Source organism: Mytilus trossulus, chromosome 2, assembly GCF_036588685.1.
Source record: "Mytilus trossulus isolate FHL-02 chromosome 2, PNRI_Mtr1.1.1.hap1, whole genome shotgun sequence".
Taxonomy (NCBI): domain Eukaryota; kingdom Metazoa; phylum Mollusca; class Bivalvia; order Mytilida; family Mytilidae; genus Mytilus; species Mytilus trossulus.
The window spans coordinates 77,263,261-77,725,522 of record NC_086374.1 but is presented as its reverse complement, the minus strand read 5'-3'; the positions used below and the strand labels follow the sequence as shown (position 1 = coordinate 77,725,522).

The 462,262-nt window shown below is 32.7% G+C and overlaps 5 protein-coding genes and 1 pseudogene across 9 annotated transcripts; 4 read left to right on the top strand and 2 right to left on the bottom strand.

The window, feature by feature from the left end:
- The first annotated feature begins 56,459 nt into the window (after window positions 1-56,459).
- LOC134708040 (3-oxo-5-alpha-steroid 4-dehydrogenase 1-like) lies at window positions 56,460-86,437 on the top strand. The gene is made up of 5 exons (XM_063568292.1): window positions 56,460-56,933; window positions 73,257-73,420; window positions 78,525-78,626; window positions 79,863-80,013; window positions 85,873-86,437. Exons 1-5 carry the CDS (start codon window positions 56,659-56,661, stop codon window positions 85,937-85,939), a joined length of 759 nt encoding a protein of 252 aa, XP_063424362.1. The 5' UTR covers window positions 56,460-56,658; the 3' UTR covers window positions 85,940-86,437.
- Window positions 86,438-93,363: 6,926 nt separating this feature from the next.
- Window positions 93,364-105,171, top strand: LOC134706010 (uncharacterized). Its single transcript, XM_063564723.1, has 5 exons — window positions 93,364-93,502; window positions 101,348-101,494; window positions 103,226-103,467; window positions 103,890-104,243; window positions 104,776-105,171. Exons 1-5 carry the CDS (start codon window positions 93,364-93,366, stop codon window positions 105,169-105,171), a joined length of 1,278 nt encoding a protein of 425 aa, XP_063420793.1.
- Window positions 105,172-113,076: 7,905 nt separating this feature from the next.
- On the bottom strand, window positions 113,077-183,219 carry LOC134708039 (UBX domain-containing protein 4-like). The gene is made up of 11 exons (XM_063568290.1): window positions 183,048-183,219; window positions 168,210-168,315; window positions 160,010-160,038; window positions 156,217-156,335; window positions 144,426-144,613; window positions 140,683-140,907; window positions 135,872-135,994; window positions 134,561-134,663; window positions 118,039-118,161; window positions 116,222-116,439; window positions 113,077-114,209 (listed from the first exon to the last, which is right to left on the bottom strand). The coding sequence occupies exons 1-11, from the start codon at window positions 183,127-183,129 to the stop codon at window positions 114,092-114,094; spliced, it is 1,434 nt and encodes a 477-aa protein (XP_063424360.1). The 5' UTR covers window positions 183,130-183,219; the 3' UTR covers window positions 113,077-114,091.
- Window positions 183,219-299,610, top strand: LOC134708037 (steroidogenic acute regulatory protein-like). 4 transcript variants are annotated; one of them, XM_063568289.1, is made up of 14 exons: window positions 183,219-183,485; window positions 192,187-192,290; window positions 193,235-193,394; window positions 198,014-198,106; window positions 204,654-204,731; window positions 205,148-205,201; window positions 209,491-209,620; window positions 211,936-212,040; window positions 226,640-226,692; window positions 245,638-245,799; window positions 250,625-250,720; window positions 268,524-268,708; window positions 271,868-271,961; window positions 296,858-299,610. In XM_063568289.1, the coding sequence occupies exons 1-14, from the start codon at window positions 183,468-183,470 to the stop codon at window positions 296,966-296,968; spliced, it is 1,443 nt and encodes a 480-aa protein (XP_063424359.1). In that variant the 5' UTR covers window positions 183,219-183,467; the 3' UTR covers window positions 296,969-299,610. The 4 variants fall into 4 exon arrangements, with proteins under 4 accessions (XP_063424359.1, XP_063424356.1, XP_063424357.1 ...); XM_063568286.1 differs by having other exon boundaries at window positions 226,640-226,731; XM_063568287.1 differs by lacking the exon at window positions 183,219-183,485 and adding an exon at window positions 187,451-187,532 and having other exon boundaries at window positions 226,640-226,731.
- A 14,649-nt stretch (window positions 299,611-314,259) lies between these two features.
- LOC134708036 (angiotensin-converting enzyme-like) lies at window positions 314,260-462,002 on the bottom strand. Of its 2 annotated transcripts, none has more exons than XM_063568285.1 (13): window positions 461,888-462,002; window positions 382,531-382,789; window positions 361,430-361,594; window positions 358,390-358,483; window positions 354,792-354,935; window positions 353,711-354,000; window positions 351,323-351,492; window positions 346,323-346,447; window positions 322,659-322,757; window positions 321,990-322,134; window positions 321,413-321,511; window positions 320,653-320,775; window positions 314,260-315,533 (listed from the first exon to the last, which is right to left on the bottom strand). In XM_063568285.1, exons 2-13 carry the CDS (start codon window positions 382,720-382,722, stop codon window positions 315,251-315,253), a joined length of 1,929 nt encoding a protein of 642 aa, XP_063424355.1. In that variant the 5' UTR covers window positions 382,723-382,789; window positions 461,888-462,002; the 3' UTR covers window positions 314,260-315,250. The 2 variants fall into 2 exon arrangements, with proteins under 2 accessions (XP_063424355.1, XP_063424354.1); XM_063568284.1 differs by lacking the exon at window positions 461,888-462,002 and adding an exon at window positions 422,312-422,357.
- Window positions 370,824-373,161, top strand: LOC134708625 (piggyBac transposable element-derived protein 4-like; annotated as a pseudogene).
- Window positions 462,003-462,262: the final 260 nt, after the last annotated feature.

Sequence of the window (462,262 nt, the reverse complement as noted above, 5' to 3'; positions counted from 1 at the left end):
AGCACAGATCTTGCACCAAATGATTAAATAGAGTCTGGATAAAAATACAGTCTTATTAAAGTTTTAATGTTTCTTTTGCTCAAGTTGGATGCATTATGTTATGATATATTTTGAGGATTTGTTTCACCATTTTTATTTCATGTGCAGCCGAGAAAAATGTTCCTTATTCCCTGTATTTCGTTAAATTGTTAAAAAGATTAACTAGCAATTAAGAAATTTTAAATTGTTCGTTCATCGTGAAATGGCAATTTTATTTCGCGTTCTTCTGTGCAGATACCTCCCGCCCTAACTTTACGCCCCTCTTTTATGATCTTTTATGTTACGTGTTAGGTTTTAGGAATTGGGCTAGTGTAAAGGTTAGGTGTGCATAAGAGTTTGTTTTAGAGTTTATGATCTTCTGTCTATTTTGATAACTGGCTAAGGTGAACACTTCTTGTAGGATTTTCACCTTTTAAAAATACTGCAAATGAAAAGACAGTCATTATCTTCGGTCATGTTTATTTCAACAACTTGAGTGTACACAAAATTATGACACCTCATTTGATTTGAAATGCTTTGATCGATGCCTAAATTTTAGCTTGGTTTGTTTTTAACATTTTTCTAACACATTTGGCAGAGAAAAAAGCATGACAGATTTCTAGTTCAACAATGTTAAACTGTGCATGTGTACAAGAAAGTCTTTATACAAAAACTATTAGAAAAACAAATCTTATCAGTCTTTAGAATATGTGCTTTATGAATTTTTTTTTTTGCATTTACAAGTTGTCAACAATCAGACAGTAGTGATCCAATAAAGCAAACACTTTATTTGATATAAACTTGATCATTACAGAAGCAGACACTTTTCGTGTGCATTTTTTTTTAGAAAAAAACAAGAATATTTGAAGACTGTCAATTATGACCAACCAAATAACCTCAACAGTTATATTTATTTTGATTTCAAGATAATTAGGAAGACTACCCTTTAAACTATAAACAGTAACCTAGCTGGTAACAATTGGCAGTCTTTTTGGATTACAAAATATACTAGAAGTTATGTATAGAATTTTTCAAAACAACAAATCTTTGAACAAATGAAAATTCTTCATACTGTTTTAACACTATATTGAACAAAAACATATTTCATATAGCATCCTGGTGAACAGGGAATTTTGATATAATCAACTTGTTTCTAGAAATAATAGTGTCGCATCCAAAACAAAATTTATAAGAGAACTATTTCAAATAGTGTCACATAACTATGATATAAATGTGGAGAACACTGCAATGATGTAGTCTTTTTTCTTCTTCACTTGAATACAGAAATAATACACAGTATTGGAAATTTGGACAGAATGATAACTGCTCTTATGAATTTGTAGATGTGAAAGATATATGGTTTGAACTTTGAGGTGACTTGGTGGGGAGTTTAGCTATAAAACCAGGTTTAACCCACTATTTTCTCTAAGATAATGCCTGTATCAGGTCATGAATATGATAGTTATTTTTCATTTGCTGAGTTGGTTGATATAGTCAAGCTTTTGCTATTGTCAGGATTTACAAACTTTCCCCTTTTTGCAGTTCAGTATTTTCTTGTTGTAACCATACACTTACCTGTGATCATACTTCCAGTAAACACACAAACTTCCCCTTTTTGCAGTTCAGATTTTCTTGTTATAACCATACACTTACATGTGATATACAAGGCTGTAACTAGGCATCTTATTTCAGTGAGGCAAAACAATTGAGCCGAGCGAAGCGAGGCGAAATTTTTTTTTGAGGGTATGAAATGAATGGTGCAAAATCCTGCATTCTAGGCATTTTTAGAGAGTTAGATAATGTTTTGAATTTGGCCACTTTTTATATAATTTTCATATCTTAAGACTTTTACTTACACCAATTTTTAACAACTTTACTGAATTTATATGTAACGGCGATAATCATCCAAATATCACTGATTTGAGTCTGCTGCCAGAACATAGAACAAACCTCGATTCAGTCAGAGTTTGCCAAATTTTTCTATGGCCGGATCAGTCAAATCGTTTCAGAATCATAATTTGGTCTGCTGATATCCTTATAGCGATGAAGGGAGCATGACAAGACCGCACAATCTCTCGCCACTCATGCATGCTCTTTTCTAAGTTTTCAGTCATTTCAGGGCACTGTGTTTCTAAAGGTAGCACATTATCATCACCGTCATCAACACAATGATCAATGTTTTCTTCCAATTCCTTCTCCATCAGCAATTCGGTAGCAGCATCGGTAGTAACAGTTTTATTTACAATAGGGAATTAAGCTTTCATGCACTGTAAGCACCACCATACAGTCGCAGTTACAAAATATTAAACTCGCTTTTACGCTGAAAAGAGTAGACAAACTAGGGATATAATGAGATAAAATATATGTATATGATTCCATCTAGAGTAAGAATATATATATGATATAGGTACAGGGGAATTGGAATGGAGTTTTGACGTTTACATGTAGGTCCGTAATTTCAAATTATTTCTGGAAATAGTTGGTGGTTTATTTTTAGTTCCAGAATCTATAAAATTAAGGCTAGGGGTTGGGATGTTCGATTCCGAAACCCCGAATATAAAGAAACGAAATTCCATAGTCCCGAATAAGTAAAGACAAAATCCTGTGTTAAAGGTTTTACCATTCTTCAATAATATCAAATTGGAATATGGGATATTATTTCAATTTTTAAGAATAAAGAAACATGGATATAAAACTAATCAATACATGTTTCATATCATTGATATTTTATTTATCTGTAAAGAGAAAGATTAAAGTTCATGAAATGAATACCGTCAGGCAGGACTGCCCCCTTGCGATGCCCAGTACTTGATTTGTCAAAAGTTGGTGAAACGGAAAAATTAATACGCAGACAGGACTGCCCCCTTCCGAAGACCAGTACTTGATTTGTCAGTCTACTTATCGTTTTTGGATGGTTCTAATGAAGTTATATGCAATACTCAGTTCACAAGAAAATAGTTTACTAGAATTATTCCTTCTTTACCTTTAGTGTCACTTTTCCTTTTCCTGTAATAGCCTATTTTTAACTATAGAGATCCATGATGATAATGTTTACTAGGATAATGTAATTGAGAATCACCACCCGTTGAGATGCTGAGTTATATCCAGGAAGAATAGTTTAAAAGAAGTGATGACAAGTTATAGAAATTAAGGTTGAGACAGAACAACAAACGATTATTCTATTTATATATATGTTTAAAAAAAATAATCAGTCTCGAAATTTTAGTGAGGCTGAATTGCCTCACTTGCCTCAAGGGTAGTAACTACGGCCTTGTCATACTTCCAGTAAACACACAAACTTTCCCCTTTTTGCAGTTCAGTATTTTCTTGTTGTAACCATACACTTACATGTGATCATACTTCCAGTAAACACACAAACTTTCCCCTTTTCGCAGTTCAGTATTTTCTTGTTGTAACCATACACTTACATGTGATCATACTTCCAGTAAACACACAAACTTTCCCCTTTTTGCAGTTCAGTATTTTCTTGTTATAACCATACACTTACCTATGATCATACTTCCAGTAAACACACAAACTTTCCCCTTTTTGCAGTTCAGTATTTTCTTGTTATAACCATACACTTACATATGATCATACTTCCAGTAAACACACAAACTTTCCCCTTTTTGCAGTTCAGTATTTTCTTGTTATAACCATACACTTACATGTGATCATACTTCCAGTAAACACACAAACTTTCCCCTTTTTGCAGTTCAGTATTTTCTTGTTATAACCATACACTTACCTATGATCATACTTCCAGTAAACACACAAACTTTCCCCTTTTTGCAGTTCAGTATTTTCTTGTTATAACCATACGCTTACCTGTGATCATACTTCCAGTAAACACACAAACTTTCCCCTTTTTGCAGTTCAGTATTTTCTATTTGTAACCATACACTTACATGTGATCATACTTCCAGTAAACACACAAACTTTCCCCTTTTTGCAGTTCAGTATTTTCTTGTTATAACCATACACTTACATGTGATCATACTTCCAGTAAACACACAGACTTTCCCCTTTTTGCAGTTCAGTATTTTCTTGTTATAACAATTCAATTTTTCAATTCAAAGTTTTATTGCCATATAAACTTTACAGTTTGTGACATATAACAACAACAAAAACAAATAAAGACAATAACTAAGTAACTCAATATATATACACAAATTCAGGTAAATATTAAAGGGTCCCCTGTCCTCAGTTCCATTGCCTTTTTATAAAGGATCCTAGTTTATTCACTTGTGTTGGTGTTGATGGGTTAAGTATATATATAACTTTGTCATTGTCAGTGAGATTAGCAAATAAATTACTTTCTCTATTAATGCAATCAAAATATGTTAATCTAATATTTGAATTATGAGAACAATTTATTAGGAAATGTTTCTCATCATCTAGTACTTTACATTTTTTGCAAAGTCTCTCTTCGCGAGGAATTTTAAAATGCCTCCCTTTTTCAATTAATAATGAATGGTCACTGATTCTAAGTTTTGTAATTAATTTTCTAAATTCAAAGTTTGGGTTAGAGAGGTAAGGTTTGATCAATAGATTTGGCTCAAGTGCTTTATAAAAAATTAATTTACTTTTATCATCAATAGATGTTAACTTATTTATCAACAGGTTGTTGTAGTATGAGTTTATTTGGGGTTTAATATAGCTTTTAATATTTTTTAATTGTTTTAAATTATCACAGGTTTTTAGTCTATCTATATCAATGTTAGATTCAGAAAGAATATCTTTTGCAAAAGTGAACCATGAATAGGTGCCACTAGAATCCAAAGTTTTAGTTAATTGAAAAGATTCATGTAATAAGGGATTAAAATTTGAGGTGAAAAGCCTTGCTAAATACATAATAGTTTGGGTTTTAAATGACATTCAATAGGCAGTCTTCCCAATTCGTTCCTTGTGCCAAAATTTGAGGCACTCTTGTTAGTGCCAAGGGTAAACTTGCAATAACCAAGAAGCAAGTTTTCTATTGGAGTCTTGTCAATAAAATTAAATGGGTCCACAATTTTTCCAGAAACCAAAGCTCTTTTTTTAGCTTTGAAATATGTTATATATGAGTCCAAATATGTTATTTCAGAATTATAAGTCAATATAGGTCTCACTAAGGTGTCAAATAAGTTATTTGACACTCTGATAGGAAGGCTGCCAAGAGAATTAGTATATGTTTTAATAGAGAACAAAACCTTTTTTGCCTTTTTTGTTAATTCAGCTGTACTATGACTAAGATTACCATTTGATTTAATCAGCAGACCCAAGTAAGGATATTCTGAAACATTCTCTATTTTTTTGTTTTTATATACAAGTATAGATGTTTCAGGCTTTTGCTTTGTTGTTGAAAAGACCATACTTTTTGTTTTATTTATGTTTAGAGAAAGCTGCCAGTTTTCACAAAACATGGAAACTTTATTTAGACCATACACTTACATGTGATCATACTTCCAGTAAACACACAAACTTTCCCCTTTTTGCAGTTCAGTATTTTCTTGTTATAACCATACACTTACATGTGATCATACTTCCAGTAAACACACAAACTTTCCCCTTTTTGCAGTTCAGTATTTTCTATTTGTAACCATACACTTACATGTGATCATACTTCCAGTAAACACACAAACTTTCCCCTTTTTGCAGTTCAGTATTTTCTATTTGTAACCATACACTTACATGTGATCATACTTCCAGTAAACACACAAACTTTCCCCTTTTTGCAGTTCAGTATTTTCTTGTTATAACCATACACTTACATGTGATCATACTTCCAGTAAACACACAAACTTTCCCCTTTTTGCAGTTCAGTATTTTCTTGTTATAACCATACACTTACATGTGATCATACTTCCAGTAAACACACAAACTTTCCCCTTTTTGCAGTTCAGTATTTTCTTGTTGTAACCATACACTTACATGTGATCATACTTCCAGTAAACACACAAACTTTCCCCTTTTTGCAGTTCAGTATTTTCTTGTTGTAACCATACACTTACATGTGATCATACTTCCAGTAAACACACAAACTTTCCCCTTTTTGCAGTTCAGTATTTTCTTGTTGTAACCATACACTTACATGTGATCATACTTCCAGTAAACACACAAACTTTCCCCTTTTTGCAGTTCAGTATTTTCTTGTTATAACCATACACTTACCTGTGATCATACTTCCAGTAGACAAACACTTTATACAGCCCCAAATGGTGCTCTGCAGTTATAATTAAATGTATGCTTGTGTCAATTATCTTACCAAGAAATTGAATAATTTTAGGTTTTTTTTATGTTGAATTATATGTTTTTCTTCCTTCATTTAATCAGAATGAACAGATGTGTTGGTTTTTCCTTATCTGACAGGTTCTTTGTATTTATAATATTAACCAATACCTAAGCCAAATTCCAAAAGATTGAGGAAGAAAAAGATGAATGTTCACATTAAATAATGTATAAATAATATGTTTTATTTCCTGATATAATAATTCAAACATTTAAATACTATATGTATATGGATTTTTTTTTTAATAAAACAACCTTTTTTATAGCAGATGTACATCTTTAAAACATGTTATAAGAAAGGTTCAAAGTTTTGGGTTTAAAACTATTGCTCTTATGCACAGCCACATGGGTGCATGCCCATTATGTGTATGTCCCCAATGAGGCATTTCAGCACTCATGAGGACAATTAACCTTTTTTTTTAAATGTAATACAATCTCAATAAACCACCACATCATGTGTTGTATTCATACACTTACCTTATGTAATTATACTAGATTATCGGTGTCCTTTGGTTGCTGTCTCTCTAAAGGTTTGGCACATTTCAACCTCGATTTCATCTGACAATTTTTATTTAGCAACAGGAAATTTTGGTAGATCTCAGTTGTCTTGCTCATTCTTTTCTGTTTATAGTTACCTTTATCTATAACAGTTTTTCTTCCAAATTGCAAACAAAATGCTTCTTAAAAGAGCCAGAATCACTCATCTGGTAAAAATAATGCCTTACTTATTTTACTGAACATGCAACGAAGACATAAGAAATGATTATAAATCCATGCAGTCATTTAAAGGCCTATATGCTTTTTGTGAAATCTATGAACTCTCCATGAAATAGCCTCATTGAGGTCAATATTAATTTTGTTAAACCATGGATGATAGGGTATATATTTTTTAAATTCAAAATATATGAAAAGGTGGCTACTGGAGGTCTCAGCTGCTCTAACAGTAATTCCCTCTTATACACTAATATTATGATGATACAAAATAATAGCTTTTAATAATTTAATAAGGGGATCTTTGATCAATGAAACCATATTTCATAGTAAAGCATGAAAAATGTAGGATATTGCATTGCATTTAATGGCATGTTTTAAATTTTAGGTTAACATGGTAGATTTATGAACCTAACAGGTGTAGATTACTGTTGATTAGATATGACTAGCAGGAGAGATTTACGTTTGGAATAGCTATATTACTACTGAAAATAACAGGTTACAGGAAATTACAGGGCAAACGGAATACTTGCAACTTTTGAAAATTTGACTTAAAGATTTCAATTTCAATTTCTTCCTACCTTTCAATTTCACACAGGAAACTGCCCATAAATAACATATGTTAATATATAATATCATGCTTTAGGACACAAATTGATCAGCACAGGTCATTTTTTTTTTTAATTGAACTCAAAATTTTCAAGAGAATGTGGAAATAATAATCATTACCGGTACTGCTACTTATCTATGAAATCAAAATAACTCATCCTTTATCTTAATTAGCAAAGAATCTATTTGCAGCTTATCTAACAAGGTACTAGAAATGCACTTTAACATTCTTATGTATTCCTAATAATGGCACAGTGACTATGCCATGGAAGATTAACCTTGTTTACTGGATATTATTTCTAGACAAAAATATTATAATTTCCAGTTTGAAAACAGCAGCATCAAGAGTGTAATAGAGACTTCTGTACACTCTTCAGAACCCTAGCATAAATAAATCGGGAATGTTTCCATGGGACACAGATGATGCCCCTGGTTGTACATCAAATTATAAAGAAACACATTAACTGACAGAACTGTGAAATTCATGCTACCCAAATTTGTACTTGGTCAGGGTTTTGTGTTAAAGTAATCAGCATTGTTTATGAGTTTCATAACGTTTAGTTTAGGCAAACTTCAGTTGGAGAACAGAAACAAAATTATTCAGCAATTTTTCTATTTGTACAGGGCATAACTCTAGAACGGTTAAAGTGTACGCAACTAAAATCAGAGTTGATCTGCGTTTTGTGGAAATAAGCTTTGTGAATAAGTTTCATAACATTTGGGTGAAGAAACTAAAGTTAGAGAACAGAAAATCAATTTGGGACGTACTTGGTCATTTCCAGTCTCAATTTTATTTTCTATTTTTTCTTTCTTCCATTTTACATAAACAACCTTGTTAGCATGTGAATGATAAATGAATTATTCAATAATGTCAAAAATGGACTTGAAAATAAGTTTGAATATTTGTTTGGAAAAATATTGATCATATATATATCTTTATTGCAAAATTACACCCATGAGGGTCAAGCAATACAATGAAACAATAATTTTATACTATACAATGCAATACAATGAAATACAATGTAATACAATGAAATACAAAATAATACAATACAATATATGGAATAATAGAACATTAGAGTTCAATTATAAATGTATGTAAAAAACACCATCATAACCTTGCCTGACACGGGTCTGACTCCCTCAGTTCTAAAGACTGTTTAATGAAGACTCCAATATGACAAACAAGTTCAGGGATGGGGTTAAGAATGTGTTTAAGTTTATTGAATGCATCAACATGCTGAAAAAATGGTACATAGTCTTTTAGATAAGCAAAAAGATTAGAACGCAAAGATATGTTAATGTCACAATACAAAAAGAAATGATATTCATCATCTAGGACTTCGCATTTTTTACATAATCTTTGTGCTCTTGGAATGTTTCTGTACTTTCCTAATTCAAGGCCTAGGGAATGATCACTTAGTCTAAATTTTGAGAGTAACTGGCTATGTATAAAATTATTGCAATAATAATAATAATAATAATAATAATAAATTCTTTATTTAAAGAGGGTAAACACAGTTAGTTTCAATCACTAATCTTCCCTGAGGCCCTCATATACATGTATATAATACAAGTAAAAACAAAATGATAATAATAAGAGAAAAAAGCAAACATACATTATTTTTATATTAGTTTCTTGTGTACAATTTGGAAATTAGTATGGCGTTCATTATCACTGAACTAGTATATATTTGTTTAGGGGCCAGCTGAAGGACGCCTCCGGGTGCGGGAATTTCTCGCTACATTGAAGACCTGTTGGTGACCTTCTGCTGTTGTTTTTTATTTGGTCGGGTTGTTGTCTCTTTGACACATTCCCCATTTCCATTCTCAATTTTATATACAACATATAAACACAATTGTATAGACATAATAGTAAACAATGTTAAATATTCCTCAGACTGACAATTATTTTTTAATTTCCCATAAAGACAAAATTTGGATGAGGAATCCATTTTTGAAAGTTTAATTAAAGGATCATATGAAATATATAAATGAGGACAAATTAAAGGAAACTACCAAATAAAGAAATGGAGCTTACCTATATAACAAAACAAAAGCAGAAGGAAAAGAAGATGATGAAAACAAAATTGGCTTTAAATGCAATTACAATTTGAAAATTAAGCTGTTAAATAAAATGGTGGCTCATTACTTTTCAAATCTTATGTTTTAAATAATTACAAAAATGGTTGGGGTTAATTGTCAACTCAGTTATAATAGTATGGCCCACAAAGTGTCCCACTTTAAAACAAACCACATTTAAATTCCCAATAGCTAGCCAGTCACACTTACCATATACAATGTATGTCTCTGGCTATATCTTAATTATAACTCAAGATATCCATACCTAAATATAAATTGATACCGTTAATGTTATTACTACTGTTCCAGCCCAGTAGCCAGTACTTCGGTACTGGCATGCAAATACAGATTTTTTTTTTTGATTTTTTTGTTTTCATGGTTTTGTTTGTTAAATGTATTTTGTGTATTTTTATATTATTTGTCACAAACTTATTGTTCAGAGTTTATATGACAATACATATTTGAATTGAATTGAATTGAATATAAAAATTTGCTGTTACAAAATGTTAGAAAGTATTATAAATTAAGTAATGTATCTCACTCATGCACAGCTCTGATTTCTTTAACGGTGTTGGCTATATTTTGTAGACCTTTTGGATTATAGCTCTTCATCTTTTATATAAGCTTTGGATTTCAAATATTTTGGCACCGAGCATCACTGAAGAGACATGTATTGTCGAAATGCGCATCTGGTGCAGAAAAATTGGTACCGTCAAATGTTATTCAAGTACAGGTGGCCTTACATTTGTATGCAACTTTCATTACTATCAAGAACAACATAGAAGTGCTCCTTTTTGGGCAAAATAACATATGTCTCCTTAATAGAAATCTACCAAACTCTCTTTCTTTTCAACCTAAATTGCAAAGACCTTAATCTGTTTGAAAGTGTATAATTTGAGGGATAATTGAAGACAATTAGTTTTATTTCCACAGCTACTGTCAATGGTCCTCAGGCTACAGTATAAGTGTGGTATTATAATAATCCGAGCAGGAAGTTGATACTCACAAAAATTTACATAACTGTTAATATGGCTATTTTTGACAAAGAGTTCATGCTGTTACCCAGGTGGGACATTTATCAAATAAAGAATCACCTGTATATGGTTATCTCAAACATATCTGTTTCCGGCCTTTTTTAAATGTCCTTTGATAAAAATTCATATCAGATTCATAAATTTGTGAAATTATCCTTTAAAAGGTTAGAAAGTCAATTATATGATTGGTTCAAAATTTTAAAACCATAAAACTTCAAAAGTAAAAACCCTTTAAAGTATTTGAACTTACTATTTAACAATTTTAACAGAAGTATGGCTTAATTTTATGTGTGCTTTTCTGTATGAACTCAACTTGAATAATGCAAGATACACGTAATCAATCAGAGAAACAGGGTCCGTGTAACACTTATCAATTCAAAGTTTTAAAAAGTTTTGAAATTTTAGATTTTTGTAATTTTGATCAAAGTTTTAAAATATCAAAATTTCAAATTGTGTTAAAGTTTTGAAATTTTGAAATTTTAACCAAATTATTAAAATGTCAAAATTCTAAATATCGTTTATAAATTTGATAGTTTAGAAATTTGATCAAACTTTTAAAATACTAAACCTAACGCGCAATTTTGATTATTTCACTTTTTGAAAGTTTGATTTTTTAAATGTTTGCTTAAACTATCAAAATAGAAAAGGGGCAATAAGAGGGATACCCGTAAAAAGCGAAACGAAATAAAAGTGGAACGGAACGAAACAATATGAATTAAAAACATACTGATACTTAAAATTTTATGTATGAAATAAAACGGACATTAGTAAGCAGTGAAAAATTAGATGACAAAATTAATATTTCTTAAAAGAAGATAATCTATTTAAAAAACAGACGTACGGCTCTGATATTGACCATTTTTCCTGCTGGTTTTATGATACTGAATGATGGTGTCCTAATTAAGGTTGTGCTAGTCCACAGTGTGGGAGGTTTTTAATATAATCTTATTTACGCTGAAATTAAGACGGTACTAAGATCCAATATCAGCAAATTGGAACCAAGATGCTGTTACAAGGTATCTACAAAAAACTCATCATAGATGGATACCAGAATATAAATTTTGCAGGTTTTTGCGCCAGACGCGCGTTTCGTCTACAAAAGAGTTATCATTGACACTCGAACCAAATGAAGTTAAAAAAAGGCAAATAAAGTCAAATAAAATTGAAAAGGCCAAATAAAGTAAACTTTTAAATCCAAACTATAGCTCTGGTTTTGTAAAAGTTGAAACCTTTCATATCATATATAAACGTATACCATAAACATTATTTTCACGAGCATTCATATTTATGTAATAGTTACCGCTGTACTACATTAAGCACCCAACTTGCATTCATGTTTATGTAATATTTGTCGCTGTACTACATTAAGCACCCATCTATTCAGTTGTAGGTGCCGGCATTTTGAAAGTTGAAAATTGTGTTCAAAAGTTTCTATCAGCGATAAATGGTAATCTTCTGGTTTTTTTTACCTTAATATTACCACTAGGGGCTTCGATAATGGTACATTCTAATGCAATTAGTTTGTAACGATAATTTTCATTGGACGTTGACAAATATTTTGAGGGGTTAGATTCCACGTTCTATCAGTCCGTAACTAAGAAAGCCACCATTTTGAATTCCGATTTTTTTGGGGTATATATTTTCTCAAAAGATAAACTAGATTGTCACATTTTGAGCCTCAAAATCTTCTTTTTGTCTATATTGAAACCATTTTGAAGCGTACGAAAAGTAAAAATACGTTTAGTATTCATGTTTGACATCCAGACTATACATATGACGTCACATTGTTTAGATGCTTAAGACGATGCAACAGTTTCGCGGACTTTTTCATTTATGGCATTTTTAAGCCAAAATATTTATTAAATGAAATTTAATTTAATATGTGGCATTAGAATGGAGATAACTGTATTGTATTTTAAGCTTGGCCTTCGTAAAACTTGATTTTACTGTCGCAAATATCCGTTTTCCTATCTCCGCTCCACGTCGCTAGGTAAACTCAATTTGCGACAGTAAAATCTACGTTTTACGAAGGCCAAGCTTAAAATACAATACAGTTATCTCCTAATTAAAATATTCTGATCCCTAATTTGATGATATAATATTCTGTGCCAGCAGAGGACACAAGAAAAATAATCCATGCCTTTTAGTGTTAAATTTTGAACCAGACAAGTTGATTAATAGCGATGAAAAACTTAAAAAAATTGTTAGTGCTTCGACAAAACAACCTCACCCCACTTCAAAAGTTAAATGGTTGCTCCCTTAAAGACAACGTTTGGACTGGTTATCATACACGTAGCTCCATTAAACTTTGTATTCTTTAATTCAATTCAATTCAATTCAATTCAAAGTTTTTGCCATATAAATATAACCGGAAGTTTTCCGTGTTATAGTGATGCAAAGACGGAATACCAATACTTTAATATTTATTAGCAAGGTCCGGACAGTACCAGACCTAAGACCTAAACTGACTACAAAATGACATACAAAAGCATATATAAAAACAGTTTCTATAGCAAAGAATTAGTGTCCAACGGATTAACTTGTCATGGTCAGAGTGATTTCCATCACGACAAACATATATTTAACAATAGAATTAATTACACACAAAGAAATATAAAAGGTTAGATAGACGGATTAACAAATTGTCACTTTAGCACTTAAAATATAATGTCTGATCTTAATTTATTTGTAATCGCAAATAGTCCAAATCTTCCTGGTTATATAAACTTTACAGTTTGTGACATATAACAACAACAAAAACAAATAAAGACAATAACTAAGTAACTCAATATATATACACAAATTCAGGTAAATATTAAAGGGTCCCCTGTCCTCAGTTCCATTGACTTTTTTATAAAGGATCCTAGTTTATTCACTTGTGTTGGTGTTGATGGGTTAAGTATATATATAACTTTGTCATTGTCAGTGAGATTAGCAAATAAATTACTTTCTCTATTAATGCAATCAAAATATGTGTTAATCTAATATTTGAATTATGAGAACAATTTATTAGGAAATGTTTCTCATCATCTAGTACTTTACATTTTTTGCAAAGTCTCTCTTCGCGAGGAATTTTATTTTTCAATTAATAATGAATGGTCACTGATTCTAAGTTTTGTAATTAATTTTCTAAATTCAAAGTTTGGGTTAGAGAGGTAAGGTTTGATCAATAGATTTGGCTCAAGTGCTTTATAAAAAATTAATTTACTTTTATCATCAATAGATGTTAACTTATTTATCAACAGGTTGTTGTAGTATGAGTTTATTTGGGGTTTAATATAGCTTTTAATATTTTTTAATTGTTTTAAATTATCACAGGTTTTTAGTCTATCTATATCAATGTTAGATTCAGAAAGAATATCTTTTGCAAAAGTGAACCATGAATAGGTGCCACTAGAATCCAAAGTTTTAGTTGATTGAAAAGATTCATGTAATAAGGGATTAAAATTTGAGGTGAAAAGCCTTGCTAAATACATAATAGTTTGGGTTTTTATATGACATTCAATAGGCAGTCTTCCCAATTCGTTCCTTGTACCAAAATTTGAGGCACTCTTGTTAGTGCCAAGGGTAAACTTGCAATACCCAAGATGCAAGTTTTCTATTGGAGTCTTGTCAATAAAATTAAATGGGTCCACAATTTTTCAAGATAAATCAACCACTGTTTTATAATAGTAAACAAAAGGAATAGTTTTTTTGTATTAAAGAATATTATTGTCCCGTATTTGCATTTTGTTATTTGGGTATTTTTAAGTTATCGTACGACAATCGACTTTGAGCAAACTAAAAATACATCCAGTCAGAATGGGGCGTGCAAAGAGAAGCCACACTGTCAGCTGCATGATGGATTTTTTCCAATTTTGGCCGTACACTTGTGTTGCTCTCGAAAAACCAGTACAATGTAAAACGCTGAATTTTAAGTAAAGAATTCACATACGGAACGCTAAAACTGAAATTTGAAATTCAAGAAAAATAAGAACGAAACAAAGAGGTGTTTGACCAATGTGAAGTTAATACATATTTAAATCCATCTATAAGGGAAACTTTGTCCTCGGAAGTTGAATCTTACGTTTCTTCGTAATTTGTATGTTAACAACCTATTTTAAATTATCGATTTTTTTTGTTGCCAGTGAGAAATATTTCATGAATCTTCCGGGACAAATTAGCAATAAATGCAACAGGGAGAGAGTGTGCATAATGAAGACATATAAAACCTTTCAATTAGTTTATAAGTTGAGGTCTGAAGCTGGCGTATGCTAGTAACCTTATATATATAGTAGTTCTTTGTTATTTTATTATCATTGTCATGTTGATTAGTTTCTTAGTTTGTTTCCTATTTTGACATAGGACTTGTATTTCCTATTAAAGTGCGTTTTACTGTTCGTATTACTGTGTGTTTTTCATTCTTTATTGGCTAGAGGTATAGGGGGAGGGTAGTGATCTCACGAAGCATGTTAAACCCCGCCGCATTTGTGCGCCTGTCCCAATCCAGGAGCCTCTGTCCTTCTAAGTCTTGTATGGTTTTGATTTTAGTTCATTGTTATGTTTCGGAGTTTAGTATTACGTGTATAATCACTGAACCAGTACATTTTTTGTCTAGGGGCCAGCTGAAACACACCTAGCACAACTTTCATTGCAACGCTATATATTAAGTATTCCTTCCGTATCATTTCTTGGAACTGAAATAAATCATAAAAGGCAATATATTATCATCATGGCTTTTGCAATCGATAAACAAGAAAAGAAAACGTTTTAAGTTGTATGCGACCGAAGCGCTTTTTCTGGATCTACCTTCATCAGGAACGTCAAAAAGGCGAATAATACTATATGGTTTACTTCGAGTTGGTCAATTTTCACTGATACTTCTAAATGTTGGGCACTGGGAACACAAAATAGCTTTAAAAAAAAAAAATCTTTATCTCAAACGCTAAACCTTATATGAGAGATTTAAATCAACGTAGTTGATTCCGGTTTAAAAAGGTTTAATTATAATTATTTTTGATAGATACACAACCTTAAAATTTCAGGATACTGTTATCCCATGTGATGTCTAATATGTTTCATAAAAAAACCCGACTTCTTCTTTTCATTATTTATTTTGTTATTAAGAATGATTTGATATATTTCATGCTATTTATTTATAACTAAGAATAGTTCTTATCAGAGCCGTGTTTACATCAGTGATTACAGGTACCCCTCTTGTCGCCCCTTTATATTTTTGATATTTTAAGCAAACATTTAAAAAATTAAACTTTCAAAAAGTGAAATATTCAAAATTGCACGTTAGGTTAAGTATTTTAAAAGTTTGATCAAGTTTCTAAAATATCAAATTTATAAACGATATTTAGAGTTTTGATATTTTAATAATTTGGTTAAAATTTCAAAATTTCAAAACTTTAACACAATTTGAAATTTTGATATTTTAAAACTTTGATCAAAATTACAAAAATCTAAAATTTCAAAACTCTTTAAAACTTTGAATTGATAAGTGTTACACGGACCAAACAGGAATATCTTATTTTAAAATCAATCTTGTTATTGAGATAATTGGCAAAAACAAAAAAAACTAACCCAAAAAAAGAGGACTTGATTTAGTACAAGTCACTTCATTTGTTCAATAATTGCCTTAACAATATTATGATTTTAAAAAGAAACTTGTTTCATATAACTTTAAGGGCAATAACTCTTAATAGTGGTAATCAAATGGTATTGATTATATGATAATTTTTCAGGAGTCAACAGATGATATTGGCCATGTTGCCTTTTTTTATATATCTTATTTGACTAGCAGATCACGTTTGATGTTAACAGTATTTCTCTATGAATTTTATTTTCATGATTATTTGGTCATGTTGACTAGTGAAAAGATCTATTCTTCCTTGTTAAGAGTCTCTAACAGTGGTTAAACTGTAGAATTGTCATTTAAGGGCAAATTATGCCGACTGACAATTTTTTTTCTGTTTTGACTCATTAGTCAATCTTGTCTTGCTGATAATTTTTGCTTTTTAGCTCACCTGGCTTAAAGGCCCAAGTGAGCTTTTCCCATCACTTGGCGTCCGGCGTCCGTCGTCGTTTACTTTTACAAAAATCTTCTCCTCGAAACTACGGGCCAAATTAAACCAAACTTTGCCACAATCATCATTGGGGTATTTAGTTTGAAAAATGTGTCCGGTGACCTAGCTGGCCAACCAACCAAGATGGCCGCCATTGCTAACTGATAATTTTATGGAAATTATGCTGTATTTGGTTATTATCTTGAATATTATTATAGATAGAGATAAACTGTAAACAGCAATACTGTTCAGCAAAGTCAGATTTACAAATAAGTCAGGTGACCCCTTTAGGAGTTATTGCCCTTTATAGTCAATTTTTAACCATTTTTCGTAAATCTTAGTAATCTTTTACAAAATTCTTCTCCTCTGAAACTACTGGGATAAATTAATCCAATCTTGGCCACAATCATCTTTGTGGTATCCTATTTAAAAAAAATGTGTCTGGTGACCCGGCCATCTAACCAAGATGACCGCCATGGCTAAAAATAGAACATAGGGGTAAAATGTATTGTTTGGCTTTTAACTCAAAAACCAAAGCATTTAGAGCAAATCTGACAGTGGAAAATTGTTAATCAGGTCAAAATCTATCTGCCCTGAAATTTTTAGATGTATCGGACAACCTGTTGTTGGGGTGCTGCCCCTGAATTGGTAATTTTAAGGAAATTTTGCTGTTTTTGGTTATTATCTTGAATATTATTATAGAAAGAGATAAAAAAAATGTAAACAGCAATAATGTTCAGCAAAGTAAGATTTACAAATAAGTCAACTGACCATTTCAGGAGTTATTGATCTTTATAGTCAATTTTTAACCATTTTTCGTAAATCTTAGTTATCTTTTACAAAAATCTTCTCCTCTGATACTACTAGGCCAAATTAATTCAAACTTGGCCACAATCATCTTTGGGGTATCTTGTTTAAAAATTGTGTCCAGTGTGATATGTGATCTGTGATGTTGGGAGTTTGCGGTGTTCCCTTTTTAACCCTAACATCACGTGCTGATTGAAATTATTTTATTCACCAATGAAATTTAAGCGTCAATTTTGAATATTATGAAGTTACTTTTTATTGGTCAACTTTTCTCTTTTTATGTTATAGATTTATATGATTGACATGTATTTTCTTTAGTTACGTAAAAGCAATTAAAGGATTATCAAAATCTTTACTTACTTTACAGAATTATTAAGTGGACAATAGAAACACTTTAAGGGTTATTTTCCTACGGCAAATTACAAACATTTTTATTCTTTTAAAAGATGACAGTTTATTTAATTCATTTCTCAACGTCAGAATAATAGCTATGATCAAAAGAACTCTAGAAATGAGATTAACTATATTATTTACTAAAAGATGAAACTATTTATAACTTAATCTGACGTCACATACTTTGCCTTGGAGCTTTAGCAATACGATTTAATTCAATTTTATTTATTTATTAGTTTATTTGTCTAAGTTTACTTTATTTTATTTTCCTTTTCCAACATACAATTTTCCATCATTATAGATGGAGAAAAACAACACTTTAAATTACTTATGTAAGGACAGTTATATCTCCAATAGTTTTGTTCATAATGAGTTAATATTTAGATCTGATTATTTAGAAAATATGTGCCAAGGTAAGATTTTCTTTATCCATAACTGTGTATTGTTGATGGGATTTTTTTTTTACATATGTCTGATAATGAGAAATTTTCATTTCTTTTTACAAATGAAAATATGGTATTTTATACTGCCAAAATCTGCTATGAAATTTTAATAAAGCGTTTATATTCGTGATAGTTGTCTTAAATTGTATAAGTATTATGATTTGAAAAAAATGTTTTATAGTCTCTCATAACTCTTTATAGAGTGGCTCTTGTTGTTAGTTTGTGTTTTAAAAAGCTGTATATTTTATATGTAACAAGTGGTGAGACTTTAATAAAGTATTTGTCTTGTCTTGTTTACAGTTTGTAGCCCAGGTCAGTTGGCAGGTTAGTTTACAAACACACTCACTTTATAACTAGACACACAAGGACGAGTGTGGCTAAGTTTGGTTTTTATTTGGCCAAGTAGTTTTAGAAGATATAATTTTTTACCAAGTTAATGAATGATGGGGGAAAATGATGGAAAACAGAAGATGGATGGCACAGGATACCCATAGTTCACAACTTCACACCAATTTTGCTAGGTTATCTAATAAGAGACTCTAAAGACCATGTGTCTACCTGGATCAATTTACATCATCAATTATGGCCACTCTGCAACATTATAGGCATTATTTTAATAAAAGGACTTTTAAAAAAAATGTGACAAAGAAATCTAAAAAGTGGAACAAGTTCTATAATGTAAGTCAACTCTGTTCTGGAGTAATTGCCTCAAATTGACTATTTCTATCTATTTTATGCAAATTATCCATTGTTCAACATACATGCATGCTACATACTAGCAGAACTCTACTAATAGATAGCAAGAAACTGTAAATATTATAAATTATTAGCAAAACATGATAAACATTTTTTTAAAAAGTCCTTTCTTTAATCTTACCACCATGATTCTTCCAAAAATGAGGGAAAATAAATTATCTTTAAAGCGAAATAACTCCTATACAGAGTTGTCTGAACATTTTAGCCATCTTCACATATTGAAGAACTTGGTACGCTTATCATTTGTAATTTATACAAGCGAAAGGTTTTGTGACTGTATCATGGCATAAATCAATGTTGTCCTCGTCCAAAGACATTTAATTTCCACACAAACACTTTATTATAGGTGTATGAATTTCTTTGAAATTGTACAAAGTTCCATACCACAAAATAAAGGTTGGGATTGTTCTTGGGTGTTATCATCCTAATTGTTTAGGAATTAGGGGCCAAAACAAGCATTTTTCTGGTTTCCAGAAAATAAATTGGGTATAAGTGTTTGGGTCTCTATGAACAGTTATTGTACCACAAGGTTCCATACTTCAAAAGAAAGGTTAAGATTGATTTCAAGGGTTAAGTCTCTAACCCCTTAGAGAAAAAGGGGCAAAAACACTACTCTTCTTATACGTTGTATAGGTTGCTTATTTGTGGACCAATTGTGTATGAGTTTCATAAAATTTGGATGAGGAAAACTTTAGCAGCAGAATGAACAAAAAATTGCAATTTTCAAAGTAAAAAAGGGGCATATACTAGTAACCCTGAAATGGTTATTGTCCAAAATAGAATTCAGTCTAGTTGTGGAAGCTTGGAAGGGGGAAAAGAGTTGGGTTCCAATTTTATTTTTAACAAACAATGCATTTGAGTGGGAACATTTAGATGGAACCCCACTTATCCTAAGGTGGGACCCCCACCCATTTTCCCCTTCCCAGTTGTTAACAAGAGTGCACACACTGGAATGTCTCGCCTTCTTTACTAATCAATGATATTATTTTGATAGTCCTAAATATTAAGCTTTATGACAACTGTCACAAAAACTTAACAAAAAAATAATAAACATTCGCCAATAAACCATGAAAATGAGGTCAAGGTCAGATGAACCATGCCAGGCAGGCATGTACAGCTAACAATTCTTCCATACAACAAATATAGTTGACCTATTGCTTATAGTTTTAAAAAAACCCAGACCAAAAACAAAAACTTTACACTGAGCAATGGACTGTGAAAATGAGGTCAAGGTCAAATAAAACCTGGTCGACTGACATAAAGATCATAAAAATCCATACACCAAATTTAGTTGACCTATTGCAATAAGTAATAGAAAAAAACCAAAAAACTCAAAAACTTAACTTTGACCACTGAACCATGAAAACGAGGTCAAGGTCAGATGACACCTGTCAGCCAGACATGTACACCTTACAATCATTCCATACACCAAATATAGTAGACCTATTGCATACAGTATAAGAAAATTGTGTAAGGGTTCCGCGGAACCCAGTGTCTCACCTACTTTTGCCGAAAATCACACTCAACAAAATGAGGAAAAAAATCAATAAAAATATTCCTCTTGATACTATCTTTTGATTGTAAGAAGCTTCAAAAATTCAGGATAGTCTATGAATCAAATAAATGTTTAAAAACTTTAACTGCAGACTGTATGTAATGTTAACTGAAGTCCATTTATAAGTAATATACAGATACACAGGTACAAAATATTAACAAAATTTTAAATATTTCTAAATACTAGCTTATGATCATCAACAGGCTTCTGTCTAAGTTTGGTACAAATTAAAAGTAGCATAAGAAAGTTATTATTATTTTTTTTAATTTAACCACAGAGTGAATGTGTTGTTTCCTGGCAGAAAATCTAAGACCATTTAAAAGTAAAATACGGAGGAAACGGATTTATTTTTTTACAAAATCTACTTCTGTATATTATCTTTTTATCACAAACATACAAGTTTAATACAAACCCAGGATAGTTTAAGATAGTTATTAAAATTTTAAAAACTTGAACCACAGAGTGAATGTAATGTTTCCCCGCAGAAAAACTAAGTCCATTTATAAGTAAAATACGGAAAAAATGGAATTTTATTTTTACAAAATTTACTTCTGGATACTACGGAAGCCGATAAGGGCCATTCAAAAAAAATATTTTGTGTCGTAATTTCGACATAACATGTAGTTATTACGACATCGCTAGATCGTAATTTCGACATAACATGTCGTTATAACGACATCGCTATGTCGTAATTTCGACATACCATGTCGTAATAACGATATCACTATGTCGTTTTAACGACATAGGTATGTCGTAATAACGACATCGCTTTATATATATATAAGAAAATATGTATTATGATTGGCAAGAGACTAAATGACACAGAATTTAAAACTATAGGTCATCATAATGCCCCCAATAAGTAGAAAAGCCCCACATAGTCAGCTATAAAAGAGGGAGGAAAGATACCAGAGGGAGAGTCCCCGAAATACCGTGTGGCAGACAGTGTTATTATTTAATTATTAGCTCCCTTGGTAAAACTATGGTTTTTTTTTGGAAAAAAAAGTTTGTTTCCAGGTTTTAGTGTAATGCTAAAATTGAAAGAAAAAAATTGTTTTCGGGTTGTCGCTAAAAAAATAGATTGTTCTTCGCCGAAGGCGAAAAAAAAAGTTTGCACAGAAAAAAAAACCATAGCCCCCCCCCCCCCCCCCAGAAAATCAAATGGTTGCTGCCTAATGGATATGTGAAATTATTAGGGAACTGAACTTGTGATAACTTGTCCTACCAAGGCAAGCCATTCTCTCTATCTCCCTAAACATCAGCGCAAACAATATGGCTTCTTGTAAAAAGGGTAAGTTGAAGTATTGATTGCTCTATATTTCTACTTTCAAACGTTGGCCACGATGTTCCGACAACCCCTATGATTTAAAACAGAATCTTCACAATTTTGTCCGCAAAACAAAATAAAAATGTTAGAAAACACGAACCAATATTAAAACAAATTCAATATATGTTTTGAATTATGTTTTACATCTCTTGATCATATCCTTAGTAATATCTAGTATATTTGAGGATTAAAATAAGAAACCTATGTGAAAAAACGGATGTCCAACGTTACATTTATGAAAAACTGTTTTAACTCTTATGTATAGTGAGCCTATTTCTGATTCTCTGATCGTCTTGATTCTTAGCAGGAACAACGACATGTGTCGATTCTTTGTGGCGTTAAAGCCGTTATTTTACCAAAGTTCATTTGACTCGGTGGCTGCATATTAAGATTGAATAAGAAAGCTGTCCGACGTTTTTCGTTAACTCAACGACTGAATGTATATATAACAGAAAATGAATAAAAAAGAGTAAGACAATTATAATAATATCTCTCAAAAGTACAAATATTTGCCTCGTTTGAGTTCAAAAATTGCTGATTCAATAAATCTTCTCTACACAGTCGTTTTTCAAACGGTAGTCATTTTGTCCAAGTTGATATTTCATTTTTCATAGCAGTTAACGCGTATTTTTTATAATTGATCAAAACAAAAGTAAAAAAAACACGAAAAGTAAAAAATGTCATGACAAGATTATTTTCTTTTTAACTACATATTTGGGTCTTAAAGGAATAAATTGCTTCCATACATTACAAAACGGTAACCAATTTGTCCAAACGTCTGAACACGCCTAAAATCCTAAAGACGCTAATTTCCGACGTTACATGTCATTGTGCTAAAGTTTCAATTAAATGTTCATAATAATTAAAACAAATCGTGTTATGAAATTTGGAAAAAAGAGGTTGATGATTGCTGCCGAAAAAAAAAGAATAGTGCATGTTGCTATAGACTCCGCCCGGGAACATAGGTTCGACACAGGTTAAATTTTGCAATTTTTATCAATCGTATATAGTTTTTAACGAGTTATTTAAAAGAATTTGGAAATGGGGAAAAAATCCCATTACATGAACTTCGTCCAACTTTTGCAAAGAAAGACAGTCCTCTAAATGTAAAATGCGAATTGAAATTATGTTACGGAAGTACTCCGAAATAGATCATTTAAAGTCGTCACAAAACGAACAAAACCAGAATCAACCAACAATATAAAAAAACGAATAAAACTTGCAAAAATTAATCGAAGTCAAAAACCCTCTTCGACACCGCTTTTTAAGTGTAACGTGTTGTAGGAACATCGTGCCCAACGTTTGAAAGTAGAAATAGAGCAATCAATACTTCAATTCACCCTTATTACAAGAAGTCATGTAGTTTGCGCTTATTTACAGGAAGATGGGATGCTTGACTTGCAACTACAGTCCCTTTTTTTCAATCCACTGAATATTGATCCACCTATTAGAAGTTTAATACATCCTTGTTTAGCTGTACAGACCTTTCAGTAACAACTCCAGAGATTGGACTTTAGACTAGATTTTTTTTTTTTTTTATCATTAAAAGACTAGATTTTTTTTTATCTTTATCTTTATTCAATTCTTCAACATATATATACAACAGATATATTACATATTACACAAAATATCACAAGGCAATGTTTTTAAGTATAATCATATATAATCAGCACAATATTTAGAAATTAAATGCTATTACACCTTCGGTTTCTTGTACCAGAATATTTTTCTTTAAAAAGTGTTTCTCAAAAACATTTCTCATACATCTTGCATCACACACATATTCATACAGGTAAGTTATATAATGTTTTACAGTGTATTTAAATAGTCTAATAAGATCAACATTACTGTTTAAATTTTTAAGTAAATTCCTTCTTCTGAAGATACAATATCTCGCTACAGATAACATGAAATTGACAAAACTTACATTTACGCCTTTGATAGATCCAAATAAACCAAACATAAATACCTCTTCATACACTAAATTATCAATTTTGTCAGAATCAACATTATCAAATAAAACTGACAACTTTTGTTGCATAAACAGATGAAATTCTACTAATTCAGAACAGAATAGAAATAAATGAGTGATATTTTCTACTTCCTTTTCACATACATCACATACATTGTAATTTATAAGTTTCATAGTCATAAGTTTAGAATTTGTGAAAATACAATAATGAGCTATTTTGAAATCTAGATCCATTAATATAGATGGTTTCCAATAGAAATTAACGTTTTTCCATACTTTACAAAGATCATTCTCTTCAATCTCAGAAACTTCCGTCCACTTTTTATAGCAAATAGGATGCTGACATAGTTTACTAGTAAGTAAAAAATACAGTTCTTTTGTCGAACACATAGAAAACTCTGACAATTTATCTTTGAAAATGACATTAATATTTATAGAGCGAGAAACATTTCTCCTATGAATATTTTTATGAATAATTTCTGTCCATTCTTTAGGCAATACAACTTTTAAAGTATTATATCTTTTTACAATACTGTTAATATCACAATGATTCGTTACATTTTGTATCATCTCAACTATAGCCATTTCTGGTAAAAAAAAACCCTCTATAACTTCATAACAAATATCTTTTACTTGAACAATTCCAGCATTTATAAAATCATACCATGTAACAGTTTTTCCATCGAACAACACATTTGGATTACAAAATAAGGGTTGATCATATACATTTTCAGTGCTAAGATCAAATTCAATATCATCTCTTAAGAGATCAAAACCTTTAAACATTTCTTTGTAAACATTAGGAATACACTTCAAGTTTTCTGGTAAAGACATGAATAATATTTCTTCTGATAAGTTCATATTTAAAATTTTTGAAATAAAATATTTAAATGTAGACTTCCATAGCACTTTATAATTCTTGTCTAAAAACCTGGCTAAAAATTTTAATCTAAATGCATACATCTTTGATTCAATATCAGGTAACTGTAAACCTCCATTACACTTTTGATCAATGATGGTGTTATATTTTACTTAAGTAAGCACCATTATTCCACACAACACTAACACATGCAGTTTTAATATCTCGTAAAACATGATCTGGCATCGATGTTACAAACAAAGAATACCATAATCTTGACATAAATAATGAGGAAATAACATTCACTCTACCCTGTATTGTCAATTGCCTCTGCATCCACATATTCAATAAGGACTTAATTTTACTAACTTTGCCACTCCAATTTAAATGATCACACACAGTTTTGTCTTTGCCAACTAAAATATAGTTTTCACAAACTTGTAAATTATATTTGTTTTTTTTCATTATCAGCTATTCTACCTTTGCCACTTGGCAATATTTCTGATTTTTGTCTATTTATTTTGGCGCCTGAACTGGCTTCATACATTTCAAAAACTTTAAAAATTTCATCAATAGAACTTTTGTCAGACACAGTTAAAGAAGTGTCATCTGCGTGCTGAAAAATAAGAGCTTCATCAGTGGTATTTGGAATTTTAATACCAGATATATTTACATTTTTCCTTATATTACATTGTAAAGTTTCAGCTGCTAAAACATAGAGAAGAGCACTTATTGGACACACTTGTCTTATCCCATTATCAACACAAAAATAGGGTGTCAAAAATCCATTGCATTTTACACAGCTATTAATTCTTGTATAGAAAATCTCTATCCACTTGATAAATACATCACCAAACCCAAATTTCTTTAATGTTTTAAAAATAAACTCATGACTTTCTCTGTCAAAAGCTTTCTCTTGGTCAATTTTAACAATATAGCCTTCAAGTTCATCATTTTCAACTAAAGTAATTATATCTCTTACATTAGCAATATTATTACTAATATCTCTACCAATAATACAGCAAGTTTGGTTTTCTGATATAATAGTTGGTAATACATTTTTAAATCTATTTGCCATTATTCTGGCCAATATTTTATAGTCAACTTGTAACAAAGATATTGGTCTATAATTTTTCAAAATTCTTCTATCACCTTTTTTCTTATAAATTTAGCTTAAAACTCCTGCTCTCATAGACCTTGACAAAATATTTTCATCATAAATACTATTATAAACATGACATAATATATTTCTTAAACAATCATAAAATTTACAGTAAAACTCTGTTGTAAGCCCATCTGTACCAGGACTTTTGTTTTTTGACATAGCCATCAAAGCTTCAGTAATTTCATCATATAATAATTCTGCATCACACATATCTTTATCATTTTGATTTATTTTACATCAATAGAACTAATGAATTCTTCCATTTTCACATTATCTACATTAACACAAGAATATAAATTTTTATAAAAAGATTATTCAATATCTAGTATACCATCAGTATCACCAATGACATCACCTTTGTCATTTATAAGCTCTTTTACAGCATTATTTTCTTGCTTGTATTTTTCTAAATTTAATTTTTTTTTTAGTATTCTTATCACTTTCAGAAGCCCATGTTGCTTTGGATCCTAGAACTGCTCCTTTGCATTTTTCTAACTCATAATTATTTAACTCAAGCTTTAAGTTTTCTAATTTCGTTACATCTATAGCAATACCGTCTGCTTGCATGGCACATATCCTTTGGAATTTATTTTGCAATTTAAAAAAATCTTTCTTTTTTTCTTTTGCTAAATTAACTGAAAAAACTTGTGAGAACTTTTTGATTCTAAACTTAAGATTATCCCACCATACAAGAGGTTCAACAGTATACAATGAAGTTTGAACAGCTTCATTAATTATATTTCTTACTTTTTGAACATATTCATCATTATGTAATAAGGTGTTATTTAAAACCCACAATCCAGGTCCTTTTTCAACAGTACAAAAATTGAAATTCATTATATAACATAAGTATGGTCACTAAAACTAGTTTCGTTATAAAACACATTTTGTACATTAGATGACATCATTCGACTACTAGAAAATAGTAAATACGACTTTGTTGTAACATACCACTTGTAATTCTTTTCCAAGAAAATATCTTTTTATTTTCATTTCTACTTCTCCATACATCATATACATTACATGAATGAATTATTACAAATAACTCTTTATAAGCTTCATCACAGACATGTTTTGATAAACCACCTATATCTCAACTACTTAAAGTGGTATTAAAATCACCTCCAACAATGAGGTTTTCTAAACTTGATATATATTCTCTAACAAACATAAAAAAATCTTTTCTTTCTGAATAATTATTTGAAGCATATAAAGATACTAAATTATACACTTTTCCTAGATTATCATATGTAACATGTATAAAACGACCATTGTCATCTTTAAAAACTAACTTAGAACTTTCTTTATAGTTATTACTTATCATAATAGCTACACCTTGTCGACAATTTTTACCATTACTTTCATATATTACACCTTCATACATATGTCTTATTCCATTAACATAGTCATCATCCCAAAATGTTTCCTGTAACAGGGAAAAGCTTTTATGCCTATCGTATAATACAGATACATAATTCTGAATTTTTTTACATTTTTCAGACCATTACAATTATGTGTACATATTAATACCATTTTTAAAAGTAAGAACAGTAATATAAATTTAAACATTGCCATCATTTTAAGTATCTAAGGCCTTCTTACCAGCATCATGTTTCCCATCTAATTTTGACTTTACTCTTTCATTCCTTCTTGCTTTTTTACGAACTCTTCTTAATTGTTTGGCAGTTAATGCCTTTGTGTTTTTTGAAATTACCTCTATCTCATTATTCTTAACATAACCTCCTCCGTCCGAGCTTTCATCTCCATCACAGACGGAGGAGTCTACATTCTCTACCCCGGCTGTGACCTCATCACAACCCGTGGCATAATCACCACAAGTGTCACTGTCCTCTCCCCCTTTATCCATTTTTTTCACCAGAAGGAGAGGCTTCTCTTCTAACCTTTTTATTGTCTATATGCTCATCTCTCCCTGTGTCATTTACTTCACACAGAGAGATGACATCATTCATCTCTGTCTGACAAACAGCCTCAACATTATCATCATTACAATTTTCATCAGAAATTACAATTTTCCTTTTTCTACTGTCTACATTTTCAGAGTTATGATTTTCAATAACAACATTCAAAGATACATCATTTTTACATAATTCATTTTGTTCATTCATAGGTTCATTTATATTTTCAACAGTTTCATCATTTTTAAATGCTACTTCTGTGTCTTCGTTTTCATCAGAGTTTATACAATTACAAACAGTTTGTTTACATTTTTCACATACACACTCACAAGGAGCATGTTTACAATCTGGACATGGACATACACATGGATCATTATTACAATGATAACAAACATTACTACATTGACATGGAAATTTTTCACATTTTCCACAAGGGCAAGTGCATTCAGCATTACCACAGCTGGTGCACTCACAAATACATACCAAATGCCCACAGTATGGACAATCATTCTCATGACCTTGATTGTTTGTATCTTTTTTGGGGGGTCTCCCAAAACCTTGTCTATCATCTTTGTCAAAGAAATAGTTGGCTCCTACATGTACCTCATCCTTATTTCCACCATTAGAATTACCATTTACGTCAACTGCTTCACATACGCACTTTAAAGGCAGATTTTTGCAGCCATCACATTTTTTAGCTCTACATTTCCGAACTGAGTGTCCATGATTACCACAACCATCGCAGACATAATGCGGACAGTCACGTTGAATATGATCAGGCGATAGGCAAAGTGAACAGACCTTAGTCTGATTATTATGAACAACACGGTAGTATTTCATTGTTGTACCAATCTCGAATCCCATTGTCCATGGTAAGGCAACAAATCCTGATGGGAATTTACATTTCACAAACCTTGTTCCATCTGCTACTTGCGTTCCCGGTATAGCACGGCGATAGATGGGAGATTTAATAAGTATTCCCTTTTGACGTAATTTGTCTCTAATTTCATCATCTTCAATAAACGACGATAATTTCATGAATGAAACAACGGTTGTATCAGAAAAGATAAGACTACAGTTGTAGTCACATCTATTGATCTCTATTCCATTTAATAATTTCACGGCATCCTCTTTCGAATCAAGAGTTACATCATAAGACAATGCATCATTTTGAACAACTGCCAAAACAGTATTCAGACCTGTGAATTCCTCAATTGATTCAATAACAGTAATATTTTTCACATTCTGAGTTTGTATACCTTCAATTCGAACAGTACACTCTTTAGAATATTGTTTCTTTCCAGTGACATATGCTTGGTTCCCTTTTGAACTCATATTTTTACTTATTCCATTATTTGAATTCCGATTTTGGCTATCTGACAATTCACCGGCACTTTGCATTGTTTATCCGAATGCACCGGTTAAAATTTTGGTATTAGGATAAACCCGTATTAAAAAGTCAGGCGCACCGCACAATCCCCCTTATCCTGCAAACCGAAAACAGGAATAAGGGGTTATTCTGTCGCTAACACAAGTCTTTTAGTCTATTATAATGTTCAATAAACGCTAATAAAGTTATCGATTGAGATCACATGCTTTGAAATAACTCTTAACTCACCAAAAACGAATTTTCATCGAGACCTCACAATGACTGATCCTGTTCATAGGTGCGTTCGGAGAGTATCAGACTAGAAAATTATTATTCATGTTCTTAATCTAATCAACCTCACATGTAATATATATAATATATAAGTTTCTCACTGAAGGTATCTAAAGAAGGTAACCAAAGTATTTGCGACGATGCAAATATTAAACTTTACAATATAAATAGAAATCTTTAACCAATGAATTCAAATAGCAAAAGCTATGCAAATAACAAATATATATACTTATTAAGCGTCATGTAAATTATTTAACAACAAAATACATTAAATATGAAATTTGGAGTTTTACCAAGGGAGCTAATAATTAAATAATAACACTGTCTGCCACACAGCATTTTGGGGACTCCCCCTCTGGTATCTTTCCTCCCTCTTTAATAGCTGACTATGCGGGGGCTTTTCTAATTATTGGGGGCAATATGATGACCTATAGTTGTTAATTTCTGTGTCATTTAGTCACTTGCCAATCATAATACATATTCTTTAATAAATAGCGATATCGTTACAACGACATACGTATGTCGTTAAAACGACATAGTGATATCGTAATTACGACATGATATGTCGAAATTACGACAAAGTGATGTCGTTTAAACGACATAGCGATGTCGTAATAACGACATGTTAAGTCGAAATTACGACATAGCGATGTCGTAAAATGCTATGTCGAAATTACGACATCAAATATTTTTTTTGAATGGCCCTTATCGGCTTCCGTAGGATACTATCTTATGATCATAAACAAGCTTCTGTCCACGTTTGGAAGTAATCCAGTATAGTTTAAGAAAGTTATTAAAATTTCAAAAACTTTAACCACAGAGTGAATATTTGTTGACGCCGCCGACGACGATACCGACGACGACGGAATGTAGGATCGCTTAGTCTCGCTTTTTCGACAAAAGTCGAAGGCTCGACAAAAATAGATCAATACACAAAAACTTAACTATAACCACTGAACCATGAAAATGAGGTCAAGGTCAGATGACACCTGCCAGCTGGACATGTACACCTTACAGTCCTTTCATACATCAAATATACAAGACCTATTGATTATACTATCTCAGATATGGACTTGATCACCAAAATTTAACCTTGTTCACTGTTCCATAAAATGAGGTCGAGGTCAAATGAAAACTGCCTGACGGGCATGAGGACCTTGCAAGGTACGCACATACCAAATATAGTTATCCTATTACTTATTAAAAGAGAGAATTTAACATTACAGAATATTTTAACTTTATTTTCAAGTAGTCACTGAACCATGAAAATGAGGTCAAGGACATTGGACATGTGACTGACGGAAACTTTGTAACATGAGGCATCCATATACAAAGTATGAAGCATCTAGGTCTTACACCTTGTAAAATATAAAGCTTTTAAGAAGTTAGCTAAGGCAGCCGCCGGATCACTATCCCTATGTCGAGCTTTCTGCGACAAAAGTCGCAGGCTCGACAAAAATGAATGGATCTGCCCTTGATGTCTGCGAATTTCGGTTCCTAGCATTGTATGTGAATTTTATCAAATTTGCATAAAAGATATCTAAAACCAAAAAAAAAATGCATTTTTAAAGTTAGAAAGGTAAGTTACTAATTGAAATTCCGTCTCTGATATTTTGGTTCTTTGCATAGTGTATGTGTTTCATAAACTTGGATAAGGAAAAGTTAGAGTGTTGAAAAGAAATTGTGACAGACAGAAGGACAGAGAGAAGGATAGACAGACACAGTGAAGGTAACATTTTCAAAATCCCTATCAGGGGGCATTAAATTTGAAATACAACTATTATTCTTTGAGTTCCAGTACACCTAGATAAATAAGCTGTTATTATTCAATAGGTGTGTGGTGATAGTACATAATAGTTCTTGTAAAAAAATATAGAATGTAGAAATATTAATATTGTAGTTTTAAATGGAGATACACCTTTGCACCTGGATATTGCTATTTTCATTGGTCTAATAAAACACTATGTAAGACTCGCACCAAGTTATTTGTAGATTTTTGAATCTCTTGTGTAACACTTTAGGCCAGGTGAGCTAATTTTTGACCAGTTCAAAATTTGACTGACAGTGTTCAAGAAGAATTGTGACTAAGTGTAACATATCTGTTTACTTCACAGAGCATAGCTAGCATTTTACAGTTCAGCAACAAAAAATATCAAAACCACTGTTACCAGTTAGAAACTTAAACCTTCAGATATATAACAAATGTAAAACAATTCAAACAAGAAAACTAACTGTCTGATTTATGTACAAAGTAAAAAAAAAATTAAAAAAAAATGAACAAACAGCAACAAAAACAGAGCAAGATACAACCACTGAATAATTTATATTTTAAATGAGTAATATACTTAAAAGAAATTTTCAAATATCAGAAAGATTTTTTTTCAAAGAACGTGAAAGGTTTATTGAATTCATCTAAATTGGATTAATAAGTAAAATCTCCAGCAAGAAATCTGTCAGTGTACAGACTACTCACAAGTACCTTCACATCTTATTTTTTTAATATTGAAAGAATTTCCTGACTTTTTGCACTTTTCTCAAAATCAATGTGAAACATATAATCTTGACATATTTACAAGTATAATTAAGGCACCTAAATGACCTGTACAATAATTAAGTGAATTCTTAAAATATACACCTGTTCAGAACACTTACCTAAATGAGATTTTCGAGAGATTATATTCATTCTATCAACAAATAAAAAGATTATAATATAGAATATCAGACAATCGTGATCAACATAACACATTTTTGTAACCCATTGAAGAAAATGATTAAAGTTCAACTGTTTTGCATTATGAGAATGTTCTCCAGAATTTATTGAATGAGGTTGTCATCTGTAGTATAATAGGGAGGGAGGGGGGTTACAAGTGGGTTAGTTGAAACAAAACCTAAGTAGATATTGATATCCGAATCATACTAATTTACTCATAGTATTTTATCTAAAGCAATTTAGCATGGTATCTTATCATATATTGTTTATTTCAAAAATTGTAAATAAACTAATGTACTTACATATTAAACTTAATAACAACAAGTCAATTAAAGTTATTAAAAAAAATGTTGATCTGCATTAAAATGTTACTTTTAATGAATTCTTAAAGTCGAAAAGTTACTAAATTTAATATTTCAAAACCCATATACAGAAAAAAAATATCAAGTACAATTGAGACAACGTGGTAGGATAATTCTTTTTATGTGAAGAAAAATTTAATAAGTTCTAAAAAAAAACACCCAAGAGACAATGTTTATTCACTTTTTTCTGCAATCATTTATAACAACTGTGATATTGATAAATGTGATAACTATTTATTTCCTATGTTTACCTAATAAAGTGATGTCGAAGAACCCTAGGCTTGTCGTTTATGGAACCCCCGTAAAACAAGACTATCACAGTAGCAAAATGCAAAAGCAAAAATAAACTATGAAATTTCATACTAGTATTCAGAGATTTTTGTAACTAAAATCCTAATGTTCCAGAAAACTTTTTAAAACTTTTTAGGGTGAATACTTTTGTAAACAAATGCATGTGGCTGAATGATAGTACTTAGATGAAAGAATATATGACAAAAGGGACTAGGTTAATAGATAGACAAATTCGCAATATTTTTCCGTATTTCTGCTTAATAACATTATTAATGTTTTTCATGTTTAATGTTGGCATCAATATTTTGTTTTTGTTTTCTAGCAATGTGCTAATTGAGTCCCTGTGAAAATTACCAGTGCTTAATAGCGGTTGATCAATAGCAGAAATATATGGCCATGACCATGCACTGAAGGTGACCAGCTATAATCAAAAGAGGAGAATGTAACAACTAATGGCAGTGTACAGCCTCTTGACTATTGTCATTGTATATGTTAACTACTGTGTTTTCTATTACTTGTTTATATTATTTTCAGGTACATGTTACTTGGTGGGTTTAGTTTAGAGTTTAGTAAAGACATTAGAATAGACAATGGAATTATATTAAAGCCATAAATAGCAAATCAACAGTGGTAGCAGAGCTTATAAAGATGGCAACAGCACCTAGTTACAAGAATCCATCAGGTTTGACCAAAGATAAAAGTTATCAACAATGGAAAAATGAAGTTAAAATGTGGCAGATCTTGACAAGAAGAAGAGAGGTTTGGCTTTAGCTTTGTCGCTACAAGGAAAACCAAGGGAAGAAGCCCTAGAAGTAGACCCCAGTGACTTAAATGTTGATGAAGGAGTAGATAAGCTGATAACTGAGTTGGTCAAGCTTTTTGAGAAGGATAAAATAGATCAGGCTAATGCTGCATATACTGTATTTGATAAGTTCCACAGAGTAGATGATTTAAGCATGTCTGATTATATCATTGAGTTTGAGCAGATATACAATAAATGTAAGAAATATGAAATGGTACTCCCAGATGCAATTCTAGCTTTTAAACTTCTTTACAATGCTGGGTTAAGTCACAGTAATCGTCAGCTTGCATTAACTGCATGTTCTGACCTTAAATTCGACACAATGAAATCTGCTTTGAATAGGATATTTGCATCAAAATCTCAAAATTTTCCTGAAGAACGAGACTCTGTTGTAACTGTTAAAAAAGAATCAGCTTTTGTTAGGGATGGGTATTATCAGAGAGGTTGAAGTTAAAGAAGTAATTTTCCTCGTAATCGAGCTGATAGATCAACCAACTCTAGAAGACTTAAGGCTAAAACGAATCCAGTCTTCAATGGAAATGTCTCAAGATGTAAAATATGTGATTCCAAATTTCATTGGGTCAAGGATTGTCCTCACAAGCAGCTCGATGTGAATTTAACAAACATGAGAGTGATGAGTTAAATGAAATTGTAAATATAACATTATTTACCTCAGCACAAGAATTTAAGCATCTAACAGTGTTTGTCGCAAAAGCCTACAATGCTGCAGTTAATGAAATACTGCATATTCCAAGACAGTGTGTGGTTCTAAATGGTAATACGAATTTGTAGAATCACTCGACCCAGGACTTGATCAACTTACTTGAAAGTCATGTACCATTCAAATTTGGCGATGGACAAACAGTACATTCATATCAGAAAGTAAAAATTCCAGCACTAATTGGGTCAGTTAAGTGCTCAATTGAAACAGAAGTGGTTGATTGCGAAATACCGTGATTGTTAAGTAAAACCTCTCTGAAAAGAGCAAACACTATCCTAGATCTCAGCAATGACAAGGTTACCATGTGTGGACAGTTAGTGGATGTAAACCTAACTTCAAGTGGTCATTACTGTATCAACATTAAAGACAAGCAATGCACAAACAGGAATAAAAATGAGAGTGAGGAGATTTTGATCACAAGTGATACAAAATTATCTTTTAAGAAGAAAAAGGGGATTCTTTTAAAGTTGCACAAGCAGTTTGGACATGCATTATCAGATAAACTTTTATCCCTTTTGCAAAGTGCTGGTTCTGTTGATTCTGAAACAAAGACCATTCTTAAAGATATCTGCACAAAGTGTTTAATTTGCCATAAGTTCAAGCATCCAAAAGCTTAACCAGTGGTTGCCTTTTCACATGCAAATGATTTCAATCAAAAACTTTTATTATCTACATGTTATTGACTTATTTAGCAGATTGAGTGCAGCTGCAATAATCAAAAGAAAGGACTCTAAAATCATTGTAGATAAGTTCATGCAGATATGGGTTGACGTTTATGGTGCACCTGAAGTTGGTGTTTACACAGATAATAGAGGTGAATTTAATTCACAGATATTTAGAGACATGGCAGAAAACTTGAACATGTCATTTAAAACAACAGCAGAATATAGTCCGTGGTCCAATGGTTTAGTGGAAAGACACAACGCAACGCTTACAGAAACAATCAATAAAATGAGAGAGAGCTCTAACCTTTCATAGAAGACTTCCGTCAGTGGGGCAGTTCATGCTAAGAACAGTTTGTTGAATGTCTATTGCTACAAACCATATCAAAAAGTTTTTGGAAGGAACCCAAACATGCCATCATCTATATTCAACAAGCCTCCTACATTAGAAGGTACAACAATTAGTAAGGGGACGACCATTTGATATTCTGGGGTTGGGTGGGGCAGGAGGATTTTGAAAATAAATAACTCAGCCTTGATGATCACAAGTTTGGTAGTTTGAAAATAAATTACCTGACTTGCAATGTATTGAAAAAAAAATAACTCTAATAAGGTCTAATCGAAAGTATGAGATGGCACCAGATTCTTCATAAATTCATCTTATTTCTTATTTACGTCCAAATTCTTTTAATAATAAAAGTATAATTATTATTAAAATACTTGAAATATCTGAAAATTGGTTTCATTAAACTTGAGGTATATTGTCTCAGGAAACCTTACCTCACTTTTACTTTAATTAACATGACCGTAACAACATTGAGGCAAATGCCTCATCTAGGAAATTTCAAAACCAAACGCTTGTCTCCATATCAAATTGTGTTCACGGCGAGTGCCTAGCAAGAAGCAAGTCATGTTTTCCCTCCGACGTAGCCTTGATTTTTCGGGATCAATGTTTCTTATTTATATGTCTTTTGTTCGTTGATTGCCCTTCTGTATTCTGGTAGTATTGCATTCCTTTTGTAATCTAGTAATTTTGTTATGAACTTGATCATGAGTTAAAAGAAAAAAACTGCAGCCACAGACTTATGTATGTGAATTCCATTTTTGCTTTATCATGCACATTGGTCTTTTGATGTTGTCCCTAGAAACTTGAGTCTTACACTGAATTTATACATTTTGCTTTGAGACCAAAATATTTTCAAAAATTATTAAAACAAAACTTGCATTTTCAGATTATTTAGACAGGGTCTTCGGAACACCCAGAAAGCATGATTTTGCAATATTTGTTCTATAGCTTCTTGGGCCATCAGTGGCTCCAAAACCCTTCTAAAAAAATTGTTTGCAAATACTTTTAATAGACAAATTCAGTTACAAACAAACCTTCTGACATCAGACTCGGACTTCTCTTGAACTGAATTTTAATGTGCGTATTGTTATGCGTTTACTTTTCTACATTGGTTAGAGGTATAGGGGGAGGGTTGAGATCTCACAAACATGTTTAACCCCGCCGCATTTTTGCACCTGTCCTAAGTCAGGAGCATCTGGCCTTTGTTAGTCTTGTATTATTTTAATTTGAGTTTCTTGTGTACAATTTGGAAATTAGTATGGCGTTCATTATCACTGAACTAGTATATATTTGTTTAGGGGACAGCTGAAGAACGCCTCCGGGTGCGGGAATTTCTCGCTACATTGAAGACCTGTTGGTGACCTTCTGCTGTTGTTTTTTTTTATTTGGTCGGGTTGTTGTCTCTTTGACACATTCCCCATTTCCATTCTCAATTTTATTTAATACTATGTATGTATGGAATACACAGTTGCGAAAATAAAAGATTCATTTCTGCAGAGGAGGAAGATTCATTCTGATTAAATGATACATAATGACTTGACTATACATGTAGTCCATCAGCTGGTAGGGCAAACATTCAGTTCTGTGTTACACCCCAGGGTACCGCAATTTTTTTGTATACATTTAAAGAGTAATATCTGAAGAATATTTTAAGAGGTGTTAGACTTTTGAAAAAATGTCCAAAAGGGGTTGAAAGGGGACTTATTTAAGGGTATATCAAAAATTTTGTTTTGCACATATTGATGAAAAATGTAAAAATAATCAAGTATTCAGTACTATACTTTTTATTAAATGGAACACATCATATCTTATTAAAACGCAGGCTAATTTTTAATCAATTTTTTAATCGTAGAGGACCAAGAAAAAAAGGGAGAGCGTAATTTCCAAAAATCATGATTCCGAATGAAAAGAAGCATACGTACTAATTTTCTTGATATAATGGTTTATTTTTCCCATGAAAAATAAGGCATAAAGTATATAAAAGCTGTTGAACATAGATTCAACGACAAACACAAACATGAGCAACCAGAAATACACGATTCTGTCACATCACATTCATGAAATAACTCACATATAAAAACACACAAAACTGTCAGGGTTTATATTATTTTTTTTAATTAACAACCAAATCAACACATTTTAAGGTCACGCAGAAGGTCAATCCATAGAATTATCATAAGTTCGGTCACCTGCATCTACTGAATTATCAATATCATCATTTCCATCATCTTCGTCGTCATCGTTAGCAATATCAACCATTTGATAATGGTTTTATCTACAAGCTTTCGAGCATTTACATACAGCTATCTGTTCAGGATAAACCTTGTTGAACACATGAACATCTTTTTTGGCACAACCAGCTTTACATGAACAGCACATCAGAATGATCAAAACATCTAACGCTGGTGGTTGGTCTAGAAAATTGATACTGATCACAGCGCTCTAAACAATCCAACCATAGTTCTTTGGCAACAGAACAGTGTTGTGTTTAAGAGCAGATTTCTTAATCTTCGTCTAAAAGTTGGCTTGTTTAATGTGCTTTAACATTGCATCTTTTGCATTTCAAAACGTTCTGATCTTTATTCATCGATATATTTTAATTTCGTAGTCATATATAGAACACGAAAACCTCTTGAGTGTTTTGACAACTGTTCGCCAACCTCTTCAAAGGTTTCACCAAGATGGAACAGACCTTCTGAAAACTCCACATAACGTGTCAAAAAGACGAATTTGCTTTTTTTCTTTACCAGACAAAACACTTACTGAATCACAACCGGTATTGGCGTGAAATCCTGACAGTTTTCTACAAACATTCTCACCAAATTTCGCACACATTGATTGCACGTTTAATAATCTGCATTTGGAAGATGTGTCTGTCAGACTTACAATTGAGATTTGATATGCAACATTCAAGTGTAAATCTATAGGATTGTTGACTCTTTTCAAAACCAAAGAATTCAACAAAAGCAACTTTGTTTCCTCCAACTAACAAACATTTCTTCCATTCCCAGGAACACGATTCTGATGGTTTCGAACTTATCGTAATGATTTGCCTCCCAAGGACCTGCCGTTCTAATTTCCTTATGAATATTGTGGTATACTAATCAGTGACAAAATCAATTCGGGACCACTTTTCGAAACTAAAAGGATGGTTTTTAAAATAATAATTGCCAAATCGAAAAAAGTGTTTTGTATCCTAGTAATGGTTTGAATAACTGCCATGCCATTAAATATCCACATGCTTTCCTAAGGAATGAGCCTTTTTTAAAAGACCACTCAGGACAGATTTTATTTTTTTATTACAAGTGTACCATCAAAGTTTGCAAGATACATTGGAATAGGACCTAATTCCAAATGGAGAACCTATCGCATAACCAATTATCTTGTCTGGGCTATGACAAGCAGGCGACATTTTTTTTCATTTGCTATCAATGTTTTGTTGTTCTGATCAGCCATTATCTGCTTGCCTTTGACTTCCTTTTTTAAAAATGTAAGCAATGATTTTCTTTTGAGTGTTTTGAAGATATCGATTGACTTTTGAATAAGCCGTTCCGTAATGAAAATTTCTGAAGCAAATTTTTCCTCTTCATACGCGTTTAGAAGGTCGCACATTAATTCCGAAGAAGCAACAGAACCCGAGAACAAGCCATTTAACTGCTCTGATGTTATAATGGAATTGGTCAGCTTTGCAGTGTCTGAATCAATTTCAAAACATCAGTTTTGCTCACTTCATTCGAGTTTTTCTGAGTTCTTTTTGACGGATGTTTCAGGTTAACCATTCCTACCAAATCTCGACATTTTAAGGATATTAAAGCTCTTTCATGTGCATTTAGCAACCCAAGTTTATTAGAATCTTTATTTAAACTGAACCAACAAAGCTATTGTTTTGTATCTCTTAGAAACCTAAGAAAGAAAAAAGTATTGCCAAATCCCACAACTGACTATTTGACGTTCGTTCGAAGCGATGTTTGTCGATTGAATGACTTAACAATCCTAAATCAATAATTACATAGCTAAAACACAAAAGGTTATCAATCACACCTTTATTGAGTTCGATAGAGCGCACCTTTTCTGAACGCAAAACAAAATCACCTTAATTTGTATTTTTTCATAAATATTTCGTTACACATTCACTTTATAAAATAATTTGTCTCACAAAAACATCATAAATCGACAATTAAATGTTTGTTTTCAGTTGCAAATTGATAATGCTTATGTGTGAATACATTGTACATGTTGTATACTGAATCAAAGACGGTAATTTGATGATTTCCGGCATTTCACGAGTATTTGCACGTACGTATATTTTATTAAATAATTCATATTTTAGACGATATACAAATACTGCGAATGATTTAAACATTGCATAGTTATTAATTCTCAAGTTTAATTACCTAAAACGGGTAATTGTGTAACGAATATCTTTATGAAAGGAGAAAATATGCCTCAATTTGAACCCAAAAAATCGGATTGTTTGTTATGTAAAAAAAAACATTTGTTTGAAACAAAAAATCTTCCGAGTTACATTTAATATGATAGTTTTATATCTGTTTTAGTTGTGTAAACCTTTACTTTATTTGTTTTTAATCGCTTTATGTTAAAAAATTTAATCAATAATTACTTAGTCGTGATTGCTAAATGAGGGGACCATTGGAAGAGACGTTTGTAATCCTCTTTTTAAGTCTAACACCTTGTATTTTATCAATAAGATAATGAAGTTGAATTCTATCCAAAAAAATCGCGGTACCCTGGGGTGTAACACAAACTCCTTAACTAGCGCGCTTTTGAGAACTAGCTGATGGACAATGTATTATCTATGATAAACAAATCATCGAAAGTGCTGATCAAGATGATAGTCATGCTGGTAGCTTGAATGATAGTTTGAATGGTGAAGATGGTCCTGAATCTGATGGGAGAGACAGTTTTGATTTGGAAAATCAGGCAGAGAATGATATACATGAGGAAAGTATGGAACATAATCCTGAGTCACAGGCAAATGATTGTATGAAATTAAAGAAGGATCAGATAGTGAATTTTAAAATCCCTGGTGAAAATGACACAAGAGAAGCAATAATTTTAGGCTGGGCAGGAAAGGCTACAACTGTTAAAAGGAGCTGGTACAATATAGAATACAATCAGCCAGAAAATATGAGAGGTGATCATATATCAATTGAACAGTCAATGATTTGAAAGTTGTTAACCAGTCAGATGACGTGAATGAAGATGTACTTTTAAGTGATATTGATTTTACTGAGGCTAGAGAGGCAGAACTGGATAACTGGAGAAAGCACAATGTTTATGAAGAAGTTGAAGACAATGGTCAAAACTGTATTTCAACAAGATAGGTTTATACTATGAAAGAATTAGAGAACGAATTTCATAGAAAAGCTAGATTGGTAGCAAAAGGTTTTGAAGAAGACATGCAGCCTAGATGAGATACCAAAAAATTCGCCAACATGTGAAAAGCAGTCTCTACGACTAATTTTATCAATTATTGCTGGTAAAAGATGGCCATAAATTCAGTGGACATTAAAACTGCTTTCTTTCAAGGAGAGAAAATGCAAAGAGACGTCTACTTGAGACCTCCTAAAGAAGCTAAAGCAACTGGTAAAGTCTCGCGCCTTAACAAATGTGTATATGGTCTTGTTGATGCATCCTTAAAGTGGTACAAAAAAGTTAAAGCAACATTGATATTGTGGAGGAACAGTGTCCAAAATTGATTCAGCAATATAACGAAAAACAAATATGTAACACATAAACAAACGACAACCACTGAATTACAGGCTCCTGGACAGGCACATACATAAATAATTAGGTGGGTTAAACATGTAAGTGGGATCCCAACCCTCCCCCTAACCTGGGACAGTGGTATAACAGTACAACATAAGAACGAACTATAAAAATCAGTTGAAAAATGCTTAACTCATCAGATGGACAAAAAATAAAGTGGACGTGGACGGGTACTTATACATCCCGACCCAAAAAGACACAATGATCAGATCTGAGAGTACTCGCAGTTATCTGACAGCTAGTTCAAAGCCACTAACAACTAATAAAAAATCATTCATATAAGACTAAACAATCAATCCGTACACATCCAATGGATTTAGTGTAAAGACGTCATAAACAGCCAGAGAAAAACATGACCTTGTGTTCAAGGTAGGGAAAGAATCCTGTGAGTCTTTCAAGTATTTGGGTCTTGACCTCAGCCAAGAAAATGAAACTATTGCTCTCAGCCAGCAAGATTATGTCAGAATGTTGAAGACTGTTTTATAAGATAAAGACAGAGTTAAAACATCTCCTCTTTCATCATCAGAACAGACACTATTGAGGTAAAAAAAAAGGACAATTATTATGGTTAGCAAGACAAACACGTCCAGACATTGCATTTGATGTTGCTGCTATTTCATCAAAAATTAAGTCTAGCACTATTGGAGATCTAAAGAAAGTCAATAAAATAATTAGGAACCCGTTTCACTGCAATGCCAGAATCTTGGACATAATGTGAAATTTATTTTGTTCTGTGATGCTTCATTTGGAAATCTTCCAGATGGTGGAAGTCAGGTTGGTTATGTTGTGCTTTTGACGGGCGATGATGGTAAAGTGAACCCTTAATCACTTGGCAGTCTTAGAAATTAAGAAGGGTTGTACGTAGTACTTTGGCAAGTGAAGCCTTGGCCTTAGCTGATGGTGTGGACTGTTATATCTTTAGCAGCTCTGTTTAAGGTATTACTGCATAATAAGAACGATTTGATGCATACTCCAGTAGATTGTTTCGTTGACAACAAAGACCTTAATCATGCAATATACTCTGATAAACCTGTTGGAGAAAAGAGATTGAGGGTGGAGATCAATGCAATAAAGCAATTGCTTCAAGGTGGAGAAGTGAAATGGATTCAGACAAATGAACAAATCGCCAATGTTCTTACAAAGCATGGTGCTTCTGGACAAGACATCTTAAGTTGTTTTGAAAAAGGACTTTTGAATTCAAGCCTTTTGTAATTAGTGCAACTGACAATAAAAAAGGAGAAGAAAGATCAGATAAATTCTTGATACTATGACATTTTAATTGCCTTCATTTTCATTTTTATTTGGACATTAACATTTCTAGTGAAAAGAGAAAAGGATTAGATTGTTAACTACTGTGTTTTCTATTATTTTGTTTATATTATTTTCAGGTACATGTTACTTGGTGGGTTTAGTTTATAGTTTAGTAAAGACATTAGAATAGACAATAAAATTATATTGAAGCCATACACAGCCAATCAACAGTACAGACTCCTGATAAGAGCAACACTCATTCAGAACAGCATGCTATAAAAAGCATTGGCATGCCACAATGTGAAACAATTTAAAAGTGAAAGTCAACGACCTTATTTATACTTAAATCAACGAGACAGAGAGGAACCAAGTACTACAACATAATCCAATTTCTATGTGGTCGATATAAAATCAAAATTATATTATTTCAACTTGATAGTGGCTTAATGTTTTATTGGGAATTATTATTCTGGAATTATCTGTGATAGAGGGACATAACTCAACTGAGAAGAATTCTACAGTGTATTGAATTTAACTTACCTGCACTTGAATATCTCACATTAACTTTTTCTGTGCTCAAAAGGAGCAGCTTTTTGTTAATCGTGCTGTTTAAATTCTTAATGGCTGTAATCCGATTCTTGAATCCAAAAAAAACAACAAATACCGCTTCTTGAAATACACTTAATGGTACAGATAAAGCATGAGTTCCTTATTCCTGATCGAATATTTATCCTCACTTTTACTATAGCAGTCAAAGTATAAAACTTCCACATGTATAGGCTGGAAAGTTTTTAAGCAACAATAACTTGACATAAATCTAATGCCATTTCATCAAGTAAAACAGTCTGCTAACAAGTTAAAATGTCAACTTACAGTCACGTGCAGTCACTTCTTCCAGTGCTATTGATAAAACATATACTTCTCAAACAATGTATCTAACAGATCTGACCTTTATCTGAGTTTACACTATTTTTTCCAACGGCTATTATATGCGTATTATAAAAAAAAGTTTACTGATTGCAACTGAAAACTAGGTGACAGATACACAGAAAAATATACAGGCATCAATCTGTAAAGAGGGTACCTGAAAATATATGTAAGTTATAAAAAGTTGGATTTTTTTAAGGGGATGTTTAAAATAAATTATTTTTTAAATAAAACACAAATTTATTATGTATTCAAGCTAAACAAATAAGAAAATTATAGTTTCTGTAAAAACATCATACTAGTTTCATTGTATATAATTCTATAAATCCCCCATATGATTCCTCTATTAATCTTATGTTATGAAAATAGGGACCCACCCTCCCCCCGCTTTGGCAATGGTGTTAAACACTGCCTCTTTTCAGCCTCCCTGCCAACGCTGGATATGGTATGACTTATATAACGTCCCAAGTCAAGTTTGGATACACCCGAAGGATTCAGCGGCCAAATAGAACATACGGCAGTGTTGGTTATATATTTAATACAAAGACAGGTTTGGGAAAACTAACCACAGTTTATTAAGTATGCATGTAATTATTTCAATTATACAATAATTGAAGATAATGCTAAATGAATTAAGGCAAATACAGAATGTAAGTAATGCCTGAATACAAAAGATAAATGATGTGTAATAAAAACTGTGGTTCTCAAACATCAAGACTAAACTACACATGAAAATACAATGCATACAATATTATATAATAAACAGAACAAAAAAACACAACATGACAAGATACAAACTTAAAAGACAGTCCATGAATTGATTGTTATTACATATGATACATGAATGAGGGTCGGGAGGGTGGGAATACAAATATTTAGCCTTAGTTTAAACAAGGTGTTTGCTGCTGCAGGTTATTATTTTGAATATGATGCCAGACGATGTTAATTGACCTAAAATATGATTGGCTTATTAATGAAGCGGGAAATATGAATACTAGCTCTTGATTGGTTGATATGAAATGCCAGACATATCAACGGTACCTATGCTGCATCCTGATTGGTCAATATGAATAAAGTTATGATATAGAAGCGCAGGAGATATAAACAATGTACATAGTTACCAGATACGATTGCAATGCAATCACTGCCCTGCGATTTCAACCATGATTAATAATATATTTAAATAAAATGTTCACCTTAACTGACCAACTGCTAATTATATGAACATATGCAAAACATACTTTTTAAGAAAAGGTTGAAACTAAACACGTTTTAACCGGATTTTTGTGACAAAAATGTCGGTTATTGATTTGGGGATGAACGGCGGGCGGACGGGCAGTCGGGCGGGCGGGTGGTCGGCAATCAAATGTTTTCCGTGCATTAACTCATGAACCGTTCATCCAAAGCTTTAGAAATTTTAATATGTTGTTACTGACAACTAAATGAAGGTCAAGTTCAATGATGGCGATTTTGACTTTTTACCGTTCAGGAGTTATGGTTCTTGAAAGATTGAAAAATGGAGTTTCCAGTCGTGTCCGTGCATTTACGCATGAACCATTCAACCAAAGCTTTTGAAATTTTTATATGTTGTTACTGATAACAAAATAGAGTTCAAGGTCAATAATGACGATGTTGACTTTAACCGTTCAGGAGTTATGGTTTTTGAAAGATTGTTAAATGGCGTTTCCATTCACGTTGTTGCATTTACTCATGAACCATTCAATCTAAGCTTTTCAAATTTTAATATGTTGATTCTGATGACAAAATGGGTCCAAATTTGATATTGACGATTTTCATTTCACCATTCATCAGTAATGGTTCTTGTGATATTGCGAGGTCAGGACACAAATAAATGTTAATAAATCCGGTTTGCTATCGTTGTAATAGCCTCTTGTTTATGGACCACTTCATTTGATGTGATATAACTTTTTTGGCCAGGGCCAAAAATAAAATATTGTTTGTTTCCCCAATTCAGACCGACCCTTCAAAATGGTCCGAGTCACAAAACTTTATTGTCAAAACTAAAGTCAAATATTATTTTATTCATTTCTGATTTTCAGGCTTGCCGGATCGACCGATATTGTTCCATCTTTTTTGGAAAAAATAAAATAATTTCCCTACCTACCTACCCACACCTGGCTTGGCAGGATCAGGATTGTGGAAACAAACAATATATTAATTAAGGCCCAGGTCAGATTTGATAATAAAAATATAATACCTATCATTTGCATGGCAATTGCAATAACCGTTTAAATTTTCTGCACTTTTATGCTTTGAATGATTCTCTAAAGCAGTTTGTTAAAATTCTGACCAATAGAACAGTTTAGTTTGATAAAACAAATTGTTATTTTGTAAGAATTTTTAATAAACTGTTTATACAATTTGAGAGTAACACTTGGTCATGTCACAGTCAGTATGGAGCTTTTGTTAAAGTAAAACTATTAAAAAATATTTAAAAATTTACATTTGACCGAAAACTTACCTTAAACTAGGATGACAATAACACAAAAAGGTATCCAGGAATCAGTTTGTTTACCTGTAAATATCTAGATAGATATAAAAGTTTATAGATTTCAAATATCTGAGGAAAATAATAATCTAAAATGGATGTTTCTATTACTTTAGGTTAAATTATCTTACATCATGTTGCATGCATGTAACACAGCACAGCACATAGAAACAAGACTTTCAGAATTACAAAAGATTTGTTAGTTGACTGTATATAATAACTTCTATGTCTGAAAGACAACTGTGACTACAGACATTTTCAACCATAAGCTAACTTATAGGTTAAACTAGGCTTAACACAACAATGTTCAATCCAAAAATTGGGGGAAGTAGACTTTTATCTTCTCCTTCCAGTCATTTCAACCCAATGGCCATGCTTCAGATTGTTACAATATGTCATTTCAACTTGCATTGTCTCCTGTGCCCTAGATCATCCAGTAAACTAGACCATACACGTGTCTTTAATAATTTGTCAAATGATACAGATTCCTTATTGGTTATACTAATTTTTGTAATATTTTACAAACATGATTTGTGGTAGCATGAAGATTACGTAACCTTGCAAATCATCTAAGGGTCATAACTATCAAGAGTTAAATGCGATTTTAGTCATGTTATCATATTTGTAGATCTTGTCCTGTTTATCATATTTGCTATTTAAAGTTTTTTCCTACAATTGTATCTATTATTATTTTCAAGATAACAAACAAAAAAATTAGAAAAATAGTGTAAAAATCATCTGAAAAAGTCAAAAGTTGACTTAAGATTCAAGCCACATGGCCTTTTTGTAGATTTTGTCTTGTTGATCACATTTGCTTTTAAGAGGTTTCTATATAATTATTTTTTATATTTTAATATATGTAAAGTTGGTAAAAATAGTAGGTAAAGAGCAATAACTCCAATTACAAATACTCCAATAATTTCAGCACTTTTTGTAGATTTTATCTTCCTTAATAAATTTCACTCAGTTCATTATAGTTTTCAAAATTGCAGGCAAAATTAAAAAAAAATATTGGTGTCATTTAAGGGCAATAACTCCTACAAGATGTTGTTGGACAGTTTTGTCATAAATACTGAAAATAATGAACATGTTTGCCACTTTCATACCATCTCTTCTCTCAGTGGTTTTCAAACCAATGGGAAAACTTGTATTTTACTCCATGTCCTATTTTTAGCCATGGTGGCCATCTTGTTTAGGAGACAGGATTTTTGAACAAGATACCCTAATGATGATTGTATACAAAATTAGTTAAATTCAGTCCAGTTATATTTAGGAATTTTTTTTTGTAAAAGTAAACAGACAACGATGACAAACAATATTGACAGACACAAAGTGATGAGAAAAACCCTTTCGGCCAGCTAAGCTAAAAAAAAAACAAACAAAAAAACCCAAAAAAACAAGGAAATTTAATATGAACCAGATTGTTTAGAAAAGGTGAATACCGCCATGACTGTGGATGAAAAAAATTATATGTCTTTTATAAGATGGTAATACATGAAGAGCATCTTATTAATTTGTATTGACAGATATTTTGGCTCAACAAATCTTTTGACTTCTATTTTTCAGAATAGCCAATCGGTTAGTCAGAAATTTGGGAATTCAAGATATAACTGTATTGTGATGCCATTGTTCACGGTCATCATTTGGTTAATCATTTATAAAGTTTGTCCCCAAAGGTAATTCCATACCCTGTCATTTGAGAATATTCAAATATCTTGCAATTGTAAGTAGTCAAGATGCCCCCCCCCCCCCTACTAAACAATATATATTCCATTTTGTCATGCACAGATGATTTGAATGATATACAGGATTAGTCCCCAGGGATCACACCAATCGTTGCCATATGAGAATGTTCTATTGTCTTGTAAATGGTTGAGATCCCCTCCATTTAAACATATAGAGCATGTTAGTCATTTAAAATTATTTGAATGATATTGCTTCTTTATAAACCTTCACTCATCTAATACAGCTTCCGCAAACAAACAAAAATAGACAGTCAGTAGATTTCTGTTTTATAGTGTGTAATTTTATGAACTCAACAACTTTAATATAAAAATAAGAAGACGTGTGGTATGATTGCCACAAGAGACCAATAGACACAGAAATTAACAACTATAGGTCATCTTATGGCCTTCAACAATGATCAAAGCCCATACATCATAGTTAGACAGAAAATGCAAAAAAATGACAAATGTAAAAAAGTTCAAACGAGAAAACTTACGGCCTAATTCATGTACTAAATAATGAATGAAAAACAAATATGTTACACAACACAAATGACAACCCTTGAATAACAGGCATGCAACTACAGAATATTGTGGGGTATAGTGGCGGATCCAGGGGTTGGAACCCCCTTTTTTTGGCCGATCAATGCATTTGAATATTTGAATGGGGACATAAAGCTGGAACCCCCCCCCCCCCCCCCCCCCCCCCCCCTTGTCCTGGGTTGGGAACCATCCCTTTTTTAAATGCCTGGATCCGCCACTGGCCGGTAAAATAAGTTTTTTGGCACTTAATCTATTACAATAAAAGTGGTACTATCATACATATCAATTAATTCAAATCAACTCATATATTTTCGTTCCTCACACATAGCATTTCTATTACCAGAAATACTCTTTACTATACTCTGATTTCTCATCTCATTCAAATGTTCTATGGGCTAACTGCATCCCTGCATCTTTGAACTGCTGGACATTTTTCAAACCGCCTTAACTTTTTTGGAACATAATCCAACTCTACCTGAAGAAATAATGAGATATATTAAATGTAACATTTGAATACAGTTATCAAGGCATTCCTAAGGAAATTATTCCCATTAGAATGTTCATCCCTCAGCTCAACACACTGACGAAGATGTTTTGCACAACAAATACATACAGGAGAACAAATAAAGTCACCTAAACTCTAACACTTGAGAGTGTAAGATAACGATTGGAATCAAGCTTTTTAAAGGGCTCATTTAGATTATATTAATTAACACAAATCACAAAGTTCATACAGTATCCACACAGACAAAACATGCCATCTAACATACAAAGTGATTGTAAAAATAATTTAATCAAAGTACTGAAGTACTGAACATCGGATGACCGCAAGTTACCAACTCTGTACCTGAAAGTCAGGTTAATGTACCGATATAATTTTTTTCTGGGACAAGTTCGTGGGTATATGATAAACTAATGACAGGGAATTCATCCTCACCGTAATGACTACTATAGTGTAGTGATAAAAATCAGTATACTATGGTTTATTGTTATATATTATAATTTAATACTTGTATATTACAGTTACACACATATATATAATGTTCATGCATTTGTTTATCATTCAAGTGTACGGTATTAATAAAAAAAAATCAAATAGAATGGATTTTAGGAAGTATTCGTATTTTCCCACAAAAAATGTTAAGTCATCCAGGCAGAATTATTGTTCATTAAGATTGCAGCGTTCTTGAGATATTTTATTGCTTGCGTGTGCATAAATAGCAATGATTTTCCACTTACATGTATATAAACATATAACAAAACATTTTAATACTGTTATTAATAACTTATCTTCATTAAAAAGTATTTAATGAGTATTCATTGAAGAAACAATTGTATAACAAGCGAAAGGAATGTTAGTTTGCACTCGATGATATGTATGTATTCATCATATTTATCGATCGGTTAAAAACCCAAAACGAATATTACGTAATGGCAATCTAGACTATAGCAATACGCCGGAATGCCCTCACGGTCATCCGCTGTAAAATTATAAAAAAAAATAAAGAAAAAAAAAATGAAAGGAGAGAGCAAGTTCAAAGAGGGATAACTTCATTTGTTCACCATAACTTGTATATATATCTTTTTTTCCTGTCTCATTCGGAAAATTATATTTAGATATCTTCATTTAACAGTATCCATATAAAAAGATTTAATAAATGAATGTTTCTCAGGATGAGGAAACTTTTTAAATCAATTTTTACCATAGCCGTATTTGGCACAACTATGATATGATCGACACTGATGAGTCTTATGTATATGTAGACGAAACGCGCGTCTGGCGTACTAAATTATAATCCTGGTACCTTTGATAACCTTGTTTTGATGAATTACAAAATGAAAGAGTTTGGTGAATTTCAAAATATTATTTAATCTAAGTGTATCTTAGTACATAATAATAAAAGAACTGGTTTAAATGCTGACTAATGCCTCAGAGCATATTCAATGTGATTACTGATATAACGACTCCTTAAAAATATTTGATCAGTACTTATTCTGAAAAAGTTTCAAGGACATTGCTGTTAAACCTATGATATAATTTTCATAAAATTCTGGTCATTATTGTTCACATGAGAGTGCCGATGATGCAATTTGCAATATAATCAATATGTACAAGGAGCATAAGTGAGCAACCATTTAACTTCAAGGGAGGGGGTCACAGTTTTTTTAGTAATGTTTCGCTCGAAAGAGTGAATCATTTTATTTAGTTTTAACGCTATCAATGAAATTATTTTTTTTCAAAATTTAACACTATCTAGGCATGGTTAAAATCTGGATTCAGAATATTTTCTTTTGTCATCTTCTTGAACAGAATTTTTCTTTTAGTCATCTGCTTAAACATATTTTTTTCTCTCTCATCAAATTAGGGATCAAAAGACTTTTTTAAGGACAAAACCATAACCTGAAATGGCCTTACAACTCAACTTTCCATATAATTAAAATTTCCAAGAGGCAATCATTCTTTCAAAAAAAATTCACCGACACAGATATCAGAACTTGATTCCTGATATAAAACTGCAACATAAATTTCATAAAAATCTGGCAAAAATTGTACACATGCAATTTTGCATATCATTAATGTTTCCAAGAGGCCTAACTCTTTATGCCAGAACCAAGTTAGGCATTGTTATCCATCGTTTGATGTGTTTGAGCTTTTGATTTTGCCATTGGATTTCATTCAGACTTTCCATTTTGAATTTTCCCCAAAATTCAGTATTTTCTATCCAGTGTGAGACATTCCCAATATAACCCTATAGGCTTTAAGTTTTAAGAAAATCTGTCAAGAATTGTACATTTGAGAGGCTAACAAGACTATACAGACATCTATCCTTATCTTTCTGTGGATTTTTTTGGGAAATTTAAGCACAAAAAGGTCGACATGTATGTGCTGGCCCCTTATTTGCACCTACCGCAATAGAGTGTTAAACAAGAATGCACAAACTAAAATGTCTTGTCTTCTATACTGGCCATCAATTTTATGTTGAAAATTACAGATAAAGGTTTAACTAAAAACATCATAGAAACTCAGGTCAGATAAATGCTGTCAGACAGAAATATACCAGTAAATCTTACAATTTTCTAATACACAAGATATAACTTAACTATTGCTTATGATAATTGAAAAACTTAACATTGATAAATGAACCATGAAAACAAGTCAAGGTCAGATAATACCTGCCAGACAGACATATACACATCATTAAAACAATTCCATACACCAAATATAGTTGATCTTATAGTACTTGAAAATAGACCAAAACACAATTAAAACTTACTATTTACTAATGAACCATAAAAATAAGGTCATGGTCAGATGAAACCTGCACGAGTGACATGTACCCATTAGTTATTCCATACACCAAATATAGCTGACCTTAGTATTGCTTATAGTACTTGAAACGAGAACCAAAAACCTTAACATTGACCAATGAACCATGGAAATTAGTTTAAGGTCAGATAATACCTGCCAGACATACATGTTCCCCTTACAATCCATACACCAAACAATTTATAGCTGATGGTCCAGAGGCTGATTTTTTTTTTTTTTTGGGGGGGGGGGGGGTGTCAGGGGGGCCAATTACCTCTTTTCTTGCAAAAATTGATTATATATGGAATCAACACAAGGACTCGGTTAGCAGATAAAATAAATACAGTATCTATGTTTTTTCAATCTTTTTTTCATATTTCCTGTCTATGTGTATTACATTATGAACGTTTTTAAAGTTGGCATCAGTATTTCTTTGTTTTATAACAATGTGTAGTTTAGGCAACAACCATTTTCTTATCGGGGGGGGGGGGGGGGGGGGGGGCTGGGATTTTTATTGTGTGCATAATTTTTTTTCAGAACCTTCCTCCGATAAATTTTTTTTTTCTTGTGAGAAGGAAAGCAAAATTTTGTTTTCTATGACTGAACAGAAATACATTTCATAAAAACCATAAAATTTACATAAAATTCATCTTAAATTTTTTAATTGATGTAAAGTGCATGGCTCTGTCGATATCCTGGCATTGGCTGTTGTCGCTGATGGATTTTTTAGCCCACTTTCTACATTATGATATTCTCAGACGGTCCGTCATACATGCAGGTACCACAGTCCTTGAATTTTAATACTGTAATTAAAGTGGCCACCATTGCCATATGTAATGACATTTTGAAGAGTGAGCAGCTCCAAATTATAAACATACACTATTTCCAACTATGATAATTGACATTCCATTGAAAAAAGCGGTATAAAGAATGATACAAAATGATACAAAGGAAAGTACTACCGGTATACAAGGCTGTTTCATACACAATCAGGGCTTCTTTAAAATACTGCCTAATATTCCATATCTATCCCTGTTATAAAAGGATCATTTCATGTTTATAAAGTTGCAGTTTTAAGCATGTCTTAATGTAGTAGCATACATACAGGAGATTTGGAATGCTTTTAAATATTTCTGGATCAAACACTATTACAGGAAAATACAAAAAGTAATAAGTATAAATAGAAATCTTAGCGTAATCTGTAGACTTGACAGATGTTTATAATCTGCTGTTTCACTGTCTCAACTGTTGTTATTTTCACTATTTTCAAATTCAGCAGTGCAAAAAAAAAATTCAAGCAGGTGACAGCATAAATTTGTTTTCAGCTACAGTGCAAAACATTTTTTTTTCTTCTGTCAGCTGGGCCATCAAAATATTTTTTTTCAAAAAAATCAAAAAATATCTAACAACAGTCTGTCACAATATAGTCTTTTCTCTGATTTCTCTGGCGTCCAACGGCTGTTTTGCCAGACTAGTCTTATGCCTCGTTCACACGTACATTTAATTCGAATTGAATTCGAATCGAGTGCGAATCGAATTCGCAAATCGGGTTCACACACTCTTCTTTTTTTAATACGAATTGATTCGAATTGGCTAATTCGAATTATCTAATTCGCATTAGAAATACTTACGAATTTTAACGTCGTTTGAACAGTAAAGCAAATTTGACGCGCATTGTAATTAAGAAATAATTCATGGGGGCTTGAATATATCGTGATTTTACCACGGGATAACCCTTTATGACAAATATTTTACCCTGAGCGATAGCAAGGGGTAAAATATCGGCATAAAGGGACAACCCGTGGTAAAATCTAGATATATTCAAGCCCCCATGAATTATTTCGATTCTAATAGGACAAAAACGGCACTTCTTTTGGATCGAAGGGCTAGGTTGAGGCAAATATTTGCACTTTTAGATTGGCGTAAAAGAACGGAGCAAACAGAATTAGTGACATAATCAAACTATTTACAATAACGTATTTAGATAGATTTGGATGAATTTAAATGATAATTAACTTATATGTCGTCTATGTATAAAAAAAATGGGGTTGTACCACATTTTAGCATCGTTTTTTTACGTTCCCTTGTTGTGAGAATTTTCGATATCAGAAGCGTGTATTTTCCCGTAAAATGCTTAAATTATTACGTCATCATTCTATGACGTCGGGTACTTCATTCATAAAAAAACATATGACGTGGGAGTACGATCGGAACAGCCAATGAAATATATTCATATTTTACCACGGGAGTGTACTCAAAGCGTTTGAAGGACGTCATGTTAGAATTCGAAATAGAATTGACGTTAGGACGTAAAACGTTTCGAATGCGAATTAAACTAATTCGAATTAGTTAATGCGAATCGAATTCGAATTACGTGTGAACTCAGCACGAGATTACTCTGACGTCCAACGACTGTTTTGCTAGATAAGCTGGGGCCGTGGGACAAGGCGAGCTGGTGTCCCACGACCTCAGCTTGTCTGGCAAAACAGCCGTTGGAGGTCAGAGTAATTAAGAAATAATTGATGTCAGTTATACTTTATTGTAGTTTTAACATGGGTAGGCATTATGTCGCAGGAAAAATGGGACACCATATAAAATCGACTTGGGATGAGGGATAAATCACCATAAACCCATAAACTTGTCGTTGAGATGCGTGTGGACCATTTCTGCATTTAATGAGTCGTCCAATATATAAATACTTTATTATATATAAATCTGCAGCGTAGACATTAGTCTGCCGCCTCCCCGGTTGTAATAATGACCAGTGACTCTTTAAAAGTGAAATTGTATTAATATATATATGGTTAGTATATTGCCGCGCTTTGAGCTCATGCATAACTCATGCTATTTAAATATAAATATATATATCATTTAAATAATAATAAGAATCGCTTTAACTTTCTATTGTACTAATTTAAATATTGAGTACGTAAAGCAAAGCATAGCGTATAAAGCTATAGTCTATTTCAAAATATGCAGCGCAAAACTATTGTCGTCAATCGTCAAGAAACATGATGATATGAAATATGAATATGATATGAATGGAAAACATATAACACGGAAAACCCAATTAATATGAAATGCATAATAATGAACCAAAATGGATAAATATATCCGGTGACAATTATATCCGTGATTATTTTGCCAGAGCGATAGCGAGGGCTAAATCAACACGAATATAATGCCTACCCATGTTAAAACTAAAATAAAGTATAACTGTCATCTCTGATTATGCCACTTTTTTTTATTAGTTGGTTTACGGGATTCTTCTTTAAAAAGGAACGGTCATAATTTGGAATTAATTCTTGCTGTTTTAATTTAAATTAAATGTGTTACAAGGAGTCCAATGTCAATGCAGATTGATGAAAGTAGATATATATATATATATATATATAGTCACAGAAAGCAAATTTACAGATCTAACATTGTTGGGTTGATGTTTAGACGAGTTGTATATATTTATATATATATAAGTACGTCTGAGTCAGTGACAACCCTACAACAGATGTATCCATCGGATCGCCATCAATGATGGTGATACATGGCTGTGTACAATGTTAGATCTGTAAATTTGCTTTCACAAATTTGTGAAAGCAAATTTTGTGAAAGCAAATTTACAGATCTAACATTGTTGGGTTGATGTTTAGACGAGTTGTATATACATTATGTACACAGCCATGTATCACCATCATTGATGGCGATCCGATGGATACATCTGTTGTAGGGTTGTCACTGACTCAGACGTACTTATGAATATAATTATTTTCTGTGACTGTATCTTACATTAATTTGTAGGATCCTTTACTATAGATAATTTAGCTGATCTGTAACAATAACATCTTCATGCCTTATATATCATGTACTGTAGTACGCCGCTAGATTAAAACTGACGTGGAAAGGTAACACATGCCCACCGAAAGCTCTTTTTTGAGAGCCCAGGTGTTCGTGTGGTCTAGCGGGACGACTGCAGTGCAGGCGATTTGGTGTCACGATATCACAGTAGCATGGGTTCGAATCCCGACGAGGGAAGAACCAAAAATTTGTGAAAGCAAATTTACAGATCTAACATTGTTGGGTTGATGTTTAGACGAGTTGTATATTTATATATATATATACACTTTAACGCAAAGCTTTGCTTTAATTATATCGCAAAGTTTTGCGTGTAACGCAAACATAGGAAAAAAAATAAAAAATAAAAATGTGTGGCGCTAATACGCTTCCGTAGATATCCCTGTTATATCTTTAGTATGCCTTAATTATTAATTAAACAATACAATTCAAGATCTAAATTATTGATTATGACATATCAGAATGAATGTTATTTAATACAACAATTCATTTATCCAGAATTACTCTGGTAAGATACAATATCAAAGTCCACATTGATAGCGCAGCATAGATTAACAACAGGAAGTTAACAGATGTTCATATGGCGTCAGACAACGTCCAGAAAGGACCCAATCGGGAAACTTGGAAAAGTCAAAGAAAGGCAAAATGATGATATTACTTGTGATTAAAAAATCTCTTTCTGAATATGAAAAGTATAGCTCAGATTATTTCAGCCATACCAAGTTATAGGATTTTATATTTGTATATGTTAACTTTGAAATGTACACAAACCACTTATACTTATTTCATTGCTTTTTCTTTCAAGATTATGTAGTAGTGGACTTGATTATTTTCTATGCATTATCTTCATGCAGTTAATACTTCTCAGAATATAAAACATGGTCCCGAATTCGTATACACAACTAACTCCAACAATATATTATTTGTATTCATAATTTGATATGGATTGATAAAATTAATCAGCAAATATACAATTGACCCCCACGTGGATTTATCATTTATTATTTTATTTCATTTTATTTACGGTGGATAAAATAAGTTGTGACGCGTGGGATATAAATATAAGTCTTGATATTTGATTGTGTGCAACATACAATACTGATACAAGTATATCACCGAGTACCTTAACGTGGCCTCGTTCAACTTCGGATTTATCGATTTGGTTGTTTGAAATATGAAGAGTGTGATTTTTATCAAAATGAAATATTCAGGTATTGTATAACTATATCTGGAGACAATGGTTGCATCAGAGGAACTTTTCCATAGTTTAGCTAAAGGACTTATAGCATGGAGCGCGTTTCTGTTCGCATCCTTGCTATTTACAGAGGCAAAGTACGGACGATATGCTGAGAAAAGTTTTTACGAAATGAACGGCAAATTAGGATGGTTTATCCAAGAGCTCCCAGCTTTAGCAGTGCCTGTTTTGCTTTTATGCTTAACAGAGTGTTATAGAATATCATACACTTGTAATAGAGCTTTGTTGACTTTATATACCATACACTACGTACATAGGTAAGATGAATATTTTTATGTAAAGTCCCACATTATTTTGTTCTTTACTGAGTCTTGCCGCATCAAGTTTGAACAGTCTATATTTAATAATACAAAACTGTGTCAAAAAAATTAACTGAATTTCTTCTCATATTTTATATCTTTATATATGCTGATCTGAAAGGCACACCATCTTCTTGCCAATATACACATGCATGTACTGTGTTACAACTGAACACTATAAAATCGACGAGCGACGAGCCAATGTACAACATCGACCAGAAAAAAATTCCTATATACCTTAATGTGTTATATTAAGGTATATATGGGGGAGGGGGGCGGTGCCTGTACGATTGACACGGTGCAGGCGGTGTTTCCACGTTGTCACATTAGCGGGATAACAAATTTAAAGATCTAACATTTTGGGGTAAATTTGTAGCGAATTATATATATATACGGACGATAGGGCCAAAATGGCAGCTAAAATGCTAATGCTTATTTAAATTTAAGAAGATGTGGTATAATTTCCAATACAACTCTCCACCAAAGACAGAATGACATAGATGTTAACAAATATAGGTCACCGTACGACCTTCAATAATTTTACAATGAGCAAAACACATACAACATAGCAAGCTTTTAAAAGGCCCGTAAATGACAAATTTAACACAATTAAAGACTATTGACTTGGGACTGTCACATACAAAATGTGGCTGGTTTAAAATATTTTACTTGCCGCCAAACCTTTTCCCATACTTGTGAAAGTGCACATGCAGTTCACAATAAGAACAAACGATGAAATCTGTTGAAAGAACGTAACTCGTCAGATCGATACAGAGCAGACAAACCACCCAACAAAAACACAAACTGGACGTGACAGGTTATTTATACATCCCTACAACAAAGAAGACACTAAAATCTAAAAGTATTTTCAGTTACTTGACAGTTAATTCAAAGCTAATAACGATTAATAAATAAGTATGCCTCTAAGACTAAAATATCAAGCAGTACACATCTGAATTCCAATGTGTTTGATATAAAGACGCCATTAACAGTCAGAAAAAAACATGATCTTGTGCAATGCCAAGATACAAGTATAAACGGATTGTAGAGTCAAATATGTAAATATGTATATAAAAAATAATATTAAGCTTAATTTTAATTTTGCTGAAAAGAAAATCAATATTTATGTACCGATTAAAGCCATATTCAAAGATCTGATCTTGTGTTGAATTTGAAACGTTTTATAATAGGTTGATTTAAAGAATCGATGAGTTTACCCGGATCGTTTCTGCATTTCCGCGCTAGGTAAACAACATATCCATACAAAATAAGGAAGTGCTATCCCAGTTGAGATATATTTATGTTCCAGATATATATGTTGTGTACAAGATGTAAGTTCATTATAATTTGTACAGGTTTTTTGTACAAGTTAAAAGATTTTTGACACATATCTTCTGCTACCAGGTGATACAGGTTCATCGTCTTAAAGTACAAGTTTAATGTTTTAAATCTAATTTATATACTTCAGCATAAAATTAAGTGTTATTCTCCCTGTTCTCAAACTAGAAATGAGGATATCTAAATGGTTTAAAATTTTATTTTGTTTGTCTCCTTATACCATATACGAATTTTCTTAAGTTGAGACACAACGATCCTAGATTCCGTTGTTGGAATCGTGAACATCTAGCTTCAGTATATATATTTTTTTTATACATCAATATATTTGTCAACTATAAGATGACACAAGGTCAATGATTCAACTCTCCATCCAAGGCACAATATATAAACAAGTGTCTTTCTTTAAAAACAGAAAAGCAATACGTGAACCTTAGACCGCTGACTGCCGTGTCACCAAAAGATCGTTGCTGAATTTGAATTGAAATATTTGACTTTGAATCGAAGAAGATATTAATGATGATGTTAAAGTTCCTTTATTAAAGATATGCAAGTGTTTGTACATTCACAATTCAGCTAAAAGTGTATATCCTCGTCTCAGGAATTTTACAGGGAAACAGGTTTTGAAAAATATCTTATTTTCAGAAGTTTTATAAATACCTGAATATACTTTCAAAAGAACCAATTTAAATGAAAAGATATGTAGATATATAAAAAAAAGATATCAGGATTTAAATGATATACGCCAGACGCGAGTTAATTCTTCAAAAAATCTTCAGTGACGCTTGAATGCAAAAAGTTAAAATGGCCAAATAAATTACAAAAAACGTTATTCAATGTATTCCTTGGGAAGAAAATCCTAAATATTTCGAAAATGTCAAAGTTTATGACAGGACAGTGACTCAAAAAAGAAAAAAAATGGAGAAACAGCTAGAAGTCAGAATAGCGAAAGTACTGATGACCGTGCTTTAATAAAGTCACATGTCAAGCACTTACTGCCGTGTCCTGAATTTTTAATAAGAAAAACGAACATGCGCATTCACGAGTGAAACTATTATTATTGCATGCACACAGTATTTTAGCGCACGAAATAGTAAATAGAAAGCACAGGATAAGAAAAAACATTTGCATCATCACTTATAGTTGAACTACATAACTCAAGTGTTTTGACTCTGGATTCATTGACATTTTATCCATCATTTTTTGGAAAACAAACCGATGATTGTGAACAGGGTGGTGTATACTGTAAATGAATCAAGACGTGTAGGATAGCTGGGCAATACTATGAATATATTTTTTTTTAAAACCGTATCATAGTACAAATATTAAGATGCTTTTAGGTTGAACTTTAAAAAAAATCAAACAAACCAAAATAGATTTACAATTTTATAATAAGCATACGTGTCCTGCTAGTAAACTTTTTCCGAAAATTTAGAATTAAATATCTATAAACACAAACGTCAAGTGTTTACGGAGGGACATTTTATTTATCAAATAAATCTCTTTTTAACGTCTAGAACATCCCATTATATAAAAAATATAAGCAGAGACTCATAAATCCATACCTAAACAGTATTAAATAGTTAACATTAGGATAGTAATTTAATTTTGTTATGATTACTGTAAATTATTAAAACGATTTCTTTTGTGGGTTCAAGGAGGTCTCCTTGGTGATTAGATGCAAGGATTTAAAATCCTTGTGAATTGAGAACGCACAAGTATTTTTTAATTCAGGACCGTTTAAAATTTAGATGTTTGGCTAACTTTTGGTAAGCATCCCTGATCATTGGTGATAATAAGTTACATGTAATTTTTAAAAATGTAATGGTTGTTTTAGAAAATGTTATATGCGTATATATTACAATTAGTTATATTCTTTTAAGAATACATTCAGTTTCAGTTTCAGTTTAAACTAAACATTGCCTATTCTCTTAGTCTAGTAGTATCTATTAATGAAATTAGATAAAAACAATTACTAAATATTCAATTCTTTTATCTTTCTGCTTTCTGACTTCTGTGTTCCGACCATAGAGAAATATTTTTAACTGAAATATCGTTTTCTTAGTTTTGTTCATGCTTTCCGACATTGTCTCATGCTATGATTGAAATACAAAACATCAATGATAAACGTTCAAAAATAATCATTTTATTCTGGGTCATTATATATTAATAGGCTTTTCCCAGGTTAATTGTCCCAATGCTTTGCAGCACGCTGTATTAAATATTGCACATACAACGAGTAGAGGGATCATCTCAAAGCATGAATTATATAATTGCGTATATATTTCATACTTGATTTTAGTGAATATTCACATTAGTACAGATAACATAGGGGACAATATGGTGTCCATTAACATGTTAACACAAGTAACTTTGTTTAAAGAAAAGAAATGCAATCGTAAACACAAATGCTTGTTTGGCATTAAATTACATATAATTGTTTAATAAAGAATTTAGATGTATTGAATTTGCCTCTCCCGAAAGATCACATGTTAAGTCAACCAGGATATTCCATTTTAAGGTGCTGGTTTTATTTTTTTTAGATTATAATTGTTATTTTTGGTAAATGCCATGCAACAAACTTAAACCAAGCTTTTGGAGTGAAATAGTATGGAACCGGAACTTTATACTTTTTCAAACAAATTTCACTCTTTTATTTCTAGCTTGTCCCTTTGTAAATTATCCTAAATAAAAAGAAACTGTAGCTGTGTTGTTTTTATACGGTTGTGCGATAGAAACTGAGAAGGAAACATGAATGAAAAGGCTAATGCAGTATACATGAAGTTTATGTCCAGTACGCAATTTGAAAATAATGTTATATTTGCAATCGCCTGTTCGTTGAATAAGGACATTGATTTTCCTAATTTTCCGCCAAACATGCGGTGGGCCCTTTGTCAAATACACCTTCTAACAGACACAATCACAACCATTTTCGTATTGACATCTTACTGGTACTCCATATATATTCATACTTCACTTAACCAAATTCCGTTTATACTGATTAAAAGTCTACATAGTTTACTCCTTATCATTTATTATGGGGCCGGATCGACGTAGGGCCGGATCGACTTGGGACGGATTGACTTGGGACCGGAAGGACCGTATACGACATCTGATCTTATATCTAAACACAGCTGGTTTCAACGTTTGATTTTAATTAAAATAACTACGATATATGTAGGTCAATATAATTAAGCAGCTTGTAATTGTGTGCAAGGACGTATCATATCATAATAAATTTCACATCATAATGTAACATATCTCTAGCAACTTTATGATGCTAATGCTTATTCAACAGGTCAATTAATTTAGCTATTGCGCATGTTTATGAAAGAGGGTCATAGAAAGAACAGATGTATTCCGAATAACATCCGGTGTTTCGAAAGACTACGAACATCGTTCGATATATACTGGGTTTACGCAACAACACCTCGATTTTGGAAAAACAGTTAACAAAAAATGCAAAAAGGCTGATAACAGTTAACAAAGTGGGTTGGAAACAGTTAAAACAGCTTTAATTGATCTAAGATAACAGTTAAGCCTCGGTCACACCTTAACGGATAGCTCGAACGGACGCCTAACGGATAACTTTTTTTCAATCCGTTTAAGTCCGTTAGGTGTCCATTCTTATCCGTTAGACGTCCGTCCATATCCGTTGCATGTCCGTTGAGCGTACGTTTTATCCGTCGACGTCCGTTCTGTCTAGTGGAAAATTTTGAGCATGTTCAAAACTTTGAACGGACGTCCAACGGATGAAATGTCCGTTGAACTTCCGGTAGGCGTCCGTTTTGTACGGTACTCGTCCGTTTCGTTTCCGTTTTGTGTCCGTTATACATCCGTTGAGGTCGGGCAGATAAATTCATTAAAGCCTCGGTCACACCTTACCGGATAGCTCGAACGGACGCCTAACGGATAACTTTTTTTCAATCCGTTCGTGTCCGTTAGACGTCCGTTCTTATCCGTTAGACGTCCGTTCATATCCGTTGCATGTCCGTTTTGTACGGTACTCGTCCGTTTCGTTTTCCGTTTTGTGTCCGTTACGTGTCCGTTATACATCCGTTGGAGGTCTGGAAAATAAATTCACCAACGGACTTCTACCGGACGTTTAACGGATAAAACGGATGTTGAACGGATGAGAAATGGATTGGTATGTCAGTTTTCTAAAGGTTCATGAAATCTTATTATTCATAATCGATTTAAGAGTATAGGCGCGCACGTCTTCACAATCAAGCAGTTCTTATTCAGGCCAGACACTGCCCTTTGACGGAATTTTGAAGAAAAAACAAAACCAGGTACCCAGAAATATTTTGAATATTTATGCGATTTACATGTATTATAATTGTCGCTTTTGATTTTCCGTATATCTTGTTCATCCGTTTTATCCGGTACGCTGCCGATAGGTGTCCGTTGTATGCGGTACTCGTCCGTTAGATGTACGTTCGACATCCGTTCTGTCAGGTACGTGTCCGTTTCTCGTACGTTGCATATACGGTGTGTGTCCGTTATGCAACCGTTACACGTCCGTTTTATTCAGTCAGTACTTCAAAGGACTCCCAACGGATAACAATCTGGTCAACGGACAACTTTTATTTTCATCCGTGAGGCGTCCGTTCGTGCTATCCGCTAAGGTGTGACCGAGGCTTAACGGACCTCACCGGACGTGTAACGGATAAACGGATGTTGAACGAATGTGAAACGGACTTCTACCGGACGTATAACGGATAAAACGGATGATGAACTGATCTGAAAAGGATAAATGCCAATTTAAAATTTCGCGTCAGAAAAGCCATTTATTGGTATGTCAGATTTCTTAGGGTTCATAAATTCTTATTATTAATAATCGATCTTAGAGTAAGGTCACGTCTTTGCAACCTAGCAGCTCTTATTCACGCCAGACACAGCTCTTAAGCGGCATTTTGAAGAACAAACCAAAACCGGTTACACAGAAACATTATGAATATATATGCGATTTACATGTAAAATATTGTCGCCTTTAATTTTTCCGTATATCTTGTTCATCCGTTTTATCCGGTACGCATTCGTTAGGTGTCCGTTTTATGCGTTACTCGTCCGTTGGATGTACGTTCGTTATCCGTTATGCGCGGTACGTCTCCGTTACTCGTACGTTGTATATCCGGGTGTGTCCGTTATGCATTCGTTATGCGTCCGTTATACATCAACGGACTCCCAACGGATAACAATTTTGCCAACGGACAGCTTTTATTTTCATCTGTTAGGCGTCCATTCGTGATATCCGGTAAGGTGTGACCGAGGCTTTAACAACACATTGAAAAGGGCCATAACAGGTTAACACAAAAAGGCATTGCCCCCTCCCACACATCTTGAAAAGGGCCATAACAGGTTTACACAAAAAGGTATTGCCCCACCCCCAACATCTTGAAAAGGCCATAACAGGTTGACACAAAAAGGTATTGCTACCCCTCAGTAATTACATTAGTTACCAATGATTATGATAGAACATGTTCTACATCTTTGGTTTTGGATACATTTTGTAGCTGGGAGAGCAACACATAATAGGTTCATTTTTTCACATGTTTTTTTCTTCTAAATGGGAGATGATCTCTAGATTTGAGAACATGATATAAGGAGCCTGTAACTCAGTGGTTGTCGTTTATTTATGTGTTACATATTAGTTTTTTGTTTATTTTTTTAACATAAATAAGGCCATTAGTTTTCTCGTTTGAATTGTTTTAAATTGTCATTTCGGGGCCTTTTATAGCTGATTAGGCGGTATTGGCTTAGCTCATTGTTTATGGCCGTACAGTGACATGTAGTTGTTAATTTCTGTGTCGATTTGGTCTCTTGTGGAGAATTGTCTCATTGGCAATCATACCACATCTTTTTTATATGTATTTGCTTACTATTGGTATGGTTCTATTTATATTACTTAGTGGTGGATCGTCAGTATCATTTGTATTTTTTTTTGGTTAAAATGTCGAATTGGTTCCTCAGATTAGAATACATTTATTGGTTTTAAGTAATGACAATGGCTTATGTCTGACATGATTATTGGGGCTAAATGAGAAAGTAAGTAAACCTCTGTGCTGATTTATATCAATTCTTTATATCTCCTCCAAAGCTGGTCGAAGCAAAGACAAATTTTGACCAATATGAAAATGATTTCACCAAAAGAATCTTTGTGAGCATGCTTCAAAGACTCATAACTGCTCCAAAAGTAATCTGAAAGAATTTGAAGCATGTCAAGCAGATATCACCAACATCTACTTAATAAGTCTTAATATGTCTAAATACCTTAAAAGCTATTTAGCATTCAAAAGGTATGGCAAAATTATTCCTTTTCATTTTTTGTTTTGTTATATAGATACAAATATAAGTGATACATGTACCAATACAATATTTGTTGTGGTATGAAAGTGTAGTAATTAACATTTACTGTAACAATGTTAATTCACACAAATTAAGAAATAACAAATGAATGGAACAGATACTCCGCAGGGTGCTGCTTTATACGACTGCAGAGGTCGAACCCTGAACGGTTGAGGCTAGTATGGACACAACATTCAAGCTGGATACAGCTCTGAATTCGGATTGTGGTTAAATAGACACAACATAGGTTTCTGACACAGAATGAATGTGGTCTTAAGACTTCAACTTAAAAAATTTAAATTGGACATTAACCTATTTTGGTCCAATATCCAAAATCTAAATACATGGTTAAATTCAGCATATCATAGAACCTTAAGAATTCAATTTCTGATGAAATCAAATAATGTTTAATTTTAGACCCTTCAGACCTCCATGTGGACCCATTTGATAACCGGGCCCAAATATTAAAAATCTAAATACACGGTTAGAGTCAGCATATTGAAGAACCCCATATATTCAATTTTTGTTGAAATGAAACAAAGTTCAATTTTTGACCCTTTGGATCTTAATGTAGACCAATTTGAAAACGGGACAATACTGTGCAATTGAATATTTCTAGCTACTGGCAATACTGTGCAATTGAAAATTTCTTGCTATTGCGCAATATTGTGCAATTAGATATTTCTTGCTATTGCGTAATACTGTGCAATTAAAAATTTCTTGCTATTGCGCAATATTATGCAATTAGATATTTCTTGCTATTGCGTAATACTGTGCAATTAAAAATTTCTTTCTATTGCACAATATTGTGCAATTAGAGATTTCTTGCTATTGCATGTGCAATACTGTGCAATTGAACATTTCTTGCTATTGAACAATACTGTGATTTCTTGCTATTGTTTTACATATAATAACATACAGATTTTGCGCATGACAAGTTTGCACAAAATAAGCAACAAGGATGAGAGATTGGTGATCAACCTGGAAAAAATACTTCTAAATTTATTTACACAAATTTTTACGGGGCGCCGAATGGGACTCTTGTGGTTTTGTACTCAAAATTCAATTTTGTACGGACAAAAGTGACTTTTGTTCAACACAAATGAGTTCAGTTTAACAAAATTTGTATCATACTACAAATTTGAAATTTTGTCATACAAAATTACCTATCAGCGGACAAAAGTCACTTTTGTCATGACAAAATTCATTTTTGTTACACAGACTTGACTTTTGTTACCTAATTTGAAAATTGAGCGACAAAAGTCAATTTTGTATTTAAATAAGTTTAGTTTGGTTTCTGTGAACTAATTTGAATACAAAATCGACTTTTGTTACACAAAATTGACTTTTGTTACACAAAATTGACTTTTGTTACACAAAAATTACTTTTGTTACACAAAATTGACTTTTGTTACACAAAATTGACTTTTGTTACACAAAATTGACTTTTGTTACACAAAATTGACTTTTGTGAGACAAAATTGACAAAATTGACTTTTGTGAGACAAAATTGACAAAATTGACTTTTGTCTCAACAAAATTGACAAAATTGAATTTTGTCTCAACAAAATTAACAAAATTGAATTTTTGTCTCAACAAAATTGAAAAAATTGAATTTTGTCTCAACAAAATTGACAAAAATTGAATTTTGTCTCAACAAAATTAACAAAATTGAATTTTGTCTCAACAAAATTAACAAAATTGAATTTTGTCTCAACAAAATTGATTTTTGTCTCACGAAAGTCAATTTTGTCTCACGAAAGTCAATTTTGTCTCATAAAAGTCAATTTTGTTGTTACAAAATTGAATTTTGTCATCACAAAAATGACTTTTGTCTCAACAAAATTGACAAAATTGACTTTTGTCTCAACAAAATTAACAAAATTGACTTTTGTCTCAACAAAATTTACAAAATTGACTTTTGTCTCAACAAAATTAACAAAATTGACTTTTGTCTCAACAAAAATGACAAAATTGAATTTTGTCTCAACAAAAATGACAAAATTGAATTTTGTCTCAACAAAAATGACAAAATTGAATTTTGTCTCACAAAAGTCAATTTTGTCTCACAAAAGTCAATTTTGTCTCACAAAAGTCAATTTTGTCTCACAAAAGTTAATTTTGTTTCACAAAAGTCAATTTTGACTCACAAAATTGAATCTTACCGTACACAATTGACTTTTGTGATTTAATTTCCTTATCAGGTAACAAAAGTCAATTTTGTATGCAAATATGTTTATATTTGCATACCTTTAAGACAAAATTGACTTTTGTCATGACAAATATGAATTTTGTCTACAAAAATGAATTTTGTCATGACAAAAATGAATTTTGTCTACACAAATGAATTTTGTCATCACAAAATTGAAGTTCTCACAAAACAAGTCTGTAGCACATAGTTTTGTAAGACAAAAATGATTTTGTTATGACAGAATTGAATTTTGTACAAAACCACAAGAGTCCCATTCGGCGCCCCGTAAATTTTTCAATACACGAATATTTTTTTAAATAGTTTAAGTAAAACCACATATGTTTTGTCAGAAGGCAAATAGATTCTAACATATGAATGATTTTGAATGTAACCTATTCTTTATTGTGTTACTTTCTAATCTACAATTGAACTTTGAATGTTGAAATATACAATGCCACGTGGTAGCCGTCTATAGAGGGGCCGTATTAAAAATATAAATAACTACCTGTATACATGATCGAAAAATTTAGAGGCGTTTCGAAAATCTTGATTCCAAGGGATATCGAGTGACCCATAGACACTTCCAAAACTCGCCAAAATATATGCATCAGCCCCTCGGGTGTTCACGCAAAAAAGCAATTATTGTATAGTTAAAACTATTGACATTGACTATAAGGCTGAACCCCGAGGGCTAAACATTTATCAACACGATTAAATAACAACATCTTCGTATATTAACATCTTATATGTAAAATGTTGTTTGTGCTGTATTCAGACCCATCAACAACGAATTTTGTTACATGCACACGTATACATTCATATCTTTAATTCCTCATAAATGAGATTCAATGAACATACAATTAATGAATATAAGCAAACGTTACAACATAATTACACACAAATTATTAGTATAAGAGCAAAGTATAAGGTAAATACACAAAATATGATATATAAATAGTCTATAAAAGCAATATTTAAAGTACATGTATAACTGCAGTGACACATCATGTATTGACACATCGTGTATTGACACATCTAATAACACTGTCTAAGAGATCGACTATATTCTGCTACACACTGAATAACATGCGCATGACACAGCTTGAGAAATTGAACCGATTCATATATACTTGAAAAAATTGTCAGTGGTTTTCGACCGAGTAACATTTGAAACAGGATTTCGTCGTCATACATGTTTAATTCACAGTAAAGCTGCACTGAAAATTTTTCACTTAAAATGTCCCACCAGACTTCTCGCTGTGCATTAGTACTTGGACAATTGCAACAAGCGTGTACATAAACATCTTTAAAATTCCTTGTACATATATCACATATATTACTTGTTGTATTTGGTATTTCAGTTAGTAATTTAGTGATTAAAAAAGAATTTTTAATCTCATTAAAAGAATTTGAGTGTTTCCAAAATTCTGTAATAGTCACTGATGTATGAATATTCCTGAAACGTGTGAAGCTCTAATCTGAAATAACACAGTTTAACCAATTGTTTAACTGTATACTATCGACTGCGCTTTAAACAATAGACTTCCAAATTTGTTTTGATGGAAATGTTCCATCTTCAATATAGTCAAGAAGGTAACTCATAAGTCCATACTGTTTTAAAATGTCAATGATATCAGGAATAAATCCGCAGTGTTTCCTTTGAGAGTCTATAAAGAAAGTAAACAATCTGGTGAGAAATATTCTCTTAGAAAGAGAGGAAATGTCTAATAAAATTAACGGTACCAATTTTCTTGCACCAGTTGCGCATTTCGACAATACATGTCTCTTCAGTGATGCTCGTAGCCAAAATATTTGAAATCCAAAGCTTATATAAAAGATGAAGAGCTATAATCCAAAAGGTCCAAAAAGTAAAGCCAAATCCGTGAAAGGAATCAGAGCTTTGCATGAGGGAGATACATTCCTTAATTTATAATAATTTATAATATTTTGTAACAGCAAATTTTAATAACACAAAAAATCCGTATTTTCATGCCAGTACCGAAGTACTGGCTACTGGGCTGGTGATACTCTCGGTGACTAATAGTCCACCAGCAGAGGCATCGACCCAGTGGTAGTAATAAAATTAACGGTACCAATTTTCTTGCACCAGATGCGCATTTCGACAATACATGTCTCTTCAGTGATGCTCGTGGCCAAAATATTTGAAATCCAAAGCTTATATAAAAGATGAAGAGCTATAATCCAAAAGGTCCAAAAAGTAAAGCCAAATCCGTGAAAGGAATCAGAGCTTTGCATGAGGGAGATACATTCCTTAATTTATAATAATTTATAATATTTTGTAACAGCTAATTTTAATAACGCAAAAAATCCGTATTTTCATGCCAGTACCGAAGTACTGGCTACTGGGCTGGTGATACCCTCGGGGACTAATAGTCCACCAGCAGAGGCATCGACCCAGTGGTAGTAATAAAATTAACGGTACCAATTTTCTTGCACCAGATGCGCATTTCGACAATACATGTCTCTTCAGTGATGCTCGTGGCCAAAATATTTGAAATCCAAAGCTTATATAAAAGATGAAGAGCTATAATCCAAAAGGTCCAAAAAGTAAAGCCAAATCCGTGAAAGGAATCAGAGCTTTGCATGAGGAAGATACATTTCTTAATTTATAATAATTTATAATATTTTGTAACAGCAAATTTTAATAACACAAAAAATCCGTATTTCCATGCCAGTACGCTACTGGGCTGGTGATACCATCGGGGACTAATAGTCCACCAGCAGAGGCATCGACCCAGTGGTAGTAATAAAATTAACGGTACCAATTTTCTTGCACCAGTTGCGCATTTCGACAATACATGTCTCTTCAGTGATGCTCGTAGCCAAAATATTTGAAATCCAAAGCTTATATAAAAGATGAAGAGCTATAATCCAAAAGGTCCAAAAAGTAAAGCCAAATCCGTGAAAGGAATCAGAGCTTTGCATGAGGGAGATACATTCCTTAATTTATAATAATTTATAATATTTTGTAACAGCAAATTTTAATAACACAAAAAATCCGTATTTTCATGCCAGTACCGAAGTACTGGCTACTGGGCTGGTGATGGGCTGGTGATACCCTCGGGGACTAATAGTCCACCAGCAGAGGCATCGACCCAGTGGTAGTAATAAAATTAACGGTACCAATTTTCTTGCACCAAATGCGCATTTCGACAATACATGTCTCTTCAGTGATGCTCGTGGCCAAAATATTTGAAATCCAAAGCTTATATAAAAGATGAAGAGCTATAATCCAAAAGGTCCAAAAGGTAAAGCCAAATCCGTGAAAGGAATCAGAGCTTTGCATGAGGAAGATACATTCCTTAATTTATAATAATTTATAATATTTTGTAACAGCAAATTTTAATAACACAAAAAATCCGTATTTTCATGCCAGTACCGAAGTACTGGCTACTGGGCTGGTGATACCCTCGGGGACTAATAGTCCACCAGCAGAGGCATCGACCCAGTGGTAGTGATAAAATTAACGGTACCAATTTTCTTGCACCAGATGCGCATTTCGACAATACATGTCTCTTCAGTGATGCTCGTTACACAGTTTTTGTAGGAATATAAGTTTTCTTTTGTCTATATATCCTGTTATTGGATGAATACCAAGAATACTTTCGCACATATCAGATCGAGTCGACGTTTTCAAGTTGAGAATATGTTTCACTATAAAATGTTGAAACCGGTTTAAAGTAGCTTTATCATAAGATTTCATGTTATTCCTCATCTCACACCCGTATAAAACACTGGGTAGTATCACAGTTTTATATAGTTTGAGTAATACACACGGGTCCGTTGCATTTGTCTTTATACCATTCAACGCAAAGTATACGTTTCTGCCTTTTCTGCAGGAACTTACAGTTCTTTGATTTGATTTAAATCGATAGTTTAGTTCTACTAAGTATACCTAAGTGTAGATAGTTATTTGCTATCGGAATACGTTCATTACCAATAAAGAACGTATTTAAGGTAAAGAAAAAGAAACTGAGACTGTAATAATAAGTAATAATTACAGTCTCAGTTTCTTTTTCTTAACCTTTTTCATTTATTAAATACATTTGTTGAAGATACCAATTTTAATTGCTTAATTTTTTGAGGGATGAATAAGTACCTAGCCACGTTCTTCTAGATATACCAAGTAAAAAAATATTATTACATTTTAACGGCCGTTTGTTCGCGATGTTTAAATGTTCAGACTCTGTTGGAGCTCCTTTACTCTCAATTTCAAAGATTTAGATCGTTTAGTGCTGTCTATTTTGTAATTTTACAAACGTTATCATGCGTTTACATGTTAGACCATCATGGTTGTCGTTCCAGATAAAGTTTTAGAATTGTGCTAGTTCAAATCGCACATTATTATTTGTATTTAAAGCTTAAATGTGAGCTCTCTGTTGTAATAAACCATATAACCTATGTCATGTTAACATTTTTTAGAATGGTGCAAGCGTCTTCACTGATGTTCGGTTTGACTTTTTCATTGTATTTATTTCAAGATTTAGTAAAAGTTTAATCTAACGAGACTTAAAGATGATTAATTTCACATCAGAATCTGACTGACGAAGGATATCTGTTATCCGAAATATTTATAAATAATTACATTTATAGTTACCTTTTTTTTGTATTTGAAGTTGTTGTGTACACTTTTTTAGGCGTTTATATATATATATATATATATATACCATCATTGATGGCGATCCGATGGATACATCTGTTGTAGGGTTGTCACTGACTCAGACGTACTTATAAATATAATTATTTTCTGAGACTGTATCTTACATTAATTTGTAGGATCCTTTACTATAGATAATTTAGCTGATCTGTAACAATAACATCTTCATGCCTTATATATCATGTACTGTAGTACGCCGCTAGATTAAAACTGACGTGGAAAGGTAACATATGGCCACCGAAAGCTCTTTTTTTGAGAGTCCAGGTGGTCGTGTTGTCTAGCGGGACGGCTGCAGTGCAGGCGATTTGGTGTCACGATATCACAGTAGCATGGGTTCGAATCCCGGCGAGGGAAGAACCAAAAATTTGCGAAAGCAAATTTACAGATCTAACATTGTTGGGTTGATGTTTAGACGAGTTGTATATATATATATATACTAGAACACACCCGTGATATCGCCGGTCCGTTACTGAATTAAGGTATATAACTATGCGCAAGCCTTATTTTAGGATTAGTATTTTCATCTGATAAAGTCATGCCGATTATAAGATACACAGTTTTTCTCTGCTTTCAAATCTTTCTGTTTGAACCCGTCGAACTGGAACTTATCAATTATTGGTAATATTAATTATTTGGAAAACAAAAGGTCCTGGAATGGAGTATTTTTTAATCAACAACATTGTCCTATATTAGTTATAAATAAAGATGAATTCTTTGATTCGCTGTTTTACGTCAAGTATGCCCACTAACAAATTGAAAACTGTACCTCATTTTTAGTCTTGTTATCTTAGAAAGTCTTACTGATTAAAATACTACAATAGGTAGCTATTTGACAATTTAGTAGTGTCAACCCTGTAGTTATAACCCGTGTATATAACATATTAATCCTGAATACACCGTTTGGTGGTGCGCCTGTCAGATGCGGAACGTACAGATTAGGTAATAGGTAACAGGTGAATATACTATTGGTATCGGTATCGGACTCGACCCGGAACTTCTTAATTATTGGCAATATTAATTACGTGGAAAACAAAAGGGCCTGGAGTGGTGTAATTTTCAATCTACACCTTTGTACTATATTAGTGATATATAAAGTTGAATTCTTTTATTCGTCGTTTTAACGTGATGACGGCTGAAAAATTGGACTTCGTAATTTTAGTATTATAGATATATAAGTACGTCTGAGTCAGTGACAACCCTACAACAGATGTATCCATCGGATCGCCATCAATGATGTCGGTGGGCATGTGTTACCTTTCCACGTCAGTTTTAATCTAGCGGCGTACTACAGTACATGATATATAAGGCATGAAGATACATCTGTTGTAGGGTTGTCACTGACTCAGACGTATACGTACTTATGAATATAATTATTTTCTGTGACTGTATCTTACATTAATTTGTAGGATCCTTTACTATAGATAATTTAGCTGATCTGTAACAATAACATCTTCATGTCTGATGTTTAGTACGGGATAGCAGATTCTTATTTTTACGTAGATGCTGTTTATCGATCTTGGAATGTAAAAAAAACCACTTTAAATAAACCTACTCTAAAAGCTTACCAATTCAATACCGTAATTAGATCTTTGAATATAAGCCTTTACTATACCTCAGCTGGATCAACCTTGTATTTCTATATTACTAGGTAAGGTCAGTTGAGGACAGTCATTATCTTGTACAATTATAATGGAAATTCATTTTACTTACGTTATCACTTTATTTTCAGAATTTTAATATATCCGTTTTATTTGAAAGGAAAACCACTTCCACTTTACATGGTAGTTTTAGCATTTCTGTTTTGTTTGTTTAATGGCTATCTGCAATGTGGTTACTTACTATACAGTGCTGAGTTTAAAGACGAATGGATCACTTGTCCGCAGTTTATCATAGGTACGTTATACTGATGTTTATTATTTTGTAACATGAATTGGGTTTTAGGGGTTTTGGTTGGAGTTTGCATCCATGATTATTCGAGCACATACAACAGATATAAAACACAGACGGGTAAAGTAAATGCAATGTCATGCAGCAGATACGCATTTACAAACAAACATATCACACATGCAAAATAAAATAAAATAAAGCACTATTGGTCTAGTAAAATCGCAAATATATATAAGAAGATGTGGTATGAGTGCCAATGAGAAACTCTCTATCCAAGTCATAATTTGTAAAAGTAAACCATTATAATATAGGTCAAAGTACAATCTTCAATACGGAGCCTTGTCTAAAACCGAACAGCAAATTTGGACACAATTTTCAAGCTGGATACTTTCTGAATTTGGGTTGTGATAAATTGTTTAACATATTACTATAGATTTTTTACAAAAAATAAATGTGGTCATTCTTACATATCTAATGCGCAATACTGTGCAATTGAAGATTTCTCCTTGAAACTTTTCAAAAATTCGAGATTTTAATAATTTTGATTTTTTTTTAGAACCCCTTTAAAATTGAGAATGACCCCCTCAAACTTTTTGCACACCCCTTGAAACAGTTACCATCAAACTCAATCCCAGTCTTTCCTTTGTAGTATTGAACCTTGTAGTTCAATTTCAATCATCATCCCATGCCAAAATCAATCCCAATCTTCCTTTTGTGGTATTGAACCTTCTTAAAAAATTTCATAGAGATCTATTCACTTAAACTAGTTATTGTCCGGAAACCAAATCTGTCTTCGGACGACGACGCAGACGACGAAGACGACGACATTATAGCATTATACGAACCAAACAAAAAATGCAAAAAAGTCAAAACTTTAAAAAAAAATAAAAAATGCTGCAAACTGGATGAAACTTTACAGAAACGGTCACTTGCATAAGCAGAGTTGACTTTAGAGGTTGGAATTTTTAAAATGGCCGCCGTAACCATGGAAACGACAAAATTGTTTCAAGTATAAAAATGCTGCAAACTAAACGATACTTTACAAAAATGATAATTTGCATGTGTAATAGCAGTCTTTTACTTCAGAATTTTATAAATGGCTGCTGCTCGCCTGGCAATGGGGGAAGGGTGCCATCCGCTATTGCTTGCAATGGCAAATCTAGTTATTTTTGTGATCCGATTTTATACGGTACACCATACGAAATTTATAGATATAGGAAGATGTGGTGTGAGTGCCAATGAGACAACTCTTCATCCAAATAACAATTTATAAAAGTAAACCATTATAGGTCAATGTACGACCTTCAACACGGAGCCTTGGCTCACACCGAACAACAAGCTATAAAGGGCTCCAAAATTGTATGACAATACAGTGACCGGGTAACCGGAACTCCTGACATCGCGAAGATCAAGTAAGGTCACCTAATCTTTGCAGAATAATTACTAGCATATCCCGACTTGATTTTTCAATAGATATCACTTTAAAGGGTTTTAAAAATGCTATAGATAGGCATTATTTAAACTTCAAAATCTTAACTTTAGTATATGAAATAGTTATAGTGTATCTGTATTGCATTGAGGCCTTAAGGGTGATTTTTTTTATTTTTTTTTATCAAAAATTGGATTATTGGGGTTCTCTGATATGCTGAATCTTACTAAAACAAATTTTTACTGGACCATAATAGGTAAATGTTCATAGGACCGGTTGATAAAAATCTGAAAAATATAGAATTTTTTTTGCCAGTACAACTCCAGCTCATTAAAAATACGAATCAATACAGGAAGGTGCCTGCTTTACTCATACAATACACTATGATGATAAGAATAAACTGTGGGCATTCAATGAATAAACGTTTGCATATAAGGTCGAAAGGATGATCTGCTACACCACTGGTATTCTTATATTGATATGATAAAAAATAGCAATTCAGATTATAATGATGGCTAAATACAGTCAGTATAAAAGCACTGAAATGAAGATCCCTGTCCTCACCCAACAGATATTGATGTCATTCGAGTAGACAGTAATTCAGTACTTTGATTGAATTTGTTCAAGTTTTTTTCTTTTTATTTTGTAAGAGACAAAGCTAGATGCTGCAGATTTTGAAACTTATGATAAACCATATATCAAAATTAACTATTCCTTACAGACGAAGTTCCAGATGATGTCTACACTAATCCTATATATGTTGGTAATAAATAAGCTTCGGTTCAAATTGCCTTAAATTCCATGACAAAGTTATTGATGAATTCAAAACGGTAACATCAGACTGAATCAGAATAGTTACTTTGAAAAAAGCTTAAAATTGGGAATGGAAATAGGGAATATGTCAAAGGGACAATAACCCGACCAAAAAGCAGATTACAGCTCAAGGCATTCAAAGGCTCATCAACGCAGTGAGAAAATTCCGCACCTAGAGGTGGGTCTCAGCTGGCCCTTTAATGCAAATGTGTACTACTTCAGTTCATTTATCAGTATATTACGGGAAAATGATGATAAATACTCTGAAGGTTTTGATCTCCATGGATTTTATATTTTTATATTTTGGTCATAAACATGCTTATGCATGTCTAAATTTTTCTAAAACTCCTTAAAGGTTTGGCAAAGTTATTGATGTCTATTTTTTTAACCAGACTGACCTTTATACCTTGCTGTTCGGTGTGAGCAAGACTCCGTGTTGAAGGCCGCATCTTGACCTATAATGGCTTAAATTGTTACATGGATGGAGAGTCGTTTCATTGGCACTCGTACTACATCTTCCTATATCTATGAACCTAAATATTGACACTGCCGATGCCGCTGACGGAATATAGGATCTCTATGTCTCGCTTGAAATCGCGACATAAATTTTGAAGGCTCGACAAAAAGCATCATACAAGGAAACCTATCTACACTGTAACAATGATGTTTAGATCCTAAATACATTTCTAAGCACATCTTTTGTGCACTTTTTTTTTACATGTTTAGGTTTGTGTTTATATATAATCGTGTTTAGCTTAGACACAATTTATTTCTAAACACTTTCATTTCGAAACACATTAAAAGTGTTTAAATTCAAGTCATGTTTTGATTTGTGCTTACTGAGAAATGTGTTTGGAATTAAACACAATCCTGAACACGTTTAGATCTAAACATATAATACAAGTGTTCATTTCTAAGCACGACTTTTAAAGTGTATATATATATATAACAACAACTATAAACACGCACCTCTGAAGAAATGTTTCATCTATCGGTGTTAGGTAGTCTTCTTCTTTCTCGGAGTACCTGTTCAACACAGAAAAAGATGATACCAATTTGACATTAAAACTCGTTATTGAAGAGGAGCTGACAAACTAATTAAAATGACCAACACCATGCTTAATTGCTAAAAAAAAATGGGAAACATGAACCAAACTGCGTGATGAATGGATGTGCTGTGAATCACGATATTAAAACATGTCTAGTAATTTTCAGGCAGCGCTTACGCTGGTTTCTTCTTATAATCGATAAGTTCAGAGGTAGAGGGATGTTTTAAGATTTTTTTTAAACAAAATTGTAATCCAAGACCACAACAATAGACCATCTTGTACTGTTATACCGGCAGCACTCCTTTTGCGCCAATTACTGATTTTCAGGGGTATCATTTGCGCCAATATATTTTTTCTCAAATGTATCAATTGCGCCAGTTTTCGGAACTCATTTGCGCCAATTTACCTGAACACATATTGATAGTACTTATTAAAGATTAATATATATTTAGTATTATTTTTGTCTTATAAATTTTGATTCATTAAATAATTGCTACTGTTGTTGGTGCAGGTGAGTATAAATATTAGGATTACCATTAAACTAAAGGTATGCATATAAACAAACAGGTAAACACTAATTATAAAAAGTGTTCAGTGACAAAAATAAAAGATGTTTTTGCTGATGGAACATTTAAGTGTTGTCCGAAGTATTTCCAGCAATTGTATACAATACACGGATTCAGGAATGGACATTATATTCCATTTTTATATTGTCTTTTGCCTTCCAAATTAGGAGACTGTTATAGAAGAAATGTTTTCTTTGCTTAATGAATGTTGTGAAAGATTTAATCGTCACTGTCCCAGGTTAGAGGAGGGTTGGGATCCCGCTCACAGGTATTTGGGGAATGGACCCCCCTTTTTTTTGGACCTCACTAAAATAAAATTTTGGCGTTTTTTTTTTTATTCATTTACAATTTTCTACAATGTATAAACATATATCAAGTCTCAACAATCCATTGCTAGTCGATTACAATATTTTTTTTACTATTCATACGAGCCCCAAGTGAAAAAAGATTGTTGAGACTTGATATATGTTTATACATTGTAGAAAATTGTAAATTAATAAAAAAAAAACCGCCAAAATTTTATTTTAGTGAGGTCCAAAAAAAAGGGGGGTCCATTCCCCAAATACCTGTGATCCCGCTAACATGTTTAACGCCGCCACGTTATGTATGTATGTGCCTGTCCCAAGTCAGGAGCCTTTATTTCATTGGTTGTCTTTTGTTTATGTGTTGCATATTTTTTTTCTATAAATAAGGCCGTTTGTTTCCTCGTTTGAATTGTTTTACATTGTCATTTCGGGGCCTTTTATAGCTGACTATGCGGTATAGGCTTTGCTCATTGCTGAAGGCCGTACGGTGACCTATAGTTGTTAATTTCTTTGTCATTTTGGTCTCTTGAAGAGAGTTGTCTCATTGGCAATCATAAAACATCTTCTTTTGTATATTAGCCTATATAGAATTGAGAATGGAAATGGGGAATGTGTCACAGAGACAATAATCCGACCATAGAGCAGACAACAGCAGAAGGTCACCAACAGGTCTTCAATGCAGCGAGAAACTCCCGCACCCGGAGGCGTCCTTCAGCTGGCCCCTTAAACAAATATATATACTAGGATAATGAACGCCATACTAAACTCCAAATAGTACACAAGAAACTAAAACAGTATCGTAACTATAACCCTTCTTAATAAGTCTATCTAAAGGTTTTATTAGCATCTGATGTGAATACTGACATTTTTGTGCAATTAACGAATGTCGTGTATCAAATATCATCTCGATTTTTTATTTTAAATTTTTAATAATATTGTTTATTTTAGGTTTAGTATTGTTTATATCAGGACTTGGAATAAACATTCATTCTGATCATATTTTGAGAAATCTCAGAAGACCTGGAGAAACTGGATACAAAATACCAAAAGGTACAACAAAAAACTGTTTCTAAATAAAAAATAACAAGAAAGTGTCCTCAGTACACGAATGCCCCACTCGCACTATCATTTTCTATGTTCAGTGGACCATGACATTGGGATAAAAACTCTAATTTGGCATTAAAATTATAAAGATCATATCAAAGGGAACATGTGTACTAAGTTTGAAGTTGATTGGACTTCAACTTCATCAAAAACTACCTTGACCAAAAACTTTAACCTGAAGCGGGACAGACGGACGAACGGACGGACGAACGGAGGTGGGGCATAAAAATAATATAGTGTTATCTACGATTAACCGATTTATCGTCGGAAGGACCGGATGTCGAAAACCAAAAACCTTAACAGTATATAATAGGATCTTTTTCAAATTTAATAGATTTGACATTGATGTTTATAGCAATTCCAAAGAAAATGTATAATTGCAAACATATCCTTTGCTTTTTGTGTCACGGATCATAAAATTGAGAATGGAAATGGGGAATGTATCTTTTGTTTTTATATTATATACAGCCATTGAGTTTTGTAAGGTAAGTGATATGTTATACAAAATGCTGATTAAAAATATTGTAAAATGAAAATTTAAAAAGTATAGTTAAAATTATAGGATTAACTGTTTGACTGAGATAGATCTTTGGAAGACTAAGAACTTATACTTTTAATTGGAGTGATACTGATGAATGCCAATTGTTAGCCAAAATATCCGTTTATACGATTTTATTTCATATTGTTTATGTTTTTTGCCTTTCGTCAGTATCGTTGTATAAACTTTACTGCTATTTGTTAATACATACACTAATTTGTCTAAAGGTTTGTGCCACGGGTACTTTTCTCACAATTTTTTTCCTATATATAGGTCTACTATTAAGGTTTATCGCTATTTTGTGCATTTTTCCTTTGATTTTTTTTGGTGATAATTTTTCATATCATGCTACTCGATTGAGATGGAAAATTATCGCTAGAAACTAAGGAGGCACGTGGCGTTGCTAATCATGGAAATAGACATGAAATTGACACGTCGTCATAGGTAAAATAGCGATAAACAGATTATCATTGGTCATCTCAACTCGATTGCTTGATAAAAATCAATCTCGTTGAGATGATCAACGATTATCTATAAATATAGGAATTTTTTTCTGAGACACTCACAGGTGCCTGTGGTTTGTGCGACGATACTCATAAATAAAATGCATGAGCAGATTGAATTGTATATTCTTTTTTTTTCAGGAGGAATGTTTGACTACATTTCTGGTGCTAATTTTTTCGGAGAGATATTAGAATGGTGGGGATTTGCCATCGCTTGTAACTCATTACCATCTTTAGCATTTGCTATATCAACCTCCTGTAATCTCGGGCCTAGAGCTGTTCATCATCATAGGTAAACAAAATATTAACAAGTAACCACTAAAACTATCTTCATTCTAAAGGAAGGAAGTACCGTAAAGCCAATTTTGTAGTCTAAAATGCAAATTTTCTTAATATCATTTCCTCTTTCGTCTTCTTCTTTGGATATAATACATAAAAGACTATAACACAATAGTGGGATGTATAAATACCAAGTCATGCAACAGGATGTTACCTAAACTGGATTAAAAAGGTAAGGTGGAAAATATACAAAGACAAGTGAAAACCATGAGACTTAATTAAGATGATAAACAACGTCAATACTTAGAATTTATACGTTAAGACCATCATGTATAAATTGTGACTAAAGTTGATACTGAATATCAGTCTTGGTATCTTCCGATCACTTTTTATTTTTTTATTTTAAAGGACGAGAAGTTGCTCGTCAACTTTCTGCTAATACACTGTAGACGTTTAATAGTCTTAATTGATAACAGCTTACAGCTGTATAAAGCTTTCTCTAATTCTATGGAAATTTATCCCTTTCCGAACCCATTGTTTAAAAAAATTTCTCTAACTCTATGAAAATTTATCCCTTTCCGAACCCATTGTATAAAAAAATTTAATCAACGTGTGGTTGCTGGTGATCTCAGAAGATCATTGGATGATTTTAAGGGTCATAACCTTTTTAGCTAACTGAATGAATCAAAATACGATAACAGGTGTTAATGAAATTGACAACTTCGTGCAATGTGAAAGGCACTCGAAGGGGATTTTCGGTTAACAAAAAAAGAAAATGTCTTTTTAATCATTAGAGAAACAAATTCTTACATAATTACTCGTGGATTATCGGATTTATCCAATCTCGATAGTTAAATTATAAATTTTAAAGTCCTCGCCGAGGCGGCTCGGACTTTAAAATTGATAATTTAACTATCTCGATTGGATAAATCCGATAATCCACTGGTATCAATGTAAGAATCTATATGTAACATCGGATGTATATCCCATATGGAGGTGAAGTTTATATATCGCTGCTAAGATAGGGGAAATTTCAAAATTAAAATCAACTCGTTTGTCATAGGTTGTGGTACTGTAATTACCGCTTATCTCAAACATGAGAAATAAAGATATCTTTGGACACTAACCTGTCACGTTTTTTCTGTAACAAGTGCTTTTGACCATCCACAAGAATTTGCGGTCATCCGATGTTCAATACTTCAGTTCTTTGATTTATTGTCGCTGTGACCTCCTCACTGCAAGTACATCACTGATTTACGTCTCCGCGCAGACGTTATTATTTTAAAAGAATTGAACGATGGACAGTCTGCGGGGTGAATGCCTCTTACTACCTGATTGGGAGATATTACTGAGACGTTAATAATTCAAGTTCGTTGATCACCCTGTATAACCCCGATACAGATGAAACCGGACGTTGACGCGTTCGAGTCGAGCACACCGTATAGCACTGAGTTCAGACAGTAAGGAATTCATACTTTTAAACACAATCCAATATCTATTCTTCGTATATTTTGCGCCAATATATTCTTTGCCATAATACTCATGAGTTACTAAAAGGTTTTTCAAAAAAGTGACATTTTTTTATACAAACATCAAAAAACGCACGACGATATCAATGATAAAACGTGCTTGGTATTTTTAAACATTCAAAACTTAATGTTTCTCGTACCTCATAGTTTTTAAAACATACATTTTTGAAAACTTCATAGTATAAATTAACAAACTTATAAAGATCGTTTGTTTATGTTGTATTCTAGAAACAAAAAAATACACGTTTTAAAATGTCTCTATTTTCATGTTGTGTACGCTTCGTTGTCATTACACCTTTTTATACTGTACGCTTCGTTGACAAAATATTGCGTTTTTCAATGAATTGTGCATGTATTAGATTATGCTTTGATATGATTATAACCAATATGCATGTTTGAAAATAATAATTTACCACCATAACATGCAGACAGCAACCCATAATGTCAGATGTATTGTCGAAAAACACTTGGAGGAAATTTTTACATTTAAAAAAATCCTCATGTATACAAAAGTGTGAATTGGTAGGAAAATACAATACCTCAACAGATGTAACTATGACAAAGCATACAGATACATACGTCCGATTTCTAATTTCATAGCATATTTGAAAGTGTTTACCATACAACGGTCAATGTACGGTTAGGTGGTGGGTTGGGTGCCCGCTAACATGTTTAATCCCGCCATATTCTGTATGTGCCTGTCCAAAGCCAGGAGCCTGTAATTCAGTGGTTGTATATATTTTTTTGTTCACACTTTTGTGCAAAAATTGAGCCGTTAGTTAGTGCACTGGCTACATTTGTTATTTCGGTGTGCTTAATAGCGGTGTGGGCTTTGTTCACTGTTAAAGGCCGTACGGTGACCTATAGTTGTTCATTTTTGTTTCGTTTGGTCTCTTGCGAAGAGCTGTTTCAATACCGCATCTTCTATTTGATATAGAAAGCAATCAAAAATAATCAATGGATTATAGGTTAAGCCTTTTGGCCTGAATCTCAGAGGTGGGTCCAAGGGGGTCATAGATTACCATAGAGTTACATTAAGGCTCAAGAATAGGTTTATGCAAGGAACATGTAACTGATGGCCATCAATAGTAATACAGTTACTTTAATGTGAAGATATAAAGATGAAAAGACAACACTCAATATTAACTAGTTTGCTTTCTTCAATTATGTTTTTGTGTTTGTTTAATTTTTAAGGTATAAAGATTATGCTTAAATTCCTCGAACATTACAGTCTTTCTACTGTGGTGCAAAAATCTAAATGATTGGTCAGATCATTCTGGTTATTATAACCACCTTTAAAGTCTATACTCACCCATATGCATTTCATTCAAATTTATTTCACAGAAGACCACAGGGACCATAGTTGTATTCCCCAGTTACCCTTGGCGTCATTGGTAAATTATGGGTTAGCAAAAAGTAAAATCACAAAAATACTAAACTCAGAGGAAAATCAATTTGGAAAGTCCATAATCACATGGCAAAATCAAAAAACAAAACGCATAAAAAACGAATGGACAAGAACTGTCATATTCCTGACTCAATCACCAACCTAACCTTAGACATTTGCAGTGTTTCTTCTTTACTGTTGGTTCCTAACAATATATGGACCCTTTTATTTGTTTATGACACGCGTACGTAATGGCTGATTGTTGGTTGCTTAACGATCACTTGCAAATATGCCATGCATGTTCAGGATAAGCACAAAGTAGCAACACATACATGTAAGTCGTGTGAGGAGACCCTCAGAAATTACGTCAGGGACGTTTGGATTGCCACTGGATAAAATAATGTTTATTTTATTAGGACACAAATGGTGCCTTTAAACAGGCTATTTATAGACCTCTCTTGAAGTTTTTGCAGGGGTTCGTACTGTGTAGTTAGCGTGGTACTCTCTTTACACGAGACATTGGATTTTATATTCCCATTCGGACAGGACGTGACTGTGTACTGTTACATCCCACACAACTAAATGGGTGGCCAACTTCAGTCAGTTTTTACTGCCGATCGGAAAAAGACCAAAGTGATCATAACTTATAGTATATCTCCCAGTCACCCTTCACCAAATTCTTTCATAAATAAAAAAAAAATAATTGGCCACAATATAGAAAGTTTTGCTCTACCTGTTAAATCAAAACATCACTAAACATTATTACAATTTATGCACACTTATGAGAACTCATAATACCGTACATCCTCTCGATACTGTTCATATTTGGCATTGCACAAGTTCGTGCGTTTTATTACGTCTTTACCTAAAAGCGTAGGATATACTGATTAAAACACTTTAGATACACGATTTACTTCTTAGTTGTAATTCGCTTTGAAATAACTATCAGTTACTACAATTACTCCTTTGTCGATATTTTATGTATATGTTTTTTGTGCCTTGTACCGACATTTTGAGTTTAGCCAATTACAACTGAACTTTTTTATCATGTTGCGCTGTTACACTAGTGTTCTAGGTTAAGGAGAGGGTTGGGGGCACACATGTTTAAACCTGCCGCACTTTGTTTTGTCGGTCCAACGTCAGAATCCTGTAGTACATTGGTCATATAGATCTGTCATTTTTTCTTCTTCTTTACATAATTCACAAGTTATAAATTATTAACCGTTAGTTTTATCGTTTTTTTTCATATTTTTTTTCATATCGGGGCCTTTTTTAGGCGACTGTATGGTATAAGTTTTCCTCATTGTTAAATGTTGTACATTGGACTATAATAGTTTATACGCCAACTTCATTTAAACTTTGATGGACAGTTGTCTCACTGGCCATCACACCACATCTACAAAGCTCCACATGTAAAAAAAAGTAATAAAAAAATTAAAGCAGTTGGAATGGCATCTATGGCATTCAGCAAATTAAGTTCAACGAGCTCCTTCATGTATGTCTGCTTTCGTCTAGGCGAATTTGGACCAACATCGGCATTTGGAAGAGCCTCAAATTGTGAAAAGGAAATGACTGTACTATACTTTTTGAAACTTTCTTTCCTCTGGAATATATTTATTAACTGTTCATTTCATCTGGAAAAACATTGAAAGTCTCAATTTTCAATAGAAACATTCCAAGCAGATGTACGCGGGTTATATATTTAAATTTTGGCTTTGTATGACAGATATTTTAAGTTCAACTACTTTGACTAAGTTAACAGATAAACATTTACAATAAAATACAGAAAAAGGGTCGCCGACACCATCTCAAAAACCTTGACAAGAAAGTGCTTGTCACGGTTTTTGTCAACGAACTGTACAGTGATTATTTCAAAACGCACAACGAACGCGACACATTTGGTGGAACGAACAATACAGTCAGAGAAAATTTATTTTGTATGATACTGCGTTTATTCTTAGTTCTAGGGCACATTTGAAGGCACGTAGTAAATCAATGTATAGTTATTTAGTATTGCTTAATGTATTAATACTCAAAGGTGTATGCACGAAAAGATATTCAGCATTGTTTACATCGTAAACCGTATGAAATTGCACCATGTCTGTGCGTTTTGCATCTAGCAGTTTAATCAAACGTTTTATACAATATCTAAAAATTACAACAACTATATAATTGAATAAAGATAATAACATGCTCATTGACATATTTATATATACTCAAATAAGTTCTAGAGAGGCATTCAAAGTTATTGTCATCCCAAATTGTGTCCTGATTATCGCTTCGAACGCGTCAACGTCCGGATTCATTTGTATCGGGGTTATACGGGGTGTTGATTGGTTGGAACAATCCAAACCTAGTATCCCGTAGAGTATCGGACTTATACTCTCTATTTTAGCAATTAGATTTTGCCTGGTCACCAATAATGCATACAGGTACACAGAGTACTTTAATCTACAAATATTCGAATCTCCTGAAATTTTGTAAACACACACATGATTGTTTCACATTTAATCCAGTCGCTCACTGACTGTTACGTACATTTTAAACAAGAAAAACATAAGAATCTTGAAAATGGTTATGATAGTTCATGATGAGAGGGTAAATTGTTTAAAAAATATGTAAAGCATTTACGACCATGATTTTAAGGATATGTACGATACGGACCTTGGCTTATTTGTCACACAACATAAGCATTAAACGATATACTGCTTCATAACGTGTGTGGTAAAATTTGTCGATTGACATGCAAGGCTATTATTCCAAATGAGACAAAGCGAGTACACTTTTCACTTTAATCAGCTAAGAGACGGCTAGCTTTTTTCGAAAAGCTATTACCTGTTTTTAACTGCTATTAAAATGAAATTGATTATGATCTGTATTTTATATCAAAAAATGATTCTAGCTCTTGACTTTCACAATATAACCCATTTTATTCTCAACAATATTTGTTTTTCAGATGGTATAAAAAGAAATTTGAGGGATATCCACTTTGCAGAAAAGCGATCATTCCATTTTTATTTTGATACGTTTGAAAAATCAGTGTGCAAAGTGTATTTGATGAACACCTTTATTATAATAAAAAAAAAAAAATCTTAATGACAGCGTGCATGTGTGCAGGGTCATTTTTTTTGTAACAGTTTGTTTTAATAAGTTGTGAATTTTCCCCTAGAGAAGTATTATATATGTTACAGTGACTTTTTGTAAATCAGCGATTGTGTATAATTACTGATATTTTAGGGATTTTGTATAATCACTGAACTGATAAAGAGATTTTATAAAATCCCTTATTTTGATTAAGGATTTTACAAACACATCAAAATAATTTTAAAGATTTTTTTCCCAGATTCCTCATCAAATTTCATGGATTTTGAAAATAAAACTATTTGATAAAAAAATTGGTTAAAAAAGTCCTACAGCAGTTATATTTACACGCATTCGTGTTCTACTTGTAACAAAATGTACATTTTATTCGCCAAAATAGAGATGTTCCGTCAATAGAGATGATTGATACGGCATGTACAGAAACGGTCATTGAAAATAAATGCTTTTCAATCCTTGAATCTGAAACTTGACAAGCTAATTCTATGCTATGTGTTTAGTATCCGCTTGGTGGGTATATATGGCTCATTCTTTAGTTTTCTATGTAATGTCCGTTTGTGTATTGTTGTTTGTTTCAAGTTGGTCTTTATATATTTTAGCCATTGCGTTGTCAGCTGTTTATCATGCAGTTTCGACTTACGAGTTTGTATGTCCCTTTTGTATCTTTCGCCTCTCTTTTAACTCGGTCTCATAGAGATTAAGATAAGTGGGGCAGCCCGGATATTCCGACTTTTCATTAACACCCCCCCCCCCTTTAACTTAATTTTGGAAAAAATGGTTAACCCATATAGATATATGTAAAATTCAATGTCGGATAAACACATCTTGCAGCAGTTCAACCCTCCCTCCCCAAAAAAAACTCAAAAAAAACCTATTTAAATTAAGTTTTTTTTTTTGTTTTTTTTTTATCTTACATTGATCTTTTGATGTCGTCCCTTATATTAATATAATATATAACAACAAACCAGTGTATACTGGGTTTCTTCACGATTGTCCTACTTTTTGAAATTACAGGTAAAAAAGTAATTTTGTGGGACAATCGGGAATATGTTTGTGGGACAATTGGGAAGTTTATATTTGGGACAATTGGGAATTGTTTCGATTGCAGTTAATTTTTTTTATAGTGAGTAGCAGTTACTTACTGGTAACTAATCAGTGCAACTAACAACATATGGAAAAAACCATAAACAAATAATATTTACATATCTAATTTTGTAATTAGGAGGAACAATTGCCGCTAGTATCATCAAATATAATATGTAGTCATAAAATAGCACTTATCAAGCACAACGAGATTTTACAACACTGTCCTAGGTTAGAGGGACTCCCAGTGGCGGACCCAGATCTATTCAAAAGGGGGTCCACTGACTGACCTAATAAGGGGGGGGGGGGGGGGGGGGGCTCCAGTTATGCTTCAGTGATTCCCTATATAATCGACCAAATTTTTCAAACAGCAGTGATATCTCCGTAGCTAGACTTTGAAGAGCTAGTTGTCCACGGATTTTCGTTTCTTCACAGTGTTCTCCTTTAATTTCACGTATAAGAAAATTTTCCGGTAGAATCGGGTTTTCCATTCTTCTCTAGGACAGGTTGTTCTTAAATCACGAAATAGCTACATTTTTATACCAATGATGTATGAGACAATCCCCCTTTTTATAAAAAAAAAAAAAAGCATGCAGAAAGAGACATTGACTGCGAGAACATGATTATTTAGTATGGATGTGAAACGACAGTTTTCAACCGGAGAATGATAATTATAGATTATTGTTGATCAGCTCAACGAAATTGATTTTCTCGCTTGAGCCGGGGCGGCCAATGACCAATGATAATCTGTTTATCGCTATTTTACCTATGACGACGTTGTCAATTGCATGTCAATTTCGTTAGCAACGCCACGTGCATGCTTAGTTCCTAGCGACAATTTTCCATCTCAAGCAAGTAGCATGATATGAAAATTATCACAAAAAAAGATCAAAGGAAAAATGCACAAAATAGCAAAAATAGATATTAGGAGATGTGGTATGGGTTCCAATGAGACAATTAACTCTTCAGCCAAGTCACAATTTGTGAAGGTAAACCATTACAGGCCAAATAATATTTAAGTTCTAAAACGTTACTTGCATCATTTAAATATAAGTTTAATCGTCATACTAGCTTGCTGTCAGAAAAAAAACTAAACGTGCACCGTGAATTTATGTGGTGATAAAATGTTCCTTGGCTTATAGTGAACCACAACAAAAACTTTCTGGCAGTTCAAAGGATTTTGGTATTAGTATGGAGTATACACCCTTGTATGTTACCATATGGAACGCCATAGCTGTCTTATGTGTCTTTTTTATTGCTTTTCTATTATAAGATGGTGCTTTTCTATTATAAGATGGTGGTTTTCTATTATAAGATGGTGCTTTTCTATTATAAGATGGTGGTTTTCTATTATAAGATGGTGCTTTTCTATTATAAGATGGTGGTTTTCTATTATAAGATAGTGCTTTTCTATTATAAGATGGTGGTTTTCTATTATACGAAGGTGCTTTTCTATTATAAGATGGTGGTTTTCTATTATAAGATGGTGGTTTTCTATTATAAGATGGTGCTTTTCTATTATAAGATGGTGGTTTTTTATTATAAGATGGTGGTTTTCTATTATACGAAGGTGCTTTTCTATTATAAGATGGTGGTTTTCTATTATAAGATGGTGGTTTTCTATTATACGAAGGTGCTTTTCTATTATAAGGTGCTTTTTTTATTATAAGGTGCTTTTCTATTATAAGGTGCTTTTTTATTATGAGGTGCTTTTCTATTATAAGGTGCTTTTCTATTATAAGGTGCTTTTTTATTATAAGGTGCTTTTCTATTATAAGGTGCTTTTTTATTATGTGCTGTTGGTTCCGTGATTAACCGGAAGTGTGGGAAGCACTAATGACAGGACGATTGCCCGGATAGTGACAGGACGGTTGACCGGACGAGATATAAATAGTCATAACTTTTTTGTTATTCGGTAGATTGGTTTAATATTTGTAGACCTTAAAGATATTAAAATGAATTTTATGAAAATCAAACAAAATAAGTGACAACAAATATTTTTGAGCAAATTAAGTTGACCGGACGGTATTTACACTCGCCGATATACGCTATACAGATATTCAACTTGTCGACAACAAGTGTTGATATCTCTTTTCTTTTACAATATTTGTCCATGAAATTCAGGAATCTGTGAGAATAATGAATATTGGATACGACAATATAAACGTTATAGTAAAAAAGTTGACCGGATGGTATTCCCACTCGCCGATGTACGCGTTAATCATATTGAACTGATAAAAAAAGTGTCAATATCTTATTTGTTTTCCGGTTAATCAGGGGAACCACTATCACATAATAAAAAAGCACCTTATAATAAAAAAGCACCTTATAATAAAAAAAGCACCTTATAATAAAAAAGCAACTTATAATAGAAAAGCACCTTATAATAAAAGAGTACCTTATAATAGAAAAGAACCTTATAATAAAAAAGCACCTTATAATAGAAAAGCACCTTATAATAGAAAACCACCTTCGTATAATAGAAAACCACCATCTTATAATAGAAAACCACCATCTTATAATAAAAAAGCACCATCTTATAATAGAAAAGCACCATCTTATAATAGAAAAGCAATAAAAAAGACACATAAGACAGCTATGGCGTTCCATATTACCAGGTCAAAAGATGCATGTAAATGTCAGCATATTGAAGATTTGGACGATCAGACAAAATAATACCCACAAAAATGAAATTACAGACGGCTGATGAACTTGTAGACACAGTATGGTAGACATATAGACCGACACAGTATGGTAGACATACATACCGACACAGTATGGTAGACATATAGACCGACACAGTATGGTAGACATACAGACCGACACAGTATGGTAGACATGTAGACAGACTGGTGGAAACATGCACAGACTAGTAGAGATGTAGACACACTATAGTACTAGTGGAAACGTAAACTGACTTGTAAACATGTAGATAGATTAGTCAACACGGAGACAGGGCTGAGACGGTGGACCTGTAGACATAATAGTAGACATAGACAGACCGGTGAATGTGAACTCAGACTTTTTAACACGCAGACAGACAAGTAGACACATCTATATATAGACAGACTAATGAAAAATGAATTGGACTCTAATGGTTTTGTACAAAATTCAATTCTGTCATACCAAAATCATTTTTGTCTTATAAAAAAATAGTGATACAGACTTGTTTTATGAGACTGAACTTCAATTTTATGATGACAAAATTCATTTTTGTAGAGAAATTCGTTTTTGTGATGACAAAATTCATTTTTGTAGACAAAATTCATTTTTGTAGACAAAATTCATTTTTGTCATGACAAAAGTCAATTTTGTCAAAAAGGTATACATGCAAATATAAACGTATTTGCATACACAATTGACTTTTATTACCTGTTATGGAAATCAAAACACAAAAGTCAGTTGTGTGAGACAAGTTTCAATTTTGTGAGACAAAATTGACTTTTGTGAGACAAAACTGATTTTTATGACGACAAAATTGAATTTTGTCTAATTTTGTGAGACAAAACACAATTTTGTCAATTTTGTCTTACGCAGACAGACAAGTATAGACACATAGACAGACTAATGAAAAATGTAGACAGACTAGTGGAAATAAACAGACTGGTAAACATGTACACAGACTTGTGAACACATATCCTGTTTTGAATGTAAACAGACTAGAGGGCTATTACAGAGACTGTGGAAAAAACAGACAGACGAGTGGACAAATAGACAGGCTGATGATACGGGGCGCCGAATTGGACTCTTGTGGTTTTGTACAAAAATCAATTCTGTCATACCAAAATCATTTTTGTCTAATAAAAATAAGTGATACAGACTTGTTTTATGAGAACTTCAATTTTGTGATGACAAAATTCAATTTTGTAGACAAATTCGTTTTTGTAATGACAAAAATTCAGAGGTTCGGAGTTGCAGCTAATTGAAACCAGTCTCTCCCTTAAATAGGATAAATATATAAACTATGCATGGACATGGCTATTTGTACATGATTAGTAGTTTCCGGTATTTGTTGGTCCAATATCCAGTGGTAAACGTTTCATGACTATATAGACGACATTAAAGGGCATAGTAGGGGAGGGGCGCTGTAAATGAGTCGACATTAAAGAACATAGTAGGGGAGGGGCGCTGTAAATGAGTCGACATTAAAGGACATAGTAGGGAAGGGGCGCTGTAAATGAGTCGACATTAAAGAACATAATAGGGGAGGGGCGCTGTAAATGAGTCGACATTAAAGGACATAGTAGGGGAAGGGCGCTGTAAATGAGTCGACATTAAGAGGCATAGTAGGGGAGGGGCGCTGTAAATGAGTCGACATTAAGAGGCATAGTAGGGGCGGGGCGCTGTAAATGATTCGACATTAAAGGGCATAGTAGGGGAGGGGACTGTAAATGAGTCGACATTAAAGAACAAAGTAGGGGAGGGGCGCTAGAAATGAGTCGACATTAAAGGACATAGTAGGGGAGGGGCGCTGTAAATGAGTCGACATTAAAGGACATAGATGGGGAGGGGCGCTGTAAATGAGTCGACATTTAAGGGCATAGTAGGGGAGGGGCGCTGTAAAATGAGTCGACATTAAAGGACATAGTAGGGGAGGGGCGCTGTAAATGAGTCGACATTAAAGGGCAAAGTAGAGGAGGGGCGCTGTAAATGAGTCGACATTAAAGGACATAGTAGGGGAGGGGCGCTGTAAATGAGTTTGCACTACAGGCGAGGGTCTTTGTTTTTGAGTCATTACGTTATGTAAGACTATTTGAAAGTTTAAACACGTTAACTCGTCTTTCAACTTACAACAAATGGTATTTTTTAACGCCCTTGACTGGCTATACAGCCCTTGCACGGTCGTTCTTTCAACATTACCACCGCATTTTTGCACGAAAAGATAAATTGTTATTAACACAAAAGGAATCAAATAGCTAGGAATTATCATGATTTGAGGACAACGGAGTTTACAACAGCCGGCATAGGTGATAGTTGATTTTGTGATTTTTTTCGTATTCGTATTTTGACTTCTCTCTTTTCTGTATATCTTCTTCAACAAAATAACACCGAAAAATTAATGCTTGTGTCTTTTTTGTAGGAAATTACCAATGCTGACTAATGCCCCGTAACAAATATAAGATACTAAACGATGACACGCCTGGTAAACCATCTAATCTCAACCAAATGTTGAGACGGGAAAAAGTATTCTGGCACTTCCTGTTGAGCCTTTCTGGTTCAAAATATCTAAAAATAAACACAGGGTAGGTCGACATTTCGTCAATTTACTGAAAATCGATGAGTTTTTTTTGTAAAATAGGAGAATGTCATGCCATAGATAATTGAATTAGGATTTGTTTTGTGTATAACACGGACCAATATGATTTAAAATGACATCGGAATGACTTTTCTCCTGCAGGTAAATGTGGCCAGTGCAGTCAGCTATTGACAAAATGTATATATCAGTAAATTAGTATTTTTCTAAAACCTTATAAACATAAAATTACAGTTTGCTCTTTTCTTTACTAATATAATTTCATTAAGCTAAATATGTTATAAAGTAGATCATGTTGAGATTTTCTGGTATCGGTTGAGATATTCTGGAACAATGTTGAGATCTTTTTCAACTCGCCCGTTCTGTGTTCGTTTTGTATCTATTACTTGTCCGTTATACATCCGTTGCAGGTCCGGTAGACAGGCTCTCTAACGGACTTTACCGGACATATAAAGGTTAAAACGGACGTGAGACGGACATGAACAGAAGAATAACAGAACGATATTTGATTATAAAACGGATACACACAAATTGAAAATCGCGTCAGAAAAAACAATTATTGGTATGTTGGTTTTCTTTAGTATCATGAATATTTATGGCTTTTTATAGCTGACTACATATGTATGCGGTATGGGCTTTGATCATTGATGAAGGCCGTATGGTTACCTATAGTTGTTAATTTCTGTGTCATGTTGGTCTCTTGTGGAGAGTGCCATTTCTCGGCATACTACACGTCCGTTTCATTTGTTCATTACATCGTGGACTCCTACTGGATGAAAATGGTGTAAATGGAAAAGTTTTGTTCATCCTTTCGGCGTCCTTTCGAGCTATCTGGTAAAGTGTGACCACAGTTTTAAGCAGAACGTGTATGCTAAGCATAGACACACACACATATGTTTAGCCTTTTTCTGTATCATTGGAACAAAGACATACTAGTAGAAGTAGTAGTAATATATATATATAGTGGTAGAGACAGAGGTCCTCTGGCGTTATCCGCCTGATCCAGTTAAAATGTTGGACCGACCAATCCAACCTGAATCACAGCATATTGCTGGTCAATGTAGATCAAATAACGATGTTTTAATGAAAGATAGTGGAAATGACACAATGAAATGTGTAATGTATGCCCATAGGAAAAAAGAGACAGAAGGTCCAAAATACATACAAACAAAACCTGGAGAGCTTTTATATCTTTATGTGAAAATGACAATGATCACGACTATAGAGCTGGAAATCGTCGTAGTAATATGATCGAAGTCAGGTCTTTTAAGAAGAGCGTTATGAGGTCACCGGGCTTGATCGTACTAGAATCGACTGTCTGACGACTTTGCTCGCCGCGATATAGCCTTTTTGTGCTAATGCGGCGTAAAGCAACCAACAATCAATCAATCAGAATCGACTTTTTTTTTAAAGGATACGGTCTTGAACAGCTAAGCATAACCGTAGAAAAGTCGTAGTGGTTGGGTCGCATTATTAAGGCGACTAGAATCGCGCTCAAGATACGATGGCACAGCGATCTTTGTGGACTACGACCTTACCGCGCATCTACTTAGACATGATTTCGCAACGACATATCACGATTGTTTTGAACATGTTGACTACTCTCAATACAATCTTCAAGACCTCAAGACCGTACCACGACAATACTGCGATCTACACAATCGCAGTACAATCGTCAAAAGCATTTTTTTATACAGATCGTAGTGCGATCATGGCCTAGTGTGACGGGGCCTGGGGTATACTATAAATGTTGATGAATATTACCAAATATTAAGGATGTGCCCTGAATGCAGTTGTGAACAAACAATCAAAGTTATAATCATTTCAATACCAAACGTGCGATTACACTTAATTAAAGTTGGACGTCACTTTATATAGTACTTGCATAAAGCAGTTTCAAAATCGTTATTTTTTTTGTGATAAGTAATATAATGACAACAAGAATGTGTCCAAAGTACACGAATGCCCCACTCGCACCATCATTTTTCATGTTCAATGGACCGTGAAATTGGATAAACAAGAATGTTTCCTCAGTACACGAATGCCCCACTCACACTATCATTTTCTATGTTCATTGGACCGTGAAATTGGAGTAAAATCTCTAATTTGGCATTAAAATTAGAAAGATGATATCATAAGGAACATGTGTACGAAGTTTCAAGTTGATTGGACTTCAACTTCATCAAAAACTACCTTGACCAAAAACTTTAACCTGAAGCGGGACAGACGGACGAAAGGACATACAGACGGACGAACGAACGGACAGACAGACGGACGAACGGACACACAGACCAGAAAACATAATGCCCCTTTACTATCGTAGGTGGGGCATAAAAATGACATATTTTACTGACAAATAGATTATCACCACCACCATTAATTAATGAAGATCTATGAAGTCATCCTGTATGAAAAATTAAACCTAGAAAAGGACCCCCTTTTTATTTCTTCATAAATGTAAGCATTTTCGACATTAAATAAAGTCTGTTAGGAATCTAAATCATCTAAAACATAAATAGATAAATATTATAAAATAATCTTCTTTATACTTGTAAAGCATGCCATGATGATGCATTTTTCTATCGGCAATTTTTGAAACTGTATCAGTATTTAGATTTTAACTTACCACAGACAGAAAACATACATCAGGTTAACCGCAAAAAGGTTAACTCGAATAGTACCGCTCACTGATATAGTTTCGTTGTTCATTTTAGGAAATAACTTTATTTTTAAAATAGAAATTACATTTAATTATTTTAAATAATCTTTACCATAGCTATTTTATCAGTTTTTGTCTTTATATAGTAATATTGCACGCATGTTGAATTGCTAGTCGTAGTTAATTTGACCTTTGAAACCTCAGCGCCCATATTTTAACAATAATATACTTTATGACACAAAGGAACCAGAAAGACACAACCAGTACCTTTATATCTCAGTCAACCATTTAGAATTTTTCATTTTCCTGCTTAGAATAGGCTTGACCAAAAATATTTTTGCAATTAACAGACGTGGTTATCGTAAAGCATAAAAAAACACAAATTGCTAGGTCATTAAAATCATAGCAGTTTTATCGGATTTGAAGAAAGTAAACATGATAGTTCGTAGGAGAAAAGTGATTGTGACTTCAATATCAGATATTTTGAACCAAACAGAGACATATTAGCTACAATTATCATTTATCTATGGCATGACATTCTCCCTTTTTACAAAAAAAGTCATTGATTTTCAGTAAAGTCGACCTACCCTTTGTTTATTTTGAATATTTTGAACCAGAAAACCACAACAGGAAGTGCCTGAATACTTTTTTCCTTCTCAACCATTTGGTGAGATCAGATGGTTTACAAGGCGTGGATTAGGGCAACTATTCTAAACATCAAATTCTAGGAATATCTGTGTTTATTGATCTTGCAACTAAATTCTTGAAAAGAATAAATCAAACATGTATTTTTAAAAAATAATTTTCCAACAGTTGTTTTTTCATCTAGGCTCATTATAAACGGAAAAAGATTTTTAATATTAAGATATTCAATTGTATTCTTGAAATGTATTTGCAAGTACATATATGAAGGACTCAAATCTATGACGGGTTCCAAATCTATGGCAGATTCCTATGGAAAGCCAACGGGGTCAAAATTCTTAATTCGTGAGTTGTAAATTTGTAACTTGTAACTGTGTGATTTGTCAATTGGTATATTGATGTTTTGTTACTTGTCGATTCGTTAAATGTCGATTTGTAAATTGTCTATGTGTATATTGATGTTTTGTAACATGTCGATTCGTAAATTGTCAATTTGTATATTGATGTTTTGTAACTTGTCGATTCGTAAATTGTCAATTTGTTTATTGATGATTTGTCAATGTGTGAAATGTCATCGTTGTATTATGCTAACAATCATTATGACGACAGATGGCGCTCGGTCTCTTCTTATGTGTATAAGCCTCCTGTAAGTATGTGCACCGCCATATGGAATATATATACCAAAGTAATTTATATCAGTTCTGTAGGACAGTACACCACCACATACATATAAAAGAAACAAATAGATAAATGCATTTGATTGTTTTATATGGCATGTATACCAGGGACTCGGTTTTATATAGAGGTGACCTCAAATAAGCATGTTTGTTTACTAATGTACTGGTCACCAAACCTGGGATGGGGTTTGTCACTTCCTGTATTAAGGTATATATAGATGTGTCGCTGGAACGGGCTTCCTTATCAACTTTGCAAATATATTACTGTCACTTGGCAGGAAATTTCTACTTTATATTTAACTGGGTCAAAATAAGACTAAATACATGAAATATATTAAGACGGGGCTTGAAAATTTATACTAATATTATCCTGGGCCGCAAATTTTGGACTAACTGGGAGAAATGGTTTGACACCCATTATTACTTAATATTATAATCTCAATATGAAATTATCTAATGATCTTTTAATACAAGAAGTAAATGGAAGAACAATCTTTATATATTTGGCTCCTGCATGAGTAATGAAGAATACAAAATGTTTTATACGCATATCATATTTGTACTTTACAAAAAAAACTGAAGTGAAAAATTATTTTAAATGAGTCACTTAATTAATGTATACTTTATATCAAAACTGTATTGAATATGTACTATTTTGAAATAAAATCTGAAGGAACCAGAAAACTAAACGAGGACCTTAAATGGACCACCAATATTTCCAACGTAGCCAAGAAGGCAAATTAACACTAGGATTCCTGATAAGAAATTTGAGATATTCTTTATCGGAATGCAAGAAAACCGTATATTTTTCAATGGTCAGGTCAATAATGGGATATCATATGATCAATAGTATGGGACCAGTACACATCTACAAACATCAATAAGCTTGAAAGAATACAGCGACAACCTGCGAGATTTATAACAGGAGACAAATCCAGAGAAGTTGGTTGCGTCTCAAACACGCTCACCAAACTGAAACTATATATACGAGGTGGTACAGGGGCTGGTTTCTCAGTGTTATAGAACCAGACAATTAAAAAAAAACTCGTTCAAAAAGAACACTGAATTGCTGGCAAAGGGCCCAATTTAACAATTATCATAACATTGACAACAACCCGACCATAGAGCAGACAACAACCGAAGGCCACCAATATGGGTCTTCAATGCAGCGAGAAACTCCCGCACCCGGAGAAGTCCTTCAACTGGCACCTAAACAAATTTGAATACTAGTAGTTCTTTGATAACGGACGGCATACTAAAGTCCGAATTATACACAAGAAACTACAATTAAAAATCATACAAGACTTACAAAGGCCAGTGGCTCCTGACTTAGGACAGACGCTAAAATACGGCTGAGGGGTTACACATTTTATTTTAGATCTCAACCGCCCCCTTTTTTATACACCCACTTTTAACCAAAGTGACGCCCTATCCCTTTGACTTGTCAGAGAAAATATCTCGCCATCTCGCATTTGCATGACAGAGGCAATTATCTCAAATATGCTTGCACTAATTTTATTTCTCCATGAAAATATTTGCACATGATTTGGGGTTTGGCCCTGGGGTATAAAGTGAGTAATTTTTAGAGTAAAATGGTAGCCAGGGATCCTGAATGACTGCACGACAGAAGAGGCAGGCGGAATACAACATGGTTTGTGAATTAGATATTATGATTATATTGTTACAAATTCATTGCAAATGATTTATTTTTTTATTTATTTTGATATGCAAATTTCAAAACAAATAGCCTTATTGATTAACATCGTGAATCATTTCGGTTAGTGAACCATCCGATCGACAAAATATTAGATATGGTAAGGTTGCCGGGCTTTATGGAGGTGTGGCACCGGGTAAGGTTCATATCTGGAGGACTGGGCGTTAAGCAGCTGTTGAGATCGAGGGACTAGTAAATATTTTGGTCTTTTTGGTTGTAATCTTTTATAGAAAGGAAATATAGCGGCAATTTTTAAGCTTTTTGACCAGAACTATTCAGTAGGCATGTTTATTATTAATATATATGTCGTGTACAAGTTGCGATTTTGTACAGGTTATAACATGTACAAAAATATTGTACATGTTATAACTTGTATGATGCAAAAATACAAGTTATAACATGTACAAAAGTACCCCATACATGTTATAACCTGTACAAAATATTGCTTAAAAATGGGTTTAACTTGTACAAAATTTAAAATAAATCTTAAAGAAGTAAAATATACATAACAAAAGACATTAATTGTTTTATTCCATTTTCCGTGGAAAGAAAATGTATTTGATGACAAACATATACCAAAACAAATTTTACATGAAACATTTTACAATAACGTAGCATGTAAAATCGCGTAACGTTTAGCGCGGTGAATAACACTTTCTCAGGTGAATATGCTTTTTTATTCAAAATCCAATTCATATAGAGAAACCTACTAAAATTATACCAATATGGAATAACAGATGATATTGACTTCAATAACATTTTCATAACTTTTTTACTGTATTATTTCTTCATGTTAGTGTGTATTGTCCTTTTTTGATATAATTAATTTCCAGGGGTCGATATTACAAAGCATTCCTAAGACCTGTCCTAAGATATATATCTTAGAACATATCTTATGTTCCTCTTATGACTATTTATGGACATATCTTTATTTGATGGATTATAATATTGTGAGTGTCCACTTTGAAGGCAATAGTAAAATACTTTCATTCTAGTTGACACATAAGAGGATATCCAGGATAGATGTGTCTATAAATAAAATTGAGAATTGAAATCGGGTGGGTTTCTAACGACAACAACCCGCCAATGGAACAGACAACATCCAAAGGCCACAAATAAATGCTTTCAGAGTAGAGGATATATATTTAAAACATCAAAATGACATTCGCCTCATGCAATGATCTTATAGTTTATAAAACAAAAGTGAGTTATAAATTTACATAAGTCATGCTGAAGGCCAAAAATGTTGAAGAGTAGATCCAAAGATATTGATAATGAAGCGTGGTCTAATGAAAACTATTTCAGCTCTCTCTTGTTTTTACAAAGTAAGCATATACGACATTGTTTTAGTATTTGCATGCTATAAACACGAGAGGGAGGAGTATTTAAGAATCGTTTTCAAACATACAATTACATGAACACACATTTTGCCAACATTCTTCATGAAACATATTTTTCTGAAACTTTGTGATCATTGTCCTTAACAGAAAAAGACACGTCTGGTCTATTTATTAGAAAGGAAATATAGCGGCAATTTTTAAGCTTTTTGACCAGAACTATTCAGTAGGCATGTTTATTATTAATATATATGTCGTGTACAAGTTGCGATTTTGTACAGGTTATAACATGTACAAAAATATTGTATTTGTTATAACTTGTATGATGTACGAATCGACAAGTTACAAAACATCAATATACAAATTGACAAATCACACAGTTACAAGTTACACATTGACAAGATACGAAGTAAGAATTTCGACCCCGTTGGCTTTCCATAGATTCCTAATCTATGTCAAATTTGACGTTACAAACGTCAAATCTATGGTAGATTTTTGTTTTCTCCTAATCTATGGCAGATTTATGAATTACGTAATTTTCAAGGAAAAAAGAGTAAAATATAACTCATCTGGTTCCGTAATCTCTCACTTCCGGTCCGACTAATCACCGATCTAGTCTGATAACGTAACAAACACTATATCGTACAATATAACACCTTTCTTCATCGCGGGATTCGGACGGTATATCAAATAATTATTATCCATTCTATAGATAAAAGATCACATTTTCTTAAAATTATCGGCAAATTGTTCTAGAGGGAAATTTTTAAACACAGGACTTCGGGGAAGTTGCTGAAGTCGGCGACGACTTATAATTGATCATATATGGCGTTATTTTCAATTACCAATGTAAATAATAAACTGATTGATACGTTTACTTCTTGTGTGTTACAGTGGTAACAGCGGTGTGGATGGAGCGCAAATCGGGCCACTAGCGTTAATTGTTCACGTGGTAACAATTTTGACAGTTAACAGAATATTTGAACAGCCACCTGACTTTTAAATAGAATATTGTATTGTCCGTGGAGCCACAGTAAATGAATTAAAGGACGTTTTCTTACAAAGTCTAAATAGTGTGGACACAAATAGATGTCTCCCAATAATCGTAAAAGTTGCAATTGGGATAAACGACTTCACAAAATTTATTAAAAATAAAAACAGGGAACGTGAGCTAGTATATTCAGGTGCTAAAGGTCTTGAAATATACGAAAATATATTAGAATTTAAAGCAGCTGTTAAACAGAAATTACCAAATGCTTTAGTCGGGTTTTTAACTGTGCCACCAATAAGTTTTTAAGAATTACAAGGAACACTGTTTTGAGAATAAGAAGTTGACAGTTTCAGAGATATCGGACGATGATCTGCTCAAGTTTCAAAAGGATTTTTGTTAAATGAAAAAATATTTTTTGGAAATTGTGAACAGTCAGGACATTTAAAAGGCTGACGAACAATTTCTTGACACAGATCAGTTTGCAGGCTTGGAAAAGTAAAACGAGGTAAAAAGTATCAAAAAGTATATAAAAACGATTTTCGGAATACATGGTATTTTGGCTATTAAACAAAAGTGTTTTCACAGTTAATTATAGCTATCAGAGCTGAAATTGGTTATACAAAAGCGGAGGATGCACAATCGTCAGATGACATAAAATCTGGCAGCTCGTTTGTAGAACATTCACAGTCAGAGGGTAGTGACAGGGAAGACTCCTGGGATTTTAAGAGAGGACAATTAATGTAAAACTATAAATGCTATTTTGTATCCTTTTGGTAACAAGTTGTTATGTTCAGTTAAGGTATTAAGAATACTTGTTTGTACTCTTGATACACGCTGAGCAGCAGGTGGTAGCTCATACATTGTAGTCAAGTTTTGTTTGAATATAAACTGGTGTTTATACATATATATTTATATAAAAAAAAATCATTATAAATATATCTGAACCATAATTTGTTATTTAATATTGTTCTAAAGACAAACTTGACCTAGATATTAGGTACAGGTGTGCAGCAGGAAGTAGCACTAATGTACCTAGTACACTTGAGTTAGCAAGGGAACAGCACAAGGTCGTATCAGCAAATGGTGAACCTATTTTTGATATACTAGGGAAAACAAAACTAAGTATTTGTATAGGACAGGAAGTGGGAATACAGTCAGTTTTAGTAGCTAGGGACCTGGCCTAGGAGTGCATCCTTGTGGTTGATTTTATGAGGGCCCATAAATTGATAATTGGTTTTGATACCATGGCATTGAAAACTAAAACAACAAATATTTGCATAAAGAAAGGAAACGCTAATCTTGCGTGTAACATAAAATCTGCAAAAACAGAAGTAATTCCTGCTGGACATGAAAAGATTATTGACGGATAATTTGTTGTTAAGGGCAGAGGAGAGATTATGACGACAAACTATGTCGGTATAATTGAATCAAAATTAAGACAAACAAATGAGAAACCTGTACTGTTAGCGCGAAACCTTGTAACGTCTCAAAAATTGACTGTACCATTGAGGGTAGTAAATTTTTCAAGTGAAGATTTGACAATCCACAAAAACACTACTCTAGGGATTTTCTCTACGATTGATGAGGACTTTGATAAAGACACGGGTGTTTGTGGTGCGGTAAACGGTTCTACGGTTTGTACTGGCATATCAGGAACATAATTGATAAAATGCATGTTGATTGTTCATTAAATTTTGAACAAAAAGGAAGACTCAATTCCCTGTTAAAGGGATATAACAGCATTTTTTCAAACGGACCAGCTGATCTTGGTCGAACCTCATTGGTAATAAGAGGGACAAAAGATACCAAAGGGACAGTCAAACTCATAAATCTAAAACAAACTGACAACGCCATTGCTAAAAATGAAAAAGACAAAAAGGCAAACAATAGTACACATGACACAACATAAAAAACTAAAGAATAAACAACACGAACCCCACCAAAATTAGGGGTGATCTCAGGTGCCCCGGAAGGGTAAGCTGATCCTGCTCCATATGTGGCACACGTCGTGTTGCTTATGTGATAAAAAATCCGGTAAATAGTCTTAACTCGGTAGGTCACATTCATGAAAGGGAAGGGGATTGTAGTTACGACGTAAGGAACATATCCGATATCATTTGTGAAACGGTTATTCCGTAACGGTCAACCAACTCGTGATGGCGTCCGTAAAATTTCCGAAGGGATGATTTCAACTTCACCATTTGGAACTCTTGGTTTAATAGCTCCCTTGTGAGCAGCAACCCTCTATCAAGAAAATCATAATAGGAAATGCAAGCACGAGAATATCGTATCAATTGGGAGATATATACACCGTATTCAGGTGCTGCTGGAATGTTGCTACTTAGAAATGGAAAGTTCACAATTGGAAAGCTGAAATAATCTCTTTTGTCGTAAAGTTTTGTTTTCAATCGACCCTCATTGTCAATTTCTAGATGTAAGTCAAGATATGAAGCCGACTCAACTGTATCTGTAGTATCCTTTATCTATAGTTCAATGGGATAGATGCGTTCCACATAGTCACCAAATTTTGAATTATTTAGTGAAAGAAACACCACATTGAAACAGGTAGTAATTGTCCCCTGCGACAAGGGATAAGACGTGTGCCTATTATCAAGCAGAAAGAAATCAAAGATCACATCGACAATATGTTACAGGAAGGGATTATTCAGCCATCATGTAGCTCTTGAGCAGCTCCTGTGATTTTGGTGCCTAAGAAGGATGGGACTACCAGGTTTTGTATTGATTATCGCCTGATATATCCAGTCACTAAAAATGATGCATACCCCTTACCACGGATAGACCAAACGTTGGATGCTCTTGCAGGGGCAAAATTATTCTCTTCTCTGTATTTAGTTAGTGGTTACTGGCAGATAGAATTAGATGCTCAAAGCAGAGAGAAGAGTGCGTTTACAACCAACTGGGGACTTTACGAGTTTGATGTCATGCCGTATGGTCTCTGTGGGACACCAAGCACTTTTCAGAGACTGATGGAAACAGTTCTGGCGAGATTACAGTGGGACCCGTGTTTAGTTTACCTTGATGACATCATCATCTTAAGTCACACTTTCGATGAACATTTAGTCAGACTCAAGAAGGTATTCGAAATAAATCAAGGAGCGAACGTGAAGTTAAAACCTTCCAAATGTCACCTTTTGAAATCAAGAATTAATTGTTTAGGTCATGTAATTTCAGAAAAAGGTATTGAACCCGATGAAGCAAAAATCAAAGCTGTTAATAACTGGACCCCTCTAAAATCTGCAACAGAGGTTCAGCAATTTCAAGAACTCGCCTCGTATTAAAGACGATTTGTTTCAAAGTATTCAAATATTGCATCACCATTATATAAATTGATTCACCAAATACATCATTTATTTGGAATGATCGATGCCAAGATTCATTCTTGGAGTTGAAGAGGAGACTAACGACGGTACCTGTTTTAGTTTTTCCGCGCAGTGACTGAGAGTTCATAGTCGATACTGATGCGAGTGATTTTCGAATAGATGCTGTCCTCTCACAGATCCAGAATGAAAAGGAAGTCGTTATAGCTTATTCGAGTCGAACATTGAGCAAGTCTGAAAGGATCTTCTGTACTACGATAAAAGAGCTTCTAGCATTTGTGTTTTTCATTAAACAATATCGTCATTATCTGTTTGGCAAGAAATTTCAGACAAGAACAGATCACAAAGCACTGAAATGGCTTTTCTCAATGAAGGAACCGGAAGGTCAGACTGCTCGGTGGATCACACAGTTATCAGAGTATGAATTTTCTATAGAACACAGAGAAGGTAAACGTCTCAGAAATGCGGACGGAATGTCTAGAATACCATGCCACCAGTGTGGTAATGGTGAGAATAATATCGCTACCTCTGCTGTAAATAGGCAATTTAGTCGTCGATTGTTTGTGTAATTTATGCGTGTTTCTCGTTTTTCGTTTTTTTTTTATGTAGATTAGACCGTTGGTTTTCCCGTTTGAATGGTTTTACACTAGTAATTTTTGGGCCCTTTATAGCGGTGTGAGTCAAGGCTCCGTGTTGAAGGCCGTACATCGATCTTTAATGGTTTACTTTTTGTTTTAAATTGTTATTTGGATCGAGAGTTGTCTCATTGGCACTCACACCGCATCTATTATCTTGGGACATTGGAAATAGACGACCTGAATTCCGTGACGTTGAAGGGAAAAGTCCTGTGGTTAAGGACTTGTGGAGCAAGTTTGACCAATTGGTATTACACAATGAAATGTTATATATAAGATGGAAAAATGCAAGGAAAGAAGAATATAAATTGAAGATGGTTGTACCACGCAAATTAATTAATGAAAAACTATACAACCTTCATACTAGCCCACTAGGGGGACTTTTGGGAGTGTCAAAAACATTTGGAAAGTTTCTGAAAGATTTTATTAGTTTGGAATGAGGCGTGACCTTGAAAATTATGTCGCTAACTGCGTTGAATGTGTTACAAGGAAGAATCCGAGTAGAACAGCTAGAGTGCCGTTACAACCACATTATTCTGGAGCTCCATTTGAGAAAATAGCAATAGATATATTGGAAATGCCTATGTCGGATCAAGGGAACAGATTTATTGTGGTAATTGGAGATTATTTCTCTAAGTGGGCAGAGGCTTTCCCTTTAAGGAATCACACATCTCCTGTGATCGCCGAAATCCTCATTGATCAGTTTATAAGTAGATTTGGTGCACCATTTCAATTGCATAGTGACCAGGGGCCTGAATTTGAGTCTCGACTTATATCTGAACTATGTAAGTTACTAGGAGTTGATAAAACTAGGACGACTACTTAAGCTTACCACCCCAATCAGACGGTCATGTTGAGAGATTCAATAGAACACTTCTCTCTTTGCTCAGCAAGTACGTCAAAGAAAATCAAAGAGACTGGGATATTCACCTACAAAAAGTGATGATGGGGTATAGAACTAGTGAACATGAATCTACAAAGTTTTCCCCGGCTTATGTTCTTTTTGGAAGGGAACTAAGAATTCAACTGGATGTGCAGTATCAGTTGCCTAATGGCAGCACTGCAAAAAATGCCAGCGAATATGTAACAAGGACTAAGGAAAGATTTTTACAGGCATACAAAGTAGTAAGGGAAAATCTAGGACTGTCACAAAAAACAATGAAAGATCATTATGACAGGAAGGCATTCGGTGAAGCATTTGATGTTAGTGACAAAGTTTGGTACTATTATCCTCGAGTTAAGAAGGGGCGATCGCCCAAGTTGAATCGTCCGTTGAAAGCTCCATATACCATTAAAAAAGAAGATTTCAGACCTAGTGTATAAAATACAGTTAGATAACACAAGAATTAGAAAAGTTGGTAATTTTAACAAACTGAAAAAGTGTGCAATACAGAAGAGAAATAACCAACATGAGATAACCACAACAGGGGATATATATGTACGGATGTTAACGAAGAGGAACAATTGGCAAACCGTCAGCCTTTTGGAAGATTAGATATAAACTTTCAACCTACTCCCCCAGCATCTCTGATTACCAACAACAGGGAGGAAAGATGGGATGAAGATGTTTCAAATGAAGATGAGGATGAAACAAACAATAGTTTAAGATAAAAGCAGGTTGAGGATTTATCCGAAGAAGAGAGGGAAGACGCCGTTACAGACCATGGGAATTTAGCAAACGAAACAACGCCAATCGTTGAGGAAACTCATATGGATGATACAGAAGAGACAACCGGAACTGCTTTGCGACGTTCATCAAGGAATCGGCAAAATCAAAATACTTGGCGATGGAATTGATTAACTTTAGGACAGTTATATGCTATGTCAATTGAAATATTTTGAACATGTGTATATATTTTGGTCGTGTCAAGAAATTGTTTTATATATATAGACACGAGGACGTGTCTTACATAGAGGAGGACAATGTTATATAGTACGTTATAGTGTTTGTTACGTTATCAGACTAGATCGGTGATTAGTCAGACCGGAAGTGAGAGATTGTCGTCAGTACGAAAGAGTGTGGCAGATTTAAAAAGGACGATTAGTTGTTACTGAACCAGATGAGTTTAGTTGAACATTTACTAACATTCTCCACTGTTATTTGTGGTACATATTCAATTACCAATGTAAATAATAAACTGATTGATACGTTTACTTCTTGTGTGTTACAAAAGCACAGCTGTTTCAGTAGTGGATATTTGGGGAATGGATTTATAGTAAATATTTGAGCGTCTATCAAATTATTTTTAAATGTGAGAAAATGAAATTACAGGATACCACCAAGTTTACTCAACGTCAAATTAAATATTATGTGAAAAGTCAAACTGTTTAATTTTTTTTTTATAAAAACTGCTTTCTTGTTTGTTAATGGACTTTTTTTCCTAGTTGTTTTAATAAATGGATTAAACTGGTACAATGCACAGATTAAGAAATGCTTATTTTTCCAGGAAAGATAATTTTAATCCTAATTTCAGAATTATGGTATATCACTTTTACACTTTTTTTTTGTTTGACATCACGATTTGGTCGACCATTATGGAATTTTTATTTCACAAATGATTTAGACATGCTCCGGTTGTTGTACATGTCAACTTATTTAAGACAAGTTAGTGATCGTATATTCACTGCGTTGTTCTACATTTGCACAAAATCTGCCATAGATTTGGAAACAACAAAAATCCGCCATAGATTAGGAAATTACAAAACTTGCCATAGATTAGGATTGTAAAAAATCTCCCATAGATTTGGGTGGCATTACGTCACATTTACCATAGATTAGGAATCTGCCATAGATTTGGAACCAACCATAGATTTGAGTCCTACATATAGATGTATTTTCAATAGTTAACTTTCACCCGATTAATTCTATGAGAGGTTTTATGATCTTTAATATCGAGATTGCTTTTTTGTTTACAACCTGAAATATATATATACCTTCCGCAGATATGACAGTTACGATGTTTATTCAGTCATCATTCAATTTCTTTTGAATTTATTATTAAATGTATTATTGCCTCTGTACGTGATGTTATCATTGATTAAATAACCCTTGTAAGCTTATATGCCATCACTTGGCGTCCGTCGTCGTAAACTATTTCAGGATAAAATTCGAATATCACGACCCAGGCCATGTGTAAATTTCCAATAATCTATGGCTTCCATTAATTATTTCTTAATTGACATTCTCAAAAGAATACAACATTTCTTAGTAACAAAACCATTGAGAACTTATAATTGGTTATAGGATTTGAATTTATGCTCACTGTTTTGCTTTTTAGAGCAATTCACTTTGCTATTGCCATTTGACACCCCCCTAAAAAACAGATAAAAAATTCTACCTACCCTTTTTTCCCCCCAAAAAAAAAATACCACCAGCTTTTTTTAGTTTTTTTTTTTAAATATTTTGCCCCTCAACCTTGTTCCAAACAACCCAAAACAAAAAAAACCCAAAAAATTACACCCCTTTTTTTATACAAAATTTTTCAATACCCTTTCCCACATTTTTTATTTCACCTTCCCCACCCTTTTTCCAAACAAAAAATTCTTTCCCACAAGTTTGGTTATAATCTCAATTCAAATTTTCATTGGAATTTGTAACTTTAATTACACATTTAAATAAGTCTCAAAATAGAAAATAACATAAAACCATAGGTTATTTTGGTTCTTCGTGATCGGCTCATGATCGCTATCGTGATCTGTTTTTCAACAGATTTAAAAAAAAAAATTAGTGATCCGTGATCATAGAAATTTATTTTCTGTGAATCGCGATTGACAAAAAAATCAACTCGGGAATCGTGATGAGACCCCCATCATAAATTTAATAGTAACTTCTTAACCTCAAATTAACAAAATTTCTTTGCATTGTAAAAGGTAACTAAGCATAATATATTTGGATTACCTCCTTACACTGCTTTTAAATTGTCTCAATTGTCCTTAAACCAGAAGACCCCATGTCTTTTCCATTTTTTGCCCCTACTTCCTAATTGGCTTTTATATAGTGGTTATAAACCTTGTGTTAAAATTTTATTGATTTCTATTTTTAGTACTAAAGTTATTATCAGGAAATCATCTGTCTTAGGACGACGCTGACGACAACTTGAAACCAATATACGACCAATTTTATTTTTTTACTTTATAATCACAAGAGTTTAAAACACAACATAGAAATGAAACTAAAGATTGTGCAACCAATATAGTATTGCATAAAGTTCTGATGGATTGACAGGCAGGAGAGACAGACAGAGTGAGTACTATAGAGCATTATTGACAAGTTAGCAGGACACTTAGTATATAATTAATTATAAAACCAGATGTTCCGCAGGGCGAAGCTTTATACGACCGCAGAGGGCGAATCCTGAACGGTTGGGGCTAGTATGGACACATCATTCAAACTGGATACAGCTCTGAATTTGGATTGTGATTAAATAGTTGACACAGTATAGGTTTCTGACACAGAATGAATGTGGTCTTATGAACTTAAAATGTTTTTTTTTTGCTTTTGAGCAATTCACTATGCTGTTGAATATTAGTCCTTTGATATTTGAAGAAATTTTCTTTCAATTCCTGAAATCTGAAATAAGAAAAAATGAACACCACCATTTTTTTTTTCACCTCCCCCTTTCCCTTATTCCAAAAATGATCTCAATTCAAATTTCTAATGGAGTTTTTAACAATAACTACTCTTTAAATACATCATAAAATATACAATGTCATACAGTCATGATTTAAGTTGATTTAACTACTATTCTGGACAAAGAAAGATAACTCCAATGCAACATTTTATATTGTCAAATTTCCAATGAAGTACATTATCCCAATGGAATTTAATAAAGTTTTTGGCAAATTTTCAATATACATAATTTAAGAGCAGTTTAGGTGAGATATTAAAATGAGTTTCAAATACCAACCTTACACTGCTTTTAAATTATGTTTTGTACTTGAGTAATTGTCCATTAACCTAAAAACCCTCCCCCCTTTTTGCACCTATATAACGGTTTTAGCCATAACTCCCAAAGACCATTCTTACCATCCCTTTGTGGTATTCCAATATCCAAAATCTAAATACATCATATCAAAGAACCCCAAGAATTCAATTTTTGATGAAATCAAATGAAGACCTCAATGTGGACCAATTTGATAACCGGTCCGAAATATATAAAATCTAAATACATGGTTAGATTCAGCACATTGAAGAACCCCATATATTGATTTTTTGTTGAAATAAAACAAAGTTTAATTTAGGACACCGATTTGGACCAACTTGAAAACTGGGTCCATAATAAAAAATCTTAGTACATGTTTAGGTTCAGCATATCAAAGAACTCCAAGAATTTATTTTTTGTTAAAATCAAACTAAGTTTAGTTTTGGACCCTTTGGACCTTAATGTAGATCAATTTGAAAACTGGAACAAAAATTAAGAATCTAGATACATGTACACGGTTAGATTCGGTATATCAAAAGACCCCAATAGTTCAATTTTAAAAGAAATCAAACAAAGTTTAATTTTGAACCCTTTTGGACCCTAATTCGTTGGAACCCAAACTCCCAAAATCAATCCAAACCTTCCTTTTGTGGTCATAAACCTTGTGTCAAAATTTCATAGATTTCTATGAACTTATACTAAAGTTATTGTGCAAAAACCAAGAAAAATGCTTATTTAGGCACTTTTTGGACCCTAATTCCTAAACTGTTGGGACCAAAACACCCAAAATCAATCCTAACCTTCCTTTTATGGTTGTAAACCTTGTGTTTAAATTTCATAGATTTCTATTTACTTTTACTAAAGTTAGAGTGCGAATAAAAATGACTTTGACAACTTTATAAAATAAGAAGATGATATAATTGCCAAAAAAGCATCTTTCAACTAGAGACCAAATGTTGTAAATGTTTGCAGCTAATCTCTATTATTAGAGAAACCATTGGTGCTAGATCAAAACTAACAAAAATGATCAGAATTATTAAGTTCATATATATAACAAGATCTACACCCATAACCTTGACAGGAGTACATCTGATGTGGTATAGGCAACAGGATATGACAACACACTACCAAACCCATAACCTTGACAGGAGTATATCTGATGTAGTATAGGCAACAGGATATGACAACACTACCAAACCCATAACCTTGACAGGAGTATATCTGATGTAGTATAGGCAACAGGATATGACAACACTACCAAACCCATAACCTTGACAGGAGTATATCTGATGTAGTATACGCAACATGATATGACAACACTACCAAACCCATAACCTTGACAGGAGTATATCTGATATAGTATAGGCAACAGGATATGACAACACTACCAAACCCATAACCTGGACAGGATTATATCTGATGTAGTAGAGGCAACAGTTCCAAACCCATAATCTTGACAGGAGTATATCTGATGTAGTATTGGCAACAGGATATGACAACACTACCAAACCAATAACCTTGACAGGAGTATATCTGATGTAGTATAGGCAACAGGATATGACAACACTACCAAACCCAAAACCTTGACAGAAGTAGAGACCAGAGACCAAATGTTGTAAATGTTTGCAGCTAATCTCTATTATTAGAGAAACCATTGGTGCTAGATCAAAACTAACAAAAATGATCAGAATTATTAAGTTCATATATATAACAAGATCTACACCCATAACCTTGACAGGAGTACATCTGATGTGGTATAGGCAACAGGATATGACAACACACTACCAAACCCATAACCTTGACAGGAGTATATCTGATGTAGTATAGGCAACAGGATATGACAACACTACCAAACCCATAACCTTGACAGGAGTATATCTGATGTAGTATAGGCAACAGGATATGACAACACTACCAAACCCAAAACCTTGACAGAAGTATATCTGATGTAGTATAGGCAACAGGATATGACAACACTACCAAACCCATAACCTTGACAGGAGTATATCTGATATAGTATAGGCAACAGGATATGACAACACTACCAAACCCATAACCTTGACAAGGGTATATCTGATATAGTATAGGCAACAGGATATGACAACACTACCAAGCCCATAACCTTGACAGGAGTATATCTGATATAGTATAGGCAACAGGATATGACAACACTACCAAGCCCATAACCTTGACAGGAGTATATCTGATGTAGTATAGGCAACAGGATATGAAAACACTTCCGAACCCATAACTTTGACAGGAGTATATCTGACGGAGTGAAGGCCACAGGATATAACAACACTGCCAAACCCCATAACCTTGACAGGAGTATATCTGATGTAGTATAGGCAACAGTATCAAGCCCATAACCTTGACAGGAGTATATCTAATGTAGTATAGGCACGAGGATATGACAATACTACCAAAGCCATATCCTTGACAGGAGTATATCTGATGTAGTATAGGCAACAGGATATGACAACACACTACCAAACCCATAACCTTGACAGGAGTATATCTAATGTAGTATATGCAACAGGATATGACAACACACTACCAAACCCATAACCTTGACAGAAGTATATCTGATGTAGTATAGGCAACAGGATATGACAACACTACCAAACCCATAACCTTGACAGGAGTATATCTGATGTAGTATAGGCAACAAGATATGACAACACTACCAAACCCATAACCTTGACAGGAGTATATCTGATGTAGTATAGGCAACAGGATATGACAAAACTACCAAACCCATAACCTTGACAGGAGTATATCTGATGTAGTATAGGCAACAGGATATGACAAAACTACCAAACCCATAACCTTGACAGGGGTATATCTGATGTAGTATACGCAACATGATATGACAACACTACCAAACCCATAACCTTGACAGGAGTATATCTGATGTAGTATACGCAACATGATATGACAACACTACCAAACCCATAACCTTGACATGAGTATATCTGATGTAGTAGAGGCAACATGATATGACAACACTATCAAACCCATAACCTTGACAGGAGTATATCTGATGTAGTATAGGCAACAGGATATGACAACACTACCAAACCCATAACCTTGACAGGAGTATATCTGATGTAGTATAGGCAACATGATATGACAACACTATCAAACCCATAACCTTGACAGGAGTATATCTGATGTAGTATACGCAACATGATATGACAACACTACCAAACCCATAACCTTGACAGAAGTATATCTGATGTAGTATACGCAACATGATATGACAACACTACCAAACCCATAACCTTGACAGGAGTATATCTGATGTAGTAGAGGCAACATGATATGACAACACTATCAAACCCATAACCTTGACAGGAGTATATCTGATGTAGTATACGCAACATGATATGACAACACTACCAAACCCATAACCTTGACAGGAGTATATCTGATGTAGTATACGCAACATGATATGACAACACTACCAAACCCATAACCTTGACAGGAGTATATCTGATGTAGTAGAGGCAACATGATATGACAACACTATCAAACCCATAACCTTGACAGGAGTATATCTGATGTAGTATACGCAACATGATATGACAACACTACCAAACCCATAATCTTGACAGGAGTATATCTGATGTAGTATAGGCAACATGATATGACAACACTATCAAACCCATAACTTGACAGGAGAATATCTGATGTAGTATTGTGGCATCAAGTTGCAAAAACAAGAAATTTTCCACATTTGAATTAATTTTTTCTGGCTAAGGAAAACAAAACATATTACATATACTTCATGGCAATAAGTCCAGAGACAGCTTTCATGTTTTTATTCCAATATATAAGTTAACTACACATGTTATTAAATTAATCATCACAACTAAGAACTGTTTGTTCTTCCACTTTAAAATGGTATTTTAAGATACAGAACCGCAAATAACACCAAATGCCAAAAAATAAATAAAAAAAGTCATAGTATTGCCATCTTTGTAACATGTTATAAATACATCATTTATAATTACCCACTGTTTCAAATAATACAATTTCTTTCATATCCCTTTGTCACATGATATTGATAAAAAAACAAATGAAAATTTAATGATGCATTTACCAATATAAGTTATGACTGATCTCTGTTTAAAATAATAAAAAATCAATTAGACTTGCCTTCCCATTAAGAACTATCTAAATAAAGATTATTTTAGATTATAATCATCCTTGCATATCTGTTACTGTGGATTCATTAATATTCATTGGATACTAATTTTCCTGGAATTCCTGGGGAACCACCAATTTAAATGTTCCAATGAATAAAAAATATTCTAAAGGAATGAATGCAGACTTTACCAAAATCACGAAATTAAATATCCACGAATATGCGAGTTTTCCTCAATCCACGAAAATTTGTACCCACGAAAATAAATGAATCCACAGTAGCTGGCAAAGCCTCATTTCAAATATCTGACAAACTTTTGTATATCCTTGTATCGTCCTAATTTGTCTCTATTTATCCAGGTAAAGGCATTGCTTTGCTGTTGTCCCTTTTTTAGATGTACTAAGTAGGTATTTTTTTTTCTTTATTTTAGTTTTTAACACAATCCTTTAAAAGAAAAGAAATTACTGTCATGCCAGCAATAATATACTATCAGTAAAATCTGATTGCTTGGATTAAGGCAAAGTTTTCTATTTTTAATAGCTGACCATGCTGACTATCAAATCCAAAATATTCAAAGATCATACTTATAAACAAATATAATTCTTATTTTCATTTTGAAAAAAAATTGTCTGCATGTATATTTTACTGTAAAATTTTCACAACATATATTGTCTCTACATTTGCTGTGTAGAGTTTCCATTCCAAGTTGCATTTTCATCATCATCATCATCTATCATATCTGTTAATCGTCGTACATTTCCATCTGTCCTTAATGGTCTTCTTTGGTAAGCACTGAAATTAGATCAATAAAGTGAAGTTAGAAATTGCAGAGATAACAGACACTAATTACAATAATGAATTACAAGGTTAACATAGTGCATAAGTGGTTGTTTTGGAATTAGAACGTGATGGCTTCTTATAAACAGAGGTCAAGGTCAAATATAGCATGTAAGACAGCATACAAAATATTTTCAATAATTTCTGAGAACCATAACCATCTTTTACAAGTGCTATTTTGATATATTGCAGGTTTTAAAGACAGTGGAGCAGAATTGATGGGCAGAGCCAAGCACTATATACATGTATATGCAAAAGTAGATGTGCCAATATTAAATACAACTGCGTTGACTTCCAATGAATTGGTATTTACCACAAACTTCTTATTGTGTAAACAAAGTTTTTAAAAACAGAAGACCATAACTGGGGTAGTGGGACCAAACTGATTGGATGAAAAAAAAATTGTAAGGGTTCCGCGGAAGTAAATGAAATGGTTCCTGGCAGAAAAACTAAGTCCATTTATAAGTAAAATACGGAAAGAATGGACTTTTATTTTTACAAAATTTACTCCTGGATAATATCTTATGAACATAAACAAGCTTCTGTCCAAGTTTGGTAGACATCCAGGATATTTCAAGAAAGTTATAAAAATTTCAAAAACTTTAACCACAGAGTGAATATTTGTGGACGCCGCCGCCGCCAACGGAATGTAGGATCGCTATGTCTTGATTTTTCGACTAAAGTTGAAGGCTTGACAAAAAGAGAGACTACCATTTGCACTTCTGATTGGTCCTATAGGTTACAATTGAGTAATTATTTTAAATGAATTTTTCATAGGGTACCTTGTCTGTTGCATACCAAATAAAGCAAGTTCTGAAAGAAGGTATAATGTCTATAATTTGGTAATAAAGGGCTGAGCTTTAGCGCATGATACGCCAGTTGCATTTTTAACTTGTCTTTTATGCTTTAAATGAATTCATATGATCAACAAGAAATAGTGTGAGCCCTGTCAAATACCCCCACCCCCCAAATAATAAATAAAAATGCACAAAAAAATTGGCATTATTAAGGTCAATAGATAGAAACAATTTATCAAAGTTGCATAAAATTTTGTGAAAGTGTTAGTTATTGTCCCAAAATTGGAAAATCCCCCCTTTTTTAAGCATAAAAATTCATAACACGGAAATGTAAAATCTGAAATTTATAAAAATTGAAAGGGAGCTTACATCAATAGATATAAACAATTCACCAAAGGTTTCATGGACAGTGATGAAAGCCTTTTTGAGTTATTGTCCGAAGTGTTGAAAATCACCCCTTTTTTTATGAATAAAGCCCCATAAATCCAAAACTTAAAATTTGAAATTAAAAAAAAACGAAAGGGAGCTTACGTCAAAAGATATAAACAATTCACTTAAGTTTCATGGAAATTGGTGAAAGCGTTTTTGAGTTATTGTCCGAAGTGTGGACGACGGACGGACGAACATAGGGAAGGACGGACAATGGTATACCATGATTTGTCCCGTCTAAAAGACAGGCGTATAAAAAATTGATTGCTTTGCTGAGCGCACCTCGGTAAGGCCACAAAGATCCAACATTGAACAGTTGGGGCAAAAATGAACACAATTTTTGCAGTTGATACAGGTCTGAATTTGAATTGTAATTAAATATTTGACACACAATAGGTTTCAGACATAGAATAACTGTAGTCAAAGAACTAAGAATTGGTTATATGATTTGAATTGATATATTTTTTGCTTTTGTCCAATACACTATGCTGTTGTCAATTGAAACCATCCCCCTCAAAAAAAAAAGGGTTGACCCCCTTTTTTGCAATACACTATGCTGTTGCGAATTGACATCCCCCCCCAACTCACCCCTAAAGTAAAAGCATCCCATCCAATCAGAAGCCTCACTGATTTGTATTTTTACAACCATGATGGCATCTGTGTTTCTAGTCTCCCTCATTATATTGCTGTTGACATTTTTTAAGAGAAAAAAATTATCTGACCCCAAATGCAAAGAATTACCTTTGAGGTTGAGCACCTCTGCTAGCTGAACTTGATGGTGATTCTGAGGGCATCTGCTCCTCTTCTGAAGACTCTTCTTTCTTTTGTTCTGGTGGTGGAGCACTTCTTCCAAAAATAAACATATACAAGAAGTTCCACAGGGTAATTAATGGAGTTATGACCAATGATAGGATACCTCCTCCACCACTTGGATTAATAGTGCCTCCTTTTATCTTTCCCTTGAAGAAACATATGTTAATATTTACTTCTTATAGATCTCTCAGAAGTTGAATAAATCATTTTATTATGGAAAGAGTTGCGTGTTGTGTTGGAGAATTCTATTGTAGAATTCTATATAAAACAAAAAGATCATTTCCCAATGGAAAGGATTGTGCCCAGCACAGAACTTTCTACTGAAAAAAAGCTGTGCACAAAAAAGAAATATTTTCTTGTATGGAAAGCATTGTGCACAGAAGAACAGATATGGGAGATAACTCTGCAATTTTTTTCAAAAATCCGAAGTTAGCTTCTCAGATGTAAAAAATAAGCATTTCATAAAACTAGTATATATTGATAGGGGAATAATAAAGGAACCAAAAAATATTCTCCCTTGATTTTTTATAGCTTTATCATTAACAAGTTTAAGTTCTCAAAAACTATTAAAAGATAACAAAGATTTTACAAGACTTTTACAGATAGCTTATAATCCAACATGTTAAAAATTTATATAAAGAAAAATGGGGATCAAAGGGCAAATTTTTTTAAGGCATTCAAATGAATAAAACCAGAGGATTCTGAAAATCTGAACATGACAAGCAAACTTCCTTAAAGGGGCACTAATTGTCAAATTCATGTTCACCAATTTGACTCAAATTCTCATATTTGATTTATAACAGTGTAAAACTTTATCCAAATAATAAAAAAGTCAAAAATAAACAATTTACAGGGCATGGGGTAGATAATATGTATCTTGGTTTATTGTGTATTATAGTCATGGCACCATCTAATTAACAATCAGGTTGGCCACCCAGTTAGAGGCCTCTGATGATCATATAAGCCATTTAAACATAAATATAGATATAAATAGATAATGAACTTGTGCAATTAGATTTCTCTTGGTCTTCTTAACTTCATATAATAGATTAAAAACATATGTTAATCATCGTTTTTACCTGTATACAAATTAGTTTTTGTGGATTAAATCAGTCAATCAAATGATTTATCTTTGTTTCACTTTCAATGTTGACATTCTTTTCCTTTAAATAACTGAACACACACAATGCATGCTTTATTCATCTCTAGCTAAGGGGTTAAATTGAAGTTTACATGAATATTGATTTAATAAGGTTGAATTATGCAATTGCAAGTGAATAATTCATCATCAATGTTTTTTTTTTAGCTAATCTTGACAAAATTGAATCATTCTGGCTGCTAAAAGCGAATTATTATTTCACTATTTCACTTTCATTGATGATTCAACAAAAAAAAATCATATTTTATATATTTCATATCTAATAATGAGATTTATTGAATCTCAGATATGAGTAAAGAGGATGTGATGTAAAGAGGCATAAACCCAATGCCATAAAAATTTAACAAATCACATCTACCAGTACAGGTTTAAATACTGTCTTCAACAATAATCTACATTTTGATTTAAATGTTAGAATCATATATTTATTTGCTGGCATCAATCTATGATTTTATAATTGTAAGAATTATTTACAGGCCCCACACCATCAATAAACTCAATTTCAACTGATACTAGCAAAAAAGTGCAACACAGTTGTCTTCTATATTTTTGACCACCATGATTCCAAGAAATACAAAAGACTTACTGGTACTGCAATTAACACTGCTGAGGGAACCAGTTCTAGAATCAATAATGTCTTAGACATATCTTCTGCTGTGAAAGTTCGTCTTGGGAATGTTGTAGATAATGTTACACTTGTTCCTACCCTCTGCAAAATACAAAAACCCAAATTTTACAAAAACAACTAAATGTTGATATCTAAGCAGGACCTCAAAATTAGTCATCAAATTAATATCATTAATCTATCACAAGTAAATCTATCTTAAGTAGATCCAAACAAGCTGTTTTACATTGTCATTTCGGGGCCTTTTAAAGCTGACTATGCGGTATGGGCTTTGCTCATTGTTGACGGCTGTACAATGACCTATAGTTGTTAATTTCTGTGTCATGTTGGTCTCTTGTGGAGAGTTGTCTCATTGGCAATCATACCACATCTCCTAATTTATATGACCTTAGAAGAAACTTAACAATGAAAATTGCTCATCAATTCATAGTCACTGGACCATGACCTAGGGAGCGAAGTCTTGAAATAGACATCAAACTAAAAGGTACTGATAGAAGGTAATGCAATTTTATAGAAGATATCAGTATCTTTCACAGTATTGCATCTGGAGTATATATCTCCCAGTTGATACAATATTCCAGGGCTTGTATTTCCTATAATGATTTCATTGATAGAGGTATGCTTCTTACAAGGTAGCTATTCAATCAAGAGTTCAAAGCAGTGAAGCTGAAGTCATCCATTTATTTGCAAGTTTTCACATTTCATCACAAGTTTGTTGACAGTTATGGAATATCCATTGCATATTGTTAGTTTATTTTCAAGTTATGAGTTTGAATGTGCCTCTGGTATCTTTTGCTCCTCGTTCACTATCAATCTGACTTAAGCAGAAAACTTAACAATTGCTGAGTCCCATGCAACCACCACTGGTGCCTGAAAGGCAATACCTATGTCTGGCTTTCTACAACTTTCATTGTTATAAATCATAGTATTGGGTGAATTCGTCATGTTTATTTGCTGTTGAAATGTACCTTCTTTACCAAGCAATCTATGTAAAAACCAGATGCTCTGCAGGGCGCAGCTTTAAACAACCGCAGAGGTTGAACCCTGAACGGTTGGGGCTAGTATGGACACAACATTCAAATTGGATACAGCTCGGAATATGGATTGTGATTAAATAGTTGACACAGTTTCTGACACAGAATGAATGTGGTCTAATGATCTTAAAATGTTTTATTTTTAGTTGACACAGTTTCTGACACAGAATGAATGTGGTCTAATGATCTTAAAATGTTTTATTTTGCTTTTGAGCAATTAGTATGCTGTTGAATATCAATCCTTTGATATTTGAAGAAATTTTCTTTTTCATTTCTGAAATCTGAAATAAGAAAAATTAAACCCAAACAATTTTTTTCATCCCCCCTTCCCTTATTCCATAAATGATCTCAATTCAAATTTCTTATGGAGTTTTCAACAATAACTACTCATTTCAATACATCATAAAACATAAAATGTCATACACGTAACAGTCATGATTTAAGTTGATTTAACTACTATTCTGGACAAAGAAAGATAACTACAATGCAACATTTCATATTGGCAAATTTCCAATGAAGTTCTTTATCCAAAGTTTTTGGCAAATTCCAATGGAATTTATTAATAATAAAGTTTTTGGCAAATTTTGAGCAGTTTAGGTAAGATATTAAAATGAGTTTCAATTACCAACTTTACACTGCTTTTAAATTATGTTTTGTAACCTGGAAACCCTTTTCCCCCCTTTTTTGCACCATATTCCTTAACAGATAGAGCCATAACTCCCAAAGACAATTCTTACCATCCCTTTGTGGTATTCCAATATCCAAAATCTAAATACATGGTTAGATTCATCATATCAAAAAACTCCAAGAATTCAATTTTTGATGAAATCAATTAAGTTCAATTTTGGACCATTTAGACCTCAATGTGAACCAATTTGATAACCGGTCCTAAATATTTAAAAAAATCTAAATGCATGGTTAGATTCAGCATATTGAAGAAACAGATATATTGAATTTTTGTTGATATCAAACAAAGTTTAATTTTGGACCCTGATTTGGACTAACTTAAAAACTGGGCCCATAATATATAAAACTAAGAACATGTTTAGATTCAGCATATCAAAGAACCCCAAGAATTAAATTTTTGTTAAAAACTAAGTTTAATTTTGGACCCTCTGGACCTAAATGTAGACCAATTTGAAAATGGGACCAAAAATTAAGAATCTAAATACATGAGTTAGATTCTGTATAAAAGAAAACCCTTAATATTTCAATTTTTGATGAAATCAAACAAAGTTTAATTTTGGCACCTAATTAGTTGGGACCAAAACGCCTTCTTTACTTATCATTGATATTATGTTGTTGGACCGATATTATGTTGATAGACCGATATTATGTTGATAGACCTAACTATAAAGCTTTATTACAACTGTCACATTAACTTGACATTAACCAAGAAAACGAAACATTGATCAATGAACCATGAAAATGAGGTCAAGGTTAAATGAACTATGCCAGGCAGACATGCACAGCTAACAATTCTTCAATACAACAAATATAGTTGACTTATTGCTTATAAACACATTGCTTTTTTGCACCCTATTCCTTAACAGATAGAGCCATAACTCCCAAAGACAATTCTTACCATCCCTTTGTGGTATTCCAATATCCAAAATCTAAATACATGGTTAGATTCATCATATCAAAAAACTCCAAGAATTCAATTTTTGATGAAATCAATTTAGTTCAATTTTGGACCATTTAGACCTCAATGTGAACCAATTTGATAACCGGTCCTAAATATTTAAAAAAATCTAAATGCATGGTTAGATTCAGCATATTGAAGAAACAGATATATTGAATTTTTGTTGATATCAAACAAAGTTTAATTTTGGACCCTGATTTGGACTAACTTAAAAACTGGGCCCATAATATATAAAACTAAGAACATGTTTAGATTCAGCATATCAAAGAACCCCAAGAATTAAATTTTTGTTAAAAACTAAGTTTAATTTTGGACCCTCTGGACCTAAATGTAGACCAATTTGAAAATAAGACCAAAAATTAAGAATCTAAATACATGAGTTAGATTCTGTATAAAAGAAAACCCTTAATATTTCAATTTTTGATGAAATCAAACAAAGTTTAATTTTGGCACCTAATTAGTTGGGACCAAAACGCCTTCTTTACTTATCATTGATATTATGTTGTTGGACCGATATTATGTTGATAGACCGATATTATGTTGATAGACCGATATTATGTTGATAGACCTAACTATAAAGCTTTATTACAACTGTCACATTAACTCGACATTAACCAAGAAAACGAAACATTGATCAATGAACCATGAAAATGAGGTCAAGGTTAAATGAACTATGCCAGGCAGACATGCACAGCTAACAATTCTTCAATACAACAAATATAGTTGACTTATTGCTTATAAACACATTGCTTTTTTGCACCCTATTCCTTAACAGATAGAGCCATAACTCCCAAAGACAATTCTTACCATCCCTTTGTGGTATTCCAATATCCAAAATCTAAATACATGGTTAGATTCATCATATCAAAAAACTCCAAGAATTCAATTTTTGATGAAATCAATTAAGTTCAATTTTGGACCATTTAGACCTCAATGTGAACCAATTTGATAACCGGTCCTAAATATTTAAAAAAATCTAAATGCATGGTTAGATTCAGCATATTGAAGAAACAGATATATTGAATTTTTGTTGATATCAAACAAAGTTTAATTTTGGACCCTGATTTGGACTAACTTAAAAACTGGGCCCATAATATATAAAACTAAGAACATTGCTTTTTTGCACCCTTTTCCTTAACAGATAGAGCCATAACTCCCAAAGACAATTCTTACCATCCCTTTGTGGTATTCCAATATCCAAAATCTAAATACATGGTTAGATTCAGCATATCAAAGAACCCCAAGAATTAAATTTTTGTTAAAAACTAAGTTTAATTGTGGACCCTCTGGACCTAAATGTAGACCAATTTGAAAATGGGACCAAAAATTAAGAATCTAAATACATGAGTTAGATTCTGTATAAAAGAAAACCCTTAATATTTCAATTTTTGATGAAATCAAACAAAGTTTAATTTTGGCACCTAATTAGTTGGGACCAAAACGCCTTCTTTACTTATCATTGATATTATGTTGTTGGACCGATATTATGTTGATAGACCGATATTATGTTGATAGACCTAACTATAAAGCTTTATTACAACTGTCACATTAACTCGACATTAACCAAGAAAACGAAACATTGATCAATGAACCATGAAAATGAGGTCAAGGTTAAATGAACTATGCCAGGCAGACATGCACAGCTAACAATTCTTCAATACAACAAATATAGTTGACTTATTGCTTATAAACACAGACCAAAACACAAACACTTAAAACACTTAGCAATGGACAGTGAAAATGAGGTCAAGGTCAAATAAAACCTGCGCTACAGACATATAGATCATAAAATATTTCCATACACCAAATATAATTGACCTAATGCATAAAGTATTAGAGAAATAGACCAAAACTCAAAAACTTAAATTGGACCACTGAACCATGAAAATGAGGTCAATGTCAGATGACACCTGTCAGCTAGACATGTACACCTTACAATCATTCCATACACCAAATATAGTAGACCTATTGCATATAGTATAAGAAAAACAGACCAAAACACAAAAACTTAACTATAACCACTGAACCATGAAAATGAGGTCAAGGTCATACGATACCTGCCAGTAAGACATGTACACTACAGTCATTCCATACACCGAATATACTAGACCTAATGCTTATAATATCTCAGATATGGACTTGACCACCAAAACTTAACCTTGTTCACTGATCCATGAAATGAGGTCGAGGTCAAGTGAAAACTGTCAGACGGGCATGAGGACCTTGCAAAGAACGCACATACCAAATATAGTTATCTAACTACTTTAAATAAGAGAGAATTTAACATTACAAAAATCCTTAACTTTTATTTCAAGTAGTCACTGAACCATGAAAATCAGGTCAAGGACATTGGACATGTGACTGACGGAAAGTTCGTAACATGAGGCATCTATATACAAAGTATGAAGCATCCAGGTCTTCTACCTTCTAAAATATAAAGCTTTTAAGAAATTAGCTAAGGCCTCTGCTGCCAGATCACTATCCCTATATCGAGCTTTCTGCAACAAAAGTTGCGGGTTCGAGTTTAATTTTGGACCCCGATTTGGACCAACTTGAAAACTGGGTCAAAATCAAAAATCTAAGTACATTTTTAGATTCAGCATATCAAAGAACCCCAATGATAAAATTTTTGTTAAAATCAAACTAAGTTTAATTTTGGACGCTTTGGACCTTAATGTAGACCAATTTAAAAAGGGGCCCAAATTCTATTTCTATTTCTTGCTTACTATTCTGGACAAAGAAAGATAACTCTAATTAAAAAAAATGTTGCTATTGCACAATATTGTGCAATTCCATATTTCTTGCTATTGCGCAATACTGTGCAATCAAAAAGACTTGCTATTGCACAATACTGTGCAATTGAAGATTTCTGGCTATTGCGCAATACTGTGCAATGGAAAATATCTTACTTTTGCACAATACTTAATATAATAATTTTATTAGATCCTGATTTGGACCAACTTGAAAACTGGGCCCATAATCAAAAATCTAAGTACATGTTTGGATTCAGCATATCAAAGAACCCCAAGAATTCAACTTTTGTTAAAATCAAACTCAAGTTTAATTTTGGACCCTTTTGACTTTAATGTAGACCAATTTGAAAACAGGACCAAAAATTAAGGATCTACATACACAGTTAGAATCAAAGAACCCAATTTATTCAATTTTTGATGAAATCAAACAAAGTTTGATTTTGGACCCCGATTTGGACCAACTTGAAAACTGGGCCAATAATTAAACCAGATGCTCCGCAGGGCATAGCTTTATACGACCGCAGAGGTTGAACCCTGAACGGTTGGGGCAAGTATGGACACAACATTCAAGCTGGATTCAGCTCTAAATTTGGATTGTGATTTAATAGTTGACACAGCATAGGTTTCTGACACAGAATGAATGTGTTCTAATGAACTTAAACTTTTGTTTTCTCTTAGAGCAATTCACTATGCTGTTGAATATTAATCCTCTCAAAAAAATGTTTGAAGAAATTTTCTTTTTATTATGAAATTTCAAATGAGAAAAATTGAACCCAATTTTTAATCACATCCCCCTTTCCCTTATTCCAAAACTAATCTCAATTAAAATATTCTAATGGAGTTTGCAACAATAACTACTCATTTAAATACATCATAAAATATTAAGATGTAAAAAAACTGCTTGTTATCACTGAATGGTAAAGATTATTTAAATTTATCAGTTGGTAGTAAAAAGTGAATATACATTGTATATTGTATATAACAAAGATTTAAGTTGATTCTGAACAAAGAAAGATAACTCTAATTAAAAAAAATTCTTGCAATAACATATTTCTTGCTTCCTATTCTGGACAAAGAAAGATAACTCTAATTAAAAAAAAATTTGCTATTTCACAATATTGTGAAATTAGATATTTCTTGCCATTGCACAATACTGTGCAATTGAAAAGACTTGCTATTGCACAATACTTAATATAATAATTTTAGATCCTGATTTGGACCAACTTGAAAACTGGGCCCATAATCAAAAATCTAAGTACATGTTTAGATTCAGCATATCAAAGAGGCCCAAGAATTTAATTTTTGTTAAAATCAAACTTAGTTTAATTTTGGACCCTTTGGACCTTAATGTAGGCCAATTTGAAAACGGGACCAAAAATGAAGAATCTACATACACAGTTAGATTTGGCATTTCAAAGAACCCCATTTATTCAATTTTTGATGAAATCAAATAAAGTTTAATTTTGGACCCAGATTTGGACCAACTTGAAAACTGGGCCTATAATCAAGAATCTAAATACATTTTTAGATTCAACATAACAAACAACCCAACCGATTCATTTTTTGTCAAAATCAAACTAAGTTTAATTTTGGACCCTTTGGACCTTTATGTAGACCAATTTGAAAACATGACCAAAAGTTAAGAATCTACATACACAGTTAGATTCGGCATATCAAAGAACCCCAATTATTCAATTTTGATGAAATCAAACAAAGTTTAATTTTGGACCCTTTGGGCCCCTTTTTCCTAAACTGTTGGGACCAAAACTCCCAAAATCAATACCAACCTTCCTTTAATGGTCATAAACCTTGTGTTTAAATTTCATAGATTTCTATTTACTTATACTAACGTTATGGTGCGAAAACCAAGAAAAATGCTTATTTGGGTCCCTTTTTGGCCCCTAATTCCTAAACTGTTGGGACCTTAACTCCCAAAATCAATACCAATCTTCCTTTTGTGGTCATAAACATTGTGTTTAAATTTCATTGATTTCTATTTACTTAAACTAAAGTTATTGTGCAAAAACAAAGAATAATGCTTATTTGGGCCCTTTTTTGGCCCCTAATTCCTAAACTATTGAAACCAAAACTCCCAAAATCAATCCCAACCTTTCTTTTGTGGTCATAAACCTTGTGTCAAAATTTCATAGATTTCTATTAACTTAAACTAAAGTTATAGTGCGAAAACCAAGAAAATGCTTATTTGGGCTCTTTTTGGCCCCCAATTCCTAAAATGTTGGGACCAAAACTTCCAAAATCAATACCAGCCTTCCTTTTATGGTCATAAACCTGGTGTTAAAATTTCATAGATTTCTATTCACTTTTACTAAAGTTAGAGTGCGAAAACTAAAAGTATTCGGACAACGACGACGACGCCAACGTGATAGCAATATACGACGAAATTTTTTCAAAATTTGCGGTCGTATAAAAAATGCTTGTTATCACTGAATGGTAAAGATTATTTTAATTTATCAGTTGGTAGTAAAAAGTGAATGTATATATAACAAAGATTTAAGTTGATTCTGGACAAAGAAAGATAACTCCAAATAAAAAAATTCTTACAATTAGATATTTCTTGCTTACTATTCTGGACAAAGAAAGATAACTCAAATTAAAAACAAAATTGCTATTTCACAATATTTTGCAATAAGCTATTTCTTGCCATTGCGCAATTGATAAGACTTGCTATTGCACAAAACTTAATATAATTTTAGATCCTGATTTGGACCAACTTGAAAACTGGGCCCATAATCAAAAATCTAAGTACATGTTTGGATTCAGCATATCAAAGAACCCCAAGATTTCAATTTTTGTTAAAATCAAACTAAGTTTAATTTTGGACCCTTTGGACTTTAATGAAGACCAATTTGAAAATAAGACCAAAAATGAGGAATCTACATACACAGTTAGATTTGGCATATCAAAGAAACCCATTTATTCAATTTTTGAAGAAATCAAACAAAGTTTAATTTTGGACTCCGATTTGGACCAACTTGAAAACTGGGCCGATAATCAAGAATCTAAGTACATTTTTAGATTCAGCATATCAAAGAACCCAACCGATTAATTTTTTGTCAAAATCAAACGAAGTTTAATTTTGGACCCTTTGGACCTTAATGTAGACCAATTTGAAAACGGGACCAAAAGTTAAAAATCTACATACACAGTTAGATTCGGCATATCAAAGAACCCCAATTATTCAATTTTGATGAAATCAAACAAAGTTTAATTTTGGACCCTTTGGGCCCCTTATTCCTAAACTGTTGGGACCAAAACTCCCAAAATCATTACCAACCTTCCTTTTATGGTCATAAACCTTGTGTTCAAATTTCATAGATTTCTATTTACTTATAATAAAGTTATGGTACGAAAACCAAGAAAATGCTTATTTGGACCCCTTTTTGGGCCCTAATTCGACCAAAACTCTGAAAATGAATCCCAACCTTCCTTTTGTGGTTATAAAATTTGTGTCAAAATTTCATAGATTTCTATTTACTTTTACTAAAGTTATGGTGGGAAAACCAAGAAAATGCTTATTTGGACCCCTTTTTGGGCCCTAATTCGACCAAAACTCCCAAAATCATTACCAACCTTCCTTTTATGGTCATAAACCTTGTGTTTAAATTTCATAGATTTCTATTTACTTATACTAAAGTTATGGTGCGAAAACCAAGAAAAATGCTTATTTGGGTCCCTTTTTGGCCCCTTTTTCCTAAACTGTTGGGGCCTCAACTCCCAAAATCAATACCAACCTTCCTTTTGTGGTCATAAACATTGTGTTTAAATTTCATTATTTTCTATTTACTTAAACTAAAGTTATTGTGCGAAAACCAAGAATAATGCTTATTTGGGCCCTTTTTTGGCCCCTAATTCCTACACTGTTGAAACCAAAACTCCCAAAATCAATCCCAACCTTTCTTTTGTGGTCATAAACCTTGTGTCAAAACTTCATAGATTTCTATTAACTTAAACTAAAGTTATAGTGCGAAAACCAAGAAAATGCTTATTTGGGCCCTTTTTGGCCCCTAATTCCTAAAATGTTGGGACCAAAACTCCAAAAATCAATACCAACCTTCCTTTTGTGGTCATAAACCTTGTGATAGAATTTTATAGATTTATATTCACTTTTACTAAAGTTAGAGTGCGAAAACTAAAAGTATTCGGACGACGACGACGACAATGACGCAGACGACGACGCCAACGTGATAGCAATATACGACGAAATTTTTTTCAAAATTTGCAGTCGTATAAAAACTAAATACATTTGTAGATTCAGCATATCAAAGAACCCCAAGGATTAAATTTTTGTCAAAATCAAACTAAGTTTAATTTTGGACCCTTTGGGTCCCTTTTTCCTAAACTGTTAAGACCAAAACTCCCAAAATCACTACCAACCTTCCTTTAAAGGTCATAAACCTTGTGTTCAAATTTCATAGATTTCTATTTACTTATAATAAAGTTATGGTACGAAAACCAAGAAAATGCTTATTTGGACCCCTTTTTGGGCCCTAATTCGACCAAAACTCTGAAAATGAATCCCAACCTTCCTTTTGTGGTTATAAACTTTGTGTCAAAATTTCATAGATTTCTATTTACTCTTACTAAAGTTACTGTGCGAAAACCAAGAAAATACTTATTTGGGCCTTTTTGGACCCCTAATTCCTAAACTGTTGGGACCAAAACTTACAAAACCAATCCCAACCTTCCTTTTATGGTCATAAACCTTGTGTTTCAATTCCATAGATTTCTATTAACTTATATTAAAGTTATTGGTACACAAACCAAGAAAAATGCTTATTTGGGCCCCTAATTCCTAAACTGTTTGGACCTCAACTCCCAAAAGCAATCCCAACCTTTCTTTTGAGGTCATAAACCTTGTGTTTAAATTTCATTGATTTCTATTTACTTATACTTAAGTTATAGTGCTAAAACCAAGAATAATGTTTATATGGGCCCTTTTTTGGTCCCTAATTCCTAAACTGTTGGAACCAAAACTCCCAAAATCAATTCCAACCTTCCTTTTGTGGTCATAAACCTTATGTCAAAATTTCATAGATTTCTATTCACTTAAACTAAAGTTGTAGTGCGAAAACCAAGAAAATGCTTATTTTTGGCCTTTTTTGGTGTCATACCACTTATTACTCCCCTAAAATTTGGAATGAGTAGGCCTACTCAGACAAAAAATAGTGCATTTGATGTCATTGTTCACCTAAACTAACCAATGAATTTGCAGAAATGAAACTTTTGTTGAAAGAGAAATATATCAAGACCATTTTGAGCCAAATTTTATCTGTCTAAGAGTTTGCATTTAAAATTGAGGATTAATACACTCCATGGTATACTAATTTAAGATTTTCAGAAAACCAGGGGTTATTTTTAGTGGTACCTCCTTTCGGAAGCTCTCTTCTTACTTATATGATTTAGAATGTATATTGAAAATTGGCATGCAGAAAGGTGACACCTCTACAATTCAGGACATACCTAGTTTCTATGAAGTTAAACTTGAGTGAAAATATTTAGAAAGCTGTGAAAATTGCAAAATTTGGTTGAACAGATAGGGACTTTTAATTGGTGGTATGACACCTTTAAGGCCCCTAATTCCTAAAATGTTGAGACCAAAAGTCCCAAAACCAATCCCAACCTTCCTTTTGTGGTCATAAACCTTGTGTTAAAATTTATTAGATTTCTATTCACTTTTACTAAAGTTAGAGTGCAAAAGTTAAAAGTACTCAAGCGACACAGACGACAACCACGCAGACGATGACACCAACTTGATACCAATATACGACCAATTTTTTTCAATTTTTGCAGTCGTATAAAAATGTCTTATAACTTTTTATCCTCATGAAAAAGCTAATTTTGGTGATTGTTTTTAAGCCTTAATTTATTCATCTTATCTAATAGAATTTCGAGAAGTACACAGTGTTATATGTGTAATTTGATAACAAGTGACCTTTCTCTATCATTGTCTATATAAAAGATATAATTTTGTTTTTTCAACAAATTTTTACCAACTGCCCAATTAAATTTCACAAAAAACCTGAAAAATAATGAAAAATTTAGAGCCCATTTGTTTCTAGCCTAGACGATGTAAACTATTACGCGCATAGTCGTTTAATCCATTTGTTTCTAACATTATTTGGTCAACGTTGACATAGTTCATATTAACGATGTACGCGCATAATCGTTCAGACAAGTAAACGATGAATTTGTTTCTGCATCTGGGTTTTTTAAAAATAATTACAAGCACGTGCTGTTTTCTCAAAGTCCTGGTTATTTATTTCCTGCACTTTTACCTGTTTGTTTACAGTGTGTGAGTGTAATCTTTTTCTGTCTGACTACGGGGGTTGATATAGTTTATTAAACGATGTATTTGTTTCTAGCAGCTTAACGTTTACTAAACGATAGTCATCGATGACAAAATTTCGGGTTAGAAACAAATGCACTCTTAGTAAGTACTTATATTATCTGAGGAGACATAATTGACACATTCATATATGTTTTAACAGGTGTTAATCACTATTTCCATTTTGTTAACAAACAAAAGGTGAGCTTGGGTATTAAAATATTATTGTCTTAATTGCAATATTAATAAAGTTAAAGTGGTTATTTGTCATTATTTGTTTGAAAGTGTTTAACAGTTGATGTAATTAGAAAGCACAAGCACATATCATAAAATTTATGGAAAACCAAATTTATTCAAATTGTAAAAAAATGAAATCCGATTTAAAATTCCATTTTGAGTTATGTGGGCTCATATATGTTGACCATCAAAGTCAAATAGACAACTTTCGAGATCAATGCATTTACGTCAAAAATTCTGGTTTTAGTGAACATCATTCGTGCATTAAGGGGCATCGTCACTTTCGTTCAAATGTTGAGCAATTGGTTGAGGAAACTTTAATGATATATTGCACGAATTATTCGGCAAATTAAATTCTAACAATTGACAATCAGCACTGCTGTCATTAGGGAATTGAAATTAAGTACTTACAAAACAAACATTATTTCTAGTTTATCCTGCACAATGACGTTCACTAAGACCCTTGATGAACGCTAATAGTGCAGGGATACAGGCGATCCCCTCTATCTGGTAGATGACGTCATAAAGGCGTGCATAATTGTCAGGTTTTTTCTGGTGACGGATGAACTCGAAAGTGGTCTATTGGATTTGATTTTGAATTTCAATGTAGTTTTATCATAATATTGGGCAAACTTATATGAAATTAGAGTTAATATCAGAAGCGTTTAATCAAGGAACAAAAAATGCTTTCAAGGCATATTCTTGTATTATAGAAGAGCTTAATCTCACAATGAAACATTAGTAAACTGTTAACAAAATAACGCTTGGTAATACAAAACTTATTATATAGATGACACAATTATTCACATTGTAAAGTCCCATCATAGTGAATACTAGTTTCATGATTTTCATTCATGCTTCACATTTTCTTATTTTCGTATTGTCTATCAAAAACTATTTTCATATATATATACAAGATTTGTAATCAGCAAGTAATCTAAGGAATGTAATCTTAAAGTAATCTGAAAGTAATCATGATTACACCTGTTTTTGCAATGTAATCGATTACATTACTATTACTTGTAATAAGAAATGACATGATTACTGATTACATATAGGATTACACTGCAAAATGTAATTCTGTAAGGATTACCCCATGGCTGCCCCCCCCCCCCCCTAACAATAATTTTACCCCAGTTATTTTTGCTTTTTGGCAATACACTAAGCTGTTGAATATTAACCTCCAAAAGACAATATTTGAAGAAATTTTCTTTTAATTTCTGAAATCTGAAATGAGAAAAATTTTCCCACTACAATTTTTTTCACATCTTCCCTTTCCCTTATTCCTCAAAAAAATATTTCCCTCAAGACATGGTCAGTATCTCAATTCAAATTTCTAATGGAGTTTGCAACCATAATTATCCATTTAAATATATCATAAAAGTTTTAAAATATGAAAAGACATACATATTAATTAATAGTAAGGGGACAAACATTTGATATTCCAAAGGCAGGAGGATTTGTTTTTAATCGGTTATTTATTTTTGTAAACTCCAAGAGGACAGATTATTCATTTTCTGCACTATTGAAGCAAAATTTTTCATTTTCACAACCATATTTTTGATATTCGAAAACATACAATTTTTTTAATGATTTGTTTATTATAAATAATTCATATAGTATAGTCAAGTCATTATGTACCATTTAATTAGATTAACCATCCCGCTTTGTAGAAATGAATCTTTTAAATTCCCAACTGCATATACATGTATTGCATACATACATAGTATTAAAGTTTTGTTATAACAAGGTACTTTTAAATGTATTGGCAAACATACTACGGCGAGCGGAGCGAGGCAAAATGTTTTTGGAAGGGTTTTGGAGCCACTGAAGGCCAAAGAAGCTATAGAACAAATGATGCAAAATCATGCTTTCTGGGTGTTCTGAAGACCCTTTCATATAAATCTAAAATTGAAGTTTTGTTTGAATAATTTTTTGACAATTTTCGGTCTCAAAGCAAAATGAATAAATTCAGCGTAAGACTGAAGTTTCTAGGGACAACATCAGAAGACCAATGTGCATGATAAAGCAAAAATGGAATTCACATAGTTAAGTCTGTGGCTGCTGTTTTTTTTTAAAACTCATTAACAAGTTCATAACAAAATACTAGATTACAAAAGCAATGCAACTCTAACAGAATACAGAATGGTAATCAATGAACAAAAGACAAATAAATAAGAAACATTGATCCCGAAAAATAATTAGGGCTATAAGTCTGATGGAAAACAGAACTTTCAAGGCCGTGAACTCATTTTGATATGAAGACAAGCATTTGGTTTCGAAATTTCCTACATGTAGTTATGGCCCTTTTAATAAAAGTGAGGTAAGGTTTCCTGAGACAATAAACCTCAAGTTAAAAAGACTGGTTTTTCCCCTTTTTGGCCCCTTATTCCTAAACAGTTGGGACCATAACCCCCAAAAGATCTCCCAAATTTCCTTTAGTGGTTATAAACCTTGTTTTAAAATGTTATTGATTGCTATTTTCTTATACTAAAGTTATTATCCGGAAACCATATGTCTTCAGAGGGCGAAGGAGACAACATAATACTAATACACGACCAAATTTTTTTAAATTTTTGCAGTTGTATAAAAATAAATTGAAAGCTAATAACCTTAAGACAATCATCGACTTGTTTGTTTGCTTTTTGGCCTTGAATGTTTTTCACTAATATTTTGTTAACTGTGCATTTGCATTCAGGTATCGCAGATCAAATTCATTCGTTCATAGTGTGTTAATTTACGTTTTTTGATTGATTTAAGCCTATCAATTGATATTTTATTGTGTGGTTTTCTATGTTGTGATGTTATGCTATTGTTTCAGAAAAAGGGAGAAGGTTTGGTACCATCAAAATGTTTAATCCCCCTGCAAATGTTTGCACCTGTTCTAAGTCAGGAATCTGATGTACAGTAGTTGTCATTGGTTTATGTAATTGATACATGTTTCTCGTTTCTCGTTTTTTTTTTATATAGATTAGACTGTCATGACTGTTGCTTTTCCGGTTTGAATGGTTTTACACTAGTAATTTTGGGGCCTTTTATAGCTTTTTGTTTGGTGTGAGCCAAGGCTCTGTGTTGAAGGCTGTACATTGACCTATAATTGTTTACTTTTATAAATTGTTATTTGGATGGAGAGTTGTCTCATTGGCACTCACACCATATCTTCCTATATCAGGTGAAATACACTGACAATAGTAGCATAGTGATTAACTTGATCAAGGGTCCTTATAAACACCCATCCTAAAAGGTTCTTTTGTGTCATTTAAGTTTTGTTTACCACTGTGGATGTTTATTACATGTTCATACCAATATTTGTTGATTGAGGAACACTTATATTTTTGTGGATGCGTTTCCAAAGTCTGCATACAAGCTTTTAGAAAGTGAATTCTTTTTTGAACATTTATCTACTGTACTCCTACAAATAAAAATTCTCAAGGGTTCCGCGGAACCCAGTGTCTCGCCTACTTATGCTGTTAATTGCAGGCTCAACAAAAGAGGAATAAAATCAATAAAAATATTCCTCTTGATACTATCTTATGATTCTAAGAAACTTCTGTCCAAGTTTGGTAAAAATACAGTATGTTTTGAAAACTTTAACTGCAGACTGTCTGTAACGTAAACTGGAAGAAAAAAGTCCATTTATAAGTAAAATACAGATACACAGGTACAAATTTTTTTACAAAATTTTCTTATAGATACTAGCTTTTGATCATAAACAAGCTTCTGTCCAAGTTTGTTACAGGTCCAAAATAGTATAAGAAAGTTATTTAAATTTTAAAAACTTTAACCACAGAGTGAATGCGTTGTTTTCTTGCAGAAAATCTAAGTCCATTAAAAAGTAAAATGCACAAAAAAATGGATTTATTTGTTAACAAAATTTACTTCTGGATACTATGTTATGATCATAAACAAGCTATTGTCTAAGTTTGGTACAAACCCAGGATAGTTTTAAGAAAGTTATTAAAATTTCAAAAACTTTAACCACAGAGTGAATGTTTTTTCCTGGCAGAAAAACTAAGTCCATTTTAAAGTAAAATATGGAAAAAATGGAATTTTATTTTTCCAAAATTTCCTTCTTGATACTATCTTATGATCATAAACAAGCTTCTGTATAAGTTTGGTACAAATACAGTATAGTTTAAGAAAGTTATTAAAATTTCAAAAACTTAAACCACAGAGTGAATGTAATGTTTCCTGGCAGAAAAACTAAGTCCATTTATAAGTAAAATACGGAAAAAATGGAATTCTATTTTCACAAAATTTACTTCTGCACACTATGTTATGAACATAAACAAGCTTCTGTCCAAGTTTGGTAGAAATCCAGTTTAGTTTAAGAAAGTTATTAAAATTTCAAAAACTTTAACCACAGAGTGAATATTTGTTGACGCTGCCGACGGAATGTAGGATCGCTATGTCTCGCTTTTTCGACTAAAGTCGAAGGCTCGACAAAAATGAATCCACAGTATCTCACCTGTGATACAAAGTCATGCACTGTTTGTAATCTATCCCCTGATGGAAACACATTGGTTAATGAAGAACCATCTGGCAGTCGTATCTGAAGACGAGCTTGTTCTCTGTAATAATAATCTTTAAATAAACATCTTTTATTAGAAATAGTAAATTACTGCCTGAAAACTAAATCACATTTTCAACATTAATTAATAAATGTTAATCTTATACAAATTTTGATTAACCAAGGAAGTGCTTGCAAATGTTGATCTAAAATAAAGAAGTTGTTCGCCCAACCATTTCTTAATTAAAGGACAAATAACATATCAAAAGTTGGCAGCTGATGAATAAAATGGTGTTTAAAAGTTTCTACGTGTCATAGCAACACACAATTATTTACATGACATGTCTTCAACTTATAATTTGTTTATAAGTTTATAGTTTCCTTTTTACAATGCGATGACCTTGAGGTATCTCTGTAATTGTTTTGCGGGAAAATATCAATGGCTTCTCATATCCATTTAAAAAAAAAACGTTTTTTTTTTTAAAGAAGAGTGTCACCATGCACTTGTACTGCACTATAATTAGAATAGTAGAATAGAATGATATACAAATAGATGAAAACATATATACATGCAACCTTAATATTAATTTAATATATAACAACAAACCAGTGTATACTCTGCGACTATTATTATATTAGTATAATAGTCCTAGGTATACTGATTTGTATCACTACAATATAATAGTTATTATGGTGCTGTTGAATTTCCTGTCATTTATTCATCATCCACGCACTAACTTATATCAGAAAATAAATCTCTATAAATTAAGCGCAATATCAGGTATAGAGATGTGATCTGTTTCTGTGACATGTGCTTTTGACCATTCACAAGAACCTGCAGTCATCCGATATTCAGTACTTCAGTTCTTTGATTTTGCATTGGTGTTGTTTTGTACACTTTTAATGCATTTATATATATATTGCGTGGTGTTTGGAAATTTTAAAATTGTACCAGCATCACTGATGTTTGCTTTAACTGTTTTTTTTTTCTTGTATAAATTTCAAGATTGTGATAGTTTTATAATTAGAATAGATTGACATGATTCATTTTACATCATGATCGTATTGATGAAGGATATCTGCTACCCAAAATATCTAACATTTGTTCATTTTATTATTATTTTATGGTGATGTTTTACTCTTTTAGACTTGTTATATATATATTGATTGCAAGGTACTAACATTCCATAATACAAAACCTGAGTTATTCATAAGGATAGTTAGGGACAGACAGACAGATAAAAAGACATATAGATTTTTATTTGATACCTTTTCTTTGCTTCAGCCTCACTGTTAATTTTATTCTGGGCTAATTCTTTGGTTTGTTTCATTTCCTCTTTCTGTTTTTCTTGTGTTTCTCTATCTTTTCTGTATTTAGCTGCTCTTTCGGCCCTAAGAGATATTCAAACAGATAGAAATAACTTGTAGAAAGATTGGAAGGCTGAGCTCTTTCCATAATTTCAATGCATATGTTAGTTTTCCACATTGAGACATGATTGTATATTTATCAAATTACTTCCATTCTTGAGAGTCTGATTCAGTAGATGAAATGAGCTAAACTACAAAGTATATATTTGTACTGAAACTGAACTTGGGAAAGATGATTAGTTAAAGAGTTTAATGAACTGGAATAACACACCAGTGGAAACTTTTAAAATGGTAGAATAATATCTATATTCTTGTATTTGTCTAGTTATAAAATGTCTCTTTGGTCACATTTATTATATATAATTTAGTCTGAATGCCAAAAACAGATATAAACTAAAATTAAAAATCTATTGTTCAGAGAAAAAATGAAGGTCATTCCACATCAATTTTCACAGTTATTCAAAAGAAGCTTGTTCCCGTTACTCAAAGTTGAAATTGGCACCCAATTATAAGTTTCTTCATTCTGATGTGATAAATAAATGGTTTCTGTATACTTTTGAGTGAAATAAGGGAGATGATGTGTTACTTCTGGTGAAATATCACTTCCTGTCTCATAAGATAGATTCTTTCACACTGATTCTAAAAAGTATAGTTTCTATATACTTTTGCCTGTAAAACAAGAGATAATTGGCTACTTAACTTAAGTCCATACGGTCCAGCTGGTAATACATGTTATTTAAATGGGTTAAATTTAAACAAACATTTATCGAAATCTTCATTTTAAGTTTTACAAAGTGTTATTTCAATTAGATGGATAAAATGAACAAGCGAAACATTTGAAATTAAATATTTGTTGAACTGTACATCTGAATCCTATTTTTGTAACTCTTGCACTAGGTGACACTTGCTACCACAAGTAACGTAATATTTGTTTACATTTACATGTTTGCAGTTCATGCATGTTCCTAAACTTTGTATTTTTTTTGGTTATATTCTAAAACAATTGTCCTCCCGCATTATGCTTACTCCCAATATCTTCAATTTCAGTGAGCAAAATTTAATACAGAAAAAAATGTAATGTATTACATCGACATGCTAACTATAAGAGATTAAAAGATTTAATTAGCGTGCTTTTTTAAAGTAAAATCTAAAGTGTGTATTTCAATTACAATTGAACTTTTTATATCAATTTTAGAGTTAAGTTGTGTTGATCTGTTATATGCATTTGTAACTTATAAACTTGACTAGTCTTAATATAAGTCAGACCGTACACATACTGTCCGACCATATGAGTATTCTGAAAAGTACGCATACGGTCCAGACTGTACGCCTACGGTCCAAATACTCATATGGTCTGGAACATTTATATTACAAAATACAAGGATTATCCCAGTCATGAAAAAGTGCAAATTGGCTACTTCTGGTTTTCTCAAGGTCAATTCCAGATAATATTTTTCAAGGTCATATATCACCAAACCTTTTGTAAGTTCATATGGCTTTATAATGAACCAAGCTGAAGTAATAATCAATTAACCTTATAATTATACATTTCAGGGGCACTCCTATAAGATGCCATTAATTGTTTCAGACCAAATGTAACATATATTTATTACATTAAAGCAAACATTTTGCACTTCTTTTTTTTACTGTTACGGAGGAGATATTCAAACTAGAGGCTCTAAAGAGCCTGTGTCGCTCACCATGGTCTATGTGAATATTAAATAAAGGAAGCAGATGGATTCATGACACAATTGTGTTTTGGTGATAGTGATGTGTTTGTACATCTTACTTTACTGAACATTCTTGCTGCTTTGTATTATCTCTATCTATAAAGAACTTGTAGTTTCAGTAGTTTCAGGGGAAAATGTTATTTAAAATTTACAAATTTTATGAAAATTGTTGAAAAAATTACTATACAGGACCATTTCTCCTTAGGGGGTCAACTGACCATTTCAGTCATGTTGATTTATTTGAAAATCTTACTTTGCTGAACATTATTGCTGTTTACAGTTTATCTCTATCTATTATAATATTCAAGATAATAACCAAAAACAGTAAAATTTCCTTCAAATTACCAATTCAGGGGCAGCAACCAAACAACAGGTTGTCTGATTCATCTGAAAATTTCAGGGCAGATAAATCTTGACCTGACAAACAATTTTACCTCTTGTCAGATTTGCTCTAAATGCTTTGGTTTTTGAGTTTTAAGCCAAAAACTGCATTTGACCCCTCTGATCTATTTTTAGCCATGGCAGCCATCTTGGTTGGTTGGTAGGGTCACAAGACACAATTTTTTAAACTAGATACCCTAATGATGATTGTGGCCATGTTTGGTTTAATTTGGCCCAGTAGTTTCAGAGGAGAAGATTTTTGTAGAAGAAGTTAACGACGACGGACGCGGGTCGCTGGACTCAAAGTGATGGGAAAGAGCTAAAAATGAAAAGTCAAAATTTAGAACATGACCTTGACCTTTGACCTCAAATATATTTTTATGAACCCAGGACCTCAAATCAAGTACCTTAGGTCTGTATTACTTACCATTCATGTGATACATTGACATATCACTTTAGGAGGCTTGAGGGTACCAAAAAATTAGCAAAAATTGAAACATTTGTTTTTTCATTACAATTTTTTTTTTTCATTACACTATTTCTTGTTACTTTATGATATGGTACAGAAATCAACCAAAAAATTCAATTCGTTTTGGCCCCAGATGACTTTTAAAATGTTTATATCATTGAAAAAGCTCCGAATTATCTCCCTTTGCAGGTATGAATGGGTACAGATAATTGTGAAACTGGCCATGGGCATGCTCAAAAAGACAAATATCAGATTTATCTGGCATGCACAAATCATCAAGTTTTATAAGTTCTAAGCACTATTAGCAAAATGCTGCATACATCATATTACATGATTAATTTAAGTAAAATCATTGATATTCAATTGCATATATCACTACAAACCAGTAAAAGTCTGAAATGGCCTATATTTGTACTAGACTGTACTGATTTTAACTCGACCAGTCTGAATTGGTCTGAAATTTATTTGATAATACTCGACTGTAGTCTGAACCATACCTAACAGTCTGAATTTGTACTTGACCAGTCTGAACCATCTGGACCTAGTCTGAATCATACTCGACCTAGTCTGAACCATACTTGATCTAGTTTGAACCGTACTTGACCTAGTCTGAACCATACTCGACCAAGTCTTAACCAACCTAGACCTATTCATTGTAGTATCAACTGAATTTTATCAACTTAGGAAATATTTTTAATAAAAATGAAATTGAAATGAAACAACTTGATATTAAAAATGTATTCAATATAGTATTGAAATTAAAATTTCACAATAATCAATCATAATATAACTTCAACACAATATTAATCAACACTTACATAATAATATATTATATATCAAAATTAAAATACAAATAAAACAAGCAAATAATCTAAAAAATGAATTGTGACTAATTCAATATTATTAAAAATTTTATGAATATTTCTCAGGTATTTTATTGTAACTGGACTATTTTCGCCATTAACTTAAAAGGGAAACTCAGCAAAAAAAATGAAAAATTGATATTTTGTTCTTGAAGAATAATAAACCACATGTTCATCAATAAAAAAGTTTAATTCTGTATGTAAAGAGATTAAAATCGATTTTTGAAATTAATTATCAGTTCTTGGAAATCGCCATCTTGTCGGCATAAACGATATAAAATGTCACATGACTTCTGGTGATATCTATAAACCACAAAGAACAAACAGATTCAGGGATTACCAACCGTGCGTTATCATTAATCAATCGGGTATTGCCGTAGACGTCATACATTGTTGAAATGTCTTGCTAAATGTAGGGTTGTTCTGTCAAACAAGGTCATGACAAAAGTGTACATAGTTTTCCCGATCCCACAACACAAGAAAGACATGCAATGCATGGTTGTGCAGTCTTAAAGTAATAGCAAAAAGTTTCATCTATAGCAAGCTAAGTTGGTGTGTGACAACCATTTTGAACAACCTTCTTTTGAGATAGATTGGTAATTATATTCTTTTAATAACAAAATAACCTAGATTAGTGCTGATAGCTATAGTTATCAAATCCTTATATGATAAGATCTCGTTGATAAACACATATACAGATTGTGAGCTTAAAAGAAAGATGACCCCAAATTTTTATCTTATTTTTCTTTTGAGTATAGGATAAAGTTTATTTATAGAAAAAAATAGTGAAATCCTATATTTAACTGATTTGATTTAGTACCACAAGCCCCCTTGAGTCAAATTCAAAAAGGGAAATAACTGTTATATGGAGTCTACGAATTGATTAAAATTTGACAAATCATCCTGGTGATTAGCAATTAGTATAATAAATTTGAGTTTCTTCAATGGTTACGGAGGAGGAGATAACAGTGTTTGGGGAGATAACTCTTACAATAAAAAGTCTTCGACTAAACAGGGTCAGTCTCAAAAGTGCAATAACTGTTCCATATCATTTGCAAAAAACTTAACTGACGAAACCACAATACAAGTTTTGATCTTTGGTGGAAGACGAAAACAAAATTATCAGAACAAATACAATAAAGCTAAGTTTCTGTATACATTTTTTCTATTATAAGAGAGTTGTGTACCATCAGTCATGTATTTAAAAGACATATACCAACAGGCAACATCGTAGTGTCATCAGACTTTTGCAAGTTTAAACAAATATACCTGTCTTTTTCTAATTCTTGTTTTATTCTCTCCCTTTCTTTAGTCTTTTCTGTCCTCTCATTGGCTAACTGCTCCTGTAACTCTTTTCTTTTCTTTTCTTCTTGAAATTGCTTAAGTTTGGCCATATCCTGTCCCAATTTTCTTCTTTCTATTTCTTTTTGTCTTCTTCCTTCTTCCTCTATTTCTTGTTTTTGCAATCTTTTTTCTTCAATCTTTTGTTTTGCTCTATAACAACAAAATCAAAGTTCAAGGAATATTTGATAATGCCAAAACAAAAAGGCTTCATGTCAAATAAAAGTGTGGAACACTGATTTATCCTAAACTGTTGGGACCATAAACCCCAAAATCAATCCCATCCTTCCTTTTGTGGTCATAAACCTTGTGTTTAAATGTCAAAAATTTCTTTTTATTTGTACTAAAGTTATTGTACGAAAACCAAACAACGACGACATGATTCCAATATTGTAAACCAACTTATTTTCGCTAGCGATTTATTTTTGTGACATTCATGAGTAGAAAAATAACGCGAATATAAATCGTCGCACATATGTATAACTGAGATCTTTACTTATCAAACTACATCGTAGATAAGAAAATATTGAATTTAAATAGATTAAAAGTGGACTAGAAATCATAAAACACGAAATAAAGTATATGCGAAAATAAGTTGGTCTACAGTATACAAATATACTTACAAAAACTGCATTTTATCTCTATGTTCTATTTTTAGCCATGTCTTCCATGTTGGTTGGCAGGCAGTACTGTCATTGGACACACTTTTAAACTAAATACCCTGATGATGATTGTGGCAAAGTTTAGTTAAAGGACAAGATTCACTTTAGGCCAAATATAGCCTTGAATTTCACTTAATCTTAAAATTTCAAAATGGCCATTATTTTTTTTTTTAATTGACCTATGTCAAAAGAATCATTTCTTTGTTAAAAGAAGTCTTTTCACAAGAGTGGCTTAAAAATCGACACATTCTGGATAAAGTGGCAAAATACAACGATTTTTGTGCATTTTTTTTTAGACCTAAATGCTTGAGGAAACCAGTTGCCACAACCTTGGATCTAAAATGTTCTGTATTCAATATTTGAATCATACAAAGACAAAAAATAAATGACTGGTAGACAGGTTGACAGGTTGAAAGATTGACAATGTGTTGAAAATGTAAATATTTTTATGATTCTCTGGTTGACAGGTTGACAGTGTTAAAAATGTAAATATTTTATGGTTGACTGACTGACAGGTTGACAATTTTTAAAATATAATAAAAAGTAAGTTATGGTTGACAAGTCAACAAGTTGACAGGTTGACAGGTTGAATAGTCGACAAGTTGACTGGTTGATAGCATTAAAAAGTGTAAAGTAGAATTATTATTGACTGGTAGACAGATCCACATGTCGACAGGTTGACAATTTCATTTCAGAAATGGAAACTGTAAAAATGGTAAACAGGTTGACAGTCGACAGATAACAGTTATAAGTCAAGACTTCTTAAAAAGTTTAAAAACTGAAGTTAATTTTATTTTACTTAGAATCATATTCAAAACAGTGTGGCTGTGGCCATTGATTGACGTCCTTAATTCATTCAATGACTGGGACAGATTATGTGAACGTTTGTCTGTAACGACACTGCTCACTACTTACTTATTATAGAATTTAAACTGTAGGGTCACCCATGGTTCTTAAACGTCTTTAATAATGAAATAATCCGAAAAATTCATCAGTAATAACCTCTATGTTTTTATTTATATTATTGATATAAATCATAACATCGTGTTATTCATGATTAATTTTTCGAATTACTTTATTTAGGTATTGAGTGTCTTTAACAAGTACATAGTGAGCAGTGGTCGTTACAGACAAACATTCACATAATCTGTCTCAGTCAATGGAATAATTTAGGACGTCAATCAATGGCCACAGCCACACTGTTTTGCATATGATTGTAATTACAATTTAGTTTTTTTTTTGGCAAATAAATAAACCTATTTACTTGTTTTATTGTAACATTAAACCTGTCAACCTGTCGACCTTATCACTTATTAACCTGTCGACCTTATCACTTATTAACCTGTCGACCTTATCACTAACCTGTCGACCTTAACACTTGTCAACCTGTTGACCCTTACGCTTGTCAACCTGTTGACCTTAACACTTGTCAACCTGTCAACTTTTACCCTTGTCAACCTTTATTGTGTCAACCAGTTGACCTGTCAGTCTCTCAACTTTTACCCTTGTCAACCTTTATTGTGTCAACCTGTTGACCTGTCAGTCTGTCAACTTATTTACATATAAACCGATTTACTTCTCAAATTAAACCAATTTATTACTCTGTTCTTCCGATGGAACTACAGTACCGTTTATCCTACTTGACCCAGAACTTGTATAAGAAAGTGGCTGATAGTTTTGAGGTATATGGACAATTGTTAGAGCTCAGGGTTCTGAACATTTTTGCTCTGACTTTCTTCATTTTCAATAGTTTTCAAAATAATAGACAAAACTTGCATTTTACCCCCATGTTCTTTTTTTACCAAGTCAGCCATCTAAATTGGCAAGCAGGGTCATTTGACACATTTTTAGAACTTTCTAGCATTCAAACAGTTATGTAGACTCATAATATACCATTCTAACATGACGTCCTTCAAACGCTTTGAGTACACACCCGTGGTAAAATATGAATATATTGGTTGGGCTGTTCCGATTGTACTCCCACTTCATATGATTGTTTATGAATGAAGTTCACGACGTCATAGAATAATGACATAATAATTTAAGCATTTTACGGGAAAATACACACTTCTGATACCGAAAATCATCACAACCAGGAAATGTAAACAAACGATGCTAAAATGTGGTATAAGCCCTTTTTTATATACACAGAAGATATATAAAAAAAAATATCATTTAAATTTATCCCAATTTATCTAAACATGTTATTGTAAATAGTTTGAGCATGTCACTAATTCTGTTTGCTCTGTTCTTTACCACCAATCTAAAAGTGCGTTAATTTATGGGAACGGCAAATATTTGCCGCATTTGTCTTATTAGAAACGAAATAATTCATGGGGGCTTGAATATATCTAGATTTTACCACGGGTTGTTCCTTTATGCCGATATTTTACCCCTCGCTATCGCTCAGGGTAAAATATTTGGCATAAAGGGCCAACCCGTGGTAAAATCACGATATATTCAAGCCCTCATGAATTATTTCAATTCTAATAGGACAGACAGACTGAAAGAGGCACAGATGGATGAACAGGGGTTAAACAGTCCCTCCCACCCAACTTTCAAATGTGGGGCAATAAAAATATAAGTACTTCTAATAAAACCATAAATGGGGGCAAAAAATTCAGAAGTTTAAGGAGACCATCTTTGAAAAGGTTTATGACAATGATAACAGATGATGGACAATGACAGGCACCAAGTGATGGCAAAATCCATATAAAAATATATGACATTCTAAGAGCCCCAAAAATCTGATGAGATAAATAAATGTTCACTTGTTAAAAACTGTGGATTCTTTCATTTTTGTGTGCACCAATTTTCATGGATTGAGGAAAAGTTGCATTTTCATTGATATCTAATTTCATTATTTTTGCAAAGTCAGCAAACATTCCTTATGAAAATTTGTTATTCGTTGGAACATTTAAATTCATGGTTCCCAGGTACCCATGTAATCCACAAAAATTGGTATTCAATGAATACTAATGAATCCACGGTAGTTTTGAAATCCTTTACATGTCTACTCTTTCTTCCAAAGCTGGAGCAGCTGAACTATTAGAATCTGTAGTGATGGTATGATTGCTTGATGCTGAATCAGCTTGTGCAGAAGCAGGTTGACCACTGGAAGCTGCTGTTTGTACATTAGACATTTTGATAGATTGTGTGTCCAAAGGAGGAGAGCCATCAGTCTGAGCTCTGTGGTTCTGTAAGAACAAGGCAAACAAGAAACATTATTTGTTTTATCTGCTGAATACTGTCAACAAAAAGGACACGGTCTTCAAAACCTCATTTATATTCCAGATGAAACTTAAATTTGGGGTACTTATGATTAAGACACAGAGTGATACAACCTTAAGAGGTTGAACCCTGAACAGATGGGACATTAGTATGGACATATCATTCAAACTTGACACAGTTCTGAATTAGGTTTGTGATTTAATATTAGACACAGGATAGGTTTGACTGACACAGAATGTCGCTGTGGTCTAAAAAAAAAATAATAATGAAATTGGACATTTACAAAAATGTACCTATAAGGGTCCAATATCCAAAATTGAAATATATGTGATTAGATTCAGCATATCAAGGAACCCCTATAATTCAGTTTTTGATGAAAACACAAAGTATGATTTTGGACCCTATATATGAACCTGTTTATTATGTATCAATTTAAAAACAGAGCCAACCAGATGCTCCGCGGCTGAGGGCCCAGGCTAGCTTTATACGACGGCAGAGGTCGAACCCTGAACAGTTGGGCAAGTATGGACACAACATTCAAGATTGATTATACTGTCAGATTTTAGATTGTGGTCAAATTTTTGACATAATAAAGGTTTCTGACACAAAATAAATGTGGTAAAAAACTTTGCAAATCTATTGCTCTGTACTGTCAGTGTGAAATTGAAGATTTCATCTTCAAAACATTTCAAAAATTTGAAATTTTAAGATAAAACCAGATGCTCCGCAGGGCGTAGCTTTATACGACCGCAGAGGTTGAACCCTGAACGGTTGGGGCAAGTATGGACACAACATTCAAGCTGGATTCCACTCTAAATTTGGATTGTGATTAAATAGTTGACACAGCATAGGTTTCTGACACAGAATGAATGTATTCAAATGAACTTAAAATTTTTGTTTTCTCTTAGAGCAATTCACTATTATGCTGTTGAATATTAATCCTCTCAAAAAAATGTTTGAAGAAATTTTCTTTTTATTTATGAAATTTCAAATGAGAAAAATTGAACCCAATTTTTTATTCACATCCCCCTTTCCCTTATTCCAAAACTAATTTCAATTAAAATATTCTAATGGAGTTTGCAACAATTACTACTCATTTAAATACATCATAAAATATTAAGATGTAAAAAAAACTGCTTGTTATCACTGAATGGTAAAGATTATTTAAATTTACCAGTTGGTAGTAAAAAGTGAATATACATTGTATATTGTATATAACAAAGATTTAAGTTGATTCTGGACAAAGAAAGATAACTCCAATTAAAAAAAATTCTTGCAGATATTTCTTTCTTACTATACTGGACAAAGAAAGATAACTCTTAATTAAAAAAAAAATTGCTATTTCACAATATTGTGAAATTAGATATTTCTTGCCATTGCACAATACTGTGCAATTGAAATGACTTGCTATTGCACAATACTTAATATAATAATTTTAGATCCTGATTTGGACCAACTTGAAAACTGGGCCCATAATCAAAAATCTAAGTACATGTTTAGATTCAGCATATCAAAGAGGCCCAAGAATTTAATTTTTGTTAAAATCAAACTTAGTTTAATTTTGGACCCTTTGCACTTTAATTTAGACCATTTTAAAACTGGGCCAAAAATTAAGAATCTACATACACAGTTAGATTTGGCATATCAAAGAACCCCAATTATTCAATTTTTGATGAAATCAAACAATGTTTAATTTTGGACCTCGATTTGGGCCAACTTGAAAACTGGGCCAATAATCAAAAATCTAAGTACATTTTTAGATTCAGCATATCAAAGAACCCCAAGGTTTCAATTTTTGTTAAAATCAAACTAAGTTTAATTTTGGACCCTTTGGACCTTAATGTAGACCAATTTGAAAACGGGACCAAAAATTAAGAATCTACATCCACAGTTAGATTCGGCATATTAAAGAACCCCAATTATTCAATTTTGATGAAATCAAACAAAGTTTAATTTTGGACCCTTTGGGCCCCTTTTTCCTTAACTGTTGGGACCAAAACTCCCAAAATCAATACCAACCTTCCTTTTATAGTCATAAACCTTATGTTTAAATTTCATAGATTTCTATTTACTTATACTAACGCTATGGTTCGAAAACCAAGAAAAATGCTTATTTGGGTCCCTTTTTGGCCCCTAATTCCTAAACTGTAGGGACAGAAACTCCCAAAATCAATACCAACCTTCCTTTTGTGGTCATAAACATTGTGTTTAAATTTCATTGATTTCTATTCACTTTAACTAAAGTTATTGTGCGAAAACCAAGAATAATGCTTATTTGGGCCCTTTTTTGGCCCCTAATTCCTAAACTGTTGAAACCAAAACTCCCAAAATCAATCCCAACCTTTCTTTTGTGGTCATAAACCTTGTGTCAAAATTTCATAGATTTCTATTAACTTAAACTAAAGTTATAGTGCGAAAACCAAGAAAATGCTTATTTGGGCCCTTTTTGGCCCCTAATTCCTAAAATGTTGGGACCAAAACTCCCAAAATCAATACCAGCCTTCCTTTTATGGTCATAAACCTTGTGTTAAAATTTCATAGTTTTCTATTCACTTTTACTAAAGTTAGAGTGCGAAAACTAAAAGTATTCGGACGACGACGACGACGACGCCGACGACGACGACGACGACGACGCCAACGTGATAGCAATATACGACGAAAATTTTTTCAAAATTTGCGGTCGTATAAAAATATATGCATACCCTTAAAAAATTGTACCCCCCCCCCCCCTTTTGGAGCAAAAACCCCAAACTCAGTGCCAGCCTTTCCTTTGTAGTATGGAACCTTGTAGTACAATTTCAGTGAGATCCATACACTTAAATGCTTCTTTTTTGGTCTTTTTTGGCCCCTAATTCCTACATGTCTGGGGCATTTAACCCCAAACTCAATCCCATTCTTCCCTTTGTTATATGGAACATTGTGGTACAATTTCAGAGAGATCCATACCCTTACACACTAGTTATTCAAATCAAATCAAATATTTTATTGTCATATAAACTTACAGTTTGTGACCAACAAACATATATACATACATATTAAACATACACAATAACAACAGCGTCAAAATTTATAACAACAAACAAGCTGTTAAGAGTCCACTGCCCTCAGTTCTAATGACTTTTTCAAGAAGGATCCTAACTTATTTATTTGTAAAGGCGATGATGGATTTAGTAAATAATGATTTTTTTCTTCTTCATTTAAATTATTAAAGTTATTATTTTCAGTACATATGTGATGAAAAAAGTCATTTCTTAAGAGTTTTATTATACTCACAATAGAGTAAAAAATGTTTCTCATCCTTTAGTACTATTTTACATTTATGGCAAAGTCATTCCTCTCTTGGGATTTTAAAATATCTCCCCTTTTCAATCAAGAGGGAGTGATCACTTATTCTAAATTTAGTGATTAATCTCCTTATCTGAAAATTAGATGTATTTAGATAAGATTCTAGTTTGTAATCTTTTTAAAGTTTTTTATAAGGAAAAAAATTACTTTTATCATCAAAGTTTTGAAATTTAGTTTGAATTAAATCTTCATATCTATTTTTCATTTTAAACTTTATATCGTTTTTTATTTTATTTACATCTTTTATGTCCTTACATGTAGAAAGAATATTAAGGTCAACATTCGTCTCTTTAACAATATGTTTTGCATATGTATACCATGAGTAAGTTCCTGTCAAATCTAGACTGTGTTAGAGAAAAAGCTTCCTTTATCAATGGATTAATATTATTATTATATAGTCTAGCTAAATATAAAAGGGTTTGTGTTTTAATAAAACATTCTATAGGTGGCACGGTAGTATTTGCTTTCCAGAATTTAGGTTGCTCTTTGGTGTACCCTACTTAGGTAAATGTATCTAAACAGTGTGATTGGACAAAAAATACAGTATCAACTGAACATACTTTCCCAAACTGAGTGATGAATCAGGTGTAGAAAAATATGAAATAATTTTATATACATATGAAAATGAATTTTTGAGAATTTTTTTAAATTTTGCATTCACTAGTTGCACCATAAAAGACCTAAAAGTACTAGTGGCCTTAGGATTTTAAAAATAGCAAAAAAAATCGGTCATGGTACATATCCAAATTCATTTCTGAATGGTAAAATGAAAGTACTTCAGTTAACTGTGAATGTAGAATTTTTTGCAGTGTTAGAAAGCGTTGAAAATTCTAAAAAGGCTATCATTATCCCTTCTGGCCAGGAAATACTACCGTGCCACCTATAGGCAATCTCCCTAATTCAACTCTTGCTCCTAAATTGGATGCATTTTTTCTTATTCCTAGAGAAAATTCACAAAATTTAAGATGCATATTTTCAATAGGGGTTTTGTCTATAAAATCAAGTTGATTAATTTCTTTTCCTGAAGTTAAGGCTCTGCTTCTGGCTCGATGAAAAGAAATATATGTATCCAAATATGTTACTTCTGAATTATAGGTCATAATTGGTTTTACTAAAGAATCAAAAAGATTATTTGCTACTTTTATAGGTAGATTATTCAATGATTTAGTATAGGATTTTATTGCAAAAAATACTTTTTTTGCCTTTTTTGTCAGTTCTAAAGTACTTTGTGATAAATTTCCATTACATTTTGTCAAAATTCTCAAAAATGAATATTCTGTTACACTCTCTATGGCTTTATTCTCATAGTAAATATGTGATGTTTCACTATCATGTTTTGACTGACTAAAAATCATGGATTTTGTTTTGTTTGTGTTCAAAGAGAGTTGCCATTTGTTACAATATAATTTAACATTATTTAAACTGTTTTGAAGACCCTCTTTTGATTCTGACAGGATTAAAATATCATCCGCAAAAAGAAGGCATCCCACCTTACTATTTATAAGCTTGAATCATTTCCCTCAATTTTTTTTACAATATTGTCTGGAAACTAGAAAAAAACTGGTTTTGGGCCCCTTTTTGGCCCTTAATTCCTAAATTTTTTGCCCCATATCCCATAAAAGATTACAACCTTCTAATTGTGGTATTTAACATTGTGGTACAATTTCAGAACAATAGAAATATCTATACACAAATTATTATCCTGAAACAAAAAAAATGCTTGTTTTGGGCCCCTTTTTCCTAAACGGTTGGGGTAATCATCCCCAAAATTGTTTTAGTGGTATTGAACCTTCTGAAAAAATGAATAAAGATCTTTTAACTTAAACTAAAGTTATTGTCCAGAAACCAATGAGGCTTCAGTCATATAAAAACCATAATTCAAAATACCCGTTTAGATTCATCATTTCAAGAACCCTCAAGAATTCAAGACTTGGAATTGAACCCCATCGAAATAGGTTAACGAATAGACAATTCATACTAAGTACAAAAGCATTGTTTTTGACCCCTTTTTCCTAAAACTGTTGAAATCAATTCTAACCTTTATTTGATTTTATAACACCCTGTGGCGCAACTAAATAGCAATCCATAACTTATATTCAATTTCTAGTCCAGAAACCAGAAAATCTTAGTTTATCTTAGTTTTCTGGTTTCATTTTGTTTCACTGTTCTGTAATTCCTAAACCGTTTATACCAATGCCCCAAAATTCAATCCCAACATTTGTTTTGAATTATGTGTCAATTTTCATAGAGCTTCAGACACTTGTACTTAAAGAGAAAATTGCCAAAAAAATAAAATTTAATTTGATATTATGTTTATCCTAAATAAATAAGTATATTCCCAAAATATTAAAGTATCTATTCGTATAGATAAGTGAGTTATTAGATTTTTTAAATTGACTCTCAATCGAATCGACAATTCTCGGGAAGACGCCATCTTGCAAACTAATGACCACGGATATCTAATTACCACAAAGTCCTAGTATCCAACATGACATGTCCGTTAATCAGTGTTCAAATGACTTGTCAAGCTGATGGATGTGCTACCCGACCAAGTAATGGAAGAAGTCTACATAGTTTCCAAAATCATCAAATCAAGTAATAGTTCACTAAGATTGATAAGAATATTTCAAAAAATTAATTTTAATTTTTTTAGAGGGTTAAATATTCAGCGTACATAATTGGGAAGTCAGCTTGAAAAGCTGTAAATGACAAAACATCGTACATTCCCCATTTCCCCCCTCAATTTTATTGGTTTTAGCTTGTCACTTAATTAAAATTTTTGGCACCGAGATGCAGTTTCAAGTATTATATAGGATTAATGCTATAATAATGTAAAAGTAGTCACAATAAAGTGAGAAAAAAAAGTCCAGAGATACTTATTGTGGAGGAATTATAAACTGAGATTTATCTTTGTTGTAAAAGTTTTTTTAAATGCTTTGTTCTAACGTATATCTTTAGATTATTTTGGGTTTTGATCTATTAACTTGACCAACATTCAAAAACTTGTCTTCTTGTAATCAGCATGGCTTAATACCGGTAATTACCGGGGTATTGTAAAAATGACATATTCGGGTATTCTAACGGTCGACTTCCTAACAGGCTTGTTTAATTTAATACACAATGAACAAGGTCAATGAATCATGTGCGTGATTGCGAGTGAACCAGGTGTTCTCAGGTAAAATATACAATACCAATATAAAACTGTCCGTGATATACAGCCTGTGTACAAAATCTAACAAAATTTAATAGTGGTTTATAAGAATAGGTATAGACCAAATCTCCAAGTTATCTAAATGAAATTTTACTTTTATTTATATTTCAGCACCTATTCTTCTGTTTTATATATAAATGTTGGTTCTGTTATTTTTAATCAGTTCTTCCTGTTTGTACCCTCACATATGTGACCTCATTTTCACTCTAGAAAACAGTGCTATATTTTAAAATGAATGCTGTTTTTTATAATTGTTCATTCATTTTACATGTGAAACAAGAATATCAATTAGGAAACTTCGAACTATACAAATGCAGAATATACTGTGCTGGTTTGCTTTCGTCTAACAAGCTTAAGATAAGAGAAATGAAGAAAAAAACTGTCATGTAAAAACAAGCAAGCTCAAATCAAAATATAAAAAAATATGTGAGTAAAAATTAACTGGATCAGAAAAATTAGCAACCTTTGATCTCGAGTGTATTGTTAATAAATTTATTTGTTTTTATAGTATAGCTTCTTCCATTATCCAAATGATATTAGATCCTTTATATTATTTCATAAGATTAACCCTTCCGACCTCACTTGAATCTAAGACTATGTGTTATACTGGTATCAGCTAAAATCTAATGCCAATTATAATGCTAGAAGTAACCAGTTGCTTCGCAGGGCGCAGCATTATACAACCGCAGATGTAGAACCCTGAACAGATGGGACAAGTATGGACACAACTTTTAAGTTTGATACAGCTTTAAATGTGGATTGTGATTAAATAGTTGACACAACATAGGTTTATGTCACATTATGATTTGGACCCTTTGGACCTTAATGTAGACCAATTTGAAAACTGGACCAAAAATTAAGAATCTACATACACAGTTAGATTTGGAATATCAAAGAACCCCATTTATTCAATTTTTGATGAAATCAAACAAAGTTTAATTTTGGACCCCGATTTGGACCAACTTGAAAACTGGGCCAATAATTAAAAATCTAAGTACATTTTTAGATTCAGCATATTAAAGAACCCCAAGGATTCAATTTTTGTCAAAATCAAACAAAGTTTAAGTTTGGACCCTTTGGACCTTAATGTAAACCAATTTGAAAACGGGACCAAAAATTAAGAATCTACATTCACAGTTAGATTTGGCATATCAAAGAACCCCAATTATTCATTTTTTGATGAAATCAAACAAAGTTTAATTTTGGACCCTTTGGGCCCTTTATTCCTAAGCTGTTGGGACCAAAACTCCCAAAATCAATACCAACCTTCCTTTTATGGTCATAAACCTTGTGTTTAAATTTCATAGATTTCTATTCACTTATACTAAAGTTATAATGTACTGATTTCAATTCAAATTTCTAATGAAGTTTGCAACAATAACTGCTGATTTAAATACATCATACAATATTAAAATGTAATAAAAAGTGCTTGATATCACTGAATGGTAAAGATTGTTTTAATTTATTAGTTGGTAGTAAAAATGAAAATACATTGTATATTGTATAAAACTATGATTAAAGTCGATTCAACTACTATTCTATACAAAGAAAGATAACTCCAATTGAAAAAAATAATTGCGATTTCACAATATTGTGCAATTAGATATTTCTTGCTATTGTGCAATACTGTGCAATTGAAAATTTCTTGCTATTGCACAATACTTAATATGATAATTTTGAATCCTGATTTGGACCAACTTGAAAACTGGGCCCATAATCAAAATTCAAAGTACATGTTTAGATAAAGCATATCAAAGAAGCCAAAGAATTTAATTTTTGTTAAAATCAAACTTAGTTTAATTTTGGACCCTTTGGACTTTAATGTAGACCAATTTGAAAACTGGACCAAAAATTAAGAATCTACATACACAGTAAGATTTGGAATATCAAAGAACCCCATTTATTCAATTTTTGATGAAATCAAACAAAGTTTAATTTTGGACCCCAATTTGGATCAACTTGAAAACTGGGCCAATAATTAAAAATCTAAGTACATTTTTAGTTTCAGCATATTAACGAACCCCAAGGATTCAATTTTTGTCAAAATCAAACAAAGTTTAAGTTTGGACCCTTTGGACCTTAATGTAAACCAATTAGAAAACGGCACCAAAAATTAAGAATCTACATACACAGTTAGATTCGGCATATCAAAGAACCCCAATTATTGAATTTTTGATGAAATCAAACAAAGTTTAATTTTGGACCCTTTGGGCCCCAAATTCCTAAACTGTTGGGACCAAAACTCCCAAAATCAATACCAACCTTTTTTTTATGGTCATAAACCTTTTGTTTAAATTTCATAGATTTATATTCACTGACACTAAAGTTATAATGTGTAGACCAAGAAAAATGTTTATTTGGGCCCCTTTTTGGCCCCAAATTCCTAAACTGTTAAAACCAAAACTCCCAAAATCAATCCCAACCTTCCTTTTGTGGTCATAAACCTTGTGTCAAAATTTCATAAATTTCTATTTACTTAAACTAAAGTTACTGTGCGAAAACCAAGAAAATGCTTATTTGGGCCCTTTTTGGCCCCTTATTCCTAAAATGTTGGGATCAAAACTCCCAAAATCAATCCCAACCTTCCTTTTGTGGTCATAAACCTTGTGTTAAAATTTCATAGATTTCTATTCATTTTTACTAAAGTTAGAGAGCGAAAACTAAAAGTATTCAGACGCCGACGACGACGACGAGGCCAACGTGATAGCAATATACGACGAAAATTTTTTAAATTTTGCGGTCGTTTTTTTGCAGTCGTATAAAAATGAAATACAGGTACACCTTTCATTTGGTCATGGCTGTCAAATGTCTAAATTTAAGTGTTCCCGTACATTTTTTGCCTATTAGGACATTTAAAATGCTTGTGTAAAACTAGTTTTATTTTCCCTATTGAAAAAATATAAATAAATGACAAGAGTGTATATCATTTCATTTCGACAACTAAATTTAATTTCCAGACTTTAACCGGTTCATTTCTTAGTTAAGTTTTAAACTTCTTTGAATTCAAATAAAATAATAGAACCAAATATAATTGAATAATTCACTTGTATTTGTCAACACCTTGAAAATGTATTTTAAATTTGTGTATTAAACTTGACCTCCTGGTGTATAACCGGGAACCCCTGATCCAAATAGACAGTCACACCTGACATGGTGTGTCCTTAAGGCCAAGCTAATTACTGATCTGCAAATAACATTTCATCTTTATACAGGTCTTTCATGTGTATTGTCTGAGAATAATACACACATCGCATAAATAAAGTCATAGCGTAGATAGTAAAAGGTCAATACGTGTAAACCTATATATTGTCTTAACAGTTTAAGTTATATACTTTAATTTCTTCACTATATCAGTCTCAAAAAGTATAAATTTAAGCCAAAAAAATAATTATAATAATTTCTTGTGCTGTCTACAAAAATTAATCGAAATATATACATTAAATATAGATTTTTTTCTCATGAATGTGTACAACTAATAGACTGTGCGTTTTATTTTCTTATTATCGGATGGTTATTAGATATAGCATTAGTCATCGGCACGCTTACGATAATGGTAAAATAAGATTAAAAACCAAGACTTTTAATGATTGTATTTATATATAATTAAATCCCGGCATACAAAAAACCAGGAGAAAACATCACGACCTACAGGAGTAGTTAATATTTTTTCATTAAATATTGAATTTCCCCTTTATTACTGCACATATAGCAATAAAACTTTGTGAATATATATATTTATATGTCATAATGAACATATTTAAAACATAAGTAAAAAATCGTGAATTTTCCCTTTAATGTAGACCAATTTGAAAACGGTACCAAAAACAAAGAATCTAAATACACAGTTAGATTCGGTATATCAGAGAACCCCAATAGTTCCAATTTTTTGATGCAATCCAACAGAGTTTAATTTTGGCCCCTAATTCGTTGGGACCAAAACTCCCAAAATCAATACCAACCTTTTTTTTATGGTCATAAACCTTGTGTTTAAATTTCATAGATTTCTATTTATTTATACTAATGTTATGGTGCGAAAACCAAGAAAAATGCTTATTTGGGCCCTTTTAGACGCCTTAATTCCTAAACTGTTGGGACATCAACTCCCAAAATCAATCCCAACCTTCCTTTTGTGGTCATAAACCTTGTGTTTAAATTTCATTGATTTCTATTTACTTATACTAAAGTTATTGTTCCAAAACCAAGAATAATGCTTATTTGGGCCCTTTTTTTGCCCGTGAGTCCTAAACTGTTGGAACCAAAACTCCCAAAATCAATCCCAACCTTTCTTTTGTGGTCATAAACCTTGTGTCAAAATTTCATAGATTTTTATTTACTTAAACTTAAGTTATAGTGCGAAAACCAAGAAAATGCTTATTTGGGCCCTTTTGGACCCCTAATTCCTAAACTGTTGGGACCAAAACTCCCAAAATCTATCCCATCCTTTCTTTTGTGGTCATTAACCTTGTGTTTAAATTTCATAGATTTCTATTGACTTATACTAAAGTTAAAGTGCGAAAACCAAAAGTCTTCGGATGACGTCGCCAGCGTGATACCAGAATATCCAACCAAAAAACCTGCCATAATATAAATATGTATGCAAAAAATATTTGCACCTATCAAAGAACTTGTGTTGTTACATTAGTCTTATTTTTTAAATTAAAAAAGATGCTACACATATTTAAAGGTGAATTAATACTAGAATTCAGTGTTTTTTACTTTCTATTTTAAACAAATAAATTCATTTTCAACTGTCAACAGCCAGTGTTCCAGTGGATACAAATATGTGTATCATCCCCAATGATATTTTGTCTCATGAATGCCAAACAATACCAGAAGGCAGGCTTAACATTATATATAACCCTATAAAATTAGGACAGACAGACAGACATGGACAAACAGATGGACATGGTGATAAGTATATTCATTGTACCATCCAATCTTTGTTTGTGTGGTATACAAATGTGTACCCTATATAAGTAATAATGCATGCAGTGTTAGTAATTTAATCCATACTTTAATGACTGATTGTATGATCTGACAAAAAGCAGTAGGTTCCACATAACCAGCTGTTACTTCAATAGGTGAACCATTAACAGCTATAAAATATACTGAAGGCACTGTAACAACTGGGTCTGATATCAGTTAAGGAACAAATACTTTTTACTCAGAAACAAAATGTTGCAGAACCCATATACATAACATGTATTGTATGAACAATATACAAGTATGTAATGCCTGTGTTAATTAAGAACATAATAAAAATATAAACACAAAAAAAACTCGAGGCTCTAAAGAGCCTGTGTCACTCACCTTGGTCTATGTGAATATTAAACAAAGGAAGCATATGGATTCATGACAAAATTGTAATTTGGTGTTGGTGATGTGTTTGTACATCTTACTTTACTGAACATTCTTGCTGCTTACAATTATCTCTATCTATAATGAACTAGGCCCAGTAGTTTCAGTGGAAAATGTTAGTGAAAATTTACAAATTTTTTGAAAATTGTTAAAAATTGACTATAAAGGACAATAACTCCTTTGTGGGTCAATTGTCCATTTTGGTCATGTTGACTTATTTGAAAATCTTACATCGCTGAATATTATTGCTGTTTACAGTTTATCTTTATCTATAATAATATTCAAGATAATAACCAAACTAGAGGCTCTAAAGAGCCTGTGTCGCTCACCTTGGTATATTTAAATATTAAACAAAAGAAGTAGATGGATTCATGACAAAATTGTACGTGTTATGGTGATGGTGATGTGTTTGTACATCTTACTTTACTGAAAATTCTTGCTGCTTACAATTATCTCTATCAATAATGAACTTGGCCCAGTAGTTTCAGAAGAGAAGATTTTTGTAAAAGATTACTAAGATTTACAAAAAAATTGTTATAAATTGACTATAAAGGCCAATAACTCCTAAAGGGGTCAACTGACCATTTCAGTCATGTTGACTTATTTGTAAATCTAACTTTGCTGAACATTATTGATGTTCAAAGTTTTTCTCTGTCTATAATAATATTCAAGATATTAACCAAAAACAGCAAAATTTCATTAAAATTACCAATTCAGGGGCAGCAACCTAACAACAGATTGTCCGATTCATCTGAAAATTTCAGGGCAGATAGATTTTGACCTGATGAACAATTTTACCCAGTGTCAGATTTGCTCTAAATGCTTTGGTTTTTGAGTTATAAGCAAAAAAATGCATTTTACCCCTATGTTCTATTTTTGGCTGTGGCAGTCATCTTGGTTGGTTGACCGGGTCACGCCACACATTTTTAAAACTAGACACCCTAATGATGATTGTGGCCATGTTTGGTCCAATTTAGCCCAGTAGTTTCAGAGGAGAAGATTTTTGTAAAAGTTAACAACAACGGACGACGACGGACGCCAAGTGATGAGAAAAGCTCACTTGGCCCTTTGGGCCAGGTGAGCTAAAAATTAAACTAGGAAAAAAACAAGCATTCTGTGAGTATATTGCAAGGCAATACATAGTCCCCTACCAGTTAAAAATTCATTGTATTGGAACAAAATTCTATCTTGATCTATAAATTGTCAAGGTGTAAACAATATAACAAATATCAAATCAATATATTCAAGCATGACATAAAAGCGTGGAGAAACTGATTATTTTCGGACCATTACTCTGCACAAAATCATCCGACCTGAACAAAATTCAAACTTAATCTGTAACTGGTGATGATAAAACTATATACCAATTATCAGTCAGGGGTGGTACTTAAACAAGTGATTTCAAAATTACTTCTTTGAGTGATTTTTGCTGCGAAATATTTAAAATTTTCGCACAGACTTTACAAAATCATTGTAACAAGTAATTTGAGAAGTTAAAATGTAATCACTTCAATAAGTGTTTATAACATTTTTGGGATATTTTTCCCACAAGCTTGATTTTTTTATTGGTAAAAAGACCAGAATTCCATTGAAAAAACAACTATGTACATGCAGAAATTGTCATTTGCTTGATAAGCCTGCCAGTTTTTACAGTTTATTTGAACATTCAACAAGAGTGCACACGCTGATATGTCTCGCCTTCTTTACTTATCATTGATATTATGTTGATAGTTTTAAGTATAAAGCTTTATTAAAGACTGTCACATAAACTTAACATTAACCAAAATAACTAAACAAAGAAAAATGAACCATAAAAATGAGGTCAAGGTCAGATGAACCATGCCAGGCAGACATAAACAGCTAACAATGCATGCTTCCATACAACAAATATAGTTGTCCTATTACTTAAAGTTTAAGAAAAATAGACCAAAACACAAAAACTTAACACTGAGCAATGAACCATGAAAATGAGGTTGAGGTCTGCCCGCTAGACATGTACACCTTACAATCATTCTATACAACAAATATAGAAGATCTATTGCATAAAGTATGAGAAAAACAGACCAAAACACAAAAATCTAACTATAACCACTGAACCATGAAAATGAGGTCAAGGTCACATGACATCTGCCAGTTGGACATGTACACCTTACAGTCCTTCCATACCCCAAATATTCTAGCCCTATTGCTTGTAGTATCTCAGATATGGACTTGACCACCATAACTTAACCTTGTTCACTGATACATGAAATGAGGTCAAGGTCAAGTGAAAACTGTCTGACGGGCATGAGGACCTTGCATTAGGTACGCACATACCAAATATAGTTATCCATTTAGATATAATAAGAGAGAATTTAACATTACAAAAAATATTAACTTTTTTTTCAAGTGGTCACTGAACCATGAAAATGAGGTCAAGGACATTGGACATGTGACTGACGGAAAGTTCGCAACATGAGGCATCTATATACAAAGTATGAAGCATCCAGGTCTTCTACCTTCTAAAATATAAAGCTTTTTAGAAGTTAGCTATTAATGCCGCAGCCGTAGCCGCCGCCAGATCACTATCCCTATGTCAAGCTTTCTGCAACAAAAGTTGCAGGCTAGACAAAAAATGGAATAATTTGTAGATCAGGAAATAACCTTAAAATAATTCATTCTAATTCTTAAGAAAACCAATTAGGTCACCTAATATTGTTGACCTTTGTCTGCTGGTAAGAGTAGTCAATGAATATTTGATTACAGAACAATTCCCAAGGGTACTTTTAAAAGCTTTAGTGCACTGGTAAAATTGATATCCAAAGATAAAGGGATAATTGATTTATGTAGGAAAATTATAGAAAAGTTTGTGAAAATAAGGAAAATCAATGAAATAAGCATTTGAAGATCAAAGAAAACACCAACATCCCTTAAATAGGTGATAACTGAATATAAAAAATCACTGAAATAGCTTATAGGTGATAATGAAATATTTAAGTAGCACCCCTGACTGATTATCAAATCAATATCTTCAAGCATGAAGAAAAAAAGTACAGAAAACTGATTATTTCAGTGATTTATTTAAGCACAAGGACCATAACTCTGCACAAAATTATCAGACCAGAACAAAATTTTAAACATGATCTGTAACTTAGTCAGTATACAATACAAATACAGTATACATAAATGAGACAGAAACCCAATTACACAACTTCAAAAGACATCAATAGGTCACCTAATGCTCTCTGACATAAAATATACTTTCTCAAATTCTTGTAATGATGCTTTATAATTATAAGCTTCAGTAATTTTACATCTCCTCCCTATCTTTTTAATTTGAATTTTCTTATACCAGAGAAAGTAAAGCTGCAACTCACTTGACTTCAATGATCGTGTTTATAATTAGTTTTATGGTGTATATTCAAATGGTACAGACACACTCACTACAAGTGTTTTTAAAAAAGGATACATATCTGTGAGAAAAATCCACATTCTTCACTGAAAATAAAAATAAAATACATTCATGACATGTCTTATTCAAACTTGAACTAATATGTAAAATTAATCCTTTGACGATGTTTATGTGATGACCTCATTATATCTATCTGTCAGGACAAATGAATTATGGCACAACTAGGATAACTGGTGTAAACTACATGTCATACTCAATATAGAAAACAATGTTACCACATGAGTAAAGAAACAACCATTTAACTTTAAAGGAAATGAGGGATGGGGTAAAGGTTTTTTAAATTGATTATAGTTATTTTTTCTTTTCTTGCCATGTTGAAACATTTTTATTTAATAAACAGTAAAATGTGTGCATTCCTATGAAATCACCACTTTGTAAAGCTGGTACATACTTTAAATAGGTTTTAAAAAAATACTCGCAGAACTTGTAAACATTATGTTTAATAGTACATATAGGAGGATATTCTGACACGAGACAGCAAAAGTTTGTGTTGAATTTCTTTTAAACAAAGAATTTAGGTGAAATGCAACAATATATATGTTCCGGACCATATGAGTATCTGGACCATACGCGTACATGTATGGTCATGACCATATGGGTATATACTCATATGGTCCGACCATACGCGTACGGTCCGACCATACGTGTATGCGGTCGGACCATATGAGTATATACCCATATGGTCATGACCATACATGTACGCGTACGGTCCAGATCAGGGTAATCAACACGTATAATTTTAAACTCTACATTAGGTGTGACCCTTCTGGTTGTTACTTCACTAAAATGTCATTTTATTATATATTTGAACCAGATGCTCCGCAGGGCGTAGCTTTATACGACCGCAGAAGTTGAACCCTGAACGGTTGGGGCAAGTATGGACACAACATTCAAGCTGGATTCTGCTCTAAATTTGGATTGTCATTAAATAGTTGACACAGCATAGGTTTCTGACACAGAATGAATGTATTCAAATGAACTTAAAATTTTTGTTTTCTCTTAGAGCAATTCACTATGCTGTTGAATATAATTCCTCTCAAAAAAATGTTTGAAGAAATTTTCTTTTTATTTATGAAATTTCAAATGAGAAAAATTTAACCCATTTTTTTATTCACATCCCCCTTTCCCTTATTCCAAAACTAATTTCAATTAAAATATTCTAATGGAGTTTGCAACAATTACTACTCATTTAAATACATGATGTAAAAAAACTGCTTGTTATCACTGAATGGTAAAGATTATTTAAATTTATCAGTTGGTAGTAAAAAGTGAATATACATTGTATATTGTATATAACAAAGATTTAAGTTGATTCTGGACAAAGAAAGATAACTCCAATTAAAAAAAATTCTTGCAGATATTTCTTGCTTACTATACTGGACAAAGAAAGATAACTCTTAATTAAAAAAAAATTTGCTATTTCACAATATTGTGAAATTAGATATTTCTTGCCATTGCACAATACTGTGCAATTGAAAAGACTTGCTATTGCACAATACTTAATATAATAATCTTAGATCCTGAATTGGACCAACTTGAAAACTGGGCCCATAATCAAAAATCTAAGTACATGTTTAGATTCAGCATATCAAAGAGGCCCAAGAATTTAATTTTTGTTAAAATCAAACTTTGTTTAATTTTGGACCCTTTGCACTTTAATCTAGACCAATTTTAAAACTGGACCAAAAATTAAGAATCTACATACACAGTTAGATTTGGCATATCAAAGAACCCCAATTATTCAATTTTTGATGAAATCAAACAATGTTTAATTTTGGACCCCGATTTGGGCCAACTTGAAAACTGGGCCAATAATCAAAAATCTAAGTACATTTTAAGATTCAGCATATCAAAGAACCCCAAGGTTTCAATTTTTGTTAAAATCAAACTAAGTTTAATTTTGGACCCTTTGGACCTTAATGTAGACCAATTTGAAAACGGGACCAAAAATTAAGAATCTACATACACAGTTAGATTCGGCATATTAAAGAACCCCAATTATTCAATTTTGATGAAATCAAACAAAGTTTAATTTTGGACCCTTTGGGCCCCTTTTTCCTTAACTGTTGGGACCAAAACTTCCAAAATCAATACCAACCTTCCTTTTATAGTCATAAACCTTGTGTTTAAATTTCATAGATTTCTATTTACTTATACTAACGCTATGGTGCGAAAACCAAGAAAAATGCTTATTTGGGTCCCTTTTTGGCCCCTTATTCCTAAACTGTTGGGACCGAAAATCCCAAAATCAATACCAACCTTCCTTTTGTGGTCATAAACATTGTGTTTAAATTTCATTGATTTCTATTTACTTTAACTTAAGTTATTGTGCGAAAACCAAGAATAATGCTTATTTGGGCCCTTTTTTGGCCCCTAATTCCTAAACTGTTGAAAATAAAACTCCCAAAATCAATCCCAACCTTTATTTTGTGGTTATAAACCTTGTGTCAAAATTTCATAGATTTCTATTAACTTAAACTAAAGTTATAGTGCGAAAACCAAGAAAATGCTTATTTGGGCCCTTTTTAGCCCTAAATTCCTAAAATGTTGGGACCAAAACTCCCAAAATCAATACCAGCCTTCCTTTTATGGTCATAAACCTTGTGTTAAAATTTCATAGATTTCTATTCACTTTTACTAAAGTTAGAGTGCGAAAACTAAAAGTATTCGGACGACGACGACGACGACGACGCCAACGTGATAGCAATATACGACGAAAATTTTTTCAAAATTTGCGGTCGTATAAAAACTTATAAAAAAAACCTGTTTCACACAGTTAATATTACTTACTATTTGTAAGTACAATTATAAGAAGATGTCAAAATCAAATGAACATATTGTAAAAGAAATTTTATTGTTAATGTAGCATGAGAAGGAAACATCACTGGCAAGGATAACGATATTTTTTGAAGATCATGATATTTTAAGACATTTTTGATGAGTAAAATATTAAAAGTGTATGCTTCTTTATTTCTATACTTTTATCTTAATCTTAATTATAAGACCGGTAAAATAGCATTTAAGAGCCATGAAATAGCTACTGCCTTTATTTAATTTGATCTGTGATATTCATTTTATGATATTGAAGATCTAGAGTTTCTTAAAAACACTGTAGACACATTGGTTATGTCCAAGTCGATATCACTGCACGCAGCCAAAACAAGCAATCACAGAAAAGCTTCATGTATGGTACCATGTGAATGTCATTTTAAGTATACAAAAGCATACACTAATACAATTAGCGATGAAAACTAAGATCAAATGACTGTGGCATCAATATTTAATGTTTATATAGGTATTGAAATGTAAAATCAATACGTATTATTTCTATTATGTATTTGAAAAAATACCTATATGGTCCAAATACTCATATGGTCCGGCCCGTTTAATAACCAAACAAGTATAATTCTCATATGGTCCGACCATACGCGTATGGTCGGACCATATGAGTATACGCATATGGTCATGACCATACACATATGGTCCAAATACTCATATGGTCCGGAACATATATATATATTTATCGGTCGTCCCTCTGTCTATATCACTCTGTTCAGCTCTTAATATTATTCCGTATCATGTCTTTGTGACGTCAAATACGTTGACCCGGCCTAAATAACTTTGACCCGGACATATCAGCGACGTCATAATGTTTGAACCGACGTTAATAACTTTGACCAGAACTTATCAAGTCATATGTTTGAGCTGGCGAAACAAAGAAAACACTTCCGAAACACGCAAATATAGCCCGATAAATCGATTATCAGATTATCTGCATATTGATATTGTAAAATATCAGCTGCTTGACATTATATGAAGGCTTTTTGATCTCATTCGCTACGCTCACTTGACAAAAAGCTTCATATTATGTCTCGCAGCTGATATTTTAAGATATCAACATGCAGATAACCTGATAATCGGTACATATCAGTTAGCATAGCATTATTACAAAGTTTACAAAAGTATCTGCAAAAATTTGTGTTGAATTTCTTTTAAACAAAGGGTTAAGTTGAAATGCAACAATATAAATATATATACATGTATCTCAGTCAGTACAGCATTATTACAAAGTTTACAAAAGTTTACATAGCATTATTACAAAGTTTACAAAAGTTTGCATAGCATTATTACAAAGTTTACAAATAATTGTGATAATTGTTTATCACAATTTTGTTCTTGAGAAAAAATTAATTTGTTGAACCAAATGGGATAAGTCTTGTCTGTTAGCAGAAAATTAAGACTAGAGGCTCTAAAGAGCCTGTGTCGCTCACCTTGGTTTTTGTGAATATTAAACAAAGGACGTAGATGGATTCATGACAAAATTGTGTTTTGGTGATGGTGATGTGTTTGTTCATCTTACTGTACTGAACATTCTAGCTGCTTACAATTATCTCTATCTATAATTAACTTGGCCCAGTAGTTTCAGAGGAGATTTTTGTAAAAGATTTATACTAAGATTTACGAAAAAATGGTTAAAACTTGACTATAAAGGGCAATAACTCTTAAAGGTTGTCTAATTCATCTGAAAATTTCAGGGCAGATATATTTTTACTTGATAAACAATTTTACTTCATGTCAGATTTGCTTTAAATGCTTTGTTTTTTTAGTTATAAGCCAAAAACTGCATTTTACCCCTATGTTCTATTTTTAGCTGTGGCGGCCATCTTGGTTGGTTGGCCGGGTCACGCCACACATTTGTAAACTAGATACCCCAATGATAGTTGTGGCCAAGTTTGGTTTAATTTGGCCAAGTTGTTTCAGAGGAGAAGATTTTTAAAAATGGTTAAAAATTGACTATAAAGGGCAATAACTCCTAAAGGGGTATTTTGACCATTTCGGTCACATTTTACTTATTTGTAGATCTTACTTTGCTGAACAATATTGCTGTTTACAGTTTATCTCTATCTATAATAATATTCGAGATAATAACCAAAAACAGCAAAATTTCCTTAAAATTACCAATTTAGGGGCAGCAACCCAACAACGGGTTGTCTGATTCATCTGAAAATTTCAGGGTAGATAGATCTTGACCTGATAAACAATTTTACCCCATGTCAGATTTGCTCTAAATGCATAGGTTTTTGAGTTATAAGCCAAAAACTGCATTTTACCCCTATGTTCTATTTTTAGCCGTGGCGGCCATCTTGGTTGGTTGGCGGGGTCACGCCACACATTTTTTAAACTAGATACCCCAATGATAATTATGGCCAAGTTTGGATTAATTTGGCCCAACAGTTTCAGAGAAGAAAATTTTTGTAAAAGTTAACAACGACGGACGCCGGACGACAAGTGATGAGAAAAGGTGAGCTAAAAAAGACAATCTATTGACAGCAATTTTGCTTATTAAATCAAAGTCAATGAACAATGAACTAGGGACAGTGCCTCAAAATGGTGGACAAACTGAGATGAACTGATAGTAATGCAATTTTATAGAAAATATTGTTGCCTTTCATAAGTAGTTCCTATCAAACTTATTTTTAGCAAAAACTTAACATTAACCAGATGCTCCGCAGGGCGTAGCTTTATACGACCGCAGAGGTTGAACCCTGAACGGTTGGGGCAAGTATGGACACAACATTCAAGCTGGATTCAGCTCTAAATTTGGATTGTGAATAAATAGTTGACACAGCATAGGTTTCTGACACAGAATGAATGTGTTCTAATGAAATTAAAATTTTTGTTTTCTCTTAGAGCAATTCACTATGCTGTTGAATATTATTCCTCTCAAAAAAATGTTTGAAGAAATTTTCTTTTTATTTATGAAATTTCAAATGAGAAAATTGAACCCAATTTTTTTAATCACACCCCCTTTCCCTTATTCCAAAACTAATCTCAATTAAAATTTCTAATGGAGTTTGCAACAATTACTACTCATTTAAATACATCATAAAATATTAAGATGTAAAAAAACGGCTTGTTATCACTGAATGGTAAAGATTATTTTAATTTATCAGTTGGTGGTAAAAAGTGACATTGTATATTGTATATATAACAAAGATTTAAGTTGATTCTGGACAAAGAAAGATAACTCCAATTAAAAAAAAATCTTACAATTAGATATTTCTTGCTTACTATTCTGGACAAAGAAAGATAACTCTAATTAAAAACAAAATTGCTATTTCACAATATTTTGCAATAAGATATTTCTTGCCATTGCGCAATACTGTGTAATTGAAAAGACTTGCTATTGCACAAAACTTAATATAATAATTTAAGATCCTAATTTGGACCAACTTGAAAACTGGGCCCATAATCAAAAATCTAAGTACATGTTTGGATTCAGCATATCAAAGAACCCCAAGATTTCAATTTTTGTTAAAATCAAACTAAGTTTAATTTTGGACCCTTTGGACTTTAATGTAGACCAATTTGAAAACGGGACCAAAAATGAGGAATCTACATACACAGTTAGATTTGGCATATCAAAGAACCCCATTTATTCAATTTTTGATGAAATCAAACAAACTTTAATTTTGGACCCCGATTTGGACCAACTTGAAAACTGGGCCGATAACCAAAAATCTAAGTACATGTTTGGATTCAGCATATCAAAGAACCCAACCGATTAATTTTTTGTCAAAATCAAACGAAGTTTAATTTTGAACCCTTTGGACCTTAATGTAGACCAATTTGAAAACGGGACCAAAAGTTAAAAATCTACATACACAGTTAGATTCGGCATATCAAAGAACCCCAATTATTCAATTTTGATGAAATCAAACAAAGTTTAATTTTGGACCCTTTGGGCCCCTTATTCCTAAACTGTTGGGACCAAAACTCCCAAAATCATTACCAACCTTCCTTTTATGGTCATAAACCTTGTGTTTAAATTTCATAGATTTCTATTTACTTAAACTAAAGTTATTGTGCGAAAACCAAGAATAATGCTTATTTGGGCCCTTTTTTGGCCCCTAATTCCTACACTACTCCCAAAATCAATCCCAACCTTTCTTTTGTGGTCATAAACCTTGTGTCAAAATTTCATAGATTTCTATTAACTTTAACTAAAGTTATAGTGCGAAAACCAAGAAAATGCTTATTTGGGCCCTTTTTGGCCCCTAATTCCTAAAATATTGGGACCAAAACTCCCAAAATCAATACCAACCTTCCTTTTGTGGTCATAAACCTTGTGATAAAATTTTATAGATTTATATTCACTTTTACTAAAGTTAGAGTGCGAAAACTAAAAGTATTCGGACGAAGACGACGACGACGACGCCAACGTGATAGCAATATACGACGAAATTTTTTTCAAAATTTGCGGTCGTATAAAAATTGGTAATAAACTGAAAGTCACTTACCATAACCTAATGGGAAAAGGCCTCAAAATAATTGTCAAACTGATATATGTCCTGATAGACATGCAACTTTATCATTGTTTATAGAAAATATCATTTATCTATCACAAATAGTTCCTGAGTCCTATCAAACAGACTTAAACAGCTAACTTAACATGAAATATTACTAACTTATAGATAACTTTCAAGTTCGATGCATTTCCGTCAAAAACTCTGTTTTTAGTGAACGTCAAAATGTTCCAATGTTGAGCGAGTGGTTGGAAAACTATAATTATATATTGTACAAATTATTCAGCAAATTGAATATCAAAATTGAAAATCAGCACTGCTGTCATTAGGGAATTGTCATTAAGTACCTACAGAACAACCATTATTTCTAGTTTATCCTGCACAATGACGATCACTAAAACGTTTGATGAACGTAAATAGTGCAGGGATACAGGCGACCCCCTCTATCTGGTACATTGTAAATGACGTCATAAAGGCGTGTATAATTGACGATTTTTTTCCAGTGACGGATGAACTCGAAAGTGGTCTATTCAGTCAAAGGACCATGACCATGACCTACAGGAGCAATGGCTTGAAATAGTCATCTATCTGACACATGTGTTTTGTACTTGGTACAAAAAATGTACTGATAATAAAATGCAACTTTGTAGAAAATGTCATTGGTTTATCACAAGTAGTTACTATCAAACTAACTTAAGCCAAAAATTTAACATTGAAAATTGCTCATTGATAAAGGCTTAAGTCATTAGACCATGACCTACATGTAGGGGCAGACCTGAGGGCCTTGTCAAACTGAAAATGTACTGATCAATAGGAATACAACTTTATAGAAAATATCATTGATCTATGTCAAGTTGTTCCTATCAAACTATGAAAGTATAAACAATTACCCATTAGCTTTTAGTTTTAGAGCTACACAGTGTTGATCTCCACACAATGCTGTTACTTCTGTGTTTTCCAAAGTGGCATCCATTTTCTTTGAAAGTTCATCTTGACCTGTGAAAAGAAAAGTCAGGGCTATTTTAAAATTCATATTTCTGTGAAAGAAAAACTATACTGCATATTAACAGAATGCTCATCACAAGCTTGCCATGTGTATGCTGCATGCAAACATCATTATTGTTTATCACAATTTCGTTCTTGAGAAAAAATATGATAAAAATTGCATGCATCAGCATGTACTATACTCATGTACATAGCTACATTAACACATAACATCTCATTACATATCAGATATAAAATATATAAGATTATAACTATCACCAAAAGTTAACCAATCAAATTTTTACCCCATTTTTTCTTTTATTAGAAACTATGTCACAAAATATATCTTTCATGTCTTTAGTAAACATACATGTACTGAAGTCATTATAAACATAACGGTAACCCTCCCCACCACTCCTTGAAGTAAAATTGTTGTCCCTTAGCAAAAGACCTGGAAAGTAAAAGTAAACTGGCAACCTATTGTTTTCACTTATCGCTGCACTCACAGGCACTTGTTTTAGATTCCCCCCTATATACCTTAATATTACACAAGATACTAATAACTAAACATTTTGAAAAATGTCACCCAGTCGCGAAATTCAATAATATGCAGATTTCTCAGTTGCCAACCCAACTATAACTTGTTATGTCGTAAATCTGAATGGATTTTTCTACACAATGGTGTATAACATGTCTACTTTTAATGTCGGAATCATCCATAGCAAAATGTAATTATTTCATCTACCGATGCCAATTTGGAAACAAACGTCTCACAGTAAAAGGTATCTTCCCACTCTCAAGGACAAAATGTTTCTTGGAGTTATCTGATCTTATTTCGTTTCATACATTAAGTCAAGAGAGAGCCTGAATGATATCAAAAGAATGGGAAAATCTGAGTTCTAAAAATAGAAACTCCTGCCACATTAGAACATTAGACATACCTCAAATAACACTTATTAGGGTTAGTATCACATAATCTTTTATGAATAAATTTACAATAAACATGATAAAGATATTAATTACTATTTAGAGAAAAGCTGACAGTTTTTTTTGTAAATATTTTCTATAATAAATCAAACACTGCAGACTTTTGTGTTTCCCATTTGGCATTGGTATACCAAAAAAATCTCACGTTGACCTGCTTCTGAAGCATGCCACAAATGATCCGACAACAATGGTATTTGTGTCATACACTATTGAGTAGATAAATAAATTTGAATTTAAAACATAATAAGTTTAACCCTCTTGCTGCCGAAGGGACACATATGTCCATCTTTTAATGTACATGTATGCCAGCTTCTCATCTGTGCTGTACCTTTATCAAAATAAAGATCAGAAATAAAAAAAGTGTAATATGTTTCTACAATGTCTCACAAATGTAACGGTCATAATTACAGCATAAATGTCAAGCAGGAATATTCAGTCATATGAATTGCAACCCTGAAAAACAACTGGCAGCAAGAGGGTTAAGTAAAGGTTTGGCAACCGAGAAATGGAAATAAAATGGAAGTTCGCGCCCAGGTGATATTTTTCAAATTGTTTAGTTAAATACATTGTGTTATATTAAGGTATGTAGGGGAGAAGAAAAAAAACTGGGACAAGAACCTGTGGCTGCACAAACTGGTAGAAACTTTTATATTGATTTGCCATGTCTTGTCTTGTAGAAACAGATTATAATAAAGGTAAATGGTACTGCTAAAGTGATGAAAAGTCAACAGTCAAGACGGTTTGACCTACCCCTTATAAAGATGAGAAAACAGTTATGCGATAAAGAAAAGCTCTTTAAAAAAATATAACTAAGATCCTTATATAAGATCCTCATTCTTTGCTTTACTGAAAAATAACCCAGAAAAGCAAGAAAAACTAAATATAGACAATTCTGTGCTGATCTTATAGATCAACTTGATAATTTGTGTCAGGAAAACCCCAAAAGTTATTGGACTTTAATAGAATCCCTTAAAAATTCAGACAAAAAAACAGAACAATCATCTAATATAACAAGCACTGAGTGGGCTGAATAGTTAAAAAAATCTTAACAAAAAACCAGTAACTCCTCCTCCTAATATAATATAATTTTTACATAATTTGGAAAATGCAAAAGATTTTACTGAGTTAGATATATATACTTATCACAGATAAAGAAATTTCTGATGCAATTCATACACTAATGAATAAAAAACCATGTGGTCCTAACAGTATTTCAAATGAGATGATAAAAGACAGTCAAAGTTTTCTAATTAAAAGTTTAAATCATGTTTTTAATAAAATACTTTCAACTGGAAACTATCCTCAGATATGGGCTTATGGTTTTATAACTGCCCTATTTAAAAAAGGTTCAAAGGATGATCCATCAAATTATTGTGGACTATATATAACTGTGTCTCAGTAAAGTATTTACAAAAATTGTTACTAAAAAGATTAGAAAAAAATTGTATTAAAAGAAATATTTGTCCTAAGCAAATTGGTTTCTGCAAAGGCAAGCATACTTCAGATCATATGTTTGTCATGAAATGTCTTATTGACAAATATACTCCAACAGGTTTAAAACATTTGTTTACCTGCTTTATTGATTTCAAAAAAGCCTTTGATAAAGTTTGGCATGAAGGCTTGTTTTATTAATTAAGAAAACTTGGTGTTAGTGATCTATGTTATAATGTAGTTAAGGGAGCTACCATTTGATTTTTATAGGGGAGGGGGGGGGGCAGGATGAAAAATTTTGTCCTGCATTTTTTTTTTAGCTGTAATCTGTCCTGCCTTTTTATTTTCCACTCTGTTCGGTCCTGTTTTTTTTTTTTTTAGTTTATCCTGACTTTTTTTACCTTAAATGTCATCCTGACTTTTTTTTTAACTCAAAACTCCTGTCCTGCCTATTTTTTTCAAATTTTATCCTAGCCCCCCCCCATAAAAATCAAATGGTAGCTCCCTAAAGATATATATATATAGTAAAACTTTATTGTCAGTGAAATTGACCCCAATCATGTACATGTAACTGAAACTTTTTCATCATTTATACATGTTGGAGTGAGACAGAGAGATAATTTAAGTCCCATCTTACAACATCTTTGTTAATGATAATCCCGATATATTTGATGAGCATTGCTTTCTAGTTAAACTAAATAATACAAAACTTAATTGTCTGATGTATGATCATCTAATTTCTTTCTGAAACTCCTAGGGTTCTACAAGAATGTCTTGATAAACTACAGATCTATTGCAATAATTGGGGACTGGAAGTTAATATTACTTAATCCAAAGTCATGATTTTTAGCAATTCTGGCAGACTTCTTTGTACTCAATTTCATTTAAATAATACCCCCTAATAAACACAAAAAAAATATACCTACATTTTTTGTACTTGGGTGTCAAATTTAGTATTTATGACAAATTTACAGATGCCCAACATGATATGTATAATAAAGGGCTAGGGGCCTTGTTTAAACTAAAAAAATGTTTCTCAGGTCATAAACCAAAAATAAAAACTCTACTTCATGTTTTTGGCCATACTGTTAAATCAGTCTTAATGTATGGTAGTGAAATATGGGGTGACATTCACTTTCATAAACTAAACACCCAAGGGGATAACTATTTCAAATAAACAGCTGCGCCATGAGCGCATGATACGCCCGATGTCTTGTGTGGAAGTTTTATGCAATAATCATAAATAGTTTCTGAGAAAGTTTTAAGCAATAACCATATATTGTTTTTGAGATACGGTGGGACATGTGAAACCCCCAACCCTGTTTATCATGTTTATTTTTTACAAAAAAACTAAATATCACTAAAATAAAATTTTGAATCAAAACCAAAAAGTATACAGATCTTTAGATTAATATAACAAAGAAGTGTGTAAAGTTTTAAGCAATAATCATAAATTATTTTTGAGATACGGAGCGACATGTAAAATAAACCTCCCCTGTTTAAAAAAATTCTCAATAACTCCAAAATAAAGTTTTAAATCATCACCAAAAAGTATACAGATCTTTAGATTAATATAACAAAGAAGTGTGTAAAGTTTTAAGCAATAATCATAAATTGTTTTTGAGATACGGCACAACATGTACAAAAAACCTCCCCTTTTTTACAAAATACACAATAACTCAAAAATGAAATTTTGAATCATCACCAAAAAGTATACAGATCTTTAGATTAATATAACAAAGACATGTGTAAAGTTTTAAGCAATAATCAGAAATCGTTTCTGAGATATGGTGCGACATGTAAAAAAAACCTCCCCCTTTTTTACAAAATACTCAATAACTCAAAAATAAAATTTTGAATCATCACCAAAAAGTATACAGATATTAAGATTAATATAACTAAGAAGTGTTTAAAGTTTTAAGCCATAATCAAGAATCGTTTTTGAGATACGGTGCGACATGTGAAAAAAACACACCCCTGTTTTAGTTACAAAGTGCTGTAACTCAAAAAGTTTTAATCTTATTTTCACCAAAAAGTATACAGATCATTTGACCATCATAAGAAAGAACTATGTTAAGTTTCATGAAATTTGGATAAGTCGTTCTCAAGTAACGGTGCGACATGTTTACGCCGGACAGACGGATGGACAGACGGACACCGGACATTTGTATACCATAATACGTCCCGTCAAAATTTTGACGGCGTATAAAAACACCCCCCTGTTTTAGTTACAAAGTGCTGTAACTCAAAAAGTTTTAATCTTATTTTCACCAAAAAGTATACAGATCATTTGACCATCATAAGAAAGAACTATGTTAAGTTTCATGAAATTTGGATAAGTCGTTCTCAAGTTACGGTGCGACATGTTTACGCCGGACAGACGGACGGACACCGTACATTTGTATACCATTTACGTCCCGTCAAAATTTTGACAGGCGTATAAAAACTATGTGGAGACCTGGCAGTAGAGAAGACTCATTTAAGCTTTTGTAAATATATACTTGGAGTAAGTAAAAAAGCAACAAATATTGCAGTTATGGGTGAACTGGGCAGACATCCTCTATTTTTGGAGGTTTTATTAAATATATTTTTAAATACAATAAACGACTAAAAAAATCTAATGATTTAATAATAAAAGAGGCTTTTCAACCTTTCAAAGTCTCTACATGATAAACAGAAAAGAGAGCTGGTATACATTTAGTATTCAAACTTTATTTAAATACTTTAGCATCAATGAAAATTATGCACTTACATAACTTAATTTAAAAACAAAGATAAAAAACTATTTATGCAAAAAGATGCAATCAAAATATGATTTAATATCACAAACTGAGCTTTATAATGATTTCAGAGGCAATAAACTACATTGTATATATGGGAACAAGCTTAGAACTTATAGACTTTTTAAAAGTAGATTTTGCTTAGAAAATTACCTTTTGCAGGAAAATTTTAAATATAGAAATTATTTAACAAAATTCTGTATCAGTGCTCACGATTTAGAAATTGAGAGGAGAAGGTACAAAAATCTGACAGTGTCAGAACGTATCTGTAAATTATGTGGTACTGAGGTTGAGGATGAAATTCATTTTCTTCTTCAGTGCCACAAACTTTCAAATATTCGTCTTCACTTTTCAAATGAAATAAAACAACGGTTTATAAATTTAAGTGGTTTAGATATTACATCACAAGTCATTTGGCTTATTTCTTCTGAAGATATTTTCATACTCCAGAAACGAGGAGAATTATTGGAAAATTTATCCTCATATAGGAAAGTTTACTTAAATGATATATAGATGTAGTAATGCCCAGTGACCGCCCTTTTCTTAACCTAGTTATATTGTTAATCACTGTGCTTGTTGTATATATTCTTCTGCTTGTCTTAATTAATATTTTTTTTCTCTTTTTTTCTTTTATAACATTGTGTTTTAATCATATTGAATCACTTGTAATTATTTGTATGTAATTAATGTTGATTCTTCTGCTTCTTGTGGGCGCTTTGATAAGCAATAAAATATATTTGATTTTGTATGAATATCCTGCCTTTGAAAGGCACATCAGTCTGTTTTCATAGTAGAATAAATATCTTGGTGTATATAACACCCACAAATGTTTCTCACACTTTTTAAAATCTAAAACAAAAATCAATTTAGATTTTAAATATTCACGACTTTGACTCAGTGGTTGCAAGCAACCCTTTCTTTTTATTCGTCGGTAATGTTAATAATAGTGTATAACGTCTAATATGCAACTCAAAGCAAAGTTTTCTTCTGATGTACTCTACAAGATGAAGAAAGTCAGAACATCAACATTTACATTGACAGAGCAAGGCACTAGCATCCAATATTAGCTGTGTACTAATTTCTAGCTTTTCTAATGTTTTACACTTTGCGCAGAGCTCTCCATTATTGAGAATGTGTGAAAGTTTAAGCATGTGATTATTTCCAGCAGAAGCTAAAGCAGGACATGAATGAATGAAATGATATATTGTTTCAGAGTCTTTTTCACTCAAAAGACATGTTGGGTGGATGTCAATCTGGTTAAAAGCTGCCCTATTACATTATACGGTATATGTGTAACCATTATCATAACACCAGCTCTCTGACAAACATGCTTAACCATCTTAACTGGCCAACACTTGAACTTAGAAGAATAAGAACAAGGGTTATATTTTTCTTTAAAATTATACACCACCAAGTAGAAATATACCCCATGAACTTGTTAATACCATCAGACAGTCGAACAACACAATACACTCACAGTCACTCATTCAGGCAAAAAAAGACTAGTATAAATTTTCATTCTATCCTAGGACAATCATCCAATGGAACCTTTTACCAGTTACTGCTGTCCAATGCACCACAGTTGAAGCCTTCAGAGAACAGATTCCTATATCTGTTCTCAACCAATACTACACCATGTAATTGTAACACCTAGCAAATAGTTTTATCTAACACAAGTGCCTATATATGTACAAAAAAATGATGTCCAGTGAAATTCAACCAGATGCTCCGCAGGGCGCAACTTTATACGACCGCAGAGGTTGAACCCTGAACAGTTGGGGCAAGTAATGACACAACATTCAAGCTGGATTCAGCTCTAAATTTGGATTGTGATTAAATAGTTGACACAGCATAGGTTTCTGACACAGAATGAATGTGGTCTTATGAACTTAAAATTTTTGTTTTGCCTTTGAGCAATTCACTATGCTGTTAAATATTAATCCTCTCAAAAAAATGTTTGAAAAATTTTCTTTATATTTATGAAATTTCCAATGAGAAAAATTGACCCCCCCCTCCCCCTCCCCAATTTTTTTTTTCACATCCCCCTATCCTTTATTCCAAAACCGATCTCAATTCAAATTTCTAATGGAGTTTGCAACAATAATCACTCATTTAAATAAATCATAAAATATCAAAATGTAAAAAAAGTGCTTGTTATCACTGAATGGTAAAGATTGATTTAATTTATCAGTTGGTAGTAAAAGTGAATATACATTGTATATGGTATAAAACATTGATTTAAGTTGATTCAACTACTATTCTGGACAAAGAAAGATAACTCCAATTGAAATTTCTTGCTATTGCACAATATTGTGCAATTAGATATTTCTTGTTAATGTGCAATACTGTGCAATTTAAAATACTTGCTATTGCACAATACTGTGCAATTGAAGATTTCTTGCTATTGCGCAATACTGTGCAAGTGAAAATTTCTTGCTATTGCACAATAGTGTGCAATTGAAGATTTCTTGTTATTGCTGAGTACTGTGCAATTGAAAATTTCTTGCTATTGCACAATACTTAATATAATAATTTTAGATCCTGATTTGAACCAACTTGAAAACTGGGCCCATAATAAAAAATCTAAGTACATGTTTGGATTCAGCATATCAAAGAGGCCCAAGAATTCAATTTTTGTTAAAATCAAACTAAGTTTAATTTTGGACCCTTTGGACTTAAATGTAGACCAATTTGAAAATGGGCCCCTTATTCCTAAACTGTTGGGACCAAAACTCCCAAAATCAATACCAACCTTCCTTATATGGTCATTAACCTTGTGTTTAAATTTCATAGATTTCTATTTTTAAACTAAAGTTATGGTGTAAAAACCAAGAATAATGCTTATTTGGGCCCTTTTTTGGCCCCTAGTTCCTAAACTGTTGGAACCAACACTCCAAAAATCAATCCCAACCTTTCTTGTGTGCTCATAAACCATATGTCAAAATTTCATAGATTTCTATTCACTTAAACTAAAGTTATAGTGCCAAAACCAAGAAAATGCATAATTGGGCCCTTTTTGGCCCCTTATTCCTAAAATGTTGGGACCAAAACTCCCAAAATCAATCCCAACCTTCCTTTTGTGGTCATAAACCTTGTGTTAAAATTTCATAGATTTCTTTTCCCTTTTACTAAAGTTAGAGTGCGAAAACTAAAAGTATTCGGACGACGACGACAACATGATAGCAATATACGACGAAATTTTTTTCAAATTTTGCAGTCGTATAAAAATTAATATTTTTACTAGTCATTCTAGAAAAGAGATCTTACTAAACGGCAGAGCATTCTTATATTTAATGTTGTCTCACAAAACCCCCATCAAAAAAGAGGGGGGAATTAACATTAATCGACTAAACACGAAATTAAATGTTGGTGAACTCAGCTAGGTGCTTTGGCATGCTCAACATTTCCTTTGCTAGGGAGAATCAAAGAATTGAAGTTGTAGTTTAATGAAAATACATATTGCAATAGTCATATCATTCCCATACACAGCTGCAGTTTTTTTTATTAAAACTAAAGATTTGTTTGTAAAATCTGACAAACTACAAATATTATCAAACTTATATAGTTTGTTGACACAATCTAAAGTGCTAAGTAACGTGAACATTTGTTTTAGCTAATCAATTTAATTTGTTTCATTTGAATGTTGATATTATTTTTTACTATTTATTTGTGCAACTGCAAAAAGTAAGTTTAATTATTTTGATTTTTTATCATTTATTAGTTCAACTGCAACCAGATGATCCGCAGGGCACAGCTTTATACGACCGCAGAGGTTGAACCCTGAACGGTTGGGGCAAGTATGGACACAACATTCAAACTGGATTCAGCTCTAAATTTGGATTGTGATTAAATAGTTGAAACAGCATCGGTTTCTGACACAGAATGAATGTGGTCTAATGAACTTAAATTTTTTTTTTGCCTTTGAGCAATTCACTATGCTGTTGAATATTAATCCTCTCAAAAAAATGTTTGAAGAAATTTTCTTTTTATTTATGAAATCTGAAATGAAAAAAATGACCCCCCCAATTTTTTTTTCAAATTCCCCTTTATTTCAAAACTGATCTCAATTCAAATTTCTAATGAAGTTTGCAACAATAACTACTCATTTAAATACATCATAAAATATTAAAATGTAAAAAAAGTGCTTGTTATCACTGGCAATGACTGAATGGTAAAGATTGTTTTAATCTATCAGTTGGTAGTAAAAGTGAATATACAATGATTTAAGTTGATTCAACTACTATTCTGGACAAAGAAAGATAACTCCAATTGAAATCCAATTGGAATTTCTTGCTATTGCACAAAAGTACAATTAGATATTTCTTGCTATTGTGCAATACTGTGCAATTGAAAATATTTGTTATTGCACAATACTGTGCAATTGGAGATTTCTTGCTATTGCACAATACTGTGCAATTGAAGATTTCTTGCTATTGCTGAATTTATAACTGTGCAATTGAAAATTTCTTGCTATTGCACAATACTTAATATAATAATTTTGGATCCTGATTTGGACCAACTTGAAAACTGGGCCCATAATAAAAAATCTAAGTACATGTTTAGATTCAGCATATAAAAGAGGCCCAAGAATTCAATTTTTGTTAAAATCAAACTTAGTTTAATTTTGGACCCTTTGGACTTTAATATAGACCAATTTTAAAACGGGACCAAAAATTAAGAATCTAAATACACAGTTAGATTTGGCATATCAAAGAACCCCAATTATTCAAATTTTGGACCCCGATTTGGGCCAACTTGAAAACTGGGCCAATAATAAAAAATCGAAGTACATTTTTAGATTCAGCATAGAACCCCAAGGATTCAATTTTTGTTAAAATCAAACTAACTTTAATTTTGGACCCTTTGGACCTTAATGTAGACCAATTTGAAAATGGGACCAAAAATAAAGAATCTACATACACAGTTAGATTCGGCATATCAAAGAACCCCAATTATTCAATTTTTGATGAAATCAAACAAAGTTTAATTTTGGACCCTTTGGGCCCTTTATTCCTAAACTGTTGGGACCAAAACTCCCAAAATCAATACCAACCTTCCTTTTATGGTCATAAACCTTATGTTTAAATTTCATAGATTTCTATTAACTTATACTAAAGTTATGGTGCGAAAACCAAGAAAAATGCTTATTTGGGTCCCTTTGTGGCCCCTTATTCCTAAACTGTTGGGACCTAGACTCCTAAAATCAATACCAACCTTCCTTTTGTGGTCATAAACCTTGTGTCAACATTTCATAGATTTCTATTAACTCAAACTAAAGTTATAGTGCGAAAACCAAGAAAAATGCTTATTTGGGCCCTTTTTTTGGCCCCTTATTCCTAAACTGTTGGAACCAAAACTCCCAAAATCAATCCCAACCTTTCCTTTGTAGTCATAAACCTTGTGTCAACATTTCATAGATTTCTATTAACTTAGACTTAAGTTATAGTGCGAAAACCAAGAAAATGCTTATTTGGGCCCTTTTTGGCCCCTAATTCCTAAAATGTTGGGACCAAAACTCCCAAAATCAATCCCAACCTTCCTTTTGTGGTCATGAACCTTGTGTTAAAATTTCATAGATTTCTATTCACTTTTACTAAAGTTAGAGTGTGAAAACTAAAAGTATTCGGATGACGACGCAGACGATGACGACGACGACGACGCCAACGTGATAGCAATATACAACGAAATTTTTTTCAAATTTTGCGGTCATATAAAAACAAGTTATTATATTTCTTTTATAAATTTTTGATGTAAATATAAAATTGTAAATTTTACCCATGCATGAACGGCACATAGTCATCAATATTATGATTGAGTGTTGAAACTGAAAGAAGAAAAAGGAGAATATATGTACCAGTATGGAGTCGCAGTTTGATGGGGAGACGTTGGATGTCTTTTGCAGAAGTCTGGATACTTTGATATTTGTCAGAGCATTGTGTACTCTGATGATCAGTTTTATAATATGGGGATAAAGTCCCCAATAACAGTAGAAAATTCCCCGAATTTTTCATTGTACAAATGAACTCAAAATCGTTCAATTTTTTTTTTGTCGTGTTTTGAAATCCCAGACCTGCGCAGAAAAATAAGTTGGAACAAATTGTTAAGTCTGATTAAGAATGCTAGTCAATTCGTTCCAAGCCAGTTCGTTCCAGATTAGGACGATTCATACCAAGTCAATTGTCAATTCGTTCCAACTGATTTATTTTCAATCAGATTTAGCAATTTGTTCTAACTGATTTATATCATCATTAATCAGACTTAACAATTTGTTCCAACTTTTTTTTTATAATGTATACTCACACCACATCTTCCTATATCTATATATGTCCGTATATCACTGTATTTGTGTAAATCAACCTACAGTGCATGGCAAAAATCGGCAAAACAATGACACCAAAACACGGAAGATTCCATGATGGAATATAAAAATAATATATGAAATTAAGAATCTTTTAGAACATCTATGTTTCAAATTCTTTTTTCATTGGTTTGAAAGAAGTTGACCTATCAAAAATATGTATTATAATTCCACACCTCCAAGCCATTTTTTTGTTTTTTTATCTTTCTTTGAAGTTACTTTTTTTCGATTTCGTACAGGAAACTGATCATGAGTAAAATATATCTTTAAATTAAATATACTCCCAATAAATAAACCATAGATTTTTTTTTAGATAAGTATTTATATACATTTTATATCGGTACAGCCTAAAAAATTAAACTAATAAGGCTATTAAAATGGTTAATATAAATCGAATGCTAGTCCGATTCGTTCCAATCCAGTTCGTTCCAGATTTGGACAATTTGTACCAAGTCAATTGTCAATTCGTACCAACTGATTTATTTTATTATTAATCAGATTTAACAATTTGTTCCAACTGATTTAGTTCATTATTAATCAGAGTTAACAATTTGTTCCAACTTTATTATAATATTATAATTATAATATTTCTGCACTTATTTTGTTTCTGATAATATATGGAATTAGGAATCTTTTATAGCATCTATGTTTCATATTTTTTTTTATTGGTTTGGAAGAAGTTGACCTATCAAAAATATGTATTCTATTTTCCACACCTCCAAGCCCACAATTTTGTTTCTTTTGTTTTTTTATATTTCGTTGAAGTTACTTTTTTCGGTTTCGTACAGGAAACTGAGTTAAATTTTATATTGTAAAACATACACAACCGGTGCTAATGAGTAGTAACGATGCACTTAAGAAAAACATATTGAATGTGGTATGGCTTTACTTATAATTAACAAGCATTTGGGACCCAAGCTATGACCCAAGCTAAGTACGATATAATTATTTTGATGACTGCATAAAAAACTATTATGCGCACATCATTGGAAGACAATAATCAATTTTAATGATAACGAATTCTTTGAAAATAACACTAGTTAGTACTTTGTTGATTTTTAAAATATTAAATTGTCATGAAATACTTAATAATTAATTATTACCAATATATCATGCCCAACTTCTTTTCTTCTTTTCTTCGTAAATTCCTCCGCAACGGAGCACCCGTGTCACACGGTAGTAAAAAAATAGTTCTTATATTTTTATGTAAAAAGAGTAGTAGGTGAAGGGATATATTTACAGGCCATTATTTATCTTTTTATTAAAATTTAAAACACTTAAAAGCAAAACATTTGCTATGTTAAATGTTTTAAATAGGATGTTGAAAAGATAAAAGATTAAAAATAAATACGATTGGTGCTCAAGAATTTACAGTGATAATGTAATATACCTTTCTTCCCAATTAATAAATCATAGATTTCTTTTAAAGCTAAGTATTTATTTACATTATATATATAAGTACAGCATTATAAATTGAAATAATAAGGCTATGCAAATGGTTATTATTATAGTATTAATGTATGGACTTTTTTATATTGGCCCTGTAACATGCCCGAGGTGTTAATAATGGCAAAGGATGGTTGTAATGGCCCTGAGGCAACGCCGAGGGCCATTACAACTGTCAGAGGCCATTATTAATATCAAGGGCATGTGACAGGGCCAATATGAAAAAGTCCATATATTGATACTTTTATTAACCAACTATAAAGGCAACTTCATTCAAGAACAGTCTTCGAGTCTTGGATCCAAAATTATACAGCTATCCACAAACTACAACAGGACCAATACAGAAAAGCCGGTTTCATAACATTTTTATTAAATGGTTTTAATTCTTCTATTAAACAAAGAGTAAGAAACTTACCGTGAAGAAGATACAGGAATTTCATAGCTGAACTTCAACTTGTCTTTTCGCATTCAATTTCGCATGGAATTTTGGTCAACATTGTGACTGTCAGATGTAATTTCTGATTTCTCATCCAAGTACTTAATTTTATGCTATTAAAATTCATTTCATCTAGCAAATAAAAAGTAGCTGGGAAGAATAAATCAGAAAGTTTAACTATACTAAAGTCTGCATTCTGAGGACTGAACAACGGAAATGAAACAGTGATAATAATCGAAAGTCGTACTCGAAAAAGGCTGTGAAATATTTCCGTTTCAAGTCGTAACAAAACGATGTCAATGAACATCATTTAAACTTGTTTTTATGATATTAAGTTTCAAAAATAATTAAAAAATGTCACACTTATTTAAAGAAATAAACGACATTTTGATTTAATTGATGTCCCGTTTCATCTGTTCATAATGCATGACTGTGATTTCGTAATGCACGGGTGTGATTTTGTAATGCATGACTGAAATTTTGTAATGACTAGCTGTAGCAATTTCTCCGTTCATAATGACCAGATGTCGAAATTTTCCTTTTATAAAGCATGGGCATTTCTATACATATTGTAGTAAGTTGGTTTATAATGTTTAACATGTTTAATACTGTTCTTGAATAAGTTGGAAAAGTTTTGGAAAAAGTTGGAACGAATTGTCCAAGCAACTTGGGACGAATTTGTTGGGACGAATCGGAGTTGGAACGAATCATCCAGATACCTATAAATCAGTTAGAACAAATTGCTAAGTCTGATTAATAATAAACCAAATCAGTTGGAACGAATTGACAATTGACTTGGTACGAATTGTCCTAATCTGGAACGAACTGGCTTGGAACAAATCGGACTTGGAACGAATTGACTAGCATTCGTATAAATAGGAAGGAAATTTGAAAAAAATAGGCAGGACAGGAGTTTTGAGTAAAAAAAAGGCAGGATGAGACACTTGCAAAAATAAAAAGTCAGGACGACAATTAAGATAAAAATAGTCAGGATAAACTAAAAAAAAAAAAGGCAGGACCGAACAGAGTGAAAAATAAAAAGGCAGGACAGACATTGACAGAGATTACAGCTAAAAAAAAAAAAAAAGGCAGGACAAAATTTTTCATTCAAGCCCCCCTATAAAAATCAAATGGTAGCTCCCTTATGCCTGCTTCATATTAAGCTGTAGAAATATATGAAATACTCTTATAGAAGACAGACATGGTCACCACATGATCAACCCAGTAGGTTTGCGGAAAAGAAAAAAATACAATGTACTATAAAAAACTGAAGTGAAGAAAAAAATGCCGGAGTACACATATATACCTGTGATATATACTATAAATATGCGTTTCTCTCTTTTTGACTTTTGAATGGCGTCACCAATGGATCCTGAAAACCATTTCATAACGCAAATATGTTGTACTAAAGTGTAAAAAGTCTATGTTGGATTTTAACCGGAAGTTGTTTGGGTTAAAACGAAACCGGAAGTATTTACTTTTGTTTCTTTTATACAAAAGAGTGCTATAAATCCAAAACACAGTGCATAGTGTAATGTTAACGCAATTATTATACAATTCAAAAGGCTGTGGTTTGTCTGACAATATATCACAGTCCTTAAGACATTGCTCAACACTCTGACAGCTTATATCATGAGTGTTCTATTATTTCATGACAGTATATACGAATTACGATCAGTGTAGTTTTCACAAATCATTAATCAACATCATTGAGGATCAATTTTAAATGATGTCAGTTAATATGGTAGGTTTAGATATTTAGTCAATCAATGTTTTATTCTGCATCTTAATCTGTATTTTCTATCTTCTGCCAATATAGGCACACCCACTGTACATGTGACACAATTGGAGTAAACGGGTCTCACTGATTAGCGACAAAAAGCGTCAACAAGCGACAAGAAGACTATTTAGCGACAAGAAATCATTTTTTTTATTAGATATAAAGAAATTTGTATGTAATGTTGTTTTTTTTATTTACGAGCAGATATGTCTAATTGAAATGTTTTATTATATAGATAGACGAAGCAATGAAACATTTGTGAGGAAGAAAGAGATTGTGAAGTTTATATTAGTACATGTATATGGGTAGATGAAGAAATTAAACATTTGTGAAGAAGAAAGAAATTGAGCTTCTTTTTTTATTTTTAAATATGAAGAATATGTATAAGATAATGTATGTATCTGTTTTCATCAAAGTCAAAGTAATATGAATAAACGAATGGAGATATATATGGAGTGCGCATAATGGAATATAATATTTTGATTCATTTGCCTAGTACTATGCTCTAAATTTACTCTTGTTATGTCAATTCGATGCTTTATTTGTAGAACTCTCAGCCACGCTTTGCCATCTTTGTTATTTAAGCGTGTTTTCTTTCTCCGATTTAATCTGCCATAGAGCTTTTGTGCATTGAAAACAGCTAACTGAGGAGCTTAGCTCAAAGTCTCCATGTCAATAAAGTGAGCCGTTGACAAGACTTTCTTGCAACTTTATTTCTTTATGAATTTTATTAATTAACTCTAGAAGTTTCTCTTTACACTTTCTTTTGGGAAAGGAGTAACTCAGAATATATAAATAGAAAGTTCCTATCATAAATGTATAATAGAGGTGGACAACAAATACCATATATAAATCTGAAAATAGATGCCATGCATCTTCAAAGAGCAACTTGTTTTTTCAAGGAAATACATCTGTTTGGACATGTTTTATGATATATATATTACTTAGGTTACACATTAAGGGAGTTTAATCCAGAATTAGGAAATAATAAATATCAACATACTATGATCTTACCAAGAGTTTATACAAAATTAAAAGCTCTCTTAATAAATCATAAGAATAAAATTGATCTTCAAAGTATAAACCCCAAAAATATTTATAAGAAAATTCTCAAAATTGATAATCATAAACATGATAAACATAAAATTGAAATAAAGTTTAGCTATGTCTAGCAATTGCACAGAGCACGTACTTTTGCGAGAATATTACTGAAATGCTGACAATTTACTTTATACTAAACATAAAAGTTGAATGGCTTCAGTCAGCTTGGTAGAGCAAAGGAAATGCACACTCTATAAAATTGAAACAAAAACAAAAAAAGGTCAACTTTCCTTTGAAGGATTTATTGAAAAAAAACATGAAATATATTTTCTTTCTAACAGTATAATTCATTGTTCTTGATAGGAACAACATTAGATGTGGCTTCACCTTTATAAGGTAATAACAGTACACACAATGTGGAACATCAAATGAGATTAACAACGCACATGTCCCCTGTTTTATTGCTACAATAACATCCAATTAACACCTTCAACCTTGTACACGGGTCAGACTATACAATTACACGGCCAGAATATACAATCATTGTAAATAGTGAACACCTGTTGAAAACTCAAGATTGTCATTAATTTCCTTTCATCTTCAATCAATATGCATAAACATGATAAATATGGTTTAATGAAGCAATAAACAAATAAAAAGATGAAAACATTTACATTCAATTTTCTTTTCCTCTTGTTTGATTTCAGTTCTTTGTATTTCACAATTTGTGTCAATATTTTCAGGACAATGATGCACAAATAATTCATTTTGCGAGCTTAATATATATTGCACGAAAAGAGTTTTAAAAAACAAATTATAAGATAAATAATATGTTCTAAAACACATGGAAAAGTAATCTCATAATACAATAATTAAACATAATACTGGCTGTTATACATAATACAATGTAATAGATGATAAAATAAATATGTTAATAATGTTTCATTTCTTAGCTCACCTGGCCCAAAGGGCCAAGTGAGCTTTTTCCCATCACTTTGCCTCCGTTGTCGTCCTGCGTCAGTTGTCATTAACTTTTACAAAAATCTTCTCCTCTGAAACTACTGGGCCAAATTAAACCAAACTTAGCCACAATCATCATTGGGGTATCTAGTTAAAAAAAATTTGTCCGGTGACCCAGCCAACCAACCAAGTTTGCCGCCATGGCTAAAAATAGAACATAGGGGTAAAATGCAGTTTTTGGCTTATACCTCAAAAACCAAAGCATTAAGAGCAAATCTGACAGAGATAAAATTGTTTATCAGGTCAAGATCTATCTGCCCTAAAATTTTCAGATGAATGGGACAACCCGTTGTTGGGTTGCTGCCCCTGAATTGGTAATTTTAAGGAAATTTTGCTGTTTTTGGTTATTATCTTAAATATTATTATAGATAAAGATAAACTGTAAACAGCAATAATGTTCAGCAAAGTAAGATTTACTAATAAGTCAAATGACGGAAATGGTCAGTTGACCCCTTTAGGAGTTATTGCCCTTTATAGTCAATTTTTAACCATATTTCGTAAATCTTAAAAATCTTTTACAAAATTCTTCTCCTCTGAAACTACTGGGCCAAATACTTCCAAACTTTAACTGAATGTTCCTTAGGGTATCTAGTTTGTAAATTGTATCCGAAGTTATGATCTATCAACAAACATGGTCGCCATTGCTAAAAATAGAACATAGGGGTCAAATGCAGTTTTTGGCTTATAACTCAAAAACCAAAGCATTTAGAGCAAATCTGACCTGGGGTTATACTGTTTATCAGGTCAAGATCTACAATGTATCTGCCCTGAAATTTTCAGATGAATCAGACAACCTGTTGTTGGGTTGCTGCCCCTGAATTGATAATTTTAAGGAAATTTTGCTGTTTTTGTTTATTATCTTGAATATAATTATAGATAGAAATAAACTGTAAACAGCAATGATGTTCAGCAAAGTAAGATCTTCAATTAAGTCAATTTGACCAAAATTGTCAATTGACCCCTTAAGGAGTTATTGCCCTTTAAGGACTTTTTTCGCAATTTGTTCATCATGTTGACTTACTTTAAAAAATCTTCTCCTTTGAAACTGCTGTATCAATTTCAGCCAAACTTAGGCTAAATGAGTTTCAGAGTATTTAGTATAAATTTTATATTTTATTTCCTTGTATGTCAAGAAACATAGCTACTATGGCTAAAATAGAACATAGGAGAAAATGATTATTTTTTTTGGCTTTTGAAGAAAATAGGACGATCCAAAAAACATTTAAATAAATTGAAAAGCCAAAATAATCATTGATGAGAGATTTAACCAAAAGAATTAAGGTGAGCGATTCAGGCTCTTGAGAGCCTCTTGTTTAAAAAGCCTATATATCATGTATATATAACCATTTTAAAACGAATTGTTTTGTTTAAAATTGTGGACAATATTACTCTTTCAAAATTTCTATTTGGAGCCTCCATGGGGGAATTCCCCCACAAATAGTGACAGTTGGCAGGTATGAGTATTGAGCAATAGATTTGTTAGATCTTGAGAAATATTTTGTGTCAGAAACCTATACTTTGTCAAAAATTTGATCACAATCTAAATGCAGACAGTATCAAGCTTGAATACTGTGTCCAAATTTGCCCAAACTGTTCAGGGATACCTCTGCAGTCGTATTCGTTAATAAACTGGTAGAGGACTTATGTATTGCCATTCAAGACTCTCAGAATGCTTGCATTGTTTTTACAAAAATACTAAAAAATAATTTCAGTGAAAATTATCAAGAAATCTCAAAAGTATTGTTGTTGCAATACATTGAATCAAATGCTTTGGGGTTATCTGAATACACCACTGTATGTTAATTAAATCATATAAATGTAAACATGTAAAGGTAAATCGTCACACTGGGGTAGTGACTAGTGACTGGTTATCATATGATCTTTGACCTTTTGGATTTACAGGTTTTTAAATAATATAATCTGAAATGATTGAATAACATGAAATGAAAAGTAAGTGACCATTAGAATTGATACATTGTGTATAAATTGAACAAGTGGATCAAGGATTGAATATCTTATTTTTCTCACCTGATCTATAAATGAAATCCTGGGACTTGAATTACCATGATAACACAAGCTAACATTAGAATATCGGGAGTCCTAGATGAAATCATGTGACAATTATATAATAACAAATGAATTGAAATAATCTGAATTTTTAACCTCTTTTTTCCACCACAGTAACCTAATAGAGAGGTAAATAATATGTATATATTATTCATACAAGAAAGGCAAAGGTAAACATGGTAAAACAAATTTAAGTTAAATATCACCTCATTTAAATGTTTGAAATGTTTCAAAATATTGATGAAGTCTATAACTAATAAAATAATGATTGTTTTTAATGTAATTTAGATGCTAAGTTTAAGATTAGAATCATTTATGTAATTGGTTAATTTACAGAAATCATATGTCTGCATTTTACAATAACTTTGACATTATTGCTACAATAGTGGCTTATATTGTAGATTATAAGCAGCCCTAATCTATTATCTACAGAGGACTTCTATACAGTCCTAGATAGACTAAACTCTGATATTATAATCAATGTACACACAAATCTGATCTCAATAGTGTTCAAATTTTTTTTTCAAACCACTTATCTAGTCCAGCTAGGACTAAAATGATTTTTACTGTTCAGGGTCAGGGGTATTCCTTTAACATTTGACATCAAAGGAGATGTTTTTTTCTCGTGTTGTCATTTCATATTCCATATTAGCTTTTTTTCTGTCAATTTGCTATCCCAAAAAAGGCCCTTGACTGAAATATGAAAAAAGAGGGAAAACCGTAATAGCTTCGGGAAATGTAACCTTTTTATTGTTAGTCATGTAAATAACACCAAATCATTTACTCTTAAATGTATATTTGCATATATAATATAGATAAATTTGTAATCAAAACTTGATAAACAATACAATAAAAAATGTTTAAGTGTTTAATGTAAATCAAAATACCAGGTTTACTCCTCTAGTATTGTTTGAAGATTTTGTTTAGGCATTGAGTAAAACCAATAAAATGGGCAAAAAAGATGAACTTTATATTTACCTGACTTGACCACAATTGGTCATTGAATACATATATATGGCAACAACAAAGGATTGGTTTTATTGAGGGATTCAGCCTAGAATGATCATGGTCTAAGATTCCTGCTACTTCTAAGAGTACTAGATTTTTAAAGTCAGATTTTTTTCCCCTAGTTTATTTGTAAAATTCCTGCAATGATAATTTATTCCTTCTAAAAATCAAACTTATGTAGCAGGATTATTATCTGAACTCATAGGCGGATCCAGGGGGGGGGGACCTGGGGGGCCCCAGGCCCCCCCCTTCGTGGGAAAAATTTGGTTGATTATATAGGGAATCATTGATGCATGACTGGAATGGCCCCCCCTTAGGTCAGTCAGTACATGGATGTAGCAAAGTCACTTGAATGACTCGGAATCACTAAGCATAGTTGAAGGGTTTTTTTCCTAGACAGATTGTATATAAAGATTCATCATCACATTCACTTAGTTCAACATAGAGGTCGAGACAAAACTTTTCTATTATTAAGTCAATCCAAGTGCTGTGCATATTTGATGTACACGTACAGCCAGAATTTGTTTCTGCTAATTTGAATATTTCTGGCAGAAATCACAATATTTTATTTTAAGAAACCTATATTGATTGCAATCCAAATTCAGACTTAAGCTTGAATAATTATATAGTGTCCAAACTTGCCCCAACTGTTCAGGGTTTGACCTCTGCAGATTGACAGTCAGCTTGGGATTAACTTTTTGATATTATCAATTTGTAAACCTTCATGGATTGCTATGAAACTAATGTACATAAGCTTATCTTCAAGACCAAGGGGTTTCACTGTTATGCTGTTATGGGGCATTTTAGTTCTTTGTTATCTGTTATTCTGAACATATATTTACTGTTAGCTGTTATTATCTTATTCTTTGTTAGCTGTTATAGGACTATTTTCTATTTTGTTATCTGTTATTGTGAGAATCTATTTGCTGTTAACTGTTATTGAAAATTGGAATGTTAGCATTTTGACAGCCAATCTTTCGTAGAAATAGAAGATAATTGAAAATTGTGATTTGAATGGATAATAGTCTCATTGGCACGCTTACCACATCTTCTTACAATATATATCTATTGGGGTCGTTCGCCCTGTATTTGCAGAAGAATTTCAGTAACATACATCACACACACATATAAAATCAATTGGACCAAGGACCATTCCAGTATATTATTATTATCCTTTGTAATAAATTCCATTGTCTGTGAACATGTAGCAATTTGTACAAATTATAATTCGCTTATTACTTGTACAATAACTTATAGATCTTATAGTATGGATTTTGTTATAAAAAAAGCATTGGTACACCCTATAGATTTTTTTTATTCAATGACCACACAATACTCTTTATGTTGTACTATTACACCACTGTCCCTGATAAGGGGAGGATTGGACACCAACTAGCATGCTTAATTTGACGCAGTCACATTCTGTATGTGCCTTTTTCCAAGTCAGGAGCCTGGATTCAGTGGTTGTAGTTTGTTACTGTGTTACTAATTTTCTCGTTCCTTTTTTGTGGATAAATTAGGCAGTTAGTTTTCTCCTTTGAATTATTTTACATTACTAAGTGGTGTGGGTTTGAATTATGGATTTGGGAATTATACAACATCTTTTTCTTTTAGCATTTATATTAAAAGTGCTACTCCCTCTCTTTTCATTTACATGGAAGAGAACCCTGATCACCATATTTTTTATAGCAAACCAAATGAAAGTTTTCCACAGAGTCGTCTGCTCTTTACCAAGGTATTTAAACTTTTGCAAGTTTACCTGTCCCATTTAATCAATACAATAGCTATTGTTCTTGGTGAAGTTTATTCACTTGGACATTTAAATTTCTTCTAGGAGAAATCAATCACTCATTGATTAATTTGCTTGACCAAAAAAATATCTTCTTTGTTGATTGAAATACATGTATAAACTCACATAAACTGCATGTGATACAGTATTTATTCAATATCAATAATATATATTCAATCTGTTCAATATAAGCACTGATTTAATTATAAAAAGTTTATTTCTGATTTTTTTTTAAGTACTGCATGCATTTATGTTTCAAAGAATCTGCATGTTTTTCATGGTTCTTCAGTTATAAAGAATACATTCATGAAGACCTTTATTTAAACATTTTCATTTTAAGTTTTTATTTGTGAACAGACTAAAAAATAGCAAATTTTAATAGGTCATGTAGGTAAAATGTTGAAATTTGATCAGAAATCAACTTTTAATTTTTAAATCTGTTTCTATCAAACAAATTGAAAATGTGTTATTGATTGAATAAATACAACATCATATGCAGTTTTATAATGACTTATTTGTACATACATTTCTAGCATTGTCGTTAAAATTTTTTGTTCAGGTAAATTAATCAATGAGTGATATATTTCTCCTAGAAGAAATTTGAAGGTCCCATTGAATAAACTACACAGAGCACAATACCTGTTGTATCTGTTAGATGGGACAATAGAACTTACAAAAGTTTAAATCGACAGGTAACTTGCAGGTAAATCTGTGGAAAACTATGATAGGCTTCGCAATAAAAGCTTTTTAACTGCTTCACATGGCGAAAATTGAAGCTCAGAAACCAATGATGCAAATACAGATGTGACTTAAATACCCTTTTTAAAATCATCATACAGCTTCTCCAATGCTGTACCCAAATTTTCCATATTCTATAATTTCACATAAGCATTGATTTTCCTCTAAGTTCAGTATTTTTGTGTGTTTTATTTATTTAATTTTTTATACATGATTGGTGTTTCACTTGATGTCATCCAAATTTTCACAACGTCCAATTTTTATTATACTATCTGAATTGTCACTTGAGTCAATTTCTATTATCAGAATAACCATAACTGGCATGTGTGTTTCAGTTACATGTCCTGTCTCCACTGATCTGGGTATTTTTGTGTTCTATAAGTAAGTTTTATATTGAGGTCATTTAAAAAAATACATATTGTGTCAACATCCCTACTATACTTATTGTACAAGTTACGGGAAAAAATCAACCAAGGCAGAACTGCCTCAACTACCTCAAGACAACGTCTTGTTTACACAAATTACAATTTTCTAGGTCCATACCACAAGATATATACTAACATCTACGAGTCATCTGCTGGATTGGTCTCGAACAGATTTATTTTCATATTTCATTTACTGTTATCTGTTATTATCCTTTTTCAATTCCATGTTATCTGTTTTTCAACAAATCAGTTCACTGTTTTGCTGTTTTGGGGACCCCCCTTGCCCCCCTCATATATAGTGGCTCATATTTTATATCGCTTAAACCATCAGACAAAGGGGATATATAGGACACTGATACACACTTTGATACCATATTGTCTGGAAAGCCCAAATAGCAATTATATAAAATGTATCTGATCTACATTTATTCTTCACAATATTTATTCATATTCCCTGTGAAGGTTAACAATCAAATTGCATGACTCACTTGTATAATTTCTCTCTTGATACATCAATTGGTGGTAATTTAACAATATTTGTAATATTATTGAATTATTACTTTTTATTTAATTGTAGGAAGAGGAAGATATGGTACAAGCAGGCAGAACTCGTGACAGTCAAGCAAAAGAAGCAGCCAGGATTATTTATGAAAGTTCTGGACAACCAATTAGGCAATCAAGGTTCACTGAATTTTTGCTCATATTTGCTTATCAGTATAATAAGGCTGTTAGTAAAAATTTGAACAATTGTTGAAGCATTATTATAATTACATATATAGGAAGACATTCATGCTACATTCTGCCCATGAATTGGTATTCTTTTGAAAATTTTGCAGCTTTTGAATATTATTATAGATAGAGATAAACTGTAAACAGCAATAATGTACAGCAAAGTAGGATCTACAAATAAGTCAACATGATCAAATTGGTAAATTGATCCCTTTGACGGCCTGCACAAAACTGAGTCCACAAACGTAACGTCTTCAAATTACTTAATTCATTTACGACGTCGTCATTTCCCCCCAGAAAACATAAGCGTAACAAAAACACTGGACACTCAGTTTATTCCGTAACTTTTACCATAAACGTTCTACATAATGCTTTTTAAATGAAAAAATAAACTACAGTAAATGCACATCCTGAAAATATGAATAAATATAAGCTGAGAACACTTTAATGGAAATGATAAGCGACTATTTCGTGGACCCTATTAAGAAAATAGCGTTAAAAGGACATTTCTTTAAATTGTAACATAATCACTGGAGAGCCTCTAGTTTAATATGCACATAGACCAAGGTGAGTGACACAGGCTCTTTAGAGCCTCTAGTTAACAGATCTCTGAAAAATGTGAATCATGACATATCCAAATGTAAAAATTTGAAATCAAGCTTCAATATTGTGTCCAAATTTGCTCCAAATGTTCAGGGTTTGACCTCTGCATTTGTATCAGGCTGCGCTCAACAAAGCATTTTATTATATTATTTAGTCATTTGGTGATAATATAAAACAATTTCTACAAACTACAGTAAGGTGATGTCATGTCATATACTGATTTGCATGTTTTGTATAAAAAGCTTTTATTTCTATTTGGTCCTTTTTGTATTTGTTTTTATTATTTTTTAAAGCATTTCACCAAACTATGTACCAAATGGTGTAAATTCCTCTAATAGTGATTCATGGATGCATGGAGGAATGCTCCAGATGTCAGCAGTCAGGAGGACATTTTGTTTATTGGTGACCTTTGACATTGGTTTGATTTTTATAATATGGGTGATATATACTCAGGTATGGTTCAACTCAAAATTAGATAATTTTATATAGATATCAATGGTTTTTGAGCCTGCAACTTTTATCTCAAAAGCTAGACATATCTATAGCAATCCTACATTCTGTCTAGTTTGTTGTCCTCATCGGCAGCAGTGTCCACAAATATTCACTCTGATTAAAGTTTTTAAAATTTTAATAGTTTTTCTTAAACTATCGTCTTGATTTCTACCAAACTTGGACAGACGCTTGTTTATCAGGTTTATGATAATAAGTATAGTATTCAGAAGTAAAATTTGTAAAAAAAAATCCTGTTTGTCCCTATTATATTTATAAATGGACTTATTTTTTAATCTGCCAGTTAACATTACATTCACTATGTGGTTAAAGTTTGATTTTATTTATAACTTTTTTATAACTATCCTGGATTTGTACTAATCTTGGACAGAAGATAAGACACTTCTCCACAAGAGACAGAATGACACATAAATTAACAACTATCAAAGGTCAATGTATGGCCATCAACAATGAGGAAAGCCCATACTGCATAGTCAGCGATAAAAGTCTTTGAAAATGATAAATGTAAAACAATTCAGACGAGAAAACTAACGCCTAATTTTTGTAAAAGAAAAATGAAGGAAAAACAAATATGTTACACATCAACAATTGACAACCACTGAATCAGTTTTTCTTCCAGTTAACATTACAAACAGTTTGCAGTTTGCAGTTAATAAAATATTTATTGATTCATAAACTTTCCTGGATTTTTATACAACCGCAAAATTTTTGTGGTTGTATATTGGTATCATGTCGGCGTAGGCGTCCTAGATGGATGGTTTCCGGATAATTACTTTAGTATAAGTGAATAGAAATCAATATAGTTTTAGCACAATGTTTATAACCACAAAAGGAAGCTTGGGATTGATTTTGGGGGTTATGGTCCCTAAGGTTTAGGAATTAGGGGCCCAAAGGGGCCCATTAAACAAACATTTATCTAGTTTCAGGACAATAAGTTGTGTATAAGTATTTCAATTGCTCTGAAATTGTACCACAATGTTTAATACTATAAGTAGAAGGTTGGGATTTATTTTAAGGGTTAAGGGCCAAACAGTCAAGGAATAAAGGGCCAAAAAAGGGCCAAAAAAACAAGCATTTTTTTGTCAAGCCTTCGACTTTATTCACTCTGTGGTAAAAGTTTTTGAAATTTTAATAACTTTCTCAAACTATACTGGATTTCTACCAAACTTGGACAGAACTTGTTTATGATCATAAGATAGTATTCAGAAGTAAATTTTACAAAAAAATAAATCCATTTTTTCCGTATTGTACTTTTGAATGGACTTAGTTTTTCTGCAGTGAAACATTACATTCACTCTGTGGTAAAAGTTTTTCAAATTTAAAGAACTTTCTTAAACTATCCTGGGTTGTACCAAACTTGAATAGAAGCTTATTAATAATCATAAGATAGTATCCAGAAGTAAATTTGAAAAAAAAAAAAATCCACTTTTTCCGTATTTTACCTTTAAATGGACTTAGATTTTCTTCCAGTTAACATTACATACCTGTAAAGTCTGCAGTTAAAGTTTTTAAAGGATTTATTAGATTCATAAACTATGCTGGATTTTTACCAAACTTGGACAGTACATGGTAGCTTCTTACAATCAAAAGATTGTATCAAGAGGAATATTTTTATTGATTTTTTTCCTCATTTTTGTTGAGCCTGCGATTTACAGCAAAAGTAGGCGAGACACTGGGTTCCATGGAACCCTTACAAATTTTTGTAGTTTCAAGACAATTACTTTTGTAAAAATGTATAAATCTTTCTGAAATTATACCACAAGATTTCATATTACGTAAAGGGATGGTTAGGTTTGATTTTGGGGGATTATGGCTCAAACCATTTATGAATTAGGGACAAAAAAGGGGAAAAACAAGTTTTTTTCTGGTTAAAGGACAGTTAATTAAGACAATTTGAAAGCAGTGTAAGGGAGGTAATCGAAAAGTAATGTTTTAACTACTTCTCACTACTTTTAGATAGGTGTATTTGAAATTTGCCAATATATATAACTTCAGTATTAATTAGTAAACTTCATTGGAAATTTGCCAATAACTTCTGTATAATAAACTACATTGGATATTTGCCTTGCCAATAATTTTAGCATAATTGGAAATTTGCCAATAACTTAAGTATAAGTAAATATAAATCTTTAAAATCTATAACACAAAGTTTGAAACCACTAAAAGGAAGGTTTGGATTGATTTGGGGGTTATGGTCCCTTTGTTTAGGAATAAGGGGTAATCAAAGGAGCCCAAATAAGCATTTTTCTAGTGTCCGGACAATAACTTGTGGAACAGTGTATTGAATTGCCTGAAATTGTATCACAAGTTTCCACACCACAAAAGGATGGTTAGGATTGGAGTTGTTGAGTTTTGACTCAATCTGTTTATGAAATAGGGAAAAAAAGGGGGGAAACAAGGGTTTTACTGGTTAATGGACAATTACTTTAGTTTGTTTCTTTATGTTGGTACTCTTTGCAATTTTTTGCTAGTTCTGTTAAGAAAATTTTTAAAACTGTTTCTAGAAAATTATTATTGTGTTCAGATCATTAGCTGTAAATTTATTTTTAGAAGTTACAATTAAATAATATTAATTTTAACCATGACTTTTATATGTCATTTTATATTTTAATATTATATGATGAATTTAAATGAGAAGTTATTGTTGCAAAGTCTATTCGAAATTTGACTTGAGATTATTTTTGAAATAATGGAAAGAGGTAGGTGAATAAGGGGTAATAAGGAAAAAAAGGGTGGGAGGGGTGTTACAATTTTTCCCATTTCAGATTTCAGGAATTAAAAAGAAAATTACTTCAAATATGTGTTTTCAATCAGTTAATATTCAACAGCATATTGTATTGCTCAAAAGCAACAAAAAAAATTGTTAAGTTTTGTAGACCCCATTCATTCTGTGTCAGAAACCTATGCTTTGTCAGCTATTTGATCACAATCCAAATTCAGAGCTATATCAAGCTTGAATATAGTGTCCATACTTGCCCCAACTGTTCAGGGTTCAACAGCTGCGGTGGTATAAAGCTGCACCCTGCAGAGCATCTGGTTAACAAACTTGGACAGAAGCTTCTAAAAACAAAAGATAGTTTCAAGAGGAAAATGTTAAATAGTTTTTTTCCAACATTTGTTAATTCATCTGGTTCATTAGTGTTTTTTGGTTTTTCGTTTAACATATAGATAAGACCGTTTATTTAAGAAATAATTCATGGCAGCTGTAGATTTGCTTTCATTTAACCATGGGTTGGGCATTTATATTCGATTATTTTACCCTTAGTGTTAGCAAGGGGTAAAATAAGAATATAAATGCCCAACCCTTGGTTAAATGAAAACAAATCTACGGCTGCCTTGAATAATTTCGATTCTAATAGGACAAATTTGGTAGTTTTGCTACCCGTGGAAGTCCTATACATACAATACTGTTTTGGCTGTTTTGTTGTACCCAATTTTGATATTATTAGTAATATTATATTATTCAATGATTTTTTTTTTTAATCACAATTTTGACTTGTATATTTTCTTCCAATGTAATTTTATTAGTCCTGAGGCGAACAAGAAGCTTAAACACGCCCTGTGTTTGTGTTTGATTTTTTGTTTTCAGAGACATACTTTTGATATCACCTTGTTTCATTGCCATGCCAAGACAATAACATCATTTTGCAGAATTTTGTTGTTTGAAATTTTACCATGAAATATAGATTGAAATGGACGTATTTGTTTATTTTGCTGTAGAATAGAGATAAATATATTGTATCTGAATCTTGGCCTACATCAACTGGGGGTTTAGATGTTAAAAATTGAGAATATCTGGTAGTATAAATAAGTTGGTTGTAACGCAGCTTTTTTTGTGTATTACTGCGTTTGCGCTAAACATGCTAAAGGTAGATGTATTGTGATTACACCTGTTGACAATAATATTAGAATTTCCTGTTTGAATGGTTTTACACTTGTAAATTTTGGGGCCCTAAATTATAGCTTGCTGTTTGGTGTGAGCCTAGGCTCCCTGTTGAAGACAATCCCTTGACCTATCATGGTTTACTTTTATAAATTGTGACTTGGATGGAGAGTTGTCTCATTGGCACTCATACCACATCTTCCTATACATTGCTATATCTATTGAAAGAAAAATTGAAAACAGAAAGTAATGAGGCAAATAATAGGTGGTGTGTGTTTTATTAGAACTGTAGTACATAAACTGGCCTTAAATTGAGAGAATGATATGGCACACATAAGAGAAGTTATCTCAAGAATAAATATACCATAATTTTAAAAATACAGAATGTATATAAGGTTTTATCCAGTTGTAAGTGTAGACAAGTCTATCATTTTGTCTATGATATGTTTGATATGTTACAGTTGTGCCAAAAATATAAATCATTAAAAGGTATGTACCAACTGTAATATAACCCACTCAATATTTTCTGTCATCACTATTCAACTTACATAATGCCATGAATGCCTTTAATTTCAAAGTCAATTTATTTTGAATGTGTTAAAATTACAATAGGTTTATGATTATTTGATGCAATATTAGAAGTGAAAATGAATTAATTATTAAACATTTTTATTTACAGTTACTACCAACATCAGGTGTTAACAATAGATGGGACCAGTTTATAGACCAAGTACAAAGATATGACATTTATAAATCACTATTTGATATAGTTGTAAGTACTGAAGTTACTCATTGTCCATTTTTGTCAAGCCTGCAACTTATGCCGCAGAAAGCCTGATATAGGGATAATGATCATGTGGTGAAACATTAGCTTACTTCCTAAAAGCTTTTAATTTAGTAAGACTTCCGTTATCACTGAACTAGTATACATATTTGTTTGAGGGCCAGCTGAAGGACTCCTCAGGGTATGGGAGTTTATTAATGCATTTAAAACCCATTAGCAGCCTTCGGCTATTGTTTGCTCTATGGTCAAGTTGTTGTCTCTTTGACACATTCCCCATTTCCATTCTCAATTTTATTGATATTCTAGAAGGTGGAAGACCTGGATGCTTCATACTTTGTATATAGATGCCTTATCACAACAAACTGCTCAGTCTGAAAAAAACATATTTTGTGCTCGACCAATTAGGATGAGCACATATTTTACTTGACTATCATGATTAGACTTGACTAGACATTATTCCAATAGTTCTTAACTGTACTAAACTATGGTCTTGACTATACTTAATTAGTCTGATTCAGTACTTGATAATCTTGGTGCTGTTTGAAATGGTCACGACGAAGGCTGAACCAGCCTTGAACAGTCTTGACATTTAAATTAAGCCTTGACTGGTCTGATCAGCCCATTTAAATCAATGATATATTGATCTTAAAAAATACAGGTTATTTGGTAGTTTAAGTCATTGTTGTGAATTAGATGTATCAATATATAGGTATAAAAAAGAAAGAATTTTCAGTTTTGATTAAATTTAGATAGTCATTTTAATTATTTCTATTTTGGTCTAGCGTGTCAGGCACAGTGCAACACAATTTGATGTCACAATATCTCAGTAGCACAAGTTCGAATCCTGACCAGAGAAGAAAAAAAAATCTGCTAACACAAACTTACAGATCCAACATTGATGGGCTGTTATTTAGACAAATTCTATATCTATAAATATATGTATATGTCTGCCTATGTATGTGTAGTGAAAACTGCAAATTATACCTTGTCCATTGGATTTCTTATGATTAAGAAATACCAGGTGTTAGAATATGTATAAAGTGCCTAGAAAATCAACCTAACAATTTTAGAGTAGATTTGATTTGTAACTTCCTTCCAGAATGGAGCTGGAACCTTTTTTATTTTAGGCACTTTAAACATATTCCAATGCCTGGTATTTCTTAATCATAAAAAATCTAATGGACAAATAAAAAAACAACAGCAGAAGGTCACCAACAGGTCTTCAATGTAGCGAGAAATTCCCGCACCCGGTGGCGTCCTTCAGCTGGCCCCTAAACAAATATATACTAGTTCAGTGATAATGAACGCCATACTAATTTCCAAATTGTACACAAGAAACTAAAATTAAAATAATACAAGACTAACAAAGGCCAGAGGCTCCTGACTTGGGACAGGTGCAAAAATGCAGCGGGGTTAAACATTTTTGTGAGACCTCAACCCTCCCCCTATACAGGGTTTCCCCTGGGTCAATTTTTTTTTTCGCCACCTCTTTCGCCAAAACAATATATTTTTCGCCACTTTATAATTTTTTTCGCCAAGTAACACAAATATATTTTTCTTTTAAAATTTTCCTTTTTTTCCAGCCCTCTCTAAATAAGAAGTGTTTTTTTATAACAAAACGAAGCATCTTACCACTTGGAATTGATCCCTCGTGTAAGGTGTAGTCATTACATTTAAGGCTTGCTCTCATGCCAACCTTTTGAATAGATTTCTTCATAACGAGTTTTTTTTTCTAGACCATCGTAAATAAGTAAAACTATATGCTTGACACAAGTGTGTCACTGAAAGTTCCCAAACGACTTTGAAATACCCACTCAAATCAAAGATCTAAATGAAAGTTAAATGACAGGGGCGGATTTAGGGGGGGGCCCAGGGGGCCCGGGCCCCCCTTTTTGGGAAAAAAAAATGGTTGTTTATATAGGGAATCACTGAAGCGTGACTGGCGCGGGCCCCCTCTTAGGTCAGTCAGTGGGCCCCCACTTATGAAAAATCCTGGATCCGCCACTGAATGATAAAGTTTTAAATCAGAGACCTTTCTTGCTTTTGAAAATTTTTCGTCATAACAACAATTTTCTTTTCTGGACTTTCATTAAAAGAAGGAGAGGAAGCGTAAAAATTTTGCTTCAAACACGTGCGCCGCAAAGCGGTTAATAAAATCCCTATTGTGACATTTGATCACCCCTAGTTTTTGGTGGGGTTCCTGTTGTTTATTCTTTAGTTTTCTATGTTGTCTCATGTGTACTATTGTTTTTCTGTTTGTCTTTTTCATTTTTAGCCATGGCGTTGTCAGTTTGTTTTAGATTTATGAGTTTGACTGTCCCTTTGGTATCATTCGTCCCTCTTTTTTTGAAAGAAGCCATTTAACCCTATCATTTTGTCATATCATACAATCTCAACATCTTTATTAATTAGTCCTTTGATGTTGATAGCTATGAATGCAATCAGCTGATTATTGCTTTTCTGTCAAAATCTTAACGAGTTCAAGGTGAATTCCGATTATTGTTTGATCGGTAAAGTCAGAGAAACCCGAAAAAGGTAAATAAACAAGATGGGTGAAAATAAATCGTTTTATATATATATATTTCTTTCGCCAAATTCTTTAGCTAATGACGAATTTTAATCGCCAAAATTATTATTTTTTCGCAAATTGCGAAAATGGCGACCGCCAGCGGAAACCCTGCACTATACCTCTAACCAATGTAGAAAAGTAAACGCATAACAATACGCACATTAAAATTCAGTTCAAGAGAAGTCTGAGTGATGTCAGAAGATGTAACCAAAGAAAATAAACAAAATGACAATAATACATAAATAACAACAGACTACTAGCAGTTAACTGACATGCCAGCTCCAGACTTCAATTAAACTGACTGAAAGATTATGATTTCATCATATGAACATCAGGCACAATCCTTCCCGTTAGGGGTTTAGTATGATACCATCATAACATATATGAGAAGAACATAACCCGTGTCATGCCAACAACTGTTTTTAGAATAAATGTGTTTAGTTCCAACGCAAAGACCTTATCAGTGACTCAATATTAACGCCAAAATATGCAATCTTTAATGACTTGACAACAGTATCGTAATTATATCCCTTCTTAATAAGTCTTTTCAAAGGTTTTGTAAATTTCTGAGGTGAATACTGACACCTTTGTGCTTTATAAAGAATATTTCCATAAAAAATTGGATGTGAAATACCTGAACGTATAAGAAGTCTGCATGTTGAGCTATATTTACGAATGATGTCTTTATACTGATGAGAAAATTTAGGAAATGTTTTGACTACCCTGGTGTAATAATTTTTCAGTACTATATAAATTTCTTTCGTTAAAATCTAAAACATTGTTACATACACGAGCGAATCATACAAGTTGAGATATATAAACACCGTAAGATGGTGACAAGGGAACGTCACCATCTAAAAACCAATAATTAAAGATAGGAAATGAAAAATCATCCTTTTTATCATAAATTTTAGTATTCAGCTTTCAGTTAGTGATATAGATATCAAGATAGAGGAAAGGGCAGTGGTCATTGTTAGTATTAGCTTTATTTAAAGTAAGTTCAGCCGGATAAATTTCATTAATATACATACTGAAGTCGTCATTATTGAGAGCCAACATATCATCCAAATATCTAAAAGTATTATTAAATTTGTTTATCAGATGTTGTTTTGATGGGTCTTTGCTTATATTTTTGTCATAAATTGTAACTCATAACAATACCAAAAGAGGTCCGCAATAAGTGGTGCACAGTTAGTCCCCATTGGAATTCCAATAATCTGACAATATACGGAATCCCCAAAGCGAACAAAAATGTTATCTAGTAAAAATTCAAGGGCATTATATAGTATCAAAGCATGTCCTATTAACATAGTTTTTTTGTTTATTGCTACTAAAAAATGACCTAAAAGAGTTTGAACATATATATTCACATTCTGATTTATTGAATGCCCATTTAATTATGTGTGTGTATTTTTTCTTAATGAGAATGTGAGGCAATGTGGTATACAGGGTAGAAAAATCAAAACTTTGAACAGAATTAAAATCACCAATATAAGCATGCAATTTATCAAGTACTTCCAACGAGTTCTTGACACTCCAAAAGTAATTTATTCCACTATTTTCGAAGGCCTTATTTGAACAATTTATTATCAGGTTTTTAATTGTACCAAGTGTGCTGGTAAGAAGAATAGACAATTTAGTAGTTGAACAATGGCTTGAAGACGAAATAAATCTATATTTGTAAGGTTTTTTTTAGTTTCGGAAGCCAATACAAAGTTGGGACTTGTATGATTTTACACACGATAGCCAAGTTGAAAATTTTCGTCACATTTTTCTCAGGAACTACAATACAAGGATTTCTGAAATTTGGTTTCAGGATTTATATAATTCAGCTATACCGTGTGATGTGTTATCAGATTCATCACTCGACAACTTCCTGTTTACCGAACACTTGCATATTTTTACACTATTAATATTATCCACTTGCGGCGGGGGTATTATCAGTGAGCAGTAGCTCACAGTTTCACTTGTTCTAACACTGTTGGGTGTAATTTCCAGACTCATACAAGTATTTATATTAACTTTGTATCTCTAACACACTGAGATCCAGAGGGCATTTATATTGTATGGTTATTCAGCTTATTGCACTTTGCTATTCTTTAATCAAAACAAATATTGTGTTAGTTAAATAGTACAAGTTCAGGATTTATTCCTTTGGTTTTGGTCTCTCTCATTCATTCCATCAGGTTCAAGAGTATGTAGTTTATCAGATGCATCCAGAATCTCACTCTCTGTTTTCTACTTTGGGTGTCACAGTTTTGGTTTACCTTATTATTTGAAAGGAGATATTTTTAAATGTGTACATGTCCTGTTCTTAAGATGTGTCTCATGATTGGCATTTCTTTCTTTGGTATAAAAAGACCAGTGATTATTAAGTCTGATGTTGAATTAAGTTTCTGTTTCACCAACATATATAGCTTGTAAGTTCCGCAAGGAAGAATATAAATACTATTTTCCATTTTACAATTAGATGTAACATAGATGTTGTATTGCAGCGATATAAAAAGTCAGAATGCAAATTAACATGTTCAAACTCTTTTATGGTTATTTTAGTAACAACAAACAACTTTGTCATTGGACCTGCTTTGATACAATAACTGCACTTGAACATTTACTATATAACATTTTTGTTCACTATGGAGATTTATATACCGTCAAGTAATTGTGATTCTTACTGTGCATCACTTATTGCAGTGTCCGTAATATGGACCTGTTTCTGTACTACTACAATTAATGACTATAATTAGCAAAGACCCATCAAGCAACATATGGTACAAAAATTAAATAAAGCTTTTAGATACTTGGATGATATATTGGCTCTCAATAATTACAACTTAAGTTTGTACATTAAAGAGATTTTATTTTGCTTAACTGACTTTAAATAAAGCTATAACTAACACTAGCACTACCCTTTTTCTGGATTTTGATATTTATAATTAAAAAATGCTGGAAATGCTAAAATTATTGATAAAAGAGATGATATTTCATTCCCATTGCTATTTAACCAGTTTTAGATGGTGATGTTCCCTTATCAAAATCTACACGCAAACATCTTATATGTTCAGGTATTTCACATGAACCAGTTGTTGGCATGATAAGGGTTATGTTCTTCTCATATATTTTATGATGGTATGATACTTAACTCCCAACAGGAGGGATTGAGCTTGATTTTCATATGATGAAGGCATTTTCTTTCAATCAGTTTATTTGAGGTCTGGAGCATGCTAAAAGTCGCATAATCTTTGTTACTTTTTACATCATTTTGCTCAGTTTCTTCTGGTACCTATATTCTGACATCTGACTATTAGAAGACTTCTTATAAACTGAGTTTTACAATGCCTATTAATGTGTGTTTGTGTATTCTCCATAGGTATAGAGGGAGAGAAGAGTTCTGATAGTCTTGTAGGTTTTTTTAATTTATTTGTTTTGGAGTTTAATGTGACTTTCATTTTTACTGAACTAGTACACATTTTTTGTTTGGAGACCAGTAGATAAGCGGTAAAGCCCACAGGTGCAGGTTTTCTTGTGATGTTGAAGACTGATTTATGGTCTTTATCTGTTTTCTGCTCTAGGGTCAAAGTCTCAATAAGTCAGTATAATCTAGACATTTGAGTTTTGAAAAGCCAGATGTGACCTCTGTATAGATATGTGTGATTTTGAAAATAAGGAGTTTATGTTTCTGAAAAAAATTATATTCAATGAATGTGAAAAAATGTAGAAATAACATAAAAACATAAACATGTATAATTGAAATATATTTAGCCAAGGAGTATCTAGTTTGTCTTTTCACAGAACATTTCAAAATTCCTATTAAGATTATATGCAATTTTTACGTGAAGAGAATATATCATTCTCCAAACATTAGAATTTAGATTTGCTGTCCAGAGTAATGACAAAACGAAGGAACCATATATATTGTTTTCAGTGTTTAGTTTTAAGTTCCCAATGATGTTCCTGTTTTTTCAGATGCTGTCAACAGTTAGACTCACCCTGTTGTTACTAGCATATGCATTATTTAGAATAAATCATTGGTGGATGATAGCAGTAAGTTATACATATATATGTCTCTTTTTGATATTGATATTGGTTTTTTTTTGGGGGGGGGGGGGGATTAGCAACAGCATAGTGTAATGCACAAAAGCAAAAAATTGAATATAAATTCAAATTATATAACCAATTCTAATTTGTTGACTACAGTTATTCTGTGTCAGAAACCTAATAAATGTATCATATATTTAATTACAATCCAAGTTCAGACCTGTATTGAGCGCAAATATTGTGTCCATTTTTGCCCTAACTGTTCAGGGTTAGACCTCTGTGGTGGTATCCAGCTTTGCTCAGCGAAGCAATTTATTAGTTATTGCAATTTTTTCTTGGAAAGATAAAAAAAATGTGCAATGCAGGAGGCCATTGGAAATCTGTCCTGTTATACAACTTGTACTTTTTTTGTTTTGATTCAGATTACAACTACATTATCCTGCACATTCCTGCTGGCAAAATGTTTTGTGTTTAATGTAAGTATTTTTTATATATGTTTTGTATTTCATTTCATTTTTCTTAAGGAAAGAGATGCAGAAGGTACAATGGGCTATCAAAAACTAAGTCAAATAAAAATGTATTACACATTTCCAAAAATAGAAATAGTGAAAAGATATCCTCAATTACTAAACAGAAAACTAAAGGATAAGCAACAGGAAGACCCCCAAAATCTGAGATGAACTCCAGAAGGGTAAGTTATGATTCCATGACAAATTGCCCCACTGGCAAATCGCTCCACACCTAATCGCCCCACTTATGAAAACGATAAATTTAGAATCCGGTATATCTATTATACCATTTATTTATTTTTGATTCAGATAAACAAATAAAATCATGTTAATGAATAATTTCAACAAATTCTGGATATTGCATCCCATTCCTTAAACCACTATAGTTTAATGATAACACATTACATATCATTTGTTTATCTAGCTTTTTTATGCCCCACCTACGATAGTAGAGGGGCATTATTTTCTGGTCTGTGCGTCCGTTTGTCCGTTCGTCCGTTCGTCTGTTTGTCCGTCCGTCTGTCCCGCTTCAGGTAAAATTTTTGGTCAAGGTAGTTTTTGATGAAGTTGAAGTTCAATTGACTTCAAACTTGGTGCACATGTTCCTTATGATATGATCGTTCTAATTTTAATGCCAATTAGAGATTTTACCCGTATTTCACGGTCCACTGAACATAGAAAATGATAGTGCGAGTGGGGCATTCGTGTACTGAGGACACATTCTTGTTTTTGTCCCTTTTTAATGTCTCTCTGTGGGGATCCTAGTAACCTTTGGGCGTTTAAGGAGTGTGACGCCTCTTACTTGTCTGCTTTTGTTTTTGGGTAGTAAAATTAATCGAACTAGTTGGTGCCGATACTGCATTGGAATCATCTGAAAGTAACATTTGTTCTCACTGATTGCTGGTTAGTGCGTTTAAAATTATTCTTAATTCAAAGACAAAAGTAACAAATCCGGTAAGTGCTATGATAACAAATAATGATTAAATAAATTTTTCGTATTCTGTGTAAATTAGTTTTGGTTTAAGTTGAGCAAAAATTATATATTCATCTAGATATTAGCGTTTTCATTAAGTGGGGCGAGTTGGCAGGAGTAATGTTAACAGGATTTAAGCCTTTTCACGTGTGGTGCCATTTTTAATAAAGTGGGACGAGTTGGTCAACCAGTATGGGGTGATTTTTTTTTTAAAGTTAGGCGAGTTGGTGAAAAAGTGGGTTGATAAGTTGTGGGGTGATTTGCCCTGCTTCCTGTCAGTAGTGCCTTCTCATTCCATGACATCTGTAGTGTTATTCCAGTTGTAATTTGGGAAATAATGGCTTGTGATTGACGACCATCAGTTGTATTATTTGGGAATTAAGTCTCCTTTGGAAGACTCAAATGTTTATAGTATATCTATGATGTTACTCTTAAGTCTCTAAAAGGGACTAGTTCTAGATCTATAGAAGAAGCCTTGGAACTTGTTCATATCGTTTGTTTTCAAAGTTTTTTGTCAGATATTTTTGTTACTATCAATGCTGAACCTCATATCAAGGCTTATGTTATAAGACTATAGCTATGAAAGGGGGTGAAAATCTGGGTTACAGCTAGGATTTAAGGGCAATGGGGCAGTGATGAGGAGTTAAGTTGATCATGTTTAAAGATTAAGAATTGAAATAATTCAATAAATAAATGATTTTACTGGTTTTTGTCATGAAAAGGTAAACTAAGGTAAAGTGTCTCTGGCAGCAATGTATTAGTTTGTGACAAGGTCAGTGTATGTGGACTTACTAGTGGTAGCTAGGTCAGTGCTATTTTGTATGTAGTTATATAGCACAACTGACCTCCCTGGCAGTTGGATAAGCATGAGCACATCTGACTTCCAATAGAAATTATTTTACTGGCAAATACGGGTCAATTTGATTGTGTTAACAAGAATTTGTTTAAAAATCAACACTTTCTACCTGGTTAATTGCGGTATGTAATGAAATAATGAAAGTTTTTTAAAATGTTCTTTTCTATTTTATTGTAAATTCTTAATATGAAGTGATTTAAAATGATTTGTTATTGCAAAAGATAAAAGTAATTCATCCATTGCAAGGGTTTAAGGAAGTCTGGTTTAAGAGAGTCTTTAAATATCACTTTTTTTTTACTTTCAACCCTTGTTTAGTCAAATTTTATGGTAGCAGTTGTTTTAGTAATCAATTTCCACACCTTATAATGCCAGTTGATTGGATATTGTCTATTGTCTATTTATATTTTGTACAAATGTATATCCAATGAATGTAGGACTGAAAGTCTCGGTACATAAAAGTCAGGATTCAGTTTTTGAGATTATTTTCTTTGAAGAATAAAACACTTATTTATAAAAAAGCATTTTTGTATTTTTCTTGAACTATTGTATATGAACCAACTTCAATTCAGTGGTTGTCATATGTTTATGTGTTACATATTTCTTTTTTTTTCATGTTTGTACATAAATAAGGTCGTTAGTTTTCTCGTTTGAATTAATTATTTAACATTGTCATTTCAGACCTTTTATAGCTGACTATGCGGTATGGGATTTGCTCATTGTTAAAGGCTGTTAATTTCTGTGTCATTTTGGTCTCTTGTGGACAGTTGTCTCATTGGCAATCATACCACATCTTCTTTTTAGCTCACCTGGCCCAAAGTTGGTCCAAATCAGGATCCAAAATTATCATATTAAGTATTTTGCAATAGCGAGAAATTTTCAATTGCATAGTATTCAGCAATAGCAAGAAATCTTCAATTGCACAGTAGTGTGCAATAGCAAGAAATTTTCAATTGCACAGTATTGTGCAATAGCAAGAAATCTTCAATTGCACAGTATTGGGCAATGGCAAGTATTTTCAATTGCACAGTATTGCGCAATAGCAAGAAATATCTAATGCACAATATTGTGCAATAGCAAGAAATTTTCAATATTCTTGGAAATTTGAGTTATCTTTCTTTGTCCAGAATAGTAGTTGAATCAGCTTAAATCATTGTTTTATACAATGTACAATGTATATTAACTTTTACTACCAACTGATAAATTAAAACAATCTTTACCATTCAGAGATAACAAGCACTTTTTTTACATTTTAATATTTTATGATGGATCCGCTACAAAGTAACAACTCTTGGTCAGCACCTCATAAGGAACATTCATGCCATGTTTGGTTTCATTCCATTCAGTGGTTCTCTTATTTCCTCTGTTTGTCTCTGAATTGACAATGTCTACCTTAACCTCTCAATCATGTGAACATAATTTTAAACCTAAAAATGTGAATCTCAGTTTAGTATCAGAAATGAGTATAAACTCACTCAATTATCCAGAGACAATCCTTTAAGAGCAATAAATATTTAACTTTTCTGTTATATCTTACCTGCAATACCTGTAAATAGTGCAAATGAAGTTTTTATTTTTTTGTGCAAATGAAATCATAACCTGGAGGTGCAAATGAAAGATAGGATATTTAAAAAATTGACACAAATCCGATGAATCCAAAATATACCCTTTACATGATTAAAATTTAGTAAATCTTTATTTATCAAGTCTAATGAACAATTTCCTACACTGTAAAATGAATATATGTAAAAAAAAATAAAAAAATCAAGATCTTTCCCATAAATAATTATATTTTCAAAATTTGTCAATAAATTATTTGTGACTCTTGTCCTATCAAATTTGTGACTTTTTGTCCTTTGCTTTTGTGACAGTTTGTCCTTTTCAATAACTTTTACCAATGAGAGGAAAGATTTACTTCTTTGGCATTGAAATAGTTGGACACAAATATAATAATCAGGAAAGAAACACAGGGAAATTACAAATGTAGGAATTTACTAGTAGGTATCAATGAGTTTTTTAAAACATTTATTTTGTGAAACTGTAACTGTATGTTTAATATAGGATGTAAAACTTTTAATAAACATGCAGACCCACAGTAAAATTAACCAAATATTTTTATGCCCCACCTACGATAGTAGAGGGGCATTATTTTTTCTGGTCTGTTCGTCTGTTCATCCATCTGTCCCGCTTCAGGTTACAGATTTTAGTCATGGTAGTTTTTGATGAAGTTGAAGTCCAATCAACTTGAAACTATGATCTTTCTAATTTTAATGCCAAATAAGACTTTTGATCCCAATTTCACAGTCAAATGAACATAGAAAATGATAGTGCAAGTGGGGCATCCATGTACTATGGACACATTCTTGTTTGACTCCCATTGATGATAATTCTCATCTGAAATATTAATGTTTCATGCTCTCATTTTTTCAGTTTGCTGATATGGAGCATGATAATGCATTAGGATATGTACTGCTGATAGTATCATTTAGCATGGCATGGGTTGAGACATGGTTTCTGGATTTTAAAGTCTTGCCATCTGAGAAAAAGGCAAGAAAGAAAGGTAAACAGACATGTTATTTCATGTCATGTAAAGTACATCTCTAATGGTTGAGGCCTGTTATCCATTCCCTGCACTAAGATATGTTTCTTTTATCACACTGAACTGAGTATGATAGGAATAATTGATCTGAAAACTTGTTAATATGGTTGGCTTATCCTGCATTGTGTATCAAGAATTGAAACATTTCCATTAGATATTTATTAGGTCAATGGTGACTTCCAAAGGTCACAACATACTACTTTTCCCCTATGGCCACTGAAATTTATGTTTTCTTTAATGGAAATTAAACACTCACATGTTGCACCTCAAGAATTATTTTTGTCAAATTTGATTTCCATTCTGAAGTGTACAAAAATCTTGAAGACATCAGATATTTATATTTGACGCCAAAATCAGACTTTTGATATACCGGTAATGCTAAAGGTAAGTGCAATTTCAGACGTTTTCCCTTATCAGTCAACCCTTGACTTGGGAATTTTTCGAAGAATGTTTCTGACCATTGTAATGTTAATCCTTTTTGCCTCACCTACAACAAATTTTGCAATGTGTGAGACCCAGGGATTACTTTCAGGGTAATATAGTTGTAAAAGCATAGTCATCTCAATTTTTTTTATAAACAAGGAAGGCAAAATGTGTTGTTATGTCAACACAACAAAATCTGAATGAAAGCAAGGAAAAAATGAGGACAGATTTGTCAAATATATATATTAACCTCAGATTGAAAGGGTTGTATGATTATGTGGAGTCACTGACTTAAAGGAAAGAGGGGGATGTTAAGATCTGTACATGTAGCAAGCAACACATACAATATTATCAAGCAACCCATTAAAAGCATAGCAATCAACACATATGACACAGCAAATAACCCATAGGACATAGCAAGCAACCCACTAATTACAGACTTGGGACATTCACATACAGAATGTGTCCTGGTTTTGAACATAAGAAGTCGCTCATCTTTTTAACCTAAACCTGGGACAGTGGTTCTAAAGAAAAAACTTTATAAAAAAATGTAAATATGCTAAACAGCTACAAAAGACAACCCCTCAATAATAGACTTGTGATTTGGGACAGGCATATATAGAATGTGGCAGACTTAAACATGTTTTTGATGCATATGAAAATATGTGATATTTTACATTATAATTCATTATTCATTTGACAAGAAGATTCTTCATTTTAGCCTGTTAATTTCTTTGATTTGAGTGTCACTGATGAGTCTTTTGAAGACAAGACGTGCATCTTGAGTGCAAAATTTTAATGCAGGTATCTGTGATGAGTTAATGACAAGGTTGATTAATCTTAACATCTTAAGAGAAACTTATTTGTCATTACCAGTATTTCAGATAAAACATAAATTTGTTTCTATATTCCATATCACCAAGATTTAACTGTCTATTTAGTTTTTGTCTAACCACTTCAAAGTCAAAATAGCAAGTTAAGACTTAAGTGTGCTGTTCTGTGGTCTTGTCAGCAGCTTAAGCAAAGTATTAAATTGTGGTTAGTTCCATTTAAGGGCATATAACCACTAGTGGTAAATGAATGATATTAATGGTATGCAGTTGTACTAGCATTTGCTAATTTATATTCCATGCAAAATATTTGGCCCTTCCCCCTCAGCCAAGGTCTGTTGATTTTGATACTAACCTTAGTTTATGTTCAAGTTGTCTGTTATTGGGAATCAAGAGTGGTAGGTCAATGATATTTGGTATGCAGTTGTAAATTTAGCATTGTCATTAGCTCATTCATTTCCATGGAGATTTCCAGTAATTGTCTATTGACTTTGAAACTTGTGCATATATTACATGTTAACTTTATGATATGATCAATTTTTGAAGAACCACTAATGGCAGGTCAACAATATTTGGTTTGCAGTTGTATTAGCATTTGTTGATCTCATTTCCATTAAACATTATATGGCCCGGAACCTTGGTCATATTTGATTGATCTTGAAATGTTTGCAAAGGTTACATGATAAAGCTTGTGTTTATGTTAGTTTAAAGGGAACCCCTAATGATAGCCAATGCTATGTGGTATGCAGTTTATAGAGCATGAACATGAGCATTTCCATAGAGGTAATTTAGTCTTACATCTGTGGTATTGGTCCATTGACTTTGTCAACTTTTCATAGTTTACATGTTCAAACATTGCTCTGAATTTCACCATTTGCATTATACTATTGTATAAACACAAAGGCAAGACAAATTTCTGTGTCAACAGATTTATTTTTGTATATAACTGTTCTGACTTATTTTAATGTAATGTTTCTTTTGACTTATATAAAGAATTTAATGCAACCAAATGTAATGTTTCAGTAACTATGGGTCAACATGATGAACGATCGCCCTTGCTTGGAGATGTAGAAGGTCAGAGACATGGTCGTGAATATGCTGAATACTACAGTCCAGAAAACAGTGATGGTGAGGAGTAGTCTTATATAATGTACTCTGAATACAATATCTAAGTAGTTCAACAATGTATACTTATTTATAGGGATTTCAACCAGTATTGAAATTATATTGCTTGTTTGCAATAAGTATAGATCACCAAAATCAATCTTGATTAATCTGTTTCCTGTTAGAACATTCACAATGATATTTTGTTTTGTTAACTTACTGATTCCAAGATTTGATCCCTATATTTCATCTGACATAACTTGGTAATGTTACCAGTATAAATTCACATGAATTGCAGTCATAATTGAATTTTAACCCTCTTGCTGCCGACCGTTTTTCAAGGTTGCATTTCATATGCCGGAAAATACGACAGCTCAACGTCTGTGACGTAACATGCCAAACAACGACGTCATTCGATATATGACGTCACGATATAATGACCATTACATTTGGGACCCATCGGAGAAAAACATAACCCTATTTAATATTCGGTCTTTTAATTGAAAGAGATACAGCATTGATGAGAAGCTTGCATAAATTTATTCATGGACATATGTGTCCCTCCGGCACTGCCGGTTTGGACATATGTGTCCCTCCGGCAGCAAGAGGGTTAAGGATGACCCAAAGTAGAGGGAATGGTGGTACATAAATTTAGTATAAGTTTAAATTCATATAAGTTTAGCGCATATAAATGTTGAAAATATGCCACACAGCCCTATGTTTTGACCTTTGAATAATAAAGTAGTGTATATAAACTTTGAATTCTAGGATAAAATTTTAACAAATCTTCATAGTAACAGTGGTAGAGTGTCAGTCATGAAGGGAGTTCCTATGGGAAATTGCATTGTTTATATTTACAGAAGTGCAACCTATATGTAGTCTCATAATAATAAAATTGAGAATGGAAATAGGGAATATGTCAAAGAGAAAACACCCTGACCAAAGAGCAGACAACAGCTGAAGGCCACCAATGGGCCTTGAATGCAGCAAGAAAGTCTCACACTCAGAGCTGGTCCTCAGCTGATCCCTAAATAAAATCTATATACTAGTTCAGTGAAAATGAACATCACACTCAACTCCAAAAAATATAAATGAACTAAACATACAAGACTAACAGAGTCACTTAGAGCAGGCGAAAAAATGTGGCAGGATTAAAGGCTGCTTAATAAGTACTACTGAGTATATTAAGTGTTCTTGACATATTTGGCAGTTACTGATTATTTTTTTTTGCAATATTTTTCCTTTTTGCTCAGAGTTAAAGAATCTAAATTGTCCCCATCATGAAATCATTGACTGTTTTGGTTTGCTTGCCCATGCAGGGCAAAACCTTACATGATCAGTTTCATCTTTTAGTTTCTTACAAGCATCTTAAAAGGTTTGTTTGTAGAATGCATGCTACAAGCTAGTGACGAGCATTCTTCAAGTATTCTGGTTAAGAACTTAATAAATTTAAAGTTGAACCATGTTTGACTTTGCAATATTTTTTTTTCAAAAGATGTTTATCTGATTGATTGTTTAATACTTAAGTTGCATATTTAGTGATTGATTTATTACAGTAGATTATTCCAAGCACTATAATTACAAGCCCTTAATAATAAAATATAAGGTTTAATGTTGAATATGCAATTGCTCACTAAGCCTAGAATTCATACTAGTGAATTTTAATTTAGGTAGTTATTACTCCTGAGCTAGTACTTGAGACTAAGTCCCGAAGTCTGTAACTTTAGTTTGCCTCAACAAAATGTTATGAAACTTATACTTAATGCTAATTATCATAAAACAAAGATCAAGTTTGAATTTTGGTGGCGTCACTTTAGCTGTTCTAGAGTTATGGTCCTTAACAAATGGAAAAATTGTGGAATTTTTAGTTTCCGTTCTGTAACATTAGTTAGCCTCAACATAATGTTATGAAACTTACACACAATGCTTATTATCACAATACACAGATCAAGTATAAATTTTTGGTGGTGTCTAGAGTTAGTTATGCCCCTTTAGAAATGGAAAAATTGCTGATTTTTTTGTTTCCGTTCTCTAACTTGAGTTTGCTTCAACCAAATGTTTTGAAACTTATACACAATGCTTATCATCACAAAAAACAGATTGAGTTCGAATTTTGGTGGAGTCACTTTTACTGTTCTTCATTTATGTCCCTTTATAACTTCATATGATATGCAGGGGGGTGGGGGCTTCATCTGTGCCCCATGGACACATTCTCAATTTATTTTTAAAAAGTTGTCCCTTGGAAATATTAAATTTATGGAAAATGCCCTCTTAAGCGCTCTCACAGATACAATGTTTGCCAGATTTCTTTAAAATCTATACTATAGATTAATATCAGCATCTTGGAAAGTTTGTTGACTTTTTTTAAAAGAGTTCTGTCCCTTGAAAATATGACATTTATGGAATATGACCTCATAAGCACTCTCACAAGTATGATTCTTGCCAGATTTTTATAAAACTTATATTAAAGTCTAATATGATTATAGCTCTTCATCTTTTATATATGCTTTGGATTTCAAATATTTTGGCCACGAGCATCACTGAAGAGACATGTATTGTCGAAATGCGCATCTGGTGCAACAAAATTGGTACCGTTGATTTTATATGTATATCAGCAATATCTCAGACAAGTTCTAAAATGGTGGAAGATAAACTTTTTTTAAAAAGAGTTATGTCCCTTGGAAATATTAAATTTATAGAAAATGGCCTCGTTAACGCTCTCACAAATACAATTCTTACCAGATTTGTATCCCCCATGTACCACGTTGCGGAGGACATAGAAATATTGGGTGACTGTTTGTGTGTACTTCTAGCCTTACTACTAGTGCTCTCAAAGGTAGAATTCCTGCCAGATTTTTATGAAACTTATGCTTTAGGTTAATATCAGTTAAAAGAGTTGTGTCTCTTGGAAATATCAAATTCAAAGAAAATGGCCTTATTAGTGCTTCACATAGAAAATATTAAATAAGTGCAACTCAGGGGATATAAAACATAAGGGGTACTAGCTATGAGATATAAAATATGTTGTTTTTGTTCAATCATTAATTTGCTGTAGCAGCCAGTATGAGTATGGTTCAATTTGATCATAAAATAAGCTCAGAAACATTGATGATGACATTCACTTGCAAGTAAATAATTCCACCACATTGAATCTGTAATCATGTGAACTTCAATTTAACCCCTTAGCTAGAGGTGGCTCAGGCATGAATCATGCGTGTTCAATTATTTAAAGGAAAAGAATTTTAACATTGAAATTGAAAATATGAAACAAAACAAACTAAACTAAAAATCACTACAAACTAAATCATGTTCATAAAAGCCCAACATGAAAAATGGAAAAAAAGCACATACATATTTATACCTTGATGTTTTATTGGCTTTCTAGGGGGCTACTTATTACTCTTTTTTTACAATAATCATACAAAAATATCAAACTTATTCTGGCCTGTGGTATATTCAAGCAGGCTAATGGAAATAAAAATACTGTAGATATTTAAAGAGGGGGGGGGGCTCTTTAAACTTGTTGTTCATCTGTATAATCTACAGTATAAACTGTGTCCTATAGGTGAATATGAATGAAGCTATCCTACTTTTATGTTCCTATGTAAGTTTGTGACTTCCAATTTTTTTTATTTGTGTTAAAAAAAACCAAAAAGTTGAAGATGACAGTTTAATTTTAGGTACTTATTATTTATAAGCCATTTAGCCTGTCCTAATTTTGTCTATTCTATCATACATCAATCATTTATTGATTTCAAATAAAATATTATATGATTACTACCACAATTTCACAATATACATTAGACATAAACATATCTGTGAACACTAATATACAGTATACTAATGCAATTTGTATGTAACAATTCTTTTCATTGACTAAAAGTTGCCGTCAAATCCACAGTTGACCAGGCGTAACTAAGGAGGGACAACCATTTTGAAATGATTGAATCAACAAATGTTCGATTACTACTATATAATTGAAAACAAAACAACACCTACATCGAATTCGCCGTTTTAATGTAATTTTATCCGAATTTGATGCGTTCAGGTAACGAAATAACCTCCAGTTTGTAAGTTTTCATTTGTATGATGTCACGTTTACCCATGACGTCTTTGTGCCAAAATCGTTCATGACGTGATACGGATTTTATTTTATTTGTCAAATTTAGACATTTTTTCAAGTTTTATTGTTTTATTTCTTTTTGTAATGCATTAGAATCGGAAAACAGTACTGTAGTTGAAGAGTTGCCACCATCAATTTTGATTTGACATTCGCAAATCTTTGTTTTACTGTCTCCACTACGCGTCACCAGTAAAACTGCATTTGAGACCGTCAAATCTACAATTGACAGTGGCAACTCTTCAACTACAGTACTGTTATTCCTTAAATATAGTGTATTCACTTAAGAACCTAATGCTTCTTTTTGTATTCATTTTGGTGTAAAAGTGTTGACCGAAGTACATTTTGCAGAAGCACTTCATTCTAAAAATGTATGTGTGGTCAACGCTTTTACAACTCTATGAAATTACTAAAAGAAACATTCAATACTTATATTTACATTTTTTCGCCATGTAAACTCGATTACTATCAAGTTTTCTTTTATTTACCTGTGCACTTTATTTTGGAAATGTGCATTACATGTATGTTACAATTCTTTCTGAAATGAAGTATGACGCAAGATTGCTGTTAGCAAATCAAAATAAAGTATCGTAATGAAACATACATCTAATGTTATTATTACTAAATATAAAAAATGATAGTATATATGTTGTTTAAGAGGGCAATTTTTGATACCATATGTTCAGAGATTTTAACATTTTTATGTATCCTTGTAATGTTATCAATTTATTGAAACTCTCTCTGATACCTGAGTAAAGAATATGCACAGAAAATCATAAACCAAATAAAAATGAAAATGTGTTCTTCATTTTGGTCTCTTGTGGAGAGTTGTCTCATTGGCAGTCATACCACATCTTCTATTTTTAGCTCACCTGGCCCAAAATTACATGTCTTTAGTGGGGAAAAAATGTATCATGCTTCATGCAGTGGTAGAAACTATACACTGCATATCCTAGAATTATTTCCCTGTGTTAGAATTGGTTCCCTATGAAAAATATTTCTTTGTTTTCATTCTATCAATAATTTGTGTCTGTGCCTCAAACAAAAATGTCCAAGTCTGCTTTAATTTGCCTCAATGAGTTGATTATGAATTTGATCTTTTATTGTTGGTATATGCATGGAAGTAATGTTAATTATTACTTCCATGGTATATACATATAAATTAATGCAGGTTCTTTAAAATGCAGTCTCAAGAGTAATTAAGGCTCTTATGTCACTTCATTGTCAATGAAATATTATTCAGAATAAATATTGCTTTGAGAGTAGAAAAAAATGCACAAATTTCTGTTTTAAGTAAGAATTTTTAATCAGATTTTTTACAGACTCTATTTCTGACTCTGCTCAGCAGACAGCAACAGATTAATTGGAAACTTCAATATAACACCTGATTCTGTGTGTCACACAGAGGCATCATGATCTTACAGATGTGTCAACAATTAGCTCAATTGAAGGGGACCAAAAAGGGAATGTTTAATCTCATTGAAACAAGTAATTATTTATAGAAAACCCAATTACTATTAAGTTAAATCTGTTAAGATTGTGTTTTAAATTTTGAATTTTTCTTGAATTCATTTTGAAAATAAGTTGATTTACCTTAAACAAATTGATTCTGGATGAAGTTGTGAGGCCTTAACATTATTCTTTTAGGTCCTCCTAATCCAGGATTGGTTTATTAATTCAGAAGACCTACCCACTTTTACTGAATCTTGAAAATTAATAAGCTTCAGTTCGTCACCATTAGTTGTTTAGTCTTAGTGGTTCATTCAAAATAAATAGTAGAATGTGCTGGTCAGTTGAAATTTGAAAGTAAAACTTTTACAAATTTCTTATTTTTCAACTTTTGCAGTATTATTAGGAAATTGGATATATTGTGTACATTCATCCAATTGCAAATCATGTTGTCAGCTTTGGTGATGATTGCAAGGGTTAAAAGGGCGTTTCTCCTTTTGGTTAAACGTGGGAATCCAGATAAGGGTAAGAATTCCACTATTTCTTTTATTTGAAAGTAGATGTTATTGACAAAAGTATTTAGAAAAACAATAGTTTTTTTGCAGCATGTAGATGGTATAATATAAATTGAATAATAAGTACATGACACACTATAATACTGTTTTAGCCTCCATAATGAAACATCTTTTCTGGACATTTAATTGCCATAAAATCTTTTTTCAAATTTGATATTAATAATATACTATCATACTTTATCCTCCTTTTTACAGTTGAATTGATGATGTTTTTATACGCCATTTACAGGACTTATAATTGTCTACCGTTGTCTGTCCGTCCGTCTGTCAAGCTGTTCATCCATCTGTCTGTCTGTTGGTTGTACTGTCCGTCCATCCGCCTGTCCCGCTTCAGGTTAAAATTTTTGGTCAAGGTAGTTTTTGATGAAGTTGAAGTCCAATCAACTTGAGAATTAGAACGCATGTTCCCTATGATATGATCTTTCTAATTTTAATGCCAAATTAGACTTTCTTCACCATGTTCACAGTCCTGTGAACATGAAAATGGTAATGTGGATGGGGCATCCGTGTACTATGGACACATTCTTGTTCAGCTGTATTTTTCATATATGTGCTGTTTTAAGTGTCTTATATACTCTTAACATCTAGTTTCATCACCTCAAGACAGAATAATTGCTCTGAGATATTATTAACAAAATATGGTACTTTTTACTATGGGATTGGATACAGGTAGTTTATCATGCCTAATTTTATTAACTGAAATAAGTATTTAAAAGTGGTAAACCAGCACATTAGGGGAACAAACATATTAAAATGATCCGCATTTCTTTAAGTAATTGTGACAAACAGGTATTCCATATAGCAAATAGATTGCCTTGATGGTATCAATAAAGTTTATATCTTTATAATTACATTAGATGTAAGTTTCATTATTATACGTTATTCTGATTGGCTAACATGTTATTCCGTAAACAATTGCATCAGACAATAACATTTATCATGCATGATGACACGAGGTCCCACAAAAAAGTGCACAGGTGAATTAAATAAAACTGGATAAAAATCGTGTTTTCATGATTTTAGCTAAAAAAATGTAATTATAAGTATTGAATACTTCTTTTTGAAACTTTATAGGGTTGTAAAAGCGTTGACCGTGCGTACATTTTTAGAATGAAGCGCTTCCGCGCTTCATACAAAATGTACTTCGGTCAACGCTTTTACCACCCAATAAATTTACAAAAAGAAGCATTCAATTCTTAAATGTAAAAGTATAGGTAAAAAAGTAATATTTTTTGTATGTCGAAACTATAAGCCGTTTACATGAAGGGACCCCATTTGAAACAAGCTCTAGAGCTTTCATGGGTATAAAATATCAGCAATTTTTTTTCCATGCACTTAAGGATACTACACTAATAAAATACCAATATATTTTACCATATATGTGTTAGTATTGTATTTATGTATTGTATATATTGTGTATTGTAATTATTAATAATATATATGCTTTGATATTTTATTGAATAAAATATTATTATTATTATATTATTATTATATATATTTTCTCGGCTTAAGTCAATTTTTCAGCACTGTAATGGAATGAAAGGGAATAGCACCTTTTTTTCATATAGTAAGTTTTACCCTTTTATGTCTCACAGTTAATGTCTGTCCGTCCTTAAAGTCCCAAAATTAGTTTGCCTCATACAAATGTTATGAATGAAACTTATACAAAATTCTTATTACCACCAAACTCAGATCAAGTTTGAATTTGGGTGGTTTCACTTTCACCATTTTCCAATTATTTCCATCCCTTTATAAATTGCTTCATTTGCTGTTTCTACACTCTAACTTTTGTTTGTTTCAACCAAATGTTATGAATATCATAGACTGTAAGACAATACTTAATACCACCACACACATATCAAGTTTGAAATTGGTGGCATCAGTTTTGCTTTTCTTGAGTTATTTCCATTTTTAGATTAAAAAAAAATTCAGAGGTTGCAATATATATATATACACAAGTGAGGACACCTGTTTTTTCATGGCCACATTCTTCATTTATTAATCATTGTTAATGATTTAATGAGTGTATATTTACAACATAATTTTTGAAACCCATATTTTCTGGAGAATTATTCACCAAAGTTTCCAAATTTCCATGAATTCGATATATAGTGCCGGTGGACATGGATATTTCTAAACCATGCTTGTTTGAAAATGGGTATCCTTTTGTTTGATGTGTTTGAGCTTTTGATTTTGCCATTATATTAGGGACTTTCCATTTTGAATTTTCCTCAGATTTTTGTGAATATATTTTATGCCACCATTTGATTGCAATGTATTATTGTGTACACAGAGTTTCTTGTAATTTGGTATGAAGTTTCAAATTGGAATGCTATCCTGTGCTGTGTTTTCACAATCATTGCTCATCAACATCTGTTGAGTGTTTAGCAGGCTTATTTATTACATACTGTGAATCACCATGCATGACATTTTGATATGACATGATCTTTATACTTTAATGCCAAATTAGTGTTTAAATACAATTTCGCTGTCCATTGAACATAGAAAATGATAGTGCGAGTGGGGCATCTGTGAACTGGGGACACATTCTTGTTGGTTTTATTTTTCCTAAGACCTAAAAATCAGACAAAACTTTGGTTTCAAGCTTGATGAATTTTCATATCCAATATCCCTGTGTATTATTAATGCTCACCATTCATCTTTTTTTTTTAAATATCATTGACTGATTTTGTTCATGTAATCAATATATCTCATTTTAGTACATGCACAGAAATTTTGTTATTTAAATGTCTAATTTTTTCACCACATATAATTATAAAGTTGGATTGTTTGAGCAGATTTAAAATTGAATTAAATTTGCACTTCCGAAATATAAATTATTCATTTGTGTAACTGTATAGAATGATTCGTGATTTACCTGGATTTCTTTATGACACACATGTGGTGATAGATCATACGATCAAAATAATGAATGTATTTTGGTTTTCACTATATTTTCACAATACATACTTTATTACATTTCAATTACTTTGATATTAAAGGCTTAGGATTTAATTTGTTTAAAAATACCAAAACGTTGGTTCCTTTTTTTGATTTGGGGAAATTTGCTGTGTAACATAGTATTGAGTATTTTTAAATTGAATAGTGAATTGCACATAGAATTCTATATTTGACAACATTGCATGACCATCAATTTTTAGTTTACACACATTTTCATGACAATGATGTGCTGACATATTTTTTTAAATGATACAAAAATCAGTGCTTAAAAGTTTCTTTGATTTATGATTTTGAGAAGAAGAAAATGAAATCTTGTTATTGAAAAATTGATATGGAAAAAGTTGTGGAGAAAAAACATCCTAATCACCATCACAAACATCATGGAATTTTAGGATATTTAGTCAGTAAATTAAAAAGAGAGGAAGGTAAATATAGCTGAATTATTAGACTTTAAGACAATTTTTTAGGGAAAATGTTTGCATTGAAATTATTAATAAGAATCTTGGATTCCATAAACTGATCTAATGCATTGAATTGCATACTGCATTTCATCAGAAAAAAGATACTGTGATAGAAGTCTTATTACCTTGGAACTTTCAGTTATTCCATTAAATCTATGCTTATGTATCTCATTTAAGGGATAATTTTCTGATAGATGAAAGAATTTACTTGTGTGTATGTTCCAGACCGTATGAGTATTTGGACCGTACTCATACGGTCTGACTAATATCAAAAAGTTGGTCAAGTTTATTAGATACAAATGCATATAGCAGATCAACATAACTTAACTATCAAATTGATATAAAAAAGTTCAATTGTAATTGAAACAAAAACTTTATATTTTAACTTTTTTTTAATTCACGCTAAATTAAATATGTTAATCTCTTGTATTACGCATGTCGATCAGTAATACATTAATTGTATTATGAACACTGAAATTGAAGATATCGGAAGTAAACATAATGTGGGAGTTCAATTGTTTTAGAATATTTAGCAACTTTACCAACAAAAAAAATGCAAATGCAAAAGAACATGCATGAACTGCATTAAGTACACGAAAATGCTAAAAATATTACGTTATTTGAATTGTGTCACCTTTGGCGAGAATACCAAAATAGGATTCTGATATACAATTAAACAAATATCTAATTTCAATTGTTTGTTTGTTCATTTTATCTATCTAATTGTAATAAATTATCAATAACAATTTGTAAAACTAAAAATAAAGATTGTTTCAATTTAACCCATATGATCAAATAACATGTATGGTCAGCTTGTACTGGACCGTACGCGTATACTCGTACAGTCGACCGTACACGTGTGGTCGGACCGTATGAGTATCCGTATAGGGTCCGTACTGTGCGTGTACGGTCCAAATACTCATATGGTCTGGAACATGTACATTATAATTCTGTTCCCAAACAAGTAAAATTTGTGAACAATAGAGTTTTTCCCATAGAGTGAAAGAAAGATTTCTATTTGACATGTTTGATGTTGCATGGAATAAGGAAATATTTGTTTTACATATTTTTGCCTGTCCTATATTGTTATTCATTGATTGTGTAGTACATAGATCAGGTTGTTGTTATTCTTGTTTGAATAATAAGGTGTTTTATACTTTGTCTTGTTGGGCCTTTTATTGCTTACTATATGGTGTGGGATATGCTCATTGTTTAATGCCATATGGTGATATAGTTCCTTACTATTATATCAGTTGGTCTCTGATGGATAGTTATCTGATTTGCAATCACCATATTTTCTTATTTTTTTAAGTTTAGCATGACCAATGAATACATGTACTATAATAATAACCCTCTTTTTTGGAAGACAAGATTTGCCATTATACCACCATTAAAGATGTTGCTTGTTACAAAAAAAAGTTTAAATAGTGTGCATACCTGTCCACCTCTGAAAATGAAAATGCACTTAAGAAAAATAAGCTCATAAATGTTTATAAAATGTGTTCTGTTCAATATTAGTATTCAGGGGATTTTTTCATATAGAACATATACATGTACCAGTTTTTGTCGAGCCTGCAACTTTAGTTGCAGAAAGCTCGACATAGCGATAGTGATCAGGCGGTGGAGATAGCTAACTTCTTAAAAGCTAAATATATTTAAGAAGGTGGAAGACCTGGATGCTTCATACTTTGTATATGGATGCCTTGTGTTACACTGCGATATAGCCTATTTGTGCTAATGAGGCGTAAAGCAACCAACAATCAATCAATCATGTTACAAAGTTTCTGTCAGTCCTATGTCCAATGTCCTTGACCTCATTTTCATGGTTCAGTGACTACTTGAAAAAATAGTTAAGATCTTTTGTAATGTTAAATTCTCTCTTATTATAAGTAATAGGATAACTATATTTGGTATGTGCATACCTTTGCAAGATCCTCATGCCTGTCAGACAGTTTTCACTTGACCTCGACCTCATTTCATGGATCAGTGACCAAGGTTAAGTTTTGGTGGTCAAGTCCATATCTCAGATACTATAAGCAATAGGTCTAGTATATTTGATGTATGGAAGGACTGTAAGGTGTACATGCCCACTGGCAGGTGTCATCTGACCTTGACCTCATTTTCATGGTTCAGTGGTTACAGTTACGTTTTTGTGTTTTGGTCTGTTTTTCTTATACTATATGTAATAGGTCTACTATATTTGGTGTATGGAATGATTGAAAGGTGAACATGTCTAGCTGGCAGGTGTCATCTGACCTTGACCTCATTTTCCTAATTTAGTGGTCAAAGTTAAGTTTTTGAGTTTTGGTCTTTTTAAGCTCACCTGGCCCGAAGGGCCAAGTGAGCTTTTCTCATCACTTGGCGTCCGGCGTCCGTCGTCGTCCGTCGTCCTGCGTCCGTCGTCGTTAACTTTTACAAAAATCTTTTCCTCTGAAACTGCTGGGCCAAATTAATCCAAACTTGGCCATAATCATCATTGGGGTATCTAGTTTAAAAATTGTGTCCGGTGACCCCACCAACCAACCAAGATGGCCGCCACGGCTAAAAATAGAACATAGGGGTAAAATGCAGTTTTTGGCTTATAACTAAAAAAACAAAGCATTTAGAGCAAATCTGACGTGGGGTAAAAATGTTCATCAGGTCAAGATCTAACTGCCCTGAAATTTTCAGATGAATCGGACAACCTGTTGTTGGGTTGCTGCCCCTGAATTGGTAATTTTAGGGAAATTTTGCTGTTTTTTCTTATTATCTTGAATATTATTATAGATAGAGATAAACTGTAATCAGCAATAATGTTCAGCAAAGTAAAATCTACAAATAAGTCAACATAACCAAAATGGTCAGTTGACCACTTTAGGAGTTATTGTCCTTTATAGTCAATTTTTAACCATTTTTCGTAAATCTTGGTAATCTTTTACAAAAATCTTCTCCTCTGAAACTACCAAGCCAAATTTAAACAAACTTGGCCGCAATCATCATTGGGGTATCTAGTTTAAAAATTGTGTGGCGTGACCCGGCCAACCAACAAAGATGGCCGCCATAGCTAAAAATAGAACATAGGGGTAAAATGCAGTTTTTTGCTTATAACTCAAAAACCAAAGCATTTAGAGCAAATCTAACAGGGAGTAATATTGTTAATCAGGTCAAGATCTATTTGCCATGAAATTTTCAGATGGATTGGACAAACTGCTGTTAGGTTGCTGCCCCTGAATTAGTCATTTTAAGGAAATTTTGCCGTTTTTTGTTATTATCTTGAATATTATTATAGATAGAGATAAACTGTAAAGGGAAACAATGTACAACAAAGTAACACCTAAAAATAAGTCAACATGACCTAAATGGTCAATTGACCCCATAAGGAGTTATTGCCCTTTATAGTCAATTTTTAACAATTTTCATAAAATTTGTAAATTTTAACTAACATTTTCCACTGAAGCTCTTAGGCCAAGTTCAATATAGATAGAATGATTGTAAGCAGCAATAATGTTCAGTAAAGTAAGATATACAAACACATCACCATCACCAAAACACAATTTTGTCATGAATTCAAATGCGTCCTTTGTTTAATATTCACATAGACCAAGGTGAGCGACACAGGCTCTTTGGAGCCTCTAGTTTCTAATACTCTTTGCAATAGGTCAACTATATCTAGTGAATGGAAATATTTTATGATCTATCAGTCAAGCAGGTTTTATTTGTCCTTGACCTCATTTTCACAGTTCATTGCTCAGTGTTAAGTTTTTGTGTTTTGGTCTGTTTTTCTTAAACTATAAGTAATAGGTCTGTACAATTAGCTGTACATGCCTGCCTTGCATGGTTCATCTGACATTGACCTCATTTCATGGTTTATTTGTCAATGTTTAGTTTTCTTGGTTAAGTTTATGTGACAGTTGTAATAAAGCTTTATTTAGAACTTTCAACTTAATTTCAATGATTATTAAAGAAGGCGAGACATTTTAGCTTGTGCATTCTTGTCTTACAAATATTCACAATTGTGCTGTTTGTTTCTGTATATTATTTAGAATGTTTATTAATGTTATCATTTTAACTTCATTGTATTTATTAACTATTTCTTATAAATTACATTATCATTTATCATTATACAGTTTGGTGTAGACTAAGCAAGCAAGCATGAAATAAAATAAACATGTATTAATGCAGAGTGCATACATCTCATTTGTTTGACTACAACTTGCATATTTTCTAAAATTACTTTTAATCTGTCAAATAGAAATTTCTTAAGTCTACCTTAAGTTTTATTTGAGTGTCCATTGTGTTAACAGGGATATTCTACAGATTGTTCACCTTTACCTGTACCACTTAATAAACCCAGGTATACTTTTAGTTTTAACTATTTGTAAAAATTATAAATAAACTATATTTTCTTATTTTTAGTTTTATAATTTTCTTTTAAAACCATAACATTTAATTGTATTTTCAATCCAATTACAGCCATTCAGTTTACATAACATTAAAAAAAAAGCTGATTCTCTCTATTTTCACTGGCTTATTCATATGTTAGAAATGACAAATAAATGAAGTACCACTTAATGAAAAAGTTTTGAGGATTTTTTGGATAATTAAATACTGAAAATCTTTATTAAAAAACAAGTTTTTAATGTGAAGGACAATATTCATTTCTGCAGATTTATCTAGACAATGTTTCAAGACTACAAATAAACAGACAACATATTATATATGTCCAGACGACAGTTTGGGATTTCTGAACAAAATCTGTTGACCAATTGAAATTTCTTACAAACTTGGATTGCCTTACCTTTTTTGGTGAATAGTGAAAAAGATCTATTTTGGTGTTTTATGTCACTAGGTCAAAGGTCAAGGTTACATCAGCAATTAATAGACATAATTTGCAGTATTTGACCTAATTTGACAGAAGACTTAGTTTATAGCCATCAATGTATTTGACAAAATCTGCACATTGTACCTCAATAATAAAAATACATGACAAATTGATCATGGGCCATAAAAATAAAGAGAAGAGGTGCCTCACAATTCTAAGTAGCATCATTTTAATGTCATCCTTTTTTCTGTTACAGAATCTGATACAGATCTGGAGAGAAGTGAAGGGACGAGAGGTCACAGTAGACAGGCAAGTCACTCCTCTGTTAACAGTTTTATCAGTTTTAGGGTAGGTTTGGCTTCTTTTGAGAGTTAAGATCAACAATTGATGTGAAATAAACTAACTTTTTATTAACACTTTTTTAGGGGACTGAAGGTTTCAAAGAAGCCAAACTTTATCCTGTTAATGACAATGAAATTTAATTTTTATTTTAAAATTAAAATGACAGCTTAAATGGTTTAGATATTTCTCCAAATTACATTAAGGTAAAGCAACGCATTCAAAATCAAAAGCTCAAACACATTGAACGAATGGATTTCAACTGTCATATTCCTGACTTGGTATAGGCATTTTCTTATGTAGAAAATGGGGGATTAATCCTGGTTTTAAAGAAATATAGATAGGGTAGGTCAACTTTTAATCAATATTTTGTCAATCTGAGATTTTTTTTTAGATAGGAAAATGTCATGCCATGGATAACAGTAAATGATACTTTTCTCATTTATTACTCAGACCAATATGATTTAAAATGACAATATTCACTTTTTCTACCCACAGGTAAATGCGGCTAGCTCAGTGAGTTTTGGGGTGAAGATTGCATGAAAGGCAATCAAAACCCTATGGTACTGATGTCTTGATAAATAAATCTTCAAATATAGTGCATAGATCATAACATTCTATCACTATTTAAAAAAAAAATCTTTGATCTAACTGACTAAATTTCCGTATTCAGCATAGTAGAGTGATATGAAAAAATTACCACTGGAAACCAAAGGTGCTTGTACCATTGTCAATGAAACTAAAGAAATGATGTTATACTTGTCAAGAAAATAACACAACTTTTGCAAGGTGCAGGAATCTAATATCTGTTCTGAAAACCAATTCAATGATGTCATTGTTAAAGACATCTTTCAAAATTAGAGTTATCATCCTTTGTCCAGAATTGCAGTTGAATAAACTACAAAAAAAAATGGAAACAACATGTTATAAATTTCATGCTTCAGAAATTGTATGGATTAACCTTCATCAGGAACTCTCAAAGACCAATAGTTTAAAGCTAAGAATGTATAATAAACATTTGGAAGGTCTAAAAAGGATGTAAAAAAAGCAAGCACTTTGATTGACAAAACAAGTTACTTTCTTTAAAAAATAAAAGTAATATGTGAATCCAAGACAGTTGACTGGTTACCAAAAAATTGCGGTTGAATCCAAAAAAAATGTTCCTAAATTTTAGTTTGTATTTTAATTTAAATAATTGACTGTAAAAAAATAAGACAATGATGATTTAAAAACATCTTTATCTAAAATATGTAATTGTGTGTAGATTCTTGCACAAGTCAGTTGAAAGCAAATTTGGATAGTTGTGAATAGAAAAGTAAATATACAGGTTATGTTCTTCTCATATATTTTGTGATGGTATAATACTAAACCCACAACGGGTGGGACTGTGCTTGATATTCATATGATGAAGACATAATCCTTAAATCAGTTTAATTGAGGTCTTTAGCTGGCATATCAGTAACTACTAGTAGTCTTTTTATAATTTTTGTATCATTTTCATTTTATTATACGACTGCAAAAATTAAAAAAAATTTGGTCATAGATTGGTATGACGTCATTGTTGTCGTCAGCGTTGTCGTAATCGTCGTCCGAAGACAGATAGGTTTCGGATAATAATTTAAGTATTAGTAAAAAGAAATCAATAAAATTTTAAGACAATGTTTATAACCACATTAGGAAGGTTGTGAATGATTTCAGGGGTTATGGTCCCAAAGGTTTAGGAATTAAGGACCAAAAAGGGCCAAAAACCTACATTTTTCTAGTGTCAGGACAATGACTTGTGTGTAACTGTATGGATCTCTCTGACATTGTACCACAAGGTTTCATATAACAAAGGGAAGGCTGGGATTGAGTTTGGGGTTAAATTCCCGAACATATAGGAATAAGGGGCCAAAAAAGGTCCAAAAAGAAGCATTTTTCTAGTTTACAGACAATAACTTGTGTTTAAGTGTATATATCTCTCCAAAAATTATACTACATGTACAAGGTTTCTTATAGTCCGGCGGATTTGTGAAAAATTGTGCACATCCTGTTACAAGCATGAAATTTGGCATAGACCTTCCTCAACTATTACTCTTTTATTTCAGATAGGGAGGCATTTGAAAAAAATGTCTCACTTCCGGTAAAATCCAAAATGGCGGACGTCATACTTAAATCAGCCCGATATTGAAGGCTAGCGTGTACAAATGTGTTATTATCATGCTACTATCATGATATTTGGTACAAACCTTTGTTTTTTACTACTTTTGGATAAATTAAATAGATAAGGTGTCTTCAGAAACCCCACTTCCGGTAAAAATCCAACATGGCGGACATTGTACTTAAATAAGCTTATTTTTTAGGGAGGGTAATTGAAATGTGTTTTAACGTATTGCTACTATCATTACATTGTATAGGAACCTTTCTTTGGTGCTTCTGATGGCTAGAATGTATAAGACATATGTCTTAAAAACCCTTACTTCCGGTAATAACTAAAATGAGGGACATATTAATATCCTTTTTTTATTCAAATTTCAACTTTTTTCAAAATGTAAAGAAAATGATTTTATTTTGTGTTGGTCATTAAACTTTTGGCTTTAAGTTATCCCCAAAACCACTTATTCTAGCATGTTGCAAATGTTTAGATATAAAGTTGACACTCCCGGTAAAAATATGACGTAAATTTCAAAGATGAGTCCTCAATCTATTTCTTCGATGAAGAGTTTTGGATAGATTGATTAAAACAAAACAAAATCACTATAGTATTAAAAAATATTTAAAATTACTACTATTTGGCCAATAATACATGTTTATCCACAGTCACCACCACATGCACACATCGCAATGCACGGAATACCCGGTTTTCCACATTAAAAATAACTGCGGTATCCTTTCTTACATCCATAATGTACAAGCTTCTGAAAAAATTATGAGGTCTCAGAAAGAGTTTTTTTTTTAAGGGACCCTCTTTGTCCCTTCGCGATCCATTAATGACTAGACTAGGTAGCATTAGAGTCAATCCCAAGCTCGTCTTTCTAAACACCTGCATAAGTATATTGCACGTTTTACATGCTTGAAAAGACTAGGCCAAGTCGTGGGAATGGCCTCACTTATAATGAGCTTTCTTTTTTGTGCAAAAATTGACTTTCTTGCTTTGTTAATCATGTTAGCTCCATTTGATACAATTGTGCGATTTACATTAAAACCCCGGTGATTAAGGCTGATCAATCATCATTCTTTATGTTAAAGTCACATCTTCAAATACCATCAATGTCTCCCTCACAGTCTTTTTTTCCTTTTAAAGCAAAGTGAGAACCGTATCACAACAGGTAAAGGTATGGGTCAGAAGTAAGTGTGTGTGATCACTCATTGCCTAGTGCATTTGAAAGGCCATTGATAGATATTAATCCAAAGATTTTTGCCTCCCCAAACACAATCCATAGTTTGTCTGCCCCTATGTCACGTAATAGCGAAAAAGTATTGACAGCATCATCAGTGACTGTAAATCATGACTCGTTTAAGTTCGTGTTTCACTGCATCAGACACATGCACCATGATTGAAGTGTCAGTCTCTTTATGTGAACATGGTGCTACACTTAAAATACATCACGTGGTGGATAAGATAGAATATCCTGAGCATTTGTTGCTACAACTACCATACTCATCAAAGACTTCATCCACTCCTGTTACAGTTTCAAGGTATTTTATTATGGTAAGGACATAATACCCAATCATCATACTTGTTAGGAAACACCTTGAAACTATAAAAACAGTGGATGTAGTGTCGGATGTGAACATAGGCAATACTGGTATTTTGAAAGCTGATAAAAGAAGCAAGAGCAACATTTAGGGGAAAGGGAATACACAGACGAATCCAGGATTAAAAACATCCTCAAAATTGGCAAAGTTTTCTGAGAGATGACGACAGTGAGATAGAACTTTTAAGTTTTCATTCACAGCAGCTTGCTCAATACAATTTTGAGTACAGGGTAGTTGAAGCAACAAATGCTCAGGATGTTCAGTGTTATCCAACACTTGATGATGTTTCAAGTTTAGCACCATGTTTACACGAAGAGGCTGACACTAGAATCAAGATCGATGTGTCTGATGCGATGAAACACAGACTTAAATGAGTCATGACTCAAACAGATACTGATGTCATTGCTGTTTCGCTATTCCGTGACATAGGGGCAGACAAACTTGGGTTTGCATTTGGAAGGGAAAAGGTATAAGATATATATCAATCGACGACCTTTCAAATGCACTAGAAATTAAAAGATAACACGTTTGCTGGAAAAGGAACTGCGTTGGTGTCATTAATGGAGTTTGAATATGTGACTATAGCATTTAGAATGATGATTGACCAGCCAACATCACAATATGGATTTGATAAGTTTAATGTCATTGAAAACGATACGTGGTTTTGTTGTAAGATCGAAAAAAAGAAACAGATTTGGTTAACAAGGCAAGAAAATATGTGTTTTTGGAATTAAACGATGTGAGAAACAATACCACAGTCTTTGTAAATGTTGGAAATCAGCTCTCCGATTGTGAATTGCGGCCTAACGAGTATGCTGATTGGGTATTATGTCCTTACCTTAATAAAATACCTTGAAACTGAAATACGAGTGGATGAAGTCTTGGATGCGTATGGTAGTTATAGCAACAAATGGTCAGGATATTTTATCTTATCCACCACGTGATGTATTTCAAGTTCAGCACCAAGTTCACATTTAGAGGCAGACACTAAAATCATGGTGCATGTGTCTGATGCAGTCAAACACGAACATAAACGAGTCATGATTCGAACAGTCGTTAATGATGATGCTGTCACTACTGTTTCGCTATTCTGTCACATAGGAGTAGACGAACTATGGATTGTGTTTGGGGAGGGCAAAAGACTTTGGATGAATATCTATCAATGGCCTTTCAAATGCACTAGGCAATGAGTGATTTAATCAGACTAAATCACCGGGGTTTAACTGTAAGATCGCACAAACTTAACAGATGGGTATAAAATTGTAAACGAAGCAAGAAAATAACTATTTGCGCAAAAGGGAAGGCTTTTTGATGCTGTCCCTCAACTTGGTCATGTCTTTTCCAGCATGTAAATCATGCAATATACTTAGGTAGGTGTTTAGGGAGACGAGCTTGGGATTGGCTCTTATGCTACCCACTCAAGGCGAGGACAAAGAGGATAGCTTTTTAAAAACTCTTTTTGAGACCTCATCATTTTGTCAGAATCTTGTACATTGTGGATGTAAGAAAGGATACCGCGGTTATTTTTAATGTTGAAAATCGGGTATCCCGTGCACTGCGATGTGTGTATGTCATGGTGACTGTGAATAAAAATGTATTCTTGGCCAAATAGTAGTAACTTTAAATATTTTTTAGTATTATGGTGATTTTATTTTGTTTTAATTAATCTATCCAAAACTCTTCATCGAAGAAATAGATTGAGGACTCATCTTTGAAATTTACGTCATATTTTTACCGGAAGTGTCAACTTTATATCTAAACATTTACAACATGCTAGAATAAGTGGTTTTGGGGATAACTTTAAGCCAAAAGTTTAATGACCAGCACAAAATAACATCATTTTCTTTACATTTTGAAAAAAGTTGAAAATTTTAATAAAAAAATATATTTCTATGTCCGCCATTTTGGATATTTAAAGAAGTAAGGGTTTTTAAGACATATGTCTTATACCTTGTATCCATCAGAAGCACCAAAGAAAGAATCCTTCACAATGTAATGATAGTAGCAATACGTTAAAACACATTTCAATTACCCTCCCTAAAAAATAAGCTTATTTAAGTACAATGTCCGCCATGTTGGATTTTTACCGGAAGTGGGGTTTCTGAAGACATCTTATCTATTTAATTTATCCAAAAGTAGTAAAAAACAAAGGTCTGTACCAAATATTATGATAGTAGCATGATAATAACACATTTTTACACGATAGCCTTCGATATTTGGCTGGTTTAAGTATGATGTCCGCCATTTTGGATTTTACCGGAAGTGAGACATTTTTTTCAAATGCCTCCCTATCTGAAAAAAAAGAGTAATAGTTGAGGAAGGTCTATGCCAAATTTCATGCTTGTAACAGGATGTGCACAATTCGTCTGAAATATGCTTGTAGCCGCCGGACTATTACAACAAAGGAATGGCTAGAATTGAGTTTTGGGGTTCTTGCTGCAAGGTGGGTCTCAATAAGTTGGGGGCCAAAAAGGGGCCCAAATAAGCATTTTTGTAGTTTCCAGTCAGTTACTTATGTTTAAGTGTATAAATCTCTCTGAAATTATACCACAAGTTTCCATACTACCAAAGAATGGTTATGGGGGTGTTATGGCTCAAAAAGCAAGACATATAGGTATGCTATTTCTGGCGGTGGCGACAGTGGCGTTAACAATGTATTAGTTTGTGATTAGGTCTATTTTACGGTGAACCACAAGTGCTAGGTCAATCATATTTGGTATGATGTTGTATGAGCATTGGCACATCTCATTTCAATGGAGATTATTTGGCCCTGCCCCTTCAGTCATGGTCTATTGACTACGAAACTTTTGCTAATTTACATGTATTAGTTTGTGATTAGGTCAATTTAGTGGGTACCACAAGTGTTAGGTCAATGATATTTTGCATTCAGTTGTGTAAGCATCGGCATATCTCATTTCCATGGAGATAATTTAGCCCCCCCCCCTAATCATGGTCTATTGACCTTGAAACTTTTGCTTATTTTACATGTATTAGTTTGTGATTAGGTCAGTTTATTGGGAGGTCAATGATATTTGGTATGTAGTTGTGTAAGCATCGGCATATTTCATTTTTATGGAGATAATTTGTCTCTGCCCCCTTAGTCATGGTCTATTAACTTTGAAAAATTTCTGACTTATCATGTATTGGTTTGTGATTAGGTCAATTCAAGGGGAACCATTAGTGGTAGGCCAATGTTAATTGGTATTTAGTTGTATAAGCATTGGCACATCTCATTTCCATGGAGAATATTTGGCCTCACCCCTTAGTCACAGTCTAATGATTTTAAAATTTATCTTAGTTTACATTTATTAGTTTGTAATTAGATCAGTTTAAGACAAACTGCTAATAATCTATCAAAGTCAATGATATTTGGAATGCAAATTTATTGGCATTTGCAAGTATCGTTTCTATGGAGATTATATAGCCCCACCCCCTCTTATTTACTTTGAAACTTTTCTAAAGTTTACAAGTTAATGTTTATATTTTGATTTGGCATGTTTGGGAATGACTTTTAATAAGTCAATGGTCATGATGGTATTTGGTATGCAGCTGTATAAGCCTTGGCCATGAAACTCAGTCATGGTACATTGACTTTGAATATCTTCATAACTTGTGTAAGATGTTGAAATATTGCTATTTTGATTTCGACATTCGCATACTGTGGATTCATTAATATTCGTTCTGTACCAATTTTCGTGGAATTCGTTGGTACTGGTGAACCTCGAATCAAAATGTCCAACAAATAGCATATTTTGAATAGGCTTTGTATACAGTGATAGATAAAACCACGAAATCAAATATCCACGAATATGCAAGTTTTCAGCAATCCATGTAAATTGATATCCAGGGAAAAAAATGAATCCACATTAATCAAAATTACAAAAAGACAAGAAATATCTCTGTGATAACAGTTTATCTTGTTAAGGGACAGTTAAAAGCAGTGTAAGGAAGGTAATTCTATAACAATTCCATTTAAAGAATACTGTAGGCCACGTACACCAATATAAATTCTTGTTCTGGAGGTTTTTAGGACTCCAAAAATTGGGGCGAGCAAGCGATTGCAAAATTTTTAGGTGAAGCTTTTAAAGTAAAGGCGAGCAATTATAATTTTTTTTTGTAAACATAAAATAGTAGGTTTTGACTATATTAAAACTTGATTTATCACTTGTACTTTGAAATTTCCTTTATTTACGAAGTATTATTTCCCTGTTCAACAAGAAATAATTGAATAATTAAATCTAGTCTATGTATGTGTGACTGACAATGCGATAATTCTTCATCCAAGTCATAATCAGGTTCAGAACAACCCCTTAATGTTATAAATATCCCTTTTATGAGAATTAATATAAGTTATAATATATTTCTTTGAAAAAACACTTGTTAGTACAAAAGGGCTCATATTTTTCCAAAGAACTGTAATATCTATATGGTATTAAATGGTCAAAACATATCCTAAAATTTTGTAATAATCCTGGACTTTAACCATGTTAACACATTTACTTTAATTAACAGTTTAATATTATTCAAAATAAGTGGACCCCTCTTTTAGAAAAGTTGTTTAAACTATAATGTATTTCTCCTCTTTTTGAGTAAAAAATTCTTAAGTTTTCAAAGGTTTTGTATAGTAGCGCTATACAAATCCTTAGTATTTCTATTTTCTATTCTACAACAGTAAAATGACCCCTTGTCTGAGGGAGGGTAGTTCCCAACATGACAATAACAAAAAAGGTCAAAGTATTGCCTTTCACACAGGGCTTTGAACCAGACCGAACAACAAGCTACAGTATAAGGGACCCCAAAATTATTAGTGTACACAATTTTGAACATGAAAACAAACGATCTATTTGATATTTCCAAACGGGAAAATACCAATGAACCACACCAACAAACGATAACTACTGAATCAATCACACCAACAAACGATAACTACTGAATCAATCAGGACAGTTGCACAAACCTGCAGCGGGTATGGCCATCAGCATACAATATAATATCAGTTGAAGGCAAATCATTCAGAAGTTCTATATACTTTATTTTAACAATGAACATATTTTGATGGGGAATATAAGTCAGGGGGAAAGAAACCAATGTTTTGTTCTGTACAGGTATTTTTGCTGTTATATATTTCTATCGGAGCACTCCCACTTGGGATGAATTGGTTTCATGCTGAAGCATATATTCTCACAGATATTTACAGTGTGGTGGGGTGCTAAATATAGGTTTAAAATGGGTATATAAAGGTTAGACTGTGATTTTGAAAACAAATGTTGATAATATTTACAAAAAAACGGTACGCGAAATGGACATGATTACATTTCCGTCGAACAAGAAATTAAATTGGTGTGGCCTTATATATATATCCTGAAGAGTCCCAATGGAAAGATGAAATCAATAGAATGGAACTGTTAACTTTTTACTTATTTTACTATTTTATTTAATTGTCTTGAGATGATTAGCTGTAAATCTATCTTAAGAAGTTACTATTAATTAATATTAATTTTAACCACGACTGTATGTCATTTTACATTTCAATAATCAAAAAGATCATTTCTTTAAACATTTTTTTTAGGGGATAATATTCCAAAAAAAATTGAACCACATTCATTCTGTATCAGAAACCCACGCGGTATCACAATCCAAATTCAGAGCTGTATCAAGCTTGAATGTTGGGTCCATACTTGCCCCAACTGTTCAGGGTTTGACCTCTGCAGTTGTATGAAGCTGCACCCTGCAGAGCATCTGGTTGAGTTTCTTTAGCTTGCTTTATTGAATACCCAATTGGAAGCCTTTGGCTGTTATCTGCTCTTTGATTGGATTATTGTCTCTTTAACACATTCCTCATTGCCATTCTTAATTTTATATATATACAGCTACAGTTTGAATATACTGGTACATTATATGCCTCAACAATTTTTTATACGACCGCAAAAATTGAAAAAATGTTAGTCGTATATTGGTATCACGTTTGCCTCTTCGTCTGTGGCATCCGAATACTTTTAGTTTTCACACTCTAACTCCACAAAAGAAAGGTTGGGATTGATTTTGGGAGTTGAGGTCCAAACAGTTTAGGAATTGGGGGCCAAAAAAGGGCCCAAATAAGCATTTTTCTTGGTTTTCTCACCATAACTTTAGTAAAAGTGAATAGAAATCTATGAAATTTTAACACAAGGTTTATGACCACACAAGGAAGGTTGGGATTGGTTTTGGGAGTTTTGGTCCCAATATTTTAGGAATGAGGGGCCAAAAAGGGCCCAAATAAGCATTTTTTTGATTTCGCACTATAACTTTAGTTTAAGTAAATAGAAATCTATGAAATTTTGACATAAGGTTTATGACCACACAAGGAAGGTTAGGATTGGTTTTGGGAGTTTTGGTCCCAATATTTTAGGAATGAGGGGCCAAAAAGGGCCCAAATAAGCATTTTTTTGATTTCGCACTATAACTTTAGTTTAAGTAAATAGAAATCTATGAAATTTTGACATAAGGTTTATAACCACAAAAGAAAGGTTGGGATTGGTTTTGGAAATTTTGGTTCCAACAGTTTAGGAATTAGGGGCCAAAAAAGGGCCAAAATAAGCATCATTCTTGGTTTTCGCACAATAACTTAAGAATAAGTGATTAGAAATCAATTAAATTTCAACACAAGGTTTATGACCACAAAAGAAAGGTTGGGATTGATTTTGGGAGTTGAGGTCCAAACAGTTTAGGAATTGGGGGCCAAAAAAGGGCCCAAATAAGCATTTTTCTTGGTTTTCTCACCATAACTTTAGTATTAGTTAATAGAAATCTATGAAATTTAAACACAAGGGGTATGACCATAAAAGGAAGGTTGGGATTGATTTTGGGAGTTTTGGTCCAAACAGTTTAGGAATAAGGGGCCCAAAGGGTCCAAAATTAAACTTAGGTTGATTTTAACAAAAATTGAATCCTTGGGGTTCTGTGATATGCTGAATCTAAAAAGTACAAAGGATCCAAAATTAAATTAAGTTTAATTTTAACAAAAATTGAATTCTTGGTCTTTGATATGCACATGATGCTGAATCTAAACATGTACTTAGTTTTTTATTATGGGCCCAGTTTTCAAGTTGGTCCAAATCAGGATCCAAAAATTATCATATTAAGTATTGTGCAATAGCAAGAAATTTCAATTGCGTAGTATTCAGCAATAGCAAGAACTCTTCAATTGCACAGCATTGTGCAATAGCAAGAAATTTTCAATTGCACAGTATTGGTCAATATCAAGAAATCTTCAATTGCACAGTATTGCGCAATAGCAAGAAATCTTCAATTGCACAGTATTGGGCAATGGCAAGTATTTTCAATTGCACAGTATTGCGCAATGGCAAGAAATATCTAATTGCACAATATTGTGCAATAGCAAGAAATTTTCAATATTCTTTGAAAATTTGATTTATCTTTCTTTGTCTTGAATAGTAGTTGAATCAACTTAAAAAGTAAAATCACAAAAATACTGAACTCAGAGGAAAATCAATTTGGAAAGTCCATAATCACATGGCAAAATCAAAACGCATAAAAAACGAATGGACAAGAACTGTCATATTCCTGACTTGGTACAGGCATTTTCAAATGTAGAAAATGGTGGATTAAACCTGGTTCTATAGCGCTAACCCTCTCACTTTAATAACAGTCTCATAAAATTCTGCTACATTTACATGATGCGTAAAATAAACAGTCACAATTAATAAAATAGTCAAAATATGGTCATTATTAAATCATTGTTTCATACAATGTACAATGTATATTCACTTTTACCACCAACTGATAAATTAAAACTATCTTTACCATTCAGTGATAACAAGCACTTTTTTACATTTTAATATTTTTTGATGTATTTAAATGAGTAGTTATTGTTAGGGGCCATTAGAAATTTGAATTGAGATCAGTTTTGGAATAAGGGAAAGGGGGATGTGATTTTTTTTTTATTAGTATTCAACAGCATAGTGAATTGCTCAAATACAAAACAAAAAAATTAAGTTCATTAGACCACATTCATTCTGTGTCAGAAACCTATGCTGTGTCAACTATTTAATCAAAATTCAAATTTAGAGCTGAATCCAGCTTAAATGTTGTGTCCATACTTGCCCCTACCATTCAGGGTTCAACCTCTGCAGTTGTATGAATCTGCGCCCTGCGGAGCATCTGGTTATTTATTACTTGAGTATGAATATCATTTTATGCCCCTACCATGGTGTTATGAAACTTATACAAAATGCTTATTACCACAAAACAGAGATCAAGTTTGAATTTTGGTGGCGTCACTTTTACCTTTCTAAAGTTATGTCCTTTTACAAATGGAAAAATTGCTTGATTTTTGTTTCCATTCTCAAACTTAAGTTTGCCTCAACCAAATGTTATGAAAAGTATACACAATGCTTATTACCACAAAACTCAGATCAAGTTCAAATTTGGGTAACGTCACTTTTACAGTTGATTTATGTCCCTTTATAATGTTGTATGCAAGTGGGGGCATCATCTGTGTCCCATGGACACATTCCCTTATTTTTTCATAACCCTTTTGCAAATCCCAGTGTAGACAAAGTTGATGTCTAATGCAAATTGCACAAACCTATAGCAATATAAATTTAAACACACAGTTTGCTTTATATCTGGATGCCTTTATTTTATCTATCATATCTTCATATTTTGTTTCCTGGATGCATTCAATTGTTTTCCACTTGTTATTAAAGCTGTCTGTACTCATGGTAGACCGTAGATGGGGTACAGATAAATTTAAAGTCCAATTTCCATGTGAAGTCAAACCCTGAGTCATGCAACTTTCATATTAGGTATTTTTCCTGCCAGTAACACACCAGCTTCATTGGGACCTCTTATCAAATTTTATGAATTTCTTTATTTTACTTAAATCAATCCAAATATTCTACTTGGTTTTGAATAATATTTTATTTTCAGAAGTTGTATGAATATCTGAACACTTTAAAAAAAACACTATTTATATAAAAAGATATGTAGATATAAAAAGATACCAGCTATAAAATGTTTAACAAAAGTTAAAGTTAAATAATAGTATAAAAAAAATCATCAGTGATGCTAAAAAAAAAAGATTAAAAAGGCCACATAAAGTACAAGGTTTAGTAATCTAGTCTTTTGGTAGAAAATTCACAGCTTCGATATTTGTCAAAGTTTATAATAGTTCAGTGACTTGATAAACAAAACAAAACAGAAACAGCTAGAGGTCGCAATACCCTAAGTAATGATGACTGTGCTTTCAAGTCACATGTCTAGCTCTTACTGCTGTTTCCTGAATTAAGATCAAAAAAGCAAAAATTCCCATTCACGAGTGAAATAATATTTATGTATGATAGTGGTCATTTAGTGCAAGGAATAGTAAATAAAAACTATATGCACTGCTACTTTAGATAAGAATATGCATTTGTGCCATCACATGTATTATTTTAATAGTTGAATTTGGATGGCAAACTACCTTAACTCAAGTGTTTTGACTCTGGATTCATTGACACTTTATCCAGAATTTTTGTGAATGCAAACAGATAACAGATACTGTAAAATACAGGGTTATTGGTTTTTTTTATATGAATTAAACAAAATTTTTCTCAATATCACAAAAAAATAAAATCACATTTTAGTCTAAAATGACAAAATGGCAATAATAAATGCAGGCAATAATTTCTGTATTTACAGTAGTGTGTCTGTGAACAGGTTGATATATATATTTCTCTAATTCTTCATGAATTTATCCCTAAACTGCACCCATTGTATAAAAAAATTGAATCAACGTGAGGTATGTCTGATCCCAGTTCATCATTGGTTAAAATCTCATGACGTCAAATTTTCTTGCTTTCCTCTGAATTTCCTATTGTGACAGCATGAAAAAAGGTGACCATGTCTGATGACCTCACATAGAAAAAACACACCTTTTTGCAGATCATTCGTAAAGAAGGAATAAGTTTGCCTGCTTATATTGTTTGAAAATCATTAGAGAAACAGATTCCACCACCAAATCTCGTGTAATACGATATTTATCCACTCTCGACAGTTAAATTTTAAATATTTAAAACGCTCGGCAAGCCTTGTGTTTGAATTTGAAAATTTAACTGTCTCAAGTTGATAAATATCGTATCACACTCCATGCAGTGGTAGAAACTATATTTAACTTTATTTCCTCTATCATAGAGATTTTGTGTACATGAAATATATCAATCAGAAAATTAAAAACAAAACCCAGAGAATTGGTTAAGTAACTCTTAAATTAATATAAGAAAATATGAGCACTGTCAATAAAAGTGATAACTGACACATAGGAATGAAAGCATATTTCAAATTAAGGAAGACCTTTTCACCCTTCCCTAGATTTTCCATCAAAACATGATGGAATTTTGTGATGGAACAAATGCCATCAAATTCCATCAGTTGATGGAGTATTGGAACAGCTTTCCATCAACTTTCCATCAATGATGGAAAATGGTTGATGGAAATTTTTTAATGGAATTTGTGTTCATGATGGTGGAAAATTAATGGCATAATTTCCATCTGATGGATAATTGATGGCATAATTTCCATCTGATGGATAATTGATGGCATAATTTCCATCTGATGGATAATTGATGGAATATTTTCCATTTTATGTAAAGTGCATGGAAACTTGATGGAGAATTGACCATCAGATGGAATTTGAAAATCTTTCCATATATGGCATTATCTGTGATGTCATAAAACAATATTTGTTCTCTGTCGTCTTTATAGTTAGTCCAGTTACATGTGTGTATCTTTTGGTTCAGTGTCCCATTGGAATCTCTGTCCCTTAAAAGTTGAATTAGTTGATATTGGCAAATTCTGCAAAATAAAAGTAAAAGAATCTAGCATATTATAAACATGATAAATTAGAAAAAGTTAACATTGTAAAGACATAAAGTAAGGTTATTAGTTACTTGTCATTTGTGGATATATTAAATGTATATAATTAATGTCAGTCATACCACAGATCTCTAATTTTATAGCAAAATTATTTTATTGGAATTAAGTACTAAATAATTTTATAAAACCTGTAGATATTGTTTTAAAATGATACAAAATATGATTCCTGTCTTACACAATTTTATGATATATATATGCACATTTTTTGTGTCATTTGGTCTCTTGTTGATAGTTGTCTCACTGGCAATTATACCATGTATACCACATCTTCTTGATTAATAATTTTTGTAAATCTATGGTCTAGTATTTTTCTCTTGACTCTGAAAAGCTAATAAAACAATTTAAATGTCACTTAACTTTGAACTAAAAGAGCATGCATATACATGTATATTCAAAATGGTGGAAATTCTAATACACTGTACTTACCAAAAGATTAAATCCAGAACATGTGTACACACTAAATCTTCCTAAATCCAAGAGACAATTATGTCATCAGAAGAATACATCTGCACTTTTCAATCCCAGTCAATAGAACTAATAAGAACATTTTGATCTAAATCCATTGTAAAATTTATAATTTGTTAATGACAGAAAACATCTTTGCTTCTTGTCTGCATGTTCATAAAAGTTCAAATTTGAATTTGTTGATTTGTTGAGGTTGTGTAGGGTCTTGTGACAATTTGATTTCTTTGAAATGTGCCCCAAATAAATACTGTTAATTAACTAAATCTTGCATAATTGCTATAAATTATATAAAAAATATTTATTTATTGTTTGTAGTTTATCTTTATGTTATAAGTTAGAGATATTGCAGAAGAATGCATAAAAACATGTGCTATCCTCATTGGGCCTCAAACTCTGTGTTCATTTATGGCACCTGACACCTGTGATGGAAAAATTTCTAAGTTTTTTTCCATCAAGAAAAATGACAGAGTCTAAATTCCATCCATCTTTCCTTCAAAGAAAATGTTTTAAGTCCAATTTCCATCAAACTTTTTTCATTTCCATCCTATTTACCATCAGATGGAATAAGTGCCATCATATTTTCCATCAGGGGGTAAAAATTCCATCAAATTTTCAATCAAATGGTAAAAACGCCATCCAATTTTCCATCAGGGGTTAAAGATGCCATCAAATTTTCCTTCAAAAGAAGGATGATGGAAACAATATTCCTAATTTCCATCATCCTTTCATGATTTATTTTGGTTTGGTACCATCAAATATCCATCAAGTGTTGATGGAAAATGAAGAAATTGATGGAAGATCTAGGGAAGGGCAGTGAGTGGAAAGCCCAAAACCTATAGTACTTTATTACACATTTATAACCATACAATCCGACCAATCTTGTTGTATGGATCTGAAATTTGGGGTTATATACCACATAAGAAACATAGACCTAGGTGAGAGGCACTGGCTCTTGTGAGCCTCTAGTTTCAGTTTAGTATTTGTTAGTACTGAGAATTTATGCAATTTTAATTAAAAATCCATGTATTTACATAAGAATACTATGTTACATACAAATGTAACATATACATAATGTGTGTCAAGAATTAAAATTCAGAGGACAAAGTATGATATCTTTAAACTCAACAGAATCTGGGAGAAGTTTTAAAATACATTTTTGGAAAGTTTGCTATAGCTTGCTATTGCTACTTTCCATAGCCGTCGGCCTCAAACTTATGGTGACAGATTATCGCCATTAATTCTGATCCGAGATAATTAAGTACTATAGTGTTTGAATTCTGATTCTTGGAAGGTTCTTTTAAAATTTTGAGTAACTTCTCATTTGACTGAAAATTTTACAGCATTAATAAAAAAGAATTGAACCGACGATTCAGATGAATTTAACTTCATTTTGAAAATGAGTATCTCAAACACTACTTCGCGGATCTGCCATACGCTGAAGAGAAAATCACAAGAAATCTACGCCAGATTGCGTCAGTTTCATTCATGAAAATTTCATGAATGAACATTTTCGGCTCTACTTTTCCCTGTTTACTATGTACGTACGTAAACGTGGTAAAAGCCCGAGAGTATCGAAAAAATCGGGAATGAGGTTCAAGCCGTCGGATAATTGACAAGTGATAATGGTTTTTATAACAAAACACAGGGGATAGAATATAAAATACTCGATAATTTGTTGTATGTCTAATGTCTCAGTAGTGGACGAGTACAGGTAAATACGGTACCGGCTTTCATAAAAAAGAATAATTTTAAAATGCATTGTTTTTGTCTAAACATCGATCGAAACTTCAAAGGTTTTGATGCCAAAAATCTTCTAAAACTTTTTTCAATACATTCCAATGTGGATATAAGGGCCTTCACTCGTTCAGCATTCTCAAGTGGATTAAACTGAGAGCAGAAAAACATTGACCAACGTCAATTCTTCTTCAGTCTTCTTCCAATAATTTACATCATACCACCTCTGCCTCTGGTGTATTATCGCAAATTCGTATCATATTGCATCCATATTAAAAGCAACCAGGTCAGCATCTACTTCTTGAATAACATAGCTCAGGGTATGAAGACAAGTGCTGTAGAAATGATTAACGTTCTTGAAATTATGATGATGTGTACCCTTTGGCTTAAATGGCTGCATTTCACCTCAAAAATTTATATAGATTACAGACAATCATGTGCATAGCTTGCCCTATTTAAATAGAAATTCAATTGCTTTGTCATCCAAACACAAAGGCAATGATTACCATAATATATCAAACGAATGGCTTAGTAGGCTTACAACAAAAAATTTATGAATCTAGCGTATATATAAACCTTTTATTCATGTGGTCATACTGCTGTTGTTATGATCCCTCCGTATTGACTTTTATCCTTGTTCTTCTGTAAGTATGTACATTCTTCCCTTACTTATAAGTACCTCCGTATATATCCCAAAATTCGTTTCTGTTTTCTTACTTTAGTTTGCCTGAACCAAATTGTATGATTGAAACTGATACGCAATGCTTATAACCACAATTCACAAGTCAAGTTTGAAATTTTGTTGCGTAACTTGTACCATTCTAGCGTTTAATGCGACTTTACAAAAAGAAAAGTGGCTGGAAATTTAAGTTTCTGTTCTCTAATTAGTATAGTATGTCCTAACCAAATGTTATGAAACTTATACACAATTATTATTACCACAAACACTAATCAAGTTTGAATTTGTGGATTTAGTTTTACTGCTCTTAAGTTGTGCTTTGTTACAAATGAAATCAGATGCTCTGCAGGGCACAGCTTTATACGACTGCAGAAGTCGAACCCTGAACAGTTGGGACAAGTATGGACACAACATTCAGGCTTGATACAGCTCTGAATTTGGATTGCGATCAAATTGTTGACGTAACATTGGTTTCTGACACAAAACAAATGTCAAGATCTTACAATTCTATTGCACAATACTGTATAATTAGAATGAATAAACAATGTTTATTAACCAATAATTCAGATCAAGTAAAAATGTTGGTAGTGTCACATTTACAGTTCATGAGTTTATAACGTTAATGCTAGCGAGGGCATCATTTGAGTCCCATGGACATGTTCCCTATTTTTGATAAAAGCCTTTAATATAAATTCACTTTCTTAACAGTTGTATTGATTTAAGTTACTGTAACTGTCTAATTTATAAGTAAGGATGCAGTATTTTTGCAAAGAACCAATGCTATCCAAAAGATTTCAAAGAATGAAAATGTATTAATACATGTAACTAGAGGCCACTTTAAATGTCGTCAATAATGAGAAATATTTGTACCATATACATGTTGAAAGCTTTTAACAGGCCCCGATATGAAACATGTGGAACAATTAATTTACTAAAAACAAATATGAAGGCATTAAACCAATAGAAAAATACTAATTCACAGGCCCTTGAAGTTGAGCATGGCATGGGTAATTAAAGAAATTAACAGAGCTTCCTGCATGTATGTTTCATTATTCTAGATCTACAGTCATGACAGTTTAAGGTTGCAATCATGAGAAAATATCAAAACTTTTTATGATAAACATACATGTAAAAAAGAGATTTTTGATAATTACTGACGAGACAATGGTTTAGTTTGAAACATCAAAGCTGTAATGAAATACATATTCGAAATAATACACGTCTATAACCTTTTTGGAATAATACACAGCTAAAGTTGCAAACTTTCCAGAGGTGCTATCCAGCACTTTGATTTTTAAATGTTGTGCTTAAAATGGTATATTTTGATAAGTGTTAACATTTCTAAGAATTTTAGTGTTATTCTTAGAATTTTGGTATTTTTACAGGAGCAAGAATACATTCAGTTAGGTGATGAGTTAATGGACATTGTTTGGGAAATGCATCAAACTAAAGATGGTTGGAAACTAGAGAAGGGAGATAACCCAGAAGATGGCATTGTTCACAGTATATACAATAAAAAAATTAAAAGGAAAGTTTATAGACTACAGGTATGTCAAATGCTAAAAGAAGGATTGCATTTCATAAAATTTTAATATATATATATATATATAATAGTAGTCATGTTGAATTAATGCCTCAGTGGTCTCCTTGTTAAGCTTGCAGTCACATTGAGTCCCTTGGCAAGATTAAATATAATACTTCAAAACTGTTACATTGTATTTGCTATTTTTCCACTAAGATGTAAATTAATTTTATTGATCATTTTTATATTTATACATATATAAGTAAATTGTTGTACTCAAAAAGAGAGTAACAGTCAGGATTCTATTTCGTCAAAATGATCTCCCCATTATGCCAGTTCATTTTCACAATTGTAAAAATGGAAGCCATTGTAGGGATGACCCGCTGCCAATTTTGCTCTTTAAAACCGATAAATTTATCCACATAGCACCATTACGATCCGATCCGTATATGTCAGTTGCATTTTAAAAGACAAATGTATCTACTAGCTAATGAGCATCAGTTAATGATCTTGTCTGCATTGATTCAACTTAAAACTATTGTCTGATCGGTTGTCAGGTGGAATTTTTGAAAATGCTTAAATATTTTAAAAATTCTAATTTAATATTTCGTGGAAGGGCAGACTAAAACTTTTCAGTGGTTGAAGATTATAAACCCTAGAATAATCACACACGATATGCATTTTCATCATCCAACTTAAAAGACTCGTAAAGTACTTTCAGTAAAAAGATAGCTATTTGAACACACCTATTATTATGTTTTAAAGTCAACCTGTAGATTTGATATATAAAAATGATAGAATCTGAAGCGAGATGATATATCAAATACTCTTGCTTTGTATGTTTTAAAGACAAAATATACACCTCATACATGCCCTAACATAAAAAGTTGCACTCAATTTTCTCTTTGCAATACAATTGTTACACATTTTTGGGAATTATTTCTTGGGTCAAATAATGGAAGGGCAGACACAAAAATGACTGAACTAATAGATTGATATGTTTTCTGTCTGTGGTGATTTTTGTTTTAAAATCTGAGAGTATGCATTTTCTCCATCCAACTTGATAGATACCCATGTCATCGATTTGATATCTAATTGTTCTGCATTACTATGTAATAGATAAATTGAAAACTTAGGCAAATGATGTTTTTAAAAGAAAACACTTCATAATTGAGAAGAAAATTGTTGTTTTATTTGTTTCGATTAGCTTTTAAAATTGTTGTTACTATAGTAAACATTACAGTAAGCATTTATTGCCAAAAAATCCCTTAAACAAAGAGCTTCGATTCTTTTGTTCTATTTCAACTGGGTTTCCACCTGGTAATTGTAAGTAATGGTTAATAACTATTTTAAGCTCACCTGACCAAAGAGCTAATTAAGCTCTCCTCATCACTTGGCGCCCATGAATGTTCTTTAACTTATAAAAAATTGTCTAATCTGAAACTGCTGTACCAAACTTAACTAAACTTGGCCATAATCATCATTTGGGTATTAAGTTTTAAAATTGTGATCACCTTGCCTTCCAATTTGACAGCCAGTGCTAAAAATAGAACAAATCAGTAAAATGCAAGTTGGTCTATTATTTTAAATTGCTTAAAACAGGGAAAATTTGATTGACCAGAAATGTGGAGCTTACCTATTGTTCATAAAAAACTGTCAGATGACTTCTTAGAGGAGTTATGGGCCTTAAATTTTACCATTTTCTTTTATTTTTGCCTATTATCTTCAAAATCATAATAGATAATTAGACACTTTTATGAAAATAGCCAAAAAATGATCAGAAGGACAATAAGTTAACATGACTGAAACAGTCAACAAACTGCAAATTTTTGTTGTTGGGTATAATGCTATGATGTCTGTGTCATCGTTATCCAAAAACACATTTGAAGTCAAGACATTATAACTTAAGTTAAAGTATATGGATCTTTATGAAATTTTGCAAGACAGTTTAATATCACAAAAGGAAGTTTGGGATTGATTTTGGAAGTTATGGTACCAATAGTTTAGGAATTAGGGGCAAAAAACAAGCATTTTTGTAGTTTCTGGACAAAAACTTGTGTGACTAAGTGCATGTATCTCTCTAAAATTGTACTGCAAGACTACATACCACAAAGGGAAAGCTGGGATTTATTTTGAGTGTTATGGTACCAACATCTTAGAAATAAAGGGGCCAAAATGGACCAAAAACAAGCACTTTTGTAGTTTCTGGACAATAACTTGTGTATAAGTGTATGGATCTCTATAAAATTGTACCTCAAGGTTCCATACCACATAGGGAAAGCTGGGAATGAGTTTTGGGGTATTTGCCCCAAACATGCAGGGATAAGGGTCAAAACACAAGCATTTTTCGAGTTTCTGGACAATAACTTGTGTGTAAGTGTATGTATCTCTCTAAAATTGTACTGCGAGACTACATACGACAAAGGGAAGCCTGGGATTTATTTTTAAGTGTTATGGTACCATCAATTTAGAATTAATGGGCCCAAAAGGTGCCAAAACAAGCACTTTTGTAGTTTCCAGACAACTTGTGTTAAAGTGAATGAATCTCTATAAAATTGTACTATACTATTCCATACCTCAAAGGGAAGGCTGGGATTGAAATTGAGGGGTCAAAAAGAATGGGACGGGGGTTCCAATTTTTTGAAGGGTACATATTTTTTTTTTCTTCAAACTTTTGAAATTTGATTTTTTTTTTAAAGTTTCAAGAAGAAATCTTCAATTGCAAAGTATTGGGCCATAGATTTTTAAGATCTTTGACCACATTTATTTTGTGTCAGAAACCTATTTTATGTCAATTTTTTTTATCACAATCCAATTTCAGACAATATCAACATTGAAAGGAGTAGGGGCAATAAGACCCTTATTTATCCCAAAGATTACTGCTAATTTAAAAGTGTTCATACATATTCTTAAATTACTGAAAACTTGACTAAGGTATAAGGTACTAAGAAAAACAAAACAATTTTGACATTGAACAAAAATTACAAGTTACCATGACTTAATTTGCATATTTTGTTAAATTTCGTGATTTTCCTTGTTTTTTCATCACATCTTTAAGTATATTTTAGATTGAAAGAGTATGTGAGCACCCAATTAACAACTTTATATTTGGTGAGATTTTGGCAATAGTTATGATAAAGGTTCTGTTAAATTATTTTGTTGTTTCTCGGCTGCGCCGGACATTCCACAATGTAAATAAAAATAGAAAACTGCACAAATTCAGTACTTTTCATGGTTTTTGTGATAACAGTACACATTGTGACGTAATTGTGACATCAACAGATTAAAATCTTTATGTTTTTCATTTATATTTCTTGTCCCTATGCATTTCTGAATATTACTTGCCCCAAATGTACAGGCTTCTCCCTCTGCGGTCATATCAGGCTGCGCTCAGCAAAACATTTTATTGTCAAATATCTTATATTAGAAACTGCAAACGATGGAAAGAAACTTTAATAGCAAAAATAATAAGCAAGACCAGATCTATAAAAAATCTAACTGCTGAATTTGTCATTGGACTGGTTACTAGAATTGTTGCTCTTAAATGATGATTTTTATCAATTTTTAGTGTTATTGTCTATTTTTTTGAAAACTGTAATAGTTGGAGAAATATTTTTTGTAACAAAAATTTTTGCATCAAGTTTTCTTGTCTTGTCTGTGAAGAGCATCTTGGCTAGCCAAGGGTTACGATCCACTCCCGCTCTCTTCACCCTTGGCGGATTGAGATAAAATTTCGGAGACACAAGGTAAGGATTTTCATTGGTTGCAGTCAAAACTCGCTGCATCCAATCAAAAAGCGCCTATGACATGATCACGTGTAAATGTAGAAAGTGTTTGTAAACAATTACCACGTGTTTATTGTGCAACAAGTCTTTACATCCCTAAACATACGACTATATTTAGTGACAACTTGAATGTATTTAATCAAGCAATAATAGTTCCTGTGTATATTCAATGCACAAATGGATGAATGTTAACGTATATTTTCATTTCCGGCTTTACCAAGTGTGTATAATCTAGACGCTACCGTGTTTTTACCTCCAAATTGAAGAGTTCAAGTGCTACCATTGGTCAAGAATAATGTATTCCGAATGGGCGTGATTTTTATCTTCCGATAGATGGCGCAACATTATTTTCACAAATGTTGGCTCAATCCGCCAAGGGTGAAGAGAGCAGGAGTGGATCGTAACCCTTGGCTAGCGAAGATGGTGAAGAGAGGCATAAAATGAGAGACATTATACGGGATAACTCTCTGGTGGTAGCTTCAATGGAGTAAACTATTTGTATAAAGCTTTATATTTCATAATGTTGAAGACCTGAATGCTTCAGACCTTGTATGCAAGATGTCTAATGTTACAAAGTTTCTATTTGTCATATTACCATTTTTCATCATTTTTATTATTTTTTCTTCTTTTACATTACAGTACCGGTATATAAACTGTTCATATTTAATACCTCATTTTCATGTTTCAGCTTGAAAAATCTGTTTCTTTTTTTGTCATGTGAAATACTTAGGTATTAAGAGTAATTATGGATTCAGAATAAATATTGTGATGGAAAATCAATATTTTTCACTCATGCAGGAACAGTATTTAATTGTTGAAAAATGGGATAAAACAGTACATGAAATGCTATTACTTAGACAACAATAATATTTTCTCTTGTACCCATTAATGTAAAAAATTGCAAACAGGCATTGTTCCTGAGTAAATTTGGATAGATATTTTTTTTATGAAACAGTGTATTTTAGACAGGTTAATCATTATTTTATGCATTGTTCCTGAGTAAATTTGGATAGATATTTTTTTATGAAACAGTGTATTTTGTACATGTTATTCATCATTTTACAGAGTGAGGTAGATTTTAGAGCTCAATATCTATGGGAGGAGTGTGCCTATCAGTTAGAAGAGAATTCTCACTGGAACCCAACTTGTGTAGAAAGCAGAGTAAGTATGTGAAACTATATGCTGTTAATATTCACTGGGGTAAAGCTGATGACCGTAACTGCATTCACAGTCATCCCAAGATGTTGGATGAAAAATTAGGTCAGTATTTTTATGCCCCACCTACGATAGTAGAGGGGCTTTATGTTTTCTGGTCTGTGGCTCCGTTCATTTGTTCGTCCGTCCGTTCGTTCGTTCATTCGTCTGCAGGTTAAAGTTTTTGGTCAAGGTAGTTTTTGATGAAGCTGAAGTCCAATCAACTAGAAACTTAGTACACTTGTTGCTTATGATATGATCTTTCTAATTTTAAAGCCAAATTAGACTTTTGACCCCAATGTCACAGTCAACTGAATATAGAAAATGAAAATGGGAGTTTCAGGTTAAAGTTTTTGGTCAAGGTAGTTTTTGATGAAGCTGAAGTCCAATCAACATGAAACTTAGTACACTTGCTGCTTATGATCTTTCTAAATTTAAAGCCAAATTAGACTTTTGACCCAATTTCACGGTCCATGGAACATGGAAAATGATAGTGCCAGTGGGGCATCCGTGTACTTTGGACACATTCTTGTTATTGTCTATTTTAGTGTTTCTATAACATTTTCTTTACAAAACATACATACGTACGATGTAAATTTATAAAAGATTCACACTCAAATCACAAATTACTACTGAGAGATGTGTATTAAACAGGAAATTGGATTTGAAAAAATCGCCAAGATGACCGTAAATCATAATCCAGATGACCTTAACAGGATCAGTGATTCATAACAAGGGTGACGGTAATTGGTTAAATGATGACCGTAATTTGTAAGGGATGACCTTAACTTTTAAAGGATGACCGTCTATTCTAAGAAATATTCATATTTGTATTCATAGTTTTTTGTTGAGTTTGTCTCAATAGGGGCTTGGTTAGCGGATATTAATATATTTAATCAATTTCTTTAACTATTTGCCGTATTTTGAGTTTATGACAGTGATAGTTAATTGCATATTTCTCATAAATAATTAAATATTTATTGATAACGACATAAAAATTTGAATACAAATTGACAGCAATACGACAAAAAGTTGAAGAAAAACCCCCATTAATCAAACACATGAATATCCAGTAATTGGGCCCATATGTATGGTTCCAGAGGAAGCACATTAAAATCTTAACATCTGCCAAAAATAATAAACAATCCCTTGACAACACAGAATCCGATGGAACTGCAAAATTTATTCTGCATTCAGTTGGTTTTACTGGTCTGTCCTTTTGCTTTATAACCCCTAAAAAGTTAACTCACTTAACTTTGAACATTTTCGTAATAGTAATTTAGAATGCCAGCGTTTCTAGAACATATCTTGTAGAGTATATTGTTGACTGGGAATAAAACCTTCAAACATCCAGTAACAAATGAAAAGCAATATGTTCAATAAATATTCCATTAGATAGGGATTTCCATTTCAAAATGAAGTCTTCGTATCACCTTATCTCTTTTCAGTTTTGTTCAATATTTGACAATAGTTCATTAATATAAAAAAAGAAGATGTGGTATGATTGCCAATGTGACAACTCTCCACAAGAGATCAAAATGACACAAAAATTAACTATAGATCACCATATGGCCTTCAACAATGAGCAAAGTCCATACCGCATAGTCAGCTATTAAAGGCCCCTTAATAGCAATGTAAAATAATTCAAATGAGAAAACTGACGACCTAATAAAATTTATTTTTTAATTCTGTTTGACACCCTTCTTCTACATAATCGCCACTGATTTTCAAATTTGAGGAACTTCTTTTGAATAATATAGTTTGTTCTACTAAATTTATATTTAGCTTATAATCTTTTCTTCACATTATTTCAAGTTTTGTTACTTCAACTCCAAAATGTACAAACATATATGCAGAATGACCAGTGTTTTCATCCAAAACTTTTTTTCTAAAACTAAATGTTTGTGGACAAACATCATTGTCTATAGTGTGTATCAAAATGCTGTCTACATTAAATGACGTGAATTTGCAGGTGGTATAATGATAAGACATGTACTTATCTGAAATTAAGAACATTTGCAATGGTAGTAGTGTTGAAACGATATAATGTCAATGGTTGTTCATGCATTGGCATTTTTGAATTTTTTAAAACGGTGTATTTATTATATGACATTAACAGGAATCCCAGAATTAAAAAAAAATCTTTTGGTGTGTACTTGGAGGCTTCATATGGTGAACTATGTTTTTTTCTTCTACCTATAGGAATAGGATAATGCAGTCTTAAAAAAAACATTTTATACCAAATTAAACGATTAACTATTTGATTAAAATAATGTAATACAAATAATGATATTTCGTAGAATTGATGGTCATTCTTCAAATGTTAAGGTCATCTTTTATAAATTACGGTCATATTTACAAATTATGGTCATCTATTTACCAATCATGGTCATCCTTGTAATATGTTACGGTCATCTTGAAAATATTTTAATCATGATTTATGGTCATCTAAGCGATTTTTTCAAATCCAATTTCCTGTTTCTTACACATTTCTCAGTAGTAATTTGCGATATCTGTGTGAATCTTTTATAAATCTACATCGTACCAATGTATACTTTGTAAAGAAAATAATATAGAAACACTTTTAAAAACAGACAATACAAAGACTGACCTAATTTTTCACTTGACATCTTGGGATGACTGTGAATGCAGTTACGGTCATCAGCTTTACCCCAGTGAATATTTCTGTTCGGTTAACAGTTGCATTAAATTTGAAACTTTTTCACTGTCTCAACTCAACTGATTATATTTTATTAAGAAAATTGCTGTTACAAGCATTTCATTAACTGCAAGCTTTCTTTGATTTGAGTGTAATACATTTTGTATTTCTTGTTATTTGTGTTTTTGGCTGAGTTGCAAAGAGTTCTTACTTCATTTATAATAATTTTAACATAGAAAATTTATCTGGGGTCTACTTTCAGTAAGGTAATGGAAAATAGACATACCCCTCTCCCCTCTGTTTATGCATATTGGTATGTTGATCTAGTGTCATTCTGCTTTTTACAGTAAAAATGTGTCATTATACAATATCATGGGGTCATTTTAAACCTATTGAGTGCGGCGCTCATAATTTGCTGGGGACACAATTTCACCGTTTTATGATTTTGAGGTGTTAAAACTTCAAAAGATGGGTGAAATGGTAGAAAGATCCCTGTAAATTATAAAACAAATATGATTTTTTTTAATCTCTTAATTTCGGCACTAAATTTACCGCAAATGACAGAAAAACAGACAACAATTTTCAGCCAATTTCCTGAATGAAAAAATTGTTTCAAAGAAGTATTTCATTGTTATTCTTTGAAGATTGCCCTAAATTTCAGTTCTTTACACCTTTGAAATGTCTGCTATTCATCTATAATGAAATTGATTTGATAGATATTGTTTAAAGCTGCAGTTATTTGGTTTTACATAGAAGTGTAAAAACAGTGAATATGTGTCCCCCTCTGACAAAACATCAGGAAATTCAAAAAGCCTTTAATCTAACTTTTCAGATGATTTATTTTTCAAAAAAACACATTTTCAAGCTAAGAATATTTTGCTTTTGATGTTATCTTCATATAGAAATATCAGTACACTTCTAAAACATAAAGACCTGAACATAAACTGCAGAAAACATGGAAAGTTATGGCGAAAATTAGCACCCCACTCTATATTAGATTCCTTACAGAAAGTAAGAGTCTCAAGTTATCTTATTTGGCCGTTATATTATGCAAGGTTTGACATAATTGTCTAGTCACAACTGGATATTTTCTGGTTGAGTTTGGATCTCACAATTGGAGATATTTTATCAACATATTTATTTCTGTTTTCAGTTTGCGTTTACTTTGATGATAAGGTTACAAATTTCCCCTTTAAACGAAAAAATATTTTGCAGTCGTATATTTGTATCTCATCATGGCCATCAGAGTCATTCGAAAATATTTGGTTTCTGGACAATTACAATTTAGTATCAATTAATAGATAAAAATCTATGGTCCCAATGGTTTAGGAATTAGGGGCTAAAAAGGACCCCTAAAAAGCATTTTTGGTGTTTCCAGACAATAACTTCTGGAACAGTGTATGAATATCTCTGAAATTAAACCAAAAGTTTCCTTACCACAAAGGAATTGACTTTGTTTTGTTTTTTTTGCTCAAACTGTTTAGGAATTAGGGGCAAAAAATGGATGAAAAACAAGGGATTTCTGGTTAATGGACAATTACTTAAGTATTGGTCTTTGATCTCTATAAAATAGATATTGGCCCATTAGGCATTATGTAAGCGATAGCATTTGATTGATTCATGATATTTTACAGTATTTAGAAGAGAACAATGTTTTTGATTTTTTTTTGGGGGAAAGCTTTGTTTCTATATGTTGGGACTTTTTGCTAGAAGTATAACAATTGTTCATGCATTTTGTTATAATAAAACACCCATGCAACCACGCATCCATATTGCATGATAGGACCCGACACTTCCTTTGGTGTTTAAGCAGTTAAGCTTGGGATATAGGATGCATTTAATTTGAATATAATTCAATATGAAATTTATTCATGTATATATTGATATATTTATATTAATATATTTAATATTAGTGTCAGGTCCTATCATGCTATAGTGGATGCATGGTTACATGGGTAATTTATTATAACAAAATGTATGCAAGGACAGCTGTCCTATTGCACCTTACCGAGAATGGTTTTCTGCATTGAGAACGATCAGCATATCCTGTTTGATGGGCCACAGTGCTAATTTATTGTCCGGTGAACAAAGCTTTTAGCCTTGAGTTAATAATACTTGATGGACTGATTTTCTTTGAAAAATTCCATAAAACAATGTGATTCATTTATACATATATATCATCAACACGGAAAATTTCTCACTACCCCACCTATCAATCCATGTGAATTTGGGCAGATCTCTTTTCAAGGTTTATATCATGTGTAAACCTAAATATTCTTTAGCAACCCAATGTGAGCTCAACAAAGGCAGTTAGCTAAGAGAATCACCCAATGTGAACTAAAAACTGGCACATCATTTTAATAGAAATGCTAAAAAGCATAAATTAAGATTCTACAATAACAAAGAATGGAATGAATATAATATGCAGCAATGAATTGCACATGCAAAAAAGCATAAATTAAGATTCTACTATAACAAAGAATGGAATGAACATAATATGCAGCAAAGAATTGCACATGCAAAAAAGCATAAATTAAGATTCTACAATAACAAAGAATGGAATGAATATAATATGCAGCAAAGAATTGCACATGCAAAAAAGCATGTAATTAATCTATCAAAATGTAGATTATCAAATCAGGAATATAACCTGTTGGCAAAACTCTTGAAATTTAAACCAACTCCATCAAGCAAAAATGCAAAAATGTCTATACTAAAAGACTACAATGAATTTGCTAGAAAAGTAAGATGTTGGTATATGTTTAGTCAAGAAAAAACTGACCTTCATCCGTTTCGTAGCAATACAGGATATAAAACTGACTCATTTATACATCATCTGACTCATTTATACGTCATCAACATGGCCATATTTTAGAAAATTTACCGTCTTGAAACCGAAACGTTCAAACAAGTACATCATGATGGATTAAATGAATTAAATATAATTCCAACTGGCAGACCAATTATATCACAGTGTGGTTCTGTAACTGAACTTATAAGTCATTACGTTGACTATTTTCTTATTCCAATTGTTCAAAATCAGTCTTCATATATAAAAGATACTACATCGTTCATTATTATTGGTAATTAGTATATTTTCCCTTTGATCTTACTGCCTAATATTTTTGAATATCAACGTGCTGGCTGTATCTCTGAAAATATTAGGCAATACATTGCATGACATCATAACATTGTGTGACGTCATAATTACCGATAAACAGAATAATAGGTAGTTTCGTTTTTGATACTGACTACCGTATAGCGGGTTATTTTCGCGGGGTGTAAATTTTCGCTTATTTTTGCAGATAGAACAAAATCGCCAAAATAAATTCCTCCAATTTAAAAGTGTACATGCAAAGGTAATGTTAAAAATGTTGAATCCGCCCAAATAATAACTGCCAACATTTTTCGTATACCTTATTCAATGAAAATCGCGAAATTTTACACCCGCGAAAATAACCCGCTATACGGTATATCATGTTGAATATCTTAACTCGCCCTAACCGGCTCGTCTAGATATTCCACATGATATAGTCAGTATCAAAAACTCAACTACCTATTATTCTATATATACCCCCCAGTGGATGGACTCCAAAAAAGCTGTTGCTTCCACTGCAACCCCTGAACCTACCACCAGTACAAGGGTAGGTAACATATGTCGAAACGCAAGCCATGGATACAGTTATTGGTATACCACTTACACCAACAAAATATTGTGGAGTACCAGAGGGACTCAACATCAAGACAGACACTGTAACTAGTCTGTACAACTCCCAGAGGACTGCCATCGCCGGTACTCCTATACTCCAAGCAAACCTAGAAGTAAGCATTGTAGGATAGATTTCACAGAGGGTTTTGACATAGATGGCCCTGTCCTACTTTGCACACCATCACATACATCGCCAATATCCTTGCCAGATCCAGAGGCCCATTCAAACTGCCTTCATCTTACTAGAACGGCCAGACACTCCATACCAACCTCAACCACCAGATCGGAGCAAGATGAAAGGGAAAAGAACAGCAGATCCAACACTGCAAGAATAGGTTATTGTAGTGCGCAATATCTATTTAGATAGCTGGACGTTGGAACCCACCATCATCATCATTAATATCATTGAGAAATTAAAACCTATGGCAAATAGCCTTTTGGTTTCCTATGATATAACACAAATGTTTACTAATATATCTCAAGAAGCTTTATTGAGTGCAGTTGAATGAACCAGTATGACAGTTTTGACAAATCAAACTTCAAAGTCAATGCTCCCCCAGTCAATTTATTAATACCCGGTACGTATAGTACATTTGTTGAGAATCATTTTAGAAAACAATGTATTTGAATTTGATGGAAAAATTTATAAACAAACAATAGGTACTGCAATTAATGCAGTTCCTTCACCGGAAATCTGTGACATACTTATGTTTGAAATAATGAATCAAATTATTTCTGCATTTCAACTTAAAGACAAAATATTCTATCATGGCAGATATCGAGATGATGGATTCAAAATACATAAGATGGGACATCAGATAAAATTATTATAAAAGTTCACCTATGAAATTTTTAATGATAAAATGTCATTCTTAGATGTTGATGTAATCAAAGGTCAAAGATTTACAACACATGGCATTCTTGACCTTGAAATTTTGTATTGTCTTGAGGTGATTAGCTGTCAATTGATCTTTATAGGAGACTGCAAAAATTGAAACTTTAAGTCAATAGAAATCTTTGAAATTTGAACACAAGGTTTATGACCACAAAAGGAAAGTTTGGATTGATTTTGGAAGTTTTGGTCCCAACAGTTTAGGAATTAGGGGCCCAAAAAGGGCCCAAATAACCATTTTCTTGGTTTTCGCACTATAACTTTAGTTCAAAGCAATAGAAAACTATGAAATTTTGACACAAGTATTATGACTACAAAAGGAAGGTTGTGATTGATTTTGGGAGTTTTGGTTTCAACAGTTTAGGAATAAGGGGCCAAAAAAAGGGCCCAAATATGCATTATTCTTGGTTTTCGCACAATAACTTTAGTATTTATAAAATAATAGAAATCAATGAAATTTTAACATAAGGTCTATGACCACAAAAAGAAAGTTGGGATTAATTTTGGAGTAGAGGTCCAAACAGTTTAGGAATTAGGGGACAAAATAAGCATAAAATAAGCATTTTTCTTGGTTTTCGCACCATTACATTAATTAGTATAAGTTAATAGAAATCTATGAAATTTAAACACAAGGTTTATGACCATAAAAGGAAGGTTGGGATTGATTTTGGGAGTCTTGGTCACAACGAATTAGGGGCCAATAGGGTTCAAAATTAAACTTTGTTTGATTTCATCAAAAAATGATTAATAGGGGTTCTTTGATATGCCAAGTCTAACCTTGTATGCAGATTCTTAATTTGTCTACATTGAGGTCCAAAGGGTCCAAAATTAAACTTAGTTTGATTTTAACAAAAAATGAATAATAGGGGTTCTTTGATATGCCGAGTCTAATCGTGTCTTCAGATTCTTTAATTTGTCTACATTGAGATCCAAAGGGTCCAAAATTAAACTTAGTTTGATTTTAACAAAAATTGAATTCTTGGGGTTCTTTAATATGCTGAATCTAAACATGTACTTAGTTTTTTTTATTATGGGCTTATAGTTTTCAAATTGGTCCAAATCGAGGTCCAACATTAAACTTTGTTTGATTTCAACAAAAATTAAATATATCGAGTTCTTCATTTGCTGAATCTAACCATGCATTTAGATTTGTAATATTTATGACCGGTTTATATCAAATTGGTTCACATTGAGGTCTTAAGGGTCCAAAATTGAACTTTATTTGATTTCATCAAAAATTGAATTCATGGGGTTCTTTGAAATGATAAATCAAACCATGTATTTAGATTTTGGATATTGGAATACCACTAAGGGATGGTAATAGTTGTCTTTGGGAGTTAAGGCTCAAACCGTTAAGGAATAAGGTGCAAAAAAGGGGGGGGGGAAAGAGTTTCCAGGTTAATGGACAATTACTTAAGTACAAAACATAATTTAAAAGCAGTGTAAGGTTGGTAATTGAAACGTATTTTAATATCTCACCTAAACTGCTCTAAAATTACGTATTTTGGAAATTTGACAAAAACTTTATTATTTATAAAGTCCATTGGAAATTGGCCAAAAATTTAAGGTTAATGAACTTCATTTTAAATTTGCCAACTAAAATGTTGCATTGGAGTTATCTTTCTTTGTCCAGAAAAGTAGTTAAATTAATTTAAATCATGACTGTATGAAATTTTATATTTTATGATTACATTCAATATCACCGACTAGGAACGTTCAGTTTAAAATAAGTTATTGTTGAAAACTCCATAAAAAATTTGAATTGAGATCATTTTTGGAAAAAGGGAAAGGACCAGGGAGTGAAAAAAATTGGTTGGGTTCAATTTTTCTTATTTCAGATTTCAGAAATGAAAATATTCAACAGCATACTGAATTGCTCAAAATAAAAAAAAACATTTTCAGTTCATTAGACCACATTCATTCTGTGTAAGAAACCTATGATGTGTCAACTATTTAATCTCAATCCTAATTCAGAGCTGTATCCAGTTTGAATGTTGTGTCCATACTAGCCCCAACCGTTCAGGGTTTGACCTCTGCAGTCGTTTAAAGCTGGGCCCTGGGGAACATCTGGTTAGAAGTTACTATTAAATGCTGATGAAGCCAGAAGGCATATTTATTTTAGCCATGATTACGGGTATATATGTCATTTTCTATTTAAATAGGTTTTTATGGTTGCACACTCCATTGGAAATATGAATTGAAATTATGACCAGATCTTAAGTGAAAGATTTTTTTTGGGGAAAAAGGGTGAGGTTAAAAAACAAATTGGGGGATAGGGACAATTTTTTATCCTCAAGATTTCAAGAAATAAAAAGAAAATTTCTCTAAAAAAAAAAAGAAGGGGGATGGACTGTGAAACTCAAATCAGGAGATTAGGAAATTTTGGTCAGGAGATTGGGACTCAGATCAGGAGGTTTTTTATCAACATTAATTTTGTCGTAAATGTAACCGTACAATGTAGAAATTGTCTTTTAAAGTGTTCTTTCATTTACATCAGAATGTAATGTGTTTATACACCCTAGTACCCTTGTTGCCTTTCTATTTGAATGATAACACATTATCAAATAAAAATATTGAGAAGAAACTGTTTCTTGTTTTGTGTTTGATAATTGATTGTTCACTGCTTGCAAATAAATGATAATATACAAATAAGAACGAAATATGCTATACATGTATTTTTTGTTATGATAAATTAATTAAAAAATAACTCAATAATAACTGTAAATTGACATGTTTTTTTTAGCATTAAAGTCATATTTTTAGAAACTTGAGACTTTGTGTTTATCAATTTGCCTTTTTTAGTTGAATTTTACTGACCATATTTATTTAGGGTCTGGGTCATGTGAATTGTTATTAAAACTGATACAGAGATTTAATTAGACCAATTTTTTGTTTAATCTTTATTAAGTTCAAATATTTTTTTTATCTTTATTCATCATACTTCATACATACAATTATTATATAACACATAGCAATTCCTTATACACATATTTATATACATTATTATCACAGTTTTAAATATCCATTTATTTAGACTTTATCTATTTACTTTGATAGTATTCATTCATCATTAATGTTATATACCTTATATATTTCCTTCAAAATATCCATTTATATTCACAGTTATATACTTTATATACATGTATATACTTTTAAAATATGTCTTTTTTTTCCCTTTTTTCTTTTTTCCTTTTTTTTTTTTTTTTTTTTTGAATTTTCTTCAATTTGATCCAACAAAATACTATCTCTTATCAATTAAGACTTAATGATAAAAATGTATTCGATTCTGTAAACAGTGATTTTAGTCAAAACGGTTATGCAAGATGAAAAAAATAAAACAATATATGCGGATGGAGTTCCAATTCCTTCACATGTTCAAAATTTTTAAATCAGTCGCATAAGTTATTAACCAAAGACTTATCTTTTCAAATTGAACAAAAACTAGTATTTCGGTATGCTCAAAATAAAATTATTTACAACAATATTCATTTCACCAAAGTAAACAGTTCATTGTCAAATGCAAATCTGGCCATTAACTCAACTTTTTCGTCCGTATCGTCTGGACAAAATTCATAGTCTCTCACATCACCAAAGTCTTGTTCTACATTTTTCTTAAATGTATGGTAATCATCATCAATTGAACACACTTCTATTGTATTGTCAAGTTCTCTATCATACCGTATAATTTTACCGGTTCCTTTCAATTTTGCTATTAGTTTATCTGGCAATTTTCTTTCATTTCTACTTTGTTTTACATTTTCCAATAAATTTTGATCGACATTGTCTATTGATCCTTTCCTTTTTGTAGTTTTCTTACTTTTCTTAGGTGAATTCTTATGTAAATGTTTATCTGAAAACATTGTGCCGTTTTCCGGTAATTCATGCGCCATATTGTCCATTACGGTTGCAGTTTCGGCGCTCCGTACATTTTCATTTTTGAGTTCCATCAATTGATCACATTGAATAATTTCAGTAGCTTGACTTTCGTTTGTTGTTATATTTTCATTATCTTTGGTAATTTTCTGTATGAAATTTGACATTCTAATGTTATTCCTGCGTTCCATAGATTGAGATTTACGTTTATTGTTTTTATCCTCACTTTGTCCAAACATTATAGAAATCCTCGCTTTATTTTCATCGCCATGTATTGTAAATGTTATTTTACTAAACAAACTACATGCATTGTCTATCGATTTTACTAAATAAGCAGGTAATTTATCCATGTTTACTGTAATACAACTAGTTCAGGTTAATATCTAGGTTGACAGCACATCTATAATACTAAAATTACGAGGTCCAATTTATCAGCCGGCATCACGTTAAAACGATCAATCAAAGAATTCAACTTTATTTATAACTAATAAAGTACAATGGTGTAGATTAAAAATTACACCACTCCAGACCCTTTTGTTTTCCAGATAATTAATATTGCCAATAATTAACAAGTTCCGGGTCGAATCCGATACCGATACCAATTTAGTATATTCACCTGTTACTCAAACCTTATATGTACGTTCCGCATCTGACAGGCGCACCACCAAATGGTGTATTTGATTTTGCAATCACAGGGTCGACACAACTAAATTCAATCATTGTCAAATTATTCCCTATTGTAGTTTTTTAATTAGTAAGACTTTCTAAGATAACAATACGAATACTAAAAATGTGGACTTAACTTGAAATAAGGCGTATAGGTACAGTTTTCAATTTGTTAGCGGGCATGACGTAAAACAGCGAATCAAAGAATTGAACTTTATTGGACAATGCTGTTGAAAAAAAATACTCAATTCAAGGACCTGAATATTACCAATAATTGAAGAGTTCTAGGTCGACGGGTTCAAACAGAAAGATTTGAAAGCAGAGAAACTGTATCTTATAATCGGCACGACTTTTATCAGATGATAATACCAATACTAAAATAAGGCTTACGCATAGTTATATACTTTAATTCAGTCACGGACCCGCGATATCACGGGTGTGTTCTAGTATCTTTAAAAAGTGTCTTTGTGAAACTGGACAAGCGAATTATTCAACAATGAAGCAACACTTACTTTGAACTAGTAAGTTCCTCCGCAAATACATGGAAAAGAATACTGGTATTCCAAGTTTTCACCATATATTTAGAAAAGTTTTCATTGACAAAATTAACGTCCTTGCCACTCAAAGGTGCGTTCGACTTTTCTTTATTAAGTTCAAATACATGCAGATTTTTGCATGGTTTGAGAATAGTATGTTGGTCAGAATTATTATATAAATTTCAATTTAATCTTTGAAAAAGAAGTCTAGATTCCCACAATATTTTGTAAATTTACATTATTTAATTTGTCCCAAAACATTTAAGTACATTTAATAACTATCCTTTTATGATTATTTGATTAAAATATAATTCATTTATTTTACAATTTACATTTTTGAACGATAAAAAACTTATAAGAGGCCAAATCAAAGGGAAGTAACCAAAATGTTTTTCAAAAAATTTAATACACAAAGTTCCTATCACACAACAGCAATTTATAGCGATCATTAGCCAGAGATAAACATCGTTGATTAACAGTATGTTTGACAGTGACTTGACACCCAAGCTGTCAAGTGAAGCCATGTAATTACACATCTTCTTTGATTTACAGATAAAACTTAACACAGGTGTAAATTACACCTGTATCATTTATTCATGAAATATTTCATACACAGGATTTTTTTCTTCTTAACGGGAGGACGGGAGGAGACCCCGGAAAACGGAATTATTGTACTCCCGTCGGGAGGTTCACATGTATGGGTGGCAATATTTCATCGAGATCAATGAAAAATTGGGTGTCACAATTGCTTAATCTTTGTATATCCTCAGAAAACAGATTAACTAAGTATTGCACAAAAGCAAGAAATTGAATTTAAATTCAAATTTTATAACCAATTCTAAGTTCTTTGACTACAGTTATTCTGCGTCAGAAACCTATTATGTGTCAATAGACCACTTTCGAGTTCATATGTCACTGGAAAAAACTCGTCAATTATACGCTCCTATATGACGTCATTTACCAGATAGAGGGGGTCACCTGTATCCCTGCACTATTTACGTTCATCAAGCTTCTTAGTGATCGTCATTGTGCAGGATAATTTAGAAATAATGGTTGTTCTGTAGGTACTTAATGACAATTCCCTAATGACAGCAATGCTGATTGTCAATTTTGAGAATTCAATTTGCCGAATAATTCGTACAATAAAGAATTATAGTTTTCCAACCACTGGCTCAACATTGGAACAGAAGTGACGACGCCCCTAAACGCACAAAAGACATTAACTAAAACCAAAGTTTTTGACGGATATACATCAAACTCGAAATTTGTTTATTATTTAATTTCAATCCAAATTTAGACCTGTTTCAAGTTTGAATATTGTGTCCATTTTGCCCTAACTGTTCAGGGTTGGACTTCTGCGGTCGTATCCAGCTGCGCTTGGCGAAGCAATACATTTATACTATGACTAATGATGTATTCTCTCTGTTTTATTACCATCTGAAATATTTGTCAACATCAAGCTGTATACAATTTTTCATGGTACTGTGGATTAATTTATTTTAGTGGGTACCAATTTTCATGTATTGAGGAACATTTTCATTTTTTTGGATATTTGATTACATGGTTTTACCAAAGTCTGCATACATTTCTACAGCCCGTAACAGAGTAGTGATCGAATTCGTGTTTCTTTACCGTCAGAAAAAGTTACGTTATCGACAAACTCATTTCAGAAGTGACATAATTTAATTTTCTTCATCGACAAAATATTTCATGTCCAATGTGTAAGTTTTCATTGTTTAAGTCAAAGTTTTTTTAACACAGTATATTCTTTATATCGTCTATAATCTCTATACTTTCGTTTCCATGAAAAGGCAAATATAGCCTACATTTACATACAACAAGAACTAATTGCATTGTACATGCTGTAGTTTATACATTGTTTCTTTGAAAGTTGTTGTAAAGAATTATTTGCATCACTGTATCCAGGTTCATTTAATTTTAGAAATCACTGATTATTGCCAGTGCGAATTGATTTTATGTTTACTACCACAGAAACAATTACTGCGACTCAGATAAATTCATTATGAATAGCATAAAATACTCATTGATTGAATGACATTGATCATGACTTTATAGGGGTCGCATCCATCGTTTCTACAATAAACATGACCTCATCGATTTGCTCAATGTAGATATTATACACTGCTTGCACTGTGAATATTTATGGGATTCAACACTGTAATAGTTTTCTTTCGTCTGATACAGAATACCCCATATATGTTTATTATGTCCCCGGGATTATGTCAATCATACATTGTTGAAATACCGACATGCTTGTACTTTGTCACAGAAAAAACTGAAATAAATTTCCTTCAAATCGAAGCAAAAAATACAAATGTACCCTTTAACATTTGAAATGTTGAAGACAAAATTGCTATATCTTAAGTTATTGACGAATATTTGAAATTTAAACCTCTATAAGATGTGATGTTCAGCATTTCATTTTATCATTGGTAATGATCCATATCTGACAGAGAAGAAATATTCATAATTCTCAGAAAGTGTTCGTAAATATTGTTAGATACCACTAATCGTTCCAACAATCAAGACAACAGAGACAAACAGGGAAAAAATTATGAAAATGAAAAGATATGACTTAAGTTAGTGTTAGGGAGACGGCACTGAGTTTACAAAAAAATAATTGATGTTTTAAGAAACTATAGAGGTCTCCACAGGTTTTCAATAAGGGTAGAATTCAAAACCTTGAATATGAAAGCCTCGAAATCCATGATACTTTTTCTGTGCGGTAGTTATATCTACAAAATCCAATCATGTACACGACATATAATACATGTATATTCATACATGTATATTTATATATTGGGAATTTATTTTTGTTTCCAAACAGAATTATAAGGTTATGTATAAGTGCCTCCGTTCACTGCACAATTGTAACTTGTCTTCCTAAAGACCTCCAAAAATAAATGGCACAAGTTCATGTAGTCATAAAAAAAGTCGTATAATTAACGTTATTGAACATAAAATCAGAAATACTGAATATTATATGTGAAAGGTAAGGAAATCCATTATACATATTTAAAAATTCAAAGGAAAATGTTTTCCCTGATACAAACATGTTTTTCTTGGAAATACTCAATCCCCCCCACCCCCCACACCCCAAGAAAATCTAATGGTTGCTGCCTTAATGTCAATTTATTACAGCAATAATTGTAGTTATATTAAGTATAAATGAGTACATTGTGTATTTGTATTGGCCATGTTTTAAATAGCTTATTTCAATGGCTTATGAAATATGATTGATTGTTGGTTGCTTAAGGCTTATGAAATAAAAATGACTTGTATTTAATGATTCTTTAACTTTTAAATTGGATACTAGTACTATTAGCAAACTTGTTTATACAGTGCATCAGAAGCTGTTCATTTAAAAATCCTCCCCCTTTTTATCCCCTGAAGATAAAAAAACAAGCTATACTTATTATTTTCACTAAAGAACCATTCACACTATATAACTACTATAAATTTAACGTATTTACCAGTTATACCCATTATTATATGTGAAAACAATTCTTCATTTTGTTTAATTTACATAAAAATAAATTTTCAAATATATGCTTTCAGACTTTCTGATGTTGCTTTGCTCAAATAAAAACCATAAAAAGTCATAGTTCCTCAATAAATTATAATAAGGTATATTGAAAAATTAAAGGAAAATCATCCAAACTCCAAACAAGTAACAATTTCAGGTTAGATAATTATTTACTTCCTCTTTAGTAGATGGATATCTGCTTCTCACATCAAAGATCTTTTTACCAAACATTTAAAATGGAGAAAGCTGAAATGTAAAATATATGTCTTGTTATATATGTAGCTTTCTGGGAACAAGATAATTTTCATTCAAATGTACTGCTTATTTTTGTTGGGTGTTGATGGTATTAGAGATGATTTTTGTCTCACCTTGACCGAGTCAAAAAGCGAGACATACACAAATAGGTATGCTGTTTCTGGCATCGGCAGTGTCAACAATGTATTAGTTTGTGATTAGGTCTAGTTCATGGTGAACCACTAGTGGTAGGTCAATGATTTTTGGTATGCAGTTGTATTAGCATTGGCACATCTCATTACCATGGAGATTATTTGGTCCCGCCCCCTAAGTCAAGATCTATTGACTTTGAAACTTTTCATAGTTTATATGTATTAGTTTGTGATTAGGTCAATTAATGGGGAACCACTAGTGATAGGTCAATGATATTTGGTATGCATTTTTTGTATAAGCATTGGCATATCTCGTTTTCATGGATATTATTTGCCTCCGCCCCCTTAGTCATGGTCTATAGACTTTGAAAATTTTGCTAAGTTAACATGTATAAGTTTGTGATTAGGTTAGTTCAAGGGGAACCATTAGTGGTAGGCCAATGTTAATTGGTGTTCAGTTGTATAAGCATTAGCACATCTCATTTCCATGGAGAAATTTTTGCCCTGCTTCCTCAGTCATCAGGGGTGGATCCAGCCATTTTAAAAAGGGGGGTTCCCAACCCAGAGTAAAGGGGGTTTCCAACTATATGCTCCCATTCAAATGCATTGATCGTCCCAAGAAAAGGGGGGGGGGGGGGTTTGTATCCACCACTGGTCATGGTCTATTGACTTTGAATCTTTTGCTTAGTTTACATGTATTAGTTTGTGATTAGATCAGTTTAAGATGAACTACTAATGTTAAGTCAATGTTATTTGGTATGCAAATGTATTGGCATTTGCAAGTATCGTTTCCATGGGGATTTTATGGCACCACCCCTGATCATGGTTCATTGACTTTGAACTTTTTACATAGTTTACAAGTTAATGTTTGTGGAAATCAGGAAATTTAAAATAAACCATGAATTTGACTGAAACTTTAATTTACAGACCAATTTTCAAGAGTCAAACCCTGCTTTAAAATAAAACTCCATTTTGTGAGTGATGATACATAAATAGACCCTCAAATTAATGTGGACATATAGTCATTTTAGGCAAGAAAATTGTTTAAATGAGTGTTTTTATGTTTGTATTCATGCACAATTACTACTGAGACTGCACTGTTTGGGAAAAAAGTTGTCTTTCTGGGAATAATTTTAAGCCATTTTTTTTTCAAATTGGGATTCTTCTCCAGGGGAAAAAGCCTTTATTTTCCACTAATTTAAGGCAAACAACATCACTGGTATTTGTTATGCAGTTGTATTAGCATTGACACATCTCATTCCATGGAGATTGTTTAGCCATGTACCTTCAGTCATGGTTCATAGACTTTAAATACTTGTATTACTTACATGTGAAAGTATTGCTATTTTAATTTCAACATTTGCATTATCAAAATTACAAAAAGGCGAGACATATCTCTGTGATAACAGTTTATTTAACATGATAAAATATCTATAAACACCTAGCTTATTAAGGTCACCTGGTGCTGTGATTTTATTATTTTATTTATTTTTTAAATTCAGGTATTACAAGCCATCAATGAAAATACAGACATAGCCTATACCATTGCAGCTGAAGCTGCTGGAGGTATTGTGGCAGCACGAGACTTTGTTAATCTACGAAGATGGGGAGAGAGAAATGGACAATATCTATCTTTAGTTACACACACAACTTTCTCAGGGATGCCTCATCAGAAAAAATATGTCAGGTATAATAGTAATTTGTATAATATAATTCAGAAATTTTTGCTTTGTTTTAATACCCAGATACCTGAAAGTTCATAACTGAAAGATTGCACTTATGTTGAAGTTGTGCACCTGCTTATAAGAATGTTTGGAAGAATTTTTATCTTATTTTTCCAGACTTGGGACCGTAGTAATTTTTCAGCAACTTTATGAAATAACTGTTTTGTGTAATCAATTTTAAATCCTCCTGCCAATTTTCAACGCCTGAAACTCGGCTGTTTGAACTTTGAGATATTTTTAAAGAAAAAATCTTATTCCCATCTATGTAATTGCAAATATGTTATAAACATTATAAATTGATCAGTTACAATAACTGTAACACTGCCATTTTAGACTTTGATCAATATTAAAGTATATCTGGGATAAAAACATATGTTGGAGAAGATTTTATATAACCCTTTTTATATGACATGGTAGAACTTTGGAAAATTGATTTATAACTAAGAATTTTAAATACTTATAATTTTTGAAATAAATTGTTGGTTCTTAAATTTCCATTTTTTTTTAAATGATTTTTTTGGGGGGAGGGAGACGAAAGTATTCCTCTAAAAAAAAACCTCAGGGGTTCAGAATACTAGCTATAGATGACACAGGTATAATTATATTTTTAGCATGTAGCTTAAAATCAGACTCAGATTTTAAAATGACAACAGGTGTAATTATTCTTGAAGTGAACCAGGGTGATTGTTTTCCAAATGGTTATTGTCCCCTACGAACTTATTACCAGGGTTTGTTCAATCTCTATGTTTTCGTCCATCTGGTCTTGTTATTAATATTGCTCTTTGCAAGATTTTTATGAAACTTTGTCATAGGTTTATATCAGCAATGTCTTATGTTACTTTGAAAATCAGTGTCTATCAATTATTTTTGAAAGAGTTATGCCCCTCAGGAAACATTGATAACATGAAAATTGCATCTTTAGTGGTCTAACCCTGCCGCATTTTTGTGCCTGTCCCAAGTCAGGAGCCTCTGGTCTTTGTTAGTCTTGTATGATTTGTATATGAATGCAAAACAAATTTTTGTGATGGTATAATGGTATGAAGTCGTCGTTGTCTGTGTTGTCAGCATCGTCTGCTTCATCGTCTGAAGACATTGGCTTCCTGACAATAACTTTAGTTTAAGTCAATGGATATCTATGAAACTAAGAATGTTTAATACCACAAAAAGAAGGTTGGGATTGATTTGGGGATGATGGTCCCAACAGTTTAGGAATTATGGACCCAAAAGGGGCCCAAAACAAGCATTTTTCTAGTTTTATTAAAAAAACTTGTGTATTGGTATTTTGATTACTCTGAAATTGTACCACAATGTATAATACCACCTTTGGCTGTTGTCTGCTGTATAGTCAGATTGTTGTCTCTTTGACACATTCCACATTTTCATTCTCAATTTTATAATAGGTTTATATCAGCAAATTCATGGTAGATTTGAAAATCAATGCCTAATAAATATCTTTAAAAACTGTAATGCCCCTTGGAAACAACAATTTTATGGAAAATTGCATTGTAATTGCTCTCACGTATATAATTCTTGCCAAATTTTTATGAAACATATATGATCAAAGGTTGATATTTGCAATGTCTTGGACAAGTTCTAAAATCAATCAATTATTTTTTAAAGAGTTATGCCCCTTAGCAACATTACTTATATAGAAAATTGCTTCATTAGTGCCCTAATGTGTACTATTCTTGACATATTTTGTGAAACTTTTTCATAGGTTCATATCAGCCAAATCATCAAAGTTAAAAAATCAATGCAGATCAATTACTTTTAAAAGAGTTATGCGGCATAATGCCCCTTGGAAATGTTGATTTTATGGGAAAATGATATTGTTATCACTCTCATGTGTACAATTCTTCCCAATTTTGTATAAAAAAAAATATATTGAAGGTTAATATCATAAATGTCTTTGACACTTCGAAAATAAGTGCTAATCAAATATTTTTAAACAGTTATGACCCTTGGAAAAATTAGTTATGACAGAAATTGCATGGCATTAGCTCTGAATATAAACAAGAAGATGTGGTTTGATTGCCAATGAGATAACTCTTCATAAGAGATCAAATGACATAGAAATAAACAGCTAAAGGTCATTGTACCACCTTCAACAATAGGCAAAGCCCTTACTGCATAGTCAGCTATAAAGGCAGCAAAATCCCAAATGTAAAACAATTCAAATTAGAAATCTACCTGCCTAATTAATGTAGAAAAAATGAATGAAAAATATATATGTAACCCAGCTACAAACGACAGTCCCTGAGTTACAGACTTCTGACTTGGGAAAGGCACATACATATAGAATGTGGCGAGGTTGAACATGTTAGCTGGATCCCAATCCATGATTTCTCTTAAATAATCAGAACCAAAAAAAAAGTTGGGCTAAAGATTGCATTTCATGCAATCAAAACCGTATGTTACAGACTTCATATCTAAATCTTCCAAGGGTTATCACTACTTTTGAGATACACACAGTATATAGTGCATTGATCATAACATTATAAATTTTCTATCCATGAACTTTATCAGAAATTTATCAATGAAATATTTGCTCAGATAATCAAGTCACAAAATGATGTCATACATGTACTTGTCAAGAAAATAATATAACTTTTGCAAGGTGCAGGAATTTAAATATCAAAGATGTCATATTGAATTGTTATTTAAGTCATCTAAAAAGTAGGAGTTTAATCTTCATTTGTTCAGAAATGTAGATGAATCAACTACAACCAATGCTTTATACAATGCAATATTTAATTTTACTTCCCACTGTTAAATGAAGCAATCTTACCACCCTTCAATGCTAACAAGCACTTTGATTAGTTGGATAAATAAAATATGTGCAACAAAGGGAACATAAAAACTCTGCGCTTTTGTTTGATTATTTACAGCCATTGCAACATTGAATTTTTATTATTTTAGACAATGTATATGTTTTTGTCTTTCATGTGCAACTATTTCCAACAGTTTATAAGATACTTATTTCAACCTGCCTGTTAGAAAAGTTACTTTATTTTCTTAGTGATATTTTGAGGTTGTTTATTTTAAGTTGAAATTATTGGCAAATATTTATTCCTTGGAAAGATTATTTATACTGTTAATATTACTGTTTTTCCTGTTTTCAGAGGTGAAAATGGTTCCGGAGGATTTTTATTTGTACCTATACCAAATGAGCAACATAAATGTCAATTTTTATGGTATCTCAATACAAATCTAAAGGTAAGTGAAGAAAAATATATGATAATTAAAAAGTCAATTGTTCATGAACAATTGAAAGGTTTTTTCTTTCATTAATTGCCTTCTTAGTTAAAAAAAATATAGGGTTTCTAAGGACTTTTATGTTCATAACAAGTGGTTGCTAAGGAAAAAATTCGTTCCTAAGGATAAAAATATTACTACCAGTATTAAATGTCATATGTACTATTCATAGTATTTAAAGTTAAACAAATAAGTGATTGCTAAGGACTTATATTTCGTTGCTAAGGACAAAACTGGCATTTCCAGTATTAAAATTTCATATTTATATTATTTATAGCCTAAGTTCAAAAATATTTGGTTGCTAAGGTATTTTATGCTGTTGCTAGGGACTTGACCTCTGACCTTGACCTAATTTTGTAGATTTTATTTTGCTGAACATTTTTGCAATTCAAAAGTTTATTTCTATCTCTAACCACTTTTGAGTTATAAGCAATCAATCATCATTTCAGACCCCAAAAACAGTTTTAGTGCCTTAGTTCCATAACAGCTGGTCCAATAATTTTGAGCCTAACATAATAACTGTAGATCTCAACAAGACACACATTTTTACCGTTACATTTTATAAGCCATCTTTTAAGGTTATTGAGTAAATCTGATAACAAGCTGTGGTCAAAATCTAGGTCATGACCTTGATCTTTGATCTTAGGTCAATTTTCATGGTCACATGAATTGATGATCAATGGTGATGATCCTAGGTGGCTACAACTTACGGTTTCTGAGTTTTAGTGGCCAACAGACATTGGTTAATTTTCAAAGGGGCATAACCCTACCAATGAGTCATTGAATCTTTTCGATCCAAATGTAACGAAAAACCAGGGTCTGTTTCTGAACAAATTCCTCCCTTTGTTTTTTAGCTCACCTGGCCTAAAAGGCCATGTGAGCTTTTCTCATCACTTGGCTTCCGTCGTCGTCGTCGTCGTCATCTGTCGTCGTTAACAATTTTTCAAACATCTTCTCCTCTGAAACTATTCAATGGATTTTAATGAAACTTAACATGATTGTTCCTTAGTATATCCTGCACAAAATGTGCGCTTCGATTTTTGATCCGTCAAAAAACATGGCCGCTGTTACTTAAAATAGAACATAGGGGTCAAATGCAGTTTTTGGCTTATATCTCAAAAACGAAAGCATTTAGAGCAAATCTGACAAAGGGTAAAAATGTTCATTAGGTCAAGATCTATCAGCCCTGAAATTTTCAGATGAATCAAACAAACCATTGTTTGGTTGCTGCCACTTAATTGGTAATTTTAAGGAAATTTTGCAGTTTTTGGTCATTATCTTGAATATTATTATAGATAAAGATAAACTGTAAACAGCAAAAAAGATCAGCAAAGTAAGATCTACAAATAAGTTAATATGACCAAAATTGTCAATTGACCCCTTAAGGGGTTATTGTCCTTTAATGACAATTTTTCACAATTTGTTCATCATATTTGCTAACTTTTAAAAATCTTCTCCTCTGAAACTACTGAATGGATTTGGTTAAAACTTAGCATGATTGTTCCTTAGATTATCCTGCACAAAGTGTGTGCTTTGATTTTTGATCCGTCAAAAAACATGGCCGCCGTTACTTAAAATAGAACATAGGGGTCAAATGCAGTTTTTGGCTTATATCTCAAAAACGAAAGCATTAAGAGCAAATCTGACATGGAGTAAAAATGTTCATTAGGTCAATATCTATCAGCCCTGAAATTTTCAGATGAATCAAACATCCAATTGTTGGGTTGCTGCCACTTAATTGGTAATTTTAAGGAAATTTTGCAGTTTTTGGTCATTATCTTGAATATTATTATAGATAAAGATAAACTGTAAACAGCAAAAATGATCAGCAAAGTAAGATCTACAAATAAATCAATTTAACCAAAATTGTTAATTGACCTCTTTAGGAGTTATTGCCCTTTAAAGACTTTTTTCACAATTTGTTCATCATGTTGACTTACTTTTAAAAATCTTCTCTTTTGAAACTGCTGTATCAATTTCAGCCAAACTTAGGCTAAATGAGTTTCAGAGTTTCAGAGTATCTAGTATAAATTTTATATTTCATTTCCTTGTATGTCAAGAAACATAGCTCCTATGGCTAAAATAGAACATAGGAGAAAATGATTTTTTTTTGCTTTTGAAGAAATAGGACGATTCAAAGAACATTTAAATAAATTGAAAAGCCAAAATAATCATTGATGAGAGATTTAACCAAAAAAATTCAGGTGAGCGATTCAGGCTCTTGAGAGCCTCTTGTTTCTACATATTATGGTTATAGAGTTAGAATGATAACAAGGTTTTCAGTGTTAGGGGAGATAACCGCTATAAAGGAAATGTTAAGGGGTCGTGCCCTCACCACAAGATAGCTTTTGGTCAACCAATACTAGATACCTAATATCATTTCAACATGTCGCATACTTTTTTGGGGGAAATTTCGTTAAAGTTTGGTGGAAAGATTAATAATAAAAATTAAAAACCAATTGTTCAGAGAACAATTAAAGGTCTTTCCATCAAAAAACATGTATTTTGATATGAAAGTAGTAAAATTTGGTTGAAAATGTCATTTCCAGTGTCAAATGATAGCTCAAAACGCTGATTCCAAATATATATGGTTTCTATGATATATTTTTTAAATAACAGAGATAATTTGTTACTTCCATTTTGAAGAAATGTTTCTTTTGGTATAAAGATAACTTGACACTGATTCCAAAAATATCTCGTTTTAAATACTTTTATATTAATAAAGTACAAAATTAGCTACTTCCGGTTTACACAAGGCCACTCCGGGTTGGCTTTTCCAAGGTTAAATGGCTTGAAACCTAATGCAAAAAGTCCCATGGCTTTATCATGTATACATATGAGGTAAAAGCAAAGGTCAACATCTAGAACGTCAATTTAACCTATGACCTTGAGCTCCATTTCAAGGTCATCAACCAAGGACCTCAAATAAAAAGACCCTAGGTCTTTATTATATTTTGTTCATGTCACCATATGCATATTTTTAAATAAAAGAGGGGAGAAAACTCTAATTTGAAGTAAGTGTACCCTTTAAACCAATATGTATGTGTTACGACATTTCGCAATTAACATTTTAGTAAAAATATGTCGTCAATATTTTATATCGGTTTTGAAAAGAGGTGAAAATAATCCACAATCCAAATTTAGAGATGACCTTGACCTTTGACCTTGACCCTATTTTCTTTCTTTTTTTGGACCAAGGACCTCAAATCAAAAGAACCTAGGTCTCTCACTAATGGTTTACCAATTACAATTACATTTTACCTGTTTTAAATAAAAAAGGGGAAATAACTCTCATATGGAGTTTCCAGACCACTTCCGTCAAAATTATATTTAAGATTCTGAGGATATAACGAGCATATTGGTGAAATAAATTTGGTGTAATCTTTAATGGTTGTGAAGGAGATTTGTACACACAAAAAAACAGTGTTTGGGGAGATAACTCTTACAATAAAAAGTGTTCAGATTAACAGGGTCAGTTTCAAAATCATAATAACAGTTCGATATCATACGCAAAAAATCTAAGCGACATCTTGCGAAACAAAAAGGTGCCGTCAGAAAAAAGTGGCAGAAGAAGAAAAAATAATAATAATTAAAGTCTTTCCACATAAAGAAACTTTGATAAGATGATAGTTTCTTCATACTTATGCGATAAATAATGGTTTAATTAAATTTTTGAGTGATGTAAGGGAGATAAGATGCTACTTTCGGTGAAATGAATGTTTCTTCCGGTCTCATATGATAGCTTTTTTCACACTGATTCCAAAAATATATAGTTTCTATATACTTTTGTATGTAGAATGGGAGATAACTGGCCACTTCCGGTTTTTTGGGAGTCATTTTTAGTGTTCAATTATCACTTTATGTATCTATATGACAAAATTCATGGATTATGAGTACTTTTATATGAAAAAATTGCAAAAAAGGCTACTTTCGGTTTTCTCAAGGTCACTTCCGGTAGTCATTTTTCAAGGTCATTTGTCATCTTACCTTTTGTATAAGGTCAAATGCCTTTATAATGAACTTAGTTGAAGTTATAATCAAATAACCTCATATCAAGACATTTCAGGGGCACCAACTCCTATAAGATGCCATTAAATTGTATAATACTATATGAAGCATATCTCCATTACAATATTAAAGCAGACATTTTGCACTTGTTCTTTTATATGTATCTTTTAAGGTGTCAGAGAAAATACAAAAACAAGCAAAAGTCACAATTGAGAACTTGACCTTGACCTTTGTCCTTGACCTCATTTTCTAAGTTAGTACCTAGGGGCCTCAAATAAAAACATTCCAGGGTTATATGGTTAATTGTTTATGGGTTAAAAAAACATACCAACAAATTTATTTTGTAAAGGTAGATAACTCCTATAAAATTTCATCGAATCGCTTCGCTCTAAATGAGCAAAAAATTACTGAGGATGTAACCAACAATTTGTAAAAGGAATTTTGTCGCTATCTTTTTTGGTAAGGAAGGAGATGCACACAGATGATAAACAGTGAATAAGGAGATAACTCTTACAAAGAAAATGATTTGCCTTAACAGGGTGAAATTTAAAAGCACATAAACTATAAGATACCATATGAGAAATATCTAAGCGACATATTGTGAAACAAACATTTATCGCAAGAACAAAATTTGGTGGAAGAAAAAAACAACTTTCTCCTAAATGAATGTAAACTAATGTGGTCTCTGGGGGGAAGTTGTCTCATTGGTAATCATTAGTTATAGTCCATCAGCTAGTTCTCAAAAGCGCGCTAGTTAAGGAGTTTGTGTTACACCCCAGGGTACCGCGATTTTTTTTGATAGAATTCAACTTCATTATCGTATTGATAAAATACAAGGTGTTAGACTAAAAAAAAAGTGTCCAAAAGAGGATTTAAAACGTCCCTTCCAATGGTCCCCTCATTTAGCAATCACGACTAATTAATTTTCAATTAATTTTTTTTATATAAAGTAATTAAAAAAAAAATAAAGTCTAGGTTTGAACAACTAAAATAGATACAAAACTATCCTATTAAATGTAACTCGGAAGATTTTTTGTTTAAAAAAATGTTTTTTTACATTACAAACAATTCGATTTTTTTGGGTTCAATTTAAGGCATATTTTCTCCTCTCATAAAGAAATTCGTTATAGAATTACCCGTTTTAGTTAATTAAACTTGAGAATTAATCATTATGCAATGTTTAAATCATTTGCACTATTTATATAGCGTCTAAAATATGAATTATTTAATAAAATATATAAACGTGCAAATACACGTGAAATACCGGAAATCATCAAATTACCGTCTTTGATTCAGTATACAACATGTACAATGTATTCACACATAAGCATTATCAATTTGCAACTGAAAACAAATATTTATTGTCGATTCATGATGTTTTTGTGAGACAAATTATTTTATAAAGTTAATGTGTAACGAAATATTTATGAAAAAAACCCAAATTAAGGTGATTTTTTTTTGCGTTCAGAAAAGGTGCACTCTTTTGAACTCAATAAAGGTGTGCTTGAGAACATCTTGTGTTTTAGCTATGTAGTGATTGAATTAAGATTGTTAAGTCATTCAATCGAAAAACATCGCTGTGAACGAACGTCAAATAGTCAGTTGTTGGATTTGGCAATACTTTTTACTTTTTTAGGTTTCTTTTGGCTTTGTTGGTTTCAGTTTAAATAAAGATTCTGATAAACGTTGGTTAACCCTGAAACATCCGCCCAAAAAGAACTCAGAAAAACTCGAATGAAGCGAGATGAAACTGATGTTTTGAAATTGTTTCAAACAGTGCAAAGCTGGCCAATTCCATTATAACATCTTATCAGTTATATAGCTTTTTCTCGGGTTCTGTTGCTTCTTTGGAATTAATGTGCGACCTTCTTTACGCGTATGAAAAGGAAAAATTTGCTTCAGAAATTTTCATTACGGAACGGCTAATTTAAGTCAACCGATATCTTCAAAACACTCAAAAGAAAATCATTGCTTTCATTTTTAAAAAAGGAAATAAAAGGCTAGCTGTTAATGGCTGATAAGAACAACAAAACATTGAGAGCAGATGAAAAAATGTCGCCTGCTTGTCATAGCCCAGACAAGATAGTTGGTTATGCGATAGGTTCTCCAGTTCGAATTAGGTCCTCTTCCAATGTCTCTTGCGATCTTCGATGGTACACATGTAATGAAAAATTAAAATCTGTCCTGGGTGGTCTTTTAGAAAAGGCTCATTCCTAAGGAAAGCATGTGGATATTTGATGACATGGCAGTTATTCAAACCATTACTAGGATACCAAGCACTTTTTTCGATTTGGCAATTATTATTTTAAAAACCATCCTTTTAGTTTCGAAAAGTGGTCCCGCATTGATTTTGTCATGGATTAGTATCCCACAATATTCATAAAGAAATTAGAACGCCAGGTCCTTGGGAGGGCCAATCATTACGATAAGTTCTAAACCTTCACAATCGTGTTCTTGTGAATGGAAGAAATGTTTATTTGGGGAAACAAAGTAGTTTTTGTTGAATTCTTTGGTTTTGAAAAGAGTAAACAATCCTATAGATTTGCACTTGAATGTATTGATTTATTTGTAGTATATGCCACAAAATATATGTTGAAAATGAAATAGCGTAAAATGGTTTTAGCTTATAATCAAACAGGAAGAAGCTGATAAAAAAATGTTCCTTAATGCAAAAACATGCATCTGACTAAGGTTACGACTCCATTGTTAAAAAAAAACCTTCTGACACTGATGTGGAAGTATTGGCTTACTATTTTCACAGTTGCATATCAATTCTAACATTGTAAGTCTGACAGATACATCTTCCAAATGCAGAATATTTGTAGATAACTGCAAGGATTTCACGCCAATACAGGTTGTGATTCAGTCAGTGTTTTGTCTGGTAAAAAAAAAGCAAAGCAAAGCATTCGGCTTTTGGACACGTTATGTGGAGTTTTCAGAAGGTCTATTCCATCTTGGTGAAACCTTTGAAGTGGTTGGCGAAGAGTTGTCAAAACACTCGAGAGGTTTTCGTGTTCTATATATGGCTACGAACTTAAAATATCAATGTTTTGAAATGCAAAAAATGCAATGTTAAAGCACATCAAACAAGCCAACTTTCAGACAAAGATTTGGAAATCTGCTCTTAAACACAACACTGATCTGTTTCCAAACAACTATGGTTGGGTTGGTTAGAGCGCTTTTATCAGTATCAATTTGCTAGGCCAACCACCAGCGTTAAATGCTTTGATAATTATTAAGTGCTGTTCATGTAAAGCTGGTTGTGCCAAAAAAGATGTTCATGTGTTCAACAAGGTTTATTCTGAACAGATAGCTATTTGTTGATATAATCATTATCAAATTGTTGATATTGCTAACGATGACGACGAAGATGATGGAAATGATGATAATGATAATTCGGTAGATGCAGGTGACCAAACTGCTGATGAGTCTATGGATTGCGTGATCTTAAAATGTGGTGATTCGGTTGTTATTTTTTTTTAAATTGAAATCTAGAAACCCCGACAGTTTTGTGTGTTTTAATATGCGAGTTATTTCATGAATGTGATGTATAAATTTGTGACAGAATCGTGCATTTTTGGTTGTTATGTTTGTGTTTGTCGTTGATTCTATGTTTTTGTTACTTACCTTTATTTTTTTTTCTTCAACAGCCTTTATATACGTTTCAATGTGAAAAATATAACATTTTATCAAGAAAATTAGTACGTATGCTTCTTTTCATTCAAAATCATGACTTTTGGAAATTACCTTCCCCCTTTTTTTCTTTGTCCTCTACGATTTAAAAATTAATTAGAAATTAGCATGCGTTTTAATAAGATATCATGTGTTCCATCTAATAAAAAGTATAGTACTGAATATTTGGTTATTTTTACATTTTTCTGTAAATATGTGCAAAACAAAATTTTTGATATACCCTTAAATAAGTCCCCTTTTGGACACTTTTTTCAAAAGTCTAACACCTCTTAAAATATTCTTCAGATATTACTCTTTAAATTTATACAAAAAAAAATGCGGTACCCTGGGGTGTAACACAGAACTGAATTTTTGCCCTACCAGCTGTCAGATGGACTACTAGCTTTGACATGCTATTTGCATTTTGTACGAACTTGTAGGAAAAAAACCAAGGAACATTTTGCCTTGGAAGTTTCACATTCCATTTTTATACGACCGCAAAATTTGAAAATTTTTTCGTCGTATATTGCTATCACGTTGGCGTCGTCGTCTGCGTCGTCGTCGTCGTCGTCGTCTGAATACTTTTAGTTTTCGCACTCTAACTTTAGTAAAAGAGAATAGAAATCTATGAAATATAACACAAGGTTTATGACCACAAAAGGAAGGCTGGGATTGATTTTAGGAGATTTGGTCCCAATATTTTAGGAATAAGGGGTCAAAAATGGCCCAAATAAGCATTTTCTTGGTTTTCGCACTATAACTTTAGTTTAAGTAAATAGAAGTCTATGAAATTTTAACACAAGGTTAATGACCACAAAAGGAAGGTTGGGATTGATTTTGGGAGTTTTTGTTTTAACTGTTTAGGAATAAGGGGCCAAAAAAGGGCCCAAATAAGCATTATTCTTGGTTTTGCACAACAACTTTAGTATAAGTGAATAGAAATCAAAGAAATTGAAACACAAGGTTTATGAACACAAAAGGAAGGTTGGGATTGATTTTGGAAGTTTTGGTCCCAACAGTTTGGGAATAAGGGGCCCAAAGGGTCCAAAAATAAACTTTGTTTGATTTCATCCAAAATTGAATAATTGGGGTTCTTTGATATGCAGAATCTAACTGTGTATGTAGATTTTTTATTTATGGTCCCGTTTTCAAATTGGTCTACATTAAGGTCCAAAGGGTCCAAAATTAAACTTAGTTTGATTTTAACAAAAAATAAATCTTTGGGGTTCTTTGATATGCTGAATCTAAAAATGTACTTAGATTTTTATACGACTGCAAATTTTGAAAAAATTTTCGCCGTATATTGCTATCACGTTGGCGTCGTCGTCGTCGTCCGAATACTTTTAGTTTTCGCACTCTAACTTTAGTAAAAGTGAATAGAAATCTATGAAATTTTAACACAAGGTGTATGACCATAAAAGGAAGGCTGGTATTGATTTTGGGAGTTTTGGTCCCAACATTTTAGGAATTAGGGGCCAAAAAGGGCCCAAATAAGCATTTTCTTGGTTTTCGCACTATAACTTTAGTTTAAGTTAATAGAAATCTATAAAATTTTGACACAAGGTTTATGACCACAAAAGAAAGGTTGGGATTGATTTTGGGAGTTTTGGTTTCAACAGTTTAGGAATTAGGGGCCAAAAAAGGGCCCAAATAAGCATTATTCTTGGTTTTCGCACAATAACTTTAGTTAAAGTAAATAGAAATCTATGAAATTTAAACATAATGTTTATGACCACAAAAGGAAGGTTGGTATTGATTTTTGGAGTTTCGGTCCCAACAGTTTAGGAATTAGGGGCCAAAAAGGGACCCAAATAAGCATTTTTCTTGGTTTTCGCACCATAGCGTTAGTATAAGTAAATAGAAATCTATGAAATTTAAACACAAGGTTTATGACTATAAAAGGAAGGTTGGTTTTGATTTTGGGAGTTTTGGTCCCAACAGTTAAGGAAAAAGGGGCCCAAAGGGTCAAAAATTAAACTTTGTTTGATTTCATCAAAATTGAATAATTGGGGTTCTTTAATATGCCGAATCTAACTGTGTATGTAGATTCTTAATTTTTGGTCCTGTTTTCAAATTGATCTACATTAAGGTCCAAAGGGTCCAAAATTAAACTTAGTTTGATTTTAACAAAAATTGAAACCTTGGGGTTCTTTGATATGCTGAATCTAAAAATGTACTTAGATTTTTGATTATTGGCCCAGTTTTCAAGTTGGCCCAAATTGAGGTCCAAAATTAAACATTGTTTGAATTCATCAAAAATTGAATAATTGGGGTTCTTTGATATGACAGATCTAACTGTGTATGTAGATTCTTAATTTTTGGTCCAGTTTTAAAATTGGTCTAAATTAAAGTGCAAAGGGTCCAAAATTAAACTAAGTTTGATTTTAACAAAAATTAAATTCTTGGGCCTCTTTGATATGCTGAATCTAAACATGTACTTAGATTTTTGATTATGGGCCCAGTTTTCAAGTTGGTCCAAATCAGGATCTAAAATTATTATATTAAGTATTGTGCAATAGCAAGTCTTTTCAATTGCACAGTATTGTGCAATGGCAAGAAATATCTAATTTCACAATATTGTGAAATAGCAAATTTTTTTTTAATTAAGAGTTATCTTTCTTTGTCCAGTATAGTAAGCAAGAAATATCTGCATGAATTTTTTTTAATGTGAGTTATCTTTCTTTGTCCAGAATCAACTTAAATCTTTGTTATATACAATATACAATGTATATTCACTTTTTACTACCAACTGATAAATTTAAATAATCTTTACCATTCAGTGATAACAAGCAGTTTTTTTACATCTTAATATTTTATGATGTATTTAAATGAGTAGTAATTGTTGCAAACTCCATTAGAATATTTTAATTGAAATTAGTTTTGGAATAAGGGAAAGGGGGATGTGAATAAAAAATTGGGTTCAATTTTTCTCATTTGAAATTTCATAAATAAAAAGAAAATTTCTTCAAACATTTTTTTGAGAGGATTAATATTCAACAGCATAGTGAATTGCTCTAAGAGAAAACAAAATTTTAAGTTCATTTGAATACATTCATTCTGTGTCAGAAACCTATGCTGTGTCAACTATTCAATCACAATCCAAATTTAGAGCAGAATCCAGCTTGAATGTTGTGTCCATACTTGCCCCAACCGTTCAGGGTTCAACCTCTGCAGTCGTATAAAGCTACGCCCTGTGGAGCATCTGGTTTATTATTGGCCCAGTTTTCAAGTTAGTCCAATTCGAGGTCCACAATTAAACTTTGTTTGATTTCATCAAAAATTGAATAATTGTGGTTCTTTGACATGCCAAATCTAACTGTGTTAGTAGATTCTAAATTTTTGGTCCCGTTTTCAAATTGGTTTACATTAAGGTCCAAAGGGTCCAAAATTAAACTAAGTTTGATTTTAACAAAAAATAAATTCTTGCTGAATCTAAACATGTACTTAGATTTTTGATTATGGGCAAAGTTTTCAAGTTGGTCCAAATCAGGATTCAAAATTATAAAGTTTTGTGCAATAGCAAGAAATTTTCAATTGCACAGTATTGTTCAATAGCAAGAAATCTTCAATTGACAGTATTGGGCAATAGCAAGAAATATCTAATTTCACAATATTGTGCAATAGCAATCAATTTTCAATTGGAGTTATCTTTCTTTGTCCAGAATAGATATTTGTGCAATAGCAAGATATTTTCAATTGACAGTATTGCGCAATAGCAAGAAATATCTAATTTCACAATATTGTGCAATAGCAATCAATTTTCAATTGGAGTTATCTTTCTTTGTCCAGAATAGATATTTGTGCAATAGCAAGATATTTTCAATATTCTTTGTAAATTTGAGTTATCTTTCTTTGTCCAGAATAGTAGTTGAATCAACTTAAATCATTGTTTTATACAATAATCAATGTATTTTCACCATTACTACCAACTGATAAATTAAAACAATCTTAACCATTCAGTGATAACAAGCACTTTTTTTTTTACATTTTAATATTTTATGATGTATTTAAATGAGCAGTTATTGTTGCAAAGTCCATTAGAAATTTGAAATGAGATCAGTTTTGGAATAAGGGTAAGTTTTTCTATTTCAGATTTCATAAATAAAAATAAAATTTCTTCAAATATTTTTTTGAGAGGATTATTATTCAACAGCATAGTGAATTGCTCAAAGGCAAATTTTTTTTTTAAGTTCATTAGACCACATTCATTCTGTGACAGAAACCTATGCTGTGTCAACTTTTTAATCACAATCCAAATTTAGAGCTGAATCCAGCTTGAATTTTGTGTCCATAATTTCCTCAACCGTTCAGGGTTCAACCTCTGTGGTCGTATAAAGCTGCGCCCTGTGGAGCATCTGGTTGGATATGGAATGTTTAATTCTTATTTCAGGTCGGCCCGCCCGCGAGGGTGTTTTGAAATCACGTGACGTTCAAATATATATATGTCTGGAGTTATATTAATTTCTTTTCAGGGGAGACAGTTGAACAGAGAACATGTGTATTGATCGGAGAAACATGATCACTATTGGTTTTATTATTTACAAGTCATTGATGATGGATAATACGTTCACATGTTTACGGAAGCACAAATTATATATTACTGCAAGTGTGGAAATTTGATTGTAGGAATTCAGCTATATTTACGAATTTAGGAGCAATTTTTTACGTCAATTTTATTTCTCAATCAAGCACACCGCACCTAAAGGGAATGTTTTTTCTTAATTTATTTTATGTATTTTACAGGTTAACTATTGTCGTTCAATGCATTCACACAAACATACTGCTGTTATTTTAGTATCCTAACAAATTGTTCTTCCATTAATTCAAGAAAACACATGAATTGGAGCAGATGTTTGCCGGGATGAATTTCTATTTTAGACATTTGTTTATAAGAAGGATTTCATTTTTTAAATTAAAATGTACAGGACTGGACTTAAAAGACGAAATGGGATTCCTCCAAAAAGAAAGAAACAAAGAAAAAAAAGTGGTGTGTGTTTTTGTGGGGGGAGGGGTTCTGAGAATGGGGAACCTTGGTTGATTAATCACAATAAGATTCATGTATACATCATGATAGCTGCAAAGTTTAAACCTAAAATTAGTTCATTTTGTTCGTTTTGCCGTTTCAGTGGCATGGAACCCTTTAAACCATGACACGTACCATTTCCATAAAAACTTACCACTAATATCATGTCGCGACTAACATTTTGGTCCAATTTTTTTCATACGGCTTACGGTTTAGGTGTTTCAAAGATAATACTACAAATTTATTTGCTGAAGGCAGATAACTCATTTAAAATTTTGACGAATCATTTCAAACCAAATTAGCCAAATATTCTAGAGGATGTAGCGAACAATTTGTAAAAAGAATTTTATCACTATCTTTTTTTTTTAAGAAGGAGATGCAATCTGACGATAAACAGTGAATAGGAAGATAACTCTTACAGAGAAAATGGTTCGGCTTAGCAAGGTGAAATTTAAAAGCGTATAAACTGTACGATACAATATGAGAAATATCTAAGCGACATCTTGCGAAACTAACATTTAAAGCAAGATCAAAACTTGGCGGAAAAAAAAATTAAAAAAATTAATCAGAACAAATACAATAGGTCTTTCCACAGAAAAGTGTATTAAAGACCAAATAATAATCAGAACAAATACAATAGGTCTTTCCACAGAAAAGGGGAAAGACTTAATAATCAGAAGAAAGACAATAGGTCTTTCCACAGAAAAGTGGATAAGTTTCATGTTTAGTTTGGAAGGTTTTTATTTTATTTCAGGTCAAGCCCGTGACTCTTGCGCCAGATTGAGGAGACATCACGTGACGCAGGTTTATAATAACGAAAACTTTATATTTCTTTTTAGGTGGGGATGTTGAACAGACAACATGTATAGAGACAGAATGCACACAATGTAATTTCTTTGTCATTGTAGGAAATTGACATTTTGATCACAGTTCACCAACAGTGCATGCTTTGGATTTAATTTATCTGGTGTAACTTTAAAACACATGTAATGATTATTTTCAGCACCTGTTTGTAACACAGATTAGTATTTCAATCTAGAAGCTGACATTTTATTGTAGGATTTCACTAAGATTTACGAACATAGCAAGCAATTTTTACGGCATTGCCATTTCTTTCCTCTAAGCAAATTCTTGATAGATATTTGCACCAGTTGTTTTTATGAACTTTAGGTACATGTATGCCCTGCTGACTGCAAATTTTCAGGTTGATTGGACTAGTAGTTTTCGAGTGTATCTGATAACAAGCATGTGGATTTTTTTTCAGAAGAGATGTAAAGAACAATATTTATTATTAAATTTCAATTCTTCTTGAATAATTGAGAGTTTATTCCTTCCATATTGTTTTAAATAAACTGTCATACATATTGATTGATTGATTGATTGATATACATATTTGTTTATTGATTGATTGGTTGGTTGGTTTATTACTTAAACACTTGGGAAAGGGTCTCTTGAAAACAAGCGGAAAAAAACCATATGAGACTTTGTACCCCGTATTTATCACACTAGACTGCAACATGATTGCTTAGTTGGTTGATTTATTGGTTGGTTGGTTGATCAATAAAACACGTTGGATAGGGTCTCTTGAAACAGGCGAAAAAGAAACAAATGTTATCTAGGACACCGTATTAAACACACAAGATTGAAACATGGATGCAATGAATGATTGATTGATTGATTGATTGGTTGGTTGATTGAACATGTTGGATAGGGTCAATTGAAACAGGGAAAAAGAAACAAAGAAGATCTTGGACCCTATATTAAACACACAAGACGGAAACATGCATGCACTGATTGATTGATTGATTGGTTGGTTGGTAGATTGATTGATTGGTTGGTTGGTTAATTGATAGATAAAACACGTTGGATAGGGTCTCTTGAAACCAGCGAAAAAGAAACAAATGAGATCTTGGACCCGCTATTAAACACCTGATACAGAAACATGCACACTGATTGATTGATTGATTGATCTTTTGATTGGTTGGTTGGTTGATTAAACATGTTGGATAGGGTCTCTTGAAGCCAGCTAAAGAGAAACAAATGAGATCTTGGACCCCATATTAAACACATGAGACAGAAACATACATGCACTGATTGATTGATTGCTTGGTTGGCATTCAAACACACATAAAAAAAAACTCAAGCAGTGCCAAAATCACATAATTTGTCCCTTTGTAGATGACCTTTGACCTTTGTCAAGGTCAGTGCTCCACAATGTCATTTCAAAAGACCCTATGGGTCAAGGACATTTTGTTTAAGAGTTTTGCCTAATAATGATTTCGTTCAAAATAAAACAGAACATCCTGAGGATATAACGAGTTTCTGATAACAAGAAAAACGGGGAGATAACCCTTATATGGGAAAGTATTTGGTTTCGCAGTGTCAGTTTCAAAAGCGCATAAACTGTTCGATATCATATTTCATTTATCTAAGCAACATCTTGCAAAATAAAAAAACAGCGAAGGAAAAAAAAAGTAATTAAAAAGAGAACAATTGAAGGTCTTTCAACCAATAAGGATCTATATTGATATGAAAATAGTAAAATTCAGTTGAAAATGTCAGTTCCTATGATGTATGAATATGAATTTCGAGCAAAGGTCAAAATCTAGAACGTCCAATTAACCTATGACCTTGACCTTGATTTCAAGGTCATAGACTAAACATCTCAAATCAAAAGACTATAGGTCTTTAATATGTATGGTTCATGAGTAATATCACTTTACGCATAATTCTAAATATAAGAGGGGTGAAAACACCCAGTTATTGTCAACGCACCCTTTCAACCAAAATTTCTAAGTTACGACACGTTGCAACTAACAACTTAGTAAAAATAATTTGTCGATATCTTATAAGGTTAATGAAAATAAGTGAAATAAAGCCAAAATCAAAATTTAGAATTTGACCTGACCTTTGACCTTGCCCTAATGTTCATTTTTGGAAAGATTAGAACTTGTTCTAAATCTTTACTTAGGCACCACCCTCCCTAACAACAGGACAGGTTACCTACTGTTACTTAATGTATTCACACTAAAATATAGTTCCCTATGTTTCTAATGTATGTGCACATAATACACAAATAAACTGAAAAAACTGGGTATATTATTGGAGCAGTTGATTCAAGAATGTATGTCATTAATATAATGTGTGTTGATGTGCAGGCTTTTTTAAAAACATTTTGATTAGGTAAGTGGGTATTGATTCAACTAGTATGATTGACAACTGTCATTATCACTAAACAATCAGAGACAAGGTGGACCTTTAATTACAATGCCCCACCTCCTTAACTGCCAATCAAATTGACCACATTACCTATCAATCTCAGTCTTACCTAATTATACACACCAATATGCATCTAATTCTTAATACACAAGTATTTGACTTCATAATTGAATACACAAATGTGTATATTATTTGTTTGATATTAATAAGGATGGTAGATTTATTTATTGCCAATTACTTTTGATCTACATTACATAAAGTGATTCTGTAAATTAAATCTGAAAGACAAATGATTAATGGATTAACAAGATCTTAAAAAATGAATTATGAATATAAATATGAATATATAAAAGGTAATCAAGTATGGCGTATAATTTACTTGATAAATATCCAACAATCATCTGTAATTAATCAACAATTTAGATTAGTTCACTTTTTTTATCAGGAATTGGCTTGAAACAGTTTTAAAATTTATAAACTTTTAATTATAACAAACCAATTTGTTTATTAGTTTATTTTCCATCAATCATTATGTGTATTTCAGTCATTTGAATTTTTATTAGAAGTAGATATATATTTTTGCAATCAAGAAAGAATCCACATTTCAATAAAATAAGTTTTTTAATTGGTTTACGGTGAAAAATAAAATTGAAAATGCCCTGTGTTGAAAAATACTTTAAAATTTGATCAAAAGGCACTCTAAAACTTTTAATTTTCAATGCCATATAACCTCTGTTTCAACTTACAAAATGCCCGAAACATCATTTTTAGATTATTTTTGTTGGCACTTGAAGCTTTTAACTGTTGGTCTAAATGTATGTCTTACAATGATAGTTGGTAACAGTTACTAGAAGAATTTTTGCATTTGTTTGTTTTTTTGAAACATGTTCACATTCGGCAACATAATTTTGATTAGATAGAAACAGCAGTTTAAATAAAATTGTGCAAATTTAGAGACCCATATTATTTAATTTGAGCTCATTTTATCCTCATACTGGAAAAGCAAGTACTTCTTTCTAAAGACCAGCTGCTGCTGTACATTTGTGTAAATGCAATTTTCAGCAATAGTGCTTTATAAATGTTCATTTTCCCCTACCATTATCATACCTTAGTATGAAATAATTCTAACTACTGTTCTAATCTTTCCATGAGTGATATCCATCACTTTGATTTTGGACCAAGGCTCTGAAATCAAAAGACCCTAGGTCTCTATCACTTATGGTTTTCCAGTTAGAAATACATATCACTTATATCATATAAAAAAGGGGGATAACTCTCATATGGAGTCTCCAGATAGCTTCGGTAAAAATAAAACAGAACATCCTTAGGATATAACGAGTAATTTGGAAAAATAAATTTGTTGGTTTCTTATACGCTTGCAAAGCCTTAGAGATCACAAGAAAAACAGTGTTTGGGGAGATAACTCTTATATGGTAAAGTAAATGGTTAAGCAGTGTCAGTTTCAAAAGGGTATAAACTCATCGATATCACATTCCAAATATCTAATCGACATCTTGCGAAACCAAAAAACAGCGTAGAAAAAAAATAAGGCGGAAGAAAAAAAAATAAAAAAAATAATAATAATCAGAAGAAAACCAATAGGTCTTTCAACCGAAAAGGTTAAAAGACCTAATAATTAAAAACCAATTGTTCAGAGAACCATTGATGGTTTTTCCACCAGTAAAGATCTTTTTTATATATAAATATTAAAATTCGGTATTAAGTGTCAATTTTACCATGAAATGACAGCTTATTGAATGCTGATTCCAAAAATATATGGTTTCTATACAAAAAGATATAAATAAGGGAGATCATTTTTTACTTCCGGTTTAAAAGATGTTACTTCCGGTATTATGATTGTTTACTTGACACTAATTCCAAAAATAGATGGTTCTATATACTTTTACATTAAATAAGTACAAAAAATTGATACTTCCGGTTTACAAAATCACTTCCGGTTTGGCTTTTTCAAGGTCACATTGCTTGCAACCTTTTGCAAAAAGTCCCATGGCTTTATCATGTATACATAAGAGGAAAGAGCAAAGGTCAAAATCTAGAACCTCAAATTTACCTATGACCTTGAGGTCAATTTCAAGGTCATCAACCAAGGACCTCAAATCAAAAGACTCTAGGCCTCTGCTTTATATTGTTAATGAATTATATTACCATACAACTAGAATTAGATATAAAAGGGGGAAAAATTCGCATTAAATGTTAGGTACCCTTTTAAAGGGGCTCTAGCTGTCAAATTCATGGTCACCGATTTGACTCAAATTCTCATATTTGAATTATAGCAATGTAAAACATTTTTCCTAACTACCAAAAGTCTAAATTAAACAGTATACAGAGCATGATATAGATTATATTTAGGTTCGTTTCGTGTGTATGATAGTCTAGACGCCATCTAATTAACTATTGATTTGACCTGAGGTTACCATATCAGTTATTATGAGCGATGTAAACATAAATAACGATATGAATAGATTAAACCAACACGTGCAATTGGATTTTTATAGGCCTGTTTGGTTTTATCTTATAGATTAAAAATTTATGTGTCTCATTGTTTCTAACCGTATAAGAATGTTTTTATATAGATAGAATCAGTAATCAAATGATTTACCGTAGTTTCACTTTCATTGTTGACATTCTTTTTCTTTAAATAACCTGTACATGTATAATGCATGCGTTGTCAATCTCTAGCGAGGGGTTAAATTGAAGTTCACATGAATACGGATTTAATGAGGTCGGCTATTTCACTTGCAAGTGAAACAGTAATTATCAATGTTTCATCGCTTAATTTGACAAAATTTAACCACTTTAGTTGCTAAAAGCGAATTATTATTTCACTATTTCACTTTCATTATTGATGGAACTAAAAAAAATCTTACTTAAGATTTTTTATATATCTCGTAGCTAGTGCCCCTTTAAGTAAAATTTACGTGTTATGACAAGTCGCAACAAACAATTGTCTGAAACTATTTTGTCGATATCTTGTATGAATTTTGAAAATAAGAGTTAACAAGCCAAAATCAAAAATTTTATTCTGACCTTGACCCTTGACCTCATTTTAATTTTGTTGGACTAAGGACCTCAAATCAAAAGACCCTAGGCCTCTTTCAAATATGTTTTTCCAGTTACAAATTTATTTCACTTATTTCAATACATTAGGGGAAATAACTCTCATAGTGTGGTCAAAATAAAACCTAACATCCTGAGGATATAACGAGCAATTTGGAAAAATTAATTTGTACCTTTCTTTTTCGGTTGTGGAGGAGATCTGATAACAAGAAAAACAGACGTGTTTGGGGAGATAACTCTTACAAAGAAAAGTGTTTAGTTAAACAGGGTCAGTTTCAAAAGCGTAAAGTCTGTATGATATCATATACACAAAAGAACTAAGCGACATCTTGTGAAACTTTTTTACAATGCAAGAAAAAAATTAGGCGGAAGAAAAAAAAAGAAAAAAAATTAATCAGAACAAATTCAATAGATCTTTCCACACGGAAAGGTGGGTAGACTTATTAATAATAATCAGAACAAAACCAATAGGTCTTTTAACCGAAAAGGTTGAAAGACCTAATAAAGGACTGAAAATTCATTTCTATAATTAAGATGGTACCCAACACCTTGACTTGTATTACAGTTAAGTCGGCTTCATATCTTGACTTACATCTAGAAATTGACAATGAAGGTCGTTTGAAAACAAAACTTTACGACAAAAGAGATGATTTTGGCTTTCCAGTTGTATACTTTCCATTTCTAAGTAGCAACATTCCAGCAGCACCTGCATACGGACTATATATCTCCCAATTCATACGATATTCCCGTGCTTGCATTTCCTATCATGATTTTCTTGATAGAGAGTTGCTGCTCACAAGGAAGCTAGTAAACCAAGAGTTCCAAATGGTGAAGTTGAAATCATCCATTTGTAAATTTTACGGACGCCATCACGAGTTGGTTGACCGTTATGGAATAACCGTTTCACAAATGATATCGGATATGTTCCTTAAGTCGTAACTACAATCCCCTTCCCTTTCATGAATGTGACCTACCGAATTAGACTTTTAACGGGATTTGTTATCACACAAGCAACACGACGGGTGCTAGTCCAAATAATTATGACGTCTGGCAAGGCTATTTTATTTTTTCTGGGACACATTCCTACGTAGGAAGGCATCCCAGAAAAAAAATTACCTTGCCAGACGTCATAATTTTTTGGACTAGACGGGTGCCACATGTGGAGCAGGATCTGCTTACCCTTCCGGATCACTTGAGATCACTCCTAGTTTTTGGTGGGGTTCGTGTTGTTTGTTCTTTAGTTTTCTATGTTGTGTCATGTGTACTATTGTTTGTCTGTTTGTCTTTTTCATATTTAGCCATGTCGTTGTCAGTATGAGTTTGCCTGTCCCTTTGGTATCTTTCGTCCATCTTTTAAGTTTGCTTGTTTAATTTTCATAAAATTTAGACAAAATGTTTACTTTGACCCTTGGACAAAAATATAAAAATTTCAACAACAAAAAAAATCAACCGCTTATTGAGAAAAAAATCATTGGTATATAGCAGTTTGATAAACACTTATTTTGATCATTGAGAAGCTTTATATTTCCTTAACAATACAACGTGATTAAAACGTTGAGCTGATTTTGACAGAGTTATCTTCCTGTAGTGTTAGGTACCACCTTAAGAAGGGAGACAAAACAAATATTTGTTTCTATTAGTAATACCGTATAGCGGGTTATTTTCGCGGGGTGTAAATTTTCGCTTATTTTCGCGGATAGAACAAAATCGCCAAAATAAATTCCGCCAATTTAAAAGTGTACATGCAAAGGTAATGTTAAAAATGTTGAATCCGCCAAAATATTTCGTATACATTATTCAATGAAAATCGCGAAATTTTACACCCGCGAAAATAACCCGCTATACGGTAGGTAAAATTAATAAAAAAAAAAATTAAAAAAATGTTTATGCTTTTCCTTTATGTTATTGAACAGTTGATAAAAAAAGTTCCCCCCACAAATGATGAATTGTCAGTGCTTATATATCCTGATATGATCCAGAAAATGATAATGCCCCTGAAAAAGTGAAAACATAAATCAGAAAAGATACTGAGATGTCAGCAAACGCTTGTCCGATTGTCCGGCAACAGAGTGGAAAAAGGTCGGACAAGTAAAAGGCTTTAAGCTGCATCAAGCTCTCAGATCAACCTTGTCCGTCGGGACAAGTACAATTATTCTGCAGGAAATCAATTTAATCCAACTTTGATGAACAAAGTAATTATAAACAAAACCCAAGAAAACAAATATTATTTGACATGTTTCTGTATTCTGTTTATTCAAATGCAAAACCTTTTTCTTCAACATGTTTACTTGCAATCAATAATTTTTAACTGGTTCTTTGTCAGGTACTTTTTAGCAGGTAAAAGGTATACTATTCTCGGAAACCAGTCTTACTGATCCGAATCGATGATGCGCTTTGTAGATAAGGTAATTCGTCACCTCAAAGATTCAGCTCTAAGTTTAATAGACAGTTTGGCACCGTATGAGACATATTTAGTAGACATGATTGATAGGCAGTTTGACAAACCAGGAGACATTTCGGGACCAAGACAAATCAGAATCTCATTTTGCCACCCTATTCTGTTCCTTATAATAGAAACAATAGCGGTAATTTTTTTAATTTTTTTTTTTTTTTTATTTACCATAAAATTCACAAAATCATATTTGATCATGAGTAAAAAAAATAAAAAAAAATACAATACTTGCAATATGGTGACCTATAGTTTATTTCTGTGTCATTTGTCTCTTGTAGAGAGTTGTCTCATTGTCAGTCAGACCTTATGATGGCTTATCTTCTTTTTATTGATTGCATTTGAATAAAAAAAAATCATCTAAAAAAAAAACAGAATAAAAATCCAATGAGTGTACATGGCTATCAGATGTTGCCTCATGTTTAGAGTCTGATTATATGAGACTGGCATTGATGAAAACTAGAAACTGATCCATGTGATATGACTAGTTTCGCAGTTGTACTTAACTACTATTTTTTTCAAAAGAAATACATCAAATTCTGTTATATTGTTTCAATTTGTTTTGCTCCTTTAATTAACTAAAAATGTAAAAAGTTTATTTTTAATAGTAACAATTTCATTTGTTAACAAGTAAATTTTGGTATGTATTTGTCCTACAGTCAAGTTGAAAAAAAAGTTATTGTATAGGCTTGTCAATTGCCAATTTTCTTAACCTTTTATTATCTCTTTATTACACAGAGTCGAGGCTCTGTGTCGATCAGTGTTTTTTAAAGCTTAATACTTTGATCTCATACCAAAGTTCATTAAAAATAACATACAATTTTATAAATTCTGCAATACGGTCAACGGAAGTATTTATTGAGTTAAATATCTTTGAAATGCAATAGTTTTGTATTTCGTCTATTGAATTAATTTTCTAGATTGTGTAGTTTTTATACGACCACAAAACAAAATGTGCTTTCGTATATTGGTATCACGTCGTCGTTGTCGTCGTCGTCGTGGTCAGCTTCATCCGAAAACACTTAGTTTCCGGACAATAACTTTAGTTTAAGTGAATGGATCTCTATGAAATTAAAACACAAGTTTTGAAACCACAAAAGGAAAGTTGTGATTGATTTTGGGGGTTCTGGTCTTAACAGTTTAGGAACAAGGGGCTCAAAAGGGGTCAACATAAGTATTTATTCTAGTTTCCAGACAATAACTTGTGTGTAAATGTATGGATCTTTCTGAAATTTTATCACAAGGTTACATACCAAGAAAGGAAGATTGGGATCGATTTTGGGGGTTATGGCCCAAACTGTCTGGGGAAAAAGGGGCCAAGAACAATACTGTTCCAATACTTTGTATACTAGTAAATTGCTTATTTTTTTACCAATTTCAATGGGTTTTTATTCTTTATGTTCTTTAATATGCGGAATTTAACTGTATTAAGATTTTGGAATATGGTCCCGCTTTTTTCAAATTGGTTCACATAAGGTCCAAGGGTCCAAAATTAAACTTTTTGTTTTCATCAAAAATTGAATAATTGAGGTTCTTTGATATGCCGAATCTAACTGTGTATTTATATTTTTAATTTTCGGTCACGTTTTCAAATAGGTCTACATTAAGGTCCAAAGGGTCCAAAATTAAACTTAGTTTGATTTTAACAATAATTGAATAAATGGGGTTCTTTGATATGCTTAATCTAACTGTGTATTTAGATTTTTGATATTTGGACCCTGATATCAAATTGGTCTACATGAGGTCCAAAGGGTCAAAAATTAAACTTTGTTTGATTTCATTAAAAAATCAATTCTTGGGAATTTGATATGCTGAATCAATCCATGTATTTAGAATTGGGATATTGGACCATAGTAGGTAACTTAGATTTTTTAAGTTCATTTGACCACATTCATTCTGTGTCAGAAACCTATGCTGTATCAAATATTTAATCACAATCCAAATTCAGAGATGTATGAAGCTTGAATGTTGTGTCATACTGGCCCCAATCATTCAGAGGTAGACCTCTGGGGTCGTATCAAGCTGTGCCCTGTGGAGCATTTTATTAAGACATAAAAGAAGAAAGCATTATGTCATGCTGGAAAAATTCAATTATTTTTTCCCAAATATCAGTAACAAATAACACCAAATGACTGTTTTCACACTCTTATGTTAAACTGGCTGTGCACCAATATACTATTGACCGTCAAAGAATTTTCATTGGCAAAAAAATCTTTACAGGACCAAATACTAAAATATTATAAAAACAAGACCTCTGACAAGGTTCACCATGAGAAACCAATATCAGTCCTGAGAACTGATATTGGTCGAGTAGTACTAGTGATACAGCATGCGATACAGATTTTGTCATGTATTATTCTATTTATCATATATTTAAATATAATCAGATGCATGGGATATACCCTTTTCATAAATCGTCCATAAATTATAAAAAAAAAACCTGAACTTTCCAGCTGACTTTTTTAGCTCACCGTTCTGTTGTCAACCGTCTAGTGTAAACTATTTCAAACATATTCTCATCTGAAACTACTGAACCAATTCCTATCAAACTTTAGCTGAATGATCCTTAGAGTATCTAGAATAGAGTTTGTGTTTAATTTTCTGTTTAGTCTAAAACATGGCCATGGATACGATACAGGATAGGTGGTACAGACTGGAAAAAACCCCTTTATTATATATACAAAATAGCTGTATTTTTTACTTAATATAAGATAAATATATAGAAGACAAACGCATCAAAATTAAACTACATTTTTTTTTGGTACTGAACCCTCCATTTTTTGTTAATCCACAGATCAAACATGTAGGACATATATTTAATGTCATTTTACATGTATAATTATTGGAAATGTATGATTGTTTTGTTATGTGAATTGTTGATAATTACTAGGGATGTCAACAAGAACTTGAGTATTCAAGTATCGCTCAAAATTACCCAATATGAAACACCAAAATGATACTTGACTTATCGTTTTCCTATTATGGTTTGGCTTTCTTCAGCTTAAATAAAAAAAATAATTAAACTGTCATTTAAAATTCTTCTAAACAAAATTATGCTATGAACAGGAGCACCTTTTCAAGGCTTACACTTGTGTCTTTTACGGTTCTCAAATACTGTTGTTTGAGTAATCATTTTTCTATACATATTTACCAATAACTTGATTTGATTATTGCCAGTTTACATAATTAGTCCATCAAGTGAGTGAGCTATTAATTATAATATGAATTTCCTGGAACTATTATCTAGTCCTAGGTAATAATGTTGAGGGTTTGACGTTTCCTTTTTGTTAAATTTACCCCAGTATTGCTTGGAAAAACTGAGTTGACATCCCTGATAATTACCCTACTTTTCAGAAAGATGAAGATGAAATAGAATATTACATGTTGTATGCTTTTTTTTTTATACAGGGATGGTTACCACAGCAGGCTATCGATGTGGGACTAACAGGAGTAATGCTTGACTACTTAAAGTATCTTAGAATACACATTGAAGATCTCAAAAATAGGGAAAAATCCTGAGAATATAGAAAAGGAGAGAAAGAATTGTGTTTTCATTTTAACAAAATAAGCATTCTGTGATTACAGTGATTTAAAATTAAGGTTGATTTGATTACATGTTATTGTATGACAGAAGAATAAGTCACTTATTATGTGTATGAAGTTAAAGATTTTTGGTATGTGTGAAATTTGCGATGATATATATATATATATAGATGGATAACCTTTGTTTTTAAATAGTTAGATAATGACCCATGTAAATATTTTCAATTTTATTTGTAGATCTTAACTCAAAAAACAACATTTTAACAGAATTTTATCTTATTTTCGTGTGGGCAGTGTAAATTATGTCCTTATGTTTAATTTGTTCTAATAAGACAATTTATTAAGTTTCATGGATTGTCTCTGAGAGTCATGGGTTCAAGCAGCTTGTTTTGTGACATTTGAAGGCTCCTCAAAATATCATAAAATCCTCATGTTAAAAATGTTTAAAATATTAACTGTATTGATACAATATATATTTTTGAATCGCCAGTAGTTAATCTTGATGATAAATTGATGGGGTTAAGGTTTAGTGCAAACGGGACGTATATTAATTTATGATATACGATTATCCATCGGTCCGTGCGTCTTACCGTCCGTCGTCAACATGTCGGACATTAACCTAAAAATGTATTCACCAAATTGCATTCTGGTGAATTGTTTATATCTATCGAACAGCGGTATACTAATGTTGCCTTTATTTATATATTTTTTTGATTTTTATACGACCGCAAATTTTGAAAAAATTTTCGTCGTATATTGCTATCACGTTGGCGTCGTCGTCGTAATATTTTATGATGTATTTAAATGAGTAGTAATTGTTGCAAACTCCATTAGAATATTTTAATTGAAATTAGTTTTGGAATAAGGGAAAGGGGGATGTGATTAAAAAATTGGGTTCAATTTTTCTCATTTGAAATTTCATAAATAAAAAGAAAATTTCTTCAAACATTTTTTTGAGAGGATTAATATTCAACAGCATAGTGAATTGCTCTAAGAGAAAACAAAAATATTAAGTTCATTTGAATACATTCATTCTGTGTCAGAAACCTATGCTGTGTCAACTATATAATCACAATCCAAATTTAGAGCGGAATCCAGCTTGAATGTTGTGTCCATACTTGCCCCAACCGTTCAGGGTTCAACCTCTGCGGTCGTATAAAGCTACGCCCTGCGGAGCATCTGGTTTAAATTTCAGATTTTACATTTCCGAGTTGTGGGATCTTCATTAAAAAAAGGGTGATTTTCCAGTTTTCGGACAATCACTCAAAAAAGCCTAAGGTTCATGAAACTTTGGTGAATTTCTGATATTACATTGAGAAGTCATTGAACTTCATTCTTCAAAAACATCATGGGCCTATCATGGGCTCATGGCGCAGCTGTTTATCAATTGAAGAGACAATTTTCTCATAGAAATCAAAGCTCCTGCAGATGCATATAAATAAAGGCAACAGTAGTATACCACTGTTCAATCTCATATATCCATGGACAAAAAAAAATCGGGGTAACAAACTAAAACCGAGGGAAACCCATAAAAATATTATCGAACAAAGACACAACACTAAAATTTAACACACACAGAAACGGACCAAGCATTAGACAAAATCCCACGAGAATAACAAATATAACATCAAAACCAAATACATGAATTTGGGATTGACAATAACCTTGACACGTCTTATCGCAATGTGAATTTACACTAAAAAATAAGAGAAAACAAACGACGCAACGTTAAAATGAAACACACACAGAAACGAACAATAATATAACAATGGCAGTATTCCTGACTTGGTACAGGACATTTAGGAAAAAATGATGGGTTGAACATTGTTTTGTGGCATGCCAAACCTCGCACTTTAATGGCAATGTTAAACTAACATTGAAATGACAACATAATATTACAGGTCTACAATACAAATAAATAGGAGAACGTATTAGACAAAGAAACACGTCATGATTAATAGATAACAAAAAGCATAAGGTTTAAACTAAAACAAATACTTGTTGATAAAAATAAAACATTTTTAAATGTGAACCAAGTACTGCAGTTACTGATATTAAGCTTACTATGAATTGGCAATTAACTCACTCTTCAAATTGAAGAAATAGAAAAAAAACATGAAATTAAAAATGAAAGTAAATATTGTTCAAATTGTACAACAAAACTAGGTAAACTTTAATCAATTATTGTAATTTAAAGTAATATGCTTTTTGTTACTGTTTTGTTACTCAGTAATAAAAAATCTTGCTCTTAGTTATCATCTCTGATCAACTGATTATTTATCAGGTTAATATTTAAGGTGAGTTAAAAATGTGACATAATTATATAGAGTATCTAGTGCTATATTTCCTCTAAACTTCATGGCAATATGTATGAACTTATCATGATAAAATAGTTTACAATGGTTATCTTTTCTTTTGCCTAAATTTATGTTTGGGTTGAATGTGATACAGACAGACATCAGAATTCCTCCATCTCCTCATTGTAGCTGGGAACAGTAAGAGGAAACAAACAAGCAGTTTGAATAATATACTATTACAGAGGAAAAGTAGCAAGTGCATCATAGCAATATACTTTTTTTTATATAGTTACTTAATAAACAATGACATTTATAATTTAATTTGCTGTTTCTCTTCTGATTTGCATTTATTTGTTCACTTTGACATGGTCAAAAAGTGAGACCTAGGCAATGTATTATTCTGTGCTTAGGTAAGATTAAGAGTGTTAACATGTTAATTACACCATTAAATTTATTGAAGAGACTATAAGCATCTTTAAAACAAAAGAGTACTTTACAAAGTCACTAGAGTTATCTTTTCTTTGTGCATTAAATTGATCATCAACATTAATTAAAATGTCTACTTTTGTAATATGAATAAGTCTTTAAAATATATCATATTTCTCTAGCTGAATGAACATGACAAACAACAACATATTTTTTGAAGTGACCATCATTGGATTAGACTGTCCTCAGATCACGGGTATAATTCTGTCCCTTTTCCGAAAGCAAAGAATTGAAAATGGAAAAGTAAAATTGTCTGATTGTTTTTTTCACACAAATTCTTCTGGCATTTGTCCTTTCTGCAGCACATTTAAAAGTTCAATTCCAGATGCCCCTTTCTTGGTCATAGAATTTGCAATCTGAACTTTTCCTGGACACCATTTAACTTCAACTCAATTTTTCTGAAGCATTGCAGATGCAATGTCAATTCTAAGCCTTTTATCTTCAACCAATTTTGTGGATTTAATTGCCGCAGTGACACTTTTGTTATACAAAGTTTTGATCATCATCAAACATGGCCACCATGGCTAAAAATGGAACATAGGGGTCAAATGCAGTTTTTGGCTTATATCTCAAAATCAAAAGCTTTTAAAGCAAATCTGACATGGGCTAAATTTGTTCACTTGGTCAAAATAATCGGCCCTGAAATCATCAGACAAATCGAACAACCCATTGTTTAACTGCTGCCACTCAATTGGTAGTTTTAATACAGTTTTTGGTGGAAGAAGACTTCAAGTCTTCTGAAGGCCAATAGGGCTGACCATTGAGCCTCCGTATGCCGCATTCGTATTTGTTCATACTTTGCCAAAAGGTAGTATCTATTGATATATGTTAAAAAATATAATAAAAATGATAGGTCACCGCGCATTTTCTCAAGCTACAGGTGGTGACAAAATGACACATTTTGTATGGATTATACAGAAAAAAACACCATTTTGGGATTAAAAACTAAACAAAATGATAGAATTGTAAAATACTTAAGGAAAAGATAGCTTTTAGACAATGCTTTGAGAATATCAAAAGAAAAGATAGGGTCACCGTACGTTTTTCCCGGCTAAAATACAAAATAGGAAAATTCCATGTAGATTCCTTCAGAAAATGCACTGTTTTAGAGTTACCTCCCCTAAAAATGCCAATTTGAAAAAAAAATGAAACAACCAAATTTAATCAAAATTTGCCAAAAACTTAATGTTTATAAGTTATATTCTTGAAAATTGATTCTTTTGAATGCAAATTCACATTAAATATCTGCATTCCTGCATCAAATTTTGCTGATTTGATAGAAAATCTGGACCTTCGGTTCTCTGTTTTTTACAATCCAAGATGGAGGAAGACAACCATACCACCTTAAGCATCTGAATCATTAAATTTATAAATAAGGATTAAAAAAATCGCTATTTTAAATATGTTCCCTTTTATTTATTTCAATTATTATATTTCATCTCATCTACATGAACGTTACTTGTTTACTTGTAACCGGATGTTTTTACTGAAGATATTTGTAGTACGCATTCGTAAATTTGGTATCGGGACCACTCGCCCTGTTTACATGTTTGCACTTGAAGTTACTAATTACCGGGATCGGAATAGATCTTTTATATTTCCCGCTCGAAACATAGCAAACATGAGTTATCTTTCTTTGATGAATACCCGGATGACAGTGTATACATGGCGCTTCCGTTTGATGAAAACCGTGTCAAAACGAGTCGGGGAAAATTTACGGAATTTACGAGAATTTGAAATGAGGGAACATTTTTTTTGAAAGAATATGGAAGAATTAAAGCCAAACTAGTATACTTTTTTGACATACAATGTCGTTTTATGTACAAAACACTTGGAATGGACATCGTTCAGTGCGAGGAATTTGTACAGCCTTATAATTTTTTTTCTAAATTTTGCCGTTTTGGGTTAAAAAGTTACGAATTGGGGTCAACGAGCAGAATTTTGAGAATTTCACTTGAACAATGCCGAAAAATTGAAAATTTGAATATTTTACGAGGAAAATTTTTTCAAAACATTAAAAATCTGTGAACATGGTGTTAGTGAATGAAATGAATACACAAATAACTACAAACAAGTTTTTATTGACCTTTATTATGAAGATCTCCCACTTGAGTATTAGAAGCCAGGGAAGCCATCGTCTCAGAGTAGCTTATGTCTGGGCGGCAATCGGTGAAAGGGTTAAGAAAAAGGCATGTAGGTGTATCATACAAATATGACACTTTTTTCTAGACAATCCAGATCGTGCAAAATACTTCGCTTTAAAACTGTAACCTTTAAAATTGTTGTTGCGCACTAAAAACCCTCATGGGAACTTTCAAAAGTTTTTCATTCACGTCTCAGTCCTTACAGCTGAACGGACGAGCTGGGTCAGCTGTCCTTTACCCGCTATCTTCGATGAGGGTTTATTGCTAGATGGTCAACGACATACTACTAAGATGACAGAAACCAATCCATGCCGTACAGAGAGACGTAGTAGTTGGCGTACCCGCGTTAACATGCACTCCAAAACCATTGTATATTATGGGGAGTGTCATGCCGATTAACGTCCGAGGGCTGTATCCTAGGCTGTTGGGTGATACGACCTTCATTTCACTGCCTCACGGCTTTGGTCCTGATAATGCTTCCTGTCATCTTTAGAACTACGTCCACGATTCATCTACCAGTACTCCATCATCGAGGTTAGCGGGCTGCCAAGCTAACCAAACTGGCCCTGAAAGCAGCCGTTGTGAAGTAGAGAAAACAACAAAATAGTCAAAAAGTAAAAAACAACTCACCAAAACCAAGATGGCGGCCTCCATTCGGCGTCCTTTGCTACCTGTTCCTGTTCCTGACCCACGGCACAAAATATTCAAACGCTCACCAATCGCCTTCGGGTACCGAGCCGACCTTGCGAGGGCTGAAAAGTCAGTCAAGGTCATTAAACACTTCTATATATATCAAAAGTTTGTCGGTATGTAACAAGTCTTACTATTTTTATGCCCCATTTATGGGCATTATGTTTTCTGATCTGTCCGTCCGTCCTGCTTCAGGTTTAAGTTTATGGTTGAGGTAGTTATTGATGAAATTGAAAATCCAACCAACTTGAAACTTAGTACACATGTGTTCCGTATGATCTGATCTTCCTAATTTTACTGCCAAATTTTAGATTTTACCTAATTTTCACAGTCCACTGAACATAGAAAATGATTGTACGGATGGTTAATCCATGTACTTATGACATTATCTTGCTTGAAGAAAAAAAATACATCCTAACGATAATGGAACAAAACAGCCTGGGTTAGTGGGGCTGCTTTTATGGTAATTCAAGTTACCTTGTATTCACCTTCTTCCACCTCAGAGCTATCAGCTCTTTGATTTGTTTTTTGATTTTATCTTGGATACTATTATATAGATATAAACTGTAAGCAGCAATAACGTTCAGCAAAGTAAGATCTACAAAAAATTAATATGACCAAAATGTCCCAAAATTGTCAATTGACCCCTTAAGGAGTTATTGCCATTTAGAGTCAATTTCACACAATTTGTTCATCAGGTTTGCTAACATTTAAAAATCTCCTCTGAAATACAGGTAAGCGATTCAGGCTCTTGAGAGCCTCTTGTTTTCATAACCCTTTTTCAAATCCTAGTTTCAAAAGACACGGTGTTTAATGCAAATTTCACAAGCCAATCGCAAATAAACTTAAAATGTCAGAATACAACAATAAAAAAAGATATAAATTTTATTACAAACATTCTTTTTAGTAATTTTCCCCCCGAAAATTTAAAATGGGATATCTATACACACAAACGTTAAATATTTACGGATGGACATTTTATTTATGAAATCAATCTCTTTTAAAAGAGTAACATTCCACTATATATATGTAAGAATCAGATCGACGTCCGTTCCTCAAATCGACGTCCAAATCTGATGCACAATAAAATAACATTCCAAATCGACGGCCAACTTAATGCTTCTCTAATCGACGGCCAATTTTAGGCTTCTTTAATCGACGTCCAATTTTTAGCTTCTCTATATATGTTTCACTCCAGGTGTAAACAGTTTAAAATATGATACTCACAAAACAATTGGCTGTACTTTTTTATTTTGTGTATTGTTCAGTTGAAGACTGGCCAATGCCCTCTTTATGTCGTTTAGGTTCTTTTCATTCACTTACAAATTAAAAGAGTTGGTATTACTTTGCTTCATAAAAAAGAATGGCCAACGTAGATACAAGTATCTTGTCTTAGGGAGGGATAAATCCTACTTTGTAAAGAATCACTCTGATTCAAACAAAAAAATCTCTCAAACCGATATTATCAAGATGCTTGATTTCTTGATTGACAACATATTTGTTACGTTCGGAGGACGAGTTTTTCAACAGACTGTCGGCATCCCAATGGGAACAAACTGTGCCCCTCTACTTGCTGACTTGTTTTTTTATTATTATGAGGCTGACTTCGTGTAGGAACTTCTTAGGAAGAAAGATAAGAAGTTAGCAATATCCTTTAACTCTACTTTCCGCTATATAGATGACGTTCTTTCACTTAACAATTCAAAATTTTGTGACTATGTGGAACGCACCTATCCCATGGAATTGGAGATAAAGGATACTACAGATACAGTTGATTCGGCTTCATATCTTGACTTACATCTAGAAATTGGCAATGAGGGTCGGTTGAAGACAAAACTTTACGACAAAAGAGATGATTTCAGCTTTTCAATTGTGAACTTTCCATTTCTAAGTAGCAACATTCCAGCAGCACCTGCATACGGGGTATATATCTCCCAATTGATACGATATTTCCGTACTTGCATTTCCTATCATGATTTTCTTGATAGAGGGTTACTGCTCACAACGAAGCTATTAAACCAAGAGTTCCAAATGGTGAAGTTAAAATCATCCCGTCGTAACTACAATCCCCTTCCCTTTCATGAATTTGACCTACCGAATTAGACTGATTACCGGATTTGTAATCACATAAGCAACACGACGGGTGCCACATGTGGAGCAGTTCGTGTTGTTTATTCTTTAGTTTTCTATGTTGTGGCATGTGTTCTATCGTTTTTCTGTTTGTCTTTTTCATTTTTAGCCATGGCGTTGTCAGTTTGTTTAAGATTTATGAGTTTGACTGTCCCTTTGGTATCTTTCGTCCCTCTTTTACACATACACGCATGTCAATTTATATTAATATGAATAGGAATGACATACTACAATGTAGATTAATTTGACTAACTTTTATCAAGATAAATATTAACATACATGTTACCTATTTCGGGTTGAAATACTCTTTATGAAAAAGAGTATCAAAATATTGGAGGTCAATTTGTGAATGATTTGGACGTCGATTTGAGGTACGGACGTCAATCTGGGTCTAAAAATATAGTCACAGACTTTCATTTAGTCAATTGCGATTCATTTGCATTCAAAGAAATAAATTTATTTCTCAAAGCAACTGTGAAAAAAAAGCTGTGACGTATTCAATCCTCGACAAAAAATAGGTTAATACTGATATTCTTGATTTGACTTTGCTGTTATTTAACCATTTTCTCATTAAAATATATAAACAAAAGGATGTTCATACAACCAATAAATATTTTTTTTGTACAGTGCTTTCTTTCACGTCCACGATATGGCCTATGGCACTTTGCATGGAACTAACTGTGATACTTTATCATTGACAGATAGATAACGCCGTGAGAAAGTGTATCATCAATTTTGTAAAACTATTCTTGGAATTAAAAAAAAACTCATGTAATATAGTCTGAGTTAGTAAAAAATTATGTACACAGCCATGTATCACCATCATTGATGGCGATCCGATGGATACATCTGTTGTAGAGTTGTCACTGACTCAGACGTACTTATAAATATAATTATTTTCTGTGACTGTATCTTACATTAATTTGTAGGATCCTTTACTCCACTGATCTGTAACAATTACATCTTCATGCCTTATATATCATGTACTGTAGTACGCCGCTAGATTAAAACTGACGAGGAAAGGTAACACACGGCCAGCGAAAGCTCTATTATTGTAGAGACCAGGTGGTCGTGTGGTCTAGCGGGACGGCTGCAGTGCAGGCGATTTGGTGTCACGATATCACAGTAGCATGGGTTCGAATCCCGACGAGGGAAGAACCAAAAATTTGCGAAATCAAATTTACAGATCTAACATTGTTGGGTTGATGTTTAGACGAGTTATATATACATTATGTTCACAGCCATGTATCACCATCATTGATGGCGATTCGATGGATACATCTGTTGTAGAGTTGTCACTGACTCAGACTCACATAAACGCGACTAAATTGAAAACTACGTTCAAACCTATGATTGCGTTGGATTTAAACCGCAATTTTTATACGTGTGCGTGTAAAACAAATTTCGTTGTAGAAGGGTATAAAAACAGCACAAACAACATTTTCCAAAAGACCAAAAAAAGTGAAAAAAGTATTTTTAAACAAAACGCATTTGACTAACAGGTCGAACAACTGATGTTGTTTAACCCTGCTGACTGCCATTGGCGATTGCCAAATAAAATTGATCACAAGATGTAACAAAATGGATCTTAATATAAATTTAATACTAAACATTAATTTGTTTACCTGTGGCCACGATGTTATGCCACAAACATAAGGTGTCAATATTTTGTTAATCCGGATCCGGATTTCGGCAATAAATGTCTCTTCAGTGATGTTAGGGATCGAAACGGTATTTAGAAGGCCATATAAAAAGTACCCACATTTTTCGAAAAAGTATCCTCATTTTTAGATAGACTCTTGAATTTTAAGAGTCAATATAGGATGAACGGATCATATAAACCGGAGGGAAAATATGATACATATATATATTATAATCTGTTGTAGAGTTGTCACTGGTTCAGACGTACTTATAAATATAATTATTTCTGAGACTGTATCTTACATTAATTTGTAGGATCCTTTACTATAGATAATTTAGCCGATCTGTAAAAATAACATCTTCATGCCCTTTATATCATGTACTGTAGTACGACGCTAGATTAAAACTGACGTGGAAAGGTAACACCCGACCACCGAAAGCTTCATTTTTATGAAGCCCAGGTGTTCGTGTGGTCTAGTGCGCCGGTTACAGTGCAGGCGATTTGGTGTCACGATATCTCAGCAGCATGGGTTCGAATACCGGCGATTGAAGAACAAAAAAGTTGCAAAAGCAAATTTACAGATTTAACATTGTTGGGTTGATGTTTAGACGAGTATTATATATATATTAGAAATATCAACTTGACTTGTTTAAAACATTTATCATTTGTTATGTTTCTTGTCACTTGTGTACTAGTATACATTGTACTGTTTGAATTTTAACCTGTTTGGGTTGCATGTTTTTCAATAAAGTTATTATAGGTTGATGAAAATCTAAGTTAATTTGATAATAAAAAAAAGTTAAAGTGTTCTATCTGAATTTAGTCCGAACTGCAAATTCTAGCTTTTTTTTTATCTAGATTAATTTAAATAATCCTTAAATTTTACAGCAAATCACCAAACTACATAACGACGTTGGATTTAGTAAGATCAATATATTATTGTGATAGCTGTATAGTTTGATTAAAATCCAAGTTGATTTGAAAAAGTACTAAACAAATTTAATGTTGAAACATTCTAGTTTAAGATATGTTCCCTATGTGTCATGTCCTTACAGGAGACATCAACATGGTAGAAGACCGTGAGGTCAAAACTTTTCTTAAGAAATGACCGAAATATCGTCCACCATCTATAAAAGATTGAAAACAGTGTCGTCAGATCATTAAAGACGCTCTGTCTGCCTATTGTAAAAATTGGCGTAAACGGGAAAAAATATGATAAAAAATCTCAAGACAGTTATTTGAATAAAATTATGAATACTGTTAATATTCGTATATTTAAAACAATTCTGAAATTAATAAGAGAGTCTATGATATTCCTATTTCTAAAATAAAAAAATAAACTCCAAGTACTCGCAAAGCCGTTTCTGTTCGTACCGGCAGACAATGCAGCCAATAATGCAGTGGTGGTCTGATGCATATCACTACAAACCATTAAAGTCTAATATGGCCTATAACTGTACTCGACTGTACTGATTTTTACTCGACTAGTTTGAATCATACTCGACCGTACTGAATCGTACTTGACCCTTATCTTTGCCGTTGAAAATAGTCTGAACTATTACTCGACAAGTCTGAAACAGTTTTAACCCATTCTCGACCTGTACTCGACCTATTTTCCCAGTCTAAACCATACTTAACCAAAGGTCTGAATAGTACTCGACCAGTCTGAACCATACTAGACCAAGTAACCTCTACTTTTTTAACTGTCAAAATAAATTTCTTTTTAACTTACATATATAACAACAGCCAACAAAATTTATAAATTGTTAAACCTTATATTAGAATTATATCTAATATTATATTTAGGATAACAAAAATATATATTATATATAATTTATATCAAAAAGGAATAAAATTAAATAAATTAATAAAATTGATTAGTAGTGAAATATAAAGTATTACCTCTGCTTTGGGAAAACTCATAAATAAGATCACACCTGGTCAGAGGTATTAACTTCTAAATAACATTTATTCAAAATTGCAACATCCTGTTTAACTGAAATAACAAGGCCTTTCGAATATACTAGATAAGTAATACGATAATTTAAGAACATATGTCTTTCTTTTTACCTGTAAAACACACATGTACATGTACTGAGGTAATAAGCTAATTAAAAACTAATTTAAATAATTTTTTAATTTTATTTTAGAGCATATTTCTTTTTTTAAAAAGGTTATCAAGGTTATATTATCATGATTATATTAAATTATTGGTTTAATAAAACAAAACAATTAAAGTCTCATTTCTTTAAAAATTATTAAGTTGTTTCATATACTTTTATATATATATATGAGAGCCCAGGTGGTCGTGTGGTCTAGCGGGACGGCTGCAGTGCAGGCGATTTGGTGTCACGATATCACAGTAGCATGGGTTCGAATCCCGGCGAGGGAAGAACCAAAAATTTGCGAAAGCAAATTTACAGATCTAACATTGTTAGGTTGATGTTTAGACGAGATGTATATATATATATAAAATATATAATACAACAAAAACATTCACTGCATTATTAATTTGACTCAACTTACACCATAAATCTATACTTGGCTGAAGTTAATGGTGAAAATGGTCTAGTTACCATAAAATACTTCCGAAATATTCATAAAAATTCACAAAATTTATTTTTTAGATTATTTGATCAGCTTGTTTTATTTATATTTTAAAGTTGATATATATTATTATGTAAGTGTTGATTAATATTGTGTTGAAGTTATATTTTGATTGATTATTGTGAAATTTTAATACTATATTGAATACATTTTTTAATTTCATTTTTATTAAAAATATTTCCTAAAAAATTCAGATGATAGATACAAAGAATAGGTCTAGGTTGGTTAAGACTTGGTCAAGTATGGTTCAGACTTTGTCGAGACGGTTCAGACTAGGACGGGTATGGTTCAGACTAGGTCAAGTATGGTTCAGACTCGTAGAAAATGGTCAAGTACAAATTCAGACTGTTAAGTATAGTTTAGACTACAGTTGAGTATTATCAAGTTAATTTCAGACCAATTCAGACTGGTCGAGTAAAAATCAGTACAGTCGAGTACAGATATAGGCCATTTCAGACTTTTATTGGTTTCTAGTGTAAACTACACGGAAGAAGTTCTACAAAAAGAAATTATCAATTCTTCTACATTCAGGTCCGTACGCTCCACAGAGATTCAAATTATTAATAAGCATATCACTGCCTCTGCCAAGCTTAAAGCCTCTTCCGAACATTTGAAAGTCCCTACTATGTACTGCATGGTTACCTAAATTGCACAAAAACATTTAATTTCTGATTCTTTTTCGCATATAGTAAGTGTTTTACTACTATCAAAGAACTTGTAATTAACTTTTGGAATAAAAGCTTCTGAAAATAATGGTATTAATTATGTGTAGAGTGCTAAAAACCCCTTTAAAGGTTTTTGATAAAGTACACGCTTTTGATGGTCTTTTAAATTCTGCTGACAGTTATGATTTATCTACTCTCTACACTACATATTCTACACAATCAAATCAAGATTTTTTTCCCATATTTGATGAAATGGTCTTTTGAAAAATCTCATTGCAAATGTATTTGCTGTAACTCGTTTAAAGCCTTTTACTGTAACGAAAAAGGAAAGTATGCTAGGTACACTTACTTGAAATGTGAATATATGATTGAAGATTTAAAGTTTCTTCTTCACAACATACATGTACGTTTCGGCGATAAAGTGTATCGAAAAGTAGTAGGTATTCCTATTGGAGTAACTGTGCCCTTTAATAGCAGATTTTTCCCCTGTATTGCTATGAATCTTAGTTTATGACCAAATTCAGTAAAGATAGTCATTGTTACATTTGGTTGATACATTCAACAATACCTACCGTTATCTGGATGATATGTTTTCTTTAAATATTCCAGAGTTCTCTAAATATATTATCGAAATTTACCTTTTTTAGACGGCGAAATTCCTTTGACTCCATCATACGGTGTTTATATATCCCAACTCGTTCGTTATTCCCGTGTGTGTAGTGGTGTATTAGGTTTTAACGAACGTAACCAATGCATCACTGGTAAACTATTACGTCAGGGATTTCTTAACCATAAATTAGTTCAAACTTTTACTAAATTTTTTCTTAGTAAACTGGTTGTTCTTGTAAAAAATTTACTATCAAACGTATTTTACATCCAAACTTATACGGTAAAATTGTACTAAAAGCGCGGAAATCACTAAGTGACCCGTGTAGACTCATCGAACCTTTAAAAAAAGCTTATTAGTAAAGGTTATCTTACCAATGTTGTAATTAGATCTTTGATGACAGTTTACATTTGCACTAATATCAATTTTGTCATCAGCAGATTAAAACATAACTAATTTTGTATTCTTTTCAAACGGGATGTTTAAAGACACATGTTTACGCATTCATTTGTATCTAGAAAGAGGTACATGTAAACTATCCTATTGCCTGCAATTTAATTTTGGCATTGCAAATGTCATGTCTTCCTTAACTGTCCATGACGTTAAAATACTCAATCCCTGGGATGTGTTTTAGTGAATTTTAGTCTCCGATGCATGCTTTTTTTTTTATTATTAATTGTTTTGGCTTTTAACTAGCTTTCCGTAACTGAGAGTACTCTCTAATCGTACTTTCTTGTTAATTTGACCTGTTGATACTATTTGTAATGTTTGTTTTTATGCCCCACCTACGATAGTAGAGAGGCATTATGTTTTCTGGTCTGTGCGTCCGTTCGTCCGTCTGTCTGTCTGTCCGTTCGTTCATCCGTTTGTCTGTCCGTTCGTTCACCCGTCTGTTCGTCCGTCTGTCCCGCTTGAGGTTAAAGTTTTTGGTCAAGGTAGTTTTTGATGAAGTTGAAGTCCAATCAACTTGAAACTTAGTACACATGTTCCTTATGGTATGATCTTTCTAATTTTAAAGCCAAGTTAAACTTTTGACCCCAATTTCACGGTCCACTGAACATAGAAAATTTACGTGCATGTTTCAGGTTAAAGTTTTTGGTCAAGGTAGTTTTTGATGAAGTTGAAGTCCAATCAACTTGAAACTTTATACGCATGTTCCCTATGATATTATCTTTTTAATTTTAATGCCTAATTATATTTTTTTTATCCAATTTCACAGTCCATTGAACATGGAAAATGATAGTGCGAGTGGGGTATTCGTGTACTTTGGACACATTCTTGTTTTATATAATGTTAACAATTTTCTAGTCTATAAACCAGCTTTGATTGTTGGACTACAAATTTTCACTTCTTCGTACTAGGAATATCAAAATTATTTCCTTTCTCCTTAAATGCTGTATATACATCACACTTCCGGTTCACGGAATTATATATATAAGTACGTCTGAGTCAGTGACAACTCTACAACAGATGTATCCATCGGATCGCCATCAATGATGGTGATACATGGCTGTGAACAGAATGTATATACAACTCGTCTAAACATCATCCCAACAATGTTAGATCTGTAAATTTGCTTTCGCAAATTTTTGGTTCTTCCCTCGCCAGGATTCGAACCCATGCTACTGTGATATCGTGACACCAAATCGCCTGCACTGTAGCCGTCCCGCTAGACCACACGACCACCTGGGCTTCATAAAAAAGGAAGCTTTTGCTGGCCATGTGTTACCTTTCCACGTCAGTTTTAATCTAGCGGCGTACTACAGACATGATATATAAGGCATGGAGATGTTATTTTTACAGATCAGCTAAATTATCTATAGTAAAGGATCCTACAAATTAATGTAAGATACAGTCACAGAAAATAATAATATTTATATATATATACACGAGTCTAAATTGAAAACTACGTTCAAACCTATGATTGCGTTGGATAAAAACCGCAATTTTTATACGTGTACATGTTAAACAAATTTCGTTGTAGAAGGGTCTAAAAACAACACAAACAACATTTTTCAAAACACCAAAAAAGTGAAAAAGTATATTTAAACTAAACGCATTTGACTAACAGGTCGAACAACTGATGTTCTTTAACCCTGCTAACGAAATTTGTTTAACATGCACACGTATAAAAAGGATTGGTCAAAGGCCGACAGACTTGCTCGGGAAAGTTTTTGGATAAGAAAGCTCAGGACAGTTTCCCCAGAGGGCATAAATGAAAAACATAGAAGAGTCACTCATTTTCCCTACCATCACTAATTTCCTGCCATCACTTGTGTCCAATTACTCCGGCTTCCGTACTGGACTCTTACACTTTTCAGGAATTTTTTAATTATACTAGTTTTAACTACAGATGGCAGGGATGTGTAAATACGCAGCTAGTTTTATTACTTATCCTTAGTTAAAATTTATTACTCATTTTTCTTATCATCAAATTACTATAAATTTTGGATGTTTAAATACGCATATCTCTGTTACAACTGCTCTACCGTTATGTTTGAATACGCAGTCTCTGTTGCAACTGCTCTACCGTTATGTTTAAATACGCAGTCTGTTGCAACTGCTCTACCGTTATGTTTAAATATGCAGTCTCTGTTGCAACTGCTCTACCGTTGTCATATTTTAAATATTATACCAGCTTCGATCGGTCATGACTGTTTATTGGAACTGTATTTCCAGGTAGCTGTTTAACATCTCAGCTGTCACCACCTTTGGGAATTTAGAGTTGTGCCAGTCCACATCGTAAATAACTTTTTTTATTTTGGCATATCTTTGTAGTCTTTGCGCCTTGTTTGGAAATTTTAAAATTGTTCCAGCGTTCGTTTGATAGAGACTTAATTTGAATTGACATGATTCATTTGTCATCGTGCAATTACCGAGGAAGGATATCTGTTATCCGAAATATCTAACATATTGTTCTTTTTTATGTGTTTTTGGTGATGTTGTACTCTTTTAGACTTTTTATATATTATATTTTGTAGTGTACTGCACCATGTTTATATGATCCATCGCCCCGTAAGATTTATCGTTGACAATTTAATCAGTCATTTAATATTTTTACCTTTTTGTAGTTTGCATTGAGTGTGCTCACTCGATCCAAAATTCTTACTGCTTATTCCGTTATGCATTTCACGGCTGGTATTTGATGAATTATATATAAATGTATATAGACACCTAGACATTTGTTTTGCATGCGCACGTATAAAAATTGCGGTTTTTATCTAACGCAATTTTAGGTTTGAATGTTGTTTTCAATTAAGACATGTTTATATGTTTTGTTTTGGCTTATCTTATATTTTCCTTCGGGTTCATTTGATCCATTCATCCCAGTTCGACTCCTTAAAATTCAAGAGTCTATCTAAATTGAGGTCATTTGAATGGCCTTCCAAATACTGTTTCTATTACTAACATCACTAATGAGACATTAGTTGTCGAAATCCGGATATGTTGTACTAATTTTTGCACTTTTTGTTTGCCTGTATGCCATCTTGCGTAAGTTTATTGTATTCTGGGTTTTTTTGTGTGTTAAATTCATAAAATAGATCCATTTTGTTACATCTTGTGATCCGTTTATCTGGCAATTTTCGTCATTGGCAGTCATTAAGAACATCAGTTGTAGTCAAATGCGCTTTGTAAAAATATAATTATTTTTATTCTTTTGGGCTTTTTGAAAATGTTGTTTGTACTGTAAATTAGACCCATCTACCTTTTTGAAACACTTGTTCTCGATTTTTTTTTATTAACCTTTATAAAGAAAACTCAAAGCCGAATATTCCAAAGCCAAGATCTGAAGTGCATTATGACCGAATACAGACATACAAAGTCCTACTTTATTGCCAAAAAACCATCTTAGGCCTAAACCTTTCGTTCTTAACGTTTTGATTTATTTCGTTTATTTAATTATTGATTATCTCTATGTATATTCATCCTCGTTGGTTTTAATTTACATTAATGTATGATAAACCACAAATTTGGACAATTCTACCTTAGAACTGATTCTTACAGTTCGACACTATAGCAACTTTAGGGTATTTTTTTAATCTCTGCAAGATACACATATACTATAGCAATGGGAACTAGTCATTATTTAATCAATTTGTATATTGTTAATACAGTATAGGAAAATATATTGATGTACTAATATCTAATTACATTCCTTAAACAAAGGCAATCAAGGGCTATGTTTGTAACAAAGCTATTACCTAGTAAATATATAAATTTTCCTTAAGCATTGAATTATTTTATGATAAATACAACTATATAATTTGCCCGAATTCTAGTTGTATCAATATTTACAGTTATCTCAGATTTTTGAAAATTATACTGATTACATTGCCATAAATGTTAGATTGAGTAATAAACTAATGTTCACATATCTGAGTCATTAATATCAATAAACAGAATTGTAATTGATAAGATGTTTAGGGGGCTCGCGGGTGTAAATGTTTTTTCTTTCAAATATTGGATTTCGGTATGTTTTTCTATAAATGAACTTTTATACTTTATAGAAAAATGAAATAAAAAAATGGGGTCACCGATTATTTAAGCTCACAACTTCCTTCAAATGAAGCATGCATTTTTGTTAAGGTATTTTTTCCTGTTGATCTAATAGGAGAAAAGAGGTAATATCGAAATAAAAAAGAACCAAATTACAGAAATCGCTTTAAGTTTACAATTTTTTATTTTGAGTACAGCATATTTGAAAAAGTAGTAAAAATATAGGTCACCGACGAGTTAATAAAAGGAAGATATTTCAATTTTAATGCCCCCAAAATGCCAATTTTACATCTAAGGCAGATAACTTGGAGCTTTTTCAATAATATAAACATTTTAAAAGTCATCTTGGTTACAAAAAAAGATTTTTGATTTGGTTCATTTTGTACCATATCATAGGGTAACAACTAATAGTGTGATAAACACAATTTGTAACGAAAAAAATGCTGAAAATTTTGCTGAAAATTTTGTACACTCGAGCCTCCTTGACGCATCTTTATATACTCATCAACAAAAAATGTGTTAAAGTAACAATTATTAAATACACAGTTTCTGTCGAAACTGAAAGACGAGCTTGGTTGTTTGTTTGATCTGGTGATGGAATATTGGAAGGACATTGTGCAGACCATCCAATGTTTTCTTCTTTATTCTGTTCCTTAAGCCAATCAATAAGAGGTGTGAAATATTGAATAATCGGCAGAGCGCTCATGTTTCTACCACCTGTCATTACTTGCATTGCATCCTGCCATGGTTTGGACGATCCTAATGCTAACATGTTCCTATAAAATATAATGAGAACGGGCGTTTTAAGCTATATGGAAATAAAAAATCAATTTTGGTTAAAAATTAAATTTAAAAAAAAGCTTATCATTGCGAAAACGAAAATTATAAAATCAAGTAGACTTGCAGCATCTATAATCCTGTGCGCTCTACTTATATTTTAAATTACAGCAGGTTAAACCAGTAATAATTTGTTTTCTTTCTTTCTTTATTTATATGCGCAAGACATAAACATACACATAAAAGCTATTTACTCCTATCGGAAAAAATTCTGGAGTTGCATGTTACTGTTTCATGACGCCACGATCCAGTTCAAGCTTTTTGTGGCACTGTTCAAACAATGTATTGTGCATATAAAATTTCATAGAGACATGTTTAAACAATCCGAGACAATTAAAAACAAATATTTCTGTTGCCTTATTTTTTGTTTCAAGCATCAAAATCTCACAATATTCACTTTCTAAACTTTTTCTTCACTCGGCACATTACCGATGACCTTTATTTGTGTAGCACTTGACTCTAACTGGACGTTGTATAATTAATTGTTTTTTTCTGGAATGGACTAAACAGTGATAAGGTGAATCGCTGTGGACTATTTTTTTGAGTGGATATTCAAAAAAATATTTATAAGTAATTTATAAAAACAACTGTACGGACTTTATCTACGTGAATGAATATAATTATAATCCAATAGCTGCATGAGATAGTATTTTTTTTTTTATGAATAATTGCTTCTTTATTTTAAATCACATGGAACATTTTTAACTCTAAGCAGTCAAGTGCAACTGACAAAGGGGTCCATGCTTCTAATCTACATATCTCAGATCAACTGCCCTTGAAAAAATTACTCTCTACATATACCACTATTTATAAACCCTGCATCTGTTTTGAATCAGTTTTCTAATCACCTTCAAACCTTGCATTTTCATATACAATTAAAGAGGCCTTTTCAAGAATATGAATCATTGTGTTCATAAAATATGAATAAATAAAAATGAGAATGAAAATGGGGAATATGTCAAACAGACAACAAACAACCCGAGCAAAGAGCAAATTTGCTTTGATGCAAACCTTGACGTTCTTTTTGTTATATTTAACTTATAAATAATTGGAAATTTTGCTTGAAGCTTACTATTTTCAAATTTTGATCAATTATTTATTTATTATATTAAACTTATCATTTTCAAATTTAAAATAATTATTTATCTATTTAGCAATGGCATTTCAGTCTATAACAAAAAAAATGGCAGGAATTTCAAATAGCTCTGTCTTTTTTAATTCTACTAATACAAGAAGATTTTCAAAAATCTTCAGCAAAATCTTGTAGTCGGCAAATGAATAGAATTCGATTTAAATAATGAAGTTGAATTAGAGGTTATTATTACTTTTCGTATTTGTTTTCACTAAGTCTTCCTTGCTCGTAACGACGGTGAGTGTACATTTTTGAATAATTTCTCTGGTCTAACAATTATTATGACAAAAAAAAAATTATGCTCTTAATAACTGCCATTTTAAAGGCCTGATACATATTTTTTGCTATGTTTTGCAATTGGAAATCTATAAATAGTTATCAAAGGTACCAGAATTATAATTTAGTACGTCATACGCGCGTTTCGTCTTCATAAGACTCATCAGTGACGCTCATGTCAAAAAATATAAAAAATAGATATACTACTAACAAAAATACAGAACTCCATAGAAAATTCAAAACGGAAAGCCATTTTAAAATGGCAAGCCCTTTATCAAATGGCGTTAAATCATAACACATCAAACGAATGAAAAACAACTGTCATATTCCAGATTTGAAACAGGCATTTTCTTATGTAGAAAACGGGTGTTAAACATTGTGGTTTTATAGCTAGCTACACATCTCACTTGTATGAAAGTCGCACATAATTCATTGACAGCAATGTGTGTGTAAAACAAACAGACATAAAAGATACAAAGTCTGAGTAGCAGTTTCAAGCGCTTGAATACAGGTGAAGATGGTAAAGTGTTGCTAAGGTGGAGGTAATTTATAATTAAGACCGTCTCATTTGTCTAGATAATGGTACTGACTGTTGAGATTATGTTTAAAAAGGAACAGGAAGCAGTGTCTCTTGTTTCTTTATTTTTTAGTTTAGTTTAAACATATTTTATTTGCGTAAATGTGCAAAAGGGATGAGACACAAGTTCATTAAACTTATAAAGTCTTCTCCCATAACAATTTATAACAATTGAATATTTACAAAGCATGCATACAAACAATGCATTATGTATATATATATAAATTATTTGAACTCTGAAAAGGTGGTGTGTGATGATGTGAGTGGTAATACACAATATGCATGTATTTGAACTTTATAATGTGCTACATTACACAATTAGAAACCTCTTAGACTCTTTAATAAATTCATATACATTCTTTACAATTCTATCATTTTCAACATTAGTTAAAGACTTATCGCCGAAGGTTAAGGTGTTTAAATTAAGTAGAGAGGTAACCAATTTATCTGGTAACCAATTTAGATTATTAAATAATTTGGTTCTTATATTCGAATAATTAGGACAATAAAAAAAGAAGTGACGTGAATCTTCGAACTTAGCACCACAACTACAAGACGGATCTTAAATAATGTTGACTCTGTTAAGATCATAGTTAAAAAAAGAAGCTGAGCACCTAAGTTGTGTCAATATAATATTGAGTTTACGATTGCCAAAGTCATAATGTTTTGGGCTTTTGAATTTTTTAGTTCGGTTTTAAATTCACCTAAGTGGTCAATGTTGCGTGTCACCACATTAAGGTTATTCCAAAATAGTATTGTTTAAAGTATGAAGGACTCTTGGGTTAATGAAAGTCTACAAAAAGGGTATATTATATCATTCCCATTACGTAATGGATAAACAGCTGTACTTTGGATTGTTGGTGGAATTGAATTGCAAAGATAGTCTGGTGCATTATTATGTTGAATATTATAGAATAATTGTAATTTCCTACTTTTTCTTCGTTCAGCTAGAGTTTCCCAACCAATATCATCATAAATGATTCTATTACTTGTAAAAATAGGAAGACCTGTTACAATTCTGGCTGCCTCAAGCTGCAGCTGTTCTAATTTTTTTACAATAACCTACACCCATATTATCCCAAATTTCACATGCATATTCGAGTAGCGGTCTAATAAAAGTCTAAGTTACTCCTACTTTTCCTGTTCTTTAATTTTCTAAGTAAATTTAAAATGATTAGATACATTTTTTATGATATTTTCCACATAGGTGTTCCTTTTAGCATCTTTACTAAATGTAACAGCCAAGTGTTTGTGGAAGTCTGTAACTTCAATCCTCTTACCATTGAAAGTGAAATTCATTTCTGGAGTTTCAATGTATGAAAACAACATTATTTCTGTTTTTGCTGGGTTAAAGGACATCAGCCATTCCTTAGACCATTCGCTGAGCTCGCTCAGGTCGTGACTGATCACTGATTGTATTTGTGTCGTACTATTTTTTTTTCTAGTACTGAGTGATAATTTAATGGAACTCAATCAAAAGAGTTTGGATTGGTTATGGAAAGAACATAATCATATGACTTAATGTGAAATTAAATTATGTGGCACCTTTGATCTTCTTGGTTTTGACAAGTGTTTGAAGAAAATCCGACAAGAAAGAAAATAAGCAGCGGTCGTCAAGCATTGCCAACATTTTATTTTCTTACAGAACAATTAATAAAGTCGCAACCGCAATGCATAAAAAGTTAAAACAGTAAAGCCAATTTTTTATAGTTTTTTTTTGGCAGGAAACACGATTTTAAGATAGTATCTAAAAAGTGAATGGCCAAGGACGTAAATTTCTAATTTTATAAGACGTCAACATTTTCGTATATTCTGGTCTCTAAATAATGGAATTATGTATGAAATTATGAAAGACTACGGAAGGAAAGTCAATTTGCTGCGGGTCATAGACATTGTTTGTAATTATCATTGATAGTTTGAAATAAACAAAACATTTGTGATTCCAATTTTTATCTTCATAACACAAAATGATATATTCCATTTAATACTAAGACATTTTTTGGGCGACATGAAATTACTGCAATCCCAATTCTTGCTAACTAAACAGCCACTCAAAACAGCTCATACAGTTGCCAAACAGATACATATTTAACTAGATCGATTTATTAATTTCGAACAGCGGTATGCTACTGTTGCCTTTATTAAGCTATTCTACACTCAAAAAATAAAAGAAGAATGAGTCCGTGTACTCGACATGCACTCGCTCAAAACTAGATGTTCAGACTAAAGGACGGAAGAACGGACGGAAAGAACGACGGAAGGAAAGTAAATTTGCTGTGGGGCATAAACATTGTTTGTTGCTATCATTACTAGGTTGACATAACATAATTTTGAATGATGCAAACAATTTAAAGGTAATAATGCACACGGGATTCATGCATATAAGGAGCTCAAATTCTATTATTTCAAACTGAATTTTAATTACCAACATGAGAAGAATTGCAAGTGTTCCTCGGCAGAAATTTTGGTTTTCTTGGTTGCTTCAACTGCATTGTGCATTAACAATGAAGGAATAAAAAAAATATATACAAGACACTGAAAATGTTCTTTGTGCTGTGAAAAGTAGGAAACTCCTTCAAAATACACTATTTTCTATTAAAAAATCGACATGTTGCAGTTACAAATTCACAATTTATTTCTTTATGTTGATTAGAATATTTTAGAAATTTGAACTTCTTACAATTGTAATTGAAATGTACGTGTTTTAATTACAGAACCTATATATATTGCTGTTTAGTACAGCTACACGTACCAAATAAATTGCATAAAAGAAACTGAAAGATAAATATGTATTATGACCAATTCTATTCCAAATTTACTACTCCATGATGTTGCATTAACATATTACGGTAGATGTTCCACATACTATTTTTGTTAAGGCATTCGGAAAACCAGAGTGCTATTTTAGTTTAATATTATCTGTCGCGCAACTTTTGTTTTTATTGAAACCTACCGGCAACCTCACTCGACCTGGTCTTGTGAGGTTAAGTCTGAGGCTTTCAACAAAAGTTATGGTATAGTTGACGAACCACCGACAAAACTATCAAAAAGACATGAAATACCTATAACTTACCTCAATTTTGCTCCAGCTGTTTTATTCTTGTATATATCACATCTATGAAGTTGACCTTTATAGCCTATTTCATCACATAATGCTTTATGCCATTGAAATTGTACCACAAAACTGACGAAATACCTAAACAATAGATGTATCATCATATTTATGTACAAAAATGAAAATAGCTCGTTGGATAACTTAAATGCGTTCGAAGCGTTTTTCTGGATTTACCATCATCATGAAAGCTCAAAGCCGAATGTTTAAAAGCCAAGGATTTATAAGAACCGACACATGAATACCTACATGACAAAATATAACCTAATAACATTACCCGATTCATCTAAGCCTAAATTTGCCTTGAAACCTAAGTTTCTTTATAACTTTTAAATTTATGAACTGACAGTTTTAGAAAGGATTGTTATAAACCATGTCAGTACCGAAGTACTGACTACTGAGCTGATGATACACTCAATTTTTGAATGTTATATATAAAACGGAAAATGTACGACACATTGTGGTAATAGTGGGGTAATAGTGTTTAATCTTTAGTAGATCCTTAAGCAAATGTTTGTTTTGTAAACTTATTTTTAATCTATATAGTATTAGTAAACGACATACACAGATCACAGAATTCATTTTTTTCGGCAAGCAGTCATAAGACATCTGGTAAACATATTCATTAATGTATTTAGGGGCAATTGAAATAATTCACACGCACGTTTAATCTGTTATAATAACAAACAATGACGATACTGTTGAAATGCTATCAGATTACCTGATATAAGGTGTGTTTCCAGGTATATGGTATTTTGCACCAGGGTCAAAATCTTGTTCTGTCCGCTGAACTGGAGGTGAAATACCTTGATAGCCACACCTTGTACATACAAAAATATAAACATATACAGTTTATTTCAAAATAACCCATTATGGATTTTATTCATCCATATAATTAGTTAATAAATTTTTTAAAATCTTAAATGTAAAGCTAGCCTAATTTTGTTTTAGGTAAATTGAAGCATCTGTTCTTACATTAATTCGAAATAAAAATAACATGAAATAATTTGATCCGCGTGTGGTTTATTAAAAAAGATTCAAATTCTCTGAAACGTTTTAAAAATTGAAAATAACACTATATAAATTGTATCCGTCTAAAGCACTGTTATCGATTTATCTTCATTCAAAGCCAAATAATTTACAACCAAACGTTAACAGATAATACGAAAAATAGGCATGTTATAATCTTAGTTGTGTAAAAAGGATTTAGAATAAGCATTAATTTCAAGAAAATTATCAAAATTTTACACGTTACGATTAATTAAAAAAATTTGGTAAATGTCAATTTACGAAAATACCTAAGATCCCACCAATTTGCATTGTAATTATTAGGTGTTGTCTCTCTTCGAAACACACTCCATCTCCACTGATCAATGAGATATCCAAAGGGCAGGAATGCAATTTTGTCCAGCGCCATTTGCATCAAAAAATTTATATCACTCTCTGAAAACAGATACACATATTGTTTGTCGTTGTATTACGAGGTAGGAGCAAAAGTTAGAGAAAATGGACTAAAGTCAAAGTAGTATATTCTCCTTTAAATTGTTTTACATTTGTCATTTAGGGGCTCGACTATGCGGTATTGGGTTTTGTTCACTATTGAAGACCGTACGGTATAATTCTTATCGTATTAACTTTCAGCCTAATTATATAAAAATAATATAATCTGAAGCGAGATGATGTATCAAATATTTTTCAGTTATACGCTTTCAAGACAGAATAGTCAACTCAAACACGCCTAAATTTTTTTCTTCTCAACTTTCTCTTTCCGATGAAATTATTGCTTATTTTGGGGATTTCCCAGCAAAACAATGTCAACAGGGACAAAGATGCATTCAACAACCCAACTAATAACAGGTTTTAATGATTTTCTTGTTATCAAATGATTCTCATTGATGGTAACTTTTATAATCCTGGTACTTTTGATAACTATTATCACATGATAATATAAAATAAAATAAACGTACCTTTATCGTTTGGGATAGAATCTAATAAGCCTATGGCGTGCATGTGCTCGGGGGTCTGAAATGACAAACTCACAATATCTGCCATACCTTCATGGAACCCTGGGAAATTTCAGTTGTGATAAAATACAACATATAATTATTAAATAGTATGTTTAAGTGTCACAATTTAATTAAAAATATACGATTACAACCGAAAAAAAGAAGTTTTATTTAAAGAACTAGAATTCAAATATTATGAACAAACATTATAAATTGAAATACTTAATCTCAAAATGAAAGTTCTTTTCAATTGAAAAAAATGGTTATGCTTAAATAACGTTTTTAAGAATAAACATAAGGTATGCCTAGTATCATGCAATCTATAACTATACTAAAATAATGGTAGTTAATGAGAATATAGTTAAAAGCAGGCGCATGCGCAGAACTCAAAACAAAGAAACTGTATAATCAAACATGGTCGAATGAGTGATGAATTAGGTAATCCTTCACTTAATGTAACGAGTAAACACATATCAATTAAGATCGCGTATTTGATCGCCAAAAGAAATTTCGACGGGTTTCGAAGTAGCGTCTCCTACCATCAGTGTATTTTGATATGCAAATAGAGCAACTGATGCTGATTTAAATAGAATTGAGAATGGAAATTGGGAATGTGTCAAAGAGACAATATCCCGACGAAAGACCTGCCGAAAAGCCACCAATGGATCTTCAACACAGTAAGAAAATATCGCACCCGGAGGCAGTCTTCAGCTGGCCCATAAACAAAAATGTGTAGTAGTGAAGTGGAAATAACAGAGTGTCCCAACTTTGGACAGGCGAAAACATTTGGCCAGATTAAATATGTATTGTGAGATATCAACCCTTCCCATATACCTTTAGCTAATGTAGAATAAACAAAGACACAACAAAACGTATATTAAAACTCAGATTAATAGAAGTCCGAGTCCGATGTCAGGAAAGGTTAAACAAAAAACTAATACTAAGCAAAATGAAAATTATACATAAATTAACAAAGAACTACTAGCGATCACTGACATACCAGCTCCATATCTCAATTAAACTGACGGGTAGATATAAAAATTAAGCACCATTAGGGGTTGAATATCATACCACCATAGACTATATGAGAAGAGCATAAATAGAGTCATGCCAACAACTGGTCTTAGAATAAATGTGTTTATTTCAGATGCAAATACCCTTTGAGTAAGTCAATATTAATACCAAAATATGCCAGATTAAGTTAATTATATTATCACATATGCAACAAATACAGAGAAATATTTGATGCGACTGATACCGAACGATGAATTTGATACAGGTATTTGACAATGCGTAATTCGTGTCACTATCTTAACTACAACGCTATTTTTTATCATGAAATCAGCCAAATACTTTAAGAATAAAATATATACACATAATTTTTGCTATATTCACAGTCAAATTTTACTCAACGGTAACAAAGCTGGTCGTCGAAATCAACATTATTTTGAATTTTGAAACAGTAGTCTACAACTCCGAAAACGCAGTACAAATATCTTTGATGTTGGTAAAGATGACAACAGTGTCTAAAAACTTTGACATTGTCATTTCATTACTTACATTGCCGTAAAAAGTAAAATCACAAAAATCACAAGCATCGCTGTGCAATAGAACAGTCAATTGGATACTAGCCGTAGTCAACCACTGAACTACAGTGTCCAGACTTTTGACAGACACATAAATAATGTGGCGGTGTTATACATGTTTGTAAGTGCGCAAATTTCCCCTAACCTTTGACGATGGTGCAACAGTACACCATAAAAACAAATTATAAAAATCTGTTGAAAACTACATACTGGACGTGGACGGATACTTACATATCCCCAAAACAAAAACAAAACATTAAGTACAGATCTCATATTATTTGCAGTTACTGACAGCTAATGCAAAGCCAATGATAAGTTATGAAAAAATATGTTTCTAAAACTAAAATATCAATTAGATTACATCCGACATCCTATGGATTCAGTGCAAAGATGTCAGAAATAGTTGAAGAAAAACATGCTTTTCACAATGCCAATGCCAATGTCATCGACTGACTGAAGTAACTTGAAAGTGCATGTGTGCAATATTAAGCATGGTTTTAATTTACTGATAACAAATCTGTACTCGTACATAAAAAAAAAACAAAATCCAAAGATTACTATAAACGAAATCCCAGAATTTACTTTGAAATCCTGAAAAAATAAAGATTTTACGACAAGTGTCACATATAAATACCCTTAATATTATCAATGATCCATGTACATGAGATTAAAGTCAGATGAACGCTGTCAGACATACATGTTCACCTTACAAACATACTATTATAAAACGCCAACAATGTTTGACCTTTTTATTATGGTATCTGACAAACAGAGTTAATTCCAAAAATAGAACATTGAACAATGAGCCGCATAGTTCGAAGTTAAGGTGCAATGAACTCTGTCAGACAATGTAATCATCATGCAATCATTTCATACACCAACTATAATTAATTTACCTAATAAAAATAGTATTTGATAAATAGACAAAACTACATTCACTAAACATTGACCAATCAACCATAAAATGTGGTCAAAGCACGATTTACTTAAACACTGTCTGACAGACATGTGAACCTTGCAAAGATCCAATACACTAAATAAAAATTATCTTATTACTCTTACTTAGCGAGTTATTCACAGGACAAATATTTTTTATGCAGTCGCTGAACCATGAAAAAAAGTTAAAAACAATGAACATATGACACACAGACACTTTGTAAAAGAATGCATCTGCAGAAAAAGTATGAAACATCCACGTCTCCTGTCGTCTCAAATATATAGCTTGATTCAAATACTTTACGCCGCCAAAGCCGCACAGCAATCTCTATAATTCGAATTCTCAATAAAGCTCAGATTAAATTTCAAATGGTTATAAAGCCAAACAAGTACAATTCATTGAGGACCCATAATTCCAAAAAGTTGTGCCAAATACGGCTAAGGTAATCTATTCCTGGGATAAGAAAATTCTTAGTTTTTCGAAAATTTCAAAGTTTTGTAACAGGAAATTTATAAAAATGAACATAAAATTGATATTCATGGTAACACCGAAGTGCTGACTACTGATCTTTTAATATCATATCAAAAAGTTAAATTACTTAATACAGTATTCCATTGAAAATTCAAAATGGAAAATCTAAAGCTCAAACACATAAAATGAATGGATAACAACGGACTTAGTACAGAAATTTCCTTATGAAGAACATTTAATTAAATAGAATCCTTTTTAAAAACATTCTAAGGTTATAATGTTTACATATTTACATAATTTAAATGTTGGTTTTTTTTTAAAATTAATTGTAATCAAATGTTATAATGATTACTTGCCAATGTAATCACTAATTTAATCAGCTACTTTGAGAAATAATGTAACCGTTATTTTATGTACTCGTGAAATTGACGAAGTATTTGTAATTTTGTCAATTACATTGAAAGTAATCGAACCGATGTCCGGCTGAAGCTATCGGAATTATTCACTATATCAGAGGGATACAAAACCAATGAATATTATAACAAACTAGATATAGATTATAGACACTTAAAAAAATATACCCAAAAAAACTACTTCTTTGTTGAAAAGAAATATAATACTTCTCAAAGTTAACGTATTTTGCGAAGGAAACAGTAGTTATCAAAAGTACAAGTTGAAGAGCATTAAGGATCCAAAATTCCTAAAAGTTGTTCCTTTATATACAATGTTATACATAGATTTCTGAACATGATTCAATATTCTAATTTAAATCATTTTAACATTACAAGTTTAGTTTCAGATGATAACACACACAATCTTGGATTCACAAAAAAATCTAATAAACCCCCCAAATATATATATATTTTACGAAAAAGAAATGATTTCAACAAGAAACAGACAACAACAATATTTCCCTGGGAAACTATACATATTCAACAGGTATTCATGAAAAGTTTCCAATGCTAAAAAGTAAGAAGGTTAATTTTCAGGCATAAAAGAGGGTCGAAAGATACCAAAGGGACAGTCAAACTCGTAAATCTAAAACAAACTGACAACGCCATGGCTAAAAATGAAAAAGACAAACAGAAAAACAAAAGTACACATGACACAACATAGAAAACTTAAGAATAGACAACACGAACCCCACCAAAAACTTGGGGTGATCTCAGGTGCTCCGGAAGGGTAAGCAGATCCTGCTCCACATGCGGCACCCGTCGTGTTATTTCCGGTATTTTGCACAATAAACCTTAAAGTTTCCCATGGAAATGTTCCTTATACATGGTTTCCAAAAGAAATGAATTGACGACAATTTTAGTCAGATACATTTTGGAAACCGTGATGTTGGATTGGGAAACCCAGATAACGAATCATTTTCATTTATTTTGTGTCCCTTTATCATGTGAATGTTACTGTAGCTTTCAAATGTTAATTGGGTATTTAAGAACAAAAATGTATTCAAAAAGAAAACGTGTTTAACCGATTAAAATAAAAATAAAGTTTGGCAAATAATAATTTTCATATGAAAATGGTAACTAATTACACCATGCCCGCATTTTATCAATGGCAAGTATTGCGAAATATAAAGTTATTTACTCGGTCATCTCAGTAGCAGAATCTATGACAATCAAGACGATTGAAAAAAAAGGTTCAAGACCTTATTGATAAATATTCAATATTAACTTGACATATAAATTGGAATAATACACGTCGGTTTTGAAGTATAGATTCTGTTAATCTAATAACGTGTTTTATTATTCTTTTATTTGTCTTTATGAATACTTCTTTTACTGTCTTGTCTGTTTTTATTGATACTCATTTGACGTGGCCCGGTATTTTACGTCCCTTCATTGTGTAATTGGTCTATGATTAAAACATTTCTGTATTATTGTTTATCCTTTTTGCTGGTGTGCTTTGTCTATATGCCATTTTGTGCTTCTTTGTTACATATTTGTTTGTTTTTATAGTGGTTAATATTATAACACAATGTTGATTTGATGTGCCCCTGTTTGTGACATTTTTACCTATTGTATCTGTTTGTTTTGTTTACACATTGTTGTCTATGTGGAGGAGTCTGATACAAGTGTTATACAGGATAGAGTTTGGTCCACAATTTTGTACATAGGAAATTGCATGTACCAAGTCAGGAATGTGACAGTTGTAATCCATTGGTCTGATGAGTTTTAACTTTTGATTTTGTCATTTGATTGGGAACTTTCCTTTTTGAATTTTCCTCGGAGTACAGTTTGTTTTTTGTTTTTAATTTTTAATACGGAACCATTATAAATAAATAAAAAAAAATTATCATGAAAAAAATACAGGCGGACACAACTAATTCGGGCCCGGCCAAGAAAGTAATACATATTAACACAAAAAAGTTGGGTAGAATGGGTGTAACTTCCATTGTTTGTAGAATGTTTGAGTAATTTGGTATGGAATGAGAGCTGAATGGCATGTTATCATTGAAAAACACTTCTTAACTTAAAATTGTAGATAATAAAAATAAATCATGATATTTAAAACATTTTGGCTAATTGTCAGATCTGAATTATTTGTTTTTGGTACATCCGAAGTTCTGTGAACCAATTCTTTCTTATATGCCATTAAAGGTATGTTTTGTTTTCAGTACAAGCACCATAAAAGAAGGCACCAGTAGTATACCGCTGTTCAAAAGTCATAAATCGATTGAGAGAAAACACATTCAGATTACACAGTTAAACAGAGGGAAGCACACTAATAATAAGAGGGGGAAAGTATTGCTTTGACATGCAATCAAAGCAATACTAGTGTAAGGAAGGTTTATACTATGAAATTTAGAGCGAGAGGCTTTCAGTCAGTGAATACGTTATCTATTTATGTGTTACGAAATGTCTTAAATAACAATTAAGTCAAAAAGTTTTGTCGATATTTTATACTGTTTATGAGTAGAAGCAAAGCTAAGCCTTAGTCAAATTTAAGTTATTTTGCTATACTGTATAATGTTGAATTAACTTATTTGTTTTAGACATAGCTAACCTTAACATGTAAAAGGTTGGCGTACTCTATAATTGGAAGATGATACACAAGCAATAAGAAGCTCCTGACCATATCTGACATCTATTAAATACTGATATCTTTTAAAAATTGATATGGTACGGGGCTAAATACTATATATAAATGCTTAAATTTGTAGTATGCGAGAAGGATGCTCCTTATTTATAAACGCTCAACTTCAATCTGTTAAATGTTTTGTATTTCTGAAATCTAGAGGGTTGATGATGGTCTAAAATAAAGTGGTTTTTTTTTCAATTGTAATCCAATGGATTTTATTTTCTCCTGTAAGAAACCAATGTTTATTTTTGGAGAAAAAAATCCGTAAAGAATTATATAATTGTGTAGGATTAATTTTAATTCCATAGTATATCATCATTTGTATAGGACTAAATCTTAACTTTTAGAGATTATAGCTATATCACATATGATTTGATGTAATACTAAAGGATTTTGAAAACTAAATGTGTCAAAATTTTATTGACCTATACTTTTAGTAAAAATAGTGATCGGAAATGCAAATACATCCCAGAAACTGTAGTTTTGAATTCGAACTCCCTATGTTGAATATATGTAAAAAAAAAATAATCTGGTAAATGATTTGTTTTGTGTCAGCTTTAATATAAATAGTAAAAAGTGATAAAGTGGGTTTCATTTAGTAAACATCTCATTTTATATATCAGTTCAATGGATCGATAGTTTAACCAAGGATCAATTCAACAGTAATATTCAAGCCATATTTAGTACAAGACTACATTCTAAGGGAGTTCGTCTTATACCTGGATTGGCGCCCCGTCTGAAAATAGTTGGTTGGCTAGCATACTGCATATAATATTGTACGTGACCAATTTCATGGTGAACGGTGCGAAACTGTCTCTGTGAAACGTCGGTGCATTGTTTTATTCTATTAAATTCACAAGAAAATTGAATAACAGATGCACTCCAAAGATTAGTTAGTATAATAATCCCAGTTAAACTCACTTAATTTGTTTACCACTCCACATGCTAAATATGCCCGTACTGTATGTATATTTTTCGTTGTAGTATGCCATTATCGATTTTTAATCATAGTATGTATTACATCAAAGTATTCAACGAGTAGCTTGGTTTTGATTTAAGTATTGATTCGAGTTTTGTTATCACAGGAACCTTTTACATGTAATTTGTACTAGACGGTATGGTGTTTCGAATGCCTTATTGAAATATGAATTGCTCGTTCATGTTGGATAGTTGTCTAGTTGGTAATCATACTACATCTGGTTATTATGTGTGTTCAGGCTATAAAAATTTAAAAAAAAACATGCGAATATCATTTCGGGAAAGTATCGATTTATTTAAAGTGTATATTAGAACAAGGTCCATAAATATTTGCGTCCATTGGTTTTTACATCTGATGAATGTGAGGGCCTTCCGGTGTATTCCTGTCGCCTAGATTTCCATTACGTAACTTTTTTGTTGGGATTTAAACCTATCTATAAACATGATAAGTACGCGGACATTATCGAGTGTCAAAAACCATTTAAAAATCATTTTTTCCAAGGGATACTCCTATAAATATTTTTTTAAAACATCAATTAATCATATGAAAATGTTAAAAAAGTTTAATATATATGCACACGTACGCAAACGTGTGTTAATGCATGCGGAAGAATATTTCAAGAGGGGTAAATTCAATTAATAATAAGGGAGAGCTTTCTGTATAAAATTGAAGTCCTGTGCTCTTCTGATAGGTAGATAATGTTTGTAGTAAATATTTTTTGAAAGATGGAGTAAAAAAAAATGATGATGACGAAATTACTAAAAAAATGTTACTACAGGATTGAAAAGTGATGGGGATCAGTAAAGGAATTAAGTGCGAATCTACAGTGTTTGTAAACTAGGCCATATGATTGCCCAGAAATTCCGCATGACCCTATGTTTGTATTGTTGCAAAAGATAGGGCTATAAATTTGTACTTTCATGAATGATATATGAAAGATTTCAATTTTTTAAAGTAAAACAGGTATAAATTTAATTAGCATTAAAGTCAATGGGAGATTTTGACTGAATAAACTCATCATAGATACCAGGAATAAATTTAGTATATACGCCAGACGCGCGTTTCGACTACAAAAGACTCATCAGTGACGCCCATTTACCTCTATAGGAAAATATGCACTTTGTCACTCTTCTTGTTCAAGGCCACACACTAATCAAAAACGAAAGAAACAGTCTTAATATATTAGTGACCGCCGTGGATAGCAAACTTGTAATTGAGAAAATAGCAAATACACTTTATGTATAGTATATATATAATATGTTCATAGACAAGTATACAGAAAAACGGGAAAATAATTGTCCCATCCCTAAGTACCCATGTCGGTTAAAAGCTCATTTAAACTTATGTTATGTCATTGTTTCTACACTATGTAGACTCTAATTAAAAAAGAAGATGTGGTATGATTGCCAATGAGACAACTATCCACAAAAGACCAAAATGACACAAACATTAACAACTATAGGTCACCGTACGGCCTTCAACAATGAGCAAAGCCTATTTATTTATTTATTTATCCATATTATTTACTAATAATTCTTTATTCCGTAAGCTAATATACAGCTCATAGGATTAAATACATACTCAAATTATACGGTTTGCATAAACATATACAGCATTAATATATAGCGGAGTTTGGCATACAATTTACATTGGTAATAAAGGTACGAATTTTCTCTGCCTCATACAGGTATTTACCTAGATTATTTAATTCTTTAATATTTCTTACAGATAGTAATTGAACTAATTTGAAGGTAGGTGGGTTTCTATAATAATATATCATAATATATACACCTGGAAAAAAGTATTGCAACACCAAATTAAAATTAAAATTAAAAACTGCAGCAAGATGGCATATTATCAGCATGAGCGAAGCAGGGATGCCGCTGAAACATCTGCATGTATTGTTGGTCATCACCATTCCACTATAAGTCGTTTTGAGAATAAAAATCAGGCAATAAACGTTGTTAAAGACCTTCCGAGATAAAGAAGACCCCCTATACCATTTGCTACGGAAAATAAGGCATAATGAAGGTTGGTCAGAAGGAAACCCATTGCATACAATACAATTCTAAAAAGAGAGTGGTGGGTATACAGGAGCCTTTTAACAAGAACTGTTCGAAATCGACTCATCGCTACTGGTTATCGTGCGATAAGACCATTTCGGATACCTTTGCTTACGAGCAGACACACAGTTTTCCGTATCCAATGTAGTGCAGAGCTCGCCAAAGTTGAAAATTAGCATTGTGGAGGAAGATCCATTGTCCCTATAGAATTCGGTTCATCTTCCTTGGTCCGGTCGTAGCCCGGATTTGAACCATATCGAGCATATATGGGACACTTTTGGGCGTAATGTGCGCGAAAGGACACCACAGTTCAAACACATTCGCTCGTGTATGTAACAATGTTTTAGATTTCAACGAGAGAAATTTATGTATAACTGAAAAATTATTACACCAGGGTTTTCGATATCACAAACTAGTCAAAACATTTACTAAATTTTATCATCGGTATAAAGACATCATTCGTAAATATAGCTCAACATGCAGACTTTTTATACGTTCAGGTATTTCACATCCAATTTTTTATGGAAATATTCTTTATAAAGCACAAAGGTGTCAGTATTCACCTCATAAACTTACAAAACCTTTGAATAGACTTATTAAGAAGGGATATAATTACGATACTGTTGTCAAGTCATTAAAGATTGCATATTTTGGCGTTAATATTGAGTCACTGATAAGGTCTTTGCGTCGGAACTAAACACATTTATTCTAAAAACAGTTGTTGGCATGACACGGGTTATGTTCTTCTCATATATGTTATGAAGGTATGATACTAAACCCCTTACGGGAAGGATTGTGCCTGATGTTCATATGATGAAATCATAATCTTTCAGTCGGTTTAATTGAAGTCTGGAGCTGGCATGTCAGTTAACTGCTAGTAGTCTGTTGTTATTTATGTATTATTGTCATTTTGTTTATTTTCTTTGGTTACATCTTCTGACATCAGACTCGGACTTCTCTTGAACTGAATTTTAATGTGCGTATTGTTATGCTTTTACTTTTCTACACTGGTTAGAGGTATAGGGGGAGGGTTGAGATCTCACAAACATGTTTAACCCCGCCGCATTTTTGCGCCTGTCCCAAGTCAGGAGCCTCTGGCCTTTGTTAGTCTTGTATTATTTAAATTTTAGTTTCTTGTGTACAATTTGGAAATTAGTATGGCGTTCATTATCACTGAACTAGTATATATTTGTTTAGGGGCCAGCTGAAGGACGCCTCCGGGTGCGGGAATTTCTCGCTACATTGAAGACCTGTTGGTGACCTTCTGCTGTTGTGTTTTTTTATTTTGGTCGGGTTGTTGTCTCTTTGACACATTCCCCATTTCCATTCTCAATTTTACATCATGAAATAAACAATGCCTTTCATCAGAAATGGTTGCTGCTACCTTAGAAACAAATTAGTCGATTTATGGCAGGAATCAGAAGACGTTATGATCCGGTTATCCGTTTGAATGGAGGCTACGCACAAAGTACTAATTCTTTGGCGTATAACGATCACTCATGATGTGAACAGTCATCGGAAGATTTATTTTAAAATGTCTGACATTGTAATGTTCGACTACAGTAATAGTTGTAAAATGCATTTTTTTGTACAAAAAACACTTCATTTTGTTATCAAAATTCTGGTTATATAAATCTTTTTTTTTAAACATTTTTTAATCGTTTAAATGCCAATGTTATCATAAACTATGTTTCAATAATATTATACAAATATTTTACTTTTATATTTACTCAAAAAAGAGGTTGATTTTTCAAGTTTTAAAAAATCAAGGTGTTGCAATACTTTTTTCCATGTGTATATTTATTTCTGACATTTACATATTTATCACACTCTAATATAAAATGATATTCGTCTTCGATTACTTTCTTATTACATTTATTACAAACACGCTCATTTCTGGAAATATTAAAGTATCTTCCAGTTTCTACATTAAGTGAATGTGAATTGATTCTATATTTAGTTACATATGACTGGTATAAACTGTTCAATGGTCGATTCAAATAAAATTGCAAAGTATGTCCATCATGTATATATTGATATAAATTACATTTTGAAGTATTTTAAAAAAATGACAAGGCTTCAGCTATATAATTATCAACAATTCTTTTTTCAAATTAATACAAAAATAATTTACTATTTCCAACACTTTGTGCTAACCATATATCATTAAATCCATACCGGTTTAGTATGTCTCTTATTTTACAACTCCAATTGAGTTTATCATTCGGTTTGACAAAACTAGATTCGTACATATCTTCATAAATACTATTCAATATACAATTATTAGATTCTAATAAATACAATGGTAAACGCCCAAGTTCAAAATACACCATATGGTTTACAGTCGTTTTTCTCACTTTCAAAATTCTTTTTAATTTATACAAATGAAGCGTTTCTATTTCAGCTCCCTCGTGGAAACCCCATATTTCACAACCATAATTCACAATAATTGTTACATATGTATCAAATAAGGATATCAAAGTCTCAGTGTTATAACAATCATCATACACTTTACTCATTAACTAAAATGTAGCCTTTCTACCCTGTTCAGATAGTGTTTTCTGTGTTACAGTAAAAGAACCGTTATAGTTTAATAACAAACCAAGATATACAAACTGATCATTTTTCGTTCTCCTTCAGTACACCTTTGTTACGAAAAACAACTATTTTGTTTTTTCTTAAATTTATGTCAAGACTATTCTTGTATGAACTATCATATACAGCGACTATCATTTTTTGTAATTCAGAAATACTTTCGCTAAAGAGAACTGTATCATCAGCATACATAAAAAGATAAAGATTTAACAAGTTTACTTCATATGGTTCTATTCCTTGTTTAATTAACTCAATTTCTATGTCATTTACATAAATTGCATATAAAAATGGTGATAATGATTCGCCTTGCATTAGGCCAACATTACAATGAAAGAAATCTGAAAATTCACCATATAATTTAACACAAGTTTTTAACTTAGAATACATTGATTTAATAAGATTCAGTATATTTCCACTAATACCGCATTTTAACATTTTTGCCATAAAACATAATGTGACACACTGACGAAATCAATAAAACAACAATAGAGACGTTTTCCTTTACGTAAACTTTTTGATACAATAGAATGAAGGGCAAAAATCGCGTCGTGTGTACCATATTCAGGGAAAATCCAAACTGCGCATCAGTCAATATACTGTATTATTTGCACCACTTTAATAGTCTTGTATTGATGACAGAAGTAAATAATTTCCCAACATGAGACACAAGCGAAATTCCTCTGTAATTTCCTGTATCATCAACTTGACCTTTTTTAAATAGCGGAACTAAAACACTCTTGACCCATATTTCTGAAAACCAACCTGTTATAAGTATAACGTTAATAAGTTTACATAACAGTGGCAGTAGGGCTAATTTACACTCCTTCAAAAAATCATTTAATAGATTGTCATAGCCTGTTGCTTTTTCAATTTTCAATTTTTTAACACAAACATCAATGTCTTGCTCCGTAAAAGGTCGGTCCAATTCTTCATAAATGACTTCATTGTTGACTTCTACTTCCGGTCCGTCGTCAATTTCTTCTTTAGAAACTAAGTTTTTAAAATGCGTCACAAAATCGTTTAATTTTATGTTGCTTTGTATGGCCTTTTTTCGTTTCCTGAATTTTCGATAAAAGTACTTTGGATTTGTTTTTCTCATAGAACTCAACATGTTTCCCTTCTGTTTTTTATATCGTCTTTTTAAACTATTCTCGCTTCGTTTAAATCTTTGTTTAGCAAGATTTAAAATTAGTCGGTTTTATTCACACTTATTTTGGTTAAATTGTTTCAACGAGCGTCTATATTCTTTATACAATTGTTTGCAATCATCGTTTATCCACAGTTTATCTTGCCTTATATGTATAGGTTTATAAGTTCGCTTAGAGCTGTTACAATAATCACATTTTAAAACTTTAGTCACTGTTGTTTTTGTATATTTATTGACAATACCGGAGAGACACGAATTAATATTGTTCATAATGTAGTCGATATTCCTTGGCTCGTCGGATACACTATTCATCAGTTCATTAAATTTATCGGAATTTGACGCAAGGTCCCTTTTAACGTCATCTTTAAACCCTTCATTCCATTTATAACAATCATATTTTACAGTTTTACAAGTACATATTTCATTTAAAGTTATTTAATCCTTTTAAGTTTAAATACAATTTTTAACGGTGCATGACATGAAGAAGTAGTAAAATCACCAATGACAAAATCATTAACAATAGAAAATGAATCACAAGATAAAAGCAAATAATCAATTACGCTACATCCATTCTTATTTTGAAATGTAAAAGTTTCACTTTTTCCCCCAAAACGACCATTACATACTTATATACAACTCTTATACCAGAAGATCTACATAAGTTCAAAATTTTACGACCAAATGAATTAGCCGGCTTTATGTCCTCTGTTGTTCTTTTACTTGGTAGATCAAGTTCATAATAAAGTAAATCAGTTTCATTGCAATTAAATATATTTAAATTGTCTTGCACTATGAAGTCACTTTCTAAACCTTCTATTCTTCCGTTGAGATCACCAATCACTGCAATGTTACCTAATACACTATAATGTTCTATTTGTTCCTGCAAAACTTAAAAGAAATTCAATACTTCAATATAAGGATTTAACCACTTTCTATAGAAAACAATTACTGCTCCTCCGTTGCACTTTTTCCTGTAAAGAAACTGTTTATCATAACCATTTAATTCGAATTCCGTCGGGCATTTGACCCAGCACTCATTAAGCCTACGATATCACAATTTGTAATTTCCATTAACAATTCTTTGTCTTTTAGTTCCCGCAACAGACCTTTAGAGATATTCCATGAGTACACATTTAATTAACATTTATTACACTTATCACTTTCAGCAGTAGTACAGCCATTCTCCGCAAACTCCTATTCCTGCCACTACTTTCCTTCAATGAACAATTTATCCCCTACTAGATATGCCTCTTTATTTTCTTTACGTTTTTCCTACATCACTGGTATTATTTTTTTCTCTCGTTTAAGTAACACTTCTGTCAACATCAACAGCACTAAATTTCGATTCGTATTTGTTTAATCGCTTTTCAATAGAGTCTAGCTTGTTGAGTTTTGTTTCCATCGAATCAACTTTTTTACATAATTCATTTAGTATCATCTCAATTCCGTTTGTTGCTAGATGTGGCGGCAGGGGTGGGGATGGCGGTGGTGGACTGGGGGTATTGTTGAAACTGGTAGGGCTGGCCATGGTACTGGAAATTTGGTGTACTTGATTGAATGGGTGTGTATTGACTAAATCCCTTTTTTTCCCAACGTAACAATATCTTTATTGCATATTTGCTGTAACAATTTACTAAGTTTACAGCTTTAAATAACTCCCTGATTAATTTAATTGTTCATGTTTGTATTTTGATCGTAATTATTAGACCTTTTTCAATATCTCTCGACACCTACAGTTGAGAACGACTACGACAGGTAAAATGTGAGGGGTCGTCTCAAAAATAAAAAAAGGGAGATCATTATTGATTTTATTGCTTTCATTGACAATGATACAACTTTCCTACAGAGTCCAAATGACATAGATTTTTTAATTTATCTAAGTCACATTTCATGTTTTAAGGCAGCAACCATTTGATTTTCTGGGAGAGGGTCTATGGTTTCTTTTTCTGTGCAAACTTTTTTTTTCGCCTTTGGCGAAGAACAATCAATTTTTTTAGCGACAAATTGGAGTTAATTAGTATGTCGTTCATTATCACTGAACTAGTATATATGTTTGTTTAGGGGCTAGCTGGAGGACACCCACGGGTGCGGGAATTTCTCGCTGAATTGAAGACCAGAAACTGTTGTTGACCTTTTGCTGTTGTCTGCTCTATGGTCGGGTTGTTGTCTATTTGGCACATTTCTCTTTTTTATTCTATAACCAAAACTATTTACCGGAATTGAACATCAAAACAAAATATAGCAATGGCAGTGTATAAAAAAAATCAACACAATTTTATCAACTTCTTGTAAGAAACCAAAAGGTCATTTTCGGGAACGGGGGATGGACACTACGACGAAGGGACGAGATATGTTGTTTTCTTGTCCAAAATGAGTTAGAAATGTTAAACAAACTCTATAGTATAAACCAGCAACTTAAAATATAAATTTAATTCCATACGCAACTATGTACCAAAAATATGCACTTCTTAAATGTTGTAACCTCGAAACGAGAAGTCAATTATATATTTTTTTTCAAAATTCATCAAGGAAAACATCAACTCTCACAAGATATCTTGAAGCGGGGAAGTCCGTAGATGAAAAATAGATGTGATTTTTTCCTTCCACTTTAACAATCATTATGTGATTTTCGCTCCAGAAAATTAAATATGTACATCAACTAAGGTGAAGATCGGTGAAAAAACACCAAGTTGGTCGTTTTAACAAGTGTGATACGGACGGACGGACAGTCTTGAAAGTAATTATTTTTTACAAATTTTGAAAAAAATTATAAAACCTATTACACCAACAAATTGATCGTAACTAGCATACGGCAAATATTTGGTGAAGACTCACATAATCATTAAATTGAAGTGATGCATAATGATTGCAGTATATTTTTGTTGATCAATTCAACATGAAATTTCTTCTAAATACATACAACATAAGAAGATCATATGATAGAGATATATGTTTATTTATTTATTTATTTATTTGGTTAATATATATTCTGAAGCTATATATAGTTAACTCAGTATATAACCGCCAATCCAATATGTTACGCAATGAGAATCGGGATGTTTTTTTGTCTTTGAGACGACCCATCCATTTTACCTGTAAACTGTAGGTGTCATTAGTCGGTGTCGAGAGATATTGAAAAGGTTTAATAGTAGGTGAGTTGTTGTAAGACATGAGAAGGTCTCGTTTAGTGTATCCGTTAAAAATACCTTGTTTTCGTCACCATTTATGTCACCTGAACACTTTTTCGTCTTTCCTTTTGTAAACAAAGAACTATCACTTATCGAGCCTTCAGATGAATTGTTTCCTTTAGCCTTTTCCCTCTTTCGTTTTTTGTCCTTTTTGTCCTTTTTGATTTTTTTGTCAGTCTTTTTTGGCATTACTAATCACATTTAAATCCAATAAAAATTAACTAATGCTGCATATTCACTAGTTTTACACATTTTTATATCATAATTCAAGAACGAAAATTTTCACTGCCATTCAAAGTGGCGCATGCGTAGAAAACATATGAATAATGTGTTATTTGAACAAGTTCTAAACCAGGTAAACGGAAGTCTAGTCAATGACTAAAAAATCCGTCCGTGGACGGAAACAATATCCGGACGACTTATTTTTTCTTTCTCCAAAATATCACAAACGTAATAAGGATAAGATAGGATAACAAATGCGACTATGCATGGTACCTATAGGACACAGAGCCATGATGATTCATTTCTTATGGAAGGAAGAGAAGTGACACACAAATTGAGATCTGCTCATTATACCATGTTGGTATCACGGTAGTATTTACATTCCAAATATTTAGCAGAATTTAGGTTGCTCTTTTGTGTACCCTACCTAAGTCAATGTTTATGAAGAGTGCGATAAATGTAATTTCAACCGTTTGAAGGAACTGAATTAGATTGAAATTAATTTCTTCTAGTTGTCTCCCATAGACCGTTAGTTGTTTTCCCGCGCTTCATGGGATATAGCCATTCAGCACGACAGGGCCGACTCGAATAGACGTGTTTCTCAGTTGTACTAAATATGGATTCCGATACACCTCAAGAAGAAATATCTTTGCGGACAGTTTTAGACGCAGTTAACCGTCAAAAGCAGGATATCGAAGTTCTTGTTGACACAAAGATAAGTGAGAAGATTAATAGTTTGCGCGACCAAATCCATGGCACAAACCAGAGCATGAAGTCTCAAGTTAAGAAGCTGAAGTCTGACTCCCAGTACAAATGGCGTTCTGAAGGTAACAAAATTCAGTTCAGTCATAATACAGAAAACCTTGAAGATTTAACCCAAGCTATTTGGGCTATTGAAAATGGCAAAGTTGATTATGCTAGAGACATTGTTGCATTCTGTACAAATAGGCTTAAACATAGAAATAAGCTAATAAAGATCGCGGATACTTCTGATGGAGGGTGGGATACAGCTCGCCAGTACGAAGCAAACCCTATTGCTAGCGATTCTGAAGATGAGTCCAAGATTATAAGGGCTGAAAACAGGGCCATTAGGAAGAAAAAGACTAAGAGCAAACCAGCAGCTAAACAGCAGCAGATTCCTGCCACCGCTAGCTCTAGCTTCTCCTCTCAACAGCCCTTTCTAGGGGGCCAGCCGTCTTGGTATGGAGGTTTACCGTATGCCCAGGACCAGTACGCTGGAAAATCTCAACGGGGACCTTGCTTCAACTGTGGGTCGTACAAACATTGGAGAGTTAACTGCCCCTTCCAAAACAACAAGACAGCAGCATCACACAACAGAAACTAGCTTTGTAAAAGATGAGTATAATTTTGACATTAGTTCTTTAGATTATGAGTATGCTCAAAATTTTACACATGATTATTACGAGTATGAGCAAAATGGTACTGATATTATTGTTAAGGGTAGGCTGAAGGATAATATACAATTTTGGATAGATATTGGTGCATATGACTATATAATTGACACTATAAGAGATGGCTATAAGATACCATTTTATTCTACTCCTCCGTCTACGTATTTATTCAACAATTTATCAGCTTTGAAAAATCCCGATTTTGTACATACAGCTATTCAAGATTTATTACATAGAGGGTTAATAGTTCAGTGTGACCATCGACTTTTTGTTGTTAATCCTCTTACTGTAGCGGTTCAGTCTAATTTAAAGAAAAGATTGATTCTCGATTTGAGAGCGGTAAATAAACATTTATGGAAACAGAGCGTTAAATTTGAGGACATGAGGACTGCTCAACAGCATATTAAATTAAATTATTCCATGTTTAAGTACGATGTTCACTCAGCTTATCACCATATTGACATTTTTGAACCACACACAGAGTATTTAGGTTTTTCATGGATCATTAATGGCTGTCCTACATTTTTAAAATTTCTTGTTTTACCATTTGGTTTGAGTACAGCTTGTTTTATTTTTACTAAACTGACTAGGCCACTTGTAAAGAAATGGCGATCTGAGGGTAAGCAAGTTATAATGTATCTTGATGATGGTTTGGGTATAGAACAAGATCAAGAAATGTGCAAGATTGTGTCAGAGCAAGTTAAGCTAGATTTAGTTAGAAGTGGCTTTGTACCCAAGGCTGAAAAGTCATTGTGGGAACCTACTAAACGTTTGGTTTGGTTAGGTACATTTATTGATACAGAATATGGTTTTTACAAAATACCAGAAAACAGAATAAATAAGATGATTCATTCTATTGATGACATTATATCTTGTTTGACTGGGCGTAAAAGCGTGTTTGTGAAAAAAGTTGCATCTGTTGTAGGTCAGATTATATCTACATACTTAGTTATTGGAAATTTAGTTTATTTAATGACTAAACATTTAACTATAGACGTGAACACATCTGCGTCTTGGTATTCTTATATTAAACTTTCAGAATCTAGTATTGAACAGTTACAATTCTGGAAACTGTATATAAATGAAGTTAATGTAAAACATTTCAGTGTTGATGGATCATGTCATAGTATTATCTACAGTGACGCTAGTGATACAGGTTTTGGTGGTTATATTGTAGAAGCACCACAAAGCATTGCACATGGTATGTGGGTTGAATCAGAACGTAGTAAAAGTTCTACTTGGAAGGAACTTTCAGCGGTAAAGAAAGTTTTGCTGTCCTTAGTTAACATTATATCCGGAAAAAGGGTTAAATGGTTCACAGATAACCAAAATGTTGTGAGCATTGTTAGCAAAGGAAGTACGAAAACTATTTTACAGAATTTAGCGTTGGACATATTTAGCGCATGTTTGAAGTACAATGTCAACATTGATATAGTTTGGATACCTAGAACACTAAACGAAAAAGCTGATTTTCTAAGTCGTATCGTTGATCATGACGATTGGGGAATATCATATTACATTTTTCAATTGATAGAATCTTTATGGGGCCCGCATGAAGTAGATTGGTTTGCTTCTGATCACAATTTCAAGTTACTAGTATTTTATTCTAGATTTTGGAATGAAAATTCTTCTGGTATTGATGCGTTTACAGTAGATTGGTATGGGGTCAACGGTCTTTTTGTACCACCTGTATTTCTTATACCACGTGTAATTAATTACATGAGACAATGCAACGCTGTAGGAACATTGATTGTTCCTTGCTGGCCATCCGCAAGTTATTGGCCTATGTTATGCCCAAATGGGGGCGATTTCACAGATCAAGTTATTGGATATGTAGAATTACCAAGCGATAAGGAGTTTTATATTCCTGGTAAAAGCAAGAAGGCCATTTTTGGTAATACTGATCTTACATTTAAGATGTTAGCTTTGAGGCTAGATTTCAGAATAAAATACTGATATGTATGTAGGTTGTAAACCTATTTTGTTTATGAAGCTGTGTATGCTTATCTGTTTTTTACAGATGATATGTTAAAGGCTGTAGTAGTGCCTTGATTGTGTACTAACGTTACAATGCATATCTGAATTGGTTTCAGATTTTGGCATTAAGGCTTTAAATGGCCTTGTTGAGAACTTATATACTAATAAATACAAATGCTTATGTCAGCATTAAGACTATTGTACATAGTCTTGTGAGATGTACTAACAAGTCTTTTTCTGTTGATAGTTTCTTACATTTAAGATTCTGTTATTGTTTAATTATTGTTTATACATGTATTTTTGCAGGCCTTTGAATCTGAGATTAATTTTTTGCCACCAGCTCTGCATACCATTGTTGATGTTCTTGTGGATTCACTAAGCGAATCTAAAGCTGACAGTACCGTTAAAACTTATCATGCAGGATTTATCCGTTGGAAAAAGTGGGCTGTTCATAACGGCATAAGTCGTTGTGATATTTTACCGGCAAAATCTTTGCACGTTGCACTTTATTTATCTTCATTAGTTCAGAACAGTCGCACTGCTAGTCCGGTTATTTCAGCTTTTTATAGTATACAATGGGCACATCATATGATTGGTCAAACGTCTCCTACTGTTAATCTAGTTGTGAAAAATGTTTTAGCAGGTGCAAAACGACGATTAGCGACTCGAATTGAGAAAAAGGAACCAGTTACTCCTGAGCTTCTATCTAAAATGTATAGTTCGTCATTTAAGGAATATAATGTTATGTCACAGCGTATTATATGTGCGTGTTTACTCGCTTATTCAGGTTTTTTGAGAGTGTCCGAGCTATTAAATATACGGAGATGTGATATCAATTTTGAATTAGGTTATATATCTATATTTATTCCGAAAAGTAAAACTGATATATATCGTGATGGCAATTCTGTAGTAATAGCCTGTATGGATTCCGATTTGTGTCCAGTTAAGAATTTAAAGTTATATTTGTTGTGGGCTGATATTTCGCCGGAATCAGAAGAATTTATTTTTTAGAAATCTAACAAAATTCAAGGATAGATATGTGCTTCGAAAGGAAAATAAATCATTGTCTTACACACGTATGAGAGAATTATTTATTGAAGTTTTTCAACCATTTGTGTCAGATATTAAGAAATATGGATTGCACAGTTTACGTTCTGGCGGAGCTACAACTTGCGCTAATTTAGGTATTTCCGGTCGATTGTTCAAAAGACATGGCAGATGGCGTTCAGAGACTGCCAAGGACGGTTATATTAAAGATTCTTTAAAAGACAGATTAATTGTTTCTGAAAATTTAGGTTTATAACCTGGTATTGACTTTTTATTTACAAAGTGAATTAAGTTCTATAAGCAAGATAACAAATTTATTTCCCGTTCTTTGTAGTTTCAGCACATGGCACTGTCGTGTGGGTATTCAATTTGAACTTTAGTTTGGTTTTTTATTAGTATTATGTGCTTAGAGTTGGGTAGTCTATGGGTGTAGTAATTGTAGAAGAAATGTAATTTCAACCGTTTGAAGGAACTGAATTAGATTGAAATTAATTTCTTCTAGTTATCTCCCATAGACCGTTAGTTGTTTTACCGCGCTTCATGGGATATAGCCATTCAGCACGACAGGGCCGACTCGAATAGACGTGTTTCTCAGTTGAATTTTTTTTATCTTGCTTATGTGAATTTATTTGATGTTATATGAAATGTTTTGATTTCAGTAGTAATTATGTATTACTTGACTATATTTTGTCGACATGATATTATGTATCATAATGTGCAATTAAAATCAGCACATGGCACTGTCGTGTGGGTATTCAATTTGAACTTTAGTTTGGTTTTTTATTAGTATTATGTGCTTAGAGTTGGGTAGTCTATGGGTGTAGTAATTGTAGAAGAAGACAAAAAATACAGTATCAACTGAACATACTTTCCCAAACTGAGGGATGAATCAGGTGTAGAAAAATAGGGACACAAATAACATTCAGATGACAATGAGTTTTTGAGAGTTTTTAAAATAAAAATTGATTAACTGCATGTTAAAACATCTAAAAGCACTAGTGGCCTAAGGTTTTTAAAAATGACAAAAAAGAATGGGCATGATACACATTCAAATTCATTTCTGTATAGTAAAATGAAAGTACTTCAGTAAACTGTGAATGTAGAAATTTTGGCAGTGTTAGAAAGAGGGGAAAATTCTAAAAAGGCTATCATTATCCCTAATGGGTCAGGAAATACAACCGTGCCACCTGTAAACAGAAGTCTTGTCTATGACTTAAAAGTCCGTCCGATGACGGAAATAATATACGGACGACTTTATTTTCATTTTTTCTGTCAGGATATTCCAAACAGAAGAAGCATAAGAGAAGATAACAAATGCGACCATGCATGGTACATACAACAAGTGTAAAGGACATAAAGACATGGCCGCATGATGGTTAATTTCTTATGGAAGGAATAAAGGCAACATTAAAGATGAGGTCTTCTGAACTAGTATATATTGATCTGATAACCGCTATGCATATTGTAAGGACAGAATTTCTTATTAGATTAGTAGTAACCTCACTTGTTAATGTGAAGCTGTAATTAATCGTTTTATTTTTAGCATCTTTATATAATATTTCATTGTGTTATTTAAATTTGTGATTTTTTTTATATTTGAATATAATGAATAGATATTTTATTATAGATAAAAAAAGGAAAACATTGTTCAACGTAAATTAAACAAGAATTAAATAAATCAAAATACATAAATTGAATCCGAATGTAGAAAAAGATGCTTTTCTTGTTTAGTGAAATCAAAAACGAAAAATGAAAACACTTTCGTTTTTCGTTTCAGTGTTTGATAAATCAGAAACGAAAAACGAAAACACTTTTGTTTTGCATTTAGATTTTTAAGAAATCATATACAAAAAATCACAACACTAGGACTCTCGTTTTTCGTTTTTTTTATTTCAATTTTTTGTTATTTCAAAACGAAAAACGCGAATGGATGTAAATATACACAGACAGAACAAACAGTGATTTGAAATGGTTTCCTGGTATGATATATATATATGTATAACGAGGGGTTCCGTTGTAATTACATTCTTTTCCAGTCTTAAATATCTATGTATCATGGAATCATTATTCCCATTATCACTCATGTCTGGGTGTGCATTTATACATTCTGCACTTACCGACGACTTACAAGTTCTTATGTACGTGCAAAGATCATACACCCACAAAAATGCAATCTTGCATTTTGCACAAAACGTCAAAAAATGTACTAGTATACTTAATACAATCATGCCATGTGTATGCAAAATGACAATGATAAACAAAAGTTAATAAAGGACAACTAGCAGTTACTGACATGCCTGATCCAAACTTCAATTTAACAGATTGAAACCTTATGTCTTCATTGTAAAAAAATAATCAAAATCCGTCTCGTTAGTGGTTGAAAATTTGGCATCACAAATAGTACGACAAAAACTCTAATGCGCTAAAAGGACAAGTTTTAGAATTTTGCAGTTTTCTTAGCATAGTATTTGAATTTGAAATTGTACATAGATTATTATACAGGTAAATTTCAAGACTGTTCTAACTTATATTCTAGAATAGAAGGCTTGCAAGGAAAAGTAGAGCTAATAAGTAATTAATGCAGATGATTATATGTGTTCTACTCTAAAACACCAACGATACACAAGTTGATATTGCAAATAAAAAAGAAACCAGGCCCTTTAAATAAACGTTGTCAATGCTATTACACACACTCTTTCAATTTGAAAATAAGAGAAAAGAAAAGAAAGAGAATCAAGAAAGAATCTATTTAAACAAAACATAATGATTCTGTAAAAAGTAAACATATCTTTCCATATGACTTTTAGTTCCCATGTAATCTTATAAAGCTAAACAGTTGTCTGGATTTTAAAAAGTGCATTTTAAAATTTAAAATTCTTTTTTTTGTGTATCGTTATGTATAAGAATAAATTACCCGGATTTCCCCCTCTGCGAAAGATGACCGGTTGAATTGCATATGCTAAGAAATATATCAGGTGACCCATTTCGTGGTGTACAGTCAAGAACTGATCAGCTGTAACACTTGTACACTGTTTTATTCTGCAATATTACTTATATATCACAAAATATCAAAATTAAATTTACAGAAGAGTATTTGTTCATATCTATTCACATCTTTGTTTTGCAAATCAGCAATTATTTACCATGAATCAGGCTTAAACTCTTCACACTAAAATATTATTTGATCCTTAAATTGAAATGGGTTTTTTTTTGTAATGAAGACTGAAATACCGTATTATTTTCATAGGACCTTATGTTCACTTTAAGTAGTTGTCTTTCTTAGAATCATGCAAAATGGAAAAATATTGGCACATTAAATACCATAAAACTATTTAACTACAAGCTCTCAGGAGCCTATGTCGCTCACCTGTATCTACTTTGGTTTTAGAAAACATGTCAAATAATGTTAAAAGCATAAAATAAATAGTAATAGATACACTTATAATAAGTATGGCTAAGTTTGGTTTGATTTGGCACAATAGTTATATTAAAAGCAGGTCATCCCATTGTAGTGTTACAATAGTAACTTGAGACCCATTTTCATTATTATGTCACCCGATCAACAATGTCGGTGACATATTGCTTTTTCTCCTAGGTAAATTTTTATTCAAGATAGATGTCCACTATAGTCAGGTTTCTGATGATTTTGATATTGATCAGAACTACTATGTTGCCATGAAAACTAGATAAAAAACGTCAAAAACTTAATCTGCTCAATACTAAATGAAACTTTCATAAAAAAATATTGACTGGCATGTGAAAACTAAGGAATTTCCAAATTGACTACATTTAACATGAAAACAATGCAAAAAGGTCAAAATGCTCCAAAAACCTTATACTACCATTTCCTCCCTTAAAATGGTGGGACAATTCCATTAAAACCTTGACAGTATTTTCCCTCTCATGAACCAATGTGGCATCTGTCATTATAATTTTTGGAATGGTCTCTCTGACCATGGAAACCATCAAAAATGTATTTTTTTTTCAAAATGCTCCTTCCTTACTGAAACTTCATATGATTGTTAACTGTCAAGTATAGATGAGACTTTCAAAAATGTAAAAGTTAACGGACGACGGACGCCAAACGATGAGAAAAGCTCACTTGGCCCATTGTGCCAGGTGAGCCAAAAAGTGCTGATATATCAACAAAATAGTGTATTTAGTTGATAAACACAATAGTACCATAATTTCTGGCTTTAGTTTTGAAAAATTGACACATTTTAACTATAGTATATGGATTTTATGATTTCCCTTCTATATTCTATATATATTATGACATTGAAAATTGAAACAACATCATAATGGGTTACATCCATTAGGAATAATTATTAATTATTTTAAAACAGACATACAAAAATTTAACATATTAACTAAATCATGCACAATTGAACGTAAGGTGTGTAATGAACACAATACAATTTAAATAAAAATATTTGACAGTCCTGTTCCAAAGGAACCTACTTCCAAGATTTAATCTTTCATTTCTTACAAAATACAGATTGAAATCCCAAAATTCTGACCCAAACCCAACCGTATATATGTACAGCTAGATCAGAGAAAGTCATGAAAAACAATTCCAAAGAAATCGACAGATATCTAGCAAAGATCGGAACTTTTGAAAATTGGTTACTATGCAAATTCAAGCGGACCTTATCCCGATGTAAACATTGAATGTAAAAAGATCGAGAAGGCCGCAAATACATGTACAAAAATGTATACGAATTTGACTTAGAAATGTATAAAAAATAGTAAAAAGATGTTTTCTTTATACAAATATTTATCTTCAATTTTTTAACCTGCACAAAACAAGAAACCACTCTTTTTCTATATTTAATGTCCATGTGACAAGAGCATAATGGTTACTGGAACACTTACAATGTGAAAAATACGTATATTTTTGGAATCAAACATGCGAAAGACATTGTTGAAACGAAAGATCTTAAAATTTGTATGTTACGGTACAAGAATTTTTTCATTTTTTTTTTATCAATATGCAGCAAATATTGTCATTTTCTAGATTTTATGTTCCCAATTTCACAAGCTTCTTATGCAATTATCTCGATTAATACTGACCATAAAACATTATGTATATTTCTGAAAACCCAGTTTAACAAATAATGTCATTAAAATGAACAATTAAAATTAGAAATCACTTTCGATGAATGCCGTCACCGGCATTGTTTTATAATTGAGTTTATAATTGAGTTTCTTGACTCTATAGATAATAAGAAGATGTAATTCTCGTTTGATATTTTCCTCTAGATTTCCAGTTAAGTTTAATTATATTCGTTTTCTAAATTAAATTTCATCGCTTAAAGATATCAGAGTAATACTTGCAATGTGATGTAGTCAATTAATTACTTTTAACAAATGAAATTTCAGTTTATCTCTTTCTCCTGGTAATAAACTTTTCATAATTAAACATGTCATTAAGGAAAAACAGTACTTTTACATTCTCCTAACATTAGTTGGCCTGTTGCGTACCCAAGGCAGATAAAGGAATTCAATAGTTATCAAAGGTACCAGGTTTATAATTTAATTCGCCAGACGCGCGATTCATATACATAAGACTCATCAGTGACGCTCAGATCAAAATAGTTATAAAGCCAAACAAGTACAAAGTTGAAGAGCATATAGTGTCAACTTATGAGCGTTGTGATTGGATGTGAGGTACAATCTATTTTTCTATATATCTATGAACAATGATGAATAACTGCAGTGTGTATATTTACAATAAAATTCTGAAACCTATTGAATTATTTTCTAGAGAATTATTCGAAAAGACTTCTAAAATTTCACAAATTTGGTGTAAAATGACGGTGGGCGTGGTAAACATAAACAATCTCCGTGTGAAGTTGGTCATGATACTATTTGGCTTCAATTTAAAAAAAAAACTTATAAAGTACTAACACCAAACATAACTTTTTTTATCCAGGTTTTTATTATAAAAAGTGGTACATTTAGAAAATGTTAGTATTGTCGCCTATGGCAGTATTAACAGTACCGTTTTCCCTTAAGCGATCTATACAACAATGCATACAACGTTTGGAGTATCAATAGTCCCCTCACCTACTTTTGCAGTCACGTCTCAAAAAAGAGGATGAGGCGAAACTTATAGGTATTACTCAACAGTTACATTATACAATTAAAATGGAATCACAAAATGTTTTATTCTATTCATTAAGCCAACTGTTTTATACAAACATGTCAAATTGTATCTAATTTTCTACACATTTGATTAACAAAAATAAAATGGTTAAGTAATTTTCGTTTTCCTATATGCATGGCAATATTTTGTGTTTATTTACCATAAAATTTTACAAAAGCGAGATTAAAATGTCACATGTTCCCCAAAATCTGGTTCAAACTAGAAATGCAATTATCTTGAGTGAATCATTTTCTGAAACCATTTGTATTGGTCTACCATATGAGCCAATACAATTTGGCTATCTTTCGCCTATTTGTTTTTCGTAAAATTTAATCTCAAAGTTTGTGCGACCAAAAGTTAAAAAAAAATGATTTCCAAACCAATGTATGACATGGATATGAAAATATGGACAGGCTGGATAGGAGATCCTTCATTTCTGTATTCTTTTGTCTTTGAGACAATTTTTCTCTATTATCTTTACTTCTTGTCCATGATTCTCTATTCCTTATATTTTTGCCCATTTTTCTCTATTCTTTATTTATTCTCCTATTTTTCTCTTTTCTTAATTTTTTCTCATATTTATCTCTTTATATGTTTGTACATTATTCATAAATAACTAGCCCCATCCACACCCTCTGTTATGCGCCTATAATAAATGCACTTTATTGTGAATCATCTTACTTGTTGTTGAAATCTCACTTGACAGGGATGTTTTATAAAAATTAAAAAAAAACTCACACTTGTTTTGCCGTGAGAAAAAGTTTTACTTTGAATGTATATAAAGGTGAAAAAATGTAAAAAAAGGAATGCAAATCAAAATCTTAGTTTATCAGTATGCCATGCTTTGCAGGATTCTTAGAAAGACTACTATGTAAGTGCTTGTAACGTTGATTCTTGAGTATTACAGACACACTTATGTTTCCTATGAATGCCATAATCATTTATCAATGTTTGATGGTTGCTACATATACATATTTGTTGGACATGCTATTGGTTTTGTTATTCATTAGTGTCACAGAGTACATGTTTTTGAACATGAATGAGACATGTTTATACTAGAGATTCATGAAAAATGTATATTATTATAAATGAATGCATGGTGTTAATGAAACATTTTGCACCAACGCATTGTATTTGTCAAAGATATCCGCCTCTTAATTTTATAGGCTATAACTTATAAACAAAATAGTAAATAATATGACCGACAATTAAAACTGGTCAGCAGAGTCACTAGATCCTTTCTTAATTCTTAAATATTTGAAAATAGCATTAGAATGCATAGTATGCGGTACATGTCTTCAATGAAGGCACAGGCCACATTACGTGAAGCTGTCTCGAGTTGAGAAGCTAGAGTTTTCCGACAGGTAAAATCAAAAAGACGTTATTGTTTTTTAAGTAATTTCATATTAAGACTACAGCATTCCGGTATATAAATGCCTAATATTAAACCAATACAACAGCATTTATTTCGAATACATAAATAATATTATATTGCTAAAAAATGTAACATTCCAAATGCTAACATTGTGTTATCTGAAGTAATGAAATCACGACTCTTATAAAGACAATTGTTTACGGATAACAAGATGTGTCAGTTAGATGAGCTGTTTTTTTACTTTTAATATTCAAAAAAAGTTGTATTCGTTGCAACTATAACAAATAAGAATTTGTTTGAAATCGTTCTTTAACACACTAGATGTATGTACACCAATCATTATTTATTTTAATAACTTGATACATTATAAAAGATAGTAAATGATGTTTACCTTACATCTTCCCCATCATAAAAATCCCAGGCTGAAGCATGACATACAACATCTCGATTGGCAGGCTTTTCTAACATAGATTTATTCCAGAAACTTGTAGGCATCTTGTCTAATCCGATAGAGGTGAAAAACTCCTCAGCCACTCGATACATATGGGTAACATTATAACCCTGTAATCGGGTAATTTCTGATAAAACATATATTTGGTCAAATTTTAAATGTATTTTTACCTAAGTGCATAATTACGCAAATCAATAAAATTTAGATGGAAATGTGGAATATGCAAAAAAAAAAAAAAAAAGAACAACACCCAACCAGAGTGCAGAAAACTGTATTAAGCCATCAAATGGTCTTCAGCTGGTTCCTAAACGAAAGTGTGTACAAGTGCAGTGAAAATGGCATTCACACTAATCTCCAAAACAAATGTTTTTACGTTTGTAGATGATTGCTGTTTTGATTAGGCTTTTTTGGTATCGATACTTTCACGTGCAGTTGATAGAAATCTGTCATCAAAATTATCCCCTTCGAATACTAAGTGATTCGTCTTTTTCATGATTCAAATGCTATTATGTGATGTATCCATGCGAAAACGTTTGCAACTACTTTTTGTAAAGGGATAATCTTCGGTGTCATGGCAGAATTATTTCGTGTTTTGATAAAGATCTTTGAAAGTCTCTGTAAATCTTTTTACTCGTCCACACTAAGAAAGAAGAGCTTGAACTTGTATGTTTCAAAGAAAGAGTTTGATATGAGCGTCACTGATGAGTCTTATGCAGACGAAACGCGCGTCTCACGTACTAAATTATAATCCTGGTACCTTTGATGGCTATTTACACCACTGGATCGATGCCACTGCTGGTGAACGTTTCGTCCCCGAGGGTATCACCAGTACAGTAGTCAAAACTTCGGTGTTGACATGAATATCAATAATATGGTCATTTTTTATAAATTTCCTGCTTACAAAAAATTGAATTTTTGGAAAAAACTAAGGATTTTCTTATCCCAGGCATAGATTACCTTAGCCGTATTTGGAACAACTTTTTGGAATTTTGGATCCTCAATGCTCTTCAACTTTGATCTTGTTTGGCTTAATAAATATTTTGATATGAGCGTCACTGATGAGTCTTATGTAGACGAAACGCGCGTACTACATTATAATCCTGGTACCTTTGATTGCTAATTACCACCAGTTGTCTGTTCAGTTACCGAATTTGTAATAATATGAGCAACACGATGGATGCCACATGTGAAACAGGATTTGATTACCCTTCCGGAGCACCTGAGATAACCCCTAGTTTTTGTTGGGGTTCGTGTCATTAGTAGCACTCCACAGTTAGAAAATAAAATTAAAAATGAGCCACAAAATGTTTTATCATCTCCTATTCCTGGATTTCTAATACATTAACATTACTGTTTGTGTTGTACGTGTGCATATGTATGTAATCATTATCTTCCATAGATTTGATTTTTCAGAATTAAACGGATGAAAAAAAATCCTTTTATGTGTATCCATGGCAACATTCTGCATTTATTTACAATAAAATATTGCAAAAAGGGGGGTAAACATGTCACATATCCCCCCGAAAATTTGGATCAAACTAGAATTTCAATGCCTTTGAGTGATACCTTTTTAGAAACTGTTTGCATAGATCTTCCTAATGATCAAATAAAAAATGGGTGTCTTTCGCCTCATTTTTTTCGTAAAATCTAATCACAAAGTTCGTGCGAAAAAAAGTTGGAAAAAAACATTACAATAATTGCCGGACCAATGTATGGTATGGGCATGCAAATACGGACTGTCATACAGAAAACAGCCTATATTACATGCATTACATAATCTTGATGTTCATATAAACCCAATACGAAGGCTATTTTAGTACTCAGCTATCCAAAAATGAATTTTATTTCAAACTAGCTCTCATATTTAAAAATCCACAGTGGCCAAAATGCGAAACTACACACCTAACTGTGGAGTGCTACCTTAGTCTTTTGTTTACTTTTTTGTGTCTTGTGTACTATTATTTGTCTGTCTGTCTGTTTCTTTTTCCTGCCATGGTGGTGTCAGTTTGTTTTCGATCTAGGAGTTTGAATGTCACTCTGGTATCTTTCGCTCCTCTTTGATGGACTATATGTTACGTTCTTAAGTTTTTTTTTAGTTTTTATTTAACTGTTTCAACGATCTTGGTTTCTTAAGTGTATACTGTTGGTTTCTGCTGGTCAAAATTATTATTATAATATTAATATTAATAACTATTATTTAGTATGAACAGTTACTGACATGTTTAATTTTGGTAAATGAGATTTGGATGTTTCATTCCGGTGACATAAATTATAATAAAAAAAACTAAAAATCCTTAACCTGATTCTCCTTGTAAAACTTTTTCTTACCTTATCCTTCATTTTTTTAGTTATATCAACACTTATAGCATTTGGATATGGCGTAAGTAAGTCGTAAATATTGCTCCAGCTTTGGGACCACATATTGCCTAATAGATGGGCCGGAATATGTCCCGTGTCGGGAAACAATGCCGTTCCATATTTATTTTTTAGCTTTTGTCTAACATAGGCATGTAATTGTTCATATAGAGGTAGTAACTCATCATAAAGTTTTTTAACATCGGATTCAAATGTTGAAGCTTCATACCAAGACCGCCAGTAGTCGCCAGTGTCATTAAAGTCTGCAAGTAAACAGATAAATAATTGTAACGACACTTTAAGTTGTCTTTTAAGTAGCCAAAACATATATTCTTCGTATATAAATATTTTCAAATACACATGGTGACACAAATTTAGGCCATCTACCATTTATACAACTGTTTAATATGCCTGTTTACTTATTTTCTTATTTTATGCAGAACCACACTGCTTCTATAAGAAACTACAGTGAAGATGATAATAACAATAACCTATATTTCAGTCAGTACCTGCATTTCATATATCCTATCCTAATGAATTTGAAATAAAGGATACTAATGATACAAGAATGACCGCTTCATACCTTGATCTTTTCCTCAATATTGGCACAGATGGACGACTACACACTTATGACAAACGGCATGTATTCAACTTCCAAATTAACTTCCAATTTCTCAGCAGTAACCTACTCTCTGCTACGTCGTATGGTGTTTATATGTTTCAATTTATACGTTATGCTCCGGCATGATCATATCATACGGACTTCATATATAGGAGGGTGCTTCTTACGCAGAAACCGCTCCAACAGAGTTATACGAGGAGAACAGATAAAAAAATGGCTCTCCATAAATCATATGGACATCGAAAATTAACTCAAATACATTAAATGCACGCATAGCTGCATTGTAAGGTCATTGATTGACAGGACAAAGCGAGAATTGACAATAGTTTGTCTTTAGAAACGCAGCTTTTATCATTTAAAGCGATTCGACACAGCTTGTTATCTTTATTACTTAATATGAATCGAGTATGAATGAATATTTATTTTACTGACCACTAAATTTTATCATTTCATTCATGACATTGACGAATTCCGTGTACTTGGTCCTCATTTTTTTACCCGTTTGGTCACGCCATCCTTTCCATGCAGCTAAAAGTTCATTTGGATTGCGACTGTTTGCCATCACATCAGTAAGACCTAAAACATTAGAATTAAATTCGTTAAAATCAACCTGAGATTGTGTACGTAAAGGCATCAGTAGTATACCGCTGTCCAAGTAACACACATAAAAATGTATTTTCAACAACGAATTACATGAGGTATGGTATTGTTGTTGGTTTATTCTTCATGTCAATAAATATTTTTTAACTTCATGAAATACACAATTATTCAAAATGGCGTCTTAATTAAAAATGGCGCCATAAAAAAGTCAAAGTTTGAAGGTATTTATATATATTTAATATCAATAATATATGAAGCCATACACAATGGAGTCTCTGACAAGCTCTAAATTTGCAGTTGTGGTTAATATTTACATGACTTCCGAAAATGTATCGATTAAACCTTACAAAGATACAAGACAAGTATAATATTTTGATGGGAGCAAAAATAAAAATAGTGCATCAAAAATAATTATTTAGCAGAACAATTTTATAGATCACATTCAAATAATATTGATAAGCAAATAAGATTCAAATATATGAAATCAAATAAAGCACAGTGTTCCTCTAACAGTCCGATGAGCGGTTACTTAATGCTTTCGTACAGCTAGAGTGGATTCGTTGTTGACATTACATCGCAGCTTTTGCTAGCACTGGCCTGAATGTCCCTCATATATCATAAAGGTTTTGCTAACACGATGAATCTGGTGATGGCATACCAGGATTTGCGACTAACAAATACCCCCAAACACGACTAACTTGGTAAGCTGCACGTTTCCTGTGTAATAGTAGTGCATCTCGTGTCGGATATACATTGCCCATTGTTCTTGTCTTCTGTGTGAATGATTTTTTGATATTCACTCACTTTATTAAATGAATTAGCCAGACCACACAGAAGCACAACATACCCATCTTTAAGTTTTATTACTTTTAGTATTTCCAAAAATGCTTCTTATGATTCTTAATATGTGGACCATGTGTCTAAAGCTGATTTGTTATCCTTCTTAAAAAAATACCCGACACTATGTCACTCACAGTCAGTGAAGGCATTGGACAATGGTCAGTCTTCCTATTTCAATGTTCCTTGAGCAAGTCATATTCAAAGAATTGAAATATCAGTTAAGTCTCTGAAAACGGATTTCAAAGATTTATTACTTTCCACAAAAATAGTAATATTTTCATAATTTTTTTCCAACATATTTATTAAAGCCTTAGCAAAATATTCATCTACCAAGTGCAACAAAATTTCAGTCAAGGAATGCTCTATGAATTTCTTGTTTTGATGTCGATAAATAAAGCATATCACGTTAATGAATTGGCACCATCGTGAATAGTTGGTGAGCTTCAAAGCAAATAACAAAGGGATAATGTTCGCGAGAGCTTCTAGATATACAAAGAAGGTAGTCTCAGATTTATAGACCTTATAAATGCCAATACTGCTATTTCAAATCACAGGTTAACATACCATAATTTAAAATATAGAGATTCTTTAGATCTTTCGAAACACAACCTGTATTTTTAGATCACCTTACTATCACTCAAAGAATATATGTACCGACAGTAAGTGGTTGACAATAAATTTTTCAGTAAAGACTGCATGGTATGCTCTACATGATTTTGTAAGTTGAGAGACTCTCAAGAACGAATCTACTGTACCGGATGATGTAACGTGGGCAAATACTAAAACACTAGTCCATCCACTAATAGTATCTCCAAGCCAACTTTTACATCCGAGGCCAGTTCCATTGTATTAGTGGTGCTCCTTTGAAAAATGGTTGGTCAAAATCCGTAAGGGGAGTTTGATCTCAATTTAGCTTTCTTACTGCGATTCGAAAAATTTCCAATGAATGTCGTCTCATGGCAATAGATTTAGCTTGCTAGTGAAACAGAGATAGAAAGGCAGACATTGCAGGTAGTTTATTCCCATCTAAAAACCATAAAGCATGATAAGTGGACCATGAAATGAATGTCCTTAGTGCTGTCTTAACACTTAAATTATCCACTGATGTTTGGACCATTCTAGTTCCCGGGAATGAACACAAATCAATTGATAGCTTTCTTTCCACTGGTATATCTGGTTTGCTGTAGGAAGAATCGATTACTTTTTTTGCTAATTTTTACAAAACTGCTTGAAAGTCCTTGCAAATATGATGTTATAGAGACATACTGGTATCATGAAATGGATCTTCGAATAATACACTGCTTGGATTATGATCAATGGTGTCTGCATCAGAGGCAGTTAAGATACTTTGTAGTAGATGGGAAGGGCAAACAATACCTTTCTGGGTATAACTACGACAATAAGTCTTAGTTGCCATCGAAGTAGAAAGGTCAAACACTCTGTTGTAAGAAACAGATAGTGCAAGTTTCACAAAGTTCTCTACATGGTTACTTTTCACAAGTCTTACATTGGATCATAATTCTCATATAATATAAAAAAGAAGATGTGGTATGATTGCAAATGAGACAACTATCCACTAAAGACCAAAATGACACAAACATTAACAACTATATGTCATAATAATAAATTAGGAATTTTTGAAATACTAAGGCTTTTCTACCTCAGGAAAAGATAACCTGAGCTGTATTTGGCAAAACTTTTAGGATGATTTTTTGGACCTCAATGCTCTTTAACTTCATACTTTATTTGGCATTTTCAACATTTTGAGATTCGAGCGCCACTGATGAGTCTTTTGTAGACGAGACGCGCGTAACATAACTTTTTGGAAATCCGGCTATTTTTTTTTTTATTTGGCTATCATTACTGTATTTGAACGAAACTTACATCAACGTTATCAAATTAAGCCTGCTATCTTTGGTGTGTTTTTACAACTAGATTGAAAACACTGCTGGTTAACATTTTGTCCATATTAAAGTATTCAGCACATGTCTGCTGACATAAATAATTATTGATAATCAAACTACTGGCAGCCATTTTGGATTTTTTAAAGATGGGTTCATTTCTAAACATTTTTATAAGAATCAAAACTACCACTGTTCAAAGGTGAATGCTTTTACTATAGAGTTATTAGTTATACCAATATATTGAATAAGTCTCTTGCTATTGGCGGCCATTTTGTGTTTGACGGCCATTGTGGAAATGTTTTAGATTACTTCATAACTAAACATGTTTTGTTTTTTTAGCATAATGACTACCACTGTGCAAAGTTTTATGATTTTACTATAAAGGGATCAATCAAACCAAGATATAGGAAATAGCCTCTTGACAAATGGCGGCCATTATGAAATTTCTCAGATGGCTCCATATCCCAAAATATTTAGTATCATTATATCTAACAATGTGCCAAGTGTCATGTTTTTACCATAATTTTATCAGTTGTGCCAAAATATTGGACTTAGCCGCTGGACCAAAGGTTAATCGACCGAACGACGGATAGCAAATTTCCTGCCACTGGATAATGCGGGTAATACTGGTTATGCCAGATATTTTGTCCTACAACATAATACTGCTGAAATAAAAACATAATTACCTGGTTCTAGTTCCAAACAGCCTTTTCCAAACTCTGTAAGGCAAACTTTTCCTGTACTATAAATGCTCGTTAATTCTGCCTCCAGGTTCGATTTCTATAGAGAATATTGAGTAAATGAAATAGTCTGAAAACCCCGAAAAGAAAAAAAAACATAAATTTTCTTCATTTTTTTTTTTAATCTCTCCGGAGTAAAATTGAACTACCTATATTGGTGTCTTGACTTTTTTGTTCGGATCACAGGACATAGAATTCACTGGTTATCTTGGTCCTAATGTCTTATATTTATAGATTATTACATGGCATTTTCCATCTGGCCCTGGTATCAGCCCTAGACTCCCATATCAAGCCAGAGGGCTTTAGCCCGAGGGCTTGATATGGGTCGTGGGCTGATACCATGGAACATATGGAAAATGACATGTTATAATCTATTTATCACATATTTTCAAGCAGAAGAAAACAAATAGCTTACACCAAATCATGTTTGATATTTCATCAAAAATAAAAAAGATATTTAACGAAAAAAATAAATAAATGTATCACTGCGAGTTAAAAAAAAGTTCGTATCACAGTAGGTTTTGTGAAAAGTGTAACAATAAATATATATTAATTCTAAGAATTGAAAATATTAAACGACTTTAAAGTGTTATACAAATGTTAAAAAAAAATGCTTAGGAAGAATCCTATATTGCTACTTATTACAGTGTGGCGTCATATATTTTCTAAATTCTTCATCATGACGTCAAAATTTTTACGGGAGCTTTTGTGATTATCACTGTTCATGATTTCTACTCTAATTTTTTTCATCTACAGCACATTTGTAACTTTCTAAATTTCTTTTCATTGTGTTCAACTTGTTTACAAATAGCCTTTGATTGACAGGTAACCGGAAGTTAAACTCGGGGGCTTGATATGGATTTCGAGGGCTGATATCGAATCGGCCCCGAGGGCTGATAACCAACCTTGACTTCCGGCTATTATTGGCCATGCAAAAACGTACATATCAGTACACAATATGTGATAACTATATTTATCACATATTTGTTACGAATACGTCGGGTTTTGCATATGCAATAACCTCAAAATTGCCCGGGGCAAAAAAAGAGTATATTAAAAGAGTGCCCTAATTCTAAATGAAGTGACGTCATTGCGTCCTTGACGACACGTTTGTGATAAAATGTTGAAGATTTTACCTTTTATCCTTCATTAAAATGTTGTACAAGGCCTTTTTTTCTCTTTTCTGCAGAACTTAAAAATATGTGATAAAAAGATTATAACATGTATTTCCCATATTGGCCCGGGTATCATCCCTCGACCCATATCGACCCTGTGCTAAAGCCTCTAGTCCGATATGGGAGTCTCTGGATGATACCGGGGCCAATATGGAAAAGGGCATGTTATAATCTATAACAATATACCTTGTCTAAACATCAACCCAACAATGTTAGATCTGTAAATTTGCTTTCGCAAATTTTTGGTTCTTCCCTCGCCGGGATAGAGAATACATGGATGTGTACATAATGTATATACAACTCATCTAAACATCAACCCAACAATGTTAGATCTGTAAATTTGCTTTATATATAGAGAGAATCCATCGAATTAAATTATTTGTTAGTCAGCGTTATACTTCAGTTTACCCTTGGGAGTTGATATTTAATTAAATTCGCAGGGCGTGGAAATATTCACGTTGCACAACTCAGTTTGTGAAATGCTTTTTAAGTTTGATCTTATTTTACTTGCACAACTTCAGTAATTAAATGCGTTACTTTTTTCAATATGTTTTAACTATAGTATTTCAAAATGTATGGACTTTTTCATATTGGCCCTGTAACTTGCCCGAGGTATAAGTAATGCCCAAGGATGGTTGTCATGACCCTGAGGCAACACCGAGGGCATAACAACTGTCCGATGACATTATCAATACCAAGGACAAATATAAAAAAGTCCATATCGATACTTTTATCAACTAACTTCATTCAAGAACAGTCTTCGCGTCTAAATACAGCTAATCACTTATGTTGTACTTTTATACCACTGTCCGAGGTTAGGGGGAGGGTTGGGATCCCGCTAACATGTTTAACCCTGCCAGATTATTTATGTATGTGCCTGTTCCAATTCAGGTGGTTTTCGTTTGTTTATGTGTTACATATTTGATTTTCGTTCGTTTTTTATTCAAATAAGGCCGTTAGTTTTCTCGTTTGAATTGTTTTACATTGTCATACCGGGGCCTTTTATAGCTGACTATGCGGTATGGGATTTGCTCATTGTTGAAGACCGTACGGTGACCTATAGTTGTAAAATTTCTGTGTCATTTTGGTCTCTTGTGGACAGTTGTCTCATTGGCAATCATACCACATCTTCTTTTTTATAATTACGAATCTATGATAGAGCATATACATAAACAGCCGGTTCATAAAACTTTTATTAAATGGTTTTCTTTTAGTTAGTTGGTTGGTAAGATAACACGTCGATCATGCTAGCTGCAAAGTTTATATTTATGATAAGTAAATTTCAGAGACATTAACCCTCCCCATTCCACCCCAAAAATGTTCTGTACCATTCGACCAAAATCTTTAAGTAATGACATGTCGCGACTAACAAATTTATTTTTCGATATCCATTTTGGTTTCTTAAGAGTAGGCATTTGACGAAGTTATCCTTATATAGAACATGGTCATATTTAGTGTTGTGGACTCAGATCCTATGTATCTATCTTTAACAATTTTCAACTGCATATCAATTATATCAACTACAGTATTAAGGAAAATAACTCTCACTATATGGAATCTCCGGATTGCTTCGATCAAATAATTTGAAAAATCCTGAGAATATTTTGAAAAATTTCGACAAAAATGGTCCGTTTCTTTTACAACTGCGAAGGAGTAGCAGTAATTAAAAAAAATAGTGTTCGGGGTGATTACTTTTACAAAGGTTATTGTATGGTTTAGCAGAGTCAAGTTAGCAAGCTAGTAAGTTGGTACATTCAATTGTTATCACCACGAATGAGCGCTCGATATTTCCGCTCTGTTTAACCACATACTAATTCTATCTTAGCTGTATCATTGACAGCAGAAAACCCAAGCTGTGTAATCTTTTCGAACTGTCTTTTCTCTGTTGCATTCAGGTCACTTATTTTCCAGTCGAATTGGTTGGCTATTGCTGCCCATACTTTAGTAAAATTGGCCATATCCAAATCAGACTCTGTCTGAAAATGAATAAATGAGACGATGATGATATAAAAACTGATAAACAGAAAATATTTTTTAGTAAACAACATAAATTTATCCAACTGGTCGCCGTTTAATAAAAACATAAACAGCACGCAGAAACACGGTTATCGAATTAGATAATAAGCTCAAATTGCCTATTTATGTGTGGATATTTGTATTTTCCCGCGGTTCGTATAGTAAAGCGGGAAAATATTGTATTGTCGTTACGTTTTCATAAATATTCATAAGGAATGACAAAATTGAACAATCAGAAGTCGAATTTTGTCACACGATATATTGGTGTTTTTCAAGCGCTTCACTTTCTAGCCGTCGTTCAACATAGTAAGCTGCATGGACGCCGATATTCAACAAACTGTACGTGCCGAAGTGCATAATGCTGTACAAAAAAAAACAAGAACAGTTATTGGATAATATGACAACTTTATTAGAGTCTCGTTTAGACGGTTTCCAAAGAAGAATTCAGGAAAACAAGAAATCCTTCAAGTTGTCAGACACACAGATAGCCAAGATAAGATGAATATAATATGTCCGACACATATATAAGTTCCGCAAAAGAGGTAACGAAGAGCAGTAAAAACACAACCACAAAGTATTCGTGAAGATGAGGGAGGTCACAACCGAGATGAAAGCAGACAACATGAGTCAGACAAATATTAACAACGCGAAACGGAAGATATCGATAGCTGTTAATGTCAGCAGTGGATTTTGAAGACCTGGGAGATGCTTTTATTGCCATGAGAGTGGACATTGGATACGACAGTGTCCAAAAGCCACAACAGAACAAAGAAATAAGATAAGTATAAATAGTACTTACAATTTTAGTCGCATAGAATCGAGCGCACCTCTGTTGTGTAAACAAATATCAGCTGATTTTAAATCAATGAAAAGTACACACACTAATGTATGTCAAGGTAACGGTACAGGTGTAGGGTATTTAAAAGAAAAGGTAGACTCGTGAAAAGAGATAGGTGCTACAAATTTCGTTGTTGATATATATTAGAAAACGGGTATAAAATACCATTTAGCACAGTACCTCGAGAGACAGAATTGGAAAACAATAAAACTACACGCGACAACTCTTATTTTGTCGCCGATGAGATAGAAAAACTTTAAGAAAAAGGTTGCATACGTCGAGTGAAAAGTAAACCTCTTAAGATTGGTTTTAGATGTGAGGCATTTAAACCCACATATTGTAAAATTCAAACACAAGTATGAAGACGCAACAACTGCCAGACAGTTGTTTGAGAAGGGAAACTATGTATTTTCCTACGATTTAAAAAGCGCATATCATCACATAAAAATATGTCAAGCAGATACAACTTTTTTATGTTTCAAATGGGCAAATGAATACCATCATTATAATGTTTTGCCATTTGGGTTATCCTCTAGTGGGTATATATTTAGCAAAGTAATGAGATCGTTAAACATTGGAGAGATAGAGACATGAAAATCGTTATGTAATTGGACGATGGCCTAGGTGGAGGTAAAGGTTTTGATAATGCTTTCCAATCAAGTGAAACAATCAAATCCGATTTAGAAAGGTTTGAATTCGTCTTGGCACATGAGAAATGCAACTGGTTGCCAGTTCAATCGTTGGAATGGTTAGGTTTTTTATGGGACATGTCGGAAGGGGTTTTAAGACTCACAGAGAAACGCGTAAATAAATTTAAAGGCACTTTGGTTATTTTCATTTACCAGTTTAGAAGTGGTATTAAGCTATTTAGAGTAAAATTTGTGGCCAGTATTGTAGGCCAAATCATATCTATGCAGGCAGTATTAGGTGATCAGGCACGATTAAGAACTAGATATTTTTATGAATCTATATTGTATAGAGCAAGTTGGAATGCTAAAGTACTAGTTAGTACTAGTACAGAAGCACTTAAAAGAGTGCACATTTTGGCAACAAAATATAAGTAGTTTAAACGAGACAGGATCTCAATTGTGTCAGTTGACATTTAATGAAGATCAAGATGATCACTTGTTCTGTGATGCATCTGGCAAGGGTTTTGGTGGTCATTTGACCGCAGGTTCAAAGGACGAACCAATGAAAATGTTTGGAAGTTGGTCAGTTAATGAACAAAACAAAAGCTCAACTTGGCGAGAGCTAGTAGCAGTAAAGAGAGTATTACACAATTTTACAAATGTAATGAAGGGTAAGATTATCTGGGTATACACAGATAACAAAAACGTAACGCACCTACTCAGAGTCGGAAGCCGAAAAGCATCACTACATGAAAATGTGTTGCAAATACATGAAATTTCTAAGAATCAATCAATTAAATTAAGTTCTGTTTGGATTCCTCGTGAACAAAACACACACGCTGACATGTTAAGTAGACGGTCAGATTGTGATGATTGGGAGGTACAGGACGAAATATTTACATATTTAGATCACTTGTGGGGTTCTCATAACGCCGATAGGTTTGTACATGACTACAACATCAAGTGTAAGCATTTCAATTCAAAATATTTGTGTCCAGGAACATCAGGTATTGACGCTTTCACAGTTGACTGGAAAGGTAAAAATAATTGGCTTGTACCACCACCAAATATGATTCCTAAAATGTAAAACAAATTAAAACAATAAAAAATGCAATGCTACTTTAGTTATACCAGAGTTCACCTCTGCACCGTACTGGCCAATGCTAATAGATGAGAAAGGGAACATGAAAGTTTTCATAGTTGCACACATTTTCTTTCATGGAGAAAACTTGACCAAGGAAGGCCGCGGTCAAAGCGGAATATTTGGACAACAATTTTTGAAATTTAGATTGATTGGTTTAAAAATACAATTTTAGATCAAAATATTTATGATTATTCTCTTTTTTAACAGGGACCAAATTAGATCGTACAGTAAAGGAGGCCATTAGAAATAACGGCATCGATGGTGACAGTTATCTTTATCCAAAAATGTGCGAACTTTTAATAAACAGCAGAAGTGACAACACAGTAAAATCTTATTTTAATGCTTTTAAAAGATGGGAACGTTTCATATATCTTCATGGACATGTTGCTTTGCCAGCTCAACCAGTGCACGTCGCACTATACCTTACTGACTTAGTTAACAACGGTTCCACATATCATCCGGTGTATAATGCAATATATGGTATAAAATGAGGGCACACGAAATCAACAGTTTAAAAGATCCTACCACGAACACTTTTGTTACTTCAATACTAGAAGCGTCTAAAAGAGTTGCGCCAAAGAAGACTAACAAGAAAGGTCCAGTTACTACAGTCGTTTTGATAGAACTTTGTAATAATTTAAAAGATTGTTCTGACCTACTTGTGTTAAGAGATTTGACTATGATGCTACTTTGTTTTTGCAGGTTTCCTTAGATACGATGAACTTAGTTCTTTGCGTTTTCTTGACATTGATAATACAAGATTCTTTTCTGATTTTACATATAACTAAGAGCAAAACTGACCAATACAGGCCAAGCAATGAGGTTGTAATAGCAACAAGTTCTACAATCGCATGTCCCTATAATATGTTAGTTAATTACACACGTTTGGCTGGTTTTAGTAGTCATGAAAATAAATTTTTATTTCGTCTTATCTACAGGTCAGGAGAATTGTGTAAATTGATAAATAAGGATAAGAAACTCAGTTACACGGCGGCTATGGAGTGCCTTCTGAAGAGAATTAGAATTATTCGTCCTGGTTGTAACATAGGTCTTCACTCGTTCAGATCAGGTAGTGCCACAGTGGCTGCTAATGCAGACGTTAGCGACAGGTGTTTGAAAAAACACGACAGATGGAAATCTGACTCGAGTAAAGATGGTTATATCGTATACGTAGACTCCATAGAAAAACGTTTGAAAATTTCTCAAGTTTTAGGTTTATAGTTTCATATTTGGGATCGTGTACCCTTTCTTTGTATATTTCTATCACGTTCGACGGGCTGTCGACAAATTTATATTTGTGTTTTAGTTATATTTAGTCATGGAGTAGAGGTAATAATTGTATTTTCCCGCAGTTCGTATAGTAAAGCGGGAAATTATTTTATTGTCGTTACGTTTTCATATATATTTATAAGGCATGACAAAATTGACCAATCAGAAGTCGAATTTTGTCTTACGATATATTGGTGTTTTTCAAGCGCTACACTTTCTAGCCGTCGTTCAACATAGTAAGCTCCTTTATTTTCAATTGCTGATTGCAATTAAAGTTGTTTTTCTGATTTTCTATTCGTATATGTATTTTCTAATAGACAACTTTCGAGTTCGATGCATTTCCGTCAAAAACTCTGGTTTTAGTGAACGTCATTTGTGCGTTTAGGGGCGTCGTCACTTCCATGTCAATGTTGAGCGAGTGGTTGGAAAACTATAATTCTATATTGTACGAATTATACAGCAAATTGAATTCTCAAAATTGACAATCAGCACTGCTGTCATTAGGGAATTGTCATTAAGTACCTACAGAACAACCACTGTTTCTAGTTTATCCTGCACAATGACGATCACTAAGACGCTTGATGAACGTAAATAGTGCAGGGATACAGGCGATCCCCTCTATCTGGTAAATGACGTCATAAAGGCGCGCATAATTGACGAGTTTTTTCCGGTGACGGATGAACTCGAAAGTGGTCTATTAAAGGTGTGGTCCGTCACTTTTATCCGGATATAGGCTCGAGCATTGGCACGGATACAGGTTTCCATTCATATTCATATATCATGTGAACGATTGTTGGTTTTTCCTGGACGGCCTTGACTATCTATGAAGGGTTAACATTCAGAAATTTAAGCGAATACACTGTGAATGCATTGATATTTGAAATATTGTACATATATATATGTTTTAAAATTGTTAAAATGTGTACTGCTGAAAATTATTTGAGATACAAATTAAAGGGGGTCATTAAATACGGCGTCTATCACGTTCGACGGGCTGTCGGCAAATTTATATTTGTGTTTTAGTTATATTTAGCCATGGAGTAGAGGTAATACCTACTATTCATGATCTATAAAAAGATTGTTCAGTACTTACTGTTCGGAATAGATAAAACTAGATACCATTGAGATGGGAGCCATCTCTGTGGGCCCCGCTGTCAATAACGTGGGGTAAATAAGTTGTATGGATAATCTGATATGAAGTATTATTTGAAGTTATTACATAGTCTCATGTGTGATTTTATTCTAAGATTTTAAGTTAAAACTGATAAATATTCTTAACTTACTTTCATAGTATAATAGTGATATGACTGCATGATGTGAACTCATTGTTGACTACTCTAAGGTGACTTCTGGATACATGGATTGATGTTTGAACAATATGTTTAAAGGTGCTGCCCAATTGATATGTGTCACATATTTTTAGAATTATGCCTTCAATATATTATGACCCAACAAAAAAGAATGCCAATTAAATGTTAAAAAATGAAAAATGGCTGAGGGGCTTCAACTTTTTGAAAAATATGGATTTCACTTTAAGAAAAATATAACACAAAGAAGTAAATTATTTCTATCAGGAAAATTGTGGAATAAAATTTGTAAAAAAACTTATACACAATATTGCTTAATTAGTTTACAATTGAAGATCAGCAAAAACTTGGAAATGATCATTGTAAGGAGATCTTGCAAACAGTAATCATAATCTAGGTGATGCTCATTAGCTATTTGTCACATATTTTTAGAATTATGCCTTTAATATAATTATTATGACCCTCCAAAAAAGAATGCTAACTAAATGTTAAAAAAAAATTGATGAGGGGCTGCAACTTTTTGAAAAATATATGATTTTAATTTAAGAAAAATATTAACGGTTCTCGAGAGGTAGAGCGGACACAATTTGTTAAGAACAACAAACGGATGGACAGACCGACGGACGGACCTTTGACACACACTCTGGTAACACACACTCTGGTGTCATGTACAAACCAACAGACAGACGGTCAAGTATAAAGTATGAAATATTAACGGTTCTCGAGAGGTAGAGCGGACAAAATTTGTCAAGAACAACGAACGGATGGAAATACCGACGGACTGACCTTTGACCTAGAATGCATACATTATGACACATTCTCTGGTGTTGGTTAATATATATGTTAAGTTGAAAATGTTTGTCAGATATAAAGTATGAAATAATAACAGCTGTCCTCTCAAAATATAGTGTGGATCAAATTTGTAGCGATGGACAGACCAACAGACAGACAGACCTTTGACCTAGGAAGTTGTACATACATCATTACACACCCTCTGGTGTTGATTTAAATGGATGTCAAGTATAGTATTTGAAATCTCAAGATATAGAGTGGACACAATCTTCACCACAGGACACAGGGTTGTCAACTGAAACAAAGTTTTTTTTACCTTGACCTTTGACCTTGGAAGTTGTACATACATCATGACACGCCCTCTGGTGGTGGTTAAAATGGATGTCAAGTATAAACTTTGAAATCATAACGGTTATCTAGATATAGAGCGGACACGATCATCACCACAGGACACAGGGTTGTCAACTGAAACCAAAGTTTTTTTTACCTTGACCTTTGACCTAGGAAGTTGTACATACATCATGACACGCCCTCTGGTGGTGGTTAATAAACATGTAAAGTATAAAGTATGAAATCATAATGGTTCTCTAGATATGGAGCGGACACAACGTTAAAGTGTTACGGACTGACGGACAGACGGGCGGACGGACGGACAAACTGATCACTATAGGGCGACCCGCCTAAAGGCGGGGCCCTAATAAGAAAAAGCTGAAAAGACATTTTAATGAAGTCAACATAGTTGATATTCGTATAAAACATTTTAATTAACATACTTGATATTCGTCCAATTTTTTAAAACATTTTAAACAACATAGTTGATATTCGTATAATTTTTTTAAACATTTTAATGAACATAGTTGATATTCGTATAAAACATTTAAAACAACATGTTACCCCTAACAGCAACCATAATAGCCCTATATCTCGTATCAAACATATTTATAAGCTAAAAGAACTCGCCAAGGAATTTGTGTTTGTCCTGGCCGATAAGGCTACTGATAATGTCATTGTATACGTAAATTTTACATTGAGTTTCTGAAAAAGGAAATCACCGAATCACCAACATTTCAACTGATATAAAACAGAAGATGTGCTATGATTGCACTTTACAAGTAAAATGACAAAGAAATTAACAACAACAAGTTGTAAGTTGTATATCCCAACAACAAAAATACATTAAGTACTGATCTGAGAGTACTGGCTGTTACTGACAGTTAGTTCAAAAACAAATGAAGACAATAACAGACGCAACGTCAGATATTGCTACCATTTACTGTAACAGAAAAATAACGTTAAATACGAAACGTGCTTTGTCTAATTGTTCCTGCTTTCCTTTTTGGGTAAATGCAAAGTATATCACACAAATGCCGTGAGAATCCAATTCAATTTGATTTTATAATATAAAACATACAAATGTAGGATATTCAACTTTACTGCTAGTAATCAGAGGCGGTGTCTCGTTTTGCACATGGCACGCATATTCAAACTATATTATCGATCGCCGGAAGTCGGATTGTCAGTTGAAAAATGGCCGTCGAAGTATCAACAACTACAAGCGCTTGGATAGATTTATCTGGAATTTGGCTTTTGTGCATTGATAAGAATGTTTTTAGTATAGCAATGAGAGATTGTCCAAGTATAAAAGTTAATGTACGTGTAGGACACGTAGATCCATCAGACAAAACCCAAGTGAGACGATACATTCTGTTTGCAGACGACGAGTTACAGGAGTCCACACTCAGCAACAAAACGTCACCAGCCTTGCTAGTTGAGAAGAATTCTTGTAATTTTTAGTTACTTTTGTTTTCTTTACTAAGTTTTAAAAAAATATAAAGGAAGTGAATTATTAGGAAACAATTTATTTTCTTTGAAACCCGATATATACTTCTATACTTCTATAAAAAGTGCCTCAATCGAAAAAAAAAAGCAAAAACATGCAAAAAAAAAAAAAAAAGGCAATACACATAGCCAGTTAATTGTCTACATGCAAACATTTTATTTTTAAATGTGCGTGGAAGATTAACTTCCGTGTATCATATGGCTATATTATGCATGAATGCCATGATATATCTGACCTGTAGTCAAGTCTGCTTTAGTAGATCCAGAACCTTCCATAAGGGGTCCCACTGACTAAGAATTTCTGTCCTACCATGTAGGCCGATTGACGTTACATTTAAATGCCATCGGGCCGATCAGGCCGATTGACGTTGTCTGTAACTGCCAGTCGGCCGATTGGGCCGATTTAGTTGTTCTTTAACTGCCAATTGACCGATTTGGCCGATGGTTAGGGTAAGTGATATAAAAACATTAATTTGATGTTCTGTCAATATTCTTTCTTGGTCTCTACATTCTTCCTTTTTTCGTAACGTCATATACAATTCTCTGGCGAAACAGTGACGTCATTGCTGTAAAGATCAGAGCAATGGTGTCCGTAAATCCATGGATGCGAGCTTTTCCTCCAGAACCGGAACAGAACACAATATTCCGTGTGAATCCGGGGCCGCGAAACATGCTGGCAACAAATTCAACACCAGTTAAATATTTCTATTTGCTGTTTTCGATAGAACTGATAAAAGAAATTGTCAGAAGAACAAACAGGTATATTGCAAAATCATTTTGAAAGAGCGGTGATAGAAAAAAAATGTCTCCAATGTTTTTGTTCCGTTAAAATAAACAATAAACAAACAAATAAACCTTAATCAAATATTGTTAAACAATTTATTAATAAAACTTTCATTTTGTTAGCGAAATAAAACGTATCAAAGTGAAGAGACATGATAATGAAAGATAAAAATTAGAATAACACGTTACACGATGCCTTTCTTTATATACATATATCATCTTATAGTTTGAGAAAAAGGGCTGTTAGGCAAACATTTAAAGTGAACCAACGTTTGATTTCTTGAAGGGAGACATGAGGATTTGTAAAAAAAAATAATGGTTATATATAGAGCAGAACATAAATATATTAGCCTAAGACAGCTTGAACAAACAAAAATATTATCATTCGTACGAAAATAAATATCCGCATAAAAATCTTTTTGTCCTAACATAATAACAAATGGACGTCCTATAAATATATACATCTTAAGATATGCCATCCCTTTGTACAGTTATGCATGAAATTTCATAAGAAAAGGTGCAGCCACCGCCAAAATATATGCCAGAATGAAGTCTTGGAGACCGCTAACAGAAAATGAACTGAAGTCTTTCCTAGCTATAGTGTTTAACATGGGTTTGATTAGGAAATCTTCCATAGAAGAATACTGGAATTCATCTTTACCAAGTCAGGCATCCCATTGGTTCAAGAAGGTGATGTCAAGAAATCGTTTCAAGAACATACTAAAGTTTTTATATGTATCAGACTATTCAAGAAACGTCCCGAAACAGGTACGAATTAGACTGTGTAAATCATACCTAAACATTGAAAAGAAGAAATGATATGATTTCAAATAAAACCTAATAAAACAACCCTCCACATGAAACCTAAATGACACAGTAATAAGCAACTATAGATCACCATACAGCCTTCAAAAATGAGCAAATTCCATATACCGCATAGTGATGTGTTAAAACAATCAGACTGTTTGCTGCTCTTTGATCGGGTTGTTGTCAATTTGACATATTCCTAAATTCCATTCTCTATTTGATGACTAATTTTTTGTTTTGTCATACCTTTTTTTAATGGAAATAAACGTTCAATTTGTGTTAAAAAAACAAAGGTTTCCGTTTAATCCATCGATTACTTAAATGTCTTGTACGAAATCAAAATTTGTCTTTCCAAATATAAAGTGTTACAAAGGTAACTAAAAGCAATTGAAAACAAAAGTTCAGTCCCGAATAAATATATATGGTATCCATTCCTGTGGGGCTTTACAGCGTAACTTCATCTCAAGATGTTTTTTTTTTTTTTTTTTATATATATATAGCACCCAGCGTATGACCCTGCTTCAAGATTTAGACCACTGTTATCCTTTATGAACAAACAATTTTGTCGTTTCATCGTTCCTAAAAAAGAGGTTTGTGTGGACGAAACTTTAATGGCAACCAAAGGTCATAATGTAATGAGGCAGCATATCCCATCTAAGGCTGCAAAGTTTGGAATTAAATTTTGGATGCTTTGTGAATCAGCGACTGGGTACATTTTGCAAATGTCTGTGTACAGAGGGCGACATTTTTATCCAGTACCAGCAGGACAGTTGCAGGGTACAACGGTTGTCATGGACCTCATGAGTTCGTCCAATATTCTGAATAAAGGCTACCATGTGTTTTGTGATAGCTTCTTTTGCTCACAAAACCTAGCTTCACGACTTATTCAAACGACTACATATATTACAGGTACCTATTTAAAGTAAGGCAAATTAAATGTAGAATGTTCACCTTATATCGGTGTACCGATGTTTTTGACTTTTCACAATTTTATTATCACTATTTTAAACTTCGAACAGTGCGTGGTAATGACATTTTTAGTCAGTCTTAGTGCTATAAGAATTTGCCCAAATTAAACAATACAGGTCAGATAAACAAGAAAAAAACGGAACCGCTATAAAATTAAGGAAATAAGAGAAAATAACATACAGTCGAGATGTAAATCAACTAATGGTTAAAAAATAATTTCACAATGAAACATAAACAGGAATAATGACCCCTTAAAATAATCCTGATGTGAACTCGAGCACTCTGAAATGTAAGCTGGCATTTTAAAATACACCAAATGTCTACATAATTATAAACAGTTCGTTTAAAGTATTGCATTTCAGTCAATATCTCTCCCCAGATATGCACATGTACGCAGTGTTACTATTATTTCTTAAGTTGTACATACTATATATATATATATATATATACATTGTATGTCAATAGATAGCGTAGGCTACACTTGGAAACGTGCTGACATATTTTTTTTTATTTTTTCAGGAACTCTTAGAAAGAATCGGCCTATGCCGAACACCATTCGTAACGGGAATCCAACACCTGACAATCCGGTTTACATGAGAAAGGATAAAATGTTATGCGCCGCTTTCAGAGATATGGATGGTAAAAAACCAGTACGAATGCTAAGTACGGCCTTTTCCGCTCAACATCATCTCTCCGGTCGCCCACGCATCGTGAACGGATACAATAAAAATATGGGAGCAGTTGACACAACAGAAGCCATAATGAAAGCGTACGGAGGACACCGAAAAAATCGTAAACCGTGGAAGAAAGTTGTCCTACATTTATTCCACCGCATTGTTCATAATGCCTATATATTGTACCAAAAAAAAACACGTCGGACACACCAGTAAAATCCAGACTTCGATTCATTCAGGAAATTGTTGAATCTTTGTCCGGAATACCCGGTGAACAACCGCGACGACGGAGACGACATCAGCGAGCACGGTCTGTAAGTACCTTGCCTGACATGTGCAGAAAGGAAAAGGCCTGTTGCGTATGTTCCAACCGCAGCCACGATGGTAGGAAAAGGAGCAGGACAGTATGCAGTTTTTGCAAGAAAGGCCTCCATAAGGACTGTGTTCCCTTGCACGACGACTGTAGAGAACTTTAATAAGCCTTATCGATCATTAAATCATCTGAACATTATAGTCTCATTGTTTTTGCATAAATACAATTGACCAGATCACATTAACATTTTAAAAAGGAGAAAAAATTATCAACTAATTACTATATTATATTGCATAAGTTAAAATACATTGTATTTATCACTCGATTAAAAGCTTTTGGATGCATCAAATATTGCCCTGTTTAAAAATAATCTATGGTGCACACTTTTATTGTAAATTATTAATTTAATTTAAAATTTGCTTATTTTTTTATTTCATTTCATGCACAAATCATAGGCATTTGGATAATCTTGACATCGACGGTTTTATTGGGTTTTCAAGGGTTTTCAATTGGAGTAATATTCAGCAACGTCATCAACGTAACGTCTTTTGGGTTTTTGAAAAATTCTGGCAGTGAAAAAGTGTAATTTAAAAAAATGTACAATAAAAAAATCACTACCTATCTACAGTACACTTTTTTTCTTTGATGTAATCCTGGTACGATAGTAATAGGAAACACATATATTATGATGACGGCATACAATCTTGTAGGGAAAGGTGAGCATTACCTTCAAATTAACGGGACAGCAATGGACGAAAATGGCACCGTCTTACGCCAATATTTTCATGGGCAAATTAGAAAAACAAATTATTGCAACATCTTTACAGGTTTTCATTGATTCGGGATGATGTGGTAAGTACGTTGCCTCGTTCAATTATTTTACCTCATTATACAAAACTTATTTTTTCAATCATTATTAGACTGCTATTCGTTTGGGAGGCTTAAATATGTAGTTTCTGTTGTAATTGCCCTACCGTTGTATAATTTATACCATCCTGGATCGGTTAGGACATTTTCGATTTTTTTGTTTGAGGACTGCCCTCAATGCAGTTATAACATCTCAACTGTCACATCCTTTGGAAATCTAGAGTTGTGCCATTTCACATTGTAAATAACTATTTTTATTTTTGGCATATTTCTGTAGTCTTTGCGGTGTGTTTGGAAATTTTAAAACTGTTCCAGCGTTCGCTTAAATTGTATAAATCAAGATTTTGATAGAGTCTCAATTTGAATTGACATGATTCATTTGTCATCGTGCAATTACCGAAGAAGGATATCTGTTTCCGAAATATCTAATATTTGTATATTTTATAGTTATTTAATGGTGATGTTGTACCCTTTTTGACTTGTTATATATATATATACAACTCGTCTAAACATCAACCCAACAATGTTAGATCTGTAAATTTGCTTTCGCAAATTTTTGGTTCTTCCCTCGCCGGGATTCGAACCCATGCTACTGTGATATCGTGACACCAAATCGCCTGCACTGCAGCCGTCCCGCTAGACCACACGACCACCTGGGCTCTACAAAAGGCTTCTTTAGTTTTTCTGTAAATTTCTGTCCCAAATACTCTCTCTATGGCGGTAACTTTCAAATATGTCATTGAATGATTGTTCTGAATGAAATGGTTAGCTACTGGATCTTCTGTTTTCTTTGTGCCTATTTTTGAAAAGTTCAATAGCATTCGTTGATATAGTGTATCACCCGTTTGTCCTACATATATAACTTTTTTCACATTTTGTACAATTAATTGCATATATCACGCCTACGGTTTTACAATTTATTTGTCCCTGAATGGTATATTCTTTGCCGGTGATGTCACAAAATACCTTGGTTTCATTTATATGTGAGCATAATGCACAGTTTTTACCGCATGGTCCACATCCATTAGTTTGTTTATAAAATAGTAAATTATGCTTTTTATGCACTAAGATGTCTTTTATGTTGTTATCACGTTTAAATGCCACGATAGGTGACATATATACAACAGATGTATCCATCGGATCGCCATCAATGATGGTGATACATGGCTGTGTACATAATGTATACACAACTCGTCTAAACATCAACCAACAATGTTAGATCTGTAAATTTGCTTTCGCAAATTTTTGGTTCTTCCCTCGCCGGAATTCGAACCCATGCTACTGTGATATCGTGACACCAAATCGCCAGCACTGCAGCCGTCCCGCTAGACCACACACCACATGGGCTCTACAATAATAGAGCTTTGGCTGGCCATGTGTTACCTTTCCTCGTCAGTTTTAATCTAGCGGCGTACTACAGTACATGATATATAAGGCATGATTATGTTATTGTTCTCTAAAATTCTCTACGGCAATACTTTTTTACCCACTAGGTGCATATGATAGGTTATGGTCTAAGGTCCAAAGGGTCGAAAGGTCCAGGTGGGACAACTCATGGTTTGTCCTACCCATGGGTCCAAAGTTAGATTTAAAAAAATGCCTTACCCCAATTTTTAAAAGGGTGTAAAACATTCCCTACGGCAAAACTTTTTAAGCCACTAGGTGAAAATGGTAGGTTATGGGCTAGGGTCCAATGGGCCAAAAGGTCCAGGTGGGACAACTCATAGTTTGTCTTCACCAAAGGTCCGAACTTAGGTCTTAAGGGTCAAACATGCCTACCCCCAGTTTTCAAAAGTCTGTCAAAAATTCGATACGGCAATACTTTTTTATCCACTTGGTGCAAATGATAGGTAATGGTCTAAGGTCCAATGGGTCGAAAGGTCCAGGTGGGACAACTCATGGTTTGTCCTCACCATGGATCCAAAGTTAGATTTAAAAAAATGCCTTACCCAAATTTTCAAAAGAGTGTAAAAAATTCCCTACGCCTACACTTTTTTAGCCACTAGAGTGAAATGGTAGGTAATGGGCTAGATCCAATGGGCCAAAAGTTCCAGGTGGGACAACTCATAGTTTGTCTTCACCATAGGTCCGAACTTAGGTCTTAAGGGTCAAACATGCCTACCCCAATTTTCAAAAGTCTGTCAAAATTCCCTACGGTAATACTTTTTTACCCACTAGGTGCAAATGATAGGTAATGGTCTAAGGTCCAATGGGTCGAAATGTCCCGGTGGGACAACTCATGGTTTGTCCTCACCATGGGTCCAAAGTTAGATTTAAAAAAAAATGCCTTACCCCAATTTTTAAAAGGGTGTCAAAAATTCCCTACGGCAATACATTTATAGCTTCTAGGTGGAAATGGTAGGTAATGAGCTAGGGTCCAATGGGCCAAAAGGGCCAGGTGGGACAACTCACAATTTGTTTTCACCATAGGTCCGAACTTAGGTCTTAAGGTTCAAACATGCCTACCACTAATTTTCAAAAGTCTGACAAAAATTCCCTACGGCAATACTTTTTTACCCACTAGGTGCAAATTATAGTTAATGGTCTAAAGTCCAATGGGTCGAAATGTACCGGTGGGACAACTCATGGTTTGTCCTCACCATGGGTCCAAAGTAAGATTTTGAAAAATGCCTTACCCCAAGTTTTAAAAGGGTGTAAAAAAGTTCCCTACGGCAATACTTTTTTTTAGCCACTAGGTGAAAATGGTAGGTAATGGGCTAGGGTCCAATGGGCCAAAAGGTCCAGATGGGACAACTCATGGTTTGTTCTCACCATGGGTCAAAAGTAAAAATTTTAAAAATGCCTTACCCCAATTTTCAAAAGGTTGTTAAAATTTCCCTTCGCCAATACCTTTTTAGCCACTAGGTGGAAATGAAATGGTAGGTAATACGCTAGGGTCCAATGGGCCAAAAGGTCCAGGTGGGAAAACTCATAGTTCGTCTTCACCATAGGTCCGAACTTAGGTCTTAAGGGTCAAACATGCCTACCCCAAATTTTCAAAAGTCTGACAAAAATTCCCTACGGCAATACTTTTTTACCCTCTAGGTGCAAATGATAGGTCATTTTCTAAGGTCCAACGGGTCAAAAGGTCCAGGTGGGACAACTCATGGTTTGTCCTCACCATGGGTCCAAAGTTAGATTTAAAAAAATGCCTTACTCTAATTTTTAAAAGGGGGTAAAAAAGTACCTACGGTAATACTTTTTTATCCACTAGGTGGAAATGGTAGGTAATAGGCTAGGGTCCAATGGGCCAAAAGGTCCAGATGGGACAACTGATGGTTTGTCCTCACCATGGTTACAAAGTTAAATTTTTAAAAATGCCTTACCCCAATTTTCAAAAGGGTGTTAAAAATTACCTACGGTAATACTTTTTTAGCCACTAGGTGAACATGGTAGGTAATGGGCTAGGGTCCAATGGGCCAAAAGGTCCAGGTGGGACAACTCATAGTTTGTCTTCACCAAAGGTCCGAACTTAGGTCTTAAGGGTCAAACATGCCTACCCCAATTTTAAAAAGTCTGTCAAAAATTCCATACGGCAATACTTTTTTACCCACTAGTTGCAAATGATAGGTAGTGGTCTAAAGTCCAATGAGTCAAAATGTCCAGGTGGGACAACTCATGGTTTGTCCTCACCATGGGTCCAAAGTTAGATTTAAAAAAAATGCCTTACCCCAATTTTTAAAAGGGTGTACACATTCCCTACGACAATACTTTTTTAGCCACTAGGTGGAAATGGTAGGTAAAAGGCTAGGGTCTAATGGGCCGAAAGGTCCAGATGGGACAACTCATGGTTTGTCCTCACCATGGGTCCAAAGTTAGATTTAAAAAAAATGCCTTACCCCAATTTTTTAAAAGAGTTTTTAAAAATTCCCCATGGCAATGCTTTTTTAGCCACTAGGTGGAAATGGTAGGTTATGGGCAAGGGTCCAATGGGTCAAAAGGTCCAGGTGGGACAACTCATAGTTTGTCTTCACCATAGTTCCAAACTTAGGTCTTGAGGGTCAAACATGCCTACCCCAAATTTTCAAAAGACTGACAAAAATTGCCTACGGCAATACTTTTTTACCCACTAGTTGCAAATGATAGGTAGTGGTCTAAAGTCCAATGAGTCAAAAGGTCCAGGTGGGACAACTCATGGTTTGTCCTCACCATGGGTCCAAAGTTAGATTTTAAAAAAATGCCTTACCCCAATTTTTAAAAGGGTGTACACATTCCCTACGGCAATACTTTTTTAGCCACTAGGTGGAAATGGTAGGTAATAGGCTAGGGTCTAATGGGCCGAAAGGTCCAGATGGGACAACTCATGGTTTGTCCTTACCATGGTTCCAAAATTAAAATTTTAAACATGCCTTACCCCAATTTTCAAAAGGGTTTTTAAAAATTCCCTATGGCAAATCTTTTTTAGCCACTAGGTGAAAATGTTAGGCAATGGGCTAGGGTCCAATGGGCCAAAAGGTCAAGGTGGAAAAACTCATAGTTTGTCTTCACCATAGGTCCGAACTTAGGTCTTAAGGGTCAAACATGCCTACCCCAAATTTTCAAAAGTCTGTCAAATTCCCTACGGCAATACTTTTTTTACCCACTAGGTGCAAATGATTGGTAATCATGGTCAAAGGTTCAATGATTCGAAAGGTCCAGGTGGGACAACTCATGGTTTATCCTCACCATGGGTCCAAAGTTAGATTTAAAAAAATGCCTTACCCCAATTTTTAAAAGGGTATAAAAAATTCCCTACGGCAATACTTTATTACCCACTAGGTGCAAATGATAGGTAGTGGTCTAAGGTCCAATGGGTCCAATGGGTCCAAAGGTCCAGTTGGGACAACACATGGTTTGTCCTCACCATGGTTCCAAAGTTATTATTTTTTTAAATGCCTTACCCCAATTTTCAAAAGGGTGTGAAAAATTCCCTACGCGAATATTTTTTTTAGCCACTAGGTGAAAATGGTAAGTAATGGGCTAGGGTCCAATGGGCCAAAAGGTCCAGGTGGGACAACTCATAGTTTGTCTTCACCAAAGGTCCGAACTTAGGTCTTAATGGTCAAACATGCCTACCCCCAATTTTCAAAAGTCTGTCAAAAATTCCAAAGGGCAATACTTTTTTTACCCACTTGATGCAAATGATAGGTAATGGTCTAAGGTCCAACGGGTCGAAAGGTCCAGGTTAGACAACACATGGTTTGTCCTCACCATGGGTCCAAAGTTAGATTTAAAAAAAAATGCCTTACCCCAATTTTTTAAAAGGGTTTTAAAAAATTCCCTACGGCAATACTTTATTACCCACTAGGTGCAAATGATAGGTAGTGGTCTAAGGTCTAATGGGTCAAAAGGTCCAGTTGGGACAACACATGGTTTGTCCTCACCATGGGTCCAAAGTTAGATTTAAAAAAATGCCTTACCCCAATTTTTAAAAGGGTGTAAAAAATTCCCTACGGCAATAAGTTTTTAGCCACTATGTGGAAATGGCAGGTAATAGGCTAGGGTCCAATGTGCATAAAGGTCCAGGTGGGACAACTCATAGTTTGTCTTCACCATAGGTCCGAACTTAGGTCTTAAGGGTCACACATGCCTACCCCTAATTTTCAAAAGTCTGTCAAAAATTCCCTACAGCAATAAGTTTTTACCCACTAAGTGCAAATGATAGGTAATGGGCTAGGGTCCAATGGGCAAAAAGGTCCAGGTGGGACAACTCATAGTTTGTCTTCACCATAGGTCCGAACTTAGGTCTTAAGGTTCAAACATGTCTACCCCAAATCATCAAAAGTCTGTCAAAACTTCCCTTCGGCAATACTTTTTTACCCACTAGGTGCAAATGATAGGTAATGGTCCAAGGTCCAATTGGTCGAAAGGTCCAGGTGGGACAACTCATGGTTTGTCCTCACCTTGGGTCCAAATTTAGATTTTAAAAAATGCCTTTCCCAAATTTTTAATAGGGTGTTCAAAATTCCCTACGGCAACACTTTTTTTAGCCACTGCTGGAAATGGTAGGTAATGGGCTAGGGTCTAATGGGCCAAAAGGTCCAGGTGGGTCAACTCATAGTTTGTCTTCACCATAGGTCCCAACTTAGGTCTTAAGGGTCAAAAATGCCTACCCCAAATTTTCAAAAGTCTTGTCAAAAATTTCCTACGGCAATACGTTTTTACCCACTAGGTGCAACTGATAGGTAATGGTCTAAGGTCCAATGGGTCGAAAGGTCCAGGTGGGACAACTCATGGTTTGTCCTCACCATGGGTCGAAAGGTCCAGGTGGGACAACTCATGGTTTGTCCTCACCATGGGTCCAAAGTTAGATTTAAAAAAAATGCCTTACCCAAATTTTTAAAAGGATGTAAAAAATTCCCTACGGCAATACTTTTTTTACCCACTAGGTTCAAAGGATAGGTTATGGTCTAAGGTCCAATGGGTTGAAAGGTCCAGGTGGGACAACTCATGGTTTGTCCTCACCATGGGTCCAAAGTTAGACTTTAAAAAATGCCTTACCCAAATTTTTAAACGGGAGTTTTTAATTCCCTACGGCAATACGTTTTTACCCACTAGGTGCAACTGACAGGTAATTGTCTAAGGTCCAATGGGTTGAATGGTCCAGGTGGGACAACTCATGGTTTGTCCTCACCATTGGTCCAAAGTTAGATTTTTTAAAAAAATGCCTTACCCCATTTTTTAAAAGGGTGTAAAAAATTCCCTACGGCAATACTTTTTTACCCACTAGGTGCAAATGATAGGTAATAGTCTAAGGTCTAATGAGTTGAAAGGTCCATGTGGGACAATTCATGGTTTGTCCTCACCATTGGTCCAAAGTTAGATTTAAAAAAAAAATGCCTTACCCCAATTTTTAAAAGGGTGTAAAAAATTCCCTACAGCAAAACATGTTTAACCACTAGGTGAAAATGGTAGGTAATAGGTTAGGGTCCAATGGGCCAAAAGGTCCAGGTTGGACATTTCATAGTTTGTCTTCACCATAGGTCTGAACTTAGGTCTTAAGGGTAAAAAATGCCTTACCCCAATTTTTAAAAGGGTGTAAAAAATTCCCTACGGCAATAAGTTTTAAGCCACTAGGTGGAAATGGCAGGTAATAGGCTAGGGTCCGATGGGCTAAAAGGTCCAGGTGGGACAACTCATAGTTTGTCTTCACCATAGGTCCGAACTTAGGTCTTAAGGGTCACACATGCCTACCCCTAATTTTCAAAAGTCTGTCAAAAATTCCCTACAGCAATATTTTTTAACCACTAGGTGCAAATGATAGGTAATGGGCTAGGGTCCAATGGGCAAAAAGGTCCAGGTGGGACAACTCATAGTTTGTCCTCACCATAGGTCCGAACTTAGGTCTTAAGGTTCAAACATGCCTACCCCAAATTATCAAAAGTCTGTCAAAAATTCCCTTCGGCAATACTTTTTTACCCACTAGGTGCAAAAGATAGGTAATGGTCTAAGGTCCAATTGGTCGAAAGGTCCAGGTGGGACAACTCATGGTTTGTCCTCAACATGGGTCCAAATTTAGATTTAAAAAAATGCCTTACCCAAATTTTTAAGAGGGTTTTCAAAATTCCCTACGGCAAGACTTTTTTAGCCACTGGGTGGAAATGGTAGGTAATGGGCTAGGGTCCAATGGGCAAAAAGGTCCAGGTGGGTCAACTCATAGTTTGTCTTCACCATAGGTCCGAACTTAGGTCTAAAGGGTCAAACATGTCTACCCCAAATTTTCAAAAAAGTCTTGTCAAAAATTTCCTACGGCAATACTTGTTTACCCACTAGGTGCAACTGATAGGTAATGGTCTAAGGTCCATTGGGTCGAAAGGTCCAGGTGGGACAACTCATAGTTTGTCCTCACCATGGGTCCAAAGTTAGATTAAAAAAAAATGCCTTACCCCAATTTTTAAAAGGGTGTAAACATTCCCTACGGCAATACTTTTTTAGCCACTAGGTGGAAATGGTAGGTAATAGGCTAGGGTCTAATGGGCCGAAAGGTCCAGGTGGGACAACTCATGGTTTGTCCTCACCATTGGTCCAAAGTTAGATTTAAAAAAAAATGCCTTACCCCATTTTTTAAAAGGGTGTAAAAAATTCCCTACGGCAATACTTTTTTACCCACTAGGTGCAAATGATAGGTAATGGTCTAAGGTCCAATGAGTTGAAAGGTCCAGGTGGGACAATTCATGGTTTGTCCTCACCATGGGTCCAAAGTTAGATTTAAAAAAAATGCCTTACCCCAATTTTTAAAAGGGTGTAAAAAATTCCCTACGGCAAAACATGTTTAACCACTAGGTGCAAATGATAGGGTATGGTCTAAGGTCCAAAGTGTCAAAAGGTCCAGGTGGGACAACTCATGGTTTTTCCTCACCATGGGTCCAAAGTTAGATTTAAAAAAATTTGTAAGGGTTCCGCGGAACCCAGTGTCTGGCTTACTTTTGCTGAAAATCACAGGCTCAACAAAAATAAGGAAAAAAATCAATGAACATTTTTCTATCGATACCATCTGTTGATTGTAAGAAGCTTCTGTCCAAGTTTTGGTAAAAATCCAGGATAGTTTATGAATCTTATAAATGTTTAAAAACTTTAACTGCAGACTGTATGTAATGTTAACTGGAAGAAAAACTAAGTCCATTTATAAGAAAAATACAGATTCATAGGTACAAAACATTAACAAAATTTCCTTCTAAATACTTACCATTTTTGCCTGGTTTTCTTTTGTGATATTTGTGTAGTAATTCCAAGCAATTGTAACAGCTTCGTTGTTGGCGTTTGCCGCGTGTGTATTGTAGCTTTTCAGAAAATTTCTCATATCAGTCACATTCGTCATAAGAACACATTGGCATATTTTAATGATGGATAAGAAAAACGCCAATCGGAATTGACTCATCCTGAAAGAAGTCTTAATATCTGTTTATGTTGTAAGGTCTTTAAAAAGTTATTCCCCTCGAGCAGTACTGAAAAAGAGAACAGTAACATTGTGATTATCATATCCTACTCCTACGTACACATAAAATATAAAATTAAGAATTATATATTTTTCTTTGATTCTTGTCAGATTTATAAATACTCTTCCAGCAGTGTTTTTTCCTTATATTCAACATAATATTTGCTTGATATCATCTTTTCATTGCCATTGGTATAAATTAACTTCAAATTTCTTGTTCTGTGATTTAAAAAGATGTCACAAATAAAACTTTCTGTGTGCAAAACAGTAAAACAAAAAAAAAAAAAGCCTAACGATGTTTCAAATAATCAGAGAAAAAGATTAAATCATTCGTATTAATGTGAAGCGACATTTACACTCTCGCGAAAGTGAAATATTCAAAATTAAAAACCAATTGTTCAGAGAACAATTGAAGGTCTTTTCACTAAAAACAATGTGTTTTAATATGAAAGTTGTAAAATTAAGTTTAAAAAGTCATTTCAATCGTTGGATGATAGCTTATTTTTCGCTGATTCCAAAAATATATGTTTTCTTTACTCTTTGATTAAATAAGGGAGATGATTTGTTACTTCGGGTTTGAAAAATGTGACTTCCGATAATATTTAAATATAAACTTGACACTGATGTCAAAAATATCTGCTTCTATATACTTTGAGTTGAACAAAGTACTAAAAATAGCTACTTCCGGTTTACACAAGGTCACTTCCGGTTGTTTTTTCCAAGGTTAAATGGTTTGATACCTTTTGCCAGAAGTCTCATGGCTTTATCATGTATACTTGTGAGGTAAAAGCAAAGGTCAAAATCTAGAACGTCAAATTAAGCTATGACCTTGAGATCAATTTCAAGGTCATAAACCAAGGACCTCAAATCAAAAGACCAGAGGTCTTAATCATATTTGGTTAATCAGTTATATCACCATACGCGTATTTTTAAATACAAGAGAGAAAACTCACATTTACGTTCAACGTACCCTTGCAATCAAAATTTCTGTGTTAAGACATGTTCAATTTCGAACAAATAATTTTTTAATATCTTATACGGTTTCTGGAAATGAGTGGAAATAAGCCAAATTCAAAAACGAGAATATGAACTTGACCTAATTTTCATTTTCATTTTTTTGGACCAAGGACCTCAAATCAAAAGATCCTAGGTCTCTATCGCTTATGGTTCACAAGATAGAAATGCATATCACTTATATCAAATGCAAAAGGGGAAATATCTCTCATATGAAGCGTTCATATCGCTTCGGTCAAAATAGGACAAATCATGCGAAGGATATAACGAGCAATTTTGTAAAATAAATTTGTCGTAATCTTTTACGGTTGCGAAGGAGTCGTGGACACAAGTAAAATAGTGTTTGGGGAGATGACTCCTACAAAGAAAAGTATTCGGTTATGCAGGGTAAATTTCAAGAGCGCATAAACTGTTCGATATCATATACCAAATATCTAAGCGACATATTGCGAAACAAATATTTATCGCAAGAACAAAATCAGAAGAAAAACAATAGGTCTTTCCACAGAAAAGTGGAAAGACCTAATAAATTATAACTCGAGATGAGAGGTATTCACTTTCGATACAGGTGATATCATCATTGTGAATTTAAAAGTGTTTTTGTTTATCAAATATTACCGAATGTTTTTTCATTAAAAGTATGAGATGTAGATGTTCTTCAACACGACGTTACACCACCACGACGTCAAAGAGAGTTTTCTGAAACTTTTGACGTACATTTATTCAATTTTCAAGTTTCAGTTGCTTTTTTTATGTAGTTGATTTTAAATTTGTATCTATTAACTTTGTGATGTCTATTTACCATAAATTTATTTACCTCAAGTTGTGGAAATCGATTAAATAATTTTTACCCTTAATTCACCTTAAAATGTTACACTTATTGTCGTAAGTAATGAACTAGAAGGAAGGACAAATAGGACAGAAGTATACGGTTTTCAATACATGAATATTACAAAACTTTAATCGCAGGCTGCTAAAATTGCATGGTGCATTCCATCTGCCATTGTAAATTTTTCATGTCCTGATTCAACTCTAATACAAATATATCCGACACTCTGCAAGCATAGATGCAAGTTAGTAAAAAATATTTACCCTTGATTAATTTGAATTGAATTGTATTAAAAATTTGCTTGACACAAAACTTGTCGAAATACAACCGTTAAATAAAATGATTATTATAACCCGATCTTGAAAATTATTTTCCTAGTCATTTGAAGTTGCTTGCTTTTAAAATGTACCAATCTTCTTCTGGATCGTCCGTATATAATACGGGGTTGCATTAATTCAATGAAACTGTTTTTGTCGCTGTTTCCAATAAGTCTTCCAGTTACCTCCGTTTCATGCACAACATGCACCGTCTTTTTTTTTTTCAACAAACAGCATTTTTTTTGAAATTTTACCACGCGATTCGTTCTAATAGGTATCAAGATTATACAATGGAACAAATTTTGCACATGTAACGGCGCAAAAAAAAAAAAGCGTTTGTTTGGATTTTCCGACGATTTTTTACGTTTGGACAAAATGGCTACCGTTTTGTAATGTTTCGTAGCATTTTATTCCTGTAAGACACAAACATGCAGTTAATATAAAAAGAATCTAGACCTTATGTTCTTTTCGTGTATCTAACTTTTGTTTTGTTAAATTATGAATTACGTATTGAAATATCAGGTAAAAAACCCGCATTAATTGCTTGGACAAATGAAATATCAACATGGACAAAATGACTACCGTTTGAAAAACGACTCTGTAGAGATGGTTTTATAGAATCTACAACTTTTGAACTCACGAACAATGAGACAAATGTTTGTTCTTTCGGTAGATGTTATAATTATCTCACATTTTTTAGACATTTAGTCTGCTTATAAAACTGCCTTTCAGCCGTTAAGTCAACGAAAAACATCCGATGATTGGACATTTTTCTTATTCCAGCTTAATCTGCAGCCACCGAGTCAAACACAATTCGACAAAAGAACGGCTTAAATTTAACCAAGAACTGACACACTTCGTTGCTTCTGTCAAGTTACGGGACGATCAGATAATAAGAAATAGGATCACTATACATAAGAGATAAAACAGTTGTTAAAAAATGTAACGTTGGAAATCCGTTTTTATAATATAGCTTTGTTGTTTTAATCCTCAAATATACTAGATATTAGACCTTTTCAGTATCTCTCGACACCTACAGTTGAGAACGACTACGACAGGTAAAATGTGAGGGGTCGTCTCAAAAATAAAAAAAGGGAGATCATTATTGATTTTATTGCTTTCATTGACAATGATACAACTTTCCTACAGAGTCCAAATGACATAGATTTTTTAATTTATCTAAGTCACATTTCATGTTTTAAGGCAGCAACCATTTGATTTTCTGGGAGGGGGTCTATGATTTCTTTTTCTGTGCAAACTTTTTTTTTCGCCTTTGGCGAAGAACAATCAATTTTTTTAGCGACAAATTGGAGTTAATTAGTATGTCGTTCATTATCACTGAACTAGTATATATGTTTGTTTAGGGGCTAGCTGGAGGACACCCCCGGGTGCGGGAATTTCTCGCTGAATTGAAGACCAGTAACTGTTGTTGACCTTTTGCTGTTGTCTGCTCTATGGTCGGGTTGTTGTCTATTTGGCACATTTCTCTTTTTTATTCTATAACCAAAACTATTTACCGGAATTGAACATCAAAACAAAATATAGCAATGGCAGTGTATAAAAAAAATCAACACAATTTTATCAACTTCTTGTAAGAAACCAAAAGGTCATTTTCGGGAACGGGGGATGGACACTACGACGAAGGGACGAGGTATGTTGTTTTCTTGTCCAAAATGAGTTAGAAATGTTAAACAAACTCTATAGTATAAACCAGCAACTTAAAATATAAATTTAATTCCATACGCAACTATGTACCAAAAATATGCACTTCTTAAATGTTGTAACCTCGAACCGAGAAGTCAATTATATATTTTTTTTCAAAATTCATCAAGGAAAACATCAACTCTCACAAGATATCTTGAAGCGGGGAAGTCCGTCGATGAAAAATAGATGTGATTTTTTCCTTCCACTTTAACAATCATTATGTGATTTTCGCTCCAGAAAATTAAATATGTACATCAACTAAGGTGAAGATCGGTGAAAAAACACCAAGTTGGACGGACGGACGGACAGTCTTGAAAGTAATTATTTTTTACAAATTTTGAAAAAAATTATAAAACCTATTACACCAACAAATTGATCGTAACTAGCATACGGCAAATATTTGGTGAAGACTCACATAATCATTAAATTGAAGTGATGCATAATGATTGCAGTATATTTTTGTTGATCAATTCAACATGAAATTTCTTCTAAATACATACAACATAAGAAGATCATATGATAGAGATATATGTTTATTTATTTATTTATTTGGTTAATATATATTCTGAAGCTATATATAGTTAACTCAGTATATAACCGCCAATCCAATATGTTACGCAATGAGAATCGGGATGTTTTTTTGTCTTTGAGACGACCCATCCATTTTACCTGTAATGTAGGTGTCATTAGTCGGTGTCGAGAGATATTGAAAAGGTTTATTACTAAGCATATGACAAAGAGCTATAACACATAAAGGAAAACATATACTGAATTAGTTTTTATGGTGGTTAGTGTTTGTTAACATTTTATTTTGTTTTGCGGAGGAAATTTCGAAGATTCTGTTTTAAATCATAGGGGTTGTAGGAACAGCGTGCGTGACGTTTATATTAATATGAGGCAGGCATAACCTGTAAATGGGGACGAAGTCTGTATTTATTATTTTTTTGTAACTTTTAAAAATATTTGTTAAAAAAAAAGAAACAGAAATACCGTAACGTTTCCGATTTTGGTTCTGTTGTTAGGGAGTTAAGTTGTGACGTTATTTAAGTTATGACGTCATGTACAATGTCAACAAAGAAACGTTATCATCAGGTTACACTTTTTCATATCAAGGAATTATTAAAAATGAAATTGGTATTGCGTTCCTTCCTATTTTATACTAGACTGATAAATATATATTTTACTCAAAGTTTCATACAAACGAGACCGGAAAAAGGAAGTACATTATAGATTTCTGCGCAGATCCGGGAATTCTAAACATGACATCAAAAAAAGTGAACGATTTTGAGTTCATTAGTACAACGAAAATTTCGGGAAAATGTTTCCGACTTTTTTTTTTATTATTTTTTTTTTATTGATTTTTCTTCTGTTATTGGGGACTTCGTCCCCATAATATGAGGCAGGCATAACCTGTGAATGGGGACGGAGTCTGTATGTATTATTTTTTTTAATTCAATCATGTTGATAAAAGAAACCGAAATACCGTACGTAACGTTCCCTATTTTGGTTCTGTTGTTAGGGAATATGTGACGTTCTTTAAGTTATGACGTCATATTCGATATAAACAAAAGAAACGCTTTCATCAGGTAACGTTTTTATCATATCAAACAATTATTATGGGGACGAAATAACAATTATAATGGGGACGAAATAACGGTAGAAAAATAAAAACAAAAAAACGTGAAAATTTCCCGAATTTTTCATTCAACTAATGAACTCAAAATCGTTAACTTTTTTTTTCAGATCTACTTCCTGTCCCGGTTTTCCCCGCATTTGCGCAGATATCTGTCTTGTTTGCATGAGACTTTGAAAAAAAATTATAAATTCATCAGTCTAGTAAAATATAAGATTGGATCTCAATACAAATTCGATTTTAATAATTGTTTGATATGAAAAAAACCTGACGAAAGCGTTTCTTTTGTTTACATCCAATTTGACGTCATAATGGTTTACTTTTTAAATTGTTATTTGGATGGAGAGTTGTCTCATTGGCACTCACACCACATCTTCCTATATCTATTAAAGAACGTCACAGCTAATTCCCTAACAGAACCAAAATCGGGAACGTTACGTACGGTATTTCGGTTTCTTTTATCAACATGATTGAATTAAAAAAAAATAATACATAAAGACTTCGTCCCAATTTCACAGGTTATGCCTGCCTCATATTAAAATTGAACTTGTATTGAGATCCAATCTTATATTTTACTAGACTGATAAATAAAAAAAAATCAAAGTCTCATGCAAACAAGACAGATATCTGCGCAAATGCGAAGAAAACCGGAACAGGAAGTAGATCTGAAAATAAAGTTGTTTTTTTAGTTCATTAGTAGAATGAAAAAAATTGGGAAATTTTCCTGATTTTTTTTTTTTTTTTTTTTTTTTATTGATTTTTCTACCGTTATTGGGGACTTCGACCCCGTATTAGATGTTATTCAGGTCTCAGACAGGGTATATACTGTGACATTCCCGGCTTAGAGTTTATATAAGCCCTAAGCCGGGGATGTCACAGTATATACCCTTCCTGAGACCTGAATTACACATATATTACGGATTACCCCTGACTTCATGTTATTTTCCAGTGCAGGTTTTTGTTCGCATCACATATAAGTTGAAAACCCTAATATGTTCGGCATACGTGATGGATTTTATAATTTGCTGTGATCATAATTTTATGGTGTATGTAATTTTTCAATAATAACACTTTAAACATTAAATCTAAGTATTAAAAGTGTTAATTGCATGTTTTTGTATCAAAAAAGTATTATTGACTGAAGCACGTCATTATTTTCCCTCTGCGAGCCTCTGACAATCTGATAGCTCTTGACTACGTCACATAGTAACCGGTGTTATGATGACGTTTTTGAGGTTCCAATTGGGAATAAAAACGTCGAATATACCCCGGCAGTTTCCTGAATATACACTGACATCTCTGACTCTGTGTTGTTATCCAATCACAAACCTCGACACATTTGTAATCCGTAATATAATTCGTCATTCTGATTTTCTACACTGCAATCTCGCGTTATTCTGTTTCATATCGGTTGGGAATAAGCTTCTCTGTAATATTGGATAAAAAGGGACTTTATTCTTCAGTAATAAATTCCATCGGTCATTAACAGAACGAAACGGACCAGAAAACTGGTCTTTAACGGATTTTCACATGATAATGACCGATGGGGCGTGGTTTCCGCCTGTTAATGACCGCTGGGGGTGTGGTTTCTATCTGTTAATGACCGCTGGGGGCGTGGTTTCTATCTGTTAATGACCGCTGGGGCGTGGTTTCTTTATTAATGACCGGTTGATTCTCTGTTTAGAGAGATGCTCCATCAATAAAACAATTTCCTGTTTTCAATATCATATTTCTAAGAAAAAAATCACAAATATTTGAAGGTACTAAAAAAGATAATCAGCAACTTCAAACTGATTTCTTGTATAAGAAAAATCACTAAACAAACTGAACTCCGGGAAAATTTTTAAAAAGGAAAAATAATGGATAAAACGTGGTTTCAAAGCTAGCTAAACCTGTCACTTGTATGGCAGTGTCATCAAACTCCGTTATATTGACAACGATGTGTGAACAAAACAAAAAGTCATAATAGGTAAAAATGTCAAAAAAGGGATCAGCAGTCAACCTTGTGTTTAAAAATTCCTGTGCAGGATACCAAGTTTTGTTGTCAGGCGAAATAGATTGTGAATCCTTTTATGAGTGATAAACCATTTTTTGTATAAAAAACACTTCTGCACAAAGACATTCCTCTTTCTTTAGTGGTTGTGATGGGGTGTCCGCACTTGATCAAAACAATAGTATACCAATGAGACGACAAATGGTATAAAATGTGAATATGATAAATAATACTTTTGTTTCTGTATACCTAGTTTTCACTTCTTTTGATATAGATCTATGCTCAGCATATCTTGCATTTTGTTTTTCTTCTGTAATTTGCAGTAACTTTTAAGCATAAGTGTGCTTCAACCCAAGCAACATCAGAATATATGCCATACTTGTTTTGTGAAATAATGAAGTTCAACAGTTGAACAAAATATCAACGGAAACACTATTCACTTAAATCTAATACTAGTAGATCAGGGATGAAATCTGTTCACTTAATTTTTAAAGTAATATAAAAAACAAAAAAGCAAATGAAGATTTGTCTATATTTAATCTTCTTTTTTAGCTCACCTGGCCCAAAGGGCCACGTGAGCTTTTTCGATCACTTGGCGTCCGTCGTCGTCCGTCGTTAACTTTTACAAAAATCTTCTCCTCTGAAACTACTGGGCCAAATTTAACCAAACTTGGCCACAGTCATCTTTGGGGTATCTAGTTTAAAAAACTGAGTCCGGTGACCTGGCCATCCAACCAAAATGGCCGCCATGTCTAAAAATGGAACATAGTGGTAAAATGCAGTTTTTGGCTTATAACTCAAGAACCAAAGCATTTACATCAAATTATGCAAGGGGGTAAAATTGTTTAACAGTTCAAGATCTATCTGCCCTGAAATCTTGGAAGAATCGGACAACCTGTTGTTGGGATGCTGCCCCTGAATTGGTAATTTTAAAGAAATTTTGCTGTTTTTGGTTATAATCTTGAATATCATTATAGATAGAGATAAGCTGTAAACAGCAATAATGTTCAGCAAAGTAAGATTTACAAATAAGTCATCATCACCAAAATGGTCAGTTTACCCCTTTAGGATTTATTGCCCTTTATAGTCAATTGTTAACCATTTTTCGTCAATCTTAGTAATCTTTTACAAAACTCTTCTCCTCTGAAACTACTGAGCCAAATTAATCTAAACTTGGCCACAATCATCTTTGGGGTATCTACTTTAAAAAAAATGTGTCCTGTGACCCTGTCTGTCATTCAATCAAGATGGCCGCCACGGCTAAAAATAGAACATAGGGGTAAAATGCAGTTTTTAGGTAATAACTCAAAAACCAAAACTTTTAGAGCAAATTTGTGCTTTGAACAGTTTCGTATAAAAAAAACTAGGGGTTATTTCCCGACTAAAAATAGACATGGAGGGAAGTCCCTTTTTATCAACATAATTGGTGAAAAATGATCATGTTTTTTGTATTTGGTTGTAAAAATATGTTAATTAACTTCAATTAAAGCAGGTTGAATGATTAAAATAATTTAAAAAAATAAATTAAATATACATGTTTTAGAGGAGACAACACTGTAAATAGTCTGTTTTTTTGCCAGTGAAAACTTATTTGCAGCCACTGTAGCTCTTTTCGGAGCAGGCGAACATACCCTGAAGCATGAATTTTTTGAAAGACCAGGTAAAAATCTATGAAATTCATACAATTTTGATTATGAAAAATGTGCAGGTATCATGTCTTCAGGGGTGTACATTTTATTTTTATTTCATTATAAACTAGAGAACATTCTGATTCCAGTGATATCTAGTTTTATACAAGTATTTTTATTAATCAGTCCACCACGAAGGGTCACTTATGCATGGTTCCTCAAAATATGACGTCATAGAAAAAAACTGTTGATTGCACCCATAACTCAAAAACCATAATATTTAAAGCAAATTTGACATGGGATTTTGTCTTATCAGGTCAATATATATCTTCCCTGAAATTTTCAGATGAATCAGACAACCCGTTGTTGGGTTGCTGCCCCTAAATTGGTAATTTTAAGGAAATTTTGCTGTTTTTGGTTATTTTCTTGAATATTATTATAGATAGAGATAAACTGTAAACAGCAATAATGTTCAGCAAAGTAAGATTTACAAATAAGTTAACATGACCAAAATGGTCAATTGACCTCCTAAGGAGTTATTGTCCTTTATAGTAAATTTTTATCAATTTTCATAAATTTTGTAAATTTTTACTAACATTTTCCACTGAAACTACTGGGCCAAGTTCATTATAGATAGAGATAATTGTAAGCAGCAAGAATGTTCAGTAAAGTAAGATGTATAATCACATCACCATCACCAAAACACAATTTTGTCATGAATCCATCTGATTCCTTTGTTTAATATTCACATAGACCAGGGTAAGCAACACTGGCTCTTTAGAGCCTCTAGTCAATCAAAAAACGACTTTGAATTATTGATAATCCCTGAAATTATATTAGAGATTTTTAGAATAATTATTAAAATGTTCAGTGATTATGTAAAATCACTGGTCATTTTCAGTGATTATGTAAAATCACTGGTCATTTTCAGGTATTGTATATAATCACTAATGGTTTTAGTGATTCTACATAATCCCTGAACTATCAAGGATTTTACATAATCCCGATTATACAAAATCACTGTAACATATAATATATATATATAAACAAGTCTTAATTGAAAACAACGTTCAAACCTATGATTGGGTTGGATAAATACCGCAATTTTTATACGTGTGCATGTAAAGCAAATTTCGTTGTAGAGAGGTATAAATGCAACACAAACCCATTTTCCAAAAAGACCAAAAGAGCAAAAAAGTATATTTTATCAATTGCATTTGACTAACAGGTTGAACAAGTCAACTGATGTTCTTAAACCCTGCAGGCTGCCAGTAACTATTGACAAACAAATTGAACACAAAGATGTAACAAAATGGATCTTTACATTAATTAAATACCAAACAGAAAACACTAAACTTGAGGGAAAGATGAACCATAAACATGAGCAGTCGGAAACCAGGTTGAAATAGAACAAAAGAATCGAAGCTCTTTATTAGAAAAGGCGATAAATGTTTACTGTATTGTTTACTATAATGACAAAATTTTTAAAAGTTAATAAAAACGAACAAAATTGCAATTTTCTTCTCAATTACGAGGTGTTTTATTTTTAAAACACCATTTGCATAAGTTTTCAATTTATCTAGTTCATAGTTAAGCAGAAAAATGAGATATCAAGTCGACGACATGGGTATTTTTCAAGTTGGATGACAAAAATGCATAAACTCCGATTTTTTGGAAAAAATTACCACGGACGGCAAACATATCAATCTATTAGTTCAGAAATTTTCGTGTCTGCCCTTGCATTATGTGACTGAAGAAAAAAATCCAAAAAATTGGTAACAATTGTATCGAAAAGAGAAAATCGAGTACACCTTTTTATGTTAGGGCGTGTTTGAGTTGAGTATTGTGTCTTGATATCGTACAAAGTAAGAATATTTCATACATCGTCTCAATTCAGATTCTATTATTTTTATATATTAAAGCTACAGGTTGACGTTATAACACAAAAAAAATATAGGACTAAAAGATGAAATATATCGGTCAAGTGAAATACCTATCTAATGAGTCACAAAAACAGAGAAGGTGTGTTCGAATAGCTATTTTTTTTTCTGAAAGCACTTGACGACGGTCTTTCAAGTTGGATGATGAATCTTCGAAAAATTCTAATTTTTTGTGTGTGATAACAAGAGTTTATAGTCTTCATACATTAAAAAAATCTAGTCTGCCCTTCCATGAAATATTTAATTAATTTTTGTTTTAAATGTTTATGAATTTTCGAAAATTCCACCTGACAACCAATCAGACAATAGTTTTAAGTTGAATCAATGCAGACAAGAATATTAACTGATGCTCATTAGCTTGTTGATACATTTGTCTTTTAAAATACAACTGACATATAAGGATCCTAACGGTGCAATGTGGATAAATTTATCGGTTTCCAAAAGCAAAATTGGTAGCGCGTCATCCCTACAATGGCTTCCGTTTCTAAGATTGTGAAAATGAACTGGCGTAACGAGGAGATAATTTTGACGAAGTAGGATCCTGACTGTGAGGTGCTTAAATTTTGTTTACACCAGATTCGGATTTCGACAATTAATATTAGGGATCGAAAAAGTATTTGGAAGGCCATATAATTCACTTAAATTGTGATAGTGAGACATACATATAAATATATATATATATATATAAACGAGTCTAAATTGAAAACTACGTTCAAACCTATGATTGCGTTGGATAAAAACCGCAATTTTTATACGTGTGCATGACAAACAAATTTCGTTGTAGAAGGGTCTAAAAACAGCACAAACAACATTTTCCAAAAGACCAAAAAAGTGAAAAAGTATATTTAACCAAAACGCATTTGACTAACAGGTCGAACAACTGATGTTCTTTAACCCTGCTGACTGCCATTGGCGATTGCCAAATAAAATTGATCACAAGATGTAACAAAATGGATCTTAATATAAATTTAATACGTCACAGAATTTTTTTTTTGTTAGCTTGTGGCCACGATGTTGTGCCACAAACATTCGGTGTCAATATTTCTTTAGTACACCAGATCTAGATTTCGACAATATATGTCTCTTCAGTGATGTTAGGGATAGAAACGGTATTTGGAAGGCCATATAATTTACTCTCAATTTAAGATTGACTCTTGAATTTAAGAGTCAATATAGGATGGACGGATCATATAAACCGGAGGGAAAATATGATACATGCCCAAACAAAAAATATAAACGAGTCTAAATTGAAAACTACGTTCAAACCTATGATTGCGTTGGATAAAAACCGCAATTTTTATACGTGTGTAACGGACGCACATAATATTAAAACTAAAGTCGTTTTCATAGCGGAATGAGTCTAATTTTCAAGAAATAAACATTACGTAATAATAATAATAATAATAATAATAATAATAATAATAATAATAATAATAATATTTATTCAATTAGAACCAGTCTAATTTTCATTGAGGCCCTCAAACAAGATGCATGCATACAGTTAACATTCATACATTCATACATTAATAATAATAATAATAATAATCTTTATTCGAAAAGACGAGTTGTATATATGTCGTGTACAAGTTGCGATTTTGTACAGGTTATAACATGTACAAAAATATTGTACATGTTATAACTTGTATAATGCAAAAATACAAGTTATAACATGTACAAAAGTACCTCATACATGTTATAACCTGTACAAAATATTGCTTTAAAATGGTTTTAACGTGTACAAAATTTAAAATAAATCTTTATGAAGTAAAATATACATTTAAATTTACCAATGCATAAAGAACAACAATGAATAGGCCACAAAGTGTCTTTTTCTGTAAAGGACAATGATCACAAAATTTCAGAAATATATGTTTCATGACTTATGTTGGCAAAATGTGTTTTCATGTAATTGTATGTTTCATGCAGTCCATCATGGCTTAAATAAGTGTGAAACTATTTACTAAAAGCTTGCATTCCTCAATGACAATTATAATTAGATATATATATATGAACTCGTCTAAACATCAAAATATATATGTCTCACTATCTTTTCCTACAGTAACAGTTTTTGAGCGACAGCTATCTTTTTTTTAAATGCTTTTATGTAAAATAAAAAAGGTGTGTATGTTCCGGACCACATGAGAATTTGGACCATACGCGTATGGTCATGACCATATGGGTATATTATACTCATATGGTCCGACCATACGCGTATGGTCGGGGTAATTAACACTCTGTTACAGTGTACTTTTAATACGTCTCAACTCTTCATATGGTATGACTTTTCATTAAAAAAACGCTATCATATAGGTAATTTTATATTAATTTAAATAATCATAACAGAAAGATTAGTTAAACAAAATTAGAAGTTGCAAATACTTAATTTTTCTTACTTGTCAAAACTATAATAAACACATTGTATACCAATGATCATTGCCGATGGTCATTACCGATGGTCATTACCTATTTCACTGGTATTAAAGAGATAATCGTAACTGCAATTACGATAATCCCAACATGGCGACGGCAGATATAGGTAAAATCTTTACAGTCATTTTCTCAAATGTAGCATGTTTTTGTCACTAGTTACTCAGCTGCAAGGTTTTTCTATACCATTACATCATATTTGAATCGTAACGATGCACTGGAATTGTCTAAGCGCTTTGAAAATTGCCTTTGAAAAATTCGGGATGATAATCGTAACTCGGAAAAAAGATAATCGTAATTATGATAATAGAAAATGAGAAGATAATCGTAACTGGATAGTGTTTTATTGATATTGACACTAAAAACGTTTATCTGATAGCACATGATGAAATTATGGTGATGAATTAATCACGTTTTAACATCTTATGACATATCTTTTTGTGCATATATTTTATTAATGGTTCTAATGAAAACAGCTACATACTATTATATCATAAAATTGGAAGGGTGAACAACTTCAAGAAATTTGAATATGGGAAAAACACGAACTATGTTAAAATACGGAAAACTCCCAAGAACTATGAATGTCACAAAATATGGGAATGAGCAAAGAGGCAATTTTAAAGGAAGTTATGATATATTGTTATACTTGTCTGGGGAAACGGAGGCGTCCTTCAGCTGGCCCTAAGACTGTTAAAGAACATTGATTTATCCTGAATAAAAACATAGTAAATATAGTAAATATTGTATTAAATCATTTAATGCAGGTGGCTATGTGTGCTATTTCTTCCCCCGGGAAGCGACTGCTGGTTCAATTCTAGTCCATTCCTATTTATACCATAATGAAGTCGGAAAGACGTTTAGTATTCGCCAGAGACAGTTTGACGAGAAATTAAGAACAACAGTTTTGCACTTTTGGGAAATGGGATATTGCTAATCCCCCTCCATTATCTACCAAAAACCCACCTTAAAGGCGCACATAACATTGAAACTTTGAAAACAATTATAATATCTACTTACCACAATACCTGACCCGACAGCTGCTTCATTGTCAATATCTTGAACAGGTACATAGATATAGGAAGATGCGGTGTGAGTGCCAATGAGATAACTCTCCATCCAAATAACAATTGAAAAAAAGGTAAACCATTATAGTTTAGTTTAAACATATTTATTTATAGTGGATTGGGAAACAAGTTTTGCAACTTATATTAATCCCTTTCCACTTTGCGGGTGCGAGTGCTGCCTTGTAGCGGCATTAGCCTACTCTTTTTCGAAATCTACAAGGGTGTCTTCAACGTGCAAGAGATGTGGCTCTCTCTTAACACGGGTCAGCCATTTATCGTCCCTTTCCGACGGACTATCATCGTTTTCTCAAGACCATAAACCATTATAGGTCAATATTCAACATGTATCTATTAAAAGGTTATGCATATTGTAGTCTGTTATAAGGGCATTTTTCAATAAAAGTGTGAATTTCAGACCTAAAAAATTGAAAAATCAACTTATCGAAATTTTTATTTCTAGAGTTATTCTTAAAATGATATCATTTTCATAATGTATTTACTGTTTCACAGGGGACATTTTTCCACTACGAAACTGCTTTTAAACGCACATCTTATTGCATTTTAACGTCTCCTATAGACATTCCAGTTTGATTTACTTTATAAACTAGAAAGATCTCATTTTTTTCTGAATGTAAGAACCATTTTTTATCAATAAATATTAGACAGTACTTCACATATGAACGTACAATTTATGTTACGTAGTGGACATTTTCATGAGTGTCGTAGTGGACAAAACCGTTTCGATCGTAGTGGACAAAAAGTTACGTAGTTGACATCAACCCTATTCTATGTTGATAACATACAGAAAATAACATGAAACTAACCCTTGTTATTTATTTTGCACGAATAGAACTGACAAAAAATAAAAATCTCCAATACTTGTTTCGTAGGTGTGTGACAGTGGAAAAAGCAGCTTCAGTTTAATATTTTGGACTTTAATATAAAATTCTCAATTTTGATATTTTAGACTTTAATTCTCTGTGTTTTATAATTCATTTTATTTTATATTTTCGTTTCTATTTACATTTCGTTTCAATGACTTAAAATCAACATGCAATTTAATTCTTAGTTTGGATATTGAGTGACATGTTTCAATCTGTTGGGTAATTATTGACATTCTACCTTATTCATAATGTATATATATGTTCTTAATTATTATAATCAGATTATCATTTAATATCTATTCTTCAAGTTCTAAAAATAGTTTAATCTTTGTCAGTGAACAATATCACTCAATTTAATTGTTATTTGTTATGTCTTTACTTGTATATTCAATTCTGTATAAATACTTGCTTATGATTTTGATAAGCAAGATTCGGACTCAGGACTTAACCCTGAACACAGTCCATCCGTAATAAAAGTAAAAGTATTCCATGCTGAATTATTGGTTTATTCATCGCTAGTTCCAGAGTCTCAGTAGTTAGTTTCACCAGAGTTTCAGTATTCAGAGTTTTCATTGCTATTCAGAGCGATCGTTCATTGTGTGATCAGGTGCATCACACAATTTCCGTAACAAGAGGCCATTCAGTCAGGCTCTTGTTGCACAACCTCACAAGTCACCCAGTTTCCCCGGTGACAGATGACCGTTTTGCAGTGGACATATTTACATGTTTTTTTCCCCACAATCTCTATATTGCAATAGTAACAAGAATGATTACATTCATCAAAACACGTACTAAGCTGTACACTGATTTTGTTTTATAATTTTAAAACCAGATACTGAAGGAGATTTGAACCGTTTCGAAGTGGACATTAACAAAAATATGGTATCGCTCTGGTCCATTTGATGTGCTCTTTTTTGTCAACAATTACACTGCCGTTATTAAAACATCATTTCTTTTGTAAGACCCTTATGTGTATATCTTTTGCAAACATTGAGCATGAATGTTGAATAGGGCGTCTAGGGAAATGCTATTTTGGTTATTTTGAATAATTCAGGAATCAATAGCTTATTAGTCCCTCTAAATATAGTATGTTCCTTAAAAAATGTTAAATCTAATTCCATGTACTGACTGCACAAAAAAAATACTTGTAAAGATCAAACACATTTTTTTTTAAAAGTGGCTTGGACAAGAAATCACGGTTTTGTAGAAAAAATGCCAATAAATCGAGAGATAAATAAGTAAATTTGTCTTGGATATTAACCTGTAAGTTTCTTCATTTATTTTTATTTTCCGTTAATTTCATCAATTAACTGTACATTTGCATTTTAATACACATATTACCATTGAAATGCTGAAAGACAAATTTAATATTTTTCAGTTACTATTTATTATCCGATGAAGAAATTACGATTATCAAACAAGAAAAAAATCCATAGAGTTACGATTATCATCCCGAATTTTTCAACAGCAATTTTCAAAGCGCTTAGACAATTCCAGTGCACCGTTACGATTCAAATATGATGTAATGGTATAGAAAAACCTTGCAGCTGAGTAACTAATGACAAAAACATGCAACATTTGAGTAAAATGACTGTAAAGATTTTACCTATATCTGCCGTCGCCATATTGGGATAATCGTAATTGCAGTTACGATTATCTCTTTAATACCAGTGCTATTTGTTATAACGAGTGTATGGCAATATGTCGACTTAAAAAAATGTTTCTTAAAATTTCTGAATGAACTGTTACACTAGAAGTCAATTGAAAGTAGCATATTTTATTTAAGTTGTCTTGTGAATATGGTGTATTGCAGTCGTGGTACGATATTTGAGATCTAGAGATTCTTAAAACATCGTTAAATATATAGGAATGGCCCAAGACCTCGGTATTACTGTACGCAGCTGCAAAAAGGCTAAATTTTCATTCGCAAACAAAAGATGTAAATGAAAAGGATCGTGCACAACAAGGACTAGTAAATGCAAAAAAGCTATGATATTGATACGTTTATCATGTAATTTGAAAAAAAATACCTGTATGGTCCAAATACTCATATGGTCCGGCCCGTTAATAACCAAACGAGTATAATACGCATATGGTCCGACCATACGCGTACGGTCGGATCATACGCGTATGGTCGGACCATATGAGTATACGCATATGGTCATGACCATACGCGTATGGTCCAAATACTCGTATGGTTAGGAACATGTATATAGATATAGGAAGATGTGGTATGAGTGCCACTGAGACAACTCTTCATCCAAGTCTTTATATAGGAAACCATTATAGGTCAAGGTACGGTCTTCACAATGGAGCCCAGGGGCCGTGTCAACGAACCTGTCGTAGGACTAAGACATGTCTTAGGATGGTCTTAGAACACATCTTAGTCCTAAGTCGGGTTAACGAAAGTCTCCTAAAATAAGATATGTCCTTAATTTGGCCCTAAAGTAAGGAAATACAATTAGGTGTCATAGGATAGTCCTAAAGATTACATCGTCCTTAAACGTTAATAAAAACAACAAATATGGCATAAACTCAATACTAAAAATACTAATATAATCATTAGATAAAATTAATGAAAAAAAATATCGTTTAATGTTTGTTAAAGATTTAATTGTGTTATAATATTTTTTTTCGTGCTGTCTTTTTTGAAGCCTTTAAACAATAATATCAGGATTAGCAACATATTTTAATAAAATCAAATATGGGGAAAAGTTTACTTCTTCTTTTTTTTTTACCTGCATTTGTAATTCTGATTCGATACATGTAATGAAATCGAGTGGACCTAAGGACAAAACTAGTTTATGAACTAAAATTGCTGCACGAATATCACAAAGTTTTGTGACCATTTACTTTTGTTTTCGTATTAAATTCATTTATATCTTTTATCATATTTAATAACGTATTTATTAGTATTCCGTAAAAACTTTAACTTTTATTTTGCGTTAATTGTTTTCTATATAAGAGTCATCCTCCCTCTCGTTACATATAGGTTCTAAAATACAACTCAATCTATGTCATACAAATCTCTACATATGTTTTCAATTAAATAAATGTTTTAGGATGGTCCTAGGACCATTGTAGTTAGGACTGTCCTAAGACAGCTTTGTTTTACATCCTTAGACATGTCTCAGACACGTCCTAAGACCATCTTAGGACATATCCTAGGATACTTTCATTGACGCAGCCGCAGGCTCACACCGAACAGAAAGCTATAAAGGACCCCAAAAATTGCTAGTATAAAACCATTCAAACGGGAAAACCAACGGTTTAATCTATGTAAAAAATGTCTACACAAAATTTTCTTTAAATGCTAGGTTTTTGGACTCATTCATCTTTTGATACTAGATGTATAAAGAGATCTTTTTTTTTAAGATTATCTGCCTACAGTTTTTGAGCTACATGTTTACTTTCCTAAATACTTGGATCAGCATCTCAAAAACTTACAGGTCTACACATCACAAAAAAAACCAAATAGCAGTCACAATACAAGTACATGTAACTTACTCAACCAGATGGTACAAAAACATATCTCAACAAAACCTCTAAACACACGGATGAAAAATTCGGAATAATTGTTTTTTAAATAGGGCTGGGTGGACGAGTATTTCAAGAATTATAAATTCAAGTAAATCGACGCGTCGACTTAATAAAAAAATATGACTTGTTCAGAGAAAACTGATTAGAATAATGACCATACGACCAAAGTAATTTGAAAGGAAAAGTTTAAATTTAAAAGATAAAATCGTTCAAAAAAGAGTTCAGTTAAATGGTGTCAGTTTCAAAAGTGCATTGATTTTCGATATCACAAAATCTAAGATAGTTTTTGCTAAACAACCAAATTACTCAAGAAAAAAGTGGCGGAAGAATAAAAGTATTAATTTTAGTGAACAATTGAAGGTCTTTCCATTTTATGGATTCAAGCGTCACTGATGAGTCTTTTGTAGACGAAACGCGCGTCTGGCGTAAATACAAAATCCAATCCTGGTAAAATAAAACAAAAGAGGTTTGTTTAACCATTTCATTAAAAACAAAGGCAAACTAAACACAAAATTCAATTTTTCATTTTTCTTTCATCAATTTGAAATTATACCATGCCAGAGACACTTGTTATATACCTCTATTTGGTATTTCTGGTTACGGGAAATGTAGGCCATAATTTACTGTTTATTGTATTTTACGGGACTGTATACCTTCTTTATGTTTGTCGGCAGCGAACAGTTAGTGTCGTCTGCCATACATGTGTTTGTTAAATGGCATTAAAATAAAATTTGGATAACGAAAAGCGTGACTTCAATCCCATAGTCCCCCCAGACAACAAAAAGGATTGAGGTCCACGACATGGAGGATGACTTAAAAGGACTTTAACGTAAATATAAATATTTTTTTGATATTGTTGGTGAACCTTTTTTTTAAACACGTGGTAGTGGACAAACTGGACGGCATTGAGCCAAAATCAACTAAACAAGCAGATTCATAGGCTGGAGTCCTCACAGACAAGTTTTCCTTTTTATTATATGCCGGTAATTTTGAGTGAAAGTAAAGCAAGATTTTTACAGAATGAAGTTAATTTGAGGACAGAAAGGAAAATTCAGTGGTGGTTTAAAAGTGGTGCATCCGCGAACGACCAATTACAGTACCTTAAAGACAATTTGGAACTTAAATTACAGATACATCCTAAAATATTACTTTATGTTTGGCTAGGAACGTGTGATCTCACGACAAAAGATGGTAAATTTATTTCTTTGAAATCAAGAGATAATTCAAATATTAATCAATTGACACAAATTTTCAAAGAAATTCATGCTTTTATATCAGATTTTCCGACGGTTCCTTTCTGGAATGACCGTACTATTCAATTTTTCATTGGAATGCCTATAAAAACCATGCTAATCCTGGACCGTTCAAAAATGACGATCACTTGCTGATTGAACAAATTGATGCAGTCAACAGCTTTATCCGTGAAACAAACATGTTACTACGAAAATATTCACCAAAATTTAATTGTGACATCCAGAATTGTAGGAAAAACTCGGGCAGTAACCCCAGATACACATACAAATTTTATATCTTTTTTATTGACGGAATTCATCCTTGTCCAGCTCTTGCCAGACTGAATTTGTGAATTGTCACAAAAGGACTGCATTTAAGCATGCATTATTGGGAACTTCAGAAAATATAACTCGGTGATAATTGAATCGCCAGTACTACCTACATGTACAGTGTTGTTTCTTAAATTTTTCTCACAATACGCCATTTCATTTTTTTTTATGTTAATTTGTCTTCACATAGTTTTCCTTGTTTTGGTGATGATTGCATCGCTAAACAGAAATTACACTCCGTTTCAAAATAGCAAAGATTGCGTGCTTTATGAAGTGATGATTGCATCGCTAAACCGAAATTACACCTCGTTTAACAAAAGCATGGATTGGATTTCTTACAACATTTAAATTCGAGCTTTATAAAGTGATGATTGCATCGCTCAATTTATTTACACTCCGTTAAGCAATACCCATGGTTGGACTTTTGTTCTGCTGTTTTGGTGATGATTGCATCGCTAAACTTACATACCTTAGATCGCGAGAGGTGAGCAGTTGCAGTTATACCCTGATTTTCAGCTATGGACAATGCAGAAGGACATAACCTTCTTGATTTATGACGTTTTTGGTGATGATAGCATCGCTGTTATTGCATTGTACTAATGTCAAATGTACTTTTATTTAATTTCGTATGATATTACGATTCATGGTTGTTATTTTTTCTTAACGGTATGCATTTCTATCATATGTTACATTCAAAAAGTATATATCATGAAGCTAGATAAGGCATTATTATGAACTAGATGTGTTACATGCAACAGAATTGAAAAGTTTTTCAAATACTTGCGAAAGTTTTTCTCAGTTGAATTTATAACTGTGTACATTACCTTGTAAACATCAAAGGAATGCTGATCCAATTCCATCATCAGGTGGAGTCCTCCTTCCTTGGCTGTTTCGGTGCTATTCCACAACAACATCCAGAGGTACGCCGGCTCAGGTGATCAATCTGAACCTGGAACTGGATGTCCTACACGGCTCCGATGTCTCAGCTGATGTCATTGCTGTTCTTCTGTAACTGAATGCTGTTCTGTATATCTATATCTGTCCATTATCTACACAATAACTGTACATTGTTCTAACACTTTGCACTTTTCCACACTTCGTCTCTTTTCCTCCAAATCCACTGTGATGCCACTTCTGCTTCTCTACACACTTCTGTAATCAGTTTCTTCCTCTCTGCTCTTACCACTCCCAAGGTCCTAAGTGCCCGCCACATTGACTGTCCTGCAAAGCCCCTGCATCCGACTTCTATTGCCGAACACCACGTCCTCCATCCCCGCTGTTTGCAATCCTCTACTAGCTGCTGGTATTTTGCCTTCTTTCTTTCATAAGCTTCCTCTATTCTGTCTTACCATGGGACTGTCAGTTCCAGCAAGACCGCCTGCCTAGTTCCCTGTGACCAAATGACTATACTAGTATCTGATCTTAGCGATGTTGCTGCTATTTCTGCTGGGAAACTCATGCGTTGATGTATGTCTGATGTCATCTGCCAGTCTGATGCTGTTCCAAGTATCCCTAAACCTTCTGCCTGGTTGTCTTTCTTTTCTCCAGCCCTCACAAAATTTACAAATGTGATGTTCTTCTGCATCTTTCTCTTCTTTCTCCTGGTGGTATCCAACTTTGCTGCTATTGTTTCCAATACACTGTCATGCCTCCATGTATATTCCATCTTTCAATGCGACTGGACATGCTGACAACACATGCTGTAGAGATGCTGGTTTGTCTTTGCATAAGGTGCATGTTGGGTCTTCTATCAACCCTCAGGTATAGAGGTTTGATGGGCTTGGTAAAACATCATACACTGATCTTAGGAGAAAACTCAATCTGTATCCCTCCATACTCCAAATCTCGCTCCAGGTCACAGTCCTGCTTCTAGCTCCTTGCCAATTCAACCAACTACCCTGCTGTTTCATTCCTACTGCCTTAACATTCCTATTCTCTTCTTCCATCTGTCGTATTTCCTGTTGTACCAGTTCCCTCCGTCCCTTCTCATTTGCTGTATCCCACCTTGGTTTTGTTGTCATACCAAATCCCTGTCTACCAACTGCTGTTACAACAACGATGACACTGTGCTTTAGTCTGGTCTGAGCTTCCTAAACTGCTTCCTCTGCTTTCCATTTTTCTTCCTGTCCTGATTTTTACTTTTGCTCCTCTCACTTTAGCATCTTTGCTGTCTCTCAACGTCATAACCTGTCTTGTCTTTGTAACTTTATACTCTTCTGTCAATGCCTTCATTGGTAATTGTAGCTTTGTTCCTGTGCTGTACAATCCAATGCTGCTGAAACTTCTTGGCACACCCAACCATCTTCGTAGACATGCACTGATCTTCCTCTCTAAGGCCTCCACTTTGGACAATGGGAACTCGTAAACTAGTAATGGCCACAAAATCCTTGGTAAGACCCCATATTGATATATCCAGGCCTTATATCTTCCTGGGAGCCCACTTTTGTCTATCTTCGTCAGCCATTCTACCAATTGCACTTGAACTTCATCCATGTTTACCATATCTGCTAGTGTTGCATCAAACTTTTTACCTAGGCATTTCACTGGTTTCTCTCCAACTGTTGTTATCTTTTTACCTGCTAACTCAAATGTCTCATCTTGCACGTTGCCTTTCCTCACTATCAAACTTCTAGATTTACTTGGTTTGAACTTCATTCTGGCCCACTTAATCATCCTTTCTAATTCCTCTAAAGTCCATCTTCCCTCTATGACTGTTTTTGCTGTCACTGTCATATCATCCATAAAAGCTCTTACTGGTGGTTGCCTGACCCCTGATGACAATAATGGTCCTCTACTTGGTTTTTCTACTGATTTTACAATTAAGTTCATTGCTGTTGCAAACAGGACTACTGATACTGTACTCCCCGTTAGTATTCCAACTTCAAGTCTCTGCCAAGCTGTGGTGAAGTCTCCAGCTGTGGACCTCATTTAATCTTGTCAAAATACTCTCGCAGCATAGTTCTGATAGTTGGTGGAACATGATTCCTCTCCAATGTCAGGTCTACTAGTTTGTGAGGTATGGACCCATAAGCATTAGCCAGATCTAGCCAAAACACTGCTAAGTCACTTTTCTTCTCTTTTGGTTCTCTTAAAATCTGTGTTATAACGCTAGTGTGTTCGATGCAACCAGATACTTCCAGGTATGCCTCCTTTCTGGACTGCGATGTCTATATATTCGTTGCAAAGCAGGTACCTCGTCGTTCTCTTTGCTAAAACTGCCAGGAATATCTTCCCCTCAATGTTCAATAGGGAGATGGTTCTAAACTGTTCAACTTTCCTGGAGTTCTCTTCTTTTGGTATAAAACATCCTTCTGCCTTGTACCATGACTCTGTATTCTTTCTCCTTCTCCAAATTACTTTTAATAGCTACCAAAACCTTCTGATCAGTCTGGGATAGTTCTTGTATACCCTATATGAAATACCATTTGGTCCTGGTGCTGACCCTGCTCTTGCCTTTCTCACTACGTCCTGCACTTCTTGGAACTTCAGGTCTGACTCATCAAACTGTTCTTTTGGCTCCTCTGGTGTAAACAATTTCTCACATTCTTCAAGGTCTTCTCTTTGTCTCTCATCACTGTGGGTCTTACTGAGATGTTCTTCCACTTCTTCCCTCGAGTTTTCCAGTTTACCAGATCCTCTCGCTCCAAATAATCGCTTCATATACTTAAATGGGTTTGCTGTCTCCTTTGCCTTTTTCTTTTGATCTCTTCTATGAGTTTCTGCTCTTGTAAGTGTCTTAAGTTTCTCCCTAGTTTCCTTTCTTAACTGCTGTAATGGTAACCTTTCATTCTCATTAGCGACTTTGTACCTCTTCTTTAACCTTCTCAAGTTTCCTCTCAATTCCTTGATCTTCTTCTGTCTCCGGTTACTATGGCCTTGTTTTGTTGGTTGTTTCCCTTGTGGTACCACTCCAAATCTGTCCTTTCCTACGCTATAAATAATGGATGTCATTGCTGTTATCTTTCTGTCTACACTGCCTGCTAATGTTGCCTCTAAGATGTTTTCCAAATCTTCGTAAAGAGCTTTCCAAGCTGCTTTGTCTGCATTCGTTGGCCATTTGACCTTCTCTTTGCGTGGCTTATTCTCTTCTCTACGGATTGTTGGTTCTATCCTATCTTCTCTACGGACTGTTGTTTCTATCCCGTCTTCTCTATGGACTGTTGGTTCTATCCTCTCTATCTCTTCTGCCTCGTCAAGTTGTTCTACCTCTGTAGGCTGTTCCTCGTGCTCATCCTCACCCTGGGTCACAGGGAGGCTATCATCACTGTGGTTTGCTTCCTGGATGGTCTCCTCCGCCGTCTAACCAGATCTCTCTGTGCGTTGATTGCCAGAATGGGGTTGCACACATTTCATTCTGCTTTGATGGATCTTCAAACCTCTAGAATTCTTACAGACTTTACCACAAAAACATTTACATCCGTTGTTCTGGTTCGTTGTCCTTGTCGGTTCCATAGTCGTTTCCTGATCCTGTCCTATGGGCTGTTCATCCTCCCTCGCTCTCGCACAGGGTGTCTTAGTATATATCGTTCCATAGCGTGTAAAATGGGTTCCCCTTCACAGGAGATGCACTTTGACTTGCCAATCCTAATGCCCCGGTTACCAGTCTCTCCTGGCTTGCTCCTGTCTCTCCAGGTTGCCACTGTTCTCTTCATAGTCGTCAACCAGACTTTCCTGGTGGTCACTGGGTTTCCAGAAGTGTTAGTGTCTGCTAGAGTGAAAACCTGTACATTTTCTATAACATTGTTTATTGAGCCTGAGAGTGTCTGTATACATGTATATCACAAATGTTTCTCGTGAACTTTTGGCTAGTTGTATAAGAGTGTGTGATAGTGTTATACTAGGCTAGATTGTGTTATTTAAAATAATTGTATTAAGAGTTTCGGGTCTCTACTAGCATCACTGTGATTAGAGCACAAATTGTTACCAATATATAGCAAACTTAAGAGTTAAATCAACTGTATGAAAAGTTATATTCATCTTATGTATGATATAGTATATATGCTAGTACAAACAAAACTGTGTCCATGTACGGAGTTAGAAATGCCAGAGTGAGAAAGGGTGTATGCAAATTTGAAATGTTTTTTTTTATTATTATTATTGTATTATGTCATATTGCTGTCTGCATTTCCAGTAACCAGACCAAAATTTTTCAAATTTTATATTTGGGCGGGGAATGTTAAATACCTCTATTTGGTATTTCTGGTTACCGGAAATGTAGGCCATAATTTATACTGTTTATTGTATTGTACGGGACTGTATACCTTCTTTATGTTTGTCGGCGGCGAACAGTTAGTGTCGTCTGTCATACATTTGTTTGTTAAATGGCATTAAAATAAAATTTGAATAACTAAAAGCGTGACTTCAATCCCATAGTCCCCCCAAAAACCAAAAAGGATTGAGGCCCACGACACACTCTTAGGTTTATTCAACAACTTCCATTAACTAATCAATCAGTAACGATCAAAAGACAATTGTTTATTCGATAAGGTTGATTGGACATGATGATTGGGAATTTGCAATAAGCCGTTGGTCACGTGTCGAATGGCACGCGCTGATTAAAGATCATTAAAAAGTCATTTAACTTCAAAATTACAAAAGCTATTAATACCAAACTTTAAAATTATGAGTTATATACTTATATCTTCTTATATCCATGTTCTTTGTGGTCCTAACGCATTGTTTTAGTGTCATAAGTGCAAAACCTTTCTCCTTAGTGCACTAAGAAGTCCTTTGCAGTATTTCTACGCACCGATTCTGGTATCTGTGATATGTCAATTTAAAACCTCTGGGTCGATGGCACTGCGGGTGGAGTTTTAATCCACCGAGAAGTCAGCACCTCTGTGCTGACATGGATTATCATTTATATGGTTATATTTATAAATTAACTAAAATTGAGAATGGAAATGGGGAATGTATCAAAGAAACCATAGAAATAACAACAGCAGAAGGTCACCAACAGGTCTTCAATGTAACGAGAAATTCCCGCACCCGTAAGCGTCCTTCAGCTGGCCCCTTACAAAACTCAGCTGGCCTGTTTACAAAACTTTTGAATTTTTCAAATACTAAGGCTTTTCTTCCTCAGGATTATATTACCTTAGCTTAATTAGGCAAAGCTTTTGGGAATTTTAATCCTCAATGCTCTTCATTACTATATTTGTCATTTTTATTTTTTCTAGGATTCGAACGTCACTGATGGGTCTTTTGAAGACGAAACGCGCGTCTGACGTAAATACAAAACTTAATCCTGGTATCTTTGATGATTTTATCTATCAATTTTCTAAATAACTGATGAACAGCTACTTCCGGGATTACTCAAAAATCCAGAAAAGCGCTTCAGACGCAATAAATTATTAAACGTGTTGTTTTCCATTTTTCACTATTGGCGTCCAAGCAAAGGTTTCTTCATACTCATTTATTAAATAAAAGAGTCAGCTATAAAAGGCCCCGAAATGACAATGTTAAACAATTTAAATGAGAAAATTAACGGACTTATTCATTTAAAAAAAATGAACGAAAAACAAATATGTAACACACAAACGAACGACAACCACTGAATTACAGGCTCCTCACTTGGAATAGACATATACATACATAATATGGCGGGGTTAAACATTTTAGCGGGACCCTGGCCCTCTAACCTGGGACAGTGGTATAACAGAACAACACTAAGCACGAACTATAAAAATCGGTTGAAAAAAGCTTAACTCTTTAAATGGACAAATATACAAGTTGAGCTATATTTACGAATGATGTCCTTTTACCGATGATAAAGTTTAGTAAATGTTTTGACTAGTTTGTGATATCGAAAACCCTGGTGTAATAATTTTTCAGTAATACATAAATTTCTCTCGTTAAAATCTAAAACATTGTTACATACACGAGCGAATCGTACAAGTTGAGATATATAAACACTGTAGGCTATCTTCTTCTCATGATCTCTTTATATAAACTGTTCCCATCGATTTTCCCGGTTCAACCAAATGCTCTTTCATTTGGCAAGGTTTCTCTTCACATTTCATACTGGTAATCCTCTTTGTCAGTAATTCTATGTCAATGCTCTGGTCAGTTAATCTTCTTTACATTTACTCTACACTCCATGTACTGTGAGTGGCTGCGTCAATAGTAGGAAATGACCGTCTGACTAGCATTTCTACTCTGGATGCATATTCATGAATATTATTTTTGCCTAGTTTCCGTAATGTGTGCAACTCCTGTCTAACGTCTCTGAATATCCATGGTCACCAAATCTATTCGACATAGCTGTACATAGCCCAAATAAAGATCTTTTGGTCTCCAGTGAGAGGTAGGAAGCATAAACCATTGCCTCATCTTTCAGTGCTGTTACTAATTCAATGGCTTTAGTATCAGTATCCCATCTGTTGATCTCTGCAATAAGCTCGAATTGCATAAAATAGGCATTCCAAGGATCTCTGCCGTTGTAAAATGGCACTTTGTTTCTTCTCCCATTATCTATCTTGAAGTTATCATAATTATGATGCTGTTGCTGTGGTCTGCCATACTGTTGACTATGTAACCAGTTTGGTACTGAGGAATTGTTTGGATACTGTTGATAGTCTGGACGTTGCTGGATTTCAGGCATGACTGTACTCGTACAAGAATAGTTTGGACGATGCTGGATCTCAGGTATTGTCATATTAGCATAGGCATATGATGGTTGTTGCTGGGTCTCTGACAATGTTGTATCCATGTATGTATGTGAAGAACGTTGCTGGGTGTCTGGCAATGTTGTGTTATTATAAGAGTAGTTTGGACGTTGCTGGGTCTCTGGCAATGTTATATTATTACAGGAGTTGGTGGAACGTTGCTGGGTCTCTGGTAATGTTATATTGTTACAGGAGTTGGTGGAACGTTGCTGGGTCTCTGGTAATGTTATATTATTACAGGAGTTGGTGGAACGTTGCTGGGTCTCTGGTAATGTTATATTGTTACAGGAGTTGGTGGAACGTTGCTGGGTCTCTGGTAATGTTATATTGTTACAGGAGTTGGTGGAACGTTGCTGGGTCTCTGGTAATGTTATATTATTACAGGAGTTGGTGGAACGTTGCTGGGTCTCTGGTAATGTTATATTGTTACAGGATTTGGTGGAACGTTGCTGGGTCTATGGCAATGTTATATTATTACAGGAGTTGGTGGAACGTTGCTGGGTCTCTGGTAATGTTATATTATTACAGGAGTTGGTGGAACGTTGCTGGGTCTCTGGTAATGTTATATTATTACAGGAGTTGGTGGAACGTTGCTGGGTCTCTGGTAATGTTATATTATTACAGGAGTTGTTGGAACGTTGCTGGGTCTCTGGTAATGTTATATTATTACAGGAGTTGGTGGAACGTTGCTGGGTCTCTGGTAATGTTATATTATTACAGGAGTTGGTGGAACGTTGCTGGGTCTCTGGTAATGTTATATTGTTACAGGAGTTTGTTGAACGTTGCTGGGTCTCTGGTTATGTTATATTATTACAGGATTTGGTGGAACGTTGCTGCGTCTCTGGTAATGTTATATTATTACAGGAGTTGGTGGAACGTTGCTGGGTCTCTGGTAATGTTATATTGTTACAGGAGTTTGTTGAACGTTGCTGGGTCTCTGGTAATGTTATATTATTACAGGAGTTGGTGGAACGTTGCTGGGTCTCTGGTAATGTTATATTATTACAGGAGTTGGTGGAACGTTGCTGGGTCTCTGGTAATGTTATATTGTTACAGGAGTTTGTTGAACGTTGCTGGGTCTCTTCATAACTATTTTGACTACTAATAACGGGGTCAGATTTAATCTGAGTGAAATTTTGAGCATTATTCTTCATTTAAAGGTTCTTAAGATAATGATCAGTCTAATGATGCATTAGATGAAACCTTGAATAAATCAAATGATGAGGATAATACAGATCCAAAAAAACTTTTAAATACTTCATTTACATGTTCTGATAGTCAAGATAAATCAACTCTTAGTGAATCTCCTACAAAAGATACATCACAATCTAAGAGAAACAAGTGTGATACGGATGGTAACTTAAAGGAGGATCAAAATACAGAAAATAAACAAATAACAACTCTTATTAGTGTTATACATTCTTCTGAGTCAAAGTATGTTGAAAATCAAATGAACAACAATAAAATCATTAATAACTTGGTGAATGTGGTACAGAAAATGGGAGAAAGAGTAGAAATTTTAGAAGGTAGAATTCCACAAGTGACAACTGACTTAAACCCTATTATTAGTAAGGAATGGCTTGAGAAAGCAATGTCGGGTAAACAAGAAATGATGAAAATTGATAGAAAACTTGACACAATTATGTCTGAAGTGTAACAAATTCAACTTACTCAAAAAAAAAATATACAGATCACCGAAAACAGAATGTCAGCTGTTAATGAAAATTTTAACAAAATAAAAACCAATGTTTATGAAAAAGAAGATTTTGTAGCTCTCAAATTAGACTCATTGGAGGGAATGTGTAAAGAAATACAATTGTATAGTCAAATAAAACAACACACATGATGAAGAAATACAACAAAATCAGATACATGTACATGTAGATAAGAATGATCACAATAAGAGAAATCATAATGCACATACTAGTGAAAGTCATCTTAAGCAAGATAAAAGTCGTGTTAAATCCAAGAATGAGTCAAAACGTGACGAAAAGAGGTTAAATTCTAAAGAAAACAACAATGAAGTAAAATTTTGGCTGGTAGGATCTTCTATTGTTAAAGACATGAATGCGAAAAAAATCTTTAGATATCAGTCCGCAAAGACTACTACACTTAGAGACAAGACTATTAAAGGGGCAATTGACTTCCTTGAAACTGGAAAGTTGAAAGCTGATAATATCGCATATCAAGTAGGATCAAATGACTTAGACGAGAAGTCTGCAGAAGAAGTTGTAAATGATATGAAAAAAATGGTATTAGCCACACAAAGATTAGTGCCGGGCTCAAATATTATAATTAATGAACTCTTACCTAGATACTACAAGAATTACAAGCACACTGAAGACTATGAAGTTAAAAGGTTAGATTGCAATGCATTATTGGAAAAGCTATGCACAGAATTTAACTCGAAATTTGTATGTCATAGAAACCTAACACAAATTAACTTCAGTGATGGCATGCATTTAGATGTATATGCAGGAATCGGAATTTATGTAAGAAATTTGAAAAGCATTGTAAGCCCTCTTTTGGGAGTCGTAAATCCACAATACACCGAAAGTAGACAGAGTAATTGGAGAAATCAGCAACATGAGCGTCATTACACATTTTTAATAGAAATCCTTGGGACAACCATCATGACCATTCCTCTCAGTGGCAAGACAAATTCACAAACAACAACTTCAATGACTACCAACAAACAAGTCGTCGTAATTCAGACATGAATCTCAAGTTACTACGTTTGGCTCTTGAAGGCTTGCACTATTAAAATGTTTTGGTTACTGACCATGTGTACCATGGTGTACTGTTAATTGTGATCATTAAAATGTTTTCATTATCATTCTTATAAATAGCATTTTGTGGTTATGATTGGATATATAGAAAACAATGAAAATCTTCTAATTTTAAATAAGAGTAGAAAGTTCTGTGAAACTAGTTTTTGTTTTGTTTCTTATTTTGAAATTTGTTCTCATAATCCAAAAAAATAATTGAAATATGAAAGTTTTTATGTACCATGATATATATATATATACCATGTTATTCTTTTCAAGTATATGCAAGTATGATTGGTATATATATTTACTGAAAGGGAAAAAAATGTATGTTTTCTTAAATTTTTATTGAATGTTTATGAGGGGTTAAAGAGAAAATATCCCTGTGTCTAGTTAATTTTGTTTGTTCTACATATCATTTCATAGTTTAAATTTACCTAAATGCAGCATCAAAGGTAAAAACAAACAAAAAAGGAAAAAAGAGTAAATATTAAATGTGAAAATTCTCTATTTGGGGAAAATTTGAGTTACTTCCCTTTGCCCAATAAATTTTATAGATATCTTGCTTTACACCAGAAATTGATTTTGAAATGAAAACAAATTTGTCGATTGGTAGTTGGAATATTCAGGGCCTGGGAGGTAAATTAGAAGATGACTATTTTTTTATCTAGTCTTAAATATGACATAAATATTTTAATGGAAACTTGGAAAATATTGAAAACAACGCTATTAATTTCTTGCGTCCGAAGCGCTTTTCTGGATTTACCTTCATCAGGAACGCTCAAAGCCAAACATTTGAAATCCGAAGATGTATAAGTACCGAAACCGTTGAAGAGCTGTATGTCAAAAATACCTAAAATAAATAGCCAAATTCATCTAAAGCCAACTTTGCCTGAGGGAGTTGAAACCTTAGTTTCTTAATAATTTATAAATTTATAAACGGACAATTTTAGTAAAGTTTGTTTAATCATGTCAGTACCGAAATACTGACTACTGAGCTGATGATACCCTCGGGGACTGATAGTCCACCAGCAGAGGTATCGACCCAGTGATGTAAAATATTGAAAACAACGTTATTAATTTCTTGCGTCCGAAGCGCTTTTCTGGATTTACCTTCATCAGGAACGCTCAAAGCCAAACATTTGAAATCCGAAGATGTATAAGTACCGAAACCGTTGAAGAGCTGTATGTCAAAAATACCTAAAATAAATAGCCAAATTCATCTAAAGCCAACTTTGCCTGAGGGAGTTGAAACCTTAGTTTCTTACCAATTTATAAATTTATAAACGGACAATTTTAGTAAAGTTGGGTACCGATTCTAGTACAAACATTGTAAATTTTAATTATGTACAGAAATCTAGAAAAAAGAAATTAAGATCCAAAAGATACAGTGGAGGTATAATTGTATATTATAAATCTACCTTACATAAAGGTATATCTGAAGTTTTAAATGTAACAAAATCTGACAACAGGCTATGGTTAAAGCTTGATAAATTTTTCTTTGGTTTAAAAACAGATATATATGTGTGTGCATGTTATATTCCACCATTGTCATCTACATACTTTAATGATGACTTTATATTACTTGAAAATGAAATCTCAAAGCTGTCATCCAAAGGTAATATTCTTATTACAGGAGATCTTAACGCTAGAGTCAGTAATCATTTAGTTTTTATTTCTGATGAAAATAATATTCATGATGATCTTTTAAATTTATTGTCAGATGACTATCTGGGTGATTCACATATATATATAGAAATTCTTCAGACAAAGTATTAAATCCTCATGGAAAAGAACTAATTGATCTATGTATTGCCTCCAGGCTCAGAATACTGAATGGTAGATTTATAGGTGATCTTTTTGGTAATGTAACTTGTTATAAGCATAATGGTTCAAGCCTTGTCTGACATGGCGAACCAACATATTTGTCAGATCATGTCTCTTTATCTGTTATACTGAAATGTAATATATGTCACACAGAACATAAAATTCATAAAAACTTTACTCAGATAGGAGTGAAATATAGATGGGAGAATACATCAAGAGACAAAATGATTGAAGTACTAGGGGAAAATTTTATTAAACAACAAATTAGAGATTTTGAAGACTCACAGTTTGAACAAACTTTTTCAGGAATTGACAAGGCAACTTCTGATATAAAAAATATTTTTAGAGCCTAGCAAATAAATCATGTAAAATTGTAAGATATAAAAAAGTTAAACAAAAAATACTAAACAGAAAACCATGGGTTGACCATGAAGTACGTGATCTTAAAAAAACTGTTAAAGCAAAAGGAGCTAAACTGAGACGAGAACCATTGAATTTAGAGCTAAAATGTAATTTTTTTTACACATGCTAAAAAAACTTAAAAAATTAGTAAAGAGAAAGAAAATTGTATTTAAGAAGAACTTATATGAAACATTAACAAATTTGCAAGAAAATGACCCATCAATATTGGGAACTCCTTAAAAAATTAAAAAAATGAAGACACTAAACAGGATGATTATTCAAATATTAAATTAAATAACTATGAAGAACATTTTCAAAATATTGGTAAGGCTGAAAAATGTGATAACCCTTTTAAAGAAAAAGTTAGAAAAAGATTTAAATATGCTTGAGAGTACTTTAGAACATAATATGTGTACTGATAGTCCATTTTCAATATCAGAAGTAAAGAACTGTATAAAAGAATTAAAATCAGGGAAAAGCGCTGGACCAGACTTAATATCTAATGAAATTATAAAATATAGTAGCATTGTTACAGTTACAGCCATAGTTAAACTTTTTATCTTATTTTATCATCTGGTATTAACCCCACCAGCTGGAGGAAAGCATTTATTGTTTTAATCCATAAGTCTGGAGATAAAGAAGACATATGTAACTATAGAGGCATTTCTATTTTAAACTGTATAGCAAAATTATATAGCTCTATTTTGAATAAAAGACTAGTAAAGCATTATGAAAATAAGTTCTCCAGTCATCAATTTGGATTTCGTTCAAATCACAGAACATCTGATAGCATATTTATTTTAAAAACTCTTGTTACTAAATATTTGAAAAAAATTAAGAAAAAGCTGTTTGCTTGTTTTGTAGATTTGCGTGGTGCTTTTGACTCTGTTTGGCATAATGGCCTGTTGTATAAATTGATAAATGATGGTGTTGGTGTGAAATTTTATACTACTTTGAAAAATATGTATAGTTTATCCCAGTCTGCACTGAAGATTGGCAATGAAACCTCTTTGTTTTTTCCAATAATTAGAGGTGTAAGACAAGGGGACAGTTTAAGTCCTACTTTGTTTAATTGTTATATAAATGATTTACATTCAATTTTTGATGTAAATTGTAACCCTCCAGTTCTTGATACTTCAAGTATCCAAACTCTCAGCTATGCAGATGATTTAGTGTTACTGTCCGAGACACACCAGGGGCTTCAAAACGCATTAGATAAACTAAATAAATATTGCACTAAATGGCAGTTGAGTGTTAATACAAACAAGACTAAAATACTAGTTTTTCAGAATATTTATAAACAATCCCCACCCCTCTTGTTTAATAATAAATTTTTGACTGAAGTTAAGGACTTTAAATTTCTAGGGAATATTATTAACTATAGGGGAAATTTTGAATAACTAAGGATTTTCTTACCCCAGGAGTAGATTACCTTAGCCGTATTTGGCACAACTTTTTGGAATTTTGGGTCCTCAATGCTCTTCAACTTTGTATTTGTTTGGCTTTTTAACTATTTTGATCTGAGCGTCACTGATGAGTCTTATGTAGACGAAACGCGCGTCTGGCGTATAAAATTATAATCCTGGTACTTTTGATAACTAATTACCAAAACTACTGAATAGCTGTCTAAAAAAGGCATTAAAGTTTTATTTTTATCAAGGCCGTAGCGCATGTTTATTTAAAAAAAATTGAGCCTTTTTTTACGGGGGTTCGAGTGTCTGAAACGGGAGAATATAGCTTATTTCAGCATTTCTATTTATAATAAAAAAAAACATAACAGAAATGCGTTATTTTTATTAGCTAGCCTATAAGTAAATATTAAAATTAATCTCTGTTAGTCAACCAAAACTTTCCGATTATCCTGTGACCTGTTCTATCGAAAAGCTTCAACACACGTTCTTATGTATATACATGTATATATATTTATGTTCAGTAGCAAGTTATAAACATCTAGAAGACGAGAACATGTTATAAGCATTCTAATTCCACAAGTGATCACAAGTTATATATCTGTAAACACTCCGCTGAAAGACATGTCAACCTACCTGGGTTGAGTTCAATATCGTAGCAGCTTCGTGGCGGTTACGTAGCTGCTATCAATATCTATGTAACAACTAGTCTATAGCTACACGTTCACTAGTCGAAATCTACGTAGCACTACGAAGCCGCTACAATATTGAACGCAACCCAGGACACATTATTCTACCAGTTTTTAAGTCATTGGTTTGACCTACCGGGGTTAGAACCCACGACCTACCCCACTAGAATCAACGGAACACGCTAGCATACAACCAGACAATAATCAGAAAAAAACCACGAAAACAATATTTTCAAACAATACCAAAAATATATTTCATACTTTTAGTAAAGATAAATAAAAAATCATGAATTGCCTTATACATCAAAGACTTCCATAGAAAAGGCGCTTCATGATTTTGTTTATTAATTATGTATAATTATTTTTGGTCAATTATTTTATCGATTAGCATTTGTTGTTCAGTGAGTTGATAGACGTGTAAACATTGGTAGCTATATCGTTATCGATTCAAAAATGAACCAAGGAAAGTAATAAGCCAGCATAGAATCATATTCAAAACAGTGTGGTCCTGGCCATTGATTGACGACCTAAATTATCCAATTGACTGGGACAAATTAGATGAACGTTTGTCGGTAACAATTACTGCTCACTATGTACTTGTTAAAGACACTGAATCTGTGGGGTCACCAAAGGTTCTCAACACCTAAATAACGCAAATCGAAAAAAGAATCCGGAATAATACGATGTGTTGATTTATATCAATAATATAAATCAAAACATAAAGGTTATTCCTGAATAATTTTTCGGATTATTTTATTATTAAAGGCGTTAAGAACCTTTGGTGACCCCACAGTTTAAATTCTATAATAAGTAAGAAGTGAGCAATGGTCGTTACAGACAAGCGTTCACCTAATCTGTCCCAGTCAATGGGATAATTTAGGTCGTCAATCAATGGCCAGGACCACACTGTTTTGCATATGATTCTACTTATAGGGGGTGTTTATACTCATGAGTTATCTTTTTCAACCGTCTTTAACCAGTTTTGTAACGACTTTAAGATTTGTTTCAATTTTTTTATTTTTATTTGTATTCGGAACACTTATTTTTTTACCGTCACCGCTATGGTAAAAGCTGCAATCGCTGCTGCAGATTGGACACACTGTATGTAGTGTGCCGGTAGATAATTTGAAACTCGAAACTCGCATACTGATAATGTAAAATACATAAGTAAAACAAATGACAATTTGAAAGTTTGGTCGTCGTTTCAAAAGTGAGGCATTTGCCTCATTTGCCTCCATTACGCTACGGCCCTGTTTATTGAGAAAATATATGTCCAATTTTAATTTTGTTTCCACTAATTTGTCATGTAAATTATTTGATACTCTTATAAGACCTTTTTTGACATACAACTCTGAAATTTGGTTTATGGATAATTTTTAGTCAGCTTATAGGGCATCTAATAGAGCTGAAGTAAATAATACATTTTGTGATACTCTTGCATTAGCAGAAAAATATCCCTTTGAGAAGGTTCATTCTAAATTTTGTAAAGCAGTATTAGGACTGAAAAAGATAGCCACTAACATAGGTGCTAGATCAGAATTAGGTAGATTTACTTTGGACTCCTATATAAAAACTTAAACACTCATGTATTTTTATAGAATACATTGTAATGATATTAATCTCCTGGTTAAAGAATCTCTACAAACAAACATAAATTTACATTCAGAAGGAATTTATTCTTGGTACTCATTTGCATATAAATTTTTTAAAGAAATGAAAATAAACCCAGAAAATTACTCTAATAATAATGTACCTTTTAAACAATCAAAAAACATGTTAAAATGTAATATAAAAAAGTGTGTTTCAGAGGAATATGAAAAAAATACTTTAATTAAACTTTCAAAAATGGATTCCTCATCCAAACTTTATGGGAAATTAAAAAATAATTGTCAGTCTGAGGAATATTTAAATTGCAATAATTTTATGCATAGGCAGTTACTCTCAAAATTAAGACTAAGTGATCATTCCCTAGGCATTGAATTAGGAAGGTACAGAAACATTCCAAGGGTACAAAGATTATGTTAAAAATGTGAAGTCCTAGATGATGAATTTCATTTTTTTTTTTGTATTGTGACATTAACATATAAACCCCATCCCTGAACTGGTTTGTCATATTGGAGTCTTCATTAATTAATCTTTAGAACTGAGGGAGTCAGACCCGTGTCAGGCAAGGTTATGATGGTGTGTTTTACATACATTTATAATTTAAGAAATATTTGATTTTCGGTTTCACAAGCGTGTAGTTTCCCGTAAAATGCTTATATTCTGACGTCATCGTATTCTGACGTCGGGTATCTTATTCATAAACAAACATATAACGTGGGAGTGCAATCGGAACAGCCTAATCAATATATTAAGAAATAATTCATGGGGGGCTTGAATATATCGTTATTTTACCACGGGTTGGCCCTTTATGACAAATATTTTACCCTGAGCGATTGTTTACACTTTTGGTATTAATAGCTGTATTTTGCCTCCAAATGACCTTATATCACCTCCGAATAACCTTTTGACGTCAACCAACAATCACCTTTTAGTTGTGACGTCAAATGTTTTGAATTATGATGTCAAAGTTTACGGGAACCTGTGTGATGTTATGTAATGGCGGACAAATTTGCATACAAGTGTAAATTCGTCTATTCAAGCCCCCATGAATTATTTCGATTATAACATGACGTCCTTCAAACGCTTTGAGAACACACCCGTGGTAAAATATGAATATATTGATTAGGCTGTTCCGATTGCACTCCCAAATACGGCATTTTTTTTGGATCGAAGCGCTCTAGGTGGAGGCCATTATTTGCCGTTCCCATAAATTAACGCACTTTAAGATTGGCGTAGAAGAACGGAGCAAACAGAAGTGACATGCTCAAACCATTCACAAAACTTATTTAGATAGATTTGGATGAATTTTAATGATAATTCACTTATATGTCTTCTATGTATAAAAAAAAAATGGGCTTATATACCACATTTTAGCAGCGTTTGTGTACGTTTCCTTGTTGTGATGATTTTCGGTATCAGAAGCGTGTATTTTCCCGTAAAATGCTTAAATTATAACGTCATCATTCTATGACGTCGGGTACTTCATAAAAAAAAACATATGACGTGGGAGTACGATTGGAACAGCCAATGCAATATATTCATATTTTACCATGGGTGTGTACTCAAAGCGTTTGAAGGACGTCATGTTAGAATTGAGAAATAATTCATGGGGGCTTGAATATATCGTTATTTTACCACGGGTTGGCCCTTTATGACAAATATTTTACCCTGAGCGATAGCGAGGGGTAAAATATCGGCATAAAGGGACAACCCGTGGTAAAATCTAGATATATTCAAGCCCCCATGAATTATTTCGATTCTAATAGGACAACTACGGCATTTTTTGTAGATCGAAGCGCTCTAGGTGGAGGCCATTATTTGCCGTTCCCATAAATTAACGCACTTTTTAGATTGGCGTAAAAGAACGGAGCAAACAGAATTGGTGACATGCTCAAACTATTTACAATAACACATTTAGATAAATTTGAATGAATTTTAATGATAGTTCAACAACAAAGTGGAAAAAACTTATTATAATCAGAACAATATCAAAACGTCTTCCCACGAAAAATTGGAAAAACCTTATGATCTGAACAAAACCGCAAGCGCTTTCTACGGAAAAATGAAAAGACCTACTAATAATTAGAACAAAATAAAAAAAATTAAAGAGATTTTCACAGAAAAGGTGAAATACCTATCAATAATCAAAACAAAATCAAAATGTCTTTCCACGAAAAAAATGGAAAGACTTTATATAAATCATAACAAAATAAAAGATTAAGCGCTTTCCACGGGAAAGTGGAAAGACCTAATATATATCAAAACTAAATAAAAAATGTCTGCTCATAGAAAAGTGGAAATAATTTAAAACATTAATAAAAGTAACATCTAATTTATACAATATAAAAACTATTGCAATTAATTGCTTTGTCTTATTTAAAAAAAAATTTAAAAAAAATATCCAGCAATAATTGTGCATTTAACTTTGTCCCCTCTCTCTTTCCAAGTTTTTTTTTTAAACAAGTGGGTAAAGAAACACGGCATTCAGTAAACAGGACCGGTGACTATTGAAATATGAAACATGGTTATTGAATCTTTCATAGTATAAATCGTTCTTTCTTTAATGAATACCCACTTGAATAAAAATCATTAGAAGTAACCGATAAAATATGAACAAAATTATTACTTACATTTAGCACCAAAAAATTATATGTCTTTGATTTTCACAACTATAAATATCTGACGAATCTGTTTAAAAGTCATAAACATTTTATTTGGTTGTAATAAAAGTTAATCGAAAATGGTAACAATAGTGGTATAACCCCGCCCTATCCGTTATAAATGAAATTATGTGTGATTCAAAATGTGAGCAAGGCGAAAACTATTGTATTTGGTGTCGTACATTTGTAGTATTGTTTGAACATATGCAATGATAGCTTCTATCCATCTTCGGTCTTCAAAATTGTATCAATGTGAAAATAGTATTAAGTTTCATCACATCGAATACAAATAATTTCGAAATACAAAACAAATAACCAAAACCATTTTATAGGCTGAGATAAACATAAAAAGTGAAAAAGGGAATCGAAAGATATTAAAGGGAAATTCAAACTCATTAATCGAAAATAAACTGACAACGCCACGGCTAAAAAAGAAAAATACCAACAGACAAACAACAGTACATAAGAAACTAAAAAACCGAGCAACACGAATCCCACCAAATATCAGGGGTAATTTCAGTTTCTCCGGAAAGATAAGCAGATCCTGTTCCACATGTAGCACCCATTGTGTTGATCGGCTGACTACAAACCCGGATATAAGCCATATTCGGTAGGCAACATTCGGTGTAAATGGGATGAATTGTTGTTACGACAAATGGAATATTTCCGTAGTCATCTTTGAAACAAATGTAATGATTCCATAAAGGTTAACCAATTCGTGCTGGCGACCATGAAAATTTTAAAGAAATGATTTTAACGTCACCACTTGGAACTCTTCCGTTTGAGCAGCAACCTTTATCAATGGTAAACTCGCCCTGGATTATCAAGTGGAGACGTATGCTCCGTATGTAGTCGCTGCTCGAATGTTGCTACATAGAAATGGAAAGTTCACATCTAGGAAGCTTAAATAGTCTTTTTTGATGTATAGTTTTATTTTCAACCGTAACTCATCGTCAGTTTGTTGATGTAATAAAATTGAGAATGGAAACGGCGAATGTGTCAGAGAGACAACAACCCGACCAAAGAAAAAAACACAACAGTAAAAGGTCACCAACAGGTCTTCAATGTAGCGAGAAATTCCCGCACCCGGAGGCGTCCTTCAGCTGGCCCCTTAACATATATATACTAGTTCAGTGATAATGAAAGCCATACTAATTTCCAAATTGTACACAAGAAACTAAAATCAAAATAATACAAGACTAACAAAGGCCAGAGGCTCCTGACTTGGGACAGGCGCAAAACTGCGGCGGGGTTAAACATGTTTGTGAGATCTCAACCCTACCCCTATACCTCTAGCCAATGTAAAAATCAAAACTTGTTCTATGTTTCATCAAATAGTTATCTATACTATTAAACGAGAATACCACATTTTTGGTGTCGCTTCTCTTCTTTCCACAATAAAATAATCAACACGCCTCTGTGTTCTATAGGTACAGTGCATAGTCGCATTTGTCATCCATTCATATGATTATTCAGATTGAGTTATTTTGGGAGAAAAACGAGAAAAAAGGCATCCGGATATTGTCCCGTCATTGGACGAAATTTTAAGTCTGATTAGACTTCCGGTTTGCGTTTTTCTGTATACTGTATTTTAAAAATTCTATCTGCTATCATTTTCAAGTTTACTATCCACGGCGGTCACATAGTTTATTAAATAGAGAGGGTCTGTATACTATATCAATGACCACCATGGATCGAGTAGTAAACTTAAAATTGAAAGCAAATACACTATATTTATATAGTAAGTATTCTAACATGACGTCCTTCAAACGCTTTGAGTACACACCCGTGGTAAAATATGAATATATTGCATTGGCTGTTCCGATCGTACTCCCACGTCATATGGTTTTTTTTATGAATGAAGTACCCGACGTCATAGAATGATGACGTTATAATTTAAGCATTTTACGGGAAAATACACGCTTCTGATACCGAAAATCATCACAACAAGGAAACGTCAACAAACTATGCCAAAATGTGGTATATAAGCCCATTTTTTATACATAGAAGACATATAAGTTAATTAACATTAAAATTCATCCAAATCTATCCAAACAAGTTTTGTGAATAGTTTGAGCATGTCACTTTTTCTGTTTGCTCCGTTCTTTTACGCCAATCTAAAAGTGCGTTAATTTATGAGAACGGCAAATAATGGCCTCCACCTAGAGCGCTTCGATCCAAAACAATTGCCGTATTTGTCCTATTAGAATCGAAATAATTCATGGGGGCTTGAATATATCTAGATTTTACCACGGGTTGTCCCTTTATGCCGATATTTTACCCCTCGCTATCGCTCAGGGTAAAATATTTGTCATAAAGGGCCAACCCGTGGTAAAATAACGATATATTCAAGCCCCCATGAATTATTTCTTAAATATATAGATAAGCGCTAAAATTATTCATGTGAACTTTTGATACCTTTTCTGAAATGCTCCAGTTATTAAATCTTTTATCTTTTACAAAATTCATACAAGATTACAAAAAAAGAAGATGTGGTATGATAGCCATGTTGAGACAACTCTCCACAAGAGACCAAAATAACACAGAAATTAACAACTATAGTCCACAGTACGACCTTCAACAACGAGAAAAGTCCATACCGCATAATCAGCTTTAAAAGGCCTGAACTGACAAGGTAACACAATTCAAACCAGAAAACTAGCGGCCTTATTGATGTACAAAAAATGAACGAAAAACAAATATGTAACACATAAACAAACGACAACCACTGAATTACAGGCTCCTTACTTACATGTTCATAACATACTCAATGTATTATGTTCATATTGAAATTGATCGAAAACCAAAAATTGGGAATTTTGGAAATAAAGGAGGAGGGATATAAAAAAACATTTTCCTGTCCCCAATAACATTTGACTTACGATACTTTTGCTGAAATTCCCCACTAAATGTATTATGTTCATATCGAAATTGATAGAAAACCAAAATTGGGAATTTTGGAAATAAAGGAGGAGGAATTAAAAAAAAAAACATTTTCCTGTCCCCAATAACCTTTGACTTATGATACTTTTGCTGAAATTCTCCAGTCATTCAATATTTTACATAATTCTTCCAACAACACTGTACATACTTTCAACTACGCTCTGAATGCCCGCGATTTCGCGGGTGTGTTCTAGTTATTATATAAACTCTGAACAATAAGTTTGTGACAAATAACAACTAATAATGGGGCCAAATATGCATACCCTTTCGGATCACGTAAAATCACCTCAAGTTTTTCGTGGTATACATGTAAATCAGTCTTTAGTTTTCAATGTTTTGTATTCTGGTGACCGTGTTCTAATTTATTAGGGCCCCGCCGAAAAGGCGGGTCGCCCTATAGTGATCAGTCTGTCCGTCCGTCCGTCCGTCCGTCCGTCTGTCCGTCTGTCCGTCCGTCTGTCCGTCCGTCTGTCCGTCCGTCTGTCCGTCCGTCCGTAACACTTTCGTGTCCGCTCCATATCTAGAGAACCATAATGATTTCATACTTTATACTTTACATGTATATTAACCACCACCAGAGAGTGTGTCATGATGTATGTACAACTTCCTAGGTCAAAGGTCAAGGTCAAAAACTTTGGTTTCAGTTGACAACCCTGTGTTCTTTGGTGAAGATCGTGTCCGCTCCATATCTAGATAACCGTTATGATTTTATACTTAATACTTAACATGATTATTAACCAACACCCAAGGGTGTGTCATGATGTATGTACAACTTCCTAGGTCAAAGGTCAAGGTCAAAACCTTTGGTTTCAGTTGACAACCCCGTGTCCTGTGGTGAAGATCGTGTCCGCTCCATATCTAGATAACCGTTATGATTTCAAAGTTTATACTTGTCATCCATTTTAACCACCACCAGAGGGCGTGTCATGATGTATGTACAACTTCCTAGGTCAAAGGTCAACGTCAAAAAAACTTTGGTTTCAGTTGACAACCCTGTGTTCTGTTGTGAAGATTGTGTCCGCTCTATATCTTGAGAACCATTATGATTTCAAATATTATACTTGACATCCATTTTAACCAACACCAGAGGGTGTGTCATGATGTATGTACCACTTCCTAGGTCAAAGGTCTGTCTGTCCATCGCTAACAAATTTGATCCACACTATATTTTGAGAGGACAGCTGTTATTATTTCATACTTTATACCTGACAAACATTTTCAACTTAACATATATATTAAATGTGTCATAATGTATGCATCCTAGGTCAAAGGTCAGTCCGTTGGTCTGTCCATCCGTTCGTTGTTCTTAACAAATTGTGTCCGCTTTACCTCTCGAGAACCGTTAATATTTCATACTTTATACTTGGTGGGTCATAATATATTGAAGGCATAATTCTAAAAATATGTGACAAATATCAATTGGGCAGCATCTTTAAACATTGTTCAGACATCAATCCATATAACCAGAAGTCACCTTAGAGTAGTCAACAATGAGTTCACATCATGCAGTCATATCACTATTATACTATGAAAGTAAGTTGAGAATATTTATCAGTTTTAACTTAAAATCTTAGATTAAAATCACATGTGAGACTATGTAATAACTTCCAAATAATGCTTCATATCAGATTATCCATACAACTTATTTACCCCACATTATTGACAGCGGGGCCCAAAGAGATGGCTCCCATCTCAATGAAATCTAGTTATATTTGTTTTGCAAGGCGTTGTCATATTTGACAGGCTCTTTAGAATCTTTCGCCTCTCTCGAAAATGAGGTGATATTATAAACATTTTTTAAATTTGAATCAGACATGATGCAGAATTCTACAGCAGACTATTTTGATACAGGGAACAGCGCAGATATTCCATCAGATAAGATAATTTTATAAACCAATCATGGTGCCCAAAATTTAAGCTATACAATCAGATGAATTACAAAATAAAGCACAGAAAAAAATTAGAATGATTAAAGTACATTTAAACTAAAAAACATGAATATCATGTTCAACAAACCGATGATGACGTCTATCAAACTTTCAAAAAGAGATGATTTTAACTTTAATTTCAGAAACCGTTGGCCCTAGTTTCCATGTAAGCAGCAACTTTCTGGCAAGAGTATTATGATAGAAAACACGAACTGTGGAATATCATATAGACATATACAAATGTCTTAAATGAGTTTATTTGAACTACAGATATGGCCCCTCAGAATTAATTTGTTTATATAAATTCGTGTAATTTTGAATAGGTTAAAAGTAAAAAGGCAATTCAATTAAAATATGTTGAATCAAACGTTTAAAATTAAATGTAAGAGCGCTCGAAGCCTCCTTCACCTGACAAAATGGAGTAACAGTCCAACATTTTAATAAACTATAAAAAAAAAAATACAACAAAGATGACAGGCTTATATTTGTAACGCCTGACGTGCGTTCCTTCTACATAAGTCTCATACGTATATGAACAAAATGTGAGGCCAAAACAAACGCAAAGTTGGAGAACATTGGAAGACAAAACTGTTTAAATTCTTTTTTGTTTGTTATATTAATTAATCCAGTGTTATTGCACCTTTGCTGTTAACAATTAACTCAATCTAAAGCTTCAATTAAATAGCATAAATGTTCAAGACCGTCGTGAATTCGAAGGAGACACTAATTTAAATCATTGCCACACGTTCATAGATTTTATTTTGATAAAAATTGCAATTAATATAATGTCCGTTCGTCCGTTCGTCCGTTCGTGCGTCCGTCCGTCCGTCCCACTTCATATTAAAGTTGTTGGTTAAAGTTTTAGATCGAGGTAGTTTTTGATGAAGTTGGGGTCGAATCACTTGGCCACTTGACAAAGATGTCCTCAATATTTATGCAAACAAAAGTTAACGACATTTAATGTTGGATAAACAGACACCAGATAAGATAAATGGGATAAGGTCCATGGGACACAGATGATAACCCTGTTTGCATATATAAGATTAAAGCGGAACATAACTCAGGAACGGTAAAATTGACACTACCCAATAATTGTGTGCTTAATATGTGTTTTGTGATTGTTTATAAGAATCATAACATTTGTTTGAGGCACACGCAAGTTAGAGAAAGGAGAAAATAAATTCAGCATTTTTTCAATTTATAAAAAGGCATAACTTTAGAATGGAAAAAGTGACGCTACCCGAATTCAAACTGTTTCTGTGTTTTGTATTAATAAGGTTTGTGTATAATGCGGGTGTCACACATTGCCGATTATTGCTCCCGTTTGAGATCAGACAGCGATACGAAACGAAAAGTGAAAAAGTCGAATTACTATCCTCAATTATCTGGAATGTCCTATCATTGTCTTAACGCAGTCGTTTAAGTTCGTAACAGATTCCTACGGGTCGGGAAGGGTCCGAATAGTTCAGCGAAGCACCCGTCCCGTAACATTCGGGGAAACTCAGCCGATTTAGTCTAGTCGAGTTACAATCGTGCCTATGTCGTGACAGATTCTGCTGTATCGGATCAAAATCCTAACAATGATCTCTGTATTCTGGACGGTGTCCTGTGAAACGGGAATGATCTGGAGAAATTTTTCATTGCTGTTTTTCTGCCGATTGAGTCCAGATTGCATTCAGATCTTGTCGATTGTGAACCGTTTTTGCCGAAACCGTTCCGGAACAGTCCCGTTATAAATACGAAATTCGTCAATAATACCCACGTCATAGTCCCGACAATTACAGAATACAATAAGACTAAGATCAGATAAAGCCGTTTGCAATGCGATAGAGCGGATCGTGACAGGATAACGTTCCGACAGTACCTGCTGTCCCGATTATGTCTACAGTTTTCGAACGGATAATTTCCGTGAGCGTCAATTCACTGTCGAGTCACTTAAGAGATAACTGTATTGTATTTGAAGCTTTAAGGACGTCCATCGGTAGTTTTACTGTCGCAAATTTAGTTTACCTGTTAATACTGTTACTTTCATTCATGTATTTGGATGAGCTTTTATGAATGGGCTGGAAAATCACAAATATGCGGCATTTTCACAAATGAAAACCCCCAAAAATAACTCGGTTGTGTAATTATATGTTTCCTTTAAAATCGTAAGTGTTCTGTGCCGTTGAAACATCATCATATATCTTTCCTTTTCTGTAATCTGTAATTGCAAATTGTTTACATTCTTCTTAAACTCTATTTTCCGCCATCTTGGATCTGTATTGGATCGGGGAAATCGACGAATCAGACGAACCGTATGGTACGGCGCGTTCCATTTCAGGTTCGAGGGGTTCAGCTGGTACGTACCGCATAATGGAAAGCACCCCTGGCGACGCGGAGCGGAGACATGTAAACAGGGGCGACAGTAAAACTACCGATGGACGTCCGCAAAGCTTCAAATACAATACAGTTTTCTCTATTCTAATGCGAAACAAGTTCATAATTAAATTTCAATCATTATTTCAGTGTAAAATCTTCATTAAAGAAATTTCCGCGAAAAGATGTGATCTTCTTTTGTCCCTACACTTGGTGACGTCATAGGTATGCTTCCGGTGTCAAACATAAATACCAGGCGTTTTCTGGCTTCTGAGCCGATTCAGAATGTAATAAAGTTTAATAAAAAGAAGATTTTTAGGTGCAACATGTGAGTTTTTTTGGCTTCCTATTGTATAAGTTACATGTCAATACACCTTATCGCTATTTCCGCTTGACCCGAGAATCTGTTCCGCCTGAACTATTGGCGTCATACAACAATCACTTTTCCATTGTGGCGTCAGACATTTTGAATTATGACGTCAAAATTTTACAGGACCCTGTGTGATGTCCAGTAATGGCGGACAAATAGCGATAAGGTGTATACATTCAGCAATTCAAAATGTCGGCTTCCTTAGTTACAGACATGGAGATAGAGAATTTTACGCTAACTGTCATCCAATCAGAACCATTGATACAAAATAATTGCATTAGAATGTCTGATCTCTGTCGAATTACATTCGGTAAAATCGGGACGCAGTCGAAACAGACTCGGCCAAATTTTACCTGGCGAAAGATACAAATTGGATTAGAAGCGAATTGAGAACGGGATTATCGGGATAAATTAACCTGGAAACGGTTGAATATCGAAGCTTCCTGAAAAATATCCGATTTTTGTCGTGATTAAATTATTTGTTTTACAAATTTAAACGATTCACAGGATCTTGATCCGACTTTTGATAAATTTTAATCGGGAATGGTCCTGTCAAGGACGGCAGTAAAACTGTAAATGTGTGACCCCAGCCTAATTCCATAAATTTGTTATAGAATGGAAACAAATTTTGGGACATACGGACGGAATGGTAATGTGTGTTAGGGTGGGTGGTTGGGACACAAAAAAGAATATCACAATAAAAAAATATCATCACTTGTGAGTGCTCATCAGGTTTTTATCAATACGATTATGAAAATTAAAATTTTAAAGAAGGTGTATCACAAATACAAAATGTGTATTATACATTAAGTTTTATCTTCCCAGTTATACTTGATTCGGTGTTCTAACTATAATTGATTAAGGGGTAATGTATTATCATTGGTTCGTTCAAAGTCAGTTGTTTATATTAAACCCAGAATGTATATTAGTAACCCCAATTTTCAAACATATCAAGTATATTTATATAAAATTTATACTTTTATTATTAATAAAATTGGGAAGTGTTTCCCGAATTTTTGGAGAAAAAAGATGAATTTATGAAGAAGACGGTGCCATCTCATACTTGCAATTAGACCTGCTGAGTTATTTATTTTCAATACATTGCAAGTCAGGTAATTTATTTTCAAACTTCCACAGAACAAACTATTTATTTTTGTGATTATCAAGGCTGAGTTATTTATTTTAAACCCCCCTGCCCCCCCCCCCCCCCCCGAATATCAAATGGTCGTCTCCTAACCTCACCTAAGTACATCCTTAATACACTGACCCTCCTGTAATTGAGGGGATGAACATGGGATGATTCCCACTTCTCTCTTCCTTACATTTTTTTTGTCAGTAAGGCATATATTATCCCTTATTTCCTACCCTTTCCATATGGTTCCCGTTCCTGTAATTGAGGGGTGACCATGTGGTAGTACCCACTTCCATCCGCCTTTACTTTTTGTAAAAAAGCGAGACATAGCGATCCTACGATCAAGAATCATGTTCACCTCAGAGGCGGATTAAGGAGTGGAAGGTCCGAGGGTTGGAACCCCCTTTACTCCTGGGTTGGGAGCCCCTTTAAAATTTGGCGGGATAAACCCGCTCGTATTGGAAATCATAATTGGTATATGTACAATACACTAGAGATCCTCTTCGTCTGGTTCCCGTCCCTGTTATTGAAGGGTGAACATGGGGTAGTTCCCAATTCCATCACCCTTTTTTTATGAAGCATAATTGTTTTCTATTTTACTACCCACGTCATCTGGTTCCCGCCTGATTCTCAATTCCCTCTCACCTAACTCCCAATCATTCCCAAGTCTCGATTCTATATCATGTCCACCACAAGGGCGGATTAAGGAATGGAAGGTCCGAGGGTTGTAACCTCCCTTTTCTCCTTGGTTGGGAACCCCGTTTACAAAACGGCTGGATCCACCCCTCGTATTTGTTATCATAATTGATATATGTACAATACTAGTGTACTCTAGGGATCAAATTTAAGAAAAAAATAACAGCTAAAGGAAATCTTCCGTATAAAAGACATTTATAATAGTCATCCGCAGCCAAGCCGTATGATGACCATAATTAAATAATTACCACTATTACAGCTTACAGTAACAGTTATGTAGACTATTGAACATCAATTAAAAGAAATATAAAAAGAAAGGAATGTGTATGTAAACACACCCTTTTCAACAATTACCCTGTCCCATTGGTATATGTATGCTTTTCGTATAGCTTTACACAGTGTTGCCTCTAACAGATTTCGATAGGCCAGATGTTCACATCATATGCAAAAGAGTCGAATCGATGGTGAAGGGGTATTCAGTAAAATTACAAATATCATTATAATAAATCAAATGATACGTTACACGGAAGTGGAGAGAACCCTTATTTTAAAAAGCATGTTTTTTTTTAATATACATTCCCTGATTGAGATTTAATTTTTAATTATATATAAATCCCCCGATGGAGAGCTTGGAAAAACTTAAGTCGTCTGCAACGGTCAAATATTCCACCTGGATGGAAAAAATCCAAAATGTGACCAATTTTTGGTCAAATGAATATTTCTTTTGTTTATATTGTTGTTAATAATTAGAACAGTTCTACATAGTGTGGATCATTTTCATTTTTTCGCAAGATAAATAGACAATAACTGTTTAGTGTCTTTAAATATCAGCTGTATTTGTACGAGGCTAGGAAACAGGGTTAAAGGGTCGCAGCAGTCCATTCCATTATTCAAAATATCCATTTCATTATTCAAACTTGGCTATTTCTTAATTTTCACGCGTATTTTGATATTTAAGTCATTCGTTACTCATCTAATAGGCGTTGCTGAACATGTTGATCATATACATTTTGTTCCTCTCGTAATAAGCTTTCGAATGAGGTATTAGGTTTATCTATAATTAGGGGTTATAGGGTCGCAGCAGTCCATTTCATTATTCAAAATATCCATTTCATTATTCGAAATTGGCTATTTCTTAATTTTCACACGTATTTGCAACTGAAACTCCACGAGAAGGCTTCCCTCGACAATTTCAATTTGTTTAACATTCGGTACGTATCCGTTTTACCCTTTTAATATCCTTCCGTTAATGTCAGTTTCCAATCCGTGAATCATCCATTTTATCCGTTATACGTATAGGACCGGTAGAAGTCTGTTTGTGAATTGGTCTACTGGACCTCCAACGAACTATATAACGGACAATATAACGGATACAATACGGAACGGAACGGACGAGTACCGTATAAAACAGACGCCTACAAAGTTTTGAACATGCTCAACATTTTCCTACGGACAGAATATCAAGCTGATTTTCGGTGAATTACTACACTTTGTTCATAGACATGTAGTCGGTGAGATCCGGTATAGTGTAGGATCTGAAAAGTCTTCGAATCAAATTACGTGTATAATACCGCACTTCACACTGTTCGCGCTATCCGGTTAGCTTAAAATATATGCGCAGTGTAAATCTAGCAACTGTATAAATTCTATGACAATGTCAGAAATTAAAATATATTGAAATTAATGTCATGTGTTTTGGTATTTTTTAAATAATTTTCCTTTAAACAAAGTTGATTTATATAGGGGAAATATCTCCAGTATGCTGTGATTGGTCCATAGATTTGAAAAAGCCAAATTATCGAAATATCTGTACGTTTTTTCATCTTGAGGCAAGTAAGATAATAAAAAAAATCATTAGAAGGGATGCGTTTTAAAGTTATTAAAGTTTTGTGTTGTTGTTTTTTCTCTCGTTCTTGGTGTTTGAGTGTTTTTGAGCAAACATATGAACCCGACGAGAGTTAAATATTAAAAGTAAGGATATGAGATTGGAGTCTATTGCATGAGAAAAAGAATGATTAATTGTCGTTTCCTTAATGTGCATTAGCAATTATTTCATGCACATTAAGCACAAAATATCAAAAAAGAGCTTCTTTAGATAAGAAGATATAAGAAGATGTGATATGAGTGCCAATGAGACAACTCTCCTTCCAAGTTACGCAGCCTTGGCTCTCAGCAAGAGCAAGCTATAAAGGGCCACGAAACATTACTAGTGTCTAACCATTCAAACGGGAAAACCAACGGTCTAATCTATGTTCAAAACGAGAAACGAGAAACACTTATGAACCACATCAACAAACGATAACTACTGCACATCAGATTCCTGATTTAGGACAGGTGCAAACAATTGCAGTGAGTTTAGACGTTTTAAAATGATACCAAACTTTCACCCTTATCTGAAATTATAGTGTAACATAACAACATAGAAAGACACACTATAACATTTCAATTGAAAAAAATCAATCAATAGACGTAGTAACACAAATGAACATACGCTGAACGAATATATTTGATTTGTGATACAATGTAAGTACAAAGTTAATAAAAATAAGGGATGAATAATTAAAGTAAAAGTATAATACCGCTGTGAAATGTTAAACAATTTAAGAATAACACCAATTTTGATAAATAATTCCGCCATTTGCACTAAAATTAAACACTGGTAAATGAAAATAACTTTGTTGTTAGTTATACTTCTTCTTCTGTCTGTATAACCTTCTGTTTAGGAACACCAAGAAATATTCTAAATGGTACATGTGGGTTAAATATTAACAAAAAAACTCGATAAAACTTCGTGTTCTTCATTTACAAGTGCCGGAAGTGTGATGTATATGTCGTGTATATGTTATTATTTTGTACAGGTTATTACTTGAACAAATATTTCATACAAGTTATAACCTGTACAAAAACAATTGTACAAGTAATTACTAATTAGTACTAATTACTAATTACAATTTTTACTGAAAAAAGGATAAAAATTTGTACAAATCATTATACTACCTTGGCCTATTTGATTTTCTCAGCAAATATAGTTTATGACAGACCTAAAGGTATACACTTTCAACAGATGTGTACTATTTGTATATCAAATATATGAGCAAAATTTCAAAAAAAGTCACAACTAAAGTGTTTAGATGCAAAACCGTGTAGAAATAATATGCTATCAATGATGAAATAATTAACTTGTGGCATAACGATAAATCTTCTAACAATTCGGTATTCACATGGGTAAGAAAAAGTGAGAAAATACGTAATGTAAAGGAAGTCAAATTAAGCACTTCAAAAATATTTCTTACGGTAAAATGGTGTTTTTAATGCAGCACAAATTAAAAAACGCATGCAGAAAGTGGAGGAAATTATTCATTATCGTATAGTTGATGAACTTTACCCTTTGATTAGAACAGTACATTCCAAAAGATCATTAAAAAAATTAGAAATTGGAGACAATGTTTTAATACCAGTGTAAAGAGTAGACCAATGTCTGATGAACTGTAGACATAGCAAAGGAGGTGTGCTGAATAATGCCAAATATGGATATAAAATAGGAACAACATTTGGAATCATGATTGATTTAATGAGTCAAAATCAAATCGAAAAGATTCAGAGAAAAGATTTGACAATGTTGTACATGTACCATAGAACAGAGAGGCTAACATCATGAAAGTAGTACAACTGCTATCTTTAAGTGGTGACCAATGCCATGTTCATTGCAGTTATCAGGGTAGCTGTATGACAGGCACATGTAAAAGCTTATTGTGTGATTCCAGCTGTTATGCGTAGTTGTCTTGTGCAAATAAATAGGTTATTCGATCTGTTAGGCTTTACTATTGTTTCCAACATATGATATAACATATGCAACTTTTTCTCATGATTTATGTTTGAAAATGAATGGTAGAAGGGTTTTATTTATTTTTCGCTTTTAACGACTTTGTCACTTTGCACCAGTAGTCCGTAATTAAGTGGCAGCAAGCTGTTCAGCTGAATTTGCTCAAGGTATCATGTTATCTTATGTTGTTACTTTGCGTCCGTCGTTTGTCTGTAATCTTCTAACATTTAAAAAAAAATACTAATACACACTAATACCTTACAATCGACTAAGAAATCTTTAACGTACAAACCTATAGAGTGATGGTTTTTGTACAAGTAATAACCTGTACAAAATAATAAAATGTACATTTATACAGTATAAAAGGAGAAAGGAAATAATTTTGATGTTCATAGTACGAAGAAGGGAAAATTTATAGTGTTTCCAAACAATTAGCAAAGCGGCTATATAGTTCAGATATAACCCTGAATCATTAAACATTAGATAACAAAAAACGCATTACAAATAGTTTTTATTGAGGTTGGAAGCCGTGTCTAATGAAAACCACAGACCTTCGGTCGGAGAACTGACATTCCTAGTTAATTAAGATTGTAGTCGAACGCATCAGCCACATGCCGGATTCCAACTTACACCATCAGTGTTGACAAGCTAGTGATACAGAAGTTCGACAACGTAGACCACTCGGCCATCGTTTCAGGAAGCATTTGATATGAGTAATTTGTAGGGACAATTGCACATAGAAGATAGAAATATTTGTCATTACCATTCAAACAGATAATTCAAGGGAAATATATCATTTTTTACAGGTATTTGATATATGTGAATTTATCCAAATTATTTGATTGTTTATTTGCAGATGGTCACTAATACAAACAAATAAATAGACACAAGTACTAGTATTTGAAGAAATGCGAAAATTGCTGCATGTCATTGCATAACAACAGTTCACAATGTACTTTTCTCCGTGAAAAGGGAGGGGGAAAAGGGGGGGGGGGGGGGAGGCAAGCGTCTCTCTTCTTGTGTATCACATTAATAAATTCAATTTTCCTCAATTATACAATTGGTATTGAATCAAATGATAAATCAACCTGAATCAAATTTTGTCTTATTTCAGTTTCAGACGTATCATTTCAAGTTACCTGAGATTTTAAAATTTTGATCAACAGTTACTGTTTAGCAATGTGTTGTTTCAAACCAGTTTTTGTTTTGTTTATTTATCAAGGGGTACAATCAAAATCACGTGATGGATATACACACACCGGTAGTAACAGTCGAGCAGACCGCTTGAAAGGTAAGTAGTCGTATTTACTTGGTTATATCAATACAATTTAATAAATAAGGTAGTGAACCGAATGTCGGATACTATCTAGTTTTGAAATAAACAATTATCCTTGCTGGAAAGCGTGCAGTTAATGCTAACACTTATCCGTCGAAAATTTGGAACTGTGTCGAAGTGTTTGCAATAACTGCACGCTTTCTAGCAAAAATAATTGTGTATTTTAAAACTACATACTATCCGACATTCGGTGTGCCAACTTATTAATCAAAATTTAATTGATATAAACAAGAAAATGCAACTACTTACCTTTCAAGCGACGAATTCGACTGTAACTTCCGGTGTGTGTATATCCATCACGTGATTTTGATTGTACCCCTTGTTTATAGTATTAAGCAATTTACATAACAGTCAGGATGCGGAAAAGTTGACGATATGAAAACTGTCTCTATGGTCTTGATATTATATTAATTTGCTTAGTAATTGATCTTTCAACTCAACATGTCGATACAAATCTTTATGCAACTGTTGTTATGTACAATGTAACAGTGCAGATTTTCAGACGCGTTACGTTTTCGCGAATTTGTTCTCCATTTGCGCTAGAGAGAAAAAATGAAACCACATATATGAAAATATCTCAAGTGAGAAACAAGCCATCATACATATCCATGTTTACGTAATGGACAAAGGTATCTAGGAAACGACTACCTTTGTGTCTGCCTGAAATGAATTGCACATATCGACCTACATGTATATGCAGATACGCATAATGTTCGTACCAATATTTCTAGCATTGTTTATGCGAGTTTTTTTTTATTGTGTAATATTGATAAAATAAAATTTGGTATTTTATACCGCCATCGGCCGCAATAAAATGTAATGGAAACAAAACCGTATTTTATATTCATGATAGTTGTTGACATGTATTTCTTTTATATCAAATTGTTTTACAGTCTCTCATAACTCATAATAGAGTGGCCCTTGATGTTAACTTTAATTTTACTTTACTATTTATTTACAGTGTAACAAGTGGTGATAGAGTATTTGTCTAGTCTGGGTAAATCCAGGACAAAGTTTACATACTATATATTATCTGTGCATATATTGTAAAACACCAGCACGATGAATAAACGTTTCTTTTTTCAATTTCCAATGTGTGCTCGATTTCTTATAAAATTAGGTCATGTTGCATAATTAAGGTTGTCAAACTGTTCATGTAAAAATGAATGCTTCTTTTTGTAATTTCATTGGGGTGTCAAAGCGTTGACCGAAGTACATTTTGTATGAAGCGCGAAAATACAATTTAGCTTCATCAGGCGCGTGCAGACAACCCGGTAAAAAATCAGAGGATGTCAAGAAATTTTTGCATCTAAATGTACAATTTTTTTAAATTATTTTTGCCGCTTATTGTACATTGCGATTCCTAAATTAAAAAAAACCTAGTTGTTTAAATCAAATAGAATGAAGTCTCAAGATTCTATCACGAAAGAAACAGGTAAACAAACGTGAAACTTTGATTGAAAATAGATAGGAACCACAGTCTTGCAATCGAAAAAGGGAGATAAATTAAAAATCCCTCGACCTGGCAAATATGCAATGTTCTTGAAAAGAAGAACATGTTGAGTTTATACGGCATCAACCATGGATGGGGGGGGGGGGCTATGTTTTTTTTTAGGAAAAAAAGTTTGTTTCCAGTTGTTGGATAAAATTATAAGAAAACAATTGATTTCGACTTGTCGCCAAAAAAATTAATTGTTTTTAGCCAAAGGCGAATAAAAAAGTTTGTCTGGAAAAAAATGCATAGTCCCCCCCCCCCCCCCCCCCCCCCCCCGAAAATCAAATGGTTGCTGCCTAATTCGTCAAACGCGCGATTCTACGTCAAAGTTAATGTTTTTCTTACCATGTGTTTGTCGGGGAAAGGATTCGTCGGTACCAGTACTGAAATCTTTCATCCCTTTATGGCGGAATTTTATATACATTACTTAAGTCGAATAATAAAAAAGCAAAATGAGGTTGTTAAATTTGATGTTTGCCTTTTTTTTTTTAACTTTTACTGTGAAAACTGTTTTTTTTTCGTGATATCCATTTGACGTGCATCCGGTCATACATTGAACAACTACATTATTTTATTTCTACCTATTTGACGTCGAACGCGCGATTCTACGACAAAGTTTATGTTAATCTAACCATGTTTCTGTCAGGGTGACGATTCGGTCCCAGTACTTAAAATCTTTCATTCCTTGAAGGATGGATTTTACATATATAAATAAAATCGTATAATAAAAAAGCTAAATGATGTTGTTAAATTTGATGTTTGCATGTTTGTGCTTCTTTGTTACATTTGTTTGTTTTATAGTGATTAAGATTACAACACAATGTTGACTGCTGTTCTTCCATTTTTGAAATTTTTATCGATTCTGTCTGTTTGTTTTGTCCACGCATGGACGCATCGTTGTCAATATAATAGGGGCAACATTCGAGTTCAATGCATTTTCGTCAAAAACTTTGGTTTTAGTGAACATCATTCGTGCGTTAAGGGGCATCGTCACATCCGTTCTAATGTTGAGCAAGTGGTTGGAAAACTATAAAGCTATATTGCACGATTCATTCTGCAAATTGAATTCTCATAATTGTATTTCAGCACTGCATTCATTCGGGAATTGTTATTAAGTACCTACAGAAAAAATATTATTTCTAGTTTTTCCTGCACAATGACGATCACTAAGACGCTTGATAAACGTTCAAAGTGCAGGGATACAGGAGATCCCCTCTATCTGGTAAATGACGTCATTAAGGCGCGCATAATTGACGAGTTTTCTCCGGTGGTCTATTGAATTTTATGCGACTGTCATACAAGTGAGAGGTTTAGCTAGCTATAAAACCAGTTCAATTCACCATTTTCTACATAAAAAAATGTCTGTACCAAGTCAGGAATATGACAGTTGCAATGTTATCCATTCGTTTGATGTGCTTTTGATATTTTCATTTGATTAGGGAACTTCCTTTTTTAATAACCTCGGAGTTCGTTGTTCTTGTTATTCTAGTTTTATTCCAACTATCTTGTGAAATGTTTTTTTCTATATGAAAATGATCGCTGTAAAATCAATTTTTATGATAACTTGAAAACTGGTTATTCATTACCATTTATGGAGTATCGTTTTGGACGATTAAATAATAAAATAATTTAAAATTATGAATGTTTTAAAATTTTCCGCGAAATACTCGGATTATAACACAATTTTGACTGCAGTACCCATATTTTTGACATTTTTACCTGTTCTGTCTGTAAGTTTTGTTCACCCATTGTTGTCAATAAAATGGAATTTGATGAGACTGTCACTGAGATTTAGCTAGCTATACAACCAGGATTAATCCACAATTTTCTACACAATAAAATGCCTGTACCAAGTCAGGAATATGACAGTTGTTATCCATTCGTTTGATGTGTTTGAGCTTTCGATTTTGCCATTTTGATTAGGGGCTTTCCTTTTTGAATTTTTCTCAGAGTTCAGTATCTTTGTGAATTTACTTTTTATGTCACTTCCAGGGACCAAAATTATAAAATCATTACACCCTATATAAAAAGAACATGTGACAATAATCGAGTTATTTTTCAAACAGTCATAAGAACTGAGGACAGACGCAGCTTAATTTTGCCTATTTCTAGACTGCATTACTGATTAATGATTCATTTGCAATTCATATTGCACAACTTTATTTGCTTTAATGACAAAACAGATAATCATAACAAAATGAGGTCAAGAAATATGGTATGCAAACATATATATATGGTAGTTTAAACTCTATTTTAAGATAATGTTAAGACTTATAGTACTGCTGCTTTAAAATAGTACTAGTATATATTTACAGCTGAACTTGCTGGACAAGATATAACATACAGCCCATTTTGAATTGACATTTTCAATACATAAAATCACAGTATCACTGCGCCAATTGTGCAAAGGAACTGACCAAAGATGATTGTTAACTACGATTTTGAAAGATCATGTAAATATTTGAGGACACACATACTCCCCTTTTTTTTTTATCCTTTTATGTAAATGTGTTACAGTAAATGTGTATAATTAGGAATTATGTATAATCTCTGAAATTTTCAAGCGTTTGAAATCGTCCTAGAGTTTGACTACTTGGAGTATTTTATTGACATAAACTGGAAAGGAGTAGGTCCGGTAAGGGCCGATTTTGGCCTCAAATTTCAGGTTCATCTGACGAAAGATTTTGGACATTTTTTAAACACTTGAGTGTTTATTTCAATTGTATAAATTTGTTTATGTGAAAGATTTTTACTGATTTAGTCTTTTAAAATGCTCCGATCCAACCTTAAATATGAAAAATCTATCAAACATGCCAAATATGCCAAAAAAACCCTCACTTTTCAGATGGTTTTGTTAAAATTAAAAGTGGCCGCATCCGTGTTCATCCTTAACCTTTATATATTGTAACGTGTAACCGGGCGATCAATGGATCCGTATCTGAATAAATCAGGATTTCAAGTGTTCAACTCAATTTTTCACCACAACCAGTTGTCCTATTCAAAACAATTAACACATCCTTAAATTGATTCACAACAAAAACTACATACACAGCACAATGCACATACATCAAAATGCAAGGTGAAGTAACTCATTCACAATGCATAAACACACTGTAGCATAGCAGAATATATATACACAATGTCACTACGCAATCACTATGCATATTAGGCGAGTGACTTTAACCATGAAATTAAATTTTTAATGCACCTACCCAACACACGGCTAATTTATACATCATTTGAAAGCTACACATCTGTACTATCTGTTTTGCCCGGTCGTAAAAATATCGTACGGTGCAATTTCCGTCAAATCAAGATCAAAGGTCAAGGACGAATAAGTGCATATTTTCTATGATTTCAGCTTGATTGCATAGAATGACTTATATATACTAAATTCACATATGCAAACAATTTAAAAATCTAGCAGAGAGATTAACAGTCATTAATCAAATGCATTTTTTAATATTTAAAGGGTGTTTTTACTAGAAAGCACATGTTTCCAGAAATTTGATTAAAAATTAACGAAATGTGTGAAAACCCAAATTTTTCCTTCTGATGCAAATGCTTATCACTTAAAACTAAGTAAAACCCTGTAATAACTATCAAAGAAGTTTTTGACCTCATAAATGTCCTAAAATAATGCTTACTTCTAATCAAATAGCAAAACAAAACAACTCATACAGTTGCCCAAAATACCACCATCTGCGAAAAAAACAGTTTTCAAGCATTTCTTCCTATTTAAACATTGTATGTGGTCTATATAAGATTGAATAAACAAATCCTTAGGAATCTGTGAAGTTTAAGACAAAAAGGTATGTGCACGAATCATACTTTTGCTTGAAATAAAGGGGGAGGCAAAACTAAGAGATTATAATCTGCATTGAAACTACCAGACTGAAAAAATCATCTTTCGACTTTTCTAATTGTTTGATTTGTAGCTTCATTATAAATATTGATGTAGTAAAAAGACCTTTTATTTATTTAATGTGAACAATAAAAAATTGATTGACAATAATAAATACAAAATAAATTGACACAATTTAAATTTCAAAGACTTGAAAACCTACGGAAGCCGATAAGGGCCATTCAAAAAAATTATTTTATGTCGTAATTACGACATAGCATGTCGTAAATTCGACATAACATGTCGTTATTACGACATCGCTATGTCATAATTTCGACATAACATGTCGTTAAAACGACATCGCTATGTCGTAATTTCAACATATCATGTCGTAACAACGACATCACTATGTCGTTTTAACGACATAATTATGTCGTTATTACGACATCGCTATTTATAAAAGAATATGTATTATGATTGGCAAGAGACTAAATGACACAGAAATTAACAACTATAGGTCATCATAATGCCCCCAATAATTAGAAAAGCCCCCGCATAGTCAGCTATAAAAGAGGGAGGAAAGATACCAGAGGGAGAATTCCCGAAATGCTGTGTGACAGACAGTGTTAGTATTTAATTATTAGCTCCCTTGGTAAAACTCAAAATTTCATATTTAATGTATTTTATTGTTAAATAATTTACATGACACTTAATAAGTATATATTTGTTAATTGTATAGCTTTTGCTATTTGAAACCATTGGTTTAAGATTTCTATTTATATTGTAAAGTTTGATATTTGCATCGTCGCAAAATCTTTGGTTACCTTCTTTGGATACTTTCAGTGAGAAACTTATTTATTTTAGAAATTCCATTGGAAAGTATTAAGAATATAAATAAGAAAATCAAATTGGAAGACCGAATAAAGATAAAAAAAATATTGTTAGACCGAAGTCCAATCTCTGGGATTGGTATGGTTTTACAGTCGTATTCTTCTAAAATATGGAATAAAATTGAGAAAGGAAATGGTGAATATGTCAAAGCGACAACCACCCGACCATAGAGCAAACAACAGCCGAAGGCAACCAATGGGTCTTCAATGTAGCGAGAATTCCCGCACCCGTAGGAGTCCTTGAGCTGGCCCCTAAAATATGCATAATAGTACAGTGATAATGGACGTCATACTAAACTCCGAATTATACACAAGAAGAATACTCTGTGGATTGATATAAGGGATTGAATTTGCAAGTCAAGCATTCCATCTCACTGTAAATAAGCACAAACTACATGGCTTCTTGTAATAAGGGTGAATTGAAGTATTGATTGCTCTTTTTCTTCTTTCAAACGTTGGGCACGATGTTCCTACAACACATTACACTGAAAAGGCGGGTCGAAGATGTTTTTTGACTCCGATTAATTTTTGCAAGTTTAATTCGGTGTTTTATATTGTTGGTTGATTCTGGTTTTGTTCGTTTTGTGATGTCCTTTTATCAAAAATTACCTCGAGTTGTGAAAATCGATTTAACAATGTTTACCCTTTAAGTTATTTCAACTAAAAATGCATTACTGTCGCAAGTAATGTAGGAAAGAAAGATGGGACGGAAGTACATGTATATACATACGGTTTTCCAATTTTTTTTTAATCATAGTATGTTTAACTTTCAAGGTGCATATCATCCACTGTGATATCATCTGTCATCGTAAACTTCCTATATTTTAATTCAACCCCCATACAAATATATTTGACACTCTGCAAGTAAATCGAACATTTTTACCCTTGGTTAAATTTAAATAGAATTGTATTTTCCCTGGCACATATGTTGTCGAAATAGACCCCTTCAATTACTTGAACCTTAGCTTTCGAATTATTTCTCAAGTCATCTTCAGATATATACATATCTACTCCTGGATCGTCCGCGAAAACGGCAAATATAATTCCGGGTTTTTATTAATTCGATGAAACGGGTTTCGTCGCTGTTTGGGATTCGTCTTTCAATTACTTCCATTTCATGCACAAGTTTATATTGACGAAAAGTTCAGGCTTCGCTAGTACAGGAATTACTGTCATCACGACAATTATAACATGCATAGCAGTACAAATCACGAAGTAAACTGGTAGTAAGTCTTTTAATATTGGTGATTGCACCTTTAAGTTACTTAAGTGACGACTTTAAATGATCTATTTGGAGTACTTCCGTTACATAAATTTCAATATGCATTTTACATTTAGAGGACTGTCTTGGTGTCTCCAATTTGTCTTTGCAAAAGTTGGACGAAATTCATGTAATGGGATTGTTCCCCATTTCCAAATTCTTTAAACAACTCGTTAAAAGCTATATACGATTAATAAAAATTGCAAAATTTAACCTGTGTCGAACCCATGTTCCCGGGCGGAGTCTATAGCAACATGCACTTTTCCTTTTATTTTTGGCGGCAATCATCAACCTCTTTTTCCAAATTTCATAACACAATTTGTTTTAATTATCATAAACATTTAATTGAAACTTAAGCACATGTAACGTCGGAAATTAGCGTCTTTAAGATTTAAGCCGTTTTCAGACTTTTGGACAAATTGGCTACCGTTTTGTAATGTATGGAAGCATTTTATTCCTTTAAGACCCAAATATGTAGTTAATAAGAAAATAATCTTGGCATTTTTTACTCTTCGTGTATCTAACTTTTGTTTTGATCAATTATAAAAAAAATACGCGTTACTTGCTTTGAAAAATGAAGTATCAACTTGGACACAATGACTACCGTTTGAAAAACGACTGTGTAGAGAAGATTTTATTGAATCCGCAATATTTGAACTCACATGTGATGAGGCAAATATTTGTACTATGGTAGATAGTATTATAATTGTCTTACTCTTTTTATTCATTTTCTGCTATATCTACTTTCAGTCGTTAATTCAAAAACGTCGGACAGTTTTCTTATTCCAGAAATAGGATCATTATACATAAGAGTTAAAACAGTTTTTCATAAATGTAACGTTGGACATCCATTTTTTCACATAGCTTTCTTATTTTAATCCTCAAATATACTAGGTATTACTTAGGATATGATGAAGAGCTGTAAAACATAATTCAAAACACATATTGAATTTGTTTTAATATTGGTTCGTGTTATCTAATTTTTATTTTGTTTTGCGGACGAAATTGTGAAGATTCTGTTTTAAATCGTAGGGGTTGTAGGAACATCGTGGCCAACGTTTGAAAGTAGAAATAGAGCAATCAATACTTCAATTTACATTTTTTTGCAAGAAGCCATATAGTTTGCGCTTATGTATAGGGAGAAAGAAAGAATGGCTTGCCTTGGTAGGACAAGATTAGTTCTCTATTAATTTCACATAATATCTACAACAGCATGTCTTGCTTTTTTATAAATCTTTATTCTCCTCTTTAATGTCTACAACACCATGCTGCACAGCTCTTATCGGAATCTTCCGATCGATGTAGTGGTTTATAAAATATATAAGTTTCTCACTGAAGGTATCCAAAGAAGGTAGCCAAAGATTTTGCAACGATGCAAATATCAAACTTTACAATATAAATAGAAATCTTTTAAACAATGAATGAATTCAAATAGCAAAAGCTATGCAATTAACAAATATATACTTATTAAGCGTTGTGTAAGTTATTTAACAATAAAATACATTAAATATGAAATTTGGAGTTTTACCAAGGGAGCTAATAATTAAATAATAACACTGTCTGCCACACAGCATTTCGTGGACTCTCCCTCTGGTGTCTTTCCTCCCTCTTTTATAGCGGGGCTTTTCAAATTATTGGGGGCATTATGATGACCTATAGTAAGTTGTTAATTTCTGTGTCATTTAGTCTTTTGCCAATCATTATACACATTCTTTTATATATAGCGATGTCGTTATTACGACAAAGCTATGTCGTTAAAACGACATAGTGATGTCGTTATTACGACATGATATGTCGAAATTACGACATGATATGTCGAAATAACGACATAGTGATGTCATTATTACGACATGATATGTCGAAATTACGACATAGTGATGTCGTTATATTGACATGTTATGTCGAAATTACGACAAAGCGATGTCGTAATAACGACATGTTATGTCGAAATTACGACATGTTATGTCGAAATTACGACATGCTATGTCGTAATTACGACATAAAATATTTTTTTTGAATGGCCCTCATCGGCTTCCGTAAAAACCTGTTAAAACATTATTAAACTTGACTTCTTGTTTGCTTAAATTGCGTTGTTCATTGTTTAAATATATAAATTCATCAAAAAAGAACAATTTTGAGGAAAATATCAATTAATACACAACGATTCTTGTTGCAACTAGACTTCCTGGATACCTTGAATGACTAGTTCTTTTTTCATACTAGGAAGAATTTATGTAAGAACAATTTTTGACGACTGAAAAGAAGCTAACATTTTCTTGAAACTTCACTTCCACTATATAGATGATGTCATCTCACTAAAAGTGCCAAATTTGTGACAATGCAGGACCCGTATTTTCTATTGAAATTAAAAAAAATCTCAACAGCCTCAACAGATATAGTTTACTCTAGCACGTATCTTGAAATCGACGATGAGTATTTGTTGAGAACGTTTTACGACAAAAGAGATTAGCATAAATCAACCCATAAAACTCTTCTTACTACTCAATTATAAACTTTTCATCCCTATGTAGCAACACTATAGCAACGCCTGCATATCTATACTACTAAAGGAGGAGACCGATTGCATTAAGCCTCAACTTCTCTGAAACAATAACAAGCCAGAAATATTTATGATATGACGTATAAACATGATAAGTGTAGTGTTTTTTTATTGCCTTTTGTCTTTGCATGCTCAGTCGACGTACTGCCCGCGAAATTAAATAAATCAAACTTTTTAAACACTTGCCCATTTGTAACGCAATTTCGCGACATCTTCTTATGGAGTATATATCTCCAAGTTGATACAATATTCCAGAGGTTGCATTAACTTCACGATTGTCGTGGTAGTGCGTAACTGCTAACAATGAATATATCAGATAAAGGCATCTATAGTATACCGCTATATTCAATAGTCATCAATCGCTTTACTAGTAACTAAAACAAATCCGGGTCACAAACAAAAGCCGAGGGAAAGGAATCAACTATAAATGGAACACAAAGGAATAATAAGAACACTGAACTGCTACAACAACAAACGCCAACATACAAAGAAACTGAGATTTTTCAATACCAACTGCCATATACCTGACTTGGTACAGGACATTTGAAGAAAAGTGATGTTTGAACATGGCTTCAAACCAGAGTTCAAATGCAAAGTTGAAATCACCCCTTTGAAAATTTAATGGACGTCACTACGAGTTGGTTGACAATTATGAAATATCTGTTTCACCAGATGACGATTGATAAGTTCCAACTGACGTAACCAACATACCGTCATCATACCCTTGAATGTCACCTACCGAATAATGCTTGGCACCGATGTAGGAATAACATTAGCCACAAGACGGGTGTCAGATGTGAAACATGATCTTGTATCCATTGGGAGCCCTGAGTTCACCCCAAATATTGTTTGGGGGTTTGTGTTACTCAATCATTAGTTTTATATATGTTGAGTTTTGTTTACTGTTGCTTGTCTAGTTCGTTTTATCCCCGGCTTTGTCAGTTTTCAATTATGAGTTTGATGCCCCTTTGACATATTTCGTCACTCTTCAAGTAGTAATAGTTTAAAAAGTTTAGATCATTGTAAATCTATCATAATAACGATTTGGTTATATATATATCACCGTGAGCACATAAGGTTATTTTCGCGGATACTTGTCTTATTGCGTTAATCTTCTTCATTACTGCAAGTTAATGTCTTTCAAGTAAAATAATACCTAAGGGACAACCAATATCTCAAATCATGAATCAAATAAACTTAATCAAAGCCATGAACACAATAAAATCATAGTCCTAAAAACAAACAGTATTCCACAAAGCACAGCACAGCATGGACACGATCACCATGATCACTGCCTAAAACAGCGAATGATCTTATGAGGTCAGGAAGGGTATTCAACTTTCTAATTTTGTTTATTTAACAACTGCTTATAGTATTTTACAAACACAATGACCTGCATTTGTATTTTAAAAGGTTTTGTTGAAAATACTTAAAGCATTTTTGATTCAAATAATTAAAGATATTTAACTTCTAAATACATTTAACATGTCTATCACAATTTTAAACTGAATAAGAAGCAGCAGCATTGTATTTAGTTCGTTTTCATCCTGTTTTCGACAACCAAGTGTTTCTAAACAAGGTTACTGATTTCAATGTTGCCAACGATTTAGTCGCAAAGTCATGTTTGCATTTCAACATGATAACAAAAAGTAAATAAGTTTGACCTCGTAAAAACATATGTTTACCTCAATTAGCTCGTATATCTTCTTTTCTTACTTTAAACATCCCTTCTTTTATTACGGAAAATCATTCTGCTCCTTGATATAGACAATTAGCGATGTGCAATCTTTACATAGAATGACAAAAATGATCGCAATTTGCAGATGGCAGATTTTGGGGCAACTGCAAACTCTTCAATAGAAGGCTGTTTTATGAACAATAATTATTAATTGCATCTTTAAATTACAAAAAAATATTCCTTGACCTAAAACATATACATTTATCTATTTTGTTCAGCATACATATATCATTCCCCCAAGATATATTTAGCTTTTTGAACAATTTTTCATTTTTTTAGGATTTGGGATGAATTTCAATTTTCGGGAAATATTGCGCATGTAACCTCTTATTTTTTGTTTGATTTGGAAATAATGTATCTTGTTATATAAAATTCCTATGATCTTTTGAAAAATGTTATGGTACAAAGAATAAGAAAATGACTTTTTGTTTAGTAATCGCAAAAATTGGAATGTTTTTTCATGACCTTTGACCTTGATTTAACAGAAAATGCACCGTACGATTTTTTTACGACCGGGCAAAACAGAAAGTACAGATAATTAGCTTTCGAATGATAAATAATACAGCCGTGTGTTAAGTGGGTGCATTAAAGTCGTTAACTAAGCGTTTTTTTGAAATAAGTCACTCGCCTATATATATATATATATATATACACATGGAAAAAAGAATTGCAACACCTTGATTTTTTAGAAATTGAAAAATCAGTCTCTTATTTTGGATGGAATATGATAAAATATTTGTAAAATAATATTGAAACGTAGTTAATGATAACATTGGCTTTAAAACGAACAAAAAATGTATGAAAAAAAAGGTTTTATCGAACTGAAATTTTTATAACAAAATGAAGTGTTTTTTGTACAAAAAAATGCATTTTACAAGTTTTACTGTAGTCGAACTTTACAATGTCAGACATTTCAAAATTAATCATAATTGTTCACATCATGGTTGGTCGATATACGCCAAATAATTAGTACTTTGTGCGCAGCTTCCATTCAAACGGATAACCGCATCTTAATGCCTTCTGATTCCTGCAATAAGTCGACTCATTTGTTGCTAAGCTAGCAGCAACCATTCTTAACAAAGGGTATTGTTTATTTCATGACCTGTTTGAACTGGGGTGTCCTTTCGTGTCCTTTCGTGCACTTTACGCCCAACAGTGTCCCATATATGCTCGATATGGTTCAAATTCGGGCTACGATAGGGCCAAGGAAGATAAACCGAATTCCATTTGAACAATGGATCTTCCTCCACGACGTTAATTTCCAACTTTGGCAAGCTCTGCACAATATTGGATACGGGCATCTGTGTGTCTGTTCGTAGACAAAGGTCCCCGAAATGTGGTTATCGTGCGATAATACCATTTCGGGGACCTTTGTAGCGATGAGCCGATCTTGAACAGTTCTTGCTTAAAGGCTCCTGTATGGTCATTATTCTCTTTTTAGGATTGCATTGTTTGCAATGGGTTTCCTTCTGACAAACCTTCATTATGCTTAATTTTCCCTAGCAGATGTTATAGGGGGTCTTCTTGACATCGGAAGGTCTTTAACATCGTTTATTGCCTGATTTTTATTCTCAAAACGACTTATAGTGGAATGGGGATGACCAACAATACGTGCAATTATCACAGCGGCATACCTGCTTCCCTCATGCTAGATATCTGCCATCTGGCTGCAGTTATGAGGTGTGGATGACCAATTACAAGATGTCACTAACATAAATTTATAAACTAGGTTATTTCAAGTGTTGAAAACAATGAGGATTAAAACATCTGTTTTAGTGTTTACGAGTACAGTAGCTGCATGTACAGATAAGAACCGATAGAGTCGATATTTATTGATTAAACTAAGGTGATATTTTGTGGCACCATTAAAGTCCACAATTCCTCTAAAGTCCACAACACCGCTAAAGTCCACAACAATTTTCCGCCAAAGTCCACAAACTTTCCGCTAAAGTCCACAAAATGACCTCCGCTGAAGTCTACAAGAAAACTCCGTTAAAGTCCACAATAATAAGTTCCGCTAAAGTCCACAAAAAAGCACCGTTAAAGTCCAAACATTTTTTTTTATTATCAAAAGATCAATTCGCTGTTTTTATACTCCCAATAGTATATATATCTAATAAAAAGCATGAACCCTTGTTTTTTCAAAGTATTTCTTAGCCAATATTTATGTAGCTGAAACATTCTTCTTTCCAGTAAATAGTTGAGAGATAAAATTTTCACAATTTTATAAAACTGCTATATTTTGGGGCCAAAAAGGAGTCTACTGTCTAACTGAACCTATTCCTTTCAAAAAGGCAATTTTATTGAAAGTTGAAAAGGGGACAAAGGCGATGTATGAGGTACTTAAAAGGTAAAATTTCCTAACATATCAATTTCTTGTCAGTTAGATCTTTTTGATTGAGTAGTAAAACCTTGTCTCTGTATGTTATACAATGAGCTAGAACGTTTTCGACTTACATTAATGATAAAGAAGGATAATATCCTACTGGTCGAAATTGGAAAACCGTCTACGTTTTCTTGTATTATATATAAACTTCTGTACCACTTTTATTGTACCACAACATAGTTTTTTAATGGTTAAGATTTGTATATTTAAATAATTCAATTTTGGATGAAACGCGTCTTCTGATTGGCTGACGTTATTTTGTAATGAGCCCATATACATAATTTAGTCATGTGACTGTGACGTCATCAACGTTTTTTCATGGATTTCTACGGTGTAAAATGGAATTTAGAATTAAATTATCAGAAATGACTGTAATATTTCTTCTGTCTATTCGAAATAACATAAAAAATGTGATGCACACTGTTAAATAACCCGCTACGCGCGTTATTCAGTGTTCACCAAATTAGTTATGTTATTTCTTCATAGACAGAAAAATTATTGCAGTCAAAAATGATTCCTTAATGAATTTAGTTTTTCTGGAACAGTTGAAGTTAGAGTATTTAAGCAAGATTGTGTGATCAATTCAAACAAATATTGATATGAGAATGTTCAAAATTGTTCGAAAGTTTTGATGTGTATCCCTCAGTTTAAGTTTGAAACCCGGATTTGTTTTTTTCTCAATCTATTTATGAATACGGTATACTACCGTTGCCTTCATTGAATCGTCGTATTTTAAGAATTTATTTTGTTTTAAGAATAATTTGACATTTTAGACGGATTTTTTTTTGTTGAAATTATGTTATCTTAATTTATGTAGCCAAAAACTTCCAGTCGAACTATGAAGATAGATCAGTAACAAAGAGGTTAAAAGAAAAAGTTATTTTTGCATTCTACACAATGGGGATGAATTCAATTTCGTTATAAATTGTTTTGATTTTAAAGATGAGAGAAATACATTCCTAAATCAAACCTTGATAGAATATTATTTACTGAAATTGTGTCTTCTACAATTTTACAGATTTAATAAATGTTAGGTTGTACGAGTTATATTAATAAAGCGAGTGTTTGTACACAATAAATACAAAATTGTGTTCAATCTGCCAAGCAATTAATCACTTTGACTTAATACGTGTCTTTAAAATAACACACTTATAACAACTACTAAATAATTGCATTTGTATTTATATAGTAGGTTATGTTGAAATAAATGACATTTTTACCTTTCATTTATAAAATATAAAATTTACCATTTACATAAACTGATGTAAACAGACTCTTGTTCAAATTGATAAAAGTTTTCCAAATGTAACTACCACGAAATTAACTGTAAGGTGTAATTGTTTTGGTTTATTGTTTTGGTATTGATAGTGTTTGGAACACTAGAGTATTTATTGAATTATTGTGTTTTTATCGTCAAATCAACAGGCATGTCGGTACATAGATACAGTGGAGATCACTTCTAACCTCTCATTAGAACTGTCAGAATAATCTGTCATAGAACTGTTCTAACCTGTCCTAGAACAGTTCTAGCTAGAACCGTTCTACCCTAGAACTGTTCTAGGTAGAACTGTCAGGATCAGTTCTAGGTAGAACTGACTAAATCAGTTCTAGGTAGAACTGTCAGGATCAGTTCTAGGGTAGAACTGTCTAAAACTGTTCTAGGTAGAACTGTCCAAATCAGTTCTAACCGTAGAACTGTCAGCAGAACTGACTAAATCAGTCAGGACTGTAGAACAGTTCTAAATGACGTCACTGCAGAAAGGGCACTTTAGAATTTAGAAGAAAAAAATCCGTTCCAATTACTTTACTATATATAATATTATTTTTCTATATTATTTACTGTTCAACAGTTACATGTATAAATATCGAAGTGGATAGACGGTTATCCAACTCATCGGAGAAATATTTTTATAAGATTGCATATGAACATCATTGTTTACGTTTCTTCGTTCCCCGTTTTTAACAGTCTCTTCCTAATTATAACTCTGCATTTAATTCATGGAATTTGAATCTTAATTTACCTTGTTTGCCTTGGATTTACATTCATGATTTAAGATTCTGTTTTGACAAATGTTCAAACGAAAATAGTACAGTGGATGAATTATGGGATATTGATGAAAAAAGTGTTGTTAAACGTAAAAAAAACTATGTAAGCTACATTTGCATTATCTCGAAGATAATCTGGGAGTCTGGAACGTCAGAAAAATATACTCGATCTGAACATGAATGAAACATTTGCCACTGGACGTTAGGCTACAAACGAAACCAATCATTTTCCTCCTTCAAATTATTCCAAGAAGAGAACTTCTCATACATGTACTTTTCATTTTAAAATAAAGTATATGAATCAGTCATGTGAGTGTTGGATGATGCCGATAAATAGTTTTGTTTAAAAAAAAACCATCATGAACTATACTGACTTAAAAAGTCACTTTTGTTACGATTCATTATTTAATAATTTAATTTTGGATGTAACAGGTCTTCTGATTGGCTGACGTTATTTTGTTATCAGCCCATAGAAAAAAGTTAGTCATGTGACCGTATCGTCATCAACGTTTTTTCATGGTTTGCCAAGGTTTAAATGGAATTTAGAATTAAATTATAAGAAATGACTGTAATATTTTTTTCTGTCTATTCGAAATAACATTACAAAAAATGTGGTGCATGCACACTGTTAAAAAACCCGCTACTCACGTTATTCAGTGTGCACCAATTTTTTTATGTTATTTCTTCATAGACAGAAAACATATTACAGTCATTCCTTAAATAATAATATTATCGATACAGAGAGGAAATAATAGCGCGCTAAATCGATGTCGAAATTTGGTATCGTCTTTATCATGCAATATCTGTCCTGGCATAGAAAAATTATTGGTTTACAATGAGGCCATACATGTATATATTTACATGATAAAGTATATATGTTCAGTTATGGTTGAAGCGGTCAAATAATGTTGTTATTAAAACAACTCAGTCTGATATATCGAAACTACTGAAATTTGTTAGCAATTCAATATTTTGAATATAAAGAGGACATGCTGTCATTTGAATTATACAATCCATCGTGATTGGTTGTTGTCTGCTCTATGTTCGTGTTGTTGTCGCTTTGACACCTTTCGCCATTTCCTTTCTCAATTTTATAAGTGATTTACTATGCAGCTATATAATTATCTATATATTAAGATTTACATAATAAAGTGTAAATATGGTCAGTTTTGGTTGCTGCAGACACATAATTTTGTTATACCAATCTGTCTTCGGTATGAAAACTACTGATATTTCATGTATTTGTTTATGATGCAATATTATTATTAAAAAGAGGACACACTGACACTCTAAATTGATGCAAAAGAAATTAGGTGTTCCAATATTTCTATCATTTGTATTATACAATCCATCCTAACATAACAATATTACAGATTTACTATGCAACTATAAGAGTAACATAAAAAAGAGCAAATATGGTCAGTTTTGGTTGATGCGGTCAAATGATTTTATTACATGACTCAGTCTGAAGTATGAAAACTACTGATATTTGTTTACGATTCAATAAGAGGATATGCTGGCACTATAAATTCATGCGAATAAAATTTTGAGGTCATTGTTTTCCAATATTGCTGCAACTTGTATATTACAGGCCCTCTTGACCTAAAATTATAACTGAATTACTGTTCAGCTATATAGATTTGCAGAAAAAAAGGGCAAATAAGGTCAGTTTAGATAGATGCGGTCAAAAGATTTTATTACACAACTCAATCTGAAGTATGAAAACTACTGATATTTGTTTACGATTCAATACTTTGAATAAAAAGAGGACATGCTGGCACTATAAATTCATGCGAACAAAATTTTGAGGTCATTGTTTTCCAATATTGCTGTAACTTGTATATTACAGTCCCTCTTGACCTAAAATTATAACTGAATTATTGTTCAGCTCTATAGATTTGCAGAGAAAAAGAGCAAATAAGGTCAGTTTAGATTGATGCGGTCAAAAGATTTTATTACACGACTCAGTCTGAAGTATGAAAACTACTGATATTTGTTTAGATTAAATACTTTGAATAAGAAGAGGACATGCTGACACTTTAAATTCATGCGAACAAAATTTTGAGGTCATTGTTTTCCAATATTGCTGTAACTTGTATATTACAGTCCCTTTGGACCTAAAATTATAACTGAATTACAGTGCAGCTATATAGATTTGCAGAAAGAAAGAGCAAATATGGTCAGTTTAGATTGATGCGGTCAAAAGATTTTATAACACGACTCAGTCTGAAGTATGAAAACTACTGATATTTGTTTATGATTCAATACTTTGAATAAAAAGAGGACATGCTTGCACTTTAAATTCATGCGAACAAAATTTTGAGGTCATTGTTTTCCAATATTTCTGTAATTTGTATATTACAGTCCCTCTTGATCTAAAATTATAACTGAATTACTGTGCAGCTCTATAGATTTGCAGAAAGAAAGAGCAAATAAGGTCAGTTTAGATTGATGCGGTCAAAAGATTTTATTACACGACTCAGTCTGAAGTATGAAAACTACTGATATTTGTTTACGATTAAATACTTTGAATAAAAAGAGGACATGCTGACACTTTAAATTCATGCGAACAAAATTTTGAGGTCATTGTTTTCCAATATTGCTGTAACTTGTATATTACAGTCCTTCTTGACCTAAAATTATAACTGAATTACTGTGCAGCTATATAGATTTGCAGGGAGAAAGAACAAATAAGGTCAGTTTAGAAATGTTTTCCCATATAATTGGTATCCTTGCCTAAAAATAAACTGGATTCCTGCAGTGTGCAGCTAAATGTATATAGATTTATATGATGAAATCAAATATGGGCAGTTTAAGTTTATAGTGGATCAATGGACGATCCAGAAAGGGGGGGGGGGGGGGTGGAACCCCTTTTTTGGACGATCAATGCATTTGAATGAGGACATATAGTTGGACCCCCCTTTTCCTGGGTTGGGACCCCCCCCCCCTTTTAAAACTGCTGGATCCGCCGGAACAACGTATTACATTAAGGTCAGATAATTTTGTTATGTAAAACGAGCCATCCTGACTCCCGGAATGACAAATGTAAAACAATTGAAATAATAATGCCCCCCCCCATATTAACGGCCTAATTTATGTTCAAAAAATGAAAGAAAAACAAATAATATATGTAACACATCAACAAAAGAAAATCACTGAATGACAGGCTCCTGGCTTGGAACAGTCACATACATGCAGAATATGGCGGGGTTAAACATGTTCTCTTGCCGACGAAAAATTGAAATAAAACCGGCAAAATAGCAAAACTCTTTATAATATTAATCGCTATTTTGTCGAAGCCTTTATATTTAGTCAAAGAGTTATTAAAACTTATAAATCAATTCTAGCCGTAGAATTTATAAATCAATTTTAGCCGTAGAATTTATAAATCAATTCTAGCCGTAGAATTTATAAATCAATTCTAGCCGTAGAAATTATAAATCAATTCTAGCCGTAGAAATTATAAATCAATTCTAGCCGTAGAACTGTTCTAGAAGTAGAACTGACCAAAGATTTGGTCAGTTCTAGGTAGAACTGTCTAAAACTGTTCTAGGGTAGAACTGTCAGGATCAGTTCTAGGTAGAACTGTCCAAATCAGTTCTAGCTAGAACTGACCAAATCAGTTCTAGCTAGAACAGTTCTAACCTAGAACTGACTAAAAGGTGTCAGGCTGACAGTTCTACGTACTGTCCTAGAACAGTTCTCCTGACAGATTCTGACAGATTTAATGAGAGGTTAGAACTGATCTCCACTGTATAGGAAGATGTGGTGTGGGTGCCAATGAGACAACTCTCCATCCAAATAACAATTTTAAAAAAAAGTTAACCATTACAGGTCAGTGTACGGCCTTCAACACGGAGCCTTGGCTCACACAGAAGAAAAAGCTATAAAGGACCCCAAAATTACTAGTGTAAAACCATTCAAACGGGAAAACCAACGGTCTAATCTATATAAAAAAAACGAGAAACGAGAAACACATATATTACAGAAACAAACCACAACTACTGTACATCAGATTCATGACTTAGGACAGGTGCAAACATTTGCAGCGGGATTAAACGTTTTAATGGATCCAAACCTTCCCCCTTTTTCTGAAACAATAGCATAACATCACAACATAGAAAAACACACGATAAAATATCAATTGGCAGACTTAACTCAATCAAAAAACGTAAATTAATACACAATGAACGACTAAATGTGATCTGCGATATCTGAATGCAAATGCGCAGTTAATAAAATATTAGAGACAAACATTAATTGAATAGCACTTCTGAATTCAAAAAAGTAGTGATGAGTGCATGCAGAATACATTATAATCATTATTCCCGCGCTATAGTAATACATGTATTATCAATCGGTTCGTTTTATAATATCCAAAAATTGTTATTTCCAAAGCGCCTATTTAATTTGTAACGAACGAAATTAGTGTTTTAACAAAACACAATACATTTCAGAAAATGTAAATAGACAAAGACGCCATACCAAACCATTCTTTGATTAATATGGCTGTATCAAAAAATGCACCCGTATCAAAGTGTTGTTATTTTGAATATCAAGATTATTAAGTTTAGTTTTCAAACGCCTGTCCCAAGTCAGGAGCCTCTGGCCTTTGTTAGTCTTGTATTATTTTAATTTTGGTTTCTTGTGTACAATTTGTAAATTAGTATGGCGTTCATTATCACTGAACTAGTATATATTTGTTTAGGGTCCAGCTGAAGGACGCCTCCTGGTGCGGGAATTTCTCGCTACATTGAAGACCTGTTGGTGACCTTCTGCTGTTGTTTTTTTCTTTGGTCGGGTTGTTGTCTCTTTGACACATTCCCCATTTCCATTCTCAATTTTATCTTGGATTACAATTAAAAAGACAAAAACTTTTTATAAATTTGAGTATAAGTGACACTTTATTCCAATAATAAATAGATATGTCCATATCGTCGGTGTTTTATAACTTAGTCTTTTAACTTAAGGTAGTTGGTTTGGTTTCCGTCATCTTGGATTGTATTGTAGCATTAACACATGGCATTAGTAAAATCTATTTGTTCTTACTGAGCTATAATCTGGATAATGCACAGCTAAGATGTGCATTAACTACCTCAGATATACTGCACAGTTCAAATCTATTTTTACCTTTAGGGGCGGTTCCTAGATTTTGAAGGGGCGTTATTGTATCAAATGAAAAAAGATATCGCCGAGTTTGGCGAGACTAAGAACAATATCGACTTTTTTTTTTAGCTAAAACACGATACTTGTCCAATACTAGGGTGTCGACATGTTAGCCTCCCCCCCCCCCCCCCCGAAATTGTCCATCTGCAATGAAAATACGATAAAATTGAACTTTGTACAAACATCGTAGTTTTAAAATAGGAAAAATGAAAGGTTTCTAAATCCTTTTTTTCATCTTAGCTTGAACATAAATTGTATTATTATATTTTGTGTATCTTTTTGATAAATCTTAAATCAGTGTTTTAAATTCAGAAAGATGGTAATTACTGCCAAAAAAGAAATGTATCTCAGAATATCCGAATTAAAGAATTCTGATTTGGATTATTTTAAGACTTAATGGAAATTATAACGACTTTTTGAAAATCTATTCCCCATATTTTTGGATCAAATTTAAAGGGGTCGTGTTTCTTTTAAAACAGGGAAATTAGCTAGAGATCAAACAGACTTCATTTAGATGAACGTGTTGTAAAAAAATTAATACAATAGATACAAAGTATTTTGGGAATGGGGAGTAAAAGATTGGAGAGAGAAACGTATTTTCTATTTATTCAACATTAAAATTTAGGTAATCGTCCTCGGTGTATTTTTCTCTTTTAAAGCATACCATTGAGGGAAAGAAATTCAAAAGCTCAATAATCCTTTCAGTTATGTTTGTTATCATACAAAGATTTGAAAGTACACAACTTGTCAAAGTCTTTATCGTCACTTATTAAATAAAAAATGGGAATAGATTTGACAGAAACATTTAAAAAAAAATCTACCATTAAATCGCAATTTTACAGTAAGTCTAAACCAAAAAATAAGTTATCAATTTAAAACTTACCCAAGTCATATTTCCCCTTTTCTTTACCCTACAAGCCTACAAGAAACGTTCATAGGATCCGTGGATTGCGGAAAATCGTCCACTTCTAAAACGTTCTCGTAAATTAGAATCATATTCAAAACAGTGTGGTCCTGGCCATTGATTGACGACCTAAATTATCCCATTGACTGGGACAGATTAAATGAACGTTTGTCGGTAACAATCACTGCTCACTATGTACTTGTTAAAGACACTGAATCTATGGGGTAACCAAAGGTTCTCAACACCTAAAAAAAGCAATTCGAAAAACGAATCCGGAATAATACGATGTATTGATTTATATCAATAATATAAATCAAAATATAAAGGTTATTCCTGAATAATTTTTCGAATTATTTTATTATTAAAGGCGTTAAGAACCTTTGGTGACCCCACAGTTTAAATTCTATAATAAGTAAGAAGTGAGCAATGATCGTTACAGACAAACGTTCACCTAATCTGTCCCAGTCAATGGGATAATTTAGGTCGTCAATCAATGGCCAGGACCACACTGTTTTGAATATGATTCTAATGACGTCATGTGTTAAAACAGTTATTGGCCAATCAAATCGGTATGTAGAGGTTAATCTGCACGCTCAGGGTGACCCTCTAACCCGAACTCCTTCGTCGTTCGGCTTAATGAGGGTCACCTTAGCTGTGCAGATTAACTTCTATATACTAACGTGCTTGGTCAATATCTATAATAACTTATAGCAGAAAAAAATCGGTTTATATCTTAGTTTACATGTGGACATTTTTAAAGAAGAATGTCATACATGACCTATCATCTGAATAAAAATGGTATAGTGTGTTACATCACATTGTTGCGAAAGTTCTTTTTACAAATACGGAATATTATTTGTTTGATTCATCTTTTTCCAACTAAGTCATTTAAGTTAGAGAATATAACTTAGGATAAGATTATACTGATATGTGTTATGAACTTATATATAATTACCTTTTATGTTTTGTGACTAATTCTTATATTTATTTAATTCGAAAGTTCATAATAATTGCTTGGTCTAGGGAAGATATACTCGCATGGGAAAGATTTTTAATAAGATAATTAAAATCTTTGAGATTTTAATTTGGGTTATATTTAATATTCTTACGCAGTTGATATGTACAGTACTCTGAAGAGTAGAAGTCCCATTTTTTTTTCAAGAATTTTACTTTCTTAATGTATAAAATACCCTCATAAAAATGATTTTAAAGTTAAATATTATTTCACTTTGACTTATAGTTTGAAGTATTATTTTTTTACAGAATTTCTGTCAATATTTTTTGTATTCTTATATCCTTTTCTGAATGATATTTTCTAGGCAGTACTGTCACTTTTCCACTAAGAAACATATGATTGAGTTAAAAGGCATTTTACTTTGGAGAAACTATTGTGACTTTTGGTCTCTCTTTTTAAAGTATGCAATATAAATGATCAGTATTATTTATTATTTTTCCAGAAAGATAATTTAAATGGTATCAAGTATGTTTAATTGCATTTAACATTGTAACATACAGAAAAAATACTAGGAGTGATCCCATATCCCACTTAAAAAATTACAAATTTCATCAGCCAGAGCTAGTCCAGCAATGTTTCTATGTGACATTTCTTTAATTTAAACAATTTTGTTGTCTTTTTTAAATTGTTTACCTCTAACCCTAATCAAGGGGAGATAACAACTTGCACACTGAATCGGCAAAAAAAACAACACCGTGAATTCAAGATTATTTTTAATATTTTAATTAGCGTGTATCATGACAATCAATCTCGATAAAAACTTCTCTGAAAAGTAATTGCAAAACGCTGATGAATATTCGTCAGATCTATTAATTACCTATCATTACGCAGTTGGCCGTAGAAATGAACAGATGTATTCCGAATAGACAATATAAAAACTTCCGGTATTTCGAAAGATTACAACATCAACCAATATACAATACAGTATATGCGTGAACACTTATGGGTTCATGTAACAATTTCCCATTAAAAATTATTGGAACTTTATTCAATTATCAGAACTTATTTTGCAAAACATTCTTATTCTACTGAATATTATGAATGTTTATGACAACTAGTAAAAGTGCTACATGCCAACCGTTGAATTTGTTTTGAAAGAAATCGACATAATGTTTTTTTTGGCGGACCGCATTAAGGACACTTTATTGAGCTGCGATGTAAACTCTAAATACAACATAACAACTGCATGCGCTTGTAACAGCAGGATACCAGGAGACGATTAATTTGTCGCTTCGAGTTGTCGGAATACCTGTATTTTTATAGTAAAAAGGTCGTCTACAGGATAAAACCGATGTACGTTTATATGCTACAAACGGATTTTTTCCTAACATACTTTACACATATTTTTTAGTTTTTGGTTTTGATACCTGTTGACATTGAACGATAAGCATAGTCATTGTAACTTCGAAATTGTTATAATGACTAACAAATTTCGTTACGGTTGACCTACTTTTTGCGGAACGACTGTTTTTTTAACAAACGAGAACTTACTGACATAATTATTGCAAATAATCATATGTTTTTGAAAATGTAATTGAAGGTTAAACTTATTTAGTATTGTGGCTGGCAAAGTAAGACATACTGAAAAGTCTTATCTTGAAATTATAGTTATTTTATCATTTAACAAAAAACTTAATAAAATAAACATTTCTTACCTTATGTTGTGAATTAAATGTACATAGTTGTGTACTCATATTATGTTTAAAAAGTTATATTCCTACTTTTACAGGTAAAGATAAATCGTTTCTTGTAGCTACATTGTTGTTTAGTAATACATAAGATGTGTATGAAAAAAGGGGAACAAACAGGTATTTCATGAATGATATTGCGAAATGTTTTGCATTTTTAACATAACAGTTTCGAATTTAGACAAACTGTAATACATAGACAAAAATGGATGTTTTTGCACCTCAAAAATCACTAAGAGTTTTCAGACAAACACGAGTTCTTTTTAATAGTTTAAAGGCCAAGCACCTGCCACTTGATATATAAACACTGTACAGGATCTATTATTATCTACAAAAACAGTT

What these genes read in the sequence shown, in the direction of transcription:
- LOC134708037 (XM_063568286.1), top strand. An exon ending in CAAAATGTTTTGTGTTTAAT is followed by an intron (nt 205,202 to 209,490) that starts GTAAGTATTTTT and finishes TCATTTTTTCAG; the next exon opens with TTTGCTGATATGGAGCATGA. An exon ending in CATCAGAAAAAATATGTCAG is followed by an intron (nt 268,709 to 271,867) that starts GTATAATAGTAA and finishes TCCTGTTTTCAG; the next exon opens with AGGTGAAAATGGTTCCGGAG.
- LOC134706010 (XM_063564723.1), top strand. Translation starts at nt 93,364, where the DNA reads ATGTTGGACCGACCAATCCAACCTGAATCACAGCATATTGCTGGTCAA. An exon ending in TAGGAAAAAAGAGACAGAAG is followed by an intron (nt 93,503 to 101,347) that starts GTCCAAAATACA and finishes ATTGTTCTAAAG; the next exon opens with ACAAACTTGACCTAGATATT. An exon ending in ATAATATCGCTACCTCTGCT is followed by an intron (nt 104,244 to 104,775) that starts GTAAATAGGCAA and finishes AGATTTTATTAG; the next exon opens with TTTGGAATGAGGCGTGACCT.
- LOC134708040 (XM_063568292.1), top strand. Translation starts at nt 56,659, where the DNA reads ATGGTTGCATCAGAGGAACTTTTCCATAGTTTAGCTAAAGGACTTATA. An exon ending in ACCATACACTACGTACATAG is followed by an intron (nt 56,934 to 73,256) that starts GTAAGATGAATA and finishes CTTTATTTTCAG; the next exon opens with AATTTTAATATATCCGTTTT. An exon ending in TTGTCCGCAGTTTATCATAG is followed by an intron (nt 73,421 to 78,524) that starts GTACGTTATACT and finishes TGTTTATTTTAG; the next exon opens with GTTTAGTATTGTTTATATCA.
- LOC134708036 (XM_063568285.1), bottom strand. Translation starts at nt 382,722, where the DNA reads ATGAGTCAATTCCGATTGGCGTTTTTCTTATCCATCATTAAAATATGC. An exon ending in CTAAAAAAATGAAGGATAAG is followed by an intron (nt 351,493 to 353,710) that starts GTAAGAAAAAGT and finishes ACCCGATTACAG; the next exon opens with GGTTATAATGTTACCCATAT. An exon ending in GGAAACACACCTTATATCAG is followed by an intron (nt 320,776 to 321,412) that starts GTAATCTGATAG and finishes TCTATTGTTTAG; the next exon opens with GTATTTCGTCAGTTTTGTGG.
- LOC134708039 (XM_063568290.1), bottom strand. Translation starts at nt 183,129, where the DNA reads ATGAAATGGTTTTCAGGATCCATTGGTGACGCCATTCAAAAGTCAAAA. An exon ending in TTGGAAGAAAGAGTAGACAT is followed by an intron (nt 140,908 to 144,425) that starts GTAAAGGATTTC and finishes TTGTTGTTATAG; the next exon opens with AGCAAAACAAAAGATTGAAG. An exon ending in AGAGGTGCTCAACCTCAAAG is followed by an intron (nt 114,210 to 116,221) that starts GTAATTCTTTGC and finishes ATCTAATTTCAG; the next exon opens with TGCTTACCAAAGAAGACCAT.